Below are 576716 nucleotides of genomic sequence, written 5' to 3' on the forward strand. Positions count from 1 at the left end.
ACTCATAAGAATTCTTTTTTTAAATATTGATTTAATAAACTTTTATTTTTATATTCCTTAATGTCATTCAAAGTAATGTGTATTTAACAGCCATAGAGTATACATACAGAGACAAAAATTTTATAAAGGGTAAAAAAAACAAACATATAACACACACAAAGAAATATTCAAGACCCATAATTCTATATAAAATGTTAATATAGTTTATTTTTAAATATTTATCACGCCACCGTCTAGGTTGGAGCTGGATTCTTTCATGGCGCAGAATTTTCAGGATCTCTGCTTCTAAAGAAACAATTTTTTTATTCGAAGGTAGTGTGAAAAAATCCTTCTTGCTTACTGTGTCTATAATACGTTCCTTTATCAGCTCTGCAAGAGTAAATTAAACAGGTTTTAGAACCAGGCATTCCCACAAAAGGGTTGTCGCTGTCTCTTACTCTTAATGTCAAAAATAGCATATCCTAATACCTCTAGTATTTCTATCACTACTCGATGCAGATGGACTAAAGAGAGGATTTGCTTAGTTCATACGGGCCTAAAGTGTGGATACATTGACGTTCCTGCGATTTAATGCCGAGTTATCACATCCAATGACGACTTCAACCTTTTATTAAGTATTGTATTTGCCCGACTACTGAATGAGATATCATTGAAATAAAGAGGCTTGAAATTATTTTTCCTCTACAACCACGAAAGCCTTTTAATAGTCGATGTAGCCAGAAGATGTGATGCAATCCCTCCAGGTCAAGTACTTCCACACCATTGATCAGAAAAGAAGGATTTACTTCTGTAATGCATCAACTACCAAAGGATAGTTCAAGCAATTGGAACGATTCTTTTCTATTAGCAATAATTAATTTTTTATAACCAACTGCACTTCATAATTAATACAATTCATTCTGAATAGAGTTGTATAAAATATTAGACAAATTTGTAATTTTTTTATCTTAAGCTGCTAATTTTATCATTTCATTCTTGGGCAGATAACGTCTAAGTATCAAAGGCTCCTGAAATACATCAAGTAACACGTCTGGGATAGTTATCTTCTATATAAGTAGAGTAATTAGTCTGTTTGTCACTGCCTCTTAGCTCTGGACATGGGCGGGTACTACCAGAAGTACTGAACAAGTCCAATAACTTTCTGGATGACACAATACACGTCAGAAAGAAGAACAGAATGTTGAGTTGGAATGGTACTAAAAATATGTACCTTCTATAAAAGGACACATTACTGACTCTTCTTCCAACTATCTTTAAATAACCTTCTTTTATCGGATTCAGAAGCTGTAAGTCCAAATTCCTTTAACAGGGTAAGAATTTTGTTGCAAAGGACTTCTTACTTTGAAGGTATTCTAGGAAATTACTTTTTCTTTTTCGATAGTAAGGGTTAAGTTATATTTTTTCACTCAATCGTGAAGCTAAGAGCTCAATTGCTTATTTCCTTCATTCCAAATGACGTAGCAAACTATTTAATCCTTGCTGATCAATTTATTTGGGACGACAAGATGTATTTTCCAAAATTTCAAAAACTGAATCATTTCTTTTTCAACATCGCCTCAATTTTTTAAAGGAAGTTCATTTGTAGGTACGGGAATTTCGTCAATATGAAAAATGTTTCTTGTTGCTGAACACACATTTGGATATATGAATGGTTTTTGTTTTTATTTAAAAAAAAATACAATAAGTTAAATTATTTTTCCGTTTTCGTCAAATCATAAGTACACTTAAGGATATTTTATTCCTTCTTCTCATAGTCCATTGACTTAAAAATATTCTACAAGAGTTATATACCTTGTGAGGTGCCTATGACTTATATTGATTGCCCTTTGCTATTTTAAAATTAATTAAAGAACTTATGTCCCTCTTGATTCCTAAGAAGTTTAAAGGATTACATTTTGCAGAAAACGTTATAAAGCTGACTTTTGAATGATAACAAAATCTATTTATTTAAGAGGATTATGTCTTCAGATACAACATATGAAAAAGTCGAGGGAGACTAAAACTAAAAATAATTTTATCATGAACATTTGTTCAAGTCTACAAAAAAAAAAAAATATATGTATTTCTAGACGAAATGAGAAAATATCAGAAGGTGCAATTACCTATAGCTCCCCAAGGACATTGAATATACTTTTGTTAGTACTATAGAACATTTCTCTTTGCAACAAAAATTGTCATATATTTTATAGTCAGCTGAGTTTCCCTCTTTTTCGTATCACACAAAGAGTATTAGTAAGCAGTTACTTGCGTGTAAAACTTTTTGTAATTGTCATTATTCTTGAGAAAATAATACTTGAGTATAAGGTATCTACGTGTTAATGCGCGCATGAAAATTTAAAAGTAATGCAGAAGATATATTACTGAGACCATTGTTATAAGAGTGGCATACCCCACAGGCCTATGTTTTTGATATACGTATGTATAAATGTTCCTAGTGTATTTTGTGTATAATAATATATTAATATGAGATTCATTCTGTATTCTCCGCGTGTAGAATAAAGTATATATATAAACTCCATATCCTCATATATGTCATATCCACGTATATCAAATGGCGCAGTAAATAAACCAGAACCAATCTTAAGAAACATAATAGAAGAACTGAAAAGTAAGAAGTTTGACTTTATAAAATCAAAAGTTAAGGGATACAAAGGTCATGTCACAAGGAACATTAATGAACTGAAGTGTTCAAACAGAATGGAATTAGTAGAAATTTCTCATCAAAGGGCCTGTGGAAGATTACACGTCTTAGAGGATATTTTAGAATTAATGGAGTTCAAGTTTGAAACGAAGGAGCAACAAGAGGATATCTTGATGGAAGAGAAGACTTCTACGGGCAGAAATATAGGAAAATCTGCATATATCTCATCAAGACATAGTGAAGACTAAGCAGCGTGTCAGAGAGATAATTTATTGGCCAGGAATAGATATGGACATCGAAGAAATGGTAAGAAAGTGTGAAGAATGCCAGAAGTTATATGAAATGAAATTCGCTTGTTCCCTTCAGTTGAATCCAAACGGATGAATCTCCTATTACAATGCCAAAGACGACGATTTTTCATACGTATGAGATATCATCTTTGAGATTCCTATGTTTCAATTGTACATAGACGGGTCCATCTTTTGGTTATATGATCTTGTATCCGAACTGATTCACCGATTTTCAATACGGATAACTTCTTCCCATCTCCTTTTTTTAAAATTGGGTTCGGAACCTTACAAAGTTCTTGGCTTCTTTTTTGATGGAATTCAGGTAGCATAGGTATAATAGATCTAGTACTACGACCAAAGACGATTTTAGTTGGACTCAATCCATTTTCTATTCTCGGAGTATTTCTAAAATTCCATGATTGATTTTTGACTGATCTATGTTATTTCCATTCATAGTTTTCTTTACTAAATATTTTAACTTCTTCATACAAGCTTCAGCCAATCCATTGGATTGTGCGTATTGTGGAGAAAAACATTGCCATTCAACTCCCCAAAAGGATAAACATTCTTGAAATTCCCTGGAGGAGAAGTTTGTTCCACTATCTGATTCTAAAACTTCAGGTACACCTTAATCAATGAAGAATCTCTCCATTACCTTCTTAATCACTCTTGATATTCATCCACTATGCTCAAAATAATTTAAAGCAGAATATCCAGAAAGTATATCTACATAATGTAGGATATGTATAAATTGATTAGCATAAAATCTTTACACGAACATCACCTCATTCTACCACAAGTCAATGATTATAATAAAGTAGACATTTCTAGATGTATGGATAGGTGTAAAATTATGTTGAAGAGCCACATTTTCATCAAAGAGGAATTCATTTTATCTTAAGATTAATATTAGTGAATAACATATTGATGTAGTGAGTCTAATTGAGTGGATAATCAATAGGGAATTAGATGATTAGGTTTTCAGATCAACAAATCTGATTAATGACATTACCTTCCTTTCTACCACATCCAAAATTCCTTTTGATGTCGTTATTATTCATAGTATTGTAGCGAGTATTTCTCGGCCCCCCCCTTTGCCTATAAATCTCTATTAATGTCTTGCCTAGATTCCAAAATGTGCAGATATAAACTAGTTTATTAAATTAATTTGTCATATTTCCTAATAAAAATAATGTTTTTTTTTGTTTTTTTCAAGCCACTAGGTATTTATGTATCTAGTCAAAGAATACTCTTCAAATGAAAGGCTCACCCCTTTTTTTTACCAACTTAAAGCTATTTTCTATTGGTACAATAGTTATAAGATGAAAGGGATAATTGAATTAAACCAATCTTGTAATAATTTTCTTAAGGAACTAAATTAACTTTGTTAGTTTATTTTGATAACGAAAATTAATAATATCAATAAAAAAATATTTTCGTTCCATATGACACTTATGACACAATCGTTTAAATTGTATTCCCTTTTTGTTTTCAAAACAATTCTATTCTTTAAAAAAAAACACAACCTTAGTTTATCAAAATTGAGTTTATCGAAATAAAAAATTGATTTATCATCTAGTAAACATGTAATTATACAAAATATCAACCCACATGGTGTTTTTAATGATTTTTCATTATTATCTTGATGACTTCATATAATATATATTAATTGATACATTTTTCTTTAATATCATATTTGATTTAAGAATTTCATGATATATTTTATTTTGCCCACTTATATTAATAATAGTAATATTTGATATATTAAGGTTTGTTAAAGTAAACAAATGCATTTACCATGAACCAATAAAGTATTAAAAATTATTTTTTCGATTTAAAAACAAAACAAAACTGGAACAATATAAAGTATTGTATATAAGTAAATATTATTTATTAAAAATTTATATGATTGAATACAACAGTAAATCAAAAAAATATAGTCAGAAAAAGAAACCCTGTAACAATAAATACTAAATGAAATTTTTTATTACAGAAGTTTGAAAAAAAAAAAAAATTCTACGGAAGCAAAAAACATCTATTTGCTTTATACCTACATAGGTATAAAAAAGTACAAAATGACTACAAATGAGTCACAAAGTATATAAGAGACTGCTATAAGTACAAGACTTTGCTCTGTTTTCCTCATTGACATTACGTTTTACATATGTACCACATATCAATTGAAAAAGTAAATATATTTTATGTATCTCACGGTTCTAATTTGAATCATATGAGTTTTATACCGTGTGGAGTAGCAAGTTGTAAAAAATTTCACTTATTATAAACCTTTTCAAGTTTTCTCTAAAACTAAATAGAGTTTAGCTTTGAAATTTCTAATAATTGTTAATAAATACAATTCTAACTGTTTTTAAAATTTACTTCCATCGGTGCAAATCATGGCTTCAACTCGGGGCCTGAAAGCCTTGCACATATTTGTACAAAGTTTACGGACATATTGGCTCATTCTTTCTCGACAGAGGCCTTCAAGTTTACTACTCTTCTGTGGTTAGTCGTACAGCCCTTCTTATCTACGGCACTCCACATTCCGTATTCTAAGAAGTTACAGTATGGGCTACATCTACTTGAAGAGAAGCTTGTCCCTGACGGTCCTATAACCCTGGCTGGTGTCTAACAATACTTGAGACATTCTACAGACATAATTGAAAATCCATAAGTCCCTCACGTCTCTCTTAATGGTTTATGGGTCCATCATAAAGTTATTGGCAGGGCTTGTCATGCTGATTGTGGGATAATTCGGAATGGCAACCTTAATGTTGCCCATGAACTCCGAAGTCTTCATAAGATTGTGCCCGTCTGAGTTAGAATTTCTCTCAAGCCTTTGGTTCTCGTTATTAACTATTCAGATTACCGTAGGAGGAGGGGACAAGACGAGTCATTTTTGAGTTTCCCGTTCCGGTGTCAAAAAGAGATCATACTCTCCTTTTTTGGCTTCCATCTTGGAAATGATTGTTCAAATTATATTTTTTTGTTGGCTTATATTTGTAGATAACTCCTGAAGAAAACAGAAACCGAGACACAGAACATTTTATTTAAGTTCACTAGAAAATTTTCAATTAATTTTACACATTTGCTTCCTCATTTTAAAGATGGAACTAATACTCCAGACGAAGAAAATATAGTTAATTTTTCTTTGATATTATTTATTATTGATATAGCTGTAAAAAATATAGACTACCGGAATATTTAAAAAACAGAAATATTGTAATCATGAAAAGAAAAATCATAAATATTGTAATCATGAAAAGAAAAATCATAAATGATGACTTTTGGATTTTGGGACAAGCTAGTCGTTTTCAAAATTGGCTCCTATCTCTTACAATGAGAGAAGTAATTTTTTTTTAAAGTAAAGTCATTAATATAAAGACTCTTATTATAATATATGCCTGCAAATCAAAGAGGACCCCTCTTGCTGTAGGCTTTAAACAAACAAGTGTTAATTAAATTAACTTTATTATTTTTAAATTATAACGATTCAAAAATCTTCAAATAATCTAGGCTTTAAAATAGTTCGTCCATCCATTATAAAAACCATATTTGTTTTTTAATTTGGTTCAAAATATTTCTTCCAATAGGTGTCCTTCTCATTCCTTCGACAGGTCCACATAGAAAACCAACAAATTTTCCGTCAAATCACATCTCCCTAAAATATTATTCACAAGCCTCGTCAAATGCATTGCTTTCAACCAATCCGCGTGTCTAGTTTCCACATTTATATAAGCTTTAATTTTCTTTTGTTCTTTTTTCGATAAAATAAATGCACAATAAAGAAATGGTACTAATTTATTCTTGCAGATGCAGCTTGAAACCCATTTCATCATATTCGGTGTGTGCAATCGATAAAGAGCTCGATGTTTTGGAAAATTTCTCCGACTATCGTCGTTAATTCGGCCTTTAAAATTTTTGTATAAAAAAATGAAAAAAAACAACCTGTGATTTTTATATGTTTCATGTATAAACTATTACTTGATTAATCAAAGCATAAGCTTCATGTTATAGGTGAATATTTGAGTACATGCAACTGATATCTACAAAATATTGTAATTTGCTTTATTTTACGAACATAAATAAAGTTTATTGTTTTTGAGTATTTGAAAGAGAAAGCCTTTACAAAATATTATTACTCAATATGTTTTTTTTTATATATATTTTTATTCATAGAGCTTATGTATACAACTTTATGAATAGTAATCAAAAGTTATATTGCTTTGTTTATTGGTAGTAAAAAGTCTATTTTTATAACTGAACTTTTTAATTTTGACAAAGTCACGTTCAAATTCATGCTAGAATTTTTTTTGTTGAAGAAGTGCTAATTATTCCTTTTCTACGGGCATCTTGATAAAATGAAGTTTATTTTTAATCAAATGGCGGTGTTTAATATTGTTATATATTATTTATTTTAAGTTGCAAAATTGTTATTGCCAAGAATCCTATTCAATATTATGAGGAACACCATATATCACTTCCATTGTCATTGTCGAGACTAACAAAAATATAAAAAAGATTTATAAACAATTTATAATTAATATTCATGTAACCAGAATTTTATGAAAGCATAAATGAAATTGTTTTTTTGTTCTAGTAAAAAAAAAAAATTTTATGTCATTTTGATAGTTTATAAGCTTCTTTTATGCTTATTTAAACAAAAAAGTGGTTCGCAAATAATGTGCTTATAATCTATAATTCAAGATACATTTTTTGAATTATGTTTATGCATACACACTTCTCACTGTACTTACGACTCTAATATAAGTCCTTTTTCATTTAAAGAAAGTATACTTTGTTGGAGATATTATTCTATGTTTTTGGTATGTCTTTTTGTGATAATGGGGAAAAATCTTGGAGTAAGCTTAAAGTAGAACGACACATTAAAAACTGAATTTATGATAGGAATTGGGAACATTATACAAGTTGCTTAATTATTTCAACTTCTCATATTTCCAATTTTACCATATATGAAAGTAAAATATTTGTTTCCTACAATATTTCATTTCATTTCAAGAATCCAGCTAATTTTGTTATGTTCCAATAACTTTACACTGGAAAAGAGATTCACTGCTGCATTTCCATTAACAAGTCAATTGAGTCTCAAAATAAAGAATGACTAATTCAGATCCATTAAACATTTGAAGATAAGGATATATGTATTACATTAGAGGAAACTACAAACTCGATGGTGATCCATAACTGCAGTCGTGGTTGGTCCTTTAGATGGTCATTTTTGATTTGTCATTATCCCATTAATTTGGAAAACATACAAAGATGACAAGTTTTACGGTTACAAGAATAAGCATTGTTCTTGCCTCCGATTTTAGATATGAAACAGTGAAGGTGATCATTACGCATAGAGCAGGGCATTGCATTAAAACAGTTTAATAGTATAAACATAATTATTTTGTATGCCACTTGTCTTGTTCATGGTGTGAACTAAATAGCTACGCTCTTTCCTGCTTATTTCTAAAATACAAATTGTCAAATGTTCATTTAAGATAAAAAAGACCCATCGTGGATCATTGGTGTTTTTTCCCCCTATAATGTTAATACTCTGAACAAAGGGATGAAGAGAGTTGGATCAGCAAACTGATGTTTATATATCGGATCCTGAGTGATCTACACGTTTTTATTAAATATATCAACTTTCGTTAATTTCATTACTAATGCAAGGGTTAATTGCTATATCGTGTTCAATATTAACAAATTAAATATTTTTTAAATTTCAAAATTGTTATTGTCAAGAATTTGATTCTATATTACAAAGATCATAAAAAATAACTTCCTTTATAGCGTTTACAACTACTAAAATTCTAAACACGTTATTTAAAAATATACTCGTATCACTTATTTACGAGTATTTGATATTTGAAGCATAAGGGAATTTTTTACTGCACTCTTTTAGAGTGGTTAATATAGAGCGCTTATAAAAAATTATGAATGTTTTAAATTGCATTTTATTGGACTAAATTTATTATTTTAATCACAAAAGCTGTAACTTGACGTATTAGATATATAAAATTTCATAATTTCAGGAGCATTCAGCTACTTCTAAATATTTATGAAGTTGATTTAAATGTTTCCATTTCTATTTTTTTTCTAAAACAAACGCTTTTAGATACTGAAATTTTTATTTTATCATAAATACTAAAATAACTGACACCCTAATATTTACAAAAAGGTAATGTAGAAAACTCAATGCCATTTTTGCATAGGTATTAACACAGACCTCAATAAATTTTTCAAGACTTCAATAAAATTACAAGGTGTGTACCAAAAAATATCAAAATAGACAATCTAACTTTTATGCGTGTTGGAAATTTTAACAAAGGACAATATAATGTCCACATATAAAACAAAACTTATTATACAGGGTTTATAGGTTAGAAAATCCAGTTTCTTTCCACAACATTGTATCGAAGGGTAGGGTCAATTTACGATTAAATGTTAATTTAATGTACTTGAACGCATAGTTAAACATTTCATCTGCTGGCGTTAATTTGAGGTCATATGATCCAAAAAGTTAGAAGAGAGAACGCCAAAGTCAACAATTAGTAGATTTAATTCACACCCAAATTGATCCTTCTGAAATAACAGTGATTGTTGGCGTTTCTGATCTGTCAATTGGAAGAATCCCAGCGGATTTGGAGGCTGTGAAATGGTATAGTTACAAGACAAGAGGGAACTAGGTGATCAATTAAACGGGATGATCTCATAAAATCCTCCTGCAACGTCCTCAATCTACTCAATGTCGAAAGTGTAAGGAATTGTGGTCATACGTTGTCATTTAATTAATCTTAAATTGAGGTCCTATGTTCATTCCATACCTTACTGAAAAAACGAAAACGAACCAACCGCCTGAAGAGGTCAAAAATGTTCTTAGAAAGCATCCAAAGTAGTCGACTATCCAGATCTTCACTGGTAAGAATTTCATCTCAATCTATCCCACTCAAAGTTGAATGAAGTTGATTAGGATTGATATATCCAGATTTTTCAAGACGTTATAAAAATCAGGATGGATAAAACTTAATCCATTTGTAACTAAATTTGACAGCAAGACGTAGGTAGCTCCATGCCTTTGCAGAAAGAAATCCCAAAATGATGTTTGGAGAACTTCAGAAAAATTTGTGTCTAAAGATAAATGTCCGCTATCATCACCAAATTTGAATCCACAGGTTATTATTTCTTAGAGACATGGGAAGTAGGTTAGTAGCACCCACCATGAGAATTGCATTGATATATAAGCCTCCATTGTCTGGCAATTTATCTCTGTTCCTGATGAAAATCTCAAAGCATGTAAAATCTTACAAAACGGTTTTGTGGCATTTATGGCTACAGTTGGTGGACAATTTGAATATTAAATAATGTAGTTTTGAATATATCGTAAGTAGAGATGTTAAAGTATTTTACTATTTAGATTTCTATATATCAACCAATTTATTTGGACATTTCTCCTTACTCACTCTGTGCATTAAACTACATTATAAAAATTTTTATGCGAATTAGTAAAAATGGAATAATAAAAGAACATGTCTGTCATTTTAAAGATAATTATTATCGAAAGGAATTCGTAATGGCCTCCACACCCTTTTGTTTTATGACTTTATTTCTTATTACATATGGAGTATATACACATAAGTCATTTAAAACTTTTATAAATAGATGTTTTTAAATATAAATGAATATTTAAAGAATAGTCATTCTATTATAATTTTAATCAAATGAAAGATAGTAAACAAAGAGCTTTCACAAAATAGGAGCTAATTACATTATACAAACAAATAGTATGTAAATTCATTATAAGAAAATAATTTAATAATAATGAAAATATAGCAACAAAAATGGAAATATGCATTTCATTATTCATCAGTTGTGTACAAAAAAGAAAAGAAAAGAAAAAGGAACAAAGCCAAACAAAATCTTTATAAAATGTTTGCTCAAACGCACATACTAAACATACTAAAAAAGAAAATACATTATTTGACAAAAGGATTTTTTACAAAATTATAAATAGGTACAGTTTGTTTAGATCAGATTTTTGCCTTAATATAACCAAACTTGGAAACGCCATAAATAATGCCTTTTCATACGGCAACGTTCTTAAAAAGCTGCTATATTTCATTAATTTAGATTTTTTTTAAATGCCACCGCATATATAAAAATATCTTTCATCCGAGCCAGTTAAGTTAATACATGGATCGGAAAGGAAGTTATATTTCAAATATATTAGTAGTAAGGAAAATTTGCTCTATTTATTAGCTCGTCCGTTGTCTTGGAGATGGAAAAATGAAGAGTGAATATTATTTTCCTAAGCTGTTGTCATTAATATTCAATTTCTAAGGAGTGAACTTCTTTTTCTACAAAATAAATACAACATATCATTGAAATGTACAAAATCAGGTTGAACATTTGCTTCTCCTCATAAAAGACAAAGAGTAACCTTGATGATTTCTAGTCAAATGAAAACTGTAACTTGTTGTTGGACTCAGAGTAGAATTGCAGATCGACATCGGGGATAATCTTGCCTATTTCATTTTTAATTCTATATCTTCTTTGTAACTAGTACTTGTAGCGATTCTAATGAACCGTCATGACAGCTTTGATGCTCTACTCTAAAACATTTTTCAATCTGTTGGTTGATTTTTGGTTTCTTTAATTGGGCCGATGAAGTTGCACCGTACGAAAAAGTATAGCACTAAAATTACCCCATCTGACCTTGGAATCGTCTTTACGGTTTACCACTGCTTTATTGTTGCATTTTATGCTGTATTGGGTCCATTAACAGTACTTTTTTTTGGCACCCTGCCCCGCCTTGTCTCCTTGGTTGTAGTCATACTGAAGAGAAAATCAATTTCCTTTTTTTACTTTCATTTTGGAACGCTGTACCAAAGAACTGGCTTCACCAGACACAAAACTGTAAATAAAACTTTTAAGGTGTACAATTACACTTTAAGTAGGCCTTAAGCTTTTTTTGATGCAATGCATTAATCTTGAGATATAGCTCACTAAAGACATATAGCGAAAAAATACTTAGAACTTTTTATTTACCCTAATATACTAATTTAAGAACTATGGAGTAAAAAATCAGCACAACTTCACTTCAAGAGAATAAGTTTTCCTGAGCACAGTTTCGATTGAGCTGCCTAGTTCCATTTTTTAACATCTCCAAAATGCGTCAGATTAGCATCTCTCTATATAGGTATTTCTTTAATACATTTTCTAGGCTTGGTTTTTTCATATTTTTGGACTCTAGTATCCGTTTTCAAAAATCCCGCCAAAACACATTTTTTAAGGTGAAATATAACGGGAGCCTCTTGTAAATGCAAGTTCATAGGATTAAATATGTTGTGTTTTTAGAGGTGTATACAATATGTCCTTAAAAGGAGAAGTCAAATCTTCTTGTTGATAATCTAAACAGGCTTTATTTCTCGAAAGCTGTTATCACTTTTATTTATTCCTTAATAATAACTAATACAGGAAATTCAGGTGGATTATATACTAATTAACTAACTATAATGATTTTCAATTAAATGAGCTAGAAGAGTTATTTTTCTCTCAGAATCCTTATTTTTTTTATTAATAACCAATCCAGAACAAAGCTAATTGAAATATCTCCTAATATCATTGATACTAGTGAGAGTAGCCATCCTTACATGTTAACACTAGAACGATGGAGGGTAACACCCCTCCCCCCACCCTGCACCGCGGTGGATACCAAAAAGGATACCGATTATTTTTTTAAATCTGTAACTGTTAGTGATTCTTAAGATTAAAAGTAGTTTGTTACCAGTTACTTGTCTGTAGAAAATATCAGCATTTATACCAGCAAAATACAAAATATTCCTAAAATACTTGTTTTATTTTCCTGAAGTTAATTTGCAAGAAACCGTCCTGGAAATAAGTTAAACGGTTATAACGTTCCTTCATTTACCAAAATACGGGTCTATTAGCTTCATTATTTAAAATTTGGTTGAAAATTTATATGTTGGTTCTGGAGAACCTTTTCCCAAGTAAGGATATCAATTTACCAAGTATTTGGACGTTGCAGCAACTGCTAACCAAAATTTTAAATTAAATTTATTAAGCATATTAGCCAAATATTGAGTAAATGGATACTTAACTTTTGTTGTTTTTGTTGATTATCAAATGTAATATTTTATTAGGGCTGTATACTGACCTACAACTTTTGTCAAATTGATCAAATACCGTTGAATTTAACACGAACTTGTCGTTTTTATCTTTGGGGTCTTGTGGAATACATATCAAAACGGATAAATCTCAATAATTCTTTATATATGTCGCAAGGCATAGTATTCCGAAAAAGATTGCCTCCCGATTTTCTTTACCAAATGAATTCAGTCTGCTACTCTTTGGCAAAGATTCCTCTAGTATACATTCTAGAAATTAGTTAAAGCATTTCTCGCTTGCTGGTTATCAATACATCCTTCGTGAGTTTTGAACGAACCACAACTGTTGTACATTTTACAATGTAATTATGAATCAAGAGCTTCTAGATGATAATGTTTTATTTAAAATGATGTTACGTTTTTAAAATGATAATTGAGCATAGGACTTCCTTCAAAATATTTTTTTTTGTATATAACGGGTTGAATTCTTTCCATTTCCTATTTATTTGTACCAAGTTGTGTTATTCTTGCCGACATACATTGACTTTCCTAATAAGTCGTTTTTTTGTTTTTTTAGAAGACTGGAATTAAGTTACTTGATTGCATCCCAGCACTCCTTTAAATTTTAAATGCATTATTAAGCTGTGAATAAGTAGATATATCATCTTGAAAAACTAATAATGATATTCAACAAAATTATTTGCAGACAGGCTTGTCTATAACATCAAAATCGGAAGAGCTTAATTGAGGTGGTTTGACACATTCTTCAACTTATTTCAATTTGCAATCAAATTACAATGTGGACACCAAGATAATGTCTAATTTCTTCAATCGATGTTTTTAGCTTAGACATCTTGCAAAATAAAAGGTGGAAACAGAATGGCTAATTCAGCAAAATCTATATTTATACTAGGAGGGTACACTATTACTTTCTATAGTTGTTCATTCATATCAGAACTTGCTTGAGCCTTTTCATACACAATTGTAGAACAAAAAGATTATTCTGTCTAGGTACTGTTCAATATATCAACGACATATATTTTCCATATCTTTCATATGCTAATAAAATTAAGAGAAACATTACAATCTAGGATGGAGAAAGCTTACTTCACCGATATTATAATTAACTGAGTTTACTCGTAAAAAACGTAATAATAAAATCAAAATCACACATTCCTTACACTTGCATATTTAGAAATAAAAAATACTGTTAAAGGGATCTTTATAAACTTTTAAAATAGTGCATCATTGGTAGATATGGATGTCTTGAGTATGGATGTGATTAAATATATAGTCCAGATATAAGACACTGCTTATAAAGTCAGTCTTTTTTATATTAACTTTTTTTTGTGGTTAAGTCCTCAACTAAATAATTCATAGTTAAGCATATTTTAAAGCTACTTTTGGCTAATTTGGCTACTTATTATCTGTAGTAATGTGCAACTTATTCTAAAAAGAATGTTTAAATATATTTTTCATAAATAGTATTATTGTGGCTTTTTTGAATAAAATGCATTATCCATTAAATTTGTAATTTTACTTCCCCGAAATATTTTTAAACGTCCAGATAGAATATTGATATTCTAAAGAGGTGATTATAAATTTTGATAAGCACTTTTTAAAATTTAAATAAATAAGCAATATTTACATACTGAAAACTGTATGATAATGTCCTTGTTTTAAAATAAGAAAGTGGCAAATTGAAGAATTCAATATATGTTTTTATTTTTGGTTCAATGACTAACTCAAATTAGCTTTGCTCAAATTATAAAAAATCAGTTAGTTCTTTATGTATTTAGTGTTAATTTTTTGGGGGAAAAATATGAATAAATTGTATGTTATTTTAATAAAAGTAATCACCATAACCAATCAAAATCCCAGGAACATTTACTCAATTTACTCTTTGTTAAAACAATCTACTTACCTGTTGTACAATATATAATCTTAAAATCTGGTAAATTCATGTTCTTTATGATGTAACTTTTGTAATGTAAAATGTGCCATCACTTCATATAAGTTGCTCAATTCTATATAAATACATGTTTCTTATTTCAATTTTGATAAACTCCAAAGAAAAACTTTTTCAATATATACTCAATCGATTTTTCGATCCAATATATAACTTTGGACATGATTTATGGATAATAATTATCGTCCGATGTACATACATGTATATAAGTATTTATGATAAGGAACTTTGTTGGTAGAGGCAATAAAAATATTACATATTTTTGAATGAGATAAGCCTTGAAAAATAAAAACAACTGCTTATCAGAAAATACATAAAACTTGTCAATAAACACAAACCATAAATAAAAGCGAACGTTATTAAATGCAACGAAAAAACCTACAAATAGAAACTATTTTATGAATAGTTTTGGAGTAGAAACTTTCCACATATAAGGTGGCTGTTCTTTAATATGAGGTTGCTAGATCCTACGTTGATCTTCTCCGGCAGAATTGTTGAAGGTTGTCTGAATAGAGCCATGGCTTTACCAAGAGAAGAAGGCACTCAAACCCAGTGTTAAAGTGGGGTGTAGTCGAGTTGTATTTCCCCTTACATATTACCAAATGTTTCCCAGATTATTAGGAAACACTGGAACTCATTAGTGAGGGATCCCACAATGAAACAAATCTACGCTAATGATTGCATTTAGATTACCAAGAAATCTCTAAGATTTGCAAGGCAAAAGTTCCAGAACCTTAAAGTAATTGACCCACCAGGTCAAATGTGGGCTCAAAAACTGCAAAAAGAACAAATGCAATTCTTGCTCATTGCAGGATAGTAACAAAGAAGTCTACGCCACTAAATCAAAAGCTGTTGTACATATTTGAAAATTTGTTTGACTGTGAGACAACTGGAGTAGTCTATTGCATTATTTCCTCAAAGTCCAACTGTGAAGCCCAATATGTAGGCCAAACAGGAAGAAAATTGAAAGGCAGAGTAAGAGAACATGTGGATTATATAAAAAGTGGAGAAGACACTACTTTAATAGATTCCACCGACGCCCAAAATATGCATTATATGAATGTGCAAATCATTAAAAAAGTTGAAAGATATTTGTTGGTTTTGTGTACTCTTCTGAATTACCAGTTTTTTTTTTGTTTTTATGTTTAATTATTGTAATCAGTTACGATTATAAAGTCTCGCAAGAGAGAGTTATATATATTTTTGTATATTGTAAAAAATGTGCATGTTTTTTTTAACCTTAGACCAACTTGGATAATTGTTGGTTGTCTTACTCTGAAAATAATATTCAACTTAGTAGAAACATAAAAACGTTGTTTGAGAGACCCGTTTGACTTGAAAACACAATTAATGTTTCTCCACGTAGAAATTCAAATTCTTCTGTTTTTTGTTTGTTTGTTTTTTTCATTATATATCCTTAAAAAAGTTTAACAAGTTTTATTTAAAAATTATATGTATAGTTAAGATATTATACACTTAACCTCCCGTTATTTACCTTACAATCCTAAAACTAGTATATTCTTGGGGAGATGAGCCACTCTAACATTGCAATTTATATTTTGGCGGTATAAAACTTATTCTTCCTTAGTGGCTTTATAATATTTATCTAAGCTATAGGGGATAGATTATTTCTCAATTTATTCTTTATTATCAAAGATTACATTTTTATAAGGAATAAGACATTTTCAACTCTTCTTAAATGTTTTTTTTTTCCTATTCATTCAGGGAGTTTATAAAAAAAGAGAAACCATAAAAAATATTCTTTGTAGTCTCAATAATCTATTTTTAAATGATTTGATTTATTTTTAAAGTTGAAAGACATTTCATAGGGTGTAATATAAGTTAGACAAATTATTTTTTATAATTTTTTTTAACCTGAATCAATTTATTCTAATACTTATATAATACGAATACATATATCGACAATAAAACTATTTAAAATACAATAAATATTTTATAAATACAATTTACTTTACACAATTGTCTCGAGGTTAGTGACATCAAGGTTGCCAGGAGGAAAAGTAGATGGGAAATAAAACTAGTGGCCAAGGATCCTGAGCGACCTGTCAGTAATTGAAATGTTTACCGTTATGAACCTGGGTCTATTGGTACTGAGTTCCTCAATCCCCATAAAACTAACTGTTAGTACATTTAACCAGTCTTCCTTTTCTTCTAACTTTTATACCACAAGCCCATCTTAAAAAATCTGTGAAAGCGTTCTATAAGTCCGTTGAACATATGAGATTGTGTTCTTGCTTATAAAACTAAAATATATTTAAATCTTCACATATACTTGTTGTAGTACCGGGTCTTGCTCGGAATTGTCAGTATAGCTGAGAATAATAAATGAACAATTTTATTTACATAATATACTAGCAAAAGGTTATCCGGCGTTGCTTGGCCAAGAAGGGAGAGGGACATCAAATAGACAATTGAAAATTGAAAAATAATACAGAAAATAGTTTTATACTCAAAATTATTTTATTATACTTATAACTACAAAAATGAAGGTTTTTTTGTTGTGGAGAAAGATTCTGATAATTCTATAGCTATAATAATAACGATGGAGCGGATAAATGACTATATTTTATACTATATATACTAATCGCATTATATCAATCCAGTTAAGCAATGTAATTCACAAATTATCATCAAAGTAACCCCTCTCCTAATATTCTTACTAATGACTCTTGTAACCTTTGTTGTATTTGTACTAAATGAGAAGTCCATTTGTTTATTTTTTAAATAAATTGTAAAAAAAAAAAATTCCCAAAAAAGTTGCAAATTCTTTTTTGCAAAAAAAATAGTTAATAGCATTTATTTGTATTAAAAAGGGAAACAGAAAATTACCAATATTTAATCCATACCTGCCAATAGAAAAAAGTTATTGAGAATACTCTTCTCGAAAAATAGCCCGCGATAATTGATTCATTTTTGCAAACTTTGGAAAAATTATTTTATAAAATGTTGCGGAAATTGAAAGTAATTTTGTTAATAGTTAGAGTCTAAAATTTTTATATACAAAATACGTCGTTTTGTGGCATTTCTTCGTAAAAATTGACATTTGATAAAAAAAACGAGACATAATTTAACAAAAAAATTAAAAAATGACAGGTATTTAAATTAAAAACTCCAATTTTATATGTGTGGAGTATATGTGCAACCAAATTTCCAGACAAATTTTTACGAACTTTAGTGAAATTATGAATGCAATATTTCATTGAAAATTCATTGTTTTCCCCATAACTTTTTTTTATGAATAAATTTCAGCCTCCTAGGTTCAACGGCGTGGCTACGCATAGAGGACACACAAACAAACTCTTTCATATATATATAGATAAAGTAACTCCTGAAATCCTGAGTCTTACTTTCTGTTTTTCATGAACCCATTCACAAATATCTACTCAATACGTTGTTTATATGAAGAATGAAATTATAATACTGGAATAGTGATTTATTAGATCATAAAGACAAACAAACTTTGCTTTAGTAATATAGATTTAAGTATTTTTTTATTAATAACCTCTTAAATAGTCAGATGGGTTGAGCCATGCTATGTTTGCTCCATTTAAGCAGCCTTAGTTTACACCAAACGGTGTTAAAAGAGAATTATAATTATTTGTTTTTGTCATTGAAATATCTTCATCAGTATTATATTTCGTATCTGAACCATTTTCGAAATTCTTAATTTATTTTTCATCTTTTTTTATAAATGACCAAGAAAATCACAGATGTGATCGATAGTAAGACCGCCAATATTGTAAAAAATATATTTAATTGGCTTTATCTACCAATACGTATATTAAAAAAAAAAATAATGAGTACAACAAAGGAGATTTCGCCAAAGAAAATTATTATACCCTACTTAATAAATTGATAAAAAATCTATCTTCACGCCAAGAGGTATTTTTGAGTAATAAAGAATTCAAACATGAATAATTTCTTATGTATACATTAGAACTAAACCATACTTTAAACATAGATGTCACAATATATTGTATATAAATACATGAATCGGATTAATAAATCATTTCTTCACAAAATAAAAAAATTATGAAGGTTTGAAGTTGATTCTTATATATGTGGAAAAATAATGATATTCAGAAGCTATTAAAATATTCACAACAAATTTAAATCATTTAAAAATATGAATTTTTGACATTTTAGATTTCAAACAAACTGAAAAACCGTTTTGAAAATAAGTGTACTAAACTATATTAAACTTATGCCACACTGGTGTTCCCTGATTACCTAGGTCATTATGGCTTTGAATTTCTGGGTTTGATCTATATTTTTATATTTTTTTTTTTTGGTGGGTGCAAATAGTTTTTTTTTATTCTTCCTTTCCATTTTTACTCCCAAGGCATTGATTACATATATATAACTACTACTGCTATTGAAATGGCTTTGCAGTTTCGATGACGTAACTGATTTTTGCACGAAAAAATGGCACGAAATTTATGTATTATTTTCCCTGCTGCCAATTCCAGAAAAAGCACCCGATTTCGATTAATCGTAACTAGTTAAGAGGCTCTATTTGGCACCGATGTTATCCTTTAACTATAAAAATTATCATATTGTTTTTTTATTGTTGTGCCGAGCTTATAGGAATAAAAGGTTAGAAGTGCATTTATTGGAGGGAAAAAAGTGACAAATTTGTATTTGTAGATGATTGAACCGTCATTCTTAGTATTATTTCAATATGAATTCATTAGCGCCGAGGCCAGGAGAAGTATTGAAACTATTAAAAAAAATACTTAGATTAAGGATAAATGCATTTAAATTTCAGATGTATCCAAATATGCAAACAGTTCTTCCAAAACTAATTTATAAGCATCTACATCATAAACAAGAATGTTAAAAACCTAATTAAGATCAATAAGATTATTAGAGCAAATTTTTATTGAATTCTCACTTGAAAGGGGTAATTTGTATAATAAAAGTATTATGGCTAACCAATCCGTTAGTTAGTTTTACATTTTTAGAGTATTTATTATAAAAAACCTTTTTCATAAAGTATATATTTTATTTTTTTCATATGAGGCATCTTTACTAGAAGTGTTAAAAATAAAGGCATACATCTTCATCAATATTAGTTAAATAATAGATAACTAATACCTTAGAGTTTCTGATACTCTAAATCTGAGGGTTTTTTATATTTTTCTGGATTCTAGTTCGAGTCTTCAGATTTCATTCAAGCTTAATTCAAATTCATAGTGAATAATCATAAAAAATATCATAATGATTGTGAGAAAATTTGTTAAAAAATGGGATCAACCCCAATAATCATGAGCTATATCTTTCGAGTTGATGGCAAGTCCGGAGTTTTAGATTTAGAGTCCAATTCAAATTACAAGTCTTTGAAAGGAAGTTTAACTCAAATCGTATGTCAAAAAATTAAAATTTCTATCTTTGACTAAAATATATATCTTCAATGATGATTTCATAAATTTATTTACATACACCTTATATATTAATTTTTTTAATTATTTTTTTTGTGCATTTTCTTATTGGTGCTCACATTTCTTTTCACTTCACAGGAATTTTTTGATTTATCTTCATAATTAAATATCTAAATTGTCTAGATTTTTTTTATAAACTCCAAAAGTTATTTTCGATTATCTTTTGCTTTGGTTGTTTCTAATTGAGGATTTGTGAAAAATAAATATGGAGTAATCCATTGATTTAAAAAGTTAAATTTAAGAAGGGAAGGAGCCAAATAAGCATATACTCGAATGTAAAAACAAATTTTTAGTAATTAATTTTTTATTTATTAATTTTAATGTCTACCTCAAAAGAATGTTGACTATATCTTATACCTATACAGTCCTTGAAAAACGTGCAAAAAGTTTTAAACACTCACTTCAATGCATACTTTTCACCAATACCATTGAAAAGTACAGGATTTCATCCATTAATATACATAAACATATTGTGGTATTATGTTTAATTTAAGATTTATGAAATTCTACTAAGTACTTTAAATATTGAATGTTCTTAACTTTAAGATGGACAATAATGTAAAATTAGGATATCATTGGCTGATATATATGATAATGATGTACAGTTTTTGATAACAAATCAATATGATAAACTTTTGTTAAAAAAATAGGAGTACAACGTGAAGGGTTTATCTCAGACTTTTTCATTCATATATCTTTCCATTACCCCAAATTATTTCCTTTGCCTGTTACCATGGCCTCCAAACCAGGCCTAAAGGCGCCACAGCATTTCTTGATGAAGGCCTTGGACATGGCCGCCCACTACTGCTCGATAGAGGCGTTCAAGTGATCCAAACATCCGTGAGATTTGGCTCATGGTCTCCTCTTGACTACATCGCAAATGGCATGGTCGATAAGGTTTAACAGTCTGGGGAGGAGGGTGGCCGAACCGACGTTTATGTTCTAACCAAGACAACAATTTTTGGCCTCTCTTCACCCAGTTACCCTTGGTTGCTGTTGAAAGGTTGTTGATGCAGTTGAGAGCATTGAAATCCTTTACATACAGCCTCATCGACTAAGCCGAAATTCTGGTGATTGCAGGGTCCACATCCTCTATGATACGGATATTCTTATGTGCCTCGCTGCCAGACTCTGACTTGAAGCTACCATGCTTTTAATCTTGTAAATAATAGTCAATGAGCATCTTACGACATTCATGATCTCCTTGACAGTCACTTAGGCATAGACCCAATCAGATACCCTTTACCTTTTTTCCCCCATGCTGATTTTTTAAAGTTTTATTATTATTATTTACTTATTAGAATAGTCATTACTTTGAAGACATCAAAATAATATTTTAGAATACTGGCCCTTAAGTAGTCTAGATTGATTTAAATTCAAATTCACGATTCTTCCTCGCAAACTATATTTGTTTTTATTGAACACCGTTGTCTTTCTTATGATTTAGAACAAAATATGACAGGTCATATAAATTTGGGGACCAATACATAACTATAGATCCAATAGTTCATGAAATATCTTGATTCTTCTTCTGATTACTTTGCATAATCCTAGAATTTTACGACTTTGTACATTAATTGAATAACATTTAATTCAATATTTCTTAATATACGAAGTATATTTTAATAATTATAATTATAATTTGTATAGCTGTGAAGGTCATTATTATGAGGCTGAAAATCGGTAAATTGTGTCTTTGTAATTTGTTTTTTAAAGCCTAATATATATTACATAATTGAAACATTATCACAAATATGAAATTAAAGTACTTATCATACATTAATTATCCAATTGAATTAGTTCAGTAAAAACCTGAACTATCTTTTATGCACGATAACTCATAATTTTCCATTATTCTGAATTTGGGTATTGATCTTTGTTATACGTAGACCTACATTTTTGAGTAATTTTTTTTGGACTTAAATGAGCAAAAAAAAAATAAAAAGAGTGATTATATTTTGAAAAATGATTACTGAAAATGTTAAAATTGAGCAATTTGTATTTAAAGTCAAAGTTAGTTTTATAAGATTAGTTCTAATTAATTAGTGTTGGTCTGTGTTTGCTATAATTTTTTGATAAATTTTGCTAAATCACATCGACAAATCGTTATTCTATAAAGATTTTTTACCGTTAATTTTTACATTCGATCAATAGTGGTAATTTTAAATATACTTAAAGACTGATCAATGTCCATATTAGTAATGAAAACAATTTTGAAGTTGACAATATCTTCAATTGTCTTATTAGACTGAATCATTTTATCCTCAACACCACTAATTATACTTCCAATTTTTTGCATAAATGGAAGATCTTGTTTTTTGGAAATACATAGAAGAAGATATTTTTCTCTTAAGTATTTTCTATTTTTTTCTAGAAATCGTTTTCTATTTTTTTTCTAGAAATCGATTAAATTTTTTTCTCATATATGAGTTTTCTTTCTATTTCTAGACTTTTTAATAGTTTCCGGTAAATATGACAAATTAGTTTTCATGAAAGATTTCCAAAGGCTGGATTTTGAAGTAATTGCTGGCAATTTGCAATCCCGGGTGCATCTTTTTTATTTGATTTGCATACAATTTTTCTAAACTCTTATTGTAGATCGCGTAGTAATTTGTAGCTTGACCCATTACTCTTAATATATTTAAGTTAAATTACACAATATTCAATCAAACTTAAGAAAAATTTCACTTCAAATTATTTTTCCTTTTTAGCAAGATTAAAGGAAGATTATTTAATTGTAATTTTTACCAAATTTTCCATTCCTCTCGTTTGGCATTTATCAGAATCTTACTTTATCACATATACGATCATGTAATCATAACCCTGATGGCATCAAATACATAGTTTTTTCCCCTCCTGATAAAATAGGGGTTTTGCAAGTGGGTTTTCTCCTCCAAAATATAATCAAAGAATCACCAAAGCTTTTGTGTACTCTAACTATAATCAAGTTTTTTTATGAGTCCAATTATAAGCAATATATGTTCATAATGACTTCAAGATAGCCAAAGAAGATATATCTTGATACCATTGGACAAAAAGTGTTCCTTATAGGATAAAAGTGGACAACGTGTCAGAATTTTGGACCCATTTAACCCCTAAGAATGCACAATTAGTTTTTTCCCATCGTTTTATAATATGCAATAGTGAAATTCCATCATTTATCTCAATTTCATTCTACATCTATCTTGTCGAATTCCAAAAAATGAGATACATTTCATGTAAGGACATTTATTGGTCATATATTTCTATAAATTTACTTGCTACATATGCAAAAATGTCCAGTCCGATAACATAAACTGTAAATACTTATAACCTTTTTTTTAATAACAGTATCACAATCAAATTTAAAGGACATATAAATTGATTAATATTTTGAACAAAAATTAATGTAAAAATAAACTTGACAAAACTTAATGGTAACATCCACAACCATTTGTAATAACAGCTACATTTGGATAATATATGTATAAATCGTGTCCTATGAAAAATATAATCCAAAGAGCTAAGGTCATAAGATGAAGGTGCCCATAAGTTAAAGATGCTCTCTTGTTGCAAATGAGGATGCAATATCCTGATGCTATGCTAAGTTTCCTCCATCGTAGTTTCACTTGATCCATGGAATTGCTTTATAGCAAAGTTGGCCTAAAGGGATTAAACCTGGAATTTCTTAATACAATTGCAATTACTTGAGTCCATGAATATTTACATCCAGTCCAGGTCAAGTGCTCGGAAATATAAAAGTACTTCTTATCAAATGAAAACTGGGGAAATTAATTTCAAATACATTTCAAGTCATTATTAGAAGAGCTTGAGTCCTTCGGACTGCCTGATCTTGATGTCTGCAAATATGAAGGAGTCTCTAAAGATATAATCATCAAAGGCAAAGTTCAAAGGATAACATATGCGTCAACAGTCAAAGATCAACCCGTGCCGTTAGTATTTGGAAAATTATTCCAGAGATCACTATTTAAGTTTGACTATTTGACTAAAAACAATGGATCCAGTGTTATCAAACAATAAGACTCAATAGTAGCCGATTTATCTAAGAAAAAAGGAAGGAAGATCTCTACTTTTATATATTGATGTCTTTTATATGGGGTTTTCTTGTCTTGATAATTACTTTACGATATAATTTTACAATATTCTGCTCGTCACCTAACAGAGATATATTTGGTCACCTACGAGCGTGTGGGAGGATGAGAAATCACATCACATCATGTAGGGAGGGACAGTTTCTGGAAAATGATAATATACTAAAAATGGGGTAGGCGTGAACTATCTGTGTGTGTAGCAGTGACAGAAAAAAATAAATGTTCAAATTTTCTGATCTGGCATGGAAAAGTAGCAAGCAGCATTCAGGACCCTCATCCGTGCTTTCTCTGAAAGACCCCATGTTTTTAATTTTACAAGCTCTCAAGCCCAACATTTTTGGGAACGCACTATGTATGTATACTTTTTATCTGACTGACAACCCAAAAGAGAAAATATAAATGAAAAATCCATGATCAATGAAACTTATTGATTATTTTTTTCGATCAGTCACTTAAAAAACTATATATGTAAAATGGATGCATGGTATGAATGTAAAAAAAAAACCATAGGAATTTCTATTGACATTCCTCTTCAACAAATTGTATGTTGTACGTTAGAATGGTTCTTAAACTTGTTTATTCTAAATAGTAAGAGCAGCACAATTTCCGTGAATGATCCTTTTGATAGAAAATAAAGTCATATAAAATTTGAGCCACATCCATTAATATTGAGCTGATGTACATATCAACCTTCAAGTTTCTAAATTAAAAAAAAAATTACTCAAAAAATAACTATTGTAAATAGATATTTCAGATAAATGTCCATTTTTTCAAACGTTATAATAAAAATTAACTCTGAAACGGAATACTTTTTATAAAAGTGAGAATCAAAGTATTTATGTATCACGTATAGCATGCATGTTCTTTATTCCCAGACTCATTTGAAACGTCCACTTACAGTCGGAGATATGGTACTACAAGAGTATGTTGAGATTATTTCTAGTTAGTAGCTTTTTTTAGGAAGAACACACACCAACTTTGAGGGGTATCAGTCTATTTCTGTCTCTTTTTTATCCATTTGAATGGATAAAAAATAATTTTATTTCTCGATTGAACATTGCTTAATTAAAGGCAAACCGCCTCAAGAGACTAAAAAGAAGTTTGATAAACATTATGGGGACTCTGTACCTTCGATTAGAGTATTTTATGAGTGGTTTCAAAAAATTTGAAGGAGCCATATGGCAGATGTGAGGCTGAACGTTCTGGACGCGTTATTGAGGAAATTATTTCAGAAATCATTGATACAAATGGTGATGGATGACAGAAGAGTGAAGTTGTGGGTATCTTGATTTGGAGCCCTATTTCGTTTAATTTTGCAACAACAACTGCTGAGGTGTAAGGTGGAAAATGATTTTTTGTGGGACAATCGTCGGCCTTTTTCTTTCAGCTCGGTTTTCAAACGGTCCAATAAGGATGAATAATGTCCATATGGAATAGTTTTATCCTTTTCCCGATAGTCAAAGAGGATTATTTTTTGTGAATCCAAAAAAAAAGTCACCATAATCTTTCCAGCGATTCCTCAATTCAAACAAATGGCAAATTGAAAGAAATATACCGTTCTGGCTGAAAGTTGGTCTGTGTTCTTCCAAGAGATGCTACTAATTATAAACATAACCTCGATACGCCCCAGTAGTGTCATTTCTCGGACTTTCCACGGACTTTTTAAACGACTCTCTTACTTTTACTATTTTTTAAAGCAACCTAAATGAAGATGTCCGTATACCCTAAATAAATATACCCATTATGGATACTAGTTTATATTTCTTCATTATATAGCAAGATGCACATTTTTGGGCTATACTCCATTCTTTCAAGGCTTCGAGAACAAAACAACAATTTCAGAACCAGTCTAATGTTGAAATGTATAATAAAAAATGGACAAAATACAGAAAACAAATTTTGAGCTTATAAATTCCTTTTTCGACGACGGAGTCTCCCTCATAATGATAAAAGTATTTATGTATGTTTGTAACTACAGCTATACAGTATGGAGAAAAAACGTTGGCGCTCGTGAAAAAAGAGAAAGGAATGGTTTATAATATAATATCTTCTGTTTTCTTCAGTCAAACATTATACATAATCAAAACAGTATATGGTTTACTTTACACACATCCAATTCCTTGGACAAAATTTCTTCTTCCATGTGTAAGTCTTAAAATTTAGTTAGTGTATAAACGGTGATTGCAAAACGCCTCTGTCTAAAAATAACAGAATTTTCTACACCTTGGTCTCATCTTTTGATTTGGTAAGGTTTTTTTGATAGTAGAATTAAATAACTAATATTAAGTTTATAATAAAAATTAGTTACTTTGATGTCACTTATGTACATATTTAATCTGTCAACACAAAAGCAAGTTAGAAGAATGTTCAGTTTGAATTTGTTCGTCATTTTTATTCTGCGACGAATGATAAAAATCAATTTCTATAGAAAAACTACTTGGATTCATCCTTCGAAGGCATTGCAAATTGCTCTTTGCAATTAGCGAAAATAAATATTCGCATTGAAAATTACAAAATAACATATGAAATGTTTATTTGATCTTTACATTAAGACCTATTTTTATGCATCGTCAAGAAAAGAAAATATTTGATAAAGTCAGAAGAAATAAAAAAAACAATGTTTCATTTCGTCTCGTAATTGTTTTGCATTTGACATCCGTGTGAGAATGCATTTTATCTAATCATAGCCAACGAAATTGAAGGTCAAATTAAGTAACAATTACCAAATTAATAATCTAAACCAAGGATGTTCAAGCCTTAATATAACAGGCTGAATTGTCACATGAATGGAGCCACAGAACCTATTAGATTAAATTTCATCAAAAATGGCTTTGTAAAACAAAACTATTCAATGCATATCAAATTTAATTTTTCCCAGCCAAAATTGATAAAAATAACAATTTTACAACCCTATCTAGGAGCATCCACAGGAGTTTTTTTAAATATTTCGGGGAAAAAAAAGTTATCACGAGAATAATTTAATCTAATGACTTTTTTTATTCAGAAATCCTTAAAAAAAAATTTCATTTCTCATTGCCTTTTTTTTTTGGACATTCATTATCTAAACTATAATTTACATTCGAAGGAATCTTAAATAAATTTCTCATTGTGAAAACAAAACTTAATATTAAAAATTAGTCCCTTCGATATTGTAAGTGGTAAATTCACATAAAAGAAATTTTGAAGAAATATCAAGGACAGGAAAAATGTCCCATTTATTATTTACATCGTATTATTAATAATCCAATATTTCTTTGTCATATTTTAGTTAATTATCAGTACTTTGTATAGTAGTTTCCGATACAAAACATTGATGTTTAGAGCTGTAAAATTATCTGGGTGGGAAATGAAAAATATAATAATAAACGATAATCAAATTACTTTCGATAAAAATTGGATCTTTTATTTTACTGAATGACCTTTTCTTTAGAAAACATAACATTTTGATGACTTTTTCTGTACGACAGACATTTCCTTTTTTTAAGTATTGATAAAGACATTTATTATTTTTTTTCAAATGTTTTTTTTAAACTCAGTTATTTTAAACATAAAAATATATATTCGCAGAAAGAATAGCATAAACTTGGAAATTATTCTTTACTTGTTGAGATATCCAAGAAGAATGTTGACTATAAATTAGAACCTTCGTTTGATTTATTTGACTTAATTTGGCATAGACGTAACAACTTTCAAATGCATTAAATAAATAAATTTTAATTCTTTCCTTGCAATGCCTTCAATTAATAAACCAGCATAATAATTTCTTGTTAAAAATGGTCGATAACTATTTGTTGAAGAGTACATATTTTATGCACAAAATTGTTTTTTGGAACCCAGTGGTCCATCAAAATCTGAACAGATTGAATTAAAAAATTCAACAAGATAAAATTGATTAAATAACAATAGAATCTTCAACCAAATTAATATTATTAAGAGATATGTGTCTAAGATCTTAGTGGAAATGATTGCTTCTTTGCGGTGGCAGAAGGCTGCTGCGGATATATTCCTCTGTCACGGAGTGTCAGTGCTGGCTGAAAGTGGTCTTTATGGCCTCAGTGTTTGTTTGACGGACACTCTAGGCCTTCCCCTTTAGCATGCAGTCTTTGTTTTGTAACTAATTGTTGATGATTTAATATATTAAAATATTAATTAATTTCACTCACTCCACCTTCATCAATTATTGAATTAGTTAGTGTTCAAATTTCCATGGACCATCCGGTATACCGATACTATAGTGACACTATGTTTCAGATCCTTTTAAAACAGTAATATAATAAATATATTCTAGAACGGGTACTTGCAAGATACTTCAGTCATTAAAAATTGAGCTTCCCATGAAGTAACTCCAAATTTCTAAGCGAGAAAATTTTCCTTAAACAAACAAGCAAGTATGAAAAATTTCAAGTTGGGCGTCCTCAAATTTTTGGGCTAACTCCCTCTCAGCATCCCGAACAAAAAAAAGTAATTTTTTTTCTGAGTTTACCATAATCACAAAACACATAGGATTGGTAAAAAAATCGATTAAATTCTTCTTTTGTCAAAAAATTAATCTAAAATGCCTGTATTTATGTTCTTCTCTGTAAGTTTGATTAATGATGTCGACTCTGGAACTAGAGTCAAATGCTGTGGAACTACTCCACAGAGTTATCTAGACTTTAGCCAATGATCCTGAAAGTGCACTATTATTATTTTTGAAAAATGTTATAACAAAAAAAAAATCCACTTAAGGCCTTTTTTTGAAGAGATGTATCCTTTTCATTCAACATTTCACTTTTTCATGTTTATGTACATTTTTGGAACAAATTTTAACAACTAAGCTAGACAATCTCCTAACTACTTTTTCGGTCGTTTTTCTGAGCATTTATATATCAACAGTTGAAGGAGTTTTTAGCATACGCTTTTCTTTATTTAAAATTAACTCCCCCAATTTTGGATTTGATGCCACTTCTTATAATACTATAGAAACTACTTGGGCATTGAAAAGCTCAATTTTTTAATTCTAAGGTTACTATAAGTGTAAAATTATTTTAATATTACATTTATTCTTCTAAATACTAACAAATATATAATATAAATGTAAACAAAAAACAAATATAATTTTTCAATGCTCAATTGCTTAAAAAAAACCTGCTGGAGTCTAATAAAATACAAGTTTACGTATAATATTTTCAATGTTTGTACACTACAGTATATTATGTCTGTAGTGCGTTCAACACATTTTGATGATATTTCGACAATTTCGCAACAAAATACTATTTAAGTGAGAATGAGTAGTGAGCCACACCTAAATATAATACAGGCTGTAATGTGGCCCATGTACCACATGTTGGATATACCTGCTCAAAACTATAGATAATATTCCATGGTATTTTAATTCATCCCAGAAGTTGTAATAAAAAGTGCACATTGGCTGGAAATATCTCAAAATAATATTGATGAACAATGTAAAAAATTAATGGGGAATTGATGTTTCTTGATGTCTGTTAAAGACAGTTTTTATGTTGATGCACAAAATATACATTAATTTTGTTTTAAAATTCATTTAAGGAGTCCTCATGATTGCTAGACAGATATGGTAAAGTACATTCATTAAAAAGTATACGTTCAATGTAATTTACTCATTAAAGATCATATTCACAAGAAATTCTTAACTACAAAGTTATGACTTATACAACTAATGCATCTAAAAATTCTAATAATCATGTCGATGGGGGCAAAATATAATAAAAAATATCAAAATGAGATTAAAGTGAAATTTAACTTATGCTTGTCTCAAGTCAATAAATTGCAATTTTAATGGGATCATAAATATTTGATTACAATTAGAATTAACTTTTTTTGTCCCCTAGTTTCCCTTCAAATTTTCAAAACCTCTATTCTTTCGTAACTTTTTTTTGATTACATAGTGCTAAAAGTTTTATTAATTATAATTATTTTTTGTAAGAACTTTCCTTAAAGTACAGATATTTCCGTTTTAGACTAAACCCTTTCCAAATTTTTCTTATTTTCTAGATTCCTTAGTGTAAAAATTGTCGACTTTTCTTATCTTGTCCTTGTTTAACAGCTAGCAAAATATTGTAACGATCATGTTATTTTTCTTATCTTTTTAAAAACATACATGGAAACAACTCGAACGTTGATTTTTTGCGAAAGATAAAATATAAACTTTGCTCATTGTAAGTGTTCTTGGACCTAAGCCTATCCAACTCACAAGTGTAGGTCACCCAAACCTCCATTTGAGAATTAGTCTTGAGAAACTCGTTCTCAATACTAATTATCAATGTCTGAATTATCCTGACCCAGCTTCTGAAGACGCTTAGACTCTAAGTTTTCTCTAATTTTATTCATGACAGTTCATCTCAAAAGCCTCTAGTGCGATAAAGAAAGGGATATACAGGCCTATTTTCTTATTTGTTTTCGTATCCACCTAAAAATAAAAATCAGTTTGCTGAGATAAAATTTTCGGAATGATAGACCGAAAGTGTAGCTAGCTGTCCTTTTGAAACTACTCCAGGATGTTTCAGTATTGTGCCCTTGATTTTTGAAGAAAATATTAAAATTAACACACTCTTTATCATCTAGAAGTTGAAGTGCCCCTACCAGAAATGAATTAAACACAATGCGAACAATCTCTTCCATTGAGGCTATCGGGATAAACCTGTAAATAGTTTTGTTGGACCCATGTTTTGTCTCCTTATATTATACTTGGATGACATTTTTATCCTTCAGGCCGGAAATCCTAGTTCTTTCTTAGTTTTATGAACCCAGACTAGGTAAAAAACAACCACTGCGTTTTAATAATAGATAATCCAACTCCCCAACCAATGATTGAGGCCAGGAGTCTTTCTTTCCTTGTATATGATTTTCACTTCGTTCCATACAATATTGCAGCACTTTTTCTTAAATGTATTCTTTCAATTCGTAAGTGAATGGAACAGAAGACGTGCTACTTTTGGTAAACTATCAACATTGAATACAGCGACTGTGTGCTCCTCTACAGTTTATTTTTAATTTCACTCATATTATTTGTTAGAATCTTCTCCTCTGTTTTGGGTTACACATGCCTTATTCTCCTCCATTGATGCTATGTTAGTTGACTTTTGAATAATTTATCGAAAAACTCAATGTATTTATAAACTTTCCAATCACTCAAAATGGTCGACAGCATCAGAAGTGTTTAAGTTTATTTTATCTATGGGATCCAACAGAGGATGAGTTTTTAACAGAATAATCAAGAATTTTAGGAAAAGCTTGTCTTAGTATCATATTTTATTGTTTTTGATTTTATGTATTGCCCATAATATGGATATTTTAGCTCGTTTTAGTAAAATTGTTCAGTATGTATATTTATAATAGATATGGTTCAACTCCAGGCGAATAAATTTAAACTACAATGTTTTTTATGTATATGCACGTAATTGCCCTGGACTTTATTATGATTATATTTACATTATCTTTTTTGTTTATACATATATAAATATGAAGGAACCGAATAAAAAAACAAGAAAAAAAAAACACTTTCCAATCATTCGTAACAGAGCCTCCATGGACTTTCTAATATTTATTGGGTCACAAATGAGAGGTATAGTAGTCCATTGAGGGTTAATTTTCAATATTTAATCAAACTTCTGGTGTAGGTATCTTGATATAGACTGTTTTTTTGCAATTGTAAATAGAGTAAATATAGTAATTTAATGCCTTAATATAGCTCTGAATCGTAACTATACTCTATAAACATGGTTTAGAAAAAACTTTATTGATCAAAGACGGTGGGCTTTCGAAGATCGGAATTTTGTTGCATACTGGAATTTGTGAATTAATAAATAGATTGATAATACATTAAGTTGCTTATGCGGAATACATTCTAGAAACATATTAATATTGTGTTCTCTATGACTCATTCTTCCTTAATCTCCACATCCATATTAAATCATAATTCATAACTCTTGAATATTTATTTATAAATATTCAGGTATAAATCCTGCAACGTTTGAGAAAAATGGGGGAAAATTATAAATTTTTAATAACAAGAAAATACCGTCTTAAAAAACAACTTGGGAAAATACACCAAGAAATTAACCAAGAGTTTAAAATTCTAAAAAATTTGGAATAATGAACAATTCAAAAACATTATTAAATATCACGAAAATGCAAATATATATTATATTTATATAAAAGGCTCCCAAGGGAGTTCTTTCATAATAATTTTTCTTTTACATATATAAATTAAAATTACTATATATATGTATAATTATATTTTTATGTTTTTCCTTTAGAAAATACAAATATTTTAGTATAAAATATTTGTTTATCATATAAAATTCTTTTTTCTCTTATTGTTTTGCTTCTAAAATCAAATGCCAAGTCTATTTCATTGTCACGCTCCTTTTTTTTTGGGAGTTGCCTGAAACCTTTTATTTCTTTGCATTTCTAAGATGATGGTAAGTAATATTTTGAAAAATTTGTAATTGTATGTATATAAAATAATCAGATCAATGGGTGTAGACTTTTAAAATCCCAATAATTAAAAAAAACTTTAAGAGTAGTTTGAGTTTTTTTAGAATAAATCCACAATACATAGTCTTTTTGTTACCTACAGAGGTATTACAAGTCAAAACTTTGATGATAAAATATTATCATAATATTTTTTTTTCAATGCTTTTGTTCTTATATTCCAAAGGATTCAATGAAAATTTGAGTGAAAATAATTTTCAAATATATTTTTCTACCTTACTTGCCCTGGGGTGCTTTTTTTTTGCGTCAGAGACTGAAATAGACTTGTCTGTTCTTGTGTGTACAATAAAAAACGAAGGAAAACACAATATTATTCTCAAAGGAAATCATGACCACAAATCCTATTTACAAATTTCATCATTGAAATATAAATATGAGAGAAAAATATCGAGCACAAAGCCATTGATATTAAAATCTGAAAAAAAACAACATAATATTTTATCAGAAAATAGATGTTAATAGAAGTTGAAAAACGCTCAAATCGTTCAACAATACACATACATTGATCTGCAGTATGTAGGAAGTTTTTTTTTAAATGGTCATTATATGTTGTTTTTTTTGTATTGTGTGGAATTCTTTCAACATTATGATTCGAATGGACTCTTCAGTGGATTCAAATACCGGGTGGTCCTTTGAAATATGAACAAGTACAAATCAATAATTGATGAAGGATGAATAATTTAAATTAATTCCTATTTTCATTTATTAAAGCATAAACAATTTGTAACAAAACAAACTTGAGGACTCTAATTTACATACTAGTCGAGAAAATTACAATAGAACGTGATTGACCGATTTATATTCGCTCACTACAAGCAGTTGGGCGGCTCCAGGACCATCGATTACGCTGTCAGCAAGACCGAAACGTAGGAGAGGAATAAGGGATCTGTTAAAGAGGTCAAATGGGACATGGACGAGTTAAAGAACACAACCCGGATCCATTCCCTCAAGTCCATAAGGGTTTTATGCCAGAGATCTTGGTGTTTCATATCAGAATGTCCAAAGAGCTATCAAAAAAGTGAGCAGGAAGGTTTTGTAAGGGTGAAATTGTCACTTGTAACACCAAGAATGAAAGAAACCCATCTACTCCGATGCAAGACTCTTTTGAATAAGTCTTTTAAGTTCTTTCGAACTCTTTTTTGAACTTTTAGGCCCCCATACAACCAATCCCCTCGACTAAACATTTTGGATGCACACTGCATGTCGAGGAGGAGTGTAGCCATGACAGATATCTATATCAGCAGCGGGTGCGTGGCTTTCTACCGCAGCCTGGAAGTCATCATTGCCGCAAAGTTAATTATTAAGAGAGCTCAGACACAAATCTATTTTAGTTTATAGTTATTTTGTTAAAACTATATCATTATGAAGTGTTCATATTTTTATGGAACACACGATATTTGCATTTTGTTTTCCTTTTCCGGGTTTGCATTTAGTTTTTTTTATTCTTTTATATATATCTTTTTCTTTCTTTGACCTCCTCCCACAGCTCATCGCAATATCATTGGCAAAGTTATAAGACCGTAGTGGTTCTCAGTGTACGATCTGCTGTTCGCAAATCGGTTACTATTCGACCTGCGGACGAGGAAAGTGGGAAAAAACCCATCGGATATGCTCTTTTGCTACTATAATTGTTATTCACTTATATTAACGAAGCGTTTAAGAAAGATAAAAGTCAAGTAACCCTTCTACGCCAAGTCTTTCTTAATTTGATGCTTACGTTCTAAAATAGGGGCATTTAGTTCTTTAAGGAATCCATCAACAAAGAGATCCTCAAGGACCCAATTTGAAAGAATAAGGCCAGGCTACTCGTCCTTAGTTACTTTGAGTACAAGTCAGGAAACAGCAAATGGTTTTTCGAAGTTTAAAATTCTAAGAGGTGTGACAAACACTCTGATAATTCTGATGAAGTGTTTCTTTCACTGTATTATATTCCACCTTTGTTTTCCCCCCTTTGTCCCAAAAATATAATAGTTATTCGCAACAATAATATAGAAAAAAAATAATATTTACAATGAAAATACTAATTGAAAAACTTGCAAACGAACCTTTTTGTATCATTTATGTCACATGTCATTTCTAAATCTTACTTTTTGTTATAAGAATCCTATTCAAGATATGGAAAGTTGCCAAGAAATTTATGTTAATCTTTTAATATTCTAGAAATAAAAGATGGATATGCACATAAACATTTCTTAATATTTAACTAACTGAAATATTTAAAAACTTTCTGGAATTCATCTTGCTTTCTTGATTTAACACAAACTGGACTCTAATTGTTGATATAAATAATAATCATATATTACATTTTGGATGTCTTAAATTAAAAACCTTAAAGACAACCAGATACCAAAATAATAAGTGACCCAAAAATCATTCAAAATGGGAATTTATTAAAGTGATAAGAGCCTTGAATCTGTTAGACAAGTAAACATAGCTCACGTACTATTTTTCATAATAATACTGCTTCATTTCCATATAGTCTGGCTTTTATGACTTTAAATTTGGATAAGGATGCTTGAAGACCGTGTCCTCCAAAATAAACAAGATTTCAAAATCCATCGGATTCAAATTTGAACTCGATGGAAGCTAAAAGTTACTTCTCCAAAAGCAACGCAGTTGATTATTGTACGACATTTGCATTATATATTGAGAGGGAGCACCATCTGAAATGTGAATTGACCCATGGCAGGAATTAGGTCTCCAGAAGGGTTCTTATAACTCATTTTTTAAATTTTTGAATCCCTAGCTACAAAGATAAGGAGCGCCTTACTGGATTAATATATACTGTCACTGACGATGGTTTTTGCTTTCAGTACAGGGCAAATCAGATGTGTATATCTTTTTTCGCCACATATTGATCGGGTTGTGAGTTTAATTTAGCATAAAAAAGCCTTGGTAAGCATGTCACATTACAAGAAACTGTTGAATGACTTTTTTTTGTTGACTTTTTTTCTGACTTGTGAATGAAGCATCACAACGAATGTTTTAAGCAAACGTTGCTAACTATTTATAACAAAATTCTTACAATGATATTTCGAAAAAAAAATCCTTGAGTTGTACAAGTTTAGGAGTTTAATAGTATTTCATATATATACTGTATTGACTCAATTTAAAACACAGCTATTAATAAAGGTAAATTGCTGTTTAACGTGCTTACAAAATTTACATAAGAAACCTAATAAGATCTTTTAATTAATTACTACATCAGTTTTTCTTTGATACTTGTATTTGTGTGAACATAAGTAGGTAATCTGCGTACTTAATCGCACAAAAACAATTCTTTAAGAAGAAAAGTTTTTATAAAGTATAATACAACGAAGATAAAAGTATATTTATAATTAATTCACATTTTATAAAAAAATATATATATATAAAATACCATCGTTTCATTAGATCTAATTTTATCTATTTGCTTTCTATTTAAAAAGACTGAAAATAACTGAACTAGGTTCTTTGAAGACATTTCCTCATGTCGAACAAAAATAACATTGTGTCTCATTTAAAAAAAAAAAGAAAATACTAATTTTATGATACTAATCTAAATGTCTTATCCTATACCCACACGTATATTTTTTTTCTTGAAGAAACGTTGATATCCACATACATACCCTCTCCCCCTGTTCTATAAATTCAATTTTAATTTTAAAATATTGTCTTTTTTTTTTTATAAAAAAAATATAGTCTTGATTAGACTATGAAATAAATATATTTGGTATTCAAAAATGGATAATAAGCCATTTCCAATACTAGTAATACGTATTTAAGCTAATTGTGACAAAGAGTTCTTATACGTAATATATTTAGAATACTAGAGAATTCCTTTCGTGTTGTGAAAAAGATCAAAATTTCTAGAAATTTTGACAATAAATTGAATATTATGACTTCACATGTGCTAGCTACTGGATTTTTTGTTCTGAAAACATGTTAAAATAAAGCTGAGACATTTTTTGGACTGTCGGTGTTGATGTAGCTGCTGTTTTTTCCTTATTCAGAGTGGCGTCAACGGTGAAAACATTTTCGTCAGAAAAGAGCAAAAATTTCCCGAATATTTTGTTGATCTTGAGAAAATTAAAAATTTTATTTGATCTTACCTAACTTAATTACCCATGCAGATGACATGAAATAGACCCTATACCAGTCTATACGGAATCATGCTAAAAACTTTGGAATCTGATCAAAGTGATATCAACAAAACTGTAGTACACTTGCTCCTTGGTGATTGTTAAACAGGCTTGTTCTTACAGAGTGTATGAATCAAACATATTTTCCACGTTGTAAAGTACTTATAATTGATTTTAAGTTTGCACCAGCTGGGTATGTAATCATGAAGGTATCTAGAAGGCGTCATGGAAGTGTTTAGTCAATAAACTAAGACTTATAACTTAACACACTATTACTTAAAAAAGGTTGGACACAAAAAATGTCCACAATTTTTTTTTTTTTGATATATAGATGTTATACTATCCTGTAGTTTATCCCAAAATTGTACTTGAATGTGACCCATTAAATGTTGCAAATGATCCCGTAGTCAGAAGCGGTTGAAATGTTTAAAAACTATTTGAGTTATCAGTAGTGGAGAAATTCACTCTCATATCTCTATTAGGGGCCTTGCATTGCCCAACAAAAATGCTTTTCTGAATTAAATTAAATAATAATGTAAGAAAACTATATAACTTTGTACAATGATTCTCTAATATTAAGCGTTCTGATCAAACAAATGATTTTTAAATTTTGATCAATTTATGTCTATTGATATCAAAATAATCAATAATTCAATTGGTATTTACTTTATTAATAATTATGTTGATATAATTTACAACAAAAATAATAAGTCAGTTAACTGCATTATTTCAAAAAAAGCTATTTCCTAAAAAAATTACTTTCATTCTTCAAAAATTTTTATTATCCAATATTTCCTAGAAAAAAAAAAGATTGAAATTATTGATTTTCTTGACCATGTTCTGCATAATATTGTACGATTGTACTGTTATATATAATTATATATGAGTAAACTGCCTGAGCGCTTTGGTGTCTCCAAATTTAGTTACTTTTAGAAAAGCATTAGCTCAATAAAATTTAAATTAGTATCTTTTGACTATATCTTGAAAAATGATATTACGTAATTTTTTATAGTTTTTTGTTAAGTTTCTTAAGGAGGGTACATAAAGCAAGATAAAGGGCTCAATCATGAAAAAAAAAATAGTTACGCACAGACTACACTATTGATTTTTGTTCAACTAAAGGGTCAAGGTGTGTATAAATCAAATCTTTTTAGTGTAATACCAAGTTATGCAAAAATGTAATTACATAGTATTAGTACAAATATTAACACAATCAGACAAAATATTTAGAATTATTTTTTTAAATAAATTGGATATAAATAAAAAAGTTTTAAGAAGTCAATAATAAAGATCATGAATAAATAAATTCAAGTATATCTTATATTAGTAAAGTAGTTAATTGCATTTTTATTATTTAATTTCGATTGAGAGGTAATAATTTCATACATCATTATATTTCAAACTTCAGAGACTCCTAGGAAAAGTATTATATCATAAATAAAATAATAATAAGTAGTACACAAGAAAGCTAGCGCGTCTCTGTAAAACAAATAGTATAAAATAAAACAAGGGAATTGCATCAAAGAAGGATCATCATCAGACATTAAATCCAGTGTAAAATGGACATATAAAAAAAGATCGAAAATCAATATGGTAACCCTGACAATTTGAAAAATATTTTGGAGGAGAGAAAGAATAACGCTTATGACTTTTCATTAGATCAGTTATAATCAGCTGGTACAAGGGAGGGAGGAAAAAAAAATATTTTTTTTAGAATTACTCCGATGTTCTCCAACAAGGACGTACAATGATAACTCCGCAACAAACTGTCAGGGGTACACTCCATCTATCTATAAAGAGCACACATGAGTGTACAATCGGGTTATAATAAAAAATGAATTGATTTAGTACTCACGAGTTAAATAATAATAAAAGTTGCTAAGGAAAAGAAAATTTATTTTCCAGAGTACCAAGTCGAAAAAAACTGACCTGCTAAAAAATTAACCTGATTTACATTACTCCTCATCATGTTAAGGTAATTTTTGTTGAATGATTTAAGTAAGCGAAGCGTGATATAGCAACTGTTAGGTCACTATGATTCACTCTAGTTTTGTACTTTCGTCCTTTGCCGGGTTCGTGAATAGGAGCCAATAGGAACATTGAGCATGAGCATTATGAGCCAATCGCTTTGCGAGATCATCACTCTTAAAGATCGGAACACTAAACCTACTTCTGCCTTGCGGATTCCACTTCCATTTATACAAAAGGAACAATATTTCTCAAGCGGGTTCGAGGTGTTTTTCTGTATCTAATTTATAGCAAAACCACTTATCTTTCCAGTTTGTGAAGGATTTTTTCAGAATATATCCTGCAATATTTAGAATAGAGTGGTCGGGGATGATATCTAACTGATCCAGACGTATTTTTACTAAACATCCTGGATTCTTCTCAAGGATTGTTCCAGAAAAGGCTTTCCTAACTCTGCACATGCTCAATGTCGAAAGAGAAATAATGTCTAGAGTGTATGGTCCCAATTTCAGGTAGTCCCGATATGTTTTACGTCGTTGCTTAATTGTACGACCATTTACCAAGAAGTTGTGGGAAGTCAAGGAGAGTTTCATTTCCTTAAGTTGTCCGAATAACTTGAGTTGATCAGATTTGTCAAGTTCTCCTTTACTACGTAACCTCATGTTATAATTTACAGGCTTGTGTGGACCTAAGTTAATTGATTATTTATTTACTTTTAAACTTGTAGGTAAAATTGTAGGATAAGAAAGGATTCAAATTTTCAAAATGGAGATACACATGCAGGAATTGCATGTATTATAATCCAGATGGGAGTATTTCTATAGTGTGGATATTTTGAAGATGTTATTGTTCGATACATCAATCATTTATATTCGGTCCAGTCCATTCTTAGGACCGACAGACATTTTGCCAGTCCTTACACCTCTCAGTCTATGAAGTGATCTTTAAAATGTCGTTGGCTTATTAAGATATATCAGTTATTTGGTGAGAACATTACAGAAATTCTGCTAAAAAATATAATCTAATATAATTAAAACTTAATAAATCTTTACTTAATTATGTACTTAATAATTTATTATAACTGAATAATTAAAAAAAAAAGGTTATATAAACCAATCATATTATGATTATTTTTTTAGGGGGAGGGCTTGGGTTTTGGAATTATTTTGAATTTTTTTCAAAATCCGTAGTAAAATTTTTATAAAAATTTCAAATATTCAATTTTGGAACAAAATTTCCAAATTTATATTATTAAAAAAAAATTCAAACATACACAGTTGTTCACAAAAAATTAAATTTCAAATATTTAATTTTTTCAAAAATCCTAGATAGTCAGAGAACTCATAAAATTTTAAATATGAAATTTTTTCATTATTGAAATTTCAAATATTAATTTTTTTGGGGAAAAAAAAAATCAAAACTTAAGGCTAAAAAAAATTTAACTCTGCTTCTAATTTCCCCGAATTACCTTTGTTATAGAAAATGAATCATAAAATTAAGTTTTTACACCTACTTTCGCATAATTTTTTTTTTTTTTTTGCTGATCCTTAATTTGGGGAAAGGGGTGCAGCCTGACCAGCGAATCCCCTACGGATGCCCCAGTAACTTTAGATTAATTTATATTCGGATGCTGTATATATTACTTAGTTTAATATTTTTAAATTAATAATTATGGTTTAATGTATTTATTATATGGTATTATTTGTAAATATACGTCGTCAAGAATTTGCAACAAAAATGTAACCATATATAATATATTAATTATATACTTGTTTTGTATAAAATATCACACGCAAATTAAAATTAAAGAATTATTCTCTTAGTCTGGAGTTGATTTATTTCTCCAATATCAAAGTAAATTAGTATATATATACAAACATGAAATAAAAATTATAAAACAAACCCTCAGTTTTTCAAAATAAGTGTTAATTATTTATACCCTTTTTGAGCTTGAAAAAGGTCCTACAAGTAAATTAAATTTTTTAAAACTATGACCTAATATTAATTTTAATCAAAAGTGTACCCATTATATAATGTATGTGGCCACAGATTCATTACACATAAATATAAAAAAGTAATAATTTTCAAAAGATAAAATGAAATGAGAGCAATCAAAATGACTGATCTTGTAATTAAATAAGGTATTATAAAAAATATATATTACAATCTGTACGATCTGATTATACATTTTACAATGTATACTCACATCCTTTACACAAAATGAATTAATACACCATTTTTTAGTTATCTAGATATTAGAATGCCAAGGGACTTAATAATTAAATAAAATGATGGGGTCGTACAAATTTCAACTTGTACATTTAAAACTAACATTACTACCTTTTGATTCGAAATATTATTTTTTACAAACATTAACTGAAACAATTTTTTTATTCACTTCTCTTTTATATGTACATAGGAATTACGTGAATGAATATAGAAAACTTTATAGCTTAAAGATATTACTTCATATGCAAACTTTCAAAAATTAATATTAATAAGCCTAGATGAAAAATAAAAACACAAAATATTATATTATCTTAAGCCTTGTATTTTAATAGTAGGAGTTGAGTGTCATTGATTTAAATTTTAAAAATGAAGCACATCATTAAAATAAAGATAAAAAACATAATAAAACACATCCACGAAAATTACTGTAAGTTCGTAAAGATATATTAGCTCATAGGATGTATGTAGCCTTTCCAGCAATTAATGCCCTAGAGTTTAATAAAGAAAAATCAATTGCTTTAACCTTCTGTGGGGACTGCTTCTTCCATTGAGATAATCTGAAGAGTATAGAAGCTTTGATTAGATTCATAGGTCCATTTTCCAGACAAATCTTTGAAGAATTTTGATAGCTCTACAATCCACAAAGGTATACAGTACATTGTTAAGAAAGTTATCACAATCTTGAATGGCTTATAAAATTTGATACTATGGCAGAGATCAGAAATTGGACCATGCATATTTACAGCCCAATTTCAAGTCTTTAATGAAAACTTAACATCATTTTAGGAAAATAGTTTCTAAATAATTTAAATTGTTCTATTCAGTAAAGCTAATAAATTAGGAAAACTGCCTAAAAACTAGTTTTGTAACTAGAGCAATATTTTTTGCCGGTTCAGATACAAAAATAAGTATTGCTATTTTGATACTTTTTGATAAATTTTCAAAAAAGTAGAAAACAAAATTCCAGATGGATTTTCATTTTGAGTTACTAAATTTTTGGCGTATTTATAGCACCATGTTCGATTCTAGGTCTTCTGTTCTCTGCACAACTGGAATTTCCCGTCGACTGATACTACCAAACAAATGGGCTTTCTCAGGACCCAAGTCATTTGCTGCTTCAATCATACACTATTTGATGGAGTCGCCTTGACTAAACGGGTTTCTTCGTTTTGTCATCGAATACCCTATTTGGTTTGGCTGTCGAAAATCTATTATTGGATAAACCCACACAAAAAAACCACACACAATATGATTAGCTGCTCTTATGTTAACACTGCAAAGTAGCTAACTCTGAATAAAAACTCCTAATTCTGAAATAGCCTTAATAACAGAGCCATACATTAGTAACGGCTCAACAAAAAGCCTCTCTGTAAGTGTGTATGCTATCCAATACAAACATTGGTCAATAACAAATGTATGCATTCAATTCAATGCATGATTTGTTCCTGAATTATATATTAGCAGATGCTCATCGCTCTCATATGAGAGATACCAAGCCATGCAAGACGAGGTTGAAGATCTTCGTATTCTTAAATTTATGAAATGTACAAAAAGTTATTAATAATCACTATAAAATTAAATAGGACTTCAGAACAATTTTGCTATAGTAGTAAATATACCCCTTTGTGTAGCCCTGTTCTTTGCTGTATGTATGAATAGTTTTGTAATTTATGGACATGTGTATGTATGTACCATGGTATACAGCAATAAATTATGTACTAACTAACAACATTATTTGGTTACTTCTAAGAGTAACAGATTCATTTTCTACAAATTTTCTAGGAAAGAAGTTATTTTGAGTTTCTAAACCACATTTCCTGGAGTCATAGTGCTAAGAACGTAACTTTCCAGAAAATCACAAATATGTTGAAATATGTTTTGTTTCATAGTAACGCCTAAGATTGTTTTCTTTCAAGAGTACAACACATTCGCTGTATATTACACAACTAGCTTGTTGGTCCTTTGTTTGAACAACGATATACTTTACTCCCCCATCTTGAAATGAAAATGTAACACACGGTGTCTAGGTTTTTTTTAGTAGCCATGATGGAGGATGAAGAAAAGGGGATCTAAAAATGTAAGAACAGGAAATATGTGTAAGTGCGGAATACCTACCCAAATGAAGATAGAGGAAATGAATGTTGCTCCTGCAGGTGCTAAATGTACAGTGAATGTATCTAAATGTGGGAAACAGGACAAGAATACTCAATAGTTATTTACAAGATAATACACATAAAATAATAGATGTAAGATATGCATCTGGCTTGGTAGCAATCAGAATCGTCTAGTATTTAAAACATAATATTCAAAATCAAAATTTATCACAAAGTTTTGTGTTCAATACCTTGAATTAATGTACCTTCGGCGGGCTGGATCAGGCATATAGCCCATAGTTTGGCGACCCCTTGTCTATCCAATCCCTATTTTTAAATATATTTATATAATATAATGATTACCATGGATGTCAAACTTAATGTAAAATTACATAAATTATTATTTTAATATGATATGCATTTTTTTTACCTAAAAAGTATTCACATCTATTGTGGACACACCTTGTGAATAAACTCTATCCTATTTTTTTGTTTCTTTTATCTTTAAAAATCGATGTAATATAAATGGGAATCATAATGACGTATAATTGTAGCATGAATCATCATCGTATATTTTATTATTTTTTTTGGCAATGTGTCTATTCGGTAATTTAGTCATTCAGCAAAGTGTCCTTGTGATAAAGTGGTTATTGGAGAAAATATTTGTTCTGCATAGCTTTTACATCTAAAACAATAAAAAACTTGTCTCCGTATTATCAAATTTATTTTCTTCAAGAAAATAATTGTCCCCTCAAAATCAGTTTTATATCTAATATTTCGAAAAAAATTGATTAAAAGTATTGATTTTCTCAACCAACAATAACCATAGTATGGAACTGTAATTAACACTTTGTGACGGTTGTATTTTTATATTTGAGAAAAAGGTCTTTATTGTAACTGTCTCCCTAATTTATCAGCATTAATAATGCCTATTATTTGCTTGAATATTTTTTTGTTTTTTGAAAGACTTTGATGAAATGTATTAAACAGTGTACATATTATGTTTGTATAGTAATCATAATGAAACATATTTATAATATATCTACACATGTCATGCTAATGTGTGCAAAAGTGTGGCATTGGCTTAGTGTTGCTGTAACTATTGTCGTTCAATGTACATATTTATCATTAAGACCTCATAGTTGTTGTTTTTCTGAATAAGGTTTTTATTTAAATATACATACATACTAAATAAATAATTGATTTTTTGTTATTGAGTTGTTTGAACAGATAAGAAATAAAAATGTCAGTAATGAATATGGTACATTACTTTTTCTTTAAATCCCACCAATTATTGATGTATCTTCATCACAATACTATTTTCTTCAATTATTATATCTGTTGGATATAAACACAGAGTGCAGGAGATTATTTTTCTACGTAGTCTTATTTGATTCTAACATTATTTGTGGTATAAAAGAAAAATAATTCATTGAAAAATTAACTTTTTCGCAGCTCCCTAAATTTAGATTTCTGTGAATCATATGAAATATGATTACAAAGGAAACATACCGAGTGTCCAGAAAGTCCTGACTGATTTCTAACTTCAAACTTCATTAAGATTTACAAGGACTAAAAGTAGAGATACAGAGAAATGTTTTTAATAAAAAAACTTTGCTTGGTTATAATCTATAATATGTTCTTAACAATTTGGCCTTTACCTTCCATAACAGCCACAACACGGGGACGGAAGGAGGAGCAGGTGTTCTTGATGTAGGTGGGGTCCATCTTTACCCAGGCCTTGGTGATACTGGCCTTGAGAGCTTTGGTACTGCTGTGGAGTTTTTTGCAAGCCTGCCTCTCAATGTGCGCCCAGATGCTGAAATCCAAGGGGTTTAGGTCGGGGGAGAAGGGGGGCCAGAAGTCCTTAGGCCAGAATTCCACATTTTCCTTCAACCACTTCTGAGTGTTCTTGGCTGTGTGTGCGGGTGCCCCATCCTGCTGGAAACACACCCTCTTGCCAGGATACTCCTTCCTGATCCATGGGATCACCCTGGTCTTGAGCACCTTGATGTAGTCCTCCGAGGTGAGCCTGTAGCCCTGGGTGCTTGGTCATGAACACATATTTCTCAGATCCCACATAACCATTAAGGCTAATGTAGCGATCATTTTTGCGGTTGAATACTGGATCCACTGTAAAAGTTTTCTCATTGGAAAAAATGAGAATTCTGTCCCCATTGCTTTTCATGTTGTTCAAAATCTTCTTGCATCGGATGTATCTGGCCTCCATATTGGCCATGGACAACATGGGACGGGTGGTGCAGACCAGAGACTTGTCCCCAATGTCCTTGACAATGCTGGCAGCAGTAGTCTTACCCATGTTGTTCTTCTCGGCAATTGTTCTGATGCTCAGAAGAGGGTTTATTTTGATCTAGGTCCTGATCTTCTTCTTAGTGGCCTTGGTGGCCTTTAAGACAGGTCTCCTACTTCGAGCCTTGTCTTCAAGGCCTTCCCCCTTGTCCAACCTCCTCTTGATCCTGCCAATGCCAACTTTTACGTAAAAAGTCTCTGAAACCTCAAAAAAAGCCATCGAAGGTACCGGTCAAGACTTTCGGGACACCCGGTAAAGGTAATATATGTCTAAACGTGTAGACGCTGAAAGGTCAACAGGTCGAGGGGACCTTTAAAATATAATATCCCGCGGATTATGTTAAGTGTCTGAGCGTCGTAGGGTATGATGACAAAATGTAGACCCATATTTCTTCAAACACGAGGAAAAAATTGATGCAAAGGCGATCTACAAGGTTATGAAGTTGATTGCCTTGCTGAGATTGAAGCCCATCTACTAAAAGGGAAATTATGTACTAGCAATGAAACTCTGTCACAAACATCTCCCAATGTCCATACTCTGGTTCAAGAAACTAAATTTGGATGCCCGAACTAGTACACAAATATTGGTATTGCTTTGACTTATTTCCTTTATTTTCTATAAATAAACCAAAGGAAAAAAAACTTTGATTTGTCTCTGTATGACTGTTTGATGTGCTTTGATATTGTACAGAAGAGAAAAAATCTTATTATATACATATATATCTAATCTCGGATAAATTGTGATGAAGAAACGTCTTTGTAGGGATTTATTTCCTTTTCTTTATTGTTATTGTCATTGCCAAGGATCCTTCCCATGGGCCATTAGCTTTCCAAACTTTAACCAGGAGGAATTTTTTTGTTCTTATAGGGGAAAGGAACTATTACCATTACATTTTCGTTATTTTCAATTATTTATATAAATGTGTGGCAGATGTACATATTCAGTACAAAATAATTTAATCTTTTTTTGGTTCTGTATATGAAAATGTACAACGGAACAAAATCAATTTGATTTTGGATAAAAGTGACAAAAAAATACTATAATAAATCACATTATTGTTTTTAAAATCTGTCTAATAGTTATTTTTACAAAATATACATTTTAAAATAAGAAACAATTGTAAATAAAATTATTCTCTATTTTTTTTTTAAATTATTATATATTACCACAAACAGGAAATAGAGTTCCCAAACATATCAATATTTAAATAGTTGGGGATTTGTGCTCTTTAATATTTTTTAACTTCTTGTCAAACGCCAGGAAAGTGGCTCCATGTAATATATATATGAGTTTAATTGCTCCGATGATGTTGCATTGATTAAGTATAAGTAAACATTATGGTTATTACATTGACTACATTTGACCTAGAAAGTTTTTTTTATTAAAGAATCAAGTGAAAAGCTGCAAACGTGTCCTTGTCTGTGACAGGAGGTTTTACGACTAGAAAAGGACAAAAAATGTGTTGTTAGTGAGTAAAAGAAAGTAAAATGGAACGAGTGAAATACATGAAAGTCGGAGAGGGGTTAATTTGAAAAATCTCTGGAGATTTGCTATCGCAGATGATGTGGAAGTCTATTTTCTATTTCTTTTATATGTTTTTTTTTTAAAGAAAATAACAAAAAAAACATATGAACTGGAATAAGTAAGAAAAACAAAACTTTGTTTCCTGGGTTCTTCGAAAGGAATACACCGTATAAAAAAGTTTTTTTAGTATTAAAATACCAATAGTTTGAGGGGTTTTTGTGTTTATCAACATTGGTATATTTTCTTTTACATACATTTAACCAAAAGAAAATAAATAATACATCTTTTACGTAATAAGAAAATTGAAAAATTGCTATATATAAAAAAAGTATATAATCTACAAATAGAAATATACAAGTATAAACAATAAGTTAACAAATGTTACGCCAAGCCCAAGTAAAGATCATAGTGGAATTCCCCACGTCTGAAAATGACAGTTATTTGAGACTGGATTTGACGATGAAATTGGGAGGAAAACTAATTCATAATATCTATTTAAATAGCAAATAGTTAAAATTCAATTAATATACCGCTGAAAAACGTAGGTTCTTAAATTATAGTGATGTATAATTGGCATAAACATATGAAAATATTGAGAAAGTTCAATTAAATGAATAAGAATAAATATTCACCTTGGTTATGATTTTGGTGACTAAGAATGGTAAAATATAAATATATATTAAATTTAGGCTAAAAAAGACTATTGAAAGTAATGAATGATCCTAGAAGAGTGATCAATAGAAGTGGCATATCTCCCAACTTAATCTCATGCCAATAGACGTTCACATACGACTAAATTATCTTTGATAAACTTCAAATGGTAAGATACAGCTTAAATGCACATAAACATTGGGAAAAAAGCCTGTGCTTCTTTAAGAAACATGATTGGAGGGAGTATTGAGGATGAATAAATTATCTCAATTTATTGGATTCAGGATTTCATGTTATTCAAAAAGTAATAATGTTATTGTTATTTTTTATAAGACATTTGTTTTTGACTGCATCCTGTATTCAACTGGAAAAAGCCAAGGATTCACTATTTTTAAGTTTATTTATGGGCAGAAATAGGATTTTATGGATATTAAAAGAGGGTAAAGTCTAATTCTAAATTAATGATGATGGATATTTTGTCTATATTTATTAATATAATGAGAAATGATATAATTAACCAAGACGCCTTGGCTAATTACAGGCAAACCTTTGTATAAGATAAAAATATATACATAGATCAATTGTATTATTTTTGTAATGGATTAATGATGAGATGGATCGGTTATTAACCAAAAAAATATCTTCATTCTCCAATGGTATGTTATTCTCGTTTATTCATTTTCTTAGCACTTCCTGCCCAAGGTTTTGTAGAAAAAATGAGATATATTGCATTATAATTGACTTTTCCTTAATATTACAAAATAAAGACGGAAAATATGTTTTTACTCTTGAAATAAACATAAAAGTTTATGGCTCTATCTTTATGATATATATGTGTTTTATCGAAAAGAGACAGAATATTTAATTCAAGCCCATGATTTTTCTCTTTCCTTGGTTTAACAATCTACAAGGTGGTCCCGAAATACCATAAAAGGAATAATCGTATATAACTCTTTAATTTCAATAATTAGTAACTTAAAACTTTGCATGGTTATTACTGATTAGCATATCAATATATGATAAAAAAAATATTTAAAAGGAGTCCCAGCCCTGAGTCTATTAAGTAGGTAATCACAGTAGGTACGTACCAATTTCTTGGGAATCTTACCTTATTTTCAAATTAATGAGGCTAGATAATATATCAAACTGCATTTGTATTCTTGTCCGAAGTGAATGGAGGATAAAATATATTAGTCCAGCACCCAGGGAAATGACACAAAGATGAGAAGTATTGATAATAGCTTTTGCATCGAACATATCCTTTAGAGTCAATTAGCTCTTTTTTGCCACTTGCCACTTGCTTCTCTTCAACCTTATTTCATTCGTAAGTTAAGGATAAAATATTAAATATTTAAGCAAACTTTGTTCACAATTGATCAAGAAAAATTTATCAAGAGATTTCTACAATTATATCTGGAAATTTCAATGAGTAATATAAGTTGAATTTAAAATTTCTAATTTTACAATTTTTTGGGTCCACGCTGTATAAAAAACACATTAAATGAGTTACAAAAAATTGAAAAGATCCAAATTGTTCAACAATAAGCCTATATTGATTTGGAACATCTTGTAAGGAGAAACCCCTTTCAAATGCCTATAATTGGACATAAGTGATGGACAGGGATGTAAATATAAGCTTAACGGCAGTGAAATGAAAACTATAAAAAGTATATGGTTGTAAGAGCTCATTATGAATACTTTTATCAATTATTCTTTCTTATTTGAAAATTCTAACGTACCAATAAACAACGAGCACTAAAGTTTATTGCGATTTCTGTCTGCAGATTTTTATGAAATTCCTGCAGTCGTTGGTTTTATGCTCACGACAAATAAGCTAATATTCACAACGCTATTGATGTTTGTTTATGAATATGTTTAAGTTATAATTGAAATGGAAAGTAATAGAGGGTTAATCATAGATAAAGTTTGTGTACAAATTTGAATACTAAAATATTGCAGCATCTTGGTAATCGGTTTCGAGGATGCATTTTCCTTCATAAACAGCCATATCGTTAAAGTGTGTTAGTGCTACAATCTAGTATATAAGCGGTGGATTTAAAAAAATCTAAAATGACAGTCAATTATCCAATTTCTGCTAAACAAAAAATTACACTTTTTTATGGCATATTTCTCTATCAATATTAATTAATCAATTTCTTGATAAAGTATTCATAGGCTACCATGTGTCTATTAAAAAAAAAACACCACTGAATAATATTAATGTATTATTGTTAAAATTGAAAGATGACGATAGATTAAAAATCTGCACAAGTTTTTGATTTTGTAAAATGTGACCCCTTTGACATTTGGTACAATTTTTTAATTTGTCTGGAAAAAAAAACCGTAATATAAAAGTTGGTATTAAATTCTACATTATAATGATTTATTGAATTACAAATTTCTACTGCCCAATTCGATCTTTAAATGTGATTGTTAAACAAAAAACTCTTTAGATTGATTAATTGAATGATTTTTATAATTTTTTATATACCCAATAGTCACAGTTATAAACAAAAAAATTATCAAATATTTTTGTATGAATTGTAAGTAAATTCAAACCACATAGTTTCATGGGAATTTTATAAAATAGTAGATAATTTTAAGCTAGTAGCCAACGTTTCAAAAATGGAATTAATAAGAATAATTATAATTAATCATATACGGAAAAAGTTAATCAAAAAAGAAATTAATAAAATTGTATTTGACATTTAAGAAAAAAATCTGCGAAAAAATAACAAATTATACTCGTAATTGAGTTGTTTGTTAATTAGTCTGCACAAATTGTTTTTATAGATTTAGTTATAATATTTATATTTATATGTATAATTAATTAACTATTTGTAAGCTCATTGAGGCAATATTAGTTATAAAAACTTAATATGTGGAATTCAAGAATAATTTTGCTTAAATTGCTGCTTTAAAACAATTATACATTCAGCTCTTCGTGGTGTTAATATTTTATTAAAAGTAAGAATTCTCACCTTCCTTTCATGCAAATTGCTTATAAAATGCATAATTTATATGAATAAAAATCCCATTTTAAATATTTAAGGTTCTCCTTTTTATAACAGTAATTCATTTTCTCCCCCAAAATCATATAATAAGGCAGTGGATATTAACATGGGTCTTAAGTAAGTAATATTATATGCCTCACTCTCTCCAATCCCATCATTAGCTGCAATTTATGATTAAATAAAATAGGCATATACCTAAAAAAGAGATAAATACTATCTAATAATATACTGCCGTAATTAGGGTTTTAATTATAGGCCTGATTCGAGTCACAATAATTAGACTTCACTAAGATAAAGAATAGGGGAAGAATATACTATTTTTTTCTATGCCAACATAACGTTTACCGGGTAGATGTTCAATTGATGAAATATTCAATTTTTTCTTAAATTTACAGTAGAATCTTCACAAGAACTAAGTTCAAAAAAATTTGAATTAAAAAAATATGGATTCTAAACTTTGCTGTGTAATCATGTACTTTGTATGCCCAAGGTGCACCAGCACTTGGGCTGCTATTTTTTTCTTTTTTGTTAGATAGTGTGTTCAAACCTGCATAATCTGGAAAAAATGAATTCATTGACGAGTTTGTTGTTGCAAATATTTGGAAAGGGGTCAGTACGTTCCTTCGAGTCCTTCTCGGGAGCAACAACATAACGATTGCTCGAACTCTGGGAACCCAAATTGAAATTCTGGATTAACACGGATGTAAATAAGAGGCCTTAAATGTGGGACCAGTACTTCGCTCCATGCCAGACCACAAAATATTATATTAAATGGCACAAAGATAGTTTTGACACCTTCATCTTGCCGGACACTTGGCCTCCAAGCTCGCCGGATCTGAATCGGATAGATTTTTTATATGGGGTATAAAAAAATAACAAAACCAACTACACCCTCTGGAACACCAAAGACAAGGCTTGCTCATCCTTTCGACCTCGTATAAAGACTGATACTGGAGGTGACTTTAAAAAAAAATTTGGTCTTATTTTTTAAATCTGATACCTGGTTGGAGGGGAAATTGCATTGCACAACACGGGTAGCTTGTGCACCCTGTGCTTTTCTTTGTAATTAGAACCAGATATACATATAACATTTATAAATTAATCTAAAATGATTCAACCGTAATTTATTTTTGTTATGAGAGAGATAAAACAAATATCAAAACGAAATTCAACAATGAACATGAAACATAATAGAGATCAAACGAAAATCCACTATTCATAGAATATATCCTTTCTATTTATTTCAAAAAACAAAACAAAATATATAATATGTACATAACCTCACAAATTATGGTTTATAAAATATTTGCAACTCATTCGTTCTATTTCATTATGAGAATTGATGGAAATTGTATGTTTATATTTATTGTATACCAAAGAATGTACCTGGTTATTGTGTGTCGACAAACAGACAAACAAGCTATGCACTCATAATATATATAATATGAATGTTTGTAAATCGTAAGCATTTTCGGTATTGAAAAAAAGAAACCGGAAATCAAAAAGGTAACACTTCGAATTTGAGGAATGTTTTAACGGAGAGCATCTTATCTGTAATGACGTTTTATGTGTAGTTTCCAACAGCTATGAGTCGAGGGAAATAGACACAAGTCTCACTCTGTATTAAATAAGGAGATCAGGAGGAATTATCGGGTGGCTTATTAATAACCCGAACACTTTCGGGTTTTTAAATTCTACAAGATATAATTTATAAATTAACAATAGAATATCAACCAAAATTAATACTATAAATAGATGTATTTGTGAGCTCTCTTAATCATGAATGTAGCCACTCTTAACGACATTGCTGTCTTCCAGGCGGCAGCAGATATTGTCCACTCTCACGGCATTTCAGTGCTGGGTTATTGTACCTTTGAGGATCTTGGTGTTTAGATAAAGTCACACTAGGCCATCCCTCGACATGCAACCAAAAGGTGTAGTAGAGGGGTTTGTATCAAGGTTGTACGGACCAAAAGTTTTAAAAAAGCGTTCAAAAGAGCCTTGGTAGTGAGAAGATAGGTTTTCTTTCACTGCTGGTATCAAAAGTGGCCTCTTCACCCAGACAAGGGTCTTTTTTCACACACTTTTTTGATAGCTCTCTGGACAGTCAGTTTGAAACCAAGATATTTTTTACATTTGTCCCCATGGACTTGTGAGTATTGACCTGGGCTGTTTTTTTTAACTCCTTCGGGTCCAGTTTCTCCATTTTGAACTAGACCTTTTCCATTCCAAAATTTTGGACTGGTTGACAGTATAGACCGGGGTTCTGAAGATGCCCCACTGCTTGAAGTGTACAAATCGAAAATAGTCAATCACGCTCAAGTGTCATTTTCTCGACTTGCACGTAAGCTCAAGAGCTCAAGCTTGTTTTGCTTTGTAGTTAATTGTTCATGCTTTAATATATCAAAAAATAAATTTATTTTGATCAATCACCCTTCATTAAATACTGGCTTAGTAAGTGTTCAAATGTTAATGAACCACCTGGTATAATGTTTAATTACACTTAATCAGTGCAACTCCATCTGAAAAATTCAAGGAACCTTTAAAAATAAAGTCAAAATGTAGATTCAAAGGAATGAAACACATTATTATTAATCTGGGTTTGTATAATAACTCAGATTCCTAACAGAGTCTGAAAAGTTTCAATAATTGCTCAACCAAAAACGAAATATGAATAATTCACAAATGCTGAAATGTTGTCTAGATATCTCATACTCCCAATATCAGCACTATTATTTGTTTACAATAGTTTAAAATTAGACAAATAATGAGACAATGAGGTTTTTCATAAAAAAAAAAAATATTTTTATTGCAATTCTGAACCAATCTAATGATAATATTCATAACGAGAAACAGGAAAGCTAATGAATGCATGGATTTACCAGATTGACTTAGTATAAAAAAATAACAAAAAAAAATAACAAAAATAGATAAACTTACAGACTTATTTGTTTTTCTTCCTTCCTTTCTTTCTTTTGTAACATGACTGTGTCAAGAATTCGCATTTTAATTATGCATCAACCTACGCTTAAGAAACATAACTCTAAAAAAAACCATGATTGCAAATATCTATTTTACATATTTGTGATGCTTATTTTAATTTTTCAATCCGATCCGAACTGCATTTTTTGATATAAATAGTATTTAACACTTTTTTGTCCTACATACTTATCAAATTAATTAAATTCAATTTTTGTATATTTATCCAAAATTTAAAACATTATTAATTAAAAATAATACTTAAATTATCTTACAATACTGTAGCTAATAAAATATTAAGAGGATCATTATAATTGAATAAAAATAAAGCTTAATACACAAATTTCAACTCTTTACTTCTTCATATATATATAACCAGTATTTTATTCTCATCAAAATTGCACATCACTGATATTGATATCTTAACCATCTTATCCATCCCTTGAAGTATTGCCTATTTATTAGTTCTTGCTGCATATTTGACTGACTGTTTTTTTGCTATCAAGGCTTCTTTTTGAATTTTTCTGGGTGACTTGACGTCGTTGACACTAGCCAGACAAGCTTTGTGATTCTGATGCTCAATTTTTTCTGCACTATCTCCCCCAATCTGTTAATTAATTGCCGCACAGACAGACATAGAAAGAAGATAATTTCGAAATTTTCAATTTCCAAGGAATAAAAAGTGGAGAATTATTCCTCACTGTTAATTTACTTGTTTAGAGTGAGGATATAGCCATTTTTTTTCATCAGAGTAAAAGCGTTCCTCAATACTGTTTTTGATCCCCGTTAGGGCCAAAGATCCTCAGTCTAAAAATCCCCCTATTGTCCAGCCTATGAGATTTACCATTTTCAATGGGCCCCTTATTGTCTCTGAGGTTATTGTAATATAATGTTACTAATTTAAATGTAAAAATGTATTTACAAAATGGTTCCATTTTAACATGATACCTAATGAATTTACTTTATTAATTCTTTTTGATCGTCCCTTAGCTTTTTTTTTTCTTAATAAAGCATTCTATTCAACAAAAATAATTTGAAACAACAAGACACATAAAAGACAACTCCTGCCAACCTCAACCTATACGTTCAATTTTAGTTTTCCTGAAAAAAAAGTTGTCACATTCAATTCACATTTACCTTTTATATGAAATGAAAAATGTTTGTAAAAGTCAATGTGTCAATATGAAATTTAAAGAATAAAAAGCTTGACTATTAAGTAATGAACGGGCTGGTCTTTGTTGGAACTGCGGGTGTAAAATACAAAACAAACTTGCCCCCAGCTACTGCTTGACTTCTAACACTAATATTTCATTAATTACTTAGCTGGTTAACTCGGAAAAGCTCGAAAAAACTTCAGCTTCGATATTTGAATAGTGCACTAACTTTTTTCAGTTTCCTTACATGTCATAAGTCTCTCTAAAAATTATTGAAGATAGTTTTACACTTTTCTATTCTATAATTGTTTTTTCAATTAGTGTTTTTATATAAGAAATTTTGAATCTTTTTATTTAAAAAAAAACATATTTCAATTCTGTTTTTTTCTTATATTTTTAAGAAAACGGCACCTCCTTTAATATCTACTCCCTGCCTCTCTTAAATATATATTTCATGTATTAGACAAATCAATGGTATAGTTACATTAAGGCAAACTAATTAAAAGATACTTATAATTATTATTATTTGCGTAATTTTGAATTGTAGTATGAAATGTCTTTTTCCTCCTTGCCCTTGTTGAATTATAATGCCAAAAAATTAAATTTGTTCCTCATAATTATAAATATTTTCACAAATATTATTATGTTAATAATAATTTAGATTCGTCACTTATGTGGAAAAATTGTCAATAAAAAATATTTCATTTTCAAAATATTTACAAAATCAAATGCTATGATCAAAATAATAATTTAAAACATTTATTACGACATGCAATTATATAAATACAGATAATATCAGAAAAATTCAATGAGTTTCGATTGTGCTACTATTAGAAAACACATCAATATTCTATCTTTTATATGTCGTATGTACCACAAAAATGTTTCTTATTTCCCAGGAAATTGTTTTCGAGTGGAAGTCCGTTAGTAAATAGTAAATGCTGTGAAGTTGAACTATTTATTTTTATACTTTAAGAAGAAATTATAATTTCAATTTAGCTTGAACATTAAATTATTTTCAATTCACAATTTCTTCCTCAATATAATTTTCAATATTACAGACCGGGTTATTCTTTTAAATAGAAAAGGGTTTTTTTTTAGAATTCCACTCCTCATAATCCTTTCATATTTTTAGAGACGCTTTTTGAAACTCTAACATTTGTATTACAGGGTGGTCTATTGAAATCTGAACAATGACAAATTCAATAATTGATTAATGCTGAGTATTTTAAATTAGTTCATATTTCGATATATTAAAGCATAATAATTAGTTACTAAATAAAATAAATCTGAGCTCTCTAGCTTACATACAATTCGAGAAAATTATACTTGAATGTGATCGATAAATTTCCATTTTCGGACTCCATGTAGTTAGGCGTCTCCAGGATTGCCGTCAAGAAGCCCAAAACGTTGGAGAGGAAGAAGGGCTCTGTCAAAAAATGTCAAACCGGAACACGAAGAAGTTAAAGAAAACAGCCAAGGCCAACCCCTTAAAGTCCATGAGGGCCCATGAAAAAGATACCGGAGTTTCACACCAGACTGTCCAGAGAGCTATCAAAAAAGTGGTAGAAAGACCTTTGTTAGGGTGTAGAAACAACTTTTGATACCAGCAAAGAAATAAATTCATCTGCTCCTTCACATTTGGGTGCATGTTGAGAGATAGGTCTGCAGTGTCTGTCAGCCCAACACCGAGGCCTTCAAAGCCATTGTCTGTCATCACTGGGGCGCCATGATAGAGGTCTACATCTGCAGTGGGTGCCAGACCGTCAGCAGCCGCCTGGGAACCATCATTGCCGCTAAGGATGGCCACATTAATGACTACGAGAGAACAGACACTCATCTATTTATAACTTTAATTTTGCTGAAATTGTATGGTTTATAAATAAATTACATCGTGTTATAGTTTAAATTCAAAATGTTAAGATTTTAAAGGACCCCTCGTTATAATAAATAAAGACTCAGAGGTCATTAATAAGCCGAGTTTTCATTTTTCCACATATTTATCACTTTCTCTCTCGCATGTGTACTTCCATGGTTCTTTTCTTCAACCCCCAACCCCCTCCCAAAAATCATATGTATATATTTACTTCTTTTGGCCTTTTTAATTAATTGCTTTATATTTCATTTAATAAGGTTTTTGAGAAAGCAAATAAAATAATGTTACTTTTTATTTTGTAGGCTAGAAGCCAAATAATTATTACTTTGACCAAATTCTAAATAATGCTAATATATTATAATTGCAGTTATAACGATTGGCATTAAGCCAAAACCTATTACAAAAATTTGCATAATTTGTATTTATTCTGGGACTTCAGGATTTATGGGGTGTTAAAAAGTGTCCAAGTGAACATTTTTAGCAGATGCATAATAAAAGATTTTAGAAATTATGTTGTTATAAACATTTTCCTCTCAACACTCAAAATGACTTTTTTTCAGAAAAAGTACGTTATTCCTCCATTTTTTTCAAAAAAAATCCCATGTACCCTGTGACGTTTTTTTACACAATATCTCTTCTTTGTAGCCAAGTGGCTTGTGAAAGCTTCCTTCCCAAGTTTTTCTAAATGACTCCCCTCTGTTTCTTGAGCTTTCTAAACATAAGTTAATTTTCTAATGATTTTATAACTACAGACATACTTGAGATGTACATACGTTCGTTGTGGTATTAAAGTTGACAAAATAAAGAAGAAATATAAGCATATGTAGAGAGAGTCAAAAGTTTTTTTTTAAATTACACACAGAAAAGTTGCTATTTAATACGACTGACGTTTGTATTTTACCTTTTATTTTCAACATATTTATGTTGTATACATGGCTTTTTGAATATTGTGTTTCTAATAACACACACTAAATGTACCTTAATAATATTTACATAAGTATGTTAATTATAATCACTTGTCATGTTTATTTTTTCCCCCTTTAAAATTTTTACTTCAATTAACCTTTTTTTGTTCCAAATGATCGTCAAAAGACATGAAGTCCTAAAGATACATAGTAGGTGAATTATTATAACACTAGTCAACAAATTAACAATTTTTTTTTTTTGTCTTGGGATTGACATTGTATGTTCCTGATTTTTTTATATCTGGAAACATGAAAACCTACTTTCTTTTTCAAAAATGTCTTGTATTGTGGCGTATATAATTCTTTTTAACCCTGCATATGTGAACACCCCTTTTTGAACGTAGTTAATGGACCAAATAAAAACACACATTTAAATACATGATAAACCGTTGAATGATTGTAATAATTACGTCATTCAAATGTTGCATTTAAAAAAAAAAGAGTCAATTAAAAAAAAATAATTGCCACAATATTATAACTTTGTAGCCAACTTTGTATGCTTGACTTCTTAAATTAAAAAAAAAAAATGGAAAAAAATGAATGACTGTAAAGCAATACAGTTATTTAAACGCACAAAATAAATTCAAATAAATCTTTAGTTCGGTATTATTAAGATAAATAAATCAATGTAAATAATATGTTTGTTTGAGGAGCATATTGAAAACTATTGAAGATCAACTGGAGGGTTAAAGTAATAATAATCATTATAATATATCTTTGGGCGTATAATATCCCAGCTCACTAACGAAGGGTTAAGATAAATATTATCTTACATCTATACAATTAAATATTATTTTGTGTCAAGAAAGATCTAAATATTAGAAAGAAGCAGTTGATATAGTCTGTAGATACATTTTTAGTAAATAAACTATAATTTATTATCCAAATGCTAAACAAAAATAGTGATATGTAATGTTTATAATAATAATACCAAAATGAATGTTTACAAAATTAATATCTTATAAGTTCGTTGTTAATTGGCTGCAAAAGCATATATATTGGGTTGGGTACGTCATTTTGATGTTTTTTGAAGTAAAAACTCTCTTAACCCCATAATTTCAATCCTAAGATAAAAACTACTTGAAGAGTGTAATCTAAACTCAAAAATAACCGTAATGGTTTATGTGTATTCATTTAACTATGATTTTCATAGATATACATACATAGTAAGAGTGGAAAGGTATGCAAAATCAATAGTAGGGAACGAATTGCAGTTCCGTAATGACAGTTCACAGTACATAAAGTGTATACCTTTGTAGTCGGGGTCTTAAAAAATAAAGAAAATACTTATGTTATGTTCTTTACATTTAATAACATATCATTATTCTGTATTTTTCTTCTATAATACAATTTTATATAGGTTAAAATAACTGGGTTAGGTATAAAAAAGGTTACACTCTTACTAATAACTAAATTTCATAAATACACACAAACATTTAAATTTGTTGTCCAATATTAATTCCTTTCTTCTATTAGTTCAATCATTCGATGTTTGGATTTTTAATTTCCGTTAGTGTATTTTTAAAAAAAAACCACCCATACGTTAAAAAACTTTGAAACATGGGGAATGGATTTTGTTTTATAAAAAAATCAATTTATTTGCTAAGAATCAAATTTTTCGTCAAGATTTCCAGAATTTTGTCTGATCAAAATGAAAAATAGCCGTACTTAACACATAATTCTGGACAACTTTTATTTTATTTATAAGATATATGTCTCTGTTTTTGAAATACACAATCTATGCGCTTAAAACATGGGACATGGAACTTTCATATTATTTTATGTTTGGACGAATTAAGGAAAAATCATAAAGAACTAAAATAATCATAAATACATAGTATCAAAACAAAGTGATAATTTTGAAATATATTTTCTTAGTGAAATAATTTGGAAAAATCTTTATTATATACATTGAAGTCATAAATCAATTGATGATTTACAAAAAATCTAAATCTCCATAAATGGATATATAATACCTTTCAAATCTTATTGATGCCAAAGTATAATTTGAAATACAAATAAAATGTATTGAAATATTTTTTGGAGATGACTCATATAACTCCGTTTATATCTGAAAGAATTTAATGCAACTTCAAGACATGATGTAAAAATAACTTTATTAATTAAATTTTACATTGATTACATTTACTATTTTGTAATAGCAAAAACTTATAAAAGTTTATTTAAAGTTTATAACAATAAACGTTCTTAGCAATTTGGAGAACATAAAAGGCCCCGGAGTCATATATGTGAAGAAAAAAAAGTACCTTGGAGTATTTTTGAGTTTATTTATACAAAACAATTTGTTACTTTTTCTAAATAAAATAATTAAGCCTCTTACGGCCTTTTTAGAATAATTACTTACATCTTTCAATTTTGCCTAATTAGTAAATAAAAAAAAGATCAAAAAACAAATGTATTTATTGCAAAATGTTGGCAAATATTAATTGACTAGGTTACTCAGGACGCTGTCAAAGATTCATTTGCTAAATGGCACATTACCCCAAAGAACAAAATTGACCTGCATACACACATGGTTGAAAATATATAAATATATATATATAGCTTTAATCAAAAGTAATTAATCACAATCATTTTATTTAAAATTGTTAATGGTTAAACTCAAACTACAATTTAAAAAATTAAAATTATGTCATATTTAAAATACAGAGGACTATAAAAGTTATTTGAAACTTATTTTGAAAAAAAAAAATCTAGTCTATAAATTTTTTTTTTTTTTTTAAGTAACGCTAAATTTGAAAATTTTTTAAAGCGCTTTCTATGTGTAACATACCTATATTTATAACCTGTATTTATTTATAACAATTAAAAAAACCCTCTCTCCCCTTCAATCAATCCAAAAATTTATGTTTTCTCATTCAATCCCCCAAATCATCGACAAAATTGTTTTTTCTAGTTTGTAGGTTAATTGAATTGAGTTTTTAAAAAGACTTTTATAAGTGTACATAAAAAATATGGGTTTTTCTCGATACTTAAAGTAACTTTTTTTTAAATTTCAACCAGGGACCTTGCTAGCTTTCAACATTTGGGGACTTAACATTGTTACATAATTCCTTATAGAAATAGGTTTATTTTATATTTACTAACATAGATTGTCCGCTTTGCAGGGCTGAATAGATGTGAATTTAATAAAAGAACGAAGGAGAAAGATAGATAAAATTGAAATTATTGAAGAGTGTATTATTAGGTAGTCGATTAATTATTTCTTAGGTTTATAATCCAAGCACAATTAGAAAATGCGCGTATATCGCGCATTTTTGTTCTTTATCACGGTATTACTTCACAAATTTTAACTGCGTTTTAATGTTAGCCTTCAATTTTTCAATGTTTTCCAGGATGATTGATTAAATTAGATCTTTTTGAGCAACCATTCCATACAATCATTGAATAACAATAATTCCAAATAAATTAACTAACTACTACCTACGTATTTAGTTAATTTTTTTTCGGAAAAAAGGTTGTGTGATACAATTAAGGTTATTCTTGAATAGATTGAGATTTTAAACTTTTTGTTATTTTGTATTTTTGGTAGACATGTTGGGATTTTATTTTCTCTGTTTGTTGAAAATAAAGGGTACTAATTTATACTGAATTTTGTAAGTTATAGACATAGATGTTTTTTTTCTGTTTTTTTTTTTTTTGTAAAAATGTGAAGGAAGAAATATGGTATCCCTGAATTAAGAACTTTGTTAATATCAACTGCGTGTTTTATGATATTGAAGGAATAAAGTGAATTACTTCTATAAAGAGGATAATATTCTACATTTAAAAAAACATTATTACAGGGAAAATATTTTCACTATTTTTAAATTCAAATATAACTATTTTATTATCCATATTTAAATCAATTTTTAACCAATATGAATGGAGAATTTTTCTTCCAAGGAAGATGTTAACACAGTATGATTTATTTAATTTTGAACAAAAAAGAAAGAACTGTTTTTCCTTTGCTTATTTTTTTTTTTTTACAAACATCTCTCCTATTTACACACATTAATATGTTTTTATACATGATCAAAAAATGGTAACATAGTAACAAGTCAGAAAAAGAAAAGTTTTTTAATTTGACTCAATCAATAAAATATGACAAATATTTTTTTTCTTATGAAAATATATAAATTGATCAATCAAAAATTTGTTTTTTTTTCCTTCCAAATGATTTATTATTATTTGAATGTTTGTTTAATAATTTTATGTAACATTTATTTGCTTACATATTAAATATATTTATATATTGTATGTTTCTTTTTGAATAACAACTCAATTAAAGTCAATTCATTTAATAAACCCTCATTAAATAAATAGATGCCACTTCAACTAAAAATGTGCCTTTGTTAATTCTTTATTAAATCAAGTGTTTACTTGTGGTATTTACTTCTTACATTAATATTTTTTAATGAGAATTCAACATCCATTCCTTATCTACATTAAGTTATTGGAATAATTATAATTATAGTTTATTATGCAAAATATATTTATAAAAATATGTTTTTGACTTCTTTCAACGTTACTGTTTGAGAAAAATAATATATTTTTGTCTGTAGATATTTAACAAAATAGTATTTTTCAGTGAATGTACTACATTGTGTAAAATCTATTATGATGGTAGAAATTTAAAGTGTTATTTTATGTCATTGGTTTTCTTAATAAGCGCTTTGATAAATGCCTAACATATAGATGTATTAAATACATATTCTTGAATAGTTGACACACTTCAAATATCTAACAAGTTTGTACAAGCTGTGTTTGAGTACTTAGGTAGAGCAACCATCTATTACTGTTGCATTAGCTAATGATCTTTGAAGAGGGTGAGAACAACTGATTTTGAGCTGTGAAATATGTTTTTTTTTTAATTAATTAATTTCTTCTGTAACTTAAGTATTTGTTCACATAATTAAGCTTAATTTTATTTTATAGGGAAATAACTATTTATGGATAACTTAAACGTTAAATATATCTATTTTTCTAAGTTTCAACAACTTTTTTTACTCAAATAATTGTATGACGAACACTATAAGTTACATTTGTAGATTAAATCAATATTATAAATTAGTATTTTCAAGGTTAATATTTGATACAAGTTCCATCAACACAAAAATATTGATCCAATACCAAAGCTTCAAAATTATAAAAGGATCAGTGCGTGCCTATGATATGAAAATAAAAGATTAACCCTTTACACTCGTATATGACTAATTCGTAATACCATAAAACAATACGTATATCAGGAATAGTTAAAGACTTAGAGCTTTGAAACTGAACGAGGCTAGTAGAACAAGGATTCTGCTTTCGTTTTAAGTTAGTGTAGCATCAGAGAGACGTATCCTCTTTCAGTAAAATAAAACAACTTTGGGGGTTGCATATACGAGAATTTCAGTTCACCTAGACATCCATTTCATTTTATTGACTGGACAAAATTCCTGGTACACTAAGTAGTTTCAACCAATCATGTACGTGAAAGAAGTATTCATTTATGTCAGTAAAACACATTATAAGCTGAGATGAAGATAAATACAACAGTTTTTATCGGTGGGAGGTTATAGTCACATCTGAAGTACCAATTGATGATTTTTACTTTCATATATATAAATTTTTCCAGACTATTAAAAAAGAAATACATATATTATCTACACTTACCCTAAAATTCATGCTTAAATAATAAAAAAAAATCATGAAATTTTTTAATTCAAGGTGTAAAGGGCAGTTGTTTTTAACATATTATTTACAACTCCAATATAATTCGTTGCTTATGTGTTTACACATTGACCTCCATACATAACAATCCGGTTTCGTTATTATATGTACATAATTAGCATATCAATAACCTACAAAAGTAAAAAATGTAAGAACAGATGTTTAGAAGCTGAGGGTGAATCAAGGTTAATGGATTGTAGTGTATGAAGGTGTACAAATTTAAACATGACATGTCAAAAACATAAATATGTATATTTGAACAAATAAAACAAAAAAGAACAAACAAGAATTTAATGTGTTGATTTTGTATACATATATATGATTATTTCAGTTTTTCTGAATAAATCTACAGTTGTAAAATACAACACACTTAAACATTTCGAATATTATAGCCTTTCATCCACAAATCATGATAATAGCTTAAAAGATATAATCTGTTTATTTTATGAATTTTTTCTTTTGCTCATAGAGTATTAAACCTATATAATATTTGCTTTTGATATCATGTCTCACCCATTTCAAGGAACATTTTTGATGCTTGATATTCTTCAAATATCAGAAGGGATTTGTACAAAACTCACATGGAAAGTTTCATTACAAATTTCCCTTTAACACTCCGTTAGTAAAAATCAATTTGAAGTTTTTTCTTAAATTCCATATACGGTGACAAAGATTTATTTTTTCAATGCAGTAAAATTGTTTTATCTACTTTTTCCTCAAATACACGAAAGAAAAAAAGAATTGTAACCTGCTTGGTGAAAATTTGAAGCATTAATGCTTCTCAAACATCGTACTCTAGAAATCGTGAATATTAAATTTTAGGTATAATTGTAATTTTTCAAGAAAAGTAATACTTTCTCAATGCAAGAGGTAAGATTACAACATATTGGAGTGCCTACTCATACCTAGATAAGGTTGTATGCTCCACAGCTCAATGAATAATTATTTAAATAACTTCTTAATTTGTTCACATCTAAATTATTTGTTATAACCAAGAAAATCCAATTTATTTCATCATTCTTTTTTGGGAAGTAGATACTTATAATAATCCATGGATGAAACTATTTTTTCATCCATTTTCAAGCCTATAGGAAAAATAATGCTCTAGAAAACTAGTTACCAGTAACCAATTAAAAAATGAATCAGACACACTCTAGCAGTGAATATAGCAGTGACATAGCAGTGAATATAATGAATTATAATTTAATTGGTACTCAGCTACGCCATAAAAAAACCCGACCCGCTGAAAAAGTAGCCCCTCAAATTACTGCCTCACTTAGTCCAAACAGAAAATGTATATTCATAAAAAATAAGACGAAAAATTATCTTTCATTCAAAATTGAAGTATCAAAACGTACTGGAATCCGAGACATATTTTGATACTGGAAACCGTATGGGCATATTGGATTCGTGACCACACTAGTATATAGTAAATTAGATAAACCAATCAATTAATCTCAACTATCTCTTCTTTTGACAAATTCATGATTACTTGAAAAGGATGAAAAAATGAAGGAGAGACCTGATCATATAATATTAGCAAGATTAATGATAGAAGATGGTAAATTAAGATCAGTTGCACAAATTGTCATACATAAAAAATGAGACAAGGCGATATATTATTATCAAGATAATTTATTAGAATACTTTACTTAGGTAGATCTAATTTTTTTTAACTATTAGTATAATAAATTTAAGTCTTTTTGTTAAGGAATAAAAATTATGATGAGGATTTCATACTGACACTTTTTTTTTATCTTTTTAGAAGTGTTTGGAGAGGAGGGGGGGGAGGGGAGGGGAATTCCTATGATTTATAGAATTTATACTAAATAACCAAATCATAATGCAGATATAATTCTATTTTGTATGCTTATAGAATACATAGTAAAGTTCCCTACAGAATATAATTTCGCTCTGAGAAATATTTGTGTCTTTAATTAAAATTTAACATAGGCCGTTTCTTCATAATGTTGAGGCTGTATAGATAAATGAGCCCATAACAGATTTAATATGATCACAATTTTGTACATGGCGCCATTGGAAAGAAATGACAAAAAGCTAGGGTTTGAAGTTTGTTCTATTTTTATGCCAACAAAAATGTACGAAAAAACAAGCAAAACGGCAGATCAATTCAATTCAATAAGTTCAATAAGTGGACGCTGTTCCAAGCAGGAAAAATGATCGCTTCTTGGCTGAATCAAGAGGTCAGGTCGAGGGAACCTTCAGGACCAAAGCTCAGGTCATGGTCCTCACCGTGGTGGCCTCCATACGCATGTAGTAAGATGCCTTTTACTTCTTTAAGGCAAACGAAAAGTCAACACGGTTGAAGATCACGTTCCCCAGGGACAAATATGTGTCAACCCAAGGCGGCCCCTCGGTACACACTTCCAAGAAGGTGCATAATTTCTGCTCGGATAACCTGGCTGCCTTCTGGCTGGCAGACTTTTGGTCTTCTTCCCTACCCGACGTGAACACCCTGGACTTTGCTATTTGGTGAGTCTTTAAATGTCATCTTAGTTTCTTCATTTCTGTTTAAAAATAAAAACATGAGCACATTTTGATAAATTTAAAGGATACCTTTGAATGTTGCTCAAGTATTCTTATTTTTGTTTCAACAAAAATATACTTTAACTATTAAAAAATATTGAGATAGTAAGATAGTGAAAATAAAATCATAGATTTTTAACTGTTAGTAAACAGGGATATTATTTATTTTAAAATTTATGAAAATACTTTTTATTCTTTTGAATCAACATTTTATCGACAATAATATTCAGTAGGCTACCGAAACATTCGATAAATTATATACAATTCTGTGTGTGTTTATTTTGATAACACATAGTTTTATTATATTCGTATATTCATCATTTTTGATCGAGATTCAGTGATTTAATTAACTTTTTTTTTTATTAAAAGACGTTCCTTCACTTTTTTGTTTTTTAATGCGAGGACTTAGGGGTTCGACTGTAGCTACAAAATATAATAAGGTAGCTATTTTTTATACAATACCAAGTAGTCCATTAAAACTTGTATTGTATTGTTTTATAACTAAATGTGTATGCCTTAATAAATCGAAAAAGCAATTAATTTCAATGACTCCACCTTAATAATTTAATGAATGAGTAAATATTCCGATATCAATGTAACACTCGGTAGATGCAACATCATTTTTTTTTTAAAGTGATGGTTTATATTTTGATTAAAAAAAATGACATACAGTTACAAACAATTTCTATAAGTTTTTGTATCAAAAAATATATTAAATATTTAATATAATTATAACAAATTATATACTGTTAAAACCCCAAACTCATGTTGTTCATATTCTTTTAAAACAAGGATATATTTTTTATACCAATAGATCTTATACCATTATTTTTTGTTTTTTGTAATTGATATTTACGTGTCAAAAGTTGATGATAAACATAAATGCTGTTTCTCTTTGATGTATCAAAATGACATAATTGTCCTAATCATTTAAGCGTTTATTATGCAAATTAAATACTTTAAATTTCAGGGGTATCTTAGTTGGATACACTCTAATGTAGAGTAGACATTTTGATTATGCAAAACCATCTTGAAACACAAGAAAAGAAGAATAGTGCTAGTAGAAACTTTGATAAGCAATTTGATTGAAGAATAATATAGTTTTTAAAAGTTTGGTAAATTCTATTTTCAACTTTTTTTATTAATATTTTTGCAATTTAATGTACACATAGGTACAACATAATAAAAATCTATATAATAAATATTTAAAAAAATATGATTCTTCCTTTCCTTCTTTTACAAAGTGCAAACTCTTGAAACATCTTGCTTAATACGCTCTATATACATACATTATGATTAATTTGAAAATCACTTTTTACCTATATTCCAAAAATCATATAAATATTTTTATAAGTGGAGATGTGAATTCTAAGCCTTTTTTTTCATCAATATATTAAATTCGAATGTGCGGTTGTGTTTTTTTTATTTGTGTGTTTGAGTCCTAGATTCACAAACAAACCCATAGATGGATTTCCTAAAAAAATTTGGGTATCCTGTATAAGTTGGCCCACAAGTCATACTTTCTCTTTTTATCTCGAAATTGGAGACAGCAAGAGAGGATAGTTGAAACGCAACTCTCGTAACCCCTTAATAATAAGGAAATACATTTTGTACGCGGAGTGAATAATATAATTGGCTGAAGAAGAGAAGATGCGAAGTTAAGCGAAAGGATCTCACCTTTTGCGAGTTATTACTTAATTTAAATTACATTATTAATAATAGATATGTTTATTTTTTGAGTAAATGCCCATATACTATTACTTACTAAAATGAAATGATAATTAATGTAATTTAATATTAAGTCTTATTATTGGGTATTAAATAATTAAGTTTTAATAAAGACCATGATTATTTATAAATAAATAATGCAATTTTGCTTTGAATTTACTCTTATCCGAGTACTCCGTTTCAACTATCCTCTTTCAATGTCTCCAATTTTGAGATAGAAAGAAAAGTATGACGTGTGAACCAACTTATAAAGGATCCCCACTAATTTCATTTAGGTATTTAAACTTCAAGAGATGGTTCTGAAAACAGTTTATTGGGGTTCAAGGCCATGGTGGCCCTAAAATAGCATTCTTTCTAAATATGAATTTTTTGAATAACAAACGACTATTTCATATGTAAACAAAAATAAAGACAATACAATTTTAAGAAGGAATTTTTTTGTGCATGTTGGTACCTTTATACACTTTTTTTAAAAGAGATTATACAGATTAGAGAACAAAAACGAAGAAGAAAGAGACAAACACAAGATTTTTAACAATTACATGAAAAAACAGCGAATGATAGTTCAAATTAAATATTTTTCTTATCCAAACCTTATAATCTCCTTTAAAAAAACAAAAGATTTCAGAAGTAACTTTAATTTATTTATGTCCCTCAATGTCAACTTTCAAAATATCTTAGGAAGAATAGATGCCAATAAAGACAATGCCTCTCCTCCCACTTGCTTGCAGGATATTTTTAGAACGGATATCTATCAGTAATGGAAAAGTATTTTCAGCCAAATATCTTCTTCTTTTGTTACTTTCTCAGGTACTGAAGGATTAGCCGATGCTACATAAATTATTTTATGAACAAGCTTGATATTATACACCTAGCCTTTTTGTAAGTTAAATTTACACCATCCATAGTAAAATTTTCATGCATAAGAACTTGAGTTTGACTCATTAGAGGTACAGGGTCCTTCAGAGTTATATAATAACCCTAAAATTTCCACCTTGTTGCTACATGGCTGTTTTTCAATCTTGATTTGACTGAGAACTGAATGAAGAAATCAGGAAAGATATTTATTTTTTTATCCGGATGAACTTCTGAATTTCCCTCCTCCAAGAAGTGAAATCATTTGTTTACAAATCAACGTGATGGCGTTTCTTACCTAAGGAGATTCAAATACCTCGGCAATCACATAATAAATTAAAAGTAATTGAATCCATAGCTGTAATGAAACTCAATCGATTTAGTCTGTATTCAATAGAAGGAGGGTTGATGTTTCAGTATAAAGAAGAGCACGTATGGGGTTGAAAAAACGTTTAGGTAAGCATTTCTTTACATCTCAGAGAATGAATAAATAGGAAATTGTCGTAAACGCTTTGCAAAAATCAATGGCAATGAATGTACCAAATATTTTTTTACCTCAACGAATCCATAGACACATCTGCAATGATTCTATTCTTAATAATGCTAGGTCATGAAAAGAAAGGTTTTCTTATCAGGACCTAGCTTCTCATTTAGAATAGGCTTTAATAGTTTCGTAATGGTTCTTGCTAATATCCTAAAAGATTAATTTAAAATCGTCGAGGTCTAAAATGGCTGAATTTTGTTCTATTACCTTTTTTTGTAATTCGGGCTATTCTTGCCATAGCAAGGGATTGGAACGCTTTCTCACCCTCTCCATATTATTTCCAAATGTTTTCTTCCTCACAGCTCTGAAAAATACATAACATTCCTTGGCTTGTCTATGGCAAAACAATTGACACAATAAAACAACACTGCGGAATTTAAACTCTAAGTATACAAAACATTTGAAAATTAAATTAATAAATCAGTACATTATTTTAAATTTATTTGCGAAAAGGCTTCAGAGCCATCAAATATTTATCTGGTAAGAATATTTTTTCTACCAAACCTTTGATAAAAACATCCCCCTTCAAAAAATATAACATTTGAATTTGAAAAACCCCATATTTTATTATTAGACTATATTTTAAACTGTTGACAGAGCGAGAAATTGAGGATCTCATGGAACAAGAATGTTTTGAATGGTATTCTTTTAAATACATCTCAAGCTCCAATCAAAAATTTGAGTGGGTACATATAAAATAGATTGTGTATCTAATAGTGCAAGGCATATAATGCTTACTGAAACCATCATTTCAAGTTATGTCAGTATAATAATTAAATTATACTCTACTTTGTTACTAAATTTATAAAAACTGATACTTTTTTTAGAGTATCATCTTAGCTTCATAAGTTTCTTGCCTGGCTGTACATGTTAATTACTTAACATCCTTTCGTGTTTCTTCAACATATGATTAAATCATATTAATATTTTTCGGGAATTAATGCCTTATTTAAATAAAAAGACAATTTAAAAAGTAAATAAAAAGACAAATAAGGATATAAAGAAAAAATAAAGTTTATTCTATAATCAAAAATGCTATTGAAAATATTAGTTTATTAATGACATTTCCATCCTACAAGTTCAGGATGCACGCAAATTGTAATACTTCTGTTATTCTATTCATTGTAACCTGTACGCACAGCTATATTGTCCAGAAAAAAGAGTTTTTGAGAAAGAGTGTGTATATAAGATTCTCTGTCAAATCAAACAAATATTTTAATAATTGAAAAGTTTTTTTGTTTTTGTAATACATGTAAAATTATCGTATGTATGATTTATTTCTTTTCATATATTACTCATTAGATTGTAATTTTTTTAATTAAATATTTTTATACTTTGGACAAAAAATATGTTCAAAATTGATAAATATTCATTTATCAAAGGATAGGAGCAGACACTTAGTTGAAGAAGATAATTCTTTTTTACATCTCGTTAAACAATAGTGATTAATCATCTGGAAGTGTTGAAAATTGCCCTTCAAGTAGCAAAAATTGATTGTAGTAATAGAAATTTTACTTCCAAGACAATATCTGGGTCGATATAATTCTTATAAGACAAAAAGTTGTTATATTTATTACTCTTGAGTACTCTAACTTAAGACAAAATTTTTGATGCAAAGCCCATATTTATAAAATATTAAGCAGTATAAAAATATATAGGTAAATTAATAACTTAAGATTTTTTCCTTTCCTTGATTTTTGGTCAAGTTTGTTAAAATGTTGAGGAACCACTTTTTTCCATTTTAAAATTATAGAGATAAGCGCAATTAAATTTTACATGCACATCTATAGTTATCAGACAAACATCTATGTATGTTAAATCGTATTTGTAAGCTTATGTTCCATATGACTCCAAACTTTCACTAAAAAAGTAGCTGTAAAATGCATTTTCTACTCAGTGAATGCATTAAAAACTTAGATCTTATTTTTTTTATTTTTTGCATTTTGTGAATAAATATCAATATTAATTATTATGATATTACTTTTTTTTGTAGGTATGTGACGTCATTCAAACTAGTATAATGTATGATTGAATTTGTTCAAAAGAGTATGTATGTAATAAATAATTTACTCTTAGTGCATTTTATTTGCAGAGGGTTTGATACATAAATCAGCGATTTAGTTTGTCAATAATAAATGTCTGCCTGGTGCATTTAATAAATTCATAATATATCAGAGAATTACTTCACTAACATATAAATTCACATTTTATTTCTTGTCAAATATTGATTTTTCTGCTTCGTTTTCCATTATCAGTATTCTAAAAGTTGATTGGTTGAATTAGCTTTTGATGAAGGGCTTTTGACATATTCCCTATTATTATTAAATAATATTTTCATTGTTGGGACGTATTTGCAAGCCACTGCAAGGGATTTTGTTCCTTTTGTAGTAATGTTTGCTACATACTATGAATCTAACGATCTGATATACAACCGATAAAGTCAATATTTGTGTACGGTAATTCTGCAAAAAATATTTTCATCAACGGTAATTTTGCCTCATGGAGATTTTGCCACATGGGCAATAATGGGCAAACATACAAAATCGGTAATTGATCAAATACTTTTTTTACTGTAAGTAAAGAATTTAGAGGCTAAATCTCAATATAACTTTTTGAAACTTGTTAATCAAATTTTAGGTTTCCTAGATAAAAACGTTTTTCCTCCTTTTTTCAGATTTTTTTTAAAATGTTTTTTTTCTTTGGCATTATAATTTAACAATTTTGACAATTTATTATGAATTATCCTTCAAAATTTGACAAATAAAATAAAAGTGAAATCATGTTTCTTTTTATGTAAGAAAAAAAGCTAACTGTTGTTGAATATTATCAATTTTGAGAACATAATTTCATTTTTCGACAAATTTATTGAAGTTTAACAACCAGTTGAAAGTATATAAAGGGTTGATATTATCTAGTGGTACACGTTTTATTATTTTCAACCCTAAATGACATTGCTCCAAAATCACATAGGAGGACAACAAGATGTTGTTATCTTTGAAGAGAGCATCTAAGACGGTTAAAAAGAGCAGAAAAGATTCAAATTTTCTCCAGGTCTACAAAATTGAGGCAAAGTTTTTCTGTTTTTTTTTCATGAGAAAAAAAACACTGTTGATGCCACTGTCAGTTAGCAGAACAGACGCTACATCACAAATGATTATCCTGACAATGTCTCAGCTTCAGTTAGACATGTCTACAGAACAAAAAATTCAGTGGCTAGCACAGGCGAAATATACCCACCCATTTTTGTGGAGAGGAAGGAGCCACTTAAAGTTGAACTTTTTGGGGAAAAAGTTCTAGGACAACTTTGTTTTCACTCAAGACAGAACTCTCTGGCATCGTGCTGCTAAGACCCATATCTTACTGAGATACAACTTTCTGGACTTTTGGGACCTCAACACACAGCTGCCCTCCTCTCCAGATGTGAATCCTTGGGACTACTCTATCTAGCCGTGTCTCACATGAGTGTCCAGTTTTGAGAGGCATCCATCAAGAAGGAATGGACCAAACTGGAGTCTGACTACAAAGTGAAGGAATTTAGGTCTCATATTGAGGCAATTATTAGACCTGAGGGCTCACAAATGAAATAAAAGTTATGCCGTGAACTATTTTCAGATGACTTTGTAAAAAAAAAAAAAAATATTCTTACAACACCCCTTCTTTAAATTTCACATTTGAAAAATAGAAAAAAATATAATATATACCACGGGGTAAAATCAACCATACTGTATAATATCGTCTTAACATAAACTGTTTTAAAATTTAATAACACAAATATTTCTTAGTACTCATACTACACAACCTCCCCCCTTACACTTAATATTCTCAAGAATCAGAAAGTACGTTGGTTGCAAATTGTTTAAATGTATGTATGTTGACCTGAAGTATTAATTTCACCCTTTATAATTCTTATCTATTTGTAGAATCAAAATAGACAAAGGGATACGAAATCCCTAATTTACAATTTTTTGCAAAAGAGTAAGACTTTTCTTCTTAAAGGCCTCTATTTGTGAAAAATGTATTATTAATTATTTATTATCCATATATATTGTACTTTTTTTTACAAGTTTTCCATATATTGAACATTTTAGGGGTTTGAATATAATTAATGAATAATTGCAAAAATAAAACTTTGCAAAAATAACGTCATAAACAAAATAAAGTAATATAAATTGTTTCTTTTTATTGGATATCATATTCTTTATTTTGCTGGAGGAATCATTGAAGTTTCAAACTAAAAATAAACAAATTTGATAATTAAAAATCTTGCTAAAAATGTCTCAAAATTTGACTTCCTTAACCATAATATGGAAGAAAAAATATTAAAACTTTTCTTAAATTGCCCTACTCTAAATATATAATTAAGAAAAGTTGTCTAATATTTTACAAAGTATAAAATAACTTTTTTAAATATTAACAATTATGAATTAAGTTAGTGAAAAAAAATGCATGTCCAATTTAATTATATTTTTAAAAAAATCATAAAATAAACATTTGTAAATTAGTAGATAATTTTTAAAACTGTGAATGGATAAAGTTATTAAAATAGTTTTTGTTCAATAAACTGACACATCAAGTCATAACATAGTTAAGAGACCCAAAATTTATCTGACATAATTTTTGATATGGCTGTAATAGAAAAAAAAGATCATTATTAAATCACAGGTTGTTACTTTTATTATTTGACACAATTTTTTCTCCGAAAAGAAATAAAAAAATGTTCTAAATCATCTGATAATTATGCAAAAAAGTCCAACATTCAAACTACTATTATCTTTTAAGTACTCCAAGACAATCATTGTCATTTTATTTATGCAGAACATACAAAAATGAATTATATATAAATTTTTATTCCATAATATTATAAATCCTACATAGTGCTTTATTTGATACTTAATTATAATATACCTGAGTAATAAATACGTGTAACTATACCTTTCTATTTATATATGATAGCCAAAATTTATTTGTATAAAAATAAAATAGCCAATAAATACATATGGACAATGGATTAACAAGAATTTGTAGTCATATACTTTAGAAAACGCAGGATAAGTATAGAAAAACATGTTATGAAATCCCTATGATGTATTTAGACAGACAAAAGAATATACAGCTAATAATAAAATATATTGGGTATTTTTGTGTTAGCATGAAAATACCGTGACTTCCCAACAGTTATTCTGTTGGTCGAGGAGTATTAAATAAGTTTCAATTATCTTGCAAGTTTCTACTTTTCGGCTTCAGCACTTTCGTTGAATAACTACCAATTCGTTGAGTGATAAATTCTAAGCATGTTCTCGCATTATTATTTCATTCTTGAAGAGATAACAACTAAATATAAAGAAAGGACTAGTGGGTGTGCTTATGAAAGACAAAGAGTAAAACTAAAGATTTGTGGAGGAGTTATGTTGTCGAGTCACATGTCTCTTTGTAGAATTAAAGATACATTCTCGAATTTGAGCCATAAATAAATAAACTATGTCCATGAATTTTTTGTGAAAGTCTTAAATAATTATCGTCTGTAATGGGTTAATTCAAGGGAAAATATAAATCTAATAATTTTTTCCGAGCACGTTGTCCATTGGGCTACCTCGTATCATTTTTACAACATATTTAAAAAAATTATGTATTATTTTTTTCTTTTCATAGACCATAATTGTTGTTAGATTTCTTTCTTTTTTTAAATTTGACCTCATTTTGAAATACATCCGGTACACCAAAACTTTAGTTGGATGGAGGATAAAAGTTTTTAATGGGACAGAAACCCATATCCTGCTTCATGATAATTTTGATAAAGTAAACTGTAAAAAATAAAATATAGTCTTTTTAATTTTTTTAGACCAATCCAACACTACTCAATACACACAAAATTATTCATTACTTAGAACTAAGAAATCCATTGAAAATCCATGGATTGTTTATTATTCCTCTAGCCAAGGGATGTCTAATTCGTGGCTTACTTAATGTTTAAGGATGACCCGCTACTCATTTTCAGTTAAAGTAGTAGTTTTTAGCAAAATTGCCACAATATCATCAAAACGCGTAGAACAGGCATTATACCATGTCAATATTGGGAAATATTAAACGTCATCTCGTATTTTGTGATACTTTAACAGGCGGAGCGCCCGCAAGGGGGAAGGGCTGCCCTTCCCAAATACAGGAATTTTTGAAAAATTACATCTATGGAAAAAAAAATAATGTTATGCGAAGAAAAAAAAAAAAAAATTTTTAAAATCAATCGATAAAATTATGCAGCAGAGAAAAAATTAGATTTGGCCTAAACATGAAATTTTGAGTTTTGTTTTATGAGGCCATTTCTTATTGAATTTAATTTAATAGTTTAGTTATTTGGCTTATTATAATAAAAAGTTGGGCATCCTGCTCTCGATCAACGTTTTTCTAAAAACCCGTGTTGCCAGGAACAAAATAAAGTACCTATATCAATAATTTACAAAGTATGCATTTTCTTTAGATACTAAAAGGATCTTTTATGTTTGTACATAATCTATATAAATGAAGCAAAGTATACAGACCACACATCTTTTCCTTTTTTGTTTCATTTGATAGAAAATTTTGTGAAAAAACCAAAACAATAACAAAAATAATAAATATATGCTCTTATAACGCATGCGTCAGCACATCCCCAAACTAAGGGAAGGACATATAAAAAATAATTAATGTAACTATAGATTAGGCTTCGCAACAAGCCTGTTTCATAAAAAAAAAGATGAATTCATACTAGGTGTGTTCAAAAAGTAGGGGAACTTTTCCAATTTCGCGGTTATAGTACATTTCGTATGATAGATTTATTTTTTATTCAGGATTTCCTGTGGAGTTATTTTCTACATTATTATAGCAAGGTTTGTCTGTTTGTCGACGTTTTAGCACTTATGGTAATGTCGAGAACTAACGCTATTGTTTAACATATTTCAATACGATAATAATTAGAGAACATGGCCATTAATGGTTTACGAATCTTAGATGTGTACACAGAAAATGCCCCCTCCCTTTTTAAATACTCATTTTAGACCCAATTTATTTATTGAGTTAGATGGTACTATGTGTGCAGCTAATTACGAACAAAATATGGTATGTTAATTGCATACAAAACATTCCATTATCCTCATTTGGAAGCTATTTTTTGTAATATAACAAAGCAATAATTACCCCCCTTCGAGCCCTCTAAATATTACATACATTCATAATCACCCATTAGAATATGCTTACACAAACATAAATTATGTGTGCTAGTATGTAGTACAAATGGACATTAAAATAAAATATCTATTTTCACATGAATAGAACCATAATAATAAATATTTTTATCTACGTACTTTAAATTTCAAATGCGATATCCTTACAAGTTTTAAATCCTAAGCATTTTTAGCCTGCAAGTTTTGTTAGTGTAGTCGCCAAATTCTATAGTGTTTTAAAGCTTTTCTTAAACCAATAATCATTGTTATTTTTTTCTTGGAAAGAGGAAAATCTAAGAATAATTGTAGCAACAATTGTGTCTGCACATCAAAGACGGAGATAAACTTTGATTATGTGTTAGGGAGTTATAGGTAGTTATGAACATCGTGTGTATTGTGGCAATGTTAAAACAAAAGGGGAAATACACATGGCAATCCTGACAAATTGAAGAATTGGATCAGCTACATTCAGCTATGACTTAATTCCTTTGTCAATCCTCGATTCTTCTACTATATATCGAACGAGCACTTACATACATAACTCTGGAACACATTTTTAAAGTAACATAACCAGCTATTATCTGAACGGCAGGGACAAACTCGTTGTCAGATATATTGAGGGTTTTAGTTGACCGAAACACAAAGTTATACGTTGTAGAATATAACCCTGCGTATCAACTTTCTAATGCAGGGCTCTTTGATCAAAGTGTACAGTCTAGTCACTGAAGGAGCATGATAGGACTCTAATCAGGATATCTTTAATATCCAGTAGTCCCTCGTTTAATGGAAATACCTTCTTTACTTTGGGGTCACTGGTATCCCTCAGAGCACGAGCTCTATCATTGGATTGGACGCGGCTAGAAATTAGGAGTTCTTAAATACCAAGCCCCCATCCACCCTAGTGTGATATAATGCTATAAGGGTGTCATGATAAAGCCAAACCCACTACCTAATAAAGCTCCAAACAATAAAGTAACATCCTTTCCCTAAACAAGGATATGACCTAGGTTAGAAGTAAAGGAGGGGAAGGATGAGATAATCACAGAGGTCAATGTATTTACGGAACACACTTAGCATACTGTCTTCCAGGTTCATAGAATAACTTGATTATTTTTCACTGGGAGGTTGAGTCTTCATTTTTCTAGATTAAACAGACATTTCTCTTATTTTTTTCATTTTGTTTTTTTACAATGTTTTCCATCAAAATATTAAAAATTTATTGGATATCATGGACAAAAATGAAGAAATGGCCTGATTTACAGTAAATTGAAAACATTTGGTAAGATGTAGGGCAAGACATAATAACTGAGTCAATGGACATACAAAAAGGCGTTGATGACATAAATAACTTAATAATATTTTGAATGCATGATATTTTTTTACAAATTCGAAATATCATCTTCAAATACCAAACTTTTGTGTCAAATCCTATTTCATCACTTTTCCATTTATACCATTATAGCCATTAGCATTAAACTAGTCCACTTATGTTTTTACTCCTAAAGATATCTAATAAATTGCCATAGCTGATTTTTTTAAAATTTTTATTAAGGGAAAAAAATATTTATACTATATAATATAAAATATGAAGGTAGAGGAATTGAGTTTGACATAACGTAACATAACATTTTAGTTTATAATTATTGTTATCCCAAACGAAGAACCTTTCCGTACATGCTGACATACGGTAATAAAAAAATTCGAACAATTCATAAAACATGATCAAATGTAGAAATATAAAATGAAAATATAATATGACAACTAAAACGAGCATAAATAATAAAACATCAGAAAAAAAAAAAAAAAAACATCCAAAAAACGAGTCAAGGAAATGGGGTCCCTCTGTATTTTGGAAAAAATATTGTTTAATGTGTGCTGGTTGTATCGGACTCATATATAGGTAGTCCAGAGCAAAAGATCAATGAGCAGTGCCCCATAATGTGGAATTTTTTCGAATAGTTTGATTAAGTAAAATAGAAGTCCTTTGTTGAATTGTCACAAAAGTTTTTACTTCTAAAGATATCTAATAAATTGGCAATACTGATTTTTATTTATTAAGAAATTCCAAGTATTATGTCGGAAATTTATGGAAATAAGTTTCTATTTTATGATCTTGAAGCTTTTAACCAGATGCTTTACCAGTGTGATAACAAGGAGCAAGTTGAAGGCATATTTCACGTCTATGAAGAATAATCACTTTATATGCAAATATATTTTTACTTTTTACAATACGACGACAAAATAATATAACTTATTGAATCAAAACAGTAAGGGTTATAATAGGAAGGTTGCGTGATTTTAAAAATAAATATTTCTTCAGATGTTGAGATTACGATCTACATCCCCATTTTATGAAACTAAAAAGGGAATGTATTTCAAATAAACATTTAATGATTGCATCTTGGAATTTAAAAACCTAAAATTTATCAACTACTATTCTGCTGATATAAAAATAGTTGCAGTATTCAAAAAATCTTTTAATTCCTTATTACACTCATTTAACAATTGTTTGACTTTAATTCCTTATTTCATTTCAAAACTATATCCCCATATTTTCATCAAGTAAAGGAAAAAAAGTAAATGAGAAAATGAGTTTTCTGTTCAATGTATGGAGTAATAAGTATTTTTTACCCTGACCTTTAAGTTGCTGACATTTAGAGGAAAGTTTACTCTTTTTACCCCTGAAAAGTTCACGTCCCTCTTTTCAACCCAAGAAAAGTTCATCCCGAACAAGTTCCCCTCGAGGAAAGTTAATCCCAAAACAAGTTCATCGCGAAATAAGTTCACCGCACGGAAAGGATATCCCTAGGAAAATCCATTCCAAGACAAGTTCCTCTCGAGGAACAAACATATTTGTATATAATCAAAGTTTTAGTTATTTGAAAAGGTAAAATGAGTGAGTTCATGTTTCTCTAAGAAATGTGTCTTTATTCAATTTAGGAAAATAAAAATAGCAATTAGTTATGCGGCAAATTTGTTGATATCGGGGGTTTAGGGGAAAATAAAGTTTTTCGTTAACAAAAGATATTTAAGTTTTTATTTCAATTGGGAACTTCTTTACTGAGAGAACGATTATACTATTTAATTTCAAATCTTTGTATTAAAAGTAGAATGATATACTAAATCATAGTGTTTTTTGTTCCATTAAGATTTATTCCGAATATATATATTGTGGGGATGAATTTTCCGAAGGATGAATTTGTCTAGGGATGAACTTGCCTTGGGTAAAAAGAGGGAGGTTAACTCTCCAGGGGGTAAAAAGAGCAAGATGAACTTTCTGTACACGGTTACTCCCATTCAAGTAGAGTAAATAACTAATTATATGTAGTAACAATCTTAACCTTCTGTTACTTTTCCATCCAACCCTAACGAAAATACTCTCTATAGTGCTTTTCAACATCCTTAAACAAAAAATATGATTCAATCAATTGTTAAAATGATCATTCCAAACAGCTACTTACAAAAATAAAGATTAAATAATAAACTGTTTGAGTAATTACATTGATGCTTTTGTACAAATGAAATTGGTACACCAAAACGACATAAAGCCGTTGCTTAGTCACACAAATGTGTATATATAATGTATATTTCTATAGAATTAAAACACAATAGTTGGTATATTTGTATATCTAAGTATATATAATACAATATAGAAAGGCTATGGTTATAACTAATTCTTATAATTATGTAACATTTTTATGTTCTTGTTCCAAACAGTCAGTTAATGGAGGTATCGCACAAGAAATAACTGAAATAAGCAGTAAAAATAGCCTACAATTTGTAGCAATATATTGTATTCATCTCACACTAGTTCCAAACAGCTAAAATTAGTACATAATATACTCAATTGTATTATTTGGGTAAGTCTTGCTTATCCAAGTTTTATAAATTTAAATATTTATTTTAATCTCTTGAGACATAAGTAAATAGATTCTTTCTTACCTTCTTGCTCCCCCTTCCTTCACTTCCATTGCTTTGTTAAATACCTGTATTGTGTATACTTTTTATTACTTAATATACTTACAGCTGCTTTTCAAAACATTTTTATAGTATTCAATATAAAAAAATGTTGTGCTTTTTTGGAAAAGGGGGAGAATAACAAATTTGAATAACAAGAACGATTAAGTTTCAATTCAGAAATGGAATATTTTTACTTAGCATAGATGTACACACCTGCATAAATAAGAATAATAAAAGAGGTTTAATTCAGTTAAAAGAGGCTTATAATATATGCTTAGTATTACAGTATATGAATACATAATATGTGAATTAATAATTATTAGTAAAGAGACTCATACGTGTAAATAAAAAATTACTCCTAGAGATCTAACGATACCAAAATTTCAGCAGACTTCAATATCATCTTTATGAACAATTCCGATTCCTTATTCAAAATAATGTATATTACATAAATAAATTACTGAACCGAATATCAAAATGATTTACTTTTTTTTAATGTTTAGGTTTCTATTAAATACGGGTTGAGAAGGAAAGACGTAAATATATCAATTATAATTAGTACTAAATAATTTTAAATTGAATTTAGTTCCTCTCCGTTCTAAGGAGTTAAATTATTCCAGGTTGGCTCAATTATATTGCCACACTCCTACATTTTATTTTTTATGGATGTACCTCAATTTTGTTGTGCAGGTCAATTATTATTCCACTTATTATGTGTTGAAATAAAAATTAAAGAAATAACAATTTTATATGGTGCCCCTACAGATAGGACGCCCTAGTTTTAAACTTAGTTTAGTCTATACTATGATCCTCACCTCTTTTTTATTTGAGGACATTTTTAAAAAGTAATATTATATTTTTTTTGTTAAATAATGTATTTAAATAAAATCCTTTACTAAAAAAATGAAAAATTCTCGCAGACTTCGACTTATCGTTACATCCCTAATTATTGTCCCATTAAAAAGTATTGATTAATGTGGTTCTTGCAAATATAATATAGATTGGGAAGAGTTAAGATATGGCTAAAATTAGTAAGAGCTGGATTGACTCAGACATGTCCAAATTAAATACTAACTTAGGAAGTAGTTTTTCTACAAATTGAATTGAATGCTAACCTTTAAATGTTGCAACTGTATCCATTGCTAGAAATAGTTGCCACAATTTCAAAAATAAGGTTTTTTTAAAAATGTTTAAAAAAATAGACTTCATAACATTAAAGAGATAACTAATCTTTTTAAGGTTTAACCTTCAAATTGTTATTTAGCAAGTTAAGTTAAAATAGATTTCTTATTAGGAATCACTTATCAGTATTATAGATATCCTTAATTGACTCTCACTACTCTATACAATATATGATTAGTTGTATATATATATTTATAATTAAAATAGAGTGTGTGTGTATAATTTATAGGGGTCTGCAACGTTGGGCCTAGGGGGTTAAAATTTTGCATGAGTGCCTCTTTTGAGCCTGGACAGGCTAAAATGGATGTGTCAGGTTTTTTTAGCTCAAAAAGACCAAGAAGACTAGATAAGGGTTGAGTTAAAAATCAAAAAGTAACTCACGTTTCAAAAAACAACTATATGTAATAAAAGTTCTTTAAATTTATTCAAAATCGAAAAATTGATGTGAAAAAAAAAAATTGGTGAAAATTGCAATTTCGTTTTTTTCATGGGCCAAAAAATGAACTTTTAAAATATTGAATTCATAAAAAAGTAAACGTTATAGAAATTTGTTTGCATAAAAGTATGAGATATAGGAATTAATGTTTAACTGAAATATCTGTCATTTTCTTTATACTTTTCATTTTTTTTCCTCTATTTTTCATCAAACAAATGAAATTTTTTGTTTATTTAGGAATAAATACCATAAAACGATGATGCATTATGGACATAAAGTTTTAGATTCAATCAATAATATATCGTATTTTCAAAATGCAGAAAAATAAATCTACAAGAAAAGATGTTCATATGAGAGTGTTTTATTGAAATAAGAAGACTTACTAATTCAATAAGTAATGAATATGGAGTGATTTAAATTAATTCATATTTAAGTACATTAAAGCATAAACAATTAGTTAAATATACCTGAGCACTTTAGCTAGCGTACAAGTTGAGAAAATAACACTTAAATGTGATCGACAAATTTCCATTTGCACACTCCAATTAGTTGGGCATCTTTAAGACCACCGTCCATGCCGTCAGCAAGTCTGAAACGTTGTTTAAGAAGAAGAAGAGCTCTGATTATACGGTAAAACTAGACTCGGAAAAATTAATAAAAAAAAACAGCCCAGGCTAATCCCCTCCAGTCCATCAGGGCCCATGCAACAGATATAGGATCTAATGGACAAAACAGTATGTACAGAGAGCTATCAAAAAAAGGGGGTAGAATGAACCTTGTGATGGGGGAGAGGCTATTTTTGACACTAGCAATAAAAGATACCCTTCTCTTCCGTTCAAAGATTCTTTGGAGTTAGTTTGAACTTCTTTTTTACACTGTTGGCCAACCTACAGCCCTAATACCAATACCCTCAACTAAACCTTTTGGTTGCATATCAAGAGGAGGGGCTGCATTATCCATCATCCAAATAATGAGGTCTTAAACGCAATTATCAACATGCACTCAGACACCCGTGGACTACATCCACAGCTGTAATAGGCCTTCTGCCTATGGCTGGAAGCCATCATTGCCACTATGGGGGGCGGATATATTAATGGTTAAGAAGGCTCAGACAAACATATATTTATTAAATTAATTTCGTTGCAATTATATTGTTAATTATTTAAGTATATCTTGTTGAAGTCTAAAATTCAAACTGGTATGGTTTTAAGTGATCACTCGGTATTGTAAAAGAGCAAAGAAGCTTACAAGAGGTCTAATGTACATATTTTATTATAATGATATGTATCCATTCCCGAGTTTCACACATAGATATTTTTTTCCCACCTCATTTTTAGTTAGTGGCAAGGTTCAAACGACAGCTGTTAAAATATAACGAAAGTCTGTCATTTAGTTTGTGAGATATTGTGCTAATCGTGTTGCTACTTTTGTCATTTCAAAACAATGGATTAAAAACAACTTTATGATATAATTTTAGACTGCTTCTGAATGGAGAAAAAGTAACGTTTAAGCTGAGCATTTTTTTTAAAGTGCTATCGGGGCTCAAATTCATAGAGCCAATAAATAAAAAATATATATACATACACTAATAATAATTTTAAAAAAACACAACTTATTTTCTTTACTTTTCAGCCTGCGTCTTACGTATATTGAATAATTGTAATCAAATATAAATTAAGGGGAATTAAAATTGCGACCATTTTTTTCTATTTACCTAATATTTTTCAAGAGCTAAGGCATGCAGTATTACTACAGTAGAAAAAATCCAATTTTCAGTTTGTGTGCAGGGTCTTCAACAAATGACATTATATCAAAAAAAAAGTTATTACATTAATTACCAGCGTTCGTCGAACGCAATTAATTGTCAAAGTGGTCAAATGGCCCAGTAGTGATTAGTTGAAAATTTGTCAGTGCATTTGTACTTTCGATCTTATTAAACAGTAATAATCATAATAGGTGAAGCCAGACATGCTTTACTGGAAAAATTAATTTATATTATAAAATATTTTGTGGATAAAATATAATTTCATTTAGCTTTATATGGAAACATTATTTCTTAGAATAAAGTATATAAATACGGAAAAAAAACAGTAAATATAAAAAAAAATGTGCAGTTAATTTATGTCAAGAAAAACCATTTCAATTTCCGGAGAAGTTTATTCACATTGTCAAAATCAGATTTATTTAATAGTTCTTCCCCTGTTTAGACCTTATTTGTATCTTGAAATACTAAACATAAGTTTTTCTTTCGTTATATCTCGTTTTCTTGAGGTAAGATAGATATAAAATTTTTTTTTTTTTCTTTAAAAAAAATAAGATCTCATTATAATTCACAATAAATAAAAAGTTGAATATTGACATCAATTTAATTTTTGAGCAATTTAAATCTTACAATATATGTTCTATCTGTATTAACAATAAATGATGTCCAACTAGGTGTATTTGGGGTTCTTGCTGTACCGTGTACAGAGCACACACAATTTCAAAATCATAGAAGCCCTTCTAGTAGGTCCTCTACATGTTGAATTTTTACGAAATGAAATGAACAGATTAGACCAGTTTTTTTGTTATTTTTAATAAAAAAATGGTGGTTTGGAACCTTCATTTATAGACTGATGGTATCAACAACTATCCCACATGTTTTTGAGCAATGTACATTAGCCAATTTGCCTACAATAATATCCTAAAATTAAAAAAAGTTTTCCTGAACATTATAAAATTGTTTATTTTTATCAAATTATAATAAATAAAGACTTGAACGGTGCTAGTATAACATTTTCATTCACAGAGTCCTGCTATAAAAATGATCCTACCAAAGTTTCGAACCTAGGCTGGCTAAAAAAGGATAATCTTGAATATCATTTTGGCTAAATTAAATACATAGAATACAAGTATTTACTATTCCTTGTATTGTCCTAGCTTTTATTATTGACACTTGTTTTTTATATTTCATTTTCTTACATGCAAAATATACTAAGCTATCTATCAAAGCAGCCACGTGTAATATTTTTATTTATGAAGGCATTATACTGCTGAAAGATTGACTTCAGATATGTATCAGAACATGATTGAACGGATTATAATATCTAAGTGAGAAAATAATTACGTTGTCCATTAAGATTGCATAAATCCTTTAAGGGTAATTTTAAACAAGACTAAAACCTACCTCAAAAACATGATTTATACATTGTGTTTACATGGTTTATAAAGTAATTTTTTTGCTGTCTGTCTAGGGTTTAAACATAAGGTAATAAACAGCAAAGTCAAAATTGTATCAAAAATGACTCAATCACATTCTAGTGTTAATACATTGAAGCAAATGAACATTTTTTGAACTTTTATTAACACAAAACAAAAGCAAGACAATACCAGTTGTTGTTAAAAGAACAGTCAAAAGAGATTTTAAGCGTGCAAGTATCTGTTTACAAACGCAATAGGTAGAAAAACAGTGGTTTTGGGTATATTTTTATGACGTAAGGCTCTTGATTTTGCGAATCAGTATGTATCTAAATAGTTACTTACTTTGTTAATAAATTTAAACATCAATACTTTTTTTTTAATTCTTAAATATAAAGCATTCAATAAATAATATACGTAAAATTAATATCTTATTATAATATCCCCTTCTATAGAATGAGGACCCCAAAAATTTGCAGTAGTATGACTAAATTATAAAAAAATATAATTTTTACGGAATTAAGGAAAAAAAAGATACTATATATTTGGTAGTATCAAACAGATTTATTTTGCATACAATAACAGCTATTTTTGAGGATTAAACATTATTAATTATTTTATTAAGAGATTTTATAAAATTATGAATCATGAAGTTATAAATTTACATGGTTGTTTTTTGTTTATTGAAATATGTATTTCCTTTCTTTTTCGTTACTTAGAAAAGAAATAAATAGGTAAATACCATTAATATACAATACTACATAACACTATTTTCCCAATACCGATCCAGAAAAAGCACCCGATTCTCCGATTCACAATTCCGATTCTGACGTCCAATGACTAGTTAAAACGCTTCTGTAATTGATTCCAGACAACAGCAAACCCCTTTGTTCATAAGCAAAAAATATATGAGTAATGATTGAAGATGCACTTAACACTTTATTTGTAAAAATGTTGAGAATTGAAGGGGGGTTAAATTGGACATAATTACAGTCCTTTCAATCAAATTTGTTGATTGCTTTTTATTTTTCACATAAAGCATTCACAAATGAGAAAAAAAAGTTGTATAACTTTTTTTTAAAGAAAAATTTAAAGATAATTCATCATAAGATTTTTTTTTTTTTCGTTGCTTAATAAATCGATTACATATTTTATTAAACACATAAATAACGTATATATGCACATTGTGCATACTGAGTGACTCATATGCATTTGGACAATTCAAAGGGGTTAAAACTCAAACTTGTCGGGAATTTGATGCCCTTGTAACCTCGACTACCAAAAGGGAAAGTGAAAAAAAAGCTAACCTTCTATATTTTTCTAGTTACCAACTTTTAAATATTATTTACAAAATCAGTTTTTATTATTATACATGGTACATTGAATTTTTAGTTTTTTAAATATAAAAATCAATAAGCAAATAGGAAATTATACGATTTCTAAATAAAAGTCCTTGATTTACGAAAATAAATGGTCGTTTATATCCTGTAGACTTTTAAACTGGCTCATTTATTTCGAATTTGTAATGTGAAGAAATCATTTTTCTTTTCCTTAACAGTTGTTTCCCAAATTGTATACTAAGAAATCCCGACAACGGGTTCAAAGTTTCTAAGAAGAAAGCAAGCTTTGCTCGTTTTTTTGTCTGATCATGGAGAATTGAAAAAAAAAAAAAAATTGGGATTGACTTTCAAATATGATTTGAAATTTGAATTTTTTTTTTTTGGATTAAGCTGGAATTTCTGTTTTTCCTAAACATCATGTCATTATACAAATAGAAAAGCTTCATTATGAGTAGGAGAAGCTTATAAAGCAAACAATCGAACATTAAAGACTTATCAATAAGATATAAATATATCTGAGAGTAAAATAAAATATTTGATCGACAATGCATATTAAGATACACTCAATCTCATCAAAAATTTGAAAGACCAATACTTTCTTTTGGCTCTTAGAGAAAAGGAATGTCGAGGGAAAATAGACGTAGAACATAAAGCCCATTTCAAAAAAGTAACAAAACAGTGAAGACGCGAGATGTGGAATCAAAAAGACTAATAAAAAATATACACTCAAGTAAGTATTTAATTGTTTATCATTATAGTGACGATAAAAGTACATTGAAATATTGTAATAATGATTTTACAGTGCATTACATATTACAAAAAAAGAGAGTAAAAAGTATTTTAAGCCCTTAATTGGATGTATCAATAGTTAAAGCAAAGCAACTTTTCTACTTATATCAACTGCTAAAAGTAATTTCATCAACATCAAAGATTTCAACATTAGAAGATCATCGATATGGAGGGCAGGCATATATGAGATATAAAAAATATACAATAACTTTGAATACAAATTTGGTACTAAATCTCCTGTAATTATAAGTTTGGATGGCAAATTGTCTTACGATCTGACAGAAAAATAAATGGTCGATCATGTGCTTGTGATAATATATGGATGCAGTACTATTCAACTTCTTTGTGTTCCTATGTCAGTCTCTGAATCTGGTTAGGCCCCAACAAAAACTATCAACTAGCTGCAAGAGGTTTGAATCTCAAAAGTTTGTTTGAGAGTACTACGCTTTGGTACAATAGCTACTTCTATACTTGTTATCATTTTTCTTGGAGTTAATAACACTTGATTGCACCAAGATCTATGTACCATGCCCGTTAGAAGAGTAAGCCATCGGACACTCTCAAGATTAATATATTTCTAGATCAATTCAAACTCACTGATAATAAAATAAGAGGAATTTGTCATATTTTTATTGTTAAAATATATATCAGAGGCTATTTCACAGCTCTTCATATACATAATATATTCTCCTCGCCAAGATCTTGCAATTCTATTAAGCTTTATATTTTTTTTAATAAACATCCACCAAATTAAATGGCTGTACCTGCCACCTTAGTTATTGAAACAAACAAAATATAGCCTTGTAAGTTTTTGATCAAAAGTATCATCTATAAAAAACAAACATCGCTGAAGCAATTGTAAATTCGGAAGGGTCCATTAATTTATCAAATATTCCCAAACGAATTGAATTAGACTTGTAAAATATTCAGAAACTTTTATTTGCAAAATTTGTCTCAAAAAACACCCCCTACTTTTTTATGCAATTGGATATAACGAACAATTTCCTTCAAGATGATCCTAAAACTTGGGACTCTAGAAATGACTATAAGACAGCGTCTTGAAACATCAACAACTTAATATGTGTTAATGAAGGGGACAATATATATTTTTTTTAAATTATACATTGAATATTTTGTATATAATGTATATTACTTTAATATAATTTTGGCATAGAAAATGGCTATTAATCGTCGAATATAAAAATGATTAGTAAACCATTATTAGTTAGAAATAACGATCGAAAATTCACAAATCTCTGGTCTAGATCCAAAAATAGGAGAAGACAACACTAGAGAATTGTACTCTGGTAATAGAAATAATAACAATTTCTTCGTTTCTTATCCCACGTATAATTAAATTTGACCTCCAAGTATCAAACATTATAATGAAGTGTAGAATAAATCAAATTTTTCATCCTCATTTAGTTTTGTTCCACTAATTTTATTTTTTCAAATACCATATTTTCTATAAGAATATATGTATAACTTTTTTTTCAATGTTGATTGCCATAACGTGATTGATTTTTTTTAAATATCCAAACTACTAATTATCTAAAAATTGCATTTTTCTTTTTTTCTGTTTGGTATTTCATCACCATTACGCCATTATCCCAGAGTGATCTTCAATTAATAAACTGCTTGAATTCCCCATCTTTTTCGGTTTTTAGTGGGGGAGTTACGTCAAATTTTACTTCCCAGACATCTGATGATTGTTATTTTTTTATATTCTCATCACCTTTACTTTCCTCATGATAAACAAAGTTCGAACATTTTCTCGATATATTGTCAGTTTCCATCTCCAGCTTCTTTTTGTTTATTTATCATCATTTTCATTTTTGTCATTTTTACATTTTTTTTCAGCTTTTGAATTTGCACCATATGTGATTGATTTTCCATTTTTAATTCACACGTTATCGGCGTCCTTTTTAATATTTAATTTTCTGACATAAGTCTTCAAGAAGTTTCTTAATGATGTAATTTATCACTTACTGTTTCGATCATAATCAATGAATTCATCTCCAGCACGTGGAGCAGACTAATCTCATTATTCAACATAAGATAAATATTTACAAATCATCGCAGACTTCATAAATTTTATATGATGATATTCATACTTGATATCACATCACCTTGCAGATAATATATAATTATAATTTACTCATGCCCTGTTCAATTCCAACTTTCTGCTTACACTGTCTACAATTTCGAAATAGAAAGATAAAATATGACCTGTGGTCAAATTTGTAAGCCATACCAAACAACTTTTTTTTTCATACTTCTTAGTCTCGGCTTGAATTTAGGCAGAGGCAGCTCCAGTGGTTCGTTGAGATTTGATACAGTTTTTTGATTAAAAAAACGAAGTAATAGTAGTAATCGTTTCAAGTGAGGCTTTGTCTCTGCACTAATTTCAATATGTAGGAAGTCCCACATAACGCAGTAGCAAACACCACGAATTTCACAAAACGCAGTTTTTGGAATTATTCTGACTCATAATAGTATAGTAGATTCCCCTCATATCACGTTTTTTTATAATATGATAATAAATTATAAAAACTATACGTTTATTGAGGTAAACAAGCATCTTTGTGGTTGTTATTAGTTCATTCATGTTATGGCTATAATATTCATTTAATAAAAGTGTATAATTTTGCAGATGAGATAAGGGGAGAGTACCCTGTAAGTATTTGATTTGATATCTAGACTTAAAACTTACGGAAATATGGTAATGATCAACGTATTTGGCCTCTCCAAACTGAAATCATATTGACAACCAATGTCCATATAAAAATGTTTCCGTATGTTCTGGACCGTTATGGAGCTGAATTTATAATGATTTCTCATTGTAATCAAGACTCTCTTGCAAACTTCTTTCACAAAACATCACAAAAAAGTACATGTGTCAGGATGTGAAGGAAGTAACTGAGTTGGAAAGCTACACATTAAGATCAAATCCAAAAATCTCATTACGTACAAGGAATTTTCCTTTTAATTAAAAGTAATGTGTTTTTTTTAAAATAAATTGATTTCTAGACGGGGGAAATTTGAAAAAGCTTTCAAAAATTAATTGTTTTTTTTTACGAAACCTGACTATATAAAAATGATGTACTCAAATATTTGAAGTTTCTGAAATTGAATCCGTATTTCTTTTTTTACTTTACATATTTTCAATTTACTATCATTTTATATATGAAAATATATTATATTAAATATAGGATACTTGATTTTTTGTAGTCTATGAATCTGATCTTTTTTTTTATAAAAATATATACTTACAAAAAATGTAGATTGAAAGCCTTACAAAAATTTATAATTGAAGGGTAAAATATCAAGAAAAATATAAAAACTATGTCGACAAGAATTTCAAAATTAATAAATTCAAAGCATTAACTTATATTTGTTGAATCTAGATAAGTACAATTTATACTTACTTCCAGATATTGTTCCATTTTTTCATAGAAAAAGAGTTTTACAATATTTGCAAATGGGTAAACAAATACCATATAATTAATATTTTCCAAAAATATGTGATAAGTTTTTTGCAAATAGGGGAATCAATTTTACTTGAATATTAATATATAACACTTAATCTATGCACTTCAATAATCGTCTCTATTATAAGGATAAAAATGTATTCTCCGCTGGGATGAAAAAGTGGCAGACCTCATTCTGAGCAAAATGAAAAAAGAGCACATTCAGCTCTTAAAAATAAACTTTTCCTCTTAACTTACTACCTCCTAGTTCAAATTCTAACTTAATGACAGAAAGTGACAAACTGACGTCATATATTATATTATGAAATGGTACATATTGTATTGGAAAATGGTTCTTATATGAAAAGAAATCTACTTAAGCTAAAAGGCAGGTTCTGCCATTATATTTTAAAACCTTATTTCTGTGATCCTCTGGTCAAAGAGTTGAACATGACTAATCACTTGTTTAAAAATACTTGGAGTTAATATAATTAAAATATTGTCAAAAAATTGTTCATTCAAAAATTGCTATATTTCGAAGGTAATATTGTTTTTTTTTTCGTAGTAACCTACATTATATAAAAGAATAATTGTGGTGCAAATTTTGTAATTTTAGCTTTTGTTATAGTTAATAAATCAAACGTCATACATCGTTCATATTTTTGTCTATTTTTTGAGAACGGGTATCTTGATTTATTGAATACATATTTACTTATGTATGAGCTAAGTAACGTAATTCATTGTAATTAATAAACAACTACATCTATGTAGATTAGGGATGCTGCAAATAATCGGTAAAAAAACACATACAATAAACAAATTTAACAATGTATATTTTGGGTTGTTTTTTGTAGAAAAATATTTTGGCGACAATTTGATCCCCGCTCCCTGCACTGACCTAATTAATCAGTAAACTGCAAATGTCGTTCATTAAATTAAAAAAATTAAGAACACAACTAATTAGAAAAAAAAACCTCTCACACTATGCTTCGAATTTACAACTCTAGTGATTAATAATCAAATATCTATATGAGAAAATATTAAACTTGAGCATTCATTCATTTAATTTATAAGGGAGTGGAAGATTAATTACGTCATAAACGTACAAAGATACTTTTCAAGAGAACAGCTCAAGTTCAGGTCAAGCTGTAACAGTTAAGTAAATAGTGTGTATCTTTTAGCTGGCTCGTTTTCTTTTCGTTTTTTTTTTTGTAGTAATTAATCTGAAGAATGAACTTTCCTTGCATACTAAGGGTTTAAAAAATATAAATTATAAAATCATGCTCTTTTTCTTATTGTATACCTGACAATATTGATTTTTTTATAAACCTATTTCTTTTCATCTAGAAGAGAGAACAATATATATAAAATAATCAATAGTGCCTCAAAGGCAAATATTTATAGTGGAGTTATATTTGTAAATCCCTTTTGGACTCAGAGTAGAATTGAGGATCGACATCGATAAAACTCTTGCCCTTATCATTGCTCGATACGAAGCTGGATTTGTTTTTCTTTCCTTCTTCTCATAGTGAGTCACAGTTAATTTAATGAAACGTCATGACAGCCAAGCTTATCTCCTTTCCAACATTCTTCAATTAGGGTGACCAAGGTGACTTTTGGTTTCATCTTTTTAACATACTGTTGCTTCATACAATTTGAATCTCGGTTCATGCTTTTTTCTTTTAGAAAATAGTAAATATTCTAAATGCAGTCAAAACTTTATTAGACAGTTATTCATTGGTTAGTGCAGATGATCTCTAAACTCAGACTTCCTATTTTGGAATACTTTAAATGTTGAAAAAATTGGATAAAAATACAATATAAATGATAAAATTTACCTGTAGACAAAAATGGGATATAATTTATTGTCAGATCGAGAGGGAAGGGAAGACAAGAAAGTTGAGAAACCAATCATTTGTATGCATATTTGTATACTTTATTTATTAATTCGTAAAGAGAGGGTCTATAGCTGATAATTCCTTCTTTTTTTTAAAACTCAATACCATGTGCAATGACTTCTTATATATATATACACTTAATATTTTAATCTGGACTAGACGTTGAAAAAAAAAAAAACTCGTATAAACATTTTATAAGAAATGTATATAAATCAAAATTAATAATTTTTTTATTTTAACCCTTATTATTAGAAGAAAAAAAATCAAGCAAAATTAATATTTGAAAAAAATAATTTTGTATGAATTAATATATCAAGTAACTACATAAGATATAATTTTCTATATTTTCAATTAATTTTGATATTTCCACAATATAATCTTCAATCCCGTCAAGTATATCTTACCACCAAATTATTGATGTCAAAAGCCATTCATTCAGTCATTGAACAAATGACCATGATTTCCAAGACTTATAAAAATACTGTCTTTAAAGACATCCAGGAAGAGATTGGAGACTGTTTGTGTAGCCATTGATGCTAAAATCAGTCAAAAATATTATATTTCTTATTTTGGCAGCTATATTTTCTCAATGGTGTTTGCTATTCCTTTGAGTTATACCATTAGAAAAAGCTGGCCACGCTTATTGTATTAATTTTAATGATGAGTTATACACTAGGGCCGCAGAAGTAAGCCCAACCCACGGTTCGGTACGAACTGTTGTTCACCCTTCACGATACACCCTTCGGTTAGGTATAATAGTAAAAATATTATTAATAGAATTAATAATATTTTATAATTTATTTTCTGTACAAGTATATTATTTCTAAATATACTTAACTTCTTTTAAAAGTCAAGGTTGGTATAGAATATAAGTAGGTAACATAATACTATTATTCATGAAATTATAAATTATTTTTTTTTTGCAAAAAGATGAGCATCTCCAAATTTCTTAAAATAAACAATACCAATTAGCAGTCACAATATCACCCCCAGTTGAAAAAAATATTTGGCTTGATACAAATGTATTTGTACTTGCAAAGTATGGTAAAGTTAACTTGGAAACATAGTGAAATTCATTAAGAATAAATCACCACCGTAACATTGGGGTTTCGTCAACTGGGATGCATTTTAACATTTTGTTAATCATTATCTCTTTTTCTATATATTTTAGTTAAAGTTATATTTCTTTTTTTTAACTTTATCGATATCAATATTTAAGGTGCAATAGATATTTAGGACGGAAAATTATTGTTTTTTTTTGTTAGAAAAATTTAAAAAAATAACCAACCCAATTAGGGTTATTTATGTATGTATGTTATCTATAATATATAAACCAAATAAAAAATTATACAAAAATAACCAAAATTGTATAACATCAAAACATTTATGCATCAAACCCCCCTCCCCAAGTAAAAAATATTGGTTTGGCGGTATGATAAAAATGATCATACGATAATAAAAACACACCGTATGAAATATTTTTAAATTCAAATAAATTTTACTGTTGCAACATAAACCATTTCGAAATGATAATTTTATATGATATGGTTATATTACTATGGAAAGCAACGCTAAACACTCATTTTTGTTTTTTTCAGGAATGACGTGTTTAATATTATTATTGTTAATTTACAATTCCTCGAAATATATTTTTCTTTTTTTTAGTTTTTAAGAAATATATGGTTACTATTCTAGAAATATGGCTTTAACAGCTTAAGAGAGCCAAGTGAAATAAATTTTATCACTACAATGGGATACAAAACGTATGGGTATTTTCACAAATAAGATTTTTAATGGAGCGGATTGCTGTATCGATCGGTGACGTCAATGAAGCTCCTTGGGATTCCATCTTAGAAAACAAGCACTGACCGAAGCTCAGGAAACATTATAATTGAGCAAGCATAGAAATGCTGAGTTATATCGAGTGTTTTTGACACAAATGTCTTTAACCCAGGCTGTGTTACTTTTCCTTGTATATACATTCGATAGGTCTTAGGACGCCTGTTACTCTTGGTAGCATACCTTGTTCATATTGGGGATGTGATGCTGACACAGATATTCAAAGATCTCAAAATAGAAACGTCGAAATCACAAGAAGGTTTCAAAATATTTCTTAAATTTTTGAAAATGTTAGTTGCCTCAGCAAAAAAAAGCTGACACTCTATTATCTAAGTTCATTGATGAAATTAAGAATGTGAAATGAAGCACTTCTGTTCAACAAAAGTCTTTGTACAACATCAGAATGATGATTGCAAGGAATTGGATGAATGGTGAGTGTTGTATTTAGATACACTCAGAAACAAAGATTTTTGCTTCAAACTTCCTGGCACAGTGCACAAGACCCGCTGAATGTTTTAAATTGCTCATTTCAATCAAAATTAATATTTTCCAACACAATATATTAATTAGCTTTGTCAAATAGAACCATTCATTCAAAAAGTCATAGTGAGAAGTTACATATCTCAGTCAATTGTGTATGTTTATCTACAGTTCATAGCAAAATACATGTATCACAGCCGTGGAGATTTCTTGGAGTCATTTGTGTCTGTAAAAGAAATCCCAGCAATATATGGTAATTAATCCAACCGTGTCTAATAGTGTCTTCTCTTTCTCGCCATCTGTTGTACTGAAACGCAGAAATGGTACCCCTTGCCCTCATCAGTGATTTAATTCCATTAAGTGAGTACCAAAATATGGGTAAGAGGCTTATAGTAATGAAATATGAACTCAGTGATATACAGGACATACATTCACATCGCTTTGGTTCAGGTTTTAGGAAACCTGGTTGTCTAATGAACATAACGATAGTATACGACACTTTCAGATTTAGTTTCATGCCACTCCTGGCTAATATTTACACTGCTGGGTTTAAAGACAAATTTCCTGACCAAAAAAGTTACAGAGTGGACAAATTTTTCGTCTTATATGTCTTCCAAATAAAAGACCCATTTCATTAACAGCATTAATGACTGTGCAGAAAGAGGTGTAAAACTAGGGTCAGACTTCACTGGTTTTGCTAAATTAGAAGAACATTTTTAGAATGTTTTACAAGTATTAAAAACAAATAAGATTATGCAAGAGAAAGCTAAGCTAATAGTGAGTAAACATAAGTAATTCTGACAATTATCACTTTGTAGATTACGTATTTAAATACTAGATTTTTGTATTACCATCGAAAATGTTTAATACTATTCGATATTCTATGTATTGCACAAGAGAGTACAACGGGAATTTTTTTAATAAAAATTACTGTTGCCTCATTTATTTAGTTTATGGACATAAATCTTGTAATATTCCCATTTTTCAACATGAATGTGGGCCCAGTAAATGTTAACCAACATTTGAAAATTTATACGAAATTATTTTTCATGAGGTAAAATACTTTTGTTATACCGCTTTAACGAAAAAAAACCCCATTTTTTTAAGTCATTGGGGGTTTGATGCATCAAAGTCCCATAAGTTTTGAATCCCACTTAAGTGATGCGATTTCTTTCATTTTGCTCTCTTAAGCTATTAAGTCTGTGTTTTTCGATTAGTAACCATGTATTTCTTACTAACTAAAATAAAAACAACATTTTTTCGAGGAATTGCAAATTTTACAATAATAATATTAAACAAATAATTTTTGAAAGAAACACAAATAAATGTTCAGCGTTGCTTGCCATAGTAATATAACCCCATAATATAAAATTATCATTTCGAAATGGTTAATGTCGTACCGGTAAAAATTTATTTAAATTTAAAAATATTTTATACAGTGTGTTTTTATTATCGAAATATCATTCTTATCATACCGCAAAAGCAATATATATATATTTATATTGGGAAGGGGGGGGGGCCTGATGCACCCTAATACATATGTAAATTTTAATTGAGATGCCAAATGGCCATCCATGGTATTTTGTGGTGGATACTTAATTCCAATTTTTCAAATGTTCATGTTTTAAAATTAGTTATTTTTTCAACAGGACTTGTAATTTATTGATTAATTGCTATCAACAATTTGAGTACCCTTAAACTCAGGTAGACAGAACTAGTACCAATTTTTGTTTTCGTACTGAAACAAGTAAAAAAATATTCGTATTGTCACAACACTATTAAAAGGGCTTCAAATAAAAATGTATTAAATTATCTGTGAATTTAAAGAAATTATTTTTTGGCAAATAAAATGAAATTTAAAATAAATCATGTCAAATTAATTTATTTTTCCACGTCAAAAAAAAAAAAGTTTGATTTAATGAATAAATATTGGGCACTATATCTTTACTAGGTTATGTGGTTAGATTATGATTTAAAAAAATATGAAGTTAAACTATTGACACGCTATTCAGGTTATTCTAAAAAAAAGTCTTTGATCCTGAGAATGAATAATACACAAAAATGAAATATAAAGTTCAAAGAATTCCCATACAATGAACAAATAACTGTTTGCATTCTTATTTTATATGAATAATGTTTTTAGCTATTTAAAAACTTACTTTTTTCCCTCAATATACATTATTCATAAACTTTAGTTTTAGTGTTTGGTTTGAAAATCTTAGACCGGTTTGAAGACAGCAATGATTTTTAGTAACCGTAACTAATACGGCTCTTTAAAGAAGTTTGGTCTAGCGGGTGGTCCATTAAAATCTAAACACTTACTTGTTACACCGTTAACCTTCTGGAACAATCCTCTGCAGAGGAACCAAGCTATCTCAATCTTCTTCTCTTCCTGGGTGCTCATGGTGACGACAAGGACTATGTTTTTCTTAACATTTTACCGTTAATTATGTGTTCTACAACATTGCTGTGTGTAACATTGTAAAAATATGACTCTTAATCTCTCAAAACATGCATAAACAAAGATGAGTAAGTAATAACGGTTGTCCCAGAATCATGATGGGCGTACCAAATCTTTCTAACTCGATGTATATCATTCATAAATAAATTGAAAACACTTTGCTCTCTATTTGATAAAAAAATTGTTTAAAAAAACATATTTTTCCTTAAAATATTTTGAATTTTTTTTATAGTTGAACTTTTTGGCTCATTTACCTAAAGCTGGCATGAATCAGGCATTCAAAATTTAAGACAACATATTCACATATATTTGCTATTTTAAAATCTATTAAATGGTGGACAAAAGTTCTTTGGATCAAATTAGAGAATTCATTTGATAAAATAATTCCTCTCCATATGAGTTATTCTATTCGTATTACGCATAAAAATTATAAAGAAGGTTTAATAAAAATCATTATTTCTAATTAATCAAGGAATTATTATTTTTTTAAGTGTTTTATTATTAAAATGTATGACCTTATGAAATAGTTATAAGGTCATTTGTGCATATATGTTGTAAATCTAATTGATTGCATACAACTGTATTAAATTCAAAGAAGGAATATAATATTTATACTTATAATTTGAATCAGTAAATATCATCTAATTATTTTTTGGATAATTTGTATTTCTTTTTACTATTCAATTAAATAACTTTGCGACAATTAATTTTCAAAATAAAGCAAGATGTTCTAGCTCTTTAAATAAATGTATATTTTTTGGGGGGAATTATTTGTTTCGTAAAAATATACATTTACTCCAGGTGAAATTCACCTTTTTCCTTGTTCAATCTTTTAAAATAAAAAATAAATGTTATTAAATCGAAATAAATAGGTTCGTTGAATTCATTTTTATGTATTCTGAGTACGTAAATACATTAGTAAGCTCTTTTTTTTCGTAGGGGATTGAACAGGACATGAAGATGTGTTGAAATGGGAAAAAAAGGAATATGTAAAAAAAAAATTTCATCATGATTATTCCAAAAAAACACAAGTGTTCACCCTTATTCCATTCCATTTTTGAAATTAAATTTATTTACAAAAAAGAAAAAAAAATGTCTATACAATTCAAACTTTCTACGTTCGTACTCTTTTTTTATTATTTTATTAAATTTTTAAGTACATTTCTATTACGTTTCATTTACTGAAGGTGTAAGTTTTTAATAAGACGGGGAAGAAATATCTTATAATTTAGTGAATACTTGAAAAAAATATAATAAATGACAATTACATGAACAATGCTCCAAAATATTGACCTTTTTTTTCTTTTCTTATTTACCATACATGTGTAATATATGATACAAAAGTTTTTGGAATTCTTGATTTGAGGAGTTTGACAATTTTTTAACTGAAGAATAGATGCAATTGTAAATATATATAACCTGTATAGCATTCATCATAAAACAATTGCAAATTTTTTACTGATTAGTTTCAAGTGTTGCAAACACATATAACATCCACAAACAAATGCTCAATCTACTTGCTTTTTTGACAAGTTAGAAACAGTTTTTAGAGGTATTATACTTGGAATATTAATCATTATTTGATAAACATCAGTAAAAACAATCAGTGAGTTACTTTGAATAAAACAAAATTATCAATTTCTAAAGAAAAACTCAAAAATTTCAATTTTAAAGAAGTTATAAAATCTTTTATTTCGATAAATTTAATTTTTTCAATCTTAATATAATTTTTTTATATAATGCTAGTGAAACTGGGTGACTGTTGCAATAGTACCTCTCTGTCAAACATCAAAAAAGCTACAACCATACAATTTTATTCAAAATTGTTGATTATAAGTAATGGAGTTTGTAATCTACAAAATCAATCATTTTAAAAAACTTTTTTTTTTATTAAGGGGTATAACTTCATTTTTATTGATTTTATTTAAAATTATATGTTTTAGTTATTGATTATTTTGCTTTCAGTTGATATTACCTCTATATTCACCCATTGATGATAAATTTTAGATATTTTTACATTCAATATGAAGGGTTCAGTTGCCACAAGTATGTTAATTTTACTTGCATTCTATATTCTTTATTACAATTTTTAATAGTTATGCTTCACAACAAGCAGGGTTTCTTCTAAAATTGGTGAGGGCACTGAGGAGTTTGGTTAGTGAATTAATCTAATCTATTATACTAATAAATTATATAATTAGTACTAAAAAGTAAGCATTTGGTTACCCAAATCAAAGTATGTGCAATGAATCAAAATATGTCTAACCTTGAAGTTTTTCATTTACAATACCTACCTCCCTTAGTCATGCTGACAAATAAAATTATTTATTTAAGTTAAACGTATTTTCTCGAGGGGTCATTAAATTCTGAACACTTTGAATGTTTAACTTAATGAAGGTATAATATAATGAACATAATAAATAGATGTGTGTCTGAGTACTTTTAATCATTAGTGTGTCCGCCCTTAGTGGCAATGATTGATTCTAGGCGATGGTGGAAGGCCTAGTACCTGCTACGGATGTATTCCTCTGTCATAACGTACCAATACTAGCTGACAGTGGCTTTGAGGGCCTCTGTGGACACCGCAGGCCTTCTTCTCCACCAAAAGGAGTAGTTGAGGGGGTTGCCATCAGGGTTGTAGGGGGGGGGGGCAAAAGTGTCAAAAAATAGAGCAAAACAACTCAAAAGAGTCCTACCACGGAAAAAATGGGATTCTTTGATTGTTGGGGTCAAAAGTTGCCTCTCCATCCCCAACAGTCTCTTTCCACACACTTTTTTATAGCTCTCTGACAGTTTGGTATGAAAGTCAGAGATCTCTTGCATGGGCCCTCATGGAATGCAGGGGATTGGCAACGTCTGTTTTCTTTAACTCCTACGGGTCTAGTTCGGTCATTTCGACAGAGCCCTTTTTTCTATCCAACGTTTTGGACTTGATGACGGCATAGACGGTTGTATTGGGGACGCCCAGAGTCAAGTAGTGCGCAAAGTCAAACTCGTCTATTATGTTTAAGTATCATTTTCTCGACTTGTACATAACCTAGAGAGCTCGGGTTGGTTTGTTATTGTAACTTATTGTTTATGTTTTAATATTTCGGAATATGAATTAATTTCGATCACTCAAACTTTTCATATTTCAATGGACCACCCAGTATTAAAATACACTAAAATATTAATTTTTGGCAAAATATTTAATCCTTTCTTATAATTTTTTAAGTATAATTTTTGTATATTTTTCTACTTATTAAATTTGTAAAACAGTTATTGATGTTATATTGTTGAAACATCTTCAATATACATAAAAAATAATTTTAGACGTTTAGTTATTTCTTATCCAAATTTGTTTTTAAAAAAAATAATTACAACCATTATTTTTTCTTTTGTTGTACCAACATTTTCTGAATATTCAAAACATTCAAATATATGCATCATTGTACATATATGAATATTTAAAATTGTTTTTAATTATGAACAAAACAAAACCCAGTACCAAATTTATATGACATTTACATTCGAAATTTTTTTTCGTATCTTCTCATTAGATATTAATGTAAATAAATGGATTGTTTATTTTTTATAATCTTTATAAGTACAGTCATAAAAACCATTTTTGTGACTTTCTCTGAGTAGAGACCAATTATAAATTCATTAGATAAAAAGGGCTATTAAACAATACAATTTTTAACAAAAATAATTTTTTGACAATTTAACCATAAAAATTTACTGCTTGTTTAATAATGCCTGAGTTGGTTGGACCCATATTTACTTTTCGATCTTTTTTATGTCTTCATTACTAAATTAGGGTTTTATTACGAAAAATTGTCCTTAGAAACTAAAAAATTTGTATTTTTTTTCGGTAGGAATGTAGGTTTTAATGAAAAATAGTAATTTTTTATTTAAGAAATTACAAAGTAGTTACATTAGTCTAAAATCATAGGCATTTTGTATTTACCATTGAGTGTGTATAAAGGGTGCATTTGATATAGTGTTCCCTGATGTATATCAAATTTATATTTTTGATCTGAGAAAGAACAACGCTGTAATATTTATGGAATCTCTTGTGCGTTTTGCAAGTAACTTTGAGCGGATATACAGGGTGAACTGTACATAGTGATCCCTGATGTATACCAAACTGGCATTTTAATCTAAGGAGTAACAATGTTGCCATATCTATTAAATATTGCAAGAGTTTTTCATGGAGCTTCGAGCGTGTGCCTTTCAGACTCAGGTAGGTAACGATCAGGATACTAAAGTACTCATAATTCAAACTTTCATATTTAATTTTTTTTCTCAAGCTGTTATAATTATTCTTTCGTTCTTGAAAAGAGAACATATATGTACAGGGAGCGGGGATCAAATTGTTGCCAAAATACTTTTCTACAAAAAACAACACAATATATACATTTTTTAACTTTTTATTGAAAATCAAAACTATGACGAGCATATAGGTATAAAGTAGCCATTCATTCGATATAATCACCGTTGGCATCAATAACGGCCTCAATACGGCCTTTGAACAATCGGTTCTTCTGACCATCTCATTATCCATGTTGCAGAATACCTCCTTGATAGAGTCCATCAGGCTGGCCTTGGTGCTATGGGGATGTCTTTTGGTATGTCTCTCGACATAGCCCCAGATAAAATATTCCAAAGGATTAAGGCCGGGAGAGTTAGGAGGCCACAAATCCTTGGTTACGACGTCATAACAGTTCTAGGTTAACCACTACATGGAGATTTTGGACACATGGCAGGGCCTGTCTCCGGCCACCCTTTGGATCCAGGGCAGAACCACCTTCTCCTTAACATCCAGGTGGACCTCTGTATTGACCTTGAGACCTGTTTCAAACATGCGGGGAGGCATAACATGACCTTCACTGTTGACCACCCCGAACACCATGACCGTTGCAGGGAACTTGGTCTTCATTACCTTCCTCACATGGCTGGTGCCGGTGGCTATCCACCTGTTGTTCTGCTTGTTGACCTTCTGATCTTGACAAAAATTATTTTCATCAGAGAAAACCCACAGCATCCCGGGCTGCTTTGGGTGCTTGAGCTTGTTGAGCAATTTTGTTGACTTCATCAGCCTGTTGTCCTTTGCCTTCTGGGTCAAGATCTGGCCCACTTGCATCTTGTAGCTCCTGCAACTTAAATCCTCAGATACCCAGTCCCTTATTGTTTTCTCATGGCAGCTCAGATCCCTCACCATGGCCTTCATGGACCTGGTAGGGTAATCCTCAACTATCTTCTTCACCTTGTCGACAAAGTCGGTGTCCCTGACCTTCCTATCGGCGCCCTCCTCCTTGGGTGCCCTCTTTATGGTGGCATCAACATCATCCCAGGTGTCCTCTAGCTTCTTACAGATACGCTGAACAGTCCGTAAATTCACTCCTAAGTTTGAAGCAATCGTTGAATTGGAGATTTCACCTCAATTATTAACCAATGCCATGATTACGGTGGACCTCGAAAGCTCCTCGTTCCACTTATAGCTCTTTATCTCCTCATATGATGACGGCATGATGCTAACTGAACTACTTATTGTCAGCTGACGAAAATAGCTTTCCTTTTTGGTAACCGGTTTTTTATTTGATAATGTCGTGTTCAAGTTATCAAGGTTTAAAGTAGGCGACAATTTGATCCCCGCTCCCTGTATTGTATAACGTGTGTGTGTGCTTATATAAATCGGTGACTAACACGGAGGATTTTTTGAGTAGTTATCTTCTATATGTTTAGGTGAAGTTCGTCATTTTGACAACGCCTATAACTCGGGGTAATGCCGGATACTAACCCTAGTGATTAGGTAGTTATGTATTTATGAATTAACCGATTAATATTACCAAAAACAAAGATACTCTCTTTAAATATACTAGAGTGGTCAAAAAAGTGTCCGACCTAACAAAGATACAAGACATTTCTTCTTATTAATTTTTCGACATAGTCTCCTTGTAAATTTACACACTTCTTCCATCAATGTTCCTATCCCTATATCCTGTACTCTGTGTTTTTATCTGTAATATAATTGTTCAAGAGACACTTTTTGTTCTTAGTTCAATTACTCCAAGTTGGATTGACTTTAAATACGTTCAATTTTATCATAATTAGCCTTATATGTCTGTTATTGTTTGAATTGATTAAAAGTGTACACTTTTAAAAACAAATATTTACTACTCAATTTTCTCCATTTTCCCAAAACCACTCAAATGAACGAAACTTTGGTGAGTAACAGACAACTGATGCTAGGTAGATATGACTAAAGTACTCTTGGTAAGAGTGGAGACTCAAGACAATACAGGTAGGATTTAGTTGTTCCCAATTCTGATTAGCTCAAAAATTAGATGCTGCTACATGTTCTTCCAGAATACAAAGAAGAAAAGGCTTCGGGCAACTTCGTCATAACTATAACACAATATTATAAGTTGGTTTTAGGAACATGGTCGTCCTCATCTCTTGATTCCATTGTTTATTTTTCACTGAACTGCTCTTTTCCTAGAGTCCTTTAGATGTGACTAGTTTTTATTTACGAGTTTTAACATCTTCACGTTGAGGTCAGAAACTTTTCAGACCACCCTCGTATAAGTAGAATATGATATTAGATTGAGAAAAAAACCATGCTGCGTTTCATAAAATATCTAAAAGTACAAACAAAGTCAGAAATTCATGTTTGACTTAACCAATAGAGGTAGTAGTACAAAACAACCATATTTATCTCTGTCATAATGTTGAACGAAGGTCATGTTTTACTACTCTGTTTGTTGGTTAGTCTGTTGATCACAAGGATCACAGAAAAAGTTAAGGATCGATTATGATCTAACTTGGTACGAAGATTATATAGGGTGTCAGTTATAATTCATTAAATTTTGAGAGGTGGAAGTCAATGTAGAAATAATAGTTAAAAATACAAATCGATACTAAATAACAGGGCTCAAATTCGTGTAGATAAGTAGATTTATTATAGATACATTATACATCCAAAACAACAAGGTCAATGTTAAAGATCAAAGTCACAAAAAAAGGTCATAAAACAAAAAACGACCATCACTTTTTAGATACGGGGCTGAAATTTTGTCTTGAAGAACGAAATAGTGCTGAATCAGCATACTGACATCATTACCACAACATATGGATATTGGCATTATTTTTAGAAGATAATCTTGTTATAATAAGTAAGTTTTAAATAAAATTAATATTTTGGATCAAGATAAAACTTTTTTTTCTGAAGAGGTTTTAGTTCAAAAATTTGGGGATTACGTCATAAATCGTTAAATATTGTTATCACAAAACAACTCTACAATAACTGGTTGTCCGGTATCAATGGTATCCGGTATCAATGGTACCCGGTATCAATGGTATCCGGTATCAATGGTATCCGGTATCACTGTAATATTGGTACACTGAACAATATTAACTTGGTTTATATTACTTGCTTAATTCAACTTTAGTAGAAATTATGTTAAGAGGAAAAAAGTATTAAACACTTCAAAATAAAATTATGAAATGTTCTTAAAAAGTTATTTAATAAAACTTTTCAAAATCAATGAATATTTTATATATATATCAATCTAAAAAAAAATGATCTTAAACAATTATATATTGTTTTTTTTTAATATCATTATGCAAATTTTTAATGTTTGATCCGCGAAATTAGTATATGTATATACTTAAGATAATAAATATTTAATGCGTAGATATGTATTAGTTGTTTGGTATATCAACTCTATAGTAGTAACAGAAAATTCGCATATTCAAAAAGGTACTTTATAAAATCAGTATTGGAGCAAATATTTGTAGATCCATTACTTCACAAAAAATATTTTACGTAAATTCGCCAATTTTTGAATTGAACAAAAGAAAATAAAATATTTTGTAGGAAAATGTTAATTCAATTTCTGACCTCTTTCAAAAATACTGGGTAATCCTAAGTGTACTTTTTTCATCCTGAAACGACCACTAAGTTACTGTAGGACCATAATTTTCTGATTTTTTCAAATTAAAAACCTTGCCTATTTCTAAGACTACAAATTTTATTCATTTGTTTAATTCATGATTTTCGAATTGTTTGTTAGAAGTAGATAATTTTGCTATGTACTCAAAATAACATACTAATTGTTTCCACTAATGCAATAAAAGACAAGATGAATAATTTTTGTTTTACAAAATCCATAATAATTAGATTTGTATTTTTTTTTAAATACAGGGTTCTAACACTTTTTGATGAGGTATTGCATTTGCAAAACTGAAAAGTTATATGGTAGAGTTTCTTATTTTAGCTGTTTAATGAGTCATTGATTAAAATACATGTCAATTGTATCCATTAAGTTGTTGGGTTAAAAAATTGTTAAAATCCTTAAATCAAGGATTATAAATCTAATGTATCAAATAATTTTTGCTGTAATTCAGGCTTAAATCAAATAATTAAAACAAACACCGTGTGAGTGGCTATAGAGATACTTTTTTTGCACAATAGGAGTGTTGAATATTTACCCAAAACTGACAATCCATGAATTCAATCTTTTAACTGAATATATAAGTTTTGCAACTTATTTTTTTACGATTTAGTTATATATATAAGTTAAAAAAGTATGGACATAGCGATACAAATTTAAAGAAGTGTCTACAAAGGATGGGCCGGAGGGGCTGTTGCATCCCAATATCTAATAATTTAAATAATTTCCAAACAATAATAATTCTTCAAAAAATTTAATTTTTCATTTTTTTCCCAAAAAAAATTAATTTCTGTCAACTACTACGGATTTTTGATTTTTTTTCTCAAAAAATTTGATGGTTGAAATTAAAAAAATGAAAATATTTTTTGTATAATTTTTGAATTTAAAAAAAAAAAAATAATAATTTTACGTAAATTGCTTCAAAATCATAAAAAAATTTTCAGACAAATTTTATTTTTGGAAATGGTTCTAGAATTTTGAAATTTTTATACATAGAGTTTCATTTTTGAATTTTTTTTATCATCAGCTGTGGACTTCTGAAAGTCTTACCAAAATTTTTTTTGTTTATTTATACGTATATTTTTCAAAAAATCGAAAAAAATGCATTATTTGTGAATAGCTTTGGATTTTTTATTTGAAATTTCATTTTGGTTATTTTACAAAAAAAATTTAATATTTAAATTTTCATATTCGATTATTTTTTTTCAAAAAATTTCATATTTAATATTTTCTTCAAAAAAAATTAATTTTGTTTGTAAATAGTTGAGGATTTTTAAATTAAAAAAAAAAAAATCTTTGAATTATTTACAAAAAAAAAACCCAAAAATATTCCCTGCGGACGCCCTTGAATTTTGATACAAATATATGGATTGGTTTTGTGATAAAAATAATATAGATAAATATTAAATAATGTTATAAGGCCTTAAGTCCACAAGAAATTTTCCTTGTTTTTAAACAAATACTATAAAAATGCAAATGATGAAGCATTTGTTTACGCAGCATTTAACAAGGTCATTTCTTCTTTTTTTATAGTACATATACATAGCTTTTCATGAGTAATAAAACATTAATAGATAATAAAATACATCTTTCTGTTGTTAAACACAAATTTTGCCCTATACATATTTATTTTTTTGCATCAAACCCATTATTTTTAATTCAACTGCTGTTACTTTATTTTTACTTGTTGTGCGTCACAAAAAATAATGTTCTTTTTGGTCAATTGCTTTTTGAACTGTTGCACTACAAGTAAATACCATGTATCCTCCATTCTTTTTCTTCAAATTATAAGGTAAGTACTTCTTTGGGAGTTTTAAGTTGTTGGATATTATGAAATTAAAAGTAATCAGTAACAAATTGAATACTTTTTTTATCATGTTTTACGCATGTAAAAAAATCTTTGATTTGAATTTTTTTTTAAATATTGTTGACTCTTGAGGATAAAGTATGTGATAATATATAAATTTTTATCATACAAGACATGCCTTATACATATTAAGACATTTTCTACCCACCTTCCATCTCCTTTTATCCTTTTTCATCCTTATAAAAAAATCATTAAAACCTCAATAATTAGATCAAAAATTTGTTAGTCCCTAACTCATAAATCAATGAACCTCTTTCAAGAATGAGTTTCATGAAGTAAATTTTCATAAATTAAGAAGTTGGATTGAAATATGATATATAAAATATTTTGAGGACATTAGTCTCTCAAATGGAGAAATATTGGGCATTTGTTTTACGGATAATATCCAGATATTTGTTAAATGTGATGTTCTGGTTACGGATATTACCCGTACACATCCCTATTTTATTTTTAGTAATGAGGTTTTGTTTGGTCATTTCAAACTAATTGTAGCTTTTATACATAACTAAGTTATGTATTAACAATACAATCACCTCTTGACAAGAATAATTAGGGTATGCTTTTAGAAATCAGCAAAAATGAAGTGTATTTTCCAAAAGCTGTTTTGATTATTATTCATAAGTTCATAAGATTTGGAACAGCTGTCTCTAGATATAAGGAAAAAGGTATTATTAGATAAGGTTTTCATTTTTATTATCAACATATATCAATCAAGGGGTTTCCATTAGAATTCCCGTCATTTAATATTCTTTCATTCGTCATATTATCAGTTTAGTGTTTTCAATAAATAACGGATTGCAGCTGAGACTGAAAAATTATTTACACATTTCAAAACATCCTTCGATTGAAATGATAATTAATTTGATAAAAAATGGGTAAACATATTCTTTTGCTATTTTCACATTAGGAGGAAATATAAAGTATGTCTGTAAAAAGTATGAACATATTTTTTTCCGTGTCTACATCTTATCCAATACTTTTCTTCTATGAGAACAAAAAAATCCAAACTTGTTGTAAACAGATGCTTTGAACAAACACATAATGTATTGTATGTATAAAGTATCATTTATCATAAGGAATGAAAAAGGAGTTACATTTATGAATCAAAAATATCCATTAATACGAATAGGAAGTTGGGCAATACTCTATGAAAATATGTGTTTATTAAGGATTCTCTCTAGGGATCTTGTTAAAACGCGATTCATTTGGATTTTATTCCCTTAACAAAAATTCCCAGGAAACTCCAGATTGGATTGTATAAACCTTATTTTATAATATCTAATCGATAATAAATGATGTATTTAAAAAAAATGGCTTCACAGAAGTGCTAACGCACTAGTTTAGCACGCCTCATTTCACCCTTTCTATTATTATTATACTTCCGTCCATATTTACTTCCATAACTCCTTCATTTTTTGAGGAACTTTTGACAAAATCTCTTTTGTAGTCTATATTTTTTTTTATGATTTGTTCCCTGTAAAATAAAAAAGAATGGAAAAAGTATAAAAATTTAAAAAAAATGAGAATGTGTGGGGATAAAATGGGAACAGCTTCAATTGTTTGATATTCGAATCAGTGTAATTTACTCAAAAGTTTGAACCATATGTTTGAAGGTAATTAAAAACCATTACCACCGTTAAATCTTATAAAAAACAGAAACATTATTGATTACTCCATTCGATTGAAATTTAATTATAATTATTTTAGGGGAATTAAAGGAATCTCTTCGTTACTCACTCTACATACATCCAGGGAGCACTATAAATATTGAAAAGGGACGTATTTTTCAAAATACATGGGTTGACATTAACAATGATCATGAGAATTTTTCCGATAATAGAAATGAGTAGTGATTCAATTAATTATTTGACCAAACGACTTCATATTTGGGAATCTACCTCGTGCATTTAAAAGAAATGTTCCTCCCCAAAAGACATCCATCTATTTGCCTCCTAGCTTCCATGCTTCTGTTTCTTTAAAAAGAGTTCCTTAATGAGTTTATTCTGGTTTTTGTCATATTTATTATGATAGTAATGTTAAAGAAGCTCAAACCTCAGAATATGTTTCCAAACATTAAAATGTTCAAAGTGCTACAATTTTATTTGCATCTTCTCCTTTACTAATTTTCATAAGTTTCCTTTAGAGTAAGAGGTTTTTATAAGGTACACAAAAGAAAAAAAAAAGAAAAAAAGAGGAGCTATTGCAGTAAAATTGGACTGAAGGATAATAATGATAAAAAAGGGAGAAATTATGCGTTCTAAATGAGTGCGTAAGCACATCAATGAACTCACCTTTATACTTTTCAAGGTTTTTTTTTAATTCCCATACATTAAGGACCGCACAACACTATGTGTTGTGCGGTCCTTATTTAGGAATGAAGACTGTAGTGTCGTCCAGTTCAATCTCAGTCCGGTCCAGTGTAGTCCTGCATAGCAGCCCTAAATACGTACAAAGTTTGACCCTTGGTGACATCAATCTATTTTTTTTTTTTTCAAATTTCAGTTCTAGTACTGAGAGTAAGAAGGACCAACAGTCTTAAAGGCCAGTCCCAAAGATTTAAAGGACAAGTCCTAAGACGGGAGTGTATCGAATAAATAAGGGCGGGCACTACACTAAATAGATGCAAATATTGATAAACAAGATGTATAACTCCACAAGAAATCATGTGTCTTACACTCCCTTTCCCAAGAGTACACTCATACATCACTTTTAATATTTAAATAAATTCATATGACGTGCTCTGTATTCAAGAGTGATAACATGAGGGAACAATTATAGGGTCTAAATTTCTAAGAATGAAATGATGCCGAAAACATAATTTATCTTTGAACAATGAACTCAAAACTTATTTAAGATTTAAATGGATCGTCGAGTCTCAGAAAAGTCAGAGATTAGAGTGAGTCCGGTCGTTATTTTTCAGTGTCATTTTTCACCATTAATAAAATCAACAAATTGAAGTATGATGAGTAAAACGGATGTCAAAGGTATTTTATTAATGTAAAACCGTTATTATTGATTACACTATGCATCAAAATGAAGGTTTTGGAACGCCCGCAGACGGAACCCCACTTCTTATTAATGTTATTTAAGCCGTAGAACACGAATATAACCGTTAAAACTTTCAATCCATCAAGTTTTTACGGTATAACTAGATTATGTGCCATATTTCGACACGAAAAAACGATATATGTATATGAAAATTCAAGTAAATAATAAATTGATAAAAACATATCAGGAATTAAAAAATGAACTGTTTATTACGTAAACTTTATTACATTTAATACAAAATGTATATACCAACCAAAAAATCGAGTAAAATGAAGAACTTTACTTAGATGCTAATATTTTTTTTTTGTTTTTTCTTCACACGCTTTATATCATAGTTGAACTTATAGAGAAGACTTGATATTTCAATTAAGAAAGGTCAATTTTGATTGATTTAGGGGGAATTAAGTTTATAATATTTATTAAATAAGGTAAATATAATAAGTTAGTTAGGTTGCGTGAATATATATGACAATAATAGTCCGACGAAAAAAGTTAATTACTTATGAGTCTATATAATTACATAATTTATATTTAAAGGAATTAAAACAAGTTAATAGTTAAGTTGAGGTTGAGAGATTGAAATGAATTAATATTCCAATAAATTAAAACATAGACAATTAGTTACAAAACAAAACACATTTGAGCCCTCTAGATTTAGTAAAAGTCAAGAAAAATACCTTTGAACATGAGAGACGAATTTCTATTAACGCAATCCAAGCTATTGGGCGTCTCCAAAATCATTGTCTAGACTGTTGGAAAGTCAAAAACGTTGAGAGAAAGAATGTATCTGTCAAAAAGTTAAACTGGATCCAGAGGAGTAAAAGAAAACACCCCATTCCCCGTCCCCTCAAGTCCATGAGGGCCCTAGAAAAATATATTTGTTTCACTCCAGTTCAGAGAGTTATTGAAAAAGTGGGTGGAAAGAGCCTTGTGAGGGTCGAGATGCCAATTTAGATACCAGCAATGAAAGAAACTAATTTCCTTTGTTGCAAAACTCTTTTGAATGAGTCTTTTAGTTCTTTTCAAGCCTGTTTAGACCTTTTTTTCCGCTACAGCCCTGATGCCCACCCCTTTGACTTCACACTTTTATATGCATTTCGAGAGTAAGGCTTCCAGTGAACGTCATCCAAACACCGAGACCCTCAAACCCACTGTCAGCCACCAGTAGGAATCCATGATAGAGGTGTACATCCACAGTAGATGCCACCTCTTCTGCCCCGCCTGTAAGCCATAATTGCTATTAGGGATGGCTATAATTATGATACAGAGAGCTCGGACACACATATATTTATAGTATTAATTTTGTATAAATTCAATTGTTAATTAATAAATTCAGTTTAAAATTCAAAGTCTTCACATTTGAATAGACCACTAAGTTTACACAATATTTTCATAACTATTCATGTATCTCCTGATACAATGAGACACTTTAGTCTCCCCTACATAATTACATTTGTATCTAAAAGAATGGAGAAACATTATCGTTCAATCTTGTTTCTCATTAACAATTTGCACGAAAATAAATTTCTAAGTATGTATATTTATACATTTACTTAACATGGTATTTTAAATTGGTGGGTACTATATTCTACAGTAAGGACAAGTAAAGGTGATAATGTATTTTATGTTATTTACTTTACTTCTTACTTTAACAAAACTCAACATTGTCACCCTCAAATAAAATATTTTACCCACACTTATTTGTTCTTACATACATTCATTTATACATAAATATATATTTCTAGAGAAAGTTCCTTCTTTACCAATTCATTTCATGTATGTACCTACAAAAAAACTCTCTTTTTATCTTAATTACTTTTTCTTCTGGATAAGAACAATCAACATATAATCAGTGTATCAGTGAATCCATACAAATGTACATATTTGTTTTTTTTTTTGTAAGGAAAAAATATGGCGATATCCTATTTCAAGGGTGTCTACAGGATAATGTATATGAGTAAATATATATATATATATTTTGTGGGGGGAGTTTGGTTTTTGGAATTCTTTTGGAAAAAAAAAATTACAAAATTAAATATTTTCGAAAAAAAAACTTCAAAAACGAAATTTCAAATATCAAAATTTTAGAAAAAAAAATACTCCTACTTTTTGTGTAAATTATAAGATATTTAAGAAATGTACACTTAATTTACACATTAATTACTTTTAGGCACTTATATTTTATACCATGAATTCTTAATCCTAAATAGCATTTGATGAAATGAATATCAAATTTTGTATATTCTTTAGAGAAGATATTAATTCTAAACTAATAAATGATCAAAAATGTCCTGTTTTATGAAAAATAAAATATCTCCACCTCCCCTTCAATCTCCTTTTTCCAAAGTCTTCGTTTGGTTTGATATGTTATATGAACATAAAAAAATCATTCAATGAAACCTGGACAATTAATTCGGGACTTTGTTGATAATTCAAATAGCTATTGATGTTCTATCCCAAACAGTTAGAAGCATTCATAATTACTATCAAACTATTGACAAAAATATCGTGAACACAAGATATATACAAGGTGCGTGGTCAAAATCTGCCACATTTTAAAGACAACATTACTCCTTCAGCTGATGTCTGATCTGTCTGTTTTTGGTGTTAAATTTTTTTTTCCGGATCATAGGCTTCAGTTATTGTTTATCACTTGTAGCGATAGCATCCTTTTAAGTGCCCAAAAAAGTCATTATGTTATATGAGAGAGATCGTAGGTGCGCTGCTATTCAGATTATGCTTAGTGATCACATGAAATTAAGCAATGCTGACATCTCTGGCCTTCTGGCAATGCCAGTTAGAACGGTCAGAAATCTCAGGAAGCAGCTGGAGGAGTCATCAGACCCGATGGGCGTTGTTGACTGGAAGAAAAAGGAGGAGAAGAGCACCAGGATTGTCCTGGATGTCACCTTCATCATTAAGGTCAGAAACATCATCGACAAGGACCTCCATCGTTCCATGAGAGCCATGGCGAGGGACCTGGGCGTTCCCGAGTGGACCGTGAGGGCTTGTGTGAAGGAGAACTTAACTTGCAAGTCCTACAGATGTCAGAAAGCCCAACTTCTGACTAAAAAGACTCTAGGGTTGCGGCTGCTCAAAAGCTTCAGGCTGTTGAACATCTTGAAGAACCCAAAGTCGCCGAACATGCTCTGGTTCAACTGTGATGATGCAATGCTTTTGCATTCGTACCTTTCTCCAATTGGCCTCCCTCATCACGGGATTTGAACCCATTGGACTACTTTGTATGATCCTATACGGGAAATATGACCAACCGCTCCCCCCATAACACCAAGCAGTCTCTCATCACCTGCATCAAGGAGAAATTCAGTGAGATAGAAGCAGTGCAGATCCAAAATGTCTGTTCTCGGTTTCGTTAGCCGCATTGAGCGGGGTTTGGCTGCAGACGGCGACTACATTAAATAGATAGCTGCTTTATATCCTAATAAAGATATTCGTTTTTATTTTATCTATAAATATTAGAAAATAAGCTTGTAGTTGTTGTTTTTTGAAGCGGCCGATTTTGTCCACGCACACTGTAGTATAGGGATAATTAGTGATGTCAAGCCTATATTTTTTTTAGTACTCCCGTTTTTTTTTGTTTTGTTTTTTTGTATAGGTAATTAACAGACTGAATTTTTATTTATTTAGCTAATGTCAATATTGTTAAACTCCTGAGTTGTGAAAACAATTTATTAATAAATTCAATAACTAATTAAACTTGCATTTTGCTCATACAAAACGGTGAGTAACCTTTATAATTTGTTGAAAGTTATAGATGCAAGTAAAGGGTGATTAAAAACGAGCAGTTTTTTCCAATAGGGATTTTTTGACAGTTGCGCGCGAATTTGGTCAAATTCATACGTCATTTTACTAAATATTGTTTTACAATTCTTCATGAAAAGATATACGCCACAACAACGTTTACAAAATGTTCAATTGTACAATGAAAATCACCCTTCTGTGAAAGAAGTTTTTCGCAAATTATGCCCAACTTATGGTCCACATAATATACCTTCAGAATCCACAATTCACAGAATAATTGAAAAATTTGAAGGGGCAGCAACTTGCTGGGATGTCCCGTCGTCTGGTAGGCTACGTCCAGCTCGCAGCGTAGAAAATATTGCGGGCGTAGCCAAGAGTGTAGCCGAAGATCGTGAAGAATCGATTCGCGTTATGGTAACATACTTTTTGGTACCTCAAATTGAAGCACATGTCTCCACGATATTTGGTTCCAGCAAGACACTTGCCACACAGCGCGTGTAACAATGGACTTATTAGGTATAATTTTGGTGAGCAATTAATTTCACGTTTTGGCCCGGTGAATTGGCCACCAAGATCGTGTGATATCACACCTTGCACTTTTTTCTTTGGGACTACGTAAAAACAATAGTCTATGTGGATAAACCAGCGACAATTGAAGCATTGGAAGCAAATATTGAGCAAGTTAATCGTGAGATTCCGGTCACAATGCTCAAACGCAGCATCGAAAATTGGCGCGAAAGAAAGGACATTTAAAGGTCAGTTGCAGCCAACATATGAGGGGATTATTTTCTACAAATAATTGTAAAGGATTGTTTTTTCGGTTCATAAGAAAGTTTTGACCAGAATTTAGTATTTTATGTGTTTTATTTCTACAATCCAAAAACCACTCGTTTTGAATCACCCTTTATTACTTGGATTCGAAGTAGAGTTGGCGATCGGCATCTGAGTAACTGGTGCCAATATAATTATTTATTTTCTTCTTCCCCTCCTCCAAAGTCACAGCTGATCTAATGTAACGTCATGACAGCTAAGCTGTTCCCCTCCAAAATATTCTTCAAATTGTCAGGGTTAGAATGTTAATAATCCGTTTTTATTTTTTTAACATGCCCAAAATACACAGGATTTTCATAACTAGAGGTAATTCAGTGTTTGAAGTGAATAAAAACCCTATGGAAGTAACGGCTGCTTAATTTTGAATATGATCTTCTTTGGTAGAAATAACAGCTTTCTAGGTGTGGAAATAAATACACTTTTCATGATGTTGAAAGGTATTTTCTACTTCTCCAATTCAACTACAGACATAAGATTTTGACAATGGAGTAACACCTTCTACAGATCTTGTTCTCCGCAACACACAAAAATTCAAAGGGTTGCGATTTTTAAACTGTGGCCCTCAAAATTTTTTGTTTGGGAATTGGGGAGACACTTTTGGCCATGTACACCAATCTGCTAGAACTCAAATCCTTACTAACTGGAGATCTCAATAGTAGCCGTAGAAATGGTTTTATCCTTTACTATCTCAAGATAGTCGGCATTGCAGTATGGAGTAGGCTCGCAATTTTTAAATGTTTACTTTCTTCAGCCATGATAAATTAATATTTCAACTAAAAAATGTACCATGATTGTTTTTGTGATGTGTTCAAAATTTAAATTGGCCAGTAAAAACAGTGGCCCAAGTTTTTAATTTTGGATCATAACTTTGGTATTCCTATCACATTGATATGAAATTATAATAAGCTTATGTATGACGTCTATTAATTGATAAACTTATGTATATATAAGTATCGAAGCTGAAGAAAGTAGACTTCATTAATCCGTTTTTTACCTACTTAAAAAGTAATTAGAATGTAATCAAGAATAATTTTACATTTATGTATCTAGGCTTATTTATTTAAGGACATTCATTTATTGCGGTTGATGCTTAAGGATAAATTGATAAAATCATATACTATATACATATTGTAAAAGTAAGCATTTTTGACATTTCTCAATATGGCTCTTCTATGAATATTTACAATTGGAATAAAAAACATCATTCTCTTTACAGAAATGGATTCATCAATCAAACCTACACGCATGTATTCTCCTAATTTGATTCATCGTGCTTCAGACGATACCAAAAATAACAACAATCCTAGCAGCAATACTAGTAATACTCAAACTACAAGTCGTGCAAGCCAAGCACTCAACTTCTTATCCCAATCCATGTATTCTTCCGGAGTCTCTTCCTCTGGAACCATGTCCTCCATTGCTTCCTCACTAAGTCAGAGAAATTCTTTCTCCACAGATTTTACGAGTTCATCATCTCCACTCTCTTCTGTTCCTTCACCAAGAGATGAAGAGGATTGCTTGCTTGGGAGTAGCTATCAGGAACGGAGCACGGGGTAAGGCTAATATTACTTTTTTTATTTTTACTTAATTTTGAATACTTATAAGTGACAAGATCTACAAGGCATTATTATATTTAAGAGTCTACCTATAAATTAAATTGAAATATATTTGTGTTACCAAATTTACATGTGGAGGCTTGTAAACATGTATCTCAAGGTGATAGGTCTCAGATTTTGCATTACATGTGTAGTGGTATTAAGACCAAGGGACGGGTAAAAAATTTAGTTGTTAATATTCTGATATAATGTAGATATTAAAGATAAATATTTTTGGTTCCTGCAGTTCCCATTACACTGATATATCAGGCAGATATCCCATTTCCGCATCGTAACGGTATGAAAGGAAATTCTTGAAAATTTAGATATAGACCTTAATATTCTATAATATTCAATCAGAAAAAATGGAGGGAATAAAAAAAAATGTTTTTCAATTTTTTTAGCCTGTGAATCCATAAGACACTCGGTACTCACAATTACAGGAACTTTAAAAAAAAAAATTGTAGCACAAAAAATGCCTCTTCGGTAACATTATATTAGTTAAAAAATCTAAAATATGTTTTATCCATTACCAAGGCTTGTCGAATTTGTCTACAAAAATGATTTTCAAGGTAAATAGTCAGCTTGTAAAGAAGAATTTAAAAACTTTAAGGACAATTTTTTATTTATTAATGTTCTTTTGATTGATGACATCAAGTAAAAACACAGATATGTTATGAGTAAACACTATACTATTACAAATACTCAATCGGACCAAGGAATTAGTTGTCTTTGAAGTCTATATACATATGAGGGTCGTGTGAAATGTATGTGCAAAGTTTGATAGATTGCACAAATGGCGCCTAAGTAGGCTATGTTTATTTAGTAGCATCTATTGGAAGATCACCCACATACTTTCAGACATATCAATCTTTGTCATTCTGTTTGGCATTTGTTTAAATTAAGGAATCACCTGGACAGATTATGGCGACTTTTTTTTTGAATTCTCAAGAAATAATCCTTATCGACTGGCCAACTATTGGCTCACAAAAAAGTCATATTCTGTCACGACAATGTACCGGTTCCCACCTCAGCAGTTGTGGTGGCAAAATTAATGGAGCCAGAGTTCTAACTCAAAATGCACACATCAAACTCACGTAGCTTCACTCTTTTGTTACAAATCACATACATCATGTCTGGAGTAGTAACCTCAAAAGGGTGTTCAGAATGTTCAGCGTCACTTTTGCCCATTTAGCCACGCTCAAAATTTTGAAATTACTTTTAAACTGTTCTAATGGGAGGTGTAAAGTTTCCATAATGTTTATCAAGCTTGATTTTAGTCTTTCAAAATGTAATGCTTAATCAACAAGCGAAATTCTTTCTCCTCCATTTTCTGAAAATTACTTCACTGTCACCATTCAAACAAATGCCAAACAGAAATAAATATACCGATCTGGCTGAAAGTTGGTGTATGTTCTACCAAGAGATGCTATTAACTAAAAATAACCTCGATACACACAAGTATCACCATTTCTGTGCCTTTGCACATACTTTTCAAACGACCTTCGTACCCATATTTAGAAGCCACGGGGTATCTAATCTACACTCATGGAGCTCAAATGAATAATTTCTACCGAGTGCGTTTTCTATTGTGATATGACGCTCAGTTATATATTTTGAGAATAGAAAAATGAATATTTGACTTGAACATATTTGTCTATTAATCATTTATTTTAAATTCTAAACATATGAAATAATTATTTTAAAATTGATTTTTGTATCATAATAAACAACTCATGCAAATGAAAATACGTATAAACTTCTCTTTATTTAAAAACCAAAATGATTAAGATCCTATCAACACTCAACCCCTTTCAAAAATGAGATATATATATATTTGCTAGTTTTAAGGCTACAATTATAGATTAAATTTATTATTATAATTGAATTATTTCATTTTAAACCATCGATTGTTCTCTTTTATTAGAGGAATTTTGAGCTTAATCATAAATGAAAATTTAAGCCTTCGAATTATAATGCAAAAAAAATAGTTTTCTCGTACGACGGGAGACATATTGAATTATGAGCCCGAAACAAAAAGATGGACTTAATTGGCTTGTCTGTCCCTATCCATATCCCAATCTCCGAATGGAAGAGCTATGGGGAAAAAAAAAATAAAAAAAAAAAAAAAAAAAAAATAGGAAATAAACTAATTTAACGAAAAATTAATTAACTAACTCACTTTCTCGATTGCCAAATTGGAATTGGGAATTACCAGGAAGGAAAAAAGGATTTCAATTAAAGTGGAGTCTATTAAGAAGCATTACTTTTCTAAAACTCATCCTCTGCTCAGAGGAAAAATATTCCAAGACCTTGATGACCTCTTCATAACTAACGATTAATTATGTTTTTTGAAATTTATAAAAACCCTCTTAGTCCTATAAATCACGTGATTTTTTTAGCTGGCTAGATTTTTGTAGAATGGGTAATCTGAACAAAGAATTTTCTTTTCCTTAGCAATTCTAATTATTATTTAACTCCTGAGTAGTGACCTTCCTTTTTATAACTTTCAATTATATTCAAAACCTGATAGAACATTCTTGTGCAGTCATTAAAGATAGATCGTAACCTTAAGATTTCTTATGGAGTTATAATTGTAAGTCCTTGTTAAATTATAAATCAATGAGTAAGAATATAAAGGTTTTCTAAATCTTGGTGAGTATAAATCAAAAGGAAATGTGAATTATGATGTTAACATTGAGAGACGACATATCTGCTGGATATTCCATGCTAGCTAAAACGTTTGAGTTTTCAAAATAGAGAAAAATAATTTAAAAAAACACTAAAATCTTTCAAGTTACTAATCAACTTATACTTTTTTTATGTATGGTCACGTGGATTTCAAAGATTGTCATATCCTTATCGATGAGTCACTGACCCATCCCCTTTCTACTTACATATGTTCCATAAAATAATTGATTAAAACCTTAAATCGTTATAAATTTAATTGACATCCTTTTTAACACATTAAAGGAAATAATTATATAAACGTAGAAAGAATTTGGGGACATAGTTTATCTGTTTATCATTCAAATAATAGAACTGTACATTTTTAAATCTAAAAGTATCTCTAAGGCCTGTATAGGCGACAGTTAATTAATTAACCTATCGCAGGTATCAGTAGCATTTAGATGTACGAATAAATTTGTAATCGGTAGACATAAATTTTATTTAAAGATTAGATTCAAACTTGAAAATTCAATAAACATATTTACCTAAGTTGACTTTTTATTCACAAGAATATAATTTCATAAATAATAAAACTAATTTATAGTATGATTTCTATTATTTGAAATCATGATACTCGTAGAAGCAATTTGAATGTAGCCCAATATTAAAATTAGAACAGCCAAATTTGTACTTTCCCTTACATAAGTATTGTTGGAGAAGTCTTATCCCGAATCTGAACAGTTTCATTTTACAGTTGTCCAACATGGTAAAGTATTCATTCCTCTTGTAAACTCTTGGATTAAAGTATATAGATTTATCTCAATTCAAAAGTGGATGCTTTAGGACTGTTAGGAGCTTCACATTTTTTTCGAATAATCCCCCTTTGTTATTAATATTCTTAAGAACTCTATAGGTCCCATCAATATTTTTTCCATGAACTAAAAATCTGTGGAAGCTGTGAAAAAGTTCTTCGAGGCATATTGCCCTGAAATATAGAAAATCTTTTAATCTCACAAAATAATTTAAGTTCAAGGCCTTCTAAGGTGATTCTATTTATATTTAAACTGAAACCCCACCGAAGCATTCAGACATATGGCATAATTTATTGACATGCAGGGCGTATTAGAATTCAAATGTGCTTTCTTCTTTTAATTTCTCGTAACTAACTTTTAATATTATCAGAATACTGGGCAAATCTAAGTATATGATCAACCTGAGGGAAAAATATTGTGTTCCATATTTTTATCTTTTGGAATAAGTTTATGAAGAAGTGATCTTAGCTTTTCACGAAGTGTGATATTGTATTTACTTTCAAATCCCCATTACGGTTATTGTCGGAGGCCCAACTCCACTAACTATTATTATTCTGAGGAGTTTAATTCTTTTCGAGTATTTTATGGAAGGAAAATATTCTCTTAGGTATTTTTCTTTTGATATGAGTATAACTTACTCATTTGTACTAATCCTGAAGTTTTGATAACGATTTCAGGTCCACAAATTCTCAACGCAGAGCAGGTGTAACATTTTCAATAAGATCCCGTTAAGAAAATGTTAAGGTCATTTATATATAGAAGAACAAATTTAGTTTTTTTGAATTGCAATTTTCTTACAAAATGTTGGCTGACTCCGTCATTGGCTATTAAAAACAGTAATGGAGGGATTGAGTCACCTTATTTATTGTCAACTGAAACATCAAAATAGAACTTTTTGTTAGATGACACCATACTACTAGTACAGAAGAAATTGAAGATTGTTCCATCCTTAGTGACAAACTTTATTATCATCCTATAGCTTATAAACTCACGCAAAATTCTAACACTAAATCAAAAGGTTTTGGATAACCCAAATGAAGAGCCTAAATCGTCCTTACTATGTAATACTTGATCAATTACATCTTGTATATAACAGGAGATTCATCTCTTTTCATTTTTTCTGCATAAATATTTTCCGAGATTCGTTGATAATGGAAAAAATAACTATGATTAATCATGTATTAAGAATAATTCTGCTTACAATTTTCTATGAATTTTAAGTAAAGGTTGTCCCTCATTCACTATATTCATTTTTTCTACATCTCTTTTAGGGTCTAATATCAGTACTCCTTCACTTATTAATCAAATCCAACATTCCAGATTTTATTATATTCTGCTCTTAGTATTGATGCTAGTTTCGAAACTATGTAGTTAGTTAAGAATTTATTGTTCTATACCATAGTACATACATACATTCTAAAATAGTACAGATATCCATACATTGCAAAACTATACATACATACGTCAAAGAACACGACCACACAAAGGGGTACATGTGCTAATACAGCAGAAATTGATTTTAAGGCCTACTTAATTTATGGTTATTATTAATAATTTCTTTCATATTTTTGTACATTTCATAAATTTAAAAATACAAAGCTCTTTATCTTCTTAAATCTATTAAACTAATAAATCTAAATGAACGATCCTTATTTTTCAAAGGATAATCGTAGAGGTATAAAGCTTTTAATTTGTAAAATTTTTAGAAATAAAAATCTCCATACAACTGTTTCAAAATGGTGTATGCAGGATATATTTTGAAATTTGAACATTTACTAACTTAATAATTAATTTTTGAGCAGTGGATTTCATTTTTAGATATATTAATGTATAAACAATTTGTTACCAAATAAAATAAACATGAGCTCCCTAGCTGACGTAGAAGTCGTAAAAATGACACTTGAACGTGATCGATAAATTTCCATTCGCACACTCCAAGTAGTTGGATGTCTCTAGGATTATCGTGAACGCCGTGGGAAGATCAAAAACGTTTGAGAGAATAAGGGATTCGTCAAAATGGCCAAACTGGATCCGTAGGATTTAAAAAAAAACCGAGGCCCATCTTCTCAAGTATATGAATGCCCATACAAAATATCTCACACCAGACTGTTCAAAGAGCGAACAAAAAAGTAAGTGAAAATAAGTTTGTGAGGGTTGAAAGGCCACTTTACACAACAACAATGAAATAAATCCATCTCCGCCTTTGCAAAACTCTTTTGAATGGGGTTTTCAAGATCTTTTGAACTCATTTTATAACACTTCCGCCCCCTTATAGCCCTAATGCCAAGGCCTGCAGTTTTTGGCATCCAACCACCGAGGCCCTCAAAGCCACTGTCAGCCAGCACTAGAACGCCATGAGAGAGCCTTCCACCGCCACCTGGAAGCCACCATTGGCACTAAGGGCGGCTATATAAATGAATAAGACAGCTTAGACACACATTTATTTATAACATTAATTTTGTTAAATTCTTTTGTTAATTAATTAATTATATCATGTTCAAGTTTAAAATCAAAATGTTCAAATTTTAATTGACTTTATTTATTTTAACCTTTTTTATATATTTATAGTGTAAATTTAATATATATACACATTACACATAGAAAGTAATATTAATACTGAAAAAAAAAATGTTAATAATATTTTATTTTTGCAGTTACAATTCGAACAGAGCAAGTAACTTTTTCAACTTTGACAGAATACAAATATTCCACCGTGAATTCAAATTTTGCCGCCGCTCCAACTCCAACAACACACAATTAAAGAGATCCACCAATTTCCAAAATGACAACTTTACACAAAATGACAACGAACGTCCCCGATCCAGTGTCATTTCCACAAGCACACTTCTCACCTCCCTAGATAGATCAATTCTTCAAATAAGAGATTGGTTGACTCTATTAGAAGACATGCTTAGAAAGGACAAAGTGGATCTCTCGTCTGGGGCCTCAGCTAAAAAGATATTAAAGAGACAAGAGGTAAGTTAGTTATGGTTCCTAATTAAACGAGTTGGAATAAAACCACCTTTCGTGACATATAGAAAGGTATAATAACTGTAATTAATAATGTTTTTTGGAGCTGTACGCACATATAACTTTCATAGGTTAACAGCATAATTGCAGGATAAATAAATTATATAACATTAATTAGTTAATCTTATTGAGTAAATTATACAATAATAGAAACATTTGATAAAAATGGTTTCATACTATGTACTTCAAAATATTTTTTTTAACGAAAAAGGAAGACTCATTTTTTCATTTTCAAATATGTGTAGACTAACGGCTTATATAAAATGATTTTTTGTAAATTGATATGTAATCATTTAGTCATGTGTAAAGGAAATAACATTGACAAACAATTCTTTTATCATTATATTTAGCCAATTTTTTGGTTAAGACTTCTATGCCTGATGATGAAGCTAACTTTAATCATGTTCTAACTGTTGATAATATTTGTTGTGTTTTTGCTTTATTGAACGATTTTATTCAAAATACTCATTCGCAAGTTGTACAAATGTGACACATCTAAATTTCATATGGCATCATTAAAACGATGATCACAACTTTCGTCATAAAAACGCATCTATTAAATCGGTGTGAACCGATTTCTTAATTACCATCAATTATTTTGGTAAGAGGCTGCATTTTTCGACGGGCCTAGACTGATATTCTACTATGTATCTATTTCAGATTGGACTCTTTTATAGGGGTGAATTAGTTAGATCCAGCATAAATTATTACAGTCTTGTACCAATGTGTGGTTCCCAGACTGGAACCTAATTCTGGTTTAGCAGTATTGATTTGATTTCAATTTTATAGGGATACAAGTAATTCAATGTTGTAATTGTTTTACTTATAAGCCTTTGATTAAAAACATATGGAATGGAATTACACTAACGTGTAGTTATTACATTAATATATGATGTGTTCTTCCTGCTGAGGCAGAAAGGATGGATACACCAATCAAAAGCTATTCAATAAAATATGAGTAGTTACTTTAGAAAACAACCCTTCTCAGAGTTTTACCCTGATACCATTATACCAGAATAGTAATGTTAAGTAGAAGACATATTTATATTCAGAACACACATTTCTTGGTGAAAGAGCATTAAAAGTGGATGGGAAATTATTATATATTACATTACATTTGAACATATAAAGATTTGGAAAAAGCTGTTCATTAATGTAAACATTACTCACGTGATGATTAAGGAGGGTCATTTTAAAATACTCAATATGATATTTGCGTGATTTATTGTAGAGGGCATATTGATCATTAAATAAAAAACAAAATCATGAGACTAGGTTTTCAAAATTTGCCTTCAGATCAATTATACTTTGAAAGGCATATATTTGTACGGATATCTCTACGTACACCTCCTCTTTGGCCGGAACCTTTGTTTTTAGGAATAATTCTAATGAGTTTCCTATGAGTAGAATATACGTTTTTGTTAGGGAAAAATAGCGCAATGAGAAGGTACTTCTAGAAAGTTAGACATATGGTATTACTGAATTAAGGACCTTGTTAATATCAGCTGTCTGTGATATGATTTTGGGAAAATACATTACTGCAATAAAGAGGAGAACTTCCCACATTTTAAATACCATTAGTGCAGGAAAATATCAATATCATATTGATTTTAATATACATTTTTAAATCAATTGACACCAAAGAAAGACAATAATGCTTACTTTAGAGAGAGAAGTTAGTACCCCGACGATACAACATAGCCAACTATAATGAAAAAAGCCTTGGCAACAATCTATATCCTTTTTAATTTCCAAACTTAGCTTTTCTGTTTAAAAATGTCAATTCTAAGTATGAGAAGTACGCTGATGAAGCGTTCTTAAGGTTCTATGTGCAGTTAAAATGAGTACTGACAGACAAAAATTTGAGCCTCTAACCAATGGACTCTTTGAGATAATTTGTATCCCGTATATATATATATATATTTGTTTTCTTTTAAAATATACAACTTTACATTGAAAATACATTTTTGTGTAATTTCTTAATCTATTACTTCATTATGTCCTTATAAGTACGTGTTATGAGTGTTACAATATGAGGTTTTAAAAGCTTATGTTATAAAAAAAATGATAAGTACACATATAGAGAATATTTTTGAATTTGTTTGAAATAAGTGAGTCTTATTGGTTTTGCAAACGTTGTTGAAAAAAAGGAAATGAAAAATGTGTAAATTTACGTTACTGTCTGATTTACCAATGAAAAAAGTAATATTTTTCTTTTCTTTTTTCTTATAAATTGAAATAGGATAGACAATATTACAATGATACAAATTATAAATTTAAAAATAAAAAATTGAGCTTGTAACGTACATTAAAGTACGCGGTGGAAGTGTTCATGTTATATTTAAAAAAATTGGGTCACTTTTTTACGGTTATAACTGATCATTTTTATGAACTTTTTTTTTCTCTATCATCGAAGTATTTTATTTCGAACTGTCCGTGTATGTTTTTAAAGTAATGATAACGTTTAATAAATATCATTATAAGGACATCCGAAATCAGCATGCTTTAGCTAAAAGCTGACTATAAAATAATTTTTTTACTTCCTGATTTCTAATGTAATTTTTAGTATAGATAAATAGCACCAATGAAATGATGAGGCTCAATAATCTAGATCTTTAAAGTAATCTAAGATGAACAAAATGCTCAAAGATGGTATCAAAATAGTTTTTATTGACAATGATTTGTGTATAACTGATTGGAAAGACTCTGAACCAGTCTATATTGGGTATAACGACTTAAATTCAGAGCTTATTCGAAACGGGGGTCTTACATCAGAGAAGAACGCAAGAAGCTCTTAACATCATACCTTAATTATATTATGGTGTACAACGTAAATTCAAATGCTAGACAATACTGGAGCTAATTAATGAATTATTTATTTATGAGAATTATTTCAGCGCATACTTTTAAGTTTGTGGCCAGTAAATTAAATGAGGGTCCCAAGTTGGAGTTTTTATTTTCATTATCCATATTAAGGTAAAAAAGAAAAACATACTAAAGTATTTAAGCTTATATTCAAATGTAAGGGTTCGTTGGAAGTAATGGGCTTATTACCATATTGGTAGAAAACTTCTGTTATTTCTTGTACACTATATATTATGTTAAATTGTTATACTTAGGATCTATCCCCTGCAGACCCTATACTGCATCGTCATTAATATTAATTATTCATCACCACTCTAAGGGGTACCAAAGCACAAAATAATAAGGCTTGTCGCATGTTGATCAGCCATTATTTTCCAAAAGAAACATTACTTTTTGTTTTTAAGTGTAAAATATAATTATGATTTTTTGGTTTATTTCTCCTTCAGATAATTTTCTCTTTTCATTTCATTACTACCTATTTTGAAATACTAACTACATATTGGTTTTGTATTTATCTCATACCGAGTGGTCCATTCAAATCTGAACACTCTGAATTTTAAGGTTCAACAATTTATAAATTAAAAATATAATTTCAAAAAAATTAATACTATAAATAGTTGTGTGTTTTAGCTCTCTTAATTATTAATGTATGTAGCTGCCCTTAGGGGCAATACTAGTTTCAGGCAGTGGTGGAAGACCTGTTACCTGCTGCTGATGTAGTCCTCTGACATAGCGTCCCAGTGCTGTCTAATAGTGGCTTTGAGGACTTTGATGTTTGGATGGCATACATACACTACAGTTCTTTCCCTCGACTTGCACCCAAAAGTTGTAGACGGGGGATTTGGTATCAAATGTGTCAAAAAAATGTTATAAAGAACTCAAAAGACTCATACAATACTCATTCAAAAGAGTCTTGAAACGGAGGGGATAGTTTTCTTTCATCTCTGGTGTGAAAAGGGTTAGTTTTCTTTCATTGATGGTGTGAAAAGTGTTATCTTCACCCTTACAAGACTCTTTCCACCCACCTTTGTAATGGCTCTATGGAGAGTCTAGTGTGAAATCCTGAGATCTCTTGCATGAACCCACAAGGACTTGAGGGGATTGGTTTATTCTGCTTTCTTTAACTCCTCCAGATTCAGTTTGGGCTTTTTAATAGACCCCTTCTTACTCTCCAACTTTTTGGACATGGTGACGGTGTAGATAATGGTTCTGGAGACGCCTAACTGATTGGAGTGCACAAATGGGAATTTGTAAATCACATTCAAGTGTCATTCCCTCAGCTTGTATGTAAGCTAGTGAGCTCAAACTAATTGTTTATGCTTTAATATATCAAAAATTAATTAATTTCAATCACTCAACCTTCATTTATTATTTTATTAGAATGTATACAGATTCCAATGGACCACCCAGTACAGTAATTGCAAACTATTTGTTATTTCTTAATAAATGAAGAAAGGAAAATATCGACAAGTACAGAAAAATTGTAGATATTTGAGTTTTGGTATTTTACAAGCTTTCCTAAAAAATAGAAGTAAAATCAGTTGGTAGTAAGCTAATTTTTTTCTAACCATTCTTTATTTAAGTATAACGAGAATCACTAAGTTCATATTTATATAAAAATATTACTCAAATTAAAGCAATCGACGTTCAGAGACCAAATAATGAGTTTGACATCAATTAAAAGCTGAAAAAAGAATATAGCTTACATTTGGATAAAGCCGTTTAATCTTTAAATTTAATAAAATATATATAATTTTACACAAAGTAATAGTCAATTAGAATATCTTAAATAAAGTACAAACAAGTATATATATTTAAAAAAAATTGCGTCTGTTCATTTAACAATAACGGAAAAAATTACTTTTCTGGGGTCTTAAACACTTTGTTGATGAAATATATCACATGACCAATAAAAATACTCATTGGATCATAAAAATCTGAACATTTTGAATTTTAAGCATCAACAAGATATTATTTATTACTTCATGATAGAACTTTAACAAAAATTAACACTATAAATAGATGCTTCTCTGAGCTCTCTTAATAATTGGTGTAGCCGTCCTTAGTTGTAATGATGGCTTCCAGATGGCGTCAGAAGACCTTCCCCCGCTGTAGATGAAGTCTTTTGTCAGTGACTGACTGACAGTGGATTTGAAGTCTTCCCTATCTGGACAACAGACACTGTAGTCCTTCCCTCAATTTGCACCAAAAAGTTGAAGTCGAAAGGGTTGGCATCAGGGCTTTATTAGAGTCCTTAGTGTCAAAAATGAGTTCAAAAGAACCATAAATACTCATTTCCAAAAGAGACTTAGAATGTAGTAGATTGATTTTTTTGATTTCTGAAGTCAAAAGAGGCCTCTCCATCCTCATAAAGCTATTTCCACCATTTTTATAGCTCTTTGGACAGTTTTAGAGCCCTTCTTCTTCTCCAACGTTTTGGACTACCTGACAGCATAGACGATTGTCTCGGAGTCGCTTAAATGCTTTAATTGCACAAACATTAATTCGTTTATCACGTTCAAGTGTCCTGTTCTCTACTTATGCATAAGCTAGAGAGCTCAGGTTTGTTTCTTTTGATATTTAATTACTTATGCCTTAATATAACTAAATTTGAAATAATTTCAGTCACTTCACCTGTAATAACTATTGAATTAGTAATTGTTCAGATTTCAATGGACCACCCGCTACTTATTGTTCCATTGAATCTAAATTATATCTCTAATACTTATCAGAAACCATGAACATTCTTTATATATCTTGATAATGCCTTTCAAAGGATATATTCGTGTTATTTTTAATTGAGTTACAACTAATTTAATTAGTTTTAATTTGCGTAAATTCGTTTGTTTGTTTTTATATTAAATTCTTGGATTATTTTTTTTCAATGTGAAAGAGTACAACGGTAAACAAAAATATGTAATATTGTAGGTTTTATTTTATATGCTCCACGAAACCTCATCACTACTGATGTATACTAATTAATAGAATTTTTATTGATATTTACAAGTGCAAAACAATAAAACTTAAAGAATGTAAATATAGTAATCGTTCAACTGCTTATTATGTAATAAACTAAGGTTATGTTTTTTTTAAATTATTTCACTAACTGTGGTATGAAAAGAATATTTCCCAACGAATAATTAATGGAATGATTAATTCAATTTCTTGAATTAACTAAATAAGTGCATTTGAATAAACAATTTATTTAATACTCTTATTTCAGTCACAAGTAAATTATATAATTTTTAGAATTAAAATGATATCAAGCATTTGGATGAAGATCACTAAAATTAAATTAAATTAAATCAATTTTGAGCATTGGCATTAAAAAAAAAAAAATCTTAATTTTTTAGATATGAATTTCTACATACAAATAAAACCCAGAATATAATTTGTCCAAAATGTATTGTAGATTACGTTTGTATTCTTTGAGATACATATAACCTTCATCAATTAACTGATAATTGTCCCTAAAGTAGGGAAAATTAATACTCAAAATGAACAAATTTGAAATGTATTGATATTATTTGAAAGCATGCATATTGGTTTTAAATTATCTCAAAAGACATATAAAGTTTTCTAAACTAAGGTTAACATTTTTAGATATCTCAAATCATTCAAGATATTTAAATTTAAACTTTTAATCGACAGAAATATATTAATGAAATATTGCTCTGTACGTATAATGTATATGGAGAAGCGGCTGTGTAACAACAAACTTTGAACGCCTACGACAGCTATACATGCGCAGGTAGAAGGTTGTTTGTTGTTTTGGAAACTAGCCAGATTTATACGGCATCAGTGAATAAACATAATGCCCCAACATTCCACAAAAGGAATTGCAATCCACACCAGACAAAAATATGTTGACCTGGTTGTCATATTTTTTTTTTTTTTTTTGTACTTTGTCTCTTAAATATTCACCAAATGATTTTTTTTTAAACCAAAATTATGAGTTAATAAATAGATCTAATATTTATTTTATACATTTTTATAGAAAAATATTTATTATAGTCATTCTGAGAAGCATAAAAATCATGGTCCATATAATAAAAATATTTTACTCAAGAATTTGTTATCATCATAAATTAATTGTTTTGGTAAGTTTATTTATTCCATAGAAATTATACGGGTATATAAATCATATTCAATAACCATACTCAGTATATTTTCCCCTTACTATACATAAATATATTAAGCTTGGATGTTCTTATAATCAAAAATTGCTTCAAGGTAAAAATGTTGTTTCCTTTCAAAAATTAATATCAATATTCTTATATCTTGTGACATGACTGCAATAAACTCAATGACAAGTTATTCAAGTCTTTGTTACTTGCTCTCCATATCTTAACTCGACTATTTTCCTCCAATATCATAATGAATATTTTACCCTCGTAAAATATTATTAAGTCTCAGTCGTCGTTGTTATCACTGATGCTGTTATAAGCTTACTCCCAAAAATTATCAGCACTGTTATATAATTACATAATTGAATAGGTTTATTTGAGATATATATATCTCTTATTATAAAATATAACTGTTTTTGTTATGGGGCTTCAACAGCCCCTCCCCTCCCAAAAAAATTAAATGTTTCGCTATACCACTCCTGCTTCCTAATATAAATCTTTCTCAATACACATTTTTAAACGAAATATGTTATAACTGAAAAATAAGAAAACAAAATAAATAAATTTTCTTAGTTTTTGAAAGCAACTCAATAAAAAGATCTTATTATATATTAAAAATATAAAATCATATCATTCCAAAACTATAATGGCTCAAAAAAAAAAAGATTTTATTTTCAATTTCACACCCATATCACAGGTAAATGATTAATGGACAAAAATATAACATTTACAATAAATAATCAAGACAAACGATAAGTCCATTTAAGTCTGTTCAAAAATATAAAAACCAAAATAGGAATAATAAATATTTTAAAATACAATTCATATATTCGAGGTTTTGTCGATTTATAAAAAAATGTTCCGATGAATTAATTAGAAAATAATTTTATAAATAAACAATAGCAAAACTAATAAAAACACTCGCTGCCTGAATCTCAATTTCTGTTCCTGGCAAATGACTTCTTTAGAATAAAATTGGCTTATTGCAACATGGGCAACTTTTTTTGAGATATGGCAGCCCAGGGATGCAACAGGGATTCATCGTCTGAAACTTTGCCATTGTATTGTATGATATCCTCGAAGCCACATTTTGGCTGTCCGGTAAGAAGCCGTATATTAGTTCGTGCTCTCCAAATGAATGAATGAATGAAGGATGAAATTTGTATACTTGATACGTAATTCGTCTATAAAAACAAATAAATTAATTCATTTACAGCAAATTTAGTTAGTCTTCCTTCTATATCAATTTTCTTTATGCACATTGTTGCAGAGATGTAAAATGTGGTGTAGTACATACCCAAAAAGGTAATATATATTTTTAAAATAACAAAATATAATTAATGAAATCGAGGATTCCAATGTGAATCTATCAAACATGATACCTATGGCGTTATATGGTTATTAATCTACGGGCATGGAGAGTTTAATGCCTCAAAACTACATATAAGCAAACATATACTTAAAATCTGACAATAAAAACACTCATAAATCCCAGCTCCCATTAAAAGCATTCTCCAACACCGATATAATAACAAACACTTTTTATGGCGTTATTTTATGAGTTAGTTATACATACATATATAATCAATTTCATTGTTTCTTGAGTTGGATAATATTAGAAAGACCCTAAAAATATAATACAGAGAAAATGCGTTATTTCTTATATATTTAGTTTTTCCAACTGATAAATATGTACATGTATACTGGGTGTTCCATTAAAATCTGAACACTTAGTTCTAAATTATGGGTGCATCTAGAGGGAAAGGCCTACAGTGTCCACCGAAGACCTCAAAACCACTATTACCCAGCACTGGGACGTAGCACTACTATTGCAGCAGGTGCCAGAACTTCTTCCGCCGCCTGTAAGCATCATAACCACTAAGGGTGGCTATATTGATTATTAGGAGAGCTCAGACACACATCTATTTATTGTATTAATATTATTCATATTATATTATTATATCTTATTAATAAGTTATACTTTGTTGAATTGGAAAATTCAAAGTGTTTAGATTTTTAATAGATCACTCTGCATCAACAAAAATTTACTTTTCTTATATAATAGTACTTTGAGGCATGCTATTGATGGATATATCCATCAATAGTGGAGTAAATATAAGGAAATCCACGGAAAAGTATCTAAATACATGGGAAAAACTTATTTTTTAAAAAGAAAAACCTTCATGAAAAATAATACAGCGAGTAAAAATTTATTTATAGATATCTAACATGATGAAAAATAAAGTTTATAAATTACGCAACATATTTGAACTTTTTTAATCACGCAGCCTCTTTTTTGCTTCCTTTCTCTTCCTTGTAATGACTTTCTTTCTCTTCTTTCCTGTCCATCTAATATTCAAACTTAAAAAAATAGGGAGAGGGTGAAGGAACTTTTATCATAATTAATTATTTAGGATTTTGCAATTTTTTTTTTTTTTGTAAAAGAATTTGATAGAGTTTGTTTTTTAAAAATAATATCTGTCTTTATTCATTGGTGAATCTATAATTACTTGCTTGAGTGTCTTCAAGATGACTCAAGTGATGAATTAGGGATTTTCATTATATAAAGATAATGAACTAAACACTTTTTATCTTCCTATTGTCTATCCCTCCATCTTTTTTTTTTCAATCACTCTCTTTCTACCTTAAGCATCTAGCCCCTGAGTGGAAATCAATATTGATTCAAATGCAGTCTGATTATTTTCAAAAATATTGGAACCAATCAATGTTGATAATCATAAAGTACAAGACTATAAAAGATTCTCCCGAAAAACTAATCACAAAAGATCCACTTATTCACTAAAAAACATTATATCGGATACCAGATCTTAGAAATAAAAACGAGTTCTTCTAATAAATTTATTCAAAACAGAAAAATTAAAGCTCCAGATGATGACGGTATTTACAATCAGTCAAAGTAAAGAAGATCATACATTATAAGGAGACGACCTCAAGTACATTCAATACTTAATACTGAAGCAGCCCCTTAGCCAAAAGAGAATATCCCAAAAGTCATTATTATTATCAATTTCTACAAAAGAAACAAAAATCTTCAAGATCAAGATCGGAATGAAATCCAAAAAGAACGATATCAGACATCCACATAGCCAAAATGGAAATCCTCCCACCAATAAGATTACCCATTAAGGAAAAGCTTGAGTGTTCTAATAAAATATTCCCTACTATCTTCATCACAAAAATGGTTAAAGTAATCTAGAACTTAGTGCAAAATTTTTGTTACAGAAAAAAATAAAAATGTAAATGTGGCTTTTGTCGGATCAAGGACGCTATGAAGGATCATTTTCTTTTTTAAATACAAAACTCTCTCTCCAATATATACTCCCTTTGGCAAACTTTTAATAGAATAATTTGCTTATAACTTGAAGAAAGATGATTTCTTAGACTTCCACTCTAGAAAAAAGGAGAAGATTATTAACGTACCATCGACAAAGGATCATCCTATTTTGTTTGCAATGCGTAATTATTTGGAATTTGATATCGGCCTGGGTTATCTGTATTGAAACTTCAGTTACATATTTTAAAAAGACAGTCTTTTTATGAACTAACTTATCAACAATTTAATATTTTTTAAAAGTTTTTATTTTATTATAGTATCATACATTAATTTTTGTTTATTCAATCCATTTGATTGAACTTTAGTGTATATTTGTTTTAGTGAACGTATATATATATATGTCGCATTTATTTCAATAATTTCATTTTCTTATTTCTATGAAATTGAAATATTCATAAGTCTTGTTGGTCAAGAAAAAAACCAATAATTAATCATTTATTTATTATTATTTTTGGTATGAAAATAGTTTGCATTGATTAATCACAGAACATAAATGTGAAAATATAATTATTAACATGACTGTGTTTACAAATTAGAATGCATTTGTGATTCCTTTTGGGCGTTTACTTATAATGAAGACACTATAGAATCAATAAATTGTAATGCAGAGAAGGGGAATTTAATACGTATTTCGCAGCCCTGTATTCGAGGCAACTTTTTCCTGTTCAATTCTATTATGTGTTGATAATCAGGTAAGTGCCATTTAATACCATTTGTATATTTAGTTCATCTTGGCTTGAAAATTAATTTAACTAAGACTAAAGCATTTGTGATTATGTTAAAAATATTCTGTATATATTTGAAGACAAACGGGAGTTTTTCTTTAAAATTTTGCGAGTTCCATTACCTTGAAGGCCTTTTTTGGATCACCCATTCTTATGTGAAATATATAATTCCAGGCTTAGATACTGAGATAATAACATTGCTTTAATACTAATGAAAATACGAGTATTTTTTGAGTTGGCAATACAGTTCGACATAACTATATACATCTCTGAAAATTACTTGGCATCTAAAGCCAATAAAAAGAAGGTTTATTATGGACCTGAAGTCTTTAATAGGTGACCAGTTTCCTAACAGAATAACATTTTTTGAATTCGTTATTTGATAAGGATAAAATAATATAAAGGGACTTTAAAGGTGCTGTTAGATGTCTAAAGGCTCAGTGTAAGGACAGAAATGGAAATCCAATTATATACAATAAAAGTATTTTCATACATTTTCCACATGAGGATGTTACAATCAATGATATTGAAGATGTCATCAATGAATTTGGAGAGATAGTTGTACCCTGTAGGATTTGTTGCTTCTAAGACGAGAGACTTAAAGATGTGAGGAAATGGAATTTCATGATAAAGGCTACTTTAATCTATAAAACACATGGTTTCATACCCATTAAGAGTTTCAAACTAGAATAACTTATTGTGGGGGAACATATTACCTCTTCTAAATGTTATAAGACAGGACACTTTGCAACAAATATGATCCAAAATAAAACTATAATTGTAGCAACTAGCATTAATCCTGATAAAAATTACGAAAAGATTGTTTCAGAATACGTGGTGGGGAAAGGTGAAGGAAGAAGAGAACTGTTGCGGTAATTTGTTGAAATAACTGAGAGCATTTATGAAGAAGGAAGGATCTAATGGAACCCTCCATTGGAAAGAGTAATGCCATCTTGTGAGAATAGTACAAGCAATAACAAGTTATAAGAGAGGAAAGTATGGATTCTATATGTGAAGCTAATCTTCTGATTCAATGGGGGACACAGTCCTCGTAAATAGATACTGTCAATCCGTTTCAAGAAGAGTCTTCTTCGGAAATAGTGGAAGTGGCTTCAGAAACATCAACAAAATCGAAGAAGTCGAAAAAGCTTGCAACTATTCTATGATTCTCGCTCTAAAAGTAGACGTAATATAATTACAGGATATACAATCTATAGTGCCTTTTTCTGGTGTTTATGGTGGACGTAGCTATTGAGGGCCATGTATTTCACGGCATTCTGGATCTTCCCTGCACTAACGTTGTGTTTTTTTAAAGGTTGTGGATAGATGTTTGGGAATTTGACTGAAACCTGAATTTGAACCTGTTCACTTCCACAATCTTGCCTCCTTACAATCAAGAACTCCCGTCTGGTCCAAATCAAGATCTCTACGTTTTATAAATGAAATAAAAAAACTGACTTTGTTTACAAAAAATTATATGACGTAAAAAGAAAAGTATCGAGACATGTATTTCCAACAAGGTATGTTTAATTGTCTTACGTTAATTTTTGCAGAATTGATTTAAGTCTAATGCATGATGCATTTTTGCTTATAGACAATGTAGTTCTTGATTGTCACTGAATCCTATAATTGGTTAAGTTGTATCTTGCACATAATAAGTATGTGAAAAAATACTAAAGTCCAGACTAATGAAAATTCTCCTAATAGATAAATTATTATCTTCAACTTTATGTACGTAGGTTCGATACTCTGCCACTCTATTGACTTCAAAGAATATTCATTAATGAGGTGAATTAGTTGTAATACTGGAAATCTGACCAATTAAAGGAACAGTTAACGAAAAAAAAAATACGTATGTTTATTGATGAGAGCTACTCAAAAATCTACTAAGAGTTTAAAGGCCAAGTTACTGCACTTCTGAATTTATATGGTTCCGAGTCCACTTGGTTTTATATCCAAGTGAATTCCATCCCCATTTGGTTCCGAGTCCAATTCCAGCCTCGAGTACAATTTTGATTGCAACCTATAGAAAAAAGGATATGTCCTAGCTAGAGTTGATTAGTTTGTAATGAAAAAAACTACTTCAAAAGATTAGAAAGGGAAAAACGGTTGTTGTGTGTGCTCTTTTTTCTTTTTATTCATTATTTAATGGATCGTCGTTGTGTTAATATCTCCCTCATAAAGAAGCACTCTCACCTATCATTGGTGGGTTTTTTTTTAATGCATGATTAAATAAATATATATTAATTTAAATATATTTACAATATTTTCTTTGTATTAAAGCTATTTTAATTACTGAAGGGTCTTCTCTTTATAGCAATAATTCATTTTCTCCCTCCAAAATCATATAACAGGAAAGTGAGTCAGTGAGTGACTGAAAGATAGGTACTTTATATCAAATTAAAGAAAAATATTATGACTTTATATGAGGTTTAGCAACGAACTAAAGGCATCCCTGGCTCATAAAATCTTTTATTTTCTCAAGTTGTCATAATATTTTTTTTATTCTTGAAGAGAGAACGTCTAAGTGTTGAGTGGGCATCTACCTTTTAGTGTGTTCATGAAAAACAGAGAGTCAACCTCAGGATTTGTTAGGCAGTTACCTTCTTTATTATTAAAGCAAAGCTTATTTGTTTATCAACGCTATATTAAACAAATTATACATTTAATATTTAATTTTGCTGTCAATCGAATTTAAAATAACGCCATGGATAGTGCATTTATTAGTCCCGGATCCCTCGAACAAGAAGTAATCAGAAAACATTTAGTACATGCATAATTATTTCCTTAGAATATTAAATGTATCACAAAGTATCGACAAATCGACGAAGCTCAATGGACAACATGAAAAATAATTCTGTCCAACTTAATGTGCGTAGATTTGATACTTTGTCCTTCCTAGAGAAGGAAATATACTTATTGTATACTATCAGCAGTACCCGGCATTGTCCAGAGTAATTAGACGTTGGTTGAAGACTAAAACACAGATCGTTTATCTGATCAAATAGAAGATACCTCCCTTAACAATCCTCAGTGTTACTCTTTATTTTTCATAAGTACTTTCACACCCAGTAACTCAATATAATAATACTTACATCAATTCTTATGACGTGTTTCGGAATAATAATAATAACTTTTTGAGAAAAAAATTAATATACCCTGTAATGCCTGAAGAGTTTTTTAGTCTTAAGAGTGCTCAGTCAACTGAGCACTCGACAAAATTCATTTTAACATACCAGTGACTATATTTTATTCAAATCTCAACATATACGCACATCTCAACATATGATATTAATAATAGACCAATAACAGAAACAGTGTTCTTGTTATATACACAAAATGCATTTATGATATACATCATGGAACACTAAAGACAATGAACTCAGTGATTTATTGTCATATATTCAACGAGGCAGAAAGACCAACTTCACTTTATTAATATAGATGGACTTGAATGATCATTCTCAGGTGAGATGGTATAATTGTAGTACTATAAGGTATACTGATATTTAATTAGTACAACTCCATCTGGGAAATTAAAGTAGTTCCGAGTCCTATTGGTTTCGAGTCCAGCCAAATACCATACATTCTTGTACCCAGTTCAAGTCAAGTCCATGTTCCCATGGTAGCGAGTCCATATGAAGTCCGAGTCCACGAAAATGACACAAATCCAGACTATAACTCTGAATGTCCTAGATACATTAACTTGATTCAAATACCAATAACAATATAGAATATAGAAGTGACCTGATGACAGACATTTTTTTTATGTACGAGTAGAATAGGGTAACATATGTTTTGTATCTGTTTTTGGTTTTGTTCGTTGTTGTTGTTTTTTCAAGGGGATCTTCAATACACAAGATATGAATATTTATTTTGCTTATAATAATCTTGGTTTGAGATGTTTTTATGCAAAAATATCCCTGTTTGTATCTTTATGTATATATCTTGTGAAAATTTTGCAGAAAAATATACAAATGGGAAATAAATAAAAAACAGCATATTCACAATTATTCGAAAGGCTTTTAGAAGCACGCATGTTTACATGCAGACAAATATATTATGCAGGTTCAAAATATGTACAAAAGAATCCTTACAATCAAAGTATTATTATTTTTCATACCAAGGTATTGAATGAATGACATTTTCACATTCAAATACACATTTGTAATCTCACTATCAACCCTCACATATTTTTCAAAATACCTATTCCAATTTGAGCAATATAACAAAAATATCCAGAAAACATATGCTCAAATACATATTTTGAAGTATCAAAATCAAAAACTCAAGACATGACTTGGATTTGGATGCTAATGTTCCATTCGTTAGAGGACTTGATATTATTTGCGACACATTTTAAACAATTTCTTCATTCTTCAAAGTAACTTTTTTTAAGAGAAAAACTGGAGATGTAAAAATCCTGCCCTGACAAGAAGCCGAAAATTGGCATTGTAACTCTTACAATTGTAAGAATGTTCAAAAAAAGATCATTCTTGAAAGTAGATTTTACTGCTAGAGAAACGAAGGAAATACACACAAAGCCCGCCCCGTTTCTAACAAATTCATAGGTAGGAACTATCCCGATGTTCATCCTCAATGATACTTTGTGTCCAATCGGAAATTTGAACTTCCCAAAAAATCCTCAATGTTCAATTCTCGTTATCATAAGCTCAATCATTAAATAATATTCTTGATAATATCTTTGCAAATTGTAAACCCTTTTTAAATTGCAAACTACAAATCATTTCACACACGGGTAAATTCTTATCATTTACAATTCTAAAAAAGGGTTAATTCCAGTCAGAATAAAACAATGCATTGAACATAATTATATGCTACTAGCTTAACAGATGATGAAAGTTGGCTGTGGCCATCACTTTTTATATATAATACCTTATTTATACTGTACTGACCAAAAGTCTCAATATTCCAATACATATTTATGGATTTTAAATTTATTTTTATAGCTCTGGTAGGAAATAAAAGAATATTTAAAGATCTGCATTTGATAGCAGAGACTCGATAATGGGAAATGCATTGTTGGATTTGTAGAAGCCCAGATATACTGGACTGTTTGAAACTATTTTTGGTGCTACGAACTAACATTCTTCTTTTCTTTTTTTTTTTGCATTTTAAAGTTGGATTTTATTACAAAAATTGCATTGAAGTTAAAAATCGTATTATAGCGAATCTGGATTATATAAAGTATAAATGTACAAACAGGTATATTGTTTTTCCAAATCTACTGACTCATGAGTAATTATAAGTATTAATCGTTCTCCCTTTAAAAATATTTGAAAAGCTTCTAAAAAATGTTTTCTCTTTGAAGATCAACCCTACTCACTTTTATCATTCCATATAGGTCTTGCAATCCTTAAAAATGTAAGGATGTATAATCCCTCATTACTTTCCTTGAGAATTTTTAGAAACAAGTAGTTTTTAAGCAAGCGTTTGTGTTTTCTTATTCTCATCACATTTTTTTACTCCCCCTTTAAATTAAAATACTCAGGCATTACTGATGACTGAGCTAAAGGAATATTCTATACATGGAACGCACAATCTTTTGTGTTTACACTCTCACTCATCACCAGGAGCACTAGGCACCATTCAAAAGTGGGGAGTTGGAAGTAATTTTATGAAAATGGCGCCAATTATTGATAAAAATATTATCACATAAATTGGTATAGTCTTGGCTGTAAGGCATATGTAGCTACAAATTACACGCGGGTAATAAATTAACTGGGAAAATTACTTGTTCTGCCTGAGTTCGAATTTCAATTACCCTTGTCTATCCGGCTTTACAAAATATCAAAAACACATCCCTAATCAGAAATATATTTTAAGGAGAAATATTTTTGTTTTAGGTGGTTGAAAATCCTCCAAAAAATATTAACGTTAGAATTTGAATGGAAATAAACGAAGCGGAGATAATATGAAATAAACTATCCTAAAATAATTGCAAATTTTATATGTAAATACCATACTTGAAAAAAAGAAGCCAATAAAATACGGTTCAATTGCTTCATATTTATGTCATGACCTTCAATAGGAGACGTTGAAATGTAAAGAAAGTATTTATCATTTCGCATATCCTCTGTATAGTACAACTCATTCATTCATAATACAAAAAATTCATTCGAATTAAGGTTTGACCAGCAAAGTGGTGAGCTCTGGAAAATTAGTAATTGACTAAAGTTTTATATTATATTCGATATTATAACCTTATTTTGTTATTAAGTAATTGTTTTTTTTAAATTGTCCGAATCAACTTTATAAATAACTATATCATATTTGTGTTATATCAATTAAAGATTGGTTTGCTAATGGTAGTCACTGTTAGTTGTTTCTTTCTTTTAAATATTTTTTATGGTTTGGATGTACTAGCAACAAAAATGAGAGAAGAAACCGCTTAATGCTCGTATTTGTGTCACTGTTTTATAAAAAGATCTGCAGTGACCATATAAAATATTTGGGTAGGCACCACGGGAACAAAGCACCCCTTCTCCTTTATTCAAAGTGAGGAGGGTCAGAACATATTTCAAGCCTTCCCAAGACTCAACTTATTTATAATGATAATGAATTAACCAAAACCTTTTCTTTAAATATATTTTAAGCTCTATTTGATTAAGAACATTTTAATAAATTGATGTATTGGTTAAAACAGCAAAAAAACATAAAACATTTGCAAAGTGTTCCAAAGGAAATTCTGTTTTAAATTCAAGTATCTATCATAACTGAAAATTGGTTGTATTTTTAAATGAATATTTGTTTTCATCTTTGAATGTAAGCTAAGACTATTTTTTTAATATCAATTAGGCATTATCTTCGGCAAATTATAATGTAAGGTGTGATAAAAAGATAGACATGATCTTTTATTTTATTATATTATGGTCGCACTTTACGATTTCCATTACTTTATTCATATTTTCGACAATTGGACTTCCAGAGCATGATGCAACTTTGAAATCATAATTTCTGGAACGGAATCAACGAAACCAAAATTGCAATTGGTTTGCTATGAAAGTATAAGAGTAATTAACAGTATAAACATTTTCAGCCCCTTGGCTTGTGTTTTCGCTTTGTTCGAAGAAAATCGATATGGCGTATTTTCTTATTTCTGGTATCCATTTTTGAAATGCATTCATACAATACTACGTCAAAAAAACAAAACACAAAACCGTTAGAAAAGTGTTTAAAGTAAGGAATTTTATCTTTCTTACGTCATCCATTGTAAACCGATTTCACTTATACAAGGCAAGATACACATTACTTAAAACCTCTATTAAGAAAATAGTTGATAAATTTGTACTGCGCCTATGATTTATGTGATTTTTACGAATAATGCTAAATTTTATTTTGGAATTTCTTATGTGATTTTGATTAGTATAATTCGTGGAATAAAATTACTTCTGAAGATAAAACATAATTATTTGTAATCATAGTCTTTATACTTAATCTTGATTGGTTTATATTTTAGAGAAGTAATATTTTAAAAATATGGGGAAAAATAATTACATAAATATTTGATTTGATTCTCTTACACATAACATTTAATAATAAAACATAAGTAGCATTTTTTAAAAATACATAGTTCAACAAATCCATAAAAGTGCATTTGTTCCTACATTATAAATTGCAATATGATTAAAGCTGACTCCATTTTGGGGGCACAAAATTGATTTTTGTACTTCATTAAATGTACAAATTTCTCATAAACCTTGATAAAACTCAATAATGTGTATGCAGATAATGACTGAATACTTCTATTAAATACTACTTGATGCCAATGATAAATATTTCAATTAAATCAAAGTATTATATACTAAAAATCTTTAAAAAGGTGCAGATTTTTCGAGCTCTATTTTTGATTGATTGGGGATCAGTAAAGCTGACTAATGAAAGAAAAATTTCTTATTATTTCCATAATAATAGTTTATTTTTATTTACAACAAGTAAATAAGATTATATAACGGTTTAGTAACATATTTTAAATATATATTTTAGGGCCATATATATTTAATATATAATATAAAGAAGGCAATTCAATGAAAAGAATTTATAGACAGTAAGGTTTAAGTCCTTAAATTTATGGGTCCCATTTTGACATCCATTTTATTATTTTTCTAATATATTTTTTTATTGTTATAAATTTGATTGCTTGGGTTCCTACAGGGGACTACATCAAAATTGTGAAGTCGCATGACAACACCTTGTAAATAAAATTTTAAAAGAACTAGTTAAAAAGTATGAATCCGTGTTTTTTTAGCCAATTGGATTTTGATGGCATGAAAATAGATATTTAAATTGGTTACAATACATTTATAATTTATGAAAATAATATTTTTATCCTCTAAAAAATAAAAAATGTTTTTACACTCATATTACGATACAAAAAAAAATATTGTGCATGTAACATAATTTTTGAAGAAGTTTTACAACTAACCGGAAGTGTTGACCAGAAGTAGCCCTTGGAATTTTTGCTGCAGGAATAAAATATTACAGGACCTTCTTACCTATACTAAACCTCAACTCATGGTGGAAACGGATTTTGGATTAGTAAAAATTGGTTTCGTAAAACACACTCTAATGCATAAATATGTGTACTCCTTTTTTTTTTTTAAAGCACAAAGGCATACGTTTACTATTAATTCTGACAAAGAAAAACAAACAAACATTCTAATTGAACCTAACACAATCCTTACACATATTTGACATGGAGAAAAAATAATAACAAGGAAAACGACACTAAAATGACAGCATTTTTTATTTTATTTTTTCAATAAAAGCGCCTAAATGTCCAATTTAACAAACATTGTCGGTAAAATTAGCTAAAACGTCAAGTTCTTTCTCCTTTACACCTTCCAAATTAGTTGGGATGGGTTTCTTGTTACATCTGCAGGAATATATTATAATCTACACTTTACTGATGATGGCCTCTACCTTAAAACCCCTATGGAAGATTGGATCGTTGGCCACTACCCAATCAGTTTCGCACGTCAAGACTTGTAGTTTTTCTTTTAATTTACCAAAGTACTTAACCTACTACACTCGTAGAAAATATGTGCTGATGTTTCTTTTTCCCGCTATTGAATGTGCAGTTCATACTCTCATCATCGTTATTCGACTAATTTGTATAAATTGATGAGGTATTGATTCTGTGGCGTAGTCATTGTTAGTTTCATGAAATAAAACGGTTTTTAAATAGTATTTTTACATCAAATTCAACCCTCGGGAGACCTAATCTGTCCAACTGTTTGGTTACCAGCTTTTCCACTGAGGTAGTAACGTTTTTTTTATTTTTTATTATTAACTCCAGAGCTATGAAAAAGGGAGTTGATGGTCCAAATGCCTTATTCCTTTGTACTTGAGGAGAAACCCGTTTCTTTTTATATAATTTGAAACGATAAGCTTTGTTACATTACTTTTCTATTTGATTTTTTTACAGGAAACATTCTATCAGAATTTGCTTAATTAATTTATCATACAATTTCTAAGAGGAAGGAGATCCCATATTATCACATATATCACATGATTCTTGGCTGATTTTTGGGAGAGCAACAAGCAAAGTAGAACGATCTGTTATTATCCTAAGAACCATTCCCAATTATCTGTATCGTTGTCCTTGGATTTTCAAGAGTATGATTTTCTAGTTCTACTTTGACTCTTTGCCCGATACTCCAACAAAATCAACCTATTAACTAAAATATTTTATATACATAATATATATCTTTGCAAATATAAAGAAATTTTAATCAACAATGTTATTTGTTAATTAAAAAAAGATTTTAATATTATGTTTCGAATATATGTTTCCATTTAAACAATGCATATAGAAAAAGCAAAAAAAAAACATACCAAAAGTAAAAAAAAATCATTGAATGTATATTTGTTTATATATATATATATGTTTAAAATACCAAATGGATTCAAAAGTTCTTTAACTTTCGTTTTACGAGATATTCTTGTTTTTTTATTTTAAATATACTTTTATGAAATGGAAAATAATTTTAATTTATAATACATATTAAAATTTGTTAATGTACATATACATATATATAAGCAATTGGAATTAAATAAAACTTGGTGTATGGTAACTTCGAATACTTTGTGTATTTTTCCAAAAACAGATTTTCTTACGATTGTTAGAATAGGATTTTTGTAGAGCCTTAGGAAAAGGCGGGAACGAGGATCATTTTTTGAGATATACATCGTAAGCATTTTCGACATGTAACAAAAGTGAACTAATTATAATCCTTTATTAGTTAAATTGGATTTGCTGTCCCCCCATTTTTTATAAAATTGCTTCATATCTGTTTAAAAAAAGATTTCATAGTCGTCAATTTCATACTTCTCCTGAACCATACTTCAGAATAAATGCAACTTTTTGCTCTTTAAAATTTGTACACATGAAAAGATTTCTTAATTTTGCAATTGTAATAATGGTTTGGTGAATTTGAATTATTTGTTCGCTTTTAAATCATTCTTTTACTTTTTTTTTAAATTTAAGATATACGTGTTGCTACTAATATAGCATATGCTGTTATTCTGTCTATTTTACACTCAATTTCATCCAAGTTAATGAGTACTTTTTTTTTATTTTTGGAAATTTTTTTCCAAAAATAGTTTTTATTTTTTTATTGAAGTTCTTTTTTTTTAATTTAATTATTAATAAATATAATCTTAGAACTATAAAAACTTTAAATTATATTTACGAGGAAAACAAGAATCAAATCGTTATAAAAATATTACAAATTTAAATAGTGTAATTTTGAGACTATGTCGACTGTGTATCATGTAATAAAATTCGGGGGTAGTTCACTAATTGCGTAAAAAAAAGAATATTCGCTAACAGAGGTTAACATAGAAACCCTGAGCCGTTGAGTACTGCTTTGAAAAGAGAAACTTTGCTCTCATTACAATTCATTAGATTAGATCTAAGTACTTTTGTAATGAAAAAAATTTAAAAAAATCCCACACTGTAATTATTATGTTTCAAGATATACTTTTCATGGGGCCTCAGGAACTCTTCAGAACTTAAGCAAAATGGATGAATATTGGAGAAAAATTACTGTTCACGAAAATTTTGTGAATTTTGGGCATGTCAGCTTTGACAAGAAAGGAGGGAGAGAAGTAAATAAAAATGGATATTGGCAAGAATTACTGAGCACATCAATATAATTAAACCCCTATACAAAAAGTTTTACATTGCCTTAAAAAATAAAGATCTATAAAAAAAACCTACAGGAAAACAAATACCACAAGATAGCCTTGTTCCAGGTTCTGAAACAGGAAAGCCCTATCTGCATAGTGAATACAAGGGTAGAGAGCTTTGAATCAGACAGGAACGAGAGCCAAATAGAGCCATGAGTGATCTTGAAGAACTCATTGACAAAAAATGGTCAAAAATGGCCAAGGTATAGAGTTGCAAAGTCCCCTATCTTTATGAATACATATAGGGACATTTCGTAGGAGAGGTTTTGTCATGGGTATAAAAGGCAATCGAAAACTTAATTTTTGTCTTTAGTGTTGTAAATATAACTTATTTTATATAAAAAATCGTTGAAACAGAAGTCCATAAACTATAGAAATAAAATGAAACAACCCTCAGACTGCTTCATAGCAACATGTACCCTTCATAAGTATGCTCTACAAATAGAGCTCATTATTTGGATAATACATGAGTTCTTGTATTCCATAACAGTTAATGTTAATTTTCAGAATGTGAGATTGTCAGGGATGGTGAAAATCTTACAGAGTACAGAAGGGAATCAAAGATGAGAGAGAGAGATGACAAAAATTCTACAGATTATACAGATTTGTTAAAAGATTTTACAGTATATAACTGAACCAAATTTATTAGATGATACAATTTTCTGTTGAAAAAAAAAAATATATAAATTCCCTTTATAACTCATAATTTCTGGTTATGTGCCCTAGAATAATTATTTAATATATTCTGACTATATGCACATGATTTAACGTTATTTTTTGTCTTGTAAGAGATAAACAAAATAAATAAAAAACATAACATATAGTTTGCTCGTACATGTTTCCAGACACTTATAATAATTTAGCTATTTTTATGTATCTTTTTTAAACAGAGTAAATGTCTTATAAGTACTAAAATATAAGAAAAAGGGGCATCTTCATTGAAAGCCTACTACATTATTCATTTTCGATAAAAATGATAGCTTGTCGTAAACTGACGACATACACCTTCATAGTAAAAGATATTGCCCCTCAAAAAAAATCATATTTCATAAGTTATTTAAAAAAATATTTTTTATATTTAGTCAGGTATCAATGTTATTGAGGGTATATTAAATGTTGCTCTCTGTGGGCCAAAAAAACAATACATTTTGGGGTTCTAAGGTCATTTTTAGGTTTTTCGAGCAAAAATTATTTTTATTTTTCTCTTATAACGTTGCTCTGAAGCAACATTTTAGAAAATAGTCTTTATAATTTAAAAAATATCAAAAACAGTATTGCTTGATAGAATTATCGTATTAATGCGTATTTAAGGATAAATACTAATGCATTTTAGCATCGAAAATACCGGAGTTTACCTGGTTCATGATTGTTTCAATACTTTCAGTTTCAATAATTTTCATATAATTCTGTCCAAAAAATTGTCAGGAAATTATTCATTGCTAAAATAATAATAAACATTGTGTTTTATGAATTAAAATTTCATATTAAATAAGTAGAATAAGGCTATAAAATGTAAAACTAAAATAATTTTATTTTTGTGGAAGTTATGGACCTTAATTTTATCATGTTCCTTGAAAGCCAAATTTGGCAATTTTTTTATAAGATAGAATTTTTTTTCTTGGGGTTAAAAGCACACTATTCTGATGTGAGGGAATTATTTTTTTTTGATAATTAATTTAAGTGGAAATTTTACTCCACATTGTTAACTAATCCATTATTTATCATTTGCATACTTTAATAATAGATATTTGAGTAGGAAAAACAGATACGTAAAAAATTGAATGTGTGACGTAGGAAGATGAGATTGTGTGAAATTGCATGGAATCTTAAATTAAAACTTTTAAACTATGAAATGAGGAGATTTGTTCACACAGTATGAATAGGCTGTTGTTTGAAAGTGGGATAAGAGTTTACTTTTAACAGACAATGTGTAATTATTGTCATTAAAGCAGCAAACGAATAAACACATAAATCAAATTGATAGTAAATAAAAGATAGTGCTGATACTTTTTTTAAATTATGCTAAGAAGCAAATCATTAATACTTTATAATTTTTTTAACAATTGATAAAATTAGTTATTTAAAGTAATATAAAATATTTAGTTATATAAGCATGATTTAATTTTCGAATAAGAGTGTAGACTACGTTTATATTCTATAAGAATTTTCGTCATTTTCTTTCAACAAAATAATGAAATTGCTTCCTTTGGTTCAAATTTGGATTTAAAGTGGCAAAATTCATCGTGATAATAAAAATAATTTCAAATTAATATATTATATCTGAAATGTTACCTCGGCCCAAATAAGTATTATTGTTAAGTAAAGTTTTCAAAGTATACCTAACATTTTTAGGTATCGCAACTTATCCAAGAAAGTTATATATAACTGATCAAAATGTAAGGATAAAATATTGAATTGGATCATATCATCTAAAATTTAGTTAACTCATAATTAAAATGTCCATTTTTCACATCTCAATACAAATTCAGAGGTTCATTCAAATTCTAGTCATTTGACTTTAACTTTATTAAACTCTACATATTTTCTTATAGCTTTGCTTTTATACTTAGTTATAGTATATATAATATACTTTTAAAATATAACTCATTCTTAATATATCAAAATAACCGAGTGTAATGTTAGACGTTGATGGAGCAGACCATCATTTATATTCAATTTAATTATATACAAGCAAGAAAATTATGTTTCTTGTTAATAAATATTAACAAAAAGGTATCTTAACTTTATTTTTTAAACATATACAAATATAAATATAGAAATTGTTTAACACATAAATCATATATCCAAAAAAAGCCAGCCAGAAACGGTAAAGAATACAATTGCTTATAAACTCATTCGATAAATATATATCCGATATTGGCTCAAAAAGTAAGTGTACTTTCTGTTTTTTGGAAAAAATATTTTTTGATCCTTCAATATTTATTTTGTTGCCTTCAAAATGATCATCCTCAGATACAATACACTTAAACCGATTATTTTTTCCAATCATCGAAGCACTTATCATAAGTGCTTTTTGTTAAGAAAAATTAAGATCGGGCCAAATCCGGTGAATATGGTGGATGAGTCCTGATTGTTATGTTGTGTTTGTCCAAAATAGCTCTCACAATCAAAGATGATTGAGCATGGGCATTATTATGATGCAAATGTCATAAATTGTTTTTTTCACAACTCCGGACGTTTTCTTCGTATTGCTTTCGCAAGCAGCACATAATTACAGGATAATACCTACTCTTTATTGACTGAACGACTATTTGCTATGACCTCCTGATGTACTGCGCGACGGTAGTGGAAAAAAAAGAAGAAGAAACAATCATCAATACTTTGCCAATTGAGGTTCGTCATGTATATCTTCCACAAGAGAATATCAATTTCAACTAAAAATAAACAATAGCGACTTATACTCCTCATTTATTTTTATATTAAGGTGAAATATCCTTGAAATAAAATGGCTTTAAGGCAGAATTTACTGAGGCAAATAAGCATAAGGTCAAAATACTAGTCAGTTGAATCCCTTTAAGCATGTATTAATATTTCAACCAAATGACGTCTTTTGATAAAAGACAGAACAATGTAGATTTGACAGTCGCTTAGCATGTAGCATCCAGCATGTATAAAGGATGCACTATAAATAGTGCATCCCCTTGTATATCATATAGAAAATGAATTTAATACAAATGGAGCACAGTAAAAAACAAATTAATCGTTGCAGGGGTTTTGTTCAACTCATGTTCAAAAAGAAGGGAAAAAAAGCAAAATTACTTTATATAAAATTATAGAAAAACGATTGTGACGTTACATGTGCTTTAGCAACGAGCTAAAGTACTTTGGCTCATTTAATAGGTCTAAAATCTCTACAGGGGCCCGCCACATAAACATGTAAGAAGTAAAAAATAATTTACATCACTTGGAAAATTGCAGTATTTGTTGAAATGTCCACTTTATACTAAGTGTTATTCATGTGTTGATCCTTGTTTCTTCAGTCCAGTCAAGTGTTAGACAGGTCCCAAGGAGCTATCCATATACATGTGTTTGTTTTGAGTTGCAACCAAAAAAGGAGAGAAATTATTTTAAATGAAAGATTTACTGTACTTGGTATGCAGATGATTGATCAACATATGTATTTTTGTTGTAATTTTTGACTATTTGAATAAAATTTACTAAAATACAAATAAATATTCTGTGGTACATTATAAATTTTAAGTTCCCACTCTTTTATTTCTCATAAATACAATATAACCATGTTGTTTTAATAGATCAAAATTAAATAACAGTATGAATTTGTAGTTGTTAATTAGAATAACCAATGTTGTAATTAAAAAAGGCATTTTAAGATAAAGAAATTCAATAAACAGAATTTGCTTATACAAGTAACTTGTACACTACATATCCAACAGAATAATATTAACTCATGTATGTTGAGTTGACATTTTGGTAAGAAACGACGTATAGAGAAGGAGGAAGGGAGAGATATGGTACAACTTATTTAAGTCCATTGTTGCTAACAGGTACTTGTTATATGATTTTGGTGGGAGAATGTGAGCCTTCTGTGCATTCAGAATAGTCTTAGTGCAGGGATAAATATTGTAATTATATTAAAATTAATATATATTTATCTTATTCTGCATTTAGGTACAATTTTACACGAAAAGTAGCCAATTTTGCTGGGCCAATTTTTCTTAACTTAGAAGAAGAAGTTAACTACAAAAGTATCCATTAAATAAAAGCAAAAAAAAAAAATCCTTATATAACTTTTAAAAGTAGTTTTTTCATTATAAACATTTCACCTTTACTCAAAAGGAATTTACAACGCAATGACATCACGAGGGAGGATTTTTTTTTTTCATTTTTAAAGCACTACATAGTAGGAATGGATTAAATTCGATGTAACTGTAGTCCTTTTTTCCAAATAAGGACCGACATAACACTGCTGAATGTCATAATATCTCTAATTTATCCGTCACTGAGTTACTTGTAAGGGTATTGCTAAAATTACATCATCAGATGGAAAACAAATTAACAATATAATTTATATTTTTTTTTATTATTTTAGACTCTATTATAATAAAACATTTCTTGTCAAAAGGTTTAAAATTACAATACGATTCAAAGTCAGTTTTTACTCAATATAACAAAGAAAATTATTATTACCATAATAATTGCTAAAAAATAAGGCCTAGAGCTTAGTCTCAACACAAGTTCATATGTATATATATATTTAACTTTTTGATGTGATATCACCATTGTAAATGTGGATCATCTTGGAAAAGGCATGAAAGATCAAATTATATATGAATAAAACCATATTTCTTTATTAACATTGCACTTTTATTTTCAGTCAGGTGAATGTAATTATGAAGAACTGTAACAACAATTACTTAAATTTTTTTTTTAATAAAGGAATATAAAACAATATTGTACGACTATTTTTTCTCAATATGTAACTACGTGGGAGATGACTAATTACAAGATTTGTCCTTAGAACATACCTCAGTTAGATGTACTTTCTTATTGCCCCATCTTCTTATTGTTATTACTATTAATTATGATTATGTTAATATAAAAATGAACTGTTATTATTTCCTTATCTTTATTATGCATATTTTGAGAGGTTAAGAGTCATTTTTTTATAATTTTCATGTGAGCAATATTGTAGAACACATAATTAGATTACGATTTAAAATGTCTTCTCTGCATGGATGCATACTAAATATTCTCTTTTTCGAGACCCCTGTCTGCTTTTCGATGGGCATCTGATTCAATCTGGCGTGGATAATCGCTGCTATCTCAATCCTCTCATAGAACTGTTTGCTCATAGTGTTGACTGGTAAATGTTTTTATAGCAATCGACAGCTAATTATGTTTTTTACTACATTGCTTTTAGGAAAATTGCAATAAAATTACTCTCAATCTCCAAAAATTTACATAATGAATAAGTATTAACCGCTCTAGGATGTTACACCCCAGGCAGTTGAGCCCTGGGAAGTTTCACTCTTATACATACATTTTTACATAAATATATCTTCCACATATACTTTAAGGTTTAAAATGAGTCTCCCCAACTTGAAGTCATTTATTATGTATTTCGCATTAGTTGGTGAAAATGAGTGTATTTAATTCAATTTTTATATATTTTATAATATCAAATATGAATATTGCAATAATTGTATCAAGGGCATTTATTTGCTAACTTCCATCTTATAAATTCTTGCCATTTCTATAATAATATTTAATAGTAATCTATTGTTTGCTGGTCTTAGCCCCAAGCATAAGTCAGATTATAAAAACATCAAAGTAATCAAGAAAAATTATATAAATATATATAAGTATATTTTTTTCTTAGACTACTCAATTAGTATAGGTCTCAAAAACATAAAAGAACCTAAATAATATGAAATTATAACTCTGAACTAATCTCATACCTATATTTAACACTTATATGAGAAATAGTCCTGTTTTAACTATTAACCCCTTAAGGGAGTATTAATTCTTGTCCCCCTCCCAGTAAAACCAATTTATGAATTACTACATCCAAATTGTATTAAAATGCTATGATTTTATTATTAATTACAAAGGACTTCAAGTAACGGAAGGTCTTAAATTATCTGTGGAAGATACGTTTACACTATCATACATGTATGAGGGCGTAGCTTCGGCAGGGCAAAACTTCCCAGAGCTTAAGTGTATAGGCCGTGACTTCCGGTCACCAACGATTAGACCAGTATATTATATATATTGTTTTATTTCCTTACGATCTAAACTGTATGATGATTATCTTTTAATTTATCGTAGCTGAGCTTAAAAAAATATTTTCAAGGTTTGGCAACTTAATACGTGCAAATCATATTGTAGAAGTAGTTGCCGGTGGGTGCAGTTCCAATGCAGATGGGCAAGATTTTATAGTTTTCTTGGAAATAAAATAAGTCGCTTTCATACGTTTTAAGTAAATATTGCCAAAAGTGGTTTAAATAATATTAAATAAAATTAAAACTAATTGTAATTATTCCCATGAGTTATTGTTGGCACGATTGATTTAAATACGTATATTGCATCAATTTATTAGATATATAAACAATTTTGTCAGTTCATTTTCATAATTGGTGTATTTACGAATTTTAATTGGAACTGTATTATTTCCGGAGGAAACCTTTGTGGAATCGTAAAATCCCAACTTTTTCAATCAAATAGTCATCTACAATAAAAAAAAATGAGATGTAACGAAATTTTGCAACTTTTTGTATAAAAGAACTATTTCTCCAAAGCCTCTCAATAGAAAGTTATTTAAAGAGAAGCAATTTACTAACAAAATCATTAAGAAATCAAAGACTTAAGTTAGGTTGATTCATTGTTTGGACAAAAGTGATACAATATTCGAAAAATGTTATTTGAAGAAGTAAATATAGGTTGTTTATCTTATTTCAATTAACTTTATTTGATTCCTTCTATGAGACATATTATTGGTATAAACAAGAAGATCCCTGGGGGATTCTTCAGTGTTCCCCCTATATTCTACGCCAAGCTAAAATCCACCAATCAATTAAAAACATTAGTCAATGAAAACATGCAAAGAAAAACATAAAATGAGAAAATTGAAATAAAAGCGTAAAATAAGAAAATTGAAATGAAAGCCTAAAATAAGAAAATTGAGACGTAAAATGAATGATAAAATTATTGGTGCAGGATCTAAAATTAGTTTTTAAAGCAGGGGAGCAGATCCCAACACATGATGCTTTGGCGAAAATGAGGCTCCCGGTAAAGATGGGAAAATTAAAAGTAATTGAAATGAATACCTTGAGTTATTGTTAGGGCGATGGATTTAATTCCGTTTCTTGCTTCAATTTATTAGATACAAAAAGCAATTTTTTAGTTCTACTGTGACCAACTTGACCGTTGGAAGGTGGTGATTAAATGGAAGCGACTAGCATGGATGAATAGGACAAGAATCGTGGCCTCAATAGAGTTGTGAGAAAATTGGTTATACGAGTTTTTTTCTACAAGAAGGAAATTATGAAGTTGGATTCTCGTTGGCAACAAATTATCGAACGGAACAGAGCATACTTGGCTTAAATCAAATGATTTTAACACTTCTTATAAAGCATTGAAATAAATTGAAAATAAGAAATTACTTTTTCCCCGATCTTATATTTAAATTTCAAAATAAAAAATATATTTCAAAATTTCAATGCAAGCACTAAATAAATCACAGGGTGTAATGAATTTGAACCAGAAACAAAATAGCTAAAATAATTAGCTAAATAAGAAACACAAAAATAAGCAAACACCTTAACAATTCAAATAGAAGAAGAGCAATTTACTTTTCCTTTATTAATTACAGTTAGACATGAGTGATTATTACTAAAAAGAAAAGACTCATAGATTTACAAACAAGCATAATAGAAACTAAATGGATAAATCCATTATTATTACTAAGAAAACAAACATTTTGTGTATTTTATAGTAATAAATATTACTTTGATGATTACAAAGTTCAGAGAGCACATCCATTTCAATCAATAATAAAAAAATATAACGTTCAAACACTCATTTACTTATACAAGTATATTAAGGTGAAATATCATTGAGTAAAAAATGGTTGTATGCAAATGTTCTGAGGCGAAACAGTTGAAGGAAAAATGTCCTAAATTACCAAGAACCCTCTTTTCCTATTTTTTCTTACCCTAACGGATTAAATAATTACTAACTTTTTTTGGAAATATAAGTGAAGCTGATAGAATAAAATGACTTACCTGAATGGATAAACAAATACACGGGTACAATACATATAATTAGAAAATAAGTTATACAATATATTCCCAATATACCTACCCAATTTAATATGTCACATGTCAATAATTTATTATTTTATGAACAACAATTATTTCCTTGTCACTCTCATCAATTTATTTCCCGATATCTCCAATAAAATATACATTTCAAAACTTAATTATGTTTTTAATAACAACGGAGTGTTTAAGCTCACTGAGATAAACTGAAGGGTGAGCAATGATTTTGCGGAGTGACTCTACTTTGTCTCTTGCCTTCTACCTAATTAAAATTGAGATTAATTTTACTCTAAGAAATTGTACAAAATATACTTATAAGTTATAATGAATTTTCATTTTGGCCTCCCTATTACAATATGAAATAAGAGCAAACGTTGCTCCAGAACGACTGCACAATTTGTAGTGGACTTTTTATTCAAGTAAATGCAATCGTGAAACACCCAGGTAACTAATTACATAATTTTTTTTAAAAGGAATGTATAAACGATATTTAATCATCCTTCTTTCTGAGGATAAAATTACCGGGTAAATCACTAATTACATGGTTTGTTTTAGGCTGGACCTTATTTTTTAAATGTTCGAAATATGAGGCCCTTAGGGTCTGAAAATGTTTATTTTTGTCTACAGATGTCATTGACATTACAATGGGTTTTGTCTCTATATCATCTATATAGTACCCCTTATATAATAAGTATGTATTCACGTTATATAGTTGTAAACCAAAACATTTTTTTTTTCTCGAAAAAAAAGTGTAAATTTTCAAAACTGTAGGCCCGTAGAGCTACATTAAAATATTTTTCAAAATATGTCCAAGTTAGCATATGATATTTATAGATGGCAATAACATTTCGAGACCCTAAGGATCTAATACTTTGAACATTTAAAAAATTAGCTTCCCCCTAAATTAGCTTCTATACTGTATATAGATTTGTAGAGCTTACCTTAATGAGATTGACTTTTTACGACTTCAGTAAATAAGACACACAATTTCTGTAGTTTTACTTGGTACTCTACATTATAATATGTTTCTAGTAATCTGAAAATTAGTCTCACATGGACAATCAATAGAATATTTTTAAGGTTTAGTCTCTATTTTTCATGAGCACACGCACACTTAGCTAGTTACTCAATACTTAGACGTTCTCTCCCCAAGAATAAAATAGTTATAAAAGCAGGCTTTAAAAAGTATAGATGAATTTATTAGGCCCTTGAACCTCATTTAAAGTCACATTCATTTTTTTAAATTTTATTAAAGTAATTCACATTTTTTTTTTCATTAAAAGAGATAAGATAAACACTTGCAGGATTGCATTCATTTTAGTCAGAGCGCCCTGTACATTAAACCCCTCCCCCTTTAATAATGTATTGATATACAGGGCGGGCGTCTACGATAAATTGGAACTATCTTAAGATTCAACCTGCTTGATAAAAATGGAATTTGGAGTGTATTTGTTAATATGAAAAAGTTAGCCATGATATGAAACAATAAATTTATTCAACATGTCCTCCCTCAGCAGCCACCATCTTCTCCATCCTGCCCCCAAAGGATTTGCATGCCCTGATGACTTCTGCGGAACCGACAGCATTCCACTCCCTCATAATGGAGCCCGGGAATCTTGTGGTGAAGACCGCAGGGACCTCTTCTCTCTCCTTGGCATGCCAACTGTCATTCTGTACATTGTAGCTTCTGTCGATAGTTCAGTTCTTCTCGTCGGAGAAGGAGATGATTCTTCCTCCATGGCTCTTAAGGTCATTGAGGAGACGATTACCGTTAGTGAGTCTGGTGGCCTTCATGGATGCCGTGAGCATGTGTTGTTTGACCATTCGGTATGACCTATACCCAAGGTCCTCATTCACAGTCTTGGATGCCAGCTGCTTGCACACGCCACGGCTCTTGGCCAACCTGGACAAGGAAGTCCCCGGCGAAGCCTTGATGGACTTCCGGGGGCCTTCAAGGAAGCAGGGAGTGCGGATTCGTCCACTTCTCATGTTGTGGGCCTTGCGGCAGACCTTCCCCCAACCTCCCAGCCATTGAAGATCCGGTACACTGTGGTCTTTGGGTAGTTAAGAAGCTTGTAGATAGCAGAGGACTTGTATCCCGCGCGAGCCAATTCGAGGATGACGTCTCTCCTTGTTTGTTCCATGATGACTATTGTTTGTTGTCAAAACAATTGTGGTGGAAGTTATAGTGTATTGTTCACGCAACCTTTTATGTTAGTATGACTGTGCTCCGAATATCCACATTATGGATTTGGATGAAGTTTAAAGTAGTTCCAATTTATCGTGGACACCCTGTATGATATATCATGGGTATATGAGCAGGTGGTAGGTAAGGGCAGGAGGGAGACATATGATACTATTTATTTAAGTTTCTTTATTCAAAATCAGGTATATATGTATATTGTTCTGATTTAAAGGATAGAATATCCTGTGATACTCCTACAGAAATAGGAATCATTTATTTTTCTAATAACACTATAAATATATTAATATAAATATTTTAAATTGTGAAATTCTGAAATACTTGATTTAGGTTGCAAAGCTCATGGAAAAAAAACTTTTTCCGTAGCCGTAAATTACTAGTAAATTTATAAATTAAAGTAATACACCGTATAATTGTGATATTAAGTTAAGGAAACATGTGTAAATTAATCAAATTCAAATGAAAAAACATTAACTATAACAAACAAAAATATTAATTAGAAATTTACATATAAGTGATACACATAAAATCAACCAAATTAATAATGACAAATAATACGAAATTGAAGTTACAATGATTAAATATTACTAATAATTTCACAAACACAAATTATATACCTATTTACAAAATATAATAAGAAATTTTTATACAGAAATAAATATACTAATTATGAGTAGAAATAAAATCTGTCTTTTTCTATTATAATTCCAATTTCATGTTCCATTCCTCATTCTTTATCTTGTAAGTCATTTTAATTTGATGAGTATTGAAAACAAATTATCTTAAATAACTTAAACATGAACATGTTTGAATTCATAAAGCATGCCCATGAATATGAGCGAAGAAACTTATGATAGACATTGCTCACCATTGTTCAAGCCAAGACTCTCTTTGAGACCTTTGTTCTTGCCCATATTACTTTAATTTTCTTACACCTTATCTCAGAGATTATGAATATTAACGAATAGGCTGATCCTAAATTTGAAAAAAATAGTTGTTTAATCAACATGATGAATATTTGAATAAATCAATAATAACTTACTCAAGTTTTTACCTGAAGAAACTGATGTTAGATAAACTACTTGCACTCCCTGTGAAGCTAAGACCTCCTTTGTGACCATGTAGTTTGTCTTTGGGAATTCTTTACGTGCAAGTTCAGCTATGTTATGGAGTCTATCAGCCACACACATAATTCAATTGGGGGGATAATTTCTTTTGAGGTCTTCGTCCAATTTTTTTTATAGTAGGGCGCTCCATCTGTGATGAAAACTTTATATTTTCATCAAAGTGTAAACCAAGACACTCCGAACAACAAAATTCGCAATATTATTAATATAAGCAAGTTTTATATATATTATTATGTTGATTAGATAAACACAATCCAAGAAACAGTCATCCAATGGACCCATCAATATAGCTGTCATTGATCGTTCTCGATTTTATTTTGTCTCATCTACAGCTATTAAAATATCCTTATCTCCAAATTTCCCTTTAATTTTGGAAATTACATCCTAGATGGCAACTTTCATTAATCTATGTAGAATCCTTCTTCTATGTATAGTTCTAGAGCATACTTCTCAATCAATTTTGAGAAATTAAGATTATCCTCGGTGAAAAAAGAAATATATACATTTTTTTAAGTGGACACTGTTAAAATTAGAGTTGCCATAATCATCATGAGTCAGATATGGTTTATATGGTTCATGTTGTTAATGTGGAACGAGGACATTAAGTGTTGCTTGATTCTGGATGGGAGGCCATAAGGATACTTATAACGACATATTCGACAAAATATTTGTCTGTCATCCGGTAGGTAGCTCCAAATTTTTTACGAACTCCATTCATTTCAATCCAAACGGAGCTAATAAAAAATTCTGTGCATTTCACTAATAATATTTATTATAATGTAAAAAGGTACGGGCAAACTATAGATTATTTATTGGAGGGAGATGTAATAACAACATTGGTATGATAAAGAATTAATCAATAAGAAAAAAGAAAAAATGAACAACTGTATTTTATTTTCTAATCTCAAAACCGTTATTTTTCGAACTATATACAGTGCACTCAGTATACATGCTGGATGTTAAATACTAAACAACTGCTGTATCTACATTTATTACAATGTTATCTTCGAGATCAAAAAATGCCGTCATTTTGTTCAAAGATTCATTCATACATAGAGATAAACTTGCTTTATTATTAAATATATCACTGTAAATCATTTATAATAAGTCTTTTATATTTATTCTGAAAGCTATTTGACGCAATTTCAGAGAGACTTATTCGAAATTTGTTCATTATACAATATTTAGTCAATATGCCGACTATGAGTCCCCTAATGACAATGTATAAATATAATAGAGGTGAGACCAAGGCATGTCCCGAGTCAATTCAGCTCATGCCAGACTCGAGTCGCAAGCCATTTTGCTTAAGACTCAAGAATGACTTGATGACTGCATATATTGTCTATTCAAAAGACAAGAAGAATTTGTCTCTTTCTAGCTCTAACTCCCACTCTTTGGTCTACTTGTGTAAGTAAGCCCCATGATAGCGGATCTTACTTTTCATATTTCAGACACCTTTTTTCTACCCCATTCATCGTATCAAAATATTGGGTATTCTTAGGATTTATAGGATTGGTGCCATATTTCTTATGAGGAAGAAAAGAAAGAGAAATATTCGCAAGGTGCATATAAAATAAACATAAATTAGATAGAGAAACCTCCCTCGTCACCTCAGTAATATTTATAAAAGGAAAGAGAGATAATATTATATATTTTGTAATATACAAATTTTCGCCAAGATGATTACATTCATTCCATGAACCCCTCCAAAATATGATACATGGTGAAATCTATCACCCGATCCTAAAACTTGTTCTAAACAAGTATTGAATGGTTAAAACCTCCCTGTCTAAACCGTTTTAACTTGGAAAGCAATTTCACTTTCTGAGATCAACCACAATATAAGTTTTGTAAATCCCCTAAACATGTTTTTAAATGTTCTCATTAAACTTCTACCAATTTAACAAGTATTTCTTATTTAAATATTTTAGTTAGATTCAATATCTACTTGAATAAAAGGTATAAAAGATATAGATATACTTTAAAGATAATAGTTTTCGTGGTCGACCTTTAGGAAGATGCAAATATAACTCTTTTCGATTATAAGAAGAAAAAGAATAGTCGAAAAAGTCTAATATATAGGAAGAGAGTAGAATAAGTGCTTGCAATAAATAAATCCATCCTTGCTTTTATGTAATTCATACTTCAAAAAAATTTCATATTCACTCAACAATGATGGTGAAAAAGGCTAAGGTATTTCAGCAAACTACGTTTCAATTATTGATGGCTGAAGAAGTCTCTGATGTTCTAATACAAACAGATGACCAAAATCACTCAGAATTTGTACAAAATGCAAATATTTATCATGTATGGATAAAGCTTTTTCAGAAATGAATGCACAAATTGAATCAAATCTGGTACATATGTTTTTATTCAGAAAAATATACTGTAATACATAAAAATCCAAATATACTTTTTATTTCAAAATAAAGAACAGGACCATGAATAAATATAATTTATATTGTTTATAATAATAAACAGATAAATTATTTAACAACATTAAAAAAAAGAAAAAAAAATTAGGAAATTCAAAAGGATTTCAAACTCAATTAGTTTAGTGTTTGCAACAACATTTAGATATTCCAGTAGAAGTCTATAGAAGTCTTTATATTTTTTAACAAATTATCACTTAACAGTTCCCAATAACTATTTATATGTAATGACTAATGGCAGAATAGAATATACAGTGCAGACCATAATATAAACTAAAGAAGGGATCATTGTGATACTATAATTATTTTCCACTTTTTTTCATTGACAAAAGAGACTCACAAGTATTAAAGAAATAAAGGTTGATTAAGACGAGGGATTACTATGTTATATACATGGGGACATAATTCCATCATTTTTTCAACAGAAAACAACCATATAACGCGTTCTATAATAATATATTATATATTTTGATTAAAAAAGTCAAAGGGAACATTAATTTAAATCACAAATGTACAAGAACGACGTATAAACTTCAATTATTTATATTTTAAGGTGAAATATCCTTGAGGCAAAATGTCCTAAGGCGAAATGGCTTATGACAAAAGTACCAAGCATCTTTTTTTTTTAAATATCACATGTTGTTGTTTTTTTGTCTGTTTTGTGATATGTGTATTGATACAGAAAATGTGATTTATCAAAACACACTCATTGAGGAGCAATTTGAAATATTGTAGTACTCAGAACAAGTGTAACAATTTCCCTCGTTTGATTAATTCATCGATATATTTACACTTCAAGATAAACATGCATATTATCGAGAACAGTAATATGGATATTAGGGATGCGCGAATACATTTTCTTTTATAAATACATATTTATATACAATACGTACTTATCTTTTGTGTGAAAGCTTTAATTCAGTTTTTGTGGGGAAAAAACAAAACAACTATTTAGTTTACAATAATTAAATTTACTAAATACGTAAATTAATATTCAAATCAAATTGCATTCTATCATTCCATATTTTTGAAAAATACCTTAAACACTTAATTTACTTTTTATAGAAGAAAAAAAACATCATGAAAATCGAAATACTAAATAAGATATTGCCAAAAATTTATATTTATAATTTAAAAGATATTGGAAATGATTTTAAGTACTTACCAAAACTACCATTTTATTATATCGCTAAATGAAAAGAAATATATTTTTGTCTTAATCAATTAAAGCAAAACTCGACCACCTTTTGGGATGAGAGGGTCAAATTACCCCTTTGGTTTCTCATTAAGGCCCATATCATTATCACGGTTCAGGAAGTAATATAAATATTGGTATTTTGGTAATTTTTTGCATTCACTTACAGACACATCTGTAGGATTTTTGTTTGAGGTGGGCGCTAGCTCAGAAATTGAATGACTTATATTTTATGATAGAAAATGTTTAGTTTTGGTTTTATAAATAAAGAAACAATTTTCTTAGAGATAAGATTTTCAGAAAATTTTAATTTTCATTACGACATAATATAATATTTGCATTCTTTATGTATATTTGAAGGCACTACAAATAGCGTATGTCCACTTGCACCGTAGTTACTCTGGACATAAAAAATTACATATGTACTTTTGTACTTTTAGATCAACTACAATTAACAGTTGAATTAATCATAAATAAATAAATTTATAAAAAAAAAAGTTCATAATAATGTAAGCTAATACTTGAACAAAGAAAAAAAGTAATGATTATGAACAACATTACTCCAAGGTTGTGAATTCAGAAAATTTGTCCAAACTCATAATTAGGTACACTCACTAGCCTCAAAGAGCTGTAGATAATACAACACTCATAAGTGGTTATTCCTCAAAATGAGGAATCATAATAAATCAAAACTTTTTTGTTGAGAATAAACTCAATTGAAGGATTAGAAAGAAATATTTTTTTTTGGGTATAACTGTTCTTTTTTATGTTACTTTTTGATGGATCGTCGTCATGGTAACCTTTTTCTATGAATTCGAATACAGGATGAGGACTCAAAAATTAGAAATTTTTATAGCCGTTTTCACTCTCTGTATTTATATTTTGACCCATTTTTATGGCAAAATTTTCAAGCAATAGTTGGTAATTTATCAATTTTCTACACTTTTTATCAACATGTCCTCCATTCATTCAGAATCATGACTTCAATAAAAGGACGAACCGAAGCACTCCCTGGCCTTGATTAAGTCAGATGACAAGTTGTTCCATTCCTCTATGGTCCCAGCTTTCAAGGCATCGATATTCGGATGATAAGTCTTATTTGTCTTGCCCTACTAGACACTCCAAACAGCAAAGGCCTGGGGTTAATTTTGGGCGAGGACGAAGGGCAGAAGTCTGTTTGCAAGAAGGCACACATGCTCTCCATACAAAAATGCTGCACCTTCTGGTGAGCTTGGGTGCAATCTTAGGTACAAAAATAGTTGTGCCCGGGGAACTTTCTCATTAACCATGAAAAGACATAGTACCTGAGGAACTTCTAGTAGACATCTGTATTGAAATTGACGTTGGACGCCACGACGCTGACGACCAAGATCTGAAATGGATGTTTGGTCCGGAAGGCTTCCTCAATCTGAGCTCTTAATTCATCCAAAAACCAACCTTTCTTATTTCCAAAAAAGCGTTCACTATGAAGATCTTCTTGTCGGAGATCGACTTGTGTACAGACACACACCCTCTGCCTTTTTGCTTATTGCTTGAACATTTTTGATCGCACAAAAAAACAAAATCAACATCAAATTGTCGGCTTCGAAGAGGATTCTAATTTTTAAATCTGCATCCTGTACATACTTGCAGGTCATATTTTTTTCAGTTCTACATTTTTATTATCTTTCATACCAAATTTTGTTCTATTTTATTACATTTAAATAATTATTTTTCTACCTCTATTGTAAATGTATATATATATATATATATATAAATGTCTTAAAAGATTTATTAGTTAATATTTGGCATGAGTCTTTTAGTGTACTCTTTCATTACTTCAATTTACTTGGATGAGAAATCTATAGAAAGATATTAGTGAATTATAACATCTCATTAATGTCTATCTATAAATAATAAAAGAACAAATTTCCAGTATCCTTACTAAAATCATTCGTTATTCTTTGCCTACACATTCTCCAAATGAGAATACAAAAAAGAGAGATGCTTACTCAAAGTAATTTATAGTGAAATAAACACATTTTACATTATATATTTTCTACTGAACATAAAACCGACTTTTAAAAGGTAAAACACAACTATCCTTTTTTTTTTTTTTATATTTAACTTTTAAATAAATGAATTCATATTCTTTCAAGTTCTTGATCAAGTGCCATTTTCGTATTGAAAAAATATGGAGACACAAACCCGTTAATATTTAAAACAAGGAAGAAAAAACTAGAAAATATAGTAAAATGCTCCTTTCAGCTTAAGTAGATTCTTAGTTTTACTCCTATTTTTTTAACACTCTGCATAGTAGTTGCATAAATACGCGGACTATTTGTTACAAATAATTAAATGTGTAATAAAATTCGCATGACGTATTTTTTTTTGAGAATTATATAATAAAGAATTAATTCCGGTATAAAATTTAATATAATTACTGAACATAACCGCATCAGCTGCTATGACACCCTCCAAGCGCGTGCGGAAGCCCTTGCATACATTGATGATGTAATGGTCTTCCATGGCTGACCATTGCACATTGACGCTCGCCTTCAATGAGTCCAAATTCGTGTGGTGGATAGCACAGTCCTTCTTCTCAATTTGCCACCACACACTGTAGTCAAGGGGATTCAAATCAGGTGATTGATGTGTCCAAATGTTTTTGTTCCAAAATGGCATGTTGGTAGCGAGCCAATCCTGAGTCATTCCAGAGGTATAGGCAGGTCTTTCCGATCTTTTCCCTCCTTGACAAGCTTCTGGACCTTGAACACAGTAGTCTTGGATAGTCCAGTGTCCTTGATTATCTCCCTGACATACCTTTCGGCGCGGAGGAGAGTGGCAACCATATGACGTTTGGCCGCGTCATTCATCGTCAACGACTTTGTTTAATGCGAGTAAGAAAAACAAAAACAAAGCCAAAAGATTAACCGAGTTACTTGTCCTGGATTTTTTTATTTCCTGTCACGGAACCTCGAAATATGAGCGTTTAATCCACGTATTTATGCAACTACCGGTATCCTTTTAATGATACAATAAATGACGTCACCTTGCTTCAAATCTATAATATATTCCAAAATATTGTGGGAAAATTTTATAATTTAAGTCAACTTTTCTTCAAGAAATTGGACAAAAAGGATTTTTCGGGGAAAAAATATTACTGTAATAACGCAGTCAATTTTTGATTTTATACTTTAGCTCATATAAATCGAATTATTGATTCTTTTGCTATTAGTTGATATAAAGGGTTGATCTTATCAAGTCATTCTATTCTTTTCCATTTTCCAAGAGTAAAATTTGAACAAGAGGTTTTGTGAGGACAGTTTTTTTACAAAATCATCTAAAAATAGTCCTTGGCACAAATTGTATTCATTATGTGAGCCTTCAGCTTTATTAATTGTCTTAATACGAGGCTTAAATTTCTTGCAGACCATGCTTATATATTCAGACACTAACTTGGTCAACTCCTTCATAATGCAAGCCTTTAGAGACTGTGCACTCTTTTGAAGAGTAGCACACATCCTGTTGTCCCTAGATAAACTAGTCCCAGGGGTTTGCGTCTGAAGAGGAGAACGGCCACATGTTGAGGTCTCAAAAGTCAGGAAAGTTGTATCTCTGGAAGTCTTGGGTATTAGCGGTGCAATGACACAGGGCTCCGTCCTGAGTGAAAACAAATTTGTCTACAAACTTTATCCGGCCAAACGTAGCACTTTTTTATCCAGAAGTTCGATGTTAGTATCTGCATTGAGCCTCTTTTTTCTCTCCAAAAAATGTCAAGGTTTATTAACTTGCAATAATATATTAAAATGTAGTAATTTCTCACTTTGAAAGATTGTTTGCTCAAGTTATTTGTTCCTCTATAATTTTTTTGTTTTTATTTATTTAAATTTCTAAGGCTTACTTGTTTTTATAGTATTGCAAACGTCCCTGGCTGAGGACGTTTGCAACAATTTGAGAATTTATATTCAAATGAAATTAGCTAAAAAAACGAAAGCTGGTATAATCTTTTAATATATTCATAGATAAAAAACATTTGTTGGTATATGATATTATAATTTAGCGTATCGAAATCAAAGAAGTTCTGAGTGATTGAGTCAAAAGCAAAAAATTTGTTCCAACTGTCCCCAGTCAATGTTTGTTGTTTGTATTTTTTATTTATTTTGATATAGAGGAATTTATTCAAATGTCATCTTTTGGGAAGTCTAAACAATTAAAATCTATTTTTTGTTTGTTGTTTCCGTGACTTCCTTAGTATGCTATCAATGCTAAAATTTGCATTATATTTGTATTTTTGCAGAAATTAGATATTGTATCAGTGAAATAATCTTGACCTTATCTTTTGGTTGTTAAAGGATTTCCTTCTTTAAAAATATACTCTTCAGAGCAATGCCAGTGCCGTATATGTATAAATGTATGTATGAAGCCAAGATCAGAATTATATCTTCTTGCAGAACGTTTTTTTTTCTTTCTTAACTACTATAACAATTCACTCTATTTTATAAGTATTTTAAGAAAATATTTAATTGAATTTTTGTAAAATTAATGTATTTTAGACAAAGTACAACTCTCCCATAATTATTTGGTTTTGAAAATCTAAAGTCACAAACGTCTCAAACAATAACACAATAAGATACAAATCACATTGCCTTACAAACTCTTCATATAATCATTTTAATGTTTTAGAAGAAATGTTCAAAAAAGATGGGTAACCGTGTGTGTATAGTCGGTTTATTTCAAAGAACTTTGCCTATTATAATCTTCAAATCTCATTAATTCTCCCGTTTAAAATAATGGAGTTTTGTTATTTAGAATTTAACTTGTTTGAGGGAGAGAAGATAACACAAAAGTCGTTTAGATGCTTTCAAAATGAAATATATCAGGATATTTTCAAACACAGAACATATTTATTTTGAAAAGGAAAATTGTTGGGGTCTGAAGATGATAATAACCAAATTTCTTAGTTCTTAATTATATATTGGTCTATTTTAATATGATATACGTGCACACGCATTGCTGATGTGCTACGTCACTCCTGGATGCATTTATTCTAAAAGTAATAAAATGAAGTACAATTAGAGCCCAATTCATATATTGGCAAGTATAGACAGTTTGAGAATAGTCTGTCAAAGTTGCCGATCATTTAATCCTTACATACCCAGACATAGTTGGATAGAGAAACTATTTTTGAATATTATATTTTTTCTTTCAGCCTTGATTAATGTTTAAGATCATAACAAACATTTTTTGCTTGATGATATTACAATTAAATATGAAAAGTTTCATGATTTATAAATTTTTATTGTAGATTTAACCTAACTGACCCCTACTTTTCTACCATAAAAGCTTCATGTATCTAAAGTCTTTGTCAAGTCTTTAATTGTTAATTGTGAGGTCAAGTTGAGTTGTAAGTCTTCAAAATAGAGACTTAAGTCAAATTTCATTCCAGTTTTATTTCAACCCATCTCTACAAAAAAACCACAGTTAAATAAATTGGATCATATTTTTATTATAATTAATAAATATTTGTGGAGGACCTCTATTATATAATTATTTTCATAATTATTGTCTGTTTAAAGAGATGGTTTGGAACAAAACTAGACTTGACTTGGTCTTAAGTTTTGAAAACTTGCCATTTGTCTTGATCTCAAGATAATAATATTATTATGTGATGTGTTTTTTTTTAATTTCTCGAGTACATATTTTGATTCTGTAAAACAAAAGTTAAATTTACAACTTAGACTGTACATATATTTTAGAAAGCCCCATTTTCGTTTAAAAACATCTCTTAAAAAACAATATATTATATTGGATCTATATTGATAATAATAAACAAATGTAGACTGGGGACCAATTTTCATTATTATCAATATATGATCTTTTAAATATTATTATAATATTTTTGTTCTATTTTGTCAAACATCTCTTTGTGGTTTGGTAAAGCAAAAGCTCCGTCCCAACTCTGTAAATATTTTAAAAAACCCAATTCTCTTTGACAATATTTGTCTACAGTCAGGGAAATGTTTAATAAAGTTTGTATAACTTTTTATTTTTAAGATTTTTTAATTAACTTTTCTTGAATACTGAGAGGTGTGGTACAGAAGCTTTATTATTCATTATGAAATCAATCCACTGGGGCAATAACGGCTTCAATACTGACTCTAAAGCTAGCAACCAACTTCTCGATATTCTATTCAGGCTATTTTATTGATTCCTTGTAGATGGCAGATTTGAAGGAGTTTACATTGGGGTGAGGGTGGCATTGGTATTCCTCTCGAGTGTACTCCCCAGAAATAGTCGTGAAGGTTGAGGTCTTGGCGGATTTTTCTACAAGTCTCTTCTGTTTTAAGCTTTTTCTGGGAGGTTTATTAGTCTTATGACATAGAAATTAAGGCCCCAATCTTCATGGATAGCCACCTTGATGGTCTTGGGGTCAACGCTGAGGTCTTTGGCTAGACTCATTATGCTGGTCTCTGGGTTTGCATTAACCTTGGCCTTTAGGATTTTGATGAAGACCTCATCTATTTTCTTGTCGTAGATGTTACATTCTAGATACCTCTCGGTGACAAAGCGGCATTTTTAGCGTATTGGATATAACGGACTGTATTGACATAGACACCGACAATCTTAGCTTTGTACTTTTGAGCATGAAGGAGATCGTGTTGCTCGTTCATTTCTTGTCGTAGTGAGATGTTTAATATACGAAATAAATTTGAACGAAGATTAATTATCACAAAACAAACTTCTTAACCAGATGAATTGTTTCTACTAAGAAAAAGAACAGCTCATTTCGACACCCAACTAAAAAAATTGCAATATATATATTGGATCATATACATATGTCAATTATTCTCTATATATGATGTATCAAAATTATTATGAGATAAAGTGTATTATTTTTCGTCAACATATATGTATGATTCTGTGAAGTAAAAGTTAGAAGTATCATCTCAACACTAAATAGATTTTAGAAAGCCCCATTTTCGTTTGTATCCATCTGTAAAAAAACCCACATTTTTTTGTTTCATACTGAATACTATATATCATATTTTATACCTCCATGCAAATACTTCTCATAATAGTGATATATTGGTAAAAAAATTTTATCGACTTTTTTCTTCAAAAGAGAGAGGAGAGAGGTAAGTATATCACTCGACATTGAAAGACATTGAGTCAGCAAAAAGTTTTTTTTTCTTTATTGTATTTGTTTATATGTTTACATACTAAAAAATCAATTCATTTCTTTATAATCAATGGTTGCTTCCTTACTTGCTTATTGGAGGTAAACACAGAAAAATACCATTCCCTATTTTTTGTTTTTGTATTTTTAACTTCTTATTCTTCTTCGTTGATACTGATCTTTTTTCTGTTATTTTTGTTGTTTTTATTTAAATATAAGCATACGACAAAGGCAAATTATTCGTCTTAAATATATAATACTTACATATTTTGAAAAATGAAAAAATTACAGTAAAAGAAACATTTATGTACTAGGGTAGACAAGTGTTTGTTTTTAAAGCAATGCCATATTTTTTATAATGGGTGCTCATTTGAAATTTCAACACTTACTAATTCAATAATAAATGAGAATTGAGTGATTGAAATTATCCCAAATTCTGATATATTAAAGCATAACCAATTAGTTACAAAAAAAAACTTGAGCTTTCTAGCTAACTTTCAAGTCGAGAAAATGAAACTATAACGTGTTCGACGAATTTATATTCGTGCACTCCTTAACACCGGAAAAATCCCGGTAGAAGCCTTTAAACAGTTAGGGGTCTCCGTGACTACTGTCAATGTCATAAGCAAGTCCGAAACGTTGGAGAAAAAGAAGAGCTTTGTCAAAAAGGCCAAACTGAACCCGGAGGAGTTGAAGAATACAGACAATCTGTTTAGTCTATGAGGCCAATGCAAGAGATGTCGGAGTATCACACCGCACTTTCTAGGAAGCCACCAAAAAAAGTTGGAGAAAAAAGGCTTGAGTCAGTAGATAGGTCACTTTTGGGAAGACTCTTTTTTGGCCCTTGTGCCGCCCTGATGCCCACCCCCTGGACTACAACATTTGTGTGCATGTCGAAGGGAAGAACTGCTTTGTACGTCATCGAAAACCCAAGGCACTTCTAAGCCACTGGTACTCCATGGCAGAAGACTATATCTGCAGCAGTTGCCGGGCATTTCGTCGCCGTCAGGAAGCAATCATTACCAATAAGTACGGGTACTTTAATGATTAAGAGAGCTCAGACACAGAGTAATTTATAGTATTAATTTGGTTACAATTCTATTGATAATTAATAAAATATATCTTTGGTATGATTAAAATTCAAAGTGTTCAGATTTTTATTAAACACATAGTTTTTGGAATCAAAATGGTTTATGTTCACAATAGGAGAAAACTTCATTAATTAAACTCGGTTTTGAATATTGATGTAGTGTATGAATAGGGATGGGTATTTTCCAGAGAGCAACGTAAAAAATGTGTCGCAACTTATGGTAGTACTGAATAAGGATCTCTTATTTTATTTGGAGGGATAAAATGTATTACTGATTCAGAGAAGAGAACTTTCAAAATTTTCACTGATGAGTAATGGTAATCTTATTATTAGATAAGGGGAAAGGAACACGTATAAAAATTAGTTCCATCTCTTCATTGGTACATTTTTCATTTACAGGTTACGACATGTACAATAGGACGGATTGTTTTTCAACATTTTCCGAATTTCGATTATTATGAGTGCAAAAGAGTTATATTATTGTATAAAAAGTAAGTATGAAAATTGGATTATGTTACAACGTCATATTCACGTTGCACATCTTGATCAAATTATGAAAAAGACCGAAACTCTTAACTTATAAAATGTAAATACAAAAAAGACTTTTTTAGTTATTTTGCATTCATAATTTTGATGGAGTTTTTTTAACCTATAAAAAGGGTTTTTACGTTTTTTTATCTTAAATTTTTCTATGGAACATAATGAGAGAAAAAATTAGGAAAATTGGTAGATTTGCGTATAGAACGCATCATTTTTGTATATTTTCTTAAAGGAAAGATCAAAGCTTTCTTAAATTTTTCTTTCTTTTTGCTCCATAGGGTAGTTTAAGACCAAAACGTTGTAAATATTTTGAAAGATTAGAATTATGTCTTGCATAATTAACAAATACAAAATAATGATTAATGCTCTTCTTTAATCTTTATTAACAAAATAAATTATTTATGTCTCTCGTCAAACTTTTAAAAGATGTGTCATTTAAAAATCAGATTATAGGGCATTTTTGCACAAGTTAGTTTCCTACAATATCACAACTTTTTCAGACTGGCCCTAATCAAAATTTAAAAAAAATTGAAAAACGAACCGCCCTATTTACAAACAAGTTGTAGAATTCAAAGACACTTTAAGATTCTTTCCCCTTAGAAATTGTTTTTAAAAAGATATTTTTTATGCAAACAAAACGACGGCTTTTCATTGATACAAGACCAAAAGAAAATAATTTTTTTTGTTTTTTCCTCAAAAAAAAATCTGTAAAAGCGAGTCTACTGCTAAACGATTTCAATTTGCTTACGAATTATAATAATAACAACTTGAGAAAAATGAATATGATTTGATGAGCCAGGCAGTACTTTATGTCTTTGCTTAACAACATTTCAGTATACACATTGATTTTACATATGAATTGAACAAAACCCCTGCAAGATATCATTCATTTAATATCTTCCTCCCAGTATAATAAACTCTACCCCCTTCCCCTTATATTATATTGATATATGATATACTAGAGGGTGCACCCTGTAAACACGCTGGATGCAGCATGCTTAATAACTGCGAGATCTACATTGCTCTGCCATAGGCCAAAAGCCGTCATTTGGTTCAAAGATTGATACGTTCAAACTTACGTAAAGAAAAATTTGTCTTTAATAATAAGATTTTTTTTTTTTTTCAAGAAGTCATACAATTTTTTGATTAGGAGCAAGTATATTCATGTATGACCCCAATGTTGCACGTAATCTGAAGATATAACGAGGAATATAATTCTTAAAACTGCAATTAAAATCCGACCCAAGGGTCTCATCCTCCTTTTCAGAAGCCTTTTACCTTTTATGTGTATTATTTATATTGAATTTTCACGTCCTGACAGCAACAAAAGTTAAATATATATGTGTCTACGTACAAATTTATTTTTTCTTTGAAAACGATAAGTAAGTGACAGGTCTTAAAACGTTTTGTTATTATGTTCTTGTGATGGTTGTGGTATTATCATAAATGGTTAAGGAAAAGAGGGGGGAGAAGGATATTATTTTTGAAAGTCCCTTTTTAAAAAGCAGAATAGAAGAAATACACAACACGCACTCCATCTAGCAGTCATTACGTTCAAAAGAATAGTAAGAGGGAGGATAAGGAGAGAGAGAGAGAGAAAGAACTCTGAATTAAAAAAAGAAGCAGGAAAAGAATGGCATAAAGGGCCATGGTTGTGTGGTAAAAAAGGGAGCTCGTTCTGTCAATAGACAGCCCGAACGCCAAAGTGAAAGTATGTTGTCATAGTCAACTATTTCTTTACTTTTTTTTAGTGAGTTTTATAGTAGTTCTTGTGCATAGCATTACTCCATTCATACAAACAGAAATAGTGTTTTATAAATTAGTGTCAGATAAGCAGCTTACAACTTCATCATCACTAATAAAAACAACAACTATAAATTCTTTAGTTTTTGAGTGTTTATTTAGATGTTATACATAATGCTTCCTAGTAAAATACTTGACTTCCGTCAAATACTCGCAGTTGCCTAAAACCATTCTCCAGGACAAGGAAAAATCCAACGTGTCGGATAATAATCATACTTTACCTCAAACTCCATATCCTTACCAATATATATGTATATATATATAAAGTGTTGCAGAAATATTAATAGTGATATGTAGTTGAAGAAAGTCTTAAAAGTCATTGGTAAAAAAGAGGTTCTAATTTCTTTTTGATTTTATTCATTTAAAAAAAATCTTTTTTGATTACTTAAATTTAGAGCAGTATAAATTATAATGTACTAATAAATAAAGTTTATCTATAAATCTGTTGCAAAAAATATATATATTAGTAATATAGAGTTGGAAAAAGCTCTTTAAAATGCCATCCCTAAAAAAGAAGGTCTAATTTTGTTTATAAATTTAAAAAAAATCATTTTTGTAGGACTAAATTTTAAAGTCATAAAAATGAGTTAAATATATTTTGCAGTATTACAAGTAAATACAGTATATTTAAAAAAAAAAGTGTTGCACAGATATAATTAGGGATATGTAGTTGAAGAAACTTTTGAACTACCATTCGTAAAAATAGGACTATTTTCATTTTTGATACTGAATAAAAATCATTTTTTTTATTCAACGAATATACATGAATTTTAACGTTTTATAAATGCTGAAAAACTTTTATTTGTGACATGTATAACAAAAAACTCTTAAAAAACATTGGTAAAAAGAGATTTCAGTTTTTTTTTCTTTTTTGTTATTTAATTTCTTCTTTTACTTTAACTCTCTGTGTGTCAACATCCTTGTCATAACGACGTTAGTGAATTGGAAAAAATAAACGTATTTAATTACATGATAAACAGTTGAACAATTATAATAATTACCTCATTTAAATTTGGTATTATTTTTTTTAACCATTCCGTCCATTTTTTATTTTATTTTAAATATCAATTAAAATACTTAACATACTTGTATAATATATGACATCCAAGAAACAATCAAGCTTTGTTTTAACATAATGTTTATAACTTGAGTTTGGATTTCTACACTTCAGTATTATTTTTAAAAAGATGAACCCAAGAATGAAAAAGAAACAACTTTTAAGGAAAATAGTCAATTAAATTAATAAAACCTCGATTAAAAATTGCTAAATATACGAATGATTACTTAACAAAGTATTATTAAAATACAAAGAACCGCAAATAATTAGATTTGATTTTTCAGGTGCATACTGTTAAGTATTGGGGGAGGAAATTTAGATTCGGAGAATTACAAACATTTTTATCAATCTTGGGCTGAATAATATCCCAGTGACAGATGCTTGATAAAAATATTACATTTGCCCCCCACTCCACCTTACTCATGCATACACTACCCACTTCTTATCGATCCCAAATATCTCCCCCCCCCCTCTTTTTTCTCTATATATTTATATATAGAGAAAATATATTAGATTTTGCTCTTTTAAAGCACTTATTTTCCATTATGGTCAATTTGACATAAAAATATTATAAAGGATAATTATGTATGCATTTATTGGTATTTTAATTTCCTCCCACAAACGAGGGTGGTCTAAAAAGTTTCCACCGTCAACGGGAAGATGACAGAACAGTTACTTAACCAAGTTTTGGCCATTTTGGACGTGTAGTTATTATGTAACAGTCGTTAGAGTTTGTTGATGTGAGTGTTTTTGTAAAATTGAAGAAAATTGATTATCAAGCTGTCATTAAATATTTGTTATCCAAAATAACTGAAACAGCGAGTCACATCTATTTATTCTCTGTTGACAATTACTCCCTAAAGTTTTATCCCTGAGGGGCTTGATAGATGTGACTAGCTTTTATTTACTAGTGATGCCATCTTCACATTGAGCTTGGAAACTTTTCAGACCACCCTGGTATATTTGCATATTTCATATTAAACGTTAATTCTTTATTTGTTTATTTAATTCGTTGACTCAATATGTGGTGTACATATATTAGATGTGTTAACGAAAAAAAATCTTGAACAAAAATCATGGAATGAAAAAAATCCTATTTATTTCCTTACATCATTATCACATATTTCGTGTCATACTTTGATCAATTATAAGCATTGTATTCAAATTTCGTGGATTGTTTGTGATACTCAAACATGTATACTATAGTTGAATTCCTTCAATTCATTAATGGGACCATATTTGGTCCCGATATGAACCTTTCAATTGTAAAATGTCAATATACCTATATGTATTTGTATTGTTATGATGAACTTTTGGTGCATTTAGCAGCCTTTTTAAATAGTTTGATAAAAGTTTTTTCGATAATTATTTGTTAAATACTTTTATGTTACAAAAAAAATTAAATTCAATACTTTTCTTTTAAATCATGATATAAAAGACATTTCGATACCAAAAAATCGGGATTTCATCCCTTTCTTAGTATTGCTTATGTTATAAACAACACCAATATCTGTGATCCAAAATAATATTTCACTAAAACAACAGATCCTTCTTAAACACCACGATAATTGAATGAAAATTTTCAGGAATTACAGAGTACAGTATTGAGCAAAAGATGTTAATTTTAAATATATGCAATTAAAAAAAAAAATTAAATACGACAAAGTATTGTCATATTTACCAGAAATAAATACTGAAGGTGCTAATGTCGGGTAAATATTTGTATACTTGCATAAATAGATTATATATAAACTGTACAAGATACTAGATAAAAAAATTTGCTAGCGTTCATTATATATTATATTCGATCTTATACACCAAATTTGTGATTTTAAAGACTATCTGTAGATGACTATTTTTCAAGCAAATGGTGTGATTAAACAAAGCAATGTATTGTTCTTTTTTAGACTTGGCAATTTACAAAAAAATTAGCTACATTAAATAGAAATGACATCAAATTGATTTCGCCTGTTTTAGTAATAAAAATTCATTATTTCTATGAGGATCCCCAAAATGCATTTAGACTTCCGAGTACACCCCTTGCAATTTTTTTACACACCGCAAATTGGCATTATCTAACATCCCTAATTAATCTACGGATTTTTAAAGAAAATCCCAAAAGTTTACTTTTTGTTGACGGGCTAACTATATAGTCATAAAGAAACACTTTTAATGGTGTAAAAAATAGAAAGAATGCAAGAGTAAAATATTTTTTTCTGTTTAAATATAAAAATAATAGATCATTAGCAGTAATTTTGAGGTTTGTTTTAGTTAAATATAAAAGAAAAAGGTAAAAAAAAAATCAAATTTGATGAGCTGTTTTATTATTTTTACTTTATTTTAATTTATTTTCCAAAATTTATGCATGAGTTGCCTTGTTAAAATTATAGGTATAAGGAGGTAGAAAGATATAATTATATGTGTGTAGTAACTGCAAAAAAATAAATAAAAAAACAATCAAATTCGATGATTCATTAGTAGAAAAAAACTTTAAAAAAGTAGGGAGTGGAGAATAAAAAAAGAGAATTATAATTATTTTAATTATTAAAAATTATTGTGGTGTTTTTTTTTTTTTTTTTTTTGCAAAATGAAAAAAAAAAATTATTTTTTAATTTGCTTTCTTTTTTTGTTGTTCAAGTAGTTATTTTGCTTCAGATGACTTTTATTATTAAATATTTACACATTAAGGCGCCTCACTTATGCCCTGATATATATATTTTTTTAAGAGCAATTATAAGTATTGACTTTGGAACAGTTTGAGGGTTTTCATGTCATTTTTGACTTGGTACACATACCATTTTAGTAACAAAATATGAGATTTTTAGATTAAAATATGCCGTATTAAGGCCTCCTGCAATGTACCCAATATAATGCATTATATCAATAATTGTATTTTTTGTCTTGTTTGGGAGAAATTTGCTCTAAAATTATATTTGATAGTAACATATGATCCACTTGATATCAGGAAACGATACTTTTACTTGTAAAAATGTGGAAACAGATCAAAATATATGCGTGTAGACGCAGTACTAAAAAGAGTATATTTAATAGTATTAATATATTTATTCATATTTGATATATGAGTTGAAAGTATTTTCGTAACTGAGCCTTAATAATATTTAAGGTCTCTAAGATGTGATCGTGAATGGCTTGCGATTCCTATATCTTAGTAAATATAACACAGAAAAATGTAAACTTACTTGAAGTTTGATAGTTGTATGAGTGGGATTATCATTTTTTTCACATATGCATAATTATCAGGAATTGTGTGTGATTGTTTTTAGAACCTGAAGGTTCTGCTTTTTAAAGTTCCTTGAGCCAATCTGACCCGCAACAAAAAAAGTATTTAAATGTAAAAAATGAACAATTTAGTTTATGGTGGCTCATATGCGACTCAACACTATTAAGGCAGGCTGGAATAAAAAGAAGAACTTGAAGGAACAAAAATGATTTTTTTTCTTCTTATACTTCTTCATAAGAAAGTATAATATTATCTTTATATCCCATTCTGTACCTTTATATCAGGAAAAAAATATATGTTGGTATGGGGTTATTAAAGGTAAAGCTTTATGTTTTTTCATGATCCTCCTCATTTAAAGTTTTTGGCCTGAGAAATCGCAGTTTCTTTAACAAAAAGCAATATATTTCTATGTTTTTGTTAATTTAATTTTGAACATATTTTATAAAGCAGTCAAACCCCACGACTTCCTTGCAAAAAATTTATCGGAGGTGCAAAACCCTAGGAATAGAGCACACAAGAGAGACACCCTAGTAACATGATAAAACTTTTATTTCGGACTGTTGCTTTAAAAAAAACCACACATTTAAAAATATTATTTGGCTCACACCCCTTAAGCCCTCTATTTAGACATAAAATGCTTCACGACCATCAGCTTTTTATCTTCATGTCTTTACATTTTGTTTAATTCATCCATATTTTTTATCTGCATGACAAGAATATTTATAAATGACACTTTTAAGATGTTTTACACAGCCATAAAAATTACCACTGCTACGAATAGAAAAAAGAAAGCATAAAGAAATAGTTATTTCTGCTTGGATTTTTTAAAGTCTTGAAGATGGATATAATTTATTTAGAGAAAATAAGTGGTTTAATTACCTATTTATCAAAAAAACAAAAAATACTTTATCAAGATTACCGATTCTATTTTTTTAAACAAAAAAAAATTATAATATAGTTTATAAAAGGAGGCATACTATTACCCTTCATTAAACTTGTTTCCTGCTAAATTTTGTTTATGATGTTACTTATCAAAAGCAAAACAAAAAATGAATTAAGAAAAAAAATTCAACAAACGTCTTTGTTCATAATATTAAACTATGAATAAATATTTTAAAGCCATACTAGTACTTATTTATCAACCTTTGTCAATGAAAAATACATTGGAATTGAATATGCCATTACTACTTACTTCTATTTAATAGTTCTCGTTTATATGTTGGAATAAGATATTAAGTAGTGTTAAGACGACTTGGTTCGAGACCGCGTTTATCCCTCCCTCCCCTCCCACGGTTATTCGGTATGTGGTCCATCAATACGAGAGCAATCTATAATTATTTTTTTTAAATTCGTTTGTTGACAAATAATTGTGAATTTATTACACCAATTATACTTATAAGTAAACATTTATTTCTACACTGAGCCTATCCTGAAGTTAAGGATTCCATATTCCAACTTCCCTTAATTACATTATTCTAACCACCAGAGGCTATTCACCTTGAATACCTATCACAGATTGGAAAACGTGCTGATGCAACTCCACTCTAACAATTTGTTTTTTTATTAATGTCCCATCGGACATTTGAGGATGCCGCGGAAATTGCAGCTTTCCTCGTCAGTTTTTATAAATCACAACCAATTCTCCCTGCGAGGAGACTGTATTATTTACCAATGGGGTGACGCAAATTGAATTAATTAAAAGTGCAAAAGTACATCGTAAGAATGAAATAATTAAAAATTAATGGATTTTTTTTAAGGACAATATCAGGGTCAGTTCAGTACCATACATCAAATGAAGTTATTAAGGTGATATTAGTACTCTTTTTAGTATCTCAATGTATCTAAGAAACTTGAATAAAAATATTAAAAATCACCAAAATACGTCTATTAAATACTGAGTTACATGTACATATATATGATGTAAAATAATCAATTCCATATTTATCCTTTTCTTTACTTTATTACTATACAATAGTTCAAGGCCCAGGGCAAGTAACGTAGAGTTAATATTTATAAAGTATTTTGTAACGACTTTGGATAAGTCCATAAATTCTGAGTGGAATAGCAACAAAAGTAGGCCTACTCATACATATATAAATATATGTATCTACTTATGCATAACCTAAGGATGCATAAAGGCCTTTATGGCATACACACTTATTCCTTTTATCATAATTAAATGTTGCTTATAATAAATAAAAAAACTCCCTGAAGCAGTATTTTAAAATATATATAAGAGTTTTTTTTTCTTTTTAACTCAACCTAGTGCAACTTAAAAATACTTTGTACATTCATAAAATACATAGGTATAATATTCCAAATGCATTAAAAGAAAAAAAAAAAAATGCATTTGATAACAAGAGAACAACCGAATACTCTAAATAATTAATGAGAACTTTACAAATTACTACATACAAACACCAAAGCTATAAAACAAAGTGATTCCATTTCCTGATTTTGTTATCATAGCCTCTAAAAAATCTTTTTGTAATAGTTAAGAAATACTTCACATCTATGTACTATATCTATTACTTTAATAAAGTATACATACTTTGCCTCTTTTTGTGGTCAAAAAAGTATTCTTTTAACTAACAAAATTAAGTAAAAAATTGTTATAAATGTGGTCTGACAACAAAAATCAACATAGAATGTTTGTTTGTTCTTGAAAATTAATTGTTAAATACATTTGTATTTTTTGACAACTAATAGTAAATTTCTGTCAGCAAGTTATTCGGATGGACCCTTTGGAGTTAGAACACATTGCATTTAAAGTAGCCAAAAGTAATTGTAAATTTTAAAAGAATGAGAAACTGGTAGATTTGATTAAAACAACCATTTAAGGCCAATATAAACATCGGAAATGAAATAAAGGTTATAAACTATAGCTAAATTTTCTGACTTTCACACATCCTACGAATTTGAACGCAAAACCTTTAATTCCCTCAAGTATGTTCATGAAATAATGCCCTGTATCCATATATTAATTAAAATACATCTTTTATATTCTGTCTTCTTCTTAAATTTTCGTCATATATTGTTTTATTTTGACACACAGCTTACATGTCTATCTATACATTAGACTGTTTTAAAAATATATCATTAAAAGTAAGGAAAACACTATTTCTGGTTCATCATTATCTAAATAAAGACTTTTATAACTTTTATTTGGGTTCTCACAAAGTGATTCATTAAAAGATGTTTCACGGTTTTTCTGAAGCAAAGTAGAAATGTTTCCATACTTTATTCATTTGTTGACTAACCATTATTACTCAAAATTAAGTTAAATTCAAAATATACAAACTGCATAATTTTTTTTTTTTACTCAAAACTTAATCCGACAAATGTTTCTACAGCAAAAATTTTATAAAATTCAATTATAATTATGATATGTTAGTTGTTTTTTTTATGTTGAAATTCCTATCTGATTAAATGTTACATGAAATGGTATAATCTCATGATTTTATAACAATGTTGGATTTGTAAACAGCCTAAAACATAAATTCTTAAATTTTTTACATTCCCGACTTTAGGATTTTGTAAAAATAATGACAATTTTTTTGCATATTATTACGTCATATATTATCTCAGAAAATATTTTTTTTTTAAAAAGACTTGGTATTTTTTTCTAATAAAGCAATTATTTAATTGATGTCGTAGCTTTGCATTTTTAATTTTGACAACAACATTTTGACATGGGGATTTTATACACAAGTACATCTTCTACAAATCAATAACAGACACCCACCCAAGATACCATATTATAGGAGTTAGAGTACCACAGTTTGAGAACCATTGTTATATATGTAACTAATTATCTTGTAGCATGCATAGATGTAAGGCGGTGATACGAAACTTTACATCACTCTAGAAAAAAACTGCTTTCTTTTATTACTAATAGTTATTTATGTAATCTCTAGTGGAGTATAGATGCTCCAATGTGCCCTGATTAGGAAACACTGATAATGTAAGGTACAGAAATAACCTCTTTTTTATCGATCTACAGTTAGAAAGAGAGACAGAGTATGGTGGATTTTTTTATAGAAAGATCCTTCACCGATAGTAAATCAGCAACCACTCAGCAACACTTTCTTCCTCTACTTCTTTCATGTTCTGATCCAACATGATGAATTAAAAACCATCATATCATAATTGCCCGAGTGAGTGCTAGTCTCCTAATTTCATCCTTAAGAGACTTCTTTGTTTATTTGTGAATTTATTCAAAATATATTTCATCAAATGAAAAGTGAATAGTAAATGATCAATGGCAAGCCATCGATCAGAGTCAAATGGTGGGAATATCAACGGTAGTAGCAGCAAACTAGACAGCAAAAAGATTACAGAGAGTAGTGCACCACCAACTGCTGCCACCACAGGAGGAAGTTCCTCCTCATTTTTTTCAGCTGCTGCATTTGTTAGCTCTGCAAGTGGAAACTTAGCAAATAAATTTAATGTAAGTATTAATTATAAGTATACAGCTGTATTGACCTTTTCGAAAATCGTTTTTAGAGTGTAATATTTTCGTACTTTTCCCAAGTTATTGGGTGTAAAGAATATTAGGATTGTTTTTTGTTTTTTTTTATAGTTTAAAGTTTGTAACGTACTATATTAAGGACCTTAAATATATGAAAATTACCTATTTCCAAAATATCTTATAGCTTTTTTTCAAAAATCATAATAAATTGAAAGGACATTATGACAAAAACAAATTAAAACTAAAATTTGAAATCATTTGAATAATATTATGAAATTTTTTGTCCTGTCAATATATAACATAGAACATTATATTAAGGAAAAAAGCCAAAGTGATACCGCCTACATTCGGTATAAAATTTGCCATATTTGTTTTTGTTTTTTCTTCGTGTGCTAATAAGCAGTTTTCTTAACAAATACCTCTCATTTATTTATCTTGATCAGTTATTAATTAATAATATTTTGTAATAAAAGAATCATAGAAATACCTTTGATTTGAATATAATACATATTTTATGCCATAAAAATAAAATATAGTTTATAAATTATATATCTAATTCTTAAAATTTATAAATATTTAGATAACAAATAAAGTTATCAAATGGTTTCGAATAAATAAGGAAGTGTATGATTAAATACAATATAATTATTATAATATAATGCGCCTTTATTTTTATTACAAAGTGTTATGTTTTTATTTAAATAAAATAAAAAATATTCAATTTTGATAAAAAATGAGAAATTTAATAGACATCCAAATAAAGGTCCCATTTTTGGTCATTTTCTTCTCTTCAGCAAATGATAATATAAAATAATTTATATACTTTTTGAATTTAAAAACATGTATCTACAAAATATATTACCTATTTTGTTTATATCTTTTAAGGTAGATAATTACACAAAATCGAGTATTAATAAAGGTCACTTTCATAAAAGTAATCAAGAATACACACAAGGGCAAAAAAAAAGTTTTTTTATGTTATTAATATGCTATTACGAGTTTATAACATTTTTTTTTTAAAATACAGTTATATAAAATACAGTTACTGTATGTGTATGATTTCTAGGTCATTTTCTCAAAATCCTCTCGATAATATGACCTTCCATTTTTTTAAGGGTGTCCTTTTGGTTAAATTTTCATTTGATGAAACGTTGCCTCATAATAGGAATTTTTGAGGCTGTGGAATCGCCTGGTTATATTTGTTTTATCAAAAAATCATGTTAGTTATCAATTTTTCTATGAAATCATTTCGAATTAGGGGGGTTATCTCCTTTAAGAACCATGTGTCAGACATTCCAAAAACTAAAAGTGAAATAAATACAAAAGTATATTCATGAAAATGATTTTTTGAGAAGGTTTAATAAAACACCCATCTCTTCAACAATAAGAAACAACTGTGCAAGATCTTCAAGTGTGATGATATTGTTCTTTTGAGCAAAATCTCAAAAAAAAAAAAAAAAACTCGTTAGTTTTAAATTAGTTTTTTTTTACTTATTACAAAAAAGAGTGAAAGTTTTATTCCATATTATAAATTGTACAACTCTACTGTAAGATGAATATAAGGAACTATGTTTCTTTGGGATTTTCTGAGAATGTATATTGTGTACAATTTGGAATTTTGTACGATTTGTAACTTTTATTATTACTGTACAAGTTGCAATTACTTCGTCTTAACATTTTTGATTTAGATTATAACATCAGCTATTTCAATTTCCAACTATAAATTGACGTAATCATTTCATTTTGATTCGTTAAAATTTTGCATTTACCTTGTATTAAAAAAAAAATAACTGTGGGGATTTGCAGACACGTGACTATTATGAAGAAGGAGCTGCCCTTCCCTTGCTTAAATAGTAAACTCAAAAATTTAGAAAAAGAAAACGTATATTAACAATTATTTTTTCCTTATGGCACAATTTTCTAATTATCATTTTTCTAGATAACGTATTTTCTCGTTAAATTATTCTAAAAAAATGTTATCTCCCGTTATAAGACGTTTAAAGAGTAAAAAAAATGTTTTTAATAAATTAATGGATAATGAGTCAAATTTTGCCTCTTTCAAAAAAAATTGGGGGAAAAAAATTATGTCAAAATTGTTAAAGATTTGTCAAAAACATCAAAACACCCCTTAAAAAATGGTATTATTAAAATTATTAATTAATAATTTTCAAATAATGAGTGAAAAATTTCAACCTCAATATAATGACCCTCCAGATAATATACAATTATATAATTAATTATTGTTGTTTTGTACATAAAAGACCAAAGTGTTGATCTTTTTTATTAAACTCTTTCTCTTAAGCAAGCATCTGAGTATTAAAACAAACTGTATTAGGGATATATGTAAATTTCTTGGGTTCTCAATCTATCTTTAAAATTTGAACCAGGGCCATTACTTCACCAAAAAAAATATGTGATATAATTATATGGACATCTTGTAAAAGTGAAGGAAGCATATTCATATTGTCATACCTGATACGAGCTGTTTCATCACATACATAGAATATATTCTCATTTTGCCCTTTCGAATTAATATACACCGAGTTGTGCTTGAATGTACGACAATGTTATTGAAACCGACTAGTGCCTTCCACATAATTTACATTCTTAACAATCATTCTATAAACAAACAAAAGTAAATGTTACAAAACCAGCCTTATGTCAATCCAAATTGTTGTAAGAAATGTATTAGTTTTGTTTTGTCTGTTTTTTATTCACCTGATGGTGCTACACTGATTAAGTGAACATTTTATTTCGGAATAATTTATTTATACAGAAAACATATTGTTTCAGAATAAAATATGGGAAAAACTACAATAATTCCATTAAAAAAAAAACATTTTCATATTATATTGTACCTATAGATGCATCCCGTGAAGGCAGTACCGGCGGTTCGTACTGAGCTAAGGGTAAAATCTCTAGTGTGTATGTATAGTATATATGAAAATAAAAATAAAAAGGTATATATAATATTTTTTTAATCATTCAAGAAGAAAGAAAACACAAAACAAAAAAGAAACTGTCTTTAAATTTACATTTATAGTAAATGCAACAAGAAGTGTATTTATTTAATACTTTGAGGAATTGAAGTATAATTAAAGTTGGAGAAAGTTTTTTTTTTTTTTTATTCAAAAAAAGAAAAGAAATCAATTTATGATTTGGGATGCATGAATGCACTTTGATATTTCCTAAAAGAATAAAAACTATTTTATTCTTCTGTTGTAAAAATATATATATATAGTTTAGGATATGCAAAACCATTTCTTTTAGTTATACTAAATGTGCAGTTCATCCAATTTTCCACCGTTCCTAAAATAAGGATTAAATTAGAATGGATGTACATTTATGATGTGACAACGCCCAATCATAAGCAGAAATAAAATAATAATGAGAAAATCGTAATATGAAATTTTTTATCTTTTTACGAGTATATTGTAATTAATAATGACGGTAAAACTTTTTGACAAATGGGAGTTTTAATGGAGCACTGCTTCTTCATGTTAGTAGTATAATTACTTTCATTCTTGTTTTTAAATTAATGCAGCTGGATGTTGATAAGTATAGTAGTAAAAAATATACCCTCACTGGAGTGTGAAATTTTTGTTGATATCAATTGTAAGAGTATTATTATGGTTCTCTACAGCTTGTGTTATTATTCATCCATTCTTGAAGAGAGGACATTCACATATAATGTGCTTGGGCTCATGAATGACAGAAAGTAACATCAGGATTTGTTTTGGAGTTATAAGTGTATGTTTTTGTTGGACTCAGAGTAGAATTGAAGATTGACGTCAGTTGCCCATGTCTAAGCCGAATATTAGGAGAAATTTGAGGTTATTTCATTCATAAATCTTTCATAGCTCATTGTAAATAGTCCGTTAGTGGACTTTATGCCAAAAACATTTTTGCCAAAGGTCGTTTTTTCCGAACGATGATTTGCCGAACGGACATTTCGTCGGAGAGCTATTTCTCCTAAAATGATATTTAGTATATTTATGTATACAATTGTTTGTTTTAGTTCAATTAAAAATAATAGTATCGTAAATAAGTATTGTGTATATACTATACATGACATATTGATAAATTAATTAGTGTTATTTTACAAAATTTCATTTTTTTTATTAATTATCATTTTATAAACATAACACTATTATGTTTATTCGAATGTAGTTTGAACTTTTACTGTTGTTGTACTTTAAATAATAAATATACAAGACATCCATTTTCATGAAAGATTTTTTTATCACGTTTTTGTTATCAATTAACTATCATTCACAAGCATAATATCAGGTAAGAGTTATAATTTCCACATTTTTATGATTTATAATGTGTCAGAAATAAAGAATTAAAGCTGTACCGAAGCGAACCCCAGAGAATAAACAAGGAACCACTAATAGGTTGAGTCGTAGGAGAGGACAAAGAAATGTGATACGTAAATTAGGAAAACTGTTAAGCTCAATACAGTTGAATCAATTGGAAAAGATAGATGACAACAATGATTCTCGTCTATTCATAAACTTTTTTTTTTAGTATAATAAGTACGAATTAGTCATGAGTATGTAGATTAGTATTTTCTAATTTGAACAATCACTCATTTAGAATTATAAATAATTAACAACGGAAAAGTGATTAGCAAGTTCTCAATTCGAGTTGCTTTTATCCTTGTTTATTACTTAATTTATTCATAGTACTTCAATGGTAAAGATTCGAACTACTTTCGAATCACATACTACAGTGCTGTGTTTATATAATGATCATTAATGAATATAATCAGAGAAAAAAAATATTTTTCTGTAAAAAAAGTACTTATAGACCATATGGACAATACCTTTTTATCATAAAACTATCTAAATTTAATTAAAATATGCAATCTCATATATTAAATATCCTTTTTCGGCGATATGTTGTAATTTTCCTTCGACGAAAAAGCTTTCAGACTATTGTCCTAGAGCCTAAATAATCTAATACTATGTCATGACAGCTTTGCTTCTCTCTCTTGCTCAACATTCTTTAAATGGACATAAATGACACAATCAATCATTTTGGCTTCTTCTTTCACATATCAGCAGGTCACAATTATATTAAAAAACATGGCTAACTTTTTATATTATTTTTAAATATAAATTGTTACATGTACAGTTTAAAATTTAGAGAAAATCATCAAAAATTATAGAAATTGTGGTAATGTTCTTAGAATACCATTATTTTTGTACCGAAACCACATTAGAATTAAATTTTTGAAACTTTTTAATACTTTTTCCTTTTAAAATATCAAACAAGAATCTCGTAAAAAACCATTCATTTGCAATTACAGAGGCTATTGCATGATTTTGTTCGATACGAGGTTATTTTGTAAATGAGGCCACTGAAGATCATTTTGATTCTGTTTTTGTTATAAAACAGAATCAATTAGCAAAGACGAGCTTTCTTAAATCCCTTTACAAAACATATTTCCCCGAAATAGCAATATTTGCACCAACCACATGGGTTAACAACACTTTTTTTACGTTTAGTTTATGTTCAATTTATTTCTTCTCAGTTTTTGAGCTTTTTTTATCACAAGTTAATTATAACAATTTACTTATAGCTATAATAAAACTCAAGTAATGAATTTCCATAAACATTTTTTATATCTTGACGGATATATTTAATTTTTTTTTTTTCCTAACTTAAAAAACTAATACTAGCAATAAATACTAGTACATAAGAATCTGAATTGCAAATGAAACATTATTTTGCTGATGCCAATTCCAATTACAGAAAAAACACCCGACTGTCCAATTCCAATTAATAGATCGATCAATAGTACAAATACCTCAATCAAAATATTTTTTCAATTTGAAATATTACATAAACCACAATATAAAAAAATATTTTAATATATATTTTTTAATATTATTATTAAATATTATAATCATATTATCAAAATATATTTAGAAGATAAATATATATTTATATAGGTATATATAAAAAAATGTACTCTGCTATTTTTTAATTTATTCTTCATATTTATGAGAAAATTCTTCAAGATCAATTCATTTAATATTAGCAAATGCAAATGCTAAAAATTAAAAATATTTTGTTTAAGTTTAGAAGTTTGAAATTTAAAGTTATGTTGTTGAATGTCCAAAGTTTCATTAAATTTCCGTTCAAGTGATAAATAAGAATTTAATCCTTAAAAATATAAATATTAATATAATTCTTTACTTCCATAAAATCATGATGAAATGCATATTACACTTACAGGATTACTTAAAAACAAGGATAAAAAAATTCATTTCCCAGCCACAAGATGTTTCATAACAATAGAATTCATTGTTCGTTTCAATTTATCTTCATTAAGATTCGTTTATTTATTTTTGCAAATATACATTTCATAGTACAATACTGTATTGCCCATATTTTTGCATTTGTCGTCAACACAAAAACTTTTTTTGAATATACATGAAGAGAAGGATAAATTCTGATTAATTTTTGTATTTGATAAATATACACCGCCTAGTACTTCAAAAACTTATTTAGGTCAGGTATGGGTCGTATATATATACTGGGCCGTGCTGAATTATTTACCAATTTTTGTTCAGAACATATCGCGGACAATAATGACATTTGAATGACTTGAGAAACAATTTATTCATACATATTTAGAATAATAAAATAGTTTGTGATCAAATTTAATCAATGTAGGCACCATTTGACTGAATGACACTGGTCAGGCGACGTCTGAAGCTGCCACAGACTTGCTGGATGTAATCGGCGTCCATGGAGGCCCAGGCCTTGTTGACAGGAGCCTTTAAGGCATTTTTATTCTTATGTCGTTTTTTGCAGGCCTTGGTCTCCACGTGTGCCTAGACAGGGAAGTCTAGTGGGTTCAGATCTGGGCTCTGAGGGGGCCAGGGGGCCAGTATTCCTTGGCCAAAAGTTCATGTTGTCCTTAAGCCACTCCTGAGCTTTCTAGGAAGCGTGGGCAGGTGCTCCATCTTATTGAAACCCCTAAGGAGAGTTGCCGACTATGGATTTGATCCACGGAAGGACCTTGGACGCCAGAATCTTCACATAATCCTCCGCTGTTAATCTGAACCAGGGGGAACCATACCGGCTTCATGGCCTTCCCGTTGGATCTCCAAACATATCCAAAGCTCACAACACGGTCATTTTGCCTGTTGAAAACAGGATCGACCGTAAAAGTTTTCTCATCTGAAAAAGTGATGATCCGTCCCGATGAGCTCTTGATATCATTCAATTTTCTTGGCACGGTCAAGTCTGACTTCTCACTGACGTTCAGTTAGCAAAGGGCGTTCAGTACGCCTCAGGGACTTTCCTCCAGCCCTTTTCAATGCCTTTGAAACAGTTGATGTCGACGTTCCCATCTTTCTGGCCATGTAGGCAATGGACCTGTTGGGAGTCCTCTTGAACACTGCCTTTACTTGCCCTGTTGAGACAGTGGGCTTCCTGCCAGCCCCAGGGGAATGGTTGAGATCACCCCCAGTCTCCAAGCACTTGGAAACGTTGTAAATTGTCTTCAACGAGGCCCCAACCTGTTCCTTAATGTTGTTATGAGGCACTCCCGCTCGGAGGAGGGCTGCAATTTCGATCCTCTTTGTTTCCTGATTGGACATGGTCTCACGTGTGGAAGTTGTTACGCTCTCACAGGAAGGATTTTTGTTTATTTTAACAGTAAAAATACGAAACAATCAAATTGGTTGCCACAAAACCTCTTAAAAAGTATATTTACATCATCGGTAAATAATTTTGCACGACCCGGTATTTCTGGGACTAAATGAAGTACTTAATAATGTTTAATATATTTTAATGAATTCGTTCGATTTATGAGACTTTATCTATTTCCGATATCTCATTTCAAATTAAATATATCATTTTACTTTTACCTTAACTACGACAAGGAATGTTTCCACAACTATAAGCGTAAATTGCACTTCATTCAATGGAGGTATAAGAATATTATTGCTAAAGAAATAGAAGATAATTAGTCACACAAATTTCATTTAAACTCAGTTTTGAAATAAAACAAAACAATCTACCTCGCTTTTGTGTTTACAAGGGACATTTATATAATTCATTTTCTTTCAATTTTTGTCATTTCAAAAAAAAAATATATATATATAAGCCCAAAAATACTTGAATATTTGAGTGTCAACATAAAGGATATCTTGAAAATAAGTCATACCTAATATATTGTCTTAATAAATAACTAAATATCCTTTCATTGACTTATTTTGGTTAATTATCACCTTTATATTTTAACTTTTGGGATTGATTTAAATATATAGGAGTAATAAATATAGTCTAGAGTTCTCAATTGATAACAATAACTTTTTAAATTTCAAATATGGCATATAAAATAAAATATATTTTATCTTTTTCTATAACTGACTTAGAACTAATATAATATTTTAGTTTAATTTGTGTTGCCTACGAATTATTAATCAAAATAATTTTTTAAGATAAATTCAAAATAGTTCTTTCAAAAATATAAATTCAATCTAAACTTAGTGTTGAGAAAAACTATCCCAGCTTTATTTTGGGTTAACAGACCATATATGCATATTGTGTATATTCTTTTTTCGTAATATATTCTTTGTAGAAGTTACTTAAGCCCCTACATAAGTTAAAATATAATCGATCTTTTGATGTAACTTCTTCATGTCAAATAATCAAAAGTATACTTACATCATGTTACACTATTTGTCCACCAAAAAAAGTGTGAGTGTGTGTGGGGGTGGGGTGTTAATATTGTAGAAAAGAAGAAGATATATTAAACTAATTCTAGTTATGGAATGCTTAAGTGTCTTAAAACTAAAGAAGGATGTATAAATACCCTTTTAAAATTCGATACGTAATAAAATGTTATAAATTGGGAAAGAGTCAAATAAGTTAAACAGCTCGCGGGAGGAAACATAGTATGTTAGTATTATTTGTTGAACTCAAAAATCTCAATGTGATATGTGGGAATTATAATTTTGTCTCGTCTTTAGTAGTATTTTGTTGTCAAAAAGTGTCCTTCAGATTTTTGTAGAACATAAGCTCATCCATTTTTTAGTTCTAATTATTTTTTTAATTTGGTATTGGATATTCTCTAATCCCGGGATTCAGATTTTTAAATTACGGGATCCCGTTATAAAGTATTAGCCACCCCTCATTTTCTCCATTTTTATTTTGCTCAGATTTGATATTTTTTAATGGGTTGGTCACGGGATTTGGAATTCCGTAGTCAAATCTGACATATAACACATAACCTTTCCATAAAAAGTGATGTAACTAGTTTTGATATAACCAGGGGCTGTATACTTTCTGAATACATAACCCGAGAAAATGTATTGCAATAATTAAATCTACTAGGTGTAAAAACAAAAATTAATTCCTGGATCTTCAGAGAAAACTCCTAATAATTATAGTAAGGACATTTGTACTAACACTGTGTTAATTTTGTCATTAATTTTAACAATTCGTCTTCTTTTTCAAATTTCATCACTTTTAGTTTCATGTTCATTTTTAGAAGAAAAAGAATGGAAATAACGAGACTTATTTTGATACCGGAACCTGAACCAAAATATTAAAACACAAATAGATAAATATGATGGAAAAAGGCAAACAAAATTACAGTCAGTTTCTAAACCTTTTTTCTTCAAATGTTGTTTGACTATTGTTGTTATTTGTGTATAATTATAGATATTATCCATCTTTTTCTACTTGAAAAATGTATATTAAATTAATTTTTGGACTTTTTATTTTTTGCAGAATGTTTTGAAAGAGTTGGAACAAAAGAAACCTCAACTAGATGAGTTAGTAAAAACAGCAGAAAATCTACGAGACACGCCTATCAAACAACAGATCCCAACAAAAGGTAAAAATATTTAGTTTTCTTAAATATAAGTATTTTTCAACGTCATATTCATGCACAAGCCTTCATATTTTATTCATTGCAGTAAGGTTATTTTTAAAAGGATACATTATCTTCTTACAAAATATATAGAATTTTGATTAATTTATCACTTTCAAATATATATTTAAATTTATAAATTACATGCTTAAGCACCTTTGGTAAATATTTTAAATAAATAATGATTTATAACCAAAAAATTGCACGTCACATATCCAATATTTTCCCACCGGTTGCAGTATTTATATAAGTAGCAGTATTTTGATATTTTTCAATACTTTTTCCACTTATAACATATAACAAAAATGTATTTAGAGACCATTTACATACATTTAAAGACTTTAGCTATTCGAAAAAGATTTCGTGAGGCCCAGATCTAGGTAGGGATAACATAATAATTTATAACCATTGCCAAGCTCCATTTTTGTGGCATTTATCTGAATCAAAGACAATTGTGTCGGAATATTTTCCATCCAATGAAAGGGTCCACTGCCAATGATATCCCTTAACAAAGCTTACATGAGATAATTCGTTTTGGATTTCTACTTTTTTTTGGGGGTGGGGGGCATACCTGATATCTCGTCATAAAAAGGAAAAAAAATATGTATTAAAAAAGGGGATAATTTCAGCCAGCGTAGATTACTCAAAATTATAAACAGTTGGTAATTTTCATTATATATTTTTTTTATCAAAGCTGTTTAAAATTAAGTGATTTGAGTTCATGAAAAAGTGCAACTACTACTAGAAACAGATGGGCAGGTCATCTGAGTCAATTATAAGGGAAATTTTAAAGACCATGAATTCTATTGAACCTCTTTACTATAACCCAAGATTGAATAGTTGAGGTAAATTCTGTAGGAAAAAAGTATAACTTTTGTTGAACAATATATTTATAGCTAATAATCCGGGGAAAGATAATTTCATTTTTTTAATGATAACCAATAATTTATTATCAAGCTGGCATTCCAAAACACTTCTTCATAGGGTTGGAAGCACTCTCTCAATATATAATAAGATCGATAATATTTTTTTTTTTAAAAAGAAAACGTGAAAAAAATATTGGACGAGCTGAACCTGAAAGAAATAGTAATGGGGACTTATACTTAAAAACAAGTTAACAGATTCCATTAAAAATGGTTGCGAGACCTCTCTTTTTACATACAATTCGTAAAAGAATATTGAGTCTAAAATGTGTTTCTTCTGGAAAACATCAAGACCTCCTTCCTTTCGTTTTACTTTTTCTCGAAAGTAGCTCCTGCGGTGAAAGTAATGGAGAGTGTTTGATTCTTGAGAAGTTATCCCAGGAACTACAGAATCCTATTTCTCCTTTTTTTTCCTGGACACTGCAATACTTTTGGGAAAGATTTTTCCGGATATAGATAAATTGTTGCAATCAAAAATCAAGTTATTCATCGATGAATGAAATAATGTTCCTGACCCACTAAAGGCCAAGCTGACGATCCCTATTGCTAACCCAGAAATAATTAAACTAAATTTAGGGCCTCAGCTAAGGGCACTGACGATCATTTACGTGGAACTTAGAGTCTCTTCTAGAACTCTTATAGGGACTTATGAAGAAGCCAGTGCTATCTCCAGAACAACTGCAGCTTTGCTCAGTACAACTGATTAATCGGAGGAATAATAGAAAAATGAAATTGATTTGAAGCATTGTAGGGCAATTTCGGACAAGCTTCTAGATTGAGAAAACAATATTCAAGGAGAATTTCCCTGTGCCAGAGGGCCATGTCTTTTACGCAGCCTAGTGTCTATGAAGAATAAGGACTGTCCGCCAAGGATGGAAGGTGCAGATTAATTTTAATTAATAATCAAAATAACTTTCATGAGCATGACAATTACTATAAAATATGTTTTATTTATTCATATCATGTTTGCATTAGTGGTTGCATTGAATCAATATTTGTTGACACTAATTTGTATATGTTCGTTCATGTCAAAATAATAATGATAGGAAAAAAAAAAATATGATTACGGTTTTATTATGTACAAAAACCTTTATTGAGGCGAACAACAATCTAAAAAAAACCTTAATTTTGCAAGGGGGAGGCCTCTCAAGCAATTATAGAGGTAATACAGGCAATTTTAACATTAATATAAATCAAAAACTATTATTTTTATATTTTTTAGTATTTGCTGTGTCAGTTAATAATATTGTACACCTTGTTTTGAATCATTTAAGGGGTCTAAAATGTAATCTATGATTTTCAGTTATCCTGTTTTATCAAAAGTAATGATAACCCTTCTTTTTGTCCAACAACTACCTTTTTAATTAACAGTTTTAATACATAAAAATAATGTAAAGCATATTTTTAACTAATTTTTACTATATCCAAAACGCTGAAGTCAGTTTTAATGTTCCCAGCAGGAAATATCTTCCTTTAGGAAGGAAAAAAAGTTATCCTGAAAACGGGACAGTCTAATGTATATACAAATGTTACATTAATACCATAAACCTATTTTTCAACAAGGCAATTCATTTGCAGCATAGTAAGACGATAAGTATAAATTCACATTTTCCTCGTGAAATTATCCATTGATTATATATTTTGAATTTCATTCAAACATTTTTGTATGCCAAAAATAGTCAAATTTCTCAAATAATGAAATCAAAAACTAATTTGTCAAATATGATAGTATGGCGTTAAAAGTAGTGTTAAAAAGTGCACTTGTCCTGATTATAATTTTAGCTGCAGATCATTAATTCGAGTCGAAATTGATGTTCTCATTGGTATAATATATTTGGTAACGTATGAAGATTTTACTTTAGTGGAAAAAAATCATAATATTATAAAAAGAAAAACCATTGAAATGTGAACATTTTCCTCAAATATTTGTAAAAAAAAAATTCGTAATAAAATATTAATATATAATAATATTATTATATAATGCTTATTAAATATATTGAAAATTATCCTCCCATGAGTAGTTAAAAAATTGTATTCTTTCAAAATCTTACAATATTTGGATCTTGAGGTATTTTTAGGACAACAAGAATCCTTTGATACGAATATATATATTTTTCAAAAAAAACAACAACTCTACAAATATTATTGTAAGTAATAAGTTTTACTGAGGCCACAAATTACACCATCAGCCGATTCGAAGCCATGTAAATTTTTCAGTGCTGGCTGACTGTGGCTTTGAGGGCCTGGGTGTTTTGATGACGGATACTCCAGGCCTTCCTTCAACATGTACCCAAAAGGTGTAGTCAAAGGGGTCGGCATCAGGGCTGTGGTAGGGGTAGTGGAGGGCAAAAGTCAAAAAGAGTTTGAAAGACCCCATAATCCATTCAAAAGAGTCTTGCCACGAAGGAGATGCTGTCTTTCATTGCTGGTGTCAAAAGTGCCCTTCCCACCCTGAAAAGGTTCTTTCCAGACACTATTTTGATAGCTATCTGGACAGTCTAGTGAAATCTCTTGTACGAGCCCTCATGGACTTGAGAAGATTGGCCTGAGAAGCTTTCTTTAACTCCTCCAGTTTTACCTATTTGACAAATACCTTCTTCCTCTCTAACGTTTTGGACTGGTGGAAGGCGTAGACAGTGGTCTTGAAGACGTCCAATTTTTTGGAGTGTGCAAATGGAAATTCGTCAATCACGTTTGTGTTTCATTTTCTCAATTTGGAAGAAAGCAACAGAGCTCAGATTGGTTTGTTTTGTAACTACTTATTTATGCTTTCATATAACGAAATATTAATAAAGTTCAATCACTCAACCTTCATTAATTATTGAATTAGTAAATGTTCAGATTTTAAAAGAGCATCAGGTACTACACTTACTCCATCTGACCTAGGAAATTGTCATTGAAGTCCATATACATAAAGAATATTTCCTTCTCTAAGAATGAAAGGGCGCGAACCTACGCACATTGAGTTCCAGATAATTATTTCTACCTTGTGCGTTGTCCATTAAGCTACCTTGTTTCATTTTAAGTATTTCATTTGAGTTATCCTTTTGTTGGTGTTGGGTACTTGTGTAGTAGTTGTAAAGCACTTTGAAAAGACTGTTTTTATAGGTAAATGTTGTATTTATTAATTATAGTTCGTATTATGCTTGGTTCATTACTGGTCATACAAAGGATATTTGTATTTAGGTTATTCAGTGCCGTTTTTAGTCATATTTTACAATGAGGCACCTGTAGATTTTATGCTTTGACAGAAAAAAGTTTAAGAACCCTTGATCTACATCATCTTGAGCGTCATTGGCAAAAACAAATATCCACGGTGATATTTAATGTTTTAATGGGTAAAGGTACACCATTATGTGGGCATAGGGGATAGATACAGGCCACCCCGCACTAGACCCACTGGATGTTTGCTTGCCACGGGATAGCTTGGCTTTCGAGCCTTTGTTATAATTAATGACTTGGATAGGTAGAATGAAGAACAACTATAACAAATAAATCGACGGGGAATTAATCATTTGAAACAAAACTTTGTCCCTTACAAATATCTATTATTAGTACATAGACAACTGTAAAACAAAACACAGTAAAACAAAAAGAATCTGGTGATTAAAAACTTCTTTAGCAAAAGAAAATGATAATTACTCTATATATGTATATAATAAGAAAATAAAAGATGGAAGGATATAAATTATAATGATTTTGTAGACCATAAATCATCATTTTAAAACTTTTTTCTTCTTTTCCCCTTCTGCCTTCTACTATTATGGTTGTACTACTTACTTTTTTTATCTACCAGCTCAAATAATGGTTAAAACATTAATCAAAAAACCATTTATTCGCCTCAAACATTCATTATTATTACCATTATATGATTAATTTTATTATTATCTACGGAATAGAGTAATAAAGTAAATAAATAATATGTCCATCGAAAATACCTCATCAGTTTGATCCATAATTACTTGTATGAATTGTTTGACTAAAAGTCCCTACAACAAAAAGCAATTTATTCAAACCAGGTGTTGCAACCCTTTTAGTTATTGACTCAATAAGCCTCTGCTGACATTTTACGGACTCAATAACAACAAAAACGATGATGCTGAAAAAAACTATTGTTTACTCTCAAAAACAGTTATTATTCAATATCTACAAAGTTCAGAGTAATTTACATTATAAAAGTGTTGATCTTATCTACAATTTGCTGGACATATTCTTTTTTTTTTTTTTCCAATTTAAAATTTAAACGAAAGGTTGTCTGAGGACATTAATTTTACATAACTATCTGAAAATAGTGCTTGGCACAACTTTCATACAATATTTGAGCCCTTAGCTATAATAAGTGTTCAAATACGAGGCCTAACTCCCTAACTATGCCGTCAGACTCGAGCTTATTTGTTCCATTACTTTTTGATGAAAGCCGCTAGAGACTGGACACTCCTGTAAGGAGTAGAACTTACCTTTTCCTCCAGACGCGTCCAAGGGGTTTACGTTTGAAGAGGAGGGCATCAACATGTTGAAATGTCAAAATTCCAGAAAAATGTCTCTCATTTAGGCCTGGTGCAATGACATCGAGCTCCTGGTTGAGTGAACACAAAGTTTGCCGAAAACTTTTCTCTAGCCCAACATAGCACTTTCTTATCCAGAAGTTCAATGTAAGCATCTACGTTGAGCCACTCCTTTTCGCCAAAAAATGGGAGGGCAGGCTTCCCCTGTTTTGGTTACATGTCTCACTGAACCTGAAACATTTTTTGGATGTTTGGTTGTGATGTCGACTCTGTTCTGTTCATTCACATCAACGGTAAAATAATTTTCATAAGAAAAGAGCAAAAAAAACATTGTTTGGCCATGAGAATATTTAGAATCTTCTTCGCTATATCCAACCCTTTTAGCTTGCTCTGTTCAGAAATCCATGTCCTTCTCCTTGATTTTGCACAATTGTTTTTCCGGATTGAAAAAAAAAATAGAATTAATAAAATACCTGTTGGAACCCTACCCTGTTTCAACTTTATTTATATAACTTTATGTTGGCTGTTCCCCATGTATACTTTTTTTTTGCCTATTGTAATACTGCAACATTTCCAAATTTTTATATGTTACATAATAGTTTTCCTGCAATAGTTGATATTTGATCATGCAATTATAGCACAGTCAAGCAATCAATGTCTCACAACTGAATATACCAACATATATTAGTAATGTATGAATTGTCAAAAAAGATTGAGATTGAATAAAAGATTATGAAAATTAGAGATAATAAAATTTTTGAAGCAAAAGATCAATACACTTTTTCAAGTGTTGAATTATTAATATTCAATGTTTTATAGTAGATTAAGATATACTAATATTCACACTGTAGATCTAAGAGATTTCTTCAGAGCATAACTAACAGAATTTATTTTTTGTGAAGAGTAAATATGTTAAATAATAAAGAAAAATATACAATCCCACAAAGTTTGTGCCTAAAACATTTGTAATAATTGTTACAATATCTCAAATAATAAATCCAATTTCAGAGATGTTATAGAGTGCTAATAATTCATTTAAAAAAATAAAAAAATCAGGAAAAACAGTGATTTTGAATGTTGCAAAAGCTATTAATTTCTAACTATTTATTAAGCATTTTTGAATTATGCGAATTTTCTCATATGGAAAAAAATATTTCTGTTTTTAGATTAGAAATAAAGGATTCTAATTTGAAAAACCTAAAGAATTTTGATCATTCGAGTGGAAGTTATAGATTGAACATAAAAGAAATGATGATCTTTATTCTACGACCACAGTTTATTCAGAAAATATTTTTATTTTGTTTAACTATCAACATATAATTTAATATATCTACATGATCTAGCCAGAAAACCTTAAAGTTGTCAATAAATACTACACAGTATATAGAGCTCCCTGATGTAAAATGAATACATATTTTTGAGCTGAGAAATAACAATTTAGTCGTGTTAATGAAATACTGCAGGCATTTGCATGCAGTATATTTTGCTATATTTTTATTACTCAATTATATATATCATAATAGATATGCAATTTCAGTATATGTTTGTTAAGATTTGGATGAAGTATAAACGCTTGTATGTACAAATGAATTAACTCTTGCGGTCGTTTTGTATATAGCATACGACACCTGTTTGCTTGTTTTTGTTAGTGAGTGTAAAATACTCATCAGTTTTTATTTTTATTATCCAGACTTTTTATTTTTCTTTCATTCATGAGGACAAAAAACATACATATGGGTATACGTATTGAGTAGTTTCGTGTGAGTGTGCTCATGAAAAACAGAGAGTGACACAAATTACTTATCTTCATCAAAACTGCCTGTTAGCCGACACCTAATTAGTCGCTGGGTACTACAGCTGGTACTTCTCTTGGGCTGTTCCGCCACCCCACTATTAAAATGAATATCTTCAATTTAACACTTTATTTGCCTTAGTAGTTATTAAATATGATGCTTTATATATATAACAACGAGTGAACCAATAAAATACACTTTTATCATTCAACTTCATAGCAGTGAATTCATAATCTAAAATTTTAGTTTTGAAACGAACATTAAGTTTAGTAGACTGTAAAAAATAGATTATTTCTGACTTAATTCATTATCATTGTCACACCGGACATATTCTATACATAATAAAATTGGAAACAGTAAGATTATTTTCCTTTCAAGAAATTGAAGCACTTTGTTTTATATTTCCCCTTACAAAAAAACTATTTTCTGTGGATATATTGATTATTCATTCGCCATCTAAATTAGTGGTCCTTCAACACAAAAGAGGTTCGATTAAATTTGCACATATATATGTACACTGGCAATAATTTTTTTGGAAAAAAAGGAATTTCACTTACTTTCCAAACGATCTTTGATTTTAATATCAGGTAACGCAATAATTATGCTATTAAATTGAAAAAAATTTAAGGTTCAATGTGGGTATGAACATTGCCAATTCTAAAAAATCAAAAATGATTTTTAAGTTTTAGTTTCATCAAAATATCCTCTTTTTGTCCCTATTACGTCTTTACATACTTTTGGCATTTGTGCTCTTAGTTTTTTAGGTTAGTAGGTTTGATATCATTCCATGCATTCTCCAAAATGTTCAAATCAGGAGATGTAGCTGGCCATTGCTTAATAGATAAGGTGTGTGAGGCTTCTTTCTTTTCAAAGAAGTTTTTGCAAAGCTTGGATTCATGTTTTGGGTAGTTGTCCTGTTGAAAAAAACAACTTCCTTCCAATTAGTCTCTGTGCAGGAATAATAAATTGAGTAGTCAGAATAGAATGATAACCATTCTCAAGGAATTAACTACCAATCTTTCATACTCTCCAGAGAGACACATTACATATGAAATTAAGCCTTGCTAAAACAGTTTGATTTTTACAGACACATGATTTTAAAAAAATGGATTTATTTATTTCATAATAGTACCTTTAAATCAAAATGAGAATAACATGGTTAAAGTTATCCATATATATTGATAAAGTTGTGAACATTGATGAAATGGACTAAAAAATATTTTGTTCCAAAATTTATTATGCCGGTTTAGAGTAGCAAAAAATTGATTGTCACAATAAAATAATGAGAAATGCATAGATTTGATATGAAAGGGCCTATTGAAATAAAAATAAGTCTCATAAATCAAATGAAATGTTTTATGCTCTATTTAAAATGATCTCTTTTATCTTATCTTATCCCAGAAATTTGCATACAATGCCGATAATTCACCTAAATAGGTCTAGAAAATATTGTGTTGTAGGTACGAGTCTATAATAAGATGTAGAAAAAAAATTAAGTATTTCTTTATTTGTTCAAGATTGTTTTTGTGTTAACTCAGCACATATGTCTCTACTAAATATATATCAACAGGATTCATTTAAAAAAAAACCTTGTTGCTGTCCAGATATTTTTGATTGATCTATAATGTGTTCTTTTTTTAATCAATGCAATACATTATATAGCCATAATGATAGTACAGTTAGGATCTGACATAAGTAATCTACATTTGTAATAGGTAAAGACTGTACAGACATGGGAAAGCCGCCATTAGTGTGCTCAAACATTCTAATGTTTTGAATGTTCGTACTTATTCTTTCAAATGTGACATTTGGTGCTAGAAATATATGTAACGAAATCAAAAGGGATCATGATTGGCCAACAAGCCCTTCTGTATGTGAATTGAACCATAATATAGATACCCTTAAATCTCTTTTTTTTCCTCGAACCTATTCATGTTTTGGATCATACTAAAGATCTAGATGTTAATAACACAAATATAAACATATTGAACATGACTAAATTCTAGGAAAAAATAAGCCAATGAAAATTTTTATGTTTTGGAGTGAGTGCAGTCCGTCAAATAAGGTCACCTGGTGTAAACGTTTCACCGCACTAAGCGGCCATATCCATCTCCCACTCTGCAATTTTATAACTTAAAATGTATTAAGTGTGTACCTCCAATTTGCAAACAGAGGTCAGACCAATTATTACATAGCTACTATATAGGTTCATAGATTAACCTGCATGTAACGGTCATCTGATTTCAGCTTTTTACCGTACTAAACGTCTATATTCATCTCCCATGCAGGAGTTTTATATCTAAATAAATTATTAAGCGTGTCCCTGAAATACCAAGACATCAGTCAGAGCAATAATTACATAGCTACATCATAGGTTAGAAGATAAACCATATTGTAACAGTCGCCTGATTGAAGTATGGGATCGTACCAAGTGGCAATATCCACATCCCATGCAAGAATGTCAAACAACAAAATTGGTACTAATCGTGTCCTTGCAATCACTGGACAACAAGTCACACAAATTACTACATTGATACTACCTAGGTTCATATAGGAATCTGCTTGTCACCTGATTTAAGTAGATATATCCTGTTGACCTGCAGGAATTGCATAATATCAAAAATCTATTAAGCAAGTCCCAACAATCCCCGATACATAAATTATTTCATAGCTACTACATAGGCTCAAATTTGATCTACTTTAATAGTTACTTTCAAAGCTTAAATAGATATTTGAATAAAAAAACAAAAAGAGACTGTTCTCTTGAAGATTTGTATACCCCCTCTCGAGACGAGTTAATAAATTAAATATAAATAAACGACTAGAAATAGTATCCCTTTCCCTTTATCTTAGAATCAACTAAATTGGATCATTTATCGTATTAATTGATCCACTATTTTCAACTTTTGAATTATTAAGAAATATCAGACGTGGTTTAAGAGGTCACATTCACTAAGTAGTGATTTTTGCAGTTTCTCTGGACCCTTAAGACATGTAAAGTTATGTTGGACCTAATTTAAGTCGAAAGACATCAGTCCAGTTCAGTCTCAATACGGTCCAGTTCAGTCCTGCATATCATTCCATAAAACTTATAACGTTCGGTCCTTGATGACGTCCATCAACTTTATTTTTTCTTTTTTTAAATCATTTCTATTAATGATAGTTTAACGGACCGGTCCCAATGGCTGATAGGACCGACCCTACGACTGGACTGAACTGTATAAGGAAGGATTGATACACCACTGAGTTTAACTATATGTATATTTGCTTGGTGGCACCTTCGAATTTCCTTCATTTTCTGCATGCATGTTTATTTTTCTACATTACATAGAGAGAATAGGTAAGAAAATCAATACACAAAATTTTAAATCATGGGGCGTTTGATGCATCCTAACCATCATTTTTGTATATATATATTATTTACACGCTACATTTTCCTTTCTTTTTTCTTATTAATCCACAACATCAGTATTGTGTGTAGGAGCGTCTACTATGAATAGTAGCAGTAGATACATAGTGGGATTTGTAAAATCACTGAGGCGTGCGTTCCTTAATGCTTTCCAAAAAAAGAAGAAAAGATAAAACATAAAACAGGAATAACAAAAACAACAACAAAATAATAATAAAAAACTCTTGTAAAGAAGGAAGAAAGATGATAACGATCTATGTCAACATTTTAATCCTTTGTCAAATGAATTATTGCGCCTTTTTTCCCTTTACTTACACACATAACGTCCATTTTTATAAAGTCTTCCTTTCATCAAGTTGTCACTATAGGTATTATTATTATTAGTGATATTTGGGAGATTGGAAACAATATTTCAAGGATTGCAAATCTTAAACATTTCCTTTATGTAAAAAGAAAACAAAACAAAAAGAACGAAAATAAACATTGCAATCTTGACAATTTGAATAATGTTTCCAGTCATAACGTTTATTTAAATAATCTACCAGTAGCAAAAGGAAAAAGAAAAGAAAATCTATCTCCAGAAAGGGCATACACAATTACTCCGTTATCGATTTGAGTCCAAATTGCAATCCACAACAATTCCTTAGTGTCACTCTCCTTGTATTAAATACAATAAAAAGAACCACTCGTGGTTACAATGCATGTTTAAATGTTCCCTCCTCCAAAAATAAAAAAATAGGGATAAAAAACTCAAGAAAATAATATACACTTTTCAGGTTAGCGATTAAAACAACAGCAAAACTGGCAACCAAAAAAAATGCTTAAAATTTAAAGCTATAAATACTACATTGTTCAAAGGGAACATCCATTTTAACTAAATGTAAACAAAAAAGACATCTGAATCTCATTTATTTATAAATTAAGACGAAATACACTTGAAGAAAAAGGGCTCTTAATCAAAGTTGTCGAAGGACAAATTTCCGGAGGCAAATAGTTTAAAACGAAAGTGCATATCGGCGTTTTTCATGTATAGTCGCCAACACGATTCATATAAAATCTAATTATTATTTGATATACAAACAGGGTTCGGCCGCCAAATGTGGACTATAAATTAATGTTTATTTTCTCATTACTATGAAAAGGTTTAGATATTATTTTTTGATATTCTGTTTCCACTGTCCATTTTACATAAATAACCTATACTAATAATTCGGTCATTTCATCATAATGAGCGAGCAACAAGCAAAAAGGCAACTCATCTCAGATCTCCAAGAGGCTTGATTTGATGTGATGAAGATTACGGACATTTTTAAGTATACCAGGAGTCAGTCTGTTTTTTAATTTGGCCAAGATGAGGGAAAAAAATGAAGAAGACATTCTCTCCAGAATGTCAAGAAGTGGAGGGTATAATGAAAAGAGGGATACAAAGTTCTTATTATGTTTGGAGAATAATTTAAAGTAGGATCTGACTAAGTCGATGAATCGCCTCACCAACGACTTCTCTGTGGCTCCTAGGACCAAAAGGAGGGCTATAAAGCACAAATTGGCATTAGTTTCTTTCATAAAAACTTCACACCACCTTCTGGCAGAGGGCATGAAAGCCAGGAGGCTAGAGAGGTGCAAGAAAATCCTAAGATGGATCAAGGCAAATGGGACAATTATGAAAATTTTCTCGGACAAGATTTTTAAGAGTTGATCAATTCAACAATAGCTGGAATGACAGCTTCCTTGCAGAAAAAAAGATGATGTCCAATGAATTTATAACACCAAAAATCTGGCACAAACAATCGCCTTAGCCGTAATAGCTTCTTATTGAAAGAAGATGCCTCCTTTCTTTTTCAGGGCTGAACAAAAATCGGTCAGAAGGCCTATATGAGGTGCTTAGGTATATCATCACCCCACGACTGAAGACCAACAGCCCGGAGAGTAACTAATTGTTGATTCAGGACGGCGTCCCCTCTCACACGTCCGCCCATTGCCAAAAGTTCTCCATAATAATGAATGTGGTTTTAGATTAAGTTTAGTAACGAGTGTGTGTAGCTAAAGCACAGGTGTGTAGCGTTCTAGAGACTAATGTCCTCCATGGCTCATCACGTTAATTACTTATCAAGGATAAATTTCTTAGTCCCATTGAAAAACTTCTGAATGTGATTTTTATAGTTGTTTGCCCTTTTTCAAAAAATTTCATCGTCTTTTTGATGAAGGTATATATTAATATATTTTAATCAAATTACACAAACTTGTTCATTAGATTCATTCACAGTACAAGGTTTACACTTTTTTGGATAAAGACGGGGCAATAGCCTCAATCTAATATCGATAATGTAAGAATTTTTTTGGTCGCCAGCTCAATAGATATATTGATTAATTTAACATCTAGTTATTTCAATAACTTTTCATTGAGAGATTTTAGAGGGACAGTATTTTGATGACAAAAAGAATCAAAATTTGTTTCAAAACATATTTTATTTGATAATTGTCCTAATAAGTTGATTAGGTAATTATTAATTAGAAATTCTGAAAAGATCTTTAAAATGTTGGTTTATCCTGAAATAAATCCGGTTCAATAACTTAATTAGGACAAATTTCATCAATTTAAAATTATTGGATGACCTGATCTAGTGGCATAAATTTTTGCTCGTTATCATGAACATCCGTGGAGTTATTTGTGTTCAAGGAATTTTGTAAGTTTAAAATAATGAAAATTAATTGAAAAATCATTTTTTGTAAAAAAAATCGAAGTAATTAACTGATTTTCAACAAAAGTACCAATAACAAAAACAGATGCTTAATTACAATTAGTTAAATTTTATAATATATTATGCCAAATAATTTTTTGGTAATATATACGAAGATTGTAGGAAAAGTCCGAGAGATGGGACTAATGGCGTGTATGAAGGTTATGCTTAGTTAGTGGCATCTCTTGGAAGAACGCACACCAACATCAGCCAGATTAGTCAATCTCTTTCTGTCTGTCATTCGTTTGAATCGACCGGAAATATTATGGCCACTGTCTTTTGGATTTGCATGGACTAATCCTCATCGACTATCCAGAAAAGTTCAAAACTATTACGGGTGCCTATTATTAATCGTTATTGTACCGTTTGAAAACCGAGCTGTAAGAAAAACCCCCAAGATTGGCCCACAGAAAGTTATTTTTCATCGAGAGAATACACCAGCTCACACTTGAGCAGTTGCTGTAAAAAAAAATTAATGGAAATAGGCGCCCAATTCGAGTTATCCACAGCACTAACCATCGCACGCACCTTCACTCTTTTGTCATCCATCACCATATTATGGATTTTTTAAATTATTTCTGGAGTAGTAACCTCAACAAGGTGTCAAGAACGTTCGGCGTCACTTGTGCACATATGATCACGCTGAAATTTTTGAAAAACTTATGAACTCTTATAATAGAAGGTCCAGAGTCCCCTTATTTATGAAGCTTCTTTTTAATCTCTTGAGATGTTTCGCCTTTCATAAATTAATGATTAATTAAGACATAAAATTATTTTTCGTCCATATTTTTAATAATAACTTTGACAATCAACAAACTTTCATCAATACTTCAACGCATAACAGAAGCTGACTGTATCTATAAAAAAATCTTTAGAATCTTACCTCTAGAATAAAACCACGGAAACCTTGTTACTACTTTTACTATTTGATTGCCCAGGTATAATACAAAATAGTAGTTGGAGAAAATAACATTAAGTCATGTAAGATATATTATTTATAAATAAATACATTACCTATGATCTAACATGACATGCATTCTTGAACATTTACATTTCACCTCACTTTTTATATTTATTATTGGCGTAGAATAATAATGAGGCTGCATAATAAAAAAATTTTAAAACCTCCATAATTAATTCAAAAATTGTTCAATAACTCTAAAACTAATGGAATACCCTCCACAAAAATTGTATATGTTTTGTATCTATTAACTTAAGAATTAACATAAAAAGTGGAGCCGAAATGCGAAACACACTCGACGTTACAATGACATTTAAGGGTTTTTGGTGGATAAATAACGGATAGTTGAATGGAATTAAAAGCAGTTTTATATCTTTATAGTTATAGAAAGCTAACATATGGCGAATTCAAACATTTTTAGAAAGATAAATAGGTATAAATTTAGAGGAAGTGGCAGAGTAGCTTAATACTTTTTGTACTTACCAAAAACTGTCAATATCAATCATTTAATCAATATTGAATTTATTAATAAATTGAAAGATCCATCATAGACCCTCGTTTACGTTAAATAAAGAAAGATATACTTCTAAGTATATTTAAGTATAAGTACTTTTTTTTTCTTTTTGAAAAAAAGCCGAAGAGGCATACCTTTATTTATAATCCTGACATAAAAACAAACTTAATAAAGTACAATCCTGACACATATTTGAAAAGGGATAAAAAGGATAATATGAAACACATGACACAACAACACTTAAAATGATAGTTTTTGTTTTATTTTTTATACAAATGTTTAAAAGTCCGAATTAACGACCATTGTTGGAGAAATCTGACGGATCTTTATCGATGACACTTTCCAAATTGGATGGAATGGATTTCCTGGTACATCTAAAAGAATAATTTAACTCCTGCACTTGGCTGATGATGCCTTTACTTTAAAAGCCCTAGGAAGATTCTGATTCGTGGCCACTACGAAGTCATTTTTTAAGGTCTTCTCCTGTAGATTGTCTTTTATTTTTATCTCACATGTTCGTAGAACATGTTTACGGACATTTTTTTGTCTCACTGATGAGGTAGCCATTCTGTTTCATTTTTGCTTCAAGGAAATAAAAGGGCTTTTAAAAAGTGTTTTTGCATCGTTGTCAGATATCGAGAGACCTAATCTGTCCAACAGTTTGGTTACTAGTTTTTCCGCTGAGTTTTATCCACAACGTAGTAGTTCCATCCTTATTTGTTTATTTTAAATAGAGTCTAGAGCTATGAAAAAATGAGTTGGTGGTCCTTATACTTGAGGACAGGTGACGTAGTCCTTATGTTGCTAATAAAGTTTGGAATAAAAATTCTTTGTTTATTCTAAATCCACCCATGAAGTACTATCTAGACACTAAGGGGCGGGGGTCGGATATGGATATCAAAAAAAAATATATATATGCAAGGATTTTTATTGACAAGCAGACACTTTTGGGATGCATAAACCCGTGATAATTCTTTGTTTGATTTCAATTATACCCTCTAATGTATATATTTATGAAGGTTAGTCTGTTTACCTCCCAAGTCTTTTATTTGTACCTGTGGAATGTATGAGTAAATTTGATTTATTATCTCTGCACTGTATTAGAGGAGAGAGGAAAAACAATATTAGTTTCAGGCTGGCCGCTGCATTTTATGTATGTTTGTTATTTTTGTTGAAATATCTAAGTTTATCTGTTGTTGTTTTTTATAAATAAATACAATTGGCTTGAGGTTTGAGGAAAATTGAACAATTATAAGAGGTAACAAATTTTTAAAAAATTCATTTTTTTTTAAAGTTACTTCTTTCTGAAGTATCGTAAAAATGGTTCAAAATACAAATTTTTATGTTGGTAAGAAAAATTTTGAGGATTGGTTGCAGGGTTATTAGTGAAAGTCCTTGTTAAAGTCGCACTATATATGGGGAGTGGATCGTAGTTACTTCTACTTATATCTTTACTATATACGGAGTGGAAATTTGTGATTATTTCCTTCATTTCATAGCTGTTCGTTGCTAATCTAATCAAATGTCATGACAGCTAAGCTCCTCCAAAGCATTTTCAAATTTTCAGGATGAATTCCATTAGGAGGCCTTGCATTATCTTTTGGGTAGCCAAGGTAAAGTTTATCTTAAATAAATTTATTATTAATATCCTCGTTAACGTCACGAGGAGCAATTTAACCTTCTTTAAGGACCGACAAGTGGAACCCTTAAAAATGTTAAATTGATCCCCGTGACGTCAATGAAGGTGTTTCTCCTTTTTTAATTATTCGGTTCAGGACCAACGTAACAGTAGTTTTGCCAAATTAAAATTTTGCATAGTTTTTGTAAAAAAAAAATGTCCCTTAAAAACCTCTCAATGAAAAGTAATTTGAGGAGAAACAAAAAATCACTGGGTATCAAAATTCTAAAGGTTGGTAAATTTAGTGTACGAAGAATGTGACACGTCACCTATTTTATATGGTTCTCAAAAGTGTGGGAAAAAACTTTAAACGTATCTTTCTTTATGGATTTAACTTTCATGATTTATAAAACTTAATATTAAATGCCTTTTGGAAAAAGAAAGTTGTTACTGCGTACTCCATAAAAAAAATATAGGTTGTTGATATTGTAAAATGAGTGTATGACATCACGAAAATGAAAATTAAAAAGTTAGAAATGTAACATTTAGCTGCCCTGCTTTTTGGAACTCAAATATGAAGAATGGGTTTTCTTTTCCTCAGCTCTTGTCATTGTTATTTAACTCCTGAGTAGTGAACTTATTTTCTAACTACATTCAATTATATTCAAAATCTAATTAAACATTTATTTGTGATCCTTAAAGATGGAGAGGAACCTTGAGGATTGGAGGCAGAGTTATAATTGTACATTTAAGTTGGCTTTCTTTATAATTGAGGATCAACATTGGAATAGTTCTTGCGTATGTCATTTTTATTTCCTTCTCCCTTGAAACAGCTGATTGTAGGATGATCTAAAGAAACATCATAGCAGCCCTGCTGCTCTCTTCCAAAACATTCTGCAGATTGTCATGGTTCAAATGTTGATTTTTGTGTAGCATGGCCAAAATTCAAACGATTTGCATCACTTGCTATTTGTCCCTAGTTTTCTCAGAGCATTTAAAATCGTCTACGTGCACTTGTTCACATTTTTGTGAGTGCATTCGAATAGGTGTTACCCGTAGCCTTTATTAAACGCTTTGAACAAGGCAAAAATCTCGATTTGGAATTGTTATTAATTTTTTGGACTAGTTATACTCACACGACCTTTTCTACAGGCTTTAGCTCCATCAGAATGCTTTTAACAGTCTCATTTAGGCCTTTTATCTGATTAATAATCAAACTTGAAGGGGTTTCCTTTGAGCGTCATCCATCTTCCACTGAAGATAGATAAACAAAACAAACAGAAAATAATAAAATATTTGTCAATTTTTTATTAGACGCTACTTTGAGCTTTCCAAATTTTTAAGTTAGCAAGGTAGGCTTAAAGTTAGTTATATAAGTAGCTTAGAAATCCAGTGGAACAATGTAATTTTGCATCTTTTTCTCAGTAAATGCCTACATTTCCACACTAAACATAATAGAAAAAATATAAGAAAAAAACAGAAAAAAACAATGTTCTTATATAAATATCGATTTTTTTTATAAATATTTTAAATCAATTAAGAAGTTAAAATAAAGTTAAGGAATAATATATTGCTTCAGTTATTTACTCATCTTGGATAAATAACATTATATATAAGACTAAAAGACAAACAAGGTAATTGAATAAAAAAACTAATTGGTTAAATAAATATTAGTAGACAGAGTTCATAAATAGGATTTAAAACTTCATTACTCTTCTTTTTCATTAAAAAAAAATCCTTAAATTTTATAACCATTATTTATTAAGTAAATCTCTTTGTTTTTTTCAGAGCGAAAACAAAACCCTTATTTTGAAATTACAAAAAATAAAATATGGTAATTTAAATTAAAAAAGCTAGAAGACAAGTTGTTAAACACGTCTCTTACCTTTAATTTACTAATAGTTGTTATCAAATTTGTCTTATCACGTAAGATATTGCTGCTTATGATACCACAGTGACGTCACTTTATAATTATCTGTCATTTTAACCTCTTCACATATGAAACTTTTTATTCCCTTTGCTCATCTTCTTTATTCACTTACAAAGATTGCATAACTAATTACAGATTAATATTTAAATAAGAACCCCTGGTTGTAATAGACTCAACTATATTTGGGCAAATATTGATCACACGTACTTTTATACGTAAATCGTTGTATTGCTATAGAGGGGCCATTCTTTTCAGAGAAAGTTCCACATTTACTTCAATGGTTTCACTAAAAACGACTACAAATTCTAGGGTTTTTATAAAGTCAGCTGTTGGTTTTACTCTTCTTCTCTTTTCCTATTATTGTTTTGGAATGTTGATTGGTTGAACTTGAAGTAATTGTTGCTAAGTTGAAAATAATTATCAACTATTAATTGAAAAAATAACACTCCAACAATTCGGAAGAATTGAATAACTACAAAATAATTAGGGTCTTCACTTTTTTTTTTTTTTTTTTTTTTAAGAAAAGATTGGGAAATAACATAAATATAAGTTTTATTCATTTATATTTATTTGTAGAACCTTCATTTAAAGTACAAATAAAATATTTGTATTACACATGCCCATGAAAAAAGAAGCCAAAATTTATCGTGGTCTCCTGAACAATTTCAAAAATGTTTTCGAGGACAGCAACTTAGCTGTGATGACGTTTCATAAGTTTAGCTGCAAGAAGCTATGAGATGTAGGAAATAAACACAAATGTCCACTTTGTATCTAGAAAAGATATAAGTAAACTACACCGATAACCATCCTCAATTCTACTCCAAGTCTAACAAAGACTTATACAAATAGTGGTATAATAATTTGTATATTATTCGAAAAATAATACAATGGAAAGTTTCATTTGACCCTTAATGTATGTACGATATTCTTAGGTAGCATAGCATGCGGAAGTGATATTGACAAATGCATTTTTTAATACAAAGTTCTAAGCAATTTATAACCTCTAGCACAAAATTTAATTAACAAGGATACTGCGAATAGTTAAGATAAATATCAAATTTGGATTTTAGTTATTTTTAATCTATTTTTACCGTCAGCGGGGTCTAGGGTACGGATAAATGCGTATAACCCTTTTTTTCTTTACTTTCTTTTAAATTTTATTATTTTAAAAATATTTGCTCTTTTTTTTGTAAATATTTGTGACAATATTTATCGATTGACTTATTTTAAAAAATATTTTTGTATTTATTTTTAGAATTATATATTTACTTGTAAGTGTTTAAAACATTTTTATGCAATAATTATTTAATTTAAACATTAGTAATAGTATATTTGAGATTTAAATTGTGCTTTCAATTTGAAAAAGTAAGAAATAAATTTGGCAAACATAATAAACTCAAAATAATACATGTTAAAGAAGAGGACGACTTAAAAAAGGAAAAATTAGTTTTATTTATTATTTGAAAAAACATATATCCTTTTTCCCAAATTAACACTCAAGATATTTTTAGACTTTATATAATAATATATCATTGAAGGTTTAATTAATTAACAATATAAAACAATTAAATTATCTATTAATAATTTTATTTTTATTTGTGAAGAAAAAATCTAAATTATATATTATACAGAACGTACGTATATAAATAAACTGGAGAAATTGAGTAACAATTAAATGAATCACTATTATAGCTTTATAATTATTGCTCCGAAGTAGAATTTTAACTAGTGTTCTAAAAATTAATCTTAAAAAAAAACAAAAAAATAGTGAACTTGGAGATTAGTAGTTGCTATAACAATTGTTAAATATTTTTAAAACCCTTACAGTTACAGGTTAGGTATCTGTTTCATTCTTCTATTTCTTTCAAATTAAAAAAAGAACGAGACCTTTAACATATTATTGTTCACATTCGTCAACCCTTTTAGGTTTCTATTTATTAAAATGTTCCTCTATCATTTTGAGGAAAAAAATGTATATTAAAAATTACACTATATATGTACTTTGTACACACATAGAGTAATTATTCATTATTAGTCCATCAAAGAATAATAACATCCGAATGAAAAAAATATTAATTAATTTAATGAAACTAACAGAGATATGGGTGGATTTCTATCCTTCTATATACATATTTACTACCATATAGTTGCTATATATATGTTGACTTAATATACATATATTTATGAGTATATGAATGTACATGTACAATGCTTGAGGGTGTTAGTAAAATAACAATTATCTTTACTAATTATCATCTCTTATTCTTTTGATAATGCAAATAATTTTAATAATGACGTTTTCACATAACATATGATAAAAAATAATATGAATTAATGTTATTATCATGATTTTATGAAGTCCGTAACAGTGCGTTCAGCACGTATAGATTCACTTGTGCCCATATGCCCACTCGAAAATTTTAAAACCACTTATAAACTGTTTTTATAGAAGGTGCAGAGTCCCCATAACGTTTATCAAGATTATTTTTAGTCTCTTGATGCATTTTCCCTTGCATAGAGTAATGTTTAATCAACATAGGTAATTCTTTTTCGTGCATTTTTTTGTAAATCACACCACTTCCTCGATTTAAAAGAATACTACATACAAATAAGTAGACTAATCTAGAAGTTGGTGTGTGTTCTTCAAAGTAATGCTACTAACTAAAAACAACCTCAATACGCACCAGTAGTGCAATCTCCCGGAAGTTTAAAAAAAAAACACCACTAAACAGCGGTGTGTGTAAAATAATAATATAAATATCATATACCGGGTGGAGACGAGTAGCTGGTGCACACCAGACGTACAAATAACAACATTAAAACTGCTGCCAAGGCCACAAATGAAATTGTACAACAAAATGTTTTTTGGTGTTTATTAAGGACACCTTAAAGATAATTTATTTCTCAAAAAATGAGCCTTTTGCTTCAATGCACATGAAAAGTCTTGTTCTGAAGTCAGCAAATGCCTTTTTAACAAAGCTGGTAGATATATTTGCCCTGACTGCATTAACCACGGCATTTAGAGACTCCAAATTGGATGAGGTTATACACCGACAACCCCCTCAATTTTTTCCTAAATGCTGAAATCAAGGGGTTTAGGTTTGGTGAAGATAGAGGCCAAACCTCTTTCGACCAAAAATCCTCCGAGACCAGCTTTTTGGACAAATACTGCTGAACGGCATTTGATCTATAGGCAGGGGCTCCATCCAACATCCATATGAAGTCTCCACGACCATAGCTTGCTTCGAGACGTGTAATAACTTGACTCTCAAGTACTTGCTTGTAGCTTACAGCATTGACAATTCCGTTAAACCATATGGGAGAAAAACCTTTCCCATAACTCCCAACAAAGCTGAGTATAAGTTGGCCGGCAGGATGATTTAATTAGCTCACAAATCTATAAGAAGGATATGCAGAGCTAACTGAAGATGATATATACCTGTCATTCCTTCGATTATGGTATTTCGTCCACCAAAAACGTTTTTTCGTCGGAAAAGACAAGAACACTGCCTTTATATTTCATTTAGAATAAGTTCCACATCTTCAAAGACCGTTATATCATCTTTTTGCGCGTTTCTGAGGTTAACAATTGAACTGTTATCTTTGTGACAGACTTGAGAACCAAATCTTCTGTCAAAAGGTTCCCCATTGTTTTAGATGATATCCAATGTTCTCAATTTGTAGAAGAGTTGGATTCAACTGTGGCTTTCACTTTAGCAATTTTTGAAGGTGTTCTTACTGTGCAATACTGTCCAGTACGTGGGAGATCCTTAAAATTACCGCCTCTCTTCCACTCTCTTCATGATCCCCAAACAGTGTTTTTGTGGACTCCAAATGTTCTTGTGATGCTCATGTTTTCCTCTACAGCCAAATTCCCCTCTGCAATTTTTTTAGCAACTGCTCCATCCTCAAATATCTTAATATGGAGGCGGAATCAAAACAAACTTATTTTCTACGCAATAGTAATTAAGATTTCATGCAACCTCTAGCATAACTTTAACTTTCTACGAGAATGAATAACAAAGTTATTGTGCGCCAAAGTCGTGTACTAGCTACGCATCCCCACCCAGTATATTAGAGATGTATAAAATAACAGGCCTAGTAATAAGAATTCAATTATGTTTAATGGATTTTTTTTCTTTTGTTTTATTTAACAAAACTGGATTAACAAAGTCCAAACTTTGCTTTATTGATAGTTACAGTATGAGGATAATAAATGCTAGTTATATTTTCAGCCGCCTGACATATATTTTTTCTTATACCAAAGAAAAACTATCGGTTTTTCTCTTTACTGGTGTTCAGCTTTGACGAGTACTCAAACAATACTGAGTCATAAAACTGTATAAGAAGTTTTTAAAAACGAAATGTTATCTTTCCAGCGACAGCTAGTGTAAACTGATTGCACTTATACAATGCAAAGTACACATTACTAAATTATTATTGTAAAATTAATTAACAGTTAAAGTTTATATTGTACAATGAGATTGACTAAACAACTTTCATTTGAATTTATAGTCACACCCAAACGCCCTTACTTATGGCGTTGAACAAAGAATATCAATTATAGAGTATTTATTTATTTATGGGACGATATGGCCAAAATTACAACGATCCATCTTGTTGTTCTTATATGTCTCATACAGATAACAAACTTGTAAATATATACAAGGTAGGGTGGAGCATTTTTTTTTTTTTAATTTGAGAAATATTGAACTGTGAGGGTTGAGGTGATTTTTCTTTTTAGACTAAAAACATCATTTACAAATTTTGAACGGTGTTAAAAAATATTTAAAGGTAGCTTAACAGCTCCAAAGTTGTACTTTTTTTTTTTTCAAAAATGGGTCTTTTTACCTAAATATCCCCTAAAACATTTCGTCTTACAACAAATCTTACTTTTTAAGAAATTTAGTCTTATATAACATTTTGTGGTAATTGGTCTAAAAGAGCAAAGACTAACATAACATGCATTTTTTGCTGCATGCCCATCTGATGTCCGTTAAAATAAATGATATCCTTATTAATAATTTATCTACCCTAAATTATTAGAAATTGTTAATTTATTACCCAAAATAGAAAAGTTCACTTAATTTAGGATAAATTTGACCTTTTACGACCTTATTCTAATCTTTTTTTTTTTGAATAAAAAGACTTTACTAAAGTACTAATTGGATTGATGTTGACCTTTTTCTGACCTTTACTTGATAAAACAAGTCTTAATAGATAAATTTTAATTAATAAGTATAGTAATTAAACCTTATTATATTTTCAAGAAAGATATAATTTCTAAACACTTTAATTTTGTTCAAATTTTTCTTGATAGACAATACGTGATCAAATTCAAGGCATGTTATTTTACATATCAAAATTAAATGCTGGTAGGACTGCAAGAGCTTGAGTTTTTCCTTAAAAAACAACTAGGAAAACATATTTAATGACATGAATTTAATTAAATCCCTCCTTCAGTATTCATCTATTAATTCAGACATGAAAATCTCGCCATCAAAAAAAAAAAAAATAATAATAATAATCAAGCACTTGTCCAAGGAATTTGTTGGATTAGCTTTATTTGACAGTGTATTAAGTTCAGAAATAAAAAGACGGATAATAAAGGCCATACAAAATTTGAGTAATTGCACTTCTTTACTCTTGAAATAATTAATATACAAAAACGTGTATGATTTCGATACAGAAAAATTAAAAAAATAGTTTCAAAGTCTGCTTCTCCAAAAAAAAAAAAAAAAAAAATCTTTGAGATGATTTTGACTGATGGAATGATATATATGACTACCGACAAGCTCTTGAGACTATCATTCATTTAAAAAAATTTCAATGATCCTACTGAGCTACGAGTCGGTCTCATTAAAGAATATATGGTTCTACTAACATCTGATGAATTATAGCTCCAATTCCACCTCCGAGTGGTCGAAGATCATCGAAGCTTATATGTCTTTGATTCAAGCAAAAATACTCTTTTAAAATTTTAATTCAATAAACATATGTGCAATATAAATTACTAGAAATTTATTACGTTATATTAAAAATTTAGAGGAATAATAAATTAGGAAAATACTTAGCATTTTAATATTGAAAAAAAATAAAATAATAATAAAGGTTGTGATAATTATTTAGCTTATACAATAATAATTTTGCTGCAAAATGTTAATTTTCAACTAAGACTACCCTCTAATTGTCTTTAATTACGATTACTACAAAGATTTTGTATATAAAAGATGATGAACTTCGGTTATAAAGGCTTTTTTTTTTTTAAGATGAGTAAAAGGTAAGAAAAAGGTTATATTTGTTGTAATTTAACCTGCTCTAAGTACTTCAAGTAATAAATTGACCATTCCTAACCATATTGGTAACATAAATTGTAAATATGATTAATATTTCTTTTACGAGCAGATAGATATACATATATCAAAAACGCAAGTAATGAGAATCTTTACTTGCGTTTTTGACGAATTAAAACCAAATGTTAAAAAAAAGAAAATATTCTCGATTGTTAATTTCTTTAACTAAGTTTCTTGTAATATACAGTTTGTTGTAACACAAAACGTTTTGTTGATATTCAGAGTCAGATGTTGATCTCTTTCGCCCATAAGGAAAAATTAGCGACCCTCGCAAATTGACATTTTTCAAATTTGAGAAAAAAACAAGCTTCACCTTCATTCAGGGGTGAACTTATCTAGTGCAATCCGGAATGATATTGGTGATAAGTCACTAAGGAGAACAACATGACATCATACCGTTGAACAGAGCAAGCTGAGACATGGAAATAGTGAAAAAGATTCGTGCAATGCAAGAATAATATTAAAAAAATTCACTGTGGATGACAGTGTACATAAACAGAATAGCTCTTTCATCACAACGGAACATCCAGACAATGTCTCAGGATCCATGATACATGTCTTCAGAAAAAAAAGAAGCCGTAATCATTGTCTTAGGCGTTGTAGAGTCTACTCTCTCATTTTTTACTCAAAAAAAATTGCCTCGGGTGTCCATCAAAACTATTTTTTCTCCATATACCTAGAAATGGACTGCAAATCAGTTGTTTACAGGGTACATTAACTGGATTTTTAATACTAACCCTAACCTTCTAGTAGAGCAATCAATAATTTAATTATTATACAATTCTGTATTTAGAAAGAACACAACTTTATCCATTTGAAAACTTAACATGACATTAATCACAAAATAAATTAGTTCATGTCAATTCAGAAAACTTCTAAGTCAAGGATAAGAAAAATAAAATAAAAATGTTTCATTATTTTTTCTTGTATAACTTACTTTAAAATCTTATATATATGTATATACATAAATAAATATGGAATCTAGAATAGTGTTCTTAAACATTATTGACTTACATAAATTACATTGTTTGCAAAAGACAAGATCTTCTACTTCATTTTTGACTTGTCAAATATATAATTTAAAATCACCTTGTGCATAAAAGTTTTATAATTTGATGTTAATACTTTTGCTAAATAAAAGTAAATCATCTTAAAAAAAGAACAGGAAAATAAAACTTACATATATTATAAAAATAGATCGTTTGAAATTATTTAATTAGGGTGTTGCGTTGATTTAAAATAAAGAATACATGTGGAAAAAAAAAGATTCTATAAATTAAATAAAAATGTTTATTCTGTTAAATATTTTATAAAAAAAGTAAATGTTTTATGTCACATATGTTATCATTTCTATTCAACTATCTATTTGTTTCAATCTAATATAGTGTTTTAGTTATTAAAGAGGTACCGGGAAACAAACCCATTTAAAATAGTACAATTATAAACGGATATTAGTAATTTCATTACTCCCTACGTAAATTATTTACCAATAACGTCATCTCCATCAAATCATAAGTTGTTTTTTTGTTGTTTAACTACTAATCAAAATAAAATGAAGAACAAAAACTGTTTTTTTTTTTTTTTAAATAGACACTGTATCAAATTTCTGAGCTATTCCCTTCCCCATCCCAGACATAAATCTCGAGAATTGTCTTATAAGTAAATGTGAATTGGCAACTTTTTTTGTTGTGTTTATTTTTAGCTGAAAAAGTATGGAAATACTGACAATTAACCATTTCTGTGCCGGAATAAAAAAAGTAACGTATTTAACCGGGCTGTTACTTACCTACACATCTATCAAATATACTTTCATGGGCTATTTATGTATCTATTTTCAAAAAGTAATATAACAAACCTTGTGATAAGAATGTTTCCTTATGATATATATTTCATATCAATGTTTGAATATCGGTGAACAATGTGAGGATTCTTCAAGTTTATATAAAATAAATTTTGGAGTAAAATGAAATCCCTGATTTTTTTAAAACTGAATAAAAAAAAAAAATTTCTTTTGAATAAGATTTGATAATGTTAAAGTTTTTGTTTCACCCATTAATTTCATTTTACCGCACCTACAATTTGTAGGATTAGAAAAAACGCCATAATACAAGTGACCACCTATAAAGGCTGGGAATGTAATTTTGGCATGGCTTCAGTTATTGAATTTTAGAACTGATGTCAAAAGAACATCACATGGGCCATCAAAGTGATATTCGCCTGCATCATTTCTCATAATAAATCATGTTTGTTAGTAAAAGTAAAGAAGGTATTTTAGGAATTTATTTTTTGGTCTTCTCAGAGCTATTCTTAATATTCTTTAAGTTGTATCGGATTATTATTAAAAAATCGGTTCTGTCTCTGTTATTGCTTATTGACAGACGTCTCATATATATAATACCCTTTACATAATAAAATTATTAAATTAACAGTATTTTACATTTTGAATTGATCACTTATTAATACCTCAAGTGTCCTACATCCTTGATTATAGTTAGTCATTATTCATAATTAAAGTATTTCTCATTCTTATAAGCATGTCATAGTAATAATATATCTCAAGTAGTCAAATTAGATCAAAAATTACGTTACTGGCTCATATTTAAGATGACGTCATTAGCGATAAGATTCTTCTGTCTTTTGCGTTCGATTAGAAACAAGATCGAACGCGACGTAAAAGTTGTGTCCCTACTATCAACCAAAAATTAAAGTAAGAGTTGATTTTATATAATTAAAGTGGATTTATCCTCAAAATATATGATCATATGGTTAATTTGGAAATTGATACGAGAAATATACTCTCTACTTATGTCAAATTTGAGGGGAAAATTACTTGACTCTCTGAAACAAAGTGGTATTTGGTTCGAATCAAAATAACTGCATACATATTTTTTTTATCTATTTACAATAGGTGTCGACTTTCTAATAAAAATAATTCTATAAAAACAAATTTAGGTATATATGCGAACCTATTCCAGCATTTTGATTTCAAAAGTTGCTATAGGATTTAAGGTTAAAGAAGAATCAATTCAATCTCTGTTTTTTTCTTTTTTCAAATAAAATAACTTTTTCTTACGAGAAACTGACGCTGAAACTTGATGCGATATTTTCTATGACGGGTAAAAATAAATAGGTAGAAAGCATAGAAATTGATTATTCTCCTCAATTTCCTTCTATAGAGTTTTATCTGCGTTGTGGATATACAATGTATATAATATATAAAATTATGTTTTCCATCAACAATATGGAGTTCTATCAAGTCATTACTTTCAATGTATAATCTAACAACCTTTCTTTTGAAAAGAAAGTGTGAAAAATTACTGGTAATCCAATTGTTTCCAACAACAGAGTAATTATTCAAAAATTGTTAACAGCCCTTATGGGGAAAAAGTAGACAAATTGACAGTTGTTATATTTTATTATGTTACTTAAGTTACGCAGTGCTATAGGTAGAACGGTAAGCCTTTTCGGTATGTATTAAAAAAGAAACCAAAAATTGACTGGCTAATTACAAAAATATAATAAATGTTTTATAGGAGAGTAGCTTCTATTAAAATAGCTATTGCAGAAGTTATATAAGGGAATAAAAAAACGGAAGATCCACTCTCTATTACAGAAGGATACATACAGAAATTACTCCCTTATCAATCTTCAATTTTACTTACGAGTCCAACTGCAACTTACTCTTATAACTCGAAGAACAAATCCTCAATGGCATTGGGTTATTCATGTGCACACGTGGTTGCACTTTATAGTATTCTGAGTGGTCCATTCAAAATCTGAACTCTTTGAATTTTAATCTACAAAAGAATATAATGTATTAATAAAAGAGAAAATTTCAACAAAATAAATACCATAAATAGAAGTGTGCCTGAGTTATTTTAATTGTAAATGTAGCCGTCCTTACTGACAATGATGGCTTCCAGGTGGCCGTAGAAAGGATGGCACTCACTGCAGATGTAGTCCTCTGTCATGGAGTACAAGGGCTCTTGACAGTGACATTTAGGGCATTGGTGTTTCAATAACAGACACAGCAGGTATTCCCCTCGACAAGTACACCGAAAGTGTTGTAAAAGGGGTTGGCATCTGTGCTGTAGGGTGGGCAAAAATTTAAAAAATATATTTAAAAGAGTCATTCAAAAAAATCTTGCAACGGAGGGGAAGGATTTTTTTCATTGCCGGTATCCCACCCTCAGAAGGTTCTCTCCACTGACTTTTTTCATAGCTTTGTAGACATTCTATTGTGGAACCCCGTGATCTCTTCCATGGTCCCACAGGGACTTGAAGGGATTGGCGTTGGTTGTTTTCTTTAACTCATCCTGATCCAATTTGGCCTTTTTTACAGAGTAACGGCGTAGACGGTGGTCTTGGAGACGCCAAACTGCTTGAAATGCACGAATGGAAATTTGTTGATAACGTTCCATTGTCATTTTCTCGACTTGTACGTACTCTAAGCGCTCAGATTCGTTTTGTATTGTAAATAATTCTGTTTGAACGTATCAAAATTTGAATTAATTTCAATCACTCAATTTTAATTCATTATTGAGTTAGTAAGTGGTCAGATTTCAATGTACCGCCTGGTATGTTATCCCCTCAAGAATGAAAGAAAAATAAAATCACTGTTTTGATTACCAACAACAACAAAAATTTTACGCTAATAGATAATAAGAATTTTCAACCTGAGGTTTATGTACATCATATTTCATAACATTGAATATGTTTTATAATAAATATATAGAGAGCAGCACTTATCAAAGAGAAAGCAAGGTTCTTTTTAAAAATCCAGTTCAATAACAACGACCCCTATTGTCTATTTCTATAAGTATGTTTTTTTGTTTAACCACATCAATGTTTATGTGTATGTTAAGTACATGACTTCCTACATAGCGACAAATATGATAGGTAAATGAATTATCAAACATATGTAATACACACACTCGGAGCTGTTCTAAAGGAAAGTTAAGAAAATTGGCGTTACAAGTAAATCTTGTAGTTTTTTTAAAGAAAAAGAGTAGTATTTGTGTACTAAGATTTGAGTAAATTTATGTGTTTGGGAAAAAAATCATCTGTGTTTTAAAAAAAAAAGAACGGAGTAGATACTTAAGTTAATGATATCAACATACATATATATAACCCAAATATGAATGAAGACGAAATAGCTGATACAATTAGTGCTATTATAGAGGCCAAATTTCCACGGAGAAAATCCTCGTTGATTATCCCTGTTCAGTTAGAGAATGAAAAGTGCCTGAATCATGAAGAATCAATTGAGACTGCAGAAGCTCTTCATCAAACAAAAGAACTTAGTACTCAATACTCGGATTCTAAAACTTCATTACCGACCCCTGAGGATCAGTCACATAAGAAACATAGTAAATTGAAATTCAAAACCTTAGCCAAAACGGTGATCTTAACCGAGCGTATGGCTAAAAATGCAACCACAAAAATTGATTCTACATTCAACTCTACGAAGGAGAAATTGGCAAGTATGCCAGAAATAATGGGGAAAATGAATCATGGAAATCCTAGGATGGATTCAATTAAGGATTCTACCAAGAAGACATCAGTAAAAACTAAGTCAGATGTCAAAAATGACACTTCCATAATTGATCCCTCCTTGAATGATACAAAGGAATTGATCCAAATGTCATCGGAGAAGAAAACTTGCCTTGCTAAAAATCCATCAAACAAAATTGATCCAGCATTTCAAAATACAATACAATTGATAAAGAGTACATCTGAGAAAACAGCTTCTTTCGCCAAGACTACATCTTCTAAACTTGATCCGACATTGGTGCACACAAAAGAATATATCAAAAATACATCTGGAAAAGCAGTGAGTCTTGCTAAAAATGCGTCAGTTAAGGTGGATTGCACTATGCAAAATACTAAAGATTTAATACACAGTAGTTCAGAGAAAACAGTGAGCATAGCAAAAAAACGCATCTTCTAAAATCGATCCAACAATTGCACACACTAAAGCAATAATAAAACATACAACGGAAAAATCCCAAAGTATGGCTAAATCTGCATCTACCAAAATTGATTCCAAAGTGCTGAATTCCAAAGAACTTATGCAAAAAACTTCTGAAAAAACAATAAAATTGGCGAAAACTACATCTTCTAAGATTAATCACACGAAAGAAGTAATTAAAAATACATCAGATAAAACTATTGCCGCCGCAAAACAAGGCATGTCCAACGATCCTAAAATTCAATCTCCAAGGGACACACAAGATCAATCATTGTACGTTACTAAAGGAGTAATGATGATGCCCAATAATGGGGGATTTGTAGAGGTATCCTTGAGGAAAAAGCCTATAAATTTAGAGTATCCACGATACAAAGGGAAAAAAGCTAGCAATAAGCGCTTTTCATCCGTCATTGTTCATCCCTATAGAAAATTTGACGAAGGTTCATATTGAATCATTGTTTATGTAGATTATACATTATAGAGATTATTTTACATTTGTAGATTTTAATGACATTTTTTTTTACTTTTCGATTACAGTTACACAACTCAGAGAACATTGGGAAGACACGTCATCCAAAGTAACAGCTCGAAAAAATGAATTAGAGGACTTAATCGTTGATAATGAGCAATTCGAGTGCTGTAAGAAGGATGTAGAAGGATGGTTAAGTCGTATGGAAGCATGGGATTCCCGAATGAATCCCATCTCAGATGACAACAACCTCGAGGAACTCATCAAGGAACAAAAGGTAAGACTTTATTTTTATCATTTTAAAAGTATTGACTTCTTGTTCAAGATGCTTGCTGTTACATGAACACTTACCTATCAATGTTTATACTTCTCAGTAAAGGAACAAATGAGACAGTACTCACATTTTCCATTTCTCAAACACCAACCAAACTAAAACTACAAAATGTAATTTTTATTTTATAATATGATGCAGATGATAGTAAAAAAATTGAAAAACTTTGTCAACTTTTCCTCGACATATTTGATGCAAACAGATTTTGAGGAACATTAGTTTTGCAATAATGCAATTGGTTTTGGTTTTTGTGGTAAATTACATTATTTGAATTATTGGTTATTTTGCTATTATTTAATATAATTTTATGAATATTCAAAACTCACTCATTAAGAGGTAATTTGAGGTATTGTAAGCCTTAGTACAGAGGAATCAGTTGTAATAAACGTTTAAGTAGAATTATTTATCCTTTTAATCATTTTTTATAAACGAGTATATTTCTGCTTCTAAGAACGGATGTTTATTAGCCAGAACAGGAGTCTGCCAATGAGTTTAACCGATTTTCAATATAAATCAAAAGATAAATAATCTAATACTTAGAACTTTCTAGGTTTAAATCATTTACAAAATTTTCGTCTGTATTTCTACCTTTCTTAATCCAACTTGACTTTTTTAAATCGTTGCGACCTTTTTTTCTGACTGCCACTGGCTCTTTGACCATTTGAATTGGAATAGATTTGTGGAGAAACTACTATTGCATTAAATATGCTGCAAATTCGTGGAATGACATACGATTAACATCCAATATCTCAATATAATTTGATGTTTATAAATGAACTAATGCTCATGGATAAAAAAAATAACACAAATTTTGTTTTTCTTCCACTATACTTACAAAAAAACAGTATTTTTTTAATGTTCATTTAATTTGTCAGATGGGGTTCCACTAATTGATTATAAGTAAACATTACATTGTTACATTTACTCCATTTTATATAGGAATCTTCTTCAAAGTCCATATATATGTAGTATTTTTCCTTCTCTAGGAACTACTTTGTCGCTAACCTACACACAGTGAGTTAAAGATAACAATTTCTCCCGTATGCGTTGTCCATTAAGCTACGTCGCTCCATCAAGGAACGGTGTTCTTTTGATTATATTCCTCACTTTTCCTTGAAAAAAAAAACAACTTTGGTAAAACTAAAAAAAAAAAAATTTCATATCAGACCACAAAAGTTGAGTTTAAAAAAAAAGTTATCTGCATGGTTATGTTATATGGTAAATTTGATATTTTTTTTCTTGTAAAAATATATATTTCTATGAAGTCTATTTAGGTCCTTATTTCGAAATAATACACTACTTACAATTTCCTTTAACAACTACCTTCTGCAAATCATCAAGGATTTACTTCTATATCATCCTTGGGTTGATGTTGACCTTTCTTCAAAGGATTATTTCAAATATGGGTGAAATTATCATATTGTTCCACATAAAACGGAGACCTAGGATTAATTTTATGCTTTACTATTGATCACACATAAGCATAAAAAATGAAGTTATGTGCAAATATCTCAAAAACTATTAAATATATTTTCAATAATGTTTACAACAATAAAAAAATTTAAAAATATTAATTCATCAAATATTTTTATTTTAGTGACGGTAATTGAATTATTTCATTGTTAATAGCAGTTCTTACCGTATTGTTCCCTTTGAACTCAACTATACATATGTCATTTTGTATTTGTAACACCCAAAAAGTTAGGTGATGACAATAACAATTATTCTATCAAAAGTAAATAAAAAAATATCAACCTCGATTAACGATTAATTATTGTCACACAGCCACTGCGCAGTGAAAATTATTACCCAGCTATTAAAATATCATAAAAAAACGGGTTCTAATGTTTTGAAAGTATTAAACCTTACAAAAGGATAGTGCACGACCCCACACAGTCAGGGTTGTAGTTGAATGGATGAAGAGAAATTCGGCAATTTCTTTTGGAGCCCAATTGTTGCCTACCAAACTAACTAAATTAAAATCCTGTAGGATTTTATTTATGGAAAAAGATTGAGAATAAGAAATGAACCAACTCATGTGCTAATATCAAGTCTTTGAATCCTGCTATCATTAAGGAAATTGTAAAAATGATCACTTATTGCGGATGATCTCTTTTACTATATAGTTATTTTGAAACAATAAAAAGGTTAAAAAAAGTTTATTAAAGAATACAATGAAGGATAAAATTTACACCATGGGACAGCATTTACTTGGGGATAGGGGGAGGTAACATGCAGAAATATAAATTTAAATTGTAAGAAAAGGGCCTATAAATTTAAACCAGTCACTCTTTCTTTCTTTTGTACTCAACAATATATGTGAATTAAATCAAAGTAGTCTTAAAAATAAGTTAATCTATGAGCCTGTCCAAGGAGTACTAGAAAAAAGGATAGCGCACCTAAATATCAAATAAACAAACTTAGGCCAATAAAAACGTAAGGCAAAATTAACATAAAAATGTAAAGTAATTTACTAAAGATAAACCATATAAATCTAAAAATAGGTTTCAAGTATTAAAATTAACTGGGTTGACCCCCGTACTTTCATATCCAAGTATAAAGTAAAGAAAAGAGGTAATTTTTAATTGAATAAATATTTGCATTACAGCTTGGAGCCAACAAAGCATACAGAGCATCTATGTACTGTATTTATATAACCACATATTGATATTAAATTACTAGTCTTCTAGAAAAAGGGACTAATTTCATTGTTAGAACCAATAGACATAATAGGTGGAGTAAAAAGTTCTGAGCGTTGTTTTGCTTTATTTTGAAAATAAAATGAACATAATTAGAATTTTTCTATTCATTTTGTTCCAAACGGTTTTTTGGTTTCTCTTCATTTCCTAGGCAATGGAATAACTGCTCATTTGCCGATTCTTTTCGACAAATTTTCATTATTTTATCGACCATTTCTACGTCCATATTAACAGAACAGATTTGTTGGAACACACGCTTTGTTGTGGCGTTAGATACTGTATCCGGCACATAAACAGCACCAATTGTTTTGGTCCTTTCACATTCGTCATAGTGATAATGAAGAATGTATTAAATTTTCAGTTTTTTTACTTCCATTTTGGAACGCTGTACACACAACTGGCTTCATCAAATATAAAATCATATATGAACTTTTTTTAATTTTACGCTAACCTTTAAGCATCCTTTAATTTTTTTTATGCTATGTATTAATTGTGAAATATAGTTCACTAAGGACATCTTGCTAAAAACACAGAGCACTTTTTAATTAACCTAATATTATAATTTGGAGCATTATGTCATCCCCCTCCACGAAAGAATGTCTGACGATGGACAGAGTAATCTTCGAGTGGTAACTTTTGATTAGGTTCCCATCGGCCATTTGGTGGAAGAAGTTAATAGGTGGACTCATAAAGAAAAGTTTCTGGGCATTTTTATGTGCAATCACGATGTTGATCCTTGTGAAATAAAACTGTGATTCTAATTGTGAAACTTGTGAAATAAAATGGATTCAAATTTATTAAATTTTACAAATCATAATAATTATAAATGATATCCACACACTTCTCAACGATACTCAATCAAACATTGAAATTAACAAAGGAACACATAAAGTAATAGACAATAATGTACTTAGGGTAAAGTTCGAAGAAATGGAAAAACTTCATTGTCCTCCTTTGGAATAATTTGACCTATACAATAGCTGTTTTATAATTTATGGTACCGCTGGTGGTGGATTGTCAAGGCACGCTAAATGGAGTTTAGTGTTGAGTAAGAACTGGATATGAACCACTAATGCAAGGTAACTGTTAGATTAGGTTTGACATTTTATGTTATTGCTGATAAAATTACCATGTTCTACTTCTAGTTTTTTTTGTATCTGAAAAGAGTGATGTATTAATTTTGAGTGTATGTACAACCACATATATACACGAGAAGTATGGGTAGAAAGATTTTATATTACTACTCACAACAAGGGAGAGATACTTATTTGAATATTTATGAATATTGCAAGCTGCAATGAACTGCCAGCTTACGTTATATCACATAATCCCTCTTTCAGGACAGTCATTGTACAGATAATTCTATCAGACCTCCAAGGTACTCAAACCTAACTGATTTACAAGGTTTTATAAATCGGCGGTTTCTTAGCAGATCTTTGCCATTTCCTAACCTAAATTATTAAGTTCTGGGATTAACTCTCTTAACAATTTAAACCTATGATTAGCTTCTAAACTTCATATTTTTTTGTTGTTGTTGTAGGACAAATCCAAATCCATAACTCCTTGATGCATCTGTTATAGCTCTGATGAAATTGCAAGGGATAGTAGTAACAATCTTATACGTGTAAATGCCTCTTCATGAACCGGATTCAATTTAAATTGTCAATGTTTTGTAAGAGACCTTGTAAGGGTATTACATGTTTCCTTAACTATTTTACATATCTTACTAGTTAATTATCCATGCTGAGAAATATTCTTAATTCTAATATATTCCTTAGAGTGGGATACTCATGGATTCCTTTGAATTTCTTATCATTCATTGCTACTTCGTTTTTAGAAATAGTAAATCCATTGTTATTTACTTCGAAACTTCGATTTATTTAAAGCCATTCTAGAGCTTCACAAAACTTTGATAACATCTCATTGACACCTTTCAAATGTCATTCAATATTGGGGCATGAAACTTTTATATCATCTCTTGGTCTCTCAACATTTTTCAAACTCTCAAAAGCTTCATCCCCCAAACAATCATAAATATCTTGTATACAATTTAATCTAGGGGACACCTTTTTAATTGATATCTTCCCAAGGGTGGTATAAAACATGGGAAAGTCGACTTTTTTACGCAAATTTTAATTGAAAGTAACCCTTGCTCTTAGCATCTGCCGAAAAAACCATCTACACCTAATTGTGGAGTTTTTTAAGTTAATTTCTTTCCTCAAGTCTAAAAGCAAACGTATTCTCCAGATCGTGTACGTACAAGATGATAAAGTAAGTTTCATTCGATAATATAAGATAATTTATCTTCCATTGATTTTTGAATAATGATGTCATTAATTAATAACGATACTTATGTATTATGTTGGTTTCGAAAATGGAAGGTAAATAGCACTTCATACAGAGTTTATAGATTGCACATATCCCCAATTCATGAGTTTAAAGGGTTCCAAATAATATCATTTTAAGTATTTACATATAATTGAGATAGGATCTAGTTAGAGTTAATATATTTAAATACGGATTTGAATGGATTTGTGATTAGAACAAGTGTTATTCAAATAATATGAATCATTTCTCAATTACTGTTTCATAGATTATGTAATTAGTTCATATGGATAAACAAAATTCTTATTGTTTGTCCCACAATGGAACTAATTGGAAATATCAGTCAGACACTATCGATTTCCTGTATTTCCATTCATAAGCTTAAAAGTATTACAATAATTTAATTCTTAGTAATTAGGTACATATAATTCTTATGAAGCAATAAATTAGTTACATGTATTCCGTAAAGAGTCAAATGGATTTTGAAATAGAAAGGATGTATATTTTATATTTATCTATGATTTAGAGTCTCAAAATTTCAAGTAGCTGTATTTAACTCTGGAACTATAAATCGAACCTCAAGAAACGACATAAATCATACTTTAAAAATAAGATTAAATCGTCAGCCTTAAAATAATAAATTAACATTAACAAATCCATTTAAACTACACACATCTAAACATGAATTATTCTTAATCTATATTTTGGAATTATTGTATTTTGTTACCATTCCTCTGTATCCAACAATTTGAATGATGCAATTCCAAATCTATTCTACTCTGAGTGCAAAACACACTCGAATTCACTTACTTTATGAATTAATCAAATTCGTATTGAATGACCATTGGAGAAAAAATAATTAATATTTTATATTATTTACCTATTTGATTGAAACTTACTACTTGATTATCTTTTACAAACACGACCTGAAAATGATACTTAAATTTTGAAGGGCCAATTTATCAGTTCATCGCCGGAGATTCCTTCCTTGGAAAATAAAAAAAGAACTATCTCACACTAAAGTCCTTGCAAAAAGAGTGAACAATGTTTATGATGAGCTCAAGATTCAGGTGGGATACTTTTGTTGTTACTCTTACAGAGTCGGAAAAAAAAACTTGAGCAAAGTTTTGAAGCAGATATAACATCCTAAATCAAAAATAAATTGTTGGATAGTAAACTTTTTTACGTAGGAGACCTTTAAGAATCATCTGGCAATGTTTCTTTAATGACTTTTGATTCTTCTAAAGCTTTTGAACACTTTTTCACAAATTCATAATTGAAAAGTTATTTAAAAAAGGAATTAGTGATTATATCATCAAGACCACTGGAGCTCTCCTAGCCAAACCAAAGTTCAGTATGGAAACGAATCAGCTATATTTGATTACAGAAGAGGTATGCTACAAGGGGACCCTTCCTCAGTTATGTTTTTTTATTATGTGCATTGACTCTTTAATCCAAAAAATCCAAAAAACATATTTTTTTGTTTTTTTTCCCCATTCGTCCCACCCAAGGGGTCTTTGTTAGGCAGATAACTTAACTATGATTGTTTTCGTGTGGGTACACTAAAAAAACATTTAAGCCCTTTTATAGAAATTTTCGTCTACTATATGTTTTTCCCTAATGTTCTGGACTATAAATAAACCCTTGGAAAACTTAAATATTCAGGCAATATCATGGAATCATTGAAAAAGAATGGTCAACCTTTAACACAGAAAATATCAAATTATTAGGGCCTTAGACTGAAACCAAATGTGTGAAAAAAAATCTAAAAGAAATAACCAAAAAGATTGTGAAGGTGTGTGGCTTTATTTCAACTTTCAATCTTAACACCTGCGAGAAAATTCTTGCTTGGAACACATATACAATTTACATAGTGATGCATTTGTTACAAGTGACTCCTTAACGTGAAAAATTTTTCCACAAAGATTATCATGATGGAGTTGAAGTTTTAAAATTAAATAAGGAAAAATATATTAGTGAAAATAATTCATAATCCTTTGAAATGTGGCTGCCTTTTTGCCATTCCTTTAATGTTTTATGAAAATCTATTAACTCTTACAGGATAGGCTAACTTTTGACTAAAGACCATTTCTAGAGTGCTCATCTCTAAATATTTTTAGAGAAATAGACAACAAATGAACCCTATAGAGGTCTGAGAACGTTCTGGAAAAGTTGAAAACTTACACAGAACGAACACAAACACTATCAAGTGGGGCCGTTGACATCTTCTGCTCTTTTGAAAAGTCCCATAGGTCGGAAAAGTTTCGTAAGAGTGGAGTCGATTTTGGAGGCGAAACAGCAAATTCAAATGATATCGTAAAGTAAATGGTGTTCGAACTATACAAATTAACTAATGGGAGTTATGCACCCGTTCCAAGACTTGCACTGTTACTACGTCTTCGATTGTATTTACTGAATTCTTCAGATCATAGACACTCAAGTCAAACTCCGTCATGGGACCCTTTTCTCAAATATCTGGAGAAAAGGGGAATATATAACTCTCAAAAATTATTAACTATCTTCATCAGAAAAATGGCTAAACTATAGAAAACTGTCTTATACTCTAAAAGAAAGTTTGTAATTATTTTGTGTTGATAAACGCAAATTTGCGCTTTTATCGGACCAAGAACAAGACAAGCGATCATTTTCTCTTTCAACACAAGACGCTTTGTCCAATATATAACGCCAACGACGAATTTTTAAAAGAAACATTTTGTTTATATTACATGAAGATGAATGATTTCTTATCATTTACTCTGGAAAATGAAGAAGACTATTAATGTAGTGATTACAATGGCTACTTTATATTTGTAATACGAAACGTGCTTCCTCGGTCTATGACATTTTGGGTATTTTATCTGCTGTAAAACTTCACCTTCATAATGAAATCGTAAAGTCCTTTTATAAACAAACTCTAAAATTAAGTAATTTTGACAAGTTTTTATTTTTGTGTGATATATGATTTTTTTAATTCTATCACTTGAATTTAACTTTAGTGTATTTTGTATTAGTAGATATATATAGATATATGTGTTATTGAAAAATAAATAAGCCTTGTTACCCAAGAAAAAAAAATTATTAAAATATGTGAAACACTTAAAATTTATTGGAGACATATGCCAAGTTCATGGACTTCTATGCTAAAAGTAATACTTATTGTGTAGGACAAGATGATCCCAAAAAATAAACTCTCGGATATGTCAAGGGGGATGTCCTATATCAAGAACACCATTGGACTACAATTGGATAAGGCAATATCAAAAAGGCATCGACCAAACCTAAAAAACAAACTGAAAAGAATAGTGTTAGTCAAAATATTATTCTCTGATATAGTTTTAAGACCACCAATTCCATTCTACCAACGTATAAAGAAGTTAAATTCCCAAAATAAAGTTTAATTTTTATGAATGCTTCCGAAGTACCTTCTCCAAATATTCTAATGAGAGAACACGATCAAATGCTTGATATCTCAACCAATGAACAAGTGATGAATGGTGCGAATATGGTTATGAGAAACACCTTTATGAATCTGAAGGAGAAGTGGTTTTGTACCGAATGGCAACGACGTCCTTATACGTGAACAAATCAAAAATACGCCAGAGGAAAGACTGTGCTTGTGCTGTAGAATATAGTGGGACAACTCAGGACATTTGTTCTACTATTGTCCATTCATAACTCATGTAAGGAATACAACAAATGCATGAATATAAAGCAATGATAGTTATTCTTATGAAGATCTAGTTGGGCATCCAAAGATAAATAGATTTTTTTCTGGAACTATGAATTTCAAACGTAGACCATACGAGGTGGTCCAATAAAATCTAAACACTTTGAGTTTTAAACTTGGAAAAAAAAATATAATTTATTATTTAACAATATAATATCCCCATAACTAATGCTATAAATTGATGTGTGCCTTAGCTCTATTAATCATTATTATAGCTGCCCTTAGCCTCAATGAGAGATTCCAGCAGAAGGTTTGACACCCGTTGCACATGTAGTACTCTGTCCCAGTGCTTGCTGACATTGGCCTTGAGGATGTCAGTGTTTGGATAATAGACACTAAAGGCCTTCCTTCAAAATAAACCCAAAATTTGTAGCGGAAGGGGTTGGCATAAGGGATATAGGGGGCCAAAAGTGTTCAAAAGACACATCCAAAAGAGTTTTGTAACAGAGGAGATGGATTTCTTCTATTACTAATGTCAAAATTGGCCTTTCCACTCTCACAATGATCCTTGCACTCATTTTATAAGGCTTTCTGGACAATTGGTTGTGAAACCCTGAGATCTCTTGCATGGGTCTTCATGGACTGGAGGGATCGGCCTGAGCTATTTCCTTTCTCTGCTCAAAGTCCAGTTTTTCGTTTTTGGCGAAATACTTCTTTCTCTCTAACGTTTCGGACTTGCTGACGGCGTAGAAAGGGGTCCTGGAGATGCCCAACTGCTTGGAGCCCACTAATGGAAACTTGGCACTCACGATCAAGTTTCGTTTTCCTGTCTTGTACGTAAGATAAAGAGTTCATGTTTCTTTCGTCTTGTAAATAATTGTTTATGCATTAATATAGTGGAATATGAATTAATTAAAATGACTCAACCTTAATAAATTATTGACTAAATATATATTCAGATATAAATGGACCGCTCAGTATAATGCATACATGACTGGTTAGTTGTTTCAATTAATTTTTTTATTTCTAATTAATCAATTTAGATCTATCTTCCAAGATTTGATACAAGTCATCATATTACTAATTACTTTCAGGTTTAAGTTACACGTTAAAAATTATGAGTAAAAGTGTTTGCTAAGTGTCTTGTTGAAGTCAATAAAATATTTTTTTATGTATTTATTCATGAATATACTTGAAATATGAAAAAAATTATTGAATATTTAATCCTTAGATATTTCAATCAGAAATACATCATTTCTACTCAGCCATTGAGGATTTTAATCATCTCAGCCAAGGAATCATCTCATCCTACCAACAAGATGATCCTACAAAAATGAAGAACATAGCAGAAAAGATAAATTATCGGTAAGAAGGAAAACATTATTATTAAATTTTTGAAAATTGTCGAAATTCTCATGATGTATAAATTAAATATTGATATGTAGGTTATCTACAGGATATTAGGAATTCTATATTATTTTTCCCTTTTTTAAAAATTCAAACGTATTAGTTAGCAAGGAGCAAATAAACCCCATCCAAAAGGATAGGCTAATTAATTTAGCATTAAATATAAATATACAATTTTTGTTCAAAATAGATCATTTAATCATTAATTTTTGTTTATCGATCGTCTGGAGTACTTTACTTGATATTGTATATAAAAAAATAACTGTTTTTTTTTTTCATACATATAATTTTTTGGAAAAAACCTTCAAAAATCTACAGCTGCTCATAAAAAACAAATTTTTCTGCGAAAAAAAAAATCAAAATTTAATTTAATTTTTTAGTAAAAAGTAAAAATTCCTTAATTTGGGCGAGGGACTACACCCCTTCCAGCCAATCTTCTGCAGACGCCCCTACAAACTATAAATGTTTCACATACTTACTCACCATTATCTCATCTCTTTCCTCAAGGTACGATAAGTTGAAGGCACATTCCTTGGAACGAAACAAAAACATGCAATTAACACTCAACTCAAGCAATAAATTTAGGAACAAAATGAACGCCCTCATCTCATGGAGTTCTGGCTTAGAACCAAAATTGAATCACATTGAGTCCGAGTTGGCCAAAGAGGACTCTTACTCCATCAAAGACTCATCCCAATATTCATCAAAAATAAGAAAAAAGTTTGCAGTAAGTACAATAATAATCATATAGAGGGCGTTGTATGTAAGACGAGGAGAAAGCAGGAGGTCTGAAGAGTAGCGGCATCTATATATATGATTCAATAACAACTTTAACATTTAAAAGGAGAAATATTTTAGTTTGATGGAAGGTCAATTGGGTTCAATTGCTATACGTGATTCAATTGCTTTGAATAAAAAACAAAAACACTTGACAACTTAATATAAATATGTATGTATACATCAAAAAAATTGAACTAAGTTAAGTTGAAAAAAAAAATGAGATAAAAGTTTACGAAAAAGAGTAAAAAGTTTTTTTTTGTTTTGTTTTTTTGTAGCTATCAGTATTCAGTATGGAGATAAAGTTTTTTAGTAATATACTCCATGTGTATTGGAGGATAATTATCTATTAGAAGATGTTGATAAAGAACAAATTTTGAACATTTTGTCAATTAGTTATCTATGAATATAGAAACTACATCCAAGGCTTTCTCATTTCTTGCTATTTTTTTATTATAAATTTGGGGTTTTATTACTTAATGCTTTTTTGAATACCATAACCCGATCCGACCGGCAAGAAAAAAACTAAATAGTAGGTAGTGAATGAACTGATGATTGGTTTAATACGAGGTCGTATCTCTGGGCTTAATGTCAACTCGCGTCTCTTTCGAGTTCATGTAACTTTTTGTATTTATATATGAGACATCCGAAATGTCACATACTATACTCTTTCAAAAACGCATGTTTAATTACAAATACTTAACGATGTACGAAATCGATGTTTACGCATTTTTTTGAATACTTTTTTCATTAAAAATATAAGAATAAAATGAATTTTTCCAGGTCGTTCAAAAATGTGATCATTTTTTATTCGGAAAAGTTTTCATTCCGACTTATTTTATAACGGACAATTTTGATTGGAATGAGTAGTAAGTCCACAATTTGAGTGTTTACTTTATCGTTGTTCAATGTTTTTATGAGGTAGAGGGGTTATTACTACCCATTCTAATACAAATGTAGTATTGTACCATTCTAAACGCGTTAGTTCCCCATACCACTATAGTACCGGTAAACACAAATATTATTTTTTTTTGTCAATAAGAATTTTATTGCGTAAATGTTAGTGATGTAAATTGAATTTATAATAAAGTTTGCTTTATCATGGCTTGGAGAACAACACATTTCTCTTCACGTTTCCTTCTGATTATGACTTGAGGGCCAATTCGCTTCTTCATGAGCTTAAGAGTGTACTATCCTATAATACTATGAACAATTTTTTTCGCAGTTGAAGTATCCATTGACTTCATTGAACAAGATAAAGGATGAACCGTGAGCAAGTGGTAACTTTTATCTTGCAGAAAGAATGTTTTTATTAAAATCCATCCTTAGCAGTAGCCTTGTGATCTTTTGACAAGATATTATAGAAAGGAGCCATCTCTGATTACTTGATTGTTCTTATCGAAAAAACAACAACGATTATAAAATATTTAAATTATATAATATACTTGCATCAGGGCTACACGGGGACCAAAAGTGTCATAAAAACTCATAAAAAGAGACTTGCAATATATAAGATATGTGATTCTTTCATCGCGGGTGGTACAAGGGGATCTCCACCCTCAAAAGGTTCTATCCACCCACTTTTTTGTAGCTCTCTGTACAGCCTGGTGTGAACCCCTGAGATCTTAGGTATGGGCCCTGATAAACTTGAGGGGATTGATCTGTTTTCCAATAAGCTGCTCTGGGTCTAGTTTGGCCTTTTTGACTTCTTTCTCTCCAACGTTCTGAACTTGCTGTGAGCATAGACGGTGGTTCTGACCAACTGCTTGGAGTTGAAGATTAAAAGTTCGTTGATCATGTTCAAGTGTCATTTTCTGGAATTAATTTCAATCACTCAGACTTCATTAATTATTGAACAAGTAGGCTTTTAGATTTCAATGGACCACCTGGTATACGGGAAATTATTAAATATTAAGAGATTAAAGGTATTTCATTTTACGAGTATTGTTTTTGTCTTCATTGAATATTTAAATTATATATAGAAAGAGAGTGTAGCCTTATATTTGTACCTATAGAAAAAGGAAGGTTCATTTCATTATTTTTATATTTAATATTTGGAATTTTTATAAGAAAAATTTGCATAAAAGATCTTAATAATATCTTTTTTTATATTACCTATGTACTAATCAATATATTGAGTATCTATTTTTTCTTCTTGAATAAAGGAATATTTCTTTTTTATTACTTTACTACTATGTTTCTTCACTAATATCTAGAATATATTCCATTGTTACTCACATATATTCAGCATTTCTATATGTAGTAGGGTAAAGAAAAAAACAACCATACGGCATTGAAGAAAAATAAGCTTAATGTATGTATAGTTTATTAGTGATAGGTTGTATAGGGGAGATTCGTCAATATGGGTTTGAGTTTGATGAAAAAAATTTATTATGCCAAACTAAAGTGTAATATCCTCACCTATTGATAGTTTAATACTATTAGTCACTTGTATATATTTAAGTAGGGGAGGGGAGGGGAAATACGGCTAAACCCCCACCCCTTTCCCATTAAATTACTTTTCTAAGCATTAATGGTTATATTCATAATCAATTTTTGAAATAAAAAGAAGAAACTTGGGAATCTCAATACGATTAAAGCCTTTTTATGCTTAAAAAATAGTCAAATAATATTTTATATTTATAAAATACAGTTTTAAGATCATATAAAATTTCAAAATTCGTGAGTTTATTCTATTTACTTTGTAAATAAATTTTTAAAAATACGAATTTTTGGGTGAAAAAGTAATATTTTGGAGAGAGCAAGGGCAGGAGTTTGGCCGGAAATAAATAATTTATTTCCAGAGTGCTTAAAAGTTTCTTTTACATCAGAAAAAATGGGCCAAAAATTTAATATGCTCATTTACATGAATCAACAACTCCCCAACTCCCTCTAATTTAAGTATTCAAGGGCACAATAATGCAATCATTCACTCATTCATAAATCAACGTTTGTCTGCATATTTGTTGATTTGTGTGTCAGAGAAACACTCATTTCTAACCACCATATTGAAAGTATGAAAGAAAAAAGAAGTACTGAGTAGATGTAAAAGAATCATAGTTAGGACCAGACGTGTGTAGCTAAAGTACAGCCAGTGAATACTCTTCAGACTAAAGTACTCCTCGGCTCATTACATCCTATTTAACAATATTTTTAAGCTGTTATTATTATTCTGTCATTCTTGAGGTGAAAATATCTAAAAACTGGCTAGTTATATTTGAGGGTCCTTATAAAATGGGAGATTAAAACTAAGGATAGGTCGGAGTCTTAGCATCTACATTATTAAATCAACGTTCGTCTGTTACTAGACTCATAATTACTCCAAACAATGCGGGGTACTTCTGCTAGTACTCGATAAATTTCCCATCTATAGTAACGTGTATAAAATGTTGATAAAAAATGTACCTATTCAACTATCACCGTCCTGATCAGAGTGATGCAGAGTTTAAAATAGCAAAACACGTCTGTTATCTTCAGTAGGTTTTTTGAGTGTGCTACTATCTTTTATCCCCGCCCAAGATATCGCTTCTTATGTTTACTGCATTGTTTTTCTCGTAACGTGTGTAAAAATTTGATTCCCTTTCTATTACGCACCATGTAAATTAAGAAAAAATGTTGAAGTCTTGGAGGGATCATAGTGATTGAGTAAATTTTCAGTATACTCGACGCCTCTACTGAACAAAAAAAGTAATTACATAGGCATAAATATTAATCATTCAATGATTTACTCTTCGATTTTATTTTTTGGATACTTGGGAATGACAGCTCAAAACTATTAAAAAAGAACAAAATAAATTTCTACGTATATATTTACGAATAAGTTCGTTACTTCCATCAACAATCAATATGAAAATATACTTTTAAACATTTCCCCAATATTTTTTGTATACATAGTCTCTATTGTTTGCGTACGTTAACTAAACTTTAGAAGAACAAATATTTTTTATAATTAGAAAAATATTGATTTATTATATTAACTCCATGGGGCCCATTCAAAAATGCAAATAAATTATTGATTATTGATAATTTTCACGTTGCTTTTAAGCAAAAAAAATGTTTTTTTAATTATGTTATTTTAAGAAACTAATTTTTCTGCATTGGTTATATTGATTGAGCGTAGTTATATGATTCAGTTTTTTCTATAACAATATCCCCATAAAATCAAAATAAAAACTGTTGATTTTTTTACTGCCACTGCCCTGTATAAATGTTCTGAACATTGGAACTTTTCTAAAAGTACTTCATATTTTCAACAAATTTTTAAATTGTCGGTAAAATTGTCCAACAACACAGGGAAACCCTCATTTTGAACAAATGAATTGAAGACAGTAATCAAATATATCTATCAGCGCAGAATCCAAGGCTTATTTCAATTTTTCTCTAACTCTTCTGAATTCTATAATATCTGAGATTATTGTCATTCGGGACTATTATCGTTCAGCAATATTTTATCCTTAAAACAACCCCTTAAATAAAAGTAGGATTAATAAAGCTTATGTCAGAATTTTTTTGGATGATTAAAAAGTGTTTTTATTGATTATGTATCTTGTTCTGTACTTGATATGTTTCCGTTTTGAGCCTTAAAAATAGATGAATTATGACACTCCACTTTCAACCCTCACAACTTATTCATATGTAAAACAAAGTGATGATAAATTTATTTGCTCATATTTTATATTAATGCCTTCGAAAAGATTGTGTGAGAAATCACTCTGATCTGGTTATTATAAATGATTGGATATTTTATCATAAAAATCAAAAAAAATATATCAACACAATTGAATAATGATAGATATTCTCGCTTAAACTACTTATCATCATTTTATGTATATTGTAGACATAGATCCAGAATAAGAAGCCCGTAATTGAAGAACTTGTAAATTCATTAATATGAACGGTACACAAAACTTCTTTGATCCCCCAGACAAGACATGAATACAAATTAGTGTAAAGGAACTAAATTTTTTGGACAAAACAAATTTTTTTGTTCATGAAAAAGCATGAATAAGAAGTTATTGAGGTTATAGATTAAATTCATAATATACTCATTTCGACCCCTGAGAACAGATGAGCATAAAAAGTAAACACAATAAGGTTAAAAAATCAAACATTTTCCATTTATAAAATATAATAATATTTTGGAGATTTGACATTTGTATTGGGACAAAAAAAGGTTTCGTTAAACGTTGAATCCAATATATATAATAAGGTTGATGATGCCAAAACATTGGCTTCAAAAAATAAAAATAAAACAGATATTTTAAGCTCTAAATATTCCTGTTACTAAATATGACGTTTCCATTGGGAGATTACATTATAAATCTGAGCGACACGACGCCATGTTGGGGTTTTAGACTTGATGTACTCATTAACTATAATTGTTATGTTGTTTTTTAAACTTTTAGAAAGTTCATCAAAACGAAATGCTTAGAATACATGTTAATAAGTAAAAAAAAAAAATCATTGATATTAAAATCATGTCAAATAAGAGATAATTAAAAATGTTTGAAATATCTTGATTTTAATAATGAATTTTGTTTTGCATTGATGCATAAGGGACGAGAAAAGTAGGATAATTGTAGAAAAATATCTGTTCAATCTAAATGTAATTCTTAATTAATTGTCAATACTATGAAAAGGTGACAATATAATGATGGTATAATTAATATATTTTAAACATGGATAACAGTACTTTTCATAGACAGTAAAGATTAAAGTTATTTTTATTTAGTCCCGTTTTAATTTAGAAATGCACGGCAGTTGTTCGCCACTTTCCTTAATAGGAACGAAAAAAGGGTGTATCATTTATATAAAATTTGTATATTATGGCCTCGATAGCTGGTATCTACAATGACACCTACAAATAACCTTGCAGTTTGAGAGAATAACATACTTTTTCTGCCATCAGTTAACTTAGATCCTCTTTTCTATCTCTTTTTTTATGGAAAGGTAGATAAATACAATTTAGATTATTTGTACCCAAGATCTTATTTTGAAGAAGGATTCTTATATTTATAAAATAGAATTTGGTGTGTCTGTTAAGGGTGCCACCAACGTTGGTCCAAGAAGGTTGAAACTTTGCATGGGTATTTCTTTTGAACCTGCTCAGGATAAGACGGTCATGCCAACTTGAGAAGAGTGTGGTCTTATAATTTTATTTCATTCATATATTCTATACTCAAAACACAAAAAATGTTTTTTGGAGGTCAATGAAACTAGATACGAGAATGAGTTATTAATCATAAAGTCAATGGAGTCTCAAAAATCAATTGTTCGAATAAAGACGTTTTAAAAAAAATTTCCAAATCAACAAAGTTATGCGCAAAAAAAAAAACGAGAAGAAATTGGCGAAATTGCAATTTCGGTTTTTTTAGGTACAAATATTGGATTTCCCATGGAATATTAAATTGGTATATCATATTTTTTTTTTTATTTGTCTCGAAATTTGTTTCGATATAAATTTGACAATTAAAAATTGACCTTTAACTAGAAACATTTGTCATTTTCTGAATAACTTTTCAATTTTTCCTACACGCAAATTTCAATTTTTAAGAAGAAATTTACCAAAGGATGCAATTTTGACATAAAATTATGAACCTTAACAAAACTATATATTTTCAATTCCAGGAACATCTGGAACATTTTATTAAATATTTACAAAAATGACCCAGTCATGGAGGGTTATTTTTCCCATGACATTATTCTCTATATCTTTTTTGGTTTTGAAAGTAAAATTATTGTTTTTGTAGGATTATATTCTTCTTCACAAAGCAAATTAATGATATGAACTACTGTTTTTTTTTAAATATAGTGCAAAACCATTTGATTTGGCAGTTTTTTAACAAAAATAAAAGATGATCCAAACAATTTTTTTCATTATATTAAATCAATAATAATACATTTCATATAATATACTGGTGCTATCTTATAATGCATGTAAGAACAGCCTAACGCTCGCTTGAGCAACGCAGTGTAATCCTTTCCTAGTAGTACATATTATTGTCTTACATTCATGTAGAAAACCCTTTTCTTTGTTTACATACATACAAATGTAAATTTGAATTTTATTTCTATGAATTGTAAAGGAAAGTCATTTTATCATGAGGGCTTTTTTTCATCCTTCCGAACATACATATGTTATATTTTCACCATTTTTTGTGTTAGTGTGTGTCGATTGTTGTGCACAAAATAAATAATAAATAAAATTATTATAGCTCTTGAGAATATAATTTAAATGTAGATAAAAAGAGCGCAGAAGATAAAAGCAGAGAAGACCCCTGTTCTCTGTCTGTGTACAATACATACAACTTATAAATAAATAGATAAATACATAAGTACAAAAATAAACTCTAAAGAGAATAATTTAAAAGAAATAAGGCGAAAATAAAAAATGAAACGACATGCAAGCATTGCTAAAACACACATAGAAGACCTTCTATATATTCACCAACATTAGGATGAGTTTGGTGTTTGTCAAATTCTTACATTTTGACGGATAACACCCTCCCCCTTTTTATAGTGGAGTAAGGTCATCATACCAACAATTTCATTCCGGCGTCACTAGAAAAGTTAGTATGAAATATATGCTATGAATATTTTTGAATCCGACTACTTTAATATAGAGGTGTACCAACGTATTAAAATACGTCTTTTTTTCAAGTATCGAAATGAATTTTTGACATGTTAAAAAAAAGAAATCGAAAATAAACATTTGACAATTTAAGTATTGGAATGAATTTTTGACATGTTAAAAAAAGAGCTCGAAAATAAACATTTGACAATTTGAACAATGGTTTGGAGGAGAACTGCTTAGCTGTCATGACGTTTCATCACATCTGCTATTATCAGCTGTTATGAGGGTTGACAAAAAAAGGAAATAAACAAAGATATTGACAAGAATTACACTTATGCCGATCCTCAATTCAACTATTTGTCCAACAAGAGCTTACAATTATTATTCTTTAGGTTACTCTCCGTCTTTCATGAGCACACACACATCCTCAATTATGTTTTGAATATAAATGAATATATTAAGGAAAGGAAATTCACAACTCAGGAGTTAAATAATAAAGACAACAGCTTAGGAAAAGAAAATTTGTTCTTCAGATTACCAGCTACAAAAACACGGGCGAGCTAAAAAATAACCCGATTTTCATCGCAATAGATGATACTGTTGTTTTGTTCCACACTTCTTCGGTCACACCCAGCATTTAATTGTTTCTAAAAAAAAATGTTAATAGAAGGAACACATCAAACCAAATGTTTAGAAAACTGTTTTCCTTATTACATTTTAATTATGAATGTACCGATGCATAGGAATCCGTAAGAATCGGTGTTCGGTCCAATACCGCCGATTCCACCGATACCTATCAATAATTATTCTTATGGATACTAGGACTAATTTGGCATCAGTTTTGAAGACAAAATTACGGTTACAAATCAATGAAATAGCTAAAGTTTTTTTCCTATTCGTAATTTATAAAAAGTTAAATTTCGAAAAAGTAAAAATGTTTGTCATTTGGTTATGAAGTTCCTTTACACATACTAAGGAATTAGAATCGTCCATAAAGATAATATCGGAACCGGAATGGGATGAAAATTTAAAAAAATGTTGTCCCTATTTTAATATAAAAAGCTATTCAGCAAAACAATTATTAGACAAATTCCAGGGGCGTTCACAGGTATATTTTTCCTGCGGAACGGGCTTTTTTTTTTGGAAGTTTTTTGACAAAAAAATCATTTTGAAAAAATTCATAAATGAACATATCTTGATAAAAAATTAAATTTAATAAAAAAATGAATTCAAAAATCGACAGCTCCTCACATAAAATCTTCTAAAATTTCTAGTTGTTGATAGAAAATTTGAATTTTTTAGAATTTTTTTTTATTGGAAAATTATTTTTTTTTGTGGGAGGGGGGAGGTCTAATGCCCCTCCAGCGTACCTCTTACAGACGCCCCTGGATTTTGAACCCTAAAAATTGGGTGTGATTAGTTTTTTGTCACTATTTTTTAGAAATTAATCGGCTCTGCTAATTAGATGATCCGTACAGAGTATATAAAAGAAAAGGCATAGTATTTTGTGACAAAGTCAGGACAGCAGATTCACACTAACCTACATGCATGGAGAGTTTTCTCTTATATGGTACTTTTTAAATAAATATGTATATATTTTTCTTGAATACTTAATTAGTATTTCATCCTATATTTTTTTTGTCTTTTTAAAAAAAAGACAAAATGTACGTGACAAAAGCTATACACAAAAAAAAAAAAAAAATCTTACATACAAAATTATATACTACCCCATATTTTTTTTTTTTTTTTTTTTTTGTATAATAAAAAATAAGGTAAAAACATGATTATTTACATATGCATACAGACAATTTGTATAATTACATAAGTTCTACAAGCATATTTTTATAAAGCTCTACAAAATACGTTATTGTATTTATTTCATATAAAGAAGCAATCAATACATACATAATTCCTTAAAGGATAAGCGTTCCATTCCCTTTAACGTCAGTATACAGGGTGCCCACGATAAATTGGAACTACTTTAAACTTCATCCAGATCCATAATGTGGATATTCGGGGTTAAATCATACTAATATAAAAGGTTGCGTGAACAATACACTATAGCTTCCACCACAATTGTTTTGACAACAAACAATAGTCACCATGGAACAAGCAAGGAGAGACGCCATCCTCGAATTGGCTCGCACGGGACACAAGCCCTCTGCTATCTACTAGCTTCTGAACTACCTCAAGACACTGGTTTACCGGGTCTGCAATGCCTGGGAGGTTGAGGGGAAGGTCTGCCGCAAGGCCCAATACTTGAGAAGTAACCGAATCCACACTCCCTGCTTCCTTGAAGGCCTCCAGAAGTCCATCAAGACTTCGCCGGGGACTTCCTTGTCCAGGTTGGTCAAGAACCGTGGAGTGAGCAAGCAGCTGGTCTCCAAAGCTGTGAATGAGGATTTTGTGTACAGGTACAATGACCTGAAGAGCCATGGAGGAAGAATCATCTTCTTCTCCAACGAGAAGAACTGGACTGTCGACAGAAGCAACAACGTCCAGAATGACAGGTGGCTTGCTAAGGAGAGAGAAGAGGTCCCTGCCGTCTTCACCACAAAGTTCCCGGGCTCCATTACGAGGGAGTGGAAAGCTGTCGATTCCGCGGAAGTCATCAGGGCATGCAAATCCTTTAGGGGTAGGATGGAGAAGATGGTGGCTGCTGAGGGAGGACATGTTGAATAAATTTATTGTTTAATATCATGTCTAACTTGTTCATATTAACAAATACACTCCCAATTCCATTTTTATCAAGCAGGTTGAATTTTAAGATAGTTCCAATTTATCGTGAACACCCTGTATTAAGGTTTTTAATATTACGACTCCCTTTCTAAAGTTGGAGGTATTGTTTCTGAAAATGGTGACAAAAATATTCAAAAAGAATAGTGCAAATACCATTTTTGAGTATTTTTGGCTTTTTTCTTCTCTTGATTTGAATCTCCTAAATTTTGCAATGTAAAGTAAGGTCTAGATGAAGGCAAATGCAGTTTTCAAGATCATTTTCGGGTTATTTTAAATTCAATATTGTTTTAAGAATATTTCAATTCTCAACCCTAGTAAATAGTTAATTAAATATACTGAGTTTTTGAAAGGTATTCTTATTGCCCGTGTCAAAACGCTAAGCAAAGAATCAATTTAATATTTATAAATAAAAAATTACAATAGCTAAATAACACTGACATATAATTGCAAAAATACTTTGCAAGCATGTTAAAGTCTAACTGACATGCTTTGTTCTCTATATGCATTTATCTTGATACACCGTGTGGTCCATTAAAATCTCAACACTTTGAATTTTAAACTTCAACAAGATATAATTCATTAATTAAACATAGAATTTCAACAAAATAAGTACTCTAAATAGTTGTGTGTCTGACCTGATTTAATCATTAGTGATGTCTTTCAGGCAACAATGTAAAGCCTAACACCCATTTCAGGTTTAGTCCTCTGGCATGGCGTCTCAGTGCTAGCTGACTGTGGCCTTGAGGATCTCGGTGTTTAAATTATGGACTTGAGGGGATTGTCCTGTGCTGTTTTTCTTTACCTCCTCTGGGTCCAATTTGGCCTTTTTAACAGAGCCCTTCTTCTCTTCAATGTTTAGAACTTGCTGACGGCGTAGATAGTAGTCCTGGGGACGCCCAACTGCTGAAAGTGTGAGAATGAAAATTCGTTAGTCACATTCAAGTTGTGTTTTCTCGACTTGTACGTAAGCTCGAGATATCAGGATTGTTTAGTTTTGTTACTAATTGTTTATGGTATAATATATCAAAAGATGAATTAATTTCAATTACTTAGCCTTAATTAATTATTGAATTAGTAAGTGTTTAGATTTCAATGGACCACTTGGTAAAAAAAAACGAAAAGTTAGGTGTGTAGGGACATACCAATACATCAAGTGACGAAATGAGTACCATGTGCTCAATATTTCTAAAATAAAAAAAACGCAGCCAGACTTTATTTGTCCACTTGGGTCGTTGCGTATACTTGAATATTACTTTATAACAAACTTCGAAGACTACATGAATTCTGCAAAGTTAAGAAAAAGTAGCATCAAATATACAAAATACATCAGTAGTAAAACAAGGGGAATATTATAACTAGGAGGTAATTTGATATTTTCACAGCCTAACAATAGTAATTTGAGTTCAACTAATCAACCCTTACAACGTAAACAAGAAACAGCAGCAGAATAATAAATACATCAAAAATGTTGATGTTATGAAGATATCATTGCCATAGGTTTAATGTTTCACATATTTTCAAAGTTTTGTTAGAACCCCAAAAAACTCAATAATAATTTAATTTTCTTTCTTTACCAACTAAAAGCTAACATCAGTTTGCCCATCATAAAAAAAAAAAATGTTTTTTCCATACATATGAACATTACCTTTCTCATGGGACTCGTTCATACAACTCATAATGTACAGCCATAAATGTAGTTACATACATATATGGTAATTCATACGTTCAACACTCTCTTATTAAAAGATAAAAAATATATAAGTATATTTTTAAAAATGATTCCATTGATGATGTAAAGCTTTTTCAGGAAAGAAAGCTTCACGAGAAAGTACTTGGACTTTTTTTTTGGGAAAAAATTTAATTCCAAATATTAAATTTTTAAAAGAAATTTTACACATACAATTTGGTATCTAATTTTTTTTTCAAAAATCTACAATTAACCTCAAAAAATTTAAAAAAACCCCATGACTATTCTCAAAAAAAGTCAAAAATTACATAGTTATTCAAAGAAAGTTAAATTTTTTGGAAAAAAGTTTGAAAAACTTAAATATCTTATATTAAATTTTCTTGTAAAAGTAAAAAATCCTTAATTTTGAAAGGATCCTATTTTTTCATAACTTAAAACAGTAATAAACGGTTATTGTAAATACCAGTCGTAAATAAGAATTGGAATCGCAATTTAAACATTACTTTCCGGATGCCCATCCCATTCCAGGAAAAAACAGTCAATTTTTAATTCTGATTAATTGTCCTATTACGAGTTCTTCCATAGTAAGTAGATGTAGATAGTTCTACTGATTTAAAAAAAAATATCTCTACACTTCCTTCATGTGTATGTCGGTAGGTAAACCTCAATACATTTATTAAAAAACTGAGTGTTTCCCCTTTGAAAAATATGTATGTACAATGAACATTGGTAAAAAAGCATGTCATGTTCAGAAATTCAACTAATAAATCGGTAAATATGCACACATCTATATATTATTTCTTTAGAAGTCTTTCTTTGTATGTGAGAGGAGTTTTTATATTCTTCATAATTCCAGTTTTATCCTTAACGAATTTGATAGTTTTTTATTGATACCTTGAAAGTAAATGATATGTATTGTTAGAGTGGTATAAAATATGTCTGTCTGTTATGAAAAATAAACTGAATTATGACATAGTAACCTTAACAATTTGGAAAGTATTTTAGCGGAAACCAGCTTGGATGCCACCGCTAATACCCCGATGTTTATCCTCAAATTTACTTTTGCAAATTTAGAGAGTTTACAAGTAATTTTGTCTCTTTAAATGTTCCGATAAGCAATGTTGTAGAACACATAATTAGCTATGGACGGCTAAGAAAAAGATTGTCCTAGTCGCCACCATGAGCACACAGATGATCCTAGAGCTTCTCTGCGAGATTGTCGCAGAAGGCCATCTGGAATCATACTGGGACCTCGAGCAATACGATTTACAATGTATCCATGTGGTTGAAGATCGAGAGGAGCTCAGACCCTCTCCAGGAGCAGGCAGGAAACACTCCATGTCCATCAGCTACCTGAAGTCTGCCTACAAGAAAAATACTTATGATCGGATTGTTCCTAAGATAGTCGGTCTTTCAGACTCCCAGTGCTAGAACTGATATTTTAAGGATTTAGATTGTTAGTTTGATTGACTATTTGGTCTTCATACTGATTATACATCGTTTAAAGTTGAATAAATCGGTAGAACTTCAGTAACTTAATTTTTCAGACAAATTTTATAAAATTGTAGGGAGTTATCTGTTTAATTGGTAAGACAGTGTTTGGCAAAAGCCATGGAGCCTAAAAGAAGTCATTTTACATCACTTAAAATATTTTCCCTCGAGCTTATTTATATCTCAATAATTTTAAATTTAATATTGTATTGATTTTGCTTAAAAAAAGATTACCATTATAAATTGAAAGTAAAAGGTTTATGAACAATTTCGGTAATAAATACACCGAATCAAGATTTATTCAATGTATTTCATTATTAAAACAAATCTATTGTATTAAAGCATAGGTTACCTGTTTGCTGACGAATAATACCTCTAGGTAATTACGGATACAAATAGTTGAATTGAGAATTGACAACGGACTATTTTGTCAAATTATCCATATTTACATGTTGATTTTAGTTTTCTTTTTTTAGCATACTGGTATTTATTGTATTTTTTAAAAACTATATTTATTGTAGATAATATATATTTACATTGAGATAAGGAGTAAATTTAATTTGAGGTCTTGTGAATACATTCATAAAGGTGTTTTTCTTATTCTCTAATAATATTTATTTTTTTATAACAACCTAATAATATGTATAATCTAACTTTTATGTAAACATTTAAATGTTTTTTACCGTGTTTATCTCTATTTTCAAGCATTTAATGAAATTTGATTACTTACTTCGATATTTTTATTAAAGATATATATTTTGGGGTATTTTCAATAAAATATAAATGAGACAAAAAAAAAAAACTTCTAAAAGAAGAAATGATAATATAATGTTTGCTTAATGAACTTTTTCCCTACCAAAATTGGATGAAATAAGGAGTGAAGGAATGTTCGAATACAATTTTTTGATAGTTTGTTTTTCATTTAAAATTTATATTTTCTATTTATTGTTGGAAATTGTTTTTTGTAGATCAGTACTATAGTGGTACTGAAGTTCTGATGCTTTTAAAATGACAGTATACTAAATTAAATTAAAATAAAATATTTGAATCTACATTAAGTCAGGAAAAATTGATGACCTTAGCTCTAAATTTATATAAGAATCCTTTCAAATGAGCCGACACCCAATGCATATGGGTTAATAGAGAGAAAACGTGATTAAAAAGTTACACAACGGTATTAATAGAACTGTAGTTGCCGCAAATTGTGAGCATGTGGAATGAATTAGCACTCATTTTGAAGGAAATTTTGCATTGATTGCAATGGTATAACGAAATGGGGCATTGTGCTTGGGAGAATTCATTACCCTGCAATCGATTTGTTTAGGTTTGATACCCAGTCGCTCCTGAAGGAGAAAAAATACATTTCACATATATCTCGACTTCAATTTACTAGGTCAAAATGATTGATTGTTGTGCTAAAATGTCCACGTATATCTCAATCTAACCTATAGAAGGAGGGATTAAAAAATGAATAGTTATTGCAGTGATTTGTAACCAAGGGTACTCGATCCTTTTGCTAAGCAAAAGGAGACTTAATAACCTCTTCAAAAGATGCTGTAGAGGTTATTTAAAAAAAGGAATGTGGGTCTGTAGAAACTAAATATCCGGGGAAGGGGGTTAGTTACTAACACAATCTAAAGGAAAACTCCAGTAGGTCAAGTGAAATGCCTCTTTGTTGCTTATGTTCAATCGAAAATACAAAGAAAAACATGTGAATACCGTGGTTAGTTTTCGTAACGTAACGATAACATAAGTTTTATTAAAATACATTCTTTGGCATATCTTTATATAAAAAATATATTTAAAAGTTTTTCATATCAATGCAGCTGACTAAATAAACCTTTATGTATTTCAATAAGTTCGAACTTTTAATTCTATCAAGAAAGGAATTGTTATTATTAATAAATATAGTATTCTACGGAAATTAATATTGTTGATTTAGACATAAAGTCTTCAATAAAAAAATACAATTTTTTATATCTTCATTTTATTTTTTTTCTAAAAAGATAAATAAGGCTTGACTTATCTGTTTTAAAATTGAATATTCTTTCGAGAAACAATGACACACAACTGACAATTATAGAACAAATCATTTTTTTTGAAAAAGATAAAATTATGTTGAACCAAAATTGATAAGAAAAAGGTGGTTTTTTTTTTTTTTTTAAATAGTATTTTCCCTGATTTGGTTCGTCTTATATAAAATATTAACACCTGCTAGAAATACCAGACAATTTACAAAACATTATTTTAATTTTAGTTTATATTAATTTGAAAATTTTCCTCAAAAATTATAATCGAAAAAGTTGGAGAGAACAACATTTGAAAGGAAAAAAATAATGAATGTCGATTCTTGGTCAGTGTCTTAAGTAATACTAAAATAAGACATCGAAAATATTTTTTATTTATTTTGGTCTATTTAAATATACATTTTTTTATAAAAACTTTATTATATTGTCAATTACAATCTACGAAATTAAATTATTGTTTTTATGTTTTGAACAGATCTCATCAAAATATTGACACAGGCTTTTCATTTTTCCTTCATAAATATATTTATAATTTTTTGTAATTTATTCTCAATGAATAAGCTAGACGTTGAAAGATACATTAATCTATGGGGTCTATTGTTTGTTTGTGTTGGTTGCTGTCATATAAAACATGGCTATTTAATAAATATCAATTTGTGTCACAAAAATCTGATATTATTTTGTTAAAAGTTGTAACAAAAGAATATTTTGTAGAGATATCCTCTGATGTATAAATAAAATAATTTTGTCACTCAAAGTCGTTTTTTACAAAATTATTTCATAGATGTTTCTGTTACCAATATAATTTCGTATGTTATTTCTCATAGAGTAAAGGTTTTTATTTTATCGAAAAATAGTAGCATTTTTTTATATCCAAACACTCTTTTACTTACCCACAACAAATTGAAATAAGGTTACTTATCTAGAGTATTTAGCAACCCTTACATGAAAGATTGATATTTTAGTAATATTGAAGTTTTTTTGCTCTGATATGTGATACGGTAAGCTTCAGTAAGATAATATTACTCTTTATGTCGACATATTTCATACCTGTGAATTAATAACCTAAATGAGTAGTTGGAAGAAATAATTTAAAAATTCGTAGACTGTAAAGGATAGATCATTCATAAATTTTAAACATTTATATCAAACAAGAAATGTTTAATAAAGAAAGATATTTCCATATTCTTTTTTTTAAATTTATTGTTGGTATAGATAAATTCTAAGAACACATAATTAAGGTTCTTTGAAACCACGATAATAATTAATTCTGTAATTTGCTAATAATTCTAAATTAATGAGCTACTTTCTTTCTAAAAAATAGAATACAAGAATTTTAGCTTAAATACCTACGATTTCCTTCTTTGTTTAAAAAGATTAAAGCTACGTTGTTGAAAGTTTGAGCGCAAGAGCAAGGAAAAAGACAAAATAGATTGAGTTACAGGGACAGTGGAATAAAAACAATATACACATAAAGTATTTTTTGTTTTAATAAATCAAAGATATTTGTCTAATTTGACAATAGTTATGTTTTAAATGAACAAAAAAAAGGTTCAAAGAGAAATATTATTTATCCTAACAAATACTATAACGGTCACTTGGCAGCACGTCAAACCATCAAAGTACATAAAGAGAGATAATGATAATTCTAAAGAACTCTAAGCAAAAATTTAAATTGGCTTATGTTTTTTGACTTATTTCTATTAAACAGAGTTAAGCATCTTATTAAATTTATGATAACAGTTTGTTTAACAAACAATTATGTATATATGTCTTACATATCATAACTCATAAACTATAAATTTAGTGTCAAATAAAGTTTGCTTTTTGTTTGTTTAAAATTCATACATTATGAAATTGCATTAAAGAGAAAAAGATAAAAAGTTTTTTGGCCAAAAAGTTTATTTTCCCAATTTGGTATGTGATATATGTATACTATAATTGTTTTGGATTATATTTTTTTCAAGGTTAATACTGTTAAGTTTGTTTGATTGTACGGCGTGGGGCTCATATCTTATAGCGCACTAAATGATTTATATGAAGGGGTATAAATATGATTTAGGTGTGAAAGTTTCTATACTTTAAATATAAGGGTTTGTTAATAAACTACAGGGTATTTTTCTTTACCCCTGTCCCAAGAACTACGTGCCCTCCCTCCCTAACGATATGGAGCGTTTTTTGGAGGCTCTTTTGATACATATACTAAATTAAAGACTTTTATCTATCTAATGAGATACTTTTAAACTTTGTGAAATTATTCGTCTTGAAATTATGAATTCCGAATAAAAGCGCAATTTTTCAACTTTAAGCAATATATTTGATACCTCCAAGTCATAAGCATGATACACACATTTTAAATGCTTGATTTTCAAAGTTGTTAACAATTAGGCTAAGAAATATATATTCACATCATTTATCCGTGTCTTTCATACTAAGTATTTAAAAAGGCTTTGAACCTTAAAAATAGCCAAAACAAAAAAAACCTTTATGGGTTCTTTCTGAACGCCATGGAGCTAATTGAAAAAAAAAATAAGGACATTTTTGAAATCCAGGAATCCAACATTACTAAATTGAGCTTATGCTGTTCTACAGCCTAAAAAAATGTGTTTTTGTTTGATGGTGCTATCTGAAATTTTTTTTAAAGTTGATCGTATTTTTATACTTTCAAATGTTTTTCCCCTGTTCTCTGTGACGTCATTAATGGGTTATTATTCAAAACTACGTAGTGTTAACCATTTTTTTTCCAAACAGGGCTAGATATGTTTTAAGGCTAAATTTTCCTTTTTGCTAAGCGGCCTTGTTGTTTTTTAATGTCCTCTAATGCATAGCAATAATTATTGTCTTTATCAAACTTTCCCTGAAAATAAAAATACTTAAGTAAAAATTAAAAAGGAATTTTCCTATTTTTCACAACAGTGATGTTATTCATTGTATAAATTGTAGTTTGTAATATGTATGTTGATTTCAAACATAAATTTTTTATATTTTGCTATTCTAAAATGAGTCGAATCAAAAGAAATTTAATGGTTAAGGACAAAATTATAATGTTGACAGGTTTTGGTAAAAAGGAACAACACTTCCAATTTTTATCGATTTCAAAGAAGTAAAATAACTAAAGTGCTCAGTCGTTTTTTTCAATTAGTTCAAAACTTAATATGAGTCCATTTGATTTCAACACTGAGAACGCTTCTAATTAGGGGGTAGAAAGAGTTGTTGACAATATAATTATACTAATATGAAATATCTAATGTTTTTTTTTTTTGCTATAAATATTTTATTATTAATTTTTTTACTAATTAAATATTTTAATTAATATAACTTTTATTAAATGTTCTTTTAATAATATATAATCATAATATTCAATAAAAAAAATTACTAAGTTCTAATCTTAAATATTAAAAACGATTTCATTTTACTTGATAATAGAATTTCTTTCACTCACTGCAGAAAATAAAATCACCAAAAAAATTAATAATTGGCTTTTTGTTCCTGCAAAAGACCTCATAAAGGATCAAGGAGACTCCTCTACTACATAACAACGTAATGCCATTAAATATATAGCTTTGAAGCAAATTCCAATAGTTCTTTCCAAAATAATCTTTTAAAAGTTATAAAATATAAATAATTAGTGCTACTTTAGGAAACATTTCTAGCATAATGTTTTTTTGTATGACAAGTTTCCAACCTCAACGTGAAGACAAGAGCAATCGTAATAAAAGCTAAGCACATCTATATAACATCCATCAAATGTTTATATTCATTATAGCTTTAGCCATTGTGGTCACACAATTGTTATGTAACAGTCGTGTGAGTTAGTTGATGTGATGGTTTTTTTTTGTTTTTTTTTGTTTTTTTTAAAACATAGTCTCTATGTAACTCTACACACTCGCAGACGGGACGGGGTACAGGGATGGAAGCATCACTGGGAGGAGTGTGGGGACTTACAAAAGGACCGTTTTAAAGTAAAAAAAAAAAATAATCACATCAACTCACTCAAACCTCTGTTGTATAATACCTGTGTCTTTAAAATGGCTGAAACTTTGATGAGTAATTGCCAGCAGATGCTAGATAGATGTGAATAGCTTTCATTTACGAGTTTTGTCATCTTTACGTTGAGGTTGGAAACTTTTCAGACCACGATTGTGTGTTAAAATATAGTTTTACCACATTATTTTGTCTGGACTAATTTTTTTTCAATTATGATGGTTCTCTTTTACTTAGCAGGAATACATTTTATCAATTTAAACCATATAGTAGAAAGCTGATGTTAACCAGCATCTTTATTCAGTTCTATTATGTCTCTTGCTCCTGCCTTTTCCTCGCGCTCCACGAAATGCCAGCCTCTTGTAATATCATGAGTGCGGCTCTTACCTTCTGTTCGTGCTCTACAAAAACTATCCCATGACATGATAATCGCCTTGTTCCTCACTAAAAGGATCTACAATAAAACTAACTAATATAAAAGAAACGCCACACAATGTTATATATATCAACTTGTAAAAAAACCTTTTGAGCAATATAACGATTAAAAACTATACCCATATTATATTTCTTCAATAAATATTAACACTCCTACTATAACCAACACAATGGTTGTATGTGTATGTATATGGGTGATGTAACTCAATACTTTGTTCACTTTATTGAAACCTAAATGTATGTTCTACATATATATATATATATATATATGTATGTAAATTGCGTAGAAAATAGAAAGCCAATAATGAATTAAACAACCGATAATTATTGTTCACCAAAAATAGGGGGAAAAGTTTTTTACTTTTTCTCTATCTTTTTTTTTTTTTTTAGTTTTTTGATAATATACTAAAGCTCTAAAACAAAGTAGTGATCTTCATTTGTACAGTTAACTGTCTTGGCAATACTTTTTTGGAGTGTATGGAGCGTTTAATATTACTCCAGGACAAGCCAAGCAACCTCAATGAATTCATTTTTTTAATGAGTGAACAAGTTAAACTCCGTTAAAGTAAAGAAAACATCAAAAAAATGATGAAGTTACCTACAAAGCCACATCTTAGGCGGGGAAATAAGATTTAACTAAGACTAACAATAGAGTCAAGCTAGCAGGTGCTTTTGTCACTAAAGTTTGAGCACAGTGAATTTTAATATTAAACATATAATTTTTAATTAACAATAGAAATATAAAAAATTAATAATTTAATTAGATGTGTATCTGAGCTATCTTAATGATTAATGTAGCAGCCTTTAGCTGCAATGACAGCTTCCCAGATAGTGGGAGAAGGCCTGGCACCCCCGGTGATGAAGTCATCTGTAATATCGTCGGTGTTTTGATGAAGGACACTGAAGGCCTTCTCCTCGAAATACACCCAAAAAGCAAAGTCGAGGTAGTCGGAGTTCAAAAGAACTCAAAAGAGACTTGAAAAAAAAATGGTTTTTTACATTGCTAGTATCAAAAGTGGCCTTTCCACCCTCACAAGTCTCTCTTTACTCACATTTTTCATAGTTGTCTGTAGAGTCTCATGTGAAATCCCAAGATCTCTTGCATAGCCCCTTATGGACTTGAGTAGATTGTCCTGGGTTCTTTTCTTTAACTCCTTCAGGTCCAATTTGGTCTTTTTAAAGGAAAACGTTTCTTTCTATGCAGTGTTTCGGACTTGGAGCTGGAGACGCCCAACTGCTTGGAGTTTGCGAACGGAAATTTGTCTATCACGTTTGAATTGTCATTTTATTTGCTCGTACGTAAGCCAGCAAGCTTAAGTTTATTTTGTTTCGCAATTAATCGTTTATGCTTTCATATATCAAAATATGAATTAATTTCAATTACTCAACCTTCATTAATGATAGAATTAGTAAGTAATCAGATTTCAATCGACCACGTGGTTTTTATATGATAAGGGGACAGCCTATCATTGCTTAGAGTTATTACCTGTCAATCAACTTTATTCCAATATTTTATTTTTATTTAGTTATATCACCAGCGGCGATAATGGAAGACTATAACTGTCAACTTATTGTTAGTATTTATAAAATATAAAAATTATTTTCGAAACAACATCCTTAATGGCACTTTTGAAAAGTATTTTCATTTTCCATTGATAGTTGTTGTTATCTCCCAATGAAGGAAAAAACGATACAAGCGTAGCTTTTTACTCCTTTTCCAGAAAACTTAATCAGGTAGTTTTTGGAAGGATTCTAGATCTAAAATCTGTACATTAAGATTTAAAGGACATACCGGGTCAACCGTTGTTATTTTCCCATCTCTATTATGTACATTTTGGGAGGGTAGGAGTCCATTTTTTTACAATTTTTCTATGAGCAATGTTGTCGAGAACATAATTATCTGTCAATTGCTAAGAAAGTCTTAGTTGCAACCATAGGCAAGCAGTATGATAAGAGGATTGAGAAAGCACCGCTCTACAAAGGTCTCATTGTAAATTCTCATCATTGAGACCCCAGTCTGTTCCTTCAGGGGCAATTCGGTGCGGAGGAGCACCCTTTATCTCTATCCTTTTCCTGTACTGTGTGCTCATGGTGGCGACTAAGACGATGTTTTTCTTAGCTATCGTCAGGTAATTATGTGTTTTACAATATTGTTTATAGAAAAGTTGTAAAAAATGTCTCTCAAGTTCTCATAAATTGCTCAATAGAGATGAGTAAATAAAAATGGTTTGCCCAGTAAAGTTTATATAGTTTTACCAAGTTTTCACGAAAGGTTCCGTGTATTCAAATTTATTTTAAGGAACCAAAGGTTCGATTAGCCTTCCTTTAATTTAAATATGTACGAAAAATTTACAAAAGTTTCTATCTTTGTTTCATAATTGTTCTGCCAAATACATTTGGGGACGAATTAAATTCAATTATAGCAGACAAAAATAACACTGTCAATATGAAAAAATTATATACTTATAGATTTTATTTGAAATGCCCAGATTACGGTCAAATTTAAACTAAAAAACCAAATTCAGTTTCTAAACTATAGCTTACTTATTTAAATCATAACTCCGTTGAGAAATTTGAATAAAAAGCCAATAATTGAACGAAATAATAGCATAAACTATTGCACTGGTTGTAAAATAAATTCATAAATTTTACTTCCTAGATTTTTATATAAAATTGTATTTATGCTGACAAACCAAAATATTAAATATTTATGCTGAAAACCCATAATATTGAATATTTTAAACTGAGAAAACCTTTTAAAAATAGATAAATAGTACGTTTATCACACTTACATAAAAAATACCAATATTTTTTTCTGTTTAAAAAAGATATACTTATTAAAAATCAAAAAAACTTTTTATTTTGTTGTTAAAATGAATATTTAACTTTTTATTCAAATACATATATTATTTTTAAAAATGTTTTTTTTTTCTGTTTTACGTTATAATTCAAGGAGATATTAAATAGATACTACTTGAAATAAAATACAAATTCATACCACTTAATATTTTTCTGTATTATTATTATAATGAATATTAAATTAGGTATCCATATATTCATATAAAAGCATGTAAAAACAGGGGTTTTCTTAACGAAATTGTGTACAAAATGTTTTTTTACCAGTTTAACATTTCTTATTGTCAAATTTGAGAGTTTAGAGAAAATTTAATGGGCGTTTTGAGGAAATTTGAATTTCCTGTCCGATTTCCATTTTAATTTTCGGCTCAAGAAAAAAGTTTGAGCTTTAAATAGTCAACAAGAAATTTGTGGCATGTTCATAATTACAAATTGTGGTACTGTATTCTAAATAACTTATCTTAAAGTTTTTAAAAAAAATTATAAAATGAAAAATTTATTTAAGCGTTTGGACCTATTTTCAAAGTAAAATTAGTTTCTTCTTTTAAAAAATATGCATTAATAAAATCCAATTAAATATAATTGACTTAAAAAAAAAAACAGTTATAGAACTGTACATTAATTGTACAAAATATTTTTTATGCTATCCTTCGAAAATTAATTCTACCTATTGAAAAAACAATAATAACTTTGCAGACGCGGTACGTATACCACCTATAGCGGTCATTGATCTGACCATACATCTCAGCAAAATGTTCGAATTTCCGAAAAAAATCATTTTTTTAAATAAAATTTAAATCTATTTATATGACATATTTTTTTCAAATAATTTTTTATTTTACTTCTAATCTACATTCTTTGGAATGGACTAACTGATTTTTTTCCTAACTCCGTCATACACTAATCTTTAAATTACATTATATAAAAATTGACGACGTTTCTTTTCACTCATTTTTATTTAAAGTATGGATGAGGCATATATAAGGAGTCAAAAATAGTTTTTATTTTTTCCAAAATTCGCCTTGGCCATTTTAATATTTGGGCCTAATTTTAGTGTGAGGTTGCAAGAGTAAATTCTGTTACATATGCCTGTAACATTATTTTACTATGTTGATGTTAAAGCAAGTTATCCATTGTTAAATCGTCACATTAACAATTCAATAACAATTGCGTTTTGGTCACTAATTTGATTTATTTTGCTGTCTTTTTGTCATTGCCTTGCAATAGAAAACATTATAGACCTAAAATTATGATAAAATACTTGAAAAAGTGCATATTATCTGCTATGAAGGTTTATTAGATTAACTTTGCCTATCGGTATATTGCAAAATAAGACAATGGTAAGAATTACTCAATATTAGGTCCTCAATTTTACTTTATTCATTTAAATTTACTTCTTCAATCGTTCAACTCATCTTCGTAAGAACCATGTAAGATCGAGAAATACATTCATTACCTCTGAATATCTATTTTATAACGACTCAAATAATGATGAGTAATGAACTTATAGTCAGTAATTGGGGTGCCATAGATGTGAGGACAATATCCACGAACACCAAGTCAAATTGATGAAATCAATTATTTACAAAGATTGCTTTATGATGAGCTCATTTTTACAACTCCGGGCATATCCATGTATCCAAAAAGTTGTGTGAGTTAGAGAAGAAAAGGGCAAGCTAGATATTATTTGATTTGAAAATGTAAATATATTGAGTTCCTAACTTTAGCCAAATTGCTCCTAAAATTTCAGAGAAGTAACCTGTTAATTTTGGTTTTGGATCTTATCCGTAATGTTTGTGTAGCTGAAATTTACTTGAATATTTAAGTTTAAAGATGGATACCGACACATATCCGAGAAAATGCCGATTTGTGGAATCTTTAGCTCAGATTGTCAAATACAAATCACCGCAAGGACGTTCTAGGCTATGTTTTTTTAAATCTTTACATACATATTTTTTGTGTTTACTATTATTGAGTTATTGTACCTATTTGGTAAGATAATGTTTATTATAAATAAACACTTTCTCTTCTCTAAGAAAGCAGGTAACAGAGCAAAGGCATTCATATATATATTTAAAGAACGATGCAAACAATTTATAAATATACAGTAGATTCTTTTTAATTGCGTCATTGACTAAAGGTTGGAACAACTGATATACCTGTAGTTGCATAAATACGTGAACTATTTGTGGCAAATAATTAAATGTGTAATAAAATTCATATGACGTATTTTTTTAAAGAATTATATAATAGAGAATTTATTCTGGTATACAATTGAATATAATTACTGAATATTAGCGCCATCAGCTGCTATGACATACTCCAAGCGCCCGCGGAAGGCCTTGCACACATTGATGATGTAATGGTATTCCACGGCTGCCCGTTGATCATTGACACTGGCCTTCACTGAGCCCAAATTCGGGTGGTGGGTAGCACAAGCCTTCTTCTCAATTTGCCACCACACACTGTAGCCAAGGGGATTCAAATCAGGGGATTGAGGTGGCCAAATGTTTTTGTGAAGGCCTCCTTCACCTCATCCACATTGATTTTCCGTGGTCTGCCGGTCCGAACACCGTCTTTCAGATCTTTTCCCTCCTTGACAAGCTTCTGGACCTTGAACACAGTAGTACTGGATAGTCCAGTGTCCTTGATTATCTCCTTGACAGACCTACTGGCGCGGAGGAGAGTGGCAACCATAGGACGTTTGTCTTCGTCATTCATAGAAAACGACTTTGTTTGATGCGAGTAAGAGAAACAAAAATAAAGCCAAAAGATTTACCGAGTTACTTGTGCTAGAACTTTTTATTTCCGGTCACGGAACCTCGAGATATAAGCGTTTAAAAATTAGTCCACGTATTTATGCAACTACCAGTATATATAAAAATGTCTTGAAAATACATTCTGTGATACATTGAATGTAGCTTTTTTCGCCTCTGTGTTCAGTAATATTAGAAAAAAAATCTTTATTTTAACCCATTACAGGCCATAATGATTTAGGACAGTTAGGAACAATGTTAGGATGTATATATATCATCTATTAGGAATCAAATCAGCTAGCTATTTTTATAAAAATATAGAAAGATCCTTTGGACCCCGCTGGGAGCCGGTTAATTAATTAACCGATCACTATTAACAGTAGCATTAAGTTCCATTAGTATATAAATTATTGTGAGTCCTATTAGTTATTAAATTATTGGATCAAATCATGAAAAATAATAATAACTTAGTTATTAAATATTTACATTAACACATTTTTTTAATAAAATAGCATAACGACTAGATTTCTTACTATTATTTATGATAGTTACAGAAGCAATGTAGATATTGCACAATATTTTCTGTTTTTTTACACACTAGACATTTGCAACGTCTGAAGCATTTCATACTGGGTAAATAATTAAAAGTAAGATTTTTTCCCCCACATTTGCAAGATAATAAATACAAGCCACAAAATGTTACATATTTAACAGAATACTCTAGTAAATACGTGTATATTAAAATAGTTACATTATTCTAGAAAATCATTTTGTAATTTTTAAATGCAACTATCGTGACGAGATTATAATTTTTTTTGGCTCTTGAATTAGACATATGACACACTCTCACTCAGCTGTGACACCTGTAACTACCTATTTTGCAGATTTGCTGATACTACATCATATTAACAATTGCCAACAGGTTGTTATGGATGTAAAAGCAAGTTACAATTCGACACATTTTCATTGAATATTACATTAAATAAGCGTTCTGTTGGTATGTTTCGTATATGCAACATAAATCATTTTAGTATTGTATTAAAAAGTTAACAATATGGGATAAAATATTGTTTATTTATATAAAGATACTTATGAAAAAAACATCAACCCCTACATTTAAATTTTGTGTGTCAGTACAACAACCTATTTAGAAAAAATAGAAATAATATGTTGATCAAAATAATAAAAAAGATTTCACAAACTCCTATATTCCATTTCCTGCTTCATTAATCAACAAATTTGCCATTATTACATAAAAAGTAAATTCGGGAAAATGTGTTTATAATTACACCATGAATACTTTTATAAATAATTCCTAATTTAGGCCATGGACTATGGTTTAAGAACCAATTATTTATAAAGTCATTAAAATTTATTAGTCCCAAGAATGAAATTTGAAGTTCAATTGCGTACAAGACATAACGGGAGACCTTAGATATTTAACAAATTTGGTTTGGCTCAGTTACTGAGTACTATTGTGCTTCGGTAAACCAGCACTATAAAGATACTTAAGCAATTAATCATTTGTAATAGTACTATATTAAATTGATAGTGGAACTGGTATTTGTTACTACAAAAAACACACGCTGATTACGTAACTATCAAAATAAAGGAACAATAATTTAAAGCATCTTATCATCAAAGTGTCTTCAAATTTATGAGCTAAATCCCATTCCATGTAAAAAAAAACTGACGTTACTTTTATAAGTATATCACGTAAACTGCTCATGATATTGTTATTTGAAAAAGTATCCCAAAAGCACTGAAATACCAATATTAATTATGTACATGAATGATTATGAAAATATTGGTATCGTGAGAAAATATTTGTCTGAATGTATTACAACTTTTACACAAATTCATTTGAATGTCATACATCAAATTGACTTAAAAGGGTCAAGAAAAATATAATATTATTTTAAAATAATTTTTGCAGATGGTTTGAAAGATCTAAAGGGTTAGAATATGTTCTGTATCAATTAATACATTTTGATTTGTAATATTTTGATATTTTCTTGTGAATACCAGCTGTTTTTGTATTTTATTATGTCTTGGCTTTCGTGATGAACTTATACATAATTTGTTAGTAATTGATTAAATTTGGTTGAAATATTATATATATATATGCCAAAGATCATTAATAAAAGGGCCCATGTTTTAACCAATGTGTAACTTTACGTTTGGCATATTTACCCCCAGGGTTATATAGGTAGAAGTGGACTACTTATAGAAGTAATGTGAATTTATGAGTTTTATTTTTATTTATGAATCTTAAATTTATGTCATCTCAAACTACTACTACACAAATACTAAAAGTATCTTAATTTTCTATAATTTACTTTTTATTTATTTTTTAAAAAGTTATTATGAAAGTAGAACTGAGAATTATTGATTTTTTTATCATTTGTGTACAGGATTGTTCAAAATAACACATCGATTTATTAATTTTATGAAGTACTTATTCAATTCTAAAAATAAACTCTAAATCCAATTTTCAAACTCAATCCCTCTCTGTTTTGTATTGTTAAGTTGAATACAATTTTAGGCATTTGAAACCTCTATTAATTCTTGTAGGTGTAGGAATTGAGTTTTAGAATATGATATTTTGGCACCTAAACAGCCTTATGAAACTTAATTTGTGGCACATATTGCAAAAATACAATACAACTCGTAAAAAATAGTAGATTTTCTGAGCTCGATGCTACTCAATTCGTTCCAAATCAGTTTTCCCCCTAAGGGAAAACATAAAACGTATTAAACCTTTCACAACTATCAAGTTTGTACCCTAAAGTTGCATTTATTCAACAAAAAATACTATACCAAAGTTTGTATCTTCAGTTTTTGAATACAGAGGTGCCCAAGTGTCTGGGTTTTACTGTAAATAAATTTTGTAGCAAATTTTTTAGTCAGCCTTGGTATGCTAAAATAAAGATTCATTTTTTATCAATGTTGTCTTTTGGATGGGCTATGATTTTAGGAAGGTCGAAATTGTTGAAATCCTCTCAAGCGTTAATATAAAAAGTCATTCATTTGAGATACGAATACTACATGTTGAGGGTTTCACTCTAGACACAAGGAGCAAAAGCGTTTAGTCAATATACTTGATTTGTCGTCGCTCCAGTATTAGCCGGTTGATATACTGATATAATGCTTTTGAAAAAAAACCATGTATTTAATGGCGCAGAAGAACTCCATGAAATATATTTTAACAAATTTAATTCAAGTAGAGACCTAGCCAGTGTGTTATAAATACAAGCATGCAATGATAGAGTGCCAAATATTCTGATATTCCATTTAATTTACTACCTATGACTGTAGAAAAGGAGATTCTTTTTTTGGAGGGTTACGAATAATCATATCTGTTTAGCCATTTTAACAGGAAGAGGTTGTCTGACAGATATGATTTTTTTTTACGTATTATTTTTTTTCCTTATGAATAAAATTGTATGTATTATATAAAGCAATTATTCACAAAAAATATAAATTATTGCTATATAAATACATCCTGAAAAAATATTTGGAATAAAATAATGAAATATATTTGCATTTAAATTGTTAAAAGTGTTTCTTTTCAAGAAGAAGAAGAGATGAGTGGGGGTTTAGTCGTGTGTAGAGCCTGCATAGATCCATTTCTACTTTATTTTACCTTCTTCTTCTACTACCCGAGGCCCTTTATCTATTTTTCTTTCCTCCCCTTACAGACACATACTCTACGCGAGAAAGTAAGAGAATTATTTCTCTTCTCTCTCCACAGCACCGTAGATTCTGTCCTTATTTTGTATTTAACTTTTTCATCAATGCTCTTTAGTTTTTTCCCTCGCACTCATCCGATTACCCGTGAAGTAAACCTTCCTTCCAATTCCATGTGTGTGTAGCAGTGACTCTGAGTGAGAGAAGAAGAACGATCATGAAGTCATGTGAATCCTATTTGTGAATTATAGATCATCTATCTTTTATACAAATTTATTTGAGACTCCCCAAATAGTCTTTGTTATTTCGTGGTTTCTAATATTCTTTTCGAAAAAGGTTTTTAAACATATTCTTTGCAAAAGAAGCATCAAATAGGATTAGAGAGTGTGTTTGTTTTTTTTGTATAGACATTTTTTCTTAAATTTTGTTAATAATAAGTAAAAGTTTTTACATACTTTATTAATATTTTCTTATTCAATATTTTTTGTTTCTTTGCTAGTACGAGCATACACTCACAAAGTAAGATTATAACTAAGGAAGAACAATGAAGATTTTCATTCATTAACATATTCAGCCTCTCTACGTGTATAATAATTTTTATTTCTTTGTTAATTTCTCTTTTTCCAAGAAAACGAAACAATTTTTTTATTCTATGAAGAACAAAAAAAAAATGCATCATAAATATTTTATTAAATAAGTCAAATTCTGTTTGATGCTTTAATTTTGTTTAAACCTTCATTTCATATAACTTAATTTAGCTACGTAATCAATACGTACATAGATGTAGGTTGACAATTTATTGTTGTGATAGAAAGCGGGGTAAAAAAGTTGAAACAGAAATATGAAATGCTATGTTACAACTCCATTTAAGAGGAAAAACAATCGATTCAAAGCCACATCAAGGAACAATGATTTCCCCTCCATGTTATATCTATAACAATATCAAAATATGTGATAGCCGAAACTCTGGGATTGATTTTGGAAACTGTTAATATTATATATTTGACTAACAACAATTCAAAATGAATCTCTTTCGAGATTCTCGTAGTAAGAGAAACAATACAAACTCGAGTACCAGTGGCAACAAGTCCATTCCTCCTTCGTCATCCCTTCCATCCTTTATGCAAGTTGAAGCACATGAAGAAGCATCTCTTACCAAAAGACATCAGGGGTTTGCATCCCTTCGAAGGGCACTTCTACCTCGGTCAAGAACTCTGACTGAGTCGCTACCTAAGAGTGGTACTTCGCCTAGTGAAAGTAGCAGTGGAAATGATCATTTCCAAAATGAGAACAGAAAATCCTCTCTCAAATCCACGGACTGGTCATATATTGATCGTCGAACATCTAGTGGTTCATCTAAAAGGACAGCAAGTCTTAGTCGTGATGCTCTTAAAAAACGTCCTCCACGCTCAGTCACCATGTCAGATATTGGTGATGAGATTGGAAACTTTGCCACTTTTACTACCTTTAGAAATAATAATAACCACACTAACAATAAGAATAATAATGGTCACAATCCCCTGGATAGGAAGCCCAGACGACCCATGAGTGCCGAAATCATCATCCCTGATAAAGGAGATGGGCAAACATCTGGTAGAAACTATGAATACTTTAGAGTTGAGCGGGAGAAAATGAAAGAAAATGATGGGGTCGTAATGGAGTCTACTGAGTCTCTCATTGATCGTTCTGGGAATAATAGCTCATACAATTCTCTGGATTGTCTCACAGAAGAAGATGAAAAAGATATGTCCTCATTGTTGAGAAATGCAGCCAAAAATTCCCAACTTGTGAGTGAAAAACAACGATCACTCGACAGTCTATTAGTCAATAACTCGGGAACAACGCCTATGGATGTAGAAGAAGAAGAGTCAAGCTCTGAAGATGTTTGCCCGAGTCAATCCTTACCTAAATCTCATTTTGGTACCTTGAAGTTGAAAGTGCAGGAAATACAAGCACAAATTGATATTTTCAAGTCAAATGGGAGTAGCCACAACAATAGCAATTCAGGGAGCAGTAACAGTCTATTTTTTAGAGGTCCGCCCCCTCCCAGACCCACAAATGGAGGGACTCAACATCCAAACACTCCTGCTCAAGGCTATGAGTTTATGCTACCTCCAAATCTAATTCAAAGCTCAGAATCAAATACTCACCACAAACCTCTCTATCCCATGCAGTCCTTTCCTACCTCAGGATTCCTTGGGCAGCAACAACAGTATTCGTCTCCCTCATCACAAGAAGACTCTGTCTCTCCGAGATCCCTATCTCCATCTGGAAATAACAAAAACATTAGTAACTTTTATAATAACTCTCAAGCTAGTCCAACAAAGCCTCAGATCGTACTAGGAAGTAGTAGCTCTTCTACAGGTACACTATCTCCCTGTAGTTCAAATAGTTTGCCTCCTGGAGGATCCACCAGCGTTGCTGCTCCCACTCGACCCCAAGTTCTCAAAATCCCTACCAGTAACTCCTTTAATTGTACAAGTGATCTTAAATCAGACTCTGAGCAAACACATTTAGAGAGACTCGTCTTCTTATTCAATGTGATGAACACTCAGGACAAAATATCCAAGGTAAGACGATTCAAATTCAAAACTCATTCTTTCTATTAAAATATTCATTAAAAGAATTCAAAGTATTTTTTGTAGTTGGCAATATGTGCGGTGAGGTGTTTTATATTTTCCTATGCAGTTCTCATAGTTATTGCATTGTTTAAGAGATAAAGTCTAAGTACCATGTAAGTGTATGTTCTCATGAAAGGTGAATAGCAACACTGAATATTTATGGAGGAGTTAAAAGTTCTCTGACTAGAATTGAGGACCGATGATAATTACTACATAAAATATGTAGTAATTACTACATATTAATGTTATTTTGTTTTTTTTTCATTATTCATATCAAAATTGACCTTTCTACCCTCACAAGGCTCTTTCCATCCACATTTTTAATAGCTTTTTGGACAGTCTAGTGTGAAACTCCGAGATCTCTCGCATAAGTCCACATGCACTTGAGAGGTTAGCCTAGGAATGTTTTCTTTAACTTTTACTTGTCCAGTTTGGGCTTTTTGACAGAGCCCTTCTTCCTCTCCTATGTTTAGGACTTGCCGACAGCGTCTACGGTGGTCCTGGAGAAGCCAAACTGCTTGGAGTGTGTGACCAAAAATACGTCAATCATGTTCAAGTATCCTTTTCTTGGTTTGTATAAAAGTCAGAGAGCTCAGGTATAATTTGTTTTGTAACTAAGTGTTTATGCTTTAATACATCGAAATTTGAATTAATTTCAATCACTCAACCTTAATTAATTATTGAATTTTAAATTATTCTGATTTCAATGGACTACCCAGTATAATATGATATGGCTAAATAGACGCTAAGTTAATTCAAGATATCTAAATGAATCAATGTGTTTACAGTGATTTATGATTGCAGCTATTGACAAAGCTTCAAGAGTTTAAATAACATAATATTAAAAGCTTAATATAAATCAAACTTAGGACTCAACAAATTAATCAGGACTGAATCAAGAAGATTGCAGTCTTTATAGTATTTTAAGATTGATCCAACATTAGTACAATGTCAATTTTAGAGTTATTGAATACAGTGTAGGATGTAAAAGGTGAACTGTTCATTTTTGTTTATTTTCTCATTACTATGAATAGGTTTAGTGATGTTTTTAATTTTTTTTTTCACTGTCCTTTTACATAAACAAACTATATTAAGCATTTAGTCTCTTTATCATCATGAGCGTGCAACATACAAAAAGGTAGCACATCTCAATTTCTTAGATGGTTAAGTTGATGGGATCAATATTACAGACATTGTTAAGCAGTATAGGAGCATAGTTTTAAGTTGTCAAAGATTAGAAAAATGGAGAAAACCTCTCCATTACGTAAGGAAATAAAGTACATAATTTAAAAAGGGATACAAAGTTCCCATAAGTTGAGGGAAAAATATACAGAGGATCCCACTAACTCGGTAAATCGCTTCTAGAACCATCCGCAGAGCTATGAAGCACAACTTGGAATTAGTTTGGAGAATAATATAAAGGAGGATCCCACTAAGTCGATGAATAGCCTACACAACGACTATATTGTGGCTCCAAGGACCATCAGAAGGGATATAAAGCACAACTTGGGGTTATTTTCTTTCACACGAACCCCACACCACCTTCCAATAGAGGGCATGACATCCAGGAGGCTCGAGAGGTGCAATAAAATCCTGAGATGGATCAAAACCAATGGGGAAATTGTGGAAATTTTCTGCGACAAGAAGATTTTCACAGTTAATCAATTCAACAACCGCTGGAACGACGGCTGGATTGAAGGGGTTGACCACACGAAATATCAAGCCCAAACAATTGTCTTCGACGTTGTTACCTTTCATAGAAAGAAGATGCTTTTTTCAAGGCTGGACAGAAAATTAGCCGGGCTAAGGTGCTTAGATACACCATCTTGCTGTGGCTGAAGGCCAAATACCCAGAGGGTATCAATATATGTACTCAGGACGTTACTCCCTCTTCACACGTTCGCCTAGTTCCAAAAGATCTACACAGATAACATGGCTCAATTTTTGTCCAAAGACCCCTTCCTCACCAGATTTAAACCCACTGAACTTTTCTATATGGGGCACTTCGGAGAGGGGTACCAACAGGGCCTCACACCCAAATTTGGACTCACTGAAGTCTTCCATAGTTGCTGCTGTTATAAACATGTGGGAGGAGTTTGTCATTAACTCCGGCATGACCTTCAGGTGACGTGTAAAGACTGTGATTGATAATGAAGGTGACCACATTGAGTGAAAAAAGTTTGGCAAAAAACTTGTCAACATGTTTCGTTAACAATACTTTCTTGAGTATTATTGAAAATATAAAATTATTGATGAATTTCTAAATCCATCTCTCGAGTCCACTTTTTGTTGCCCTACCCTGTATCTGTACCTATACACAAAATAATGCTTAGGATTTAAAAATCAACACACATAAATAAAACAATATATTATATTAATAATTCAAACATATTTCTAAATATATGTCAAAATATTTATTTCCTACCCAACTAGATATATCTTTGTATTTATTGTGCATCATTTCCCTAAGTCCACTTTCTTTGACAATAAATAGATAAAGTTTTTTTAACGAGATTAGACAAATGGTCATCATTTTTTTCGGTTGTTGTTTTATCTTCTTTTATTTATTTCCTGAGCCTTTTGGTTGTTTATAAATACAATTTAGAAACCGTCAGTTTAAATTATACAAGAGTTTGTAATATGTAGAGTATTGTTCTGAAATGATAAAAAGGAACAAAATGCCACGTTAATTATTTTTCTTAACCCTTCCCTAGGATGTTTATCTCCACAAGGGACTGAAATATACATGTAATATTGTGGATGTGTCATATTTTTGCTCTATCCCCTATGAAAGCTCTTAATATTAACAATTTTTATAATTTTTATAGAGTGGTACTTGAATAGTTTATAAATTAAGTATTAACAAATTTTGGAATTAATTATTGAAAACTTCTTATAAGTGAATATGAAAAATGGAGGTGTAAGAGGAGTGGGAAATGTATTATTATGTTGTACAGGGTGGTCTAGATAAATTGGGACAAACTTAAAATACTTATACTAAACGAACTCCATAGCGTTAGAACCATAATTATTTAATTAGTTGAAAGCTACATTTAAGGAAAATCAAGTATTTATACTGAAATTTGCCTTTCTTCCTAATCTCGGACACAAGGTGCCTTAAGCTTTGCTAGGTTCGGGCAACCCCATGCAGATCCAGCTTTGTCATTCTACTGTTTCTGGCTTTGCAGTTATAATTTGCATTCCCAGGAATAACAACGTATCTCAATGAAGAAATTACACCATTCAACAATACAGGGAAGCCCCCAAAAGGACAAAAAAACCAGAATGTCTTGGCCACAAAATGTCCTACTTTTTTAGTCCAGATTTTGACCAAAAAACAGACTGAACCTGAACTCATACGATTTTTATCTTGGAAAATGGTCAAGTATGAGGCCTGAGCTAAGTATTGTTCGTCTCTGCAGTCCATGAAGAACCCCATTACCCTTAGAATGAAGAAGGTGGATCTCTACAAGGCTGCCCGTGTCTGTCAAAGCTTCCGGCGCCATGTGGTAGAGGTGATCAAGAGAGGCGAATTTCATTATAAATAATGGAATATCATTAAATGTAGCTTTCATAGGATGAAAAAATTATGTTTTTACCCTGTATACTTTGTTTGTAGTAAGCCTTTATAGATTTTCCCTATTTATCTGAACCACTCTTTATAATACAAGTTGTATTTAATATTAATTTAGAAATATAAATTCCTTAACAGTCTGGAAATTTTTAATTAAATAAAACATTCAATATCCTACTGATGCTTACTTATATAATTGACATGTTGGCACAACAAGAGGGACACAGATAAGTATAGATTGGTTGAGAACGTTAGTGTTGCGTAAGATAACATCAACTGTTATAATATACTTATATTCTTTGAAAATAAAGAGAGAAAAAAGAGAAAAAAATAATAAATTATTATTATTAAGGGTGTCATGTTTGGAATAAAAAACTATCTTTAAAAACTAAAATAGGAAAAACGGTTGTTGCATGTGATCTTTTCTTTATAATTTACAAGGTAGTCATCAACCAAAGCTCGTATTAAACAAGAATGAAAGATACATTTTAATTAATTTTAGGCCAAATTATCTTTTATTAAAGAAGTTATTAATTATTTTATTTTGTTCGTCTAGATTAATATAAAATGAACATATTTGAATATGTTTGTTTATTTTTTTAAGACTGAATCCAATAATAAATATATATCCAAATTAAAAATATATTCATATACATACATCAAAATGCTACTGAGGCTGGCTATGGATAAATTAATTAACTGTTTCCTATTATGGTCCTAGAGATCGTTAATATATTTTTTAAATATAATATTCTTATTTGAGTAATAAATAAATGAACACCACATTTGGATTCTCACGGGAGCACGCTGCGTTTCTGAGCAATTTCCGCTTCAAGAACAAGAAGCTTGAAACGGATAAAATGTATTTGACTGATGGTTTTTGGGATGTTAATTCAGAAAATCGAATAAAAATTATGAAATTTCAAATTCTTAGCATGTTTTAGGAGATGCTTTTGGAGTTATTTAAATGCCTGATTATGAGCACAATGTTTTTACAGCATTTTTTTTTCTCATATCGAAATTTGAATTTTTAACTGGCTCTGTGCAAAAAATTGAGAATTTAGGCGTGTTTAGAATTGTTATTATTGCCAAAATACAAAAGCAAGGTTTTTGGGGCACACGTATTTCAAATGTAAAAACTTTGTAAATAAAATAAAATAAAAAATTGTTAAAAAACAAAGAAGCACCAACATGGTTAATATAAATTTATCGTTAGTAGATGTTGAGAATAAGCTTATTTTGAAAGAAAAAATAACCCAAGAGATAAATCGAAGACCTCGAGGTAAATAAATACTTTGGAAAATCTAAATAAAAAGGTCGGGATACTTTTTATTATGGATGCTTAATAAGATCCTTTCTCATACATTCCGGAGTAACCATGCAACAGATTTCTTGGAGTTTGCACTACCAGGCTTTTCAAAAACTGTTCCATGTTTACTAAAGCTCACAAGTTGAGCATTTCCTGGAAATTGAATGTTGCAGAACAGCACCACTACCACTGAATTTCAATTTTTGAAACACAAATTCAGAATCAGCACCCAAAAAAAACATAGAATCACAAGTTTTCATAAAAATGCACCATATTTGAAATTCCCGTGATAATCCTTAACTTTATCTTAAGTGGTTTATAATTGTCCTAAATCATTAACAACTCTAAGGGATTAAGAATGAAAGAGTGAGTTCCAAGTATTCTGAGGGAGGGAATTAGAAGCCAAATTATCTGACATTGAAGAAGTCGTGCCTTTTTTATTTGGGAGGAAAAAAAAAGTTTGTAAATATGTGAGCAGTTTTTTTTTTTTCTTCTGGCAAATTTTAATAACAGGTTATTTCTGCAATTCCGTATCGATAATAATATAACATCATGCCACAAAGAATGAAGTGTACAGTGTTTATTTTGTAATAGCTTCGAACAAATAAACTTTTGATAATCCTAATAAGTTTGGACACCTCACTAATCATTTATAAAATAACAATGTCTACATTATATGTAGATATGTGCCTTGCAGGCAGGCAAATCTGTGGTATTTTTTATTATTTGTTGACCATATGGGAGGAATTGAAGTACTTAGGCACATCTGTATGTACGTATGTACTCGTATATATACAATATACATATATATGTGTACCAAAGATAAATGTTGGAAATTCATTCATTTGCTTGAAAAGGAAAATGATAAGGGAATTTGTCCTTATAAACTCGGGAAAGCAAGCAAAGAAGTAAAAATGGACAAGAAATAAAAAAAAGGAAATCAAATTAAGATATATATATATAGGTATACACATATATATAAATTTATTTATTTCAAAGTATATATGTACAGGAAAAATCCTTTCCGCTAAGATATGAGTTTAATTCTATTAAGAGAAGATGCATCGAGATGAATATAGTTAAGAACTCAATGTGACTTATAGTACTATATATATTTATATACAAACTAATGTTTTTTGGTATTCTGGTACTCTACTTTGGTGAGACACTTAGGGGTTTAAAACATTAAAAACTCATATAACCAATTAAATTTCGACCCTCGTTACACTCCGAACATATTTTTTTAAAAGAAATAGCATTTGTAAAAATGCTATTTCCTAAAAAGTATCTCTAAATTCTAAGCTAGCTTCCATCCCAAACAAAAATCCTCATATCGCCCCTTTAAATGGTTATGAAGTCCCCATTTTAGTGTGTTGTTGTATGAACAATGTTTTGTTAGCGGTTTGGGTAGCAGAAGTAGCGTGTGGAATTTTTTTGTTGTTGCTTCTCAGATACATAATGATGAATTAAAACCCATTTATTATTGGCTTTGCTATTAATTTCAGTCATAAATCTCTTTATTGTACATATTATATCTATGGATAGAAGGGAGTTTGTAAAAGGAAGGGCTTCTTGAGAAAGCGGTAAGAAATGAATGGGGGATTTTCCAACTCGAAAGAGGAGGATCAATTGGATTATCTTTCTTTCTTGTGTGGTGTGTTTACTGTATATAACTCTATCCAACTCTCTTTTTTATGTACATATGTTTAAAATAAACAAAAACTCTAAAAAAATAATATGATATTCTTCATGCAAAAATTAAATAAGAAAAAAGTCTTGTCAATTTGAAGGGTTGCTTTTATTTATTTTGTGAAAGCCATTTTTTTAAACAACAAATTATGGATAAAGAGTATCATTCTTAAGTATTTATATAACATAATCCATGTAGAAATGCAATAATAGTCTAATGAAAATCGGTTCGAAATTTCTACATACATACAATATATGTATAATCTGCAGTGTACTATTCAGAAAAGTGCGGGTAGTGGACTTTCAAGTATGTATCTAACGACAAAAACTTTATGTATCGAGAACTAGACTTTTTCAGTGATTCAACAACCAATACTTTTAAGCGCCAAAACCATGACTTTGAGGGATCAAACAACCTATACTTTTGTGGATTTAAAAAAATACTTGATTGTATGACCAATACTTTGGTGGATCCAATGATCAAGCACTTAAGGCATTAAAAAATCAAAAGTTTTAAGGGGTTGAATTATCGAGGTTTTAAAAGATAGAGACCAGAGTTTGAGAAATCGATGACAATAGTTGAAAATAATTGCTTGAGTATTGATCTTGGCAGCCACATCAAGAAAAATAATTTCAAGTTTTGAGACCAAGACTTTCGGGATCAAATGACCAAGACATTCAACGATCGACAAACCAAAACATTCAAGCTTGAACGACCAAAACTTTCGAGTTTTGTGACCAAATTTTGAGGAACCGATGGTAAAAAGAGATAAATATCTTCCTTTTCTATTGGTACAGGTGGATCATGAATCCAGACGGAGACTTTGAAAAGTCCACTTTGAGAAGATATCCAGATCTTCTAAAAAAATTTAGAACGATCTTGGGAACTATTAAACCCGTCATAATAATGAATATTTATCATCTTAACATGTTAATAATGGAATTTATAAAAAATATTATGAAATGAATAACCGTGTCGGAACCTGTGTCAAACGAGAAATTGTTGTATACATGTCATGTACAATTTGCAATTTTTGCAAAAATTATAAGCAAATTATAAAAGTTACAACTTGTATATATCATAACGTCCTATTTAATTACAATATCCGTCATTTTAATTAACCAATATGTGTATATTTAAAAAAATTTTTTTTTGATCTAATTGAATAGCTAATTTTGAATGCATTCACGAGTACCATATTTGTGGTGATTTTTGTCGTTTCATAAGTTACCACATAATTGTTTTTAATATGTAAAAGAGGTAGAGACTTGCTACTCGATTTGGGAGTGAAAACTTGCAATCAAAGAAGACTGTTTCATACTAAATTCAAGGAAAGCCTAAACACTACTGGGTGCGCAACCAAAACTTATAATTTTAGTAAAAGCTTCGTATCTCTTTAAACCTTTATATTAGGAAGTTGCTTTTAAATAATTATAAAGTTTTGATATTCAGTTTTTTGTTTATACCCATGAAGCCTACATAAATTAAAAAATGTATGAACAGGAACATAAAAGTAAACTGTAACAATTACACTGTTGGAGCTCTGCGAAAAATAGGCCAATTAACGGCTGCAGATACTGTTGGTGACTATTAGGATAACCCTAGATGTAGATAAATCTGTGAGAAGACGAATTGGAACTGATAGATAAATTAAAAGTCCAAGAGTTTTGTGTCCGGTATATCAGCGATTTCTTGCCCTTCGAACTTATTTATTGTATGGGACGTTTTGAGTCAAAAACTAATAGGACCTCTAATCCCAGTGTTGAGTCTCCGAAGTTAGCCATCAACAAGGAGTTAGACAGACTTTGTGACCAGTGCATCATTAACAACTGCTTGAAGTTCAGACCTTGTGTGGATGCTGTCTCTTAAGCACAAAGAGGACATATTGAACAAAAGCTGTTATTGATTCATTTCTCTATTACGGTTTCCCACCCTAGGTATATGTACTCCTGGATCTACTTTTAAGGATTCAGTTAAAGAAACCAAAAATAACTTCATAATCTTTATTTTTCCAAGTCACTAAAATTATTCCCGAAGTAGTGACAAAATTAGTTATATCTAAGGAAACAATCGAAAGAGTTTTACTCTTAATAATTAATTCTGAGATGTTGACTTAATTCCAATCTCAAAAAGCAGCCTCTTGAAAGGTATTCAAGTGTGTTCTTATAGCTTCAGTAATAGTGTTGTTTAGTAAAATCTTCATTTAATTAAAATAATAAATCATGTCAGGTCGTGGTAAATGAAAAAAAGTTCAGGGAAAGGTAAAGTTCCGTTCCAGCCGTCTACAATTTCCTGTTACCATTGTATCCATTGTATTTTAATGAAGGGGAACTATGCTGAGCATGTTGGTCCCAGTGCTCCCGGCTAATTGGTTGCTGTCATGGAGTACCTTGCTGCTGAAGTCCTTGAGTTGGCAGGCACTAATGGACGTGACAACAAGAAGACACATAGTATTCCCCATCATCTCCAATTGAAGATTCGTAACGAGGAAAAGTTGAACAAGCTGTTGGCTGGTGTGACCATTGCCAAGGGGTTTTCTCCCCGACATGAATAGACATGAAATCAATTTAAAAAAAAATTAGAGACTCAAACTGAACTCGATGAAGATATTCAAAGACTTTGATATTGCAATATTTTATACTTGAGACTCAACTTGGACTTGCACTAGAAGGACTTTTCCCCTCACAAAATTAGTAATACTAATCAAAATAGACGCACATTATAATATTATTATATATTCAATATTCCATGATGACATTATGACAAGTCCTTTAAATTCTTCATCTCATTTTTAAATTGCAATTTGGTGATACGGAGATGATTTCATCTAGTTGTACACATTGCCACTGGGGATAAGCAAAACAGCCGCTACATCACAACTGAACTTTCAGACAATGTCTCAACTTCAGTGAGACATGTCTTCAGAATAAAACACAAACAGTGGCCAGCAAAGCGAACTCTGCCTTCCCATTTTTGTGCAGAGGATGGAGTGCCTCAATGTAGATGATTACGTCAAACTTTTGTATAAGAAAGTGCCCCCTTGGCCCTGCAAAAAGTTTGGGGACAACTTTGTTTATACTCAAGACGGAGCTCTTTGCACTGGCACCACTAAGATGCAGGCCTTCCGGCGCGACAACTTTTCAGAACATTTGTGCCTCAAAGTGTGGCTGCCAAACCTTGAACTACTCTATCTAGACGCGTCTGGAGGAGAAGGTGTTTGGTATTCCTCACAGGGGTGTACAGTCTCTAGAGGACCAAGTTCGATTCTAACAGCATGGTTAAGGCCTGTAAGGGATTTAGGTCTTGTATTGGGCAGTCCTTTGAGCTGAGGGCTCACATATTTTGTAAAAAATTGTGTCAAATACTATTTCAGATGATTTTTGTAAAATAAATGTCCTCACAAAATTTCTTGTTTAAATTTTACTCCTGAAAAATAAATAAATAAGATTGTGTACAGCTAAATAAGATCAAACATGTACAAGTTACAAATACCAGTATTTAAGTCGTAACACCATACAAATTGCATTTAAATTTGCTCATATTTCATTACATTAATTTTCAACATGCAAATTATGTCTCTTTAAAATCCTCTTCGTTTCTTTTTAACTCTATTTCTGAGGCCAGTATTTTTTTCCCCTTTTATTTTTCATTCAAGAAATAACATATGTTCTTTATGTGACGACATCGTTTTGGTCATATTAAACAAAATTACCCTTTTTCCTTCCTTTATGTATATAATATGTATACCTCGTCCACAACAAACTAAAAATATATAAAAGACATTTAAATACAGGGTTGATCTCGTGGTTAAAATTTGCTTTTTCCAATTTTTCAAAAGTAAAATTTGAACAAGAGGTTTTCTGAGGACATTTATTTTACAAACTCCTCTGAAAATAGTACTTGGCACAATTTTTATAAAGCATGTGAGCCCTCAGCTCTATTAATTGCCCTAATATAAGGGCTAAATCTCTCGCAGACCTGACAATGTAGTCAGACTCGTGCTTGGTTCACTCTTTCTTTATGGAACCCTATAGAGACTGGGCACTCCTGTAAGGAGTAGCACACACCCTCTCCTCCAGACGAACCTAGAAAGACTAGTCCAAGGGGATTGGGTATGGAGGGAAGGTCATTCAAATGTTGAGATCCCAAGTGTCCGGAAAATTGTCTCGCAGGATTATTTTCCTTAGAGTTTATTTACCAAAAACTTAAGCTTTAAGACAGGTGTTTTTAACTTAAGGAAAAGCCACTTTTTTTTCTTATTCATAGGATGTACTTTATTCATTGAGTTAAAAGGGTGAATTCATTGGTTATGGAGCAATATTCAACGCTCCTAGAAAGAGAGAAAAAAGTGTCATCACGGTATTGTACAAATATTGATTACAGTAAATTAATTTTGCTACATTTTTTGAAAGCTATACCATAAACCACTTTTGATTTTGTTATTTTTTTTATGTGTATTTGTTTAGCATGTTCATATTCGTAAAAATTAGTAATACAATTCGTCAAATCTATCAAAATTTAGTAACAATGTGACGTTTGATGTCCCCAGTATAATAATAACTTATTTATTAAAATATATACTTATAATTAATGAAGTCAAAGAGAGAGAAATATAGTTATATCTCATGTAATTATAATTCATCTTCTTCTTTGTTTTGTTTTTTTTACATCCTTTAATTTGAACAAAAAATAAAATAAAAAAAACATGCTCCTCACTTCGTCTCTTTAGACATTTCTTATATAACCAGAGAAATAAAAACAAAAAAGATTCATATTGTTGGTATGTTGTATAACATTTTTTTAATTTTTTTTCGAATAGACAGGCATTTGTTTTTCATTCGTCATATTCGATCTAGATAGAAAAAATTGTACATACCCATATACATGTATAACGTTCTTTTTAAGAAGTATTGAAGTATGTGTTTGCAAATTAATATTACAACATTTATATTTTTTCATCATTATGATGTGCAAAAAAGATATCTAAAGCGGAGCGAAAAGAAATAATCATAAATATATATATAACAATTAATTTTACTGAAATAGAATTAATTATTGCTAATCTTTTTCTGCTACTGATAGCTATGTGTACAGTTACATATATACATCATTTTCCTCCAGACATGTAGATATGATAATGATTCATTCAAATATAGGTTGATATGATATTTATTGAGGATCTATTACGAGAATATGTATATGTAACAATTAGTATAAATAAACGTATTGATATTTACATATGGGTATTCCAAGAGTTATTAATTCTAAGCTTTAGCTTGTCTTCGATTTTATATAAAGGGCCGTTGAGGTAAATCCGGACCATCTTTAACTAAATCCTAAAGAATAAGGCAAGCATGGTTATTTCAATTTTAAGGTGAGATATTGAGGGTTAGTTCTAAGTTAGTTGCGCAACTTTTAATTCAAAACAAGTATTTAGAATTTAGAATGGAGTATACCCGGAGGAACACTATCATCGAATTTCCTTACGCAGGACACTACCCAGCGTACATCAAGAATATGTTTGGGTATCCAAAAAGCACAGTCTACGACGTTTTCAATTGCTAGAAGGGGGAAGGAGCATATCAGAGGTCCCGGAGTGATAAAAAACACAACTCCAGATTCTTCATAGGCCTTAAGCTTTTCTTGGAGTCATCTCTTTGAGTTCTGATTAATGTTCTTGCCAAAGAGTGTCATGTAACCCATGCAACAGTTTTTAGGTCTATAAACACTGACCTGCGTATGAAATCATACCGCCTCTACAAAAGGAATATCCTTACTGACAAATTGAAGGCCACCCAGGCTGCGCATGGAAGAAATTGATGAACAATTTGAAGTCCCATGGTAAAATAATCATCTTCGACATATCCAACAACATCAAGGATGACAGATAGTTGGCCACAGAAAGAGTAAATGTTCCCCACGTATCTAAAACCAAGTTTCCGGGCAGCATAATGATATTTGAGGCCATTTGGTGAGCAACGGTAGTGTCGGTCCCAAACTTCTTTGTGCCGAAAAAGTGGGTTAGTGTTGATAGGAACTGTGAACTCCTATTATACCAAGTGATACCTAGGATGAATGCTGAGGCCAATGGTGACGTTTGACTGTTTTTGACATGTTGAACGTCCAGACCTGGCCCTCTAACTCCCCCCCCCCCTAATATGAATACCATGGATGACTTATTTTAAAGGGAGTTAGAGAGGAAGGTCTCTAACAATTCACAAAATAGCATCGACTCCTTGAATGCCTCCATCATCAAGTACTGGGACAAAGTCTTCCCCGTAGACGTAGTCAAGGACTGGAAAACCTTTAGGCCTCGTATGGAGCGAATGATTGGCGAGACTGGGGACACATTGAAGTATTTTGTTCTCTTGTCTTATTAAATGTTGAAAATAATATTTCAACATTTATAATTGCTTCTTTTATTGATCAGGATGTAGTTAAAAGTGATACGGATTTACCCCTACTACACTGTAGTTTGCAATCTGAATATTTTTTTATTTTTATTTTCAAAAGCTACTATCATTGTTTTTGAGCTCATAAGGATATTAAATTTAACTCTAGAATGGCTGCAGTGCGTACAATGCCAAGGGGGAGGGAGGCATGTGATGCCATTTTGATATCACACCTAAAATATTTATAACATAAGTAAAGTTAAAATGGCAGGCTCAGCCGGTCTAGGTAATAATGGGTATTGTTTCTTAATTTATCACCCTAAAGTAATTTATTATTTAATTTATGTAGTTGGTTAAATTAGGAACCTCATGAAATAACATCTCAATAAATAAAAAATGTCTATTGATATATTATAAAAGAAAAAAAGGGATTTCATACTTACATCACGCCCGTTTTAGAGTAACATTTATAAAGCGTATACTTAAGAAAGGATTTGTTAAAGAGTAATAAGGTATGCCCTTGTTTAACAAAAAGTAGAATTAAGGATAGATGATTCCCGTTCATATTTTTCTAGATACAGAGTGAAATTTGTGCATATCTCTTTATTATTCTTATAGATACGTGTAACTAATCGTCATGAAAGATAAATCACTTTTCTACTTAACATTCTTTATATTGTCAGAGTTACCATATGATTATGGGTTTCATTTTTTTGATAAACAGCATGGACTTAAAACTTACAATCGTATTTAATTACGATTTTCTCCCTGTTATTTTTAATCATGAGGTTTCATTACGCAATTAAATGATATCTGAAACAAAAAAAAAAAAATTTTTTTATCTCATGCCTGCAAATGTAAAAATTTCTGAGCATCAACAAAAAGGTGATGTGTGTGCAATCTCCTCCGCGCCGGTTTCAGTATCGAGAAGGGTGCAAATACTGTTGTCAGCTCCATCTGAATTGCCTACAACATCCATTGCAGCCTCATACAGCCAAGAAGGACACAAATTTGTACAGCAAAAATATGGCTAACTTATAGGCCACCTCCATGTGGCCCTCCACCAGACCTGACCTCCACCCCTTGAACTTAGAAAAGAATGTCTACAGCAACTCTCATACAAATTTATACTTGTTCCAAGTTCCTATCATGATAATGTGGAGCACCACGTAAATTGAACATGGCTTTAATCAATAAGATCTGCCAATCCGTTTACTAGCCTGCCAATGCTGTTATTGATTTAAAAAAAGTACATATTGAACAAAAATTATAGCTTAATATAGTATTTAAGCATATAACAAATTGGGTTTGACTTGTCTTTTCTATTTTCTAAAAAAATCACGTTTTTCATAGTTTAGTCAGGGTTCTGAAAATTTTGTGTACCAATTTTGTAGAGTACTTCTATGGATAATACTGTGTATTAACAAAAGAAAATAATTACGTAAACATATAAGGTTCTCATATTTTGTGGTCTCTTGTTGAAAATCAAAGCTTTGAGTGGACAAAAAAACTTGTCGCAGAGATACACTTGCATTTGTAGAAAGGCTTACTTTGTTAATATTCAATTATTTATGAATACATGAGTATGAAAAATATAAATATATACTTCTATTGTAATTTTGAAAGAACCTTAGGATATTCCATATTATGTAAAATATTTTACTTATTAATAAAAACATATATATAATTATAAATTCATTTAATATTTATAATAGTAACATATTTTTTATATTCTGCACAATTAGAAATAACATTTTGCCATATAAATAATGCATTCATAATTTCACATATTATTATAATGAATTTAAAGGTAGGACATATGTATATATTTGAGCAGAAATAAAAGGTGCCTTTCAAAATTCATTAAGTTTCATTGTAATAATGAATAAGCCTTCAAATCCAAACGTTATTTTTGGATAGAACCCCGATAACTAAGTAATTCTATTAACGTAATTTTAAATATATGTACAGGATATGCAAGCAAAATGTGGACTGTTAATTAATGTTTATTTTCTCCTTACTATAGAAAGTTTTAATGATTATTTTTCGATATTAAAGTTCTGCCGTCCTTTTTATATTATCGAACTATACTCATCATTAGGTCATTTCATGATCATGAGCAAGCAACAGCAAAGAGGAAGCGCATCTCAGATCTCCTAGATGCTGGAGTTGATTTGATGAAGATTACAGACATGATTAATGGTCCTTGGAGCCTTGTTATTAAGTTGGCCAAGATGAAAAAAATTGCAAAGATCTCTCCAGGATGTCAGAAAATGAAGGGCATAATTTAAATAGGGATACGAAGTTCTTGTTAAGGTTGGGGAAAATATTACAATAATATTGTGGCTACTAGGATCATCAGGAGGGATATAAAGCACATCTTGGGGTTAGTTTGTTTTACAAGGGTACCACTCCACCTTCTGACAGAGGGCAGAAAAACCAGAAGGATAGAGAGGTGCAAGAAATTCCTGACATGGATTAAGGTAAAATGGGTTCAATTGTGGAAATTTCTCAGACAAGAAGATTATAACAGTTTATCAATTTCACAACTACTGGAACATTTGCTCGCATGAGGAAACAAAAGAAAAGGTCCAAGGGGCTTACCACACCAAATACCCAACCCAAACAATGGTCCACGTTGTTGTGGCCCCTGATGGAAAGAGGATGCCGAGCTGTTTTTTCTAGGCTGGACAGAAAATCAGCCAGGAGGGCTACTATAAGGTGATTAGGTACACCATGTTACCATGACTAAAGACCAATTATCCGTAGGGTATATACATGTGGGCTTAAGACTGTTCCCCCTTTTACACATCAGCCAAGGGCCAAAGCTTCTGCGCAAATAACATGGCCAAATTCTGGTCGAAAGATATATGGCCCCTTCCTCGCCATCTTTGAAACCACTGGTCGTTTCTTTATAGGGAAGTTTGGAGATGGACAAAAATAGGACCTCACACCCAAAAATGGACTTACCGAAGTTCTCTGTAGTGGCTGGACGGGACAATTTGTTAGAAAAGTGTTTTCACTTACTCCTGCATGGCCTTCAGGCGACGTATAAATGCTTGTTAATGAAGGTGGACATATTGAGTGAAATTTTTTGGACAAAAACCTTATCTAAATGTTTTGTTAACATTATTTTCTTGCGTATCATTGAAAATATAAATTATTGATGTAGTTTAATTTATCTTTCGAGTCCGAGTTTTGCTACCATATCCTGTATGAGTATATAAGAACCAAGCAAAGAGGTTCTCAAAAAGGAATATGAAGTTGCTCAACAATTGATATTTTAATTATATTTACTTTTGTTATGGTTGAATCTTTATTTCTTAATTAACTTTAGTGTAGTGAACATAACATACTGAGAACTTTTGACTTTAAATCTACAAATCAAGTCTTTCATAAAAGATTTAAATCTGGATAAAATATACAGAGTAAAAATAGGGTTGTGTCAGTCAATGTATTTAGTCCAATTAAGTCTTCCGAACAGTCTTTGTGACTGTCAGTTCTAGAACTGATTTCGAAATGAGGAAAAAAAGTTGAGTGACGTCGTCAAAGGACGAAGTTTATAAGTTTTAGGACTTCAGTCTGTAGTCCAAAATAAGAATGTATTATGTTAAATATTATCAAGTCATGACATGGGTAAAAAAATTATTTTATAGGTAACCGTAGACGTACTTTTATAAGTTTAAGCTTCGTGGACAAAACTTCGACCGTCAAAATGTTGGCCGACAGAACGTCCACTGTAGTATATCAAATAAGGACCTCCTCCAAACGGTGCTGTTATATATTCCATTCAGATATTGGTGGTACCCAAAATCAGCCCCAACTTCCTGGATATATAAAAAAGGTTTTGGGTGTGGCCTTTGAAGGTAACTTATTTGACGGTGGTGGGTTTCATCTTTTTTCGGGATCCAGTGATACATGAAAACAACCCATAATTTTGAGATATAAATGGGGGTTCATGAGGGTTCCTTACTGTTAATTTATGTAAGGGTTGTGGGAGTGGCATTTGAATGTACCTTATCTGTAGAAGTGGGTGTTTATCTCCTTATAAGGACTGGAGGTACCCAAATGACCCCAAATTCCTAGATATAGGTTGGGGTTCGTGAGTGTTCCTTACTGTTAGTTTAAATAAGGGTGTGAAATGTCTGGAGTGTAATGTAAAAGCTGTTTTTCATATTTTAAAATATAATATTTTCCAGTCGACGCTGTCAGTCGACGTTTTGTACGGTCAACGTTTTGACCAACTACCTATTTTAATAACTGTGAGTATTTGTTAGCTATACCTTTTAGCCCTAGTAGGCTTTTGTGTCATGTTTAACACCATCATTTACTTACTTAATATGAAGTAGACAATCAAGTCTTGTGATCCAACATATTTACTGAACCCAAATGAGTAATGTTAAATGAAAATCCAAAAGATTTTCGGCTATATGCATATATGTATTTCATTAACTCAAGTCCTACTCATAAATACATACATACTCGCAACCAATTTTTATGAATAATAACTTGTTAGGAATCATGTACTCATACTTTCATTATAGCCTTCACAAACACTAAATGCTACAATGTTACGGAATAAGACAAACGCTAAAATTTGGTAAGGGCATTAATTCTGCACTTGGAGAAATACAATAAATATGAAAAGTTTCGTAGTTATGCTATCTAAAACGCAATTTTCATTAAGGTACCCTCACTTTTAAATTAGTTCAGGGCCCTCTGTTGATAAGAAAGTGCACTGGATGTATACCATTTATAATTATGGGATGACAAATTTTTTTTTGCTGATTTTTCAATCAGATGATGATGCAACAAAGATATAAAAAAATATTTTCGGTTAAATAAATTTTTGTTTTCAATAATAAACATTATTACTTTTTCTATGATAAGTTTTTTAAGTTTACAAAAGAAAAATTAAAATTAAAAATTTGATAGGATAACTGGATTTTCCCGGTATTATTGCATTAATTGACAAAAGAAGTAGCCTTTAAAATTGTTTGTATATAAAAAGGTACAAGCCTTTATTATTGGTCTTTATTAAAAATGCTGTCGATATTATCATTTAATAATGTTTTTTTTTTTGTTTGTTTTTTGGAAAGCATTTTGTTCTGTTTCAAATGGCTTTTTATTTCTTTTCAATAGGACAATTCATCCCAAAAACTCTTTTGGAAGTGTTCCTGATGATATTTGTGTATAAAATACGCAAATCTATTATAATGAAGCACAGTTTCTCTATATAGATATTTTTTGAGACCCCCTTTTTTTACGTTCGTTTATTATCTTAAAAACTTTTTGTCTACTTGATTTGAGAAATAAGAATGTAACAATAAGTATGCGTAACAAAAGCACAGCACGTCAAATTAAAAAAAAGTTCAGAAAAGATAATCATTACGTATATTTTAGAAAGGAAACCTTAGGCCGAATAATTCGGCGAAATGTGGAGTTGTTCTGCTAGTTTTTTGAAATGTTACCCTTCGACGGGTATCTATTTCCTATAGAGATGTTCTGGGTACGAGTGCAAGGACACGGAATTTATCCAGACACATCCTTAATTAGCATCTTACTACATTGCTTATACAGGGTGATCTATTGAAATCTGAACACTTAATAATTCAATAATGAATGAAGGTTGAGTGATTGAAATTAATTTATATTTCTATGTATTAAAGCATATACAATTAGTCACAAGACAAAGCAAGCCTGGGCTTCCTAGCTTACGTACATGTCCAAAAAAATGATACTTGAATTAGATCATTAAATTTCCACTCGTACACTCCAAGTTATTGGGAATCTCTAGGACCACTTTCCCCGATGTCAGTAATCCTGAAACATTGGAAAGGAAGAAAGGCTTTATTAAAAAGGCCAAACTGGACCATGGAAAAGTGAAAGAAAGCAACCAAGTGCATGTTGAGGGTAAGGCCAGATATGTCTCTTATACAAACACCGAGACCCTGAAAGCCACGGTCAGCCAGACTGAGACACGGCCGCCTGGAAGCGATCATTGCCGCTATTAATGATTATGCGAGTTCAGATACACATATATTGATAGTGTTAATTGTGTTTAAATTTCATTGTTAATTAATGAATTATATCATGTTGAAGTTATAAATTCAAAATGTTTAGATTTTAATGGACCACTCGGTATGTTAGTTCTTTTATATTGGTTCGATGTATAAAAGAGGTGGTAAATGAGATAGAGAAAGGGTCTCAATTCTTGCATCATTTTCTTCATCATCAGCCTCTCTATATTGACTTTATTCTACTAGAGAAAAAAACAACAGCTTGTGCCTCTTCCTTCGATGTACAAGAAGGTACATACATGTATGATTTAGTTACTATATTAAAAAATACAACTAACAAAATGCCTCATAAATTATTCATAAAAAGAATTTCCATCGCATTTTTGCTTTTTTTTTTCTCCTTCTCTACTCCTGAAAATAGCCTTAGACTAAAGAAGGAAACACAATGAATCTACTAAAAGAATACAAAACAAGAGGCAAAATAGTAAAAACAAAAAAAACTAGTATAAGGAAATAGAGGTTAAAAAACAGATAGAAAAAAAATATATCTGACACACAAAAAAAAAGAAAAAAGGAGGCAAATCCAGAGTCCCATAAAGATTTATTTCGTAATAAGAGGTCCCCAAAACTAAACTATCTCTTCCCTGCCCTGACTCAATTGAGAAAAAGAATATATATTTTATATAAATAGATATATATTATGTATAGTGATATAAATCGTATGTATTTTTTAGCCGCATCACTTTTTTGCGTTTGGTAGTCTAAAAAATGATTTTTTTTTTCACAGCTAATGTCATTATTATTTAATTCCTGAGCAGTATACTTCTTTTGCTAGAATGTGATCCATTAAAACCTGAGCATCTACTTTTTCAATAATAATATGTGAATGTTGATTAATTGAAATTTATTCATATTTTCATATATTAAAGCATAAACAATTAGTTACATAGCAAATCAACCAGAGCTCTCTAGTTTACGTGCAAGTGGAGAAAATGACACTTAAACGTGATCAACGAATTTCCATTCCTGCACCCCTAGCAGTTGGGCGTCTCCAGGACCATCGTCTATGCCGTCAGCAAGTTCGAAATGTTGGAGAGGAAGGAGGGCTCTGTCAAAGGGGCAAACTGCATCCAGAGGAGTTTTAAAAAAAAACCAGACCAATCGTTCAAGTCCATGAAGGTCCTTGCAAGATATTTCGTAGTTTCACACCAGACTGTTTGTCCAAAGAAGTATAAAAAAGTTGGTGGAAAGGGCTTTTTGAGGCCACTTTTGACACAAACAATGAAAGAAATAATCCATCTCCTCCGTTGCAATACTCTTTGAAATGAGAATTTTGAGTTCTTTTGTATTCTTTTTTGACATTTTGACCCCCCTTTAACCCTGACGCCCACCCCTTGACTACACCTTTTGGGTGCATGTCCAGAAAAAGGCCTGCAGTGTTGTTCATCCAAACACCAAGGCCCTCTAACCACTTTTACCTACCAGTAGAACACCATGACAGAGGACTAAATCCGCAGCAAGTGGCAGACCTTCCGCTGCCTGGAAGCCATCATTCCCGCCAAGGGGTGCTACATTTATGGTTGAGAGGGGTTAAACAAAAATCCATATTTTGTTGAAATTATATTGTTAATAAATTAATTATATTTTGGGTAAAGTCGATTATATTCAAAAACTCATGTAACACTCGAGTGTGCTCATAAAATACGTTGATTAACCTTGAGGATTTGTGGTGGAGTTATAATTGTAAGTCCTTCATGGACGTAGAGTAGAATTGAGGATCGACATTGGAGTACATCTAGCCCATGTGCTGGTATGTATATTTCCTTCTCCCCCTTTGTCACAGCTGATATAATGAAATCCCATAACAGCAAAGCTGCTATCCTCAAAAAAAAAATCAAATCGTCATAGTTACCTTATTGATTTTCAGTATCCTTTTTTGTAAAATCCCTACAAAAATCATTTATTATGCCACATTCATCAACTGTGAGATGCACGCATTTTCAGCTCGAGATGATGTAATTGTACAATAAATTATATCCAAGTATTAACATTTACAATGAAATTGTATAAAAGTCCTCACATTTTGATGCTTCAAAAATAGAGTACGTTCATATGCCTTACAGATGGCATCATAAGCCAATACCATGGCATGTTTAAAGTTGCTATATTGATTGAATATGTAAAATGGTTAAATAATCAATAATTTTCATTTAATGGCTTTAAAAATGAAAAAAGATTTAATAAATATTAGTTGTTCCTTCAATTTGACGATAGCTGAATAAAAACTCTATGAAACCTTTTAATTTTGAAAACTACATTTGTTCTAGGATCCATTACGGGTGAAAAAAGTAGGATTATGAGAAAATATATTTTATCCTAGGAAATGCTGTAGTTAGTTCAATGGCTACATAATGTAAATAACAATGTATTTATACAGGTATACCTACATATTTTTAGTATATTTACATATATATACCTAATCAAAATGACAGATTTTTGATAGACAGTAAATGTCCTCTTTATTTTTGAGTCCCATTCTTATATACGAATCCAATTATGATTAACATCGACATAAGCCTTATATATATTCAAGAATTTAACAGTTGATTTTTAATCTATCTATCTATAAGTTTTAGATATTGTGTATTTATCTAATTGTAAATTAAAGATCATTTTAATATTCCTTTAATTTACTTTTGTAAATACATGGGCGTCCACAGGGTTTGAACTGGATGGGCTGTAGGGGGGCAAAAAAAAAAAAAATAATAATAATATTAAGGAATATCTGTTTTATACTATATTTAATTTTCCTCATTGGGAAAAATTATGCAATAGATCAAAAAATTTAATATTTGATATTTTCCCCCCAAAGAATTACTTTTAATATTTTTTTCAAAAAAATTAATTTTTTGTAAATAGCCCTAGCTTTATGAATTTTGTTACGATAATTTATTATTTGAAAATTTTTTGTTTAAAATTAAAAAAAAAACAATTGAATATTGGATTTTTATATTAAAAAATCAATATTTGAAATTTGAATTTTTTGTAAATAGCTATGGATTTTTTAGAAAAAATATCAAAAAAATTAATATTTGTTAAAAAAAAATCCAAAAACCAATTCCTAATCAAAATATAATACTACAGACCCCTCTAAAATATAATGTGTTATATCACCTGATTAAATTATAACGTCTATCTTTCACCCTTATTGGTCAGATGGCGTTGTACTGAAAAGATATAAGTAAAATTTAAGTACTTCAGTTCATTCATTGAACTAAGTGAATCTTTTGCACACCATTTATGTTAGTGTGAAAAATATGACCTTTGACGATTGCGAGACGTTTTGTACTTGCAATTCTGAACAGTGATTTTTTATTATCCAAAATTGTAATCATTATACTTTCATTTTTATAAAGTGTAACTCGAGATGTGTGTACTCAAGAATGTAACGAGAGTAACGCTTTCTAGGTCACTGTTGGACTACGAGCAAAAGTGAGTATCGGGATGGGAGTCAGTCCTGATAACGTTCTTGATAATGGGATTTGTACATCCTTCTTTCCTTACATAGCTGCTTCTAGCCACTTTAATTAAACGTCATATGAAGAAGGCTCGTATTCCTCTTATAGTGTTTTTCGTCAACAGATATGTCGTCTCTCAAAGTTACCCATTTTTGTTGCATTATTAGAGACGATATTTTTATTATACTCGAAAATTAGACAATATTTCCATCCTTATTCATGAACAGGAACTCTAATGATTTATAAAACTTCATTTTACGACGCGCTATTAACCAGTTGTTATGTAGAATAAGTCTCACGAAGCGTCAAAGTATTTCTTCAAAATTTGCTAAGTTACCCATGTGTGTCATGACGCGTCATCTCACCATCACTTTGTATATACACTATTCCCAGAGGGTAATTCTTTTTTTTCCTTCAGTGTAGTCCTTATAAACCGTTTCATTTTGGCAACTATTAATTAAGAGGAGAGAGGTTTTATTAGCAAGTGTGTAATAAATTATGTAAAATAAAGTAGAGAAGAAAAAGCAGCTCAACTTTTACATATATCCATCTGTAGAAGAGAGCGAGGGAAGAGGGGGAAGGGGGGGGACAGGATTTACCCTCAATCAAATTACATGTTCATAAATTACAACTAATTTCCATTAAAGAATCATTAAGTTAGCCCTCATCATCCTTTAACATAATCTGGGTCACTTTTTACTATTAATATTATCATTATTAGGTCAAAAAAGAGAAGGTCATTAAAGCCTTATCCTTCCTCTCGTTAGATAAAATGAGCTCATTTGTCTCCAGATTCTCTTCTATACATATATAAGGACCAAAAACCAAAGGACTTGTTTGTTTATATATATAATGTAGTGGGTTAACAAAATAATAATCATAAATGAAAAAAGGAGAAAATCTATATATATTTTTGCACATCGTATTCAGATACAGCTAAATATTTCATCAACATCTTTCCGTCAATATAAAGTATATGTATTCAAATTTAAAAAAGATAGATTGAGTTACCCAAGACTATTAGCTTTATTTTACATCCTTCATTTGATTTCATTTTTGCTTCTTTGAATGCAATTGGCAGTGTCTCCAAAGGATTCATAATGATAATTTTTCGATATAAACTGACGATTGAGCGTCAGAGACTACAAAGTAAATCCAGACTAAATTTCGCGAAAATCATTATAATTTGTTTTTGTATTGACGGGAGAAATATGTATGTGAGGAGCAAAATATATTTTTACGAAAAAGGAGAAAACGGATTATTATAATTTCAAGAAAAGCTTTAAACAAATGTATTCTAAGTAAAATTCTAAATTCTTTATTGAATCTCCTACTTCGAAATTTGATACAGAGGGCTTGTTTAGACGTGAGTAAGATGGAACTATTCAATTTTCCGCCAGTTTCTTAAAGCTGTGTTTCTGGACTTCGTTAGAATTTCCACCAATTAGTACTACATTTGCTACGAATTTTGTAAATAGTAAGTACTTCCAAAAATGTGAAAAATTTCTGGAATCTACAATCTTGGAGTAATTATTTGTCGTTAATGTAAGAATTTAATAAAATATATATTACATATAAAATTTGTTAATAGGTTCAGTTTTCAGTAAGATATTAGTAAGGATAATATGATTGTTATAAAAATGAGAACGAGTAGAAGGCAGGAGCGATACCTTTGGTATTTTTTATCAATGTAAACTTATTCCAAATATTCGTGAGTATGCAATTTAAAAGATATGTCTTTTGATAATCTGCAAGATATTAAGGGTCCTTCTAATTATTTCTTCCTATTGTTAAAATTCAAACGTATTAGCGAGTAAAGAGATTTTCTTGATTAATATTTTTCAAAAGATATGTCATCAATCAAAGTTGCAATCAAAATATATTTACATCCATATATTTTTATTTTATTCTGTATTTGTTACAACAATTTACACCAAAAAAAGGTGAGAATGTTTACTTCAGAGAGAAATGTTAACATCACAAGGACCTTGTATCAAATGATCAAAAAACAAAAAAAGAGCACATGTAACAACCGTTTTTCCTTTATTTAAATTCTAGACTTAGTTTTTTCATTACAGAAATTACATTCATAGAGATTCATGTTTTAGTCAATTAGTAACTGGGGTAAATGGGGGCACATGCTAGTTTGGGGAGAGGATATCTTGAGAAATATATAAAAAAACAATAATAACAATTGTTCTTATTTGTTGTGAGTAGATAACGGAACCAAAACTTAAATGTTAAAATGGTTAGAAATCATAAAAGAATCACAAATCAAATAAAAGTTGTATTTTTTTGCAAATTTAATTTTGCTACAATTATAACAATTAACACAGTTCTTTTAAATTATTAGTTATGCGGCTGTTTCAACGTCCCTCAGAACTTTTATGACCGAACAAACAAGTTGACACCCAAATTTGCCAACACAAATAAGATATTACTGTATGATGATATGAAATTAGAGTGAAAAGTTGCATATCAACTTTGGGGGAAAAAATCACAGTTATATCCCTTCTACAGCCGGAGTAATATGTCAAAAAGTTAGCTTCATGTCAACTAGCTCTTGTCTCCTCATATTCCCTTTATAATTAATTTTTTATTCCTATATTTATGTTGAGCTATTTGAATGGTTAAATACTCCAATAATTATTGGAGTTTAGAATTGTCCAATCATAAAAGGTTTTTTTTATGCAACTAAACAATATTAATCTTGAATAATATAGATTTGTAAGATATATCATTTCATGAAATAATATATAACTACATATTTCTTGTTTGTTCCTCACATAACATGTACACGTATGATTGAGCAATAGTCTTCTAGGGACTATATGAGTCTCACACCAATGATTACCCTCTCCCTACAACAATAAATAGAATGTCATAAAAAGTATTTTGTATTTTTTCTTACATATGGAATATATTTACATGTGTTCTAACTTAAAGAAGAATATTTTTACATACATAATACAATAACCCTTCGAAGTATTTGAATATCTGATGATTCGGAAATTGAAAAGGATATGACTCTTACGTTTTTAGTCGTCTTTTTTTTTTAAATTATGTAGATTACTCGGTCCTGTTTTTGAGATTATACATTTTTGGGACTGCTTCAACACATTTTCCGCTATGTATTGATAAAAAATAGGTTAAGTAAATTGTTTGAACTTTTTAAGCATTATTTAAAGGTCTGGTATTTTGTCATAGTGAGATATAAAGACGAAACTTCAGCAACCATGAACAATTCATATTCATTTTGTTCTTTAGTGAATTATTTAAGTTCAAAATAGCAAAAAATCATTATCCAAATAAAGAAATGATAAACTAATAGATTGTATTAAAAGGGGCTAAATTTTAGTCAAATTATATCTCTCAAATTAAGTTAAACTGAAAATGTATAAGAATAAAAGAAAATTTGACTATTAAAGGTTAATACACATGTGACTTTCAACACATAAATCTAGCTAGAATGTTTTTTTCTCAAAACTGATTGTTTATATCAAATTACCGTCAATTTCTATTAACGAATTATAAAAATTAATCATTTGGAGGCATTGCAATGTGCACGTAAAGTAGTAAAAATATATTCCTACAATGAAAAAATAAAAAATTGATCGATGTTATGGTAGAAAGGGTAACTTTTTATATTTTAAAGGTTATATACTATAGTTATAACTCTTGAGTATCTTAACGCATGCCATAAATTGAATACAAAACATAAAATAGATCTAAATATGTCTTTGAAATATTGGGTTGCCTTGATATATAATATAAATAATAATTCTTTTTTAATGATTTTTTTGTGAAAGCTCACAAAACATAGTTGATATTTAAATTAAGATTAAATATAGCAAATGAATAAAGTTAAAAAGGAAGATTTAATCCATATTACGGACTAAAGAAGTCCACACAATTGTCACAAAAATTAATGATGATTATCAAATATTTCAAACCTAAATATGTCTATAAAATATTGAGCTGTGTTTAGATATTAGTGTTTCTCATTTCCCAAGCATATATGAAATACAAAATATATTGGAAATTTCTCCTTTCCTTGATTGTTCTTAAGTATGTATAGTTTATAAATCCTACTCTTTTTTAAAGAAATTGTTCAATGCTATAATCCTTTATTTATTTTTAATAACAATTTTTTGTTGTATATGTGTTACTAATATTAATAATAAGTAACTCTAATTGAGTTTATCCTATTTTCATTACATGTGCATGTATTTCCCTTTCTTTGAAAGCAATGGTTACCTAATTAACAAAAAAGAGAGAGAGAAAAAGAGGTGATCTAATTATCTCTAATGAACAGAGAAGGGGGGAGGGCTCATATTTGTTGAATGAACGTCTGTATTTATACTATATCTCTAATCAATTTTTGCTTTTGTCATGTTTCAACCCAAAAACAGAGTAATGATGAATCACATTAAATGCTATGAAAATAAAACAACGTCATCATAACTTTGTTATCTTCATTTTGTCACGCAAGTTCTACTTCAATAATATAGTAGAAAATCATTTTGCATGTATATATATGTTATACAGCCGTACCATTAGTTTTAGTTCAAATTTGTTATCCTATCCAATGTTGTAATAAAAGTCAATGCACTTATAAAGCAACATAGGTCAGAAAGCAACTGGAGGAAATATCTCCGTAAAATCAATTTACTTAGTATCAATTCTTAAATGTCTTAGGTGACATTTATTGACTTGAAGACTTGGTAAGATGGAGGAAAAGTAATGTTCTAATGTTTACCTTAAAAACCAAAAATCCACACCCATTTTGAATACCAGCACTAATCATAGTATCATAATATAGAATAAAGGGACTTAAACTGTACATTATTCTACAGGAAAACCAAAAAAGAGTTTGAATGGTTTTTTAAACCATATTTTTTTACAATGATTAAAAAGCTCAATATATTTTTAGGCTGAAAAATGATGAAAAACAACATTCTTCTTTACTCCCTCATAATTTATTCATAATATAAAGTAATGATGAATATCTTAGCTTATATTAGGGAAAAATATTCAATGTACCTATAATTTAAAAAAATATGTGTCTCCTCGGATTTTTTTTTTCCGTTTTGTATTTATTAAGTGGTCCCATTTTGAAATAATAAAATTATCTTCTATTCGTGACTGGTTTGGTTCATTGTTTGGAACTTGTTGCTATCCCATTCTCAAGGAAGAAGTCCACTCAACTCCTTTAAGAGGTTTGGTAGTTTTCCTTTGATGAATTATCCTCCCGTCGTCTGTCTTGGAATTTGAAATTCGAACATCTCTTGAGATGGAGGGTTAATTTAGAAGTATCTTCCTTCGATTATCAATCTTCCTTTTAAGAGGCATGACGTCATGAAATTGACGTTCAAATCGGGGAAAATATGTTGATAATGTTGACTATTTGCTAGTGCACCCCCTACAACAAATGAAATCTCTTAAGAAATACAAAATGGAACAAAAATCTTTGGAGATGGATATTTTTTTTTAAATTGTACATTGAATATTTTTCTATAATACATGTAGGCTATTATTTTTCTCATCTCTATGTATTATGAATAATTTATAAGTGTCTAAAGAAGATTGTTGTTCTTCATCACTTCTCAGCCTAAAAATGATAATATATAGAGTTCAAAATAAGATACAGAATCAATAAAAACACTTTCACTTAAGTTTTATTCATCCTACTTTTAATTTGGTGATTGTTTTGAGGATAACAAATGACTCTGGGCGATAATAGTCTCAAATTACTATAATTCAAGATATTTCAGCATTAAAAAAAATGAGAAAAAAACTTTTATCAGTAATGTATTCTCTAATCATGGATAAATTCGATTATTGTCTTCAATTCATTTGTTAAAAATTCCCCCCTAATTATTCACCTGCGTTATCTTAAAAATAAAAATGTTATATAAAATGAAGAAGAAAAGGAACACAGCTAAAAAAGTTAAAAACATAGTTAGTGAGTTGATGTGAGGAGTGAGATTGAAATATAAGGTTAATAAAAACTCTTACTTTGTAGGTAGGAGGACTCTTCTCTCTACCAAAATTCTTACAGAGTTTTTTATCTTAAGCTTTTACCAGACATTAAAAATACAAAGTTTCCAGACTTGATATCTATTACACGAAATATATATGTAAGTTAATTAATGTACATATTACCCCAAAACTAATGGAACTTTTATGTCTTTTTTACATTATAATATTGGAAGGTTGACAATATTTTGATTTCAAAATAAGGGGTCCCATGCCCAGAGGTATTTGTGTTTGTTTAAAAGTACGATTAGTATATGTTGTAAAGTAAAACTTTAAATAAAAAAGAATAGTTTTGAAATGACTACATATCTTGTAACAAACTATTTCTCACAAAGCCGATTTGAGCAATTCATAAATGTATTATGTAGAAAAAAAAGCCTTTCAAATGATTTGGTGTGCCCTTTTTTACTTTGACTTTGAGAGAGTCTTAAAAATGACGTTTATAACCCGAAACATTCGCATTTTGGGCAAAAAACTGCATCTTTATGAAATATTTATCCATGACATCTACATTATTAAGTATTATTTTTGTGTTGAAATATATAAATAATTGAAAAATTCATAAAATATAGTTATATAGGTAAATGTTTTTAGATTCCAATTATATTTTAGATATTTCTTTATCCTTTTCTGCAAAGATACAAAGCTCCTTTGTAAGTGTAAAAAGTGAGTAAAATGACTCCTTTCCTTGGAAGTTTAATGCCTTTTTATTTTTTATCACAATTATAACAAACAGATTTTGTTGTCAATTGAAGCTCCATAACTTAATTATACAAAAATAAACACATTTAAAAAGTCATTTAAGATATGTTTCTTGGAAAACATTTTTGCATGTTTATGGTACATCAATCTATAGAGGTATATAGTCAAAATAAAATAAAATATTTCCCCTTATTTATCAATGCCTTACATTTATAACTAAAGTGTATATACGTCATTCAAGAGCCCACGCTCTCATCGTTATTTTATACTCATTGTTAAGTGTTCCATTTTAAATAATTCAAGAATAATAATATCAATATTGGTAAATAAAAACCTTGCTCTGTTTGTCCACTAAGAAAAATCTCTCAAGTCTATCATATTATAGCATGGTCGAATCCTGGAACCTTTACATAAATTTTATATTCCTTTCTAACTTAAATCCGAAATCAATGTTAGAGAGTAAAAAGATCCACATCTGAACAAAAAATAAAACATGTGAAATTATCATACCATCTCGAATTAGTTTGTTTATGCAACCAATAACGGTTTTTACACTATTTTTTGGTTGCTTTGCTCTAGACTAGTGTTTCAATTCTTTTCTGACAAAAATTATCTAAAAATTTTAGAAGGGCAATTTATAAACTCTTATAGGGTTCTATTTGAAGTGAAAACGCCTCACTGAGAAAGTGTATTCTAATTAGACCATTTCAATCTTTATAAATCCTTGTCTTATATTAAATGTTAATTTAACACGCTTTTTGTGTTGACCAAAGTATTGATTAATCTCTTTTTTTCTGTTTGATATTTATTCTTTTTTTTTACTTTTCCTCATTAAGGGTTAAAATTTGGACACGTTGAAAAGTTGTAAAATGACACTGCAGTGTTTGTGTACAAATATACGTTTATGGGTCATTCTGATCTGGAGACTTCATATAGCGTTCAGGTCCCGAATATACTTGTTTCATTGATATATCATTTGTTGTCTGCCAACCATGGGTTTTATTATTTGAATTCAAATCAAGCCAAGAGATCAAAATATGTGTTGCGGAGGAACTTATATTCATATTTCCTTTAATCACTTCTCAACTCATCCTTTTCCTATAAGAACCAAAAATGAGCTCTAAAAAGTTTTCAGTTAAAGAAACTGGGGCACAATTTAGAAACAGCCAAAAAAAAATTGCGTTTAACAGATAGATTTTGTTTGTATAGTACGGGTATTGTACCGTTTTGACACTGTGGGTATTCCAATAGCACTATAGTTGCAATATACTGAACAACACCATTTAGAGATATTATATAAAAAATGAGTTTTTCATACTTTGATCCAGTTATATGCACTACAAACTTATATATATAATGTGTAATTACATGAATGATGAGCAAATGTCATGTTAAACTAACAATAATTTGTCAATTTACTCATTCCTATTTTTTTATTTTCCTCTAGGACTTACAAGATGAAATTGATACAGAGAGAGAAAACTTCCTTTCTCTTAGCTCCAATGGTCGTAAACTAATTAATAATTTAGATGGCCAAGAGGATGCCGCTCTCCTCAAGAAAAGACTTGAAGAAATGAATCAACGATGGAATTATTTGAAAGCAAAGAGCATTGCCATTAGGTAAAATAGAAATCATGATTAACATAAATACTCCTCATAAATTATTGCAAATAATTGTTTTTATGTATTTAAAAAATATGTATATAAAAAACACGAAAAAAGGGAATGAAATTAATGTTCTTTTTCTCTTCATCTTAAACACTTCACTTACAAATTGTAAAGATTTATATATTAGGGAGGTGTGATGACTACAATATTTCAAGGAATCAAATAGATTTGCACCTTAAAATTTGCTTAATACAAAAATATGACATTCTAAAAAAAAAAAAGAATATATCTGAAATCCCTGCAAGTATGGGCAAAAGGTTTTTGAAGTTGAATTAGAACATTTTTATTAAGTAATAAAGAATTTTTTTTAAATTGTATGAAGTGTAAATCTGTTCAAATATTAAAGTTTTATTGAAAAAAAACCTATAGTATAGTTCCCCTATCCTCCAGCGAGTAATAAGTAGTAATAAAAATTGCGTGTATTTTGGGGGAGGTGAGTAGCATGGCTCTCATGATGTTTGATTAGATCAGCTACAAGCAGCTGTGACAAGGGAGATAGTTTTAAACGAGGGCACTTACAAAAAATTACGCATATGTCGATCCCCCATTTTTATTGTACATAAGTACAACAAGGACTGACAATTATAACTCAACAACCAATCCTCAAGGTTACTCTCTGTCTTTTATGAGCAAACACGAATGTTCAATCAGGTTTGTAATATAATTGAATGTCGTTGAAAAATGAGTTAACTTCCCGAGAGTTAAATTATTATGACAACAGCCTAGAAAAAGAAAAAATCATTCTTCAGATTACCAACTAAAAAAAGACGTGTAGGTAAAAACAAACAACCTGCTATCATCACTATCAAGGGGTCTTGTGTATGCTCATTTTCTTGCAAATATTGAGGTGCAGTGATACTTATGTCACTCTCAAATAGAGTCATATGATTTGTAATTGAAAACCAAACTTTACTATTTTAGAAAGTTCTACAGCTAATATTAGACAAAAAATTTACTTATTTAGATGATAACAAAAAATTTGTATTCATAAAGAAACATTCAGGTCGTATCCACAGGGCTAGCAGGGGGTTTAAAAAAATATATATAATTTTTAACATAGTCTTATTTTTATAAGGTATTTTTCAAAGTGCATTAATTTGATATTCTGGGAAATTTGATCTTCATAACCCCCTCCCTAATATATATTACATGCTCCTTACCCCTACTTTCTCCTCTCATTTTAGATAGTTAAAAAATATACTTCAAGATTAATGATAGTTATATGTATGTATTTTCGACATACATATAATATGTTTATAAAATAAAACATTTAATTTAATTTATTAGGCATCATGGAGAGAGCAAAGGAGAAGAAATAACGAAAAAAAAAAAAATGTATAAATAAATTAAAATCTCCCCCTTAGCTCTTCTTCGTCTTCTAAACTCTATACAACACATTTTTTTCCCCTGTAAATCACTCTTGGTAGTTTTTGTTTTCTTGTAACCATTTTATTTTTTATATATGTGTGTACAATGTATGTTGTGCGTGTTATGTTGAATATGAAGGTGTTATTTGGGTATCTTTTTTATTTATAAAAAAAAATAGACAAAACTTCATTTTTTTTTTGTAAGGGACTTTTGGTTACAGATTCGAAATCAATATTAGAAATATTCTTGTTCCGAATTCTATAAGAATTTTAATTAGAGTTTGAATCATAATAAAATAGGATTCAGATTACTTTTACATTTTAACTGATTACTGATTCAGATACAATCAAAACCCCAATGTTATTTCTAAGACAACATTTTATTAATTACTATTGGAATTATTGTTACAATGCGATTATAAAGAAAATTACTTGTATTTTGTAACTTCCCCTCCGAAAAGAAACAGAAAAAAAGTCTCTAAATCAGTAAATCAGTTGTTAGTTGGCCTATTCTTCAAACTATAGAATTATTATTTAAGAATAGTTGATTATTGTTCCCAGGTAAATAAAAACTAGTTCCAGTTCAACCAATCAATATTAATAAAACTGATTAGAGGAAATAAAAGAAGAAACCAAGACGAACCAATTAAGATGGACAAATAATACAAAAGATTAATAAAACTCCCGGAAATCTGGATCAAACGAATACCAAGATCCACATGCTGAATCTTGGCTTGTCGTAAATTTACGACACAGTTCCAGATTTTGGGAGGATACCTTTCCTTTTATGTACTGTGTAAAGGCTTATTAAGATGTATAATTCGGTCCTTGGGACGAGTTGGATCTCAAAGTAATATACTTTTAATGTACAAACTTGGTTATTGCCTTTAAATGGTGACACTCTAGGTGTGATTGGTTAAGAAGGGATTTCGTCCCACAATCATTGTAAGGTTTGTAGCTCAGCCGGACCCTCTGACTTGGAATATCATCTAAAAATTTAGAATATATTGTAAAGTTTTTTAGAAAGCATCATCGCCCTTCAATTAAGTTATTGCTGCGCACATTTTTTTGAATGTAATTTTTATTATAACTGTTAACGTTTTCTGAGTGTTTGTGTCCATTTTTAAAAAAATATTATTGTTAACTTCCTTCTTTTTCTATGAATACTATGGATTATTTTTCATTGTTATTTTTAAATGAATACATTAGCAGCTGAAATGCAAATACAGCAAAAGTTTTTTTTTTTTTTTGTTCGTAAGGTAACGCCGTTTGGAATAACCTGGAGCACGGAGTTACCTCGCTAATACAAAATTACAAGGTGTGTTGTGTTGACAACTGTTGATTTTTTCTACTTAATTTCCTCTAATTACTGTTCTGAAAGTTGATTGGTTGAAATAGAATCAGCTCATTTTAAGTGTTAACAATTCTTTACAATTATTTAAAATCATTCCTTAGTGAGGAAGAATGAGATAATTACCAATTGATTTTGGAACTTTTTTCTATATCTTTTTTTGGATTAAAGATTAAGTGATCCATTTAAGGCAACGATGTGTATAATGCCACTATTTTTGTAGATCTCGCTCCAAGCACTAATTAAAATAAATAGAGATGATACGTTCGATATAGAAAATATTTTCTAAAAAACTAGTATTATGCTAAAAGTTTTTTATATCCGTAAAGATGCAAGTATCTAAAGCCGGTTCGTGTCTGGATCTATTCAGATAATATGAGTATACCAGGGTATTTTGTATCAGTGCCCATGAACTGTTCTATCACTAGTCTACATATGTATATTAAGATGTCCTTCATTTTTTAAATTTTTGATGGATTTTCTTACATATCCTCTCAAATGTGATAATAAAAAAAAGCATTAAAAAAATCATGGAAAGTGGAGGTGGTTTTACTCAGTTCTTACATATAAATTAAAATTGTTACATTTTTTTTTCTAAAACCTTCAACACACTGAGGGGCAAAAAAGAAGTTTCGGACTCTCCTGTTTTAGTTGTGTACGGTTTTTTCTTGCATAATTTTGCTAAATATTTAAAACTACCTTTCAATTTTAAGGAAGTAAAGAAAGTGAGATTTTACATTGTTTCTGTTTTTCTCTGTTGTTCCGGTAATAAGTATAATAATATTTTTAATGGAGACTGCGTGGTTAGTTAAGGAGTAATATGACACAGTCCCAACAGGAAAACAAGGTGTTACTACGATCACCACTTTGTACAAATAATTACCATCTGGTCTTTGTTTTGCCACTTTGCTTTAAAGCTATGGGTAGGATCAAGTTTCAGTCTATTTTTTATTTATTAAAGTATGCAAAAAAGTATCTAAATTTGACAATATTTATTATTTACTAACGGGATATCGAAATTTAAATAAAATAATTCCCAGGATATGATGAGCCCTAATACATACCAGGTGGTCCATTGAAATATCAATACTTATTTAATCAATAATTAATGAAGTTTGAGCGAATGAAATCAATTCATATTCTGATACATTAAAGCATGAACAATTAGTTACAAAGCAAAACAAATATGAGTTCTCTAGCTGACGTACAAGCCGAGACAATGACACTTGAACGTAAACGACGAATTTATATTTGTGCATTCAAAGAAATTAGGCGTCTCAAGGACCACCATCTAGGTTGTCAGCAAGTTCGAAACGTTGGAGAGGAACAAAGGATCTGTCAAAAAGGTAAAAGTGGACCCAGATCTCAGGGTATCACACCAGAATAAAAAAATGTATGGAAAAAACCGTTGAGGTAGGAAAGACATCAGCAATGAGAGAAGCCCATTTTCTCTGTTGCAAGACTCTTTTGCCCTGATACTCCTAAAAGCAACTTTGAGGCAGCACTGGGACGCCATGAACGAGGATTACATCTGTAATGGGTGACAGGTCATCCGCCGGCATCTGGATGCCATCATGACTCGAAGGGCGGCTACATTAATGATTAAGAGAGCACATGCACTTATTTATTTATGGTATTAATTCTGTTGAAATTCGATTGTTAGAAAATAAATTATATTTTTTTGAATATTCAAAATCCAAAGTGTTTAGATTTTAATGGACCACTCGGTATAGGAAAAGAATCTAGTGTGTATATACATAAGCCCACTTAAGTATATACACCCGTAAGAAATAGTTATTTATATTTGTGTACCTACTATTCAAGTCAGTGATTGATTTATATTTTTGTAGGTTTTTTTGTTGTACATACATATGTTCGAACTTAACAATATTTTAAGTTTTTTTTTTTTTTTGGTTGAAGAAAAGGATGGAAATATGTTGAATGTACTTTTTCAAACGTTTAACTGTCAAGAAACTTCCATTATATAGTATTCAAAAAAAAAAAAAAAACACCCAAAAACTTTATACAAATCAATTGAAAAATGAATGTAAAAATCAATGCAGCATAAACACATTCTTGAAAATTGGTCAAGTACTTTTTTCACTTCAACTACTTTTTATAAATCATAAAGTATACCGGCAATTGTATTTTTTTAATTTTAATTACATATAAAAGTATATTTGCCCCTTCAACAAAAAAACAATCTGGACATATTTTTTTCAAAATACGGTATTATATTTGTATTTTTCGACAATTAATAATTCTTTATTTTTATCAAAGATATACCCGGATTTATACTTAAACTAGACAAAAATCTATTAAGTAATTAAAAAATGATAAATTATATATAAAAGAAGACCACCTTGGGGTACAAATGATGTCTCATAAATCAAATGAAACTTCAAAAATCCAGTAAATGTTTTTGGGTTTATCACTTTATTCCAGAAATTTGAATACAATGCCTATTAATTACAAAAATATGTCTATAAAGTATTAAGTTGTACATTTTTTTTTTTTGATATGATGCGAAAAAAATAATTCAATATTTATTTCCTTTCATAATTTTTGTGGAAATTTGTTTTGGAGTTAACTTACACAATTTACTACTAGTATAAGCAAATTAGTACAAGTTGCATCCTAAAATGCGATAAATATTTTATATGAAGAATTTCGCACACAATAAAGCAATAGATAGTCAATATTTATTATTGGTATATTTTTTTACCATTTTAATTAAAATTATTAATTGATTAGTATTGTGTGGCGCACTATAAAGTCCAAACACTCTCAGTTATTTAACAAAAATAATTATAATTTATTATAAAAATAAATTGTTTCAATATTTAATTAATTAGAACATTAATTTTACATATTAATCAACAATTTATAAAGTTATTTTAATCGATACAAATGATATATATATATATATTAGCATCAATGTATGTATAGTTGATAATTTCAATATTTCATTCCCGGTCACTCTTAGAGAATGAAATTTACAAATGGCATATAAATGAATAGAATTGTAAAAAATATAAGCTTTTGTTATGTATTAAAAATACATGGTAAGCTTGACAATACAAAAATGTTTAGAAGGTGAGTAGTTTAGCTAACATTTTGTTTTATTATGTTATCTACGAGAAGCAATAAGGAGGTAAGGAAGGTATTCAACACAAATCATATTTATTATCTAGTAAATACATTTTTCAAAAATGACTCCTTAATTCTACTCTGAGTCCAACAAGGACTTACACGTATAGTTATACTAATGATGAAAATCAAGTGTAGAAGGGGCATGAACAAAAAAACAGAAAATCATCATGGTAGCCGTAGAATTTTCAAAAATATTTCAGAAGACAGAAAAGTTATTCTTATGTCGTTTCATTAGATCAACTAGAATCAGCTGTGATAAGGAAAGAAGGGGAAAAAGATATAAACTAGCAAATTTATTAGAATTACTCCGAACCGACCCCCAATTCTACTCTGAGTTCAACAAGGAACTCAAATTGCAGCTCTGCATCAAATCCTCAGATGTATGTTCCGTCTTTTATGAGCATGCACTAATTTTCAATCAGGTTGTGAATATAATTGAATCTATTTAGGAAAGGATGTTCACTACTCAGAAATTGAATAATAATGATATCCGCATAGGAAAATAAAATTCATTCTTCCGACTTCCAATTCTAAAAAAAAGGCCATCTTAAAAAATGCACAAATTTTCATCACGGCCTATAACTCTGAAAAATCATGCGTGTAACTCTCTGTCATTAATTGTGTATATGTACTTTATACTTATATATATAGATATTATTTATAACTCGTAGATAGATAAGTTTCATTAGTAAGGATCTTAGATATTGGAAAGAAATAGAAAGATAATAAAGACTATCAAACACATCTGGCTTTTGGTTTTTATTTATTCGTTTTATAAATGAGGCATTAGTAAAAACATCGATTTTAGCCTATGAATAGATAAACTATTATAAAAATATTTCCTTAGAAAAAAATGACTCTAAACGATAATAGTCCCAATTGAATATAATCCCAGATATTTCATAATTCAGAGAAAAACTGAGATCAGTTTTGGTTTATGCGCTCATACATAAAATCGATTATTGTCTTATATTCATTTGTACAAAAATCCCCCCCCCCCCATAATTGATCCCCTGTATAATCGCTCATTCCTTCTTTTCCTTGTATTCAAATGTACCAACAAATGAATATTAAATGGTCATTTTACCCTCGAACGTTAAAGATGTGAATACATTCTCGGGGCTTTTTTTTCTTAAAATATAAAATAAAATAATTTATTGTTATAGTATTTATTTTGTATCGTTTGACCTGCTCATTTTCAAGACGTTTCTGATAATTTTCTGAGAAATGATAAATCATAGTAGTTACTAATAGTGTTATCACAATAACAATATATTTGTACCATTTCAAATACTAATATATACAGAGTGGTCCTTTGAAATATGAAAACTTAGTAATGAAAGTTGAGAGATTGAAATAAATTACTATTTCGATACATTATAACATAAACAATTATTTACAAAAAAAAAAAAATTGTAAGAACTCTAGCTCACGTACAAGTCGAGAAAACACTTGAACGTGATGGACAAATTTTTTATTCGCGCAAACACAGACGCGGGAAAAATCCTGACAGAAATTTCTAAGGAGTTGGGTGTCTCTAGAACCACTGTTTACGTCGTCAGCAAGTCCGAAACGTTTGAAAGGAAGAAGGGTTTTGTCAAAAAGACAAACTGAACTCGTAGGAGTTCAGGGAAATCCCCAGATCAATCCCCTCAAGTCCATGGGGGCCGATGCAGTATATCTCTGGGTTTCACACAAGACTATCGAGGGAGCTATCAAAAAGTGTGTGGAAAGAATCTAGTGAGGGTCGAGGGCTACTTTTGACCCGAGCAATGAAAGAAAGTCATCTCCTCTGTTGCAAGACTCTTTTGAGTTATTTTGAACCGATTTTTGGACATTTTTGGTGTTTAGGTCGAGAAAAGGCCGGCAGTTTCCATAATCTAAATGCAAAAATACCTTCATAAGCAGTTGACATGCACTTACATCCCCCGCCCACATAATTTCTGTTATGGGGTTTTTGGGGGATAGTTCAAAATTTTGAGAACAAAAATTTTACTAATAATTTCATTTTTTTAATAAAGAACACTTTTGTATTGATTGGGGAGGCTTACTAATTAGGAAGGCTCGATTTATAAGCAATATAGTGGAGCTATAAGTATTGGATTCAATATCAGTTGAGAATCGTAGGGTTTTAATTCCGTCAGGACCACTATGGCGCCGGGGTACTGAACAACGCTCAAAAAAAAATCTTTTATCTTTTAATCTTTCGAAACTAGCTTTAAATTACTTAATTTTTATATTTTTTATTATTTCTCGCAGAAGGGCAATTTTCTCTAAAATATTGTAATATGAATTACAAAAAAAAACCACAATTTTTCCGTATACTAAAATATATTTATCTCCTTCTTGGGAGGATTTTTAATCGTAACTAATAAAAATATTGTATAATAACTAATAGTATATCTAAAAAAGTCGAAAGCTTTGTTAGATAAAATGTTAAAAAATGTACATATTCAAATTCCAACAAAAGAAAAAGTTTCTACTATTGTTTAATGAAATGTTTTCCATCAAGAGAAAGAAGGTTTTGAATATAATAAAAAAATATTTGAATCTAAAACAAAAATAACACTGCCAAAGGGAAAATGAATATGATAATTATTTAAAAGACAAAGTTTATGATAATTTATGTATATATATTTTTTTCTTATCAAAAAGCCTTTCTTTAATAAACATATGTAAAAAAGTACAGCCTAGAGAGCACATTTTATTAATTATATAAGTAATTCGTTCCCTTTCTTTATTTTTCATAACATATTAAACACAAAAACAAAAGGAATCGCTTGGAAGGAAATTCAGATAATTGGAACTCTCTTTTCCTATCTCTACGGGACCTCGTGGAATGGGCATCCAAAAAGGAGTCTGAGCTGTCTACAATGGGACCTATTAGTGGTGATGAGGCCTCCATACGTTCACAACAAGTAAAATGTCTTTCTATCGTATTTCATAGTCGGGGATAAAATATTAAGAAAAAAAAAGCTGCATGAGAGAACATTAAGTCTTTTTTTTTTTTTTTAAAAAAGATGAAAGACTTATCAATTTTGAGCAAAAAAAAAAGGGATTTAAAAATAAAATAATCTTTTTTATTTATATAAATATATATAAATTGCAACATCTTTATTTTTGATTTAAATCTCAATAATTAATTTTGATAAGACGTTTATATTTTTAGTCGACTAAATCATGATGTACTCAATATATGAACAATTTATACAGTGTGCCATAGAAAATGGTTGAAAATAGAGTTTCAAGCACTGTGGAAAAACAATAAGAAGTAGATCATAGAACTGGGTTATTTTTTGAATGAGAGCTGAAGGAAGATTTTTTTTTTTTTTCATATCATGACATAAAGGAGTGGAACAAGCTCAAGTTTGACTAAATAGTCAAGGTCTGCAAGGGATATAGGCCTGGTATTGAAGCAATTATTAGAGCTGAGTGCTCACATAGTAAATAAAAGTTGTCTTGAGCACTATTTTCAGATGTTTTTTGTATAATAAATGTCCTCACAAAACCACTTGGTTAAATTTTACTCTTGAAAAATTAAAAAAAAAAATCTAACACTACTCACTAAATAAGTTCAACCCTGTATATATATATAATATCCAGTAATTAAATTTAGAAATTTTATAAAATAGAAAACCTGTTTTAAGAGGTGACCTCCACTAAAATATATCTTTATCAGTTTTCCTTTCATGAACGCTTAAGTAAAGTATTTTGGACGTCAGATAAAGCTTAATTTATTAATAAATATTATGGTGTATTAAAAAATACTTCGTTAGTTATCTAACCTATCACTGATATTGGTTGAATACAGATTTGACAGTATATTATTAATTTCCTAAGGATGAAAAATTATATTAAAAAGTTACAATAATTATCAAAAGACATCACCTCTACCTATGCAATATTTATAGATTTTATTGACAAAAATTATTATCAGAAAAAGACTAAATATTTATCGGTTTTCTATATTCTTCTTAAATAGGAGTGAACTTTTTTTTAAAAAGAAAATAATAAATAATGTTTAATTCATTTCAGTCTCAAACTCTTTTTATACGGAGAGCTTAAATTTAGTGTCAGTTTCAACATTGGTCGAATCAAGTCATTAAAGGTCAACTTGAATTCAAGTAAAAACCATGTTTGATTTAAATTAAGTATTTAAACCACTTTAAGCTTTGTATTTTGATATATTTGTAAACTTGATTGATATTAAAAGTATAAATAAGTTCCATAATTTAAGATTCATATTCAATATAACTATTGTGCACTCCCTATGACGTCTAAAAAAACTTGCAAATCGGCTTGCAATTAGACTCACGTTTCAAACCGAGCCTAACCAAGTTTGATTACTACGCCAGCTGGCACAAAACTATTTAAATTAATAACAGAAGTTGTAATACAACATAAAATAACGGAATCGGATTAATTGAGGGACATCTATTGAAAAGCCTTGTTTTTAGAATTGAATTTATCTTCATCAATATTCATTTATTTTCGAGTGAAAAAAGTTTTTGTTTCGCACAACTTTTGCTCTATTTTTTTTAAAACAAAACAACAAACGGTAAAAGTTTTGAAAAGTACTTTTGAAAATAAATAAAAACATTATGGATGTCAAATATATATATATATTTTTTTTTTTTTGCATTAAAGACGTCTATTATGCAAAAATATATAGACCAAATCGCCCATCCTAGGTTAAAACCAAATTGTCGTAACTCAAATGTTTACTTTTCAGAATTAAGTTAGAAAACTCCATCTTTTCATTATAAATAATGGTGTTTCTCAATTTTTACAAAAAATGGGTCCGACTTTACATTGTTTTAAGTAAACATAATATTTGTAATTTCTGGATTAATACAATTTGGGTATCTACCCTCGCTAGGTATATTAGAGTTAACACTAATGTGTAATTAAATAATACGCTTGTCTCAATTTAAATATGAGTGATTAATAATTACAAAAATAGTCTTAACTTTACTATAACTCTTTTCAAAACTCCTTATGGTCATTTTAAAGATTTAGCATAATATTTGAATGAAGTTTTTTGAATAAACTTATTTTAGATGTGCCAAGCTTGAATAAATTCCCTTTGCAGAACAATAGCTAACAGTTGGCAACACAGTTTGGTACATAAAATGGGCACTCAATATGGCGCTGAACCTCTATTTAAATTCAAATTAAGTTACGTGTCTCAATATGCAACAAAGTTATGGTCGATAATGATTTTTTTACGCTTTGAGTTACCTTCACCTTGACTTCTCAAAATTTAATGGCCTTTTACTGTGACCATAAATAATTTTCGTACCAAATTTGATATAAAACGGTCTGTAAAGAGTGAGTAACAAACAAACAGAAGCAAAAATATTACCTTTGTTCAACTTCGTTGTGGAGGTAATATTAACACGTTATTATCATAAATTAAATGGTAAACTTTGAAAAGAAAATGGTCCTATTTAAAAATAACAATAATAAAGAATTTTTTTAAAGGCATCAATTTATGTGCTAGCTGACATCCCAAACACTTTTTAATACATATCAAATGTGCTTAACAACATTAGTGTAGAGTTGTCTTACCGAACGATGTCGCTCAGAAGACAACATAAAAAAGGAACATATATTATGTAAATGGACTTCAAAGAAAATTCGTATATAACATGGATTAAATGTAATATAATAATATTACTTATTCTTCATTGTTGAAACTCAATTTGCCCTATTAGAGGAACATTATAATTATAATATAAATTGAAAAAGTTACAAAAAAAAAAGCATTTTGCATGGCTCAAATCAAATTGAAACAAGATTACTGATACAACCTTTCAGATGTCATACATTATTTGATGATTTATGTTATCATATTTATAACAACTAAATTGACTTCTCACGTCTAAGATATATAATATATTTTTTATATCTACTTGGTGGTTCATTGAAATCTGAACAATAACACATTGAATAAATAATGAAGATTGAATGATTGAAATTAATTCATATTTCGATATATTAAAGAATAGAAAATTTGTTACAAAACAAAAACAAACTAGAGCTTCCTAGTTTAAGTACCAGTCGAGTAAATTTCACTTGAACGTGATTGACTCATTCCCATTTGCACACTCCAAGCAATTGGGTGTATCTAGGACCACCATCTACCCCGTTAACAAGTCCGAAACGTTGGAGTGGAAGAAGGGTTCTGTTAAAAAGGCAAAATTGGACATGGAGGAGTGAAATAAAACACTCCAGGCCTATCCTCTTAATTCAATGAGGGTCCATGCAAATGATATTTGGGTTTCACACCAAACTTTCCAGAGAGCTATAGAAATGTGGGCAGATAGAGGCTTGTGAGAGTAGAGAGGCCTCTTTCGACACAAGCAATCAAAGAATCTCATCTTCTCTGTTACAAGACTTATTTAAATAAGTCTTTTGAGATCTTTTAAATTATTTCGGATGTTTTTGGCCACCCTAAAGCCCTGATGTCAACCTCCTCGACTACACATTTTGAGTGTATATCGAGAAGAAGGCCTGCAGATTCCATCATCCTAACACAGAGGTCCTCAAAGCCACTATCATCCCACATTGGTATGTCATGACAGATGACTACATCAACATCGGGTCCCAGGCATTCCACCGCCATATGGAAGCCACTATTGACACTAAGGGTGACTACATTAATTATTAAATGAGGTTAGACACAATTCTATTTATAGCACTAATTTTGTTACAACTCTAATATTAATAAATAAATTATATCTTGTTGAAGTTTGAAATTCAAAGGGTTCAGATTTTAATGTACCACTCTGTAAAACCAGGATATGTTAAATTCATACTTACAATGGGCTCTTTCATAAGTACTATTTTCTTTCAAATATAGTGATCACTCATATGCACATAATGAATTAAATCGAAATTAAATATCAGGCATTTGTTTGTAAGTCCAATGCAATAAATTTGAGATAAAATGCTTTTTTTTTTGTTTCTTCTAACCAGCATAAGAAAAGTAATCATTACAAAAAAAAAAAAAAAAATAAGAGGTAGGTTGGGGGGAGGGGAGGAGAGAATATGTTGAAAACTAATTTTCCATTGAATGGACTAATCAGCGATATTGTAACGTAATTTCTTTTTTTAAATTATGTTGAATTATGATAGTTAATTTGTATGTATTATTGACCAAATAGACTTTAATTAACAATCAAGTAAACTACATTTTAATGTAAAAAAATAATTTTTTATACTTATATTTTTACGTAACAAAAATGAAATTAAATTATAATTGATAGTGGAAAAAGAAATCTTTTAATGGTATAAACAGAATTGTAGAATAAAAATTTATACTAGTGATGAAGTCAATTATTAATAGAACACGATAATAGCTCAGGTTAACTGAAGTTGACAATTTTCTTTAATACAAGTTGATCTTCCTCGAAATATTATTTTAGTCCTTCTTTTCCATCTTAGACATCCATGGGTGTTGATATTAGGCACAATAAAAACTGCTTGGTTGACGTACTGAACCCATCTCTCAAGACATCTAATTGAGACTAGTATTGGTTAAGTGAAGTTCTATAGGTTTTTGGCTCGCCGAAGCTGAATTCAACCACATTGTTTGAAGTAAATTATGCAATTATTTCTTTTTTAAATATTGGAATGGGTTAGTTCACTGGAGTAAAATTAGTTCATTAAAAAAACGTTTATTTTCTATTAATACTTAATTTTTTTATCTTTTTAGGAGGATATTAGAAACTTTTTGCGTGATTTAGAAAATAAGAGAATTGTTGTAGAAAACAATTTACTCTCTGGTCAACAACATATCAACTCCATATCTAATAATAGCAATAATGACTCAGCAAACTTTTCTGATAATACTTCAGAGAGTGATGGTAAATAAATATATAAAAATTTTTGTCCATTTTTTTTTACGTATTTTCTATCAATTTTTGATTATTTGTAGCAACACAACGTGACACAGATAGTGATTCTCGCAATAATACTGAAGACATTAATCGTGGCATACATCGTGAAGTGGAGAGACTAGCGGAAAAATGGAATAATCTTCTCACATTGTCGGATGAATGGCAAAGAAAATTAGAAGAGGTACTTCCTGTAAGTGTATTCAACATTTATTCAATTATTATCAATCCCTTGTTAGTAAACATCTTTTCTACCGCAATTAGTAATGTTATATATTTTAATTTTGTAATATTTTTTGAACTATTGAATCCATTTTGCAATTGTACATAAATATCAGGAAAAATACTTTCTTTTGAAAAGAATAATTGCACAATTGTGTATTTGACTTTCGAACACTAATTTTTGAGGTTAAAAAACAATAAGTTTACATAGGTGATGATTGTAGGTAGAACTTGACGAATTATATCATTACAAAAATAATAATTATCTTTTGTATAATGAAAGGAAGTTGTTCAAATATTAACTATAATGGCCCAATCCTCAGATGATCCGTCAGGGAGATACCTCCGAATAATAATGGGTATTTTCCTTCTCGTAAACTCTGGTGCACACATAGTTATTTCAGATGATCTGGTTCCTAATACCCTGGCTTGTTCATAGTGAGTCATATAGGGCGTTGTTGCACGCTTATATTTTCTTTTATAATCTCCTGACGATAGATCATTATCTGGCCTCGTTAGCAATAAGTACATCAATATTGTTGCCATCAGCATCAAGATGGCATATTTAATCAAGTTCATCGACATCTTGATAATCTTCATGGAAGTCATTTTCCTCATATGCATCCCCATATTTGAGATCCTTTATTATTCGCCAAGGACACGTATTATTTACTTGTTCTATTTAATTGAACTAAATTAAAATGAAATTATTGAATAAGTTCAAGGTATGGACAAAACATGTAATCTTTTTGCAGAATAATTTCAATAATAATACTTTGAGATACTTGTATCAACAAGATATAATTTGTCAATAACATATGTATTGAAACATAAGAATGATTTTTTTGATACAAGCTTATGTAAAATATTTGTTAATTTTAACGTATTTCGGGACCAAATATGTAATTACCAATTTTGATGAGGTTGTATATTCAATGCGTCTCAAATAATATCTTATTTTACAAAATAAAAAAAGTGTTTGTCTCCTAAATGAAAAAAGTGAAAAGCAAATGAATCATTTAAAAACTACCAAATTATTTAAATTTACTAAAATGTCAACTTACATTGGTAAGTATATTAATCCTTTCCAGAATTCAGATTATGAAACCAATTAAGAAGTTACGTTTATAAAGTTTGGGGTAATGAAAGTCCCAGTTTTCCAACAAAGCGTTGACTCATATTTGATTGATTATGTGATTAATTTAATAGTCTATGAGCAAACTTAAAATAATATTATCCACAAGGTGGAACTACTTTAATTAGCTTTAGATAGGTTTGCAACTTTTGTTTAGAAAAAGTTTACATTACATGTACAAGTATCAGTTCTATCAGGAGTTTTTTCCTGATTAGGGTCAATAACAAATGTTTCATAAATGAAACAGAGGAATCAAATAGCAATTACTGGTGTGCTCAGTAATCTAAACAAAAGTTGCAACCCTAGCTGTAGTTAAAGAGACTCTGAGAAAAGAAAAAGAAAATATATAAATGCGAAAAAATTATCAATATTATTCTGATAGGTTTAAAAAGGTCATCTTATGCTTCTTGTCATTGTTAAGGATGTGATTTTTGATGAAAAATGTTACAATTTTATTATTCTAGCGCTCTTCAAAAGTGCCCATCCTAGTTTTTTTTTTTTTTTTGAGGGCGAGTGAACACAATTTACGTATATGTTTTGTTGTTTGATTATTAGTCTTACCTCTTTTTTCCTCCACAACTAGCTTATTGAAATAGCAATTTTATTTTTACTTTTTTCATGTGTTTATTCTTGTATTATTCAGAACAGCTAACTTTACTTACTTAAAACTCTAAAAGGGTACTACATAGGATTTTTATATTTATTTATAAAAATCAAAGGATTCAATTCAATGTAAATTATATTTAACATTCACAGAGGGAGAAATATATTTAATCAAATCAATAAATCCCCCCATAATAAAAAACATGTGTTTAATTATTAGAAATGGGATTTCAGTACAAGTGCGAGGAAAAGGTGGGACCAGACATATGGTATTGCTGAATTAAGAGCATTGTTAATATCAGCTGCCGTTTATATGATTTTCAGGTTGAGAAAATTAATTACAAATATAAAAAGGAGAACCTTCTACATTTAAAATAGCATTAGTGTAAGGAAAATATAACTCATTCTCATTTGTAGAGCAGAAACACGTAATATTCTATCCTCCCAAATCCTAACATAATAGGCAACTTATTTTTAGTAATAAACATTAATCAATAGTACCATATGTTTCACTCCTGCCTTCTCTTTGTACTCTTCTTTTCTTTACAAGAATGTCAATTCTGCCTATTAATTATGGCTCCGTTGGTGAACATCCTTTTTTGATGGTAGTTATTGTTCTTAGGTCAATCGTTGCCCATGAAATCAGACAATTGTATTGCAAGATAATTTGTTGGCATTTATTCATCATGAAACTAATGATATTTTTTACACTTTTGATAACTACTTCATCTATTTTGCACTCTTAAATATGAACTAAAACTTTAAAAATGCATTCATGAGTATAAAACATTGTTAAATAATACACACTTTATTTTTTTTAAATTAATCTTAATAACATGTGTTTGGGATATAAGCAAAATATAAAATTTGTTACTATTTTTGAAATTTAAACGATTTCTAGGAAATGTTTATTACTTCAAACGAATTTGGAGTATTAGATAATTATTCATCACTTTTGATGAAGTTGTGTGCAAGATATTAAGAAAAAAAACATCAATTAGTTAGTAGCACCACTAACGCTTCACATTTATAAAAGTATTTAAGAACAAAAATACGACTTATAAGCGAATACATTAATTGTATTATTCAAACCTAGAAAAAAATAAACTAATTAATCTTAAAAAAGAAGATATTATTACAACAACATAAAGTTGCATTTATTCCAACTAAACGTAACAAAATCATACTGAAAACTATTATCAATAAAGTGTAGCTTCAATGAAATTTAAAGGAGTTTAATAACAACCAAAACATTAAAACAGATTGGCAAAACACTCTTAAATATGTCATAACCTTTTTCCTTCCAAGATATAGCTTTTGTAAAACGTGATCTAACTTTATCATGTTTCCTACTAACGCATGCAACTATTTTGTCTAGTTGCCGAATTCACCTTTCTAAGTCATTTAAATGAGTGCATTTATGTATTTTTCGTAAACAATTGAGATTAATATTCATGACATCTATATTACTCCTAGCAGATAAACAACTTATCTTGTAATATCCTGTACATTCGGACAATTGATAATCACGTGATTGGTGTTTTGTCAGTGGGATTATATTTTTCTATTCCTATGGTCCTTTCATATTTAGACGTATGCATAAATGGGCATTTTGTAGAGCGCAAACAGAAGGCAGGAGCGAGACTTATCATTCGTTATTATTATTAAATAATATTTATCTGCATTCTATGTATTTAATATGATTGATATTGAAATCCAAGCTTGAAGGTGCAAGTTATTTTTTTTTGGGGGGGGGGCGGACAGTTGTGTCTCTGTTAAGAAGTACTTAAATATACATAATTTGCTTTCTAACTCCAATTTCTATTAGGTTTATCTTACAAAATATCTGAATAAAAATGATGAAATCTTTATAAAAGAGTATGTTAATTTTCAGTCTTATGAAATAAATTTTCCTCATATAAATTATGTAGTTATACGAATTTAAAATTTCACCTACAAATTATAATTCACACATTGAAGGGGGTTAAGAACTGACCAGTGGGACTGGACCACGGTTTTTCTGTTCTATATAAGGACTGACACAACATTGGTTACGACCATGACTCGACTGAAAATAATATCAAAAAAGACCAAAAGTATCAACTGTAATTCCTATTCTAATTATAAAACTATATTTTACCTTTACAAAATGCTCGTTTATATATACATGACGATATGTTTGACGTTTTACATTATTTGTAGAATAGTTCTAACATCCCTTGTTTAATTTGTTTTTGTAATATAAATGCGGGTGGTAAAAGAACTACAAACAAAGATAAGAAAGATTTTATTTATATTATCGAATTACGATAATTACTTTTAAATTTCTTATCTGAGGAGTAAATAGTTACGAACAAGAGGATTGCAGGGAGTCTTCTCCCCTTCTCCCAGCCATTTTCACACGTAGGGGAGACCACGAAACAAGAACAAATCCCCAATTTTTTTTTTAAATAAAATAGATTACCATTGGTCCTTGTTTATAGTTCTGGACTTTTGATATAAAATTAATATTTGATTTCTAAAATTTTGAAATTTTTTCCAAGAAAATTATTTTTTGCATTTATTTGAAAAAAAAAAAAAAAAAACCAAGCCTCCAACTAAAATATAATCTTGTAGATGCCCTCAAATTTCATTGTGGTAACTTTTTGGATGTTTTAGAAAAAGTGACTATTGTTACCGTTTCGAGTTGTTTCTCCAACTTACAATTGACAAAATAAAAAAAATCACCATATTCAATAAAATATCGTAATCAAATTTCATCACAGGTTCATTGCAATGTTTCTCGGTCTCTCCTACTGACGAATATATATATATATATATTTAAATATAATTATTCCACTCCTTATAAAATGCTGTTTATCCAATTACTTTATGAATTTGTGTACCTATGAATAAAAATAGAGAGTATGGTGTGTAGTTTCATTTGACGGCAATCATAAGAAACACGTGAAGCCTGCTCTCAGTTCCCATAAACTATTAACATTTTTAATTAAACATGGAATAAATAGTTATATGTATGATTAAATTTCATCTACATAACTCCGAGGCACATTATTTTAATAAACATATTGTACCCTAGTTTTGTCACAAAACCAGTATTTTTACCTGAAACCTGTATAAAAATAGAACTGAGGACTACAATCCAGTTTCACTCCACTTTTTAGCTAAGAAAAGTAGGTTCAAGTGATCCCTTGTGACGTGAACTAGTAATTATTCCGTTATAGTTATTACTATTAAATCTAAGTATTAATAGAATAGGATCATTTTAAAATTAGGGATGCACCAATACCATATTTTTAACTGGTTCTGATTTGGATTCCATCTTTATGGACAATACCAATAATACCGATTCGTTGTTATGTATAAAGAAATTTCATCAACAAATAACGAAATTGTTTACTTTTATTAAGGTTGAACTTTTTTTAAATTTCTTTAACTGTTCACTACTTTTTCGACTAAACCCCAATGGCGCCTGCATGAAATATAATTTAACCTGGATTACATGTTATATAAAGTATTTTTCATTACTGTTTATTTTACATATATAAGAGTTTTCTAACTTAAGGTAACGTCATTCCGTCATTGAAATATCATTTTAATGACGTATTGGAGCTCTAAGAACCAATACCAATGAAGTATATGTAGTAACAACTTGAATGCATGGGTATCATGGTACTTCTATAAAAGACATGTAATTATACGTAGTGGGATTTTGATTTATTTATTTCTACTTACAACCCCTTGCAGCGGATCTAATTGAGAAACAAAACAGCTACGCTGCGTACCTCTCGAAAATTATTCAAATGGTTAGGGTTACTATGTTAATTTTAGATCTTTTTTTTAACATGCCCAAAATACAACCAATTTTGAACACGAGTATTCTTTAAAAATCAATTAATTCTAAGCTTCAACAAGATATAATTTATTAATTAAAAATAGAATTAAAATTAATACTATAAATAAATGTGTGTTTGAGCTCTCTTAACCACCCTGAGCAGCAATGATGGCTTCCAGGCGGCGGAAGGCCTGGCCCCCGCTGCGGATATAGTCCTCTTTCATGTCGTCCAAGTTCTGGTTGACAGTGGTTCAATGTTTGGATACAGCAGGCCTTCCGTCAGGGCTGTAAAGTGTAAAAAAATGAGTTCAAAAGAGTCTTGCAACGGAAGAAATGAGTTTTTTTTTCTTTTTTGGTCTCAAAAGGTGTCTCTCCACCCTCACAAAATTCTTTCCACCCACTTTTTTGGTCAGGCTTACGAAGTGACTCTTCGCTTTTTAAACAAATTATAAACGCTTACAATTTACAAGCGAAACAGACATATTAATCTTTGTTACCCTATTAGATCTACTTGCATTTTTAATAGACAGATGTGTATATGTATCAAAGAGCTGTGTGTCTTATAATAATGATAGTAGTTTAATAATAACAATATCTGTGAGAAGAGGAGAGGAGGATAGAAAGAAAGAATTACTTTCTCGTCTTATTTTCCTACTTTTTTTCTAATTTTTCTTTCTCCCAGTTTATTATTTCTATTTTCTTACACCTGAGGCACATCTAATGAAAAAATATAAAAAAGTAAATGAAGAAAATTGTTCATTACTTACTTATAAAACACTTTGATCCAAATGAGAGGTAAATTACCGAATTACAGCAACATAATAGTCAGGGAATGAAGTAAAGACATAAGACGTTAGTCCTTCTTGTTATTTTACTTCAAAACAAAAGTTTTTATCTTATACTAAAGCAAGTACAAGGCATTTCTTGGAGCTATTAGGCGTCAATAAACAGACAAAATTTGCTTTATGAATAGGGAAAATAATTGCCCACGAAATTATAGTGTTACTCGCCGTCAAACTTGTGGATACACTTTATACGTAAATATTTTCTCTTCCAGAATGAAAAAAAATTGTTAACAGCTTGAACACATAAACAAACATATTTCAGGTTGCAACAGACAAATAAACTTCCAAGCTAAAAATGCTTAGAATTTACACCCATAAACATATTTACTCCCACTTTATTTTTGAATTTGATGCGCTGAGCTTAAAGTGCACTTACTTGTTCATAAAAATGAGCCATTCAGAAATAATGAAACAAAAGGACCGGCAAAAACCGCGTGGATAACAGGGGTTATCTTATCTAGGGGTACATTTTTTTTTTGTCAACAATTAAATTTAACCAAGTGTGAGGGTATTTAATTAACAAAATTATCAGAAAATAGTGTTCTGCACAACTTTAATTCAATATGTGAGTCCTCAGCTCTAATAACTGCATTAATTCCAGTCCTTAATCCTTTGCATACCTTGACTATGTAGTCGAATCGAGCTTGTTCCATTTCTTCTTGATAGAGGCTCCTAGAGACTGTGCACTCCTATGAGGAGTGTCACGCACCCTCTTCTCCAGACGTGCCTAGATAGTGTTGTGCAGTCACTTGTTGAGGTCCCAAAAGTCCAGAGAGTTGTATATCAGGAAGATCTTGGTCTTGGGGACCCGATGTGCAAACAGAGTTGTCTCTGAACATTTTTTGGCCCAAAGTAGTACTTTCTTAGCCAGAAGCCCGATGTAAGTATTTACATTGAGCTGCTTCTTCCTTTCTACAAAAGTGCGAACGGTGGGCTTCGGCTGTGCTGCCCAAACACCCAAGACCATGGTTACAGCTGTAAATTTGTTATAAAGACATGTCTCACTGAAGTTCCTCCTCAGCTACTTGGCTATGGCCATGGGGGACCTGCTGCAATGAGAGAAGCTAATAAATTTCCCTTCTTTGTAGCTCCATTTGACTCGTTCTCGTTTGTTTTGAATTTAATAAGTTGAAACTTAACATAAGGAAACTTGAACTACAAAAAATATATTTGACTTATTTTTAAAACCATCAACGACTAAATTTCCCATTTGTTTAAGTTTAAATTAACTGTACCACTAGATAATTTCAACCCTGAATATATATCATTATGGTTGTAACTCGTAGGCATTTTCGGGTATTAAAAATAACATACTAATAACCCAGAGAGATGATTTATGTTTTAGAGGAGTGGAGGATAGCTGTCAAGATATTTAATTACATCAGGTGCTATTAGATGGAGAAAATAAAATCAGTATTAGTCAAGCAAGTATATAGAGAGGAATTAGTCCTTTTTCAATCCTCAATTTTTCGCTGAGTCCAACATAAACTTAAATTGTTACGCTAATAACTCTTTGGTTCTACTCTTAGGGATGATAACATTGTAAAAAACCCGCCTGAAAGATTGTCATAAAAAAAACGTAACTTTGAGAAAAAAGATATCCGATGACATAATTAGATAATTTAAAGTGATTGTGTTCCTTGTCCACGAAAACGTTTGAAGTCCATACATCCAAAACGTTTTCCAAGGAAATCGCAAAATATTTATTAAATTCTGGCTTTTTTGATACATCCAGAGTGAAAAAATCTAAAAATGATGTTGATACGTGAAATAACTGATACAACTTCTACATATGTTCTCAAAGAAAATTTCAAAAATTAAGAGGATGAGTTAATTTTTATAAGCAGAATGCCCGTATTCCCCAATTAGTAGGGGATGGTGTTAATTGATGAGAATGAGCAAATTCAATTTTAGCTCAACTTTTTGGATGTAAGAGTATTTTTAAGGAGTATTGAAACAATAATTTTCAATTTGCAATCCGCTCCCTTCTCTAGGGTGTCCAATTTTTAGGATGAACTGTAAGTTTTAGTATTCAATTGGTGTTTTTTGACCTCTATGTAGCCATTTTCTTTTCTTGTTTTACGACGTTAGATTTAGAATTAAGAGTTTTAAAGTTATATTACTGAATTTCAGAACCAAAAATTGAATTTCCTTTCACCCCCCCCCCTTTACTATTGTGAAAGTTGTTTAATTCAAATGAATTAAATATAGCATTGTTTTAAGAACATTTCCGTGGCGACGGGGCCTGCATTTTTCATAATATGGAAGCATTTCATTTTTTTTGTATTGCTTCGTTTCTTAGTATTTTCATCTGTCAAATCCTATTATAATTTAATAAATACATATTGAATAAAAAAACCTGGATTAGAAATATTCAAAACAATAAAAAATTGATAATAATTTCTAGAATATTCCAAAAAATACCAGGACAAACAGGAATAATAAAGATAAATGATGAATTTTCGTATAAGGAAGAGTCAATTAATAAAAACACACATACCGTTTCTTTCTAATCCAAAATGTAAAGGAAGGCTAATGAAGTGAATTATAAAAACCAAAATTAGTCACTCAAAAAGTATATCGAATAAAAACTAAAGATCGAGGTGTAAGGATTCGTAGAGTATTCATTTTTTAGTGAAAAAATTATAACTTATTTATATTTGTGACTCACATATGCAAATAAAAGATTATGTACATTAATAATTGATTTTTTAATATATTTTCAGAGAGTACATGCCTTTGGAAAAAGTCTAGAGAGTTTGATGTCACGACTCAGTGATGCAGAGAGGAGTCAGCTAATGCTATCAAATTCAAGTAACACGATATCAGGAAGTGAGGCACAATTGAATCAGTTTCGGAATCAGTTAAAGGTAAGAAAGTTTTCACATCAAAGGATTATTGCCTTAAAAAAAAATTAATATTTATGAGATGGGCAAATTGATGAAACATATTTTTGGGTCCTTCTACACCAAAACGAACGCATGAGTTAACCAAATATCTCAGAATTGACTAATTCAATGATGTTCAAAAGTTTTGTGTAAATTAACATATTGATATTAATTCCAAAAAAGTAACTTATACTCATGTAAAATGAGTTTATACAGAAATATAACCTCGCAAAAAATAACTAGTATTACTTACTGAACACTTTTTCAGAGACAATTTTAGGTATGTAACAGAGAATATAGAAATGATATTTTGGTTAACTATGTCATCTGCCACAATATAATATGGAAGACCAGTTTTTAAATATAATTGATTGGCCGTGATTGAGTAAAAAATGAGTGGGTTATTAATGTTGAGTGAGAGTTTGGTCAAACGTCAGGGCCATTTTTTGAGGAAAATATATTAAATTTTGTTAACATTAGACGTCTCTGGAAGTAATAAATTAAATAAACTCAAATTTTCAGGATTTTCATACCTAAACCAGCTAATTCTTTACCATACGAGGGTCGTCTGAAAAGTATCTGACCTCAAATATGAAGATGCCAGTACTCTTAAATAAAAGCTAGTTACATTTATTTAGCATCTCTTGAAAGTTACATCCCAAATTTTTAGTCATTTTGGACGCAGAGTTGATATGTTACAGTCGTTTGAGTCAGTTGGTGAAGATGTTCTTTGTAAAAATGGACAAAATCGAGTATCAAGCTCTCTTTTTTTTTCTGAAAGTGTCACCTTTAAATAGATTCAAACAATAGCAGACATATAAAGGGTTGTGGTGTTAAAATTTGATGGATTTAAGTCAATTCAACTCTGATTCATTGAGCCTAAAACAAAAGGTGTCTTGTGAATAATGATTTTGCTGAGAAAAGCTACTACTTGGAAGTGTTATAAATGTTGAAAAATAAAATAATTTATAAATAAAAATTTGTTTCGTGTGGAAACTTTTCAGACCACCTTTGAATATATGGTTACATTTTTTGAGTTTTTTGGAAGTTTGTACGTAGAATGAGCTTTTTTCCAAAAAAAAAAATATATATATATATTTATTTTAAACAAAAACAAGAAAATATGTGCAAGTTGTTGAACATTTTTTTTTTTTTTTTTTGTAAATCAGTTATCATTTATAACAAATGGTCCGGTCCTTCTTCCTCTTTGAAAGTGGAGTAAGACTGCCATCATTTGGCAGGATTGGCATAATATAGACAAAATGTTGTATACTTCTCAGATATACAAATCTAAATGTACAAGATAAAATCATGTATTTCATACATGAATATAAAAGATAGAAGAATATAATTAATTGACATGCGAATATTTCTTGGTTGTATAAGTTTTTTATCCAAACTATGTTTGGTAAAATGATTTTTTTTTTCAATTATAAAGCTTGCAAAAATGGTATATGTATATGATTATATATTTTTTTAATGCAAAATAAAAGTAGGGAAGACCGATAAAAAAAAATCGAGGCATAAAGAGTTTACTACAATTGTATATTATTATGAAGATTATTTCTAAAAAGTTTTAGTCAAATTTTCTCCAAAAAAGTTGATAAAACTGATTTCGAAGGGTGAAATATTTTTGTAATAGTGTCATCCCACTTTTTGATAATTCACAATTAATATATAGTGATCCTATTTTGATTTAAAAAAAGAGAACATGTTGCCCAATTAGTGCCGTATTATCAAATACTTCAAAAAAAAAATATTATAGTTTATGCTTAACCTGGGATTCTTGTTTATTTCTTTAGATTTTTAAATCATTATTATTAAATTGCCTTTTTTTCTATTGGAAAAATCTCTATTGTATATTATGCTAAGATGTGGCTAAACGTCCTTTTTTGCACGTCTATATCCTCTTCTTACCTCCATTGAACCCTGATAATTTCATCAATTAAAAAAAAAAAGTCACCCAGACTCTCTGAACAGGATGTAAACTATGGACATGTCCGAGCAAATGAGAACGGTCATCTAAGTCAAATCCTCGCCAAGAAATAATAGAGAACAAAGCAAAAAGTCTTGCAACAACTATCTCCCTAACTTTTTGAGTACATTATTTAATTTGAGTATACATTTACATAGCTTGAATATACAGACATAAAATATCTCAAATTATATATTTAGAACGATCCTTGAGACTTCATTATCATATACAATCCTCCACCTTTCTCCTCTTTCTGTTCTTAATCATTCCTGAATGATGAAATATATATTTACATATACATATATCAACATCGATTAGAGTATTTTTTAACTATTTACATTAACCTCAAACTTTTCATAGAAAATCAAAAGATTATACATTTTATATGCTAAATAAATGTAACCCATATACATAAATATGAGAGAACTATTGACATATGTTGGTAGATAGAACAATATATTTGTATGATTAAAAATATGGCTGAGCTCAAGCGTGTACTTTATTTATTTAAGATCTATACTGAGTATGTATATATATTTCGTATTGTATAAATCATATCTAGATAAATTAATATTAATTTAGAATATGACAATGTAAATTTTTTCTACATCCCTAAAATGTGTCTTCTTCTTTTTTTGCCTTTCTCGTTTCGTCTTGACAGTATATTAGGATGGAGTCCAATTTAAAAGGATACATAGTAATTAGTTCTTCATTATTGGCAAGTCATTTTGATGGACCGAGTACTATAAAGGGGGAAGAATAGAACGAAAACAGTTGCTGCTTTGGTTTGTGGTCACCACGTCAATGTTTGATGATGCAAAAAATGAACAAGAGAGAGAGGGAGAGTTTATTTAATTTTGAAACACCAATATCTGAAAAATTTATGGCCAAAGGAATGATTCGGAGTTTTACTGAAAAAAATTGACATCCACATAGGTAAAGGGATGTGAAAATTGTCGAACGCTCGGCCAGAGTATAGTTAATTAATAGTAGGTTGATATTATCTAGTGTGACAAGTGTTTTTATTTTTAACTTTTCAAGGGTAAAATTTAAACAGGAGGTATTGTGAGGACATTATTTTTCAAAATCATATCAAAATAGTGATCAACACAACTTTTATTCAATATGTAGGCATCAATACTGATAATTGACGCAATACTGTGCCTAAATTCCTTGAAAGCGTTCATTAAGCAGTTAGACTCGAGCTGGGTCAAATCCTTTTTTATGGAACCCTATAGAGAATGGATACTCCAGCGGAAATTAGCACACCTAGATAGATTATTACAAGACATTTCTATCTGGAGAAGAAGGTGGTCACATGTTGAGGTCAAAAAGTCAGGAAAGATGTCTCTCATACAGGTCTGGGTATTAACAGGGTAAAAATAACAGCTGAAAATTTTTTAGCAGAAAAGAGGATAATTTTGGACGAAATTTTGTTGGCCTTGAGAAAATTTTGAAACTTCTTTTTTCTTTCCAACCGTCTCAGTTGACTCTGTTCATAAATAAGATTTCATGTTGTTCTCCTCTGGGATATTGCAGCAATACCATTTCGGATTGAAAATAATAAAAAGTGTATCCCTAGATAAGATCAACCCTGTAAATAACATATTTATTCACTAACTTGCAATTTATTAATGTTCTTAGTCAAATCATTCCTCCCAATTTAGTAAAACTCAAACTTATCAAGAAACAAAAGCAATATAGTTGAAAAGAATGTTTATCAAAGATGGCAAAGAAAAATGTTAATGTAAGCTGATATGTCACCTCTCAAAGCTATCATATTTTAAATGACATTTTCTCAAGTGTGCATCATCACTAAATGCAATATCAACAATTTTTACATCCCTGATATAATGGCTATATATTTTATTGTATAGTCCTCTGTTTCCCTCGACCCTAAAAGACCTCAAAATTACATTTTGTTAATAAATAATATATATATTTTTTTAATTTGATATATAAAATAGTCTAATATAAGTATTTTCCTCAAATAAAATCCGGAAAAAGGTTGTAAAGGCCATTCAAAATACAGTTTATAATGTGTCTATGATATATTTAAACCAAAAGAAAATATTTGAGATCCTGAACATTTTGAGAGGTTACACATCCGCTCCACCCTAATATATATATATATATAACCAAATAGAGAGCCATATCCAAATAATTTGATAAGAATGGCTTCAAACCCATTTAAATAACGATTATATGTTTTTGTTTTTTTTAAGTCAAAGAAGTTTTATATATAATATAAAAAAACCAGTAGAAATAACTCTATAATTAAATAAATATTTTAAATAAAAAGACAAGCAAAACATTAGCGAACTTTTTTTTTTTTTGTTTTCATTTATAAGTTTTATCCAGATAAAAAAAACTTTACTCTGCTTTATACTTATTATATATACATTTATATATGTAGATCTCTCAAGTAATAACTGAAAAGTTCCGGTTTTTTTTATTGTTTAAAAGAATTACAATGACTCTTTCACCTACAAATTTCTAAAGGCTACTTGGATGGAAATAAGAAACATTCCATATCATTATCGACAAATATTAATTAAGAAAGATTGAGTAAATGAAATTAAAAGAATGTAAAAAAACTTTTTTTTTTTTTTTTTTTAAATTCTAACTGTCATTAAAAATGTTTATTTAAGAAAAAAAAAAGTGTCGATTCTCACCTATTATAATTTTTCCTTAAACCATTACTCCTTAGGACATTTTGCCTTAAACCAATTTTGTCTAAAGCATATTTATCCTTAACATATAAATAAATAAGACTTAAACGTCGCATTTGTTATTTTTGATTAAATTGATGTTCCTTTTCAATATTTTAATAACAATATGTAATGTATATTACTTTGATATATATTAAACTGTTGGTTTCTATCAGAAAAATGATAGAATCTTGCCCCAAAATTTATATGCAGACACCAAGAATGTAAGGAGTTCGAATCAGAGACAAAATAGGACATAAAACTGATATAATGAGAAGAAAAAATATGGCAAGGATTCGAATTGAAGAATTGCTAATCACTTCTCTTGCAGGTCTTGATTTAGTCAGACTCGAGCTTTATCCCCCCTTCTTGATGGAAACCTTTAGAAAATGGACTCTCCTGTGAGGAGTAGTATACGCCTTCTCCTCCGGACGTCTGTAGTGAAAACAAAGTTATCCCCGAACTTTTCTCTGGCCCAAACTAGCACTTTCTTATACAGAAATTCGAAGGTCCTCCTCCCCACAAAAGTTGGAAGGCAGTATAAGGCTGCACTGGCCACAACACCCAAGACCATGGCTGGGTTTATTTTCGTGAAGATATGTCTCACTCAAGCTGCGCCTGAGCTCCTTATCTATAGCCTAGAGGACAGAGAGAGAGAGAGAAGTTTCAAAATGACACTCCTTTGTTGCTCCATTTTATTGGTTATCGTTTGTTTTGTTTGTAATTGAGTCAAAACTTTACCTAAGGAACCTTGAGTAACAAAACATATCTTTCATATATTGGTTGAAGAAAATTGAGAAATAAATTTCAGATGAATTAAATTTAAAGTATGTATACCACTAGATAATATCAACCCTGTATAAATACTCATAATGTGATTACAACTTCATAACAGATCGGGGTTGGCCATTCCCTTCTCTACTTGAATCCAAGAATAAATACAATTGGAACTCATACTATAAAATATAAGGGATAGATTATAATTCTTATTCCACCCAGTAAGCCGATTCAAGACACTCTTCAAGAATTAGACTTTATTTCTAAAGAGTATAAATTTCAAACTAATATAGCTACTACTAACTTCATGACGGGTGAAATTAAATACTTAAATACATTCTATAAAATAATATAATTATCTTATTAATAATGTCATATAATACTAATTAAAAAAAATTTTAAATGAGAAACAGTGCACCGACAAAAGAAAACAACAGTAATTTTTTAATCTATTGTGAGATTACATATATGAGTCAGTAGGTTGTGGACAAATTATATAAAAATACAAATAATATACTGTATAATAGCCAGATAATTTGTTTTTATTTAATATAAGATACTTTACTTTTAATCTACATACCTATGTGGTTACCTATGTCTAACTATTTTAAGTATTAAAAATTATTCTTTAAATGTTGTGACAGTCCCAGGCTACAGTTGTAAAATAAGAAAAATCGTATTCAAATATTTCTTTGTTTTGAAAAAAACAAGAAAACAATCGGAATAAAGAATCTTTAAATATATTTGATTAAAACTCACAGATGTAAGTATGTTGTATTAATTGATAGTGTCTTTATGTCAAACCAGGTCACTTTAATTGAGCAAGAAGCAAAAACTATACACCCCTACACGTCCTTAACCCTTTACGCCCCTATGTGACCTCATATATAAAAATACACATATCAAGAATAAATAAAGAAATGAAGCTTAGAAACAGAACGACTGGCTAGAGAAAAGGTTTTGTTTAAGTTTTAAGTTAGTGATGCATCAGAAAATTGGATCACTTTAATACAAAACTTTGGTGAACTTTCAGTTCTCCTTGATATCCATTTCGTTGTACGGGATGGACAAAAGTCCTGGTACGCTAAATTGTTGTAAACAATCATGAACGTTTATGAAAGTATCAGTTTATGTCACTAAAACACATTATAAGTTGAGACTAAGACAAATACTACAATAGTTTTTATCGGTGGGACTCTTTTTAGTCACATCTGCGGTACAAATTGATCATGTTTAATTATATCCATGTAAATTTTTTCTAACTTTCGAAAAAAAAACAGAAAAACAATTTGCATTTAAAATTTAATTCTGGGCGTAAAGAGTTAAATAACAATTGTACAGTATAATGCCCATTATTTTTATGAAACATCCCATATTTTGATACACTGTCTTTAAGCTATTGGATGAAAACTGTTTTTGAGGATCATATTTTTCTAATAATGTGTCAGTTTTTCATTATTTTCGTGTAACTGATATCGTTTAAAATTATTAATTATTTTACTATCCATTAATATTGTTTTATTTATGTTGAAAACTCACTCAGTGAGGATAAAATTTAGATTTTAAAATCTAATCAGTACAAAACGGAAATTTACTATAATTGTTTCAATTTTCTTCGAACCGTTTATTATTTTATATAATTACATTTGTGCATCCAGCAGAGTTTTTAATTAGAGCTGAGCTTTTAAGAACCCCTTGAGAATGAACTGTTTTGAACTATAACATAAAAATAAATATTATTATATGATAATACATTGAAATTTTATAAATTGAAGCATCATGAAAATTATAGGCATTTATTTATGAAAAAATATAATTTTATTTTTTTTAATTTCTAAGTAAAATTCAATATTGTTTAACTGTTGTTATTTATGAGAACTCGGTCAAAATACTCTCTTCTCTTCTATGTTCAGTTCTGCGGTCGCTTGCAAATCAGATCTACCAGTTTTATTTCCCTCCTCCCTTATTTGACACACGGTGAATATATCTAAGGTGTGCCAATAAGAAACTTGCAACTTTTTTGATGACATCCCATCAGAGCCAAGTTCAGTGTTACTGAGTTGTGTTCAGTCATAGCTCATATTATTCCAAGAATTATATATTTTTCTAGAGATACTATACGTATTTGTGCTGTGACAACCTATAAAATTCCATCAGGTGTCGATTATTTTTGTATACTTATTTGGAAATTTATGTTTGAACATATTTTTTAATTCAAAAAAACAACTTTTTTTTTGTTAATAACTTCAGTACTATAATCGTCAGCGAATAAAAATTTACATTAATAGTAGTGTCTGATGAGAAAATAAAATACTATATTTGTTGGAATTATCGAAGTTTTATGGATTTTTCCCCTAAATTGGTTCCTCTCTGACATCACAAGTACAATTGTAAACAAAAACAAAGGAATATTTAAATGACACACGTTATATATAGTCACCTTGATTTCCTGTTTCGTTTTGTCGATGTCGTTATACATGTATTTCTTCATGATTAGTTTGATGAAATATAGGATACGTTCTTCAATAATTAAAATACGAGTATATTATGTTATATTTATATTTAAATTGGGAAAGAAAATAATAACAATACACAAACGCAACTTTTCATCTGTTTCATATTTTTTCATAAGTGTTTTTTAAGGCTATTATCAAAATTTTTATCAATTCCTATGTTTTTGATTATTATGTAAAAAAGAATAAATAGCTAGTTTTAAAAAAAAATGGTTACTGTCCACCGATACAGTTGTACAGTTTATGTTTAAAACACACCATAAAAGTGTTCATGTTGGACTTTAAAGACAAATACATATTTACATATATATTATAAGATCTATTTATTTTCATAATTCTACTTATAATATGCATAGTAATTATTCGGGTTTTTTTATAAAGAAAAAAGATGAGATGGCAGTTATAAAATAGTATTAATCCTATTGCATTGATTCACATCATCACATCACCCAATGCCTTTTGTAGAGTGGAGAAACGTTGAAAAAATTTCCAAAAATACAACCATACATTATATAGGGGGTCGAAATTCAGAATTTTATAAATATTGGGAAGGATTTGGGAAATTTATAATACAATGGAACACTATTTCATGCCAAATTGAATGTATTTTGAATGTTTCCCCAATTCAGAACCTTTAATCTGGACATGGGGCATCGAACCGACTTCCTGTCAATCGACTGTTTGACACTGCCTTTCGGAGTAAGAAATATTCTTGCTACATACAAAAAATAAGTCAGTCCAAGTCTACATATAAAATTATATACTTTTATTTAATCCATATTTCCTTTTACCTTATTAACTTATTTGCATATAACTCATTTAATTATTTTAGACAAAAATTAATGGGTTTTAATTGATGCAGACTCTCGTGGGAGTGTTATAGGACTTTTACGACAAGATAGGTTGAGAGCACTTTTATTTTTTTATTTGAAAACTTTGTTGAAATATATTTAGTTTAAGTTAGTAAATAGTGTTCCTTCATATATACATATTTTGGAGATTTATTAAATATTTTTTCCATTATTACTTTGATTACTGCAATAAATATATTGGGATCTTTAAACTACAATCAAATCAAATGGTTCCAGTTTCGACTTTATTGAAAAAACAGGTCCTTGCAAATAAAATGTTGTAGTTTCACTTTAATATTGTATTATGTATCAAGAACGAAACAATAATATTTTAATTTTATCTAAACTATTATTAATCATCTTTAATACCAAATTAATAGTTCATTCTCTTTAAAAAAAAACGTAGAATGATCTTGTCTCCACGGTTACAGAAGTAGATTATAAACTTCTGAAGCTCACTTCCTCTTGTTTATATTTCACACAAATTATTTATATACAAATACACATGATCTGCCCCTATATTTAAAAAAAATGAATACCGTTTGGGATGATAACAGCTTAGCTGTTATATAGTTTCATGAAATAGGGTAAATTAGACTATAAATTAACCGTATCTAGTATTTATTTAGGCAGGAATGACTACGACTTCGACATATAATTATAAAAGGACTTACAATTATTACTCTCAAACAAATGCCTTGTGCTACTCGACATCTTTCATCTGCTAGTGATTACTTTTTACGTTTGGTGTTCTCTTCTAGATAACAAAGATAACAGCTTTATAAAATAAAATAAAAAACATGAAAAAATTACTTTTTTGTAGGTTTAAAAAAAAAGTATGTGGACCCATCCACAGTGTTCAAGGTAGTTAAAAGACTGAAAACTGTCACTGAGAATGGTTCAGCATTCCATTATTATATATTTTTTCCCCTCTCTGCCAATTTATCTTTTTTCAAAATTCGAAAAAGTTGATCGAATCACCACAAAAACAACACACCCTTATATATTCATTGTTATGAAGAGACATGCTATTAGCTAGCTGTTATAAGAAACTTCATAATAATTCTTTTTCCATTTCTCTTGGTCTCATTTCTTCATTTTTGTTCTTCTTTCTTTGCTTTTCCTTTTGACCATTCCTCTCTTTGTTGTCCTTTTGTGTGGGTATGTGATATATATACATATATAGAAGTAATTCACATTATCAAAAATACCTAAATGCTTCAAAGCGACCCACATACCTGATACTATTAAACACATAAATACATTCATTTATCTCTCAAGACATGAACAAAGGGCAGACATAATTTAATAAATTTGATTATGCTTTTAATCTCATTCTTGGATTTTATTATTATTATTTTGTCATTATAAATTAATCATTCTGACGCAACTTTTTATTTTATTCTCATCATTAGAATGGTTTTTTTATAGAAAAGGGATGTAAATATATGGATACAGGCTAAGAAAAGGTCTAGTGGACTGGTAGTTGGAAATTCAATTGCTAAAAAAATCACTGTGTATTACCTTTGATGAGTAGAGTCATTACTCATCGAAGGGTAAAATTATAAAAAGTATTCAGATCTTTATTTATTCGCAGGCACCCATTTTTAATGGGGTATTGGTCATAAATATCTAAAACTACCGGTAGGTTGTTTAGAATATTTTCCTTATTGTATGAGTAATTATATACAAGAAGAAATGAAAAACAAAGGAAGTAATACAAAGTTAATTGAGACGTTATCATCTGTCTTGAAAACTCAGAATGAAATTCTTACAGTTATGTGACAAATTATTTTTTTCTCACACTCTCATTGATACTAAAATCTCCATAGCGAGTCCAAAATTGAGGAAAGAGGAGGTGATATGAAAATAACATCATGATATTGATGGCAACATTTTCAATTTGTCATTTGTATTGTCTTTCAAAAAGTGAGTGGCTAAGGACCTTCTCCTAGTGGTGCATCTATGATCATCAATTGTACTTTTGAAGGTCATTTGAAATGAAATCTGTATAGCTAAAAGTTACTCGCGAGTATTAAAATAATCACCTAAATAACCGGTTATACCAGAATCTGAAGTTCAATAACTTGTGCTTAATGCAGGATATAGACAAGGGGTTTCTCAAAAAAAAAAAAAAAAAAAGGTAAACGTCAATAAAATATATTTGAAAAAGTCAAAGGTCACAAGGCATGGGTATGTAGCGGTCACAAGTTATGACTTAATACAATATTACTCTGAACAAACAAAATATGGAGGTTGAGACTTTGGTTCAAGTTAATACTTTGAAAACTTGCGAACCAACTTGATCACACAATCTAAAGACTAGAGAATTGACTTGGGCTCGAAAAATAATACAAGCAAACCCGACTTGGATTCGAAAGGCATTTTAATTTTTTCTATAGATATAAAGTGTTTTATTTTTTGAGAACTTAAACTTGACTCCATAAATATATATAAGGACTAGGACCTGTGAGCAAAGAATTGAGACTCAACTTAAATTATATGAACTATTTCCCAGGTGTACATATTTATTGTATATTTATTATATGTCTAAGTTGAAATCACTTCTCTTTTTCAGCCAAACCGAAAATATATACTAAATATTTAGAAAAATAAAATTTTTAAGACCCATGTATCATAAAATATTTTATTATCTTGCTTAGGGCAGACCATACATTTTTGTAATAGATTTTGCTCCTAGCGGAATTACTTAGAGTTGGGTTGACCTAGAAACACCAAAATATAACTCAAATAACTTAAATCTACATGTTGTCGATTCAATATATGTATCAAAAGATTATAACAGCCAGAAGTTTTATAAAGAATTGTATTTTAATGAAACAAGTCAACTGTCGTCATAGCCCAGCCTAATTTCAATAATTTAAAAAATCGTATTTGATTTACTAATTTAAAAAATTAAACCAAATAATATTTTTAAAGGAAAAAATAAATAAAATTTTCATTGCAATTGATTCTGACATTCAATTGTTAATATAATTTAATTTAATGTATTGTACCTTAAAGTACAAATATACATCTTCTTTCAAATATAATAAAATAAATTAGTTATTACACTACCTAAGTTTAAAAAATGTTCTTACTCTGCCCTAAATCAATCTACTTGATATTAACAAAAAATATAGGAGTTAATTGGAATGGTTAAGAAGTGAATTTGCATGTAATAAGCGAAGCAATATTTTCGATGCGTCTTATTGAATATTTAAAAAATCCACATACATATGTATAATCGAATATCAAAATTTAGAATTTTACGTTTGTGAAGACAGTATTTCTAAATTGCAATAATTTACAGATGTGGTTTTATTTTTATTAATAAAAAATATCAATTAAAAAATAATATATTCATGTGTGTTACTGCTCACAGTGATTTTTAAGCAGAAATAGGCTTTAAAAAATTCATAAAATACCTTTGTATTTAATTAATTTACATAGTTTCAGGATTCCAGATTTAAAAAAATTAAAATCCTAACCCTATATCCAGAATTAAAGGCTTTTTCTCACATAAGTAATTTAAGAATATGCTTTAAAATTATATTGAATTTGACTTTCAAAATGTATTTATTCTAGAGAAATTATACTACAAATTCGTTAACAGGATATACATAAATGTAGATTGTTGAACGAAGAAATGAGTTATAATACTTAACAAATACCTCTAACAAAATCGCATTTTCTACGTTGGTTTCTTCTACCTTAAATATAATAATGCAATGCTTCCAATCGTACATACTCTCACATACTTGTTCTGAATACAAATCAATCCCACAATCTTATTTCTTACAAAAAATTGCAACATCTTTAAAAATACAGTCCACCTTTGGGCAAAATGTAATCTTATTTTTTTTAAACTTGAGCAATATTAGACAGCATACTAGACAAAAAAAAATATTAAAGCAATATTTTTAACTTATGCAAATGGCGTGTTTAAAATAGTTTAAAAATAATTGTCTACAAAAAATGTGTTTGTTTTTTAAATATGCGTGCATTAAACTATGCACATTATGAGTTAGATCAGGACTTCTCAATAGGCAGGCGGCGGGCTAAGCCAAGCATGCAAAAATTATTTAATAAAAGTAAAGGAGTAAAAAAGTTGGAAAAATATGAATTATTTACTTGATGTTGTTATAATTTGCTTTTTTGGCATAACTGACACGCTCTACCCTTTAATCTTGGTAAGGGGTGAATCAATTAACACAAATTGTTTCCATTGGTGTTTGGTTCTAACCATCTTTTTTTATCACACTCCTGTACGTAAGCCTCCACACCAAATCATTTACTAATAAAATTGATCACACGACCGATTTCAGTACTGACTGATTTGATCCTATATTTATATTGATTAAGGATGTGGGCACGCTACCTTCCAAACCCGTTGACATGCAAGATGATCTGTAAACACTCCAATAATGTTGAGTACCCATGATTTAGATAATATCCCGCTTTAATATAATCTTAGATATGAAGTACTTTTAAAATTTATGTTTGTAGATTTATTCCAAGGATTTAATTCAGAAATAAACGTGAAGTTACTTGTTTAATCTTTTTAGGCATTCTTTTTATGATACAAATTGATATATCAGGGCTCAAGGAAAATGTGTCAAATTTTGTACAAAAAATATCATATAAATAAAAAAATTGTTATTAAACTGTATCTAATTTAAATAACAATTCAGTTATTTAAATTAAAAAATTATCATTTCAATAGAAAGGATTTTCAAATTTGGAAATTATTCATTTAATTAAAATCTATTTTTTAATTTATCTCTTAATAAAATACATCTCTATTTGTTGATTAATTCATTACATGGACACTAAAAGAGCATTAAAATACCATCTTTTCCTCCTCCTTCTCTGAGTATGTGAAAAATTACGTTTTGGTTGTAGGTAATTAAGTAAAGATATATCTTCCTTTTTTTGGCCTGTTTCTATCTACCCTCTCTTACTTACTCCTTCTTATATCAAGGAACATACAAAGTATGTACTATGCAGCATAAAAAATAAGTAAAATCTTACACAATACAAAACTTAATATATGTACATTCTTTATCCAAAAAATATATGTACATATATATGTTTAGTGCTTTCTAAAAAAATGGTTTATTCCTTCATCATCTATATCTCAAAAATACTTTTTCATGTATATCCATGTTTAGGTATAGCCCCTCTACCAAGTCATTCATTTATTTTTATTTTTTTTATTTACAGATCTATAGTCAAAACCTTTCCCCACTTCAACGACTAGTTGAGGACGTCAACGATCAGGCATCGGATTTTACAGCTAATAATGTGGCTCTCTCCAAGCAAATTCTATCAAGACTTGAGGATATTAATACAAGGTAATCCTGTGTAACATGTTTATTAAAATCTGAACACTTTGAATTTTAGACTTCAACAGGATATAATTTATTAATTAACAGTAGAATTTCAACAAAATCAATAATATAAATAAGTGTGCGTCTGAGCTCTCTCAATTATTAATGTAATAGCCCTTAGGGGTAACTAGGGGGTTAGGGGTTCTTTCATTGTTGTTGTCAAAAGTGGCATCTCCAAACTCACAAGGCTCTTTCCACCCATTTTTGATAAAATTTTGGACAGTTTGGTGTGAAACCTACAGATCTTTTTCATGGACTTTACGGAATTGGCCTGATTTTTTTACTTTAACTCATCGGTATCCAGTTTGGTATTTTTAACAGATCCTTTCTTCCTCTCGTACGTTTCAGACGTTCTAACAGCGTAGACGGTGGTCCTGGAGACGACCAACTGCTTGGATTGTGTGAATGGTAATTCGTCGATTACATTCAAATATCCTTTTCTGAACTTGTACATAAACTAAAGAGCTCAGTTTTTTTGTTTTTTTTGTAACTAATTTTTTATACTATAATATCTCGAAATATGAATTAATTTCAATCACTAATTCTTCATAAATTATTGAATTAACAAGGACTCAGATTTCACTGTGCCACCCTTTACGTAGTAAGACTCTACTAAATTGCCACATATCTGAGAGGGCTATGATTTTTGAGTGGAACAGACTAATTTTGTCCTTTCAAGAAGTTCGATTTAAATCGTTCCCAATGACCAATTCGGTTCTGATCAGTTTCATTTCAAATTTGCTCTTGATTAGTTCTATATATGAATTGTTAAAGACCTCGTGAGTGTTTTAAAATCGTAAACATAGGCTTAAAATAACGTCATATGAAGTTAAATGTATTTGATAATTCTACAACCTATATATTAGGATAAGGGAGAAAATTGGTCCAAGAATTTAAAAACAATTAAATATCAGTTTAAGGTAGGAGATTGCAGTCTGGACCAAATATTTACCCAAATTGTGCCCAGAATAAAAAACCCGATTTTTTATTATTGTTGTATCTTTATTTATTAAGATGGTGTTGCACTGATTAAGTATAAGTAAACATTATAGTATACATCCACTCCATCTTACCTAGGAATCTTCTTTGAAGTTTATATACATTAAGTATATTTCCTTCTTGAGGAACGACCGAGGGTGAACCTACCCACATTAAGTTCGAGGGAATCATTTTCCCAAATCTTGTTGTCCATTAAACTACGTCCTTTCATTATTTTTGTTGCACATATGCAACATAACAAAAAAACAATTGTTAAATTTAATTTTCAACGAAAATGTGACAAGTTAATACTCTTTTTACATCTGCAATACTACTGTTGATAAATAGGAGTAGAAAATAATTGAGATTGTATCAGAAAACACGATAAGAAAGTAATTAGAAGAAGAAGAAAAATCCTGATATGACTTCTAAGAAACTTTTTCCACATGATAAAATTATTTTCAAGCCAAAACAGAAAACAATCATTTAAGGGGTAAGATTGAAACAGAAACAAAATCGTTCTGGACTGTTTCTCAACACAAGTTGTCATCTATTAATGAGTCACAAACATATCAATTATTTATCAAAAGAAGTCCATTTTTATAGCATAAAATTATGCCCTTTGAAGCATTCCCAATATGTTAGGGATCAATCAATCATTGAAGTTGAAATCAAAACAATTCACATGCCGTTGAATGTGAGGTTTGATTATTGCACACATGTACAAACAAACTAACAACAATCCCATGGTAAGAGTCAATTTAGACACAGCCCTAATACTAACGTATTTACTACATATCAGATTCATTAAAACTTCACAATAAAAAGAAAGGCTTACCTAAAGAAACTGGTTAAAGGAAGAAATTTTATGTCCTAAAAAAGTATAATGCTTTAAAAAAATAGAGAAAAGTTTATGTTGTTTTCCAGAAGGGAAAAAAAACAACTTTGAATAATACGACCTTTATTTTATAGTGTATTTTTTCTTCTCCTGATTTTTATAATAATTTATTTTTACCACCTTCTTAAGATAAAAAGTTTTTTTCGTATATTTTTGGAGTATTTTTCCCCCAAGTGTTTACTAAAACTTTTTTTTTTTTGAGGAGTTATATTTTTAGGCATACAGGGTGAGGATTTTAAATCCAGAATATGTACGGATAATGTGTTTTACAATTTATTTCCCAAAAAAACTTGAATAATTTACAAATATGTTGCTTTTAGATTTAGGGATCCATAGGGACGTCAATCCCTCAAAATTACCTACAGCTTTAACAACAGCATGCAGACTATCCCTAAATCTGCACAGTCCCTTGATGAAGAACTCCTTGTTCATGTTGGCCACTGCCTCGAGAGTGGCAGCCCACATGGAGTACGCAATGTTATTGTCACATTTATTGAACTGTCTCTCCAAAACACCCAACACATAATAAAAGGGATTTCGATCTGTCTATTGTCCTTTTCCCAATACATACCGGATGTAGAAAAATACTGAAATCTGCCTCTAAGTAGTCATTAAAATACTCATAATTGATCGGGATAATGTTGTAAATATAAAATTATATTTTTTACTACAACAATGAACATTAACTATGAATTTGCCCTCCATCAGCCTTAATCACAGCCTCCACCCGCCTTTGGGACTCCTTCTTCACTTAGGAGACGTTTTTATTTTTCATGATAATCTATTGCTAGTTAACGGAGGTCTTCAAGCATCAATATTCGGGTGGTGGACTTTACAGGCCTTTTTCTCAATTTGCCACCTAATGGAGCAATGCATTGGATTCAGATCTGAGCTCAGAGGGAGCAAAAGATTCTTTGATATGAGTTCATGTTGCTACCCATCCACCCTTATTTAATTTTTGCAGTATGAGCTGAGCTCCTTCCTTCTGAAGTACGTACGTATCCATGTTGGGCTTCGTCATGGTCTTGGTGGTCTATGGGACCAATTTTCCTTCAACACCATCAAGAAGTCGGCCATTGGTAAATGGTATCCAATAGAAACCCAATTGGATAAATTTTTTCTACAGTTAATGACACAATCCCCAACATCATCATAGAGGCTGGATGTTTGGTCTTGGTGGCTATCCGGATTCTGTTGTCAGCCTTTCCAAAGCATAGTACTCGATTATTTTGCTTGTTGTAGACGAGATCAACGGTGAAGGTCTTTTCATCAGAGTAAAAACTATTCGGTTTCTGTTGTGCTTCAGATCATTCAAGAGTTATTGACATCACTGACGACGGAGTTCTTTTTGAGTGGCTTCTCAGTTCTTCTAAGCAACCTTCGTCCAGCCTTTGAGATGCCCTTGCCCACAGTAAACTAATGCACCTTCTTCTTCTTCGCGTACTCTGACATCTACATTGTTTGGTTGACCTTAAAGGCACTCATGATGTCTTCAGGCTTCACTTTGGTGGGTCTTTTACTCTTGGGTTTGTCTTTATGATTGTCATTATCAGAGAAACGATTTTTAACCCAACAGAATATAGCCTTGCTGACTTATAAGGCCTCCAGAATGTCAAAAGTGTTCCTCCCGGAGCAGATTAAAATTACCTATGATGTCTCTTCTTTGCTCCGTCGCCACAGATACATAATTTAGATCTACAACATGAACCTCAATCAAAGGCTTAGAATCTAAGCTATTCAAAAATAATCAAAACTTAAAGATTTAGTTAACAACACCTATTCAAAAATGTATTTTTAGAAGGACTCATTACTTTTTCTACATCCGGTAAAGGTGATAAAAAGGTTGGATTTTCTGGAATAAATCCAGTTTCCAATTATCTGACTTGGAAAAATTGAACCAATTATAAATTCCAGCATGACATTGTATATGTTAAACTCAATTTAAGCTCTCTAGCTTCATTATCTATGGAGCTATTTATGTCCTTGAGAGTGCACCTGGGATGGAGGTACAGAATAATGATCACGTGGTATTCGTATTCAAAGGACATCCCAAGGATTTTGTATTTTGTGTTATGCACTTTTGTGAGCTGAACCTAAAGATCACACTTTCAATTATCTCGATATCACAGTTTTGAGGCTCGGAATATGAATGACTCACAATCAGGGCATTCCACAGGCTTTTGAGGGAAGGAGGAGAAAAGCTTATTTTAATTTTTGGGAAAATATTAAAATAGAAATGAATAACCTTTTTTAGATAAATTTTGACATAATTTTTTTGTTATTGAACCAATAGTAGTTTTAAGGTTAACTATGACAAAATTACCAGTTTTTGGGAGAGTTAAGTCGCATCCCTGTTAAAAGGGCTGACAAATATTTAAATTATATACTCCTTGAGTGTCTAAAAACTATAATCCCATATATTGAATATCATTGCTTTCTGAATAAATATGACAAAATAAATTATATTCCGGGTTCGAAATAGTACTTGACATTTTGCGAAAATTTAAATGAATTATATTCATTCTAAAGAAAAAGGAAATTTGATCAAATTAGTTATCCAGAAAAAAATTTACAGTATTAACACTCGCTTGAAAAAAAAATTGTAGACTAAATTAACATCGATATAGGAACTAAACAATCGTGATCTGAAATTTTTAGAACACAAAAAAAAAAACAGTAAAATAGTGTTTATTTATTGAAATATGCATAAATATTAGTTTTAATTTGACATATGTTAATAAAATCATTTCTGACCTGTGTCAAATCAGTCTTGCCAACTGAACCCTTGTGAATATGTTCAACAAGTAAGCTGTTTAAGCAGGAGTCTCTAGGGGTTGACATTAGATAAGATTTCATTTGTTTCAAGGCTGAGAAAGATCATTCACTTATTGTATTTGTAGCAGGTATGACAACTATCAATTTGAACCACTTTTGTAAGAATAATTATTTTATTATTATTTTTACCGATTTTTACTTGCTAAAAGATTTACTCAGACCAAGCAATGTACTAGACAATTGGAATAATTATACATGCAGCTCCACATGTTTTTCTCTATCTTTCCTCTTGAAGGAATGGAGTTGACTTCTTTTCTTTTTTTCAACCAATCACTCCTTTTCTACGAGGGGTGATTGAAAAGCCCGCTCAAAATCTGAGAGATGGCACTACTGGAACTTTTGGAGCTACGGCTTAGTTAGTAGCAAACCCTTGGAAGAATAAATGCCAACTTACAGCCAGAGCAGTCTATTTATTTTTGTTTGGCATTCGTTTGAATCGATTTTTCAACATGGTCTCCTTGTTGAAGTTACAGGTTACAGAGATGGGAGAATCTCAGGGAAAAGTGAGTAGAGCCATCTTGACGTTGAAGTAGGGAAAATGTCAGACTACACTTGTATATATACACTTAGACGTGTACACGCACGATATATTTGCTATCCCCTCTTTATTAACTAAATACTTGGAACGCAGTTTTAATGATTTTATAAATACATACATTATATGCATGGATACATACCTATTTGTTTAAAAGTATATATATATATACATAGACGATTAGGCATATAAGTATGGAATGGTGCAGTATGAGTAGCAGATACAAGCCACATACTTGGAAATGCTTTTGCAAATAATAACGAGAGGTTGATGGTGAAGAGAAAAAGGGGAAAAGAAGGAAAAACCACATGTATTTTTGTTTTGTTTTGTACGTCAGATTCAGGTGTATACATACATATTAAAGGCCTTTTAGAAAATGCAAAAGAGGGAAAAAATGTTAATGGTTTTTTTTTTTTTTTTTTTTTTTTGCTAAATTGAAAGCAACTCTTTGTAAGTATTTCAATCTAATCAACTTCTTCATCATTATAATTAAATTACTCAAGATATACAAGTATACTATTTTATTCAAACAAACATGGAATTATTTTGCAATGTCACTTTTTTACGTTTTGATATTCAAAATGTCTGTCGTATATTTTTAACAAAATCATTCTATCAGAATATTTTTTATTTTATAGGCCAGCATTAACTCACTATCTTACCTTAAATATTCAGTTACAACATAATAAATTCAACATGTTTATCATTAATATATGTTTCACCTAAGTTATATATATAGCTAGAGTTGTAAAAAAATGGCATGGATAAATGTTTGAAAGTTTCAAGTTTTTTTTTACTAAAAGCTAAAAACAGCTATGAGAGGTGGAGAAAGGGAAAATTTTGTCGTTATATAGTGAGTAGAGAGTTGAACTATCAATCAGGTGGTGCTATTCAAAAATTATAACTTGGCCTATGGTAATTCTGATATTTCAAACATCGAGGTATATTACAAAATGCCGATTTATGGCGAGAAAAAAACTTGCAAGAGGTATGCGTGGAAGTGTATAATTTATTTAAGATTCTCATAGAAATACTGGATTTTCATAACTTAAATGTGGGAAATCAATTTGACATTATGGATGTAGATATATTCTTAATATTTCATCCAGTTTAAAAAAATGTCATTTGTTACTTTGTTTAATTGCGCCATTTGTTTGAAAAAAAGTCATCTCAAGATAGTCTTTAAAGTAGCATAAAAAGGTTGATGGATTATAAAAAAACTTACAATGGAAGTTTATACATTTATTTTACAGCATTTTGTTATAGCTTTGAAGTAATCTGTTAAAATGTCTTTCTTCTATTATCTATGAAATAAAACAGTTTCAAAAGGGAAAAAAATAATTTGAAATTTTTTGTTAAATACCTAAACTTCTTTAAAGTCAAAAATGTGCACTATTGAACCTGTTGAATTCAATTAAATTGAATCTATATTACATGCATACTCTAATATGCGTTATATATGTATTGGGTGTAAAAAAAGTGTAAAGAAGTCAATCATTAGTTTTCAATCATATTATCCATTATGACCTTGTGAGTGACTTTGACCAAATGCAGCATATTTAATAAAAACTATATAATGACAACAATTTGAGCTATCTACCTCAATATTTTCTAAAGTTATTGTCGACTTTGTATTTTTAACGTTTTGTGTTTCTATTTGAAATTACTTGGCAGGGAATAGTTCATCAGGCCCCACTCTCCTTTCTTCATCGCCCAAATTAATATGGAAAATAAAAACGTCAAACTTGCTATACAAAGTAGCCGAAAGGATCAGAACTCCTTTGATGATTATTAAAAGCATAATAATGATACTACCAAACGAAGTTAAAATGGACCCAAACGGGATTCTTATTAATATATTTTCTCATCTCCGAGACAAATGGCTTAGGTATATATTAGAGACATCTTCCATTTTACAAACAAGTTTCAAATCCAAACAGAGGATAGTGTTTGCCACTTTTCTAAAAAGGATTTAAAGACATATTGAACACTTGTCCTAAGATAATACAACTGATCTATCAAAGGGTGAAAGTTTTCTCCTAGAATACTATAACGTTACTTTTAAGCCTTCGTGTTAGATAGTATCAACTTTACCTTTGTTTAAAGACGACTTTAAAAACGAATTTAGTATTATGGGGATCCAAAGAGTTATATACAGGATAAAAAATAAAACAAACCTTACCGGATGGGTTCGATAGTCTGGTTTTGAGAAAAATAAAGTCAATACACGGGTTCTCAAATGAATTAAAGATGTTTCAAAGTTTGTAAACTAAGAATTTAACGAACCTTCTCATCCAGAAAAAGATGTAAATCGTGACGTTAGTTCCCTTTCTATCCACGTACTTTGTCGTGTTCACTACTTTGTTTTTAGATTTTATACCTAGCTAAACATATGTGTAATCTGAATAATATTTAATTATATTGATTTGCTTTATTGTTAAAACATTTTAAAAATTATAAATTTTTTTAGGAAGAAGTTGAATTAAAAAAAATAGTTTTTCCAATGGTAGACTAGCTACTAAAACAGTATGATCCAATAAACCAGTTTTTTTCAAACTTTTTGTGCAGTGTTTCTCTCAGCCAACATTAGGTTTATTTAGGGACATTTCCAATAGGGAACGAGGAAACAAAAAGGAATATATTACTTGAAAGGTATTTTGACAGTCTCTAGCTTGTTGCTTAAAAAATGGGCATTCTAACAATAGTTTTCCCAGTGTTTTTTATGCAAGTCACATCAGATAGAATATTTGTATAGAGCGAAAAAGTTTTTATTGAGGAGGCTCAAGATGACTGCATTTGTTCTCAGGGTATTATGAAATATACATTTTTTTTTTCAAGGAATAAGTATTTCATACTACGTGGACATAGAACAGTTGACATGATCTTACGTGGCACCATCGTCCACATGCAATCTATATTTTTTTATGAGTAAAATACACCTTTATTTTATATAAAACAATATTATCACTCAAGGAGACAAAATATATATTTATCATTTAACTATCACAAACTCTCATATGTGTATAATGATACAACATGAAGGGCATAGGGGTTATTAAGTCATACAATTATTTGTATTTGCTTTGAATTTAAAGAGTTTATATTATTTAATGAGGTTAAGTTCAATGACTAACTTTGAAACTAACTTTATTTCCATTTCTCTATTACGTATACATACATATATATAAAAAAGTAGGATTTGATAGCTTCCCATTTGGGTATGCCAATTTTAAATACCTTTCTAGATACACGGATATGGGTTCCGGATCATTATAGTTGTAAATCATAAGCATTTTGAGCATGTTAAAAAACAGGAAATCGAAAAGCAACACGATAACTTGTACAATTTGACGAATGTTTTGGAGAAGAGTAGTTTAGCGTTCATGACGTTTTATTAGATCAGCTAGTAGCTATGAGAGTAACACTCGGACGCCAAAAATGCTTAGGAATTAAAACACTAAAGATTACGATGCATCCAAAGTACCAAATGCAATTACTTTAGGCAAATGTACTCTATATATGGAACGCACGCCTTTTTCACGCTATTTCTTAGCTCGCCCGTTTTTCGGAGTTGGCAAACTGAATAGTGAATTTTCTTTTCCCTAGCTGTTGTCGTTATTATTTCATTCCTAAGGATTGAACTTATATTTCTACAACATACAACAAGCTATCATTGATATATACGAAACTGGATTGAACATTTCAATGCCCTCGTAAAATACAGAGAGTAACACTGTGGATTTGCTTAATTTGTAACTCCTTGTTGAACATCAGAGAAATTCTTGCCATTGTCCTGATTGTTTGTTTTACTTCTCCCCCCAACCCTTCTACCCTCGTCACAGGTGATTGTAGCTGATCTAATGAAATGTCTCGGTTTCTTTCTGTTAACTTGCCCAAAATGCTCCTGAGTTGCATCACTAATCCTTTTCATATACCGGCAGTTGCATAAATACGCGGCCTGTTTGTGACAAATAATTAAATGTGTAATAAAATTCGTATGACGTATTTTTTTTTGAGAATTATAAAATAGCGAATTTATTCTGGTATAAAATTTAATATAATTACTGAATATAACCACCATCAGCTGCTATGACGCCCTCCAAGCGCCTGCGGAAGGCCTTGCACACATTGATGATGTAATGGTATTCCATGGCTGTCCATTGCTCATTGACGCTGGCCTTCAATTAGTCCAAATTCGGGTGGCAGGTAGCACAGGCCTTCTTCACAATTTGCCACCACACACTGTAGTCAAGGGGATTCAAATCAGGTAATTGAGGTGGCCAAAAGTTTTTGTGAAGGCCTCCTTTACCTCATCCACATTGATTTTCCGTGGTCTGCCGGTCCGAAAACCCTCCTTCAGATCTTTTCACTCCTTGACAAGCTTCTGGACCTTGAACACAGTAGTCCTGGATAGTCCAGTGTACTTGATTATCTCTTTGACAGACCTACCGGCGCGGAGGAGAGTGGCAACCTTATGACGTTTGGCCTCGTCATTCATCGTAAACGAATTTGTTTGATGCGAGTAAGAAAAACAAAAACAAAGTCAAAAGATTTACTGAGTTACTTGTGCTGGATTTTTTTATTTCTGGTCACGGAACCTCGAGATATAAGCGTTTAAAAATTAGTCCGCGTATTTATGCAACTACCGGTATAATGATGAGATAAAAAAGGTTTTAGAATTGAAAAAAAACGTATTATGAATATCTTAAAAGAATTAAAAGTTTTATTTATAATCAGTTAACTAATGTTATCAGAATAGTAGTTCATAAATATCGTTCTTTTAATTGCTTATTTTTTCAATTCAACTATGTCTTTCATTTCACAACTGTTTCACTAATAATAAATAGCCCTTAGTATGTCAAAAAAAAAAAAAAAAAAAAAAAAGGGGGAAATGAACCTTCCATATCAAGAGTATTCCTTGCTTAAGGTATCTCTTTTGTTTTAACTCGCAGAAAAGAAATACAAAGCTAAAAATGTATTTACTTCCTCTACCCACTTAATTCTAAAAATTATGAACCCATGACTTTCAATAAGATCAAATATATCTCGTTCTAGGTGGAAACTCCTCCAATTAGGACTAGATGAAGAGTACAAAAGATTGAACGATGTGCGAAACCGTCAGAAAACCTCCAATGCTTCAAATGCATCATCATCAGTTACAAGTCAAGACTTTTTATCTGTGGCTGTAGCCTATCCTTGGGCTCGTGCAGTATCACACAATAAAGTGCCTTATTATATTAAGTAAGTATTTGTTAGGAAATATTTATACAATTACAGAAAAATATAACATGGATGCATTTATTTATTTATTAGTCATCAAACAGAAACGACGCATTGGGATCATCCAGACATGGTTTCCTTGTTTAAATCTTTAACAGAATTTAACTCTGTCCGATTTTCAGCATACCGTACTGCCATGAAATTAAGAGAAGTGCAAAAAACCTTGTCACGTAAGTATTTTTAATACATAAAAAATATGAAAAAAAAGAGCCTCAGTTCAAAATAATCTTGAAGAAAAAGTAGACATTTACTGATTTATAATTTAAACGTAATAGATATGAGTGACTTTATATATCAAAAGATGCTTAAGTGTCCAATGAATTTACATGCAAATTTTTGGGATAAGATACTCTCTATTATAATCTATTCATTTGATCAGTGAAACTTTATTTCTATCTGATCTGGCCTTCCAAATCACTTATTGAAGTGAGAATATGTCCTTTACTTCTATTTGTTTGTTAGTCATCAGGATTAAGGCAAAAGTTACAGGTGTATTTTGATCAAACTTGATAGATCAAAGATCATATATGATTACAGTAAGATGCCATTATATTTTGAGAGATCTAGATCAAGGTAACACAAAAAAATCTATCATCACTTTTGAAAAAATGGAGATACATCACTCAATTTGATTTTAAGCGGTGGTTTTGCACTCTAGCAAGTGTCGTTCTTAGCCTTTGATTATTTATTTATGGGTCATAAGAAAGAAAAAAAGGAGATACGCCTAATGGCTATTTTTAAACTAATTCATAAATAACAATCGTACTTGTGTATAACAAATACCATGTAAACTGATATAGTAGTAGATAGATGGTATAAAGTTGTTCTTTACATGTAAATAACTTACTATATGGCAACGAAATGACAGATATTTTTCAAATACACTCGGTCAAAAACCTATTTTTTTCGATTCTAACGTAAGTTATTTTTCTTGGACAGATTTGGACCGATATTTCGGGTAATTTTAGGGTCCTAAACTGTGTACCAACATTTAATTTTTTTCTCCACTACTCTGTTAAAATGTTTGTACACATATCAAACATTTTAAACTTCAAATGAAGTCATTGAACCGATGTTCACAATTTAGAAACATATGATTTTGAAATAAAAATGATTTTTTGTGCATGAATCTAGACCAAATGTTTCAATGATCCCAAATTAGGCATTAAAAATGATATACTTCGATGACATTTTGTTTTAAAACATTTCAATTTTATTCATTTTGAGCTCTACAAAAGTATCATCCGCAATCATTTTTTAATCAAGGGTGTGTGAATGAGTTAACATAATTTAGATCCATGGATATTTATTTCATTATTATTTCAACCGATGTTTCTTATTCTATAGTCTCTTTAGTTTGGTCCAACATAAATTATAAAGGTATCAGACGTATCTAGGACTTTCAAAAAAAACCTCAATACAAGATAGAACTAAATTATATATATTAAATAATATATATATTTTTTTAAATCACTTTAAATGAGGTTAAATTATATTTTTTTTTTTTCATGGTCGTTGACAAGAATAAAATCCTTTTTTTTTTTTTTCAACCGAGAAAATATAAAAATATTTCTAATTGTAGAAATATATCAAATTAAAGTAATTTGAAAAATATCAATGATCTTTATAAAAATGATAAATACATTTTTGTATTTTTCATTTCATCTCGTTCCCCTCCCCCCTCCTGCTCTCCCCTCATACCTCTGCCTTTCAGCAAAATCCATTAGTATTTCTTATTATTATTATCATCTAAAGGCTATGAAAAATCAATGATATTATCCAGATTTTTATCCCAAGATATTTCTAATATTGCTTTTTTCCCCTCCCACAATTTGATTTTTTTTCTTCCTATAACATTTTATTTGATTTTTTTTTTTTTCTGTGTGTGGTGCCGACTTGAGCAATTGGGGAGTCTGTTTAAATTAACTTTATTCCATATTGTTTCAATTCCTCTCAAATGATGAGTCAATTTTCGAATTCGAAAAAAAAACGACTGGACTTAATATTTTTATTGAGCGTGATTGATTTGTATCACTAAATAACTATTTTGAGCTGACAATTAGCACATTGAAGGATGACGAAAGTAAATGGTTGGTCTCATTATATAGAGGAGGCTATGAATTCTTCTCTTATAGGGTAGGGAAAAGAAAGCCTTAGAGTCGATCCATAGAATGAGGAACGAGGTCGGAGAAGATCACATCCTAGAAATAGTCGTGTACTTTACATAATGAGATTTGATCTCCCCCGGCCTCATCCTCAGTCCTTGGATCGACTCTTAGTTCATATCCTCCAACCGCAATAATATAGTTTTAGCTTCGCTTCTTTTGACGAAGTTATTTCTTTATTATTAAAAGGTTTCAAAGATTGAATTAATGATAAAAAGAGAAATTATGACGTTGAGTCAAACTTATGCAGTGCTCCTCAATTTAATTTATTTTTAGGCCCATAATAAATTTTTCTGATTTTTCTTAAGAAGTTATACGACACCTTTCAGTCATTTTTGGAGTCAAAGATATAAGTTATGATATATAAGTAAAAGTGTTCGCTGAATATAGATCCCTCACTCGTCATAACATGCAATTTCTAAGATATATAAAGAACATTAGTGCGACTTTGCAACATTTTGGAATAAACATTTTGAAAGAATAACATCAAGAAAAAAGCCTATTAATGAATTCTTTGTTTATCAATAAAGATGTAAAACAATAATGAAGGAATAAAACAGTTTATATACCTAAAGTTGAATATTATTTGATATTGATAAATGGGCAGTGGGTATGTGATACTACGAGTATGTTTGGTGTACCTGTATAACTGGTGTGCTGACACATTTAAAATTGTACTATACTAAATTGATATTAGAATGGTAGGATATTTATTGCTATTGATTCACAATATTCAGCAACAACCAATTTCCAAATGAATTAAATCCAGATGCAGACTTTATTACATTGGATCTATAGTAGGATCACTAAAATTTAGTATGCAGTTGCCTCTCTGCTCTAATCATAAAGGTAAGTTTACAATACGACATTAGAAAAGGCGCGCTTTGCGAAGCTTCATATGCGTTGTGGAGTTTACAATTAAAGACGGGCTCGAATTGATCGCAATGCGTGATAATTGATAGCATTGACTACAGGCCTGTTGCAATATAAAAAATTGGCAGAATAGATGTAAAAATATGTATGTTTATGAAAGATAAAAGAAAAGAGTATTAGTGTGATCACTTGGCTTCAAGAATCAATTTGACCTGATTTTGATGACGCCTCATGAAGCTTCACGACGCAATGTCGTATTGTAAACTCACATTAATAGGGAAAGTAGATTATCTGGCTCCCAAAGTATTTGTATGTTTCCTAGAGGGGATAATACTAAATGGATCACCATATATAGCGAATGAAATATTATAAATGGAACAACTGGTAACCTTAGTATACATGGGAATCATCATTAATGCTCCTGAAGAATTGCTTAATAGACCACTTATCAATATCTTAACTGTTGAGCCAACTTTATTTATCAACAAACCATATGGCATTGATATCTGAAGTATATTAAAAAAACTACAATTATTATATACTAATATAAATAAGTAATTTGGAAAGCCCCTATTTAGAGACAACCAGTGTTTGATTTGATTCTTTTTTTGACAGATTATGTAGGTTTAATAGCTTATCTCGTAACAAAAGTGCTTTTGGGGAGCGTTGATGGTATTTATACGTATTGATTTGAAAAGTAATATAAAATAAACTTATAAAGAAACCTACACAACAAAATTTAAGAACCAGCTAACAATTTGCAAGTCTAAAAAGGAAGAGACCTCATAAGAATTTTTTCATTCTCATAAATTTTTTAAAAAGTAATAAATATTTGACTTGATGTGGATTATTTTCTTTGTATTCTTCTATGGGATGTATTTAATGTATTAATAAATTGGTGACCTTGAGAACATTTACTATAATTGTATTGTTTTTATATTGGAATTTCTTAAAATTGTACTTGATTGTACCCCGTGATCCATTGGAATCTGAACACCTACTAATTCAGTATTAAATGAAAGTTAATTGATTAAAATTGATTCATATTCCGAAATATTAAAGCAAAAGCAATTTGTTACAAAAAAACAAGACCTGAGCCCACTAGCTTACGTACAAGTCGAGAAAATGACACTTGAATGTAATAACGTGAGCAGTTGGACGTCTACAAGACTACCGTCCACGTTGGCTACGCAAGTCCGACGCGTTGGAGAGAAAAGAAGGGATCTGCTCAAAAAGGCCTAGCTGGATCCGAAAGATTTAAAGAAAATCTCCTAGGCCAATCCCTGCGAGTTCATGAGGGTTCATACAAGAGATCCCGTGGTTTCACGTCAGCTACCAAAAAAATGTCTGTGGAATGAGCCTTGTGAGGGTGGACAGGCCACTTTTGACACCAGCAATGAAAGACCCCCATCTTCTCCGTTGCAAGACTCTTCTGAATGAGTCTATAGAGTTCTTTTAACACTTTTAGGCCCCTAAAGCCCTGATGCCAACCCCTCAACTACACTGTTTGGTGCATGTCCAGGAGAAGGCCTGGAGTGCCCGTCATCCAAACACGGAGGGTCTCATAGTCACTCTCAGCCAGCACTTGGACGTCATGCCTAAGGACTACATCAGCAGTGTGTGTCAGACCTTCCGGCGACGCCTCTTGCAAGACATCATTGCAACTAAGAGTTGCTATATTAATGGTTAGAGTGCTCAGACACATATCTTTTTATAGTATTAATTTTGTTAATTTATAGATTATATCTTGTTGAAGTTTATAATTTAAAGTTTTTAGATTTTAATGAACCAAACGGTATAAGCAGGACCTTACAGAAATTTCAAAATCGGTCCTCTCTCCATCTATACATAGATACAATTGGTAAAATACACACTTCAACCATCGACAAAAAGAATGCAGGGGGGCATATTCCATATTCATTAATTTTTTACTATAAAGGAATTCGGCTATTTTATTTATTTATTTTTTGCAAAGAGATAAAATATTTTTTGCAGATTTTAAATTGATTTATGTTAGAAATTATTTGATTGAAAATAGAATTTATTTTTTTACAATCATTTGACAACCAAATATATTTATGTAAATAAAAGCACTAGTTTTTTTTACATGCATACATCAATTCATATGTGTCTGGAAAGTTCTTAATTAAAACTATAAAGTTACTTTTATAATACATATATTTAAATCTTTGTTAATGCGAAATAATAAAATACATTTTATATTTATGAATATATTTTCCTGTATATTATATTATATAATCCTCTTTGGAAAAGATGTATGCATTGTTCAAAATTTCTGATAGAAAATTTTGCATATTATCTTCTCAAATATGTTTATACTTAAATTGAAACACGTGATGCATTATTAATATTGAATATGTTGTTCTATGTGTATATTAATTATTATTTTTCTTTGTTAAATTAATTTAGGATTATTTATATTTATTTTCTTCAAAATAATTAATTTGATGATAGTTGATAAATATCCGCAGAATTAATTGCTTATAATGTTATCGTTTCTTAGTGAACAACAATTTGAAGAGAAATCAATATATTCAAGCTTTAACACTAAGAAATTGTTTGAAAAGATAGCATTAATGGCACGTTTCGAGGCTATTTTCAGTTAGTAGCATCTCTTGGAAGAACCCACCCAACTTTCCGACAGATCCGTCACTTTCTTTCTATTAGGTATTCATTTGTATCGACAAACTCGCCGGAAAGAATATGATGACTGTCCTTTGGATTTGAAAGAAATATTCTTCATCGAATATCTGGAAAAGAGTTAAACAGGTGCATATTATTCATTGTTATTGGACCGTTTGAAAACTGAGCTGCAAGAAAAATGCCTATGATTGGCCCACAAAAAAAGTCATCTTCGCTCAAGACAATGCTCCAGCTCACACTTTAGCAGTTTTGGTTGCAAAATTTTATTATTAAAATAAGGTTCAAACTCGACGTGCCTACGCCACTAGCAAATTCACGCATCTTCTGTCATCCATCACCATATTGTGGATTTTATCAATGATTTCTGGAGTAGTATCCTCAAAAGGGCGTCCAAAACGTTCGGTGTCACTTGTGCCCATATGTCTACTCTAAGCTTCTTTTTAGTCTCCTGAGATGTTTAACCTTTTTATAAAGTAATGTTTAATCGAATCACAAAATTATTTTTCGTCCATTTTTTTTGAAAATCATTCAGAATGAAATAGACCAATCCGCCCGAAATTTGATGTGTGTTATTCCAAGAGATGTTTAACTAAACATAACCACGCTACGCGCCATTAGTGCTATATCTCGAACTTTACAATGACTTTTCGAACGATCCTCGTAGATTGCCTTCACAGACTGCTGCTATCAAATATAAGACTTCTTTTTTTAGCATTGCAACATAGCAAATTTGTCTATAAAATTACTTCAAAATTTAAAAATGTTTAATTGACAATATTTTTTCAACAAATAATGTCAAATACCGGGTGGAAACATGAAACTTACACACTTGTATTAAAATAATTTGAGAGGTTCGAGAGGAAATGATAACTGTCTGTAATTGTATTGATAGCCATGTTCCTCAAGCATCTCTAAAAATTACCTATGGTAACGGTCTCATGTTACAGTTGTCCCCAGTCTCCCTACATTAAAAAAAAATACCATACCCAAATAGGTCAAATATATGAAAATCAAACAAATAAATCTGTTTTTGTCATATCTTTTTATTAAAAAATATATATATATAAACATTGAATTTATTGTAGAACTTTGCTACATGACTTTTTTATTTTTTATTTAACATATGTAAAAAATATTTGAAATTTACTTTGTAAAGAATATACAAAAGAGGGTAAAAAGTTAAAATAGAGATCAACTTATCTCCATGATCTTCCTTTTTACATTTTTATATCTTTTATTTTTGCTAAATCATCATAAATTTTCTATACTTATACTTTAAATTTCCCAAAGTACAGCAAAACTTTTTAAATGAGAAGAAAAAATTAAAATCAACTAACTGATTTTGTATAAATATAATTAAAAATAGTAGTTTAGTATTTACCGCCTTTTTCTTTTTTATTTATATAAGTACATATTGTTCATCAATGATCACATCGGATCATACAATAAAGTGATGTAACGGTGTGAGTATATACTACAAATTATTTATGACAGTAGTGCGCTTCAGTTGTGAATTATCGTGCGTCGAGTACAAAAGTTTTGAAAGCCAACGAAGCGACCCCAACCGTGGTCAAGCCAGGAAGTTATTCGGATGTTTCTGGAGGAATTTGTAGAAATTTATGTACTTTGAGCTGTTCCCTTATGGCCAAACCCTCAAGTCTACCCTTTACTGTGAACAGTTCCAGCGTTTAAAGCTGGAGATCGAACAAAAGTGGTCAGCATTGGTGAATAGAAGAGAAATAGTGTTTCATCAAGACAACGCCAGGCCGTGCACATCTTTGATGACGCGCTAGAGTCTCCTTGAGCTCGGATGGGAAGTTCTTATGCAGCCACCCTACAGCCCTGACCTGACACCCAGTGACTACCACCTGTTCCTGTCTATTGATAAAGCGCTTGTGGGTTCAAATTTGGCCTCAATAGAGACATTTGAAAATTAGTTTTCCAAGTCTTTTTGCCAATAAGGAACAGGGCTTATACGAAAAGGGCATTATGAAGTTGGATTCTCGTTGGCGACAAGTTATCAAACGGAACGAGACAAACTTGGTTTAAATTGAAGGATCATAACACTTCAAATAAAGCAAAAAATACGAAATTATTTATCCCCCAACCTATCATATATAATACACATATTACCTAACTAAACATAATATTGTTATTTCATGATATATTTTGAAATTGAAGATATTATTCTATTGTGATGGTGTCTATGGCTTAAATGAGAGTATATTAATAATAATAACATAACCCACTTTTCGTATGAAATGACATTTACAGTATTAAAAGGAAATCCCATCATTTTTTTAATCTTCTTCAATACATCAGGATAAAGAATATGAATTCTTCATGCCCCTAAGACTTTTCTTTACCAAAAAAGAATGGAAAAAATAAGAAATATATAAAATATATTAATATGTTGTTGAAATCAAGTTTGAAAAAGATATGAGTGCGTAAATTATATGTTACAACAAGTGTTTTAGATTGATCTGATACCGCTTTAAAATTTGTTGTATCAAAATTATTTTGTAACCTTCTGTTTCTTCTTTAGAAGGAGTTGTTTCTCAGGATACCACTTTGCCAGGATTTTGGAGGGATCTATGTAGACCTACAGAAAATATAGCATTTAAATTAAGTTTTAATGATGCATGAGTTCATTTTTTAGTCTACTGGTTTGATTGTGTATTTCACAATTATACAGTCTCCATCTCCTCCAACAGTTAGTTTGTTTATCATTTACCATTTAAGCTTCATGGCGAAAGTAAGATGAAATTTTATGGAATTCAAAAAAGTGGAACCTGAAGGTTCTAAGAAAAAACAATCGGGATGCTATAAGTGAAATCAAAAATAAGAATTGAGAATGTAGTCAAATCCGGATAAAAGAAAAATGTGTTAATAGTGAAGGTTCTCTTTGTCTGATACGAATTTTGAATACATAATATTCTACACATTTTTCGTTCAAAATTGGCTTTTTTTAAACTATTATTATTTATATATATATATATACTTCTTTTAATTAATTTTTTATTTATTTGCTTTATAAAGTAGAACCACCATAACATTTTTGAGGTCATTGCCTTGCTTGAACAGTATTTGTTTTCAATCAATGAGCATTGCAAAATTAAAACACTAAATTGTTTTTGATCCATTGCTTTGAAAATAAATAAAAAGTAGCGTTCCACTTAGCACAAAAATTAAGTAACTAAAAAAGATTGTCATGGAATTTTGACATATGTCTTTTGAAAGTTCGTACTAACTTTTAAATAAGATGAATAAAAAATAGCCTCATCATGTATGTTAATGGACTTTTGCTTCACTTTTTTGTATCAACTTAAGCGAAATTCATGAAATTGAAGAATTCTACTGGATTTGTTTTCCTATCTATTTGATGAGTACAAATTGTATGCTAGTGCTAACCTTTTTTTTTGCTATAATTTTCTTTTTAAATTAATTTCACATTTATTTTCAATCAATACGTATACATATCAGGAATACCCCCCTGCCCCCCCAGAAAAACACTTTTGCTGAAAGAATAGTTAAGATTATCGACGATCAGTCAGAAACCAAATCTAATCAAACACTGGTTGCTTCAAAATAGAAAGCTTAAAAATTACTTATATTTATTAGTATACAAAAATAGTATTTTTTTTTTATTTAATTTGCATAGTCTACTTTTTCTATGAAAAGTAGCAGTTTCCTTTATGCAGATTTGACTGTATATGGTTTAAGTAATAGACTATTTTTTACTAAGTATTTGGATTTTCATATTTAGCAGGGTACAGTTCTAAGATATTTTTCTGGGAAATGAGAACCCCTACTCCCTTGGGTATTAATTCAGTACAGAGACTGAAATATCCTTCTTGAATCTTTTGTGTAACACATTTTTGCTAAGCATTAAATATAATTTCTTAATTTTTTTTAATGTTCCTTTAATTGGTTGCACAGAAGTACACATTATGTTATTACATTTTCTCAATCTGGCCTAGGAATCTTGTGTGAAATCAATATACATCAAGTATATTTCTTTCTCTAGGAATGACCGGGAGTGAACCTACGCACATTGAGTTCAAGCGAATAATTTCTCACGAGCGCGTTGTCCATTGAGCTTTGTCGATTCCTTTTTCTTAATTTGTCAAATATTTACAGCATCAAATTATTTTTGAGGATGATACTACTTGGTTTCTTAATCATTGACAAATTATACAACTAATTATTGAAGTGTCAAGGAATGTTTTTTTATAAATTCCTACCATTTATCAACTACTTCAACTATGAATATGAAAAAAAGGAGATGAAAGGAATAGTTGCCTCATTCGATATACAAAATGTTGAGTTGTTTCTTTCTACAACATATAATGTAAAAAAAAAAGGTGTTTTTTTTCTCTCTACCATCTATTTTAGATAATAAGTTCAGAGATACAATATATAAAGTATTTAGTTGGTTTATTGATACTTACGATAAAAACTACAAAGAACAGATGGAATTTAAATATTGCTAAAATATCCTTTTTAGCCTTGAAATGGCAAAACAACCCTGGGAATCATACATGTTAGGATTTGAAGGCAAGCAACGCAGTGTTATATATTTTTTTCCGGGTCAGTTACATAGAAAAATTCGGTCTTAATCGGTCCCACAATAAAAAATTGTTTAATAAATGAATTAAAGTAAACATCATCTGTTTCAGATGTTTCTAGACTCTTAATGATATAAAAACAATAACAATCAATTGATCTAAGAATTAATAAATTTTGTCCTTCATATGAATATGATTAAATTTTGGTCCAGGGTCTAAAATCGTGGACTGGCCTAATATATCAGTCTATAGAAACCACCTAATACCCCAACGGAAAAACAAAAAACTATATTATACCAAGTATACGCACATTGCAACAGTAAAAATAATTGCAATTTGTTAATTAATTTAATTATTAATATGTATATCTTTTTTTTCTTCTTTAATGGATTAATTAACAAATAAAGTTAACCCGACATTTAATTAATTTTGTAAATAATTACAGAATCCTAATGGTTTCAAAATGAAATTAATAACAATAATATATTTGTTTATTCATATTCTAGTTCAAAACTTGAATTTAAACGCAGCCATTGAAGCCTTTGATGCGCATGGACTTCGTGGTCAAAATGACAAATTATTAGACATATCAGACATGATTACCGTGTTGTCTTCCCTCTATGAAACCATACTTACGTCATCATCTCCACCTACGCAGCAGATACAACCTTCGATTAATGTACCCCTCTGTCTGGATCTCACGCTTAATTGGCTACTGAATATCTATGATTGGTAAGTACATATTTTTTTTCTTTACTTTATTTTAAATTTGTTTTTTTAACACATTATGTATTAATTTACCAGTGAATATGAATATTGTTGACTAACAAATTTTAAATTGGATTATTGATTGTCTAGAGTTATTAAAAAATATGATTTAATACTCTTTGTCAAAATAAGGACATAGGGAGGAACTACTTCGATTGGACTCCGAGTCCAACAACAGGAAAGCCCGCCGGATTATATTTTTAGTTTCTGGAATTCTTTTTTTATAACAAAAATCCAAATATTAAATTTTTTGGAAAAAAAATTTCATAACTTCAAGGTTATTTTGCAAACAAGAAAATTGCTAATAAATAAATTGTGTGTACTTTTTAATTTGGTAACTCACTTTGACTAATTTAGAATTTGCTCACAGCTCATAATTTTTACAAAGACTAATAAGTAATTATAAAAATTTTGTATAATGGGAATGTAAAAAATCGAAAATAAATATGGTAAACTTATGAGCGCATACGAATCTTCAATCAGCAAGAAAGTCTACAAGGGGTGGGCTGGAAGGGCTGTAGCTCCACCCCCCTAAAAAAATCCCCCAAATTAAAAAAAAATAATTCCTCTAAAAAAGTTTCTACAAAATAAAAAATATTCAAATTTTTTTGGAAAAAAAATTAATTTTCTGTTAATACCTATAGATAGCGTGAAAAGCTTTGGATTTTTGACTTCTTTTTTTTTTAAAGAAATGTATTATTTGATTTTTTTTTTCCCAAAAAAATTAGTTTTTGTGAATAACTCCAGATTTTTTAATTTATTTTCAAAAAAATTTAATATTTGATTTTTTTTAATATCCAAAACCCAAGCCCATTTCAAAATTTAATGCTGCGGACGCCCCTGATCAGGTTTTGAATATAATTGAATTTATATAGGAAAGGATGTTCACTATTTATGAATTAAATAATAATTACAACTGCTAAAGAAAGGAAAATTCATTCTTCAGATTCCCTAACTCAAAAAACGAGGCAGCTAAGAAACATACACGATTAACTAATAAGGGATTTTTGTAGGACTAAAAAAAACTGAGAGAAAGAAATAGACCGATCTAGCTGAAATTTGGTGTGTTTTCTTCCAAGTGATGCTAATAACTAAACGTAACCCGGATACGCAACAGTAGTGTCATCTCTCTGATTTTGCAAGGACTTTTTAAACGACCCTTTTAATATCAAAATTCGGCTTCGTAAAAGAGAACAACACTGGTACTTTCACTCTTTGATTAAAATAGAGAGTAGGTTGTATCTATAATATAAGTACATGTTACATATATTACTTCAATACATCCAACAAATGCTGTTAAGTAGATATATTTTTTGTTAATGATGATGAGTAGCAGTTATAAAAAAAAAATATTTATTGAAAGGAATGAGCAACTCTTTTAAGTCTCACTTTTTTTTGTATGTGAGTGTGCCTTTGTAAGTTTCCTGCTTTTCACATATGCATACATATATACATTACATATTATATGGAGCTATATGTAATTTTGTATGTTTGTGTAGATTTAATTTAATGCATTTCAAATTTAATTATATATATATTTGCATCTTCTACATAATATATACTCATATATGTATCTTTAAAAAGCCCAAAGTTTAAAGCAGTACATAAACACTGCTGGATAAATGGTTAATTGATAAAAATATATCAATATAAAATTATAGATGAATTAAAATCAATATTTTAATTTGTCAGCCGGATTGAATCTTTTTATTCATGTGCAATGTAAAAACCTGGCCAACTATTATTATTTATTCATATATATTATGCAAATTTTGAGAGGTTAGGAGTTATTTTTTACAATGTTTCGATGAACAAGGTTGTACCTCACATAATTAGCTGTCATTTACTAAGAAAAATGTTGTCATTGTCGCCACCATATGCAAATAGTAAGAGAAGAGGATTAAGATCGTAGAGCTCCTCTATGTGGTATTGTCCCAGAAGGGCTTCTTGGAGCAGACAGGGGGCACGAATAAGATGATTTACAATATATCCATGTGGTTGAGGGTCGAGAAAGCCCTTAGCCACACTTTAGGAGCAAGCAAGAACCCTACAAGTCAGTTAACCACCTCAAGTCTGCCTTCAAAAAATGCCAAATTAATAAATTGCTGAGATGACCAAATCAAAACCATGGTTGGTACAAACAAAGGATGGAAAACCTCCCACACTGCAAAGAAACCCCAAGATTGGTTCTATAATTACATGAACTTCTGGGCATATTCTTCTGCCAACACAGAGCCCAGATCTCAATCCCCTAGAATATTCTATCAAGGCTCACATAGATTCTAAGGCCTGCATGAGACGCTACAACAGCACCCGCTGTTTGGAGAGCTCCGTCAACAAGGCTTGGCCTCCATGAGCGCTAAATACATCCAGAGTGTCTGATGCAGCGTTCACCACTGCCTGGAGCTTACCATCAATTCTAAAGCGGATAAATTGATTAAAACATGTTCTTTGGATTTCAATTAATAGTTAATAAACTTGTTTCCTAATTCATCCAGGATCCTGCCATGGCAATGTAATTTTTTGTCGTCAACTGCCGATTTTTTTGCTTCTTTTCTTCTAATTATTATTCTAAGCTTTGATTGATTTGATTGAATTATAATTAACTCACTTTAAATTGCAATAGGTCAACAAAATTACCTTTTTTTTCAACACGAATTTAATAACATTTTTCTAAATGCCTTTTTTGCACTGATTTCCAATCTGTTTTTTTATATATAGCACATAGAATTTTTGAAATACAGTTGTTTTTAACTTTTTATCATTTCTTTTTTAAATTATGCACAAACAATATACATATAGATAATTTATTGGAAGCGTTGTGAATGTGTCTTTCTTTTGTATATTTTGACTGGATTGTTACATAACGGCATTCAACATTGGTCGGTCGTCATGCTCAATTCCAAAATCTTTTGTAGCGATTCTCCGTTATACGATTATCTTGGAAAAATTGCTTGCCTTAATTGTCAATCAATGCACAAAGGTTTTCGTGGAAGGAATCTAAGTGGGAATACAAGAAGTGTATTTTCAACGACACTCAGTACTCTACTTCTTTGAATTCATAAAGCAAGCTCTGGAATCCATCTTTATACGCTGACTACTTGTTGTTTCCAAGGAAAATTTATTTTTTAAATTTTTTCCCAAAAATTTAATTATTTAATTTTCTTTACAAAACGTTCAATTCTTTGTGAATATTTATGGACTTTGGTTTTGTTTTTTCTAAAAAATGTAGTATTTACTTTTTTTTGAGAAGTTGTAGAATAATTATTGGATATGCATTAAAGGGCTTGTCTCTGGGACATATGTAAATCCAAGACGCAAGTCACTTCTTGCTTAATGTTTCATAGTGGCAAAACGTTCCCACAGACATAGGAAAAAACAAAATTTTGTTAATTTTGATTGTATAACCATAAGCACTCCTATACCATTGAGATATCCAACGATTTTCCATTCATAACTGACATATTTAATTGCTTGTAGAAGTATTTTCATATTGTTATATTTCAATGTCTTTTAAATGGACAGAATAAGAAATAAGGATGATTTTGTGCCTTTTTCCGGTTCCGTTTCGTAAAAAAAAAGGTTGTATGATACACTACAAGTAACAAGGTTTTTAAAAGAATTTGTATGTATTATGATAGGTATAAAATATTTAGGTCATAGCAAATGTAATTGAATGGAAATATACACAAATGTACTTAAGTTTATACATATATATAAACAGTGGGGGAAATAGATAATTGATCCCTTGCTGATTGTGTAAATTTGCCTAGTTAAAAGGATATTATATGGAATTGAGGTACAAAAATTGCCTTGGTCAGTCGTAGACATTAATTTGGTTCTTGAAAGGGGCATCTGCAGCGGGTGGGATGAAGGGGCTGTAACGTCCCTCCCAAGTTAAGGAATTTTTGCTTTTTATAAGATTTTTTTTCATCAATGCGGGAAAATACGCAGTAAAGCCAAAAATTTAACTTGCTGTAAATACCTTTTTACAAAAAATTAAATTTTCTGAAAATAATTTGGGATTATTTAAAATTTAATTTGGGAAATTTGTTTCTAAAAGTTTTTTACAAAAAATTTTACTTTTGACATTTAATTTTTGAATTTTTTTTTCCAAAAGTATAAATTTTCTGTGAATAGCTATATATTTTCAAAAAATTCAATACTTCATATTTTTTATAAGAAATTTAATAATCTGAAATAAATATGGATTTTTGAAAAAAAATCAGTATTTCATATATATTTTGAAATTTTTGGCATAAATTTAACTTTTCAAATTTTTTTCCAAAACTATAAACTTTTATGCGAATAACTAAATATTTTTGATTTTTTTACAAAAAATTTAATTTGTCAAATTTTTTGGCAAGAAATTTAATTTTCAGAAAATAACCATAGATTTTTCTCCTTTTTTTTTTTTTAAATCAATATTTGAATTTCAATTTTTCAAGTTTTTTTCCGAAATATTCAGTTTTTTGTCAATATTTATGGATTTTTGAAATTTTATTTCAAAAAATTTAATATTTGAAATTAAATTTTTGAAATTTGTTTCATACAATTTTAATTTTTGGACTTTTTTTCCAAAATAAAATTCCAAAACCATTATTACTACTAACAGGATACTGATTTTTCTGAGATCATGTAATTTTAAAAATTCACATAATCCCCTTAAAAACACCGTTTTGATGCTTTATGACTGATCAGGTGAAATATTTCAAATTATATCCAGATGATAATTTTAAAAAAAATGCAAACTTGTTAAAATCCTTGGAAAGAGACTTAAAATACTTTACAATGTTATGCATCCAAGAGTACGGAACATTGCTTGAATAATGATTCAACCATTTATACATACATATTTATCCAAACAGTTATTAAAAGAAGAAAAAAGAACTAACTCATTTAAAGTCCATTACATGGAGTAATTGAATAGTCTCAAAAAATAAAAGGAATGATAATACATATTAGGAATTAATTACTCTTCATGTGCTCAGTACACATTTAGTCCTAAAAATGAAATAGATGGGATATGTTAGTCTAAAAAAACGATCCAAATAAATAAAAAGTTATATAAAGATCATGTCTTTAGAAATACATTTGAGAGTTAAAAATATTATAGTACATAACATTTCATAAATGTATGTTAAACACTTGTTAGTTCCTTTTATATGTATAATCTACATAGAAGACAGTGCTTCTCAAACTTTCTATACTTGGCTGCATTCATAAGATAGCTAAAAAAACATTAACAAATTAAATATTCAGTATAGCTTTACCAAAACACAACATCAACATTATTCACATTGTCTCATCCTTAAAAACCAATATAGCAATATCTCCTTATTTTCTTTTTATCGCTGATCCATAATTACCCCAGAAATCAGGAATCTACATAATTAATTACTTTTGTAATCACTTTGAAATATTATAATTTTTTATAACTCTCAAAAGATTGACAAATATAAAACCGATTTTTGTCTATCAATCTCTAATTCTTCAGAAAAATGCCATAAAGCTTTTTTTTTTGTTTTTTTTGTTCCTTTAATTGTTCAGCTTGAGATGCACTGATTAAGCATAAATAAACATTTTAGTGTTACATTTACTCCATCTGTCCTGTGAATCTTCCTTGAAGCCCATATACATAAACAGTGATGAAAATCCAGTGTAGAATGGGCACGTTAAAAAAAAGTAACCGAAAATCAACCTGGCAATTTGAGGAATGTTATAAAGGAGATCAGCTACAATCAGCCATGGCAAGGGAGGAGTCGGAGAAGGAAATAAACCAGGATATTGGGAAGAATTACTCCGAATTTGATCCCAAATTCACAATCTACAATTATAAATCCGAAACAAATCCTCAGGATTACCTCTTTTATGAACAAAGACGAAAATTTAATTATGTTTTGAATATAATTGAGTATATTTATGAGAGAATGTTCACTTTTCGGGGATTAAATAATAATGACAACTGCTAAGGAAAAGAAAATTCATTCTTCCAAGTCCCAATTAAAAAAAAAGGAACGAGCTATAAATAATATCTGGATATGTATCACTAGTGTACATAAAAGACACTCTTCCTTTTCTAGGAACGACTTGGGCCCGAACCTACGCACATTCCATTGACTTTAGTAATCACTTTTAAATGTTATAAATTTTTTCAATCCTTAAAAGATCATTTGGAGCCAAATATAGCCCTATATTTCTTTATCATTCTTTAATTCTTCAGAAAAATGATATAAAACTGTTTGTGGATTTTTCACCATTTTGAAGATTCAGAGTTTTTTTTAAGCGCTTGATAAATGACTTGGATATACATATCCTAATTTAAAAAGATTTCAACACTTTGTCAATAATTGTCTTGATTATATTTAAAATTTGAATAGCTTTTGTTTGAAAAAGTAATTCGAGGCTAATTAATTCAAGATTTATTTGTTGTCCACTGACTAAAATTAGGACAGAATGACCATGGATACGAAAAGTCTGTATCCATCCAGGGTTCTACCATAAATACAATTTTTTTGTCTTATTTACGTACAAATAAGATTATAAGCAATATTGAAGTGTATTGGACTACTTTCAAGTATATAAAGTTTGAGAAACATTGATCTTTGTTTGGATTCTTTGATTGTATATACAGTTCAATAGACTTGCTTAAAAATTGAGTAATATATGGGATATGTACATGAAAAAATATATAGCAATTGTACATCTATCTATCTGAAGATAGATGTGTGTATGAAAAATTATGTCTATGTATAGAGAGGAAGGGTTAAAAAATAAAGTAGAAAGAAATATGTGTTCTAACTTATGCAACGTGCATTCTTGCATCGCATTACCACATATTGAATGCAGAAAATGTTATTACATATTCCATGTAAAAGTATATTTTACAACTTTGTATTCCTGATATTTCCTTCACCTCGTAAATTAAAGATGAGAAAAAAACATATATTTAGGGGAGACTACAGAAATATTTGATACATCAGAACTTAATACCTCAATTTGAGGAGTTGGACCTTTTTTGTACCTCAACAACTTCAATTGATCATTCAACAGAAAAAAAAGGTTTATTTCTTCAGTATTACCTTCTAGTATGGAAAACGTATTACCTTATCGTAAAAGTAATAAAACTCGTGTCCGTTCATATGACAGACGTTAATCTAATCAAATATCATCTTAGCAACATTCATTTGGGTGAGTTATTTTTCAGTGTCAGCCATTTCAACGACATTTTCCTATAATACAAGATGAATTACTTCATTAATATAGATCATCACTCACCAGAGCGGTGATTCAAATAAAATGCAAGAAGTTTCGCAAAAGAAACACGGGTTCTTATTGTATTACCCCTCAACTCCGCAAAGCTTCTGCGGAGGATTAATATACAAAACTTATTGAATAGGATAATAGTTAAACACTTCGATCGATAGGTACTTGTCGAGTAGAATCATTAAAAAAAGAAATGCATTCTCCAATCATTTTTGTTGTTAAATTTTATGATAATAAACCTTGGATTCATGAGCAATTTTTAACTTTGTTCAAAACAATATATATTTTCTTATTGTTAGAAAAGGCTTGAAGGGAGTTGGGAATTTTGACTGTCATTTTATCATTCTGTTAGCTACATTGAATAAATAAATATTCAACATTCTTAAAGAACAAAATAAACTATAGATAGTCCCTATAGTATATAACTACTCCTGGTTCCCTATGAGAAAAGTTCGCTAAAAAGAAGCTTGTCCTAATAAATACATGATTTAAATGAGACTCAGTATAATAAATGTTGATCAATTGAAAGAATGCCTCAAAACCAACAGGACTAATATAAAATTCAAATCTAATTTAATTTGCCATCACGGCTATAGGGGTGCAAAAGTGTGAAAAAAGAGTTCAAAAGGTTCATTCAAAAGAGTCTTGCAGTAGAGGAGATGGGTTTATTTTATTGCTGTTGTCAAAAGTAGCGTTTCCATCCTCAAAAGGTTCTTTCCACTTACTTTTTTATGGTTCTCTGGACAGCCTGGTGTACAACTGCGATGTCTCTTTGACTTTTTGTCCTTGGCTGTTTTCTTTAACTCCTCCACATCCAGTTTGGCCTTTTTGAGAGATTCTTTCCTCCTCTACTATGGGTCGACTTGCTGACAGCGTAGACGGTGGTCCTTGAGACGCCAAACTGATTGGAGTGTGCGAATATAAATTTGTCAATCATGTTCAAGTGTCTCTTTCTTGACTTGTATGTAAGATAAAGAGCTCAGATTTGTTTTGTTTTGTACCTAAATGTGTACGCTTTAATATATCAAATATATAAATTAATTTTCATTAACTTTCATTAATTATTTAATTAGCAATTGTTCAGATTTCAATGGATAACCATTCAAAGTATATAAGTTAAAGCAAAAGACTGAAAAACTAACTGTGTTAAATTATATTTTTCCCCCAAAAAATAGTTTTTCCCCAGTATCTCTCACAAAAGTTGACAAAACTAATTGATTTATTTCCACAATAATCTATACTATATTTTATAATTAGAATCTAAATTATGTAGCTATAGTATTTTTTATTTTCGAGAAAAAGAGCTAAATGAAATTTTTCATGGTCTACCTAACTTGTAAAAAAATGTAGTAAAATCTAATTCTGTGTGAGAATATGTATCAAAGAGTTTGCAAATTTATGGCATATGACACCCTTTGAGGCTCTACTCTTATAAATAGTCTGCAGTTCACATGTAATGCATACCCTTTTCATGCACTAAACACCCATTAATAAGTGCATTCATAAGTTTGAAATAGACCATAAATAAGAATATATTTTACTAAAAATGGAGGTTAGTTGTAAGAGGAAAATCAGTGTTTTGATTATTTCCTAAGACAGATCTAAATATATTTTAAACATATTTTCTAATATCTTGAATTTATACAACGCCATAAAAACCCTCAATAGAAGAATATTCCAAATGTTTTTCAGTTAATTTGGTTTGGACATCTCTAAATACTTCAACCTTAACTCTAAAATAAGGCTTTTTGTATATAAAAAAAATGATTATGTAGGGAAAAGTTGATATTAACTACAGAAGATATTATTATTAACCGTTGAAATTAATGAGAAATACTCTTTTATTAATATTAAAGATGATATTACTTCGTATTTTTAAATTAAAAGGATTTTTTGGCTCAACAACTGAATAGTCTTACTGAAGATTAAAAGCAAAGCTAAATATGAAGAGGAATAGCTTAGTAGAGTAACTATTATTCTGAAATTAAATTGCGTATCTTCGATACTTGGTCGCTGTTACAGAAGGAATTAAAATTATAGCTCATTTAGATTAACAGGGATTGAAATATTGACTTAAATGCAGTTAGCGTGAAATCTAAGCCTGACAGAAGTAGCTGCAAATGAATTGGTAAGCTTTAGTATTTGTGAGGTGACATAATGAGAGATCACAATAAACCAGGGCTGCAGAGTCGTTAAATAAAATGTCCGACCCCAACAAGCAATCTTACAATAATATGTTTTATAGCTTATAGAAGTACGATTGAGTCATTTGAGTCTAGAGACTATAAATATTGATTCAATTTATAGCTATTGGTAATTATTTATATACTGTAAATAATTGTGGCAAGTATGTATAAAGATAATATTTGAAATCTAAGATATTTCACAAGACGAACATTAAATGAAATGGATAAAAGTTATAGGACTTATATCTATTGCTAGTTCATCCATAAGTTTCTGAACATAATTTTAACTGCACTTGTAATCGAGGAAATATTCACTTTTCACAAAACATTGACTAGCATGGCTTGTGGCTACGCTCTACGCATCATAATAATTTAGACTTTAGAGATATTCGGGAAATGTGATTAAGAAAAAACTTTACAAAAATTCAATATAAGACTTAGATTATAAAAAAGTTTTATTTACATTTATTATAGTAAATTTCGAGGCCAGAGTTGCTACAAATTGTTCAACTCCTGGCTACAACTCCACCATAAAAAGCTTTCACTCTGACTCTGCAGGCCTGTTATAAACTGTACACATTCCTTCTTGGTTGTTGATAAGTAAGAAATTTTCAAAATTAGGAGAATTATTCAATAAAAGTATTTATACATCTTCTTTTTTTTTTTTTTTTTTACGCTTATTGCAATTTAGCCACTATTTACATCCCCCTCTATTTACTTCAACATCTTAAGTCAGGTGGATTAATTGCAGTACTAAAATATGTACTTAAATCTTTTCAGTGCAACTCTTTCTGACGAATAAAGATACAAAGAATTAACTAATTATTTATTCAAGAAATTATTATTATATACAAATAATTTGTTCTTCCATTTTTCTAGTCAACGATCTGGACATGTCCGTGTTCTTTCCTTCAAGCTTGCAATCGCAGTTCTAAGTCAAGGTCCTCTTGAAGAAAAATATCGATGTAAGTATTCACAAAATTTAAGAGTTTGCTTTGATTCCTCTCCAAAATATATATACATATGTATATAAATATATTTGTTCTCCCATTATGTAAATTGATATTCAAATGCAGAATGGGGAAAAACACCTTTTTTTCTATTATTCTTTCGTAGCACAGGTTTCTTATTTTTGTACCTCAAGATTTTTTTTTTTGTTGAATGTATGTTAAAATTCTTTCCTTTGTGTGCAAGTGTTATTTTTTCTCCTTCACTCTTTTTTTTTTACCATCTTTCCTTCTCGACTTTTTTTTTTAATTAAGTTTCAAGAATGTATATAAAAATTCTCTTAAAGTAAATGCGGGTACAAAAAGTGTAAAAAGTGCTTAGAAGTACTATTATGATCTAAATTACACTTTCATTATTAAGTTCCATATAGGAAAAAAATCTATTTAATGTCATCATATCCTGTCTGAAAATAGATATTTATGCAAAATAACGATTTTTTTAAATTTTTAAGTTGTATAGATTGATACAATCATGCCTTGATTACTTATACAGTAGAATGGATCAAAATCAGAACGTTAGAAATGGTTTGCTTTATAATCTAAATTCGAGAATAAAATGAAATACTCAATTATATTTCCTAAGGTTTAAAATATTTATTGGACTTCATTTGGCCGTCATATTGCTTCTTTCAAATCGAATATATATTATTATTATGTGTAACGAATCCTAGCGAATGGTGAAAAAAAAACATTGAAAATATTTAAGTGACTTTTCCTTAAAATCAACATCTGGAAGAATGAAAACAAACCCTACCCTTCCTGTGAAACAAATACCGTCATCGGACCGAAAAAACTAAGATGTAGACCAAAATAAATCATTTGTTGTCGCTTCTTGATGCAAAAATGAGTTATGTCAAGATTTTTTTCATCGTTCGTTGCTCAAAGGGTCTCATTAACAAAATTAAAAAGGTGAAGAACGACAAAAAAATCAATGAGAGAAGCTGCAAAACCACAAAAGTGGTTTAAAAACTTGGCGCATTTTGAGCCATGGCCAATGTGGCCTCCGTCCTCACCAGACTGTAGAAGTAGCATCTGGTAACAAAAAAATCTTAGTGGTCGACTTCCCCAATCAATTAATACCATTATCACAGCAGTCAATAATATCAAGGCATATTCCCTCAATTCCAGACTGTTTTGGTAGCTTTGATTTGATAATGATGAAAAGTTTGATCGTTGATTGATACACACAAAAGTTGGATGGCTATCAAAGTGAAACTGCTTGAAACATTTTGATTATTTGTTTGATACAGTGTAGGAACTGTTCCAATAATCTAATTCTAGGCTCTTTGATGATCTAAAAAATATCAAAGATTTCATCGCTCATATGACAGATATATTCATAAAATTAATTGAAATTAGTTTATAGCTACAATGAAATTATGCCAATTTTTCCAATTCAAATCAGTTATCCCCAGTTTCCTGTCTATGTGTAAGTTATTCAAATGAAATTTATTGGATTAGGAACTTTACCCGTTTCCAAGCCTATGAATTGGATAAGGAAAATAACATATCAGATGATCATCTTTAAGTGAATTGTGCTCGCCTGGAAGAGTTGCGAAAGCACATGTCGGAAAGATATCAGGATCTTTTATGGCGAAAAGTACCAAACTGGGTTATCAATCCATTCCTAGAAGTCAGCAGTGAAGAAGAAAGAGAGATAGATAAAGAATTATTTTGAATTAAAAATGACATTGATCTAAGAACGCTGTTCAAAATATCATATGAAGATTTTTGGCTACAAAAAGGACTCTGACGAATTGGATTTCCAACATTGTATTTGGTGTAGTTCTATTGGTTTTTCCAAGCAAATGAACAAACTTATCATTATCGAAAGTCTTCTACGTCTTCTTATTAGTGAGTTTAAATCAGATATGGAGAAGCTAGTATCCCTACATTGAGTAAACCCATCTCATTAACAAAAGTTGGGAAAACCTATGGTAAACGTATTTTTCAAAAATATATTTAAGTTTAATTCATTAATGTGTGGTTAAAAGAATAAATGCGGGTGGGGAGGGGGGGGGGCAATTAAAAGTTTCTAAAGGATGATATGGTAAAGGATTAGGATGAGATGTAGCAGAATACGTAAATAAGACCTGCAAGGCCTTCAGGAGGTCTAAAGGTGGCCACATTGAGATTTAATTACCTATTATTTTAAATAAAGTATCATTGGCTGGCTATTTACACTTTATGAGCTTGGAAAAATTATTTTACGAATTGCAAAGACACACTGTAATGATGACAGGTAATTTTTGCCACTTTTGAGTGACATTTGCAATTTCTCTAAAGGATGAATCATAATATTTTATACACAGAAATGCCGGGTAGCCCATTGAAATAAGAACACATACAAATTCAATAATTAATGAAGTTTGAGTGATTTAAATTAATTGATATTTCAATATATTAAAGAATAAACAATTGATTACAAAAAAAACCTGAGCTCTCTAGTAATCTAAGAATTTCCATTCCATCCCGCCAAAGAAATTGAACGTCTCCAGGACCACCGTCTACGCAGTCACAGAGTCCTAAACGTTGGAGAGGAAGAAGGGCTTTGTCAAAAAGTCCACAGCGGACACGAAGGAGTTAAAGAAAATAGCCAAAGTCAATCCCTTCAAGTATATTAGGGCTTATGCAATAGATTTCAAGATTTTACACCAGACTTCCAGAGAGCTATCAAAAAAGAAGGTGGAAATGCCTCGTAAGGTTGGAGATGCCACTTTTGACAAAAGCAATGAAAGAAACCAATCGCCTCCGTTTTTAGACTCTTTTGAAACTTTTTTGATACTCTTGATGTCAACCCCCTCGACTACACCTTTTGTGTGTATATTGAGGGTAAGGCCTGAAGGGGCCGTCATCCAAACACTGATATCCTTAAAGCCTCTGTCAGCCAGCACTTGGACGCCATGACAAATGACTACATCCGCAGTGGGGTCTAGGCCTTCCACTGCCACCCCTAATGCCATAATTACTGATAAGGGTGGCTATATTAATGTTTAAAAGAGCTCAGACACACCTATTCATAGTATTAATTGTTTTGAAATTTTAATGTAAATTAACAAATTATATCTTGTTGAAGTTTAAAATTCATAGTGTTCAGATGTTCACTATTCGGTAAAAGGTAAGTATTAGTTGTAGAATACAAATATATTCCAGGTACACAATTTCATGGGCAATCGCCATAGCTTGCAAAAGTATCTGGCTGCATAAATATAATACTTGAATACAAATATGCCTAAATTAGGAGTAGATAGAAATCAGAATTTTAAATATCGATAATAGGGGTTATTGCAAAATATATAATACAGTGAAAAATATTTCATGTCGAATTTCAGGACAATTGTATGTATTTTGGAGACTCATAAATTCTGTTGAAACCTTAAATATACATATTTTGTTGATTTATTTGATATTTTTTCTATGATTACTAATTATGGTCCAAAAGAAATACTTGACTAGTATTTTTTACCCACAGTATTCAAATGGCTCTTGTATTATTCTTAATGAAAAGAAGATAAACTTCCCACCAATCAAATTTTTTATTTATTATTAATAACATTTTTTTTTTTTTAAACTTTATCTATTAGTATTTTATAATAATATTTTTTTCTTTTTTTTCAGACATGTTTAGACTCATTGCTGATCAGCAACGACGAGCCACTGAGCGAAAGTTAGCATTATTACTCCATGATTGTGTACAAATACCAAGGGTCCTGGGAGAGTTGGCTGCATTTGGAGGTAGCAATGTAGAGCCATCCGTCCGGAGTTGCTTTGAAAAAGCAAATAAAGGAAATAATCAATTGATTGAGGTTCGTACGACCATTTTGCGTAAAAATCACAAAATATATAAATATTTACAATTGAGGATCATTCATTCAGACTGACCCATCTACTAAAAAGAGATGGCTCACTTTACTTATTATCTATTTAAGCCTCCGATAAACCATTTATAATAGTAACGTATTTTATTAACTCTTTAACTAGACCCACTTCACCCACCTACCCACCTCCAATAAAAAAAATGCCCGTTATAAAAGAACAATAATTTATAAAAGGGTGTTTTATATTGTTAAGTTCACACTTAACATAGGGCTCAAATTGAAACGGGTATTATATAACATTCTTGTGAATCCGACTAAGCCTTAATGCAGATTTCTTATATAAACTGCTTCTATTAATTATATTTCCCCTATATGGTTAAATGGAAATGCAGACTAAGACATTTTAACACTCTAATTAGTTCATCGGACCTAATAACTATTGATATATCTTTTGATTTTAAATCGAAAAATAATTTAAGCAACATAAATTTTTGCTTTCATTGGAATATAATGGGGTTTCTTTTTAAATAGTCAAGAAAAGATCATAATTCTAAGGTTAAATTTACAATAAAAAACAATGGGAAATTTTGTAAGACATCAAAGATGTTTAGTTTTGCCTAATAAAATTGAATAAAAAATTGTCTTTTTGAGTGGAAACGTAATAAAAGGTCAGTACACCATTAGTTATTAAAAATTTAAATTTTTTGGCTAAATTTAGTGTGAATTCGGCCTAGTTAAATATTTTGATATTTAACAGTTAAATAGTTGGGTTGTGAAATTCTAAAGAAAATTCTAAAGCTTATACATAACTCAGTGTCTTTCTTCAATTTAAAGCTATGTCTTTTTAAATTTGTTTAATTCATATTGCATCTTAGGAGGCTAAAGTTTTTATAAAATAAAACTTAAATATAGAATAGAAATGCACTTAAAAAGAGTATTTTTGTAATGCACAGTTAATTTTTATAGAGTCCATTAAGTTATACTTATAATATTTAGCAAGAAGTAAAATAATAATTAATAAACGTGTGATGATTCTCGTTCCATTATGTATTTACTCTCATATTTATTATGAGGTTATAGACAAGTTATATTTACACAACCATAGAAAGTGTAACGTAAAGTGGAGTGTATTAGTTTGGTACTGAAGTTTAGTCTTGAAATGATTATCTTTCCACTAGTAGAGGGAAAATCTATTAAGGCCACGAGCTATTCATATCAAAGTTGCATTTCAGTATTTAATTGTAAGAGTTCCTCTTATATAATGGATGTAATATTCGGAACAGTGACCATTTCTAAGGGATGCTGTTTTCTTTTGTAACGTCTTGGATAAGCTTTGCACATTCTTTGAAGTTCTAATCATACAGAACAAAGTTTATTCTTCTTAATATTAATTTTAATATCGATTTCAATGAGTACAAAAGAAAAATATAATAGGTTGTACAACAGAAAAAAGTTTTATATTTTTGGACGTTTTTATGTCAATTTTTGCAGAAGTCTTTGAAATCAATGAGACAGTTCTTATGCATGAAAATTTGTTTTGCTTGAATGATGGATCTATTTTCAGTTAATATCCTAGCAGTCTTAATTTCTGAGTGGAGACAAATTTTGAAAGACTTAGAAATCTATGAACAGAAAAATGCAGAAAATCACTTTTCGAAGTTTGTTCTCCTGTATAATTGTATGTAGTATTTTGGAAATTCCTTTCTTTTGTCAATATTATCTCAGACAAATTTACTATACTGAAAGTGAAGTCATCATCATCTTAAATATTTTAAATCTTCTTCGTCAAAGAATAACTCTAAGCCAGGAACTTGGAGTATTCTTCTTTAGTGAAAGAATGGGATGATAAGGAGAGATTCATTGCAATTACGAAAAAGACATTTTTTCTTTTTTTTTCGCATGATGAGAAATATACATTGACAGAGATCATATTGTGAAAAATAAATCCCAAAACATTCAATTACTTCACTCGATCCTCTCAATGAAAATTCAAATCTGAAATTAAATTATATGTGTAGGCAAATTTTAAATGTTTCAGCCAATTTGTTTATTTACGTCATTGATAAATAAACACATTTATGACATAATGTATGAGAGTATGTAAATATAGGGATTGATGGTCGGAGACCAAGCAATTTTAAGCATTCTTAGCATGATTTTTAGTTAGAAAAAAAATATATAAACCGAATTTTTGTTTCTAAATTAGCCATATGTATATCATGGAAGTGTGTAACTGCCCTTTTTCTTATTGTCATATCTATACATCATTGGAAACATGGAAAGAAAAATACGTTCTCTTTATAGATAAGACAGTTATATGCCAAATTGATTTTAGGCAAAAAAACAAAAATATGTCCGGTATAGCTCAGAACGTCAGCTTTTATAGACTACAAAGGGATTTTTTGAAAAAAAAAATCTTTAACATCTATTTGGTTAAGTTTTATTTTTCGTCTATAAAGAGCAAAATAAAAAAAAATATGTAGTGGGATGTTTCTTGTTTTCTCATTCCAAAAATATTTTAATTTACTTCCGTTTTTTATATAACAAAGCACAAACAATTAGTCCCAAAAAGCAAACAAGCATGAGCTCTGTAGTTTACATACAAGTCGAGAAAATTACTATTGAACGTGATTGATGAATTTCCTTTTGTGAACTACAAGAAGTTGAACATCTCCAAGAAATCTCAGGGTTACACGCCAGAATGTCCAGAGAGCTATGAAAAAAGTGGGTAAAAAGAGCATTGGTAGTGTAGGGACGTCACTTTTGACACCAGAAATGAAAGAACCCCATCTCCTCTGTTGCAAAACTCTTTTGAGTTCTTTCCAACTCTTTTTTGACACTCCCCCTCCGCTCCTACAGCCCTGGGGACATCGACTACAACTTTTGAGTACACGTTGAGAAGAAGGCCTGTAGTGTCCGTCATCCAAACACTGGAACACTGGGACGCCTTGAAAGATAACTACATCCGAAGTAGGTGCCTGCCCTTCCGCATTGAAGGGCGGCAACATTAATTATTAAGGTAGCTCAGACATCCATCTTTATAATTAAAAAAATAAAGCACTAATCAAAATATTTTTTTAAGATTTGTTGCTTAAAAAATGTTTTTCTATATTTAATAAGACTTATTTGACAGTAAATAAAATATTGCTCCTTGTAGACAACAGAAATATAAAGTTTTTGGTGTCAAAGTTATTTTCATGTTTATTTACGTAAAAGCAATTAGAAACACAGCAACTCAATCTAAGGGATTTTCTTTTTTAATCTGTGTAATCCAATCTATTTATAATTTTGTCAACAAAGTTACTTTTGGTAAATTATCCTTGAACTACAGTTTCGCCTAAATAAAAATATGTAATATAAATATTCAAAATATAATTTTTTACTCCTTCTTTGCATATGTACATAGAAAATAGTGCAAATCATTTTCATTTCTCATTTATTAACCTAATCATGTGTTTATATTATTTTTATGCAAACGCAATGATGAGTATACTCTTTCTATAGATATCTATGAGAATAATACCTTTATTTACATTTTCTTATATGAAATATTTACTCCTGGAGGTGTTCTTCAGCTACTGTAAATTTAAACACATTTTGTTGCTTAATCAAGTCATCATCTAATATACACAAACGTACTTAAGTTTATACATACCTAGGTATATAAAAGTGGAGGAAATTGATATTTGATTCCTCCTTTTCAGACTCATAAAGATTTAATATGAGAAGGAGGTCCAAAAACTGACTAGGTCATTCCATGACCTTAATGGGCTTCTTCGTGAGATACTCAAATGTTGCCATGGAGTTATGTTTTGGTTCATTGTTGTACTGGAAGACACATTACACAAACCTATTTTTAGTGCCTTGATGGAGGAAGGTTGTCACCCAAGTTTTGGAAGTTTAATGCGGTGAAATCGTCCTTTCTCTTATCAGAAAAACATCCCTAAAATATAATGTTTGCAACCCCATACCTGACAGTGGGGATGTTGTTCTTGGGAATATACTCAGGATTTTCCTTCCTCCAAACATTATTTTTATTCAGATACTGTATCTCCCTGTTTACCAAGTGGGCAATGAAGTTTTGAACAGTTTGAATCCTAAACTTCAAAAAATATAATTTATTAATTAACAATGAAATTTTAACAAAATTTCAATACATTAAAAAGACGTGTGTCTGAGTTCTATAATCATTAATGTAGCTCCTTTAGTGGCAATGATAGCTTCCAGGTGGTGGGGGAAGGCCTGACACTCATTGTTGATGTAGTCCTGTCATGGAGTCGCAGTGTTGCCTGACACTGGCTTTGATGGTAGCAGTTTTTGGATGACAGACACTGCAGGCCTTCATCTCGACATGTACCTAAAAGGTGTAGTAGTAGTAGGGATTGGCATCAGGGCTGGAGGAGGACAAAATTGTCAAAAATGGGTTCACAAGAGTCTTGGAACATAGGTGATGGGTTTCTATCATTGATGGTGTCCAAACTGGCCTTACCACAGTCACAAGGCTTTTTCCACACCATCTTTTGATACCTCCCTGGAGAGTCTGGTGTGAACCCCCGAGATCTCTTACATGGCCCCCATGGACTTGAAGGTATTGGCCTGAGCTGTTTTCCTTAACTCCTCCGAGTCCAGATTGGAATTTTTGACTGAGTCCTTCTTTCTTTCCAACGTTTTGGACTTGCTGACGATGTAGAGGGTGGTCCCGGAGACGCCCAACTGCTTTGAAATTAGTCGATCACGTGTCACTTTCTCGACTTGTACCTAAGCTAAAGAGCTCAGATTTGTATTGTTATGTAAACAATTGCTTATGCTTTAATGTATCAAAATATGAGTTTATTTCAATCACTCAAGCTTTATTTATTATTAAATTAGTAAATGTTCAGATTTCACCCAGTAACTCAACCTACTGTTAAAATTGTAGACCGTTTGTTGTATTGTCAATGGACAAAAAAAACAGCCTGGGATCAAATTTTTATTTCCTCCATTGCACATAAATATATAAAGTGCTTGCTATAGTTATAATCAATGTTGGAGAAGTGAGTTACTTCCAGGAGGGTTCATCTGTATGTCTTAGAACTCCGTAACCTACAGATAATTTACAAAAGTTTATATATTTTTTTAATTTGTAAGTGAGAATTTTAGATTTGGTTTTTTCGAATTCAAATTTCAAATCCTCTTTCGATTTTGCACTTCCTTCAAAATAAATGATCCCTTTCTTTTTTAAATTTGATTTATGTTTCTTATTTAAAATAGGGATTTAAATAAATAAAAGTATATGATTGTGTTTTTCTTGCTTAATCAAATAGAATATTTATTTCATTGAATTGTTATTTTTTTTAGCACTTTTTTGAAAAATTTTATTCTTAAATTTTTCCTCCCAAAACTTTGCACCTTTTTAAATTGTGCAAACCCTATCAAATATTCTTGCAGGAGGAGAGTGTATGAACCTGGTGCTCAGGGACTCTGTCGGTGCCTTTGCTTTAAATTAGACTACATTATTATTGCTTTAAATTTCTGACTCTCATATGAAATGACATTGTTTTAAAAATAAAATGTGGGCCTCGTTCTTTTTTTACCAATAAAGTATTTTGTTATTTCTCAATCAATATTTTGCATTAATAAATGGTATTTTTTTAGTAGTTGAATTCAACTTTTTCTGATCCCATGAATTATCTAAATTTCCCCTTTTTTACGGCTCTAAAACTCACACTTTATTTTCAAAGATACAAGCCAATGATAAAAGTTTCTATCATCATCATTCCAGCCACTTATATACAATTTACCTATGTAAGTAACATTTATTTTTGATGTCTACTTAATCTTGTATTTGTACATATATTATTACATTATGACAATCTCTTAAGAAACTTTTTATTTTTTCTTAAACAAAATGAAAGTATCTACAAATAAAACTACCTCAAATAAGTGTATTATATTATTACATCAACTACTATGAATCCATGTCTGAATTTATAGTAGCAACATCAAACAGCATTGAAACATAATAATTTCAAAAGAACAAAACTATTTACTTCAAAATATATATATCTTGAATCATTCTTTTGTTTGATGATAGAAAACCAGTTTTTACTTCATGTAAAATGAAGTGATAACTTTCATTTTCATTTTTCATTTTTTTTTTCATAGTTAAATATACTTTTTTAAATTATATTCTTAAAAAAGTCATTCGAGAGAAATTAAATTCAAATTTTCAAAGAAAATACCCATGCAGGTTTATCTTTATGACTGATCTTGCTAAAATCGACCCTTGTATCAGTTATTACAGTGTTAGCCTTAAGTCGTATAATTTCTAATTGTGTTTCATTCATATGATTCATGCAACCTCCATCTTTGTTTGTTGTAAAAACTTATTTTAAGTGTGTTCTTGAGCCTCTTACGACTTCATCATGAACACAAAGAGCAGCACTATTTCGCGTCCTTTGGCGCTGTGTCGAAGCATCGAAAACACTTCCCTAAGCGAGTGCAGCGTATTCAGAGGCCAAAAGCCGGATTGGTGATGGTCTGGGGGAGCATCACCTCCTGGGAGATGAAGATGTCCTTGATCTGTGTGAAAGTAAATCAATGTGTCAATCTAGACATGTTACAGTCACAATTACTTCCACGGATCCGAGGTTAATAGAAATACAAGGTTATACCTTAACGCTTGTACGACAGATGTTTGACTTCCACCACACTTTTTAATATGTGTGCCATAGTGTATGATTGGTTGTGTGTGTGGGTTTTTTTTTTTCAAAATCTGCCTGTCTTGCCCAGCAGTCTGTACGATACATAAAATTTAAAATTATTGCAAGCCCGATTACATGACCTCGTATTTTATTTACCTTGCCTGGATCCAGGAACAGCACTGGGGAGGGTCTTACTGCTTTTAGCAGGACGGAGCACCTTCACATACAGTAAAGTCTTGGGAAGAGTTATACCAAACCACTTTTGATCTTTAGGAGCAAGGATATGTGGTTCCCTCCTTTCTCAGATCTCCATGTAATTGACATCTTCATATAGTCGATTTTGGAGAGGGAGGTTACTGTGATTCCCTACCGCAGCCTGTATTACATGAAGGCCGCCATAATGTCTGGTCTGCAAAGGGCAACTTGTAGGAGAATATCCGTGCAGTATGTAATGTAGTCTTGGAAGCACCTGTGAGCTTCAGTTTCCGCAAAAGGTGGTCATGTAGAATGAAACGGCACTTATTTTGAAAGGAATATCATGTTGATTGAAATGTTGTAAAAATGTTTCGATAAATAAATATTTGTGTACTTTCTTTTCTGTTGAAATTGTCTTAAGACTAATAAAAACACTGTAATTATTGTTCCTATTTATATTGGGATTTGGGCCGTATGCAAATTGTTTATTATAGGGGCTCGAAATAGATATGATTGGCTCCATTTGAATGTCCAATGTCAAAATAGAAAATATGTTTTAAAATAGTTATGTGGTGTGGACTGGAGTCAAATCATTTATTATTTTAATTATAAAAAGAGTATTTTTAATCAATCGACCTATACATTAAAAATATTACATTACAACAACTTGTTGACAAAGTGTAATTTCTTCCTTACTAAACAATTGCGAAAAAAGATATAAGGTCTTTATTTTCATGTCAAGCTCAGACATTTTTATTCTTATATTGAGCTCTATTTAGAGTGATATACATAAACACTGCCAGGTGGTCCATTGAAATCTGAAGACTTACTAATTCAATAATTAATGAGAGCTGAGTTATTGAAATTAATTATTATTTCTATATACTAAAGCATCAACAATTAGTTACGAAACAAAATAAACTTGAGCTCTCCAGTCTACGTAGAAGTCGAGAAAACGACACTTAAACGTGATTGACAAATTTCCCTATAGTTGCCATAGTTTCCCTACAGAGCCACCATCTACGCCGTCAGCAAGTCTGAAACATTAGAAAGAAAGATGGCTCTGTCAAAGAAACCAGCCAAGACCAACCCCATCAAGTGCATGAAGGCCCAAGCAAAAGCTTTCAAGGTTTCACACCAGACTGCCAAAAGAGCTATCAAAATAGTTGGTGAAAAGAGCCTTGTGAAGGTAGAGAGACAACTTTTGATACTAGTAATGAAAGAACCCCATCTCCTCTGTTGTTCAACTTTTTTAAATGAGTCTTTTGAACTCTTTTTTGAAACTTTTGGCCCTTTACAGTCCTGATGCCAACCTTTTGTTGGGTGTATGTCGAGAGGAAGGCCTACCCTGTCCGTCATCTAAACACCATGGACATCAAAGCCACTGTCAGTAATCACTGGGATGCCATAAAAGAGGACTACATCTACAACGGGTGTCATGCTTTCCGTCGCATCCTGGAAGCCATCTTTGCCGCTAAGAGCTGCTGCATTAATCATTAAGGGACCTTAGGCACACATCTATTTAAAGTTTTAATTTTCTTAAAAATATAGAGTTAATTAATAAATTATATCTTATTGAAGTTTAAAATTCAAAGTGTTCAGATTTTAATGGAGTACTCGATACTTAAGGTGTAAAAAAACATGCAGAATAGTGTAGCATTAAAATAAGAATATAAGTTGGCAACTTGCTTATTCTAAAGTATTTTATTTGTCCTATTTCATTTTTCTACAATATCATTGCTCAACTCACAACCAATGAAGACACGCCAATATATTCATAGGCAAAGCAACGTAGTTAAATTACGTCATAAATATAAATCTTATGTTACATAACTATGACGGAGTTTTTTTTTTTATTTTTTTTTTTTTACCATTCAGCATCAATTTTGATTTACAATTAAGTGAGTGAGTTATGGAGATTGCCAACTAATTTTTTTATTATTATTCTATGTTCCCTTTTGTTGATAATATTTAGTCTCATCTCCGTTGTATGTGTTTTCTCGTACCGGAACATCGATCAATTTTTGATTGCTGTCACTTCTGGTAATACTATGAAATTAGAATTACAAGTTCTAATACATCATTTCTTTTATAAAATAGGCTAATTGCTACTATGTTCCCATTTCTTTCTCATTATGGCATAAATCTGTAAATAGAGCGATATCGTCTTGAAAAATATATACATAAAAGAATAGAAAATGTTTGTTATTTGCACTTCAACAACTCCTTCTGGTAAATCGTTTTTCGATTAATCATAATCACAAAAGATAAACATTGAAAGATACATAGACTCCGGGAAGGTTTTTAGCAAATGTATGTATTTACAATCATGTATCTTTTTTTAAATGTTGTGTAGTGAAAAAAAGGGAAGAGATAATAGTATTGAGAGCAACACGTTATATTATAATAGTTTTCTGTTCAACTATTTTGGATTATAATTCACTTTTTTTTTCTAAGAACAACTTTATTATTTCTCACGATAAATTGAATCATCTTGGAAATACTAGTAAAAAACAAAAACTGTATCATGAACCGTGTTCACGATAATCGAAAAAGAAGTCCATTTTTTTAGTGGAAAAAAAGAAAATTTCAAGAATTAAAGGCCGTTGATTTTTTGGGGATATATCCATGAGGTGAATCCTGCATCTAATAAAATTCATATATAACTATCATTATTATAATGATATAGTCAAAACTGATCTAACAAACATATGTTTCCGACGTGTCACCTCTCTAAACGGCCATTATTTATTTTGAAATACAGTATTGTTACAAAATAGGAAACCTAGTTTAAGAGGTCATCTTCATTAAGTGTACGCTTTTTCTGTTTTCCTTGCTTAATACAGGCTTACAATTCTAGATATAACTGTGTAAAATATAACTAAAATTGGATTCTTCGTAAAAGCGTGAGGAGAAGGCAGGAGTGAGATATTTGGTACACCTGAATTAAAAACTTTGCTAATATCAACTGCCTGTTTTATGCTTTTTGAGGGAGAAAATGAATTACTTCTATAAAGAGTAGAACTTCCCACCATTTAAGATTGCAATATTGCAAGGAAAATATTATAATTATATATACAGGGAAGGGGGATCAAATTGTTGTCTACTTTAAACCTTGATAACTTGAAGACGACATTATCAAATAAAACCCGTTACCAAATAGGAAAGCTATTCACGTCAGCTGACGATACGTAGTTCAGTTAGCATCATGCCGTCATCATATGAGGAGGTAAAGAGCTATAAGTGGAAAGAGGAGCTTTCAAGGTCCTCCGTAGCCATGGCATTGGTTAAAAATGGAGGTGAAATCTCCAATTCAACAATTGCTTCAACCTTAGGAGTGAATTTACGGACTGTTCTGCGTATCCGTAAGAAGCTAGAGGACACCTGGGATGTTGATGCCACCATAAAGAGGGCCCCCAAAGAGGAGGGCGCCAACAGGAAGGTCAGGGACACCGACTTTGTCAACAAAGTGAAGAAGATGGTTGAGGATGACCCTACCAGGTCCATGATGGCCGAAAACAGGCCCTGGGTGTGGCAACAGGACTCAGCACCCTGCCATGTGTCCAAAATCTCCATGCAGTGGTTAACCGAGAACTGTTATGACGTTGTAACCAAGGATTTGTGGCCTCCTAACTCTCCCGACCTTAATCCTTTGGACTATTTTGTCTGGGGCTATATCGAAAGACATACCAACAAACATCCCCATAGCACCAAGGCCAGCCTGATGGACTCCATCAAGGAGGTATTCGGCAACATGGACAATGAGATGGTCAGAAGAGCCTGCGGCAGGTTCAGAGGCCGTATTGAGGTTGTTATTGATGCCAACGGTGATTATATCAAATGAATGGCTACTCTATACCTATATGCTCGTCATAGTTTTGATTTTCAATAAAAAAGTTAAAAAATGTATATTTTGTGTTGTTTTTTGTAGAAAAATATTTTGGTGACAATTTGATCCCCGCTCCCTTTAGATTCAATTATATTTAGGTGATGTTAATACACAAGCGATTATGAAATAATGAAGTTAAACTGTTTTTCCTTCTCTAATCGGCAAACTTAGTATTTTTTTTAGGAATATCCCTCTCTAAATATAACGTAGAACGTTTTTGGTAGTTGGTACCTTCCTACATTTTTTTAAATTTAGCTTAGCCCTTTTATAATTATTGTATTCTTTAATACATCCAAACATACAGTAATCACTAACTTAAGTATGATAATCAAGATCTCTTTTTTCCTAGATTTTTGTACGTTTTACATCTTTATAAGTTCCCAGAAAATCACGCCTTTAATTATTTCATAATATAAACTTCATTTAATTATTTTAATTCTAATTTTATACTGAGTTGACTTTTAACTCGACGGTCCCGTTGTGTATTTCACGATTATACAATTACCAAAAATAAGCTCTTTCGTCACGTACTTTTTAAGTTTTTTCCTGCAGGGCGGATTGGGTTACAGAATTTGAAATAGAAGGTGTCTTTAAGAGCAAAAAATCATTCACTATAAGTGATCATGATAACATGAAAAAAATGAGAAAAGATAATTTATGTGTGAGACTATCTTGGAATTTGTTCATCCTTCAAAAAATAAATACTTAATTTTCATTGTATTTATCATTAAGAAAAAGGAAGCCGATGACTCCTTGGATTCTGCCATTTCAAACAATATTTACTGGGATCCTACTGAAAGACTATTTTCCGAAAACTCTAATAGTTATAAAAATAAATTAAATTTGAGAGAGTTAATATAAGTAGTTAATGACATATAATATTTAATCATGCCTTGTTTTCTACTTTTCTCCATAGTTTAATAATATACTTGAAAAATTTAAAGTATTTTGATTATTTTTTGACAAATATAAGACAAAGACTGCATATATCTCCCTCCCGCCATTATATACACAACGCAGAGATGAAGTTAAATTAAATTTATTTTTCTTATACCTCGAGTTACTTTGGCGTCGTAGACAAAATTTTGACAAAATACAGTTATATAGTTCCAGTGAATATTTTAACTTAACCTTTTTTTTTTTTAATTGGTAATCTGAAAAATGATTTTTTTTTTGTGCCCTTGAAGCATTTATAACTTATTGAATATCCTACTCTTAAATAGATTAAATTATATTAAAACCCCAGTTAAACATTATTTTGTGCTCATAAAAGACGGAACAAAACTATGAAGATTTGTTGAGCAGTTATAATTCTAAGTCCATGATTGACTCAGAGTAGAATTGGAGAATGCATTTTCACCTTAAATTCTTGGATAGTTTTAATTTTTATAAATTATTTCCTGTCTAAATAAAGGTGGAAAAAAAAAAAAATTGGAGATCGACTTTGGGAAAATTCTTGACAATGTCCTTCCTATTTCTTTCTCCCTTTCCTCTCTTGCCGCAGCTGATTGTAGCTGAGTTCTCCAAAATATTCCTCAAATTGTCAGAGTTACCATACTGATTTTCCATTTCTTTTTTTTTAAACATGTCCGTTATACACAGGATTTTTATCACTGCTGATATATCTTCTTAATAAGTATATGTATATAGTATATTGACATTCCCCTGTCAAATTCATATAGATACAATCAAAAAATAATATGTGGAACTTTAAAAAAATAATTGCCACAATTCAACGAAGTGATCAGAAGAAAATTAATAATTTTTTTTTTTATTCTTCTTTTACATTTCAGGCATTTCACTACTTAAATTGGATGAAACAAGAGCCTCAAAGCATGGTTTGGCTTCCCGTTTTACATCGTTTCATTGCGGCGGAGTCCGCTAAGCATCAAGCAAAATGTAATATCTGCAAACAAAGTCCAATTCTGGGCTTTCGCTATCGATGTTTAAAATGTTTTAATTTTGACATGTGCCAAAAGTGTTTCTTTGCTGGAAAGGGGGAAAAATACAAGAATCATAAAATGACGCATCCCATGCAAGAGTATTGTACAACTGTAAGTTTTATTTTCTAATCTTCAATTCTATTTCAGTTAGTAAAGGTTTTAAAACATGAATCAATCATTGCAATCATAAAGATACATATTTTAACATAAAAACAATAGAAATACACACTTGATAAATAGTCAAATTTGTCATTGGTACTAGAGATGTACCGATACCAAAATTTGAATCGGTTCCTATACAATCATGTAGAATTCCAATTCCTTGTTAAACTGATGTATAAAGGAATTATATGATGCAATAACAAAATGAATTACTTCTTTTAATGTTTAACTTTTTTTAGGACTTGACACGAAAAGACATAAATTTGATTAAAACTAGTTATAAATAATTTGAAATTAAAATTACTCACAAAGTAAGTTTATCTCCGTGCTCACAAATAAATTTATTCATCATTGGCTCACATATTTTGCTCACACTACTAAATATACTCTCATTTTCAATCGATGAGCCTTTATTTTGATATACAGGTCCATTATTATTGTACATACTATATGTAAAAATTTAATAAAATATCAGAGGCTTCTATAAGTAAGACCCCCTATAATAAACTTAGGTTAGTTTAAAATATGATCCTCCCTTCCTTAGATTGGTTGATCATTTGAAATAATTTAATTATAACTTTTTTTTGATTAAAAATGTTTATAAAAAAGTAAGCAGAGGTAAGTAGATGGAATCATCTAATTCTCATACTTCAAAAAAAGTCGATTTTTACCAATTCCGTTGCATCGGTACGCCCTTAATTAGTGCTGATAAATTAATCTAAGATATTCTGGAAAGCAAATTAATCCTAAGAATCATTTGAATAAGTTTTGTTTTGGTACGATGAAAAATCACAAGGAAATTTTTCTAACGTTGGTATTTGGAGGAAAAGTAACAGAGTGTTATTAATAGTTTTTACTAACGTGTTTATGTTTTAGCTAAACTTTTTCAAAACAATAATTTTTTCCCCAAATAACCTCCAATTTTTTTAAAGAAAGAACGATTTTACAGGCTAAAATATTAAAAAAAAGTCAAATTTCCCCATCATAATTCCCATTAAAAGTCCTAACGCTCACATACATGGTGGTCCAGAATGTCAAAATGGTCAAAAAAGTTAAATTAATGACAGATTAGAATTGTATTGAAATATGAATCAATATTTTTTACAGACTTAATATAGCCCTAAAATTGACGAATATCTTATTCAATGTATATTACAACTAATGGTGTTGCTAGACCTTTTTTTTTTGGGGGGGAGGGGTGAATTTAGCTAAGCCCCACATGATGAAACCTAGCAATGTCCCTGAAATTTGCCCTTTTTCTGAAAAACTTTCCGAAACCCATTCTCACTTACTTGGTGCAAGTAAGCACTATAGTTTTTTTGTTCAAAGTGACGAAATGCTCCTGATAGTCTGAGTAGATTTCGGGAAGAACTGATAAATTTTTACCATTGCAGGATGTCACTTTTTATAATACAACAGATGACGTTATTCCATCATATTTAATGTCACACGATCCTTGGGCTGAATGTTATTTTGTCTTTGCTTAGCAGAGTTTACCTTTTTCATTCACTTAAATAGGTTAATTCATTAAGCCTGTATAGTTAGTTCTGCAATTATATTCATTGCTAGAACGGACTAAAAAAGTGTCAGTTCGACCACTACCTTTAGCAAATATTGATCAAGTGGTCTTTATTTTTCCACTTTGTTAATAGTTTTAACCTGCAAACCTCATGTGTAATATTTTGTACATGACGCCTCCGCATCCCACACTCAGTAGTTCTTTGCTCAACCGTATTGGCATTGCGAAGTCAAGAGGGTTTAGATAAGGAGGCTCAAAGTTGTCTTCTAGCCATTTTTGCTTTACTTCATTTGCAGTGTGAGCAATTACACCATCCTCTATCTGACTTGCGTAACAAAATATCACCACAAGGTACTGTTAATGAGGCCTGAGTGTAGTTAACTTATATTCATTAGTAAATCAAGCGAAAGAGGTTGGCGCCGTCTTGTGGAAAATAATACAACTTCTTGAATGATGATATTGTTTAATATAAAATATGGAGTTATGTTACACACATAGAGGGCACTGTATCCTTTTTTTTAAACAACAACCTACAGACTGTCACACCACCTTATGGAGAATGTATTTTTTTTAGAGTGTGCATACCCCATTGCATTACTTTAATAATATTCTTATTCTAGTGCACACTCTTAGTGTAAACATGGACTTAATTGTTAAAATATGGGTCGATTAACCTGTACCTACCTATACCATACCTATGTATACATTGGAACCATAACTAGGCTAAATATGTATCTTTATTATGATAATCAAAGTTTATCTTTGTTCTTTTTCATGGCTTTTTCTTCCTTCTTTTATTAATCTTTTTAGAAAGCCTCAAAAAAAATATAAGAATTTTTTAAGGGAAGAAAGAAAATATCATTTTTCTTCATTATATAAAGTCATAATAAAATCAAATTTCATTAGAAGGAATGAAAGGCAAATAAAGAAAGAGAAGAAGTAAAACACAAACACACGCATAAATGAATTAAGGGAGCATCAAATATTAGATATATATAGGACTGATCTTATCTAACAAATATACCTTTTATTATTTTCAACTTTTCCAGAGTAAAGTTTAAAAGAGAGGTTTTGTGAGAACATTTATTGATCAAAATCAACTGAAAATAGTCATCGGCACAACTTTTATTCAATGTGAGTCCTAATAGTTGCCTTAATTCGAGGACTAAGTCCCTTGCAGACCTTGAATATGTAGTCAGACTCCCACTTGATCCCCTCTTGCTCCTTCTTGATGATAATCTTTAGAGAATGGACACTCCTGTGAGGAGAAGCACACACCTTCTCTTCCAGACACGCTTACATAGAGTAGTCCAAGGGGTTGGCACCTGTAGAGCAGGGTGGCTACATTTTGAGGCCCCAAAAGTCTGGAAAGCCGTCTGTGAGGAAGGACTGAGTGAAAAAAAGGTTGTACCCGAACTTTTATCCGCCCCAAGGTAGCATTTTTTTATCCAGAAGCTCAATGTAAGCATCTACACTAGCCCCTCCAGCTTTTTGTCATGTTCTAAATAATAAATAAAGTGAGAATACTTTGTTTCTGTCCCTACAAATATGAGAGGGTAGACTTCACATGTGCTGGCCTTTGGACTTTTATGTAGAAGACATATTTCAATGAAGCTGAGATATAGTCTGGAGATTTGGTTATGCTATAACGGCTGTTCTGCTTATATTCATAGTGGTATCAACGGGGGAAAAATTTCATCTGAAAAGAGCAAAACTTTCAACGTATTTTTGTTGTACATTAGAAAATTTTGAATCTTCTTTGCTCTTTCCTTCCGTCTCAGCTTGCTCCGTTCAGACATGCAATGAATGTAATTCCATATTGAAAATAAGAAAGTGTGTACCAATAGATAATATTAACCCTGTAAGTTTATATATAAAAAAAATAGTTTTGTCATCATAAAAATATTTTTGTGACGGTTCGTGTACTAATATAATGACAGTGGAATCCGCTTATGCTGACAAACAGATATAGGGATAACCCGCATATAGTGACAAAAAGCCCATGTCTCGTTTTGTTTCTATTTTTTCAATCATAAATCTGTCAGATATATGTATGACATTTTTTCATTAGATGAATGTTAAATTAATGAATAAGGATGTTTTTGTATTCACTTATTAATTGTTCATATATCCCATTTTAATTTTTTGTTTCCATGCTTATTTTAATGATCTCCATATTATGATATATGTCAAGTTTGTGTAAAATATTGTGCTAGAACTCAAACAATTTCAGATAAAACCATTTCTTTTCATTGTATTTATAGTTTTGACCATGGCTATAAGCAGATTAGTAATGTAAAGGTTTTATTTGATAGTAATATATTCAAGTATTGGACATGGAATTGTAGACACCTGGAGTAAATACAGAATTTTCCCTTGTTCCAATTAGTCTTCGGCGCAATGTTGTCACTATAAGGGGTTATAGACATACACTACCAGCACCGTACACAAAAAATGAAGGAGAGGGGCTGCCCAGAAAGTAAATTACTTATTATACTAGCGAAATTATATTCTGGTTATTTTGTAGCGTCAGAAATTTGAAGTGTTACGTCATTGGCTGGCTATTCTGTGTCAAGGTAATCAACGTGTCTAAGCTCTAAGCACTGCTTCCAATATATATTTGTTTACAATACTGTTTCAAATATATACTACATCGTTACCTCCAAGGTAAATCAACGTGTCAATCCAGATATGTTACAGTCCCAATTACTTCCATGGATCCAAGGTTAATAGAAATACAAGGTTTTAACTTAACGTGTGTACGACAGATGTTTGACTTCCACCACACTTTTAATATTGACGTCCTAATGGTTGGTTTTTTTTGTCAAAAACTACCTGTCTAGCCCAGCAATCGGTACAATACATCAGATTGAAAATTCTAACAAGCACAATCAGATGATGGTCTGACATTGTATTTTTATTGAACTTAGTTACCACTAAACTACCGGTATACCGATCAACATCAATAGAAAGTTATTCATGGCTTCAAATGAACATGAAAAATCAACTATTTGTAGGTAAAAAGTGAAGAAGAAAAACTTCTATCTAGTGTTCCATTGAAATCTTAACACTTAGTTATTCAATAAGGAATTAAGGTAGAGTCATGGAAATTAGTTCATGTTTTGATATATTAGAGAATAACTAATTAGTTACAAAACAAATCAAACCTGAGCTCTCTAGCTTTCGTACAAAGGCGAGAAAATGACCCTTAACGTGATTGATGAATTTCCATTCGTGCATTGCAAGCAGTTAGGTGTCCCCAGGACCACCGTCTTTGTCCGAAACGTTGGAGAGTAAGAACATCTCTGTCAAAAAGGGCAAACTGGATACGGAGGAGATATGAAAACAGCCCAGGCCAATTCCCTAACGTCCATGAGGTCTATGCAATGGATCTCGGTGTGTCACACCAAACTGTTCAGAGAGATATAATAAAAAGTGGCTGGAAACATCCTTGTGAGGGTTGAGAGGCCACTTTAGATCACAGGAATGAAAGAACCCCATCTTCTCGGTTGCAAGACTATTTTGAGTTTGATTGAACTCTTTTTTGATACTTTCGGCCCCTCTACAGCCTTGATGCCAACACATTCCACATGCACAAAAAAGGGCCCCAGTGGCTGTCATCTAAACACCAAGGTATTCAATGCCACTTTCATCTAGCACTGCAATGCTATGAATGGATGCCAGACTTTCCACCACCACCTGTAAGCTATTATTTCCGCTAAGGGCGTCTACATTAATGATAAAGAGAGATCAGGCCCACAAATGTTTATAGGATTAATTTTGTTGAAACTCTATTGTTAATGAATGAATTATATCTATTTGAATTTTAAAATTTAAAGTGTTTAGATTTTAATGGGCCACTCGGTATAAGTTTTAAATTTGCAATAGATTCCTATCATGTATGCGAATATATTCTTACATACAACAATTTTTATTATTCATTCTTGCAATGCGTAAAAAATGTACATACATCCATACAAACAAGGAAAATGTTTTTTTTTGTTTAAATAACAATAATAAGATTTAAGAATTTGATTTGTATTTTATGTTTTAAAAAAGGTATTAAAAAAATACATGTCATTGAAAAATTTAGAATGCATCCCTCCCCCCTCCCCCAAATAAACACAAAAGTGGTTAAAGAAACTCTCCTTTACCTCCCTGGAATGACTTTTTCTAGACAATGTACTAAAATTCAATCGTTTTCAAATCATGAACCAATTTTGTAGGTCTCAGTCTGACGTCATTGTGTCATATACAAAATTTGAAACACACATGACGTCACTAACAGTTCAAATATAACATCTGGTATGGCCAAATATTTTATGATACGGATTTGTTATAACATACGTCTAGGGCTTATTTTAAAGGAATCTAACTTCTATGACCCTCAATTATTTCTCTTTTATCCATCCCAGAGTCTGTAATATCTTATCTTCATCATAATTTAGTTCAACCTTTGATGTAAATTTTGAATTTAACTTAAACTTCCTAAATTATTTTTTTTAGAAATGTAAACAGGGTGGGGCATTAACTCTAATTTTGTTTTAAACCCCCTTCAAGATATGGAGATAGTTGATCTCAGTCCAAAATTGTTGAAATTGTTGTATCAACAAAGGATAGCCCTTCTCTACAGCCCTTTGAAGTTTGGCAATTTCCCTATTCATATAACATATACATTCCACTCTAATTTTCTCAACCTCGAATGTACTTTTATTTTTCTACAAATGTAGAACTTTATAATTGTTTGGAGATATTCGTCTATTGTATCACCAATAGTAAATGGACCCCCCGTTTTTGTTTTTTTTCAGTTATTCTGAATTTTTATTTATCCTACGCCTTTTTTAACACGTTTTTCATAGTTTGTAAAATCATAACCATCTTTTATCAATTTAATTTGTTGATCTTGCCTTGACATGAGACGATAATAAACAACTCAGTTGCTTTGCTTCTCTTCTGTAAAGTTCCTAGTTAAATAAGACTAACTTTTGGGGCCTATATGAATGAGTGAGTACTAAGTATACTCATAATATACACCAAAGCCAAAAATGTCACCTTCCTGCATTTAAAATCCTTTTCTCAATTGCGAATGTATCATCTAAAGTAGTTTACGTTTAAATGTACTTTCTACATCAAGCATGGCATTTCAATCTTCTTCTTAATACTTTTATTTATTGAACCTCTCCTCGGAAACAAACTTTTATATTGGTTCTTCTGCTTGTAGCAAAAGTAAAGGATCTATAACTAATAATTATTTGATTAAGTTTTGGAATGTTGAAATATTTATACTAAAGTTGTTTTAGACGATGTAGTCAAAGAAAGGAAAGGCTCAACCAGATTGAGTCCAATGAGGGCACTTCCACAAAACATAACTTTCAGGATTTATAAATCAATAAAGCATCTTACTATAAAAGCTGGCTGATTAGTTACATCTTCATACAACATATTCTAAGTGGTAGAGAGCAATACCACTTGTTAGTGTCAAACGATTGAATTGTTCATTCTTGGGACTGACTAATCTATTTAATTTTGGTGAAATGTACATATCAAAGTCATGGTTCTTTCAGCAATTCAAACAGAATAAGGCTTGCTAACTGACACTTGATGTTATTACATTGAAAAATAAATATGAATATATTTAACTTTTATTAAGCGTTCTTTCTACTTCAAACCGTTACCTTGTGATAACACAATTGAGCATCAAAGTCGGGTGAATATTGCAGAATAAGTAGAGAGGGGCTGTGTTCCGAGTTTAAAAAATAGGCTATCAATTCATCCACATTGAATTTGTAAGCTGACTGATCTGTTGAGACAAATTGATCTTTCTCATATAGTAATTTGATGAATCCCATCGAAGATAATGTATATAAGAAGTTAGATAGGCGGACTCAGGGATTGGGCTTGATTTTTGTCCTCAGGGTGTGGCCTGAAAGGGAAAAAAATCTCCCTACATTGTAACACTCTTTCAATTGAGTCTCTCGAGCTTTTTTTGACACTTTGGCCCTCCTCCATTACAATCCTGATTCCAACCCCCACGAATACAACTTTTGGGTGCATGTCGATGGAAGGCCTGCCGTGCCCCTCATCTAAACACCAATGCCCTCAAATCCACTTTCCGCCAGCACTGGGTGCCATGACAGAGGACTACATCTGCAGTGAATGCCAGACCTTCCGCCAATGCCTGGAAACCATCACTGCAGCTAAGGACGGCTACTTTCATGATTAAGAGAGTAAACAGACACACATCTATTTATATAGTATTAATTTTGTTGAAATTCAATTGTCAATTAATAAATTATATATGATTGAAGTTTAAAATTTTAAATGTTATGTTTTAATGGACCACTCGGTTAAGTGTAAGTCTTTGTCGGAGTAAGTGGAAATCTTGTGGAAAAAGCAAAGAACATTCTAAATCTTCTCAAGGCCAACAAATATTCGGGGAAAGTTTCCCCTCTTTTCTGATAAAAAAATTTGACCGTTGATGACAATGTCTCAGCTTCAGTGAGACATGTTTTCAGAACCAAAAATCTGGTCAGTACAGACCAAGTATGCCCTCCCATTTTTGTGAAGAGAAAGGAGCAGCTCAATGCAGATGCTTACATCAAACTTCTGGAAAAGAAACTACTACCTTGGGCTAGATAAAAGTTCGTGGACAACTTAGTTTTTACTCAAAATTGAGCTCCTTGTCAACGCACCGCAAAGATCCAGGCCTTCCTAAGAGACAACTTTCTGGACATTTGAGACATTTACATGTCACCGCCCTCTTCTCCAGACACAAACCCCTCCGACTATGCTATCTACATGCGTACGGGGAACAGGAGTGTCCATTCTCTTGAAGCTCCACTCAAGAAGGAGTGGACCAAGCTCGAGTTTAACTACATAGCCAAGGTCTCGTATTGAGGCAAATATTAGAACTGAGGGCTCAAATAGAGAATAAAAGTTGTGACAAGCACTATTTATAAATGATCTGATTAAGTACATGTTCACAAAAGCTCTCGTGTAAATTTTACTGTTGAAAATGATAAAATCTCTACTACTAGATCAGATCAGCCATGTATTTACTAATGAAACATCAGCTGGGATATGAATTATATAAAACAAAATAAAAATTAGGAATAAAACACTAATAATATGAGAAGATTCAGTAACTTGATCCTCCGTAACTTTTTAGGTTTATGAGGATAACCTTCTACTTTTTTAGATAAAGAAATTATTAATAAAAATATTTACAAAAATCATGACGAAACACTTTTTCAAAATGAAAAGGGAAGTTTTCCAAAAAAAACAAGATTTTCCACTACTTGTGTGTCTCTATGATGTTTAACATCCCCCCCCTTCTTTTAAACCAATATCTCATTTCCAATCTTTAAATATATATTTATATATATGTATGTACATAATAATTTATGAGGCATCAAAATTAATGATATACTTTTTAGTAGTTTCTCCATTCTTTTTCTTTTTGAGAGAGAGAGAGAAAGTAAAAATCACATTCTCATAGATGAAGTCCCATCACGAAGAATAATATGTTATATTACATAGGTACATAGACTACAAAAACGAAGTCTATTAACTATATTTTTAAAAGTCTGACAAAGCTTTAACTTTAAATCGACTTCATTTTGTCATAAAATGAAATGCGTATTCAAATTTCATTTCCCATAATGGATTTTTTTTCCTCTCTTCTGTAATGGGGCTTTCATGATAAACACGTTGTATGTGTAAATGAGTTCCAATGAATAAGATAGTAGAGCTCGATGACGTCACTAAATCAATTTTAAGGGGGGATTCATTGAGATTGCGTAATTAGTTATAGAGCAATACTAATATTACTCTGAGCCCTTTCAGCTGATACAAAAGTTACCAGGTGAATTTGACCAAAATGGATCACGTGGTCACTGTTTCGGGACTTGTTTTATAGCTGATATCCTTGAAGTCTTTAGTAAACAATAAAAAATGAGTGCCAGAATGAAAGGCTAGACTGAAAGTCAAATATTATTTGTCTTGAAGCGTTAATTTTTCCCCGCTCAGGCTCTCATGTATTTTCCACTCAAAGACCAAGTTTGCTAAAAAAATGTCAAATATCCAAAGGATTTAGAAATATCATTTATTTATTTTGTAATTAAAATATATGTTTTATTTCTGGATTCATCTTTTATGTAACAGGATAGAGCATAAAGGAATCATCTATTTTTACAACGAAAGCCTAAAAATGCCTCAAGCTTAGTCTCTGAATTAATTAATAATAATTGTATTTCCACATTTTTTTTTTCAGACAACTTCCGGAGAAGACATGAGAGACTTTACAAAGCTACTCAAAAACAAATTCAAGTCAAAAAAATATTTTAAGAAACACTCTCGCTTAGGCTATCTACCAGTACAAATGCCAGAAGGTGGAAACGGGAATAATGGGGGTAGTTCCTCGAATCTCGTCTCTACAGAACTTTTAGGCTCTACTTTGGACATTCCTATCAGTCCGTGTCTGAGTCCACAGCGAAGTGGGTCCAAACAGGACTTGAATGAAAGAATTGTTGATCGCTTATCTGAAATGGAGACTCGATCCGGCTCAGATGATTCTAGCTCCACCCGGATCACTCCTCAACAGCATTCGGAACCGCAGAAAATTCTAAATGGAGGAAGTTTTGCGTAAGGCCTCAACTCACCATATAATTTTTGTTTATGTTTCATTTCCCAATAATTATTTCAGGGATGAACATTCTCTCATTGCTCAATATTGTTCAAAACTCAATAATGGAGACCTTACGTCCACTGTACCAGATAGCCCCATGCAAATACTGAATGATATTGATTTAGAGCAGCGTGCTGAATTGGAACTCATGATGAGGGAGTTGGAATCAGATCCCTCCACGGATCCGAGAATGTATTCATCTACTACATCTGCTGCGGGCTCTGGAGGTACGGGAGGAAATATGACGAATCAATCGGATATGGAAATCTTATATGAAGCAAAAATGCTCCGTGAGCATAAAGATCGATTAGAATCTCGTATGAAAATACTTGAAGTACATAACTTACAATTGGAATCCCAATTGGGAAAACTTAAACACTTGATTCAAGAGGTAGATATCTTACATCTTATTTCATTGATCATGTAGATATATACTCTTTTTTTATCCATAGCCTGCTGTGAATGGTTTTCAACAGGCAGGCAACACAGGGACTTTGAACACAAAATCAGTAACAGCATCCCAACTTGCTACAAATTCTCCTCTCTTACCTCATAAAATGACAAATGAAGGACAAGTTACTGCTCCTCCAGCACTTCCACCTCGAGGCAATCCACGAACATCCAATAAAGATGGAAAGTTTCCACCCGCTGTTCCTCCTAAAAGGAGTTCTTTAACGAGAAGTGACATGGCATTATTTGATGGCGTAAGTACTTTGTTTCTAATATTTATCTACAGCTATTTTGATATTTCTTCAAGCATTATCTCTTGTTATTATAGTAAAGAAATTATATGTAGTTCATCAACATAAAAACAATCTTGAACAAAGATCAAGAAAATGAGAAATTCCCGATTTATTTTATTACAACATAAAACGAAATATATATAAATATAAATATTTCCAAGAGATATTGTGGCCAATTATAGGTTTTATAGGAGGATCTGAGCCACCTGAGAATGCTAAACATAGAGTTGAACCTTTATTTGATATGTGTGACGTAATTTTGAGCCGATAAAGTTTCTTACTATGAAAATCTATCAATTTTGAATGATTTCATTGTCATGAATAATTTTTCTTACAAAATGCGATTTGATACGTCTCCCATACATTAATCAGAATAATTTGTAGATAAAAATAAATCTTAATTTGTTCAAAAATACAAATTTTATCTATGTAGTTTCTATTTTGAGAAAAATCGTTCCAGCTTGATTTTGTATTGACGGATCACATAACTCGTAGTGAATAAGTCTGGTACCTCCTTACAGCTGTACTTCATTTTAATCTGAATTGAGTCCAATGGACTCAGACAATGTAAACATCAATGAGATATTTGTTCAATATACGATGTTTGTTTGAAAGTCCGTGCAAAGTCCGAGATATGGCATTACTGGCAAGTATTCAGGTTATGTTTAGTTAGTGACATCTTTTGGAAGAACACACACAAACTTTCAGCCAGATCAGTCTATTTCTTTGTGTTTGGCATTCGTTTGAATCGATTAAGTGGAGTGATTTTTTTAAAATGGACGAAAAAGCATTTCGTTTGTTGATTAACCATTACTTTATTAAAAGCAAAACCCCTCAGGAGACTAAAAAGAAGATTGATAAACATTATAGGGACTCTGCACCTTCGATTAGAACAGTTTCTAAGTAATTTCAAAATTTTCGATAGGCATCTCGAGTTAAAACCCCTATTTCCATTAATTTTACGCCCACAACTGCTGAAGTGTGTGCTACTGCATTGTCGTCATGGAAAATAACTTTTTTGTGGGGCAATCGTGGGCAATTTTCTTTCAGTTTGGCTTAATAACGGTCCAATCACGATGAGTTATATGCACCTGTAATACTTCTACCATTTTCCGGATAGCCAATGATGATTGTTCCTCTCGAATATAAAAAACATGCGTAATTATTTTTCTGGCTGAAACTCGATTCAAACGAATGCCAAACAGACATTAATAGACAGATCTGGGTCACAGTTGGTGTGTGTTCTTCTAAGAGATGACATCCTACTAAATAAACACCAGTAATGCCATCTCTTGGACTTTGCATGGACTTTTCAAACGACCCTCCTTTACTTTAGTAACGTGTAGAAAGCAACATTAACACTTTACTTATTTCGTGTAATCAACTGACCATGAAAATATTATATATTCCATACAATATATGTTAGATAACAAATATTCATGTTTCAACTTTGATACTTTCAAAAAAATTATATATGTATATATTTGTCCAATCAAGCATGTATAGTCTTTTTGTTGCTTTTTGATACTATGAGATGACTTGTTCTTCTATTTTTTTTAAATAGGGCAAAAGCTGTATTTCAAATAAATATGTAAATTCAAAATTTAATATTTCATTTTTTTGAAGGCTGGTTCAAGAACAAATTCTCTGAGTAGAAGAAGTGAGAAGAATTTTAATATGGGAACGAGCCCTGGTGGTAATGGAGGAGGAGGAGGAGGGAATAGCAATAGAAACACTGGAAATTGGACAGACTCTCTTCCAAGAAGAGATTTTTATCATCAATTCCAAAACACAAATTCCTTACCTCGTAGAGATAGAACAGGGATCAGTCGACCAGAGGTGAACCAACCTAAGCCAAAACGTGATGCCTCTCTCAATCGAGACCCTGGTGATAATTCCCAATACCAACCCTACGTCAATAAAGGTAAAGTATTAACAGAGTATTCTGACCCTAAAAACATTTCAATGATCAACACTAGCATTTAGTTTCAATGAATGTACAAATACTCTAAAGAAAGCAATAATAAATATGTACCTCAAATATGCTTACTCATTAACACCACCTCGATAAAAAGAATAGGAATGTAACCATAGAGAAATAAATACTTAGACACGACAAAGGGAATTTGATTTGCAATGTATCATACTAAGGCTATAGTCAATTAAAATCTTGAGTATGTAGCAATGAATGTCAGTTGTGGAAGAGATTGGAAACAAAGAGAGATTGATACCTTGGGATAACAGTGCCACGGTATATAATTTTTTATTGAGATACAAACTGGTCCAGAGAGGGCACATAACGCGGAAGCCACTTCTAATTATTATTTTTGGCATAAAATACTTTGAACTATTTTTTTTGTCCAGAAATGAAATAAACCCATATGTCAAGATATTATTATTCACTATTTTATTTGTGTGTATAAAAGTGTGTTATAATTTCAACGTCTGTTAAAGGAAAAAAAATGGATTGACTATTTATTAAACCATCAAAGTCAATCATAGTTAAATACCATTTCTCCTTTTGGAATTCCCAATTATTAATGTTAGGAAAACAAAAACATGTGACTGTCTTATCCTTTTTTCAGCTTATACATTTGCTCAATCATTTGCAAAATTCTGTTGCCTCATTTTCTATAGATGGAACTTTTGAAAAGCGCAAGGAGAATTTAACTGTAATTTTTATCGACATAAATCCCATTTCTAACAATGATACGAAATAAAATATGTACATTGCGTATTAAAACTATTAGAGTTTTAGGCCATAGTATTTTTTTCTAGGCTTATATGCGAGCCGCTTCTTTCTTTAGAGTATTTCAACTAACTACTTTCGTTATGCTAATCTTCAAATACTAATCAAAAACTACTCACTATTTGCTAATAATTGAATGTCAAAAATATAAATAACTAAGTGCATCAAATACAGATCAACTAATGGCTAGATAATATTGACATATGCTTTTAGGAAACATGGACAGGCTATAACCGACATTGCACTGTTCTCTACTTGCATGTATAGCAAAAAATGTTTGTAGGGTTGTATATCTACAAATTATAACATAAATATTTAACCTTCCAGATAAACGTAATTCAACTGGTAATTTGTACTTTACGGACAGAGCGTCTTTCACGGATCCGCTGAGCACATCAGTCGAGAATTCAAAGTCCCTCATTCGAATAGCAAGTTTGGACCGAACCCATGCTAGAGGAGGAATCCCCTTGAATGTCCTCAATGGAAGAGAGGAAAAAGAGACGGATACGTCTCGAGAGCTTCAAACTGCTGCTGGTAAAAGATTGTAATAATTGTGTTGTCCCACTTTTTTCTCAAGACATTGCAAGAAGATTCCCAGATAAAGAAGAAACAGTAAAGAGGGGAATAATCTCTAATCGTAGATTTCATTGCAAATGAAGACAAAAACGAAATAACCATATTGTGATAAAACTTTTGTTTATTTTTTAATTATTTTAATCGAATCCCTTTTACTTTTTTTATTAGTACCAGTATGTTGTTTGCCTTGAAGGAAAGCAACAAAAAAAAACGATTCTGAGATTAGTAATAGTCACTTTATATTTTAATCCTTTAACATATTTTGATGGAATAAATTTGTATATACTCTAAAGGAGTTATAATAACTAAAAGCAACAAAATAAATTATCATAAATGGATCGAATGCCGAAAAACATAGACATTTGAGAACAAATATATTTTATAAAATAATATTATATTTTAATATTGAATCCTGCAAATCAATCGGGCTAATTTAAGATGACATTGGGAGCCTTAAACTCCACCCTTGATTGAGGCACTGCACTGAATAAAATTTTAAATACATTTTATAAAATTAGAAAGAACATTTTAATAATTCAAAATTCATTATTTTATTAGAAAAATGCCAATCAAATTTTCAAATGGCTGAATACACTGAGTCCCGTACATTTATTTTGGCCCAAAGCCCCACCCACGCTACAACCGCCTCTGACTACAAAGACTGATTAAATAATTAATATTTTTTTTAATATGTTACAGGAGATCTTGGAAAGGAGTTAAAGAATTTAATTACACTTATGGATCAAGAAGATCCAGCGTTTTCCTCGAAATTATCAAAATCCTCAAGAAACGTGGAAAATAAAGAATCCCCGGTTTAAAGGAGAGGAAACAAAAAATCCCCACATACATTAGACTTATACAAGAGTTTGAAAAAGTCTTTAAAAAAAATAAACAATCAAAAACCTGAAACTCGTGATATTATCATTGATTGATAATACTCCTTATAAATGACTTGTTTTTTTTTTGTCTCTTTGCAAGTCCTGCATTAGTGATAAATACATATCACTCACTCAACCTCGAATTATTCTTACTATTATATTTGTTAATGACCTATATATCAAAAGTATATACATCCGCTGTTATTTTGTTATGACATTTAAAATAGGTATTTAGACTTGTGTAAAAGAAAAAATTGGAGAAAGATGTTGTAAGAAGAATTTATTTAATCAATCGTCTGTTCGTTTGTCTCTTATTAATTACGTAGTGATATTTGTTAATTAAATGATTAGTCATGTTAATAGGATAATTAATTATTATAATAGTTCGTCTCTCTTTCTCTCTGTTACAATTAAAACATTCCCTCCCACCACCATCACACATCTGTAACCCTTTTTTTCAATCGTTATTCAAATATTCTTTTTATATTTATAAAGTTTTTATTAATACATACATACATATACTCCCCAACACTTTATACCCCAGCTACCATTCCTACAACATTTTTATTAAGTTACACATTTGTATAAATAATATACCTACTCATAAAATAAATACATTAAATTTACCCATAGATACATATTGTATACCCATAATAATAATATGAGATTACTATCTACTGTTCCTACACATCTTATTATCGCATTCAAACTATGTTATTATTCTATTGTTGCTGTTCTTGGTATCTAAGACAAATATACACATCATTATTAAAATTATCCTTATTAACCTAAAATGGTTGTGTAGCTTAAATCTGTTTTGTTTTTTTAAATCGTTTTTTTGTAGGTATTGGATACATGTATGGACATAATTTCTCTAGTAAAATGGTATGACCTTTTTTTTAAGTAATATTTTGTACCTATATTCGACCTATAGTCAAATCTGTGTTAAGCACTCAGGCAAGGGAAACTGAGAAAGTGACTGCTTAGTGCAGATGAACAATAATTAAAAAAACAATTAATTAAAAGGGACTACTTCTCCACAATTTATAAAATAAATGTCATATATATATTTCATAGTATTTTATTCGATACTCTAGTAAATAATTGCTCAATTATAGTTAATTAAAAGTGTAGAACTATAGTATATATTTGTATATGATAGTCAATATTTCTTCATATAAATAATAAATACCCAAATATATGTATATATGAGTGATCAACTCTATACCCATGCTCCGTTTTCAAATGGACATGAATACAAATTCTTATTGATCACAACGTTACCTTGCCAACACAAAAATCCCCTATGTATTTTGTTGTCAGCTGTCGATCCCCTCGTCTGACTTGAAGCGTCATTTATATTCCATTATTTATTATCTTTGATCAATAAACAAAGTAATAAGTTATGCAATACTTATCCTCCATTTCAAAGATCTTAAGGAGAGAAATTGTTATTTATGCCACAAGGTGTTGGAGACCTCGTTCCATCTATTCTACAAATGTCCAAACATTACCCCGACCCTTGGGATGGCGGAGGAAAAGATATAGATGAACTTCTCAGATTGGCATATTGTAACGTCCTCACAATATAAGGATAGTTAAAAGATTGAGTGGCTCATGTCCATAATACAATTCACAATATACGCTGTGAAGCACAAGAATCAAAAACTCCCTTCGTGGCTCTATGATGATGTCTCTCTGGCAATAATAATCCTCAACTCTCTCTACATCGATGGGAAATACTAATATACAAGAATTACTTATAAAATAAAATAACAAGGACCCCATAAATAATGTCAGTTTGTTAACAAAAAATCATAATTCTGTATTTTTTATATAATAACGATTATTTATTTTAGCTGAAAAATAGAATGATGCCAAAATTACCTTACCTGGTTGGATATAGATGAAGAAAATACAATATTTCTTGGCAAAAAAAAACACAACATTTAAACTTTTTATCAGCTGGAATCGTCGCACGTTTCATGAGTATTTGTTTCATTAGTCTATTTGAATACAAAATGGTGCATCAAATTTGAAAACATTGTCATAACAAACATAACAACGCATACTTATTAATACTAAATAGTTTATTATTTACTTAAAATTATGACTATTGTCACTCAGTAAGCCATTATAAAACTTTGCCACTTAATAGATAAAAGACTAAAGTTTTCGTTAGATATATTCAAATATTCCTCAGATCAACCAGAGAGACTCGGAAGTCAAAAAATAACGAACATATTGGGGAAAAAAAATTTAAAAACAGAATAATAATGTAGTAATAACTCACGAAGTTTATTAATTTCCTGGACAGTGATATAGCTGAGATCTTTAAGAATACGTTAAATATATTATACTTTAACTCTAAATCGATCAAAACATTGTGAAAATTAAATAAACTAAAGGTATTTAAATCAATGGTTTATGTGTAAAATAATTTAAAAAATGCTGTATAACTAGTTCGAAAAATACTCATATTAATTAATCTGCTTGTTTATTTTTGTAGTGGCACCTTCTACCTTTTAACTTACTTAAATAATGTACAAGTAATACTATTATCAAATTAGTATATAAATTAATACCTCGGAACGATATTATAAAATCACGCCACCTCGTCAGTATTAACCTTATGTAGTTTTTATTACTTTCTTGCATTATTTTAACGAAATATAATTAATTTATTGTATGTAACCATTATTCTTGTGTTTGTTATATACTCTCCATTAATATATTTACCATTTAAACTAATGTGCAATAAATGACGATTGAAAATAAAATAGCAGAGGCCATGACATGCTTGCGAGGAGCATAGGATGTTGATGAATCAAAGATAAGATACAGTCCTTGATTTGAAACAGGACGCAGGGAGGAGCCCTGACAGCAAAGCTCAGTAATATCATTGCAGTTCAAAATATCATTTATATTATTAATTCCCTAATTTCTTATTATCTTCTTAGATAATTGAATTTTGACCTCTGTGTTTCCTTGAAGTGATCCTCTCGCCCCCACCCTTTGCCAAATTATTTTCTAGATCTTTGTTTTTCGGCACCAATTTTTCATTTGAAATTTGTTTATTACTGTACATGAAACTTCCCTAATGGGCTACATTTAAATCATTTTTCCTTGAAAAAGTGACCTTAAATGTGCTCTTATACAGGGTACCAGGAGCTCGCCATACATGATATACCGTATAAGGTTTGAATATAAATTCAAAATGGATACAGCAAATAATCATGAAATATCAAAACAAATAAAAACTAAAGTAATGCAGTATTTACATCAAACCAAATTAGAAATACATTTTTTCCACCGATTGTCCATATATTTTTTAAATTATTTTTTTCATTATCATTGAAGACTGATGATGAGTTTGATATCTTGTGCATAGGAGGCAGATTATTCATGAGACGATCCTTTCTGATAGAGATACATGTGTGATGTGTGTATCATACTATGAATGAATCTAAAACTAAAGACCTTATTAAGGCTTGACTCCAAACAAGTTGGAAAGAAGGAACACAAATTCAAGCATAATTATATTTTATTAATTTTTATTTATAATGGAGATTATTATATAAAATAGAGTATACATGTTTCGTCTGATATAAACTCTAAAAACTTAGTAAACTACGAATTCAATAACTACATTATCGAAAAAATAATTCAAAATTATATTATTAAAAAAAAAGATTAAACTTTTTAGTAATTATGACTCTTTGAAAAATATTTTTTTTTGTTATTAGTTTGGTCAATAGCTTTAATTTGATATCAGACATGACTATTTTTGAGTAAAAAATAAGAAAGGTGAGATTTTGAATGTATTAAAGGGTTCAATAACATATTAAAAAACGCAGAGTGAGCCTAATAGACCACCTCTGATTTGGCTTGAAGGATCAAGTCTCACATATGAGGAAATGGGTAACAAAATCTATGAACCTGTGTGTGTTTTATATACTCAACAAAAGGACTTCGTTTAACGATATAAAAATGTGTAGTTACTCTATTATTTAGTGATCAAAAGTTTATGACTCTGTTGATGCCATTTATATGTATGTGTCTGTTTATTTCTTTGAAGCCTTATGTTGATCATATTAAACTTGGAGTATTTTTTCTTAATGAAATGATAGGTACTTATTATTTGATCCGCTTCATTACTACGCACGTACTTACCTTTCTGGTATCACGCAACTCGTCCTCCAAAAAGGAACGGACATCTTTAAGAACTCTCAGACTATCATTGTCGTCGGATATCTTTACAGTTTTAAAAAATGAATTACATATTTCATAAAATTATAAGTGTGGTCAGGTAATTTTGCAACACTTTTAGCGGATCGCAGCTTTTTTTTTGTCAAATATCGTAGGTGCGTGTATGTTATCCGACGAGTGTTGCACGATTGTCGCACAAATGTCCTTAGACTTCCCAGGGACTACTTCATATTAGCCTCGATGTCATATTATGTTAAAGGGCTTGCACGAGATGGTCGCATATAAGTCCCGCGACGGTTGTGCAAATGCATTTTGTCTTGTTGTTCGCACCGGTCAAGCGTCACATTCTGTATATAAATAAGAGCGCCTATTGCGTATATTAATAAAAAATGTAGATAGTGTAGACAGCTCTTTCTTGATGTGTATCACTTGTGAGGTACATAAATGCAATGAATACACATGCCGTCTCGTGTGCCACTTATACACGTCTTGTGGACGTCAGAGCAAGCCAACCTGCTGTCGCACGACACACAAAACAAGCTGTTATTCCTTTGATAAAAACATTAATCAGGTTACAAATATTTTACCTATTAATTCTCGTTGATTATTCTTGTATTTGTTTGATAATATACATAGTATAGCTTAAATAGTTATGAAAATATTACTTCCAAAATACTTTTTATATATTATTCAAGTAAAAAAAAATCAATCAATTATCTACATTCTATAAGAGGGTGTTATCGAAGTAATAAGTTATAGTAATCAAAGTTGACACTTTTCGAAAGAAAAATAAAGCGTGTGGGAAGATGGGAGCAAGACATATGGCAATACTGAATGAAGACCTTTGTTTTTGCAGAGAACTATAAGAAAAGAGATTTGAAAGAGACTGGTGAGAGTGGAGAGGCCACTTTTGACTCCAGCAATGAAATAATTTAATCTCCTTCGTTGCAAGAAATTTTTGAATTAGTCTGTTGAGCTCTTTCGAACTCTTTTATGACAGTTGTACCCCCTCCCCTACATCCCTGATGCTAACTCCCTCGACTACAACTTTTGGATGTATGTCGAGGGGAAGGTCTGCAGTTTCTGCTATCCGGAAACCGAGGTCAGACAGCACTGGGACGTCATGACCTGGAACTACAGCTGCAGTGGATTACACCGCCGCCTGGAGGGCAAAATTATCACTAAGAGCGGCTAATTCAATGAGTAAGTTAGTTCAGCCCCACATATATTTCTAGTATTAATTTCGATAAATTCTATTAACAATTAATAAATTATATTTTGTTGAAGTTTAAACTACAAAGTGTTCATATTTCAATGGACCACTCGATATTTTAATTATATTTAGATTCATTTATACTTGTCTTTTTATGCATTGTTAAGTAATTGATAGCAAAGATAGGAGAAAATACAGCTTCAAACGGAAGCTTTAAATAAGAGGGGGAGCTAATTTTTGAAAATGTTAAAATTAGAATTTTAGACCAACCTTTTGGGATTGAAAATAATTTTTTAGGCGCAATAGAAAAAAAAAAAAAATTTTTATTTCAAGCAACCCCCAACAATATAATTAACCTCTTACTGCAAAGTTACTTTTCACTCTGACAACATTGACTATTTAAAAAATAAGTAATTAATTATCATGGCCAGTGGCTATACTCTACCCAGGATAATAATTAAGACTTTTGAGATTATGAAGAATTGTGATAGTATAAATTATAGAGCACGTTTTGAAATATAATAAGAAAAACTTATAAATGAATTAACTTTCAAGTTTCATAAATTAATTTTACTTAAAAACTTTAATTTACAACCCTTTAGAAAGAAACTTTAAGGAACACTCAATCTAAACCTTAAATTATAAATAAGTTTTATTGACTTAAATTATAATAACTTTTGTAGCCAGAGTCGGAGTTGGTACAACTCTGAACAACTCACGTATGGCTCAAAAGTAAAGACGATGACCATTGTTTTCTTTCGTATTTACGCTCTGGTGCATCATGTATTCATTCCAAAGGGGCAAACAGTGAATAAGGAGTACTATTTGGGCGTACTAAGGTGTTTACGTGAGAAAATTGTAGTGTATCCACACTCTCTTCTTCTCTTCTCCTCTTATCCTTCTTCTTCTTATTTTATATGATCTATATGTAAAGTACTGTTTTATTCTTATGGTATAAATTGCCTCACATCACTGATGTATAAAAAATAGTAGTTTATACTATGTACTAAGATAATATATGTCACGTGTTCCTATTATATCTGTCGTAGTAGTATTCCTACACGCCTTCTCCTTGTTTCTTTCGGTCGTTCCTGGATTCCCTGCTATTAATAGTGTGTGGCTCATCAACCTCGTCAACACACAACAAAAACCCATCAAAAACGGCCAAAAATATGGAATAACAACTCGTTAATGAGTCATTACACAGATCCACGATTGTGAGCGAATTCAAAGCCCAATACGCAATAAACTCCATCGATCAACCACCATATTCACCTAATTTAGCTCTTTTTTTACCTTATTTTGTTCCCCAAACATAAATTGGGACTCTATGGAACTCGTTTCGGGTCTATGGAATCCACAAAAAAAAATTAGTGGAAGGGCCTAAAGCAAATGGCAAATATGTATCGCATCCAATGGAGATTACTTTATTGGTGATAAAATAAATTTTAAGGATTAAATGTGAAATTTATGTTTAATATAACCATTTTCAGTACTTTTTTGACAGTGTATATGCAATGTCCAATTACCTATCGGCAAATATTCTTTTTTGGATTACTTGTGAGAAAGAATTAGTCTTCAAAAACCAAGGCACTTTACTATAGACTTTTAAATTAGAAGGCAAACAACTCACTTTGACAGAGGCGATCAGAGTAGAATATTTTAATAGATGTCACAGCAAGGTACGTTGCTTTTAGTATCAAAATACCGAGAGTTTATGGACAGTTATAGGACTTTGACGACTCTGACATACTACAATTCATACCCATAGACTTCAAAAAAAAATTTTATAACATATCCTTAGTATTTTTAGAAAGCATCAGCGTCCTTCAGATAGGTTATAGCTATGGAAATTTTTGTTACAGTAACTTTTATTATAGCTTTTAACGTTTTCGGAGTATTTCTGTCAATTTTTTAAATATTTTGGTTAATGTTCCTTTCTTGTATATTATATGTATACGCTATCTTCGTTTTTATTTCCAATATTACTAGATGAATATTTCATAATTATAAAATAATTCTGAAATTCAGATATAGCAAAAAATAACAAAAGAACTCGTGTATCTCTTGAGGTCTCATCTTAAACTAAAATAATCATAAATATTGTTATAATGAAATTTCTCTAGTTATTTAATTTTATCATTAATTGATCTGTATTTGTCGTACAAATATGTAATAGTTAATAATAAAAAGATCACATCTTAAAAAAAATAAAACAATGGTAATACATAAAAAACACTAATTACTCTAAATATTAATTAATATAAAACTGTATGTTTCTTTAGATACAAATTACTCAACTATGATTTGTTTGGTACTCATTTTTTCAAAATTTCAGCGCTCTTTCCTTGCTCATTTTTTCAAAAATAAAAAATAGATAGCTCAAAAGTCCTAAGTCTAGTAATAAATTACAATCAACCCATTATTATTAATTCCTTTTTAAATTAAATTTCCTCCTTGTTAAATTTTTGGTCGATGAAAAGAGCGAGGGGATCTTTTTATACTTCAAAAACTTAAAGTGTATTAATAAATTAAAATCCTGTTGAAGGCAATCTATTCTCAAATTTAAAAGTTTAAAAATTATGTATTCGAAGCCATTCGAAAGAGCTAACACAAAGCTACAATTAGATGTATGTTTTGTTTTTGTGCGATCAAAAGTGTCAGAGTAACAAGCGAGGGTGTGCGATCTCAACCACGTACAAGTTGATCCCAAGGAGATCTTATGCATTGACAACGGTCAACAACACCAGGAAGGCGATGAACAACTCCGACAAGTTATCTAAGAAGCCTGAGAGCGGAAACAATAACAAGAAGAGGAGTTCGGAGTTCGTAGCCAAGGTCATGGAGGAGATAACGAAGGACCTGACAAAATCAATAAGTAAGATGGCCAAGGAGACGGAGGTTGATCTCAAGACCTTCAAAAAGGCCATCAATGAAAACCTGGGCCTAAAGAGCTTTGTCCAGATCCCAAGGCATCTGCTGACCGAGTCCACGAAGGGGAGAAAGCTGGAGAAGGCGAAGAAAGTGCTGTAGTTCTTCAAGTACCACGGCGACAAAGGTCAAAAATTACTCTGAAAGAAGACATTCGTAGTGGACGCTGTTCTGAACGGGAGAAAAAATTGCTTCTTGGTTAAATCATGAGCACAGGGTTCGAAACATCTGAAGGACCAAACATCCAGCTCAGGTCATGGTCCTCGGTGTCTTGGCGTCCGACGGCAGCAAGATGGCTCTCTACTTCTTCAAGGCAAACGAGAAAGTCAATACGGATGTCTACTACAAGGTCTTTGGGTACCATGTCTTGCCATTGTTCAAGAGGACGTTCCCAGGGACAACTATGCATTTACCTAAGACATCCCCCCACACACACACACATATCAAGAAGGTACAGTATTTCTGCAAGGAGAACATAGGTGCCTTCTAGCCGGCATACTTATGCTTTCGTCCTCACCCGATATGAATCCTCTGGACTTCACTGTTTGGTGCATCTTAGAGGGCAAGACGAGCAAAAATTATCGCCCGAATGTCGATTCCCTGAAGGCTGTGATCACGGAGGAGTACAACAACTAGTGTTCGGACTTTATCAAGGCCAGCTGTGCTTCTACTCGTCCCCGTATTTAAGCCATCATTCAGAATGGAGGGGGTTATATCGAATAAAAAGTGTAGAAAATAGTTGAATTACCAACTTTGTAACAAAAGTTTGCCATAAAAAGGACACAAAAATAAATATATGGAGAATGGAAAACGGCTTTTTAAATTTTCTAATTTTTGAGTCCTTACCCTGTATACACATTTAAATTATTTATAATTTCAAGCTCAATGATAAATAATCTACTTGGTATTAAAAATCATTTATCATGAACATAATAAGTAAAATCTCAATACTTCAAATTTAATCCAAGGGGTTTCAATTATATTCATATTCAAATAATTATTTTAATAGCCAATTAAAGTTATGTGTTATTATGCTTTCTTTTTATAACTATTGATTATATGAAACATGTTATTCGAACAATATTTCATTTCAGATCAATAGCCATGGAGACCTTAGACTATATGTTCATAATTTATCTTGCTCTATTTTATTTTTATGTCATGATTGTGTTGAACATCGGACTATTGGGAATATTTTGGTATGAAAAATACGAGGTTATTAATAATCAAACCACTATGATCAACACCTTTAGAACTAGCTTGGTTTTTCACTTAATGATGATAAATGGACTTGTATTACCAATCTCTGATTTCATCATTATATTTCATGTAAGTTCAATCTATTTATATACCTACCTATGCCTTGAAACTTTAGTAATAAAACAAAATATTAATGTGGTGCCTCTACACAAAAACAACTTGAAAAAAAAATAATGAAAAAAAGAGATTAGATTATTTTCTTTTATTTTTTTAGATACGTATGTTGTGTATACGTTATAAATTGTTTAAACGTATTGAAAAAGTTTAAATTTTTACGAATCATTAGTCTTTAATTAATTGTAAAATCAGTTATTCTAATCATCAACTCTTAATTAATATCATAACTTCATTTTGATCTATTATAATTGTGCATTTATTATGAATTTGAACTTTCTAACGAATTCCATAATACAGGGTACGGAGCATATCAATGTTGCAGCTTTGGTACACTTTCTTGGGTGTAAGCAGGAACTTATGGTGTTGATTTTTTTGGTTAGATAAACTGTACAAACCTATAAAACTTAAAAATTTACTCTTCATTTTGAGTTGCAAATTATACACGACATTTGTAAAAATACAAAATGATCTTTATTGTTTCTTTTATCCATCCTCAAAAAAAGAAAAAACTTATAGCTTATCAGTTGGTAGCAAGTCAAGTATTTCCAATAAAATTTCCACTATTCTTCATTAATATTAGAGATGGACTTGGCTTTCAAAATTAAAAAAAAATGGGAAAAAAATCAACAATCTACAGTTACTAACAAAAAATATTTTTTTTTTCAAAATCTACAGCTGTTCAATTTTTTTTTTTTTTTTTTGAAAAGAAGTTCAAAAGAATGAGCTATTAAAAAAAAGAGTGACAGCTATCCACAAAAAAATTAATTTTTTAGGAAAGAATTTAAAACTTTAATTTTTTGTGAAAAAATTTCAAAATCCAAAACTACTTACAAAAATTATATTTTTTGGAAAAAAAAATTGACAAATTTTACTTTTTGGGACAACATTTGAAGTATTAAATTCTTGAAACAACATTGGAAGCATTAAATTCTTGGGACAACATTTGAAGCATTAAATTCTTGGAACAACATTTGAAAAATCAATTATGAAATTTTCATGAAAAAAAATTTAAGATTCCACAAAATTTCAAAAATCCATTCTAAATCAAAATTTAGAACATTACATTTTATTATCTTTTATGTAATTAGACCGAATGATTTTTTTTCTTTTAAAGATAAGTCATCTTTAAAAAAAAAATACCATAGTTTGCTTAAAATGTTTTCATCCTGACTAAAAAAAATTTCTTGTAAAAATCAAAAATTCTTTGATTTGGGAGAAAGGGCTACGACTGCTGTATGTAGGTTTAGTAATTTTTCCTTAAGTGCAATTAGAGAGAGCCATGAGAATTAATTTTTAAAATAAAGATGATCATTTTTAATTAAAAAAAACAAATATAATCTAAACTCATGTCAAAGAATAATTGTCCTTATTTCATTTTGTAATCGTTAGTACATTTATTTTTTACTCTAAACTCAAAAAAAGGTGAAACCCAATGCTTTAAACCAAGTGATAGAATGTACTTGTTAGTTTCAGAAGATAATTTGGCTACGTAAAATTTTTAACCCTTTTTCCCTTTTGCAAAAACAAAAAGAAATTGCCTGGACAGCTACTTTAGAAGAATATTAATCATATGGTCTTTATTTTGCCACTTGGTTTAAAGCTTGTGGCGTGAGTTCAGTAACACAAATATTTACACTGTTTTTTCTTGTAAGCTGTGTATTTGTCGCCCCCCCCCCATGTTCTGAATGTTGATTGGTTGTATTTCAATTATCTGGGAGAGGAAGGGCTGGGACCACCTGCCGATGTGGTCATCTGTCACGAAATTCCTGTGCTGGATGATACTGGGTTTGAGGGCCTCGGTGTTTAGATAACGGACTCTGCTGACCTTTTTCTCGATATGCACAAAAAAGGTGGGGTTAAGGGGGTTGGCATCAGGGATGTAAGAGGATCAAAAAGTGTAAAAATAGAGTTCAAAGGACTCATTCAAATGATTCGTTAAACGGAAGAAATGGTTTTCGATAGATCTCTGGACAGTTGGGTATGAACCCCTGAGATCTCTTGCTTGCATGGGGTCTCATGGACTAGAGGGGATTGGCCAAGGCTATTTTTTTTTTAAATCTTCTGGGTCAATTTTGGCCTTTTTAATAGTCTTCTTCCTCTTCAACGTTTTGGACTTGCTGACGGCATAGATGGTGGATCTGGAGACGCCCAACTGCTTGGGGTGAGCGAATGGAAATTCTTCAATCACGTTAAGTATTATTTTCTCGATTTGTACGTAAGTTAGAGACCACAAGTTTGATTTATTTTCTAACTAGTTGTTTATGCTTGTTAATATATGAATTAATTTCAATCCTTCAACCTTCATCGATAATTGAAATAGTTAGAGGTCAGATTTCAATGGACTACCCGGTATTTAATTCTTGAAAAGGGGTCATTTAAGTTTTAAACATATGTTGTAATGGATGGTGGAGAGTTACACTGATGATTTGTCGGGAGTTGTAAGTCAGGAAAGATAAATTGTTCTCTTCTCCCACATTCTTTCAATTGTCAGGGTTACCACGTTAATTTTTAGTTTTGTACTCGCAGATCATATTTTTTACAACTCTATAAATAAGTAATTATTTCACTCTAATAAAACTTCTTTTTTTTCTCCCAAAAGAACCATATCGCTTGTAACATTGGTTTTTTTGTCCGGATTGTCATTTTTTACAGCCTATACTTCAGGTTATTTGTGTTGTATGTATTTAAATATCTTTATACATTTCACTTTGAATTTGCTATTGGATTGAATTCGGATTACCTCACGACTTATCTAAATATCTGCATTTCATACCTGTCATTCTCATACACAATATTTTATGACTTTGATCACAAACATATGTACTCGCAAATATGCCACAATCATGCCAATGTTGAGAAAGAACCTGTTAAGGTGTAAGTATTAGATTAACATAAATATCTTTCCTTATTATGCAGAATCCCTTTGAATTATCATAAAATCAGCATTTGACTTTAAAAAATGTAGGGTGTCATTTAATGGATGTACTCGTATTTTTAAGCTAAATTTCAAAAATAATCCACATTGTTTTTTGCACATAGTTGTTTTCCAAATTCATTCACAGGTGACACCATGGTAAGCCCATGTCCGTTCACGAATCATATCAATTCGAGTCAGACTCGAGTTGCAAGTCAATACAAAATGACTTGGTTGACAAGTCATTTTATAAAAAGATTTGGTGACTTTAGATGACGTCAGACATCCCTATTCTCTTTTACAGAGGGTTTTTAGACTTGTTTATTAATTAAATACAAGTTAACCCTACCACAAGTCGGTTGCCATTTATATTCAACCCTGACTCGAGTCACTAGTCATTTTGCCCTTATTCTGACTTGAATCACAAGTTGTTATATTAATTGGATGATCCAGGCTGAAGGGGGACGGGGGTGATTAGAATATCAGCTCTAGGACCGATCCAACTCAAACTATATCATATGAAACTTATGCTATAAAATTTCAAAAAGCAGGATTTGTCTAGAAAATAATTTTTCCCGTAGGTGTAAAATCCCAAGAAAACAGGATTCCGATTTTTCGAGATAAAAACCCTACTAACTACGGTTCATAAGGATAAATAGATAATTAAAAGATAATGGACGTCATAAAGAAAATTATTTTGGTATACATACTTGAGTTCTATAGTGTTTTGCTTCCAAATCAAAAACCTAAAATTGATTCGTAAGATGTGATAATTTTGAACACATTTCTTAGTTAAAAAAAAAGTTATTAAATATGCTTGATAGTGTTGGTTCTAGGTTATTCTATAAAATTATTTATAATATCTTTGCAAAAACTTTATTGCTATTTTGAAAATTAAAGATGAGTCCAGGGATTATAATATAATTAAATTGTAAACATTATTTTATAGTTTGTTTTTATTCGAACAAAAAAGAGTAACTCAAATTTTATCTTCAAAAGAATTAAGGCTACAAAAATTAACTAGTTTAGATTTTTTTAATACAAAACTTACTTCTTTGTCAACATTTTTCCGTTTTTACCTAACGAGAAGTAACTGTGTGTACCGTCTTATTTGTATTTTTTTCCCCCTTGAAACTCTGAATGTTGATAGTAATTACCTGTATCTATCTTACTCTTTTTTTAAAGACCCTTCTTCATACCTTAATTCAACCTTGAACTTTTTCTCTTCATGTGCAAAATAAATCGACGAATCAAGTCTTGTTTTTTCGTGCATAAAAGAAGTCGCCCGCAATAGAATTTAAAATTTAGATTAGGAGGAAAATAAAACTTTTTCAAAAGTAATTCATAAAAATCAAACCTAAGCCTTAGTTTTAACCACCGTGAAAACGACACCTCAAATAACTACAAATTTTGAGCTTACCATCTTCCTCTAAAATAAAGCCTACTTGTGCCTTATTTAATATTTGTCTCAGCTTTGATCATAGTAAAACCTGGTGGTTCAGAGGGATTTATAAGCCCTTTACAAAATTATAATTATGAATTTGTTAAACCGAAATAAAACTAATGTGACTTTTTTTTAGATTCAGGAATGATGGTCGATTAATTTATATTCTTTTGCTTGGGATATTGGCACAAACTATATACTATTTGAGACTTATTTATAGATATGGAAGAAAGACTAGACCAGATAGTGCTTCACTTCCTGTGCCAGAACTCATTAAAGACCCCAAGTCTTCGATTGTAAGTGTGATTGTATTCAACGGCGGTCCCATGTTATATATGGTAATAGATCCAAAAACCTCAGAATATCAAACATTAATAGTTATTCATGGGGTTTATGTACTGTTTTGTAGTTTTCTGATGATTACCTTCTATTTAGAAAATAAAAAACTTCGAGTTTTCTTTAAAGATAAATTATGGTTGTGTGTTCCCCAAAGACTTCGATCACAAATCAACTCTTAACTATGTATATACAATGTTGAATGAATGTAATTTTATTTATATATGTAAATCATTCTCACAATACCTTTCCTTAACCCTTATTCTCATAGATTTGTTTTTCTGATTTTTTTTTTTTTTGTCAAATCGTCTCATTTTTTTAAATGTAGTAAACAGAAATATGCATTATGCATGCAGCTTAGCTTGTTTCTCTTTCCTTTTTCCTCATGAATGATGGAGTAAAAAACGAGGTTGACTCATCTTTATCGTTTTTTCAACTAATCACTCAGAGTCTTTTGCAAAATAATATTTTGATGGGGGTATGTTTTTTCTTTTTATTTGGAGAAGGATTTCATCAAATAACATTTTTTTAAGAGATCCTTAAAAGTCCTTTTCCGTTGACACTTTTTCCCCAAATCAATAATGTTTTCTCGGTCAAAACAAAAATATTTTCATTTGGGGCAAGGAATGAAGCCCCTCCAGCCCATGAATGAGAATTCCATGTGTCTATAATTCCATGCCCCTAGATATTTATTGGGGTAACCGTTATTGTTTAGTCATCTCTATTACGCAAATTTTGAGATTTCAAGGGTCATTTTTTACCCTTTTTCTATTAAAATGTTGTAGACCACATAATTTAGTGTCGATGGTTCAGAAAAACATTGACCTAGTCGCTATCATGAGCGCACAGTACAAGATTAAATTAGCAGCGCTCCTCCGCAGGGAATGTCCCAGAAGGCCATTGGGAGTATACTGGGGCCTTGAGGAAGACATTGTAAATCGTCTCGTACAGCGTGCTCATGGTGGCGACCAAGGACAATATTTTTCTTAGCAATAGAGATAAGTAAATAATAACGATTGTCTCGATACAGTGAAACTTGGTCTAACAGTCACCTAATTTTATAGTGCCAGTGCACTAAGCGGTCATATCCAGTGTTTGCATGCAGGAATATTTCATAGCTTAAAAAACGGCTATCCCCGGCCAGCGGTACCACGAATTATTACGCAACCTCCACATAGGTTCATAGATGGACATGGTTGCAACGGTCATCTGTTTAAACCTACATGGACTCTTGGGTGGAAAACAATGTGGGGGTGATTGGCTATAGACTAATATAATAGGGAAAACGGAAGTAATTCTTGAACGCACTCTTTTTTATGCTTGACGCAAGTGTAAAATTATTTTCTCCCATTAATAAAGTAAATGCAGAAAAATACAAACTTAAACAGGTAATATCCCAGCCATTTCAAACGGTAGTTAAATTTCTTTTTTATACTAAGTTTAATCATTTGGACCAAATTCTTTTATTTTATTATTTATGATTTAACCCAATTTTTATAATGAAACTCAAATATTAGGGGCTTTATTTTTTTTTTAAGGGGGCTTTTCTTTTGATTAAAATTTCAAAAATCTATAACTATAAACAAAAAAAAAAAATTTCAGAAAAAACTGAAATTTTTAAAATTTTAATTTATTTTATTTATGTAAAATATTTCAAAAATTCATTTATTTTTTGCAAAAAAATTAGAAAAATTAAATTGTTTGGAAAAAATTTCGAATATTAAACTTCTTGAAAAAAAAAATTAAATCTCAAATTTTTCAGAAAAAAAATACAATTTTTGAAATTTCAAAAGTTCATTTTTTTAGAATAAGAAATTTGGAAAATTAAATTCTTTGGTAAACAATTTCACATATTACATTTTTTGAAAAAAATCATTCAATTATTACATTTTATCATCCTGACCAAAACAAATCCAGTAAAAGCAAAAATTCTTCAATTTGGGACGGGGGGTGCTTTTATCCCATTCCCTGCAGACACCCCTGATTATGTACCATCCCAAATTGAAAATTATAGAAAGCCCGATTACAAGACGGTCTAACCTTGTATTTCTAGTAATCTTGATAAATATGAGAAAATTATTTTACACTTCAGACAAAATATACTAACACGGCAAAAAAGAATTGTTCCATATTTATTTTAGTGTTCCCTGTCACGACTATGATGTTTTATAAACTCTCATTGTAGGCTGTCAAAAGGAATAAGAAAAAATTCAAGAAAACAATATTGTAGCTATTCTTCTATCATTTTTTTTGTCGCCAATTGTTAATTATAAAATAGCAAGCTGTGTGTTTAGCTCCTACCTTGACAAGTTAGTAAATAAATTAATATGTACGCATGCACATAAATTAATGGCCCCCTCCTCCCCCCCTCTGAATCTGTACTCCATTACTAACCTGACGTAATTTTATCCTTAACTGTATTCTCTTGTCTACAATTTTCAACTTTGGAAATTATCCGTAATACCAAACCTGCTTAAGAGGTCCCATGCACTAACTTCTAACTTTTTTAGTCTCGTTTGTCTGACTGCTTAATACAGGTCTGACAGAAGTGTTGTATTGGTCCTTATTTAGGTTTGAAGACTGCAGTACCTCCAGTTCAGTCTTGGTCTCGTCTAGTTCAGTCCTGCATATCAGTCCTAAAACTTATAAATCTTGGTACTTGATGACGTCAATCAACTATATTTTTCTTCTATTAATGAGTTCTATTATTGAGAGTCTAAAGGACCGAAAGGCTTATGCACCAGTCTCAAGATCTGGTAGGACCGATCCTAAGAATGGACAAGCACAAGACTATATGATAGTAGCTGTTTGTTTTATAAATAGAATTAGTATGACTTTTTTTTTGTAGATAAATAGCATTTCATAAGAAAATACACACAACGGATTATGACATTAAAATACAAATAAATTTCATAATTGTATGATATACCTTGACATAAATAGATTGATTATAATTCTATGGATTTGTTATTATTATTATATATATATATATATGAGTGAATGTAACCTCGAATGATGAAATATATGTACCTAAAGCTTAAAAAATAATTTGACAAAACGGGACGGTTAGTTTTTTCTCACGTAGGATGTCGCCCATGATGTATGTATGTTGCTTTTTCTTTTCTTTACAGTATTCACCTTGTTAATTCAGTTTGAAAGGTGAATTTATGGTGACTTAAAAGACCAAAAAGATGGCTGCCCATGTAAATAAAAGCTAGAAATACAAGGTTATACCGTAACGTTTAAACGACTGATGTTTGAATCCCACCTCGCTTTTTAAATGTGACGTCTTAAAGTATAACCGTTACCAAGAGTAGCTAAATATCCCTTTTCTCGACTACTACTGTTCGAGTACCGCTGTTATACTCAATAACGTCAAAATGTGTCTATCTCAAGTTATTTTCTTACTGAATGACAACTTTTCAGAACTGGAAATTCGAAATAAACTGAAAAACAAACGGCTTTAATGTATTAAGTTCTCACGTAACCCCACCGGCTTCAATCGTCTAATATTATATATATTATTGTATTTGTTTTTCAAAATATTATTAAACAGATTCAATAATATAGTTTTTGGATGATTTTCTTATGTTTACGGACCAATTCCTAGACAAAAGGTTTCATACACAGAGAAGTATATGAATTAATTACTCATTTACGCCTCTTTTTCAATGTGGGTATCATTTTATAATCAAGCTGTTGTATTAAATAAACTTCTACATATCTAGCACAAAAAGTATTTAATAAACAGGAGTTATCATGCAAAAAAATGGAAATCTACAATAATAGTGATGTAAATCGTGCGTATTTTTTTATCTAGCCCACTTTTTGGAATTGTTAATCTGATTAAGTGTTCCTAAGCTGTTGCCATTATTATTTAACTCCTCAGAAAGGGAATTTCTATTCCATTATACTCAAAACCTGATTGAAAATTCATGTGTGCCCATAAAAGAGAGTAACCCTTGAGGATTTGTTGTGGAGTTATAATTGTAAGTCCTTGTTGGACTCCGAGTAGAATTGATGATCGACATGGGAGTAATTCTTGCTAATCTCCTTGTTTATTTTCTTCTATCCTGTCTCCCTTGTCATAGCTAATTGTAGCTGATCTAATGAAACGTCTTGCAGGTTAGCTGCTCTCCTCTACAACATTATTCGAATGGTCAGGGTTAACATATTGATTGTTGGATTCTTTTATTTTATTTTTATTTTTTACACGTGCAAAATACACACAATTCCCATCACTATGCATTACTTCCTCACTCAAAAGTTTTAAACTACTATTACTATCCATATGTATAAAAATAAAAAGTGAGAAAAGCTTGTAATTTATAAAGTTATTCCGCTTCTCTTTTCTTTTTTTTTCTTTTTTTTGTTTAACATAGGGGCTAAACATATTTTTTAATACTCACAAGTAATTTGAAAAGTGATGTGACAGGAACAGAGAATCAGAAAAAGTGAATAATATTGATATATAAACATACATTTCACACCCATATCACTGGTAAATGATTATTGGAGAATCATTCAACATATACAATAATAACGTACCCACAATGTAGAATAATTAAATTCCGTTAAAACAAATAAAAAACCAGGTTTCGAGGTTTCATTGATTTCTAGAAATGTTCTGAAAAAATTAATAAGTAAAAAGTATTTGTATAAAATACATATAAACAATGGAACTAATAAATCCACTCATTATTTTTGCGCCTAAGGACTTCTTTAAAACTCACAGCGACCTGGACCACTTTTCTTGAGATATGCCATCCAACGTTTTTTCTCCCATTGTCTGAAACTTTGCCACTGCTTTGGACGCTATCCTCAAAGCCACATTTCGGCTGTCCAGCAAGAAGCCGTATAGTTGTTCGTGCTCTCCCAATATTTTGTAGAATACCCTCCACCAGGACTCCCATATTAATACATTTTTTCCTCTAGAATAGTGGTTCTTAACCTGTGGTGAATTCCCAACTGGTGGGGAATGTCGGAGGTGCCAACTGGAGAATGACCGCTCGGACTGAAGAATCACTGCTTCAAAATTGTACCAATTTTTCTAAATGTTCAAACAAATTTCAAATAAAAACCATTCACAGACTGTTTTAATAACAAACACAACCAATAAATGACATATTGTAAGTCATGTTTTGGTAAAAGGGACAACAATACGTTTTCGAGATCAAAACCAATTCGCTACACCGCCTGATTGACCTTGAATCTCATTTGCGCTGCGCCATTTCAAAAGTGAAACAGAACATAGAGGCACTCGTCAAGGCAAAACAAATGATAAAGTCTTATCAAACTCTACGCTTCTAGTGTTGCATTTTTTGTATGTTTTTTATGTGACAAATACATTGAGAACAACATAAAGACTGTTTTCACTTTTTTCTTTTTTTTCATGTGACAACTGTTACAAAAATATATAGTACATACAAACAAAATTTAAGGACAGTCAAATGACATAAAAAAGAAAAACGTGTATTTACGTACTAAACACTTCATGGATTAATATCGAATTTGTCAAAGACGGATATTGTGGTGGGATAGTATTATAATTATTTTAAGCACAGCAAAATGTTTCTTTATTTACCTCATTAGCTATAATACATTGAATGCTTAATTATTTGTTCTTTAAAAACATTAATTTGTCTAGTTTTCTAGCTCAAACTTAAGACTGAACTGTTTCAATATTTGACCGATCGTATCAAATCCATTTTTGTGGAGAAGCTGATAATCTATAAATATTTTAACGAGGTATATTGTGTTGTATTTTTGAGTGGCTCAAGCAAAACGACTTCGATAAACTGAGGCAAAAACAAAAAGTATTGCAACTGTCTCCTGTATTCTCTAATACTTATTATTGCTAAGGAGTGAAAAAATAATGCAATATATCATGGGATATTACATCATTTAAGTTTTGTATGATATTTTTACATATTCCATTCGTTTTGTACTCATACATTTCGATTAAAATGCTAAAAATACCGCTATGAATATTGTAACACATTGAGGAAAAAAATCCATATTTTAAAATAATATTAACGACATGAGTTTGGAATTACAAAAAGATAAAATTTACTATCCTTAGAGTAAAAACATTAAATTTTTATTGTTGATGAAATTTTCTTGGAAATATACATTACTTTATACAAATTTTGGGAATTTAATTAGTACGCATCAGTTTAGATTTAGTGATTCAGCCCTCAGACCTCACATTGAAAAAAAGAATGCATTAAATCATAAGGAAATACTTTTTAGTAAATAATTTTAATTAGCTAAACCTCGATTAAAAATTGCCAGGAATACGAATAAATCCCTTAAAAAAGCATTAACAATATAATTAAGGATTGCATATAATTTAATAGAATGAAGACTCAAAGGAGTAAAAAGCATTTTACTAATCCTACGGTGTATATTATACTAGCTCACTAGCACAGGGTTATACCAGGTTTGATATTATGGAAAAATTCAAAATTTAAAAGTAGTAGATAAAAATTACAATAAAGGATCAAGTTTACATCAATCACCAATGGGATGGAGTGAGAAAAAGACAGAAAGGTAAAGTTAGAGAAGTGACCGTTAATAGAAGGTCAATTTATTAAATCATGAGGTAGCAATGCTGTAATTTGTATGACCTATGGCCAACGTTTCCAATAACATACTTAACAAAGATTTTTTATGTTATGAAATTCATTAATGGGAATTGGACTTGCTCCTTAGTACGATGGCACACTTAAGTCATGTGATCGTTGTACCAGGTTTGACTGTAGTAGAACTACCAATGTGGTAAGCATTGTGTATTGAATACGGAGATTAAATACGGTAAAATATGTAATATTTCGTCTTCCCCAGTTGATTATGATCCGAAAGTACAAATATTTTCTATTAATTGAATAATATTTATTTTACTTTCAATTAGGTACACTGTTTTCCTCATTAATTATTACATTCATTTATTAATATCATGTTTACTCTATCAAAAAAAAATCATTATGTCATATAATTATTCACTTTTTAATAGATTGAAGATGTAACTTAGCTGGGAGTCAAAAGTCCAAATTTTTATATCGAAAATGGATGTAATATACAACAAATTAGCCTCTAGTGAACAATTTCCTCGAGTTTTTTTGTTTTTTTCAAAAACTTAAAAATGTGAAAATGCACACATTTTTAAGTGTACGATCATACAACCGGGATATAATAACGTGTACAGGCAAACTGAACAATGGTATTCTCACACGCTTAAGAACACTTCCTTTTTCACATATGCATATACTTATGCATAAATATACTTACCAAATAGGTTCAAAATGCTGTCCATCGGTATTGTAAAAAAAAAGGAACTGAAAAATGACGTGCTAACTGTGATAATTTGAAGAATTTTTTTTTGAGAAGAGTAGCTCAACTGTCTTGGGGTTTTATTTGATTAGCTGTAAGCAGCTCTGAGATCTTTGGAAAGGAAGTAAACACAAATCTTACTTCGTATACATACTATATAGTAAAAACATTGGCCGAAATGACTTCGAAGTCAATCCAAAACTCTAGTCTTAGTTCAACAAAGACTTATTATCATAACTTCCGAAGCAGTGTTGAATAGCAAGGAAGGGTTATAATATTAGTTTATTATCCTACTCAGTTTTATCTAGGTTGAATGACATATAAAATGTTCAAATATAAAGAAAATGATCCAGTCCTGAATCATTTGTGTCCTAAAATTGTATTTTTCTCAATAAAGGGACGGGGCAAGTTGACAATATTGATCTTTGAAACTACAATATTAAATAGCTATGTCCATTAAATACTGAAATCATATTAGTCCCTTAATTACAAGCATTTTATTGCCAAGAATTGCATTCAAACATTTCTTTCGTCATTATCAAGGCCCAAAAAAAGATAACTCAAACATTTTAAATGTATAGTGATGGAAATTTCATAAGTTTATTTAAAAATTAAAAAATAATTATTGTTCTATTTAAGAATAAAAAATTAAGTTAGTTTTATAGGTTGTGGTCTTCCTGAATGTAAGATTTAAAAAAAATCATTTGTATAAAATATAATTAATATATTCAGGTAGTTTAATTTTTTTAAATGTATTCATTCTAATACTTATTGTACCTACAATTACAATATCACTTACTTCTGTTATGAATAATTCTAACATGTTTTAAACAAAATATTATACATCTAACATGAACATAAAAATATGACAATTACATTTAATTTTTTAGCATTAAATAACATTCAATTTTATTCTTTTTTTTGTCGATAATGAAGGAAAAAAAGTCTAGGTTTATGGTAAGGCTTCTAAAATTTTGTCATGTCGCCTTTGTGATTTTAAGAACCTTGTTTTTAAGAAATTTGAATTTCAACAGCACAATAAAAGTCTTATTTACGATAATAATTTAAAGCTTTATGCAAAGAATATAATAGAATCAAGTCCTCAAACTTTTAAATTTATTTCGGATATGAACAAGATACACGTCTCCTGCAATGTCCCACTCCATATTGATAGCCATCCAAATCTTTTAAAATTCATGGAACTTTATACTGTTAAGCCAATCCTTTTCGCTACCCCATAACAAAGTCAATAGAGTAAAGTATTGTTGTTAATGATTAAGGAAGAAATTGTACAAAATTATAATCTTTTTGTCTTAGACGAAACTACAATTCAAGACTGAAGTGTTGATAGGTTGCCCTTATTTAATTAAATTGGAAGATGTTAAGAAGACTGAAAATATAACAAATATGAGTATTGAAGTAAAAAGTCTTAACAACGTTTTGGGCTTAGATCTATGTGGCGAGAGACTAAAGGTTTTATCGATTATTATAGATGGTGCAGCTTTTTGTATAAAAACAGTCAGAAACCTTAAGCAAAGTTGTCCAATGATGTTGTATGTCACTTGTATCACTTATGTTCTGAACAGAATAGCAACACTCTGTCCTAATTACTTTGAAAATTCCAACACTCATATCTCTGAAGTAAAAAGTATTTTTTAATTCAGATGATCAAAAACGATTGATTACTACGCCGAGCACTTCAATTCAGTCTCAATGGTATGGATGAAAACAGTGATGCAATGAATAAATCAACAATGATAACGTTATCCATTCATGGCATATAAAATATCTGTTATAGGGAAATTTGTACAAACAACTTAAATGTGTACTAATGAATGAGACGTCGAGGTTCTCATCATCAAAACCAACATAGTACAATCAATATAAAAACAACAAATATTAGGGTATAATAATATACTTGTATTTACCTATATTCATAATTCTCATTAGTTATTTTGCATCTTCATTATAGATCCTCTACATATTCAATAAATAATTATTAATTACTCTTTCTAAATAGTAAATGCTAAATATAATTAAAAAGAAGAGTAAAGATCCATTAGATCCAATATTAAGAAGTGTATGTGAGTCCACCTTTTTAATGACCAGACCAAGTTAGAGTCCTCATCCTCCGGATTTTTTCTAGTTTCGAATACAAATTCTCATGTTCTGAGTTCATAAAAAAATAAGTAATGTCTGGATCTACCTGTAGTCTCGTCTAAGGCAAGATATCCTTTCCCACGAGTTATTTCTTAATCTTTGACAACTAATTTAATTTCGGACTCCATTGACTTTGTGATAGCCTGGTGAGGATAAAAAGGAATAAAAGAATAATGATGACAGCTGTGGTAAATAAAAGCACATACATATGAAGGCAGGGAGCATTTCCCTGAATCAGGTAGCAACTGCAAAAAGCCGAGCCCTCTTTTATAATAGATTTTTGAAAATCTTTTTGCATTATTTAAAAAAAAAATCTGATAGAATGGTGTAGCATTGTGGAAAACGCACCTAAGATGATTTAATATGATAATCCTCTCCTTAGGGATCTAAGTATGTCCTATACCCTACTTCATCGGCCTTAAAGTTTTTCAAAAATGCATTTTCTGATGATAAAAGTATAGATAAAACAGAACAATGAATGCCAAAAAGATATGAAACTAAAATATATTCATTTTTGAATAATACTTTTTATATATTTTGCTTGTTAAGTATCAAAAAATTGTCAAGTACACTGAAGGTAAAGAGAAACATCTAGGTGCGTGGACCACAGTACAAAAATTGTATACTTTATCAATGTTATTTTCTCTTATATTTACCGATTTTTTGCAGAAAAGATATTAATATTTTTGAAAGATGATGCACTTACTAATAATTAAAAAAGACATTTTGGAAAAACTTTAAGGCCCATGAGCCAGAGTATGCTAGATACTTAGATCCTTAAATAATGATTTTTGAGCTTCTCACATTTTAAAGTGTGGGAAGAAATGCAGAAACATATCAAAATTCAAAAAAGTATATTTTCGAACAGGTCGAAAATATAACATGTAGATCACATGGTTTAACTATAATACTATAATTTCATTTTCTACCTAATCAGTTACAACCCTAACTGTCCAATAGGAGAAAAGATAAAAAATTGACATTTCTTTTATGTCTGATAGGTAGTGTAAGCCAAGGAATGTCAATATAATGTACCATAAATTAACGTATTTCATTCCTTATTAACATATCATCTCGATAGAATGGAATTAAGGGACCTCTTTTAGTTATGAAAATCAAATAAAATAATGAAGTAAAAGTATTATCATAATATTTTCTTATTTTTAATCAATGCAACTCCATCTGACCAATGAAATGAAGTTTTAAAAAAAGAAGGAGAACATTTATCCATCAAGGTTAATTGAAATACAAGGTAAGACTAAAGCTTTAAACCAAGTTGTGAAACAGGGCCAATGATAATAAACAGAGAAAAAATGTTTAGGTCACAATTTACTTTTTTTGAACGCCCGAGCCAGTATTAAGTTATTATTTCTATCTTCAAGAAAACTCTAGCTACTGGCTATAAACTAGAATATATTCTCGTATTAACAAAAAATAGCTAGAATTGAGTGAAAAATGTAGAAAAAAATATTTTATTCTACTATTAATAAATAACTTTTGTATTAACTATAGTTTAGTTATTTTAGTGAAAAGATATGTGAGATGATGGGCAAGACAGGCAGCTTTTGACGTCATAGAGTATAACAGGAGTACTATAAGAGTAACACTGAAGGAATACGATTTATAGCTACTGTTGGCAACAGTTATACCTTTGACGTCATTATTAAAAAGCGTGATGGAAGTCAAGCATCAGTCGGAAAAGCTCTATGGTATAACCTTATATTTCTATTAACTTTGTTATCTATGTTTATAAATGTGATACAGTAGACTACTATAAGTTGCCTTGTAACTTTGAACACCACCATCTAAATAATTCATGTGTATTTTTCAATTTTCTTTAGATAGGGATTATATTATACACGATATTTTTCATATTAAGTATATTTTTATAATTAAAAAACTATCAGTGTGGCGAAAAAATCAATAATATATTAATAATAGATATTACGTACTCAACCTGAAATGCTCATGTGAACAACATAAATGTTACGATTTAAATATCTTTATTTTAACTCAGTAAAAATTATCCTTCCTTTATACGAAAATAAAAAGGAAGAGACAAGAAAAAGAATACAAGGTACTATGATGAATAATTAATATCATCTATACAAGTCGAACTCCTACATAAACTTACAATATGATCTTAATTTGTCATTTATCTCGAATATTGAGATTCATATAATTATCTTGCTAATAGTACCAAAGATTATGCATTGAATAAGCCTCTATGGCCCTGTGATTTATACTATGATCTCAAAAGAAATAAAAATATTTCAGTAACTATTTGAAGAATACTTTAGAAATGTAATTTTCTGAAGCATACCTACTTTAATATTGCTTGGAATAGTTTGAAATATCGACCAATAATAGTTCTACAACTAATAATAGGAAGGACTTTGAAATTTCTACTGACCTGACAACAATCAAAATAACGAAATAGCATTTACATGTCCAAAATAAAACAGAATAAATCAATAAAATAAAAAAATAAAATATTAGAGAACTCATAAATAGAGCATGTAAATTTCGAAGAATATCATGGATGTCTGATAATTTTTTCAATTAATACTAAAGCAATTGTATTAAAGAGTTTTCCAATATGAGGTATTATTTTGATATTCAAAGAAAAATAGCAATTTTTGAGATAAATGATCGGATGTGTATTTCAATGTAAAGCAAAAGGTATACGATTAATTATAGACGCCAATATCTTTGAGGTCTTTATTCGACGCTGAGCTTTTAGTGTGGACCTCATCTTTCATGTGGTCCCACAGGAAGAAGTCACAAGGTTTTAAATCACAAGATCTTGGTGCCCAATTGTAATCACCTCTGCAAGGGATAACACGGTCCAGAAACTTTTTGCATAAAAGAACCATGGTTTTTGTTACTTGTGTGGCAAGTAGCACCATTTTGTTGAAAGTAAGCGTTGTCCAGATCGATACCAATTCAATTCCGGTTATAAAAAAAGCATTACTTATCTCTTGATAGCCCAATCTATTTACCGTAACTGTTAAAACAGCCTCATTTTCGAAAAAGTAAGATCCAATGACCCTGCCGGACCATAAATCGCACCAAACAGTTACACGTTGAGGATGAGAGGCCAAGGTTATTTTACAGGAAAAGTTTCCTGACCGTTTTATCTGTCGAGGAGGTGATCGCAATTGACTACCGAGATCTTGTAATTTAACACCTTGGGACTTTTCCCCTTGAAACCCCGTGATAGAAAAAGGTCTACCCTAAGAGCCCAGCTTCGATTCAAGACCTCAAAGATGGAATTTGTGAAGCTATTGAGGGCATACAACAGCCATTTTGCAATTTGATGATGGAAAATCGCATAAAAAAGAATACAATCCTGTAAGTATAGCTGTGGTGGACATTTGGCTGATATTGTTTTCCATTATTAATGGCATATTTTTCTCTTTATATTGAAATAAACATCTGATCATTTATCGCCAAAAATGCAATCTTTCTTTCAATATCAAAATAACACATTTTAGCTATTATTTTCTATAAAACAACATATAATTATCTAGTACGGAAAACATTTAATAATTTATATATTTGCGTAGACATCCTAGATCTTTGCAAGAGTAAAATTTCAATATGGTGACAAGCAATTTGGCTGTTTAGATAAAGATTTCTTACTCAAAAAGTTTGCAAATTGCAATGAAATTAAGATATTCCAAGAGATGTTCATAGAAGTTAAGAGGTCTGTTATATATTTTGTAAAACAGAGAGTCACTTAAAAGTTCCAAATAACTGTATTATCCGCAATTAATTTATTTGTGTGGAGATCCTAGTTCTTCACCAGAAAAGTGTCCCAACTGTGTTATCTCTCGAAAATATAGTGACAAGTAATTTAGTTGATTAGAAGTGGTTTCCTGACTCAATACGTTTTGGAATTAGAATTATATTCTTAAATTTCAATAAAAGTCGACTGAAGGTAATATATGTTTCTTATATATTTTAAAAAACACATAATCACTTAACAGTTCCAAATAACTATTATATCTAACCATAAGTCTTAAACCTTTTTAAATTTTATATGAGTGATAAATTGATTCTAGAGAAAAACACTCAAACAAAATACTTTGGTAAATTTGTTGAATTTTATTCCAATTTTTTTTTGGTATGTATTGGAGAGCCATGTTGCTGAAAGGTCACCTTAATCGTTTTAGATGAATTGGCTTTAAACCAAAGAAGAATCACTTACTCCAAAACATATTAAATGTAGTCACCCGTCTTGATACAGAGGCCTTCCGGAATAAAAACCACAGAAAGCTTATCTCCTTTGCTTGTAGTCCTTTCCCAAACCAAAAGGGATCGACTATTAACCCGATTCAGAATTGTTCTTTGGTCTAAGGATACATCTATTAATGAGGCCAAGATTTGGTCGTTTTGACGGTTGAATTATTGATCCAGGTCCCATTTCTTCCCATCCCAAAAGAAATATATCCTCTCCGCGTACAAAGTTCTAATAATGTTTTACTTCTTTGAATGAATGAAACTTCAGAGAAACCATCCCATTGATCTGTTGGGATTTCTGTATATTTTTAATTTCACTTTCCTGACGTTATTCGTGTTCCAAGTGGACATGGGCGTCCACTTCTTGGTTTATCATCAATGTTTCCAGTCTCTCGAATCTTTTTAACGTTATATTTAACAGAACTGAGACTCATTGAAGGTCTCAAATTCTAATAAATTTGAAGAGATGATTTGCCATCACGAGAAAGACTCTCTACTTCTTTTCTTAAATGGTGCATCTTGACTAATAAAAATATCTTTAATGGTCCTCTTTTTATATCAGAAGAGAGAGAATGAACTCAGATTACATAACAACTAATCAGATTAATGGTAGTATACTTTACTGCCAAAAATTTTCCCGCCAAATCTAAGAGATTTAAGACTTCTACCAGCCATGTGAAACATTTCTAAGTCCAGAATATCACAAATATTATATCAATTTTAGGTCAGTCTATATGTACTTTTTTTTAAATAAGGGGACTTTTGGAAGGACAAAAAGGAGGTCATACAAATCCAGAACAAGTTTATATCTAAATATCTAGACATCTCTGATATCTATGTTTATGAAAGTGTGCTCAACAGATTCAGCTGACAAAACTATATATGAAAAAATGTAATTCCTTGATTTGTCCTCTAAATACGAACGGCGTACAGCCATTTTTAAGTCCCTCCTTGCCGGGTGTACGCCCAAGGATGCTAATAACTCCATAGATAATTACGCTAGGATCTTAAATTGATGTTAAACGATCCATGTCATGTTAGGGTTTTAAATTGGTGCGATTTGTCCAAATCAGGTAATTAAAAGAAGATTTATTCCGGAAAAAAAATTACATTTTTAAAGCCTTTAAGTTTTGGGCAAAAGAAATGTGGCTTCCTCGCTCGCCGGATCTGAAGCCCTTGCACTATTATGTATCGGACATCTTGGAGAGAGGACTTTCTCCTCAAGGCAGTGGCTAACATAGACAAGGAGTTCAACATCAAGTCCTATGCCAGGGGCAGGGCCAGGCTGTGTTTGAAGCTGAAGATGGTTGGTTTGAGTGATTGACGACGCGTAAGAGCAAAAGATATATGAATTACTGAATTTATTTTTGGAAATACATCGTAATATAATTACTCTTAAATTTTCCGGATAAAAAAAAATCCCAACTTAAAAATCCCCAATATCATATTATTTTACAATCTTTATTCGAGTATAACACATTGCCACAAGGTAATACTTATAATTTAAACCCGAAATTAACTAATTAACTGATGTCTATTGATTCAAGTATGGTTTATCCAACTTGATATTTTTAGTAAATTAAAATTATTTTCATAGAACAAAATTAAAATATTGATCAAACTATAATTAATCTCTTCCTCGGTTGCAGAACAAATAAATTATGTGTATGTTCTCAAGTTATTGTAAAAATAAATAATTGGCAGAGGAAGATTAAAAATTATTATATAAACTATTAATCATAATATTTTATTTTCCTTCAATGATTATACTGTATTTTTGTAAAATTATTTTGCCCAGATTATTATATTTTATAATGTTTCTAAGCCATTTTTTAGAAGTTTTGAAATACAAAATAGTATAACTGATTTATAGTCATACACACTAAAATTATATATAATCATCAAAATATGTGGAAACAATACGAAAAAAGAATTTTGTGTTTGTGATACCCAAGAATGGAGATTTCTGTGTGTTCTAGCGGACAATCTACCCTGTGCTCAACTCTTTAGAGTTTGGAGCTAACCTGAAACATATTCCTGGAATCGGTAAGAATTGGTCTTTTTGAAGTATGGGAATCTGTTATCGGAATCGGCTTAATAATACCGATTCCAACAATACTTGTGCGTAATTATTTACATTGCCGTCGCTAACCCCTTTTTTTTGGGAGGGGGTTGGGGGGGTCTCAAGTTAAAAAAAAAAAGTACCGAATGTTTATGTTATATAAGTGTTAATTTTGTACGGGTTGCAACTTGTATAAGCAAATTGTACAATTTGGATATGCAATAATTGAATATTCCATGGTTGATCGATATATTTATGGTATAATTTCTGACTATTTTTATAAAAGTTACTCAAATCTAAGTATTCTGGGGTTAGTTATAATGTTCAATTGCCCACAGTTATAATACTTATAGATACATAATAGCCATGTAATTTTTCATAGATCAAAATGAAAATTAATAAATGGTAATGAGAACAATATTGTAATTAAATCAGGCATTTGAAAACGAAGAACTTGCAACTTGTACAGACATTTATAACTTGTACACAGGATATAAATTAAATAAACATTTTTATATAAGTAGCTATATAACAGTGTTGATAACTTTTGGGGATAAGCCTCTACAACCAAAATGATGAGAGCTACCTAAGAATACCCCTGCTTATTTATATCCGAGTACATTATTCAGCAAAACATAATTCTAATTTCATTTTTTGAAAAGGTCAACCAATAAAACCAAAGTGAGGATCAATGTATAGACTAGGGGTTTCCAAAAAAGAACAATATAATCGTTTATTAATCTATTAGCACATCCCCGACCTGTTATGTTATTTGTTTGTGACTCTCACTTTTAACTTTATTTATCGTAAAAAGATATTTGATAGTATAGAAATGATTTCAATTAGAACATGTATCGCTGATTTTAAATTTACAATAAATTTCATGAGCTCTTCGTTGTCATTCTTTTATTTTTCTATATATGTAGAATTAAAATCTTTATGTTTGATCAATATAGTCAAATATTTTATATTATTTGCCTCTGGGTTTAATTTTAAAGGGTGGATATGTCCTTTAACTATATTTGCCTAAAATCCAATCAAAATTTTATATTCATCTCTTAATGAGAAAGTGTAGGGATTGCACATTGTCTAGCCACATATTTTAAGGGTCGAACTCAAAAAATGTTTGGGAACCACTGGTCTAGACTAACTTTGATTTAAAACACGGACCCTCTACCTGTAGGTGCCCCACATAGAATTATTTCTTCCATAATTTCGTTTTCAACATATGACAAGTGAAATAATAATAGACCTGTGCAACAAAATTCAGGTCATGCATGTCCTTTGTCTAAAATCATGTTTATTATTGTTATTGTAAGTTGTAAAACAGGAAAACAATCTTTCAAACCTTTAACAAATAAAACATAAATATAAATAAATAATATTTGCTATTGAAATTCCTTTATGCATAATAAGGAATCGGCTGAAATTTTGGTATTGGTATGATCCCCAATTCTACTTTGAGTCCAACAAGGACTTACAATTCTAACTCCACAACAAATCCTCAGGGTTACGTTCCTTCTTTTATGAGCACACACGAACGTTCAAATAGGTTTTAAATATAACTGAATCTATTTAGGAAAGGATGTTTACTACTCAGGAATTAAATAGTAATGCCAACTGGTAAGGTAAAGAAAATTCTTTCTTTATGCTACCAAATACAAATTAACGGCCAAATAAAAAACACAACGGATTTTTTATATATGGATATCACCATTTCCTATTTTTTCGATTACGGACCTTCTTTTTTTTTTTTTTTTTGTTTTGTTGCCTGTTCAAGCGTGTGACAATTTGTCTCTAGCTATTTTTTGACTTAAAGCACTTATACCTGACTAAATATACAGTTATAATTATATTTTCATAATATCTAAAACTTTTCAGAAATTAAGCACGTACTGGAATTTCAGACGAAAATAGATTATACTTAGAGTCTTAAATTCAGAGAACTCAACAAGCTTTTTTTCTGTGAAAGGGTTGGAGAATAATTCTTTAAAGCTAGCGAGAAATATAAAAAATGAAAACATATTTCGAGCCTCAACTACTCTAAATCTCTCCTATTTTCCCCACCAAAGATATTTCATATCATGAACAGTGGAATTCTAGAGAACTAGAATAATCACGTAGAATATTTATTCGCACATGAGAAGAATATAGAAAAAGTAATTCGCTGAAAGAAAAAAAAAACAATTAACGCCATTTTTTACTCCATTCCATCAAAATGTGAAGTATAGAAAAACAAGCGAAACGACATGTTTGATAAGGCAATGTATCTAGAGGTTAACATATTCAACATTGTATCTCATTTATTTTTATTACAAAGGCTTTTGGTTTGTTTCATATTGTAATACTGAACAAATATAAAGTTCATAATTATAATGCTCTTGAATATAGTATTTTTGTGACTTTCTGATAAAATAAAAATTTAAACTAGGGTCTTCATTTATATATAGATAAAAAGCAAAAGTATATGTAAGTACTCATGAAGCATTAATAAAAAGTTATTCAATTAAGAAATATTATTTTATTCCCTCTTACACAACATAAATAACTTTGTTAAGATTATTTTATAAAAAAGATGTATTTTCTTTTCATGCTTTGATCTCAAAAAAATCCTTTTAATTATTTAATTGATGTGTACGAGTCTAAAATTGATGAATTAGCTATGAAAATATACCTAATTTAAAGTATATTTCGACTGTGAGTCATATAATAAAATTTATTACATATGTTTTTGGGAGAACGTTTTATTCCTCGTTTTAATTATCTAAAAAAGAATATTCACGAACGGAGAGTTAAACTAAATTGTACACGTGGTGATTCGTATCAAATTTATAATATATTATTCAATTATACGAGAAATTATTGACCTAGTAATACGTTTGAGGCTTTTATTCCTCTTTTAATCTATTAACATAACTATAAACTTATATATTCATGAGTGATTGAACTGAAAATTCTTTAAATGTTCTGAAAACAAATACTTATTTACCTACAACAATTAGCGTATATCAAAGATTTCAAAGGAATTCCCCTTCTTTTTTAATATGTAGAAATGTTTTTCTATAAAACTACGAAAAAAACGAAAAATTAATAGACTTTTTTATTTAAAAGTAGTTCATGGTTGAAAATTCCCCTTGAGCATATTTTAAGAAATTTGATTGATATTTTGATCGTTTTTTAATCTTTTGGAGTACAAAAGGAAAATTCAGGAATATTCTTCAAATAAACCTACTTTCTGTCAAATCTAATCGTAATTTCAAATATATATAATATTGTTCAAAAGTTTTAAACCTCTCATTTGTCATCGTCATTATTTTGGTGTCAAATCAATCAACCGTGAATCTAATTGGCTTGAGATTGAAAAGAGAATCAATCCTCATCAAAAGGTATAAATAGGGCCCAAAAAAAAATTCACTCCTTCAGTCATCATGCACCATTTACGGAAGGAAGTCGAAGTTTTTGTTAATCACGGAAAAACAGCAATTCAAATTTATCGACTCCTATCCAAAGAAAATTTCTTAAGTTTGATTAAATATACAGTTATGATGACACTCCATGAGACCAGAAGTGTCAATGATTGGGCAAGATACGATCGGCCCAGGACTCCACGAAACCCAAAGAACCTCGAAAGATTTTGACTAAAGATTTATTGGAATCCGAAAAGATTGATGTCCAAAATGGGTGATGAAATAAGGATTTCAACGTCAACATCGCCTAGAATTGTCTGTGAGCATTTGAAGATGATCCCTCCAAGTTACAGGACGGTCAATACATCAATGTCACTATCAGAGGAGTGAAGAGGGTGAATCATTGTTGAGAATTGCTACAAGTTTGTACACCGACGATGAAAATTGTTTTCAGCGATTAAAAGAAGTGGGATTTCAACAAAAAAATTCATGTCCAATGTTTTGTCTTTGGACGATAAAAACATACATTTGCATACCAACAGCTGATCTCTGGTCTAGGTTGGAGTTTCGATTTCCGGAGACACACTCCCCTTAGTTTTTGGGCGAATGTCTCTATATGAATCAGGATGATTACATCTCGAGGATTTTAGAACCTGTGGTGCTTTGATTGTTTGGAAGTAACATCTTGTTCGTTTTCCAGCAAGATGGGCTCCCGTAAACACCAGACGCCTAACTCAAGATTGGTTGGGGCAGCACATTCAATTTTGAGACAAATCAATGTGACCACCTTCAAGTCCAGATGCTAATTCCTACGATTATTTTGTATAAGGGTATCTAGATTCAAAGGTGAAAGTTCGGTACAATAGAAGTTTGGATACTCTACGAAATGCAATCGAAGCTGCATGGAACAAACTATCCGAAAAAATGATCCGTACACTATGCAACTCATTTCAACGTTGATTCTCATTAATAATAATAAATTAAAATGAGTATTAACAAAAAAGGAGACAAGTTGAAAAAAAACTTTCATTGAATACGGCCACTTTCACTCCTAATCACAGTCTTTACACGTCGCTCGAAGACCATGCAGGAGTTGATGACAAACTCCCGGGACAAGCTGTCCCATGTAGCCAGATACAAAAACCTTTTTTATTTATATATATATCGTTACGCTTTACAGCGAGCATATTTGTTAGTCAGGGAAAAGTCCTAAAGAATGCTGTGATAATGAGCTTTTCTGATCGATTATATAAATCTTATTAAAGCTGAATATTCCATAGTACATAAAAAGTTTATGAAAGAAGTAAATCTTAAAGCGATAATTTTACATGTAAATATCTTTCTTTATTTTAGTAGTATTTTTTAATTACTTGCGACCACAGGATTATATTTAAGGGTTTTGTTTTGTTTTTTTCAAAAAAAAAATGAAATTTAAATATTTGGAAAAAATTTCAAAAATTCAAATTCAAATGCTAATGTTATTGAAAGAAATTCAAATATTAAACTTTTTGAGAAAAAAAATTAAATACTAAGCTTTTTGAAAAAAAATGAATATTAAATTTCTTTAGAAAAAAAAGTCAAAAATCCACAGCTTTTCACAAGAAATTAATTTATTTTGGAAAAAAAAAAAAAAAATCCATAGTTATTCGCAAAAAATTAAATGTTATGAAAAAAAAATGCAAAAATCGTTAACTGTGAACGTAAAATTAATTTTTTGGAAAAAAATTTTAAACATCCATAACTGTTTCCAGAAAATTAAATTTTTTTGAAAAAAAAATTCTAATATAAAAATCCTTCTAGGTTCGTCTCTGGATTTGAAGCTTTTTAAGGAAATTAGAGTCAGAAAGGGCTTAAAATGACCATATTTTTTGTAAAAAATCATAATTTTGTGTTTTTAATTGGAAATTTGTCTTTAAATAATTAAATATAGCACTTTAAGGACGTATAAAGGCGTTTGAACCCCTGATGCTTGTCACCAAATGTAATTTTAATTATTTGCCAACTCTTCTTACGACTTATTTGAGAATTGAACATATAACAGCTATGGAAAAGAAAGAAAAAAAATGTTTAGGTTACAACTACAAGATGTTTCACATTATTATATGGGCATATATTATACAACTTTACTTATAAACCATAAAAATGCTATACGATGTTAATAAAGAGTCTTGATTGCTATATTCAGAGATGTTAAACTCCTGAAATACCGATGATTGTATATTTAAAAAATAGGATATATATATTTGTAACCTGCAAAACATAAGTGATCTGCCAAATGAATTCGGACGTTTATTTCTAAGATCTTTTCATTTTTCAATCTTCAAGCCTCAACAATTCTATTTTTTTTCGAAATAAAGACTTTGATTGATGAAAACGTTTCCTCTTTCTTGGTGTGAAAATGAGGATTGTGTGAGTCTAGCCCAGCCCAGTCATTAGTCCTTGGGGCTGGTCTTTAAAACTGTTTGTCTTTCAGACATTCATTTCTAGATTTGATTAAAAAAAGAAGAAATAACGTTCAGGACTTCATCAAGGACCGAAGTTTATTAACTTAAGGACACATATTCAGGACTGAAGTGTACCAGACCGAGACTGAACTGGACGGGACTGCAGTTTTTATTCCTAAGTAAGGATCGACACATCACTATTGAAAATGGCATGATTAGACCTGCAATCTAAAATAAAAAGCGACAAAAACTAAAGAATACAAATTTTATATTAGAAACCGGGCCTAACATAAAAAAATCAAACCGGTCAAAAATTTTAAAAGCCCTAAACACTTTTCCATATTTTTAATTTGTGCTTTTTTTATGGCAAACTTTTGAAGCAAAAGTTGGTAATTCAACAAATTTCAACACTTTCTTATTCAATATGAACCCCTCACTTCTGAGTGATGGCTTCAAAGCGGGGACGAACAGAAACACAGCTGGTAATGATAAAGCCCGGGGACAAGTTTTTCCACTCCTCAAGGGATCAAGCCCTTCAGGGCATCGACATTCGGGTGAGAAGTCTTGTTCATCTTGTTCTTCAAGACGCTCCAGACAGCTAAGTCCAGGGGTTTACGTCGGGTGAGGAGGAAGGCCAGAAGGTAGCCATGTTCTCAAAAACAGAAATGCTGCACCCTCTTGGGCATGTGTGCCGGGCACCGTCTTGGGTAAAAACAAAGTTCTCCCTGGGGAACGTGATCTTCAACCATGGCAAAACATGGTACCTGAGGACCTTATAGTAGACGTCCGTATTGACTTTCTCGTTGGACTTGAACAATTAGGAAGGCATCCGCCTGTTGTCGAACCCCAACCCCACGACGCTGAGTAATATAACCTCAGCTGGATGATTGATCCTGAACATTCCCTCGACCTGAGCTCTTGATTCAGTCAAGAAGCGATCCTTTCTCCCGTTCAGCTGTTCATAACAGCGTCCACTGTAAAGATGTTCTTGTTGGAGATCGACTTATGCATAGAAGAGATCGCACAACCTGCGTGTTTTGCTTGTTTCTGGGATATTTTTGATCGCACAATTATAAAAAAAGCATCAAATTGTAGCATTTTTGTCGGCTCTTTCGAATGGCGCCAAGTACAAAATTGTCAGACTTTTAGAACTCATGGTAAACAGCCTGGAATAGGATTCTAATTATTTTCAAGTCCTGTATAAAGGGAATTTGTAATATTTTTTTTTTAAATCTAGAATCAAAGATGTTCAGAAAATGCCACAAAAATATGTTAATTTGTATTGAAATATTTTGTTTGAGGGGGGACCTACTCTTTCAGAGATTGGGAGGCAAGAATTTTTGTGCTTTTCGATTTAAAAGCAAATATGAGAAATCCCATAATATTGGGAAATAAAAAAGTACAAATTTGTTACAAGGTGATTCCGGAGTTTATAATGGTTTGTATTGTTCGGAAGATAACCCCAATTTATCGGATATCTGTTTTTACTTCACAAAATCGTAATCGACTCCAAAAAGTATTTGTTGGTCGATCACAACCATAAACTATGCTTAATGTTGATTTGACATACTTGGTCAAAAACTACATTATATATTTTTTTTACAATTGCTAAAAACACGGAAAATATGATTTAGCTTCAATCAAATCAATATTGTTTTTTTTATAGGCCTTCAAGATAAGTTTTTTTTATTTTTCTTTTTAAAAAGGAATGATAAATTATTCATGCTCTGGTAATTTTACTTCCTTGATAATCATTTTAGATCGACCTTCCTAACTATTACGATTATCTCATATATTATAGAAAGTTTTATATGGAAGCTTAATATTTTGATTGATTGAATGTAGTATATAAATCAATTAAGGAAAACATCTAGAAGCGAGGCATTGATGAGTATGCAACTGTGTATGTAAGTAGTTTTTATATACTGATGAGAAAAATAAATATCATAAGAAGCTTGTATTTTATCGTCTATAAAAAGTGAGGCTAATAGTCAGGAATGAACCAAAGAATGGTAATGGAAGTCGCAACCTGAAAAGGTTTTATCTTATTTTAAAAGGCTGTTATTTTATTAGTTTACTCTTGAAGAAAGAATATGAAAGTATACAGTAATAATTAGTGCGTGAACAGGGGCATCCACAGGGGTAGGCTGGAGGGATTGTAGCCCCTTACAAAAAAAGTGAAGGAATTTTTCCTTTTTTAAAGAAAATTTAATAATAGAAATTATATTTAATTATACAAATTTTCTTTTACCAAAAAATTTAATATTTGAAATTTAATTTTTCAAATTTTTTGACTAGCTCTCGATTATTAAAATTTTTCCGCACAAAATTTAATATTTGAATTTTTTCATCAAAAAATTTTATATCTGAAGTTTAGGTTTTTAAATTTTGTATTTTGTTAGTTACTATCATTTTTTCTATTGAAAAAAATAATTTTTTGAGAATAAGTATAGATTTTTTACATTTTTCCACAAAATTTAATAATTAAAATTAAGTTTTTAATTATTTTTTTGGAAAAAAAATTAATTTTTTGTGAATAACTGTGGACTTTGAGCTATTTTTTATTTATTTATTGTGAATAGGGACTCTTTGGCATGGCTTATAGCTCCTTCCACGAATTTTGTTTTATGGATTCAATGCTATTTACTGCGTGTTAGGCATTGGATTTGCTCACAATCGTGGCTCTGTGCGATGTTACGTTATTATCTGGTAAAATCTGATTCATAAGAGATGTTAAGGCAAAATGATAAATCATTTAAGCTGGTATGACGATTTTTCAACACAATTTCCTTCACTACGTCGATATTCATTGCGGTGGTAGAGGACGAAGGTCGTCTAGAACATGGCAAGTCTTCGACGATCTTACGTCCCTCCTTGAACCCTTTTTACCACTCATATGGACGGGGTTTTGATCAAAATGATTCACCAAAGTCTTTTTCTAACATTTTCAAGGCGTCAGCACATGAAATTTCATTCCCAAACAAAAATGGAGGCAAACTCTTTGTTCAATATTCTCATTCATTGTAAAAATTGTGGAGAACTAGTGAGTTACACTAAGTTATCCTGTTGTTGCAAGCAAATGGTATACAAATTACGCTCCAGCTTGGCATCATTAAGAAAGACTACTGTCCTACCAACATAGAAAAAAAATGTTTTTTTTTAAATCCCTAAAGTGACAGAATGTATATCTTACACTACCCAACAAAATTCCAGTTTCAAACTCCCTGCGGTCTAAAGCCCACAATTATTATTGTTCTTTAATAAATGATTATTTACGTTATATTTGGGCTTGAAAGTCTTTCTTTTAAAATTACGTTTTTAGAGTATAACTTCCATTCAGAGCCATATTTCTAAATGAAATAACTTACAGATAAAAACTAAAGGTAATAACGGTTCAGGTCATTTCATTCACAGTAAATTCATTCACTGTAAAATTCATTCTCACTTTAAACATGGATGTTTAGTGATGTCATACGGTTTCAGTCCAGGGATGAACTTCAAGTAGGTGAGTGTAACTGATCCTGGAGAAGAGTGTGAGTTGCCCGAGCATACTTGCTTATTATTTACGTTGATCTGAACTGTGATAAGAGAAATTGGGATAGTGAAATTGATGAAAGGGAGCAGTACTAATGATAGACAATCGCAGGGAAGAGTAATAATGACGTCATTTACTTTTACTTCCCTCGGTTTGAATGATATCCACAGATTAGGATTCCATTCCTACTCACGATTAAAGACTTATGATGACGCTATTTCTAATCCATAAATACCATAAATCCTTCATATCTGTGTTCCGTTCATCACTAGACGACAGTCATCTCCAGTGCCGACTGGCCCCAGGCCTACCTACAACCAGAAAAGCTACTAACTGGTTTTGACCATAAACGTCGTCATTAAATAAAAAGTGTGAATAATGAAATGTCCGGGGATGATTTTTATAGGGAATCAAATTAGTAGGAATGAAAAGACAGGGAAGGAATTTACCCCGGAATGAAATTACGGGTCGGGATTTAATAAATATGGACTGTAATGTTGCATGGAAAAAATTCAAAATTAATTCAATTATTTTATATTTTAGAGGCAAAAATTTTGTAGAAATTAAATAAAAATACACTAAATAGATTATTGCCATCTAATCAATAAATACTAATCAAATACTTTGGATATGAAGCATATTTAAATTTGGATTAATTAAGATATTCATTACTTACCATATTTTGCCTTATTAAAATAAAATAGTCATAAAGTGATACATGCGGTTTAGTAATGCGATGGTTGATTTTTATCTCGCGGGTCCTGAGTATTGGTTCATGTTGTGTATGTTAAACAAAAAAAAACGCATTCATCGCTTAGTAGTTAATTTTTTTTACACTTTAATTATTATATTTCTCACAATAGAAGTGCCGCCATTTTAAGGCACTCAAATATCACACAATAGGCTAGAAACTCAAGCAATATCACTCTTTCTAACGCTTTTATGTCATACATTTAATTTTGAAGCTTCTTTATTTTATATATTGGAAAAGTAACTTTGTATTTTATGCGAGGAACTTTTTTGGAAACATATATTGAGGCTGGTAACTTTTATCAAGTTGTGACATGTTATTATGTAAATTGTGAGACGGATTTCAATTCGAAAACATTAAGTTATACTGAAAAGAATTTAGAAGGTAATTTCATTATGAATGGGAAATTTATGTAAATACACATATAAATTTTAATTGAATGGATTAAATTAATCTAAAGCAAAAAATAAGGTATTTTTTGTATTCGTCTTATGACTAAACGTTGTGGACTGGGCCGGGTTACAAAAGCGTCATCTAACGAGGAACACTTCAATATGGACAAATTAATTTTGTTTTACATAATTAAATTAATTTCTTAAGCAACACATATAGAAAAACTATTTAACAATAGTTTTTGTTTCGTAGCTAATTAATATTCAATTCCAGAAAAATGATTGATTTTCCTGCGTAGATTATGAATATTAATTATACATATTCTTACAAAATGGGAGTATATCATTAATTAATTTACATACCATTATCTTAATGGAACTAACTCCATTACTAACCAAATAATTAGCATTTTTAGATGTTTTTTTAAAATATATTTATCACTTGTATTCCATTTTATGTTGGTTTTAAACTTTTATTATACGGGAATACTTTGATATTAGAGTGCCAAAATATACAAGTACTTTCTTTAGAATACTGTGTGCATTGAAATCGAGAGTTGACGAAGGGATGTGTATGGGTGAGAGAGAAAACTGTCTAAAAAGGCTGTCATAAATTCGTTTCAGGGCGATACTGTTAGCTTGTCGAGTATATCTTGAGCTATGTAGCTCAAATAGTGTATAATATATTATTTAAATTGAATTCGTTCCAACATTAAAATTAACTTCGTCTCACACAAAGTTGAAGCCGTACTTTCTAAGCCTTAATGATACCATAAAAAGGGAGAGTACTAGATTCCGGCTCAACTTTTGTTGACTATCTTGATGCAACTGGAAAGGCAAAGTACAAAAATAAAATTCAAATGCGGTTTTGTTTGGATTAAACAAATAGTATTCAAGATAATAACTTCCCTGCACTCGTTTGTGTGATTTTAAATGGAAGATTCCAAATTCTCCCAAATATTTTCCCTACAAATAAACTAGGAATTGAATCTTAAAGATCTTCGATAGCTATAAATACTAAGAGTAACTGCAATTTAAGTGCAACACTCCTGAACTACTTGATTCTGAAGTAGACTCTTGAGGTAGGAAAGGATGTTTGTGTGGCCATATATTACGCTGAAAAACTAACTTATTAAAATTCCAGAAATGAATTAAGTTCGTATGTTTAGGTATTACTGCCTTTATGAATATCCATTTGAAACATTCCACAGAAATAATAGATGGTTAACTAGTTATCAGGGCCGTTGCCCCTAAGTTAGTTTAAGCGTGTCATTCATAAAAACTGGAAATCAGTAGAAAAAATTTGATGAAATTGGAACTATATAAATTATACAATTTTCATTCTAAATATTCTGAGTCAAAAAAACTTGTTCAATACTCATATTAGTGCAAGTATCAGTGATGTCTCTTTATTTTGAAAATTTAAACCTATTAAATGAGCAAGGAGCACATTGGGTTTTTATAGTGATCTGCATATGTCTGCAGATATGTCGTCTATCAAACTTGCGAAGATTGACTTTTCTTTTTTATTTACACGCATGAGGATTTAGATATCCCTTATAATTACTTTATATTGAACAATAAGAAAAAGAGATGAACTAGTACAGCGAAAATGATCGAGAAAAATAAAATGGTTCAATGCTTTGTTTAGTGATGAAAATTGTGTGGATTTTGTGCATGTTTAAAAAAAAAAAGAAACCCAAAAACAACATGGTACCTTCTGACAATTTGAAGAATACTTTAGAAGAGAGCAGCTTAGCTGTCATGGCATTATATTAGATCAGCTATAATCAGCTGTGACAAAAGAAGAGGGAAGTAGGAAATAAACAAGGACATTGGCAAGAATTACTCCGAGGTCGATCCTCAATTCAACTAAAATTACAACAAGGACTTACAATTATGACTCTGCAACAAGCCCAGTTCAATTCATGGTTCTTTGGTTATTGCATCAAAAGTAAGGAGTATTTGGGCATTGCACGACATTTAAATCAGATATTTGCTGTCTTTGTTGTGTATACCTAATAGTCTTAGCAATGCAGAGGATCTAATTTAAGGTTATTCTTCGTCTTTTATGAGCACACACAAATGTTCAATCAGGTTTTGAATATAATTGAATGTAGTAGAAAAGGAAGTGACAACAGCTAAGGAAAAGTAAATTTATTCTTCAGATTACCAATTTCAAAAAAAAAAAGTATATTTATATATGGGTCTTCTAAAAAAATACAGACAATTTACATTACATGCTATTTTTATCATTGCTTTCCATGATTGACATCCCTTAACGAAATAAATATGAGTGAGGCAGAGAAATAACAATATCAACATTGAAGAAGCAGAAGGGCCAATAGATTTATCGTGTGAAAGTTAAATTGCCTAATTGAAATTTTCAAATCTATACAATAGTTATATCAATGCATATGTTATTTTCGTAACGTTTCTGCACATTTCGTTCATTCTTTCTCATATTTTGTCTCATCTTTATTTTGTCCCAAACACTCATAAATATTGATTTGTTCATGGCTGACGAAATTAACACTTCCCTTACGACCGGCAAACAAATCATGCCACTACACGCCGTTACCGCGCTAAAACAAAAATACCCTATATATTTTGTTGTCAGTTGACGATTCCCTTCTCTGACTTACATTTTTCCCCGCAGGCTGAATCCCACATTTATTATTGTTATTTAAGTCGTAGAACACGCATATGTTCATTAAAACTTTCAATTCATTAAGGTTTGGCCTTAAAATCCTTCTTTTTTTTTTATCAAGTTTGTAGGGTATAACTAAGATTCAATGCCATATTTCGAGATGGAAAAACGATATATATGAAATAAAAGTAAATAATTAATTGATAAAAGCATTTCAGTATTTAAAAAAGGAATAATTTATTACCTTATCTTGATTATATTCAATAACAAAATGTATGTAACCACCAAAAAATAGAGTAAAAGGAAGGACTTTACTTAGATACTAATGTATTTTTATTTTTTCTTTAAATGATTTATGTCATAGCTGAACTTTTAGAATAGTCATTATATTTCCATTTAAAAAAATTGTATATAAAAAAGGTCGATTTTGATCGATTTATGGTCAATGGTTATGGAGAAATAATAGAGGAACGATAGACCAAGAGTAATAAAAATAAAAAACCAATGGTTCTCAATGACTTATATGGCAAACTACCAGATGATTTCAAGCCTATTTTCTGTTGTTGTTTTTTTAGGAAGGGTTGCGTGATACAATAAAGTGACTACGTGACTAAGTAAAATTAATTAATTACACATGGATAAAATAAATGGAATGATATCTTTTACACAAAAAAATATTAATAACATTGAAAAGTATGGTTCTACCTACAAAGATTTCTCACTTTATGGAAAATAAATTTTGAATTACAGGGTATCTTAGTAAATAATAATTACTATAAAATTAAAAAATTTTTATTTAACACTTTAAGAAGAATAATTAAATGGAAGCGGGTTTTTTAGAGGCTGTAGGTTCTTCTTTATTTAATTTCCTATCCTGATTCGAGCTATAACAAAAAGAAATAAAATAATTAGACATGAAAAAGCTAATTTTTTGGTGGATTTTATATGATCAAATGAAACTTATACTATTAAATGATTCAATACAAGACTTTTCTGTGTTGTAAACTGTGATAAATACCGAAAAAATGAGAATTGAAGAAGAAAAAAAAGTATTCAATACCTTTATTGATAAAATATTTTATAATTTACTATTTATAAAACATAAATATAGCGAATTTAAATATCTTTTGACTTGTAAATATTATTTATCTTGATGTGAGCATCTTATTTAGGTTTAGAGATAGTATAAATACATATAAATATTATTAGATCAACAAAAAAATAATAAATTGAGTTGAAGAAGTATAGCAGTAATCAAATGAAATAATAAATTATATAATGCAAGCAGAATAAAATAGGATTTCAAAGAATATATTTTTTAGAACTTTGCAGAGACACCCATAACTAATTATTTAACCAACTAATCAGTAATCATCCAAATCTACTTTGGCTCTTCTCCCAAACATTCTTCAAATTGTCGGCTTACAATGTTTATTTTCGATTTTTTTGTTTTTAGTACATATGTTTTCTACAGGGGGGGATCTTATCTAGTAGTACACATTTTATAATTTTAAATTTTTTAAACATGAGGTTTTTTGTGGACATTTATTTATCGAAATTATCTGGAAATAGTATTCGGCACAACTGAAATACAAGTACAAAATCCCTTGCAGGCATTGACTATGTAGTGAGACTTGAGCTTGGACCACTCCTTTTTAGATGGAAGCCTCAAAATATTAGACACGCCTGTGAGGAGTAGCATACACTATCTTCTCCACCCGTGTCTAGATAGCGTAGTCCAAGGGTTTTGCGTCTGAGGAGGAAGGCAGCCACATGTTGAGGTCCCAAAAGTCCAGAAAAGGCCTGAGTCTTAGCGTTACGATGACACGGAGCTCCGTCTTGAGTGAAAACAATGTTGTCCCCGAGCTTTTCTATGGCACTTTCTTATGTAGAAGTTCAATGTAGGCATCTGCATCGAGCCATTCCTTCCTCTCCACAAAAATGGGAGGGGAGACTTCGCCAAAGCTGGCCACAGCTCCTAAGACCATGGTACCGGTTGGATTTTATGTTCTAAAGGTATGTCTCACTAAACCTGACCCGAGCTTCTTAGATATAACCATTGGGAACATGCCGCGAGAGAGAATCTTCAAAATTTTATTCTGTTGTTGCTCCATTTTACTTGTTCTCGTTTGTTTTGTTTTTAATTGAGCCGAATTGTTAAGACGATTTACGATTAAATTTCCGATTTCTTAAGATTTAAATGAAGTGTACCACAAGATAAGATCAACCCTGTACAAACGGTCTAAAATTGTTATAGTATTCTAATAAATACGAAGAACCAGCTAAACTATTCTGGTTAGCAATTATATAGTATGTAATCCTCCGTTACGTTCCTTTAAGTCTCCTAACACAGGATATTTTTTAGGTTTTAAGCCACTCAGGCATTAAAATGGGTATTTTAGCAATATATGTAAAATTATATTAGACATATTTCATAAAGAATAAGAACATGTCCCATTCCCTTTATTATATTTATCGTTCGGGTTGACAAAATTATAAAAACATTCATAAAACCTCAATGATTAACTAATAACTCAGAAACTAACGGATTGAAATAGTTCAGTGGACAAGACACTTAGCAGAATCTACCATCTTAAAATTCAACCAACATAGTTTTGATTCAAGACCACTCCTAGAGAAGTGATACGTTTTAAATGTAAATATATATGCACAAATGGACTAATTATAATACTGTAATATTTATTTATACTTAATTAGTACAATTCCACCTTACCAATTAAAGGAAATAAAAAAATCAGAAACAAATTAGGCACCGTCAAAAAAAAAATAGGTTATAGGAATTTTAAGGTAAATTATAAGTTTACATAGAAAGTATTGGAAAAATATGGTATTTAAAAGCTATTATAAGGATATTTGAATCCCTGTGGTCGATAAGTAAGTACTGCAGAAATGTAAGGGGGCGGGTTACATGTATAACATACAGGGTGATCCATTGAAATCTGAACACATTCATGAAGGCTGAGTTATTGAAATTAGTTCATTTTTCGATATATTAAAGCATAAACAATTATTTACAAAACAAAACAAATTTGAACTCTCTAGCTTATGTACAAGCTGAGAAAATGATAATTGAATGTGATCAACTAATTTCCATTCCTGCTCTCCAAGCAGTTGAGCATCTCCATGACCACCATCTACGCTGTCAGAAAGTCTGAAACGCTGGTTAGTAATAAGGTCTATGTCAAAAAAAAAAAACTGGATCCGGAAGAGTTGAAAAAAACTGCTCAGGCCAATCCTCTCAAGTCCATGTGAGCCGGACAAGAGATCTCGGAGTTTCACACCAAACTGTCCAGCAATGAAAGAAAACCATCTCCTCCGTTGCAATACTCTTTCGATTTTTTAAAAACTCAATCAGTACTGAAACACCATGACAGAGGACTACATCTGTAGCGGGTGTCAGGTCTTCCACCGTTGTTGAAATTCTAATGTTAATTAATAAATACCTTGTTGAAGTTTAAAAATCAAAGTGTTCAGATTTTAATGTACCACTCGGTATAAAAATGAAACATTGTATTCCTAGTAATAGATTTTTTTTCATATTTTTCTAAAAATAAACTTAGTAAAAAGTTTAAATAGACTTTGTGTTCATCAAAAACTTCTACAATCTTAATAATCGATAATCTCTGATTATAAATATTAACTTGCTTTTATACATTATTATTTATTAATGTTTAACTTTCAATTCAATAAAAATAATACGCTGTATAAAGGTACTGAAGAGCAACGGTGAAGCTTTCTAAAATTATTTTTGTTTATTTACATGGATATGTATCGATTTATATGGTATATATACATTTAGAAATGCAATGATAATATTTGGGAATAAATTTAATATTTTAAGCTCAATACCGGAGTTATTCTCTAATCGTCAATCGGATTAAACGATAAATAAAAAAAATTAAAACCGAAGTATATATTTTTCCACATTGATATTCAAACTAGTTGAAATATTTAATATATCAAAAAATATATAATTTATTTCGACAATTGTTCTTACTCACGTAAACTAAATTGAAGATCATACCTTATAGGTATAACATAAAGGTGTAGTCGAGGGGTTGGCCAAACATGTCAAAAAAGTGTTTTAAAAAAACTCAAAAGAATTATTCAACAGAGAATGGGTTTATTTCATTGCTAGTGTCAAAATAGTATTCCGTGAAATATATGTTCGGCAAAACGTGGCAAATTGGCTTCCGACAAAGTATCCACGCATGTTTTTATACACTAACCGTTCTTAGTTTACCTATAATTTTTAATTAGATACATTTTTTGTGGATAATTCTTTGGAAATAAACACATTTAACGATATTTGTTGTAAGTAATTACTTTGTTTTTAAATAAATAAAAAATATAACGATTAAAATTTATAATTAAAAAAATAAAAAAGACCAATCTTTGCTAAAATTTGTGTATTGACAAATTATTATGAAAAATGCAGTTTATTCCAGATATCTAGACTTCCATGGTGATAGACAGAAGGGTATAAAGTATGTCCTAGGAAGCGTGAGTTGTTTTTTTTCTAGTTGCCAACTTGAAAAAGCTTTTTTATTTTCCAAAACTCTTTTTTGGCGAATTTGGCTCTTTACAGCTCTGATGCCGACCCCCTTGACTACTCCTTTTGGGTGAACGCCGCAGGGAAGGCCTACCGTGTTCGTCGTTGTCCAAACACTGAGCCCTTCAAATCCTCTGTGAGTAAGCACTGGGACGCCATGACAGTGGACTACATCTGCAGCGGGTGCCATGACTTCTACTACCACATCGAAACCATCATTGCCACTAAGGGTGGCTACATTAATGATTATGAGAGCTTAGTCACACATCTCCCGAAAGGCGTAGTCTAGGGATTTGGCATCAGGGCCGTAGGAAGGGGGGGGGGAAGGTGTCAAAAAAGAGTCTTGCAAATGAGGAGATGGGGTTTTTTCATTGCTATTGTCAAAATTGGCCTCTCATATCTCACAAGTGTATTTCACCCTATGTTTTGATAGTTCATGGACAGGTTGGTGTGAAATTCAGTGATTACTTTCATTGGATTTAAGGGGAATGGCGTAGGCCATATTCTTTAACTCCTCCGTCTCCAGTTTGGCCTTTTTGCCTGATATCTTCCTCCTCTCCAACGTTTTGTACTTGCTGATGGCGTATAGCAAGTGGTCCTGGGGACGCCCAACTGCTTGGAGTTCGTGAATTCGAATTTTACGAGGTCGTTGAAGTGTCATTTTTGCGAGTTGTACGTCAGATGAAGAGCTCAAATTTGTTTTTGTTTTTTGAATAATGGTCTATGTTTTAATATATTGAAATGTGCATTATTTTCTTTCGCTGAACCTCCATTAATAATTGAATTAGTAAATATTCTGATTTCAATGGACCACCGTGTAAAGCAAAGTTTGTTTTTCAATGAATAACTACTTGATCTATAAGAAATAACAATCTAACAACGTGGTTGTTGAGGTTAAACTGAGTTTGTCACATTTAAAATAATAATAATGGTATTCAAAAAGTAAATAATGATCAGTTATATGTTGATGATTATGAATTGATATTAAAAAGTGTTTATATATCTTGACGTTAGGCTGAAGTAGTAAAAAGAAGTATTTTAGTATTTGTGTTAACGATTTTATTGATTTTTTTCAGTTTAACTTTTAATGTTCTTATAGAATAGTAAAGAAGTAGGTTTGAGCTTTCAAGACTTTTCTATTTAAAATCAAAATTAAAAAGTTTTTTAGTATAATTTCGATCCAGACCCATATTTCGAAATAAAGTAACTGAAGAAAGTAAAATTTGAGGTAATAAAATTAATAAAAACAATTTAATGTAATAAAATTAATTCAAAAAAATTCAAGGGTTCAAAAGATAAACTATTTATTAAGTTATCTTGAATACAGTTCCTATACAATCTGTCTGATCTTATCAAATCCAGTAAACATCATGTATGTAAGTTAATAGTGTTTCCAATTGCTTTATACTATAGCTAAAACTAAAGAATATGCCTTATATAATAACTTCAAAAAGATTTGCTGTCAAAACAGTTCCATTTTGATTGATTTTTACAGTTAAACGTTTGATCTTCTTATAGAATATTTAATAAATAAGCAATGTAAGGATACGTGATTTTTTTAAGAAAGTAAATATAACTAAATCAACTATCTGACTTATTGTAGTAAGTAATTAATTTTTTTAGAAACAGGAAGATTACCCCTAGTTTATCTTGATTAAAATTAATAAACAATGTATATAACTACCAAAAAATCAAGTAAAATGAAGGACCTTACTTAGAAGCTAATATCTTTTTTATTTGTTCTTCAAGTGCTTTATATCCTAGCTGAAATTTTAGAATGGATCTTATATTTCAATTTAAAAAAGGTGGATTTTTATTGATTTTTGGTAAATTTAGTTTTTAATATTTATTAAGAAATTTAAATATAATAAGTTGATTAGGTTGCGTAAATATATATAACAATCACATTCAAAATAATTGATTAATTGATAGTTATAAGCTCAGAAGTGGATAATTTTTTTCGCCTGGAATATTATTGTAATCTATATTCCCGCAACCTTACTCATCCGTTATTTTTAAATTTATATATGAAATATGTAGAAGGAATATAAAAAAATTATGACGATCGATTCTGATGATTTATAAGTTATAATGGACCTTATGGAAGTGTTCGAAGCTATTACAGTCGATGTAAGCTATTAAAAAAAATGGACAGCGCATTTAAGATTGTCCCACAAATAAATCATCAATGGCTGTTATTAATTGAAAAGTATTTTTTAACGAATGAAACAATGTTACAAAAGCTACATCTTTATCAAGGCCCATTTTTCAAATAAATCATATTTTTTGATTTTTTTCCATAAAAAATCCAAAAACTAAGCCCTCCCCAAAAATATGACGATATTTGCCTTCTGTTTTTGTAAAGAGTTTAAAAATGATATGTTAAATTAACTGTATTGAAAAATAAATTTACCTAGTATTTTTTGAAATATCTTAACATCTTTACCATCAGAATGAAACAATGTTACTTCATTGAAAGAGCTTATAAAAATACATTACTCAATTTAATACTAAATTTAAAAATATTTGTCAATGATTAAGAATTGACTTTCTGTAACATGAATCAAGAATGCTTATAGAAACAAAAAACCAAATGGAAATTTATTTTTGAATTGAACAATTTTTTCATTCAAAATGATCCTTTGATCAGAGAAAATGAGCTGAGTAGGATTTCAGGGATCTCAAGGATCTAAGAGAATGTTTGTTTACCCTATTTCTCAACTCTGACAAAACTAGAAATCACACGGTATTGATGAGACCAAAAGTCGTCTTTATAACTTCCACCATAGTGAACCGAGTTTAAAAAGAAACAATTAATATCTAATGATACCAGGTATTAATTATATAAAATAAACGCTTAGTTTTAATTAAAGGACTCAAAGGAATGAGCGTACAGAGAAAAAATCAATAACAACGACATCAACATAAGGGGAAGAAATGAGCTTTTCATCTATGCATTCAGTGAGCACAATAAATTATTATGTATATATATACAGAGTGAACATTTTGGAGGAATATAGAATATGAACGAACAATAAATAACCTGTTTTTTTGACATGGGAAAATTTTATTGATAATAATTGTTTAAAGATTGTTATCATTTCAATTGTCACTCTCAATCTTAGATTCAAAATGGCACAATCCATTTTGAATTAAATATTTGAAGAACTGTTGGAATCTTCTTCATTACTTTTCGGATGAACTTGCTATTTCTCAATTATAAAATTGTATGCAGAGTGCTAAAATCAAAAATGACGTCGATATCATTCTCCTTAAGCTTTGCTAATATTATAAAATTCAAACAAGTGATCGAATAGATTTGAAATTAGCAACAACCAATGGATTCTAATGTGCAGTTCTAATGTATAAAGAATAATAGTCAAATTAAGAACAAAATATGAGTCAAGAGTATTAACTCAATTTTTTTTTATTAACGATAAATTATTGAAACTCTTTCTTCCTTTGCACAAGTAATCAAGGGGTAAACATGGTATTTATATTTTTATAAATTGTCTGGATAGATGTTTGGCTCTTGTCGTTGCCTTTGTTTAGGAGCTAAAAAGGAATCCTTCCTTAATATACAATATTATCTTGAGTTCCAAAAGTTGACTTGAAATACTATTAGAACTGTTCTAACACTAATTAAACAATTGTCGAATAAATATGGGTGTTATCTTGCTAACAAAACAAAATGTGGTATTGTGTTGTCAGCTGTTGATGTTTGGATTTCCAGGGTGACTTCTGTTCCTTGTGTATTACAAGTTTCTCGTCCTATAAAAAACAATCATGATAAATATAGAGTCAAATACTATAATTAAATAATGAACACTTAATCATTGCAATAATTACATAGTATTGAAGAATGAATCCTCATCAAATTTATTTATTATTTTGGTTGGCAATGTCGGGTTTTCAAAATGGTAATTGGTAAAATGTATGTTCCGCAAAATGCAACAAATTGGCTTCAGGCAAAATATCTGTGCATGACTTTATATACTTACCCTTCTTATTTTATCTATAATTTGTAAAAAGATACATTTTTGTTGATAATTATTTGGAAATAAACAGATTCAATGATATTTGTAGTAAGTAACTACTTTTTTTGTTTGAAATTTAAAAAAAAATTAAGATTAAAATATGCAATAAAAAAATTAGAAAGACCAATCTTTGCTAAAATGTGTATATATACAATTTATTATAAACTACTACTCTTATTCAGCAGTTGTTTTAATCTCAATTATTATTATACATATAAAATAAAAATGGACTCATATGGGAAAAGGAAAAATTCCGTTTATTTCAGATATCAGGACTTCCCTGGTGAAGGACAGAGAATACTAATTATGTCCTAGGAAGCAGGAGTTCTTTTTCTTCTAGTTGGCAATTTGAAAAAGCTTTTCATTTTCCAAAACTCTTTTTGACCATTTTGGCCCCCTACAGCTCTGATACCAACCCCCTTGACTACTCCTTTTGGGTGACCATCGAGGGGAAGGCCTGCAGTGTCGGTCATCCAAACACCAAGCCCCTCAAATCATCTGTCAGCCAGCATTGGGACACCATAACTGATGACTATATCTGCAATGGACGCGAGGCCTTCAACCGTCACCTGGAAGCCATCATTGCCTTTAACGGCGGTTACATTGATGATTAAAAGAGCTCCAACTCTCATGTATTTATAGGATTAATTTTGTTGAAATTCTATTGTTAATTAATAAATTATAACTTGTTGAAGTTAAAAATTCAAAGAGTCCAGATTTTAATGGACCACTCGGTATGTCCTTGCTATATAAGGAGTGGAATTTACTTTTATGTTCTTCCTTTAACACCTGCTTACAGCTAATCTAATAGAACATCTGAAAGATAAGCTGTCTCCTCTCCATACATTCTTAGAATTGTCTGAAATGTCACATTCATTTTGGGTTTTTATTTTTACATAGCAGTAGGACACTGCTGATATTTGTTAGAATGGTTTTAATAACAATAATAAATGTGAGTTTAAGGCGATGGCCGTTCCAAGAAATGAATATGTTGGATAATGCGATATGTACTCCGCTTTACTTTTCTGTTTCAATATGACACGCAGGGCTTTAGGGAGACACGTTCGCTCTTACATTGTTTTCATAGATCAAGTAGTCATGCAGATCTAAAATATTAACAGCACGCCCAAAAATAAGCCCTTGACATACATACAAACAAACATTGCTTGATTAATATAGACTGTTTCAGGCCCTGAACACACATTAACTTTTTTTAAATGATGTTGTATACGTTCCATTCGAATTCAAAAAGTTTTGCGTACACACGAGTAAGAATTCTACTTAATTCGAGACCGTTAAGAATGTTGATTTATCTAATGATATTCTTATTACTACTTACTAGAGAAAGGAAAATGAGCGCATTCAGCCTATAAAAATTAACTCCTTCTCTTACCAAGTGGTTCATAAAAATCTGAACACTTTGAATTTTTAACTTCAACAAGTTATCATTTATCAAGTAACAATATAGTTTAAACAAATTAATACTATAAATAGATGTATGTCTGAGCTCTCTTAAGCATCAATGTAGCCACCCTTAGCGACAATGATGGTTTCCAGGCGGATGCGGAAGCCCTGGTCCCCCCTGCAGAAGTAGTCATCTGTCATGGAGTCCCAATGCTTGGTGACAGTGGATTTGAGGTTCTCGGTGTTTGTATGATAGACACTGAATGCTTTCCCTCGACATGCACCCAAAAGGTGTAGTCGAGAGTGTTGGTATCAGGGCTGTAGGGGGGGGCCAAAAGTGTGTTCTTGGCGTTATTAAAAAATTCTTGTAAAGAAGAAGATGGGTTTATTTCATTGCAGGTGACAAAAGTGGGCTCTCCGCCCTCACAAGGGTCTTTCCACACACTTTTTGATAGCTCTCTGGTCAAACTGGTTTGACATTCTGTGATCTCTTACATGGGCACTCATGGACTTGAAGAGATTGGCCTGTGTTGTTGTTTTTTTTAAACTCATTTGAGTCGAGTTTGGCCTTTTTGATAGAGCTCATCTTCTTCTCCAACGTTATGGACTTGCTGACGGCGTAGACGGTGGTTCTGGAGACGCCAAATTGCTTGGAGTGCGCGAATGGGAATTTGACGATGACGTACAAGTGTCATTGTCTCGAATGGTACGTAAGCTAAGGAGCTCAGGGTTTTTTGTTTTTTTTCTTACTAATTGTTTATGCTTTAATATATGGAAATAGGTATAATTAATCTCAATAACTCAACCTTCATTTATAATTGAAGAGAATATCCTCAATTTTGTGTTTTATAAACAGTTTATAAAAATAGAAAAATTAATTTTTAAGTATTAATGTGTTTTTCTCATAATTGTCAAAAAAAAAATTGGAAATTTGTAAGAAAATAAAATTACTCCAAGAACAATATCAGACAATTTTAGGCATTTTCTGTAAATAAATTTATGTAATAATATAGGACTGATGCATTTACATTATTTTTTATGATTTATTTTTATTCATTTAATGGACTAATATAACTCCTCTTTATCATATCCCAAAAAATCAACAAAACACACGGTATATCATGCACATCTTAATTAAGAAACTTTGTTTATTTATGAGATAACTTGAAGAATAAAATTGTAGATGAAACAAATAGACAATACATTCATTCAAGGTCATAATTATCTTTAACATAAGTACATTTCCTAATAGAAAATAAAATAAAGGATCACTAAACTTGATTCAATTCATTCTGTGACACACTATTACTCGTCTCATTTTGGCAATTGGAGCTATTTGTGGAATGAAGGCTCCTTTTCCGATAGATTTGTCCTAGGAAGTTTAATTGAAATGTCCTCGTTTCCATATCTCTTTTGGTAGAAGAACGGAAGCTCATCAATCGCTTAAAACTACTTGTCTTGGTCAATAAAGAATTTGATTGACGAGGGCGAGAATTTCTTTGGCTTGAGGATCCATGAAGGCGGACTGATAGACAATTTCGATTCTCTAAGCGTAGACTGGAGTTGTGGATTTGATTAGAGTCGACAGGGAATTCGCCGTCTTTTGTTTTATCAATGAGTAGTTGAGGACAAGAAACGGAGGATGGTTGACTGCTCTCCAGAGTGGATCCGTGAAACAGCTTGTTCTGACTTAAATTGGGACTCGTCTACGAAAAAGAAAAAAGTAATTACGATATCTTGTAAAAAGGTTCTTTGCATATTGCTAGAAATATGAAAAGAATTAGAGTCGCTGCAATTGTAAGAACCACTTGTAAGTCATAACGTTATGAAAAACATTGCAACTTCGAGAGAATACCTTCCCTCTAACGGATATCATTGTCAACTATAATAATGATCCTTGCATGCTAATATATTTGCATTTTGAAAATAGGGAGGAACTTTTTATTATTGAAATTATGGACGACGTAATTCGATTCTTTTTACATCTCTATACATATTGAATTTAGGTATAGGATTATGAAATATATAAATTACAGTAGGTATTAAAATCAACTCTGGATCAGATTTTTGATTCCCGTTGTCCCTTCTCCTTGAAGATTCCTGACAGCATAGAGCTTTTAAATCAGTTTGCTCTTCATCCATGTTTTTATTCTTCAAGAATGTTAAGCAACAAAACCTTTTCATTCTTGAATACAACTTTTTCTTGCTCAGTTCTCCATTTCCTTTTTTTGAGACGTGACTAATGTTTTCTGTATCTCTCAAGAGATGAAAGTGATATATTCACTTACTATACTGATGGTTCATTTGTCGTATACTGTAGAGTTAGATAAAAACATATACGAAGTATTTCTCTTAAAGGAATGAGAGAGGCCGAGAAAGGAAAAAAAGGAAAATTGCCACGATAATATAACGGACGTTCCTTCATTTCTTTCAAATTATTCTCCATATTTGTATTTAACTATACCGAGTGCGCATGCTATCTGTACCGCAACAAGGATTTTTTTTAAACATATTTTTCTCTCCATCCAGTTATCAGATTTAAAAAATGAAACCAGATTCTGAAAGCTGGATAGATTCTTATTTATTTCATTTAGTAAAATCACTTGGAGTCGTAATTACTCTCTATTCGAGGCCGAAGGCACAATCATGCCTTCACCGCTTGGTCCCTAGGCAAATCCTGGAATTTCCTTTTGATCCAACTGATAAGTTTGACTTTGGTGTTGCAAAGGGGTCCGGTTACTTAGTTTTTCGATCGTGCTCCATACAAAAAAAAAATCGTCAAAGTGGTCTTTGAGCTGTTTGATACCTATTTTCGACTTGTGGCATAAACATTCCATAAATAACGGAAATTTTTATGAGTGAAATATTGAGTCATTTATATTGATGAAGTTCAAAAAAATCATTGTGAGTTTTTTTTATTTTTTGTGTTGATGCATAATTATTATTTTTTTTTTTTTTTCAAATTCACTTGTTTAGGCATTGATAACAAAAAGGAACCATTTCAGGGTCAATAAACCTATATAATTGAAGGCAAGGGTGGCATTAATCTTTGAACACATAATCCAAAAAATTTCTCATTTTCAGAAGTATCTTGGATTATAGTAATTCGGTACTTTTATTGTAGAGAGTCCTTTCTTACCCTTAAAACAATCACCTAATTAAAAGTACTGTATACTAAACTTATGTAGATGTAGTTTCTTTAGATTCTTATAACTTCTTGATTAATCGTAAAAATTTATAAACTATAGACAGTAATTGAATGTTTAATTTAAAAAAATATGCCTTTCGATTGTGAATTTTTAATGCATTTAAAAAAAAAAAATTTCATTGGGGGGGGGGGGGCTTAATTTTTAGGAAAAAATTTCAAAAAAAAGTTATTTGCCTTTGAATTCTATCTAATGACTTTTTTTAGAAAGAAAAAGCATTGAAAATTCCACTCACTCCATTCTATCAACATTATTTTAATATTATATACAATATCAATGTTTCATCATGAAGTCATACCCTGTAATAAATCAAAATAATTAATTAATACAATAATACATGACATTATCGAGTTACTTACAAAATGAAGAATAATTTTTAAATATATTTGAAATATTTACAATGAATTGATTTCTTCATTTCTTTGATCCGTAAATTTCCTTCGCAAGGATGGACTCTACTTTACTTTCTTATGAGGTGTGGTAGTATTCTTCGGCGGAATTTTTATTCTGTTGTTCATCTTGGAACACAGAATCCGATTAGAGCACCTTTTGAGATGAATGATCAAGTTTGAAGAATCTTCCTTCGATTCCCTGCACCTTCCTTTCGTCTTAACTCTTGATTAACATAGACCAGAAAGTGTAATTAGATTTTTCTTATCTATTAATTTAAAATATAAATAGATGTTAAAAAGGATTTACAAAGTGATAAAAGTTACATCGATTAATTTATGATAAAATTAATTTGTTAAATTGTTTAATGTCAAGTCCTATCACAACCCCCCTCCCCGATTTTAGACAACTGCATACCATTCTAATTGAATAAAATTAGAGACTGGCATATAAAATTATAATACAGTAAATATATTTAATTAGAATAACAAAGAATGATGAATAAATTATGAGGGTCTAAAGAAGAGTGTCGTTTTTACTCATTTTGACCCTAAAAAAGGAAATTTCTCGAGCTCAGAACAAAATACAGAATCAATAAACATATACCTAAGTTTTATTAGTCTTACATGTCATTGGTGATTGTTTTTATGGTGAAAATGACTTTGAATAATAAAAATCCTGAATTAAACATGTCTAAAATATTTATAAAACCTGATGCATAAAGGAAAATCTGCGATCAGTTAAAGATTATGCCCTAAAAGTTTAATTCTATCAATTACTTCAATTCATTGGTCCAAATGTCGTGTTTTATTCTAATTAGTTAACAATTTTTTATGGCCCTGAGCTGAGATAGAATATATATGATTGTTTTTGCCTTGAAAACACTTAAATGACCTTTTATTTAATCAAAATTTTGTTTTTGGAGCCTACAGAGAGCAACATTAAACTTTATAAATACACAAAAGTATTTTTTCAGCAATAAATATTAAGTAACTTTTAAAATAACAGTTTTTTATGTTATTTTTCATATTATAAAGCTTTATTTTTTCATTGTACGACAAATTATGATTTTATATTTAGGCTCAAAAATGATGACGTTATTTGATTTTCAATGAGATGATTCATTTTTCAGTCTTGTTTCTTTCTAGGAACCCATTTTTAACTCAAGGTCGATTTTTGGTGCAGCAAAGGTGGATTAAAATATCTTAGTTCTACTTTGCTTATTCTCTATTGTTCTATTCCCCATTTTCCTTTTTCAATTTTTATTGAATCAACTCTACCTATTGCCCGATTCTATCACTACCCTAGTTAGACTCAGAATGTTGTTGATCTATACCCCATTGACCCACAAAACCATTAGATTCTTGTTCGTATGAATTACATAGCAGAAGAAAAGAGGTGAGAAAAGAGTTGTAACTGCGTAAAAAAACATTTTCTGCATGATCATTTTGATGAATTTTTCCTATGGAGTATTATGATATATGGATCTTCGATCGTTTCTTCATGTTCTGTTCCTCTAATCTGGTCTCTTTATTCCTCACACGGTGGATCTCATCTCCATTAATAGAAGGATCTTTCATTATGCAGATCCTCCTTCACATGAAACATAAGACGGCGTTAAGTGAGTCATAGATGTGCCTCTGATAGACTCCGTCTCGGAAGAAATAGAGTGAGATATCCTCAAACCAATTGATCTATTTAATGTCTTATCATTTATTCATTGTTTGTTTATCTCTTGGGATTTTAATCTTAGCCAAGGGATTGTGTGGAGACCTCTCCAGAACGCTCACTTGCAACTAATCAGGGTAGCCGTTAGAGAAATATCAACTGTTGTATGCTCCTGGACTCGTGGTTTTCAAATGTTCAATCATACAATGTAATGGAATATCATATAACCATAATTCTATGATATTTGGGACTCGGTCTGTTCCATTTTAAAATGTATATTGCTGTGATAATGCAATATGACCTATGCTCTGGAGACTTGAATCAGAAGAACACTTGACAACTCTAAATTATTGACTAAAAAAATTTAAAAAAATCATTTTTATCATTTTTGAGCCGATATTAAAGACGCTTATATTTCATGGATTCATTAATAAATATATAATCTCCTCTGGACGGCTTTATGGAGAGCTATTCATGGTTTAAATCAGGGAACACTATATACATGAAGTATTAGTGTATCTACGTGGCGTTTGATTGGAAAATAAATATCTACCTATAATCTTTTATCCGATCAAACGCCACGTAGATATACTAAAGATGATTGTTTATGTCAACCAATGTATTTTCTGAAAAGAAGCCCACTCTCTATGTATATAATGATCCCTATCTAATTGCATCATCATTCGGTATGAATACATGTAACAGTGTTACAAGTTAATTTTGTTGTTAAGAAATGGGTTCATTAGTTTGGAAGCCCTAAGCTATATTTGGCTCCAAATGAAACGGAGTTATTCTGATTTAGATAGCTGAGAATACATACAACTCCAACAAAGAAATGCACAGTTTCTCCACGAATTAAGGCCCAACAAAGAATATAAATCGTAATATTGTACATATTTACTTAGTCTTATAAGTAGTGCATTTTATTTAACATGCAATATCACGGAAAAATTGATAGATGTATGTACAAACATTTTCTAATTATCTTGATCCTGTGCTAGTATGTTTTATCTGAAAACATTATTTATAATAAATATTATATTGTAGTACTTTTCGTAAGAACTATTTACGTATCCTTACGTTTCCTTGTCCTTCAAGGGACTAGATGAGATTTTTGACCATATCAATTGTAGTTTTATAGATGAACTCTGCTAGTCAACTAACACCTACAAGTACTGTATGGAATTGCTGCCACCTGTCGGATAATACATACTGGAACATTACCGTCTCCATGTTTTCGAGAATTTCCACTCTAGAATTTACTAAGAGGTCTTTAAGGAGGATGACTTGAGTTTTTTTCTCTGATGAGGCTTCAAACTTCAAGGATCCATCTTTAAATCCTTTATGCAATAATTTTTTGGGGCTCAACGGAGGTAGAGAAATTGATATAAATTCATGAGGTTAAAGGGGAATTTGGGGCAGATCAATACTGGTCTGCATAGGGATTGCTCGTTTTGTTAGGTGGAAAAGAGGGCAAACGGCGGTCCCGGAATACAGTTGACATATATTGATGGAACCTTCAAGAGAAGGTACAGAAGAGACTGTCATTGAATTTGGAATTTATTAAGTTTATAGAGTTTAAATCAGATATTCCATTATAAATTAAAAGAAACAACGTATATAAATCATACTTGAATTTGTGTTCTTTACTTTTAACTTTCTTGCCGTAAGCTTTTTATTTGCTCATTAGTTTTAAATTAATTTATAGGAAAATACTCACTTCACACACACATAGATATCATAGGGGATCTTCTCGTGAAGAATCCACCTACTATGTACAAGATGTAAAACTAATTAGTCTCCAATGATAATATAAATCATTGAAACAATATATAGACAATTGGTAATTTTAAGTTATTTCTGAAGTGGATCGCTATTAATGGTGTGCTCCTTTAGTTGTTATTAACTTAAATATTTCGTTAATGATTATTTACTGTATCTATTAGTAATTTGAGTTTTTATTAAACATTAGTCGGTCACATCAGTTTTTGGAAGCTCCTGGTATAAGAGCAAATTTAAAGTTAATTTTTCATGGAAAAATTATATATATGTAATCTGTAGGAGGATATTAGTGTACACCATTTATCAAAGTCCATTGGAAAAACTTGGTACTGAAAACAAAGATCCATAAGATATACTGGCTGACAATGGGAGCGAGGGGATCACTTCAAGGAAACAAGGAGGTCAATATTCACTTATTATAAGGAGATACGAAGGAATTGGAGCTTTAAGAATATAAATGATATTTTGAACTGCAGTAAAAATACTCAGCCTTCACTAGGGATACTGAAACGGTGCCTTCAACTCTGTTGATTTACAATTGTAGTCTTCAATGATGTTACTAGTAAAGTTGCAAATAATTCAAGCATAAGTTATGCTTTTAGGCATATTCGTACCTAATTTAATCTATTCCTCCAAAACATGAAAACGAAAATGTTCCTCTAGGTCTCTGACAGTCGGCAGTTAAGACTTAGAATCTTTATAGGGGAAAGGATCGGAAGAATTGATGAAAAAGCCCGCCGTCTCACTTAAAGGACAGGTTACAGAGCTTACAGAGCTCACCATTATCGCAAGACTCCAATATATGGGTCTTAACATTTACATGATTAATTTCTAACTGAAAATTAAAATAACTAACTCAACTTTACTGTATAAATATTTGTTTAGCTCCTAGAACACCATACCACAGTGGAACTCAATCCGGTATCACCCGGTAAAGAGTTTCTAACATTATGATTATAAAATAAATTATAATCATACAACACATTAAAAGTCCTCAAAAGTTGCTCCTCGATTGATATTTTTCTTTCCCCCATACTCCATAGCAAGTTCAGTAATTTCCTATATTGTACGACCACAGTCGTAGATAAGATGAAATGGTGTTTCCCCATCTTCTTCACATAGTCGACAGATCGGGCTCAGGATTTTACACATTTTAAAATGATGCCCATTTAGTTGTATGTGACCACTAACCATACCGACTATACTTGATTTGATATCTCTTGTATTTGTATACTTTTGTTCCGATGTATGGCTCGACGATAAACTGCGTAAATTGGCGAGACCTATCCAACTGTTGCCAAATAGTTCGCCACCCATTTAAAGTTGTTTTCTGAGAGCTTTCTTAGCCTGACACATGGAATTGGGGACAGAGACTGGATTACCCCCTTTTGCACCCTCCTTCGCCACAGCATCAGCAAACTTGTTTCCTATGCTATTATTATGTCCTTTGAACCATCCAACTGTGATATTACACTTGGAATTCTCAAGGGTATTTTTACAGCAAGAAATTTCTTCTCTCAATATGCCCCCTGGTTTAATATTTCTACTATCTATAGCAGACAGGTTATCCCATAATATTGATAACCTTCTGTCATTCGTTTTGTCAAATGGCAGATTACTTGCTAGATTTCTTAAAGCTTCAACTTCAGCTTAGAATACTGTGTTTGTATCATCAAATCTTAGCAAACATTCCCAAATAACGGGGTCATGATGTGTTAAGACCCATCCAGCACCTGTGTGATCATTTATTCTTGATTCGTTAATATTTCAACAATATCATATTCTTTTATATTCCATACCCTTGTCACTTTGTACCGTCGTCTATATAACCAGACTTGTGTATATTGGCTCGGGGTTAACACTTTATATCTCACTAGGTAGCCATCAAGATATTGTAGATGCCCTTTATGTGAATGATCGAACCATTGAAGTGGGGTGTCTATTTTTGTTCGCAGTCTTCTTAGGCAGGCACGTTCCATTACATAAAAATGTAAAGGAATTAATCCACATAAAACTTCCATGAATGCTGTTGGTGTCGACCGCATGCCCCCAATTATTCCTAAGATACCTAGTGTTTGCATTTTGCGAGACTCAGTTTTTATTAACTCGCTAGATTGGAGATTTAGTAGGGAAGCAATCGCTGCATAACCAATTATCGATCTAACATATGTTTCATAAGCCCATCTAGACTTCAGTGGGATGAGTCCTCAGTTCAGGCCTATGAATACCTTCAAGGCAAAAAGTCTTCTTTTTGCATTTGCAAGACATATTGAAGATGTTCACTCCACTTTTATCCATCATCTATGACGAACTCAAGGTACCTGAAGGTTTTAACCCTGTGTATCTCAGTCCTGTTCATGTAAAGGGTAAAATTGCAATATTTTCTTCTTCTGGTAAATAATATACACTTGGTTTTGTTACGGCTGAACATAGTTTCTTTGCCTTCAGCCCATCGTGAGAGCTTATAGAGAGCTCATTGCATCAATTGAGTTAGTGTCTGACAATCAGGCCCTCTAACTCATAGTATCAGGTCATCTGCAAATGCAATTTTATGGATTGGTATTTCTATCCGGTCAACTGCTTCTTAAAAAGAAAGATTCCAGGCAAGTGTGGCGAGTTGATGTTTCGTCAACACCTTGTTTGTGCATGGCATCTATAATATGATCAAACTAAACTTTGACAAAAGCGCCTTATATACCAAGAAAGGCCACTAAGGCTTCTTCCTTATGATGAAACTGCTCTCGCAGCAGTCTATCAAACTGCTAGTTGCAGTGTCAGTACATTTTCCTTTTGTAACGGCATATTTTTTTTCCAAAACCATCTTAAATTTCTCTTCATTTTATCATACGTTCAAGAATTTTCAGAGCCACATATGTTAACATGATTGGTCGAAAGGCTTTTGTGTCGCAGTAGTTCTTTTTTCCCTGTTTGGGTATAAATATTACTTTGACTTATTTTCAAATTTTTGGAGTATAGCCAGTGCTGTAAACTACAATATAAAGACCTGTCAAGCGCTCCATCATGCAAAAAGGAATATTTTTTAAGCTCGTGCCGGAATTTTATCTAGTCCGGACTTTTTATTCGGTTTTTAAGGTGTGTATAGCACTTATCACTAGTCCAACATTAAAATAATCTTCGTAATGTTCCGATCCTTGTTCACAAACTTGTGTTTGACAGCTGCCCACTTCACAATTCATCAAATCGGGAAAATGAGTCGTGAGAAGCAGTTTCAGACACTCGTTTTCACATTAAAGTCGCCGGCTATCACCAAAAGTTTATGGTTCTTATAGCAGCAGTCAACAAGAGGTCATATTAGTTCATAAACATCCTCTGATGTAATGGCACCATAATAGCTCGCAACAATCAGGTCCTTGTTGTTGTTGGTTTTAAACTTACATAGCACAAGATCCTTAGAGCAAAACTTAGGAATCTGTGAGGCCACCAAGTCTGGTTAGACCTAAATTACCGCCCTTGGCTTACGTTTATGATTTACAAAAGCAGATAGTCTTGAAAAATTAACAAAATTTGATCCACCACTGATTAACGGTTGCCGTTATCAAACAGCTACCCCTACCCAGTAGTCTTTGATTCAATTCATCAGTACAAGTAGTCCTTTTCCCCATATTTATTTGAATACACCTCACCATTACACAAAATGGTGTATTAAGTGTTGCTATATTGGTATCAGGATTTAAAACATTGGACTTCATAATGTCACATTTATTCTCGATGTCTTGTCTCCTGATCTCCAGGATATATTTTCATCGGTCCTCCTCACTACTTCAACCATCTCCCGTGAAGAATTTGCAATAATTTTTGGGTAAGCCCCATGCACACACTTTTTGGAAGAAGATGACACAGAAGACCTTATGTCCTGCAGGAATATTATATCTGACATTAAGGGAAAGTAGTTTCTTCATGAGAGCGTGTCTAATTTTCCTCCCCGAATGTTGAGTGAGATAATTTTATTAATATCGAGAGTTTTTTTCTTTTTTCACTTTGATAGACATTATTAAACTTCTACAGTAACAGCGTCTGACATAAATTGTACTCCGTACTGGTCCAATTACAATTTTATCGGAGGCTTTGACCGACTATCTATAGTAGGAGAAACAAAGCCTGATCTTGTTCTGTGAAGGTGAATCAAGGTTTGGGGTATTTCTGGTTTTTTTCTTATTCCTAGGTATCCCATGTATATCAACAGCCCCACTGCTATCTTGTTCCTCTACGGAACCCTCCCCTTCATTACTCTCCATACATTTGTGACTGACTTCCCATAACTACAGTCACCCTCTTTACTCTGTTCTTTTCTCCTTCCTATATAGAAGTACTTTCCTGCATTCATTTGAGGGGTTCTCCCTCCTCTCATTTCCAGAGCAGACATGAGTTTCCGTAGTTGTCTCGTCTGCATCTTTATTCATTTTTTCTGGCGGAATAGTATCCTCCTTTTCAGTTCTGTTCTTAGTGCGTTGTTTTATAGATTCCTCTGGTGTTTCCTAAACTTAGCCTGGCGGCAAAGCCTACTTTTAATCCATCAGGAATATGCCTTTAGTCCCTAAGCCTATTGGTTCAATTTGATTCTACCATGTCTAAATTCAAAGCATTTAGAACATTGCTTTGTTGCCCTATCAAATTCTAATTGATAAATTGCTCCATTACTAGGTAGAAATGAAGGCACATTTTTGGGGGTTCCTTTTGACAGAATATTTATAGAAGAACTGGGCTGCTTCAAAAGGTAGGGAAATTGTTGAAATAAAAGGGAATTTTTCATCTCTTGGGTATGGATGGGCTTTGATTGGGATACTTTACTGCTTTCTCCTTAAAAATTTATTAGAACTAGAATATAAATAAACAATAAATATGAGTTATTGTCTTCAGTATAAATAAATGAAAAGCGATATCTTGCAAAAAAAAAAAAAAATAAGCTATATTGACCATATTAATTCCTCAGGGTAACGGTCGCGTTTCACTACTTGTTAAGCCCTCAATAATCCAGTAGAGGAATAAAACAGTGGAGTAGTAAGTCTTTGGTTGATATCTAATAGTTCTTCTCCAGGCTTTATATCGTGAACGAAGAAGAGTTATTAAAAATATTGTATGTGTCTATAGAGAAAAAGGGAAAAGTTATAACACAGGGTAGGTATTATCTAGGGAACACTGAAGGTAAATAATTTTTCAGCCAACACGGTTTATAACATCATTGGAGTTTTGAAGGTGGACATTTGGAGACGTGATATCCATAATTTTGTTTAATCGTGGAACTTATGAATTAATAACTCTTAAAAATAGTTATAAAGTGTACCTCCTTCATTCCTCCGGATGACTGATCTCCAAAACCTTTGGAATCCCAATTTATTGGAAGGTTCAGCATCGGGCGACAAGAATATAATTGTTGCGATCTGATTATCTTGGGATATGGGTAACCCACGAGAGTAATTGTCAGGATATAGTCTATAGGAATCGGAGGTCAATTGTTCTTAGGGGCGTTGAGGAGTCTATTCTTCTGATGCAGGGAGACGCCTGCCACTCTTGTCGGGATTAAAATCTTTATATGCCTGGAACTCGGATCTCCTAGAGGCACTCTACCCCTCTAAACTTCTTCTGTCTTAAACTCTTCCTCTTATCTTACCGACTAAAACCATCCTGTCCTAGAGGACAGGTGGAATCCCCACTCTCTTTCTAAGGATGCACTCACCATCGTGTTATGGAAGACAGATCTGAATTCTGCTCTGTCTCTCTATCTCTCTCCGGAAGAAGCCAGCATTTTGCCACAGAGAGTTTCTGGAATCGTAATTGTGTGGTGGAGGACGGATGGCAATCTCCTAATTCATTTTTCTTTAAATAATTCACCTCGGTGAATTTGGGGGGGATTCCTGATTTATATAGATAAATATAAATATTAAAAGTATGCATTAAAACCAATCGATATGAAGAAATATAGAATCTTCTATTGATATAGAAATAAATCCTACAATAGTTTTGTTTTATATACTTATTTATTAACTATTATTATGATTTTTTTGTTACAAAGATATTCAATATTATAGGAAAATTTCTTTAACTTTCTAAGATTTTTTTAAACACATAATCACTGCACAGTTCCGAATAACTTTATGAAAGAAGAGTTTATGATTTGCAGACAAAAATATTGAGAAAATTTATTTAACTTTCTACGTATTTCTTTGTTTTTGTTAGCATTGAGATTAATATTTAATGCTCTAATTTCAATAAATGTTCTTAATATGCTTTTTTTTATCACCTCATGGGAGAAATCTGGAGCCAAACTTTGTAAAATAGAGATCATTCTTTCAATAATCTGAGATTGATGCAATATTTTGGATGCATGAAAGGATTGTCTCATTTTTTTTTTTTTTTTTTTTTTTTTTTGATTAATTAGGATATCTAGATAAGGTTGATATCCAAGGCGTAATGTCTAAATGTCTAAGTCAGAGAAAAGATCATCTACCATCATGGATCCAAATTTTGGATATTTCGATGAAAACTTATTGACCAAGTATCCGATAATATAAGCAAATCTTTGAAGGTTACAATCATAAGGTGAAGATGAATAATCTGAAAATGTTTTGTGTTCCGGATCCGGATTTAAAGCTAACTCTGCAGTTACGAGAGAAACATTTTCACATTCTTCCTAATATATGTTTGATGGTTCTATGTCCTTAATCAAGTAGCCTAGGAAGTTACATGAGTTTTCTGTGGCTTCTATTTGAACTGCTGTTGATCCAATAAGCAACCTGTCAGCTTGACCAAGGATAAAGAGAATCTATAAATGCAATCAACACTAGTTGGATGATCATTAGAGACTCCAAGCGCCACCAAGCGGGCGAAAAAGTGTTCCAGACAATCTTGGTTCAACCTGGATGTAAGGATGTACTTTAAACCATATGTTTTCTTCAAGTCACCGAATAATTGTTCCAAAGAATTTCTGAGCAAAGACTTGAGACTCGACTTGGATTTGTAATATAAGTACTTTCCCCACCATTGCCTCAAGTGGATATTCATTTAATTTTCAATACACTCTTTGATTTTGTAAGCCAATCAAATGGAGCCTAAGGGATTCAAATTAATATAATTAGTTACAAAAAAAATCAACCTGAGTACTTAAGTAAGAGTAATGACATTTGAAAGTGATCGGCGAATTTCCAATCGCGCACTCCAAGCAATTGGATGTCTCCAGGACTACCTTTTATGTCTGAAACGTTGCAGAAGAAGAAGGGATCTACAGGGCCGTACGTCAGTATTGCGCTTTGTCCGCTTCAGCAGACCAAAAAAACAAAAACCTTACTCAACCGTCCGCCAATCATATAGGTATGTAAATATAGATGAATTAAGTCATAATTAATTATTAAAATCTATTATATATATGTAACTTATGACCAACTCATAATAGTACTGAGTCATTATAATAAAATTACATATTTGTAGCACATCCACCCAAAAGGAAGCTAGATAATTTTTCTCAAAATTGAACATGGAATACATTTTCCTACAAATTATAGTTCATTTAAATGAAAAAATGATTCGGATTAATCCTTTGGAGGCACCACAAATTGTACTTAAAGTAGCCAAAATTCACCGACACATTTATAGAATTAGTAAATTAATAAATTATATCTCTAAGACAATATTGGGGCCAAATTAAGACAGATAGATAAAACGGAGGTTTTAAACTACAGTTAACACTCTCGGGTATCTCAATTCATCGCAGTAATTTGAATTCAAATCCTGTAATTTACCGTAATATCTCTTTCAAATATTGCCTGTCATTTTATAAATATAAATGATTGAACCTTTGAATATAAAACGCGTTTTCCGCTTCACGTGATACATTTCTGATAATTAATAAATTACTGCCATTATTTCAAGAGTACTTTACAGCCAAAAATAAAAAACAAAGACGCACACAACATTTTTCGTATGGATTTAAAGTACTTCACATTGAGTGGATATTTGAGTTAGATATTACGTTTAACGTTAATGGTTGCAAATGTGAAGTACTTTACAGCCAAAAAAAAAAAAAAAAGACGCACACAACATTTCTCGTATGGAGAACTCTTGAAATATTTAACAGCGTGAGAATTTGTTTCATTGAATACAAGATAAATTAAATTATTACTGCTTAAAATGGACATAAATAAAAGTATAAAATGTATCACGGGAAGCGGAAAACGCATTTTAACAGAGAGTTGGTGATTTGTTCTATCTGTCAGAAGGAAATACAGAAGGACAACTTTATGATCACAAAGTTAAACTCCATAAGAATGACCCCAGCTGCAAGTATGAAGTGAAAATTGATCATAAGAAGCAGAAAACATTGAACTTTGCTGTTAAGAAAACTTCCTCTGCTACATCCTCATCCTCAGTCACTGCCTCCTCCAGTCCCGATGACCCTGCTCCAGTTGAGGCCTTACTGCCTGAACCAAGATCTGAAAAGTCCGTTTCTGCTGAAGAGAAAGTTACTGCAGACACAGAAAATAATGGCGACTCATCAAATTACCCCAGCGGACGGATTTCTCATGGAATAAGACTACTTAATCTCGATATCGGACCAATCTTCTCTCCCGAGCAGCTCTCTGTAGTCAACAACAACAATATTCCCTCTGCAGAGGACTCTGAGACTAGCGACAATGTCCAGGGAGGTGAGAAGAGCAAGACTGAGGAGAAGGAGTTTGTGGACGGAGGCCCAGAGTACCCTGTCGTCTTTACGAGCCAGCTGGGTGACCCGATACTTACCGGGCTGGATCCAAAGCGGAAGGACATCCAGACCAGAACCAGAGTGGAGACTGAGCGGGAAACTGTGCCTAAAGTCAAGAGAGATCATCCTCTACATCTCAAGTTACAAACATACAGTCCTAAGATAAATGACAAATACTCCAGAGACTTTCAATATGATTGGTTCCGTAAGTTCCTGTATCTAGAATATGACAAGGTTGAAAAGTCAGCCAAGTGTTTCTCCTGTTCCAAATTTTCCATTTCCAACCTTGGGAAATTTGAGTTCAAAACTTGGAAAAACAGTTTCTTGTTGAAAGTTCATTCTAACAACAAAAAACACAAACTGTCGATGGAAAAGTGGATCAATTTCCTCACATCAAAGAGAAAGAATACCTCGGTTCTCGGCCATGTTCAGTCTCAACATGCTGAGGAAGTCGAGAAGTGGCGAGCTTATTTGAGGTATTTTTTCCAAACTGTTGGGTTCCTTGCAAAGCAAGGATTGTCTTTTAGGGGCGATTCCGAAACAAGAGAAAAGTTGAAGGAATCTAATGAAAACAATTGAGGAAACTTCTTGGAGCTTTTGTCCCTGCGTTCACACGACAATCATATTCTCAAAGATAAACTGGAGGCCAAAGTCAAAAAATTTGGTTCAGCTGGGGCAGGTTTTGCCAAATGGACTTCACCTGACATCCAAAATGAGCTGATAGAGATTATAGCATCCAAAGTGACGGAAAATATAATTGAAGATGTCAAGACTTGTGCCAGCGATGATGACTACTGTTTCTCTGTGATTGTTGATGAGACATCAGATATGTCAAACACGGAGCAGTTCAGTCTGTCACTGGGATATCTGACGAGTGAAGGCATCAAGAAAGAGAGCTTCCTCAAGTTTGTAAAAGTTACCCAGACTGACGGCAAATATTTGTTTGAGAAGCTTCACGAGGCTGTCAAGGATCTCGGCCTCAACCCCACCCGCACTGTCTCCCTGGCCGCGGACGGTACCTCCAACATATCCGGCAACAAGAAGGGTCTTGCCGCCAGGTGGAAGGAAGCAGCCCCACTGTGTGTCTACATCCACTGCTACGCCCATGTCCTCAATGTTGTAGTCAAGGATCTTCTCTCAGATATAACCCTGTTGTGAAATACAATGGGGACTGTACAAATTTTATACAACTTCATTGAAGGGTCACCAAAGAGGTCAGCAATCTACAAGTCGGTGAAGATAACAAGTAAAGATGAGGAGCATGCCAAGGTGATGACCCTGAAGAACCAGTCTGCTAACCGCTAGAGTCTCCGCTACGATGCTGTACACGCTGTATCTCTATGGATGGTCCGAATCATGAAGACCCTCATAATAATGAGACAACATAAAGATACATTGTCGAGTTCAACAGCAACTTTTCTGCTCAACAGCATCTTTAGTCACGAATTTGTTTTTGGCATTGAACTGTTGAAGACACTCCTCAGACACACATCTAGCTTGTCAGATGAACTTCAAGGCAGAAAGGTTGACCTAACAAAGGCCCAGAAAGACGTCAACCTAGTTATTAGGACTCTTGAAGATCTTAAGAATGAGAAAATCTTTGAATCAATCTGGAAACTTGCTGAGTTGAAGTCGTCTGAGATGAAATCAGTATTTGACCAGGAGGACTCAATTGATTTGGAATTCAAGGAATTCAAAGTGGAAAGGAACAACTGAATCCTACTTCCGTGAAACACATTTCGATGTTGCAATCAATAAGATTGTATTAGAGCTTGAGAGCAGATTTGCCATCGACGATACAAACATCACAATGGATGTCATTGCAATTGTCATTGACAGTGAAGTGGAGACCTGTGTCATTGAGCGTGTCGCCAAGCCCTACAGACTTGAACTCGAGCAGCTCCAGTCAGACCATGCAATCTTCCAGCAATTCAAGGTTAATATTATAATGTTTCATTTTGCATTATATGTTTAAAATTTATGTTTCTCTATGCAGATATTGACACAGAAGACATAGTTTCGTCACAAATTGCTGCGGAGTTAATAAGCTCGGGAGTGTTCCGCCTGATGCCGGAGCTATACAAGGTGATCGTTATCCTGGCCTCAATGCCCATCAGCAGCTGTGAGGCGGAGCGGTCATTCTCCTGTCTCAGAAGGCTCAAGAATCACATGAGGACCACCATGGACCAGGAGAGGCTCTCCTCCCTCACCCTCTTGAACATGGACAGGGTGATGGTGGACAAGGGGCTCCATGAAGACATGAACAGTTTGATTGACACCTTTGCGTCAAGAAAAGAGAGGAAAAACTTCTTCTTCTAATCATGATAAAGAACACATGCATTTCTTTTTACTTGTGAACATAATTTATTTTCTGTCGATGTAACCGTTTCATGGTATATTATAATATCGTTCATTATCTTCATCCGTTATTATTTTAAAAATATTTAAGGAGATTTAAATTGTTTGGCTTAATTGTATAGTTCAAAAATTTTCTCTCATTCTTGCAACGTGCATTTTATACTCCATTATACTCCTTCCTTTATGAATAGGTCGGCATTGACTTTCCGTCTAGAGTTTTTCCTTTTCATTTTATTTTTCCCAATGTTTGCCTGAAGAAAATGATGGTCAGACAGTCCATTGGACGATATTCTTGCAAGATTTAATCTATGCTGTAGTATTTGTCCTGTTTAAATATCCCACGTTCACCACTGAAAATCAACCGTTCGCCCTTGTAAAGCGGACCGAAAAATCTTCCTGACATACGGCACTGGGGATCTATCAAAAAGGTAAAACTGGGCACGTAAAAGTTAAAAAAACATCCATGAGAGCCCATGCAAGAGAACTTGGGATTTCACACAACACTGTTCAAAGAGCTATTTGAAAAAATAATTTTCATCTTATTGTAGTGTAAAATTTGAAGGGTTCAGATTCTAATGGACCATTTGGTATAAGTTATATGAGGTCCACATGAATAATTATAAGTAGTGGACACTTCAAGCTCATTCCTAATTTATTGATTACTTGTGAGTCTCTATTGTCATTGAAAAACGAGTGGAAGATTATTTTAGACTTTTAAAGATAATGTGCACACAAAGAACATTTATTGGAATTAAAGCATTAAATATTAAACTCAATGTAAACAAAAACAAAGAAATTTGTAGAAGGTTAAAGATTTTTTCTCGATATTTTTGTCTGCAAATCATAAACTCTTCTTTCATAAAGTTATTCGGAACTGTGCTTAAGAAAAATATAAGTGACTTCTCAACTTCTGTATTCTTAACACCTAAATTGCGTCTTACTATATTAGAAACATACTCTCTGGAAGATCTATAAGCTCCACACAAATAAATAAATTACATATGATTGCAAAATGTTACAAAACTAATTATAAGTTTTCTTTTTTATTAAAAGATATTTGTTAAAGTATAACAAAACATGCACTGTTTTAATATTGATTGACCAAATAAAAACAAGAAAATCAATTTAAATTCGCTATTTATCAGTTTTCTGTAATTTAATATTTTAAATATTATTGATTCCTTTAATTTTAATTTGGACTTGCAAATGCTATTTAATTACAGCGACTAGAACTTTCAAAAGATATTTTCATATTATAAGTTGTTGTAGAACTATTATTAATCTGTATTACAAACTCTTCATGTAATATGAAAGTGGGGATGCTTTAGAAAATTTGATTTCCCAAGTATCACTTAAATATTTACATAAAAAAATATATATAAAATATAATGATTTGTTCCTTTAGTTTTCGCTTCCCATAATTCAAAATTTGTGAGCCAATCTGCTAGCTGATCTAAGAAAATATCATGGCAGCTAAGTTGATCTCCTCCGACACATTTTTCCAAATATTAAAGTCACTATTAGTGATGCTACAATCAATTGGAATCGGAGAATCGCATGTTTTTTCTAGAATCGGGATCAGGAAAATAATGTTTAATTTGCAATTCCGATTCGACTTTATAATTATTACAGGTATTTAACGATTTATTACTTTTCTAAATCAGGAAAAAAATTATTAAATATATCCGTCAAGATATAAAAAATGATCATGTGAATATGTTACTTGAGACATATAATTTAATAAATATTGTAATAAAATAATTTTTGATAAAAAATGCTCGAAAAAAGAGGCGAAACAAATTGAACAAAAACTAATCGTGAACTAAAATGTTCTTAGCACATGCGGTCGGTGTAAATATTGTTATTTTAGTAGAATACTTTTTGCAAAGGAATCTAGGAAAGCTCACCTTTGCCAAATTTTCCTTTGGAAAGTTTGTTGTGGGATTTTTCTGCCCTGCGAAAATTTGGCTTGGAAAAAGCTCGTTGGGCAGAGGAATGGTCTTTTTTTATTTGATGTAAATATTATTTATTTTATTAATTTTAATTCTTAGAAATTAATTGCAAAATTGTATTTTTTAACTATTATTTAAAATGTAAAAAATTGGAATCGACATCTGGAATTTTTATTAGAATCACATCAGAATCGTCTTAATGATTATTTTTTTTAATCGTCCCATCACTAGTGACTACGTTATTGTTTGGTTCTTTTATTTTTAAATATCGGTAAAACATACTTTATACAGATCGCCAATCAGTACGAAATCACAATCAAATGCTAAATTTTGACATTTTCCAATACATTTTATTCGAAATATTATATTCCATACCTGCAGATCAAATCGAATAAATTTACAACAAATAATATTATCTCAGTCTGATGTGAAATGTATTTTCTGGTGAAACAGTTAATTATATTTTAAATTTAAGGTCTTAAAAAACAAATAATTATAGCAACTATGTTGCAAGCAATTTCATAAATATAAAGTTAATATATATAATTTCTAGCTTACTATATTTGCTTTATTTATGGCCTTGGAATGCAAAATAAGATCTTTCAAACTAAATATTCAAAGATTTTTTTTTTTTTTTAAGAATTTATCTTTCAACTCATTTTCAATCAAATGGTTTAATGATAATAAGATTGTTTAATTATTTATAAGTCTTTTTCATTCATTTCTGTAAGTAATTATTATTGTAACTGTTCTTGATATGCTTGACTATTAGAGTGGTTGCAACCGGTTTTACGCGTTCCACTGTTATTACGTAAACTTCCTTTAAATGTGGCGTATTACAACTCCCATGACTAGAGTTATTAAAAATACAAGTGTGATACTTTTACTTCTAGTCGTTGCTTCCTGAAGAGTGCTTTTTATTTTTATTTTTTACCCAATCACAAATAAGAGTATAGTGTGTAGAGATTTTGTTAACAAGTGGGTTCGTGAAGACTTATTCCCCTGTTAGGCATCACTTTTTTATTGTTTTTATTTACATTGATCACAAGACCTATGTCATTTTTTAAATCAATAACGCACTTTTTACTTAAGTTCATACGTTTGCATACTACGTAATCCCATATATGATATCACGCTAAAATGTTTTTTGTTTTTTTCATTGACAAATGAATTATTGGTGATGCAACATCAATATCATACGAATGTCACCTCACACTTACCAACATGGTTGTTTCAGTTTGACACATTTTTGTTGAATATTATATCAACTAGGGTTATGGCTGATATGTGTCATGTGTGCTACAAAAAGACATTTAATAGTTAAAAGTGTTATATTAATCAGTAATAACTTATAGGTCAGGTGTTATGATTTGTTAACTTGGGTATTTGTATACCGTAGCATATTAGTATTAGTTACAACTTGTATTTATAATACTTTTCCAATCTATCATCCTTTACGTACCCATCTTGACCTTTTATTATGTAGGATGGAGAGGATTCTCGCCAATAATGGTTCACATTTTATTCGTTTAGTCCTCCATCCTTCCATTTACTTTCATTCAATTTATTTTCAAATTATACATTTATTTCTTTATTTATCGCGCATCCACCTAAAAAATCAAAAATAGGCATATGCTTTATATTTTGAATTAAATTATTTAGTACATTATTTATCTTTTTATATGTTTTGGGGGGCAAAGGAACTGATCCTGATATAATTTGTTGGAAGACAACTTCTTTTAAGCCATTTTCCTTGATGATGGCTTGGAGAAGCTTCCAAAGTGAAGGGATCTGGCTCTGCATGGAAGAATTGAAAGCCATATGCGAAGACTTTAAGGAGTTATTTGCTCAAGGTTTGCTTCTTCCGTTCTTTTATTCATAATCTATAAAGCTGGTCGATATCTTGGCTCTGGTCTTCCCATATCTCTACGGATTTAATTATCTTCAAAATAATTGACAATGACTCTGTGATCCTCGGGAAATGTTTCTATTAGAATCTCAAAAGTATTTATAATTATATCAGGAGGTAGAAATGGTAATGCAATAAAACTCTTTATTTTAGTTAATATATCCTCGTTTTGAATAAAAATTTGTCGAAGCCCTGACTTTTGAACTTGCCTTCACAACAACTAACCCAAATGAAAAAAAAAACAACATCAAACAACTTTAACCAAAGGGAAACCATCTTAAGAAGTAGATATAGTGTTTAGTTCAAAATCAGCAAATATACTCATGGGATTGAATGTAACTCCATATGTGTTCCTCATTAGTCCATGCCAAAATCTACTGTTTGTATCACAACTTTTGCTTGAAAGAAGTGCATAGACATATGGAATTACTGTATGCTTGACAAATGCGTCTACTGTAATTAATTGATAAAGTATAATGGAACTAACTTTAAAAGTTACATTCACAAACCAATGAGGGTAACTGCTTATTATTTCCTTGCTCTTATTAGTTGAATAAATAATTATTCGATTTTCATCCATCTATCAAGAATCAAACAATAAAATTGATTCTTCTAAGTTTGTAACTCTAAGGTTGGCTGAGGTTTCAAAACCACGCCTAGACTCTGGCGATGGAGGAGTACAGTTGTTTCTCCTTATTCGTCTTATGGTATGCACTAAATTTATAATTGTTCTTAAAGACAGTGGAGTTTCATCTTCGATATTTATAAGAGCACCCTTTATATATCCCAAGGTAGAAATTTTTTGAAAAAAAAATCAAGCCCTCAAAAATATAATCTTGGAGACGCCCCTGATAAAGCAAATCATTCAACTATTCTACATTTGATGAATAATTGAAAATATTATTTCGCTAAAATTTGAGAGAAATTGGAATATAGAATTTTAAATGTATAACCCTTTCCAATTTATAAGACTTCTTAATGAGTAATTCCTGGTTAAAAAAGATGAACACTACCTTCAGAAATTTTTTGAGAGTGCTAATTCGTACAATTTATTAGCTCTTAAAAATTTTATAACATAAATAAATCATTTTTTTATCTTCTTAACTATTCCCCACGATTTTAAATATAAGTTTTGCTTTACAGTTTCATGATGCAATCCTTTATTTGGGTATCAAATCATTATAAAAATGAGAATGGCTTCTATCGGCAGCAGAGTGTAAGAATATATCCCTGAATTAAATATTATCAGCACTTTACCTTTACAACCTGTGGGCCGGGGTGTATTTTGGAATATTAGAAGGGTACCTTGATCCTCAAAGATGCGGCAACAGATAAATTGAACTTGCCTCCGGGCGCAGCAGGTCACCTAAGTAACCTGTGGGCCAGGGTATATTATATAATGTTAGCAGGATTACTTGGTGCTTAGAAATACGGCAGTGGTGGAGTTACAACTGCCTCGATGCGCAACACTACACCTGTAGGCCAGGGTGTACTTGGGATGTTAGAAGGGTACCTTGATGCTCAAGGAAGGGGCGGCGGATAAATTGAACTTGCCTCGGGACCCAGCAGTTTACCTACACAACCTGTAGGCCAGGGTGTATGATAGATTAGAAGGGTTCTATCCTACCACGTTTCCTCATTATTCTATAGTTTTATTGTCCGAAAATAATATAAATTGAAACGAAGTTGCACACGATAATATTGTCTTGCAATGAAATTACTCACAATGATATTGGTTCACGATAATATTACCAACAACGTTTTTGTCTCACAATGATAATGAACACAACGATATTACCCGAACGTTATATGTTATTCTCTACAACGTTTTACCACAATCATTTCACCAGATACCGTATTAAGGGATGTCGAGCTGTATAACCCTCTTAAATCTATATTTGTTGTCTTTTATCACGAAACTACATCTGTCCACACTGCAAATGAGGCAATAATGGATGAAGCACAATTTTGAAACATTTGGGCATACACTTTTGGCCTCCCTCTTTACCTGATATTAACCAGTTTGACTTTTCAATGTAGGGTATGGTTGAAAGGGAGGCCAATGTAGTTTTCCAGCTCAGCATGGACTCACTGATGGTAGCTGCAAGGGCAAAAATTACGAAAGACCCTGTAATTGAGTGAGGAGGCGTCTCCCCAAATTGTTTAGAACAAGAGCAATCACATTGGTCAATTGTAGGACAACATTAAACCTGTAAAAAGTATTACTACAGACTGGGCTAACCATTATTATTTACTCATCTCTGTTATGCAAATTTTGAGAGTTTAAGAGTCATTTTTTACAATGTTCCGATAAGCAATGTTGTAGAACACATACTTAGCTGTTGATTGATAAGAAAACAATGGCTTAGTTACCGCCATGAGCATAAATTACAAGAAGATGAATGAGATCACGGTGCTCCTCCACAGAAAGCCATCTGGGAGCAGACTGAGCCTCGAGGAAGACGATTTGCAATGTCTTCATGCGGTTGAACGACGGAGAGGACCTCAAACACTCTCCGAGATCCGGTAGGAACTCCTCCGTATCTGTTAACCGCCTGAAGTCGGCCTTCAAGAAAAAGCCAAATTCCTCAATTGCTGACTTAGCCGTAAAGATGAACAAGTCCTCATCAGCGGTGTGCAGGGCTCTAATAAGGCAGAAGGAAAGTCACTGCGGTGTATTCTGCAGTGTATTTCGTGGCCTTTGTTAATCAGAAAAGCAAAGCAAAGTACAAATACGTAGGAACGACGCCTCGAACGATACCTATCACCATTTATTTCGTACCTACCGTCATGCCGTGCTCCCAGAACACGTACCAGGGACAGGAGAAATCTACTCCTCACAACAGAAGTTTTAGGAAAGCAATCACCCTCCCCATTCCTGGAACAAACAACAATCACACTCACAGAGGTTTTAGGAATACGAGCACCCTGCACATTCTTAGAAGAAATAACACTTTCCTTCGTGTACCCTCATTCAATTCTGGATGATCACCAGTGTCACCATCAAGGGGAGAAACCAAAATATTATCTAGAGTTACACTATCATCCAACTTTGGATGGTCAAGAGTCATCGGCTCATGTAGGGGAGAAGCCATATCCTTCTCCAACTATGCACATTCACCAAACACTGGGGTGAACGGGAGAGCAGTAACAGTACATTTATACTAAGAAAAAAAAAGTAAGTACATTACATATATATGCGTGCACGGAAAACTGCCCTGGGGAAAATTGCAAGTAGAAGATTGCAATGGAGAAAATTGTACGTATTTTGATCAAGCTTCATGATGAATAATAACACATTATAAATTCATTTAATATTATTTATGACAAATATCTAAACATCTGTTTGTTCCATCCATCTCCCGAACAATTGCATTTTTGAAATTCAATCTAAATAGCTTAGGGCCTCTTAAAATATGGTTGAATACTCTCCCCCCTCGGATTGTTCAATGTCCTGGGGGTAGTGTGGGATTGTTAAAAACCCCCACCAATTCATCCAAGGAACCCCTATAGTACCACAAAAAAGTTCAAAGGCCTCGGGTTGGCTAGGGTAATTGGGATGGTTAAAAACCACTGCCAAAGCATCATATACATCCAAAGAACCAAAATCAGAGAACTTGTGTGATAATAAATTTCTAAGCATAATTTTTTGTAACATACACATAAATAATATTTAATGTTCTTTTCAGTGCGAACTGAGCACTGAATCTTTTCTTTGTTTTACGATCTGCGCATTTATCTATCTACTATCAAAGTAAATTCATCGAAGAATTTTTGAATGAAATCTGAGCACTGGAACTTTTCTTTGTTTTACGTATGACGCATTAATTGATTAAGTACTCTGTTATTAATCTTCTTTATATTTGCCACGCATCATTCAAATTAATATTCAGTTTCCTTTTGGTTGACTAAAGAGTTTAACCAAGTAGTGCATCGAGCTCTGTTATCCTGTGGAAATAGTACGGTCAGTATTTTTCATATAAAGTTATATTGAATTAATTATTTTACTTTTTAATCATAAATTAATTAAGTCAGATGGTAAGAGTAATGTATTGCAGTCTTCCGATAATGCTTTAGTCTATAAGCTCTGGAACTTCAAGAGAAGAAACGATCTTTTTGACAATGCGAACTTATTTTGAATGGAACAAAAATAATGCCCGTAATAAATTATCGATCAGATTCTCAACATACAGTCTGAGTTACTTAAAATGATGGTCAAATTTAAGAGGCTCGTGCTCTCCATCCTCCGGGAATTTAATCTGCAATTAGAAATTAATACTGATAAATCAAAGTCCGGGTTAGGCATCTCTTTTTCAGATGGGAGGTTCGAACAAGAAGAATGGTCTCTAGAGGAGATAAAATTAAACATCAATATGCCTAGTTAGGTGTGGGTGTAATTTCAATGCAGTTCAAAATATCCTTTATATTATTAAAGCCCCAATTCCTTCGTATCTCCTTATGTAAGTGAATTTTGACCTCCGTGTTTCCTTGAAGTGATCCCCTCGCTCCCATAGTCAGCCAGTATATCTTCTGGATCTTTGTTTTCCTTATCAAGTTTGCCCATAGAATTTGATAAGTGGTGTACACTAAGATCCTATTAAAGGCTGCATATAAAGATTTTTTCAAAATTGACCTTAGAAGTGCTCTTATACCAAGAGCTTCAGTACATGTGATCGTATAGTGTTTTAATATAAATTCAAAGTACTAATAGATATATTAAATACAAAAACTCATGAATGAGATATCCAAGTTTATAAAAACTATAGTAACACACCATTAATGGCAAACTACATAAGAAATAAATTAAAATGGCCAATTGTCGATATATGTTTAAATAATTTTATATTCATTCTCATTGAAGACTTATTAGTTTTACATCTTTATTAGTGCCAATGTGTTCTAATACTATCTGGAGCAAGGTGACTATATATAAGGTGTGTCGATAAGAAATTTATTTGCTTTTGTTTACGATTGCACTGGCCTTTTTATCACCGCAGAGTCAGTTGGTAGCCTGACTTATTGGAGACAGTGGACTATATAGAGACAACCAATCAAATCATTTTATACTGGTCCTAAAAATATTGATAAAATTGGTATTTCGAACAAAAACTTTTTTTTAAAAGGAAGAATTGGGCTATTAATGTAGCTGCAGGAAGAAAGAAAGAGAAAAGAAGCAAAACAATAATACAATAACAATAATTTTGAAATCAAAGATTTTGACAGATTCATTTTGTAAATCTGAGGAGTCGTCATGTGGTAGGTGGATTACGGATTGAAGATAAGCCTATTTAATTCTCTCAATCTCTTCACCAATCCCTAGATCGAGATCAACTCGTCAAGAGTTCCATGGATTCATGGATGAATGATCATGTTTATTGCTAACCTATGCAAGTAGCATGCATATCCAACAGATGAGTTGTGAACACATTAGTAATTTTCTGATCAAATAGAAAAGTTCAAAAGCAAGTTTTCCTCAAGTGAATTTCTATACTGTGTCTCATATTCCATTCGGATTCGTCTCCATCCAAAGATGTCTTGCTATGGATTGCTTTCAAGTAGAGTTTTTTTTAATGACCACCAACTAGTGTGGATATAATACGATGTAAATTATTTTGTTCATACATTTTATAGGTCCTCGTGTCCAACTGCATAGTGAACATAACAATCATAGCAATAAGAATTTTGAAACTGTATCATAATGACCTTCACGCTACCTCAGGTATCCACAAGGTTTCCCCAAATTTTTCCGTCGAGGTGACTTCTGACTATGCTAATTAGTTTTTTTTTTTTTTTCTAAATTGATTTACCTGATCCGGATTTTTAAATAGTGCCTTTTTATTATTACGAATTATGTATATATATTAAATCAAATAGTAACACAATACAAATTCTAAAATAAATAAATACATACATTTCCTACGTTCATGGATCCTTCCTTCCTAGTCGTGAACTCTATTGGCGTATATTATCATGAAAAACAGGAGCTGTAGGTGCTTCTATGAGAGGAAGGTCACGAAATTGTGAAGGAAGAGGTACTAAATCAATTATATAGAGAGAATCGTTTTCGAAGGATATTTTTAGTTTTAAATATTATATACGAGTGTTTTTCGTGCTTATAATTAAACAATTATTTCAACAATTGAACTGGTTGTTGTTACTGTATCCATAAAATCATTCCGTGTCAAGGTGATTCGCCTTGCACATTTTTGTTAATATTGAGCAATTTACTTCCAATGATAAATACTACTTCTAAGAAAAGAGTAATTAATTCTTAATATCCCAGAATTTATTGTATTATACAAAAGAATCTTAATGAAAATTTTAAAATTCAGCACCATAACTTATATACATTACCTAGGTTTATCCATAGTAATGTACAATTTAATTAATTGCGTAGTTAAATAATTTGTATTCAATACCATTCGCTTGCACAGCAAGCGCCCGCACTCCATCAGAATAGCATAATTGTGACCGAACCGTCTAGAACATGCGCCCTTCTACAACAAAGACGTATATTTCCTATGTTTTATCTTCATCTTTGCACCAAAAAACCTAGAAAGAAGGCATGAGAGAAAAACATGGACGGGATGGAAGGGGGGGGGGGGGCACAATAATTGTTTAACTACGCAATTAATGAAATTATACATTATTACGTATAAATCTAGGTAATGTATAAAATTTTATGTCATTGCTACGTTAAACAATTTGTATGATACAAAGGAGTTACATGGTTCCCAGTGGGAAAAAAACCCCTAATTAATTCAGGCACAGCGAGAAGACCATGATCGCATTAGCCGATTTCGTATTTTTAATGAATTAAATACATTAATTCACTGAGTTATTTATAATTTACAAAAGGTATATTTTCATTTTCGTAGACATATTTAGATATCCTTATAAGTAAAGTGAGTTATAAATTAAAGGCTCAAAAACGATAACGTTCAACATATAAAAAATATAATATTAACACCCATATATATATATAACAATTTCTTTTCAAATAATTATTAACTCTTTGCCCAGATAGAAGTAATATGTGGTTTATTTTCTAGAGATGTTTTTCAATATTGAATTGAAGATTTGAAAAAAAAAAATTATAGCATGTGATATTCAAACGCATGATTCTGAGATTAATATCTTCCTGAAATTTAATGAAAAAAGAGGAACGTTATAAAAGCGTTGGAAAGCAATTGAGTCCTCAGACCAGAAGCCCTGTTTAACAATTTCTGCCAATGAGCTACTTTCATTACGTTTAAAGGCCACTATAGCCGCGCGGGTGCTATGACCTATGGGTCTTAAATGCTAGGATATTAATTCCAGCCGCTTGCATCATAGATCGAAGCCAGCGACTAAAAGTGGGGGTGCTAGTGGGCTTGAATGGTCCTTGAAAAGTATTAAATATATATTCAGATTGGCCCCTAATACTAAGTGTTGTGTTAGCTAAAGTGAGCACATGAGAAACCGGATTTAAAAGGTCGTCATCCTCAAAAGAATCGAGGGTAATACCACCATGAAGGTGACATAATGACGAGTTTTTCTCTAATCCTAAAAGAGTTATGTAGAGAGATCCGTCTATATAGCGACAAATCTTGGAACCCAATAGCCGTAATGTGCTGGCTCTGGCTATAGATGCAAGTGCTATAAGACTAGAGTATTTTTACATAAAATTTCATAAGCAAGATGTCTTATTAAAGAGGCCTTTCATGAACTTATCTAAGTTTACGTCTTTCAATAATACGGCAGACTGATACTGATTTTTGATAATTTCCACTTTGTGGCTGGAAAGTGAACTGAAGGAAATGATGAGGAAGTCTGCAATTCTGTTAAATAGTTTATCATAATTACGCTAGAGACATTAAAGGGGCCGATTTTAGAGGTAGTACAAAAAGACTTAAACCGCATAAAGCATGAATTGTGACATCGGTTGGATGAGGGACGACTGTCATTTGTTATAATGTCGATGGCAGGTTGTGTAATGTATTTCATATTTCCTTTCCCCTTGTTCTTATCTTTTATGTATTAAAGTACTGTATTTTACATAGTATAAATAGTCGTGTATTTTGTAAATAAATTAGAGTATGGTTAGAATACACTTGATCTTATAAATAAGTGTTATATTATTCCTTCACGTGATTTCTTCTTCTCATGTCTCTCGGTCATCCTGGATCTCTCCAACTATAAATAAGTTTGTGTCTCTCCCTCGTCAAGACACAACAGGTTGATAATATCTTGCTCTCAATAAAGATGTTTCTAGGCTCACAGGAACTCTGCTCTCAATGTTCCCAGTAGGATGTCCAGTAAAAATTGAGATCGAGGGTCTATTAGGGCTTTAGAGCAATGACCCATATATATTGAGTCATGTCAGAGGAAAATAAGGTCCAGGAACCATCTGGTTGCCCTCCAGAGAGGAGTTATGATGAGAGCTGGACGGCTCGTCGTCGAGGAGCGCAATATCGAGATGACTTTCGGTAGAAGAGGAACTGGAGGAAAGTAGTAACCTTAAGGAATCCAACTTGTTGAGAAAGCGTCTATTCCCAATACATTGGAATTGTCTGACCACAAAAAAATAATGATCTACCAGATGGTACATTGCGGACGCGAAGTAGTTGCATTGAGGGTGGAACCACGTGTTTGTGAGACGTTTGAAGATCTTTGGACACAGCTTGAAGTCCCAGGTTATTAGATCCTGTCGAGATAGGAAATCCACTCGAGAGTTTTCTGCTGACGGAATTCAAATTGAGGGTGGATCAGTTTGTATAGCATTTGATGCCATGCATACACTTCTGGATCCGACAGATGTTAGATATGTGCCCCTCCGAGTCTTCTAAAATAAGAAAGACCCGTCGTATTATCAGTAAAGATGGAAACAGTTGAGTTTATAGGCATATGTTTTATAGCCCAGCATTTCCAAAGAATTAATATGGTAGAGGCATTCTGTGATTGACCATTTCCCTTGAAATTGTTGTCCTCCAGAAAAACTGATGCCCCAGCCAGAACGGGATGCATCTGTATATATTTCAAAATCAGGGTCAAAGGCGGGATATATCTTAGCCTTACATAGTGAGGCATCTAGATTGGCCCACCATTTTAGTTCATTACGAGCATCTTCCGAAATAGGAATACATTTAAATTGAGGAACCTTGCGTGGTACGTCATTTGCTCTACGTTGAATAGTTCTATAATAGGAGGAGTAATAAAAATGGCCAGGCGAACACTCTCAAAAAGGCCCATAATCTTTTGAACTTCATGTAATGAAAGGGAACGTGATATCATTAATTTTTTACTCCAGTTTTTAACTTTAGACTCTTTGTCTGGTGGGAGAATGACCTGACTTTCAGCAGTATCCCATATAAAGCCCAAATGTTCAATTGGAAATGGAAAAAGATTACTTTTTTAAAATTGATACGGAGACCTAGATGAGAGCACAAAACTGCTACGGTACAAGTATCTAGTAGGGCGCAGTCGTAATCCGAAGCCTGTATAATAAAATCGTCCAGAGAAATACTGGAAACGATGTTCAATTCACATCTTAGATAAGTAATAACAGGTTTTAGTAACTTTGTAAAAGCGCGAGGGGCGGACGTGAGCCCAAAGCATAAAATGTTGAATTCATAGGAAATATCATTGAACTTAAAACGAAAGAATTTTCGATAGCTTGGGTCGATAAGAAAAGAATGGTAGGCGTTTTCTAGGTCAATAGATGACAAAAAGTAATGTCCACGAAACCAAGGTCGTAAAAATGTAGCAGTTTTCAATTTCAATTTGCTAAATTTATATATTTATTTTCAGTTTTTTACTTCTAATTTTACTATCGAAGAATAGAATCTCAAGCCAATCTATTGCTTTATATATCCGGATACATAGCCTTTTCTATCATTAAGTTTTTCAAAATTGAAGATTGTGAACCTTTTTGATTTCTGAGAAACCAATAACTCATGGTTCGTGAATTTTCTGGCGAAGATCAAGATCTCATCGAAACTTATCAAGATAGTGTTAATAGGACTTCAGATTTATTGTTATATTTAATTACATTACATGCTAGTCAGCTTTACAATATGATATTCTCTGCAAACAAATTCGATAAATTTTATTGACGACGAAAAGTCAAAGACAATGCTTTACAAATCTATTTGTCAATTTATTAGAAACGAGAGATTCCTATCATCCTATTGGGGTTAAGTGTAAATACCAACATAATTTTGCTAATAATATTGCTAATGTTGGATTTAAATATATATAGCAAATAATATAGGTATAAATCAAAGAAAAGCAGGATAAAATATAAATGGTCACCTTTTAATTTTGAACGTCTGTATTAATGATGATTATATTATCTGTATTAATTTCATTAATAAGTATTTAAAAAAACCTAATAATTAAATATAAGAACTGTTATAGGAAACATTTATTAATAATCTTTATTAGTGTGAATATCCTAAACCTTCATAGGGGTAATATTCCAATATGGTGATAAGCAATTTAGCTTTTTTCGAAGATGATTAAGACTAACTAAGTTTCAAAATTGCAAGAAGTTAAGAGGTCACTTATAATTTTTTGTCACATAATCACTTAGGACTCAACAATTCACACAATCTATTTATACACATAGTAGCAAAATATAATATGTATTGCAGACAAAAGTATCGAGAAAAAAGGGTGCATATTCATTGAGTGTCTAAGATTGACTCTATTTCTCATCAGGTCTTTTTGTCGTTTAATGGAACTCCTTAGTTCCTATATGTAGAAGTGTACGATGATTCCGTAGAGGATCTGTAGGAATTTATTTATAGGAACAATGATTAACTAGATCAGAAGTCACATCAAAGACCTTAACATGAAGAGACACTTGCACAATCAACGATCCTTCCATTAAACGGTACAAGATCCACTGACCGAGTGAAGTACTTGTTCAAGGGATATCACCGTAAGAGTCGAGATCCCTTGAAGCGAGTAACAGAAAACGTATGAATTGAATATTCCTAGGAACGGGAATGATGGATGGATGCAGATCCATACATTCGATTGTTCCAGAGGAGAGATCCATCCAAATACCATGAATGAAATGTCTTTCCATGCAGATCCAACTCCTCACTTCTCTCCTGCTGTAAGTCCCCCTTTATTTATTTGTAGCGTTCAGCTATAGCCTACAATACTATCAGGGCAAACACGTCAAAAGGTGAAAACATAACTAGAACCCATAAATTCATCTAGCAAGGTAATATGACGATCAGTTCGAACTAGTTGTTCTATTTAAATAATCAACTGTCTCCATTTAGTCCGAAAATGGACTATATGGAGATAGGACAAATATAGATATTAAACTGTCTCCCTAAAGTCCTGGAACCGAGTCAATTAAGGAGGAAATTCAAGTTTATAAAACTAATTTTATCAATACATCATATAATAATATTATTAACAGACAATTCTAATAGTGTACATTTTTACCCTCCTACGATTACGGTTCTAAAATTAACTAAAAAATAGATTAAAAGTTGTTTTTATAATTAAAGAAATAGGTCAGAACATATATTTTCAAATAAATATAACCATCAGTATAGCGAAAAAAAATAATAATATATTAAGAATAAGTGGATATTATGCACATAATATGAAAGCTCATTTGAAAAACATTAACTAACAATATGATCTTAATTTGTTATTTATCTTGAATACAATAAATATAGAATTCAATGTAGTTATCTAGCTAAAATAACCGAATATGATGCCTTGAATAAAAAAAATTTGCCTTGTAGTTCCTGAGCTAATAACTTTGGAAATTGCAACGACATTCAAATATTCCAATAAAATCTACAGAACTCTTTTTTTATAACACATAATCACTTAATAGCTCGCAATAACTAATTATAGCAGAATAGAATAAACTATCGAGAAAAGATAGGTACATTATCTTTAAAGTCTAGAATAATTTTCCACTTATTTCCCAATCACAAAAGGGACTCACAAGCAGGGATGCAGAGTCGGTACATAAAATGTCCAACTCTTGACTCCAACTCAAATTATTATTTTCTAATAATATGTTTTAAAGCCAATATAAGTACTATTGAGTCATTTGAATCCATATAGATTTAATTTATAGGTAGTTATTAGCTAATGTTGTAAATAATTGTGCTATGTATAAAAAAAATGTTTGGAATATAAGATATTTAACTACATGAACAATAAATGAAATGGATGAAAATCTATCTATTACTAATACAAACATACATTTATAAGTTTTTGATAATACACAATAAACATAACATCTCACTGCAACATTACACTTATCTCTGATGGCATTGACTATTCACAAGTCAAATTAATGAACTAGTATGCTAGTGACTATGCCCTACCCAACATAACAATTAAGACTTTAGAAGTGTTTGGGAATTTTTATTGTTTGGACTATAAAGTACGTTAGAAATTTGTGAAGTAGATTTATAAATTATTTAACTTAATAAGTTTCATAAATTAATGGTACTTAGTATTTATAATCATTTAGAAAATAACTATACGAATACCCACTATAACCCTTAGATTATAAATAATTTTCGTGTACATAAATTATAATAATTTTTTGGTAAAAATATTCCGACTTCAACAAAAATTTCACCAACTCCGACTCCGCAGACCTGCTCACAAGTAATAAAGAAATTACTTATCAGGGGTGAGGCTTTAAGTGTCCAGGTTATATAATTATACATATATTTCTTCGTTATATGTATCAAGGATACGTATGAATTAAATAGTTTCTTAGACTATGGGACAAAGCAGAGTTGACTTAAGGAGAAAAGGAGTCAAGAACTTAAATTAAAGAGCAGTGGATGCAGGATGAGAACTATACATGTTCCTCAAAGGATCTTTTATTCTGTCGTTTTATGGAACTCCATAGTTCTCATTTATAGAAATAAACAATGATCTCGTAAAAGATTTGGAGAAATTTATATATTCTTGAGCATATGAGCATAGAGGCAATGATTAACGAGGTCAGAAGTCACTATCATAGACCTTGATGTGAAGCGCATTTGCACAATGCAGGATTCTTCAATTCATATATCCGAAACATTTCTACGAAAGACCCATCCAATCCAGTATGAATTGAATGTATTTGCACGCAGTTAACAACGTTTTGTTAGCCTTCGGCTTCTAGTATTTATCTATAATTATATTAATTAATGAACACTTATCTGTAGTGAGTAACACTGAACTAAGCTCCGTTGTGACGTAATGAAAAACGTCGTCAGCTAACGTCTACCAGACTGTGTTGCATGTTGATTATCGACACTCCATTTATATATGGTTGCCTTGATCTGGAGGAGCACAAGCTCCAATCACGCAACCTGTTGTGGTGAAAAAAAATCATTTTTGAAGATAAATTCCAATTGTACTTATATGAACTTTGGACAATTATAAGGTTATAATATTCGTCGTAGTTGTAATATTTTATCAATATCGCGTGGTATTTTAAGCAACTCCTCCATTTTTGGATAATATTTAAAACCCTAAAAAATTATTTTTGAACAAAATAAGATTTACTTATTTTAAACAACCCAAAATCAAAGTAGATATATTTTAAAGGTTTTTCTAAAGTAAAATTTAAATACATTATCAAACTAATTATTTAAAAGGATGAATTTGCCCTTCATCTTCAGATCGTGTTTGTACAAGATTATGTTATCTGAATAATATGAAATATTATATCCTTCATTGATCTTTGAATAATACTTAAATTAATTCATAATGATACTTAAGTACTTATATGTTAGTTACTAGAAATAAAGGGATAGAAAACTTCATACAGACTGTATCAATTACTCATATCATCAATTCATGAGTTTAAAAGGATCAAAATAATCAAATTTTAAATCACTACATTTAAGTGAGAAGTGAGTTAATAAAGTCACATGTATTTACAAACGGAGTTAAATGGATTTGAAATAAGAATAAGTTTTATTCAAATAATATGAAATATTCCCTCATTAATATTGTATAAATAATACAATTAATTCATTGGGATGAAACAGATTCCTTTATTTGGTGCCGAAATGGAACCCATTTGAAACATCAGTCAGACTGTATCAATTTTCTATATCCCCATTCATGAGCTTAAAAGGATCAAAATAGGGCAGAGTGAGGATACTTGTCACAGAGGAAACATGTTACACTGAGAATAACTTTAAAATGTAAAGTTATCTAACCTACCGTTCTTATATGTGTTAATGCCTTCCTTTGTTTATCAAATTAATATATATCCCGAGTTACCCAATGCTTACAGTTATAGATAATTTCGACATTGAAATTTTCGACAAAAAAAGTAAACATTTTAGGTAAGTGTTTGTTAAGATATATTTCTATTATAAAACATGATACTCTCATTTAATTTTATTAAATGGCATAGTCTAGCATGTTGTTCAATTAATTACCATGCTAGTAATATATTATTAGTTTCAATATTCAGTTCACATCAATTAGTCTGATTGCAACACTATGGAGGAGACTTGATACAACCCATTTTTAGCATATATACTCGTACCATACATATATATATATATATTATATTCAATTATGCTTTGTTATTTGTGTAATTTCTTTTTATACTTTAATTATTAATCATAGTAAATAGTAAAAAAATAATTAATTTTATTATTAACTATGGTCTATTTCTATAAATGTTTTATTTGTTTATCTTATATATGTAATTATTTGTATTTACTTTATGCTGACAAACTATAATAAAAAGTAAAATAAATGCTTGAAAATAACAAATGGCAATTTTTACATGTTTCCTCCTGTTGTAACATGTCTAATCCTACCCTGTATCATGTCTCCACCTGGTGTATCAAGTATCCTACTTATGATTAGTTTCGAAAACACTAATAAATGGCTATTAATTATTTGTCTTATGTATCTACCTACGTCATATTTACCGGGCGTTGAAATATCATTTAAATTGTGCAACTTATGACATTAAAAAAAAAATGATTTTTTGTAATATGTATCCTCACTTTTCCCTACATCTAATTCTCATGAAGCAATAATTATGGCTTATGAATTATCCGTAAGTTAGCAAGGTCACATGTATTTACTCACGGATTCAGTTTGGAACACAGAGAATATGTATATTTACCTATGATTTGGAGTTGCAAATTTTAAAATAGCTGGAGATTCGTAGCCAGGATCTCTAAATATTATAAATCTAACCTCAATCATACTCTAGGAATTATAATTAAATTATTTGTTAATAAAATAATAAAAACCTTACAACTAAACACATCTAAAAATGAATTATTATTAATTTATAGTTTCGAATAATATTTTGTGATCTTGGCTCTTATTCTAACCATTTCAATTATGCAACACCAAATCCATTTGACTCATTGAGTAAATACAATCAACTCTACCAACTTTATGAATTAGTCACATTAGTATCCAAAGATCAATCGAAGAATAGTATTTCATATTATATGAATTAATTATTTGAATGAAATTTACTACATAATGATCTTGAACAAATACAAACTGAAGTTGATACTTTATTTTTGAAGGTCAAATTCATCAGTTTAAATAATTAATTTTAATAATATTTTGAACATTTACATTAGAAAACCCTTGAATATAAATCTACTTTAATTTTGAATTGTATACATTCAGTGAAGCTATCATTTTTTGCTCAAGAATAAATTTATGGGATTTGAAATATTATTCCAAAATGTGAGAGTTGCTTAAAATACCACATGATGTTGATTTAAAATTACAATTACTACACATACTATAATTATATAATTTTTATAAAAGTTCATATGAGTTTACCAAGTCGAATTCATTATAAAAATAATGTTTTTCACTACAAAAGGTTGCGTGATTGGAGCTTGTGCTCCTCCAGATAGTATTAGAACTAATTGAAATAATCAAGAGTGACATATCATTATCAAGAAGGTGTTTTCAAAATACGACGCAAGAAGAGGTGTTGCGGTGCAAAGCCTCCTGAGGCGTCATCAAATTATATTTATTTGAAAATGTATGTTCTGTACTATTTCTTTAATTATAAAAACAACTTTTAATCTATTTTTTAGTTAATTTTAGAAACGTAATCGTAGGAGGGTAAAAATGTACACTATTAGAATTGTCTGTTAAAAAAAAAATACTATTATATCCTATATAATTAAAATAATTTATGTACGTGTGTGAGGTATGCCTCACTTACTAACACAAAAAGGATGAACGTATATTAAATACGAATTAAAAAAGGGAATTAGGAGGAGGATGAGCAAGATAATTTTAGTATGTATCTTCAATCTTCATTATATTTACTGTTGAACAAGGAATATGGCAAGTTAGCAATGACAATCACAATAAATAAATCACAGGGTCAATCATTTGAAAGTTTGCATTATATTTACCAAAATCAGTATTTTCACATGGTCAATTAAATGTTGCATTTTCAAGAGTGTCAAAAGAAAGTGCAGGTTGGATTATATTTACATCAAATGGACAGAATCAACAAAAAATGTTGTATACAAGGAGCCTTTTATATAATTATAGTTTATAGTAAATCGTTTTAGCTCAAAATTTTAACTTAAACCAGCTACTTTTCATTCGCTATATTTAAGATAGAGTGTTAGTGCTAGAGATGAATTTAAAAAATTAGCTTTATAAATATAAGTTTCCTCCTTAATTGACTTCACAGTAATGTCATACAAAAATAGTCAGTAGAATTGCAAAGAAAAGCAAGAAATCTCTAATAACACAAATATATATTGTCACCTTGTAGAGAGCTAAATAATTCGTCTCATAAAGATACAACAGTAAAGTTCGTAAAAATAATACAAAAACATAATAAGGCGGCGAATATGTCATACACCAAATTTTTCTCGGGGCAAAATTACCGACCACGCAAAAAAAACACAACATTTAATCGAAAGTGTGATGTCATAGTATAAGAAAGTGTGTTCGTATTTTATATTTCTTTTAATATAAGTTAAATTGCATTTGATATATTTATTAATTTATAATTTGAATTATAATTTATAACTTTTTAACTTAATGAAAGGTTGTGTTGGAATATAAATAGTTAAATAAACGTAAAATGTAAACAGATGGAGCTGAGTATAGGATAAGGCATGTAAATATATAAACAGAAAAAAATACTACAGTGACGTCATTATTTGAGAAAAAAGAGAAGAAAATTGAATTTTTGGCTTAGAAAAAGGTAAATAAGTAATTTTTCAGTGCCTATCTAACGACTAGAAGTAATTTTTGGTGTAAACAAAGTTATACACTCAATATACATCATAGGAGCGTATTTCAAGTCCTTGATTCAGTTATTTATGATTTTTTGTAATCTACCTAGAATGTTGATTTTCGGTCTCATGTTTGAACATGCCCCAGATACAAATGATTTTCATCACTATATGAGTCCATGAGTGCACCTTACTCTTTTTGAATTCCCGTTTGGTGTTCCTCGTTCAACGTCCCTTGTTCTTCTTACTGATTAGAAGAGTGTATTTAAAAAGTTCAAATGTGATCCAGTCCTAGTTCATCTACTCGATTCGAAGACTTGAAGATGGATACTGACATTGCCACTGTAGATGTTCATGGAAAGATTAAAAAATTCCCATGCAGTTACTGCTCGAGTTCTTTTACAAAATCTGGACAGTTGCAGACGCATATTGAAGGCGTTCATGAGAAGATTAAAAAGTTCCAATGCAGTTATTGTTCAAGTTGTTTTACAATCTCTGGAAACTTGAAGAGACATATTGAAGGCGTTCATGAGAAGATTAAAAAATTCCAATGTAATGACTGCTCTAGTTCCTTTACACGCTCTGCAGACTTGAAAGTGCATATTGAAACTGTTCATGAGGAGATTAAAAAATTCAAATGTAGTTACTGCTCTAGTTATTTTACACAATCTGGAAATTTGAAGACTCATATTGAAGGTTTTCATGAGAGGATTAGAAAATTCAAGTGCAGTGACTGCTCTAGTTCTTTTACATTCTCTGGAAACTTGAAGAGGCATATAGATGCTGTTCATAAGAAGATTAAGAAATTCCCATGTAGTTTCTGCTCAAGTTCTTTTTCAAACTCTGGAAACTTGAAGACTCATATTGAAGGTTTTCATGAGAAGATTAAAAAATTCAAATGTAGTTACTGCTCTAGTTCTTTTACACAGTCTGGAATCTTGAAGAGGCATGTTGAAGATGTTCATGAGAAAATAAACAAATTCAACTGTAGTTTCTGCTCTAGTTCTTTTGCACGCTCTGGAAACTTGAAGACGCATATTGAAAGTGTTCATGAGAAAATCAAAAAAATCAAATGTGATTCCTGCCCCAGTTATTTTACAAACTCTGGAAACTTGAAGAGGCATATTGAAGGTGTTCATGAGAAAATTAAAAAATTCCAATGTAGTTATTGTTCTAGTTCGTTTGCACGCTCTGGAAGCTTGAAAAGACATTTTGAAGGTGTTCACGAGAAGATTAAAAAATTTCAATGCAGTTTCTGCTCTATTTCTTTTACACAAAAAGCACACTTGAATATTCATATTAAAAATGTACATGAGACGATAAAAAAAATCCAATGTGGTTCCTGCTTTAGTTCTTTTACGCGAATAGGAGACTTGAAGTTGCATCACAAGACTCATCATAATTAGTCATAAACACCTGCAACTTTTCTTAGATGGTAAAATATATTTATACATACACTTGTTGTAGTAAAATATTGAAGAAAAAAAAATAATTTGTTCCTAATTTATATATATTTATTTTTTAAAATAAATTATCTTTCTTTTTTGCTTCAATAATGCTGTGGGTTGTCCAAAGTTCAAAGTATATGTTCCCATTGTTTTCGCAATTCCTAATTAACTATAAATATAATGAAAAGAAATAAATTTATATAATAATAATTAAATATTAATATTTAAGACTGAATTAGGACTAAATTTATCGTTACAAAAATGTTGTATATTATTCTTTAAAGGGCTTGGAGGTTTAAGAAGACTTATCTCTGTGATCAAGCTTATCAGTTCTTTAATTAAGAAATCAGAAATTTTTACGTATTAATTCCTCAAATAAACAATTTGCTTCATTTTATTAAAATAAACAGTTTTTGATTATCTAAAATACATATAAGTTCTGAAGTACTAAATGTTGTTTGACAGTTCTTTTGACTACACGTTTTAGTTTTGTTTGATGTTTTAATTATAAATCCGAGTCCTCAGTTCTTGTAGTTTCATAGGAAATTAAATCTATGAACAAGGAAAATCCAAACTGTGATGGAACACCCTAAAAATAGTTATTCAGAGTTAATGTAAATTAGATATTTAATTAGTAATTCAGAGTTAAGAACTACGAGGCTCCCTATAAAAGAACCATAGACCCTAATTTATTTATAATTCATCCACCCCCAATATTAAAATGCTATAACTGAAAATTATTTTGAAGTAATTACAAAAATAAATTAATTAAATCATTCATTGTACAAGAGATTAATACTCAAATTTTAAAAGAACATGTATAATTTTTCTATAAATTAGAAGGAATTAAATTATATCAGATGAACCTTAGTTAAAATGTAGCTTAGTTTTTTTTTTTTTACAAAATATGTAATAATATATTTTATCCTCTCTTGAGCCAATGCAAACTCTTCGTTAACCGATTCTTTATACTTCCTTATCGTATTTGAATATATATCAAACATATGAATTCACTTAATTCGGAATACTGAATACAGATAGTTCTTCTAAGATATGGTAGAGGGAATTAATTTTATAAAGGATATCCGTAACCAGAAGATAAATTTACACCTACAGTTAGTTGAACTATTCAAAATATTTTTTTTTTTTAAACCATCATTTCATTAATTTATCAGACTAATTTGATCTATTACAATCATCAAACTCTCTCTAGGTTTCATAAAGTTCCAAAGGATCTATTAATTAATTACTGAAATATCTAATTGAAATCAACTAATGAGTTATTTATTTTTATAGAAATAAGTCACTTACATCGATGTAAATTTATTGGATCATTCAACAAATACGATACAATTTATTCTTATTGTTAAGAAGTTTATTAATTAGTTTTGAAGTCATATGTCCATGTGGACTCCTAAATAAATAATAGATTTATATTTATGTATACATAAAGCTGTTATTGATGAAGTAATGATGAGTTCCTCCATTATTTAGTGACTAACAATTTATGAATTTGTCATTATTAAATTCAGTTTATAATAAATTAAAAAATATAGTTTGATTTCAATAAAGTTAATAATGTATTTCCTTATTATTATTTAGTTAAGATGTAAAATAATTTATTCATTAATTGATTGTATTATGTTTATTCATGCTCCTGTTTATATTTTTAAATAAAAGCTACATTTCTATGTATGTATCTTCCTCTATATATGTATACATATAAAAGAGAGATTGTGTGTGTAGATGTCCTTTATACGTTTCCACACCGTTGTACCTTAGAGGGCTGAAATTTTGCATGGGTCCCTCTTTTGAGGGTTTTTCGGGGGGTGTCGATTTTTTGGTGGGTCATATAAAGGGGGCTTATGCTATGCCCAAAACACAAAAACCGTTTTTTGCAGCTCATGGAGCCTAGATGGGGATTTAAGTTATTTATCAAAAAGAGACTGGCGTTTTAAACAACGACTATACGAATAACTACTTTTTCTAAATTTATTCAAAATTAAAAAAGTTATGGGCAAAAAAAAAAAAAAGAAAACGGTGAAAATTACCATTTCGTTATTTCAAGTGCAAAAAAACAAACAAATTCCAATGAAATATGGCCATGGGATTAAAATGAAGTTTGTAGAAATTTGTCTGGAAATTGGTTTGCATATACATTTGCCAAATAAAAATTGATGTTTAACTGAAATATCTGTCATTTTCTGAATAGTTTTTCAATTTTTTTCATTTTTTCGCTCTCGCTCAAGAATTTAGAGCGGCGCTTACTAATGCCTTGCCTCTTTCCCTTATGGCCTCTTTATCGAAGATATAGAGTAGGATTTTAAATCAATTCCTTCCAACACTCTCAGGCCTACTCACTACTACAGAAATTTAAAGTCATGACAGCTAAGTTGCTCTTGTCCGTCACATTCTTCAAATTGTCAGGGTTACAACCTTAATTTTCGTTGTTGTATAGCATTATTTTCATCTTAAAAGTAAGATGCAATTCCCTATCGGCCATCAGTAAAGTGCCAGGTTAATAGTAAGTGAATAATTTTTCATAAACGGATCTTTCTTATTTTTCAGAAATCACGCAACCTGTACAACTATGTTGCTATAACGATAACTTCTAAAATTTTAATTGTTTACACTTACATATCTTACCTGATGGAGAGTAAAAGAAATAAAACCAAGATATCCAAGACTCTGACTTGGCTCCTAAGACATCATGCTCAAGAAGAAGGTCTATTCATGGATGGAAAAGGGAATGTCAGAGTGAGTGATATTCTACAAAACCCGAAATTTAAGGAAGTTTCCGTTAAAGAGATAGAAGAAATTGTGAATACTGACGTAAAGCAGCGATACTCCCTCACTGAAAAGGATAATGTCTTGTGGATTCGTGCGAATCAAGGACATTCCATACAAGTAAATATTGGCTATTTGGTTATAAAAATGTGTTTTGTTGAGGGTTTGTTTGGAACAAAAGTATGTTCCTATGATTATTTTTAGATAGATCTTATTTATTTAGTAAAAAAAAAGTACGGAGGTCGGAGTCGTGACTCCAACTAACAATTAAATTTAATTTGTTCATAATTATTTATGAAAGAACATGCACCTATATATCAAAATTAAATCATTTCTTATAAATTTAATTAGGTAGTTCACACAAAACCAAAAATGACTGAATCAAAAACTTGAAATAGGTTCCTGCAATGAGTGTAGAATTTTGTTTAAACCTCTACGAATTTTATCTGTTGGATAAGCACTGAGTTATGTCAAGCCGAAAATTGATTTTTCTTTCTCACAATTCGAAAATGTCGTGTCAATATTGAGGGAATTACCTTTTTAGAAAAAAAATTCTTTGAAATAAATATGGGGTTTGGAAAAGTTAGGTTTGGGCTCGGGCTTAGACCGAGTTTACCTCTATTTATAACCTTCCTATGTAATAATACTATTAAACATTTTCACTTGACGTCAGCGTGGTTGTTGTTAACCATTTTGGATTTGGAGGCATAAATAAAAAATATTATAGTAAAAATTAAAAACTATTTTTCATTAAGATGATGGAAAATGTTGAATTACTGTCATGTATTAGGATGTCAAATTTGAGCAGACTTTTTGAAATACTTAAGCTTCAGGGACTTTTTTTATTTTTGTAATTATGACTTTGTAATGTTTTAATTTTTTTATAAATGCCAATTTTGACTAATAAAATCTTAGAAAAGTGACAAGTAACACAATTTGACAAATAATTTTTTATTTAAGAACAGATTCAATTTAAAAAAAAAATTTAGATTTACATTTTTTTAGATAAGCCGCCAATTCCGCCCATAGATATATTGTTTGTAATGCAAAACGTAATTATGTTAGTGAAAACACTCTATTTCAGTTAAATTATTTAATCAATTGTCATGTGGGCCAATTCTCATTTAACGCAATTGATTGAGATATTATTTTTTTGAAACTTGTCCTCCTCAATTTAGACAAGGTATAGAAGACTTATTCAATGTTAAATTAACAAATTTTTAGATGAACAACTTTCCATGTTTCATTTATAAAATGCAAACCAATATCACGAATGGTTCTATAATTATGTAATTATATGAGTGTTACTTCATTTATATAAAATCACCTACATACAAATAAAATTGTAAATTTATTATACATATTTAGCTGTCGTCACCGGATCTCGAATTGATTCAAGATCCTCATAAATATCCAATAGTTGTACATGGAACTTTTTCATCCAAACTCCCTAAAATCCTTGAATCCGGTGGTCTCAGTCGTATGAATAGAACACATATTCATTTTGCGCCCACAGACGATAGTTCAATAGTTATTTCAGGAATGCGTAGAAAATGTAATGTAATAATTTATGTTGATATCATGGAAGCTATGAAAGGTAAGTTTTCAATTTTTACTCGTTGATTTATTTTAAATTTGAAAAATAAATAAATATAGTGAGCCCTTGTTACTCGCGGTTGATATAGGCAGGACCTGCTGTGAATGATTGAAACCCCCACTATACCGAGTGGTCTTTAAAAATCTGAACACTTTGAATTTTAAACTTCAACAATTTTGAACAATTAATTAACAATAGAATTTCAACAAAATTGATACTATAAATAGATGTGTGTCTGAGCTCTCTTAATCATTCATGTAGCCGACCTTAGTGGCAATTATGGCTTCGACGTGGCGGCAGAAGGCCTGGTACCCATTGAGGATGTACTCATCTGTTATGGCGTCCCAGTGTTAGTTGACAGTGGCTTTGAGTGCCTCAGTGTTTTTATGACGGACACTGCTGGCCTTCTCCTTGACATGCACCCAAAATGTGAAGTCGAGGGCTTGGTATCAGGACTGAGGGTGGCCAAAAGTGTCAAAAAAGAGTTCAAAAGACTCATTCAAAAGAGTGTTGGAAAGTAGGAGATGTTTTTTTTTCATTCCTGGTGTCAGAAGTGACCTCTCTACCGTCACAAGGCTCTTTCCATCCTCTTTTTTTATAGGTATCTGGACGGTATAGTGTGAAACCCAGTGATATTTGGCATTGACACTCATTGACTTGAGGGGATTAGCCTGAACTTTTTTCTTTATCTCCTCCGGATCTAGTTTGGCCTTACGATAGAGCCCTTCTTCCTCTCCAACGTTTCAGACTTGCTGACGGGTTAGCCGGTGGTCTTGAAGATGCCAAACTGCTTTGAGTGAGCGAATGAAAATTCGTCGTTCACGTTCAAGTGTCATTTTCTTGACTTGTACGTAAACTAGAGAGCTAAAGTTTGCTTTATTTTGTAACTAATTGTTTATGCTTGAATATATCAAAATATGAATTAATTTCAACTACTGAACCTTCATTTATTATTGATTTAGTAAGTGTTTAGATTTCTATGGACCATCCGGCAAGTATTTATTAATTAGCTTGTTATATGAATAAAGTATGTATATTCACATTATTCATTTAGGATTTTTCTGTATCATATCTCCATTTGCACGCAGAGTTGTTAAAATCATTAAATTACTGTTAAAAGTAATAGACCAATTCTTTCTTCTTGACATAACGTACAGTTCTTTCATAAATTCTGTAGTCAAGAGCTACGATGACAAAGGATTTTTCACTCTTTAATATATTAAAATGATTTAACCCTTAAATGCTCTTTTTAAAACCTGGAAATAGTTTTATCATAGAAGTAATATATCGAGAAAAAAAATTATTAGTATTTTTTTTCCTTCTAATTCCTAATTACCTACCTAGTGTGTTCTCTAATGCAAAATTATAACAAAATCTATTCATACTTACAAGAAGATTGTTTATGATGTAAAAAAAAAATGAATTTGACAATTTTATTTAAAAATTAAATTAAAAGGTGATTTTTAGTATATTGCATATATACAACAAAAAATATTTAAGTGTTAACTTCTCAATTTATGTGCCATCATCTTTTTTTGCTGGTTAGGGTAATTTATAGAAAAAGGGTGCATATACGCTTATGTATAATGAAATAAGCGTGTTTAAACAAGTCGGAATAACAACAAACTACAATCTTTTTTGTAAATATATTTGATAAAAGCCATCCCCGATACTGGTGTTTGAACTAATTAAGCCGTTTTTGTAGGAAAGTTTATGAGTAATTTTTAAAATACTATAGTGACGAAAATATACAAGGACAAAAATCAGTGAATAATTGTATCTATAAAAATAATGAATGTTTATATTGTAAAAATAAATACATAATACATGTAATCTGTAGTAATATTTTAGTTTCCTATATTAAATTTATAAAATGTTGCGTTCATTCTTTTAAAATCCCGCAACTACTTCTTTTCCAATTTTTGTTTCTGTGTTTAAGTTTAACTGTAAATCCCTCAACTTTGCAACTCAATAATGATTTCTCCATATCCATCAAAATATTTATTTTCAGTTACATTTCAGGAAAAAGATATTATATAAAATATCTGTCGACTTCCAAACACACATGATCACACAATTGTTGATTTTAATCTTCGTTCAAGCTATTGATTTATAGTTTTAATTTAATCAAATCCTATGATGCATTGTCTTTTTTTTTTTGTTTATTTTGATGGTTTAATCCATGTTATTTTTCCTTCTGCATATTGTTGAATGTCCTTTTAGTTGGTCATTAATCACAACCAAAAATCTTTTTGAAGAAAAAGAAATTTGTTAGCTCTCTTTGTTATTGGTATTTACAAGGTTATTTCATTCATTAGAGGGGATATGTTAAGTTTTCTATAATAGACGGTTACCCTGAAAAAACTACTCTAAAAAAAAAATCAAAATATCCAAATTAAATCAAACAATAGGTAAATCTGGCCTTTTCCATGCTTATATGGCACATAAAAGTGAAAAGGTTTATGTGCAATTTCGTTAAGTAAACTTATACATTTAAAAGAAATACATTGAATTAATATGTACGACGTTGGTCCAAAAAGTTTCCAACCTCAACGTGAAGATGGATTCACTCGTAAATTAAAGCTAGTCACATCTATCTAACATCTGTTGACAGTTACTCACCGAAATTATAGCCATTTTGGACGATCAGTTGTTATGTAACAGTTGTTTGAAGGAGTTGATGTGAGTTTTATTGTGAAAAAAATTCGGATTTATTTTTATTCTTCAATATAGTCTCTTTGTAACTCTACAGACTTGTCCCAGGGATGCTCCCATCTCTATAATCCGTCCCGTCTGTTACTACGCTGGGAGAAGTGTGTAGAGTTACGAGAAAAATTTGGATTTTTTTTTCATAAAAACATATATCATTGACTAAGAGGCTGATCCAGGCGAACGTACTTCTAAAATTCCTCAATTTTTTTTGTATTCACGTTTAAATCAACGTATAGCTGGCAACAGCCACAACTACCAGATGCTGAATCGGAGCATCGAGGACATTCCCTTGAATGATCGCATTGTATTCAGGAGCCAAAATTCAGTTTTGGTAATGGTATGGGTGGGCTTCACCTTCTGCAGGATCAAAACGCCCTTGATATTCATTCCTGAGGATGTGAAGGTCAATCGAGCTGTCTATCTGGACATGTTACGGTCCCAAGTACTTCCCTGGATCCAGGAACAGCACTGGGGAGGGTTTTAAAGATCTGAAAAGACTCATTCAAAGGAGTATGGCAACGGAGTAGAAGTGTTTCTTTTATTTTTGGTGTCAGAAGTGGCCTCACCACCCTCATACGGCTCTTTCTACCTACTTTTTTTTTGTGAAACAAGGAGATCTCTTGCATGGACCCTCATGGAATTGAGGGGATTGACCTGTGCGTTTTTCTTTAACTCCTCCAGGTTCAGTTGGCATTCTTGAGAGAGCCCTTTTACCTCTCTAACATTTCGGACTTGCTGATGGCGTAGACGGTGGCCTTGGAGACGCCCAATTGGTCGGAGTGCCTGAAGGGAAATTTGTCGATCCCGTTCAAGTGTCATTTTCTGGACTTTTATGTAAGCTAGAGAACTCAAATTTGTTTAGTTTTGTAACCAATTGCTTATGCCTATATATATACAGGGTGTCCACGATAAATTGGAACTATCTTAAAATTCAACTTGCTTGATAAAAATGGAATTTTGAGTGTATTTGTTAATATGAAAAAGTTAGACATGATATTAAACAATAAATTTATTCAACATGTCCTCCCTCAGCAGCCACCATCTTCTCCATCCTGCCTCTAAAAGATTTGCATGTCCTGATGACTTCCGTGGAATCGACAGCATTCCACTCCCTCGTAATGGAGCCCTTCAGGGCTGCGATGCTCTTGTGGCTTACCTTGCATACCTCCCTCTCTAACTTCCCCTACCAGTAGTAATCACACGGATTGAGGTCGGGTGAGTTGGTGGGACAGGTGTTGAAATCCCAGAAAGTGATGTCGTGGGAGTTGAAGAGGTTAGTGGTCCTCATGGCGATGTGTGCGGGCTCTGAGTCTTGTTGGAATATGAAATCCCTCCCCGCGGCCGTATCTTTCATCCAGGGGATGAAGAACTCCTCCATGACGTCGTAGTACCTTGTTATGTATTTAATATGTCCTTTCTGGTTTTTATCTTCTTGTATATTCGTCTATGTATTATAAGTACTGTGTTTACGTGTTATAAATAGTATCGTCTTTTGTAAATATATTAGAGTATAATTAGAATACACATAATCCTATAAACAGTGTGTAGTTTCATTCCTCCACGTCATTCTTCTCCTCATGTCTCTTGGTCATCCTGGATATCTCCACCTTATAAAGAAGTTTGACTCTCTCGTTCGTCAAGACGCAACATTGGCGACGAGGATGGGATCAGGATCACGTGACCTCCCTGCTGTGGGATCGTCGGCGAAGCTAGCCCTGTTGGAGTTGGGTAGCCCTTTTTCGTCGATGGGGAGAACGCTCGTTCGTCTGGGGAAGGCGGAGCAATATGGACTGTGCCTATGTTTGGGCCTCGTGGAGGAAGGAAGAGAACCTTGGTCACTTTCAAGAAGTGAAGTGTGTGTCCGTGTCAGGGACCACATAATTAAAAATGGGTTTAGTCCTACACAATTTTGGTTCTCTACTGTTCCTACTCTCCCGTTCCCATCATTGGTTAATGGATGTGGAACGGTCTCTCTTCTGGATCATCCCGAGTTGGATGAGGGTACATCGAGCAAGATGTCTCCCAGGGACGAGCAGGGTGATCGGGTCCTTAAAACATCAACAAGGGTATGTGTTGTTTCTCCCAGGGACGAGCAGGGTGCTCGGGTCCTTAAAACCTCAACAAGGGTGAATGTTATTTCTCCCAGGGACGAGCAAGGTGCTCGGGTCCTTAAAACCTTTATGAGGAGTATTGTCCTCCTTTCTCCGGTGCGCGTGCTGAGAGCACGGCACGTCTATGGAGATAAACTTTTGCAGTACAAGGAAGAATGTTTTGTCCTCGCCTGGACATGGATGGAGCGGATCTATAGGCTGCTGTTCATGGAGAGGAACCTGTTTAAGCACCGCCATGGATTTGGTGCTTGGGGGGTGATGTTATGTATTTAATATGTCCTTTCTGGTTTTTATCTTCTTGTATATTCGTCTATGTATTATAAGTACTGTGTTTACGTGTTATAAATAGTATCGTCTTTTGTAAATATATTAGAGTATAGTTAGAATACACATGATCTAGTGTTACATTATTCCTCCACGTGAATTCTTCTCCTCATTTCTCTCGGTCATCCTGGATCTCTCCACCTTATAAATAAGTTAGTGTCTCTCCCTCGTCAAGACGCAACATACCTTATCGCGTTAACTCTTTCCTTGGGATTGAAGAAGAAAAGAGGCATCACCTCACTGTTGCTGCAGATGACACCCAGGGTCATCACGGAGGCTGGGAACTTTGTGGTGAAGACCTCAGGGACCTCTACTCTCTCCTTGGCAAGCCACCTGTCATTCTGGACGTTGTAGCTTCTGTCGACAGTCCAGTTCTTCTCGTCGGAGAAGAAGATAATTCTTCCTCCATGGCTCTTCAGGTCATTGAGGAGACGCTTGCTCACTCCACGGTTCTTGGCCAACCTGGACAAGGAAGTCCACGGCGAAGCCTTGATGGACTTCCGGAGCCCTTCAAGGAAGGGGGGAGTGCGGATTCGGTCACTTCTCATGTTGTGGGCCTTGCGGCAGACCTTCCCCTCAACCTCCTAGGCATTGAAGATCCGCTACACCGTGGTCTTGGGGTAGTTAAGAAGCAGGTAGATAGCAGAGGGCTTGTGTCCCGCGCGAGCCAATTCGAGGATGGCGTCGCTCCTTGCTTATTCCATGATGACTATTGTTTGTTGTCAAAACAATTGTGGTGGAAGTTATAGTGTATTGTTCACGCAACCTTTTATATTAGTATGATTTAACTCCAAATATCCACATTATAGATCTGGATGAAGTTTAAAGTAGTTCCAATTTATCGTGGACACCCTGTATATATCGAAATATGAATTAATTTCAATCGCTCAACCTTCGTTAATTATTGAATTAGTAAGTTTTTTTCTTTCTCTTTTTAGAAGAAAGATTGTGAAATAAAAGAAAATTTCGTGCATACCCTTCTACTTATTACGTGAAATTGATGTTATTCTAATGTCGATGTATCACTATGTACTATTGTAGTATGTTATGAAAATTGTGGATTATTCGTCTTATTAATATTATTAAATACTTAAAAGAAATTATTATTTCATTCCGTGCCATTATTGTTTGTTTGTGTATTATTGTTATGGGACACAAAGGAGAATACAATAAAAAGTATAATTATTATAAGAGGAATAATTTTCCTAATGACACGCACTTTTCCTTTCATACAATTACATAATTAAAGTACGTAAATTAGATGTATGATACAATCCCTGACATTTTATCAAGTAAATATGAGGTCTAACCTTCAAGACTTTGTTCATTGTTTTTTTGTTAGTATGTACCTATTAGTGATGGGACAATTCTTAAAAAAAAAGTTCGATCCCAATTCCGATATAGTTATAGTAAAAATTCCCGATGCCGATTCTTTCAAAGATTAAATAATACTTTAAAAATACAATATTGCTATCAGGGGCGTCCACAGGATTGAATAAATATATTTATATTTTTTGAAAAAAAGATTTTAAATACGAGGGATATTTACAAAAAATTAAATTGTTTGGTGAAAAATTTCCAGAATCCACAGTTATTCACGAAAAAAAAAAAATTAAATTTTTTGGAATTTTTTTTCCAAAATAATCATAATCTGCATAATCAAAGTGTGATGTGATGTTTTTTTCGAAATGTATCGATGTTTGTACCCCTATCGAATGTAGAAAGATGATGTTGTCTGAAATAATTTGCTATTTGCTTTACTATTTGGCAATTGAGCAGAATAAATGGTCATAAGTGTTCATTTCAATTGCAGAAATTCAAGACGAAGTAACTGGTTCATGCAATCGTCTTCTCTTTCCTTAAAATTTTTAATAGTAGTTTGTAAAACAAAAAAATATTGCTAGGCAGAAAAAACGGAGGAGGAGGAAGATTTAAAAGTTTATTTTTGCATAGATAAGACTGGTATGAGCCTGGAGCCTGTCTGTTCCACGGACACATGGGAGGGGGGTGCATTTGGACAGAAAACGCTGGTGTTTTGATATTTGGTTGCCTCCTGGGTTTGATAATTTTTTTGTTTTCTTGAACAGGTATTTTTACTCCCACACAGTTACGCATGCTATGTTCCTCCTATTGACTTGTTATACTCTTTGATTTTAGATGGGTCGTCAATTTCGATAAACTTTTTTCCCTGTTTTGACCATCTCTTTACTTTACCGGTAGGATGCTGGCCGTAAACAATTGAAACAACAGTTACGAAAGCGTTATCTTTCCAACGACTAATTTTCACTTTAAAATCTTTCGTTGTTCCTGTGGAACATTCCAAATATCCTCTTTCTTCATTTCCAAATTATTTTAGAGAGGATATTGGGCATTTTTGTCAATTCTGTTTGATTTAATCGTACCAGTTTCTTTTTATCCTCGTTTCTTAAGCTCTTCCAATAAAGGAATTGTTGTAAAACGATTATCGGTGAAGAGATGATAAGGTATCATCTGTATAGGTATTCAAAAGTTGAAGAAGGGTTGCAGCACATTTGCCTAATTTATTTTCATGATCCTCATCTCCAGTGTGAGATTTTCCTTGGTAAGAATGGAATGCGATTAAATATCCGAGAACTGTGTTTTGGCAGCGAATTTTTTACCCAAAACGAATGGTTTGTTGCATATAGACTGCTTGCAGCTATGTTTTCCAAAATATTCTACCATAGTCTCATCATGAGATATCATTTTTTCAGGAATGAAATGTTCGAGGATTTTTTCTTGAAGATGCTTGATAAGAAAACGCAATTTATGGTATTTATCTTTCTTATTTGAATTTTCGGGAGGATTGAAAGACATTCTTCTCTTTATTTCTTCAAATCTGTCCCTACGCATAGGGTTGCTTATGTCTTCATTTTAAGTGTCAGGGTCCTTGGACCAATAAAGCCTTTTACGAGTTAAATCCATTATATCCATCCCAGAATAGCTTCATAACAAAAAAGCTCAGTATTTGAAAACTGACTGTAGCTAGAATAATCTCCTAGAAAAAATTTCATCATCATTCTTGGCCCATTTAACTTGATTTAACTTACTGATTTTCTTTGCTTTTCCTTGGTGGCAAATCATTTTCGAGGTCATAATCTTTATATTTTTTTTCCGTGAGCGATATTCTCCTGATGCAAGAAGTTGATTTCCAGATAGGCTTGAGGGGCCCTACTCCGTTCTTTCTGCCTCCTTTTCTGAATCCTCGTCTCAAATATTGCCTTGATCAGGTGGTTCAATAAATATATCATACTGACCATCATCATCGTCTTGTAAAATATCAAGAATTTCTCTCATAGTAATACCTTTTTTCCTGCATAAATAAAATATGTATGTACTCATATATGCCTAGTATGTTCATATGATCACACTAAATTGAAAGAAAAAAATTCAAGAATAATAAATTAATTTTACTCAAGTGTTTAATTACATAATGACGTAATAGAGTCTCAAAAATAGAGGTTTTTTTTCGTTTGGCTAAAATGTTTTTCAAATTTTCAAATTACAATTACCTTCCACAAGAATACATGGTCCATTTTTGTTGTTTGAAGGTGCATCTCAATAATGGTATGAAAATCAAATGAGGGATTATTTTGTCAAGTGTTGTAAATAAAAAGAATGAAGAAATATCCAAAGTATCTATACAAGCTTATTAAGAATTATCTTGTTAATACGAATTAATATGTATTCAAACATCAATACGTGTACTGTGATTATATGAACACACTAGGCGTTAATTGCAATCCTCTCAGTATATAGCTAAACCAAATTTATGATTATAATATATTGCAATAATCCTTATAAATTAAACCCTGTTCAACCCCATGTCAATAAACTAACCTACTCCTAATTTGTCTAAAGTCAAGATGGCTTAATACTTGCACCAACTACATAACAACTTTAAAATTACTTTACCGCCAAATAAATTAGTATCCTGCGTAATTTCCAATGCTTCAATATAATGCTCATAAGGGTTCATTTGAATTGTTGTAATAAGTGGTGATTTGAATTGCAGCAATCTATGACGAATTAACTGGCAAATACAATCTTCCCTTCACTGGTTATTTTTAATAGTAGATAGAGCTAGAAGAAAACAAAAACTGTTGCTAGGCATCAAAAACGGAGGAGGATGCTAGATATGTTTTTTGTTTTTTTTGTAAATATAAGATACGTTGACCTATAATTTTTGTCGTTATAAGCAAATTGTACATTTTGTACTATTAGTAACCCTGGGATTGTTAATCCATAGGTCATTAAAATGCTCGGATTCACTTTCACAAATTATTATTGTCATAATTAAAAATTATATTGTAAATCACTTTGATAAATGTTTACAGATATATACTATTTAGTAGTAATATGCACTAACGAGCCGATTCCATAAGAGGTTTGAATGTAAGTATATATTTCATGCTATGTTTCTACTGAAAACTCGTACTTAAAGCATGAATTATTCTCGCCCACGCATTCATTCTGAGGTAGAAAACTAATTAAAAAAATTGGGGGTTCCTTCATCTAATGACATACGCTTCCAAAAATATATTAGAAGAAGGTTATTCTTATTTTTAATATTAGTAGGGATTTTGCAGTATTCAAAGTATTTTGAATAGGCTACAATTTGTTATTCTTCAAAATGAAAAATAAGGACCACTTGAGAAAAGGGACTTTAACGAAACTTTTTAAATTCAAAAACATTACTTGAAAATGGAAACTTCTGAAATTCAGTAACATAACTTTAAAATTGAAACTTTTGTTTTCCTTTGCAAATAGAGAATGTCGTTACAAAAGGTAATTTTAAAAGGGCTATAGAGGTAAAAAAAACGCCGTTTCATTAAAATACAACCGAAGATCTAATTAACAGATCACCCTTCAAATTGATACCCCAGTACATACACTTAAATAAAAATTTAGAAGAAGTTGACCTTTTTTATGACCTTTGGCCTTTTATATAAACTTAAAACGGAACTTTCTAAACTTAATATGTTTTATAACTACTGCTTGAAGTATAAAATAGATTTAACGAGCACGACATTCGCGAGTTTCTTCATGGATGAAAAAGTAATTTTTGGGGCCTGGTTTTTTTTTCTAGAGTGCTTAAAATATGCTATTGCATCCAAAAAGTTTGGCTAAAATTTAATTTACTAATTTTCATAAATTAACACTGCCCCTACAATTAGAGATTTGATAATACCGATCCCAATCCCAGGGAAGGAAGTATATGTATATTATGTCAATTGACTTTCAAGACAATTCCTTCGTCAGATGGAGTAATTGTAATACTACAAATTTTACATATACTTAATCAGTACAACTCCTTTTGACAAATTAAAGGAATATAAAAAAAGTTCAACCATTGGTACTACATGAAATTAATTTTGGAAAATAAGTCTAAAATTCATTACTCTAATGTACATGGTAAATTTTAAGGATAGGGAGGAAACGCCGTGAATATAGTAAATGGGTGTTTCTATTGTCAGTTTGATTTAATTGCTAACAGTAGATCTAAAATCTTATGTCATTTGTTTGAAACGGTCAACATTCCCATGTAAGTAATATGTGTAGAAGTTCCTCGAAACTCTCTTTTTGTGATAACTTATTCTGTAAACTTAACTTTTTTCACAAGATGCTGTCCTTTAAATTATATTTGTGATATTTTTTAAATAATTAATTGGGAGCTCCACTATATAGGATTATATTTGAATACTAATAATAAGTTATTAAGCTCTTGATTTTCTATGCGAGACGTTGGGATAGAAAGAGAAAAGAAAGAATAAATCAAATTCAAAGTGAGAGTAGACCATGACTCATGGTCAAAGTTATGATGCCCTTAGCGGTCTTATGACTCAAGTGATTTCAGTTCTTGAACCGCTAGAACCGTAACCGAAGCTGCAATATATTGCTTATCGGTCTCGGTTCTTATACTTTTGGTCCTCTATATAATATATATTTTATAAAAAAATAAATAAGCTTAAATTAATAAGTAAATTTTCTAGATTTTTTTTGTGCAATAGTATAAAGCCGTTTCTCAATAATTTTTTTGTATGTTGCCAGGGTGATACAGTTGTATCTGAGTTCCAAATAGATAAGGGCTTCTTTTGGATCCGGAAAAGTTGCTTTAGGCAACCGACAATGTAAATACAATAGGGAATAGTGCTAGATTATGGATCCAGGTCCGCTGCTAAGCTTGTTAGGGCTCTATAATATTTATTAAGCCCGGGTTTCATTATCTTCACTATGCTCAGCTCCGCCTACACTAATACATTTTAAACTCAGGCCCACTACGCGCTCTTGATATAAGGTAGTTGCAGCCCTGTTTCTATGGAATATCATTGCCTGGGCCTGAATTTTCTAGTAAAACACCCTTGTTTTAAGTACCTTTTGTCAAACTGATCATGCACTAAAAAGAACCGAGGCCAAAACCGTTAAAATGAAAGAACCGGGACCGATAGAACCCCTAAAACGGGTGCTACCTTCTTCATGGTTTACTCTCAATGACTTATTACAAAATATAGGAAGAAAGAAGATCCACTTGAGATTTACTTGTATCAATTGAGTCACCGAATTTGTTTTTTATCAAGTATTTAATGTGATGATGATTTAAATATCAAATTGCTCGTCTTTATATTAATAAAAAAGATAGATAAAAAAGATACGTTATCAAAAACCTTACATTTTTTATAATATTATTATTTTTCCAGAATAAAAATATATTTGGGGCTTAAGTTTAATTTTTTATCAATAAAAATTATCATAGTAATTTTTTGATGAAATAAAATTAGCTATGAAAGAAAAAAGCAAGTTTTTTCCTTTTTCTTTTTAAAATTCGAGGATCTTTTTATGCTGCCTTTATACATATGTGAATAGAAATAATTCATTTCAATATTACTCAAAAAACAGTTGTTACTTCATACATTCAGCACGTTCGAACATTGAGACAGTTATTAAAAATGTAGGATTAAAACATGCATGCGTTTGCCCTTCCAACTCTAGTCAACCTTGGAGGGAAAAAAAAAACATGATTAACAATCTGATGATGATGAATTTTAAAATTTTGTACACATACTATAATTACCCTCATTTTAATTTGATCTAAATAATGTTTTGTATGTGTGATGAAATGACAAACTATAGTCATAAATTAGGAACAAAAAAATAAGGAACGAAGCTCGTATTGCAAGGTCAGACATTGCCTTTACAATAATTATTCAAGGCTTCTTTTTAATTTTGTTATTAATTATTAATTTTTGTTTTTGAAATAATTGTATCTTAAATAAAAAAAATATAGTTATTAACTAGGGATGTCTGTAAGGTTTGGGCAGGAGGGGCTGTAGCCCCCTTCCCAATATCCAAAAAATAATTATTGCTAAAAAAAAAAATGAATCCTTTGTGTTGCTGTTGGGTTTTAAAATTTTGGAAAAAAAAAATCAATTTCTTTTAATAGCTATATATTTTTTTTTGAAAGGGTTACTCGTTGTTGCTTGGGCGAGCCCTAAGGTATTCTTACAGCCATTACAAGATAGCCCCTGTATATTAAATGAAAATGTATTATTATTTATTTGAAAAAAAAGTCTTATAAAATTCAAATAACATACAAACATATTTGCATGAAAAAAAATTGTCAGGATGAGAATTCCCTTTTTTATTATTGTTGAAAATTTGCCAAAACGATATTTGCTAAGAAAATTCCAAAAAAAAATTGCACTAATTTTCCGCAATTTTTTTTAATAGCATTGCAAAGGAGAGCAGAAACATACCAAGACTTTTTTCTCACTTGCAAAACTCCATAAGTTATGGAAATAATGTCTTCGAACAAATAACCCTCGTTAACTGGTTCATTTGTGCAAATATTGTAAAAAATGTTTTGGAAATTAAAATTATTTAGTGCGGCAATGTTAAAGCTTATAACTTTGTGTCCAAAATCCATCGTTTTTTAGGATTTTTTCTTAAAAGTTGAAAATTGACGTTTGATGAAAAAAAAGGTGGGAGGGGGGGATTTTTTTTTTTTTTTAATAATAATTATTCAGAATATGACTGATATTTAATTTAAAAAGGAATTTTTATGTTGTGAATTTTTATTTTAACGAATTTCTAGAGAAATTTCTACAAACTTTATTTTATCTACAAATCCAATATTTCATTTGAAATCCAATTTTTTGAATATAAAAAAAAAAAAAAAAAAACTAATTTGCAATTTTCACCAATTTCTTATTTTTGCCTTAACTTTTTTATTTTCGATAAATTTAGAAACTTTTTTTTTTCAAATAGTTTTTTTTTGAGATGCCACTTTTTGATTTATAACTCAGCCCCCTATCTAGTCTCCTTGCCCTCCGAAAAACAGTTTTTGTGTTTTGGGTATAGAATATGCCCCCTCCCCCCTTAGATGTGAGGAATGTAAAACAGTTATTCCTTACAAATCGTTACCATTCATAGTCTATGTGTATTTATTTTGCTTTAATTAGAAAAATTAGATGAGGCTCATATACTTGTATGTTCAACCCTTTATCCTCCTACTCAGATATATTTTATCTCTAAGTTCACAATATGCCCTTCAAAAAAAAATTTGAGAATAGCTATTGGTTCTGATTAATTAATATTTAAATATATGTGGTGTTCAACATAAAAACAATTTGAACAAAATTCAAGGAAATGAGAAAATCCAAATGATTTTTTTATGTCTATGTTCAGAGGATATATCCTCACAATACTTGAGAGCCAATTCGGAACCTGAATTCATGGGTTTGAAGTGGATTTAATGAAGCTTTTAAAAAGGATAATTAGGATTCAAATTACGTTGCAGTTGAAGATAAGGAATGACCTCTCAAAAAGGGTAGAAAAAGTGAAAAAAAATTCAAAATGATATTTAAAAAAATGACCCAATCCAATGAAATTGATAGAATGTGGGATAAACTAGTGAAATTAGACAACCAAGAGCTTGAAAGTGTTTGTCTCTAAAATTCCAAATTAAAAAAAAATGTTTGATGTCCTAGGTCTTTTGGAGGAACTGATTCTACGAATAAACGATTGCAATAGTTGAGCAGGTTTTATAAGTATCATGTTTGAAGATCATTTAGACGCAGTAAAAAAGTTTAAAGATGTTAAGGGGAACGTAGAACTGAAAGACAATATATTTTAGAATATATCAGGTCTGAATAACTTGAGTTCCTTGTAAGCCAATGGAAGTGTCTATAAAAAATGGAGTATATGTAATCAATACTGAGAGAAACAATGTTTGAATATGGGGTTATCATTGACGATTTTGAAAGTGTCCCTGATTATGCTATTCCAGAAAAGGAGGAAGACGTAAAATTTCCAAAAACTATCGACAGGATAATGACGAGGAACCTCAAGTTAAAAATAAAAGATCGGAAGACATATCTCTCGGTTGTACCAGTAGGGGATCGTAAGGTAGAATTTTCATCAGTGATGTAGAAAATTCAATAGTAAAGGATATCCTATACATATTTTGATAGAAATTAGTCTTTTTCTAAGAATAAGTGGGTTATAAGAAAGATCTAAGACAGAGGAGGAAGAATGTAATATTAATCTCCTTAAGGGGCATGAATTAAATGTATAAAAGGCATTGCCGGAGCACAAAGACAATAGAAATGGGTACAGAGACTACATACGACATTGAAGAATTGAGTAGTGCTTTTAATCCGTCGAAGTCCTACACTAAATTGTTTAGGAACTTTTTTAGTACCGTGGACTAATTAGTCTCCAATCCCACTTGTCGGTCCTTAATGAATGTAAAATCCATCCCTCGTGACGTTATTGAGTATTTTTATCCTTTCTTAAAATTATTCACTTATATAATAGTATAAATTATATAACTAAGTAAATATACCTATATTGTGTTCGTAATATATTGTATTATAATGAAAACCGGATTTTTTTTTGCAAGATATGTGCAATGCTCTTAATACATATCTCATATTTGATTTAATAAACCATCGATGTTTGTAGGAAAAATTTCAAGGACTGATAAGATCGGTCTTAAGGTGGGAATGGATCGAAATTAATTAGGACTAACACAACATTATTGCAACATCATTCCCCAAGGAACGATTGGAAAGTCCTTATGCAGAAAACTACCGTTCAGGAAAAAAAGTAACCAAAAAAACAAACATGATATGGGCACTCATATCCTTCGAGATGAGTCATTATACTAGAATATATAAAACACATCCTCAACTTGTGACCTCTGATTCGGAAGGAAATTGTATCCTCATTGATGTCTACTTTTTATGAATAATATCAAAATACTATCCGACCAAGAATGTCACCGGATTCATCGCTGAGTTAGCATGAACAACTGATAACAACAATTTTATTATTGGTGATCTGAATCTAATAATGAATCCAAACAGAAACTCAATGAGCTGTGAAGGGTCTCAAAATGGGTAAAATAAGGTGGAGGTGAAGTGTTTGATGACTGAATACCTCCTTGAGAATCTTTATATCAAGACTAAACCCACTCAACCAATGAATACTTTTGGTGACACTACAAAGTTAGGTATCTAGATAGAAATTCGACTTGATTACATTTGAGCTTCACTCAAAACGGTTGAAATGCTCTACGAGTTTAAAACTTTGCCACACGATATTTCCCACCAGATTTGGGCTTCCTTCACAAAAAGACGAACAAAGTTAGCATACTTCTGGAAATTGAATGCCTTTCTCATAAAAGACGATAAAATTGAAGGAATAATAGACAACGCAATGAAAATGCAGGAAATCAATTTACTTATCGCAATGATGGCTCAACAAAGGATTGTAGAACGATAGAGCCTCATAAATAACGAGGGAAGAAAGAAACATTAAGAAGAAAAAAACCTAATAATTAAATTAGAAAAGCTTAGTTAAACTTGAGAGGTTGGAGTAAATATTATAGAAAAATTAGACAAAATAATGGAATATTAATAACTTGGAAGAAAAATCCGCTCGAGAAAAGTCCTATTTAAGAAATAAATAAAAGAAAAACCATAAATATCTTGAAAAATGTCTTAGAAGTAAGAAAAGAATATGCTCTCTTCGAATAGGTCATGGAATACTGTCAAATGATCTTGATGAAGTATCAGATGAGATTATAGCGTTTTACTCAAGTCTGTATAAATGTCTAAAATCCTATATTCTACAAAATATTATTTTTGCCAAAGAAAGGTAACGCAAAAAATGGCCGTCTGTTCCGTAATAAACATTCTTTTTCTATAGAAAAAATTGCCTCTTTTGTTTAAAAAAAAGAGAAAAAAAACGAATTGAATCTCTGGAAATATGGGTCTATCGTTGGAATTCTATAAACAATTGCTTAGAAAACATACCCACTTCAAAATGAGTGTATGGAGAAACCTTAAAAATATGTAATTACTTTATTAATGATACTTTATTAGCTTTACTTCCAAAAAAAAAAAGGATAAGATAATTTTTTCATATCAAACGACGTGCCTTTACTGAGCGTAAAGGTTCAGTCTCGCTTCTCCTTCTCCTCGCCCTCCACTCAATGTCCATCCCGGATGAAATATTTTATTTTTTCGAAAATTACAAAATACTTTTCTACAATATTACTCACAGACCACAATTGGCATTATCTACCACTACCTAGAACCCCCTACCTTGAGTATTCCAATTTTTAAGAACCAAATATAAATGTAGCATTTTTTTACTCTTAATAAGGAATAATCACTATGTTTCTGTGAAAAAAGATAGTTAAAAATGTATTATAAAATTGTCAATTAGTCTAATAAACTTAAGCATTTACGTTTAAAACCAATAATAGGTTAGTATATTAACAATTGTCACCATTTTTACTAATAATTTCATTGTCATATCTGATTTCAAACGAACCTATAATGTAGAATATATATAGGTGGGTAGGGACTTATTCCCTACTCCATATCTCCTTTTCAATCGTTTGCTGAATGACTGTTTAATTTGAAATCATATATGAAGACATACATACCCGGAAATTCGTATTTTCAAACACAAATGCTGATATCATATCAATAAAATACAGGGTACTCGTGTGTATGGGAGTGGATAATCGATAAATACCTACCAAAACCATTAATTTACCCTAATTGATGTCAATGAGTGGCAATCCATAAGTTAATTTAATTTATAGTTATGTAAAAAACCTAATATAAACATAAAATAAGCTAAACTGTATAATCTGCATGTCATGTATAGCAATACACTTTGTTTTTATGGATCACTTAATTGATCCTTTATTTAATTTTTATTGAAAATTGATCCAGAAAGAAGATAAGTACGTTTTCTTTATTCTTTAGAATTATTTTATGATATTACGTGAAAAATATCGGATCTAAGGAATTTTCAAGTTACAACCTATATCAAATTATAGCGAGTAAAACCCCTTAAGAATACGGAAGAAAGTTGTCTGAAATAATAGGTTAGGTTGATAAAAGTGATGATGAATTCCGCTAACCGTTAATACAGCATATGAGCAGATTCTCATTCCATTACAATCTTTACAGGGTTTTCCCGTATTCGTTGATCTTGTCATAGAAATTTCTTACGTAGTCATGTGTCATTGACTCTAGTTACCAAACTTAGAATATACAAGTCGTCGTCGGACAAACTGTGTAGTTCAACCCCTTCCTCCTAACTGTATTATACGAAGATATGTAACCGATATACTTAAAATAGGTTAGAACGTGGAGTAAGACAAGAAAATCCACTTTTCTCTTATTTCTTAATTCTGTTACACGTCTTCAGATGTGTCCTGATGCACGAAAGCTTCACCAAATTCTGGATGACTTTGGAGAGAGAAAGGGGTGAAAAATAAATCCATGCAAATTACAAATACTCATTAATCTGTTAATAATACCTTAGAAGTCTTATGGGAAAGTTAAGAAAACAGTGATTCTTGGGAACTCGATCTCTATTGATGATATATGTCTAGAAATATGCAAAAAATAGAATCACAACGCTAGAACGGGTTAGGTACTGGAATATGGTAAATCATATTCTGCGATATATCTCTTACGATAAAGCACAGAACCAAATATGGTGGCAGTTAGGGAAAGAGGTTATTCGTCTTCCAAAAACCGTAGGATTAAAACGATTACTTGCAAAAAAACAAAAAAGAAGGAAAGATTATCGACATTGGTGCCTTTATATCTTTCATGGTAAAAGTGTCAGTTTCTAGTTAATTCCCCAGGAGAACCATTATTCACCATGTAGAAAAATGCAAAGCATACCCGAAGAGACAAGAAAAACAGAAGGCCTCCCTTTTGGAGAGGGATTGCATCAAAAAAAAAAAAAAAAATCAAATCCTTGAAGTAGACTAAAATTAAATACGGTGGGTGAGGCCCTTGAAACTCGAGAAACTCATTCACTAGTGAAAATGCTCAAAAATTTCCTTCAACAATACTCCTACAATCCAAGAGAATGAACCTTGCTAAAACAGATATTAAGGATGAGTTTGTGAAATTAGCAAGGAAGAAAGGCAGGGTTCTTCAATTCATAAAGTCCGTCTTGAATTCTATTCTTTGCCAGATATATCTAAAATATAGAATATTGTTGGACGTTTTCTTTTTTGTAAAACACGTTGAACTCACGTTATATTTGTACAGAATGCTACAAAACAGAAAAAAAAAATCCTCACCAAGACCGAGACTCCAATGTGTTGAATAAAATAATGAAATCTTCAGTGGCAATCTTGTTGTATCTTCCACTTTCTGTCTTCCTGGAGGGGCTCTCATCGCTGATAATGAACCTCCTGACTTTACGTACAAACTCAATAGAGTAATTAACTATGTTCAGGGCCTTTTTTTATAGAGTGATGGGCGAGGAGAAGATATGCAATGCCTGCACTATTTCTTTTATTCGTTGTCGTATCTCAACCAAAAATACCATGTGTGTCAGCAGATAAAATTCGCAACAATTTCTTTTTTATAACCCAACATTGATTGCAAGTAATAATGGCTTTATGGAGCTCGAATTGAGGCAGTACGATTTGCTTAATCACAACGTATATAATTTTGTAGCTACGTTCTTTTTATCGAAATTTATAAATAATTCATTGTTATTTAACTCGTTTTAATGATTCCTAATAAAATTAGGGGGAAAAAAAATAACAATTTCTTCAAAAAAAACTTGACTTGTATGGAAAAACCCTACTATGATTCCTTCGTCATAACTGCATACAACGTTGTCATAAACTGGAATTTAATCTCAAATGCCAAAAAAGGTCAAGTTTTATCATACTTACTTGGAAGTTTTTAAGGTATTTCTGCATTTACGTTAGACTGGTTCTTAAATTTAATAATATTTTTATTAAACTGGCTATACAACCTAAAATTATCAAAATAAAGCAATTTTTAATAATTGACTATTTAATGCACGATCTTAAAACATTGCCCAAATGGCTCATACATCAGGAGAGTCAGTAGGGGGTGGGCTGGAGGGTTTGTAGCCCCCAAACCCTCAAATAAGGAATTTTGCTTTTTTCTAGAAACATTTTGTCGTTCGGAAAAATTATGCAGCAGAGCAAACAATGTAATTTTTGAAATTTTTGGTGAAAAGCTATGGATTTTAGAATTTTTTTCAGAAAACTATATTATTGAATTTTTTTTTAAATTTAGTATTTCACAGTTAATTTTTAAAATTTTTTTCCAAAAAATTATGATTTGGAATTTTTTTCCTATATATTTATTTTCTGTGAAAAGCTATGGATTTTAGAATTTTTTCCCCGAAAATTATATTTTTGAAATTTAGTATTTGACATTTAATTTTTATAATTTTTTTAACTGAAGGATATATTTGAAATTTCTTTCCAAAAAATTTAATTTTTATAATTTTTTTATATATTTGAAATTTTTTTCCAAAAAATTTAATTTTCTATGAATAACTTTGGATTTTGACATTTTTTCAAGAAAATATAAAATTTTTGGATTTTTGTTAGAATAAAATTCAAAAACCTATCTCCCAAATATAATCCTGTGGACGCCCCCAGAGATTTTATTTCTTTATTTTTTACCAAAAGAATATTTTTGGACAATGTCCCCCACCGTCAATATTTCAAAAAACACACAAATTTAAATCTACATCGTAGTATATTTGATGTATAATTTAGAAATATATATCAATATTGAAGCCAAGTTTCTCAAAAATTACTAATATTTGTATGTTAAATACTTTATTTGGTAGTCAAATTAATTAAGAGTGACTATTTACATTTATTTCATATGAATGATTAATTGTATTGTGATGAAAGTGTAACGCCTGTAATTAAGTTTTATTGTAGGATGTTTAAGTATGGAGTGACATTGAGATTTTTATGGATTTTCAAGGGAAATAAACTCACTGAAAAATAATAATAGTGTGTTTTCCCTCGCTTTTATTGAAAATACTATTAAAACCTTGGATTTTTTGGAAATTATTTTTCAAGATTACAGAGGTATATTTAGATTTATTCAATGGGGCGTTTCCTACTACACAAATAACTTTTTTTTTTATAGAAAAAAAAACTGTAAATTTCATAACTCATCTTTTAAAGTGTTCAACAACATAGTCATTATTTTCACATTTTTTATGTGGATAAATCCTTCAGAAGTCGTGATGACAATTCTTCAAATGAATTTAATAAGAATTCAATTTCCTCATGGAACTTCAATAATTTCTATTTCAACTATTGTAATTTTTAACACTTACAGGACCAACCGTTATTATTTACCCATTGTAACACACACACTATTGAAGTCCATCGCAGGATCCTGGGTGAATAAGGAAACAAGTTTATTAATTATTAATTGAAATCCAAAGACCATGTTTTAATCAATGTATCCGTCCTCAGAATTGATGGTGAGCTGCAGACACTCTGGATGTACCCGGTGCTCATGGAGGCCCAGGCCGCGATGAGGGAGATCTTCAGGGCGCATTTGCTGTTGTGGCGTCTCCTGTAGGCCTTTGACTCCAAGTGCGCCTAGATGGATTAATCTAGGGCTTGAGGTGTGGGCTCTGCAGCGGCCAAAGTGCATTCTGGCCGGGAGCCAAACTTAGTTTTTCTTTGTGGTTTGGGCAGGTGCTCCATCTTGTTGGAACACCCAGGGAGAATTGCCAACCATGGATATGAACTATGGGAGAACTTTAGTGTCTATAAATTTGACACACCCTACAGCCTGTGTTCTAAAGGGAACCGAACGGGATTCATGGTTTTCCTGTTGGTTGCAATCAGACCTAGCATCATTACTGAAGCAGGGCGTTTGGTGGTGGAGATACATCAGTGGTCTCTTCTACATCCCCAAATGGGACTACTCGATCATTCTTCCAGTTTAGGACAGGGTCAATAGTGGAGGTCTTCTCATTAGAAAAGATCACAAAAAGTTTGCAGGTTCCCTGTTTTCTCCTTCTTTTTTTTTAACACCGCTAATGGGGACTTTTTCATCTTTCTGGCCATGTTAATAATTGAGGAATGTGGTTTTTTCTTAAAGGCTGTTGACGGACACGGAGGGTTTCTTCCCAAATTCTGGAGAATGCCTGAGGTCCTCCCAGGCAATTAACAGTATGAAAATATTGTTTATCGTCTTCCTAGAGGCCCAGTCTGCACCCAGATGTACTTCTGTGACAATCCTTCACTGAGGAGTGCTGTGCCCCCAATCCTCTTCTCGTACTGAGTGCTCATGGTGGCGACTAGGTCAATGTTTTTCTTAGCAATCGACAGTTATTTATGTGTTCTACAATATTGCTCTTCGGAGCACTGTAAAAACATGACTCTTAACTTCTCAAAATTTGCGTACTAGAGATGAGCAAATGATAACGGTTGGCCCGGTGTAGTACAACTAAATTACATAATACACTTTCAAATACTTATAAATATAAAAATGATTTTTCTATTTAATAGACAGTACTCTATCACCAATTAATATTTCCAGAACGCTTCTTGAATACTGTACATCTCTGAATTATATTATAGGAAAACATCTTATCCAAGTAATTGTTAACAGTGTCCTTGAGAACAATGACACAGAAGATATCGTTCACGACAAGGCTTGCCCTTGATATGCAGTCCATGTCTTATTCGAATGCGCTATCATCAGAGTTGTATGGTAGGTTGGGGGGGGGGGGCACATCTCTTTCTTGAACAAGTCAATGTTTCACAAAGGAAGACTTGGGTCTGGTCAGATGTTTAGACCGGTGTATCATCTGGGCAGAGCTACATTTTCACCAGGGAAGTTCGTTCTATGGATTAAAATTGATGGGTAATACATTCATGTAGTGATTTATATTGAGTTGATAATCAATGGCAAACCAGATCTGTTGTTGGGAGCTCAACATATACTGTAAATAGATGTGTGTCTCAGATTTCTGATTAATTAATTTAGCCTTATTTTCATAGGCAAAGATGGCTTCCAGGCTGCAATAGAAGGTCTGACACCTGCTGCAGATATAGTCTCTATCAAAGCGTCCCGGTACTGACTGACAGCCTCTGGGGGCCTCTATGTTAGGATGACGATCACTGCATGGTTTTCCTCAACATGCAACCAATAGGTATAGCCGAGTGGGTAGGCATTAGGGATATAATTGGCAAAAAAGGTCAAACAAGAGTTTAAAGGAACTCAAAAGACTTATTCAAAAGAGTCTTGAAACGAAGAGACGGGTTTCTTTTACTGTTGGTGTCAAAAGTGGCCTTTTCACCCTCATAAGGCTCTTTCCACCCATTTTTTATAGTACTCTTGACATTCTGGTATGAAAACGTAAGATCTCTTACATGGACCCTCATGGACTTGAACTGGGCTATTTTTTTCACATATATGGATCCAGTTTGGCTTTTGACAGAGTCCTTCTTTCTCTCCAACGTTTCGAACTTGCTGACAGTGGCTTTGAAGACGCTCAGCTACTTAGAGTGCGCAATTGGAAATGGTCACGTTCAAGGGTCATTTTATCAACTTATACGTAATTGTATTGTTTATGTTTTAATATATCGAAATATAAATTAATTTCTATCTCTTAATCTTCATTAATTATTGAATTTATTAGTGTTCAGATTTCAATGGACCCTCCAGTATGGCCCATAAGCTTTTTTCTTTTAAATTGTAAACTTCTCAACATTTGATCACAATACAAAATGAAAAGCGAGCACCAATTCGACAATTTAGACAAAAAGAAATCATTCTTTGTTTTGTCAATAGAATACTTTATAATATAATATATATTTAATAATATCATTGATGTTAAAAAGGACTGAATATTGAAATGATACAAGTGTTTTGGCTAAAATTTATTTACATTTTTATACAAAATTGGTGTTGAAACTTCATGTTATTAGAAAAAATTGGAGATATCGTTTTTCTTTTGGGATAATTTTTCAATATCGGGAAAATATTAAGAAGCTAGGGCCACCATTGAATATGAATGAAATACAATAATATTTTGCAGAGCCCAGTTTTATTATAAAGGAAACAAAATGGAAGGTTGGAAAAGTTAAAGTAAATTATCGATTTCTAAGAGCCAGCCTAACCGTTAGGTCGTATTTTATTCAACTCCATTTATTATTCCTTATTATAAGGCTTTGATTGTTTTCATTTATTAGGATCTATAATGATAAATCAATTATTATTATTATTGAAGTGAATGTCCGGCAATATCGTTGAAGGTTAATGCATAAAAACATTATTCATACTATACATATACGAGAGTGGTATGAAAAGTTTCCGACCTAACAAAGATACAAAATACTTTTTCTGAATTTTTTTTTCTCTTTATGTGTCTAGGGAAATTACACACGCAAAAAATATATAAAGAAACATTATGGATTATAATTAAATCCCTAAAATAAGAAGACATAACTACTATAAACATGGTAAACAGATAATGTACATTACTGCATGAATTTTCTCTAAAATATTCATAAAATATATCCATATGTATAATACAAACATTAAAATAATCATAAGAATTCCTATTAAAATTTTAACAATAAAAAATAAAAGAAAAGATACACAAGAGTTAAACTTTCAATGACAATAAAAAAAAAGACAACTATTGAACTTTTGAGGCGCGGAACCTCTTAAACTCTCTGTGGATACGTATCAGGGGACAAAGTAACTTCCAATTGTTATTCGAGCTTGAAGGGTAGTCGTGAATATGATCCCCCCGCATAGTTCCACAATAGACGATCCAGATCAGGGATTTTGATGGTGAATGCTGAATACCTTGTAGAGGTCCCAATAAAAATAGCTCTCAGTTCTTCCTTTCTGACTGGTTTGCCTTCAGTTAACATCCCAGCTATTCTACTTTTACAGCTCGAGAGATCAAACTCCAAGGCACGTGTGAATCATTAGCGACATTTGATGTCATCCCGAATAATAGCAGAGGTGTTACGAAATTATCCAGTAGTCCAGATATATAATGGGAAATAAATTCCTTCATAATGCAAAGAGCAGGGCAGTGAACAAATCTGATTTTTTTATATTTATTTTCCAACAGAGTCTCCTTGTAACTTTACAAGCTTCTCCCAGCAATGTTGCCATCTCTGTAGCCCATCCATATAGTACTCGTCGTTTTTCTAGGCAAAATCTTTGTTCACGACACACTTTTCGTTTTTGGCTCAAGTACATTAAGTTGGATTGACTTTGCCGCATCAAATTTTTACTCAAAAAACCTTTATATGGTTGCCATTGCTTCAATTTATTTAAAGGTTGCACTTTCAAAAACAAATACTAAATGCCAGCTCGACACTCAATTTGTACATTTGCACAAAAACATTCACATCAATTCACTCAAACGACTGTTACATAATAATTGCGTGTCCAAAATGTTTGAAACTTTGTGGAGTAACTGACAACATTTGATTTGACTAGCTTATATTTACGAGTGCTGTCATCTTCAAATTGAGGTCGTACACTTTGCAGACCACACTTGTACATCTGCCATGGGATGGATTTTACTTTACTAATCTTCAGGCACACTGCCAGGATATGTGTGTTCGAACGCCCTGGACCAAAAACTTTGTCCCTATCTGAGACGGCATCTCGGAAATGGGATATATTTATCTATAGCTGTATGTGGGACAAAGGAAGGCGGAGAAGTAGCCTTTTCTTGTTAAAAAAAAAAGGAAAAAAAGAATGCAAGTTCCATGGGCTTGCCTCATTGTATGAAATTTAAAAAAAATTGATTAATACAAAACTATATAGCAAGTTTGGAAACGAAGACTACGTGATCAATGTATACACATGGTAGTTGTCGCATGGCGACACTTTTGGTACTTATAACCAGCATGAATTCCCCTTTTAAACCGAATTAATAAGGTGAATTCTGCGAAGAGAAGAAAAAGCTACATACATCATGAGGAAAGAATGACAACTAGCGACATCCTACGGTAGAAAAAAACCATGAAGATTCTACTCTAGCTAACAGTCCCATTTCGTCACTTTATTTTAAAGCTTTATGAAAATATATTTCAACATTAGAAGTTACATCCAGTCATAAAATTAAAGTAAGAAATACAAATCATACAATTATAATCTATCTATTTATGTCAAGGTATTCATGGTTTTATGAAAGATATTCCTATGTTTAAAGTGAGAATCCGTTGAGTGTATTTTCTTTCAATTTTCTTGTTTATCTGATATGTTAATTTTAGACTCTGGTATCCGAGCAGAGGTTCTTGATCGTGAGGAGGAAGTTTCACATATGGAGGGTTTTGGCATTGCCTGGGGGGAGGGGTCGTATAAAATACCATTTATCTATTAAAAAAAAAAATATATATATTAAATAATTCTATAGAAAAACCTAGAGCCATCCCTATCAAACTTATTTAATGACTAAAGTAATTGAAAAATGTACTCAAAATTACCACATCTTACAAATCAATTTTAGGTTTTTGATTTGGACGTGAATCACTATAAAAATCAAGTATGTAAACCAAAATAATTTTCTTTATGACGTGCATTATCTTTTAAATACTCATATATCCTTGTTAACAGTAGTTAGCAGGGTTTACATCTTGGAAAGTTGGGATTCGTAGAGGATTAACTTCTATCTAATTAATAAACAAGTCTAAAAAGCCTCTGAGAAAGAGAATAAGTTATGTGTGACGTCATCTAAAGTCATCGAATCTTTACACAGAATGACTTGTCTCCCAAGATACTTTTCATTCGAGTCTGACTTTAATTGAAATGACTCGTGAATTGACTTGAACTCTGAATGAATTTGTGAAACAACTTTGTGCAAAAAACAGTGGAGATAATTTTTGAAATATGAATGCCCTGGACATCTACTAAATAATACCCTTCATTTTTTAAAGTCAAATACTGATTTTATGATAATTCAAAGGGATTCTGCATAATATAGGAATATATTTTTGTCAATCTAATACTTACATCTTAACAGTTTCTTTCTCAACATTGGCATGATTGAGGCATATTTCTGAGTACAAACGGTTGACATCAAAGTCATGAAATATTGTATATGAAAATGACAGGTATGAAATACTGATATTTAGATAAGTCGTGAGGTAATCCGAATTCAATCCAATAGCAAATTCAAAGTGAAATGTATAAAGATATTTAAATACATACAACACAAATAAACTGATATATAGACCGTGACCCGCTTTTACTTACGAGTGATACCATCTTCACGTTAACGTTGGAAACTTTTCAGACCATATTTTCAATCTACGTATTATGTACATGGCAGATACTCTTGCGATCAAAATTGGGCGATCCCATATAAGAAAAGACTAATGATAGTAATATGTACCTACATAACATACAATATATGAGTAATTTCAAAATTCACTGAGTCGAAACATATGTATCTATAGAGACAAAGCATATCTATTACATAATTCCTCGTGGTTCTTATAGTTTTATGTACAGGGTGGTCAAGATAAATTGGAAAATATTTAAAGGATGATAACGAAATAAACTAGATAGTCTAAAAACATTTATATTTTTTTTTTATTATTTGAAATTTACAGTGAATGAAATTCAATTATTAATAATGCGATCCGCCTTTTTTGCTAATCTCTACCACACGGCGCAAGAATCTTTGACAGGCCCAAGCGACCTCTTGCAGATCCATCTTTACCACTGTACGGGTAATATACTTATTCAGGGCCTCCACATACGAATAATAATTGGCAAAATCCTCATGCACCCCCCCAAGAGATAGAAAGTGCAAAGGTTCAGTTCTTGGATGTTTACAGTTCCAAAATCCGGGCTCTAAAAGTGAAAATTTTTTTTTGGCCTTGTGGATGGGTGTACTGTCTTGTTGGAAGGTGTAATTTCTGTCTTGTGCTACTCCATACATTCAGGGAATGTAAATTAAAAGTACAGAACCAGTACAGTGGCAAAGATAGATCCGCACAAAGTTACCCGGGCCAGCCAAAGCTTATGGCACCGTGTGGCTGATGTAATCAAGAGAGGTGAATCTTATTATAAATAATTGAATGACATTAAATATAACTTTCAAATAAGACAAAAAATAAGGTTCTACTCACGTCTAGTTTGTTCGTTATAAGCCTTTAAATTTTTCCCAAATTTATCTGAAACACCCTGTACTTCTATTTATTTATTTTTATGCATTTAAATATATTTTAATGCATTATATGTAATAATGATATCAGGTGGAAGATCCTTATCGTTTGATCACATCATTTAATTTTGTCATGTTACTTTTTTCAAATTTTCAAACATGATTTAACCAATTTTATACAAGTCAACAGAATTTAAATTTTTCAAAATCTCTTCAATTTCATATCTAGTCCTCGTAGTACTTAGTTTTTTCCTATCAAATCTGATTTTGGTGAATTTTTAGTATAAAATTTAGGGAAAGGATAACTAACTTTTATTTGAGTTATTGATTATTTTGACACCCCAAAGTTGGCTCAAACCTATGAAAAGCGTAAAAATACTCAAACATTTCATTAAAAATTTTTGAAACCATATTCAATACAAAAAAATTGGTAACTGTTTCGTGATTAACTTGTAAAGTAATAGTAGACTGAACATGATTTTTTGACTTGGGTTATAAACAGTTTTCGTTATTATTGTATTTTATATCTTACCTCCATAAATATAAAATCTGAATTAAATTAAATTATTTTAATAACTTATCTATTCAAAACGCAAACGTGACCATTGTGGACATTTTAGAAAAGTATTTAACTCTTACTGTATATTTTTAACTGGAGTATCAATGTAATTTTAGTTATAAATAATAACTTTTAACTCTGAATTATTGTAAACAAAACCTGACAATTTGTATAAAACCCCTATGTGTGGCAACACTGCTCATCATTAAAGGAAAGTAAATCTACATGTTAAAATTTATCAAAAAGAAATTTTTTAGGATTTATGTAGTTTCTTAAAATCTGAGGAGATTATTTGTTTTGTTTTAATGATGAGCATACCGGGTGGCCCATTGAAATCTGAACACTTACTAATTCAAAAATTAATGAAGGTTGAGTGATTGAAATTAACTCATATTTCGATATATTAAAGCAAAAACAAAAATAAAATAAAATAAACCTGAGCTATCTAGCTTACTTACAAGTCGAGAAAATGAATTTTCATTCGCACACTCCAATGGATTTTGTGTGAACAGGACCATTAACTACCCCGTCAGCAAGTCTGAAATGTTATAAAGGAAGAAGGGCTCTGTAAAAAAAGGCCAAATTGGACCTGGAGGAGTTGAAGAAAACATCTCAGGCCAATCCCCTCAAGTCCATGAGGGCCCATGTAAGATATCTCGGGGTTTAAACCAGACTATCACAAAAGCTATCGACAAGGTGGATGGAAAGAGCCTTGTGAGGGTGGAAAGTACACTTTTGATACCAGGAACCCATCTCCTCTGTTGCAATACTCTTTAGTCTTTCGAGCTCTTTTTTTTACACTTTTGGCCCCCTCAAGCAATGATATCAATCCCATCGACTACAATTTTGGGGTGCATGTCGAGAAGAAGGTCTGTAGTGTCTTTCATCCAAACACTGAGACCCTCAACCTGTAAGCCAGCACTCGGACGCATTGAAAGATAACTAAATTCTTAGCGCTACCATGCCTTCCGCCTGGAAGCCATCATTGCCACTAAAGGCGGCTACATTAATGATTCAGGGACACATCTATTTATTGTATTAATTTTGGTGAAATTATATTGTTAAAAAATAAATTGTATCTTGTCGAAGTTTAAAATTCAAATTGTTCAGACTTTAATGGACCACCCGGTAATGATATATTTACCGAAATGGCTAATCTTGGACTGTTTTAATTAAAATTATTAAGGGTTGGGTTTTAAGTAGTTTTAGAGCGACAAAATGACCAAATACACACCGCTATAAGAAAATTCCCCTCCTCTGAAAGATTTATCTTTTGAGATACCAAAGATCATGTCACATGTATGCTATTTTTTAATCCCTTTCGGAAATTCCGTTTGTTTATTCAATTAGAAGTGTGAAAGGTTGTGTAATTGGTTATAAATTAAGCCATGCCACCCTTATTGTTGCTAGCAGACAAAAAGTGTTCACGTATGCAATTTGTGAATTGATCTTGTGGTCATTGTTATACTATTTGATTCATAGCTTTAATTTTTCATATATGAATTTCTTCTCAGCTTAACACGAGATGATTTGAGTTCGAATTCAGGAGTAACTGTAATACAATCTACACCTGATAGGACAATACAATGCAAGGTTACAAGTATAATTTGTGTTGCTACTGAATTATAATTGATTTTGTAGAGGACAACCACACTGTGTCTATGGATTTAATTCAATAAACTCTTATTGGTTTTTTAGCAGTAGAAGGACTCAAAAGTGCTTAATCTAAATACTATAGGAATGCCATATATGAAAATGCGTACGAGGATAGGACACTTAATTGACTATTTTGATTAAAAAAGTGTTTGATAGACTTGTTCAATCCTACCAATCCTTTGGTGTTTAATCTTTACCGTGTATTTACTTAAGACTTAAATCTTATTTAATCCTGAAAGAAGACGAATATGTACTTTGAGTATAACAATGTTTGTTTTTTGGTTGTATTTTTTTGTTGTAAATGACTTGACATTTATCTTTTGTACATATCAGAATAAGTTTTTGTTGTACATGGGTATACCTATCTTAAAGATTTTGATAGCAATTTTTGGTACATAAATAAAGGATTATTATTCTCTGAAGAAAAACTATCAAACTTGTCTTTTGATATGAATATGTTACAAATGGCTACCAAATATATTTTAATGTTTTGCATTACAAACAAAATACAAAGTCAACAACCAATGTTTGTTAAACTATGTCGTCTATAATAATTTAAAGCTAGGGATGACCAAAACGTAGATAAAAATAATAGATTTGAGATTAGAAGTGGTAAAACAGTTTGCAACCGTTGTTCTTTTTTGAAACTTTTTTTCATTCTTTCAATGATTGTCTTTATGATAATATCTCTCTATCAAAGATCAACTACCACCTACTTTTGGTGTAATTTTTTGTAAATGTTCAATAGAATAATAGTTTACAAGATTTAAATATAACTTACTACTATTGGAAATGTCGAAGGCTTTCCTTTTTAAAGCAATACCGCCTTCCCGTCCACAATCATGCAATAGGCAGCTGATGTTAATAAGGTTCTTAACTCAGTAGTGATATAAGTATTGCTCCCACATTCTTTTGAAACTGAATAATTCCTTTAATCAACAATCGGCTATAATTGTTATATAAGTTCTATCTTTATTATTCACCTTCTATCATGAATTGTTTTGTTTTTTTCATATCGTTTTCATTGACCTATTAATCATTTTTTATGGGTGGACAATTCCTCAAAGGATATTCCACTGGAAAATATTTTTTTATTCACTTATTTTAATGTGATTTTAAATGATAATTTGATTTTTCATATAAAATCTATCAATTTATCATACTTTTATTGTGAAAATCAATTTTGGCTGCTAAAAGGGAAATTTTTGGCAACTCTAAAAGGGTTAATCATAGTAATTTCTTGATAGAAATTGACAATCATTTGTCAAAGACTACAAATTTAATCCACACTCAATTTTGAGAAAAATCATTTAAGTTTCCTTATGTATTGACGGATCCGAGATAAAGAATGTTTTTGATTTCAAATATCAAAGGAATGGCTGTTAAAACATTTTTTTTTTCTAATTAATCGTTCCATTTTTCCACGCTCAGGCGCTCAAAACGAATGGAAAGCATAAACTTGTTATATACGAAGTCGATTCCATAAATTCAGACAATTGTAATTCGTATCAAAAACTGAATCTAGAGTAATAAGTATAAAATTTTTTAAGAAGTGTGAGATTAGGTGTTTGAGAATGTATTTGTTTTCTAATATCAAATAAACATTCATTGTAAAGGGGAAAAAATAAGCAAAGAGATACTATATTTGAATAAGCTTACGCGGGTTAGTTGCCTGATCACTCCAGGAGTACATGTTTACGGTATGTTAGGGAAATTTTACAATTCAAATTGTGACATAAAGATAACTCTTCAAGATGTTGCTTATCTGAAACTATCATCAGGACAAATCCTATTTATACATTGGTCAAAAACACTCAATTTTTGAATTTTTTTCAAATAATATAATTTTTGAATTTTTTTCCAAATAATTTAATTTTTGAATTTTTTTCCAAATAATTTAATTTTTTATGAGTAGCTATTCATTTTTCTCAACTGTGGATTTTTGAAATTTTTTTCCAAAAAATTTAATGTTTTAAATTATTTTTGAAATTTAATAATTGAATTTTTTTTAAATTTAATAATTGAACTTTTTTTAAATTTAATAATTGAATTTTTTTAAATTTAATAATTGAATTTTTTTTAAATTTAATAATTGAAGAAAATTTATTATTAAAATTTTTTTCAATAAATTTAACTTTCTTTGGGTAGCTATAGATTTGGAAATTTTTTGAAAAAAAATTTTAAATCTGAAATATCAATTTTTTAAATTTTTCTGAAAGCAATTTAATTTTTTGTAAATAGGCATAAATTTTGAAATTTTTTGTGAACGGCTGTGGAATTTTGAAAATTTTTTTCCAAAAAATTGAATATTTTAATAATTTTTGAAAATTTTTAATTTTTTTAAATGGTTGTGGATCTAAAAATATTTTTCGAGAAAATTTAAAAATTGAAAATTTTTTTAAAAGAAATTTGATATTTCAAATTAATTTTTTTCCAAATTTTTTTAATTGTTAGATTGGAGTAATCATGTATATACTTGGTGGTTAACTTGTAACCCTCCCCAAATAAATAAATCATTATTTTTTGAGACTTTTTCTTCTTCATGTTATACATGAAACCAATGTATGAAATTTTGTCCTGAGATGTAAAGTATTCAGATAAATTGGCATTATATGGATTGTATATCGGATTAAATTTACGAATTACAGATATATTTACATCGTTGTACTTCATTCTCAAACTTAAAACCTCGATAATCCTTACCCAAGTTTTTCGCAACGGCAGGCTTGCCTGTACATAACATATTATTTGATCTTTCATAGAGTAAATCGGCTTTTAAAATAAACACATACAATCAATTCAATGATGCATTTGCAAATCATATACATATGCATATGTAGGGCTCATATTTTAGGAGTTTATTTAGTTGGGATCATTTTTGAGAAACACTATACAACTATTCAAAGGGGTGGGCTGGAGGGGCTGTAGCCCTCTCCCAATTTAATGACTTTTTTGCTTGATACTAGAATTTTTATACAGCAGAGTAAAAAAATGTAGTATTTGAATTTTTTTTCCAAAAATGTTATATTTGTAATTTTTGTTTTTATCAATTTTTTTCGAAAAAAAATTAATTTTCTGTAAACACCTAAAGCCTTTTGAATTAGTTTTTTCAAAAAAGTTCCGAAAACCATGCCCCTCCCTAAATATATATTTAGCACCTACAATTTAAATGGATTTGTTTTCTCATTTTTTAATAGATTTTGGTCAGTCAATTTCTTGACTTTTTTTTTCTCCCTTCGGTCAATCGTGACCAAACGGTTTGAAGAAACTTTTCTTAGATTAAACGATATCAAATACTGCTACTAATTAAAATATGAAAATTATTTATGAATACTTTATTTATATGATTAGAAAGTGTTTCAATTTACATTTTGAAAATAAATAATGAGTCATAAAAACATAATATCATAATAAATATTTTTTAGTTAAGAGATTCTTTTGATTGCCAATTGCTTCAAAACTTCCTTTTTTGTTAGAGATGATAAATAATATGGGTAAAATAAAATAGACCAACGTCTAACTGAATGCATTGATTGATTGCAAAAAGCCGTTTTAATGGTTCTTCATTGTTTGATTGGAGTAATAATGTATATACGTTGGTATCTTATTAACCGGGAAACACTCGTGGAGCGGGAACTTGAGAAATATATATATTGCTTGATTTTGGGATCCCGTTTGTAAATAATAAAGACATTATAATTTACCGGGTGGTCCATTGAAAACTGAACGCTTACTAATTCAATAACTAATTAAGGTTGAGTGACTGAAATTAAGTAAAACAAACCTGAGCTAACTAGATTACGTACAAATCGAGAAAATGACGTTTGAATATGATCGACAAATTTTTATTAGCACACTCCAAGCAGTTAGGCATCTCCAGAACCACTGTTTACGCCGTCAGCAAGTCAGAAACGTTGGAGAGGAAGAAGGGCTCTATCATAAGGCCAAACAAGATCCGGAGGAGATAAAGAAAACAGGACAAATCCTTCAAGTCCATGGGGCCCATGCAAGAAATCTCAATGTTTTACACTATACTATCCAGAAAACTATCAAAAAAGGGAATGGAAGAAACATTGTGTGGGTAGAGAGACCACTTTTGAGATCAGCAATGAGAAACCCATCTCCTCCGTTGCCAGACTCTTTGAATGATTCTTTTCAAATCTTTTTTGACACTTTGGCCCCTCTAAAGCCCTGATGCCAACTCCATTCACTACACTATCTTGTTGAAGTTTAAAATTCAAAAGTGTTTAGGTTTTAATGGACCACTCGGTATTTGGAAAGAATAGTTTGTAAAAAAACTTGCAGATTTTTTAGTATGTATTTTGACGTTTAAATATATAAATTAAATCACACTTATAGTATGAAATAATTAAATACAGTATATCTAGCGTATTTCCAGTAGGTGTAAAACCCCAATAAATGCAGTGAAAACGGAATCCCGGGATTCCTAAAGAGAAACTGATGTATATACACATAATACCAATAAAAGTTAATTTAATACATACTTAGTGAGTTATATGTGTGTTAAAAAAATCATCGTAGGAGGTGCTAAGTTAGGATCTACCCATTTACTTATTTTCCTTGTCATGATAGTCAATTTAAATATAAATATCAACTTAATGCATTGTTTTAATAATAAAGTCGTTCCAATTTGAAATTAAGAGGTGCTAAGTACAAAAAAATATGTGACATTTGAAGGTGTTAGAATGGGTGAGGGAAAAAAAGTTTGAAATTAAATTTTTTATTATTATTAATGACACCAAAATTCAATGCATACACAATTAACTTGAAGTTATATATAGATTTTTATATAAAGTTTAAAATAGGATGTTTATGGGTTGTTAATTTTTGTTGATTGAAAATGGTTAATCTTTTTTTTGTTCAGCAAAAAGGGTACTCTTAATACCCTTGAATATTGGAATAAAAAAGAATGCCTCAACAATAGAGTGTGTTATCTTTTTTTTAATGTCATCAATTATCCTCTAGTGCAGTGGTTCTTGAAGGCACTACCGGGGGTATTTGAGATATTCAATGAATATTTTACAAGTCCGCATCCTCAGGAAGTGTACTGTAGTAACCCCCCCAATTAATAAATTATTTTTTACAAAAATATGTAATATTTGATTTTTTTTTCCAAAAAATCTAATATTTTAAATTTAATTTTCTGTGATTAGCTATATACAATATATATATATAAATTCTCTGCAAAAATTTTATATTTCAATTTTTTTTCGAAAATATTATATTTGAATATTTTTTCCAAAAAAATTAATATTATGAGAAAAGCTGTGGATCTGAAAAAAAAAATTCAAAAAATTTTTTTTGGACAATAAACATGTATTCCGAAAAAAAATTCAAAAAACTTTTATTTTTTGAGAATAGATTTTGAACTTTCTTTCGAAAGAAATTTATAATTTTAATTTTTTTTTCAAAAAATTTTAATTTTTGAATTTCTTTTTGATAAAAATCCAAGAACCAATACCCCTCCAAAATATAATCCTGTGGACGCCCTTGTCATTGAATCTAAAACTGCTTTGTGCTGGTGTGGAGTACTTGGGTTAAATAAATATTTTACCCGTGGTACTTCAAAAAAGGTTGAGAACCCTTGCTCTAGTAGATAAAAAGAACATTGTCTTTCCTCCTTTGCACTTAAAATTTAAATTGATGAAGCCGTTTGTCAAAGCTCTTAATCACAGTGGAGAGCTTCAGCTATTTATTTTCAACTTTTCCTGGTGTCAGCGTAGAGAAGAAAAAGGCTGGAGCATTGGATGGACCTGAAATAAGAACACGTATGAAATATCGAATTTTATCATATGACACATATGATGTCGGTTTATTATTGGATGAAAAACAGTCCAGAAGTACAGGCAGAGATCTGCAAAAAAAAAAAAAATATATATATGTATATTCAAATAACTTTAAATTGTCATTGATTTTGTGAACCATATATACATGTATTTTTCGTATTAGGAAAATTGCCTTGGGGAAAATCGCCCGTGGAAGATTGCCCTGGGGAAAATTGCCCGTGGAAGATTGCCTTGGAGAAAATTGCCGGTATTTTATTTAAACTTCATAATGAATAATAACACATACTAAATTCGCTTAGTAGGATTTATAACAAATATCTTAACATATTTGTTTGTTCCGTTCGTCAAGGGAGTACCTTCAAGTGTAGATAATAGTATTGCAATATAGGAGGAGGAGGGGGAATGGTGGAATACCCTTCAGCTTGGCCCAGGGGGGAGCGTCACATGGCTAAAAATCCCATCAATTCATCCAAATAATCCTTTTAATATAAGAAAAAAATAGCTCCAAGCACTCGGGTTGCACGGGGAACTTGGGGGTACCCATGGATCCTTAAAAACAACTGCTAATTCATCTAAAATTCATCCAGTATTTACCATATTTTAAGAGGCCCTATGATATTTATTTCTCCCCTCTCCTATATTCCTATCTTCACGATTTGAGTTTATGATGCAAACACAAGATTTTAGATGAACTTTAGTCTTATTAAGCTCAATTGTTTTTTTGTTTTTTTTAACATAGAAGAACATTTGACAAAAAAGGTCTTTTGTTTGATTTTGAAAATCAATAGAAACCATTTCAAATCCTTCCTTCTGAGAAATTTCATTTTCTTTATTTTGGAGATGTGACAAATGGCACCCTCTGTATAGGCCTCGTCATGTCTGGAATCACAGTAACCTTCTTGTGTTGACTTGATAGGGATGATTCTTGTGTATCATGTGATTAAAAAGTTTTTTTAACACCTATTCAATTGCATTTATGAAGAATTTATATATCTTATATGAAATTGTGCATCAATATAAAATAGAGCCTCTGTTATCTTGCTTCAAAACAACATCTCTGTTGGAACTTTACAAATTACAATTTGCTGCCTTTATTTACTCTAGCAAGATCACTCCCGACATCATTGAACAGTGCGGGATCAGCCACTACACGGTTTACAATGCCTGTAAACGCTTAGAAGATCTATAAAATCTTTTTTAAGATCGTCCTTGGTTAGAAGTCTGTATGCCCCACCACAGTGTGCAATTGTATCAAAGCTGACGGAGTTAAATCTTCAAGATATTTGGAGAAATTTTTTTCTGTCTCAAGGCACAGGAAACTCCTTTTTGAACGTAGTCGGTGTCTCTTGAACTTTATTAAACATTATAAAAATGTCGTTTACTTTTTCTCGGATAAGAAGAGATTTGATATTGATCTGGTCATAAGTCAGAAAAATAATAAAATCAACGGTATCCCTAGTGAAATTCACCAATTATACAGGACAAAATACAATGAGGCTAAGTCTTGTGGCTCTAAATACATCAATCTGGTCGGATAAGGATGTTGATTATAGCGGTCTATAACTTGGTGATCTTGTAGAAAAAGGTTACCCGTATATTTACAAAATCATACAGCTGTCTCGGAAGTATAATTGGGTATTCTATTACATATCATACTGCAAATATTTTTCAAGAATGGTTTGCAAAAAGTATCAATATCTGTTTGGAAGAACTTTGATCTCCACAGAGCGTCGACTTCAAACGATTGGACTACTCAATATGGTGGCAAATACCGTAGTCGGATTGAAAGGAGAGAAGGGGAGGGACTTGTATTTGGGAATGGTCAAAAAAGGGATTGGAGAGCAGATATAATCTTTTTCAGGCTTGAATAACAAGAAAAATAATTCCATTCTTCTTATGGAATATTGGGATGTCCCAAGTTCATCAATTCCATTGTAAAAATATTTTATATTAGTACACACTATATTAAAGATAACTAATGAAAAATTAAAAAGTTTATATTTAGTTTGTTTATGTTGAAATTCTAAACTAAAACGATCTACTATACATATAATAGGTAAATTTTTATTGTAAAACATACTTGCATACAATATTTATTCTTGCTCTCTGTCTATTTGATGTAAATATAATCAAAAACCCGCAGTCCTTTTTGATACTCTTGGAAATGCAGAATATAATTGCCATGTTCCTTCTTCAACCATAATGAAGATTAAAGATACATACTAAGACTAACTCGCGAATCCTCTTCTTCCTTCATTTACCTAATTCCCTTTTTAAATTCGTATTTAATAGGCGTTCTCCCTTTTCCCGTGTTACAATAATTACTTTTTTGGATTTTTAATTTTTTTTTTGTTCATTTTCGAATCGACAACCCATACTACTTTAAAAAAAACTTTTCAGCACAGGGAACCGATCCTGTTTTATGAAATAAATCAACTTATTAGCAACAAAAAAAAGAAAAAAATTGCCCTTCAAAACCCAGGAATCGGGTTTGATCAGAATGAAACATAGCTCTTTGTATGTAACTCAGAATTCGAAACAACTTTTATTTGATGTTTAAAGTCTGTATGTGTCTCTGTTTTTGAAGCTTTTATCATTGTTTTTTCCAAGCGGGATGAACGATAGGCGGGCAGTTAAATTATTTGAATACTATGTATGATATACATTCACCAACTAAGTAATCTTCATCCATTTTCGACTCCTCTGTTTTTATTTCTCATTGGATAAAGGATACAACAGCTGTTATTTATGTAACTGCTTATTCATTGCCAAAAAAAAGGGAGTAATTATTAAAAACGAATTTTAATTAAACATATATGCGATGAAGCTTAGTATTTGACCAAACACTCCACCCATAGTCTTGTATTACAAACTTCTTTAATTAGAATTACATAATACATTCAACATCTCTTATCGTGACTACATACGAGAACATTATATTGTATAACTTATGTAGAATTTTAAATGTTAAGTTACTCTGATTATATTTCTTTTGTTCTCATTGCGTCCATTATATACAAACAGAGGCTATACTAATTATATTTAATGAACAATGTTCCAACATCTGGTTTATTTTATTGTTATCAATGAATGTGTGTTGGCATATTCATTTGCTTCTAGAAATACTATTGGGATGTACATAATTAATAGATGAAATGAAAAGTTCTGAGCGTTTTGTCGCTTTATTTTGAAATTAAAATTAACATAGTTAGGATTATCCGATTTAGATTGTTTCTAACGGGGTTCTGGCTAATCTTGAGACCCTGGGGAATGGAATAAGTACTCACATGCCGGTCCAACTCGACGATTTCTATTATTTTACCTATATATTCAATGCCCATATTACCAGAACGGAGTCGTTGGAACCTGTTGCAATCGATATTTTATTGGGTCCCATAAGAAGCACAAATTTTTTTGGCCGCCTGCTCTACCTTTTTACCTTGATTGCAGTGAAGAATATCGAATTATCTTTTTAATGAATTAAAAAGATACACTCTAATTATAATTTTACATGTAGCAAATTATAAATATTTTTAGCTGTCATCCTATTTTTTTTTTTTTTATGCAAAGTTCAAAACAATATGCACCTTAAACACCAAATCCATACCACATTTGAAAATATATTATTATGGATTCTTATATGGACAATTTTTAGTCTAAAAAAAAAAGCAGATACCCTTGGGGTACGTTGAAACTATAGTGAATATCACGAAAAAATATTAGAAAAAAATCATCTGTAAACTTGAAATAAAATTTAATTTTATCAAAAATTTAAATGATTTGATTGTTCATCTTCCTCTATTTTCCAACTGTTCAGATTTTGTTCTAAACTCACTTAAATTAGAAGATACTAGTGCAGTTTCCCCAGAAAGAATTCAAGTTATCTGAACACCACTTTTGTGCCTTTTTGGAGTGGTGAGCAGGGGCACCATCCTGAGGAAAAATGGCTCTGATGTGTCAGACAACATTTTCCTCTTCAAAAGAGGGCCAGTTTCTTCAGTACGAGGCAAAACTGACATCAGAGACTTGCTGAGGATCTCCATTACGTAGTACGAGGCCGTCACAGTTTGTTTTCGTGATAGCAGGTGAAGATCTGAAATTCCCTGGTGGCTGATAACGGCCTAAACCTGAATTTTCAGAGGAAATTTCACAGTTGGAGTGGGTTCCACATCTCCTTTATCTCTTGCCCCACCCCGATTTGTTTGGAGATTTGGGGATAAAATAGCTCAAATGGACTTTCATCACTGAAGAGGAATCATTTCCAGTCATTTGCAATTCAGTGTTTCCGCTCACGACAGAATTGAAGCCAGGCCTTCCTTTGGTTTTCTGAAAGTTTGGGGGGGCAGACGAGTTTTGTATGGCAAAGCATTCAAAGAGTGCCTCAGGTAGTTGTGGACAGATGACTTAAATATTGGATAGCCCTTCGAAGTCAATGTTGCTGCAAGTTTCCTTGGGGATTGCCTCTTTTTGATCAAAGATTTTGAAATCACCACTTTGGGAACTTTGCTAATTTTTTTCTTCTTTCCTCGACCCTTCTGATTTGCAAGGGTTTGTCCATCCTTTATTTTCTTACATCAATTTTTAATGGTCATGAGAGAAATTTGAAACCTCTGCGCAACGTCTCTCTGGCTTGATCCACCCTCTATCTTGCCAAAAGCCTTGGCCCTGGTCTCCAAAGAATGCTCTCTCACCATTTCGAATATTGAATTTCAACTAACATCCTGTGGTGTTTTTTGAGCCCCTTTATACTGATGTATGATGCTCTAATAGTTTTATTAAATAAAAAAAAGTCTAAGAATGTAAATAAATTAATGAGACCCCAGGAGAGTGTAAATTTCTCTCAAAATATCTGTGTTTAAATGAGACTATTAAAAAACACTCGGCTTCATGAGGCCGAATGACTGTAATTTGGAATTCATTTAGTTCCAAGTTTTCATGGGTTTGACTCCAAATCAAGTCATTGTATCGAGACCATGAAAAAAGGGATCCGGGTCTAGAATCTGGTATTAAGTGCAGGTCTGTCCTCAGCTTCTCCCTGACTTCAAACACAAATGTACCACTGAGTACTTAGCCGATTGACGTCATTTATCACTGAAATTAACTGTAAATAAGAATAGTTTTATTAAATGAAAAAGTTTAATAATGTAAATAAATTAATGAACCTAACAAAAATAACTCTTAGGTTTGTAAATTAAGGAAATGTGTCACAACTCTGAATTGGATATGTTCATCATTCTCAAACAGTCATAGCTAATGGAACACAGATATGTGGTTATTACACGAAAGTTCAGAAACACAACTTGTAGTGCATTGAAGTGAGTAAACTTAACTGCATCAAGTTTAAAGTTAAGAAAAACATTATAGCTGTACTCTCTCCTATGCTGAGTGGTCCATTCAAATCAGAACACTTTAAATTTTAAACTTTAATATGATATAATTCATTCATTAACAATAGAATTTCAACAAAATTAACATTATAAATATATGTGTGTCTGAGCTCTCTTAATCATTAATGTAGCCACCCTTAGCGGCAATGATGTCTTCCAGGCCGTGGTGGAAGGCCTAGCACCTACTTCAGATGTAATCCTATATCCTGACGCCTCAGTGCTATCTGAAAGTGGCTTTGACGTCCTTGGTGTTTGTATATTGGACACTGTAGGCCTTCCCTTCGACATGCATCCAAAAGGTGTAGTAAAGGGAGTTGGCATCAGTGCTATTCAGGGGGCAAAAGTGTGGAAAAAGAGTTCAAAAGAATCATTCAATAGAGTCTTGCAACAAAGTAATGTGGTTATTTCATTGCTGGTGTCAAAAAGGGTCTCTCCACCCTCACATGGCTCTTTTCACACACTTTTTTGATTACTCTTTGCACAGCCCCTCATGGACTTGAGAGGATTGACCTGGTCTGATTTCTTTAACTCCTATATGTCCAATTTGCCCTATTTGACAGAGCCTTTCCTTCTTTCTAACGTTTTGGAGTCGTTAACGACGTAGACGGTTGTCCTGGAGACGTCCAGCAACTTTGAGTGAGGGAATGGAGATTTGTAGATCACGTTCAAGTGTGATTTTCTAGACTTGCACGCAAGCTAGAGAGATAAAGTTTGTTTTTTAATTAATCGCGTATGCTGTAATATATCGGAATATGAATTAATTTCAATCCCTCTACCTTTATTATTTATTGAAATAGTAAGTGTTTAGATTTCAATGGCCCACCCGGTATGAGTACCATATTTGCCATTTTGAAGAAGTTGTTAGATCTTTGTACTGTTAAATCCATAAATCATTTATATGAACTAATAATAGACTCTAAAAAATGAGTATAATTATTAAAATTAGTGCAACTATTAGACCTTGTGTTATCAAAGCAGAGAACTAAGGTTAATGAGGGGGGGGGAGGGGAATGCAGTTTCATAGTATACTTTTTTACGCAATTATAATTATGCTTCAACCATTTACTTAAAAAATTCTGCATTATTGTTTTTTAATAATGGTCCAACTCCAAGAATAAATTTACTTTCATATACATATTAGGTATTAACTTTGTTGTATTATAATAATAAAATTCTTTGAAGGGCAAAGGCTTAACGTGATAAAGTAAAAAATAGATTAGTAAAACGGCAGTTTGGCATAGTTGGTCTACAATATACGTAAAATCTTATGTCTGTGTCCTCGGTTTCAGCAAAATGTTGGACTTATTCAACGTAAATAAAAAATTACGTTTTTTATTACATGAGTACCGGAGGGTTCTTTGAAATCTGAGCACTTACTAATTCAATAATAAAAGAAGTTTGAGTGATTGAAATTAATTCATATTTCGATATATTAAAGTATATACAATAAGTTAAAACAAAACAAATCTGAGCTCTCTAGCTTAGATACAAGTCGAGACAATGCCTCGTGAACGTGATAGACGAATTTCTATTTGTGCCTTTGTTGGAAGTATCCAACCTGTCGGCCGTCTTCAGCACCGCCGTCTAAGCTGTCTGCAAGTACGAAACGTTGGAGAAGATGAAGAGATTTGTCGAAAAAGACCAAACAGGACCCGCAGAAGTTAAACAATACAGCCCAGCCAATACTCTCAAGTCCATGAGGCCCATGCAAAAAATCTTGGGGTTTCACACCAGACTGTCCGAAAAGCTATCAAAAAAGTGGGTGGAAAGTTCCTGTTGAGGGTATAGAGGTCACTTTTGAATGCAGCAATGACTACATCCACAGCGGGTGTTTTTCCTTTCTCCTGGAAGCCAATCTTTGCCGCTAAGGGCATCTACATTAATCATTAAGAGAGCTCAAACACACATTTATTTTTAGTATTAATTTTGTTGAAATTTTATTGTGAATTAATAAATTGTATTTTGTTGAAGTTTAAAATTCAAAGTGTTTGCATTTTAAAGGACCACTCCGTACATTGGTTACTTTCATAAATTTGGAGAGATTGATTTCAACTAGGAAGAGCAGAGGTGCGTGGAGGGGAAATGAGGAAAATTACCTGAGAAACAGACTAGAGCATGTACAAGGAGTAACATAGAGTCATCAACAAAAAGAAGTTCAAGTTCAAGGAGAATCGTGGGAAGTATCTCATCAATGCCCTCAAGGAAGAGTGTAAGAGATTGGACGATGAGAGCCTCTTTATGGGGTTGTATGAAGAATGTATGTCATTGAGGCGGATAGCAATTCATGAAATAAAATGGATTCAATATGTTGTAACCTTGTTGCTAGTTTTTAAGTCATGAAAAGATATTATTATAAATCCCAACTCTGGATATTGCAAAACAGACTATTACTCTCAATGTTCTCATATTAGGAGGGGGGGGAGTGTTAAAGTAAAATTCAATTTTAGCCTTAATTTTTGGATGCAAGAGCATTTTTAAGTACCCTAGAAAAAACAATTTTTTCTTCCCGGACAAAACCCCGAAAATTTCTTTGCACCCACGAATGTGTATTTTTTAAAACCGTTTTTCAAAGTAATGAGAAGAAACTTTAGAATATTGTGATAATTAAAGCCATTTCATGCTTTAAAAAATGTTATTTAACATTTTAAATTAATAAAGTAAGGTCACAAAAAGGTTTTCTAAATTTTTATTTTAACGTTTTTTTAGGGTGATCTGTTAATTCGATTTTCTGTTGTATTTTAATGAAAAAATTATGTTTGTAAAGTTTCAGTGTTGAAAGTGTTTATTAACCTTTATACCCATTTGAAAAGGACTTTTTTAAAATTACATTCTCTATTTGTAGAAGGATACAGAAGTTTGAATATTAAAGTTATGTTGCAGAATTTCAGAAGATTGAATATAAAGTGAGGATGTTGAATTTCAAAAGTTTTATTAATTTTTTTTTTTTCAAGTGATACATAGAAATATAATCCTTATTTTGTCCACGTCCACGAAATGTCCACGAAAAAAATTTATAACTCTACAAAATACTTTGGATCCCCAAACGATCAAAAACCACTAAAAATTGCCGGAATTTATTTTTTCTAGAGTGCTTCAAAAAGCCTTTGCATCTCAAATGTAGGCTAAAATTGTATTTGCTCATTTTCTAAATTGCCCTCCTCCCGCCCCCTACTGGTGGAATATATTACTATTCCGAATTCATGAATTTAATTCTACGTATATAATAAATGTATTGGTCGTTTGTACTTTAAAAATGACATGTTTGATGTGAATACATAATGTATTTATAATTAAACATGGATTCCAAAAAAAAAATAATTATTTTTAACACGTTGCATGAGAGGGGTCCCACCGGTAAGTAACTGATGCATCAAATATAGTGGGGGTGACCCACAGGTGGGGCATTTCAAAAAAATTCAGTAACTTTAAAAAATATTGTATAAACGGGATAATTTTTTCACCCTTATTTTTTAAAACATATTTAGCATACAGGTGAATGAAAATAATCAAGATCATTAATCAGTATATTTCAAAATTACGAGTACTGTCATGGTAGAACCTGTCAACTCCTACAACAGTAGATATATACGTAATGAGTTAAGTAGTGTTGAGACTCGGTATGGGAACAAATTATTTTTGGTCGGTCTAAAGTGATTTTTTCTAAACCGATTTGGACCAATATTTCAGTCCATTCACTGATCATTTTCCATTACTCGTGCGATGTTTTCGGTCTCATCCTATGAATCAATTTTCTAGCTTACCCATTTATATATGAGCTATGTACATTGCACATATAACAAAATGTTTTGACCTAATTTTAAATGATTCCGATTTTTTTTTTTGGTGATATAACCTATATTGGTTTAGTATCTACGGACCGAAACTTAACCTTGGTTACAATTCTAAAAAAAGAATTAAAAATATTTAATGAATATTTATACAAATCTTCAGTCTCTCAATTGCTTTGTTTTATTACTTCTTCGTTCTATTTTGTAATTCATGCAGTATATCATAATTATGGTTATTGCTCAAATAATAAAATAATTATAAAAATATTGACCTTTTTTATATTTACCGATAGATCGATGGATGGTAATTTATGATACATTTATGATTGATTGCATTTTTCAAAATATGATTACTTTAAGTTCAATGTCTCTAAAATTAATTATAATAATTTTATTACTTTTTTGTATCTTTTCAGATGGCTACGAATTTTACAAATCTGCAAATCAAGTTTTACTCTGCTCTGGCAATGAAAACGGTTACCTTCCATTAAAATATTTTATAAAGGTGGTCCAAAAAAATAAAAATTGAACGACTTAATTTTGTCAAATGGTAACAGGACACCAAAAAACAAAAAAACCGCCAACCAAAATCTTCAGTAGGACATAATCCTTCAGGAACAACACAAAATCCTCAAAAATACGACTTTCCTAGATACAAAATAATTAATTATAGCTTATTTGTCAAAATAAAGTCCCTAATCAAGTCTTTGTAGTTCAGTCCTTTTTTTTTGTGTGTGTAAGTTTTTTTGTTGTTTGCAACCTGAAGAGTGTTTTTTTTTAAATTTTCTAAGGTTGTTTTAATTTTTATTTTACTATCAAGGAGAGAAAATTTCAGTATAAAATGTAACTAGGATTGTATTTGTTCATGAATGACGGTGAATAACGCTAACGATGTGTTGTGGAGTTATAAAATTGTAAGTCCCACATTAGCTCAGAGTAGAATTAATGATCCAAAACGGAGTAATTTCTGCATTTGTCCTTGCTTGATACAAAGTAAGACTTTTATTTATTTCCATGTTCGCATATTGATCTGTCAGCTAATTGAATAAAATGCCATGACAGCCAAGCTAACCTCATTCAAACATTCCTCAAATTGTCAACGTTACTTTGTAAATTTTCGGTTTCTTTTTTTAGATATTGACGTTTATTTTTATCTCAAAGGGGTTTTGTCCAGGGAGTATTTTGTATTATTACCATTTGCCACAAATGAATATGATTATGTAATGATTCTATACTTTTATATTGATTACTTTTTTTAGTAAATATATAATATTACATATGCATGAATTTTATTTCTTTCTTCCACCTCTGGTACTTGATAGTCTGATATCTCACGTATAAATTTTTATGTTATTTGATATTTAAGAAGTCAAGACAATGTAACATACTTGGGGTCTTTCTTGAAGAGTTGTTAATAGGTTAGTCTTGTGACAAGTATACTCATTTCAATTGAATAAATATGTTTACATTATCTAAATATATTTATTTATGAAAGAAATACGTATTGTGTGTGGATAAAAAATAAAAGGATTAGGTTTTTTTATAAGACAAACTACCTTAGTCATATAAATTTAACCAAGGAAAAAAAAAGAAAATATGCATGTAGGGTTGAATTAGAGGCGCCGGGACAATTCAAAAGTGGGAAGTGAAAGTTTCATATTAAGGGCGTCTTATATTAATGACAACATAATCAATAATAACGCAACTTTCATTGTAATTGTCTTTCTAAAAGTGAGGAAGCATATCTATTCATTTATTGTCCAAGTGAAGGGGAACACCTTGAAAACCTTTATAGTAGATTGTTTTACAAACTATATTATTAAAAAGGGTGTGTTAGTAAATTTATCATTAATTTAAAATCAGTACAAATATAAGAGTTGTTTTATTGAAAAGCTCTATTTACAAAAAATTTCCCAGTAAATTATAATTAGCATCACTCAATGTGACAATCCTTGGAACAATCACATTCTCGACAGGAGAACAAAACCTTTCAGGTATTCCGCGTATTTTCCTTAAGTATATTGTTCGAGTGCTACATGGCCCCGTACTTCAACTTGCCCACATTTCGGTAAGAAGTCTTAACAACCCTTGCCTCCAAAACACTTCATACAATTTTTTCAAGAGAAATGAGATCAGGAGTTTTCCAATAAATCGGATAAATAGCCGATTACCGATTAGTTGCCGTATAAACAGAGCATTCCTACGAAGATTTTGATATATAAATTAAATAGTCTTAGTCAAATCAGCATATGCCAAATGAATACAACTGTCTCCAGTCTCCCAGGAGGGAGAAAATAACAAAAAAGTATCGAGTGAATAGTAAGATACTGAGTGGTCCATTAAAATCGGAACACTTTAAATTTTTACCTTCAATAAGATGTGATTATTAATTAACCGTAGAATTTCAACATAATTAATACTATGAATAGATGCGTGTCTGAGCTCTCTTAATAATTAATTTAGCCGCCCTGAGAGGAAATGATGGCCTCCCCAGGGCGGCGAAAGTCCTGGCATCTGCTGTGGATGTATTTTTCTTCTCATGTTGTTCCAGTGCTAGCTCACATTGACTTTGAGGGCCTTGGAGTTCAGATGAAAGACACTGCAGGCCCATCCCTTGACATGCATCAAAAATGTGTAGTGGAGGGGTTTGCATCCGGGCTGTAGTTGGCAGAAAGTGTCAAATAAGGTAAGAAAATGTTCCAAGGAGTCTTGCAACAGAGAAATGGGTATATTTCATTGCTGATGCCAAAAGTGGCCTGTCCACCATCACAAGTCACAATCACTTTTTTATAGGTCTTTGGATAATCTGGTGTGCACTTTAAAGATCTCCGGGATGGGGTCTCATGGACATGAGAGGATTAGCTTGGGCTGTTTTCTTGAAATCCTCCAGATCCAGTTTGGCCTTTTTGATAGAGGCCTACTTCTTCTTCAACGTTTTGGACTTTCTGATGGTGTAGACGGTGGTCTTGGAAACACCCCAAGTGCTTGAAGTGTGCGAATAGACATTCGTCGATCAGGTTTAAGTGTCATTATCTCGACTTGTATGAAAGCTAGGGAGCTCAAGTTTGTTTTGTTTTGTAACTAATTGTTATGCCTTAATATATATTGAAATATGAATTAAGTTCAATCTCGCAACCTTAATTAATTATTGAATTAGTTAGTGTTCATATTTTAATGGATCACTCGGTACCATAAATGAATAATAAAATATTCTATTTGTATTTAGTATATATTTGCTTTTAATAATGGTCTATACATAACTATTTTGTCATTCTGTTATTGAGTTGTATACATTACGTAACCTAAATTAGGATTTTTATTGGGTACAAATATAATTATCAGATTGTGTTGAAAAAGTCGTGAATATATGTATATGTTTGGTTTGGAAATGATGTTTTTTTATCCCTTCCAGCGATGTGGAAAATGAAGCATCACAGAAAATTATTACTTCTGAGTTAATAAAGGGCAATATATCAAAAAATACGCAAGTCATTTAGAGGCCCTTTTACCGTACTACAGCTCAGCAACAAAAATACAAATTTGTCTAATAAACATGCTTAGATTGTAGAGCAAAGATATGAACCAAAAGGTGCCGAAGCGTACCTGTAAAAGTTAGGGGTTCATCACCGAGGAGGGGGGGGGGATGTTTAACAAAAAATAAGTCTTTATAATTTATATCATCAGAAAAAACTTCGATTAAAAATAATTAAAAAATAAGAAAAATTATTCTTTTAAATATTTGTTAATTATTAAAAAGTCATTTAATTTATTGACTATTATTAAAAAAAGGTCATTCAAGTTTTTGAACAAAAAATTTGTGTAAAGGAATGGAATAGCTTTTTTGAAATTTTAAAATTTCGGTAAATGGAGGTACAAAGTCTAAGAACCACTGGTGTGGAGGAGTACAGAAAATGACTTTGAATTTATTCGTGTACCTATCTAAACATTTTTAGTTTTTTTCCCCTAGAAATGTATGGAAAGCAGCTTAAAAGACGAATGGACAAGCCATATAATCAATTCCACTGAAAGAATTGTCGATGATAGGACATTCACTGCCCGATTTCAAGTGGATTCAGGTTGCATAATATTTAATGATTATTGCAAAGACTATGGTAAGGTGTAAATTCATTTGTTCATGCTTTTTTCCTATTATTGAGGAAGTTTGTTGCATAGAACTTAGAAGGACATATATTATAATCATTATAATTATTTTTGGGCTGCCCAAAAATAAGTTAATTCCTTCGAAGAAGGCTAAAGTAATCGGATATGACATACTTAACTCTAAGTCTTATGCTACGAAAAAGTTGATCTTGAAGGAACTTATGGCTTGCATGGAGTTAAGAGGCATACTTATTACGGCTGCGTCAAGATAGATAGCCTTAGATGTAAAAATCTGTTAGGAAAAATGCATTAACATTTAGTGGTGGATATTGTACGTTATTTTTCGGAAAATTTTATACTTTATAAATTGCATTATCAAGATCTTCAATAGACATAAAAATAGGACAATCCTAACTACTTACTTGTAGATTTATGACTTTTTTTGGTATTTTAAGTTTTTCTTCGTTGTGTGTGTTTTATATTATTTTTTTTAATGTTGATTTAATGTATAGATTTTTAGAGTACTATATTTAAAAAAATTAACACTATGTAAATATTTGAGTAAAAATCATTTTGAAATTAAATTCATCTTATGGCAACCAACATAACTATAAAAAAAAGTTAATTTAATAGATGCATAATTATTAATAAATTGTTAATTAATTAATGGATCCTCATAAATTACTAGTTTGAACAAGTATTTAGATAGTTGCTATGACTTTCTCTTCCCACCTAATATCATATCCCTATCAAGCCTCATAAGTGAGATCCCAATAGGAAAAATAAGTTTTCACTTTTTGTAATACCCAAATGTGTATTCCTTCAGCCAATTCATTTCCATTCCACAAAGAGAAATGTCAGCATGATTCTGCATCTTTATTAGTTACATGATACACAGATAGATACACTTATAAAGTACCTATATATGTAGTGAGTCGACTCATTTACATAACACTGATGAAGTAACGATGAATGCATTGAGTAACAACAAGATTTAAGCACACATTATCCATCAATTTCAATGGTAGAAAAAATGAAGAAGAAGCTTCGTGATGGAAATGTTAATTACATGAATTTCTTGAGTACAGTTAAGAAGTAGAATGTGCATAAATTATGGTGAGTTAACACAAAAACAATCTTGACCAAAAATCAGGAAAAGTAGAACGGACTCGTTTATTTTTTATACCTTATTTATGAATAATTGGATTTATCTCCCTGGATCTCTCGGATTTTACAGCTTAGGAATTTCAGCATATATATGTATATATATTTTTTTTTTACAAATTTATTAAATACATTAAAAACTTAGATCTTATTTCCTTAAACTAAATATTATACATTAAAAGCAGTATTTATAACATTTGGTAATAATGTCATATATAACTAAAGAATAATTAATAAAAATGTTTATTTAGCACTTTTTAAAAAATTGTAAGAAAATAAAGGATTTTTTTGGTAGTAAAATTTCAAAACTTTACAGTAGGTAATTTTTTTGTCTTTTCTGATGCACCCTCTTTTCATTTTTGAGACATGTATTCCTTTAGTTCAATACATATATTTTCTCTGGTACATGCCCAAAAAACGCCATCCGAACCTCATTTTGCTAAGCCTCCACAGGATGTGGCGCGAGCCTACAAGCCTTTCTGATGAGAAATAATTCTTTTACAAGTAATTGAGGACATCCTCCTTGATTTGACACCCTATGAAAAATAAGCTGAGGATGACGTTATTGATTATTTGTAAGTGTTACACTGATTAATATGAATGATTGTCCTCCAGAAATTACGAAAAATTATGAAGATATAAAATGGTTAAGCATTATTTTCATTTCTAAATTACAGTACATTCTCTCCTGGACTATTAAAAAATTATATACAATAAACTTTTAGGGAAAATTCTATGAAAATGGTTGGAGATCAAAATATGAGCGAAACCTTATCGTCATCAAAAGAAAAATTATTTTTTACTTGCTGATTTTTTAAATATACCGGCCCGTGCAGAATTATTTACCGATTTTTGTTCAGAACATATCGCGGACAATAATGACATTTCGAATGACTTGAGAAACAATTTATTCATACATTTTTAGAATAATAAAATAGTTTGTGATCAAATTTAATCAATGTAGCCACCATTTGACTCAATGACACTCGTCAGGCGACGTTTGAAGCTGCCACAGACTTGCCAGATGTAATCGGCGTCCATGGAGGCCCAGGCCTTGTTGACAGCAGCCTTTAAGGCATTTATGTTCTTGTGTCGTTTTTTGCAGGCCTTGGCCTCCACGTGCGCCTAGATAGAGAAGTCTAGTGGGTTCATATCTGGGTTCTGAGGGGGCCAGTATTCCTTGGGCCAAAAGTTCATGTTGTCCTTGAGTCACTCCTGAGCTTTCTTGGAAGCGTGGGCGGGTGCTCGATCTTGTTGAAAAACCTGAGGAGAGTTGCCGACTATGGATTTGATCCACGGAAGGACCTTGGACGCCAGAATCTTCACACAATCCTCCGCTGTTAATCTGTAACCAGTGGGGAACCATACCGGGCTTCATGGCCTTCCCGTTGGAGGTCATGAGCCCCAACATCATCACCGAAGCAGGGTGCTTTGTTGTTGCCACATAGCGGTGCTTATATTGCACATCTCCAAAGCTCACAACACGGTCATTTTGCCTGTTGAAAACAGGATCGACCGTAAAAGTTTTCTCATCTGAAAAAATGATGATGCGTCCAGATGAGCTCTTGATATCATTCAAGATTTTCTTGGCACGCTCAATTCTGACTTCTCGCTGACGTTCAGTTAGCACATGGTATTCAGTACGCCTCAGGGACTTTCTTCCAGCCCTTTTCAATGCCCTTGATTGTATAGATTCTCATATATTGTCCCTAAAGCCTAGAGGTTAGTCCAAACCCCGAAACCTCGTAGTACGACTTATTTCGATATATAAATCTTACTAGCAACGGGTTACCTGGCGTTGCTCGGACGAGTGTTGGAGTATTCTGATATACATGATAATATAGCACCTGTATATTATATGAAATTGATTATTAGTAATTGAAAAGAAAACGTCGTGTTATAAAATCAAAATAACGTACAAACATATATGCATGAAAATAATTGTGTAGATGAGAAGTCCGTCTTTTATTTTTGACAAAAAATTCCTAATTCGAAATTTTCAAAGAAAATTGCAACAAACAGGTTTTTACTAATTTTACAAAAAAAAAAGTAGTTATTACAATTTATTTGGACTGTAAAGAGGAACACAAACCTATCAATATTTTTTTTGTACTTGCAAAACCAAAACAGTTATAGAGAATAATGTCGTAGAAAAAATTACCTTTGGTTGATTGGTTCAGTTTCGCAAAAATTATGATATAAAATGTTCCAAAAATCGACAATATTACATTGCACTGTAGTATAATGTAAATTTATGCCAAAAAATGAACAGTTTTGTTTAATTTCTTCTTTAAAATTGAAAATTGACGTTTGATAAAAAAAATAAAAAATTATTTAGAAAATGACATATTTCAGTTAAATATCCATTCTTTTTTGTTAACGTTATTTATTTATTAGTCCATTATTTCATGGTCCTTTTGCATTATTTTGCACCTGAAAAAAAAACGAAAGTGCAATTTTCACCGACCTTTATTTTCATCCTAAGTTTTTTTGATTTTAAATAAATTAAGACAACGTTTTTTTGTTTTTTTTTCGTACAAATGTTTTTTGAGACGCCAGTCACTTTTTGATTTAAAACTCAAGGATCAATTTAGTCTTTGTTTGCTCTAACGACAATTGCTTTTTGGGGTAGAATAAGCCCCTTATATCGCCCCCCCCAGGGAAATTAGCACCCCTGTTTTAACCTGATATTGTTCATAAGAGTATACCTATGCAAAGTTTCAAGTTTCAGCCTCCATGGACCGACGGGTTGGGCACCCATATAATACACTATGTTCAGAAGTGTCATAAGGTAATGTTTCTCTATTGGTGGTTTACACATCCAAAAGTGGGTCGCAGATCTTTATAAACAGACCGTAGAGAGCTGTAAATAAAACATTTTACTACATATTTCCCTCCTGAATATTTGAAGGTGTTAAATTTGTACGGATCCCATCGTAAAAAAGATTGTTCATCACTGAGATTCATTCTATCCGATGACTAAATTACAACAAATTTCGATTTTTAAAGGGTCTAAGTATTTTGATATTATGTTGTACTTTTGTGATTATAACTTTAGAATTAAAATAATTAAAATGTTTATTGGTCATCCAAAGTTATATGTGTAAGAAAATAATCGAAATTGAGCATTACTTTAAGGATGCCATTTTTTGCTCTGATCAATTATATTCCAATTCCACAAAAAATTCCTCCAAAAATGATCCAAAGATACAGGGTTATAAAAAATTGCTACCCTAAACAACATACTTTTGTAGTTATCATTATCATCCTGTGTTGTGTTGTTTTCAAGTAAAGGATTTGTCAAATCTGCATATCTACCATTAATTCAAAACACACAGAGGGTGGCAAGGAATTCTCCTTAGTCAATAATAATAAATAATATCTGGGTGTAATCCTTTATTTTTGTGTGAATGGAATGGAAGGTGGGAGTCGAGAGGTATGGAATGTTCAACTTCCTTTTTATTAGTTTGGTTAAATACACCGGATGTGTACAAATAATGGAATTTCAATTATCACAAGATGGGATTTCTATTGTATCTCTCAATCCTTCCTCGACAAAGAGAAAAAGATACAAAACCTAAAATTATAATATTACTCGTATTTGATGGTCAGCTGTCGATTTTTTGCATCTTTTCTCCTTATCAATATTTTGAACGTTGATTGGTTAAATTTGAGGGAGCTCCTTTTATGCTCTGAACAATTCTCAATTGCTATTGCATTATTTTATTTTTTGCATATAATTATTATTGCATGGTGATAAAGATATTCAAATAGTTTTTTTCTTTTAGTCATAGTTTCTTTTTCTGTATAGAAATTGTGGAAAGCGTATTTGAAAAGTTAAAATTCAATGACATAATGCGCGACTCGAATAATATACTATTGATCTCGACTCTTTCAAGTTGTTTGACCAATTAGCACATTCGAGGATTTGAAAGTAAACGTAAGGTTTCATTATATGGAAAGGATTGTAAATTTATATTTTATTTGCAAGGTTGTGCCCGGTTCATGTTCAGAAGTTATATAGTTACCAGTTCTTTCATTTCAACTGTTTCTGTCTTGGTTCAACTTTATCAGTCTCGGTTCCGTTCTTCAGCCTCGGTTATTTTTTATACAGTCTCAGTTTGGTAACATGCACATGGGGCATTGCTAGAAAATTCTGGTACACGGAAGGATATTATATACAAAGGAATCCGCAGCCTCAGAATGCATAGTGCCCATTTCCAGCAAGGGTCTCGAATACTAAAGTTGCTTAATACAATGGTTTTTAATGTGGAGGCCGTGGAGAGAGGCTTATGGGGTGGTAGAGGGGACGCAGGAAGATGGAGAATAGAGGAATGCTTTCAGTCTACACATACATAGTATACATTTTTCGTAAAAAGGGGCCTAAAAATGTATTAGTGTAGGGGGCCTTCGCATAGTAAAGATTGGGAAACCCTGGCTTAAGAAATATTATGGGTGTCTAAAAACACTTTTCCAGATAAATAGAACACACGAAAATAAGCACAAGAACCTAGACTTAAAATGGGGCCTAATTTCAATCTCATAAATCAAAATAACTATAGTTAACATTCTTGGGTATATTAACTCATACAAGTGCTTGAATACAAAACCTATAATTGATTGAAATAAGTCCATGAAATATTGGATTGTATGTAAATATGAAGTGGAAAAATAATTGGGAATTCATTCAGTTTAACAAAAATAATAAGATTTATGTGCGTATATTCATATGAGACACGTAGAATATATATAACATAAAAATTCCCACAAAATGAGGTCATAAATTTTTGGAATGGTACTAACCAATGATAGCATGGAGAAGTATAATTGAAATATGAATTGGTTGGTTGGTTGTTTGGGGTTTTGAACATTTCCGCTCATTTATTTACTCATATTTACATTATAAATAGGAAATTTGTAATTAATGGCTGTAATATTAAATAACACAATAACGTATTGGACTACGAGCAATATAAATATTATATAAGTGATTTAGAGCCAAAGTTGACACACAAAAAAAAAAAAAAAAAAATGCTTGTTACTCAATTTCTGGTGACAAAAAAGCTTTAGATCAGTCCTCTTGCGGTGAGAATTATGGATCTTTTTTGGAGTAAATAAGGAAACAAAACTTGTTCTCAATCACTGCTTATTAGGTGTTTAGCAGTTATCTTATGGACATAAAAGTCGATTGATAGAACAACCCAATGACGTCATCCTCAATCAATTTTGAGCATCAATGACTCAATCTTCATTAGAATAATAAATCAGGGCCAAATTCGTAATAATGTCAGGATATTCTCATGCTTTAACGATAATTAAGGTTTTACTGATAACTAATTCAATTGGAAAACGGAGACGTTTTATAATTTCAGTGAAATTGATGGCTTATAGTTTTAAAATAGTTCCAAAATTTGGGATACTTTTAAAGGAACATTAACAGGGAGGGCACTTGAGACGGGACCAATTATATGTGTCACATACAGGACCAATACTCATTATTTAAATTGAATTAAAAAAACTCTTTTATCATTATTCTTAATTTAAGCCTGATCAAAGTATGTATTATTCTTGAAACACGTCGTTACTTCTTTTTCATCAAACAACCTTTCCTCAAAAAAGAAACAAAATAATTCTTTATATCTGGGATGGGTTGGAAAATTTTGTTGCCATCACTTTACCAGCCGGAAAAACAGTTCTTGTAGGCCTATATAGTTAAGTGTCCTTGGATAAGTACACAATAAAAAATACAAAAAAACTGCTTTTTTCGGCGGGTAAAGTGATGACAACTATTTTTTTGGGTTAGTTATGGAGGGTTTTTAATCGATTATTTTCAAAAAGGAAGCACCATCACAGGAATATACTATAAAACATACTTCACAACCTGATGACAGATTTTCGTTAAATGAAGAGACAATCGTGATAAATTATTTTGCAGGAGAAAAACGCGGAGTACTATTTGGACGGGTTACAGAAATATGAGCACTCGCTGGGAAAAGTATATAGAATAAAAAGGATACCTTGTTAAAAAAATTTTTACACAAATCAGAAAATAATGTCTTGTAAGGTCAGAAACTTGTCTGACCACCCTTGTAAAAACATTTACCAACTTTGACTTCCATTTGTAAGATGTGAAGTCATTTTAAAATCTTTAGAGCATTAATCACAAAGTCTGGCGCCAATCCCTTTTATAAATCATATGCATGTACACAAAAGGGAAGTTTACTTGAATGATTCTACGCAAAAGAATGATGATGCCTGTGTCTTTTTTCCTTATAGGGAAACTACGCAATCAACAAATTAAAGTGATTATGATTGCGCAAGAGAAGCAGTTTACTCCTAGTATGGAGGTGTATATATCCAAATAAACAAAACAACTTCATTAGATCATTACGAATCTCTCTTGGTACCTATCTAATAACAACAACAAGTAAAGGAATTCAAAAAACATCTTTTTGTACTTTTTGATTTTAAAGGATAGTGGCATCAAAAGATTTTCTGGTGGGTATTGATGGAAAAAATGATTTATTTTTGTTATAAGGATATTTTTACAACCTCTCAACAAAGACCCTTTTATGAATTTTTGTTAAAAATTGGCTGATTTCATAGTTTTTGAAAAGTTTGAAAGCCGAGGGGTCCATTAAAATCTGAACACTTTTAATTTTAAACTTTAACAAACATAATTTATTAACTAATAATATAATTTCCACAAAATTGATACTATAAATAGATATGTGTCTGAGCTCTCTTAATCATTAATATAACCACCCTTAGGGGTAATGATGACTTCCAGGCAGCGTTGGAAGGGTGCATCCGCTGCAGATGTAATGGTCTTTCATGACGTTCCAGTGCTGGCTGACTGTGGGCTTCAGGGATTTGGTGTTTGGATGTTGGAACCTATCAGATTTTCCCAGAAGAGATGGGTTTCTTTTATTCCTGGTGTCAAAGTTGGCCTCTCCAACCACACAGGGCTCTTTCCACCAACTTTTTGATAGCTCTTTGGACAGTATAATGTGAAACCCAGAGATCTCTTACATGAGTCCAATGGACTTAAGGGGACTGGCCCCAGCTGTTTTCTTGAACTAGTCCGAATAAAATTTGGACTTTTTGACACGTCCCATATTCGTCTCCGACATTCTGAACTTGCTGACGGTCTTAACAGTGGTTTTGGAGATGCCCAATTAATTGGACTGCGCAAATGGAAATTCGTCAATCATGTTCAAGTGTCATTTTCCCCAATTGTACGTAAACTAGAGAGTTCAGGCTTGTTTTGTGATGTAACTAATTGTTAATACTTTAATATATCTAAATATGAATTAATTTCAGTAACTCAACCATTAATAATTATTGAATTTGTAAGTGTTCAGATTTCAATGTGCCATGCGGTATATATGTATCATGCCCATTATTTATACGTGACTTCATTACAGCCTCAATTTTTTTCTTAAATTATTATATCTCCGGAAATAATACTTCATTTTGATTTCAAACTATTACAAATGTGATGAATCGATCGAAGAAATTTTTTTCCTTGAGTCTCAGAACATATATAAATTTCTTTTCTATCTAGTTATACGAGCTGCATACCAATGGAACACATTAATATTCATATGACGTCATTAAATTGATATTTGCTATTTAGAAACATTCATGACACCAATAGCAATTTATCTATAAAATTGACCTTTTTAGACATATATATATATATATATATTTTGTAGGGTTGATAAGGATTTAATTTTTGCTTAGGACCAACCTTCTTTAAAAGGAAGAATTAATTCAAAAATTCCCTTAATGGAAGGTCAACCCAAAAACGGGTAAATTTTAATGGAATACCTAAAGGAAAGGAAAAGGCTACCCCAGAAACTAGGGCTGTCTGGTTTGCTTTAGACAGCGCTAAAGCATACATAGCCTCACTTCTGTGTGCCCAATAAGCTTTCATAAACTTACGAAAATTTATCATGCATCTGCAGAAAGATACACAGCCTTTTGAGGTTAGAGAATTGAATTACACTGCAAACATTGTTATTTTTTTCCCACAATGGTCGTGTAAGTTCTACTCGACCCTTAAATGTTTAGTAAGAAGATACTTGATGTTGAGGACAAGAATATCAAAGACATAGTTGTTGTTTGTTTATCTCTTTTAATTTTATCATTTTCATTTTATGAACCCATATTTTGTAGTGATAGACTTTAGTATATTTTTATATAGTCTTTAAAAAATATAAGTTGTAAATATTGAAAGGTTGGTCTTTGATCTAGGGGTTTAATGTTAAACTATAATGTTTATTTTTGATTAATTTTATCACAATCTCTCTTGATGTATTTTATTATTTTTTTAAATCATAATATTGTTGTATTAAATTTAAAAAAAACCTAGTACCCACAAAATTTCATTATATATGTCATAGGTAGCTAGGGGAAGTCCTTAATTACTCTTCATCCTGTTTGAACCATAAACATGCTACAAAACAACAGACAGATTATCCATGTCTTTATGACTTTTGAATCCTTCTCTCCCATCCTTTTAACAGCCAAAAAATTGCAATTTTTAATCAAAAAGATAATAATAATATTAGTAATTTGCATTATGAGCTAGTACTCCATTGAATGCAAAAAGAACAAGAATTGTAAACACTCCTACTTATAATAAACAAAGATCAGATGTAAAATGCAAAAAGTGTTCCCTGCTGACAGATTATATTACTATTTTTTTATATATTACTCGTACAGACAGAAAAAAAAGTCTAATTAATTAATGTCGTTCTTTCACATAGTAACAGAACCTCTTCCTCCAATTACATTAACGAATGGACAATGTGTGTACATTAGGGTGAAGCTTATACCCAACAAACGCTTAAAATGTGAGAATTAGCGCTTATTCTTTTTTGATTACTGTTTATAGATCACCATAGGCAATTGAATTTTGGAAAAACCACAAAAAAAAAAAAGAAAAGACTTGTTTTTGTCAGCCTAGCCCTAATTTTAGATATAGTTAACACTTTAAGTTGAATGTACGAGATGTGTTCAATAAATAAAGTGCCTTTTATAGTTTCAAGGTCAAGTAACATTTGGTATGTTCGATTTTTTTTATATTAGTTTACTCGTCATAAACATATATTTACTATTTCAGTATACAATATGTTTAGTTTGTTTGTGAGAGGCATTATGCTTAGAAGTATTTGGATTGTTCTGGAATTTTTTGCTATTGAAAAAAATCGATCAAAGAATTTGCAACAAATTTTCTGTAAAAAATGATAATAAGTGCTCCAAAACACATAAAATGTTGAGAGTGGCATACGTTGAAACTGTTTTAAAAAAACATGCTTACCAACGGTACAAACTCTGCCGAGATGGCTGGGAAGATGTCAATGACGAGCCTCGCTCTTGACGTCCAAGCACGTCAACAACAGGTGAGTAATACATCAGGGGTTCTTACCATATGGTTATACCGTCGATAAAGAGTATTATCTTGAAGTTATGCTTCTCTTTTGAGAAGAAAACCTTTGGAATGACAGAAAAGCAATAAATTGCTTTTGTATCACCATAATGCCCCTTCTCACTCATCTTTGCTTATGTGAGATATATTTTTGGCCAAAAAAACAACACCACAATCATGTCTCAGCCACCATTTTCATCGGACTTTGTATCCAGTGACTTTTTCTTGTTCCCAAAAAACTAGGTAAGGACGGAGATATGTAACGATTGAGGAAATAAAGACTGCATCGCTGGAAGAGCTCCAGGCTAAACTGACAAGTGCATATAAGATGTGATTCGAGGAATGGTAAAAGCGTTGGTACATTACTTTGAAGGAGATTACATTGAAAGGAACACCATCAATATTGATGAATAAATAAATGTTTTTTCTTAAGAATACAAAGTAACTTTACTTTTTGAACACACCTCATATGTACCTACACAAGACTTTGTGAATTGTGGTACCTGTTCTCATAAATAGGTAGGATATGGGATACAAAGAATTTATCTACACATGTTCTTTCATTCTGTTGTTGTTTTTTCTTAAGAAGAAAGACGGTAATAACAAACAAGGTTGGGTGGGCATAAGAACTCCGTTTTTAAATCTTATCATGATAATATTGTTCAAGTTTGTTATGTATGTGTATATTTATTGTAATTTTTTACTGGTAATGATTTTCCTAGGTCCTGTTCAAGCTTCCTTTGTCTGACAAAAAATGATTGTACACATAAATATATGTAGTACCAAAATAAGTACAAAGTCCTTAAAAAAACAGAGGATCGAGGTCAACGTTTTCAAAATAGCTGATAATACTCCGGATATTTCTTTATCTCTTTGTTATTGTAGCTTTTGAAGAATTAAAATCCATCTTATTGCGGAGTGAATTCATTGACAGTAAATAACTGTGTTCCGCCCCACCTTATCTGAGACCAAACCAAGACCATCACTCTTAGGGCTCAAGAGCAAGAGAAAAAAATTGATTTGATTCTATATGGAAAATTTTAATTTATGTAGTTACTTTTGTCTTGTCATAAAAATAGTTTGAGGGGTCGAGGACGATACTACTGTTGTTCTAAATTTGAAACTTACATTTTTGTATTACATTGATTTGAGAGGTTCTGTGTGAAGAAATCAGAACTGTCTGTGGCCTATAAAATTAGAGACAGCTCTATATACATACATCCCTGTATCTCACGTACCTCCTACTTTTTGAATTTTTTAAATCGGACGAAAAATGTCAAGGTATCGAGATTCGGGGCTAAAGATATCAACTCTTCCTTGTTTGGGTCACACTCCAACAGAATTGACAGGACTGACGGAAATGGCTTGGATGACCATATACAATGTTAAGAAGAGGCTAGACCATAATTAGACCATTGATAATAGGCTTAATGCCATGGCATTAGGCATTGTGTTATCCCTATTCTGATTCTCGGAGAGTTACAGGCTCATGATAGCTCAATCTTCTCCTTTTGTCCAGGAACATTTTCCCAGTGGCAACGTTGCCTTTCAGCAAGACAGGGCCACACTCACACAGTGAAAATTACTCTGACCTTCTTAGCTAATAACATTGTCTTCTGAGACAAGAGAATATGACCTCCTAGATGTCAATCTCCTAGGCTTCTCTTTCTTGGTGCACATCGAGAAAAGGGCCCCTAGCATCTGACACCTGAATGCTGAAGCCATGAAGGCCTTCGTAGACGAGGAGTTTGCTCCCGTTGACCCAAACTTCTCTTGAAATACTTTCAACTCTTTTCTCAAGAGGCTTGTCAATGACCAATGGTGGCCGAATACAATAAATCAATTTGAAATTATCTATGTATCAGAAAAATATTATAAAAGATTTTGGTTAAATGCATAATTAAAGAATAACAGTCAATATTTTTTTTCTTTTCCAACTTTCAAGTTTCGACCCAATATATACAGTGCCAAATCTCACAGCTTGTAATCTTTTATCGGTCTAATTTTAAAGATATATTTTTAAAATCTAATTCATTCACGCAATCATCTAAAATTGGGGTTCATTCGGACAAGTGCTTACATAGATAGTTTTGCTTTTGTCGCTGTCATTTTCTGTTTTTAGGTGTGATTTTAAAACAGAAAAAAAAACTTTAAAGGTTGATACATTGGCAAGAAATAATCACAAATAGCAGAAAAAGGCCTTATACATCAAATTTTAATGTAGAATTTTGCAGTATGTTGATACACCTAACATTAACTGTAATAATAGATCTGCTGATTATATACACCAGATTAGACTAATCAGTTAATCTGACAAAATTTGTGGAGTAAACTATATTATAATTAAAGAGGCCATGTTTATAATTGTATGTCATATTTTGAAGTCGGGTTTGAATGCTTAAATTGTATATACAAAAGCGAATAAAAATACAAGTAAGGGATCGACAACCAGAAAATATACTGCCTTTTTTGAAGATAAATTGAAATCTAGTTGTATAGGTCATCTCTTTGACATCAAGGAGAATAGTTTTTCATACTCAAGACCCATATCATCACAAATAAATACTTAAATAATAAATTAAATGGGACACATATACCTATACTCAATGAACACAAAATAAATAATATTGATTCAAAAGATAGGTCAAAAATCCTTGCATACTTCAATATACTCATTTCTAAATGTACTCAACTCAACATCTCAATCAAATTTGAACAAATTTTCCTTGTTTGATTATTTTATATGTTTCATAAATTGTAAAAAAATATAATATTTTTTAATAGATATTAAAAAGTTGTTTGCGGCATTCTCATTGATTTTAACGTCAAATAAGATTGTATATGTTTAAAGGTAAAAGAAAAACAATCTTGAACAAAAATGAAGCAAATGGATATGTTCATTTTTGTGAGGGTAATGACTTTTTTTTCAAAATTTATTTCTTCTAATGTCAATAAATATAATTGTATCAAAAAAAAAATTTCTTTTATTAGATTTTATTTTTGGAAAAAATCACCCATAAATTATTTTAGAGGTCATTGATATGAAGGTGTACTTGTGGGACGTAGTTTATTTATATTTTTGGGGCCCCGATAAAGAAATTTATTTTCTAATTTAGTAGCTTCAAAAAAAAAAAAAAAATACTTATCACGATTATCGTGGGAGCCTTAGCTCCTGTTTGCTCTTGATTCATACTCCTACCTCCTACACTGAGCTGAATATTTCAATCTGCTACATTAATACAAGATTTGTACGGATCTTATTTAAAAAAAAGAAGAGATTAATTATATCCGATGACTGTAACTAATTTTTGATTTTTGAAGGTTCTAAAGGTTTGTATTTTATGCCATTTAAAAGTTTGCGTTAAAATAGTTATAATTTTTTCATATATAATAAAACTAAAAGTATAAATTAATAACATAAACTTGAAATCATTTTGTGATAAAAGTTTTTTGCTAAGATTTCTTAATATATTTAATTTTATTCAAATTTTACAAAAAAATAAAAACCTCGGGGATATGAGATTATAAAAATGTTATATTTCAAAAAAATATATTCTCAAATTTGGAAAATTTAATTCATAACACATAATTTACATGGTCAATCAATATAGCCCCATTTTTCCTTAATCAACCGTTCCAGCTTGATGTGGAACTTTGCACAACCATTTTTTTTACACAGCTTGGTTCTAGGATGGCTCAAGCAGTGATGATGGTAGCCTTGAGTTGGTCCTTTGTTGTGTATCAGACTCCCGGAATCTTCCCCTTGAGGTACCCAAAAATATCAAGGGGGGTAGTCGTGGCTTTGTGGCTGCCAAGAGTCTTGCTTTTCAAGCTTGTTCAAGAGGATTTTGCACCGTGTTACACGCTTTACTCTATCAAAAGGCTTCAAACCCTGACCAGGAGTTCTTTTTGTAGGCATTCAAGTTTATGTCTTGCTTTTATTAGGGGGCGTATGGTGGTCTGGCTGCTGCCAAATTCACAGCCAAGGCTATAAATGGTCACCTTGCCTCTTTTGCCTGCAATGGTACCTCTAACTACCTCAAAAATACTTTTTGCCATGATTTCGGGCCTTGTGGAAGCTTTTGGTGTCCCTCTTGCGGTCACCTGGCACACAGGCAAGTGGTTACAGCCCAGCACTTTAGAGATCTCCGATGGTGATTTTCCAGGTGTGGACAGATCCAAAATTGCAGTTCTGCCTTGCCCATTTTGTTTTAGTTATGAAACCCTTATTTCTAGGCTGAATTGGTTTATTTTTTGTTTACAGTTTCAATTTTTGGGAAATTTTGAGTGTCTCCAATGAGCATGATTTCTCCACAGAAATTGAAAGAAAATTTGACAAAAATAAAAATCAATTTGTATAAAGATTCCTTGATTTTGTGTTGAAGTGTCAACATAGACGTACATAGATAATAGAAATAAAACAACGATGGATCTAGTTCTTTAACAGTGCAAATTAGAATTAGCATCGTTCTTTTGATTGTTGGACTACACGCAACTCCCACACAGTTTAATGTGTTAAATGTTGAACACTCCTTGGTTTGATTCAATGGGACGATGATGTAACAGAAAAAAAGTTTAAATCATTTTATCTTATTCATAGATTGTTCACTTAGTATTTCTTTTTCTTTTTTTGAATTAGTCCCCTCTTCTTAAATTGTGGGTTTGTTGGGAATAATGGCAATAATAATAACGTATATGGTATCTGGCCATATATACAAATGTTGATACAATGATTGTCTATTACATAAACAGAAGAAGTGGAAAAGGTTGGGAAATATTCCTTTTTGTATCTCTGTTTTTACTATAAGTGGGGTCATAAAACTACTCTTATCTTAAAAAAGTTCAGATAATATGTAGAAGAGACCGGGGACTAATTCACAAAGCGTTGAGAATGTACTCCATGTACGACCGTCATGCAGTGATCATTGTCGTCCTCCGTACTGGCCGTGCGCCCAAAGAGATCATCGACTTTCTCAAGTTGTCCTCTGCCACCGTCTACAAAGTCGCAAAATAGTTCAAGGAGTCTGGAGGGATGAGAACACCAGCAAGGAAGAAGACAAATCGATCTGCGTCCAAAAACGTCCTCCGACCTTTCTGGAGGAGCTCCAGGAGAAGATCAATGATGACCCCAGTATCTCCGTGAGGAATGTGAGTACACGATCAGAAAAACCGTCCATTAGGACCTCAGGAGTAAGAGCTACTTGGTCAAAGTACGACATATGCTTTCCGAAGCCATGAAAGCTGAGAGACTGGAAATATGGTAGAAGCTGCTTCTCTTTCTCAAGCACTCAGCAGCCGGCCGGATAAGGTTCTTTTCTGATGAGAAGATATTTTTTATTGATGCCAAAATCAACTGGCAAAATGACTAGTACATTGCAACCGACCCTGATAACGTCCCAATCATCAGCAAAACCAAATATCCAGCATCCTTTCAAGTATGTATTAAGATAATTGCACACATCTTGCAAAAAATATTGTTATCTCCATAATAATACAATACAGGGTCGTTCAAATAAATCCAGACTACCTTTAACTGCATTAATTTATGCGTCTGCCATTTTCGCCAATCATTTGCTCGATACGATGCCTGAAGTATTTGTAGGCCTTAAAAAAAGTCGGGGAGACTTTGATCAAATACTTGTTGATGGAGGCCTTCAAGGAGTCGATGCTTTTGTGGGAATATGTAGAACCTTCCTCTCTAACTCTCCCTAAAAGAAATAATCTATGGAATTAATTCAAGGGGGAGTCAGATAATTAACTGTACCTGTCTCCCCTACTAAACACATTTGGACGTTAAGGATACTTTTAGGATGCTTCAGTATACTTTATTGACTCTATAAAATTGTATCAGTTTAAAAACAATGGTATAGTCATATATTTAATTCAATTATTCTTATTAGACACTTTAAAACCTACACTTTTAGTTTGACCTCATAAAAAAAGGTCAAATATATTTTAATATAGCAAATGTTTTCTTGTAAACATATATGGTTCAATACATAATAGAAAAATTCGTTCAAATACATGATGAACTTCAAAGTTCAATTTTCATTTCTTAAATAAATATTTTCGCTCCATTTTTTCATATAACATATATCAAACATAAATGGATATTTGAACGACTTTCAGTTCACTTTTAATGGTTATATATTCAATCAGGAATATAAATATATGTAAATAAAAAACGAGAGAGTTCAAAAAGGTTTTATATTATACACCAGGTGCTCCATTGAAATCTGACCACTTAATAATTCAATAATTAATTATGGTTGAGTGATTAAAATCAAAGATAAGGCCTTTAGTGTCTGTCATCTAAACGCCGAGGCTCTCAAAGCCACTTAAGATTTTGATTAAGAGAGCTCAGATACACGTCTATTGTTTATATTAATTTTGTGGAAATTATACTCTTAATAAATAAATAATATCTTGTTGAAGTTTAAAATTCAAAGTGCTCAGATTTTAATGGAACACGCCGTACTTTTGTGATTGGGGATCTAATTTTAGGCTAAAAATCAAAACAAAAGCTCTACTGAAACGGAGGAGTTTTTTGTTTTCACATCAAAAAGAAAAAAACATCTTACAGTGGTTGTACAACTGCAGTATTGTTGGTATGCAATTAATGCAAAATCGAATGAAATTGGGTCATTTATTTTAAACAAACCAGAAATTATTTATAAATTTTAACGAACTAGGATTTTAGTTGTTTTCTTCAATCATTTAATTGTTTGTGAATGAGTTATCTAATTAATAAAATTTTATTGTATTTTAGATTGCTTTATTGTTGATATATTGAAATTATTTGCAAACGAGAATAAATTGATGTGAGTTAAAAAAAAGTTCTTTTGTTCGGTATTTGAATAAAATGAACCCACTTTTAAACATATAAAAAATTGATACTCAATGGTTGTATAGAAACTGATTTAAAACCTATTTAACATTTTTCCTAAAATTTTAAGAAAAAGTAAAATTTGCAAGGAATATTCTTTCTTATAATTATTATTGCAATTGGATCCTTGAGTTATGAATCCCATCGATAATGACATTTTGTGTTGTTATCTTATGAAATGTAGACAAATTTATTCTAGGTATTTAAGTTTGCCCAGCAAGTATCCCTTTTCACTTCATTATGTTCTCATGTGTGTGGTTTTTGTTTACTTTTTTGGTTTTCCTTATATTTGAGTTTTTGTCCTGGAATTTATCAACAAGGCATTAAGGATATTTATAAAAGTTATATTTTGTTAAGATAGTTGACATATGTCCATAAAATCTCCCAATACAAATTGAATATATCAGATTTTAGGAGATCATTCACAATAGAAAAACATTCAACAATTCTTTGTACTCAAACATTTATAAATGTAAAATTTAAAGGTGGAGATTTGTACTCAAGACTTGCAAATTGAGTTGTGAGTCTCAAATCCGAATCTAAGTTAAGACTAAATTCTTTGATTGTGAGATCATGTCGATTTGAAAGTCTTCAAAATATGGACTAAGTCCAATAACCTTGCAACTTGTAAGATTCGAATCCAAGTCCCCACCTCCGCCGGTAATGGCTGACAGCGGCTTTGATGCCCAAAATCTAAATATTAAATCTGCTACAGCCCCCCCTCCCAATCCCCCTGCGGACACCCCTGCTTAGACTTAATGTACCATTGATGATCGATATCAGAGGTATTCCTACCTACATATGTCCTTGCTAGATACGAAGTAGAATTTGTAATAATTTTCTTCATCTCATGCCTACTTGTTGCTAATCTAACAAACCTTTATGCACCTAAGGTGCTACACTCCCAAACATTATTCAAATTGTCAAGGTGAACAGTTTTTCTTGAAAAAAAAAAGAAAAAAGAAATGATACAATAAAAGTAACTACCTGTAAAATATAGGGATTAATGAAACGCTTTGACATTACCTAGACATACATATCTAGATATTATGATTCCTAAACAAATAAATATCATATTTATTTTAATCCCTACAAGGCAATTTTAATCAGACTCTAACAATTAATAGTTATAATTATATTATTTATGTATATTTGTGTAGGAGTATAATTTTCATATCTGTATAAGCACTTTGTTTAATTAATTAGTTTGACTTTTATGTTTAGTGTGCCTCATTATTGAATTACTATAGGCATATTTGTAAATTAATTTTTTATAGCATGCAAACAGTCATTGATGCATTTTTTAAACATAATATTGGTATGAGAGACTATAAATGATGTTTCTTAGGCATTTAAAAGATAAAATGATAAAACAAAGTGTGTACATTATTATTTTTAATTAGATACCGAAATAGAATGATAGTACGTTGCGTGTGTAGTCATATCGTGTTCATACATATTATGGATATCAACATCATTTGGTAAAGAAACATCGTTTTGAATTACTCTAGACTTATAATTTCTTGATTGTTATTGACGCACAAACTATTTGTGTCGCGAAAATGATTTTTTTTAAACGCCATTTCCTCTCCGGCCAGTTTACAAATTGAAAAAATAGAACCAAATTCTAAAAGCTGATGGATATTGATTTATTTAATTTAATAAAATCGCATTCAGCCTCAATTACAGTCTCTAAACGAGGCTGAAAGCGCGAGAATGCCTTCTCTACATGGTTCCATGGCAAATCCTGGAATCCGACTGATAAGTTTGTCTTTGGTGTTGCAAGGGTTTCAGTTTGTTATTCATTCTATCGGGCCACACAAAAAAAATCCTTTGGATCAAAATCTTTCTAGTTTGGAGGACACAAGTAGTCCAGTGTGGCAAGGAACTTAGTCCTACTGCGGCATGTAAGGGGCCCATTGGTCACCATGCTGATCTAGGGGTTCACCTTGGTCTCCAGCACGTCCAGGTAGGTATCAGTGTTGACCTTTTGGCCTTCAAGGAACACATGGGCAGGCATAAAGTTGCCTTCGGAGCTAACCACCCAAAACACCATAACGTGGGTTGCGTTGTTGCCTCGAAATCACTTTTAGAGTCCTCAAATTTTCTTCTGAATTTGCAAACGAACGTTGATTCCCGGAGTTCGAGCATTTGTTATGTTGCCGCTCCCGGTGCGGATTATATGGGAGGTCCGTGACTTTTTCAAATATTTGGGACATTAAATTCGTCAATTGATTCCATTTTTTTAACCTGTGTATGTTTGAACAAGTCACTAATTACTGGTTTTGCAAATTCCAACGAAATAGGTATAAAAAAATCAGCTGCTTAAATGCCCGTGTTTGCTCAACAAAGTGTGCTAAAGGGGGTGTATAGATATCCTGCACACCCTATAATATGTATAAAAACGATATGACTCTTTAAAAATATTTAAAAGACTATTTATTATTCTAAAATAGGGATTTTTACGAAATATGTACTTAATTTTGAAGAATAAACCGTCTTTCAAATATTTTAAAGAGTTTTCCCCTATATTAATTTTTTGTTTATATTTTTATCAATTGTAGAAAATTGCAGAGGACAAGAAATGACCTCTAACCTTTTTATCTGTAAAAAGCAAAATAAGCAAACGTTGTGGACATGGGTATCAATATAATTATAAAAAAAAAAAAGAGAATGGAATGAGAATTGAACTCGAAATTAGAAAATAATAGTTTTCTTTTTATTAAACCTCCTATTTGCATAATTAATCATTTTTACTTCCTGCAATTTATGCAGTAATTTACTGGTAGGTATGAACTTATGGTTAATTCAATAGGGGTGATCAATTCACTAAGTACTTTGCTCATTCATAATATGCCAGGTATGGTTATTTTTTAATACATTACGTAGCATATTTGTCTATAAATAATTGATCAATTAGCTTTGAAGTAACAAAGAAAATTTCACCTTTAGCACAGCAGGAGTTAAAAACTTTTTAATACATAATATTAATGTTTATAGAATCATATAATAGTATTATTATATCTACTTAGTTTAATCGGATTAGTTACAACTCTATCATCATCACTGCTGTAAATGTATATGCACAATGTGCTATTCACTTAAATCAATTACTATAATAAAACATGGAATTCTAGAATAAATCCTAATTTAACAAATTTTAATAAAATCAAGCAGGGGCGTCCGCAGGACTATATTTGGTGAGGGAGGGAATTAAAAATAAACAAATTTAGAAATTTACAAAAAATTAAATTTTTGGAAAAAAAATTTTCATTATTAAATTGCTTATATAATTTTAGAAAGAAAAAAATTTCTTGTTTCCATGACTATTCATAAAAATCAAAATATAAAATCTTTTTAAAAAAATAACTAATATAAAATCTTTTGGAAAAAAAATCAAAAATTAAGTTCAGATATTAAGTTTTTTCGAAATTAATTTTTTTAGAAAAATTATATTTATTATAATTTATATTAAATAAAAAATCAGAAAAATCCACAGCTAGTACAAAAAGTTATACTTTGTGAGAAAAAATTTCAAACATTAAATTTTTTAGAAAAAAATGTTTAAAAAAAATTATATTTTTTGGTAAAAAATTAAAAATCCTCAGTTATTACAGAAAATTATACTTTTCGTAAAAAAATTTCATATATTAAATTTTTGAAAAAAAAAAATCCACAGTTATTTACAAAAATTAAAATCCTCAGTTATTACAGCAAAATTATACTTTTTGTAAGACCACTTCATTTATTAAATTTTTGAAAAAAAAAAAATCCTTAATTATTTACAAAAAATTAAAAATTTTTGGACAAAAATATCAAATATTAATTTTTTGGTAATTTTTCATGAAAAATTGACAAATGTTAATAAAAAAATACAGTCGAACGAAAACATTTTCAAAATTTATTGCTATTTACAAAAAATGAATTTATTTTTTGTAAAAAAAATTCCAAAATTAATTTTTTTGCTTTGCTGCATAATTTTCTGACTGACAATTTTTTTATTGTTAAAGAAAAAATTCATAAATTGGAGGGGCTGTTCCAGCCATCCCCTACGGACGACCCTTTAAGTATTTGTAATAATGGAACTATAGAATGTTTCAATTGCTTTTCATACTCAATATTTAGGAGAATCATCATATTATATATGTTATAGTTTGTCTCTATTTTTCAAATAATAACTGGTTTTACGAATACCAACAAAATAGAAATACAAAGGGGGTCTGAAAATTTTCGAACCTCAACTTGAAGATGACAGCACTCGTAAAGTAAATAACAGCCATTCACACCTATGAAACATCTTTTGACAGATACTCAACAAAGTTTTAGACACAAAATTTGTTATGTAACAGTCGTTCATGTGAATGTTTTTGTGAAAATGAAGTATCAGGCTGTCATTAAATAGTTTTATTTTGAAAGTGTCAACTTTAAATAGCTTTAGAAATAGCAGATATCTAGATGCTTGTTGTGTTAAAGTTTGACGCGTCCAAGACAATCCAACATGGAGTAATTGAGTCAAAAACTGAAACTGTAGTGTGAACAATTATATTGCAGAGAAAAACACAAAGTACTATTTGGACGGAATACAGAGATGGGAGCATCGCTCGAAGAAGTGCTTAGAGTTATAAGAAGACTATATTGAAAAATGAAAAAAAAACTATTTTTTAAAATAGTCTTTTATTCGAGAGCACACCAAAACCAATCAAACATACACATCTAGACCATAAGATGTGCGAATGATTGAGCGAAAATTATTGATATAATATGATGTCAAATTTACTTTTTTTTTTAAAAACAATAATAACATTATTCAGGTATTGGAACGTCTACCTGCTACAACCCACATTTATTAATGTCATTTAAGCCATGGAACACGGAAATCACCATTTAAATTTTCAATTACTGTAGGTTTGGCTATTACATCCTTTTCTTATAAATCTCCTAAAAACACTAAATAAAAATTATTCTTGTATCCAAAAGATAAAATATTTATTAACTTATTTTGAATAAAGTTATTTCTAAATGTGTTTAATCATACCAACATCTAGTAACATGAAGGATCATATATATAATATTTTTCTCAATTGCCTTCCTAAGTTATATTACAGCTTCAAAATTTTTTTTGTCAAAAAATGTTCCATTTTTATGGAATTTTCAGTTTGATTTTTGATTGTCTCATAGAATATTAAATAAATAAGCAATGTTAGGATGGGGGACAATGTTTCAAAGTTAAATAAAATTAAATCCACTATTTTACTTATTGTAAAAAGTAATTAATAATTTAAAGGCTGGAATAAATAAAATTTAAATATTTTTCTTATACAATTTATGTTATCAAGTAAATTGTAGGTTCTTATCTCAAGCTCTTATATTTTTTAATTTCATTATATGATAACGAAGACTAACGAATAAGCTTGAGAAATAATATTTCGAAAATAAATATAATCAAGTCAAATATTTGACTAATTGTAAGAAGTAATGAATATTTTAGGGACAAAAAAAAGGTCAGAAATTATGTTGAAATAAGTCGATTATATTACTTACATCTAATAAATAAATACTAATAAAATACTTTGTATATGAAAAATATTTAAATTGAAATTCCTTCCTGAATTTCAATTTCATTTAATCATAAAATTGACATGTTTATATTTAATTTCAAATGATTTTCACGCAACTTTACATTGCTTATTTATTAAAAATTCTTTAAGAAAGTTAAAAGTTAAACTGAAAAAATCCATCGAAGTTGAACTTTTTTTTATATGGCAAATCTATTTAAGCTGTACTTTAGGGCTATTATTTAGTTTTAGTTATAATTTGGAGCAATGGAAATGAACATGAAAAAAATATTAGTTTCATTTATGATACTTCAATTACTAGATTTTTGTATGATTAGACCTATTTTGAAGAACCTGTATTCAAGATATCTTGATAAATCATTTATCTTTGAATCTTAGAATACTGAAGGGCAAGTACCCGAAGAAAGCTATGATTATTGGTGATATCCCTCCCTCCCTTCATTTTCAAGTGGGGTCTGAAGATCCATGTACACCAGTGTTCAGCAAACCAAAGTCCTGGATATGTAGCATAAGATCGACCTTGGATCTCACAGCCGGACGGGGCATCCGTCAGACAAGCAAAATAAAACTCATTTTGTTAATATTATGAGAATGTGATGTACGCTCCTCCAAGTTCTTGGCCTCCTAATTCACTGGAATAGAAACCTTTAGACTGTTTTTTCTAGGGCATTGATGAACAGATTTCCAATGAAGGTCTCCACAGCACCACAATATACAGAAAGCTGGAATAAGGAGGGTATACCCAGTGGGACGTTCAATAAGGCAGTTGGACGTTTAAGCGGATGTTGTGTACGTTTGGTCCAAACTGACGGCAATTTTATTAATTGAATGTTAAATTTATGTTATGATGATGATTTTGGAAAATTTTCAATAAAATAAGTTAAGAAATAAAGTCACAACAGCATTTAATTTTTTTAGGCTTGCATACGTTCCGATAAACCTATACTCTAATACTTCTTATTTAATGAAAAACAATTTTATTGTACATTCTTTGAGTTACAACATATAATTTAAATATGGGCGTTGTGGTGTAATTTTTTATCTAAGCTATTTCGGGCTATCAATTCGGGAGATAAAAAAAATTAATAATATTATTTTCTTACAATACTCATATGAGTCAAAATTCATCAAAAACGGTCAACAAAAGGGAAAAGTAATCGAGTTTTATTGTTTAAAAGTAAAAAGTACACTGTACAGTATCACCCAATTTCGAACACTACGACAACTTTCGAAAAAAATATTGTGGAAAGAAAATCAATGATGGTACAAAATATTTATTTAATTACTAAACGTAGCCAAATAATTTTTACTTAATATGGATTTATAAAATTTAGCTCATTAATGAATGTTCCCTGATCCAAAGAACTCACTCAGTTCTCCCCTATACAATTAAATAATATGGTTCATGATAAATCCCTTATCAAAACAATTATTTCAAAAAAATAAGCAATCAGGAATAGGATGTTTGGAAGGAGATAGAAGTTTGAATGAATGTTCTACTTATGTTGTAATATCTCATAGTATACTTATAGGCCTATAATTTGAGGGAATAGTTCTTTGTACAGATATGTAGAATCGTTTGTCATGATCAAAGATGGCGAATATAAGGGACATTAAATTCGAATCATTTGTCCATTTATTTCAATTGTTTGTTTCATTGTCCTCTTTGAAAATCGATAGAGATTATAAAGTAGATTACAATGACAAATAAATGATGTTTTCCCACGACGGAGATAACAAAGATATCAATACGACTTGTATTGATATAAGATGAATGAATGAAATTGTAATGTTTTAAGAAAGAAACATTAGTTAGCATTCAACTACGAAAATAAATATACATAAAGGGTGGCTATGGTCAGATAGTAAATTCAAAATTAGACAAATCTGATCGATCCGATTGATAAATTTTTCATATAAATTTTGAAGACTTAAGAAGGGAAAAGAAAATATACAAAGTTAATTTCAAAATACTACTTTTGGCCTCGTCGAACTTTGTTGAACTCTTTTTTACGGCTTTGTGTATGGTTCACACAATTTTTTTTTCGTGATTTTTTCCCCAATGTCTCTAAATATGGACATAAAGGTTGTCTTAGCTCGTTCTAAAAACTCCATTGGTCTTCCTCTCAAGTATTCCTTACATCAAAAAGATATATGGTGAAGAGGGAGGCTTTAATGTTGTTCTGGCACCAATATTACACTTTCAAAACAATACTTGAAGGCGTCCCATTCTGTTAGAAGCTAATCAATGGGTTTGGCAAGGCTATAAGGATCCATAAAAGTATATTTGTCTTTAAAATGTCCAAAATAGACCTCTGGGTTTATTTTCAATGTTTAGATTAAAACAATGAATCTTCATAAAGATGTCAAACGAGGCATTAATCCCGATACTAGTTGTAATATTTGTTATTAAAAATAGCAGACCCTATAAAAATGCACCCTATATGTTGTGATGTTTTCTCACAATCTTAAGACCATAAATACTTTATTTCTTATGCAATATACTTAATAATGATCAAGTACCGATATACATAATAGCCTGTCAGCCAGAGATGGGAACTTGATTCCATATTTTGAAGACTCGACTTGATCACACAATCAAAGACTGACAATTTGACTTGGACACGATAATTGAATCTCACAAGCTAGATCATACTGATCTTAATACAAACCTATAACCCATTGGATCCCTATATTATAATTATAGACTTGAAATGAACTCAAAATAAATCTGAGGAATCGAACTTGAATGGATGAAAATATTCAAAGACTTGACTTGGACTTGTGAGCAAAGACTTGAAACTTAACTTGAACTTACAGTATTAGGATTTTGTCCTACCTCTGCCTTAAAAAATCTTAATACTGTAAGTAGGTTGTTTTAAAATAAGAAACATAGTAATTAATAAACTGTCTTATGTCGGTAGTCTTTGACGAATAATTATCCTCAATTTGTTTCAAGAAATTATTCTAATTAATCCTTTGGAAGTGTTGCAAATTGTACTTAAAATAACAAAATCTTAATATATACAATTAAATAATTTGAAACTAATAGATTTCATATAATTGAAATGTCAAAAAAAGTATGTCAACTCATGTTGTAAATTTGAGTTGACGTTACGTTAAAGTCTATGGCAATTTTAACTGCTAATATATTTATGAAACCTAATGTATACACCATCAATACATATATTTTTTAATATAACTGATTAAATAAAAACTTTTATCAGGCAAGGGAAGTTTATTTAGTTATTAATATTAACTCACCATACATACGAGGTGTGTTCAAAAAGTAGGGGACTTTTTATTTTTAAGAAACAATATTGATTTATTTATCAATCTTTATGTTGTCCCGTTCAAAGTAATCATCCTAAGATACAATACACTTTTGCCAACGCCTTTTCCAATCCTCGATGCATTTTTTTTGGTATAGCATTGATCTCTTTTAGGGATGCCGTATATATCTTCTCAGTCGTTGCAAATATCTCCGTTCTCTGTTCAGTTTTTGAAAAAAGAAAAAGTCACATGGGGCAAAATTTGATGAATATGGTGGCTGAGGTGTTGTTTTTGGACAAAACATCTCTTACAAGCAAGAATGAGTGACAGGGGTATTATCGTGATGCAATAGCCATGCATTGTTTTTCTACAATTCCAGACGTTTTCTTTGTATTGCTTCTTGAAAGTGGAGCATTACTTTAAGATTGATTGACCGTACGACGGTTTTCAAAAACAATTTTCATCACTGCTTCAACGTTTTCATCTGCTGTCGACTCTCTTTAGCGTCCAAAGAGAGTCTGATCATTGCTATCTTCTCGGCCATCTTAGAAGAGTTTGAACCACTTTCAAACATAATTTTACTAAAACCAGTTTCACTGCATCCCACTGTCAACATTTCAAGTCTTTTGGGGCTCTTAATTAAATTTTTTTCAGGAAATTTGAAACAAATTCTTTGATCTATGCTTTTCAATAGTAAAATATCACCACACATGTGAAATATATATAACCGTTATGCCTCTCACACGCAAACTAAATATATTATATAGCTGAAACAGGAAATATAGTTTCGTGGCAAGTGTACTAATATAAAAAATAAAAATAAATCGACCATACCAACTGTACCTTGCCCGCAAAATTTGAGAAGTTACTTTACCTTTTGAAGGCTCCTCGTATATTTGGTTTGTCAATACAATAGTTGTCTTGAGAAAACAATTTTAATTTCTAATTTATTGGTTCACTTCATTAATAGAAACACCTCATTACCTCATAAACCTACTTTGTTCAATTGTGAGCTTTACATTTGATATATGAAGCATGACTTGATTTCTAAGAATATTTATGATTTTAAATGGCCTTCACTTGATGTATATAACTTTGATTAGATCCGATAAGACTTTTGAAATAGAATATATCTTTTGTTTTCTATATCTGATCAATAATTTTTTTACAATTTTGAAGTGCGATTTACTGCACCTTCGAAAAGCAATGTGATCCAATCTCAGTATAGAGAAAAATCCTCCAAGCTAGTTTTTTATATTAAGAGACCTTGTTTGTTGGCATCAGCGATGAATAATAACTGTTCATACATTTTATTGGGTGGTCCATTGAAATCTGAACACTTACAAATTCAATAATGAATAAAGGCTGAATGATTGAAATTAATTCATATTTCGATATATTAAAGAATAAACAATAAATTACAAAATAACACAGGCTTTCCAGCTTACGTACAAGTTGAGAAAATTACACTTGAACGTGATTGACTTATTTCCATTCATGCACTCCAAGCAGTTGGGTGTATCCAGGACCACCGTCTACGCCGTCAGCAAGTCTGAAATTTTGGAGAGAAAGAAGGACTCTTTTAAAAAGGACAAGCTGACATGGATGAGTTAAGGAACACATCCCCGAGCAATCCCCTCAAGTCCATGAGGACCCATGCAAGAGATCTCCGGGGTTCACACCAGGCTGTCCCATGAGCTATGGGTGGAAACTGCCTTGTGAGGGTGGTGAGGCCACTTTTGACACCAGAAATGAAAGACACCTATCTCCTCCGATGTAAGGTTCTTTTGAAGTTGTCTTTTGAGCTCTTTTCCCCCCACTTTTGGCCTCCCTACATCCCTAATACTAACCCCTTCAATTACACCTTTTCAGTGCATGGTGAGGGGAAGGCCTGAAGTGTTCTTTATCCAAACACAGAGGCATTGATTGCCACTGTCATCCAGCACTGGGACACCTTCACAGATAACTGCATCCAAAGCGGGTGGTAGGCCTTAGACCGCCTCCTGAAAGCCATCATTGCTGCTAAGGACGGCTACATTAATGATTAATAGATCTCAGACACACATATATTTATATTATAAATTTTGTATGGATTTTAATGGACCACTCAGTAACTAGGTACATAATAAGTAAATGTTCAAAATGACTTTAACATCTAACTCGTCTATGTCAGAGTAATAATAAATCGAATTTAAAAAATACAAAAAGGTCATAACCGGTCAAAAAAAAAAGAAGAAAAATGAAGAAGATAAAATGACAGCAAAAATCATCATTACAACATAACTTGGTTAATGCTTTTGTTGATTGCTTCGAAAGGTCAGATCTTTGAAATATACTTATGTAAGTACTTACCTATAAATATACTGAGGTTAACTTTGGGCTTCTACGTAAAATATTATCTATTTCTACGTCATAACCATAATTCAAAGGGGGACCCATTCAAAATAACTGTCAAAATAAGTATATATACATAGGTAGATGTCATAAACTTAGAAATACTCTACACATACGAGGCTGGCCTGAAAAGTTTCCCACCTAACAATCTACAAGACATTTTTTCTGATTTTTTATTTTTGAATAGTCTCCTTTCCACTCTACACACTTCTCCCAGCGATGCTCCCATCTCTGTAAGCCGTCTAAATACTAATTGGCAATTTTTCTTTGCCAAAAAATTGTTCACACTACAGTTTTAGTTATTGACTCAATTACTCCGAGTTGAATAAACTTTGATGCGTAAAAATCTAACACAACAACCCTTTATATGTCTGCTATTGTTTGAATCTATTTAAAGGTTACACTTTGAAAACAAATATTTAATGGAAGGTTGATACTCGATTTTATCCATTTTGACAAAAACACTCGTATCAACTCACTCAAACTACTATTATATAGCAACTGCGCGTCGATAATGGTTTAAACTTTGGTGAGTAACTCTCAACAGAAGTCAGATAGATATAACTAGTTTTTATTTACGAGTGCCAGCATCTTCATGTTGAGGTTGGAAACTTTTCAGACCCCCCTCGTACATGGAGTGTTTTCTTTTTACCTTTTCTATTTTGGATCAACTAAAAGGTATTTTTCTATATATTTTGAATCAAATTAAAACAATCGTATAATGGATGTCTTAAGACCGTGATTTAAATTCTTTTATCACTTTGGTGCCGTTAGGCCTATAGGAAGAGTGCGGCTGATTATGCTGTAATATTTGGGTCTAGGTTTTTTAGTTAAACTTTTTTATGATCTCTTAAAAAAACAAACTCTTTGATTGCCTTAATCATAGACGATGAAATCCAAAGCCCGGTTTTGGAATCACTGTCTTAAGGATAAAAAGAACATATTTATTCCTCATGATTCTGAGTAGATATAATAATTAAATCCACCCTCCAAAAATATATTCTAATTCCTTAAATATTTATAGCACAATTGCGTCATTCAATTTCTTCTTTAAACTCATTTCCATTTTCCAAAATAACCCTAAAATGGATCGACTAATGGTGAAAAAACAAGATAAAAAAGGATGATATATGTTACATTTATTAAATATTTTTTGGTTAGGGGGGGATCACATTTTCATTAACATAAAAGTACACTTGTTTTAGAGCGGAGAATGTATATATCTTACAAAATACATGTAAGACTTAAGTACTATTGATCTTTGTTTATTTTTGCAACATCTATTGCTTATGAAGTTTTTATTAATGTATCTTGAATTACATATTACATTGTTCAATAAGCTCGGAGGCTTGAATAGAAAAAAGTGGTGAAATCTCTTGATTAAAAAAAAAAAAATGTGATCACGGATCCATTCAAAGAAGTTATAACATTTTCTGCACAGAAAATAAAAGAACGATTAGTAACAATTAAAGGTAGGTTGACAATAAATTATTTTTAAATTAGATTTGAATTAGTATAAGAAATAAAAACCTATATGCTTTTTTCTATAATGAAAGAATCTGGTCATAAATACATTGACCATGTGTCCCCAAAAAGTGGCTGAGCTAAAGATCAAGGTAGGAAAATCCTCTCAGTTTGAGAACACCAAGATAGTGTCGATTCCTTGGTCTCTGTTTTATTTGACGACACAAATGTCGGAACTTGATCAGGAGTAATAACTAGATTAAATTTATCAATAGGAAGGTAACTTCAACAGCTGTCGTGCCTACTTCACATGAGCAAATTGCCATTAAGAGTAGTATTTAAACAATTAGTACAAAAAGGACCTGGAACCTATTGAGGTCCTATTGGAAAACTTATATGTCAATACTTTGTAAATGGACCAATTACAGATGTACGTGCAAATTTAATGGGAGATGTAACATGAAATATTAAATGTATTTGTTACTTTTATAGTACATTGTGGTTGTCAATAAAATTGAACTCTCATTGTAATAAAGGCTCAAGAATTTACTGATTCGCCATAATATTGTTAAAATAAATAGATCAAGACCTAATTAGCACAGTTCATAAGATATTAAAAAAAATCATTATTTACCCATCATGAAAATTTACTTCTCGCTGGTTTATTGATAATGACAAAAATATTCAGAAATTACTCGGGGAATAGTTTTGATAGCACAAAAATCGAATGATACTCAAAAAAAAAATTCAACTTTATATATATATATATATAAATTTCAGTGAAATAATTTGATCATCCTTATCGAATAGTCAACCATCACCTTATCTTTTCCTCATATATTAGATTCTGATTCCTTTAAGGCCTTATGAAAGGTATTTGCAAGCTGAAACCTTTCCTTGTCATTCTCAATTTGTCGAAAGCGTGTAAACCTACAATAGTTTATGGCTGCAATCCGAGAAATAGCTGTATTTTATCAACACTGACATAGAGAAAACGACTAAAAAAATTTAGAACTTAGGAGAAATATAATTAATTTTTTAGGAAGAAAAAAAATCAATGAAAAAATAAAAAAGTCGTAATTATACACGAATAATTTAGAATATGGATGCTTATTATTAAATGTTTATTAAAAAATAAATTGTATGATATATGAAATACAGTAGTATTTATATTCAGATGTTGAAAAATATTATTTTTTATGTTTTTTTTCTTTCTTCTTATTTACTATCAAATTATACAAGTCTTACTTTCAATTATTTTTTGTAATTTTGTAAGATATTATTTATATGATAATACACACTTTTTAAAAAAAATAGTTTAAAATAAATGATATTTAAGAAAAAAGGTTTTCTTCATACGGAAATATTTGGGTGTAAAATGGGGGAGAGGGGGGGGAGGTACCCAAATCTGTTTATCAACGTTTATTTATATTGTCAAGCTGCAACTTTCAGTATGGTTAAGCCTTAGTTCGGTCAATTTTCGTTTTGGACTATAATCTCTGAGGTAGATGCAATAACCGAAACCTCCTAGAAATGAAACTGTGGTTATACATACGGAATAATCTCTCCCTTTTATATTTTCAAATCCTAACAGAAGTTAATTCCTAGGTTGTTAACTTAGGCAATCATTAAAATGTATACTTTGGCAACATACTTTTGGCTGTGTTCAAAAGTAAGGCAATTTTTCAAATTTTGCGAGCAACGTACATTTGGTATGCTCGATTTTGCTGTTGATTACTCATAAACTAATAATGATAAGTTAATAATTTACATAAAAGGTGGAACAGTAGATTAAATGGGTAATATATCAACTCATTTGCACATCCAGAGTCTTTTTTCTTAAACAGACTATGCATGCCACAAATATTAAATCATGTGTCCTTAACCTTTCAGCCACTTTGAAGTAAAAAGATATGTACATAAATATGTATAAATAATTTTCTCTTATTTACATGATGAAGTTATTTGAATATAATAGTCGTATGTACCTCTTTGCAAGGAATGAAGTAAGAATCAGTTTCAAATGCAAGAAAATATGAAAAAAAAAAAAAAATATTGTGAATATATGTTTTGTCCCAAGTTTAACAAAAAC

At 30.6% G+C, this 576716-nt stretch overlaps 3 protein-coding genes and 2 long non-coding RNA genes across 15 annotated transcripts; all 5 read left to right on the forward strand.

Moving 5' to 3' along the window:
• Window positions 1-26649: 26649 nt before the first annotated feature.
• LOC121129164 (dystrophin) lies at window positions 26650-397782 on the forward strand. Of its 7 annotated transcripts, XM_071893614.1 has the most exons (25): window positions 26650-26834; window positions 116264-116600; window positions 122779-123100; window positions 190319-190424; window positions 221713-221921; window positions 231898-232031; window positions 232581-232800; window positions 295401-295573; window positions 304266-304410; window positions 309213-309363; window positions 309435-309586; window positions 318760-318903; window positions 332975-333105; window positions 343443-343628; window positions 343701-343837; window positions 354444-354669; window positions 365037-365122; window positions 368783-368970; window positions 381543-381803; window positions 391646-392016; window positions 392078-392450; window positions 392512-392763; window positions 394429-394726; window positions 395879-396085; window positions 396827-397782. In XM_071893614.1, the coding sequence occupies exons 2-25, from the start codon at window positions 116266-116268 to the stop codon at window positions 396943-396945; spliced, it is 4926 nt and encodes a 1641-aa protein (XP_071749715.1). In that variant the 5' UTR covers window positions 26650-26834; window positions 116264-116265; the 3' UTR covers window positions 396946-397782. The 7 variants fall into 7 exon arrangements, with proteins under 7 accessions (XP_071749715.1, XP_071749716.1, XP_071749717.1 ...); XM_071893615.1 differs by lacking the exons at window positions 26650-26834; window positions 116264-116600; window positions 122779-123100 and adding exons at window positions 171555-172112; window positions 180092-180538; XM_071893616.1 differs by lacking the exons at window positions 26650-26834; window positions 116264-116600; window positions 122779-123100 and adding exons at window positions 171737-172123; window positions 180092-180538.
• Window positions 397783-476213: 78431 nt separating this feature from the next.
• LOC121129283 (uncharacterized) lies at window positions 476214-478316 on the forward strand. Of its 3 annotated transcripts, none has more exons than XR_011783675.1 (4): window positions 476214-476363; window positions 476435-477655; window positions 477720-477954; window positions 478031-478316. It is a non-coding gene; the product is annotated as an uncharacterized lncRNA (long non-coding RNA). The 3 variants fall into 3 exon arrangements; XR_011783674.1 differs by having other exon boundaries at window positions 476435-477333; window positions 477397-477954; XR_005868404.2 differs by having other exon boundaries at window positions 476435-477954.
• An 11245-nt stretch (window positions 478317-489561) lies between these two features.
• LOC121129633 (uncharacterized) lies at window positions 489562-491491 on the forward strand. Its single transcript, XM_040725361.2, has one exon. The coding sequence runs from the start codon at window positions 489960-489962 to the stop codon at window positions 491040-491042; it is 1083 nt and encodes a 360-aa protein (XP_040581295.1). The 5' UTR covers window positions 489562-489959; the 3' UTR covers window positions 491043-491491.
• A 2195-nt stretch (window positions 491492-493686) lies between these two features.
• On the forward strand, window positions 493687-541036 carry Tpt (tRNA 2'-phosphotransferase). 3 transcript variants are annotated; one of them, XM_071893292.1, is made up of 4 exons: window positions 493687-493991; window positions 495240-495468; window positions 519030-519117; window positions 519184-520317. In XM_071893292.1, the coding sequence occupies exons 1-4, from the start codon at window positions 493734-493736 to the stop codon at window positions 519242-519244; spliced, it is 636 nt and encodes a 211-aa protein (XP_071749393.1). In that variant the 5' UTR covers window positions 493687-493733; the 3' UTR covers window positions 519245-520317. The 3 variants fall into 3 exon arrangements, with proteins under 3 accessions (XP_071749393.1, XP_040580804.1, XP_040580806.1); XM_040724870.2 differs by lacking the exons at window positions 519030-519117; window positions 519184-520317 and adding an exon at window positions 540747-541036 and having other exon boundaries at window positions 493688-493991; XM_040724872.2 differs by lacking the exons at window positions 519030-519117; window positions 519184-520317 and adding an exon at window positions 495557-500696 and having other exon boundaries at window positions 493688-493991.
• On the forward strand, window positions 498905-501588 carry LOC139907144 (uncharacterized). The gene is made up of 2 exons (XR_011783545.1): window positions 498905-499014; window positions 499079-501588. It is a non-coding gene; the product is annotated as an uncharacterized lncRNA (long non-coding RNA).
• Window positions 541037-576716: the final 35680 nt, after the last annotated feature.

Source organism: Lepeophtheirus salmonis, chromosome 14 (assembly GCF_016086655.4).
Source record: "Lepeophtheirus salmonis chromosome 14, UVic_Lsal_1.4, whole genome shotgun sequence".
NCBI classification, from domain to species: domain Eukaryota; kingdom Metazoa; phylum Arthropoda; class Copepoda; order Siphonostomatoida; family Caligidae; genus Lepeophtheirus; species Lepeophtheirus salmonis.

Bases quoted from the DNA above. Each gene is read 5' to 3' on its own strand.
- LOC121129164 (XM_040724844.2), top strand. From the start codon at position 263,111: ATGAATCTCTTTCGAGATTCTCGTAGTAAGAGAAACAATACAAACTCG. The intron at 264,659-295,400 runs GTAAGACGATTC...ATTTTCCTCTAG, and splicing joins CTCAGGACAAAATATCCAAG to GACTTACAAGATGAAATTGA. The intron at 343,629-343,700 runs GTAAGTATTTGT...TTTATTTATTAG, and splicing joins AAAGTGCCTTATTATATTAA to TCATCAAACAGAAACGACGC.
- LOC121129633 (XM_040725361.2), top strand. From the start codon at position 489,960: ATGGATACTGACATTGCCACTGTAGATGTTCATGGAAAGATTAAAAAA.
- Tpt (XM_071893292.1), top strand. From the start codon at position 493,734: ATGGAGAGTAAAAGAAATAAAACCAAGATATCCAAGACTCTGACTTGG. The intron at 493,992-495,239 runs GTAAATATTGGC...ATACATATTTAG, and splicing joins ATCAAGGACATTCCATACAA to CTGTCGTCACCGGATCTCGA. The intron at 519,118-519,183 runs GTCGTATTTTAT...TTCATTTATTAG, and splicing joins AGAGCCAGCCTAACCGTTAG to GATCTATAATGATAAATCAA.